The sequence below is a fragment of the Alligator mississippiensis genome, chromosome 10 (assembly GCF_030867095.1).
Source record: "Alligator mississippiensis isolate rAllMis1 chromosome 10, rAllMis1, whole genome shotgun sequence".
Classification (NCBI taxonomy): domain Eukaryota; kingdom Metazoa; phylum Chordata; order Crocodylia; family Alligatoridae; genus Alligator; species Alligator mississippiensis.
The window spans coordinates 61,940,114-62,514,211 of record NC_081833.1 but is presented as its reverse complement, the minus strand read 5'-3'; the positions used below and the strand labels follow the sequence as shown (position 1 = coordinate 62,514,211).

Below are 574,098 nucleotides of genomic sequence, written 5' to 3'. Positions count from 1 at the left end.
CTCAGATTTAGGGGTGCAGATGACAAGTGAATCAGGTGCTGCATCAGTGGAACCTGCTGTCACTGCCCAGTGCTTGCACACTTTCATTCTCATCTTTGCCCTCAAAACTAAAATCAGTCTTTTTTTATTGCAGTTAAGTGGATCAACAAAATAATCCCATCCTGCCATAAGGACTAAGATAGTCAGCCAACCACTTTGCCTCCTGTTTGGAACTGTTGGAGTAGATTAAATCATTCCCTATTACTCCGTGTTTGCAATGCAGACTAAATCCACGAATATATTTTCTAGGATGATTATTTTTTTTAATGAGGGCTGCTGGTATAGCATTTCCAATGTACCACCTTTTAAAACTTCATCTCTCCATTTGCATTGATTTTTTTAAATTCCTTCCTCCTTTCACATTTGACTGACAAATCCTGAATAATGAATTTCAGATGCTATTTATAGATGGCAGTGGGTGCGGCGAGTTTTTGTTGATTACATTGCAGAGTTCATTCAGTTCTGTGCCAGTGATTGTTCCACTCCTAACCAATCAATTGTGCAACCAAAAAACAGCTGCGCTGATAAGAAAAGCAACTGTGCAAATCCTGTCTTGCACTGGGAATCCAGCATCAGATGATTTGGGTGGTTGAGTTGTTTTCTTTCAACTCTTTCTTTTACTATACATGTTTCTGTTGGTTGCCCTACATTGTACTGAAGTTTTCCATCAGACAGACCCTGGAATAATAGATCTGAAGCCTGTACATTAAATTTATAAAGTTTGATTAATGCTGTGTTATCTCTGCTGTTGCTGTTAAGAAAGGTTTAAGTATAGCCTTGCTGCTGCAATACTATTGTGTTGCTTTTTAAGAAAAGGATTAAATGCATGGAAGGAAAAATATAATGCAGAGGCCAGGTCTGAGCTAAACTGACCCCTTGCAGTCCTCTTGTCTCCTCCTATGCATCTTTTCAGGGATATCTTCTTTTGATGCGATTTGTTGGAACATTATTAGTAGGGAGCTACCTAAATCATGCTGAGGGGAAAGAAAAAAAGTGGGTTGCTCATGGCGCACAGCACCATTTTAGTGGTCTTTTTGCAGCGTGCCCCACCCTCCCTGATGCCGATTGGCCGGGGGGCTCCAGCAGCATCACTCTTCACTGCTGTTTGGAAGAGTGAAACACAATGGGCAGCCCCACCCCTTGCTATAGAGAGGGGTGGGGCTGCATGACAGGTAATCCTTTCAGCCAATCAGTAGTGAGGGGGGGCGGCTACCACTTAAGTTGGTGACCGCCCCCCCCAAACCAAGGCCCTAAGGACCACAGGCTCCCACTGGGAAGTGGGCATTTCATTTTTAATAAGCGCCCCCCCCGGTGATTCTATGTCAAAATTGCAGGGCTCACAGAAACCACTTTGTTGTGTGTCATGGGATGGGGTCCCCAGGGATGGCCATGATACCCCTAGGGCTCCTAGACCATGCCAATCCTGCCCATTGGGCACCCTCTCTCGCCCGCCACATCTTGTTGTAACTATAATAAATAGGGAGGCTGCCCTCACGTTTGTATTTTGGGCACGGTCCTGATGGACCCCACTGACCCCTGTGGGTTCTCAGACCCCTTTTGGGTCCCACTTCAGAATGGGTGCCTCTCAGGACAACCTCAGCCTTATGGGCTAGATGCGTGGCTCCAAACCAACCCTTTACCACACCCCAAGCCTTGCAGATGGCATTCCCACATTGTCCCTCCAAAGCCTTAGTTTAACTTGGCCTCGGGTCATTGCTGGGCTCTCCGCAGCCCTCTCTCTCTGTTGATGCCCACACTGGCATTGGGGTCCCCGCACTGTAGTGGGCCCCCAATTAGGCCGCCTCCTTCCCCAATAGCTTCAGTCCGATCCTCTGGTCTACAAACAGAAATCAAAATAAGAGCCCCTGGGTTATAACGTAATGCAAGCAGCTCAGGGTGTGCTCTGTCCCTTTTAATAGAATCGCCCTCCCCCCCAGCACTACGTGCCTTGTAGGCCAGGGTATCTGGTGAGCTCCTGAAGTCCCTTAACCTCGCCAGCAGCAGGAGATGGGCAGTCAAGCCCCTTCACTCATCTTCCTCCAGGAGAGCTCCTTCCCCCTTGGCTGCTGGCAAAGAACTGACCCTCTGGTCCCAGCCCTGGGGTTATATATGCCCCAGGCCCTGCCTCTTCCGGTCAGCTGACCGCCAGCAGGTGCGGGCTAATTCCCTCATTCCTGCTGCCGTGGTAACTCGCAGCTGGGGGGTTCCTGACTGGCAGCTAGGGCTCTCCCCCCTAGGCAGTTTCAGCCCTTAAAGGAGCAGGCACCTTAGTGCCCTGCGACATTGTGGTTTCCACAAACAACGTGAAGTCGCAAATAAGGTAGATCCCCGATTATTAGCACTGACTGGCTGGGGAAACCTGGCAGCCACATTTTTAAAAGCTTCCTAATCTACTACCCATCTTTAGGGCATGAACAGTAGTTAATAGCTGCCGCAGCTCTGATTCAGGAGGAAAGAAGAAAATCAGTTTTTCCTTTTCCAGGGTTCTTTCCACCATCTTTTACGTGTCTTAGGAAGGAAGCTGGTCAAGCTAGTTGACTACCCACCTTTAAAGTCAGGTTTAACCTGTCAACTTCAGATATAGTTTCCCAAAGTTTGGGGGTCTTTGGATCTTGAGTTGGTATTTTTTTTCCAAGTGTGTATGTATATATGTGGCTCTGATGTGCAGTTTCTATACAGCCAACTGTTACATATGAAAATTGGGAGGTTTTGTGTTGGCGAATGCCAAGGTTGCATACTCCTTTGCAGTAATGGCATGCAAAAGTGACCAGTGAGATATTTTATTGGCCATTTGGCTGTACAGTTTCTATGACTGCGTAAGTCAACGCTGTATTTTCACATACGGATTTTACAGTCAGAAGCAGAGATGGAAAGCGGGGAGGGATGGGGTAGCTGTTCTATCTTTTAAGAACTTAAAATGCATCGAAATGTTGTCACCACTCTTACCAGCTGTTCACAAAAACATGAGAATGAAATGCTTCCACTCCTAGTTGTGGACCTGAGTTTTAAATCAAAGCTACAGTAAAGTTCTTTTAAAAATATGTGTGCTTTTAAATCAGAGCCTGATTGGAACATCAATCACCAAATAGTCTCCCCTATAGATTATGTGATTACTGTAACTACTTGAGTACTTAAAAAGACATCATTATGTCATCAACATCTGCAAAATGGACTCTGTCCTTACTAACTCTGCTCTTTAGGTGATGCCTTATGCCCGGTACACACGTAACTGCTTCTCCTCCCAAGTCATTTGCAGGACGCTTCATGGCAAATATTCTTCCTCTTAAATCCTTTTCCTCTGAGCTCCAAATGACAACATTCAATGATAGAGTATTTTTTGAGAGGGAAATAATGGCTGTTCTTTCTGTTCCGTTACCCTTTGTTGCGATGATGTGCTGTGCCTTAGGATTGCTCTACCGGGTTGATGTTCTTTTAATGTTTTTTATTTGTTTTATGGTAGTGCCAAGGAGCCCCAGTCATGGGCTAAAACCCTAATTGTGCAAGACACCATACAAAAACAGAACAAAAAGATGGTCCTGGCCTCAAAGAGCCTCCAAACTGAGCTTCCATATTTCTGCTGTGGTTTCATTCCTTTTCCTTGTAGTGTTGTTATTTTAAACACTTTCAAATTTTGCTGCTGTTGGAATTGATGAATGTGAGGGTTAGTGGTCTTTGTATTCAAGAGTCTCTTGAGTTCTCATCCCCTGGATGTTGACTCATTGCAGGCAAAGATACTGACTCACCAACTGCATCTCTCGGGGAAATGCATCATCTCAGAAAATGTGTCAGCTAACAGAGTTTAACTCGCACGATCACAAATGTGACTGAGCACTTTGAAGTGGACAGGGAGTTCTTCCCTAGGGTGAACCATCACCACTTAAAACATTGTTAACAAGGACAGTCATGTTGAACGATAATGACAAAAACGTGTTCACATTGGGTTAGTTCAAATGTTTTAGTGAACATGTTTCCCAACCTGCAACTGATTCCTAGTGTAAGCAAGGCCTTAGGGGCAGGTGACTTAATGTCTACATGTCAATTTTTCCATTTGAAAAACCTGTAAAATCATGTGAAACTTCTTTACCTGCCTTGGACGTAGTGGTAGGAGTCACTCCGTTTCTAATGCTTGTGCAGCCTACTGATCAGTATATGCCACATGTCTTTCTTTGTGCCTGGCTTACAGAGCGCACGGGCATGAGAAAGTGCTCAGCTTGAGATGCTGGCCATTGCATTTTAGAAATGCTTTGAGGATGAAAAGTACTTGGTAAGCTCTAAGGATGTTCCAGACTTGAATTGCAGACTTCTTATTGAGGTTGTGACTGCCTGGCACAGTGTTGTGTAGAGACATTTGGCTAGCTCAGGAACTTCCTTGGCTAATTTACCCTGCTTTTTGTGTAGAGCCGGGGTAGTAGCTCTATAAAGCAATGTTTTCTACTGTATAGGTAGACCCTTCGTTGCATATCTAGGCACACAGCTATGCAGAGACCGTGGGCAGAAAACCGGAATAAGAAAGTGAAGTCAAAACTATTGATCAATAGATGATCATAAATTATGGCCTTAAAATCTAATCTGACTTCCTGTGTAAGAAGACCGCAGACCCTAGGTTATTCCTGCAACAGCAGGGTCTGCCTATTTTTAACATGTTGACTGAGCTGTTCTAGCTTCATGCATAATCAATAGGCCACAACGTGGGAATGTTTTTCTGCTCTGAATTATTGACTTGATATATTCCATGACCATTAATTTCCCACGCAGGTCATATATGTGCAGGTAGAGTACTTATGCTGTTACTATTTTTACTCCTAATTGCATAGCACTTGTACAGTAAGAACTTGGAAATGGTTTGGTAATTGGTAAATATAAAGTATAACTGCAGAAACACAACTTTCCACCAGTTCCCTTGCTTTCTCCATGAGTTGTGCAGCTCCATAGGGCAAGCAGTGTCCAGGAAGAAGACTCACACAAGCTGGGAAAAGCTGTGTAGGAGGACCATTGCATCTCACACTGCCTGAGTCAGAGACTTATGCGCTAAGCAGAATTAGAGGGAAAAGGCAAGGCATACAAGCATCACTGCTAAGGCTGATACAGCCCATGGCAAGGGGATTAATTGCATTTCAGCAAAGACTGTGAAGGTGACTCAATGTGCAGGGGCACAGAGACCATTTAGGAAACACAGCGTGGATGTAATTCTGGTTTCATTCAAGTTAAGAACAAGCTCTCCTTGCCTGCTTTGGGAGCAGGCTTTTCCCTGTGTTGGCAAGGTTTCTCATTTCTCTTCCTCAGTGATTATAAGAGGCAGAGAGATGGGAAAAGCAACACAGGTGTGACACCATCAAAGGGGCCATGAACTCAAGAGACAAAAGAGTAAATGAGCCCCAATTCAAATGGATGAAGAAGGTTGTTTCAAAGAAATAAAAGATGATGTTGGGAGAGCTATGTCATTTTATGTGAGCATATGACCTAAACCCTGGCTCAGCAGGGTATGCTGTATCTCCAGCCTTTTTATGTTCCTGCTGGGAATATCCTTTTTTTTTTTTTCTTTTTTTTTTTTTAAATACTAGGTCATCTTTTTGCCAGGATGAGTCCTGTGTCACCACAAGCCCAAAACTTGGTTTTGGCACAGCAGCTTTCTTTCTCAGTATGGCCCATGCAGTAGTCCAAGAGCTTTCAAACTCTCTTAGGCACCAGCCTTTGGGGAGTTATATGTTGATATTAGTCGAAAGGTTGGAGTGCTGGTGTAGCTGTGAAAGACTAAAGATACCAGAAAGAAGCCTTGTCATCTTGATATTTTATGTCCTTGGCCATATTCTATGGAGACAACCTCTTGAAGTTGGCCTTGCATTTCAATGACTGTATAAATATGTATGATCTGTGACATTTCTAGAGGCAGAAGAAGCCACATAATGATCTTGAAAATGTGGACCAAGTAGAACAGCATCTGATCTATTCAGCAGAGGGCTTCCAAGAGGGTGAAATAATCTGCTACCTGGCTGAGCCCACCTAGAGTGCTGAAAGAGAATTCAGTAGGGAATTTTCTTGCCCTGCCTGAATAAATCTGCCACTGGTCATGGGGATCAAGCTAAATTACATTTAACATTAACATTGGTTGATTGTGCTTTTTTACTCTGTGCTGAAGATTGAATGGGTGTGTGTGTACACACACACACACATACACACACACACACACACATATAACCCTTCTGCTGGGCACTGAGCAGCAGCCCAAGGGCTGGGTTCACATTTAGGGGTACCTCATAAATTATACCTGTGGCTAGAGCCCCCACCCAGAAATCTGGGAGCACTAAATTAATTATTAGGGTGTCCTGCATAAATAAAAACCTCCTCCTTGCAAGCAATGTAATAAAAAATCAGATTTAATACAGAAAACAGGAAAAAAACACAAAATGCAATGTGAAACACTAACTACACAATATAGTCTATAAGTTGCGCTGTGCCAGGGGAAGCTGCTTGAGAGCGTGGGTCCTTCAGTGATGCAAGGGGCCCTTTGGTGCTCTCGGAGGGATAATGGTGTGGGCCATGAAGAGACTGTCTAGGTGTGTGGGGAGTGACTGCAGCTCCAGGCAGCGAGCATGCACCCCATATTTCTGGGCTGGATTATACGGTCTGCTGAAACAAAAACTGCAGGAAAATTCCAAAAGGACCAGATGGATGAATGGTTATAGCTGACCCAAAACTGGCAGGATTAGAAACACCCAGGGTCCAGCCTAAATCCTGGCCAGCAAACCCAATGAACCAATACTCTTTCCCCCAGTATTAATCCCTTAAAACCTCAAAAAAGAAAAAGGGGAAGGACAGGAGGAGAGAGGAGTTCCCAGACACTGGGGTAATTCTCCCTCTCTCTTCCCTCCACCTGAGCTTCCCTTTTCAGGATCTGCATCTCCTCCCTTGGAAAGAATTGTGGGGTTTTTTTAAATTAGAAAACAACCAAAGCCAGAAGTAGTAAAAACCACCTCAAAAGAGGCACCACCAACCAAATTACAACAATTAAACTTCATTTATTACAGAGATTACATGGTACAAACAAAAACCTGTACTGCTTCAACTTATACCATAGTCCCAAGTCGGTCAACGAGACACAATAGTTATACGTACAATTTCAGTGATATGGAATACGCAAACTTTCCTGATAGAGACTTCACTCTTCAGCAGCTTCTCCTCCCCGAAACCAGCCTAGCTCCCCTTATATCCCTTTGCATGACGTCACCCTGGCTTCGTCCAGTCAGGGAGCACCACGCTGCGTCTTTCTCCTAGCCAGTCTGCCCAAAGAATCCCCTGCATCCTCTGCCCAACGTGGCCAGAGGGTTTTACATATTTTGCCCAGGTACAGGCTCCAGCTTGCCATATGGACCATCTTGCCCACATAAAAATACAATATACAACAATCAAATGTGTGTAGGTGTTGCGTGTGTGCACACACACAAACACAAGCACACGCTATATTAAATTATATTTACTAAATATATACATATGTGTGTATATATATGTGTGTGTGTAACATATGTATATGTTACATGTGAAACCAGAAGAAATATTGCCCAGAACTAAACCTCTTTTGTTAGCATTATTAGCAGTGAGTATTTGGATGGCACCAGCAGCTTCAGTGCAGACTGGGGCATCATTGTGCCTCATGCTGAACAAACATGGGAAAGAAACAAGCCCTGACCTAAAAGGCTTACAGCAGTGATTCTCAATGGGGGTGCTGTATCCCTGGGATACCATAAGCTCCTTTCAAGGGTGCTGTAGGATGCTGTTCAATGTAAACACTTTTAGGTGCACAAACAGGATTCACAAGATAAACCCAGAGATTTCAAATAGGAATCCAGAGTGTTAAAAACATTCTGCCCTGTTGTGGACTTTCTGAGTTCTTTGCAACAGAAGAATTGCTCTTCTTTGTTTCTATAGTAAAAAAATCTAGTGAAGAGTATGAGCTGACATTTTCTGAGGGGTGCCTTGAGTCTATCAAGGGGTGAAAAGTTTTACAACCACTGGCTTAGTTTCAAGTTTTGACATTTTGATGACTCCATTCTTTGATGTAGTTTAGGTGCTTGATATCAAGGGAACTGGGTATGCATTTTATGTGTGCACAGCATGCTTTGCACATGCACATAGTGATGTGGTGGTGTAGTTGCATACATTTGCAAAACAGGGGGCTTCATTTACATATTTGATCATGTTTCTGTGCCTATATGCTGCAGGAGGGAATTCAGTTCACATATGTGCCAACACATTAAGTGTTGAAATCGGGCCCTACCTGGTACATGAGCAGTATATTGAGCAAGTTGCACACCCACACAGCACTGATGTGGTCAAATCAGTCATGCTCGTGTATATCAAAAGGATTAAGATCGAGCTTATAAACTTTTACATCTGTTTCAGGTCTAGAGAAAACATTTGCCATGTTTAAGGTGTTACAGCCACTCTAGGGATGGAAAAAAGTTTAAAAATACCCATCATGTTTACATTCCTTGTACATGAATGGCTCTATTTTCATTTTTGGTTCATTTGTGTAATCGCTCACTGCTGATTTTTAAGCTTCTTTTGGATTGGAAAAGGGTCTGGTTTGGGCCCCTCTTCTGTTGGTTGCTATATTTGGATCAGCATAACTATCACCCAACTTTTGCTGTAATTGCAAAAATTGTGTGTGGGTGGTGAGAGGGGAGAGTGATATACTGTCAAAATCATCAGTGTATCACTGAACATTTTACACTGTAAAGGTTTGACTTTAGACTTCAACCAAGTACAGTTTCAGCTCCTTTTAACTGCTTTGGTGCTGAATGCTAAGGTAGGTCTGGCTTCAAATTCTTACTGCTAAAAATAACAGGTATATCCTACTGACTTCAGTGAAAGGGTGATGCCGTAGTGGATTAGTTATTAACTTTAAATACCCAGTACTTAAAGAGTTAAAGCAATCTTGTTGCTTTTGGATCAGTGACATCTGACTGGCCCAAAAGAATGCATTCATAAAACAGATCAAAATGTTTTACGTATTTAAATGCAGAGCTGTGATACAGATTGTCGGTAAGGCACAAGAAATTTAGATCTGATTTATCCTTGATGAGGGACCACGTTCCAATCTGTTACTCTTTGTGCTGAAACAATCCTGTTTATGGCTTGAGGGGCTCTTGGCAAATTAATTTCTCGATGCAATGTCTAACTCTGGCATTTTAGTGCCTTTATATTTGACACTCCTGTCTTTTTCTCTCTCTTTCCCACCAGATCAGGGAACATTGCTTCACTCTTTTAATCAAGACTTTAGATTTTTTTAAATGAATGCAATACTGTTTGTCTGATAACTGACTGCACTTTATTTATTCCTTGCAATAATGGTTACAAGTCAGGTGTGTTGTCTGACCATCTTCTGAGAATGCCCTTGGAAACAGAGATGCAGCCTCTTGCAGGAAGACTCAGTATGAAACCAGCTTTGTCTGGATAAGTCTTGATAATAATAAGCACATACAGTGCTTCTCAAAAAACATTTCACTTGAAACAGGTCCCTATTCCATGAGATTGGGAAGATAATTATTTTACTTGCTTATATCATTTTTAAGGACATGAAAAGAACAATTACAAGTAGAGAAGAAAAGCAGTTGGTTTCCATGTAGGGAGTTTGAATGTTTACCATGGGAAGTTCCCCAGCTGCTGCAATGCTGCTGATGGAAGTGTATCAGCAGTAATCATGCTGGGCATCACATATTCTTAAAGGCAAATTTTATCAAGTGGCTAGGCAAACAGACTGACCAACTGCCCGACAGTTGCTTTCTCCATGTGCCCTGGCAATCCTTGTCCCATGTACAGATGCAGATGTTTTGTTCTTCCTCATGAAAAGTATTCCAAAACTTTGACATTCACTGCTGGATGCTTTTACTTCTCTCTCACTTATTGACATTTTTCTTTCTTTGTTCGCTGTCTTCATTTACTCCTCATGACACTGGTATTTCTGTTGCTCCCTTGTCCGTTGTACCATCAGAGAGAGTCTGCTGCTCACTTTTTCAGGAATCAGCTCATAATGGGGAAAAAAGGGGAAGCTATAGGCTTATCATTCAGAGGCTGTCATTTAGCATGAAATTACTGTGTCTTACTGTCCAGCTAGTCAGATACTAGTTATTCTCCAGTAGCACAAAGACTCTATGCTACACTTGACCTCTGCTGTAATAACAGGGATCTTTCTGCATCACCCTAATGCATGGCATGTGACTGGAAAATTAAAAAATACCTGTAGTTGGGGAGTGAGGATAAATTTGTGTATGTGCATGAGTGATGTATAAAGGAAGCTTCTTTAAACTTTAGAAATATCAGGAATGTCAACAAGCTGGAAGTTTCAAAGAGATGCATGGCAAACTTAGCTCTTAATTTAAGAGGGTGTATCTACACATGAAATTAATGGGACGTGATAAACTGTGGTGCATATCGTGCTTGAGTTTATTGCTCTTGGGCACTGTATTTACATGTGCACCTGAGACTGCAGCACATTGACCTGGGTTGGAGCAGCCCTGGGTGGCAGGGGACCCAGGGGTCAGCAGGCCAACCCAGGGCTGCTCTGACCCAGCTCAACATGCTACAGAGAGGCTAGCTGGGGCACAAGGGTGCTCTAGTGCAGGGCTAGAAAGCACACAGCCCCCACACTGAAGTGCCGTTGTGCCCCAGCCAGCCCCACCAAAGCGTACACATGTTACTGCACACTAAAGAGTGGTGCCATAGGATAATACTTATGTTTACAAAGATTAACCTACAGAGGAGTTAATAAGCTTACTGAGGCCTAAGAGGGCTGCACATACACACTGAGACTTTACTAATTAGGCAGCTCCACAGTAAATGTCTTGTGTAGATGTGCCCAGTGTGGATAAGATTTAGGTGCATAAAAATCTTTAATAAAGATGTTTTTTCCCAAATGTTTCTAATACATTTAAGTTAACTCAGTGTTGACCAAACCAAGTAATAATAATATTAGTAAAAATAACTCATCCTCTCAGGGTGTTAGGTCTTGCTCAGTTGTTCTGTTGAGAACAGAATCCTGCTAGTTTTCTGCCTCTTACAGTCAGTTTCAAAGGAAAAAAACAAAAAAGAATCGCAAGGATATATTAAAGAAATAAAAGCAGGAAAGATATTTATCACAAGCACAAAAGAGCTTAGAAGAAACCCACGCTTTTGTGTTGCTTTTATGAATCTTTATTGGTAATTCAAAGAACATCCTAACACAAACCTTCTCACCTGTGGGTCTTTCTAGGGATTTATCTGCAGAACATCTCCATGCAAGGCACTAGTTTTGCCTAGTCTGCCCCTGAAAGAGAGCTTCCCATCTAGTAGGAGCCACTTTGAATCCATTTTTAATTACATCTTACCATTAGCCCCACTACATCATTCTTCAGGGTTTTAACACCTACAGCAGATCCCTATGTTCCTGAGTATGGTGGTAAAATCTTCAAGCCTTTTGCTCTCTTAAGTTCAGTGATCTGGTTTTGCCAGGTGGGGACTTCATTCCGTTTCTAAAACAGGGTAAAATACAGTCAAGAGCTCATGCGAGCACATCCTCCTCAAGGCAGAAAACCAGCAGAACTTTTTTTGGTTGTGGGTCTGCCTTTTGTGCAGGGTAGGGTCTCCAGTCTAAACAGAACGTGCTGTACTGCACGCCCGTAGTACGCTGCCACTCTTACCCTGTCCTGTCAGCTGCAGTAGGTCAACTTGGTTTCCAGTGGAAAAAAAAAAAAAAGAAGAGCTACTAAAAATAGGTACCAACACACAGATGGTGGATTTAATTATTTTACAAGTTACAAGCTTTGAGATCAGCCTCAATCATAACAGAAGCTTCCCCTCTCTCTCTTTCAATAGAGCCTTGTTGCAAAATAACAAAAACACTCTTATAATCCACTTAGGGTGGTTATTTATTTTTTAATGAATTATAAACCAAATGTCTGCAGTGACAAAAGCTCACTAAGCTGACTGACTGCATTTTAGTTTCCAAAAGTGATGGTTCAAATGGCAATCTAGCAAGGGGTTGAAGTTTCATCCCATGACCATGACCTTCCACTGTAGGAAAATGACCTTAAATGTAACTGTGGGCAGCACTGTGATAAAGGTTACTTTCATCAGATGGTAAAATGAAACTTTCTGCTAATCAAATGTAACAAGGTTACACCTATAGAAAAGCAGTGATCAACTCCAACTAGTATTAGGCTAGGTAATAAGGAAGTGTTTACAGCTGTCAAAGAGATAATAGATGCCTGAAATTGTCTGGTCTGATCCAGTAGTCCTCACTTCTTTAGGTTCCTTCTTTTTCATCATGAAAATGTACTTGACAATGAAATTCTCAGTCTAAATACACCCTCATCTTAAGTATTTTGAATGTATATTTTGTGGACTAATCAAATTGCATACCTCTGTGTGATCACAAAATCAAGAAGCCCTTTGTGGTTGCAGCAGATGTGTTTTTCAGAGGGGACCAAAGAAGGGTTATTTGTGCTTGAAAAGCAGAAAATGGAGAGACCAGAACTAAAGTGATAATAAGTTGATTGAAAGGAGAATATAAACGAAGAGAAAAGGGATACTAGTGTACCAGAATGACCTGGCAGCAGCATTGCCCCTTCCTCTCAGGGTGTAGTAGCTGAGCTTTGCAGTGATCACTGTTGTCAGGAAGAACGTTACGGCTCTGGTTGTCCTTTGCGTTTGGTACATGTAACCTGGAGTAGCTGGAAGCAGCAGAGTGGCTTGGTGTGCTGGAGCAGGATTAGAGGGCTGTTGTAGGTAGGTCACATGATGAATTCTATCACAATTTTATGGCTAATTGCATCATGAGGGTACTTTTATGCACCTCCTTCCCAGGGATTTAGGCTGGGATTTTCAGAGGAAGTTAAACACCTGATGCATTTCAGTGAAACTGGGTGTCACACCGTGTCTTGATTGGTGAATAATCACATGAGTACCCTAGGCAGGGCCCTTCCCCAATTCTCCTGCCATGCCTTTATGATACTTTGAAAGGAATGGGTTCAGTGTTCTATGTGGTGGGCCCCCATAGGGGTACTCATGGTTTGGCTGCAGCTGACTCGGGGCTTCACCTCCCCTACACCCTGTCCACTTGCCAACCGTGGATGACAGCGCTTTATGGTTCACAGCCACTGCTCAAGCTCTCTCGCTCCATTCGCCTCATGCCAACAACTGTAGCTCTGATGTGTAACCCTACACTGGGCCACCTCAGGTTGTAGTGTGGGTGTGCCCGGCGTTGCTTTCCGCCACCTGCTCCCAGTCCTTATCCCTGAGTTAAAGACTGTGGGCCATCCCTCACCAGACCCCTTCTGACTTGGCCCAATGGGTCTCAACCAAAATCAAAAGCAACAAAGAACAAAAGCCCCCCAAAAAACAACAAAAGGATTTTCCCAAGAAAACTGAGGCTTTTAGCTAAAAGCTTCTCTCATTCCTTGGAGTCTCAGACTAGCAGAGACTCCAAGCAATGAGTCTTGGAGGCATACCCTTCCGTATACCTGAAGAAGGGTAACTGTACTCGAAAGCTTGCCAAGAACTTTTTTCAAACTACTCAGTTGATCTAATAAAAGATACCACATTTACTCAAAGAACCTTGCCTGCCTATGTCCTTTGACCAACACGGCTACAACCAAAAACCCAGTAGTGTGAAGGAGGGTGGGGAGGTGTGGGAACCCTCTGACACACTCTCCCTTCCACCCCCCGCCATGGTGCACAGCCTCTGTGGCCCGTGCAGGCACTGCCACCCACAGCATGCCTCTCCAGCCAGAGCTGTACTTGGTGGCAAGGAGTGTAGCCAGGCTAGCCTACTTCTGTCCTGTGGGGCTTCCTGTGGTGCACATGCAGCTCCCAGCACTCCTGCACCACCAAGGCTTACATGATGAAACAAGCTGCCTTCACCACTCCCTGCCGTGCAGGTCCCAGGTCTCCTGCACAGGCCACAAGCACCCTGAGTGCCTGCTGCTGCTGCTGGTAGAGCCTGTGCACCATGCGGGGGACTGTGTAAGGGGTCCCACACCCACCAACCCTCCCTCACATCCACACCCTGCTTGCCCAATCTCCACGCTTCTCCTAACCTCTGCACTCCAACCAGCCTCAGTCCCATGCTCCGTGCTCTTACCCAGCTGCAGCTCCTCCTCCCCCTACTCCTGCCACTTCTCTACCTGCGGCTCAGATTGAGTGCTGCAGCAGGGAGATGAGTAGGAGCCACTGGATGCTGGGAAAGCTGAGCAGTTTCCCCAGCAGCTGCAGCAGTAGTAGCAGCAGCAGCCCTTCCTGGAAGCTGTGTGCTGGATGTGGTGTACTTTGATTTTAGCTATGTTTTTGATACAGTCTCCCACAACATTTTTGCAGGCAAGCTGAGAAGGTATGGGCTGGATGAATGGACTGTAAGGTGGATAGAAAACTCCCAGTAGGTGGGAGCATCAGGCTCAGAGGATAGTAATCAATAGCTCGTTGTCTAGTTGGTAGCCGGTATCAAGTAGAGTGCCCCAGGGATTGGTCCTGAGGCCAGTTTTGTTCAATGTCTTCATCAAAACCTGGAAGATGGCTTAAAGTGCACCCTCAGCAAGTTTGCAGATGACACCAAGATTGGGGGAGTAGTAGATACGTTGGAGGGTAGGGCTAGGATTCAGAGTGACTGAGACAAATTGGAGGATTGGGCAAAAAGGAATCTTATGAAATTCAACAGGGACAAGTGCAAAGTCCTGCAGTTAGGATGGAACAACCCCATGCACCGGTACAGGCTGGGGGTGACCGGTTGGGCAGCAGTTCTGCAGAAAAGGACCTGGGGGTTACAGTGGACAAGAAGCTGAATATGTGTCAGCAGTGTATCAAGAAGGCTTGAGGCATCCTGGGCTGCATTGGTAAGTGTGTTGCCAACAGGTCAAGGGAAGTGATTATTTCCCTCTCCTCAGCACTGGTGAGGCCACAGCTGGAGTACTGTGTTCAGTTTTGGGCCCCCCACTACAGAATGGATGTAGACAAACTGGAGGGAGAGAGTCCAGAGGAGAGCAACAGAAAGAGTTAGGGGGCTGAGAGAACTGGGCTTATTTAGTCTAGAGAAGAGACGACTGCAGATGGTGGGGGGAGATATAATAGCAGCCTTAAACTACCTGAAGTGGGGTTTGAAAGAGAATGGAGCGAGACCAGTGGTGGCAGATGACAGAACAAGGAGCAATGGTCTCAAGTTGCAGTAAGGGAAGTTTAGGTTACTTATTAGGAAAAATACTCTCACTAGGAGGGTAATAAAACACTGGAACAGGTTACCCAGGATGGTGGTAGACTCTCCATCCTTGGAGGTTTTTAAGACCTGGTTGTACAAAGCTTTGGCTGGGATGATTTTGTTGGTGATGGTCCTGCTTTGAGCAGGCGGTTGGACTAGATGACCCCCTGAGGTCTCTTCCAATCCTCATTTTCCATGATTCTATAAGCCAACACAGTAATTGCCTCACAGGTTTAAGCATCAATATGAAACATCAGCCATGGAAGATAATGATCAGAATTCCTAAAAACAGTATTTTAACCAAGAGTCAGACAGCCCATGCAGTCATAGTCATTGTCAATGGGAGTGTCTCTAGTGCCAATGTTGCCTTAAAGAATTGAATGTGCATCAGATAACTATGATGAATGAGCTAGATCCTTGGCTCAGCCTAAGATAAATTTGGTGCAGTTGGACTGGCTGGGCAGCAAAGCTGTGTTTATGCTCATTCAGTCCTGGAGTCAGGCCAGAACTTGGGGGAGTTTAGAGTGACCTTGGGAACCATCCTGGCAGCCTAGGATCACTCCTTATCTCATGCCTGCTGTGGCAGCTCTTCCCACCAAAGGATTTCACTGACACAAGCAATTCCTGAGGGAGACGGTTAAGGCAGTTTCCCAGCAGCTGGATTGGACCTTGGATTTGGGCCTACTAAATATTAAGTCTCCATGTTCACTGGCAAATGTTTTCTTTTCTTATTGATATTTCACAACTGTGGGATGCAGTACAGACAGTAGTACAGATAGCCATCCTCTTGCACAAATTTTATTGACTAGCAGAGATCTAACCTGGGCATTTATGTCATTACTTTAATTTCTTGTCATATTTATTTTCTAACATGCTTTGAATACAATATAGAGTCAAGTAGAAACAATGCAGTGAGCAGAATCTAGTCTACAGATTATTTATTGTAACAGAGAGAACAAAAGGGTCATTTAATAATTATATTTAATAAACTCTCAGAGTCATGCAGTTTATAGAACTATAACGTTTACAAGCTGGAATCACTATTTAAGCCACTGAATCGCTTAATGCCTGTGAAATTTCACAGGAGGTAGAAAATGACTAACAGCTTCCCAGAAATCTACAATTCTTAACTACCTTTTAAGCAAAAGTAATCATTTTTTACTTGCAGTAAGCTATGTAGCAGAAGGAACACAAGGGTATTTTTCCATAGTGCTGAAAGAGGCCAGTAGATGGGAAGCTCTGAAAAGTACCTCCACTTTCTTTTTGGATTTCTGATGAGTCAGTTAATAACAAGAAGCTGCAGCTTCCACGGGGCCAAGGAGAAGACAATGTTATACATTAGAATAAACAGGGATGTAAAATAACTGCAACTTGTTTTTCAGCAATAATTATTGTTTAAAAGTTCAGTCATACAATGGCGAAAGGCAGTGACTTGAACATAGACAATGTGATCGGGACATTCTATTATACTGTCAGGCAAGGCAGCACTACTTATCTCACCAGGGGCACCGGGCTCTTTTCTCATAATGAGCACCCTACCTAAAGAAAGGGGAGAACACGTTCTCCCTCATTAGGAAGGCTGCCATGGAGACCAGACTAACCTGTACCTTTGCTGTTCTCTTTCTTCACTTACTCCACTTAAGGTGGTTCCTTCTCTTATACTAGTCAAGAGGAATTTTACTATTGACTTGAATAGGAGTGGTTGGAACCTTTAATTTGGGCCCAGTCCTGCTAGGCACTGAACACCTTTAATTCCCACTGATTTTAATGGCAGCTAAGTATATTCAGCACTCTTCAGAATCAGGCCATTAAAGAGAAGAATGAATCATATTTCTGCTACTGAAGATGAGACAGATCCGGAGGTCTTGGGACTGTGGTCTTGTCTCTTTGTCCCTAATTCACTTTGCCAGGCAAACTCAGAAACCTTCTTACAGTGACCAAAACAACAAGTATTACTAATGTTTGCTTTCTTAGCTAAAGGAGGTTTTCCAAGTCAGAGACATGACATTTAAGTTACTACAGGTGTTCAGCTTTCACAGTGCTTGTGTCCTAATCACAAAGACTGCACCATATTGAAGGTAATTTGACACAGGGTTTGGCTGACCTATCCATTCACAAGTGTTCTGTAAAATAAGCTGGCCCATCATTTTGCTGTGTCACGCTGTGGACTGTAAAGGCATCATGTCACACGCTTTGTTTGTCTTCTTTTTATTAGCTCCCAAGAGGGACAAATGAACAAAGATTATGAGCAAAAAGATACCTGGGGAGGGAAAATGGAAAACAACGTTATTGTAAAGCTACCAGTATATTGCAGATGTTCACAACGTTGGATCAGACGTCTTTATTTTTGCATATTTTTTTATATGGATAAGAGGAAAGCAAGGTGAATACTATGGGAGGTAAGAGTAATACTGACAACAAAGCAATGGTTGCTTACATAGAAATGCTACTTCGAGCTAGAAATGAGAAAACAATAGGTTTAGTAATAAAAAAGCAGATTCTGTTTTGTTTAATGTTTGTGGGCAATGACATACCGATAGCTCCAATGGTACCAACGATAATGCTCACTGCAGATAACACTGTGGGCCTTCCTTCCATTCTTCCAACTTCTTGCATGCACTGTCCTTCAGTTGTACATAAGCAAATAGTAACTGAGGCCAAGAAAAAGAAAGACAAAGAATGCAGCATGAATTCCTCTGATGGATGTTCTTGAACCATGGACAGGCACCATAAATAGGAAGAGCATTTTTGTCAGCACTTGGACTGGAGAGGAAAAAGGCCCCAGTTTTACCCAGAACAGTATAAAATCAAATCTCCATATCCAGCCAGAGCTCTCTACAGGTTCAGGTCCCAATAAGGGCATTCTTCAACTCCTTCCCACCCCTCTGTTTTCCAGTCAGCACTAACAAGTACTGGGGTCTGGTATTACCCATGGGCAGATGTAGGATTTTGAAAAAGGGGATACAGATGGAGTGGTGCATCATCCCATATAACACAGCACATATTTTTCTCCAGGTAAAAAGAAACTCAAAGCTTTACTAATGTGCTAGTATTCAGTTTACCATCAAAGGAAAAAACAAATAGAACTCGATTGGAATGATTTAAAAACAGTCTGCAGAGATGTAGGAGCTACATTACCAGGAACAGCTAGAATGGCTCACTTGATTAGTGGAATATCAAGACCATTAAAAAGGAGAAAGGGTCATTAACACCTGTGGAATAAAGAATTTAGAAGGTATCAGGTAGACTCCAATGAGTGGGCCATGAATTCAGTTGACTCAATCAGCACTGCTTGATTGGCAATGCTGCTACCACTCCCAGGCAAATGGTTTTAAACTTTGGGTAGAGCAGGAATCAAAGGGGGATATAAGTGCAACCCCCTTGGATCTGTCCCTGAGCATACCCCAATATACCACCTCTGTCATGTACTGATGGTAATGATAAAGTATAGTAAAAATGTAGGGAGGAGGTGATTGTGTTTTCACAGTTAGGAAAGGGAGAAGATTCTCATTTTGTCACTGAAATCCACTCTGCCTTAGTGCTAAGGAAATAAACTTCATTCCTTGAAAACCAAAGAATGGGAATCGGAGACCTTCTCAAACCATCCCCATTTCCAGTCGTATGTTTTGATGAACACGTGGCACATCAGATGTGAAAGCAACCCTGAACTCTTTTGTTGCTCCTTGCTTCTTTGGCAAAAAATAAAAACCATCTCCCGTTATATTTTTAGCCCTAACTAAATGTGCGTCAGGCAGAGAATTTGCGAAGAAATAATTAGTAAAATTATTTTTAAATAGTAAGGAACATTTTCATCAGTAACAATTTTCCAGCCCTGCTGAAAAACACTTAACTTTTTCCTTACCCACAGAATTATAAGTTTTGAGACATCAGGCTTTTAACCCTTTCATGGAAAACTCATGTGAATGAAGTGAAACAGGTAAACTGAACAATTTGCATCAAATTTAGTTAATGTGGTCTTTTTCCTTGTTTTGACATGTATATAAACTCACACAAACTGATCCTAAAAAGATTTTTTCAGTGCTTAACTTTCAATATATGTTCCTTTGGAATTTGGTGAGTTTAATCCCATGTATAAAGTTGAATATTTTCTTATTTAGAGCAATGCTAGACAGCCTCCAGTCAGCAGGAATCTTTCTACTGTCTTCACTAGGACTCAGATAATGGAATGTTCAATTGAATAAGAAAGTGGCAAATTCAAAACTGAGAAAAACCCATTGTACTCTCCATTGTACGTTTGCATCTCTGTATCTAGCTGGTGACTCTTATCCTATATAGGCAACCCCCGCTTAGCGCTCTTAATTGGTTCCATAAAAAACGAGCATTAAACAGACCCGTGCTGAGCGAAACCCATTTCCCTATAGAAATTAATGTAAATAAATATAATTGGTTCCACCTCCAGCCGCTCGGGCACCACCTGCACTCCTGCCACCTCGCCCTAGGCCCCACCGGCCCTGGATCCACGCTCCTGCCGCTCCACCGGCCCCAACCCCTGGTCTCATTGTTCTGCTGCCACGATGGTCCCCGCTGGCCGCCAGTGCACTTGTGCCTGACCCCAGCCACCCCGCCTGTGGGGCCTGAGCGGGGGGCCCCTGCCAGCCCAGGGACTTATGGTGAGAAGGCAGCGGGCTCCGGCCAATGCGAGGGAAGCAGCAGGGCTACCCACCCAGCAGTGCCTGCACCCCGCTCCACGCAGCAGGGGCTCCTTCCAGGACACCCGGCACTGGAACTAGCTGCCGCTGCCAGATTGCTGCAGGATCAGAATGGTGTCCGTGCCCCGTGGGTGAGTGCGTGACTAGAGCAGGACATGGGTTGCAGCCCAGGGGCAGGAGGTCTCCACAGGCTTGGCTCCGCTGTGGCCGGGGGCAGGAGACATCATGCACATGTCCTTGAGCACCGGCTCACACCGGCCCGGGCCCCACACTCCTGCCAGCCCTGGCCCCGGCCCCATGCTCATGCCACCCCACTGGCCCTGACCCTGGGTGCCAGCTCAGGCCCTGCACTCCTGCCACCCCATGGGCCCTGGCCCCGGGCAGCAGCCCAGGCTTGTGTCCCCTGCCTGCCCCTTTTCACCACTGCCACTGCTCCTGCCCACCAGCCACCCCTGCCGCCCTGCCTGGGGCCCTGCTGTCCCTAGCCCCAGGCACTGGCCTGGGCTCTGCGCTCACCACCCCCCCCCCCCCCGCTGCTCCTCCCCATCAGCTCCAGCATCACATGCCGGAGCAGACCCTGTGCTCTTGCCACCCTGCCTTGGGCCGCCGCCGACCTCTACTCACCACTACACTCCATGTCACTGCTACCGCTGCTTCTCCCCACCCCCACGCTCAGCGTTACAGCGAAACGCACTGAGTGCTAAGTGGAACCCAAGTAGGCATTTTGAATGAGCGCTATAGCGAAACTGCATTAAGTGGGGGTTGCCCGTACCTTGAACGTAAGCCCTTCAGGCCTGGGATGATCATTGTCTCAGCCTTACCTACTACAGTTGTGTCCTGGTCCTTGACTAAGGCACCGAGGCATTATGGCAATACAAATAATAAATAACCCGCTGAGTGTTAATTTACCATATGAAATAAAATAGGCTAACTGGAATATCCAGAGCTATACTAGTTAATGCCAAGAAAAACATGAAGGACTCTTAAGGGTTTGAATCAGTGCCTAGTAGAGATTAGAGCAGAATCTAATATGAGAAGGTGATTATCTCACAACTGCTTATTGAAGGGTTCCTAAACCAGGAGGTACTGGATACTCTGAGAATGGAGTAAATAGACATTGGGTCTGATCCAGTGTGGCATGGCCAATGGATATAGAGCTCAAGGAACTAAGAGTCTTGCAACTGTCTTGTGGTAGAGGATAGCTTCTCCCTAGGTTTCCCTGCATTGTATATATGTCAGACTTTGCCTTTGAATACACAGTTCTTATATTTGAAAGTAGGCACCCATGTTAATGAATGACATTTCTGCTACATTTTATAACATTTATTTAATTTCTTAATGTAGCCTTTAAATGGAGCTGTGGAACAGGGATCTGATTACACAACTAGGATGCAGCAGAAAAGGGATACATAAATATTAAATGTTTCCATTTATCTTTCCAAAGTGTTTGCACTTAGGATGTTCCACTTAATGACCCTTAAAATAGACACTCTAAATGGTTCTCTTTCAAATGAAAGCGAAATACATGCAGATGAATCACTGTAGCAGTGTTAAATACAAACATCAAAATGTTACTGAGAGCTCTGACCCCATGTGCATGCACAGCAATAGGCTCTTAAAAATTTAAGTGCCTGCTGACCTTATAAAATGTAATTGATGCTTTGAAATGTCTTAGGTATTCAGATGTAACAAACTACAGTGCATTAACTATTAAGAAATCTCAATGAACTGGGAGATCATGTATTAGCGCCTAATCTTGCAACTAGATATGTTCCCTGTATCTGGAGCATCATATTATTAAATTACAGCCCCGAAACAAAACTGAAACTAAAGACAAACCAGTATCCCCTGAGTCCCAGACTCTTTGCTGAACTGGAGCTATACTTGATTTACCTGTTGAATTTAAGTTACTATATAGGGTATTCTTGTGTTGAGTGTTTCTGTGCTTTGTAGTAGTTTCTAAACTGAAGAAAGTAAAATGAACAATCTTGTAATGCAGGCTTCCTGGTAAAACAAGAAATGTCATTAAAATACAGCTTTATGGCGCCAGTCCGGGGTGAGCTCCAATCAGATATCACCCATGCCTTTGCAGTGCCATATTGAAACGGATGGGAGTTATTAGCAGCCCAGATCAAGTGCTCTGCTTCTTGTAAATGTTTTGCAATCATGTTGGTTTCTTTATATTATTTTCTGTAATGAAAGCATTGGTGTCATTCTCCTGACTTTATAGAGCTGTAAGAAGTGGTTCATAGAAAAATTATTCATGGCTCACATAGTCCAGTCTAAAGTCTATTCTAAATCCTGAAGCTTATTTCTAGAGCTTGGACAGCAGTGTACTTATGAGACAGTGGGAGCCAGGAAACACACAGTACTGGCAGGGCTGTGCACAAACCAAGCATCCCACTTGGCTAAAAAAAGCTGGATTCTAGCACTGCCACTCCATGTTGGGTAGGTTTGTGAATCAGGCTGGTATGGCCAGAAATTTGCTTTATCATATTAAGGCTCATCAATACATGGTACAGCCATCCAGGCTTCATACTCCAGACCTATACAGTGAGAGCTGACATGCTTGTGACACATACGCCACTGGGGTGAACCTGGATCCCTCTAATCCTAGGGATTACCAACCAATGCAGAAGGCCTGGATTGCTCTCCTGCACACTGGGTTGGACTGGTGAAGCACCTGCTACATGTTAGCCACTTTCTAAACTTTCAAAGAACGTCATTGCCTAAGGACAGACAGCTTAGAGGCAGGAGAGCAGCAGCAAGCAGGGGTAAATGGTAGGGCTGTGTGAAATGGCACCATTCCATTTCACCTTGAGTGTCGAGGTTTCGACAGAACAGTATTTCGTATCGAATTTCATTTTGATTCGAAACAGCTGTTCCATTTTGCTTTGTCGAAACAGTGAGGCTGTTTCGACTCTGTTTCGACTTCCACTAGATCAGCCAGGGATGGGAAGTCAGCCCAGCTGGGCTGACTTCCATTCCCAGAGGTATGGTCGAAACATTTCGACTAGCCTAGTTTTGTTTCGAGGCTGTTTCGAAGCCTTTTGTTTCATTTCGATTTTGCTGTTTCAACCTCCAAATGAGTTGAAATAGTGTCAAAACGAAACGGCTGGTGAAATTTCACACAACCCTTGTAAATGAGGTGAAAGGAGTCTTTAATGTGGGTGGTATAGGGGCCATCTAGTTTGGAAGTATTTCACATTCACTGTGCACATGGTGCTAAGTTGTACACAGTTATGCTCGAACATGTTAGCTGAATTGATTGCACTGCATGGACTTTTTCTGTGCTTTTGCAGGTAGGAACTGTAGTAAGATTTCCAGTCCTTCACCTCCTTAATTAAGGATGGGTAGCTGGAAGGCATTAGTCTATGCCCATGTATCCTAGTCTGCTTAGCTTCTCTTGATTTGAACTCCATTGTGGTTTATTAGTTGAGTGCCATCAGCAAACATGAACACCAGTGGCCAGTAAATCACTTAGGAGGAGAAGAGAGCTGTGGTGACTGTATGTCAGTGGTATCATTCTGCAGACAAGGAAAAGGGCTGCATTACCTCAGTTTGTCAGGTGTACTGGGATGTGTTAGTAGAAATGAGCAGAATTGCCAGAATTAACTCTATATGGATAATATTCAAGACTTACTGTGAATACTGCTAGCAGGCATTGCACGTGGAGCAGCCTGGTATCCACTAACATCACAGCCCAACAAACCTCTCCCTCAGTATTGTCTAATTTCCATGACCCTTCACAAAACCCTACCCCATCAGGTGCAGGATTTAGCCCCAACTCAAGAGGAGCCAAAGTGAAAGCTTCATCTCTTGGTCAGGTGCCCAGTGTGAGAGCAAAGCAGACAGCTCTGTCTCCTGGGAAAAATCATCTTCCTCGGCTGTGCAGCAGCAGCAACAGTGCTTGACCTCCCTCTTCAGGTGAGCATAGGCCTGGGGAAATGGGAAGTTCTTGAGATCTATTTATGAATAGATCTGGTGGGTTAATGGCAACAGCAGAAAAACATCACAGCACTGGAAGTCTTTCTGGGCAACTTTAATCGCAATGAAACGATCAGCAGTGGTTCACCTAATAGCAAACACCAATCCTTATTTTGTAAAGACAATGAAGACTAGAGATAATACTCAGTATCATTGGACTTATACTAGCACAGGCCCAAAGATAACTTCTCTGATGTATCTTTTTTAGCCTCCTCTTACTTTTTAATGTCCCAATGTGCTTAGGGCCATATTTTCTACTCACTGTCCGTGCCAACATGCTGTGCTGCAATATGGCACGTACCTTCTCTTGAATGTGGAGTAGGTTATTCTGCCTTCTTCGTCCCTGTGTGTATTGTGCATTATTCCCTACATACATTCCATTCAATTTGTCAAACAAGATTTACTATTTATGCAGGCTCATTTTTAGCAGCTCGTATTTCTTCCCTGTTTTGTGATCTCACCTCTTATTTATGTGCCTACGATCTTGTCTGCCACTGAAGTCAGAATCACTTAGTCTTTCCTTCTATTTTCCTTCAGCCCCTCATTCTCCTTCCAGGCTCAGTGTTTCCCTCCCCTGTAAGTAGTTACCATTATTAGAAATCTTTATAGCTGGATCAGCAGCCTTCTCAGCTGTCTCGCCAAATGTACATGTGGTGCTTTTCCATCTAATTACCTTTATTTGGGTCTGTAGCAGGAAACGTTTTGAGGGTCATTGCTTGGATGAGGCATAGTTAAGTGAACAACCAGCATGTACAGTTTTCATAGTTAAAATTTTATTCTGCACTTTTAGTATAGGGCATCTGAATGACAAAATTGTTTTAGGCTGTAAAATGCACTGCTCTTAATCCTATTTAAAGAAGCAAGAGCTTGGTACTGAATCCTAAGGGAAAGTTCATTTTCTTTCCATTGCAGGGCTTTCAGCACAGATAAATTTTGTTTCATGCTCATGCTAACAAGGTTCAAATAAGACAGAAAATAAAACAATCTCCTGCATATGTTCAGTTGCAGTTACAAATGGTTTTACAAATGCAAACACAACTTCTTAGATGCAAAACAGTAACTTAGATTTTTAATTCTTGGCACAAGGCAGAATAGCATTCACATACACGCTGTCAGATAAACAAAACCGCTCTTCCCAAAAATGTATTTTGGCACTCAAAACAGTTTGAAGCAAGGCAGCAAAAATAGCATCAGTGGGAATTCATGGAGCAGCTTCAGCATAAGGACTTTAAGGAGCTCACTGCTATAATATGCAAGTCTCTGAAGAATGAAGTTTTATTCTTACTGACCACTTAAGCATATTCCTAACTCAGTCCTTTTGAGGCACAAGGATAAAATCCATTTAATTTGCTTTACAATTAGCACTGGTTGAGGGCTTAGAAAGGGCCTCCAGATCATGCCCTTTGTGAATAGCTTTCTGTGAGTCTCCCTCCTTTTATTTCAGAGACATATAGGTTTTAAGGCCAAAAGGGGCTGTTATGATACTATAATCTGATGCCACCCTAAATTCTTTATTTTGAATAGATTTTAAGGGCCAAATAATTGACTTGCTTCTCTCAAGGAAACATGGAGGGTGACTGCACAGCGCAATGGCTGAGTGGAGATGTTCTGTGGATTTTTGTCAGTGCAGGACAGACGGGTGCCATGAGCTCAGTGTGATGCAAACACCTACTCTAGAAGGAAGCAGAATGATTTTTTCCCATCTAAGCATCTGCTGCTGCCTATAGTGAGGCACAAGGGGTGGGAGGGCTCTGGCCATGGTTCTTGGTATATTAACGTCCCCCACATTGCCCAAATATTAGGTCTGCGTTGTCCAAGTCCTGCAGCAGTAAGCTGGGTGGAGAGGCTTCTTATACCTTCTATCCTTCCTGGGGTGCTGGTGAGAGGGCAACTGGAATTATTTAGCCCTCTTTCTAGACTTTACTCCAAGACTAGTCCAGAGAGTGACACTGGGTTTTCCGTGTCCTGTGTTTACCATCTTCTTTTTTTATTTTAAAAAGAAAGCCCTAACCTGGTGCTAGGAGTGCTTTACGGTGACATACCAGGTATTTAAAAAATTCATGCTTGGTTTAGTCACTAGGAAGACAGATGTATTGACAGAAGCACAGTCAGCTCCCTGCCCTCAGTCTGATTATTAGTATGGGGGAGGTGTGCCCGTTGTTTGATCAGTAGAAGAAAGTTTGGAAATGGTATTGGAAATCGTATTGGAACTGGTACTATCGGCCAATATGTCTCTGTAGTCCTGATGACTGAAGTATGTGTATGTTTTTTGAGACGCTCTATATAATGAGAATATCTCAGATGGAATCAAATGCCAGCTTATAAAAGCAAATGGAAACAGAAAAAAATAGCGAGTGCTTTTTAGGGCTATACTATTACATGGCTTATGTTACTGGGGCCACATGGGAGGAGGGTAGAGACCAGGAAGAGAGATCATGATTTAAAGCAAGAACAGTTGCACATTCATCTTCTACTTTTTGGTCTGTATAAGAGGGTAGCTGTAAGAACCTTCTCCACACTGTTACTGAAATGGTGGCAGTAGGAAACACCTACTTATTACCTGGTAGGTGAACATGTTGGGTTTGAGATGGAATTCCACTATCTTTCAGGATAATAGGAACAAGATGCAATTTGGGTTCCAACCAGCTAATTCCCATGATGAGATAAGCATGAGTATCTGTCAAAAAGAATATGAAAAATTAAAAGGAAGGACTAATGTCACAGCCGAGCATTTTGTGCATTTGTGTGCAAAAGAATCCCTTTTGGAGAAAGAATGCAAACAATCAAACAACTTCACTCATCCCCCTCTCATTTTCCATGGAAAATATTCAGTCATCATTCAAGTGGCTACCATGCAATACAAAAAATCTTTTGTGAAACTAATTCTAAGACAAAATAACTGGTCATGTTGCTGACTGAGGGTCTGTTACCTGCAGGGTGCTGTGTGTGAAGGCAGGAAACATTTGGCATCTTAGGCTGTAGAAGACAGAAACCCTAAAATCTTTCTTATGAAATCCAAGGAAGGTTGGCATGTGATAACAGTTACCTATTGCATTACCTGCAAAGCCTAAGCATGAAAAAGAAGGTGTAGTTAAGGAAACTAGCAATCTAATATGGCCCATTTAACAAACAAATATTATGGATAAGGTAAGGTACTGTTTGCTGGTTTCTGCATGCTTGCACAGTACTTTACCTTAGCCCCGTGGGAAGGAGCCAATGGTAGCTTTAAGTCACCACTGTACCCCTGCAGTCTGCACTGGGGGAGGCAGGGGAAGTCCCCCTGATGCGTTCCTGCAGTGTGGGCCACGGTACTGCCTAGAATCCCTCCAGCTCTGTGTACCCAGTGATGATCACTGTCTCACTTACCTCCTAGTCTGGAGCTTGCAGGAGGAACCCTGGGAGGCCACCTTCTACTGTCTCTTACTGTGTCTTCCTTGGGAGAATTTCCCCCAGCCAAAGCCAGGATATGTTTTTACTGCTCCTTCTATTTCACCTGGCACAAAGGTGAAATAGGAGCAGTAAAAACAGCAGAGTGGGAGTGAAGATGTTGACCATAGTACTTCATGGAAAGGTTTTGTTGTCAATTGTCAACTGTATTAATATTTCCCATTAATTATATCCTTTGAAAGAAAACAGTAATATACAGAAAGTAACAAATTTGATATTGCTGACCCACCTGTGTCCCTGCTTGTCAGTATCTAATGTCTGAGCCTCTTCTATGTAACATTAATTAGCAATAGCACAGTCCTTAGAGGACCCACTGGAAAAGGGTCATTTTATCAGATGTGAGAGCTTCTTTTAACTTGTTTGAAAATTAACCGGAGGTAGAATTAGTTTGGAGATTAAAGATAAAATGTTCTCTGTTGTCATGATTTCCTTTTCCACAAGCTTCATTGTCAAAGAAGCAGCATCTGATTTTCAAATAATGACAATTTCTTAAACACTGCTATTTCTATGCTTCAGCATTACCATTTCTGTGAACCTAGGTGAAAAGATTTATTCATGTTTCAGATGTTTTGTGTAATGTACTTCAATTGTGTAGTTAGATAAAGACAGACATGAGCCGTTTTCCAAGTACTGACTAAATTTATTCAGCATTGGCATAAACCATCTGAGTTATCATTAAGACTTAACCTACAATACTGGAAAGTATGAGTATTTTATCTTTTTGAAAATTACAGAGAGATCACATTCAGCTTGCTCATGGGATTGTGTTTGCAATATTAATTTTATCCCTAATGAAATACCTGTACACCAGGAATGCTGGTCTTCCAGCTGCAAAAAATACCTCTACCATTTGAACTAAAGAAAGAGTTTGTTAGCAGTCAGATATTAAAAAAAAAAATAAAAAAAATCCTTTTCTCCTGTTTAGTCTGAAATCAGTCAGTGGTAGGTAGTATTCTCACACACAGATGTAAAGGAGTCGTGCCGACTGCAGCTGAAGCCAATGGCAAAACTCCCAGTGCATTATTAAGGGCAGCAGCCAGGGCAATAACTTCCAATCAAAAGTTGGAGTGTCAAACCATCCATAACAAAGAATGTTTAATAACTTGGCTGAGTTATACTTTCCTTCAAGGGTGCTACATGAATTTTCAAGGATATCTCAGGTAATTCTAAAGTAGAACAAAAAAGGAGGGGCAAAATTCAAATTTAAAAAAAATATAACTTTTAGGGACATGAAATTCAAAAACAGTTTATTAGCTGTCATTTCTACTTTGCAGACATATTTTCCTTGTCCATGACAGTCATTTAGGGAATTCTTTGATCAAGTAGATTTCTAAGCTAATTTTAGGTGGAAACTAAAATGCTACTGTCTAATGGAAGCTGTTTTTTCCCCAGCTATGGAAAAGCTACCATTTTCCATAATGAAGCCTAGATTTACATACATACCATTAATTATGTTGATCCTCCAGTTTCTCTGATGCGTTGGGTCATTGGCAAGTGAAAAACTAAAAGGAATGCTATTTTCTGCCCCATCCTGGTCAAATGCACTGATAATGATGGACTGCTTTTCCCTCTGCGGTGTGCAGAGATATGAGGCAGAGTAGTCTCCTACTAGATATGGAGGGTTGTCGTTGACATCCAAGATGTGGATCACTATATCAGTGGAGACTGTCATTGACGGGCTGGCTGCAAGAAAACAACAATGTAGAACAAATAAACCTTGAGTGAAATCACTCCTTGGTTCTAATTTCTGCTGTTAATAATGTTTCTGCATTCTTTTGGAAACAGTTATGATGTGAAAAATTTAAATTATTGCTGAACAGCGGACATGTAGCCAGTAGTGTGAACTGCTTTGAAAACCTGACCCTGATGCTTAGAAAACTTTGGCCATAAAAGTCATGGCCAGGGATGGTCCTGCTTTGAGCATGGGATTTGACTAGATGACCTTCTGAGGTCCCTGCCAACCCTAATTTTCTATGATTCTATGAAACTTCTCTCTGAAATTGTGGAAAGACTTGTTTAAAACAGTAGACATAGCCATATAGATGTAAAGGAAATGAGGTTTCCTAGGATGCAGTTTCTAATCCTGTATTATAGGGCTGAGTCTCATATAAAATCTAAGGTAGATTAGATAAAACAGCCAGTTATCTGGGAGCTTCTTTACAGTTTCAGCCTGATTATATAACCACTATGTCTTGAGACAATAAAAGTAACTTGTAATGAGGCATAGGTAGGTACATTTGTTCACCTAGGCTAGGGACAGACATTAAAAAATCCTGAGTCTGAATTGATTCAATCTTTGCAGGTTAGTCTAACCTGGCTAGGCTGAACTGGTTTGTAACCGGACAGATGTTCTCTCTGGACTGAGGAAATTCAGGCACATGCCTGCAGTGGCTCAGGCTAGAAGCTGGGGGGTGCTAGAGCAGTTCTCCCTTCCCTTACACAACACTGAGCTGAGGGGGTGTGGCCAGGCCCTGGCAGGACCTCTGATTAGGGAGGTCTGCTTGCTCCATCCCAGGCTTTTTTCGCTTGCTGCTCAAGGGGTGGGAGTGTTGCCAGCCCCCAGCCCCCTGCTAAGCACTCTGAGGCAAGGGGTGAGGGGTGCAGTGCATGCATCTGTTGTTGATATGGAGCTTTACAATCTCCCTCCCTGCTTCTTTATACTGTCTTCAGCAAACTGACAGGTAGCTCCCAAGCCAGCAGGGAGCTGATAACAGTGTTTATCATCTGATCAGCAAAACAATAGTCTCTCTCCATTACGGCAAACTCTTCTTAAACACCTTACCACCTGACCTGTTGATTAGCTCCAAAAAGCCCTAAGTGGTCACTGTTCTGTCTGCCTGTCCCAGTGAAACTGGAGACGCATACACATCTTCATTAGCTAGCATACCACATACCTAGGGTCCGTGGGGCTGGGGTCTCTGCTGTGGGAGCTGGGAGGGAGGGAAGGGTCAGGGCAGGCTTTCCAGTACTAGATTTTCAGCCGTTCCCAAACTATTCATACCTGTATATTTGTGCATGCAATGGAAAATATTGAAATTCAGTCACAGAATCCAGGTTACATGAGCAAATGCTTATTTGCACAGACAAATGTATGGATGCAAATTTAGAAGCAACTGCTGAAAAGTTGGCCCTTGCTGTCATATATTACTGTTAAAATAAAATCCAACAATTATGTATAATTTTTTACTCAGCTTTCATTCAAGGGTGTGCTATCATATGAATGCGTGGTATATATCTCACTTATTGAATTAGTGAGGTAATAATACTTCTTTACAGTGCCTTGATAAAGCCAAACTTGAAGGAGATTTTTTAATTCTTCATAGGAGAGACTTCCCTAAACCAGAGAAGCTAAAGAAGGGGAGAGGGATGACTGGAGGATTAGAAGATCAGTCTCAGCCTCTGTGGAAATGACACGGTTAAGTGAACTAATCGATACTGATATTCTTTTATTGTTCCAGTAAACGACAGACTGACAAATCCTGCCCAAACAGCAAACCCACATAGTATAGTCATAAGATCTTTGTCAGAGTTAAGGGGCAGATCTGCACCAAAGATGACCTGACCAAACAATGAAAACCCAGAGTGACTCATCGCACTGCGTATTTGTGAGCCTTGAGCTGACTCACTAGCAGCTTTTGAAATATATATTAGATAGAGAATGTCTCTTATTAAGTGGTAGTATCCAATCTCTGTATCAGAGCTGTGTAGGTAATTCTGCTGTTCTCCTTTTGTACTTGGAATGCTGCACATACCGCGAATGAATCCTCTCCACAGCCAGTGAACACTAAGCTAAGAAATTGGGACCTAATTGTGGGAGTTGCTGAGCCCCTCTCTTAAGAGCCCTCTCTAATCTTACTAATATCAAGGCCTTGGAGAACTGGGCTGTTGGAGGGCTTAGGACTATTTATATTTTGGAATGAATCATCCTATTTGTTTCCTACTGCAATCATCTATAAAGAAATGTGATCACAGTCATCTCCTTGACCTTGCCCCTTAAATGCATTCAGTGATTTACCATTCAGCAGTGGTGTTGGCTTCAGGCAATTTGAATGCCAGACCTTTCATCCACTGCACACTGCCTCTAGATGACTACAGCTTCATAGGACAGAAGATTTTTTAAATTACAATACTGGCTTTCACATATAGCTATTTCATTTACAATGACAATGGTAAATTCTCTGGCTAGTGTCAGACATCCATATGAATCAGACAGAGGTTGAAAGAGAAATGTTCTTGTCTGATTTGGTTTTTTGTAGGTAAGTGTATTTGTGATGACAGTGTGAATCATTGTAAAGAAGCTATTTTTATAGAATAAAAAGCTGAAATGCATGTGCAATTATGCTTGGATTAACAGCTCTGGTGTTTAAAAGCAGCCTCTTTCATTTTATCCAATGACCGCTGACTTCAAACTACTATTTGAGGCAGAAATGTCCAAATCAAATGATGCAGAACGTGAACTGAATATTACTTAACCAGCTCATAGGTCAGATGCAACTAAAACCATCAAAATGTTTTTAAAGTCTTGATATTACACAATTTCACTCTAGTTTCTTAGTTATGTAGCAGCCATTTTATACTTAAAGTAAAATACTCTGGAACAAAAGTGGTGACAGATTACAACTCAGAATACAGACCCAAAGATATTACTGACCTTATACACTTCATTCTCACACACAACAATTTCACTTTTAATAATCAACACTTCCTCCAGATGATGGGAACAGCCATGGGCACTAAAATGGCCCCACAGTATGCCAACCTTTTTATGAGCCACCTGGAAGAAGACTTCCTCAAGAACTGCACCATCAAACCCTTGCTATACTTAAGATACATCGATGACATCTTCATCATTTGGACTGAAAACCTGCAATCTCTGATTGAGTTCCATTAGAAATTCAACAATCACCATTCCTCCATCCGACTATCTCTTGAATGCTCCAGCACCAACATCCCCTTTTTAGACACGATGATCAGTATCCAGAAGGGTAAAATACAGACCACAGTATACAAGAAACCCACAGACCAACACACATATCTGCACAAAACCAGCAATCACCCGAAACACACCAAAAAAGCTGTGATATACAGCCAAGCCCTCAGATACCACTGCATTTGTACTGAAGAGAACGCCCAGGATCACCACCTCACCTATCTTAAAAAGGCTTTCACCCAGCAAGGACACTCCTCCAGAGAGGTAGATGACACGTTTGAAAGAGCCACCCGGATACCACGTGAAGAACTGCTGCAGTACAGAAGAAAACCCCCCACAAATCGCACACCGCTGGTTATGACATATCACCCCTCCCTTGAACCTGTACGGAAAATCCTCAAAAAATTGCAACCCATACTAGACAGAGACCCGAGTCTTAAAAAGATCTTCCCAGAGCCACCCATCCTAGCCTTCAAACAAGCACCAAACCTCACCAACCTCATCACCAGAAGCAAACTTCCTCAAGCCCAGAACACACCAAAAGGGTCCAGACCGTGCCATGACAAGAAATGCAAAACCTGCCCCCACATCTCCACCACCCCCACTATTACTACACCCCACAACAGAGCCATCAGCATCCCTGCATCTTACAGCTGCACCTCCAGGAATGTGATATATCTCATCCAATGCACCAAATGCCCTGATGGAAGATACGTAGGAGAGACCAGACAACAACTGCGCACCAGAATGAATTCACACCGGAAATCCATCAAAGACAGAAACACCCAATTACCGGTGGGGGCACATGTCTCACAGGAGGGCCACTCTCTCTCCAATCTCTCAGTCCTGATCCTCAAGGGAAACTTACACAGCACTTCCCAGAGATGAGCCTATGAGCTCCATTTCATCAACCTGCTGGATACTAGAGATCATGGACTAAACACACATTGGATTTTTGATACATTACAATCTGCCTGGCAACTGACTCCCCTGCCCAGCCCAGCCCAGCCCAGCCCAGCCCCTGGCTTCTTTACTTTTCATTCCATCCAGGAAGAGCACACACCAACTGCTGAACCTTCCTTAGCCTGATGAAGGGTTTTTGAACCCGAAAGCTTGCTTAATAACTATTCTCCAACCATTTGGGTTGGTCTAATAAAAGATATCAAATTCACCCAAGGAACCTTGTCTGCCTATATCCTTAGACCAACACGGCTACAACCCAAACCCCTGTGACACTTGTTTCACATTAAAACCAGATTAGACTCAGTGCCATTGGTGCAATTCTGATGACTTGTTGGCATTACACCTAATTTTCACCAGTGCAACTCAGAACTGAATTTTCTGTAACAAATTGTTCTCTGAGGGGTCTTTTCTAATCCTTACAGTCTCCATCTTGAAGAGGGACAGATCTAGGAGTACACCTAACTTGCCTCTTTTTTTGGGGAAATGGACTGTGAAGGATGCATTGTGGTAACGATGTATTTTGCAGCATATTTCATTTACAGTCTGCCAGTTTTGACCACTGAGATAAAAACAAATATACCTCAGCTCAGCTCAAACATTACTACCTCTTCTGTAAGCAGGAACAGAACTCTTTGCTAAGAAGTTCTTCTTCTGCTGCCTACAAAACTTACGGACTCATGGAGGCCTTCACACATTCATAATACTCCTGTCTTGTAACCTGGATAGACATTGGGTAAAACCAAAAGGTAAGTGTAGAACAAATATAACTTTTTCTGGTTCCCTCTGTCAAACACACATGCAATATTGATGTAGACTCTTTCTAGACCACTGATCACAGAATCACAGAAAATGAGGGTTGGAAGGGAACTCAGGAGGCTATCTAGTCCAACCCCATGCTCAAAGCAGGACCATCCTCAACTAGATCATCCCAGCCAGGGCATCATCAAGCTGGGCCTTAAAAACCTCCAAGGATGGAGAGTTCACCACCACTCTAGGTAACCTGTTCTAGTGCTTTAATACCCTCCTGGTGAGACAGTTTTTCCTAATATCCAAATTAAATGTCCTTTGCTGCAACTTGAGACCATGGCTCCTTGTTCTGTCATCTGTCACCACCGAGAACAGTCCAGCTCCATCCTCTTTGGAGCCTCACTTCAGGTGGTTAAAGGCTGCTATCAAATGCCCTCTCAGTCTTCTCTTCTGCAGATGTGGACACACAACATGGTTACCTTGGATTTTAATAGGTAATCACTAAGTTACTCCATAGAAAGAAGTGGTGCATGACCTGCTGTCCCAGGCTGGTTGGCTGGCTGCAGTAGATGCAGTTACAGTACCTGGCCATGGTGGTGAAGGAGCAGGCTTACCTTGAGCAATGAGCTACTCTGGCAGGAAATGGACTAGTGCAGGGGTGGGCAAGTATTTGGGTTGGCAGGCCACTTTTAACGTTTTAATGACCTGATGAGGGCCACACCTCTCTCTCCCTCACCCTGTCCCTCCTTCCTGGGGCTGTGACCAGCGCAGAAGCCTGAACTTGCCTGCAGCTTTAGCATGTGTGTCTTCTCCCTTAGACCCATACTCATTTATCAATGTACCATGTAAATCCATAGGCATCACCTCTGAATTGGTAATGGCACTGGGATGGTGTGGTCAGTGATGCATATGATTGACAGGCCAGAGGTTGCAAATTTGAGGCTGCAGCAGAAGCAGTCATGGTGTGGCCATGTCAGATTCCAACAGACCTGTGAATTTTGCCAAATACCTTGTCACAAGGACATGAGAAGAGAAAGGGACCGCTGAATTTGGCCCACTCTTTTTTTTGACCCACTCTTTTTTTTTGTTTTCCTTCCACCTCCGAGGGGGGGAAAACTGTCATCCAAAGCCAATGAAGACATTCTTACCTTTGTCCTGAACTACAACCTGCATCAAGTAAATGTCCTTCACAGTCTCTCTGTCCAAAACCTTCATAACTTTAACCTCTCCAGAATACTCATCAATAGAAAACCAGTTCAATGTATCATTTCTTAGGGAGTAGCTGTGAAGGAAAACATAAGGATGATTTAAATGAACAATTGACTTTCATTTAATAGTTTACAAAACAAAACAATAAAGTTTGCTGCTCAGTCTGTGTTTTGTTTCGAGTCTGTCAAGTCACTGCAAGTCCATGAAGAGCAGCACCTGTTTGTTGCCCAGTATTAGTATGCACATTTATGGTGCAGCTATTAATGATCTGCTTCATGTCCTTTCACTTGAACTGCTAGAATCAGGCTTTGGAGTAACATTAAAAAACACCAACTTGAAGTTAAAGAAAGATTTTACTGTTGTGCAGTAAAATCTACTAAACTAAAAATTAAGAAGGCAGACTTATGAGTCCGAAATAAGTCTAGAGTTTCAGAAATGAGTACTTTACAATATAAATGACCCAGTTTTCCTTAGGAAATGCTGTCTTCGTGTAGACAAAATTTTCCTGGGGTCATAGCTTGCCATAGAAGAGTACAAATAATTACCACTGACGTCAATGCAAGTGCCTCTTATTTTCTTAATGGGGGGGGGGACCGCTATAGAATAATTTCACCTGAATTTGTCTGAGTTGAATCAGTGATAGGCCTGATTCACATAACTGATTATTTTATTGATTTGGGTGAAGAGTTATAAACCAGTTCAGGTTGACAAGTAGAGGAGAAGCAATAAAAAAGACTTCACAGCAGGGATATTAGCACTGTTTATTTTAAGGTTGCTGACACTTCTCATTATAAGACCCCATTTTGAGTTATTAACTGTCCAGGCTAAAATTTACCCTGCTGAGTATTTGCATCCATTAAATTTCAACTAAAATGATTCATTAATTTCGAAGAACACGTACAGGGGGAAAACATTGAGAAACCTGATGGAATTTCTGTGGGGTTTTTTTCTTTAAGCAAACTGAAACAAAGAAAACGAAATGCAAAAGCCATGCATGTTAAAAGAACGTCACTAAAGTTGCAAAATCAGAAGTTAAGAAACACTAGTACTAATGATGCCTCTACAGCTTTTAACTTAGCCCTTTGTGATAAGCATTAGGATACAGTGTTTGATCACAAGATCACATAGTTTTGGAAGTGCAGAAATTGGAAGGTACATGTTGAATGAATCCAAGGATTGCAGAAAGAAAAATAATGGTCTTGTGCCTCAGGCAAAGGAATGCTGCCCCGGAGACTTCTATCCCTGTCGCTGTCTCAGAGCCTGTGTCATCATAAGCAAATCACTTCAATCAAACTTTTCACAATCACTGCTTGCGTGTTCCTTATTTTCTGTGTCCAGACTTTGGGATCTGATATGCAGAACTGTAGAGAGCAGCAACCAAAGTAAAAGGGAACTGGGGTTTCAACATATCAAATGCTACAGGATGCCAAATACTCTGAAAAAGAAGCTTTTCTTGTTCTATATTGGGCACCCCAAATTGGGGTACAATTATATTCTTAACACTGTGCTACTCTGTGGGGATGATAATACCCCTCATCTCCTAAGGCTATTGTGAAGAGAAATGAATTCATGTGCGTGAAGCACTTGGGCACTATAGTAATGAATGACGTAAGAACATCCAGCCTGATCTGTCTCCTGTCCCTCTTCCTTTAGTGCTCGCAGCATTTTGAAGCACAGGGCATTCTAATTTGGGAGGACATTTTTCACTTTGTTTTCAATTCCCATTTTAATAATTCCTAACAGCATATTTGCCTCTTTGCCTGCTGCTGACCACTGGGCTGACGCTTTCAGAGAACTATGCACAATAATTCCAAGACCTCTTTCCTGAGCCGTATCAACTAGTGTAGAGCTCATTAGTGTGGATGTGCATCTTGGGTTATTTTTTCCCCATTTGCATCACTTTGTGCTTATCAGCACTGCACTTCATCTGACATTTTGTTTTCCAATTTTACAAGGTCCCTCTGCAGCAATTCAGTCAGCTTTGTCTTTTTTTCTGCCCTGAATAATTTGGTGTCATTTGCAAATTTGGCAACCTCTCTATTCTCTCCACCCCCTTTTGAAATAATTTATGAATATATTAAACAGCACTGGTCCCAGCACAGACCCTTTCTGAACCTCACTATTTACCTCCTCCGTTGTGAGAACTGACCACTTATAGCTACTCTGTTTCCTGTGGGTCAGGAAAAGCCCACAAGGGAATGAATAATTCTGTCTTCTGAGCAGAGTTTGAATAGCATGCAGTAAATAAAACACGAGGCTGCATATGGAACAATGAAGCTAAAATGAAATGTTAAATAGCTGCCTGTTAAATGACCATCCATTTCATGCAGGAGTCCTGCAAAAATATTGAATGCAATCATGTCATGATTCCTTTGCACAGCAGCAGGGGGATTGATTTACCTTAATATGTTTCCTAACTTTGAGTACTTGGCTTTGCAATTTTCAACATAAGACTTGTGTTTTTCAGTTTGATCTTTTGTTTGACTGCAGGGAAATTTTCAAGATTGCTGAAACACTTGGGACCAGATACCTGACTGTGTCAGATAGGCAGAACACCCTGCAAAATCCTTTACACTGGGGATTGTGATGATGGATTTAAAAGATGTGAGAGGGAAGACTTGCCCTACCAACTGTGGGCTATGTGGCAAATCCACCATGTTGGAGAAGTCGCCATTTGACCGTTAGTGACCATTGATATTCAGGGTGTTTGATATGGTGAAGAAAAATAAATCTGTGAATGGATCTGAGGGGGAAAGGATGGATATTAGAAGGGTGAGAGCTGCAGTGGCCAAAATGGGGGAGAATATGACAATGGTAGCACACTGCATGATGAGCTGGAAGCAGAACTGTGCAGTGCTTCCTAAAATGCCCTCTGACTTTCTCAGAAAAAAACCCGGTTTCTTGAGCACTAGTTCAAAATGGAGATGTAGATGAAGTCCCTGTGGGATCTGTTGAGTAGGATTCCCTTTGTATTCGCTTTTAATAAAGAGCACTATTAGCCCAGTGGTTAATCCTGTTTTAAAAGGATCAGATTAAAACTGTGTACTTATTTTCATGCTGTTTGGGTACACATTTACAGGGACAAACAAGAAGTAATTTGAACTGCAGACTGTGCTTTGAAAGAAATTATACACTAGCTCATTAATGCCTGCTTAGACTCTGGCAGGCTTCCAGATCATCTCTAATTTATTTACTGCCTCCATTTTAGTCAGGAATCAAGGCACAGGAAAATATTTCACTTTTTGTTGCCCTGGAAGTTCTTCATGCAATTGCAATTTCCATTTTAGGTTTTGAATGAAAAATGAACTGACAACTTACTGTTGTATCAAAAAAACCAAACAATTGAAAAATACCCCCCACATACTTCATGGGCCAGTACAGATGAGGTTAGTGTGTTGAAAAATTTCATCTATGTTATTGAAATTGTTATTCATTATTCTATGTACTGTCCCCAGTTTCAGGGTAATGTTCACATGCTGGTACATGCAGTTCTTGCTCATGTGTTAATCTGACAACCTCTCCAGCATCATTAGGGAAACAAACTCCACATGTCCCTGTGAACAACATTATCTCACAGTTATTATCCTTTGTAATTCTTGGCTATGACGTTTCTCCAGACAGTGAAGTATGCAAGTGTAATTATAATTATGAAAGAGTGGTTACTGCATGTGTGATGTCAGAGGATGAAACTGCCTCAACAGGGGCTAGACTGTAGTCTAAAGGGAAAAAGATAAAATGAGGGCCAGGAAAGTCTACTCCCAAGTTTCCTACAGATTGTCCCATCAAGGGGTGGATTTACTCCACTGTAACCAACAGAAGGGGTGTGGACACAGCCCTCAAAACCTGTGGGTAATGCTGCTTCCACAGGAAATTTGAGGAGATTAGGGGCAGCTATGAATGGCTGGGGCAGTTGTGCCATGTTACTATTCCCAGTTCCCCCTTGAGTTGCTGCACAGTGCAGAGTAGTTGCCAGAGTAAAGAACTACTAATATAGGCCCTAGGCTATGGCCTGTTCAAGTCTGGAAGAGTCTTGCCATTTGGATCAGCCTAGAGACGGAGATATTGCCCATGGGGATATCTCCGTGAAGCTGTGTGTGGGACAGCTGTTCCTCCCTGCCACTCACTGAACCCCAGTGTGAAAGCAAGAAATAAGAAGTTATCAGCCACCCGTACGTCTTACCATCATCCCACACTCCACTGCATAGCAACGTCCTCGTGTGCCTATGGCTTGTCAGACCCAACCTTCATCTCTTTGATGAAAATGATGCCCTCTTTTGGAGAAATTTCCTCAGTGCCATCTACTTCTCCCTTTTCATGGAGCTTTCTTGAAGGCAACGCCCAGCCTCAAGCCAATTGAATTGTAGCTGTGGTGGAGAGTGGGTTAAAATGTGAGGAATGGGATAGTTCCCTTTAAAACTGCAAACACTTATTATTGTTTTTGGCCAATCAATTGTCTGTGGGCATTGTTTCTTATAACCCTCTTCTAGCTCTTTCCTATGCTAAAGGGAGCTGAAGGTCTTGTCATGTTGATGGTTACAGATTCATTATCAAAAGGTGTTGTTTCTGTCCTACATCAGTCGGGACAGCGGTTACTGGCTGTAATTACGCCTGCTCTTGGACTACATGGATAGAAAGGCACCAAAAATGACCAAGTTGACTGAAGTCAAGATTTCTGGCTCCTCAAAGAGAGCATTCAGTGCTTTAGAAGTTAGCAGTCCCAAAGAATACAGCATCATCAAACTAATCAGGGAACCAGAGGGTCTTACCTTAATGATGGTGCATTAAATATGTCAGGATCAGCAGCCTTCACGGTCAGTAGTAGTGTTCCTGGCTCTACATTTTCTAGTATGCTGACCTCATATTTTTTCTTTGTAAGTACTGGTGCTTCATTTACATCTTTAACCAATATATGCACTGTAGCCGTAGAGCTGGCATCCAGCTCTTTCCCAACCAACTTCTCCTCGTTTCTTGCTGACACAATAAGAAGGTACTCCTGAACAGTCTCATAGTCCAGTTCCTGTAATCACATTAATTAAGCTGATCTGGTCAAAAATTTCCTATCAATTTTTTTTTTAAATACCAAAAATTGGATTTTGGCTAAAGAAAAAAATTCACTAAAATGATGTCTTCTGTGCAGATTTTCAGATTTTCGTTGAAAGCCAAATTTCAAAACCATTTGATTTGGGACTGATACTGTGGTGCCTTGTGTAAATTATGATTGGGTTGTCCTGTGTCTGTGTGCTTTGCTATGGGCCAGAGTGCCAAACTACACTAGAGGCACAGCCAGCCAGCTCCGGAGCATACTGGAGGGTGGGGCAGGTGGACTGGAGCTGCCTCCTTACATTTTTCATGGATCTTCAGGTCTTAGGTTTCCCAGTAGACTTAAGGTGCAGACAGAAGTGAAAACTTTTGCCTGATTTGGCTCCTGAAAGTGCTCTACAGCCATGACCAAACACTGGCTGCAGACCACTTTAAAAGGGCCCAATCCCATGACAATCTGAATCCTCATTACCTGAAGGTTTAGATGAAGGTACTCCAAAGCAGAGTGTTTTCAGTAACTTCTGTCTGTGCATGCTGGCAGTAGGGCTTGACTGATGCAGCCAGACCTGCACCTGGTGCTGTTTTCAGAATGGGAAGGGGGGGAGGGAGCTCATTCTGGGGCCTGCCCAACTGATGCTGGAGCGTGGGATGGGTGGATTGGAGCCCCTCAAAGTGGGGGGCTCCAATCCACTCCCCACCCCCTACTCCAGTCCAGCTGGGGAAATCCTAGAACAGGCCTCCCTCCCTAGTCTTCTTCCTTTCCCTTCCTGAGACAGCACCAGGGGCTGGGAGAGAGGGCACGGAGCTAGGGGAAAAGGCTGCAGACACGCAGCCTTTCTCCCTGGATTGGCTCCAAACTGGAGCTCAATGCCCTGCCCTCCCAACCTAACAACTAACGTCCATTGGGTTGGAAGGATCAGTCTAACTCAAGGCACTTTCTGTAAAGTGCTATGAGTTAGACTGGGGGGCTGCACTTCTGTCTGCACCTTTAGTAGGCTTTAGTGTGGCAAGAAAGGAGACTGGTGCATTGTGGGAGATGTAGTACAGCAAGAAGCCCAGCTCATAAAGAAGAATGGGATAGGAGCCTCCCGAAGTACAAATCCCATGAGGTAATATGACAACATTTCATAACAGAAACATTTGGATTTTGGCTAAAAATGTTCATTTTTCAGTTTTGCACCAAAAAGTTGACATTTTTCATGGGGCTTTTCTATTAAGAACTTATTGTATTTAGACATGGGCAGTTGCAATTATTATATGCTTAAATTGTTAAAAAGAAACATGTTGATGATATAAATTTGCTTCATCAGAGTTCCTACTAGAGATGCACCAAAACCGGCAAGTTATCAAATGCCTTCTGAATATAAGTCTTTATAGTCAAACCCACTCTTACATGTTTGTTTGGGGCTAGGTCATCATATAGCTGATGACAGACTGTTTTGTGAAAGGTTTCTGTGACAATATTGGAAACCATTGTTTAACGTGTGGACTGGAAGTCAGCAAGCACAGCAGGAACAACTCAGAGTGTGCATGTTATCTGGGGTGGGAGGTGGAAATCTCCTTTCTTCCTTATTTGTTGGGTTTTCTGCGCTGGTACATGTATGGAGATTCCTGTGCTGAGAAGCAAATTGGTTCCGTGAATGGAAAAACTAGACCAGTGGAGTTTCTGGCATCATAATAGCCTTTATCATAACAAAGGGCAAATTTACCAAACAAAATTACTAGACAGTGGCTGGATTGTAATATAGGATCTCTTAAAGGAGGCAACATACAAAGATACTCTGCTCCCTCTTTTATTCCAGAGACGAAGCATGTTCTGTTGGTGGTTAAGCATGGTACTGGCAACAAGGAAATACTGGTTCTAGTCTTAAACATGTGCTCAGTCATAAAGCCTTTCCTCAAGTCACTTAATATTTATGCTTCAGCTTTCCTGTCTGTATATTAGGGCTACTACTAATACACTGATTCTGCACCATTGAAATCAGTGGGAGCTTGGACATTGACACCAACAAGCAAAAGATCAAACCTGAGTAGAATAATCAATTAATGTTTTTAAAGTGAAATACTTGTGCTAAGTCAGTTTAAATTACTATAGCCTATAAAATGTTTCACTTCACTCTCCATATATTCCAGTGGCTGACATTTTTACATGCAACTACAGTATGCTACTGCTGTCAGAATTGATAGAATACATTTGCCTCCAAGAGTTTTTTACAGATATTAACAGAGCCTGATAACCACAGTTTGAGGTTAACAAGTACTGTTGTCCCCATCTTTCAGATGGGGAAAATCTGAAACAAAGCAACTTGAATAAACAAGGTACCCCAGGTCACAGAGAATCAGTGTTAGAACCCCATCTTCTGCACAAACCACCTCTGTTCATGGTGTTATTTAGTGGTAATTCAATTCTGCTGTTTATTTTTTCACTTGACACAAATATGCTTTTTTATTCCTTAAATGTTAAAAACCATCAGATTAACTCAAACCTCTTCGCTGTTTCTCCCCCACCAAAAACAGCCCTAGTGGTGGCAGAGACAGTTGGAATGTGGGAGAATGGAGAAGCCCCATTGAGCAAGCTATGACTTCTGATGAGAAATAAAGGCCCCAAATCAGAAGTAATAAGGAGGAGCATCCTAAGAACCATGATGATTTATTTGGTGGAAGCCTGGTTGTTCAGCTATTCAGGGTGGTTACTGATTTACTTCCTGAGGTGCCTGGCTTTCATCAAAGAGGACACACAAACCACAGTGTGCTGAGACCAAGTAGAATTATTAGTACCCCTTAGGACTAACCAAACACTAAAACAAAGTCAGTATTTATCTGAAAGACTTAAAATAAGATTACGCTAATGTAATCATCATCATTCTCTAAGGGCTACTTTATAAACACAGGCCAAATAAATACATTCCTAGACTGAAATGGCACCGTTGTGATTGGGCTGCTCTCACCATGTAGTGTAGGGTTCCTGCTTCATTCCTGGTGCTTACCTTTGTCATTATGGATACCTGTCTCTACTATTGTCTGTCTCCAACATTGTCTCCATTGTCTCCTGTTATTGTATGTCTCCAATTGCCTGATCTCAGGCAATCCAGTCTCTCCACTGAGAAGAGAGGTCCAGAGAACAGCAAATCCTGAGAACCTTGTTTCAACAGCAACTCGGGCAGCTTCCAATGAAAACAATCTGGTTTGTCTGCTGGAGTCTAAATCAGATTATCTTGCTCTTGAAAGTGAATCACTGGGTCAAGCAAGACATGCTGTCAGGATTTTCCCACAGCTAAGCACATGCCCCTCAGACTGCCACATTCGTCTTTTTTTGGTTCTGAATGGGCATGTCCACATGTCTCCCTACAGCGATGTAGTGATGCGCTATGTCACTGTATGGGATGCTACAGCAACGTAGCGATCACGTGGGTCTACAAATGACTGCCAGCTATGTCGCCATAGTGGCATACTCCCTGGTTATAGTGCACCACTATGGCGATATAGCAGCAAAATCTAACCATGTGCCACGCACACAGCATAGTAACCACCCATACTGTGCTGTGCTTTAGTACTTCCAAAAGGAAGTACTAAAGCCTTGCACCATAGCAACGTCGCCATACAGTGATCTGTAGATGTGCCTGATATATCCTAAGCTAGGACTCCCCACTGTGACATTATACCGGTGTACTGTGTGGTCTGGGCAAAACATCCACTAGGGAACTGGAGTCTGCAATTTGGGTATGGAACTACTTGAATTTCTCATATCACTTAGGCTAGGGACAAAAGTTACATGTTAACTGGTTTAAGTGAACAGAAACTGGTTTAAGCCTGTAACAGAACTGAAGTTCAGTGCACAAAAACCAGTTTCAAAATAGCCCAAACTGGTTTAAGATAAACCTGGTTGAATGTGTTATAAGACTTAACTGATTTATGTCAAACTGATTTATGAAACTTCTGTCCCAGACCCCTTCCTGGTTTAAGTTAAATCCGAGTCCCCCAGCATCCCAACATGCCTTGCAGCCCTGGGCTGGGCTATGCTGTCTGCTCCAGAGTGCAGGGCTGGCCCCACCCCTCTGCTCCCTAGCTGGAACAGTGAGGGCTGGATCACTGGCCTCATTGGCTGGCTCACTACCCCCCACCCCCAGCAAACCCTAGCTAGGGCCAGGGTGGGGAGATTAAACTCCCCTCCCCGCCAGTACGGACCTGCCTTGCCCTGCTAAATTTACTGATGGCTGTGACTCACAGCTGCGGACTACAAATATCAGAGACACCTGGAAGAAGGAAGAGGAAGTGATGAGCAACCTTTCAGAGTCCTGCTGTTGTGATTGTGGACTGCAAATCCCAGAGACCTTGGGGGTAGCAGGAAGAGGAGACTAACACACAGCTGAGCTGTGTTTATATTTCTTCACTTTATAATTCTTCAGAAAAAGAACTATTCTTGTTCAAACTTATATGAATTCAATGCCACTACCTTTCCCCCACCCACCCACCTCCTCAGTCCCCCTCCCCTTCCCAGGCAGAGTGTGGACTGGGGCCTGGCCACATCCTGTCCACTCCAGCAGGGAAGCACAGAAAAGTCTTGGAGGGCTAATCTCTTCCCTTCCCTTTGACAATGGCTGGCAGGCATGCTGTAGTGTCCCCCAGCTTCTGGCTTGAGCCACTGCAGGCATGTGGCTGCATTTCCAGAATCAAAAGTGAATGTCTGTTCATTTGCTTATTGGTTCAATCTCTGCAGCTTAGACTAACCTGCAAAGACTGAATCAATTCAGCCTCAGGCGTTTTGACTGTTTGTACTTAGCCTTAATGCCTGATTCTGAATAAATACTTCTCAACACTGTGCTATACAAAGCTATAAAAGATTGCACTAAAATTGAAGCCACATGACATTAACTAAGCTTCCACAGAGTGGTCAACATTGGTTATTGGATGAAAACTCATTGTCCCTAAGTTAAAAATTTTTCATTTTGCCTTATGTCACTAACTTTTGTCAAGAATATAACTCACCCTTTGAATGGCACATAGTGGGCATGTCTACATGTGCATTAATGCACAATGGTTTCTTTACCTGTAATGACAGGTACTAACTAAATGCCCAGTAACCAGCACTACTGTGCAGTAATGGTGGCACATGCATTTGAGGTAATGCTACTGCAAAGAAGACTAATTCTACTGCACATTAGCGCATTAACACAGGTTTTACCCACCACACTAATGCGCTCTAAGCATCTCATGTAGATGTGCCCACTGAGTATAAAGGTATAAAGGTACTGCTGTAGCTGACCTCACTGAAAGGATATTATTTAAATTTAAATGATCATCAGCTGAAGTGTATTAGCACTTCTACTGATGACAATGAAAAGCCCAGGTTTTACCCTTTACTGACGTCAACGAAAAGGTAAGACTGGTTTATACAGAAATAAATCAATAAGGATGTACTGTATTATATAATTACTACAAGATAATCTGCTTCCTTTATTGTTTTTACTTATTAGTGACTCATGGTCCCAGGTCAGAATCACATTGACTTTTAATGATTTTGTTCGTTCTTTGAATACTGAAGAAAAATAGATCACGATGATCTACTAAGACTTATAAAGTCCTTCCCAGCAATAGTCTCACTGAAGTTGATGGGAAGTTATTCTGAGTGAGGAGTGAAGATTCCTAATGGGAATCTCCTTCTTTAAGGGAGATGACAGCAGGATTAATTTTAGTCCCTGTTGCCTTTACAAATATAATGACATATTTATTTAAGGTAGTGTAGGAGTGTTGTTGTAGCTGTGATGGTCCAGAAATTATGCAAGACAAATATTTTTTAGGGTGATCTCTGTTATTGGAGTAATTATGTAGCTGGGATAAAGTTAGACAAGCTTTCAGACACAAGCCATTATTCACCAGGACCTGAAGTAAGCTGTGCCCCTTTTTCTAAATCCTTAGCTGAAGAAGGCAAAAAGTTGAAGAAAAAAGGTGTACTCTTTAGTCATTCCTTACTGAACACTGGTCATGAAAAATCAGGTACCATATGTTAGACCCTCCCCCACCTTTAAATACAGGACAGGTGGGCAACCCTACCTAGGCTCTTCTCTTCACTGTTTAAAAAGAATAAGTTGTTGCAGGATAATTAGCAGATGTGAGTTATCCAAAGAGGAAAAATAACATTGAGGCATTTTAGTATTTTTAGTATTATTGTGAGGTAAACTAGAGAGGCAGATGGACAATGTTGTCATCTCTTTACAGCTTATCCCAGGGTTATAGTTTACTCAAAGTAACCAGGCTATTACCAGTGTAAGACATGCTGGTGTAAAAGAATCGTGTGTCTAGGTCCCAGGCAAGGTCAACCTCAGGCAGGGATATAGCACTGAGCCTGCCTGCTGTACTTTACAGGAAAGCAAAAGTGGCATGTCTTTACTGGAGCTGTTTTTTTGTTTTTCTATAGGATAGCCCATAACTTGTTCCTCCTTCACGTCCTCCCTACCATGAAGATATGGCCCAGGTCTGCAATTAGGGATGCAGCCTACAAATTAGAACCTCCAAGGCCTCCAAATTCTGGAAACCATAAAGGAAGAGAAGCAGGGGACAGATTAGTTTAGATGGTCTCTTCATATACACTCCTCCCCTTTGCAGTGGAAGTGGATGCAAGATACCTGATAGTGGGTTGGGTGCAGCTGTAGTCTGATCCAATATGACACTTTAACTCTGCCACCTTTTACAAACTTTTTCTACATTAAAAATTCACAATAAAAGCCCTTTAGATTGACTGAGTATGACTCAAGCGGGACTGCTTTTAAATCACAGTGGGCATGTCTACATGTTCATTAATGTGCTTTTGCTAATGCGCATTACATGTAGTACTTTCACTGTGAGGTACTATACAAAAGTGCATCAGCCTATTTTAAGCTGCATTAGTGAAAGTGCATGTTTTTTTTGCTAACACTTTAATGCACATTAAAATAGGCTAATGTGCATTAAAGCGTGTGTCTGGATGCACCTAGTATAACTCCTATTAAAGCATAGACTACAGGCATGTAACACTATCATCCAATATAAATTAATTTACTTTGGATAAAATGTCATTTAATACTTGTCAGATTCCTTCATGTTCAGATCATTCAGTGCTAATACTATTTACATGGTGCCACAATAGCATAAAACAACTGTAATGATTAATGGCATAGTACTGACTAAATAAAAATGTATTACATCTTAAAAGTGCCCATCACTCTTCTATTGTGTCTGTTACTATGAGCAGTTCCATTGTCTTATCAAGACCTACTGACTTCATAATAATTCTTGGATGAGTTAGTCTGATGATACATGACAAGATAAAATAGTGCAGATTCTGTACTCTGGATTTACTCTGATGGAAGGAAGATCAGAATCTAGCCCAGGGTTTAATTCACAATTGAGTCTAAATTATTGTAATTTATACCTTTTTCCAGACCACTTAGTATATGAGTTACATCACTAGAACCTGGGATGAGTGTAGACAGTCCTAGCTATTACAGCATACCTTTCAATGTGTTACATATGACTTCAATTTCAGCCAATTAAACTTAAAGAAATTTCCAACAGTCTAATTTAATAAAACGTGCTGGAGGGGCTGAAGGAAAAGTGTATCGTAGTAAGCAGAGGTGGCAAGTAGGAGTAAATTAAATTGTGGGGCAGCCTACTAATTTAAGCCAATACTGTGTAAACCTTTAGGGATGAACTGTACATGTCTACCACAAGAACCTTATTCCAGACTAAAAACACATGGTACCTGTTCAAGCCAGATGCTGACTGTGCCATTTGGGGGTTCATTTACAATTCTGAAGGTCCTGTCTTCATTTCCTGATTCCACAGCAAAAACTATGGACTTGAATCTCTTCTCTTCATCCTCATCGGTTGCAGTTATAGTTGTTATTAGTGTACCTACTTCTGTGTCCTCAGGGAAAGGGAATGGTCCATACTGCATTAAAAAAGATGAGAGAACAGTTAGACATTTTTTGGAGTTTTTTTATATTTTTGTTTTAGATCTTCTCACATGTCACTTCTAAGTGCAGTAGAAAAACAACAAGTTGTTATGATTTGCAAGGGTACCTATATTGTTCATATGAATTATGTCCAATAATCTTACTGCTTCCTTTCATTAATTTAGGATTTGATTAACTGGCCATTAATGCTATTTTTATTATTTGCAGTACTATAGGGTCTAGAGACCTCAAATAGATCAGGCTATATTGTGCTATGAACTGCACAAAGATGCAGAAGAAATTATCTATGCTCCAACAAGCTTAGAATCAAATGTAGGACACACATACTAAGCAGCTGGGACAAGGGAAGGCAGGGACTGGGGCAAGAAGGAGGAGATTAACAGTAACAACATAAATATGTTTCATGGATGTGCTATATGCACTGTTCTAGGTAGCTAGTTTTTATATATGAGATAAATTAGTGTGGTATCTGAAGGCCATACTGAATCTCCACTATTCATTTTTTATATTCTGACAGGTCTGGGACCTGCCAGTACTATTTATCTGAAAGTATTTGTACACACATTTGTTATTTTAACCTTAGAAATAGCATATTAACATTCACGATAAAGTGCAAGGTCTCGCATATAAATATTAAAGGAATTTAAAAAACTCGGCACTTATCATTGGCCTAGTTCTGCCTCTACTAATGTCAGTGAAAATATTACCATTGTTTCCAGTGGGTACAAAGTTAAGCTAATATCTCCTAAAAAGTCTATCCTTGGCCTTTATTATATCTGTATACATATGGAAGTGTTTAAGCTCCAAGGTAACATTATACGTATTTAGTGCACCAGGGTGCTTCACTATAAGATGTCAGCACTCCTTCAACAGCTGGCTATCAGAGTCAAGTTTCCAAGCCTGCTGTGTTAATCTTTTAAATTCTGTCCCAACTGAGATCAAACATTGCACCTTCTATAATAAGACTGACAACATCTTAATGGGCCTGATAACAATCAAGAGAGCTTGGAATCACTTCTCTATTTTGTGCTGTGTTTATTTTGCCCTTATATCTGATGTGGTATTAAAAAGAAAGGAGGAAATATTGAAATTACAAGAAAAATCTGTTGTCATTCTTTTTGAAGTGGTACTCAGTTAATCAGGGCAGTTTGTCTATAGCAAATGAACCGTGGCTTTTAAAAATAATGTTGCTGTCAGTGTAAGGAACGTTGTCAAGGCTAGTACAGTTGGTCTAAACTCTCTGACCTGTCTTAAGAATGTCATAAATCACTTTGGAACATTTCATACATTCCTAACCAGCCTTTATGCAGTCAGTGATCATGCCTTCATTATGAATTCTTGGATATTTAATGTTTTATTTAAAGCCTTTTCTCCTGGAGACAGGTGATGATGTGACAATCTCTGCTTTTACTAAAAAATAAAAGAAAGTACATTTCTGGGTCTCCTCTACAGAAAGAGAATGTCATAGGTTTGACCCAAGTCTTTGATAAAGATTTAAAAATTAGAAGGCAGGTGAAAAGTACCCCAGATATATATATATTTTTAAAAGGTTACACTATTTAACACAATCTTACGATTTGGCGGGGGGCAGGGAAACATGCTTATCCATGATTTTTGAACTTGAGGGGTTGGTAATCCTGTAACTCCAGGTGAATGTAAGCACTTCCATTGGGACTAGGGACAGACTTTACACATAAACTAGTTTAAATGATCAGAAAGTAGTTTAAACCTGTAACAGAACAGACATTTAGTGCACATGAACCAGTTTCAGTATTGCCAAAACTGGTTTGTGATAAACCTGGTTGAATGTAGTATCAGACTTAACTGATTGAGCTCAAACCGGTTTATGCAATGTCTGTCATAAACCCCTTCCTACTAAATTAAGCCACAGTCCCCCAGCATCCCGGCATGCTTTCTGGGCTGGGCTCTCTGCTCCAGTCAAGCAGGGCTGGCCCTGCCCTTCTGCTCCCCAGCCTGAGCAGGGACGGGCAGGGGCAGATGCTTGTCCAGAAGGGAGCAGGGAAGAAGTTTACAGCCGCAGGGGCATGGCCAGCCCTAGGAGTAGCCTTGGCTGAACTGGTCAGAGAGGGATTTAATTCCCCCACCCCCTGTCCTGCTGGCATGGACCCAAGCTGCGTCTGCTGGGTGCTTTCCCCTTGCTGCTGCAACAGTGGTGCCGGGCTCAGCCAGAGGCAGGCTGGTGTGGCCACCGAAGCAGAGGGGGCAGAGTGGGGAGTTATTCCCCCCTCTACCCCCACTGCCCCTGACTGCCGTTACTGCTGCTTGCTCCCTGCTTGGGGCAAATGGCAAAATAAGCCCCCTACTGCCCCTCTGCCCTGCCAGCTGGCGTCTGGTCATGCCCCCGCCCTGCTGCAGCAGCGGCAAGGGGGCAGGGCCCTTGGTGCAGGCAGAAACCCCTGTCCTCGTGTCAGGGAGCACGAGCCCCTTTCCAGTATGGGCGCTGTGCTGCAGGGCGGGCAGAGCTGCAGCGGACTGTGCACGGCAAAACCGGGGCTTGGAGGGGGCCAGAGCTGGTTTTCCCACCTTGCAGCATGGTCCCCATGATGGAAAGGGGCTCGCACTCCAGGAAACGGTGACAGTGGCTGCTGCCCCTGTCACAGTCACTCCCCCCTCGCTGCTCCAGCGGCTGGGTGGGGGCGGGCCAGATGCCGGCTGGCAGGCCTTCTTAGGTGGGGGGCAGGGAGAGGGGTTATTGCCCCCCACCCTCCGCTATCTGGTGGAGGGGGCAGTAGGGGGCTTCCACTGCTTGCCCCAAGCAGGGAGTGAGTGACAGCAGTGGTGGTCAGGGCAGGCAGACCTGGCTGTGGTCCCCTGGGGGTAGTGGGGGGAATAGCCCTGCTCCCTGCCCCCTCTGCCTTAGGGGCCATGCTGGCCAGTGTCTGGCCATGCCCGGCCCCACTGCTGCTGCAGCAAGTGGGAAGCTCCTGGTAGACCTGGTTCAAGTCCCTGCCAGTGGGACATGGAGCGGGGAATTAAACCCCTCTCTGGCCAGTTCAGCCAAGACTACAGCTGGACTAGCCACGTCCCTCCCCCCCCCAGCACAGCTTCCCTGCAGCTGAGAGCATGCTCTAGCGCCCCCAGGCCTCTGGCCTGAGCCACTGCAGGCATGTGCCAGCATTTCCTCAGTCCAAAGGGAATGTCTGTACTGTTACAAATCAATTTAAACTAGGCAGGTTAGACTAAGCTGCAAAGATTGAATCAACCCAGGTTCCAGCTTTTTGAATGTCTGTCCCTAGCCATAGACACACTGTCACAGGGACCCAGAGACTCCTGTTACTTGAAGAGATGATGCAGCAGGCTGGGCTGGCAGGTAGGAAGCAGGCGAACTGCCAGAAAGCTAGCTTCCAGCAGTGAGCTGCACCGGGGACAGACATCCAGGCTGCCCAGGAGCAAAGGGCTGCAAGCAGCTCACTAAGACACCACAGAGAGGTAAGCTAGTCATCAGGCCTAAATGGAAACCCCTGTGCGTGGCTGGGGAGCCACCTGACAGGAAGGCGTGAGGGTTCAGAGGCACATAAAGACAGTTGCTGAGGGCAGCCTGACCCTGCAGGTAGGAAGCCCTACGAGCACCAGTGCGATTATGTTTTTGTTGAAGCTTTACACGGGTAGGCTGTGTGTGGCGGAGGAGCCCACAGAGGGGTGCGTGAGGGTGCACTGGGGTTTAGCCCACAGTGGGGTGTCTGAGGGGTGAACTACATACAATTGGTGCCTGGTGGACATGCACAGTTTTGGAGCCCTGCCAGGGGCCAGGGCTCAGGACCAGGCAGGCAGAAAATGGAGAAAGGCAAAGCCTGTGAGGCCAGAAGCCCACAGCCTGAGAGAAAGGCTAGACAGGGGCTAGAGCCCAGAAACCAGGTCCGGTGCAGTGGGCCGACATAGAGAGGGACCCATCCAGATAAAAAGGGCTGAAGCTGAGAAGGCAGAAGCCCCAACAAGGGTGTGGAGGCCTGAAGTGATAACTGGTAACATCTGTGAGCCCTGGATGAGGCTGTAGGGGTGGAAGGAGGCCACAAATAGCCCTTAAGGCAGTAGGTGCCCTGTGGGGGCATAGACAGACCAGGAGGGGCAGGACTGGGACCAGTGAGGTCTGGGAGGGACCTGCTAGCTGACAGAAAGATGAGGGCTCGCTCTGGGACCCTAGGGCAGCCTCCCTTTTTACAAATTAACTAATTCCATCAAGGTGTAGCTGGTGGGAGAAAAGAGAGGGTACTCACAGAGCTGGAGTAGGGAAAGAGCCATGTGGCCACCAGACAGTGTTATGGCTGCCCCTAGGGCCTGGACTTGCCACACACAGCTTCCTCCAGTTGGGATTTCTGAGTAGCCTCTTGTTTTGGGGTGAGAGAGGGAGGAAAACTATAGCTGTTTTTTTTCCATACAAATATCTTTTCAACCATCTATTCATCTATGTAGGAGCCACATATATCATATACGTGCATACGCCCCTGCACATCTATCCCACTCACGCCTTAGAACATAAGAAATGCCATTCACTGGGTCAGACATGGGCCCGTCTAGGCCATCATCCTGTTTCACAGAGTGGCTGTGGATACTAACAGGGAAGGTGAACAGGGCATGTCCAAAATTTTCCATGCTCTGCTCCTCTCCCACTGCAGCTTTCAGCACTTTGAGGTTTAGGAAGCTGTACTGTATTCCGTATCTACTGATGGACACCTCCTCCAAGAACTGGACCGATACCTTTTGAACTGGGTTATGCTACCAGCCTCCACAACATCTCATCCAACGAGTTCCACAAGTTAATTACATTCTGCGTGAAAAAAATCTCCTTTTGTTAGTTTTAAACTTACTACCTAATAGTTTCATTTGATGTCCCCTAGTTCTAGTACTATGAGAGATAGTAAATAAGTCCCTAATTACTTTTTCTGCACTGCTTAATATTTTGTAAACCTCTATCATATTCCCTACTCAAGAATGTCTGTCTTGTTTTGAAAGCTCCTAGCCTATTTGTTTTCTCCTTATATGGAGTCTGTCCATAAACCTGATCAACTTTCTGGCCCTTTTTTGTACCTTTTCTAGTTTTTCTATCATCATTTTGAAGTGTGGGAACCAAAACTACATACAGTATTCAAGATATGGATGCACCGTGGATTTATAAAGAGGTATAGTTTACCATTCAATTATTAATAATACCTAACTTTTTATTTGTCTTTTTGACTGCTGCTGAACACTGAGCTGATGTTTTTTAATGAACTATCCACAATGTCCCTGAGACATCTTTCCTCTGTGGTAACATTTAATGTAGAGCCCTTCATTGTTTATGCATATTTTGGGTCTTTTTCCTATGAACATGACTTTGAACTTACCAAGATTCAATTTTATTTGCCATTGTGTTGCTCATTAGCTAAATTTTATGAGATCTTTCTATAGGTCTTGGCAGTCTAGCTAGGTCTTATCCCCTGAATAATTTCATCATCTACAAACTTGGCTACCTCTTTATCCACTCTGTTCAGATCATTTATGAATACATTAAGCAGCACCAGTCCTTACACATATCCCTAGAGGACCCCACTGTTTACTTCTTTCCATTTTGAAAACTGATCATTTATACACGTTCTATTTTCTGACCCATGAGTAAGCCTTCCCTGTAATCCTGTGATAACCCAATGTCCCTGATCTTGGACTTTGACCAAGGCTTTTTGGAAGTCCAGATATACTGTATCAACTAGATCTTTAGGATCTACATTCTTTTTGGTACCCTTGAAGAACTCTGATAGGTTGGTGAGGCACAAGTCCTCTTCAAAAAACCATGCTGATTTCTCCCCCCACATGCTGCCAGCCGAAAAAAAGCCGTATTTGAATGCACCAATCCAAGAATGTATCCATCACCTATATAAAGATATCAGCACACAGGTACGAGCATCTATGTACTCCCCATTGATACGAAACAATTATAGGCATCCACACACTTGTACCTATGCAAAAATATGTATGCATACATGCAGCTATACGTGTCACAAGCATGCATGTACCTGCCCACTCCCACTAATTTTAGCTTGTTAACTCTAATACCCAGATAAATTACATCATTCATTCATAACCCTCTCACTGTGCATGTTTATCTCTTGGATGGACTGTTAAAGCTATTTTGTGTCCTCTTCATGAAGAGAATGGTCAAGAGAATAGGACATGTGCCTTTACACTACTGTAACAATAATCACTTTGTGGGCCACGTGCCTGTGAATGTCTTTCAGTTGGTGTTGCACCTTCCCAGTCATGGATCTACAATATGGTAAACCACCTGCTGTTATCCGGGGCAGGGATTTCATGATAATCATTTCCACGTAGAAAATTACCTTTGTCTGGGAGAACACAGGAGGATTGTCATTTACATCCAGAATGGTAATAAACACAGTGCAAGTGCTGTTGAGACCTGGAAACAGAAACAGGGGAGCCTTTTAGGATTTCTTGACCAAAAGTAAATCCCTGAAAAAGGAGCAGACACTCTTCAAAGGGTGGTATCTGGGATGCCTTCTGCTGTGTCTACAATACTGCGCTTTTGCCAAGAGATAAGCTCATGTTTGTATTTAAGCTTTGTTTGGGCTCTAAAGACAGCAGAAACCAGGAGAGTAACGTTTGAATGATTTGAATAGACACGATGAATTGGATTTAAAATATTAGTTCCGTAAGTCCAGAATGACCTGCATTTGCTTGTGTGTTTTCATGCACACACCAGACCCATCACATATAGAAAGTATTTTACTTATTATTTTTATTTATTAAAAATAAATGTTTCCCTGCCCTCTCTTCAGTACTCTAAGTCTTTCCCTGGCCTTTCTTGTACTATGTCTCTAAGATATGTGATAGCTCAGATAGGTGATTTCCTCTGTGGGCTGCAATGTGCTTAACAACATAGTCTACGTGTGGGAGGAATCATGGCATGCTAGTTACCAGATGAAATGGAGACCAGATGCTCAGTGGGTGCCTGTTGACCCAGTAACACTGACCTGATTAGAGTGATTTACACCAGCTGAGAATCTGGCCCTTGTGTTCTAGGACCTTGGACAAGTCACTGACCTGCTCTTAGCTGCATCTTACCCAATTGTACAAAAGGTTTGTAATACTCCTCTGCTCCACAGAATCACAAAATTAAATGGACTGAAACTTCACAGTCCAGCCTGAAAAAGTGCTGGATGACTTCCCCCTTTGCCATGCCAAGGATAAGGCAGGAACCAGCCTGTGGTTCTGACAGACCCAGGTTTCTGCCTTTCTCCTAGAGACAGTAAGCTGGTTCAGTTTCCTGTTCTGTCCCCACTAGGTCAGCTGTACAGGTCAGCCCATTGTGGGACAGACCTAATGCTCCGCTCACTCTTTGCCTTGCCTGTCTACCTTGCAGCCTACCAGTATCTACTTTTCCTCCCAGCCCTGCACAGAGTATGGCAATGCCAGTATCCTGTACAGAAGAATACAGGGACTCTGACACTCTTGCCCCCTGCACAGGTAGGCTCACAAGTAGCCTTCAATTCAATTAAAGCTTGTTACTAGCAACAGGTTGATGCCCTGGTGTTTTGTTGCTCCTAAATGGCTGTTGCTGTTATATGAAGTGCCATCTGAATACATAGTTGGGAAAATGTTTCCTAGAGAAATATTGTTGCTAGGTGCTGCAAATGGAGATTCACGGTATTTCTAAAGTGCCTTGATATCCTCACATGCAATGTTACAGAAATACCAAGTGTCACAACTTGTGCTGCATGCTGTGACTTGTAGCAGCTGGAACAGGAGCTGTAATAGGGCTGTGACACTGGTGATCACTAGATAATCATCCTGCTTCATCATAGTGGGCAGAATAATAAATATGTACTCCGAATCCAAATGGCCATGACAGCCATTGGTTATATAGGTGTGTGTGAAGGGCCTCTGGCTAAATAGGTATGAGTGAAGGGCCCACTATATTGAACAGTTACTCCCTAGAATAACAGCCATTTCTGAACCTATTGAATTTCAGCCCTGGAAGGGGTACATAATATTGTGACAATTTCATGCTGTGTGCAATTTGATCACTGTACTGAATTGAGGGAGTGGCAGCTTCAGATGAGTTTCTCTAACATTAGGAATTGTTGTTGCCTGATGATAAACCACTGACCAGAGGCTATGATCTGTAAGCAGACTTACCGCCCTCGTGCCCAACAAGGTCTGCCACTAGAACAAGGAGATGGTACTGCTTCACAGCACTGGCGTTCAGGGCAGAGTCCTGAAGTGTTACTATTCCAGTTTCATTGCCAATATGAAATGAAAAGCCAGTTGATGCTTGAGGCTTCTGGCTTAATATTTCATATACAATTTTTGCATTGTTAGTATTTGGGTCATCAATATCTTCTGCCTTGACTGTGATGATCTCACTCCCTGAACACACGACACAAAAAAAAAAATCACTGATTCCCAGTAAAGTAAGGCACCATTACCAAAGCAATTAAAAATTGCCTTTATAAAAGAAGTGCAAGTCTTGATTGTTAGTTTCCTATAAGAGATAGCTCAATCTGCAAAGATTAGAACCAGATCCAAACATTTCCCAAACTCAATGTGTTTGGATCTGCAGTTTGGGACAACATCTATTTAATACTCAGAATTTAATAAATATGAGAGTGAATTACATCCTCATGATGGTGCAACAGAAACAACAATCTAGAAAAAGGGGAACATGAGAAATTATTCTTGTTTTGAGGTGAAAAAAAAGTGAGAGCTTAGTTGGTCAAGACCTGCATCACGAAACTGCTCACAAAATGACTTACAGGAACAAGGTCTCCTCCTAGCCTTTCCTTGAGGGTGTGGGTTGTTTTGGCTTTTTGGGAGGGCGAGTTTTTTTTAAACTAGGTCAACTAGATGAGATGGCCCTTTTGGCTTTAAATCTATGAATATTTTAATTATACTTTCTGCCTCATGTGTAGGCCTGATTAATGGACTTGTCCCTGCAGCTCCTACTCAGGCAAGCCTCTCATTGAAGTCTCTCCTGGGTAAGAACTGCACAGCTGGACCCTAAGCATCATATTATCATCACTCCTGCCAGCCATATGTTGGCCACCATAACAGTTTAACAACCTGTGATGCTGCATAAGGGCAGCTCTTACCTTTGGCTGTGTTCTCTTCAATTGCTACCTGATAAACATCCTGGGTGAAGACTGGCATGTTGTCATTCTCATCCAGCACTGTTAGCAGCAGCAGTAGTGGATCACTGTACAGCATGCCATCCTGGTTCTCAGCAAAAACTTGAATCTCATACTAATAATATTCAAATTGATTCATAAGAAAATGCATAATTAATCAGCTTTACCAACTTTATTCATTTTAGCAGAACTAAATATTTATATTTTTTCTTAAGGAAAGTCTTGGTGAGTGAAATATAGATGTAATCTATACGATTCTGTAAAGTAAAAGGGAGTTATAAAGAACTGAAACTAAAAGCCAATAGTATTTAGTAGAAAATGCGGTAATTTCTTTAGAATTATAACAAGGACATGTCAACGTTAAATTATACCCACTATTTATCATTATTATGCTGTACAGCACTTTTTCAGTAAGGTTCTTTCTGGATTACGTAAAGCCTTCTCCTTTACTCCTTTTTCCAACAAAGGTCCTCTGTTTAAACTCTCTCCTTCCTCCTCCCTACAGATTGTCCCTCCAGCTGGGGGAAATGATCCATAAAAAATTAATTCTTATATTACTGTGTGCTGCCTATGGACCATGACAGTGGGTACTATAAACAGCAGTTTCATTTGGAAACTAAGGGTATGGACACATGAACACAGTTTTCCATGCATCAGTTACTCAGTAGTAACTGCTGGTGGGCCTGCTCTTATTCTACTTCACTGACAGCTAAACTACCTGAGCTCAGCTTCTTCTTACTATGGGTTAGGAGCATCCAGACAAACAGCTACTGCAGAGCAACTGCTGTCCGGTAAAACCCTTTTGTCTTGTGGTAAGTTTTTTGTATACCTGCCCTACTAAGCTTCACCAAAATGTGTTTCTCTCTGTAACATAAGACACAATCACCTCTGGAATAGTAAGTCACTGAGTGAGACCACAATAGCACCCTGTTTAAAAAGTGCACGGGCAACTATTTAGCACTGTTCAAATGATAGTATGTCAAAGGTTTATTTTTATAACTGTCTTCAAACCTCATGTCAAAGCTACAAACCAGTTGCATGTAGTGCTCCCAGCTTCTTTATGTTCCAGAGATGAAAATCTATAGCTTGAAGTTAAAACTCATATTGCTGATAGTAAAAAATAGATGCTAGTCACCCAGATGCTGATTTGAAGTCAGTCCAGATATATGGAAGTCCCAGGGGTCTTTCTATAAATACCTAAGGCCATGTGTTCTCATATCACTGGAAAATCATCAGCTTCTATTCTGCCTCATCTTGGAAAAGCTTGACACTTAGCATTGTGGTCAGGGCATTGCTTCCTATTAACCTAAAGACAAAGGGCCATATCCTTTAGTTAGGCTGAGCTCCACATCCAAATGGTTACTGGAGGGCAAATTCAGAAGAGACTCCAGAAGGTAACTGCATCCACTTATTGCTTATGCGTAGCCATATTCCAGCCCCTCACATCTCTTTGGCTCAGGAATGGTCCCAGGCAGCCATCTATACCCTCTACCTACATTGAGGATTCACTGCTATATAGAATGGCCCATAACTTGCCCCCCTTCTATTCAGTGAGCCAAAGCCTGAACCCTTTACTATTACTGATATTTACAGGACTCATTGGGATAATGACTGAAACTAGTATGGCTGAAGATCTCAAAATGAGCTCAGTGGGAACAACTGTATGAGCAAGTAGAGGACAAAATAAAATTGGCTCAGTAATTCAGATAATATTATTAGTGCCATTATATTATATCTGGATGAAACAAAATACCGGCGTACTTTTATTTGGGAGATTAGTATTTTCACCCTCAGGAGTCGAATCTCACTCTTACTTACACTAGCACAGTGCTCTCAGTAGAGATGCACTAGCAGAATCTATTCTTAATAGAAGAGGAAGATTAGTCCAGGGTGTAAAACAAAGAACTGGGTTTACCATAAATCCTGGTTCGGTCATTTTAGGCAGGTCACTTAACCTTACCTCATGCCTTGATTTTCCAGCTGTAAAATGTGTAATAGCATTACCCTACCTCCCCGAGTTGAAGACAATATCCACTGGTGCTTAGCTACTACAGTATTGAGTGCCTTTGTCTCATGGCCCGAAGTTTAAAGCTCTTTCTTCTTTTTACATACATGCAATTTTGTTGGTGAATAATTAGCAAGGGAATCTTCTCCTTTACCACATCTCTAAGTGCTTATTAAGGGAGCTGTGCTAAAGCTTCTGACTGGTTAATCCCTCCATTCATGCTTACCTCTGCTTGACTTTCTCTGTCTAGCTCTTGTGTCACATAGATGTTTCCTGCTGGGTCAATTGAAAAAAGACCCTGAGGGAAATTCTTTTTCAGAGAGTAATGGACTTCTCTGCTATTCCAGCGAACCTGGAATCAAGGGAACAAACATTCACACAAAGGAGAAGCACACCAAGTTCCAAGGAGCAATAATAGCAGCGATATTGAAATGCTGTCGTTCCATCCCCAAAAAGTGCACTGAGGATGTGAGTTGGTCCCAGTGAACACCTGACCATCACCTAAAGCCACCAGCACAATAATGAATACCTGGTACCTTTGTTAGCATCCCCAGAAGAGATAGGAGAGTGACTAGACATAGAAAATGAACAACCCTCCCACCTCTAAACTCATCCATTCAGTTCAGTGCAAAGTGGGGTAGTTTTGTACTATTGCCACCCCTGCTTTTATCTGTTTGGATGATGAACACAGAATGCTTTTCTATGGCTGTATCAGCCCAGCACCTTTCACAAATATCAAATTCATCTTTTCAAGAAGGTAGATAAAGGGGTGAGAATTGGAGAAACCAGCACTGTTCTGACCGTCTAGCCCAAGTATAGTAGCTACAACTGCCATTAAAGCAGATGTAGCTAAAAAGCAAACTAATGAAATTTGCCAGAAAAAAAACTTATTTATATTTATATTATCTGAAAATGCTAGAGATGTGGTTTGCTACTACAGCATGACTCCATGAATCAAAAATACTGGGCTGTAGTCTCATTTCTGTCAAACTCATGGTATGTCCATTAACAAGCCACTTATAGCTTGTTTTTTTTTTCCAAACTGAGCATCTCCTTTTGAATCTAATTGAGGCTGTAAGTGCTCATCACTTCTGAATGTCAGGCCATCATTAATGCCTGTGCTACAGTTCCTGTAAAATGGACAACATTCTTGCTTACCTTCTGCCTGCAAATTTTGAATGCTTGTTTATGAACGTGTTTTGAGACCCTTCAGTAAAATGCATTTTAAGATCAAATTGAGAATCTGGCTGCTGACAAGAGATTCCAAATACCCGCCGTATCCCAGCCAGAAACAGTTGCATAAACTCAAAATGGCTAATAATGTTTCAATTGCTAGCCAAAAATAACTTAAGCTGAAACTTTGGGACAGACTTCCTTTAAGTTACATAGAATAATCTGTATATTCTAACAAGCCAAAACAAAATCAAATAAGCAAAAGGTTTACCTGATATACTTTGCCAAAGCAAAAGTTAAATCATTTTCAGATTGATTTAAATCCAAAATTAAATTACTGAAGCTAAAAATACCTACAACATCGCACTGGTGAAAAGCAATAAACAATTTTAAGGGAGTTATTATAAGGGCAGGTGAACAAGCAAACTCAGAGAAAATTATAACTGCATTTTTTACTGTTGCCATGGAAATGTAGCTACAAACACTTGTGTTTAGACTGTGCAGCCTGGGTGAAATATAGCCTGTCAGTTGTTTTTACAAGACATAAACCCTTTCAGCTCCGTGGGTGCAAAACAGTTCCTAACAAGGAGAAAGTAGAAGGTAACTGTTATAAATGGGATGTGTGTAATACTTCATCAGGTCTCAAAATAACAGAAGCCATTACGGAGGCCTCATGCTAATTTAAACAGCTGCTTTGTTTATGTTAGCACTAATGTGTTTCTTGGGTGACTTTGTTTAGATTTGGTGCCTCTTAAGCCATATGACTGTATTCCCAAACTATGCAGATGCAGTCACGTGAGCGCAAAGCTCCCTTACTGCACTACTTGACTTGCCACAAGGGACAGAGTGCAATCCGTGAGCTATGTTTAAAATAAGAACGTTATTTTAAGCAGCCTTTTTTAATTTCCTCTTCATCCTCTCATTCCTGAGGGATTCCCTTTGGAGTTCCAGTAAACAGAACAACAACAGGTTTCTGTACATTAGACTACGCCGTCTTTCTGTTATTGCTGGAATAGGGAGAGCTTTACCGGCAAGTCAGGCAGGTTTGGACAAAAAAAGCAGGGACAATCCAGCAATATGAGAGCTTTCTCTTTGTAGGGGGATGAATGGAAAAGTCTGGTATTGAATTGTAAGACTCAGTGACATAAATAAATAGAAACTTTAGCCTGTGAAACAGGAGAGTAAGTGTTTTTAATACTGGATGAAACACATGTTTATCAGCCATCACTTAAGATCATGTGGCAATAATGCTTCTTGCGCTCCCAATTAAAATCAGCCTGCTTTTTAGAGCATCCAGACTACTTTAACCTGCCATTAATATGGAAGTTACAGACCATGCCTGCGCTTCTTCAGGTGCATACGTGAGCTGAGTACTGATGGAAGTGGTCATTCATGTGTCTAAAGTTAAGCCTAAGAGTTTGTAGGATCAAAGCCCAGCTTATGACTTCTCTGAAACAGTTGAAAGAGCTGTGCAAACGCTGCTGTCCTGAGTCTCCTGCTTTTGCAAACTGCCCTCTTCACTCACCTGTGAAATGATTTTTGGATAGGTCACATTCAGGTTTTCTTGAAGGAGGACAGGACTTGGGGCTATCCAAGTGTTCTCCACAATTGTAATTTCCACTGTTGCTAGGGCACGATACCCCAGAGACTGATTCCCCAGATCTTTGACTTGCACAATTAGTTGATAATTGCTGACCTCAGATGAGTTTAATAAAGAGCTACCTACAAAATAAGAGAACCTAATCAGCCATATTTTTACATACCGCTTTTGCAGACCTTGTAACACCTCCCAAGTAAGAGAGATGCGCCTCCCAAGGAAGAGAGATGCGCATTTACTGCATGTTCCCTGTGGAGATGTCTTCCAGGGGGACGCAAGTGAAGGAAAAACAGGGAGTAGTAATATGGGAACATATTCTAGTCAAACTATCCATTTTGTTCAAGTCATGGCTTTAACCTACATTTGCTATCACTTACCTGTGATATGTTGAACAAATTTCCCAGGACGAACTGACTTGTGCTGCATGCAATATAGCAGGTGACATCTTGTTGCTGGAAATATAGAAAAGAACCACCCTCTTCCCCTCTGATTGGGCCCATCTACATAATGTGCCAGCTTACCCTATGTGCACTATTCTGTTCTTCAGCCTGCTGACTACAGGCTCAGCTTTATGGATGCTGTGCCTTATAATGACACTGCTTATAGTGCAGTGAAGGTCCATTCTGTTAGAAATGTATTCTGGACACATTATGAACAAAACTAAAATTAACCTCTCCTTAAACCTATAGGCCTTGTTTCACCTGAACCCTTTTTGTTTTGGGGTCCTTGCTGGGTTTGACTTGCATATTTTAACTGATTACTTAAAACAGAGCACTTATATAAGTGAAGCAAATGATTCCCAGCTCTCTGCTGTCCCCCCAGTTGGTCCCGATGTTTCCTGAGGTTTCCAGTGACCTCTAGTCTTTATCTACAGTGGAAACAAGTGCTCTCTTAAGAGATGAGCCATGACTATTTTTTAAGGCAGCTCTTGAACCCCTCTCTCATGGAAACATTTAGTGTTACTATCTTAGCCTTGGGTTTGCCTTCAAGTGCACTTTAGATACTGTAGCAACTGATATCTAGTATTTGAAAATGTAATAAGAAATGCAATAAGTAACATCAAAGACCAATTTCTGACCACAGGACTTGCCTTTGCACACTTAAGTTATGTGCACTTACTTCATGCCTATAGCAGTACCATGCATAAGGGACTAATTAATCATTACACCTCCATTTGCAATGTAGACAAACATTTGTGTGCCTTTTTTTAACATCAGTGCATCTTTGCAGGGTACTGAAAGTCAGACTCCACCATTTTTTTCTGTTTCATCCTGTTGTTGTTTGCTAGATGCTATATTTAATACTTGTGTTTTGAGGAAATTTTGCTCTACAAATATCTATTGGTTAATTAAAAATTAATTTAAGTTAATTAAAATTGCAAAACACTGTCTTTGGTTGGACAGGTTTTTTGGCAACATGTGGCAATTATAACAAAAAGAAAAGTCTGTGACAGCAGATCCTTGTAAGATGACACTCATATCCTTTTGCTGTAATAGCATATATAGAAAAAAGCTCTGGAGCTGGATATGCTATTGTGGATGAGGAGGAGACATTTATCCCATTATAGGCTTCTCTTCCCAACATTTAGCATCATTCAATTTTCTTCTAGAATTTCTTATGAATGTTGCTTTTCCTTTGAGTCAATTGGGAAGGACCCCATTAAATAATAGGCACAGTTTGTGCCATAAATCAAATCATGGGTTTGGAAAAATCTGTAGATTGATTTAATCCCTTATCCATTTGTACTGCCTTTATTAAGTTGCACTTTCCCAAGTGATCTATGGCTGTTGCATTCATATGGACTCAGTCTTTAGAAAACCTCACATCCAGTGCACAGTGATGGCAGGTGCACAAAATGAATTTCAGAAAGACTTTTCATTACATAAGAAAACAATGACTACAACCTGTCATTATTGGTGATGCATGGCGTGGGTGTACACAAAGCTTCTGGCTGTATATTTCAAGGATAACAATGTGCAAGTGCCCAGCTCCATTTTACAGTCTGCAACTTCAGAAAAATCTACTACAAAGTAAAACTTGGTTGCACACAGAAAAGATTATAATTACAAGTCAGATAGAGAACTGTGAGACCAAAAGGCTTCTTGCAGAATGATGGCAATGTCATTTGGTGGCCCAAGTGAAAGGCAGTATGTTACCAGCTGAGGGTGGATACAGACATTATGCTTAATGTGCTTTAAGCATGCAGAAAGCACTTTATAGCCATAACAGAACAGACATTCATGGCATATAACGTGTTTTAAAATGGTAGATCCTGCTCTAAGGGCTCAGACAGAAGTGCAGCTCCCCTCTGTCACTGAGAAAACGTTGCAGGAAGTGTTCTGACTTACAGCAATTCCCCTTCACTGTAGTGTGGGTCCAGGGTAGAGGGGAATCTAACTTCTGGCTGCAACCTGCAGCCAATTTCGCCTAGCAATGGCCCTACCCCCTACCAACCTGTGCTGTTTTCAGAATGCGAGGGGGAAAGGGAGCAGAAGGATCTTGTTCTAGGGGTTCTCCAGCCAGCGCTAGAGGGTGGAGTGGGTGAATTGAAGCCTCCCTACTCTCCAGCAAGAGCTGAAAAAAACCCAGACCAAACTTCCTCTACTCCCTTTCCCCACTCTTATTTGGATAACAGCTCGAGCATAGAGGTCACATGGTGGGGCGGGGGGCACGGGAGGGCATGTGCCCCCCCTGAGAGCGCTGGTGCCCCCCTGACAGCAAGCACTCTAGCCCCCCTGAATTTGGCTCCACCAGCAGCAGATCAGCTCGAGGTTAGGAGGCAGTGCGGATACAAGTTACCGAAGATGCTCTGTTTTGAAATGTCTTCCTCTGACCCCTCATGCAATGAAGGTTCAGATTTTTTGCTAAATAGCCATTATTTTTAAGTGGTCTGCAGCCATTCACTTGTGTTTGGTCATGGCTATAGACTGCTTTCTGTGGCCAGATCAGGTGAATATTGTCACTTCTGTCTGAGCCCTAAATTAACCCTGGATGGATGTGTACTAACCTAAAACACTTTCTGTTAGAGCACTTTATCTATGACAGATCCTATTGAGGGTTAAGTTAAAATGCGATTGTTGCTATCCCAGGCGGCGTTGCGCAGGGCTTTGCTCTAGCCTTGGGCAGCATTCCTGTGCTGTGCTTGAGTGCAGGGCCAGTCCTGCCCACAACCCCTCAACTGTCACTGGCTGGCATGCTGCAACCCAGGGCAGGACAGAGGGCTGTGGGGGAAGGAAACTGGGATCTCCTAGCACCTATCCCCACCGGGCTGAAGTGCACCACTGCTTGGCCAGGGTGGGTCTACAGGGGAAGGGCTCAGAGGCCTCCCTCTTGCCCCCGCAGCAGCAGTGTGCTACTGCCTGGCTGGGGTTGCTGCAGGGACACAGACCCCAGAGCCCATCATCTGTAGCAGCCCTGGCTGGGCCACACCTACTGCAGCTGCTGGCTGCTGGCTGCAGATGTCAAGAGATTGTTGTGGGAGGGGGGAGAGCTCCCCCCAACAGGCCTGGCCTACCCCCAATCCCAGCCAGCCAGTAGTGGGGGGGGGCTCATAGCTCTGTTCACCCCCCTCTTTCCTCCAGCCACTGCTGGCAATTGCCAGTTGGCAGGGGGCTAGGCTGGTGAGAGGAGCTGCTCTGGCATCCTCCTGGGAGGTACATGGGAGCACTCCCAGCAGCCCATGTGGGCAGGCTGCAAGCCCCCCATCAAGCAGCGAACGTCTGTTCAGTTGGCTCCCACTCTAACTTACTGTGCTTTGTGTAAAGTGCAATAAAGTTAGAGTGCTTCCACCAGGGGCTTTTTAACATCTGTACTTAGTTATCCTGAAAGCCTGGGGATGATGTCTGCCTAGACTGGTAAAAGGTCTATGCAACTTTATCAAGATCATGGTGGAGTGCCACTAAATTGAGTCATACCATGGGATTAGATTGTCACTCCTTAGATGACTTAAAAATGGAAACAGAGTCTGCAGAAAACTTTTTCTTAAGATGTGGAAGGTAACAGTGACTTGTGTATATACAAAAACTGAAGAAGGAATTCTGTAATGGGTTGGTTACTTCAGACTATTACGTTTTTGGTAGGTAGGAATTTGACCCTCTAAAAGGTTTTTCAGTGGAATACCTTACCTGTACAATACAGTTTCATATGCAATGAGAGTTTTCAGACTCTCTGGGTGCATCTACATGTGCAGCGGACTGCACAGTTGTTACTAAATGATTGCGCAAGAATTAAATGACTGCCCAGTAACTGGCATTACTGCGCAGTCCCATTGCTGCATGGTTATTTTTAGCTGCTACTGTACAGTAGTGTTGGCATCACAGTCCTGGTCTCCTCACCTCAAAAAGGATATAGAAGAACTAGAGAAGGTACAGAGAAGGGCAACAAGAATAATTAGCAGTATGGAAGGTCTTCCATATGAGGAGGAGGAACTAAAGGGACTAAGCCTATTCAGTTTAGAAAAGAGACATTTGAGGGGAGACGTGATAAGCGTTTGCAAAATAGTGAAGAGAAAGTAAATAGGGATTTATTATTTATTGTCTCCCACAATACAAGAACTAGGGATTACAAAATGAAACTCGTAGGTAGTGGGTGTGTCTACACGTGCATTAGATCTGGGAACAGTTTACTTGCAAGTAAACACCCCCAGGCAGGTGTTCACACATGCAGGGAAGTGGGAGCAGATATACTGCTAATGGCAGGAAACTGCAGTGGGCCCCTGCTGCCACCAGGGGGAGTTCTAGGCTCCCCCAGGTGCTAGCCCAGGGCCTGGCAGAGAGCAGAGGGCCAGGAGACAGCTGTGTCCTGGCTGGAGCTGGGACATTGCACTCTGCCCCCGGAGGGCTGCCTGCTGCCTGGACAGGACTAATGTCCCCCTATCTCAGCAGTAGAGAGGTCCAGGTCCCAGCTCCCCGATCAGGGCAGGGGACTTGGAAAGAGCTGCAGGGGAGGGGTAGGTCCCAGCCTCCTACCCTGAACTCACCCTGCTAGCTGCCCCACCAGCAGATTGGGCCAGGGGGCTGGGACCTGCCCCACCCCTGCAGCTCTTTCCAAACCCTGTGCCTTGATTGTCCCATTGGCACACCGGGCTGAGACCTGCCCCTGACTGGGACAGTTCTTAGCCCCCACTCCTCAATGGCAGTGTGGTGGCTGGAAAGCCTGTTCCCCACTCAGCTCCATGATCACTTGGAACAGGCTTCCCAGCCCCTGCCCACAGGGAGCTCCCAGTACCAGCTTTGTGGTTGCGGGTCCAATGCTGGGAGATCCCTATCTCCCACAGCCAGCTTCATGACAGTGGGGCCAGCGCTGGGAGATAAGGATCCCCACCTCCTGGGCTCCTGATTGTGATGGCGAAGTGGGGGCTGGGAGATAAGGATGACTCCCGAATCGCCATCTCAGAGCAGGGGGCTTGGAGCTCCCTGCTGCCAGGGCAAGAGGATATAATCCCTGCCTGGACTCCAGTGGCAGAGCCTGCCCTGGCAGCAGGCAGCTCCTGGAGCAGGGAGCAATCTCCCACCCCCTGCTGGCCAACCAGGAGCAGCTTTGCTCCCAGTCAGGCATTTACACGAGCGCTACTGCGCAATAACTAATCACAGGTCAATGTGCTACTTGCATTTGCTCTGGTAAACTACACTACTGCCCAGTAAAGCATCACCTATAGATGCACTCAGTAAGTTTAAAATGAACAAAAGTAAGTATTTTTTCCACATACATGTAATTAAGGTGTGGAGCTCATTCCCCCCAGATATTGTGGAAGCCGGTAGTTTAGCTAGATTCAAAAAGGTATTGGATAAATTCTTAGAAGAAAGAGGCATCAGTAGCTATTGTGCCTGGGAGTTAGGGATACACCCTCTGAATTAGAACTTCATAGACCTTAAATGCGAGTGAGAGAGGAACAGTGGGAAAAAACCCTAGTCATACACAGTTCACTCTCCTTTCAGCATCTGCTCTCAGCCCCTGTGTGGACCTATGGTTTGACCCAGAAAATGGCAATTCTTAAGTTCTTATGTAACCAACTTCTGTCAGTTTAAGCTTTCAAAACCATAATTATTCAAATACTTCAGCACAAACAAGGCAAAACTTCAGAGCTGTACCTTACCTTCTGCGGATAAAAAAACAGCTCCTGTCCTCGAGTTTATTTCGAACATGTTCTCTGAGGGTTGGCGTGGAGTTTGAGTGAGTATTTTATACTGTAAATTGGCATTTGGCGTGGAAGGGTCATCCAAGTCAATGGCACTCACATGCACGAAAGATGTTCCTGGGTTTAGAAAGATTGCAGATTGGGTTTGGGTGGCACAACTATCTGTTTTAAAGTATCCTAATTCACCAAGAAAAATACTTTCCATGGCAGCATTTCAATTCTCTTTCTATAGCTTAACTCTTCACGTCTGGAATAAATAGAACTCTGTGGTACCTATAGAGATGTAATGTGTCACCTATTTTTTCAGTTGAAGGGGACAGATTAAGTGTAGTGTAGATAATTTCCCTCCTTGGTTTGTTTAACTAGGCTTTGGGTATTGATGCTAGTTTAATAGTTTCTCTTAGAAATATAAGTTTAGAATCTTACACCATTTGAGTTTTCAAATCCCACAGCTGCCTCAGATGCCTATTGCCTATGAGGCGTAATAAGAAATACTTTGCAGCTATGCAGCACCTTCTGAGGCATTCAGAGGTCTGTATAAATGGGGTGTTAAGCCTAACAACATCCCTCAGAGTCATCACCCTCATTTAATAGGCATGCTAGAGACGTTGACTCTCATGATATCTGGTGTTTTTTCTTGAAGCACCAACTGCTGAAGCTTTGTGATTAGGTGAGACTCTCACATTTCAGTGGAAAAAAAAGAACATTTCTCTGGCTCCCTGAGACCTCAGTACATCTTTAAAGCTTCAGCTGCAAGGTCATTTCTTCCCCAGTTCCTATTGGTTTAGTCAAGGAGGCTGCTTCTTGGTTCAGCTATTGGAGATGCTGCTTACAAACCGCATGGGTCTCGCTCTGGGAAAGTACAGGATGGAGAGAGCTCTTCATGGGTTAAGCTCACTTTAGCGCCTGGCCACAAGTTGGCAGGTCAGTGCTAGTTGGGTGCAGATGGTCAGTGTGCTGCATTGTGGCAGCATGTGACGGGCTGACTGAGGGAGGCTTTCGATGCGTATATATGCCCATCAGTACCACAGTTTACCATACAGATGCCAGGTCTGACAGAGGTGCAAAACTGAGACAAAATACAGGAGCATTTGGTAGAAATGTGAAGGACGAGGGACCTTTGTGTAGTCCTCTGCACCATTTATGCCCTGATTCAGTACATTTAAACTTGTTCTTTCCTGATGTAAATTAAAGCAAAAGTCACAAGGTAACAAAACTAGAGGTATTTGTGCTTTGCAGGAAAACACAGATGCCCCACTTCTGAATCCTGTCCTGCCATGACTGAAGTCAGTGGTTCTAGAGATCCCTATTCAGTGGCCTAACTGGAAGACCAATGACTTTGCCTCTTCCAAGAACCAATTTGGGCCTAGCTTTAATGGAGCTATCCTGACCATGGGCAGATCTGGGATTTTGAAAAAATCTGTGGGGTGCAGATGGTGTGCTATATCATCACATATAACACAACAAGCATTTTTCTCCAGGTAAAAAGAAATTCATAATAGGCTAGGGACCTTGGGCTGTATTACTCAGTTTAAGCTAAAAGCAAAAACAAATATAATTTTATTAGAACATGCATTTATTTACTATATCATATATTATGTAGAAAAAACCCCACAACAGACTAGTTAAAAATAACCAAAAAAGTTGTTTCTTGCATCCTGTTGTCATTAGAATTAAATCTACATTTCATAAAACAAAATCTAGCCTTGAGCATGCTGACAGTGCAATGTTTCACTGAAAGTTATTTCCATACCTGAGTTGATGTTCACCTGAATTAATGTTTCCATACTGAGTTAACTTTTTTAGCTAGAGTTAAAAACAACCTGCAGGGCTATGAAATAAAAGCAGCAAACAGACAGAAAAATTGAAGAAGAGAGGATAGCTGGATTAGTGGGACGGCAAGACTTAAAAAAGGAGAGAGGGTCATTAACATCTGTTGAATGAAGAGTTTAGAAAGAACAGGTTGATGATAATGACCCATGAAGTCAACTGAGTTCCTCACTGCTGTCAAAATTGAAATGCTGCAGGCATTGCTAGGAAGTTTGTTTTAAACTTTGGGTGGAGTAGGAATCAAAGTGGGGTATGAGTGTACCACTGCCCCCCTTCCTCCCAGATCTGCCCCTGATCCTGGTTTATGCCAGCTGAGGGGTTACCTGTTCAGTGAATTCTTGTTGCAGTGACCATATGTAATCTGTCCATTGAGTAAGTGAATAGCATGTTGCATAATCTATCTTTCAGGTGAAAAACATGTTTGGAACATCTTTGGAAAAAATAACCCCTGCCATATGTATTTGGGTATTCTCTCCTTCCTTTTCCATCCTGCATAGGTATGTGATGTTGTTAGAGTGTTTGTAGATGACACTTTGAAACGGGTTTAAAGCAGGTTAAATGCCTTTTGAACTGCTTTAATGGCATTGCTGTTTGCACATTCAGTGGTGTAGCGTGCGTTAATTCCAGCTTCTGTAGCATATTCGGTGGCGTAATGCACTTTAAATAAAAAAAAACCACTGCTTCAGTTTAGGGAGAATTAAACCTCTGTGTTGTACATATGCTCTTCAGCACTACAGCTTTGGTGTTCCACATTAGAGACTGCTGCCTTGAAGCAGTGTAAAGCAAAGTTAAACTATGTCCTGCCTTTGTTTTACACTAGTTTAACTGGCACGTTGCAAAAATAGCAGGGAGTAAGAATTAGTTTGCAGATCACACAATCAGGTACTATTCACAACATGCTAATTTAACAGTTTCATCACGCTCATTTTGCATGAAAGCACACATAGGGTTTGACCTATATAAAATGGCAAAGCACCTGCCCACTAAACCTTCTAATAGCTGGTTGGCTTCCTTCCCTGATGGATAAACTAAGATAATCTTCCAGTCACGTCTTTTCCAAGAGATGAGTGTAGTGTACACTCATCAACCCTGCTCCAGGAGATTCCAGGAGATGAGTGTAGTGAGTATGCTGTATTCCTGTTACTAGAGTGGGGAAATCTCTTCCCAAATAAGGGTTAAAATTTGGAATAATAATCGGAAAGTAGAATCAGAGAAACCTGTTAGGTTAAATGCCAGTACTATTATTCAGATTGCAGCAGTACATTTCTCTGCCTGTTTTTTTTTCCTTGGTCCTCGAGTTTTTTGACAAATTGCAGCAAATGACAAGTGCCCATTAAAACTCATTTAGCCTTCACACTATGAAACCTTTTGTTGCTGTGACATAAGGTTACTTTCACCTCTCACAGTCATATGGAAATGCACGGCAAACCTTTTATAACAGTCTACAATACAAAGAATGTTGCTGTCAAGAGCCTCCTCCTGGGATATGACGCAAAGCAGCATGACCAATGCAACCCAAGTAAATGCAGTTGCACTTAAGGCAACTACAGATCTGAGAAGGAAAGAACTGCTGGTCTTTAATTAAAGGCTTTATCCTTTACACCTGTTTTACACCTCTATATATCAGTGGCATTCAGTGGAGTTACTTAAAGAGTTTACATCCATGTCAGAGGAGAATGAGGCCTTAATGGACCTGGCTTTCAGTTCTCTCACCTTGTGTACTGACTGACACCTCTGTTGGCATAAAAACACTACAAATGTTGTGTGGGGGCTTTTTATGCGCCTTTTTTAACTCACTTACCCTGCAGGACAAATTAGTGAGAAATTAGCCTCTATGTTTAACTTTACCCCTCCTCTGGTAGATGCAGACAAGAATAAGAGGTTTTAAAAAATGTTTTAGCTAATGTGTTACAACTTTACTGCAGAAAGGATGAGGTGTATTTTAACATGCTCACAGGTAAAGGTGACCTGCAGACTGTTCCTTTAGGTGTTTTTAATATGTTAAAAAACAACTTGTTCTATCATCACTTTCTATCTTAGAACGAGCTAGTTAGAATGTGTTACCTACCATGCTCTGAAACACCACCTTTTAATCCTAGTTGAGACAAACCTTCCCATGTTGAGAGTCTTAAAGTAGGAGGGGCATCACTCCTGCTTTAGGTGCCCTTGGACATTTGTAGAGTGGTGCAGGTGGCATTAAGAGTTTAGTATACATCCTGTGCCCAGTAGAGATACTGGGCTAAATCAAGCTTTCACCAGTTTATGCACTGTTGCTATCCCATTGTATCCTGGCATATTGCTTGGAAGGTAACTCATTCCACTGCTGTTCCTGACTTTTAAGGGTAGATCTTCAAGGAAACTTTTTACCATGTTTGTGGTAGCAGCCATTTGTGATCCTGATTTAGGTTAATGTGAGGAGATGGCTTAACCAAGACAAACATTCTGATTCTCGATATGAAAAGTCCCGAAACTACATCTGGTACCATTACAAAAAAAATCTCTTTATGACTTTATACTCAGCTATGCAATACCATTTGATGTTTAAAAATACGTTGGGAAGTTTATCTATAAAACTAATGATAGAACAGTCCAGGTTCCAAGATAGGCTCCTTTTAGCCTGCTTATCTCCTCCCTGACATTTCACTACTGAGCATCAGTGAGCAGGAAGCTTTGTACTGACATCTGAAAGCAACTCTCCAGCAGCAGTGTGCAAAAGGCTATGGAACAAGCAGTCACATGGTTTCTATATTTTCTCTCTTGTTTACTGCATGCATATCGCCGAATGGCAAATAAAAAGAATGCACTAATCCCAAAGAGTAAGGCACTCAACTTCTCACATCCACACATATGGTTGTGGTTATCTCTGAAGAGGGAAGCCATGTTGTATTTGTTCATGTCTTCTCAAGCCCCCACCGTCTTAGGAGAGGAGATAATTTCCAAGTCATTTTTAATGAAAACACAATACAATTATACAAATGGATGATCTTAAAAATGGAATGCTTGATCCAGTTTACTAAGATTAGCACGAAAACCCTTGGCATGTTTTAAGTGGGAGGGAGGCAAGTGAAGATGAAATCTGTCTTTCCGTAAGGAGTCAGGGAAATCATTATTACCTTGCTTTGTCCCTTTGCTGAGAATCCCGGAAAATACCTCCTCTGTCAGGACTGGCATGTTGTCATTTTCATCTTTGACTGTGATCGTTATGGTTACGGGATCAGACACTGGCTGCTCGTCTTCATCTTTTGCAATTACCTGATTTTAAAACAGAATGCTTTTATACATGCATTTTTACTTTTCACTTTTAAAAGTTAGTGTGAAAATATGACTACTGTTTTTTTCAATCTATGACAATATCCCAGGAGGAGGCATAGGAACCTTCTAGAGAGCAGCACCATGAAACTAGAGTAGGGTAAGGGGTAGTGCTATTGTAAAGCATTTGCACTGTATTGTGTTTGTAAATTTGTAATGATCCTGGTTCAGTGTTGGAAGAAAGTGTGATTCTTCTCCACTGTCACATGATGGTAAACTTAACATGCTGTTTCGGCACCAGTCAGTTCCGCTTTCCTAGTGACAGATCTGCTATGCATTTCTTCAGCAAAAAGAAACAAAAGGGGATGCAGAGGGAAGGAAAATGACTCTGACTCTGGGCAGCTAATGTTTCTTCCTTTGTGGAAGAGCTGGAATCTTGTTGGAGTGTTGTCCAGGAAATATGCAAGAAGCAGGTCCTTTTCCTGATATCTTTTATTGGACCACCTGTAGATTTAGGAGAAAGGCTAAACAGGATGCTCCGTCAGCTTAGCCAGTGCAGAATAGGATGGCAGAGTGAAGATAATGTCCCATCCCCAGGCCTTTCAGGCTGTGTGGGGCCATTGTCAGTACAGTAGTATTGATCCTCCCAGGAGCATAAGGTCTGAGATTGTGGCTGTTCCTGGTTGGAGGGGTGGAATGAAAGGGTGTCTGTTGTCCTTCTGTGTACCCAGACACAGCTAGTCGTAATCTAGCCCTATGTGTTGTCCAGGAAAAGAGCTGTGTGAACAGATCTAAGCATCCAGATATTAATAGTATTCCTATTTCATGATACTACAGGTCACCCAACCAGGGGGAAGAGCTGGACCGGGAATTCTCAGGTCAGCTCGCGGAGGCAGTTAAGTCAAGGGACGTGGTCATCATGGGTGACCTAAACTATCCAGACATCTGCTGGGAAGAGCAGTCAGCCAGGTCTGACCGCTCACATAGGTTCCTAGCCGAGTTACAGGACTTCCATCTAACCCAGGTGCATAGTCCCACCAGGGGAAATGCCTTGTTGGACCTGGTCCTGGCCACAGGCAATGACCTGGTGAGGGGACTGTGGGTGCTCAACCACCTGGGCAACCGATCATCGCCTGCTGGTATTCACCATCCAGCACAAGGTGTCAAAGGTCTGCAGCAAGGCAACAGCCCTAGACTTCAGGAGGGCGGGTTTCAATGAGGTAAGGAGACTAGTCAGGGAGGCATTGAGGTCCTGGAGGGAAGGGAAGTTGGGAGTCCAAGAAGAGTGGTCGTTCCTTAAGGAGATGATCCTCCAAGCCCAAAGGGTAACAATCCCCACACAGATCAAAGGGGGCAGGAGTGCTCAAAAGCCCTCAGGGCTCACTAAAAGCATCCAGAAACGTCTCAAAGCTAAAAAGGAGATGTATACCCAATGGAAAGGAGGGGCCATCACCAAGGAGGATTATACCTCCATTGCCTGAGTCTATAGGGGGGCTGTTAGGAAGGCTAAGGCTGAGATGGAACTGGGACTAGTGACCCAGATCAAGGACAACAAGAAATCCTTTTTTAAATACATAAGGGGTAAAAAGAAGGTACCGGGTAATGTAGGGCCTCTGCAGGACACGCTAGGAAATCTGGTGGTCACACCAGATGACAAAGCTAACCTCTTTAACAATTTCTTTGCCTCCATCTTTTTGAGGAGGGACTGGGTCACCCCCCTCCCCTGTAGGTCCCAGGGGAGGCGCAGCCAGGCTCAGGGTCAGTGAGGACCTAGTCAGGGAACTTCTGGTGGGACTGGATGTGTTCAAATCAGCCGGTCCTAATGATCTCCACCCCAGAGTGCTGAGGGAATTAGCAGAGATTGTTGTGGGACCCCTGGCACGGCTTTACGAGCACTCATGGTGCTCTGGCAAGGTGCCGGAGGACTAGAAAAGGGCCAATGTGGTCCCCATTTTCAAAAAAGGGGGGAAGGAAGACCCAGGAAACTACAGGCCCGTTAGTCTTACCTCAGTCCTGGGGAAGCTCTTTGAGAAAATTATCCAGGAGCACATCTGTGAGGGACCAGCAGGGGAGATCATGCTTAGGGGCAACCAACATGAGTTCATCAGAGGCAGGTCCTGTCAGACCAACCTGGTGGCCTTCTATGACCAGGTCACAAAATCCTTGGACACAGGTGTCGCGGTGGATGTAGTCTTTGTGGACTTTAGGAAGGTCTTCAACACTTTCTCTTACCCCATTCTAATTAAGAAATTAGGTGACTGTGGTGTCGATGCCTACACAGTCAGATGGGTCACTAATTGGCTGAAGGGCCACACCCAGAGAGTGGTGGTGGACGGGTCTTTTTTGACCTGGAGGGATGTGGGCAGTGGGGTCCCCCAGGGCTCAGACCTCGGGCCCACTCTGTTCAACTTCTTCAACAGCGACTTGGACGAGGGGGTGAAAAGCACCTTGTTCAAATTTGTGGATGACACTAAATTGTGGGGAGAAATGGGCATGCTGGAGGAGAGGGACAAGCTGCAACTAGATCTAGACAGGTTACAGGGGTGGGTGGATGAGAACGGGATGGGTTTCAATACTGACAAGTGCAAGGTACTGCACCTGGGGAGGAAGAACCAGCAGCATACCTACAGGCTGGGGAACGCCCTTCTCATCAGTACAGAGGCAGAGAAGGATCTTGGTGTCATTATTATTGATTCCAAAATGAACATGGGCCGACAGTGTGGGGACGTGGTCAGGAAGGCTAACCGCACCTTGTCATGCATCCACAGATGCATCACGAGCAGATCCAAGGAGGTGATCCTCCCCCTCTATGCAACACTGGTCAGGCCGCAGTTGGAGTACTGCGTCCAGTTCTGGGCGCCGCACTTCAGGAGGGATGTGGACAGCATCGAGACGGTCCAGAGGAGGGCCACTCTCATGATCAGGGAGCAGCAGGGCAGGCCCTACGAGGGGAGGCTACGGGATCTGAACCTGTTCAGCCTCCACAAGAGAAGGCTGAGAGGGGATATGGTGGCCATTTACAAACTGGCCAAGGGGGACCAGCAGGCATTGGGAGAGTCCCTGTTCCCCCGAGCACTACCAGGGGTAACGCGGAATAATGGCTGTAAGTTGACAGAGAGTAGATTCAGGCTAGATATCAGGAGGCGCTACTTCACAGACAGGGCAGCTAGGATCTGGAACCAACTTCCAAGGGGAGTGGTATTTGCTCCTACCCTGGGGATCTTCAAAAGGGGGCTAGATTATCACCTAGCCGGGGTCGTTTGACCCCAGCATCCTTTCCTGCCCATGGCAGGGGGTCAGACTTGATGATCTGATCAGGTCCCTTCCGACCCTATGAATTATGAAACTATGAGCAAGAGCAACTAGGCTCATTGACTGCTTGGGAGTCTATGAAATGATCATCCTACCTTAGAGTGACTCCAGTGGCATTAACATTACCAAATCCCTGTACAGAAAAAGTAAATTCTCTGTCTATGGAAAGCAAACTCAGTTATCAGCCCCAGTGGGAGGAGGTCCCTATATTATGTTGAAGGGCATTAGAAAAACAGCATGGGAAGTTAGATACATGTCTAGTTTCTGTAGGTGAATAAATAGAAGCTGATTTCCTCAGAAAGGCAAGATAAGGTGCTGAGCAACTGTAGTTCCATTAGAAGTCAATGAGAGTAAGAGGTTCACTACTGGCATTCAGCAACCCTCAGAATTTGGGCCAAAGCAGCTGAAGAAAGTGTTACAAAATATAAGACGCTCATCATGCTGGTAACTCTTTATAAGGTTGCATATGTTAAGGTTTAGACTGTGAGTGGGGTTCTGTATAAAAACCTCCTTAGGTGCATCTACACATGTACTTACCTGCACAGTAGACTAATTTGTTGCAATGTAAAGCGTCATGGTCTACACGTGCAATGCTATTAGACTACACCAAACTAATGTTCACTGCCATAAGCTAGTACTGTTAGAGACAGTACTATCTTACAGCAGCAAAAAGAACTGTGCCCAAACGCATGTGTAAATTCTGACCTGACCATATATTGAACCAGTCAGCCCAGTCAGCAGGGCCCAAGCCCCTGTCTGTCACCTACCCACACGGCTCCACTTTTCGGGCACTCTTGTGCCCCAGCCAGACCCTCTACTGCCCGAAGCCATGACCCAGAGTCCAGGGCTGGCCCCTGCCAAACCTGCTGCCAACCCAGGGCTGCTCCAGCCCAGCTCAAACTGCTGCAGTCCTCGACATGTGTGTACCCTACACCTGGGAACAGCTGACTCTGGCACAAACGGTGCTGGATAATTAATTGCATTGTAGATGCACCCCCTGTGAATTAAACCAAACAAGACTAGATTGAGTGCATTTAGTCTGTATGTGAGTGCTTTTGATTCAAAGAAGAATGACATGCTTCCTTGTAGGCAGTGGCTAGGAGGTGGCATGAGGAAAGCTTTACACTTTCTAAAGTTATAGTCTGCCTGTCATAACAAACACCCGTAATTATCAGCTACCAATTTCAAACATGGACCTAAAGTTTAAGCAAGGTTTAAATGAGAGGCCTGAAAAGAGCGCTTTGCACCTGCAAGCTTGTCTGACATCTCTCCCTCTTATACAGGCTGAGTGTCCAGTGGAAGCTATCACCAAAAGGCCCTTGTTTCTTGCTTATTTCCTGGACTATCACAGTTCCAACACCCTGTGCCCAAAGTTAAACCTTTAACTCAGTCTCTTGGCCTTATTTTCAGAGGTGCTAAGTCTTCACAGTTGCCATAGCCTTGGTGCCTGTTCACCAGTGCATAGCATACAGGGTGTGGTTTGCATGTTCTTGCTGTTACAGTGGAACATATGACAATAACATAAGGCAGCTTGGAGATATGCAGTAGGGCAGCAAAAAAGGGATGGGACTGGTTTGGTTGGTATGTCTGATACCTGAAGAGTGTAGAAAGCTTGTTTCTCCCGGTCCAGGGGTCTGGTCACATACAGAATCCCAGACTCTGGCTCTATTCCAAATAGTCCTTCTTCATTTCCAACCAACTGAATGTTTGCCTGACCATCAACAGCAAGGTTAACCTGATGTTGAAAATAAAGCATGTGAGGGAGAGTCTTATTGCAGAGTGAAAGGGTAAAAAAGTATTTTGCTCCTAAGAAGTGCATCTTATTTGCCAAACAGGACTTCACAGATGCTCGCTCTCAAGTCGCAGTGCTTGAGATGGTTACAGATGAACACTAAGGACCATTCATTGCCCCCAATTTGTGCCAAAACTCTGGTGATACTAGCTGGAGTGCACTGCCAGGAGTGGCCCAAGGATTTGTGGGCCTTGTGAGAGGTAATGCATATGAGGGCCACAGGGTGATTTCCCCAGAAGAGTAGTCCATTCATAAAACATACAGAAGCTGGTGGGTCTCTTACCCCCAGAGGACAGAAGTGTTAAGTAGAAGAGGTTTGAGTGAATTTGGCAGGGGGGAGACAGCTGAATCTCCCTGTTCCATTTTCAATATGCAAGGCCATTATGAGGCAGCAGGGGAGAAATGCATGTGGGCGTACTGGGCACTTACAGAAGTTACATCTTTCACAGGATGAGGCTCCTAAAGGTACTCTACAGCCATAGCATAACAAATGTTCACAGCTGCAGAGTGCGTTTAAAATGGTTGATCGTGCAAAAATTTAACCCGCATCTGATGAAGTATCAGACAAGGCGCAGTAAGGCAGAGCACCTTTAGAGAGGCTGTGTACAGGTTCTGTGTGAAGGTTAATTTTGGGCGATTCTGCTTGTATCCCATGCAGCTTTGCAGGGCTGGGCTGGTGCTTACACGGGTGCCCTTGGCCCTCAGGGCTGTCCCAGAAAGGAGACAGTCTCCTCCCTGCACAGTGGGGGAAGGGAGCCCCCTCTGCCATGTGTGCCTCCCCCGGCTACCCCTGTTGATGTCTTGGGGGGAGCTGAGCTGGGCCCATGCAATGTGGGGGTCTCCCATCCCCCACCCCCTGGCCCCCATGCAAGCACCTTGATAGTGGCAGAGGCTGCCATGGCTGGAGCTGGGGGACGAGGGGGGAAGCAGGGAAACAGAACCCCCTGCCTTGCATGCCCGGTCCACCTAGCCCTGCTGGGGTCTTGGGGAGAACCAGGCTGGGCCCATGAGGCAGGGGGACTCTGTTCTTTCCCTCCCTGCCCAGCTCCAGCTCGGGGCATGGCAGTCTCTGCTGCTGTCAAGATGCTTGTGCAGTGGGTGGTAGGGTTGGGAGCCTGGCTCTCCCAAAGACCCCAGCAGGGGTAGTTGGGGGGGGTCACACATGGGAGGGGTGGCTCTGTCCCTCCTGCCTCCCCCCCAGTCAATGCTGACAGTTGCCAGCTGGAGGAGGGGGCGCAGACCTGGGGAGAGGGGTGGTCCAGCAGCCTCCTGGGAGGCTGCAAGGGCACCCCCACCTACTGCCCTGGACCAGTGCAGGAAGGTTCGAGCCCCCCATGCAACTAAATTTAACATCATTTCATACTGCTCTGTTATTGCTATTACTACAAATAATAATGTTTTAATAAGAACAGTAATGCTTAACTCTTACTTAGCCCTTTCCATCCATAGGTCTCCAAGTGCAGAGTTTAAAGCCTAAAGGCACAAACATGTTACAAAATACAAATGGCCCATTCCTGTAATACTTACTTAGGCAAAATGTCCTATTGATTTTAATGACAGGTTTGCCTGGGTAAGAGTTTTAGGTTTCAGCCCTGTTGCTGGAATGTTTCCAGGCATGCACAAAAGCTTGTAAGATAACTTACATCAGGAAGAGGCAGACTGATGTCCAGTGAAAAAGTGGGTTCACTCTTTCTTCAGATATTCCAACAAAAATCTTGGGGTGGATTTTCAAAGGCCCACCAATAATACATCCATAAATATTTGCAGACATATATGTTTCTGTGCATAAAACTTGAATTTGCATGTGTAGCTGAGCAATTGGGTATTCAAACAGGTATCAGCCTGTTGGTACCTTTTCTGCATGCAAATCTTGGGGGAGGTTGCTTGTTTATTTGCCTATTTATTTGGTTTTTGTTGCTTTTGTTTGGGGGTTTTGATGTCCTCTGAAAAATGTGGTCCTTTAATATTTTTATTTTAAGTACAGTACCTGGTACCACCACATTTATCTGTTCATTCAGAAGTGTCAGTTCTGAAAAGTGGTGCTGCTATTAGTAGCAGCAGCATGATTTCCCACAACAGTGGCTCAGGCTGGAAAATCCCAGTCTTTCAAATTATACTGGCTTTTATCAGTGTTGACTTTAAAGAGTCCTAACTGGTAGTGTAGAGAATGGAGCAATAAAATGGCATGTTCTGTTCAAAGTCAATTTAAGTGCAGACTAATGAGTCACAGAAAACACTTATTAAATGACAGATGGTGCTTGTGACCATGAAGGAAAATTACTTTATTTGTTATTCTAACAGAGAATAGTTATTGAAGTCAAATAGGTTGTTATGAATTAAAAAACAAAACCTAGGTGCATTGATTGTTACTGATCCTGTTTTGTTTCAGTAATCCAATCTCTGGAGTGGGGTGCGATTTTCTTATTTTGAAATTATTTAACTTTTCATACATACCTGTGCCATTTTTCCATTACTAGGAAATAACCATTCATCAAAAATATACACATTTTATATATTCATCTTAACTAAGTGGGGTTTACACTTACTTATAGCTTTGGATCATCATTTTTGCTTTTCTCATACATTATGCATAGTCCACACTTAGGCACTAAAGGAAAATATAAGGTAGACTGGGTCCATCCCTGTTTTTTGAAAATTAAAGGCATAACCAATAAAGACTGAAAGTCTGTCATAAACAGAAAAAATGTGGAAATGGTACTGTTGTGCCTCACGTGAGTCTTAGCCTGGGTCTCTCCAGTATTCCCTCTCCTACGGCCCAGCCACTCTACATTTTCACCATCCACTAAGAGTGAAGACTCCCGTAAAGTTCAATCATGGCTCAGCCAGAGGGAAGACTACAATGCATCCTGGGAGATGTCCAGCCAGGGAGCTCAACACATAGAGGAAAATGAGGTTGTGAAGCACATCACCTACATGGTCCCACAGCAGCATTTCCACATGGACAAGTAACCCTTCTATTTTTGGCTAAGAAAATCAGAAATTATTTATGAAATTTTTCAACAAGAACAATTCTTTTCATTTACATTTTTCATGGCAGAAAACACATTTTCCAGGTAGTTGTCTTATAAATTGCTCAACTCTAGCAAATGAAGATCAGTCTGATCTCTCTTTCTTATTGTTTACATTGAACTTCCATGTCCAGATTACTTCACTAACACGAGACAGGATTGTAATGGTTAATCAGTTATGGAGCCAATAGCTTGTTGTCAAAGACAAATATATTAAAATCAATATATTTTTATCTAGTGATGATGACTATTTTCCATATTTCCTGGGTACTAGCACTATAATGCTGGGAAGGAAGGAGCATAGATTGGGAAACAGAAAGTGAAGAGTGAAACTCAGTTTGATGTACAGCCAGGGCCGACCCTAGTGGGTGCGGGGCCCCTTAACACCACACAGGGCCCGTGGGACCCCTGCAGAGGCAGGGCACTGGCTGGGGTCTCCCCCATACCAGGGGGGTGGTTTCCACGCTTCTTCCACAGCATGAGGTGGAGCCACCAGCACCAGGCAGGCCCCGCAGGAGGCACTGTGGTCACTCCGTCCAGCTCTGCAGGGCCCCCCAAAATGCGGACCATGGGGTTATTGCCCCAATTCACCATACCTTAGGGATAGCCCTGTATACAGCAGAAAGACTTTAAAAACAAACCACCAGTATACAGCAGGTGATTTTCACTCTTGTATGCCAGTTTTCTGCTGGGATAAATCCAATGATTTTGATGAAGTTAGTCATGATTTACAGCAGAGCAAGTGAGAAGAAAATCAGACCAATTAAAGTCTTAGCTGAAGCAGTTTAGACCATCGACATCCACCATCTTGGCAGAAATATTATTTGTATTCCTACCTTCTTCAGATACAGAGGGAGTGAACCACCATAATTTTCAGGTACTTCAACATGTTCTTTCCTGCTCATAGGATATACTGTAGATGACAGAGGGAAAACCTGTAGAAAAGGATTAAGCTTCTTAGTTTTGCCAAAACCAAATGAAAATTTAAAACTGTTCCTGGCAATATATCTCTGGCATGTTTCTTACTTTGGGAGATTGGATAAAATTCTCATCTCATTTTGTGGGGTTATTCTGAATCTACACAATCATAAATTAGATTAGAATTCGGTCCAAACTCTTCCTACTTTTCCTGGTGAGAATAAATGTGTATGCAGTGTCTGTAAGGTGCCACTCAATCTCTATTCTACTAGGACGGTGGTTGTCACCCAGGGGATACGCATACCCCTAGGGGTACTTAAAAAAGTCCTGGGGGTATGCAGACCTAATGTGGCCAATAAATGCCGTGTGCATGTGCACAGCTACAGCGCAGCACTCAGGCAGCCAGGAGAGTAGCCAGGTCCAGGTGTATTGTAAGGAAAGGGACCAGGGGAGGGGTGCGAAGGCCCCAGCAGTGGGGGAGGAAATGGGGCTGGGGCAGGTGCTGCCCAGCCGGGGCAAGATGCTGGACTGAGCCATGTGGGGGACAGCTCCCTCCGCTCTACACACCCCAAGAGGTCATGGGGGCACGTGTCAATGAGGGCTGGAGCCAGGGCTGTGCCAGGCTTTTCCTGGTGAGGGCTGGGCCAGGCCACACTCGGGGTAAGGGCAGCAGCTGTGCTGGGAGAGGGCTATGGTGGGGCTGCAGCCACTACAGAATTCACTGACCCCCCCGCCCCCCATAGCCCCTTCCTAGCACCACTGCTGCCACCCACCCCAGGTGCAGCATGGCCCAGACCCTGCCAGGAATAGCCCAGTGCCAGCCCCAGCCCACAGCAGCAGCCCACCCTCCCCTGCACAGATCCTTGGGCACATGCCCCATGCCCTCCCAGGGGTGCGTGTAGCTGCAGGAGCCACCCTGCATAGCTCAGTCCTGCACCCTGCCCTGGCTGAGCAGTGTAGCAAGGCACTGTTGGTGCATGCCACTTTAAGGGCTGAGCCAAGCAGCCAGCAGGTGTTTAATTGCAGCAGCGATTTTAGATCCTAGGCTGCCTATATAAACAGAGCAGTTCACTGCTGGTAGTCCAGGCAGTAATATTGCCTGGCTGCTAGGCTGAATGCAACATCCTGGAGGTAAGGGCAGGAGCCGTAAGGGATGGTTTGGAGGCTCCTGGTCCTGGGCATGACCTAAAACTGTACCCTGCCAGGAGTGGGTGGCCTGGTGGGGCTCCCAGTAGTGCGGGAGCCTCCAGGAAATGCCAGGCCAGTTACCACCCCAGTGAAAGTTGGGTAGGGGTGCCTTAACCCCAGCCCTCACCTTCCGGTGGGTCATTTACCATAGGAGCAGGGAGGCCAGGTAAGCTTCAGGAAGCACCTGAGCCTGCTGGACGAGTGACCCCGCAGGGCCAGGCACGCTTCCAGAAGCACCTGAGCTGGGAATGGGGGACCCGAATCCCTAAGTGCAGGCAGGAGGCATAAACCCAACCAAGGGACTGGACTGGTCAATGCTGGGGCCAGGACTGGAAGGGTCAAAAGGACCAGGGGCCCACTGTGAGGGATGCCCGTGATAAGCAAAGAAGCTCAGGTCCTGACTGGCCTGAGACAGGGTCAGGGCTTATATGGAAACCGAAGGTCCCATGGTTGGGGCCACAGCTAATGGGCAAAGGGACAGTTGAGCCAACTGCCTGAGATGCCATCTGTGAGGCTTGGGCTGCAGTGTAAGGGAGGAACGGAGCAGATAGTGTCCCCTGGCATCAGGGCAAGAATGGGCAGCCTCCTGCCTTAACTAACAATTAATTAGCAGCAAAGCATGGCAGGAGAGACAAGTGGGTGGCATGCCCAAAGGCAAGTGGGGAAACTAGCACTGTGACTAGTTGGGGAGCCCCACTTTGCCACAGGCAGCCCCTGCCCCTCTCCCTCCCCCACCGCTAGGCCAGCTCTCCCTCGCCCTGTGCATAGATCTGGAGGCACACGCCCCCATGCCCTCCCAGGGTGTGTGCACTGGCGGGAGCCATCTCCCCGGATGAGCTGCTTGCAGCTCCGTCCTGCACTCTGCCTCAAGAGTGCAGCCCCAGCCCCACTCCCTCCCTCACCATGGGGGCCTTGATTTGCCCCCACTCCCCTTAAAAACAAGAAAAAAATATCAAGGAGTACCTGAGCTGGAACTTTGAGAGAGAAGGGGGACACTTGTTAAACAAAGGTTGAAAACCCATGTACTAGGAAATGTGCCAGCAATATGCAAATAGCAGTCATTTTGTCATGGGTTCACAAACTAAACAGAACATCCTGTTATGCCCAGCTTCCTTTGCCAATGGTCTGAAATCCTGTAAGTAAATAGCTGCCAGCCAATGTGCAGTCTGTTCCTAGCAGCAGATAACGTACTGATAGGTCTACTCATAGGACCTTATAAACTTCAGTTAAGGTATGTGAGATCAACACTTCCTCCTACTAAGGCTTTTGATTATGAGGATCTGAATCCCACTCTTTTTCAGGGTTGTTTTTAGTCCTTCTTTCTGTAATTTTAATTGGGTTACTTGTTCAACTGGCAGCAGAAATGATCTACAATGTTTGTCTGAGATTACCTGTGTTAGTCACATGTATCTCTGAACCAGTCTGTCTCCAATGTGCCACTCTGCCCTTCCTTCTGAATACTTAGGAGAGGAAACCAGGAAAGCTCACGTTATACTTTTCCTTTAATAAGCAACAGCTAGAGGAAGCCCAGAAAACAGTGCCAAATCCTAACCCCTTTAACCACTTGAGAGAGGGTTTTGCAGGGTTAAATCTATGGCTCAGGCCTAGCTATAGGTGTAATCCATCAATCATGAATCAGGTCTAAATAAAATCTCAGTCAGATAATCATCAACTAAATAGCCTTATTAGGCAGGATACTACTTAAGTTAAAGGCCACTGAATTATAGAGGACTCATTGGTAACTTATGCTTAGAGAAGACATTTGAAGGTTTCCTGTTTGTAACATTAGCAGCCATCACGGCAGTGAAAAAAATTGCTATATTGATAGATGTCATACCTTTCCTGAGGAGTATTTCATATACTCAATGGACTAGATGTTTTACAAAATGCAAACCAGGACAACTCTGAAAGTGGCTATAAGTGCAGCTTGCTCTGCCTATTTAATTCACATTATGTAGTCAGCACTACCTGATGTGTAAAAGCATTGTTTCTAAGCGCTGAAGAAGTGATGTCTTCCATGTAAATATTTCTGTGAGGTTGGGTGGAGATGTATGTTTTATATCGTTGGGGCGTTCACAGAGTTGCAATTACAAGCAACAGCCTTTTATTTACTTGATAGCTAGAGTTAACAATTATACCTAAAACAGGCACAAAGAAAGGAAGATCCTCTATTACTGCACATTACTCTAATGCAGAGAAATAATATCTTTAGCTGAATCTTAGACAAGAGAGAATCCAGACTGTAACACCATATATGATGTGAGCCTAACGGATAATGAGTCTGTTTTAGAATAGTACAGATGATTAAAAAAACTGCAACACTACAAAAAAAATGTACTGGGAATGATGAGAGAAGAAGCAAACACATGAATAAGCAGGAGCTGCTGTTCGACCCTTCACAAACAGGCCAATCAGTCCTTAATATCAAAAAGAATTAATGAAATTAGTATTCATCTATTGTAAATGTGGTTCTGGGTGCGTAAAAGAGAGAATGTATGTGGGTCAGAGTTTTGTCGGTGTTAAATGTCAGTGCGTGGGTGTATGTGTAAAGACAGATTTATTTGAACCTTATAAGGTCTTCATTATTAACCTCCTTTGCTGATACTGATTTGTTTTCATGTACGGCTCTACTTCTACTGGGTCATTGCTCTTGCTAGCTTCTTCTCTTTTATTCCTTATCATACAACAGATACATAAGTACGTGTAGTGGAGAAAATGCATTAGAAACTCATAGTGTTCATTTCTTTTGTGATTTATATCTAGTCCCTCGGCTCATGATATATACACCCAGGGCAGGCTCATGACATGGTTTTGGGACACCTTTAAAATTGTTATGCTCCAAGAACACCGTTCACACAATTCAGGACCAGGAATATAGGAAAATCTGTATCATAATATCATGATCCAGATAATTATCACCTCACAACATGGCACTGTGATATTATTATGTATGTTCATTCCAGTTCATTAAAGCTTGGATTTGTCCTGTTTTGGCAGGATTAGATTCCAATCCTGTCCAAATTGTTCAGCCATCAGCACTTACCAGCTTCATCAGTATGGACCAGTTAGCATCTGTGATGATGCTGAGGAGCTATCCTATCATCATTTCCTGGTGTGAATGGCAGATGGGTGGGGAGAAGTGTTTGGTATTCTGCACAATGAAGACTTTTTGGGGCCATTCTCTATATCCAGAGTGAAACTTTCAAACTTCAAGCTTCTTCAGTGAGTTCAAGCTTCTTCATAGTTGAACTTTCTGTAGCCATGTGCATGCTCCATATGAGCATACAGGAGAATACTGATTTGCCAGCACTTTGCATTCACTTTGCACAAGGTGCAAGGCAATGAAGACTCCGAACCTGTGCACTTCGTTCTGATTTCACTTACATCAGGGTAAATCCACGTGGAGGGGGTAACTCCTGATTTAGGCCTCGATTCATGTAGGTTCTTATGTCTAACTTATTTAAGCATATAAGTAATGGAACTCGCTATGCAGCATTGCTCATGTGCTTAAAATTAAGAACCCTGATAAACCAGGGGAGTGAAGCAAGATCAGAATCAGGCTTAAAGAGAGTTGCTGAGCTTGAAATGTCTCTAGACTCAATAATAAAAATCTAATTTCTGTTTCTTATTATCAGGGAAAGTCCAGATGGAGGGCATAAGAAATTTACCATATGTTTTGCAATTTCACATGATAAGAGTTTAGAAACAAAGAGAATTGCAAAATTGTTCTTAAGGCTAAATATTGCTTTTGTCTCTCCTATGTGAAGTAAATGGTTCGGCACCATTAGAATTAGATGCTGTTTTCTTTTTCATTCTCAGGGACTGTATTTAATACCTTAAGCTAAATATAGCTGTTCTGCTAAGGACTTTTCTTATCTGTCTTCAAAATTATAAACCATATGGTATCTTACAATATGTAACATATGGCCTCCTAAGATAGCATATCATAGTAAGGTTCCTAACATAAGCACTGCATGTGTGTTCATAAAAACCTGCTATACAATATATCTATTATATGTATAAAATATATCACTCACTTGAGCGATGAAAGAGCAGACAACCAGTAAGCAAACAGGAGATATTCCTTTCAACATCCTAAAACAAAATTAAAGAAATAACAGGTGTGAATTAGAGTTTATTTCAAAGTAACCTTTTGGCCTTCTGACTTTAATTCTCTGATTTCCTTCTGAATAAATAAAAATGACTTTCTACAAATAAAGATACAATACTATGGTAATATTATGGTAAATATGAACAATACAATCACTATGATAAATATGAAAATAAAATTGTATCTTAAGTTCCTTTGACATAGTTAATGACAGAAATATGGAGGATAGAAGTATATAGGCTGTATACTGGTAGTCAGAGATGCTTCTAATATCCAAAGAATGAAAGAGACCCAGGGTGCCTGTGGAAGCTATAGACAGTCAAAAAGCCTGAGGCTGAATCGATTCAGTCTTTCTAGGTTAATCTAAACTGTGTAGATTGAACTGAAAAGCAAGTAAACAGACATTCACTTTTGATTCTGGAAAAGGCAGCCACAGTGGCCTAGCAGGCTAATGGCAGGACAGGGACAGAACCTAGGCCTCCAGAGCCCCACTCTACTGTCATGTCTGCTAAATGCGCTAGTTATCTGGCTTATTGCTGACTACGCCGAGGTTCAGAATAAGATCTTTGTATTCTTAAATATTCAAAATAAGGTCAATGTTTACACTACTCTTTGCTCTAGTGAAGTTCAGCAAAAAGAATGAATTGTGAAAAACAGAGCATAATGGGTGGATGCTGCAGATCTAGCCATTGTTAAGGAATTATCTAGTTGGAAAAATGATTACACTTAATGCACTTAATTATTACACTTAGTGTAATTGCACTTATTACACTTAGTGCAATTAATGCTATATGGGTTTACTGTGCAGTAATTTACTGCAAGGTAAATCTGCCCTGGGCAATTGTCTACACATGCAGCCATTTGGGAGCAGATTTGCTTCTCATGGCACTAGCCTTTTCCAGGCCTCCTCTGACCCTGTTCTGCCCCTGGCCCCCCCCCCCCCGCGCGCAAGGCTGGTGGGTGGGAGGCTCACCAGGGGGTGAGGGCAGCCGCTGCTATGCCAGCATGGCCAACTCCCCCTCCTGCAGTCTGGTGCTAGGGCCAGCAGGACCCATGTGTGGTGCTGGCCTGGTATGGGCAGCTCCTTGTCAGGGGCCATACGGAGTCTGGGCAAGCAGCAAGTGGGGGGGGGGGGGGCAGGTGTGTGGGCTAGCTGGTGGGGGACCCAGGGCAGGTGCCAGGGCGGAGAGACCTGGCTGCTGAAGGTGCCACTACATCTCAGTTCAAGCCCAGGGCGGCTTGCGGCTGGGCAGCAGGCAGCTGCCAGGGGGCAGGTAGGGCTAGGACTAGGGGCAGGGCAGCAGGTGGGATGAAGGTGACTACCAGGTTCAGGATGGGGTCCAGTACCCAGTAGTCCTCCTCCATGGCCTCCACTGCCCTAGCCACCACTGCCACTCCTGTGCATCCTGAGATAACATGCACAATACCAGGGGGCTATGTGCTACCCAGCCTCAGACCAGGGGTCATGCACACACAGGTGCTCAGGGACAACGGTAATTTGACTGGGCAGGCCCTGGCACAGGCGGCCATCAGCTGAGCCCCTCATTCCCACTAACTCCACAGGGGCAGGTGTGCCACTCGGTGCTTGCTGCAGACAGTCTGCCTTCCCCACCCCCTTCCCAGGTTGGGACAGGCCTGGCGCCTGGCAGCACTTGCTGTGGGTGCTCCAGACCCACTACCCCCCATCTCCTCCTGCAGGCCAGGCCATCTCCTCCCTTGCTGCCAGGCCCGTGGTGCCCAGGCACAGGGGGCAAGGGGCTCCCAGATGACTGGGACATGGAACCGGTGGTGCCTCCGCCCTCCCTGTGGAGAAGTACCCTGGGGCAGGCCTCCCCCATGCATGCCCTGCTCCCTGAGCGTGCCCCTAGTAAGAGTGTCCCAGGCATTCTTCAACGAGCTGTTTGTGTGGAACAAGGGGTGCCCGACCCACTATGCCCTGCTGCTGCTCATCACCATGGTACCCCAGGCACACCTGATAATCTGGCCTGGGACCCTGAGCTTTGATGGTGCTGGGGCAAGCCCGTGCTTCCCCACAACGTTCACCACCACCTGGAGGGGTACCTGTGCCTACTATACATCCCTGGCCCCCACAGCCAAATATGACATCACTGCCAAATATGTCACAAGCATCAACATGTTTCTCTGTGTGTGAGAGGTCCATGCCTGCCTTCCTAGCTGAGGGGGCACAGGATACTCAATAACGTTTTGTACTGCCTCCCGCCTCCCTGCATGCTGTGGGAGGATCTCTGGGTCCAGGGGGAACTCAACCAGGCTGAGCAGAGAGACGGGGCAGGAGCAGGGATAGGGAGATGAGGGGAGAGCCCTCCTCCCAGTGCAGAGCTTACTGGGTGTGCATGGCAAGTGTGCCCAGCGGCCTGAGTCTGTCCCTGCTGGTGGTGATGACATGCGGCTCCCAGCGGCATCCTAGGGTGCAGGGGCATGGTGCCTGGCTGGATGGGCAGGGGCCCCTCCAGGGAGGAGCTGGAGCTCATCAGTACAGGTGGTGCCATCCCCAGGCTCTCCTCCTTGGCAGGGCTGCACACCCAGAGCTGATGGGGCAGATGCTGGCCTGGGTTGTTGGAACTGCTGGACAGTGCTGGGGGTGGGGACCATGGTAGGACATGCTTCTGGTGCTCCGAGGAGCCCTCCCTGCTAATATGGCAGAGGCTCCAGCAGGCCACTCATGTTGGAGAACACGGGGCAGATCCATCTGGGGTCCTGGGGCGCAACGATGTTACCCTGCTGCCAGATAAAAGGCACGGTCCTGTGGGCAGCCCTGACTAGTGGTTGTGGTCGGTGATGCAGACCCACTGTGCCTGCAGGGCCTTGACCTTTATGTGGTATGGGCAACCAGTTGTGCCCACGCTTGTAGCCTGCTAGGCCCTTATACATGTAGATGTTGGAGCACCCACTCCAGGCAAACTGGTTCAGGACCTCAGCCTCACCCCACAGTGTCACAAGGTCTGCAGTCTCATCCTGGGACCAGTTAGGACCCTGGAACACAGTGTGGTGTCAGGGACAATGTCAGCGTGGCTCTCTTGATGGCCCTCAGGGGCTGCAGGCAAGAGTCTGGGTCTGCCTATGCAGGTCCCAGCAGTGCAGCACAGGGACACGGCACAGGACAGGCAGGTGGGGTTGGGCCAGGGGCCAGTGTAAGGGTCCAGGCAGGCTGCTGTGGCTGGCCCAGGGCCACTGGTGGGGGACCCGGTAGCCAGAGGCAAGCAGCAGCTGGCACAGGCCACAGGGTCACTGCAGTTTTAAAGGCCAGGCTGGGGCAGGCAAAGAGCCACCCCAGCCTCAGGGCTTGAGAAGCTGTAAACCCTGTGGCCCTGGGGCTTGCCTGAGGTTGGGTCCCTGGCATGGGGGGCTAACCGGGAGGAAATTTTGTGCTATTAAAATCTTGAAAGGAGGATTTAAAGTATTTTTCTTTGTTGTTTACATGAGGCATAGATTTTGAATTCTCTGTGTTTGAATTATAATAAGCAATGTAAGTAGAAAAATATTTTTACTTTGGATGCCTATTTAGTTTTACTGAGAGCTGTTTAAATCAAACTCGTGCAAACACATGGGGAAAAAAGTTCTTTTTGCACAAGATTCAGCCCTTTGTTGGAGGGCTGAGAGAGTTCCTACTCAGTCCTCCAAGGAATAATGTACTAGGAAAATGAGAGATGAGACTTAACATTCTGCAACATTTTCTTTCTGCTTGAGTACAAATAACCTGACCGTGTAGTCAGTCTTTTGCTATTCTGGGTTCCTTCAGGAAAATACTGGCTTGTACAAGCTCAACCTGCCTCAAGTAGTAAGTACTTTCACAATAATTTACATGTAGACCCTTAAGCCAAAAATCAAACACAAGGAAAACAAAACAAAGCAAAACAAAAAACCCTTCTTTAAAGAGATTTGTAAACTCTCATATTTATAGTTTCAAAATTCTTGTTGTTTTTAAGCCTGAAAATTTCAATTAAAAGTAAAGGTGTGATGGTAATTTTTAAATATTATAAACCTTGTAATACCTTAAATAAAACCTTGTAACCTTAAATCATATTTAATATTAAATATTATAAACCTTATCAACAGAGGTACTTAAAAGAGGGCAAATATGCATGAGGGATCTCATGTAATGTGCTCACTGAATAGAAAAAGATGGGTATTGCTAATGTCCTTTGAATGTTATGATGAAATATTGTAACATTTTAGCCATAAACAAACTAAATCACTGGAAATGTAGGTACAAAATGGACAAACTATGATCACTTTTTATTACCCCCCACCGAAATATGAAGGACTTGTAGGGTGTAGCCAAGCTTTGCTTACCGTACCAATACTACAAACAGTTAATGTTAAAATAACAGCATATTGAAGTTATAAATCTTTGCATATTAGAATTATATTTGTAATAATTGGGCTACTAATAATCGGGCTACTTCTATTAAGTCCGAGAGGACATCTGGACTTAATAGAAATGTTTACGTTTAGAAGGAAAATAATGAGAGACTGAAATAAGGGAGAGATAATTTTTCAAAAGCCAATTATGATTGCTACCAGGCTGAGTGTGAGAAAAGTGGTGTATTTGTATCCCTGATGTAAAATAAATTAAAATAGCTGACTGTTCCCAGGATACCAGGCAATAAAACCAAGAGTAGATGAATCTTTCAGATTTCTTCTGTTTTTGTATATGTACTAAAAACAGTAATTTATTATCCTAGTTTTCCTGATGCCTTTAAAAGTATTATTTTATCAGGAAAAGAAAATTGGATTGACCATTGAGAAGAGTAATGCCAAAAAAGAAAAAGCCCAATAACATTTATTAATTATAATGGGACAAGTCCTGTGAGCACATCCTCATATTTTCTTTAGGAATGTGAGCTGTCCCCTTGATTTTCATAAAGTTAAGTCTGTATGTCAGTATTTGTAGTATCAGGGGCTAGATAATATTAGATTTTTTCTGTATATTAATTTAGATTTTTTTTTAATGTTTAACAAATAGCGGTGTATACACTCAGGCTTTGTATATGTTTCCTGTGTATGTTTCCTACAAACACTTAGACGTGTACTTTATTTTACTCACATGAATAGTTCTAATGAATCCAGCAGAACCATTCAGCTATGTAAAGTTAGGCATGCATTCGTCTTTGAAAAATCAAGGCTTTAGTTTCCTTTTTTATTCAAATAGAGCCAAGGACTTTACTGCACATTTATTGCCATTAATTGCCTTCCAGACATACACCATGGTTTTCACATTTAGTCATTCAAATATCCAAGACTTTGAAAACAAAAATAATCAGCAAGTCTTTACTGTGTTCGTTTTCTTGATTTCTCTGTCTAGATGCATCCTTTTGTCAAAATGTTCTTGCACAGAGCATATAACAAGAAGAAACAAGACTCACCCAAAGAACCTTGTCTGCCTAACAACAAGAAGAGATTTCAGTTCTTCATATTCATAATTTCATCATTTTCTTCCCATTCACAGGCTTCAGTTTAAAAAAAAAATATTGAACATGTTGTTCTTTCTTTCCCTTTGTAGATGCTGTACAGAGATTTCAAGGAATATATAAACTCCTGGCCCCACTGAAGTCCTAGGGCAACTGAAGTCACTAGCAAAACTCCCACTAAATTGAGTGGGGCCAAGATTTTATCCCTTTTATTTGGAAATGAAACTTGGTAGGAAGAAGGAACTCTATTCTCCCAGCCTGCAAAATTTTCTGTATTGAAACAAAAGACTGTTGGCATTTTTCCATAGATGATGGGAGAGAAGAGTATAAGTACAGCCCATCTCAGAAGAGCAATTAGCCTAGTGGCTAGGAGATTTGCTTAGGATGTGAGAACTCTAGGTTAAAGTCCATGCTTATGTAATCATAGAAAATGAGGGTTGGAAGGGATCTCAGGAGGTCATCCAGTCCAACCCCCTACTCAAAGCAGGACCATCCCCAACTAGATCATCCCAACCGAGGTTTTGTCTAGCCAGGTCTTAAAAACCTGCAAGGATGGAGAGTCCACAACCTCTCTGGATAACCTGTTCCAGTGTTTTACTACCCTCTTAGTGAGAAAGTTCTTGATATGTAATCTAAACTTCCCCTGCTGCAAGTTGAGACCACTGCTCCTTGCTCTATCATCTGCCACTACTGAGAACAGTGCAGCTCCATCCTCTTTGGAACCACCGTTCAAGTAGCGGAAGGCTACTACTAAATCCCCTTTCAGTCTTCTCTTCTCCAGACTAAATAAGCCCATTTCCCTCGACCTTTCCTCATAAGTCCCAGCCCCCAAACCATTTTGCTGCCCTCCACTGGACTCTCTCCAATTTGTCCACATCCTTTCTGTAGTGGGGGGCTCCAAACTGAACACAGTACTCCAGATGTGGCCTCACAAATGCCGAATGGAGGGGAAAAATAACTTCCCTCGATCTGCTGGCAGTGCTTCTACTAATGCAACCCAGGATGCCATTAGCATTCTTTGCAACAAGGGCACACTGTTAGCTTATGTTCAGCTTATTGTCCACTGTAACCCCTAGTCTCATACAAAGTGGATTAGGGTAGTTCCAGCAAGAGAAACTGAGACAGACCCATCCCAGAATAGACAATTGGCTGCTGGTCAGTTGTATCTGAATCAAGAAGAGTGACAATCTGAACCTGGGATTCCCACATCCTAGCTGAGAGCCCTTCCCACTGAATTATTGGGAGTTTGGGGGGGGGGTGGGGAGAGGGGTTGTCATTTCTCCTAATGAGGTGTAGTTGATGGGTACAGAATAAATACTGCATTTCTTTCACAAAGTATGGTACATGGTCACTAACTAGGCACAGGAAATAAGTGTTTGTGTATAATAAAAAACGTCAGCTAAATTCTGCTCTGAAGTCAGTAGTGTTACTCTTGATTAACTGTGGTGCAATTCAGGACAGAATCTGGCCCGCCATTGAATTTATTTGACCTCTCTTGATTGCAACTAGACAATTTCTTATTACAGAGATCAACATTTTTACCAATCCTAAATGCTCGGGAGTCATAAGTCAGTATCACTCTGCAATGAAATTATGATTTTTTTTAACTTGCCACTGGAACAACTGCATAGATGGAAGAAATGTTGATCCAATAAAAGATATCACTCAAAAAACCTTGTTTCTCATTTATTTCCCAGATCAGCACAGCTGCAACAATACTCCAACTCCACTACAGCTTCCAACAATTACTTTGTACCAACTGTCTTTCAAGATTTGGTTTTCAAAATATAGTGCCTGATCCTGAAAACATCCCAGGTATGTGCAAGCCACTTATTAAACATGGAGTTTCACAAAGGGCACAGACAGAAGTTATATTTGTTGTGCGATCGACCACCTGAAGGTGGTCTACAGTTGCGCCATAACAGAAGTGCACAGCTTCAGAACACTTTAAAAGTGGCTGATCATGCGACCAATTAACCCTCATCAAATGAGGGATCAGATGAAGGTGCTCCACTTTGGAGCACCTTAGGGAACTTCTGTTCTCTAGGGTCAATCCATTGCGTGATCAGGGCTGGCCTGATGCAGCCCAGCTCCACCCTGCAGGAAGAGAGTGGGGAGAAGAGAAGGGGAGCAAGCTGAGGGCTGAGGTTTGCCCCAGCCTGGAAGTGGGGTGGGTGGATTGGAGCCCCTCCACCTCGTGGCTGCTCCCCAGGCCCCTCCACCCTCCCACCCCCACCCCCCCACTGCAGCTCAGGCCAGACAAAGCCCTGCCTGCAGCCCACTCCCTCTCCCTTCTCCCCCATCCCTTCCTGCAGATAGCACCAGAACTGGGAGGCAGGGGCAGGGCTAGAGGAGAGAGGCTGCAGGCAGGTTTCTCAGCTCAATCAGCTCCAAAGTGGAGCTCGATTCCACGCACCCCCCCATCCCCCTGACCCAACAGGCAAATGTCTGTTGGGGCAGGGGCACCACTCTAACTCATGGCGTTTTTTGTAAAATGCCTTGAGTCAGAGTGGGGGCCTGTGCATCTGTCAGTGCAATTTAAACATTTGCTTAATTAGACATGTTGCAGCAGTCCCGTTGCATAAAAATAAGCATATGCTTAAATCTGTATAGAATCAGGTAAACATCATTGAATTACCCTGGTGTTTCTTGGAGCAGAATTTGTCCTATTATGTCAAGTGAAATTTTACTCACCTAAGCATTGCTCACAGAAGTAGAAAGCTGCAGGGTTTGGCTTATGATTTGAAATGTTTTCTCCTTCCCTGCCCACCCAAACATGTTAAAACTGTAAGTAACCTGAGGATTTTCAGAGGGGTTTTCTCTCTTCCTCCTGGTGGACAATTTTCAAGTTGCGAGAAGCAGGAATATATAGAAGAGCACTTAGTGGACTTTGTCCAGTCTGGCCCAGTAACCTTACACCCCACCTTTAATGTCATGCAAGATGTTTTAGAGATCACTATGGTTTTGACAGCTTTCACTAAAGTAAAAAAGAATTTTAAAAAATGTACAGTGATAAAATGTCATCACTTAAGTTAACATACAAAAAGGGATTTTCTTGTTGAAATGCAGGGGATTTTTGTGGCTTAGGTGAGCAGCAGTTTGAGTTTTCATTAAAATCTCTATTCTGCCCATTTAGAAAGTTAGGCTTGCAGTCAGTGAATTAAAAATAGTCTTTTCAATATTAGTGCCTCCTTTTGAAATATGAAATATAGGAAACCGTTCTCAGTGGATGAGACTATGAAGAACTAACTCTTATTTGGGCATCTAGAGCCATCTCTCCCCTACTCCCCTTCACTTCTGCTTAGGCAAAGCTCCAGTTGAAGTCAATGAGCTGAATCCTGGCGTCATTTCTTAGGGCTAAAACCTGACCATGATGCATCTAGCAATGAAGCAGAGATAAAGTCTTTATACCGGTAAAGAGCAGCTGCACTCTAACCTGACCAGCTCTTCTTTGAATGCACAAGGTGTGGGGAGGTGAGGGGACCTGCACCTCTTTGAGGAAGCTCAGTGGCAGGAAGTGAATGCAGTATAAGTGGTCTGTTTATTTCCTCAGCCCAGTTTGAACTTCTCTGTATCTAATGCTGGGTGAGTCCAAGTTGGGAGAGAAGTAGGAACTTACGTACCACCTTGGACCGAGGCTCTGTACTCTCAAGAGTTCAGAGGAACAGCAGGTGCCTGGACCTTCCCCATGGACTGCATGGAGTGTATGCTCTGTTGCCTTTAACTTGAATCATTCCCTGTCATCTGTCAGACAGAGGCAGGGGCAGGGACTAGGGCTGGGGCACATACTAATCCCTACCCTATGGAGGCATCAGGCTGCAGTAACCTCCACAGACCTTATCTGTTACCTCTCTGCAACCCTTTGCACGCCCTCCCCCATAAAGTACCCAAGAATGTAGTCAGGTTGTTTAAGAAGAGTACTGAGGTCTGGATTTGCCCATGCACTTGAACAGATTGTCAAATCTGGAGAGCTGCTAAACAGCAATGGCTCCCACTGACTGATAAAATTATCAGGAGCTCAGCTCTTTCCAAGATTTGCCTCTTCTGTTTTTCCTTTCTAAACACCAACATGCGCTCAGGTATCCTGTTTGTAGCCATATTGGTCTAGAGGAAAAAGCAATCAGGACTCGAGGTAGGGGTGATATCTTTTATTAGACCAACTAGATATGTGCAAAAAAAATGTCTTTAATTGCAAGCTTTCGGACACAAACACCCTTCATCAGGCATCGTAGGAAAGATTGTAAAAGGGTAGAAATGAAAGTTCATATTTCATAGGAGAGTAAAATGCACTCAACATTTATATAACTTCAGAATTTTTTGTTGTACCCATTTGCTCTTCTGCATGGTTATTCTGAGTATCAGGTTAAGATGTTTCACCTTTGCTTCAAATGCAGAGTTGTGATTCAAAGTCTTTAACGGAAAAAATCCAGTTAAAACGCGTTAGACTTTTAGCTAAGTATTCTTAGGCTTGATTTCTTGTCATTTTGCCACCAACACATATCACATCTAGCATAACACTAAACACTTAGAAACACCAGGATCATTTAGAAAATTATTAAATTCAAACCTACAAAATACTTGTTTGTTAATGTAGTTAACATTCAAAACCTTCACCTGTGCAAGAATGACATCAGGTTAACTCCCAAGATAAGAATTCACCTTATAATAGTCACAAAGTTTCTAGTGCTGCCAAAAATTGCAGTTTTTTCCATTTAGTTTAATGCTAGCTCTCCATCCTTTCACCCGTATTAATACTTTATTGGCAAGTATTTAGGCATGTCCATGAAACAAGAAATTTTAAGAACTGAAATCCAAGCAAAATGCCCACTGCTAGCAATAAGTTTGGCTTTCAGAGGGCTAGGCATTGACTGTGAAGGACACCTACATGGAATCGGTTCAGTAGGACCAGCGTGAGAAAGGGGTTCACAATCTAGCCCTTCATCTCAGAAGCAGGGTAGAAAAACTAACCAATTACAAAATTTTCTTGACAAAAGAAAAGTGCTACTTACCTCATCATGTTCGTGAAGGGCAGAATATAACTTTGAGAGTGAAATAAAAAGGCTTGTTGGTTAATTATTTACTTTATAATTAAAATGTACTAATCACTAACCATGCCAGAATCCCAAGAGGTTAACTAGGCATTTAATTTACAGCTCGTTTTCCAAAAGCTGGGTATAAAATTATTCATCGTAAAAGCTGTTAGCTTGTTGTGTATTCATGAAATTTTTAGAAAATAACATCTGTTTGTTCTTTTCTAAGCTTTCATAAATCAATAGGAGTTTTCTCATTGACTTCAGCAGGAGCAGGTCTTGGCCTTAGTCATGAATGCCAGGGCAATGGAAGGCATAGGGATCTTTATAAGTAATGATGAAACTGTATGTTTCCACCCTAAACCTTGTTTTCAGGGAATATATCCATTGCAGCCTTTGAAAAGGCATTTAATTATCTCTCCTTTTTAGTGAAGTAAGGTTGTGTTGTGCATATGATCCTGACTAATTTAGCTATTTGTTGAGCGTACATATTTTGCTAGATGCATATCAATCAAGAGTTGTCTCTACAGGAGTCATCATTAGCTTGACCATTGCTATTAAATCCTCTAGGCTAGGGACAGACATTACACATAAACCAGTTTAAGTGATCAGAAACTGGTTCAAACCTGTAATAGAACAGATGTTCAGTGCACATAAACCAGTTTAAAAATGGCAGAAACCTGTTTGAGATAAACCTGGTTGAATATAGCATCTGACTTCACTGATTTGGGTCAAACCAGACTCCCTCAGTATCTTGGCATGCTCTCAGGGCTGGGCAGGGCTCTCTGCTTCACGGCAGGGCTGGCCCCTCCCCTCTGCTCCCTGGCTTCAGCTCTGGCAGAGACTGCAGGCTGCTTCCGCCCTGCCCCGGTCCTCCCTGCCCCCCTCACCACTCCCTGTTAAGCAGGAATTCTCCCCTCCCCTCTGCCTGTATTAGTTAGCAGACCACATACTGGGTCCCTGAATCAACAAGTAGCTGGTAATGTCCCTCTGTCGTTTCTTAATGGGGTGATAAACATTGAGTTAGGGGCGATAAACACTGTTATCAATTCCCTGCTGGGCTGGTCAGAAGGCAGAGGGGGAGGGAACTGCTCCCTAATCAGAGGTCAGGCTGGGGCCTGGCCACACCCTGCTCAGCTCAGCATTGTACAAGAGAAGGGAGGGCTGCTCTAGTGCCCCCCGGCTTCTAGCCTGAGCCACTGCAGGCATGTGCCTGCATTTCTGGGATGCCTGGATGGTTACAAACTAATTTAGCCTAGCCAGGTTCGACTAACCTGCGAAGATTGAATCAGTTCAGGCTCAGACTTTTTGAATGTCTGTCCCTAGCCATAATGTCCCACTAATTATATGTGCACTTTGTTTGAAAAAATTAAAGCTATGCTTTAACTTCTTATATAACAGAAAAAGAAATCTTTTTATTAAGTGACTGGGGGAAATGAGGCAGGGTGGAGGGGAGAGGAAGCTATGTGTGAGAAAGTCTAATCTAGGGAGGGAATTCCAAAAGCTTTATTGCCAAACTAGTGTCAAATTGTCTTTCCAGCCATCTTAACTCATTAGCAGAGGACTCCTTGCTATATAAGCAAATTCTCCCATGATACAAATGTGGCATAGCAGCATCTATGCTGCTTCTCTCTTAGCTGCCAGTATAGTAACATTGTAACAGGATCTCCCTTTGCTTGGTGATTCCTTGTTACTTGTACCTCCCTCATGAATATAGGCTGGCAGCTAGATGTAAAGTTGAAAAACCTTGAGGTGGTTCTACATTACATCAAAGTAGATGCCAGCTGTCCTAAGACAGCCTATGGAAAAGAAGGACCACAGGCATGGCTTCAAGTTCTCTGTGGTCCCCACTGGTTTAGCACCAAGCTCAGTGCTGGATCGTTTTTATTCTTATCAAGCATAAGGCAGTGTGTTAACTCTCAGTAGTCAGATTACAAACTTTTTAGGATAAGGACTTGTTTTGTTCTGGGTCTGAACAGTGGCAAAAACACTGACATCCTGGTTTATGACAGGGGTTTCTAGCAGTTTCAATACACAAAAAAATTATAATAATTGTAAAATCTCACATATACATGTGTATTGTTCGTCTTCTATATAAATAGATAGATTCCATGTCTTTACCTAGTAAAAGTGAAACTGTATTTATGTTAATAAGATTGAAAGAACTAAAACAGCCTGATCTACTTGTCACCATTTCTGCTTTGTTTTTTATCTTTGCAATGTATAGACAATGGATGTAGATTGGGTACAGAGATGAAACAGAGATGAGCCAGAGACTATAGATTATTGATAAGCATGAGCCAGTTTCATAGGCTCATAGTTTCCATAGTCAGTTTTTCCTTTCAGATTCTCATGCGCTAGCACAGCGCTACAATATGAGGGTTGCAACACTGCAAGGCAACATTGATTTGTGGAATAAAATGTTTTCATTGGCAACATTTATATTGCTTTTAAGTGTGCCCTGATTGGCTTTCTTCAAGCTCTCATGGGTCAAGAGCCTAAGAATATTTTCCAACTGGGACTGGGTAGTCTGTGTAGGCAACCAAAGGCTTGTTGAATAGCAGAGGGCAAAAGACCATATGCAACAATACTGCATGTCTAAAAAATTCCTACAGATAAAAAGACTGTAGGGTAAAAGGAGGGCTGTCAGATTGCATAAGCTGTTAAAAACTCCATCCTTTTCCATCAACGAATTAGCTAAAGATCCTCTCTTGCCCAGCAAATGCAACAACACCCCTGACATTCAAGGAGAGAGTAATTTAATTTGCTATGCTGTCTTAATCATGAACTTATGTGCAGCAAAATCTGACATTTTTATCTAGACCACATTATGTAAAGCAATGAGCTGGGGGACCTGGTTGATAGCTAATATTTTTCCAATAAGTCTTGTAACAGCAGAGGAGTACCACTCTAGAGCTCCCAGTGTGCTATTTAGCCTCTTCTGTGAAAGTGGCAGCGGGCGCGTCTACACAAGACACTAGAAGCGCAGTAGACTAATTCTACTGCATATTAGCGCATCACGGCGAAAGTCTACTGTGCGTTAGTGTCACATAAAAGGCATGCACTTGGGCCACTGCACAGTAGCACTGATTACAGTGCATTAAGTTAGTACCCGTTATTACAAGCAGTAAACCTACTGCGCTGTAATTACATTAATGCATGTGTAAACTTGCCAAGTATGTAACAGTGGAGGGCAGAAGGATGAAGGAGAAGTTGCACAGTTGAGATACCTGCAGCTGAGATACCTGTAAGATTCTGCCTTTAGCACTCAACAGATACAAAAAGGGGGTTTCATTATTTTTTGTAGTGGCTGAAACGTACACGGGTTCCTCTGACAAGATTGTTTGGGAATTGAAAATGGAGTCTATGTGGGTTGGATTGGTTTTAATGTTTATTGTAGGATCTAGTTTGGCTACAGTGAATTTTTGTGTCTGGTTTTTTTTTTACCTTTGATATGCCTAAATAAAGCATGACCTGTCCTAGGGTATGTATCTTCCCTATGATTCCTCATAATATACCAAGACATGAGCTGAATGTAAATTCCATAAAAGTATTTGGGGTAAGGGAATGCTCAAAAACATAGAAACATGAGAAGTGAGACAGTCTCGGTGTCAGCCCCATCCAAGGTTATTTACAGTTTTCTAGATAACCATCTGCTCCTTGTATTGCCCTTAAAAGTATAAGAAGCCAAGGCAGACCACAGGAATAATATACTCATTTTGGCCTGACCATCTTTATTCATGTGATCATAGTCTCTACTACAGCAGTTCCCTATCTTGGGGTCATGACCCCATTTGGGGTCACAATGATAAAAAATGGGGTCATGAACTCCCAGGGAGGGAGGTATGGGGGTCACATGCCCCCCAGATTTGTGCATGGAGCAGGGGCAGATACAGGCTACCCGCTGTGGGCTCAGGGCTCTTAAATGGGGTCATGCTGAGGAAGAGTTTGGGAAGCACTGCTCCCCTGGCTGAAATCTCTGAATGTTGTTTATTAAATGCATTGCATTGCAATAGTCCAGCCTGGAGGTGGTACAGCTTAATCTGTTCTTCTGCCATGGTGAAGTCACATTTCCCTGTGGAGGGGCAAACTGGTGGACTGGGTACCTATTCCCCAAATTACTATATCCCTACCTGCATGCCAATTTGGGAGTAAATGTTGCTGTTATTTTAGAAAGAACTGGGGTTTAGGGGATTTTTGTTTGGGGGGTTGCTTTTTTAAAAATCTGAAATATATGTTCGTGGCCTGAATCTCACCTTGTGACATTTTATTTGAGAATTGTAGCTTTTTTAATACATATGATTTATTCTTCTTCCAAGCATGTTCCCACTAGCTGTGTGCTTTTGTAGCCTTCATTTTCCAAAAGCCTCTGTCCTTTGCTATCTTTTTTGAAACACCTCGGATCTGGTTTTCTAGCCTTGCGCCATGTCTTCTTAGGTCTTTCCTCTTCCCCCTGCTGCTCGCTCTCATGGACCTAACTTTCTTTCCCAAACATTCTCTCAGGCCTTCTAGCTGCTGGAAAATATTAGGACATGTTTGGAAAAGCCTAATTTGTTCCAGTTGCTTAATTTAAGCAGTACATTTTGAGAAGACAAAGACAACAAAGGGAAATTCTTAGAAACATGCCTTAAAAACCCATTTTGTCTGCTGTAATAATTCACTAAAGAGAGACAGAGGGTAAAGCATTGCTAGGCAAATTGTGGCAAAGTTATCAGGGTACATAATTAATAGGAGCAAGGTAACTGGGGACAGGGAGTTCAGTGAATTTGTTAAGTTCAACAGCTCTCCTACAGCTGAGTTCTGGAACTTTGGATAAGTTTCCAGACTGAATAAAGATATTTTCCTTTGGATTTTAAATACTATTGCAGACTAACTTAACTCAGGGATAAAGATCAGATGCCCCTGCTTTTTTTTTTTCTGTGACATCTTCTCACTCTTTCTTATCTAGGTACATAAAATATCAGTGGCAGAAGCAATTTAATCCATTTCAAATTCTTAAAACAAGTTTTAGTTAAAAAATACTGAATTTTTAAAAATATTTTTATTGGCAAAGTATAGATACTCTGTTATTCAAATAGCAAGTCCAATATCCCATCTATTATAACCCCTGGGGATCAGACAAAACAATTATGGAAAACTCAAGCAGCACTCTTGCCTGTGGGTAGAAGTTCAGTGGGCTTTTTGTTCCAGTACATGTGATTAAGCTTTAAATTGTTCTTGAACAAAATTAAAAGTACCTTGGCCTATAAATTCAGTATAATAAAATGATTACACTACCTTCCTCCAGGTAATGGTAAGCATGCTTTGTATTAGGCTCATTCTTTTCCAGTTAGGATTAATCATTATAGCTATGTTGTACAAGTTCACTATGGGGTTGTTCTAATAACTTTTGAGAAAATATTTCGAAGTTCGTAATGTTGTGACTTCCCCAGGAATAGACACCATATCTGTGGATAGATAAATCTAAATCTTTACTGTGTATGTTTCTTTCTTGTGGGGAGGGATCAAGAAGGAAGGGAAGGAAGAAATTACTCTCTTTGGTATTTTTTCTTATTTTAAACCATTCCATAAGGTGCTATTTTAATTATAATAAATTGAGAGAATGCTTTTTTTTTCCAAATCTGATGTATGAGTCACAAATAAAAGGCTCTATCCTTCCATTATAGAAGATGCTAATAATTAGAGCTGTCCCCAACATAAAATCCAGCACTGCAGTTAGCATCTCAAAATGAAGAGATTTAGATAATGGTTGGAGTTTTCAAAATTACTGTTCACAGTTAGCTGTCTAATTGTTACCAACTTTCTATAGGAGCTGGGCACCTAATGCTCATGGGTGTCTTTGAAACTACCCCAGAAAAATACTTCCATGTTAGATCACTAATTTGAGGCTGGTAGTGGGGGAAGGAGCATTACATCCTAGTACATTGACTCCAGAAGTATTGTCCCTAGAAAACAATGCTTATGGTGTAGTGTCATGGTGCTGGAAATAGACTGGGATTAGACCATAATAAACATATCATTATGATTGCAATGATTGCAATAGCAACCAAGAGCTCCAGTCAAGCCCCTGGACTTATTTGTGCTATATACTGTACAAACACATTGCAAAAAATATAGTAAAATAAGAGTTTGATTTTATTGTTCATATTTTGCAAAGGTAAAGTTTTACAGAGTAGCCCGGGAACCAACCCATGGTTTATTCGTTCATATGACAAACTTTCAATATACAAAATTAAATATGTTTATACTATCTAAAATAATCTCTAGTAAAGTATCATCATGACTAGCTCAAATTTAAAAGTAGTCCAAAACCCTAGTCTTTTAAATTCATGAGGAGAGAAAACAGTCTGATTTACAAGGCAGAGTATTCATGAGCACAGCTCTTGCCCGTGACCTTGAGATTTTGCAGCCGCATTTATGTTGCAGCATCAAAAGTGATACATCATCCTAACACATTGTTCTGAAAAAACAAACTTTAACCAGTGAGCTTACAGCACATTTCTTATTAAAAGTGGAATTCAGCACCTAGGTTGACTGAAACAGCTAGATCTGGTGTGTTTTACAGACAAGGAAGGAAAAGATACAGTCAACAGTACTTCCATCCTCCACAGGTCATTCTGAAAGCATAACAGAGCAAAAACTTCACAAGCCCACACAGAGGATATCATAGTTTTGCTAATGGCTTCATTGGGAACATGCTAAGACTCATGCACATGAATAAGGACCTTGTACCATTTTTTCAGTGATGGTGCAGCTGCAGCGATATTAATAGGTAAGCTCCAATGTTAATGGATGCAGGGATTGTTACAGGGTCAGATGCTAGAGTGAGACTTGTTTAGGGCAGGAACTGCATTCAGCTGGACTTTCAGGATGCCTGGATGGGGTTCAGAGAAATGGAATAGAAGCCCCAAGCTGGACTTGGGCCAGGACATCAATGTTAAACACTTAAAAAATAAATAAAATTTCCATGGGTCTTTTACTAATCACAAGTGCTCAAGGACTTGTTTATATCCGACTAAAAAGCCAATGTCTTTAGCCCGTAAGCACTATGCTGGGGCTTAAATTCACTACAGATTTAGGAGAAAAGAATGCCACCTATGGGCACACTGATTTCTTTTCCTGAAGTACCAGTTATTCCTTTGCTATCAGTGAACTACTGACCTAACTCAAGTAAGCCCAGGAGCAAGTATAAGGTGAGAATTCATCAAGGAGTAGTTTTTTTTCTTGTTACGCAGGAGTGCAGGAGGACAGAAAACAGGCACCCACCCTATAAATAACACAGAAGTGAAAATTTGTAGGTGCAATCTTCAAGGTTTCCTTTTGATAATTTTTACCCCAGCCAGGGGATGGAACTGGTGGGAAGAGAAGGAGGCATAGAAGAGGTGAATTAGTCCAGAGTCTAGTTACAAAAGCAATGCAAATGCAGGGAAAATTACAGCTAATGCAGGAACTGTGAATGCTCTTAGCCTCTAAGGAGTGACCTTCCTTGAGAAACTTTTCAAACAAGTCCTTTAACCTTATCAATGGGCAATAAGGAGGACTCAGAGAGATATATGATTATAATGAAACAAAGTTGTAGTTAGAAACAATATTATAGGCTAGCATCATAAACAAGCTTTACGTTGCTCATGGCTAAAACACTTCCAGACTGAGGCTTGTACAAGAGCTGCCCAGGTGTCAAATTGATCTGTTTTCCTGCACAAGGACAGTTTCCAACCACCAAAATCAGCCATGCGAAGTTGGTATTGCCCTCACAGAAACTACTAGCAAGCACATTTTCTCCTTGAAGCTAAGGTATCCTACTATGCACTTTAATAACAACTATGCACAAGACTTACTTATATCTGATTAAATCCCTTGGGCTGGGGGAGGGACTACTTCTGTTGAAGGCCAGAGCAGTTTTGATTCAGGTCAGTGAAGGACTAGGGGCTATGTGGAAGATTAATTAAGGAGCAAATCCTGCTTTCCTTATTTACATGAGTAGTCCCAGTGGACTAGGCAAGCAGGGTCAAGCTATCTACACCAGCTGGCAGTAAGAATCTATTTTATAGTCTCTACACTATTTTGAACATTTTTGTGCTATAAAAAAGCCAGTATACAAACCACTGCTGCCTGTCCTTTTGTGCTTGCTGTGCAGGAAACAGAAAACAAAAACCCAAACCCTATTATAACAGGAAATAATACTTTATTATTATAAAATCTGCATGTAAACAAGTAACAAAGTAATTGAACAGGTAATGGAAGTGCAAATTAACTTCATAAAATGATATTTATTCTGTATTTAACTATATATATATTTTGCTTTCTCCCATTCTAATGTGGTTCTACTGTCCCCCACATTTAATTTTAAAAAGATTTATCATTGCTTACTTTATACTAAAAAGAGTGTACGAGCCTGCGTACAAAAGGTTTTCAAGTTTTGCTCTGCAAAGGAGACAAGTTTATGGTGATATTTCATTTTCTATCATCATCCTTTCTAACCTTGCATCTCCGGTATCCGTAGGACAAGACGACATAACAAATATACACAGTGAAGAGGTGGGCATAGGAAGCCACTTTTGTAAAATCAGTTCATTTACTTGCACACATGAAGCTTAAACCATTTATCACTGAAGCAAACATTGTAATGTAACTTCCAGGTCTTGCTTATGAACCTTAAGGCATTAAGGAGACTCTCAAATAGTCTTTTTGTTTTAATCACCATGTAGACTGTCCATATAGTTTTCATAACAGTCAAATGCTTGTTCACAACCCATGAGCAGCATCTGGCCTTGCTGAAAGCTTCTAAAGCACAGATAAGTCATGGCAAGACTTTGACTTTGCTTTGAAAGCCATCTTCTTATTGTTCTTTGCCACAATCTTCCCAAGGAACCGCTTTGCCTTTTTGCCTATGCTTTCTCTTCTCTTAGTGTTGGCCATTCTCCTGGCGTTGTCCTCTTTACTGTCTTTGCGAAGTCTGATTTGTCGAACTATGCCTTCAAACAGGTCCTTCACATTATGATGAAGAGCTGCTGATGTCTCGATGAATTTGCAGTCAAATACCACAGCACAGGCCCGACCCTCTGGAAAGACAGAAAGGAGTGAGTGAATGACAGTAAAAAGTACTATTTTTTTCCTTCATTCACACTGGCATCAAAAACTATAGTGAAAACTTCACACACACCCCTCTCTGCCTATGTATAGATTGTGTAAGGGAAAATGGCCTTTATGCCACAAATGTTAAGAAGATGAGTATTTCATAGTTCCTTTTCTTGCCTTCAGGGTTATACCACTGCCATACTTAGCTCCACTAAATGTGATGGGATATAAAGCAACTGACAGTCTCTCAGGTAGCCTGGCCCATTATTAAAAGATTTAAATATTGTCTGTTTGTATAAAAGTGCATCCCATATAGGGTACAGAGAAAAATGTACCACTACTTCTTTCAAATTAAAGCTGTGGAGCTGCAGTGCAAGGAGACAAGACATTTTGCAATACCTGAAGCTAGCAACAGTTTCCTAAAATAGTTCTATATTAGAGCAAATTACAGTTAGAAAAAAGTCATTAGACCTGTCAGAGGTCAGAAGGCACAGGGCTATGGTTGTGATAAAAGGCTAAAAGTCACTAAATAAGTTTATAGGATTATAGGAAAGTAGGGCTGGAAGAGACCTCACAAGGTCATCTAGTCCAGTCCCTTGCTCAAAGCAGGATCATCCCTAACTAAATCAGGTCAGCCAAGTGTCTGTTCAACTTGCTCTTGAAAGTTTCCATGGCTGGAGATTCTACAGCTTCTTTAGATAGACTGTCCCCATGCTTGACTATCCACATTACATACATATTTCAGATTTTATTTACATATAAAAAGAAAAAAGTTGCCTCATGGCTGAAACATGTCTTTCCACTTTCAGTTGAGGATTAAAAAAAAATTATTGCAGAGTTGCAAGCTTTATAAATAAATTGGATCCTCATTCTGAGTCACGATTCCTTAGACACTACCATATTCCCCACAAATAACAGCTTCATGCTATCTAGGTTGAACTCCAACCAGCCCCTCATGCAGGCGTGTGTGCCATTTTAGGCAGGGAATAAGGACCAGACTGTAGAGCTGGAAACTTATTAGGGCATGAATGATGTCTCTCAACATTTTACCAAGTAAATACAAAACTTTTTTTTTTTTTAAAACAACCATTGTTTCAGTACTACTGGCATGTGTTCAACTGGTTACCATAATTAAACTCTTAGAAAACTCACTAGTTAAAGTTTATTTGCAGAACAGGGACAGCATGGATTCAGCCCATGCAAGCCTGGCAGCTATCACACCCCAAATGCAATAGAATTATTTAGAGGAGAAAAGAATTGTGCCATTTCTGTGACCTTGCCCTCAGCAGAGATGGCGTGCTGCAGTGATGGATTTCTGATGCGGACATCTGTCCATCAGGAGCAGGCTTGAGATTATCAAGTCGTTTAATAAATACCACTGTACAGCCAAGAATTGGCTAAAATCACTTTTAGTAATTATTGACAGAGTGTGACTCTGAATACTGCATGGAGTAGCATTTTGAGGCTGCTGCACTGAGCCATTTACATATTTACTGCCACCTCAGGACACTACTCAGTGGCTAGTCATGAAAATCACCACCGCTACTTCTTCAACAAACTGCTTCTTCATGTTCTGAAGTCTTGAATAGGGAGCCCTGGTTATCGGATTTCTGCACTGTATAGATTACACACACCTCAAACATACCCTGTTCTGTAACAGAACTGGACTAGTTCCACTAGGTTAATCTCAGTTACCAAATTAGACTTAGATTTACAATTAAATAAGTGTCTCTTACCGTCTACTGAGACTTCCCTGGATCGGACCAGGTCACTTTTATTCCCCACGAGAATGATAGGAATGTCTTCTGTTTGTCTTGCTCGTCTTAGCTGAATTCTCAATTCGGAGGCCTTCTCAAAACTAACTTTGTCTGTCACAGAATACACAATAATATAGGCATCCCCCATTTTCATACAGTGATTCTGAAGCCACTGGCTGTCATCCTGAAGAAAGAAGGAAATAAGGAAAGATACTATTTATTGCATTGAAAATATTAAACTAAACATTCCTGGACCCAAATAATGAATTAAATTATTGTAATAGCCCTAGACCTAGTCAGCTAGCTTATTACAGGCATTTTGGGAGGATTTTAAAATATATATATAACTAAGCTGTTGGGGGGGGGGAGGCGGAGGGATCCCAATTTTGAATATAACATCATAAAACAAAAGCTTGGCCACTTTTACAAGTTGTACCACAGGCAGGCATAGACCAGATTGTAAACCACTGACTCTGACAGTAGCTGGACAGCTATGCACAGAAGTAGCCTAGCTTGACAACAATTGCGTGGACACAGCAAGATGAGGTTTGTACCCTGGTGCTGTGCAAAGTCTAAAATAAGCTGTCCAAGTAGTAGAAATTGATCACAGGAGATGGAGTTTAATTACAGAACACAGAATTACAGTATTATTATTCTCCTAGGATATTGCCAAAACTTGGTGCAATCAAAAAGCTGCAGAAAGAATCTTACTCTAAATTTGACATGGATGTGAAAAATGACCCAGAAAAAATTATTTTAGTTATAAATACCTGCTCCCAGATGTCAAACACCACGAGAGACGCTTCTTCTCCATCGACTATAATGGATCTGTCATATGTATTTCCTAGAGGAAGATGTACAGAAACTTGTTATTCTATTTGCTTATTGTGAAAATGCTATGAGATCAGATAGCAATGCAGCGAACACTTGATGTCATCTACTAATAATAATTGAGTGGTGACTCCCTAATCTAAAATGATACATTAGTACAGCTGCACTTTTTTGAGTTATTGCTTCCCTCACCCACTGGCAATCTCCTATTTAACTGCTGGAAAAAAGAAAACTGCCTGTGCGTAAAAGGGCCAGTTTCTTTTTCTTTGGACTCATTCAGCACGGTGTTTCTCAATGTATTTAGGTAGCGGGTGACCCTAAGCTAACAACAGTCAGGGTCCCAGTCACAGCGATCCCCGTCTCCCTCTGCCAGGCTGTTACAGCATCTCTTTAGTCTGGTCTGTCTTTGAGCCCCTCTCACTCACTGAGCAAGGACAGCAGGGACCAGACTGGTTGTATTATTACTCCTGACACAAAGCAGGTGCTGCATGGGGATGAAGCGGGCACTGAACGGGGACGAAGATTTAGACTAGACATTAGGAAGAACTTCTTCACAGTTAGAGTGGCCAAGATCTGGAACAGGCTCCCAAGGGAGGTGGTGCTCTCCCCTACCCTGGGGGTCTTCAAGAGGAGGTTAGATAGGCATCTAGCTGGGGTCATCTAGACCCAGCACTCTTTCCTGCCTATGCAGGGGGTCGGACTCGATGATCTATTGAGGTCCCTTCAGACCCTAACATCTATGAATCTATGAATCTATGAAGATGGTACTGCATGGAGATGAAGTGGGCACTGCACGGGGACGAAGACAGTACTGCATGGGGACGAAGCGGGCACTGCATGGGGATGAAGACAGCACTGCATGGGGATGAAGCTAGTACCACATGGGGATGAAGATGGTACTACACAGGGATGAAGTGAAGTGGGCACTGCATGGGGATGAAGCTGGTACCGCATGGGGATGAAGATGGTACTGCACGGGGACGAAGCAGCCACTGCACGGGGACGAAGTGGCCACTGCACGGGGACGAAGATAGTACTGCATGGGAATGAAGCGGGCACCGCACGGGGACAAAGACGGTACTGCATGGGGATGAAGCGGGCACCGCACGGGGACGAAGCGGGCACTGCACAGGGATGAAGATGGTACTGCATGGGGTTAAAGTGGGCACCGCATGGGGATGAAGCAGGCACCGCACAGGGGTGAAGATGGTACTGCACGGGGACGAAGCGGGCACCCCCGGGGGCCGAGGCGGGCAGGGCAGGGCAGGGCAGGGGCCCAGCGGCGCGTGGCGGGAAGCCGGCTGGCCTGCCCGCCCGTCTCCCGGGCGAGGAGCCAGGGGCGGCCGGCGGCCCCTTGCCCGCAGCCTCCCGCTGCCCCGGCGGCGTCGCGGGCGCCCTCACCTGCCTCCTCGGCGTCGGGGCAGTCGTCCACGCCGCCGAAGATGCGGGCCAGGCTGGTCTTGCCCACGCCGTGCTCGCCCAGCAGCATCACCTTGTAGAGGTGAGCGTCGGAGTCGCTGCCGGACGAGATGACGGAGTCGGAGGAGTCGGAGGCCCAGCTGTCGCGCTGCCCGGCGCCGGGGCTGTAGGAAGGGCAGCGCACGAGGGCGGCGGGCGGCGGCAGCGCGGCGCGCAGGTCGCGCTCGTCCACGGGCATGCTGCGGCGGTGCAGGGGCGGCGGCGCCAGGGGCGTGCTGCCGCGCCGCTTGTCCAGGTAGCGCAGCTTGTCCCCGCGGTTCAGGGTCATGGCGGAGCCGGGCTAAGGGCGCTTGCCGGTGCGCTGCGCTGCGCTGCGCTGAGCTGCGCGGGGCTGGGCTGGGCTGCCGGGCTCGGCTCGGCTCGGCTCGGCTCTGCCGACAACCCGCGCCGCCGCGTTTATATCCCCGCCACCGCCGTGACGAAGCCCCGGCAGCCGCGTCGCCTCGTGCAGCGCCGCCCCGGGGCTCCCCCGCCCGCCCCCGCCCACGCCCCGCTCCGCTCCGCACCGCCCCGGGGACGCGGCCGGCGGGGGAGGGAGCCCGGGCAGACACGTCTTCGCTGTCCTCAGCGGGGGGAGCCGTCCTGTGTACAGGGCTGTGCAGAGAAGCCGGTGTCTGATACCAGACCCGGAGAAGTGGGGCTGGAAGGGCCCTTTGGGCACCCCTGCTCAGGCAGCAGCATCCCCTGCCCCGTCCCCATCCACATCCCCGCCCCATCCCCATACACATACCCTACTTTATTCCTATCCACATCCCCTGCCCTGTCCCCATCCGCATCCCCTGCCCCGTCCCCATCCACATCCCCTGCCCTGTCCCCATCCACATCCCCGCCCCATCCCCATACACATACCCTACTTTATTCCTATCCACATCCCCTGCCCTGTCCCCATCCAAATACCCTACCCTTTTCCTATCCAAATATCCCATCCTGTCCCTACTTTATTCTTATCCACATACTCTGTCCTGTCCCCATCTGCATACCCTGTCCTGTCCCTATCCAAATATCCTTCCCTTTTCCTATCCTGATTTCCTACCCTCACCCTATCCAAATATCCTGTCCTGTCCCTATCCAGATATCCTACCCTTTTCCTATCCAGATATCCTACCCTCTCCCTATCCAAATAACCTGTCCTGTCCCTATCCAAATATCCTGTCCCTATCCAAATATCCTATCCTGTCCTTATTCACATATCCTACCCTGTCCCTATCCCTCTCCAAATATCCTATCCTATCCCTCTCCAAACCGTCCCACACCATAAAGACCAAGCTCAAGCCTGACACAAGGAGTCACACCCTAACCTGCCATGAGGACAGCAGGAGAACCAGGCAGGCACAGTCCTGCTTCTGTCTAACGTTGTTCATTTGCCCTCACGAAATCCCAGGTAGATTACCTCAGGAAATCCCAGTTAGAAGGCCATGACCCAGTTACACAGGAAGGCAAAACCCCCAAACCAGTCTGAGCATGGGGGAAAATGAACCAGCCCCACAGTTAATTTTGAAACCTGGGCTTGAAACACAAATGGTGAGACCTGACTTTAAAAGAACAATGTGGCTGGAAGCATGTTTCACACTCGGGTGTGTTATATATGGTAAATCTTGACAGAATCTGAACACTGTTTTTTTTAAAGCAGTGGGAGATTAACTAAGTCCTGCACATAAAGCTCCTTCAGTTTTCTGTCCCCGTACAAGTCTAATTGTTCCCTTTATTGGGATCTGTCATGTTGGCAAATGTGCGTTGGTACTGCATTCTCTTTCATTCACAGCCTTTTGTCATAAATGCGTGGTGCGTTGTTCTTTTGAAACACATTTATCCTGCGGTTTCTTAGATTTCACTTTACTAGGTAGGATTGAAAATATGGCTTGTGTTTTACTATTCTCTTAGGAATTTAGAATATTTTTGTTATTATTTATTGATACTGTAGTACCTAGGAGCCATAGTCACTTGGACCAGGTATATAAACACTGTACAAATACAGAACAAATAGATGCCCCTGACCCAAAGCATATGTGCGTGTACTCGCACATGTGTATTAGAACTGGACCACTATATGGCAAAACATAAATGACTTAAAATTACTCTCAGTTTCACCTGAGCAAACCAGCATGACTGAGCCTGTCTTAACTCAAAGATGGGGAAACTGTGGCTCAGAGGCCACATGCAGCTCTCAAGTAGCTTAAATGTGGCTCTTAAAAGTCATTTAATAGCAAATTATTATTACACTGGGGCATCGTGCATAGATCATTGATGTCTTCAGAGGTGTGTTGGGCTTAACATATTGGTTAGCAAGCATCTAGAAGGGCTAGGGAATTTTGTCACCCATGTCGTAAATGCTGCAGTCACTATACCATAACCAGATATTAGCCACAACTAGCTAGACATCTGCATTTATATGCTGAATAGCTCACCCGAGTATCACTTAACAGTTATTATTTTTGTTAGCCCCCAATGTGCCAGGTTCTTTACAGACAGAGTAAGGCTGGTTTCTGCCCCTAGGAAATTGCAGTGTGATGCCATCATCCCGGAAGTTGATTAATGTGAACAACTATATTGGCTGTTATCATGAGGCACCATGACAGTGTAAGGACTTGCTCATGCAGATCAGTTTTCAGGACTGAGGCCAGTGCAGACAATATAGAGGCAGAGAGAGGGCTGGGACAAATGAAACAAGTGATGGACAAATGAGACTGAGAAGGAAGGAAGCAATTCACAGAGGAGGCTGTGGGATGGTTTGGCCAGTACAATATGCAATTTTTCTGGTTTAACCTATTAGACAGTGGAAACCACTTATGTTGCAAGACAGATAAGAATGACAATTCATTAAATGGAACAAACCTCAAGGAACTGATATTTTTCCTGTTGGACTGAATGAATATCCTGCCACTTTGCTGAGTTAATTACAATTGCTCAAACCATATTCTTGGGATGATTTTTGGCTCAGCCTGTTGATTACTACTGAAAGTGTTAATATGGCAGCTAAAGGTCACCAAGTGCTCACAGCAAATGCTCTCAGCCTGTTTCACAAAACAGCGACCAAGAAATGGCCTTGTCAGTTTAAATAATGGAGGTGATGGTGAAATGATGCAAATGTTTCAGTTATGTGAACTGAATTGCCAAAGTATAGTTATTATTCCACGTAAGTTTAAGTAAACTTTGTTTAAATGGGATATAACTTAACTGGGATAAGCTGGGATCTACCACAGCATCTTGATTAAGCTGCTTCTAGGCACAATTAAATGCGTCCCATACCCAGTAAAAGCTCATCTTCAGCTGATAAGAAGTTGAATGTTCCTTCTTAAGCTTGATACTACCAGAAAGTTGTCACTTAATAAGTGGTTTTGAGAGGGTTTATGAACCTCTTTGCCCAGTGCTTTTGAGTTACTTTCTTACTTTGATGGTCAAACCACAGAAGCTGGCATGTGAGATTTGTTTTCTCCTTTTCTGACAATTTCCTGGTGGAGGCGGCATCGCCCCATGAACACAATAAACCAGTTATTCTCAATCAGGGTGCCATGGCAGGTAACCCAGCTTTGAGATGCGTTCAAGAGTGTTAGCACTGTTAGGTGTTCAATCATCATTACGATATAAACTCAGAGATTTCAAACAGGAATCCATAATGCTAAAAACATTCTGACCTATTGTGGTCTCTCTGAGTTCATTGCAATACAAAAGCAGTGTCTGTTATTTTTCTGCAGCCAAAAAATGAGTGAAAAGGAAGAGCTTCCATTTTCTGAGGTATATTCCCGGAGCCTAATGAGGGGTGCCTTTAGCCTAAAAAGGTTGAGATCCCTACAACCAACACATACTACATGCATGCATTTCAGTGAAGAACTGGGTGCTGAGGTACAGGTGATGCTGCTAATACCACATGTGACTTAGCAAGCAATTGAAAACAACGTTTTAAATTAAAGAGCAACAGAAAGGAAATCAGATGTATTCCAACACGGATGAGAATCCTACATATTTTTATGGTGTGACTGCAAGGTGGAGTCATCTCTAGGAGAGACAACATGAATAGGCTTGTCACAGCAACAGGAGATAATATAAATATATAACAAAAACATCAGGGAAACAATGCTTCAGGGAAAGCAGCAAAATAGTCAACTAAACATAAAATAGAATAATACATGATTTTGTGCCGTATATATGAATGTGTGTGTGAACTAATACACAAACCCTACAACAAGGAGCCAACTTATTACTGCAATTTATGGTTTCAATCTACTTTTAAAAAACCTCAGAGAATGTAAAAATGTTATTGATGACTGCATCAGAAAGTCAAGTCCAGGCATGCATTGTTCAGTTCATGTGTTGGAAACAGTCACGTGGCTCTTTGGTAACTTTTGTGAGGGCTCTTGGAGACTTCTTTACATGGACCCTGGAGCATACAGTAATAAACCAGGCATTTCAAGACTGTGATATGTGCTAATTCCAGGCACTGAGGTACTTGGCACTGGGTTATGAGAGTTGCCTTCTTACAGAAAGTGAGATGGCCTTGGATTAAGTCAGTGGGAATTCACTTACCCTTAGCATGACTAAAAGTTTCACGGTGGCAAGACAAACATGCCAGTTTCTCATCCGCAGCTGGATTTGTGCTTGAATCTGAAAGGGACTGATTGAGGTCGTAAGGCTACTTTATCTCCTTTGATTTTTGTAGGTCCAACTGTTTAGTGAAGCTGGAAAGAATTAACTGATAAATTAGAACAATAACTGGACCATTTACAATACACTTCCTCTTGTAACATGTAATTTTACCATATTTAATCTTAGTTGTTATCATTATATTTATGTATGGATTACAGTAGCCTCTATGACCTCAGTAATATCAGGGCTCATGAGTGCAGGCAAATACTAACAGTAAGATTCAATCCTTGCTCCTCAGAGATTACAAACTAGTAGATGGTGTTCCCAGCAGGTGCATCTACATGTTCATTAATGTGCAGTAGTTACTGCGCATTTAGTTTAGTACTTCCTTAATGAAGCACTAAATGTGCAGTTACTACAGTTACTGCGCAGTAGCACCGGTGCATGTTTTTTTTTTTGTGATAGTTACTGTGCAGTAGCCTTATAACACTGCACAGTAGCTTACTAGCACTGTTTTTGACTGGCATGCTGCTACACAATGTTATTAAGCTACCGTACAGTAAGTGTCTGTCTCATGTAGACGTGCCCAGAGAGTGGGGGAAAGGAAGTTTTCTTGTCCCAGGCCATGTGGGAAATGAAACATGAGATTAAGTAACTTGCCTAAAGTTGTGCAGACGTCTGTGCCTGAGACAAGACTTGAATTTGGATCTGCCCAGTCCAGGGCTTTGACAAGACTATGCTACCACAGAACAGGGGCCACAACACTCAAAGTGCCCAGAAACCCAACACTTGCTTGGATATTTTAGAAAGCGTGTCATCTCCAAACTTACTGGTAGTGTTATTTTAATTTATGTCGTTCCCAGAAATACCAGCTGCGAAAGCACCTGTCCTCTAGGATGAGGCAATCCAGTTCTGATAGCTCCAGTTTGGGGTGAGGGTTTGATACTCAACTGCTAAGTCATGCTGGAGGGAGGGGAATTCTTAGATTGGCTATAACCGAGAATAACTGGATGAAATCAAACAAAGGAAACTTCCAGTTAAGAGGTAATAAAATAGGAATACTCTGTGCTTCTATATAGCCTTTTCAATTATCTTGAACTGCATTCTACTGAATGAATTCAGCCTCCTAACATCTCTGTCAGATAAAAAAAATTATGAACCTCCCATTTTCCGGATGGAAAAACTAAGGCACGGGGAGAAACAATAACTTGACCAAAGAAACATCAATGGAAGAGATAGGATATATTTTATTAAGATGTCATATTTAGGTACCTAATGAAAGTAATTTGTGTATGTGCAATTCTCACTGAAGTCAATGGGGGTTACACCTGCTCAGTACCAAGGAGAATCAGGTCCCTTTTATTTAGGTACCTAACAGTAGACTCTGGAATATGAAAATGTTGATGCTGGCTCTTTTGGGATTCCCCTTCTCTTTTTCCTGGTCCCTGCCTTCACTTCACTTCCCCCGACTTTTAACAGGCATTTCAGTTGTAATTTAGCTCCAAGTATAACAATATTTGATGGCTTTTTTACTTTTGCCCCCTACTTTCCAACTTCTGTGGACCAATAACTTTATTCATGTTCCATAGACTTGGTGTCTTTGATAAGCCTAACAGTATTTCATACACTTAAATGATAACAAAGTTACATGATTATTGATTTTTGCATAAAGCCAGAACTTGAGGATATTAGTGTCCCTGTGGCAGATGTGTGGAATACAGCAAGTTAAGACATTTAGCTGTGATTCACTTTGACCAAGAGACCAGCTAGTAGAAGATCATAAGTGGTTATTTCTTGTTCTTTCATTTCTTTCACTCTCTCTCACCTGAGTTTCAATCTGAAGGCTTTTTTCATACTTTATCTTTCTACCTAGCCTGATTTATTTCTCTTTATTTCTTCCACTCCTGTAAAGTGCTAGTATTTAGCTGTAGTGAACTCTGTATTGGCTGAGGGTTTCTCATCATACAGAAGTTGTAAAATACGCAGCCTGAGTTTTCTCCCTGTAAGGTGCTGCTTGGGCGGGGGGGGGGGAGGGGCCTTATGCCTTGTGTTGCTTTGTGCTGTCTTAGGCAAAGTTTACCAATTCCTGTTCTATAAAACATGTTCAAGATGAAGTTCTACATTGGTTCAGGGCCTTTTACCTGATCCCTCTTAATTTTCAGAGGCAGGCAATAGATTTGTATTTGATTCACTGTACATCAACTATCCTAACAGTACCGGTTCCAGGTCAGATGGCTAATAAGCAGGAGAAAAATGTAGTATGTGTATATTATGCCATGCTATTTACATCAAATGCATATTATTATTGAAAATGTGGTCTTTGCACCATTGTTACCATCGTTAGTGTTGTTTCACCTTTGGTTAGATTCAATAAATGATACTGTACAAAATCAACGTGGCCTTGCAGCAGCTGGGTAGGTGAGATTAGCTGTCCTTCAGCCCAGCTCCCCATTCGGAGGCATGGAATTCCCTTCAGTCCCCTCCTTTATTACTCTTCAATTCATCTGCACCGTCTGGAGCCTAATTAATCAGGCTTCCCATCAGTGAAGTTACTTCTACTCAGACTGCAGAAATATCCACCGATCCAAGATTTGATCTTGCCAAGATGTATGAAACATTGCTCCTGCTGGAGTGAGAGGCTGGCCATTTCCCAAATACCTAGACTAAAAAAAGATATAGAGCTTTTTTTTTTAATTGCTAAACTAGCAGACTCGGGCCAAGAAGAGAAGGGGAGGCAAAATGCAGCAGTGGGAAATGGAGCATTTTTGTTACATGAGCAAAAGACATATATTGCATTATCTCACAAATGATAGGGAGATAGATGTATAGTTAGATCGTATGCATCAAGCCAGAGTCAAGGCAGGGCTTTCAGCCTTTGCTCTGCATTTCCTTTGTTCTGAGTGGTTGATTTATCAGCATTAATTTTGCATCTATTTTAAATCTGTCCATGGAATATTACTAATGGAGGGCACTGCGTTGCTTTGGCGGAGCAGCTAATTGGGTGAACTCTGAATCCATATCTACTAATGCATTTAGTCATAGTCAGTCATCTTGGATTGAAGAGTTGTGCCTGTGAATTGAGACCTAAAGGATGAGGTATGGGTACTATAAACTATGAAGGAAAGAGAAAACCTTTGAAAATTCATATGTCATGCCAGAGAGAAAAATGTTTATAGTGACTTCATCCAAGGCAGTGCCTGCATCTGTGCAATTCAGGGTTAAAAGAACAAAAGCTGTGCTGTATTTTACACCCAACCTAGAAACTCAGATGTTTCAGTTCTGAAACACCTTCAAGAAATCTGGTTCTTTTCAGGTTTTCAGAGCAGTCTTTGAATATCCTCAGCTGTATTTCCCTCCATCCTGCCCCATGGATTGCCCCATAAAACAGTCTCATCACAGCCTTTCTGAAGTTCCTGCAAAAGGTTTCAGAAATAGCTTTGGGTAAAGATTACTTTAAATGTTGCCAATCTTTCTGTAGTCCTTTCCTTCCTATGGCTTTGAGTAATGTCCAAAGATTCCATCATTGGACCAACCCCATTACCCATTGCACTGAATCACTGCTCTGAGAAGAGACAGCGTGCCCAAATGGTATATCTAGTTTCACTGCTGCCCACACAGTTTCCCAGGGTTCTTCTTGTATAATATCTGAGATACAGTTGGGGCAGCAGACGGGCAGGGTAAGCTGGCCCTCTAAGACACAGTCAGAAGGAGTGTTATGTTGCAGTCTAATTCCATCCTTACGTTATTTTGAGCATTTTGTCTTCGATTCTATTTTGCACTAGTATGATGACCCTCATCATGTGCCCTGATGTGGTGCAGGAGTCACAATTTGGGCATCCCCATAGCTTCTTGGGTCACTCTTCGGTTGAATCATAACATGGCATGCACTGTATAAGATTATCTCTTTGCTACTATTGCATTACAGGTTTGGAATAAAATCAAAGGATGACCTAAGCTTTTTCCTTAGTTACTTTCTCAACACCCTTTTAGTGTCAGAGTTTGTCAAAGCAAATGCATGCAATATACATCTTTTATAGTTTGATTTAGCCTGGATTGATAAAAGCTTGCTAGAATTAGTTAGAGCAATATGTTTTTATATGCTATATGAGTGTGGAGTAAAGAAGACTATTGCAGACTTGACTGAGAGCCCTCTTGCAAGAAATATATATTAGTGTTGTCTTAAAAAGTTTCATCACTTCACCAGGGAAATACACAATACTTTTCTTCTATGAAGCAAACAAATAAGGATCTATGAAAATCTCATGTAAACACACTTTTTCCATATACTGCAGAAAATGCAGAAGCTAATACAAAAGTGGAAGCATAAAGCATGTGAAGACTGCTCTATGCAACAGTAATCTGTAGGAAGAATTTATGGGACATAGCTTACACCAGGAACACCTGCTAGTCATGTCTCAACTCACTGCAAGAGATAACAAAGAAAAGAAGCCTGAGGAATATGACTGCCAGTCTTGGTGGTATTTTTAAATAAGTCTCAGATAAGATCAGCATATAATGGATGGTTGTCTGATTATGATAGCAGGATAAAAATATATTCCTGGACAGCAAGGTGGTTCTTATTTTTATTCCAGGCCTATACTAGGAAACTTCCTGCAGGTGTAAAAGTGGTGGTGGTCTTACCCAAGGTCAAATACACAGCAGCTTTCAGACTGCTGTGCTGTTTTATTGATATGTTATGCTTTTCTTGACAGTCACACTCTTCACATTAGCTGCTTTTTGTGGTAAATAGGGATGTTGTATTGATTTTATGGCAGGCTACCATACGACTTACTATGACTGTGATCCAACATTTGACATGCTTTTTCCTCAAAGATGAGCATAATGGGAGCACATAGCAACAAAGCATTTTTTTTATTTCCACATATTTTTGTTTCTGAATTATAATCTTCCTAATGAGTAACAATCTTTATAGGAGAAGCCCTTATTTAAAAGCTTTACCTTCCCTTGAAGGAAGTACATATATTTTAATAGAAGCTGCCATCTTACTTTTGAAAATACTTTCAGTCTAAAACTGAAGTATGACTCATTTGCATTTAGGTTCTGATGAAGAAAAAACATGTAACCCTATGCTTAACTTCCAGCACTATTAATTTTATTGATTCAGAGGCCCAGGTGCTTAGACCTAAGCACGCTTACATTTTTCTAGATCAGAGCCTTGATAAGATAAATTCCTTACTAACCAAGAAATCTGGCAGGTTATTTCACCTGCTGTCATGCAATGAGTTGATTTTACTCAGTTCCACTGGATAACATATTAGAAATCATATACTGGACAGAAAAGATGCTTTTGGAAAATCTCCTTGCAGTGAAAATCAACAAATATATATTGGACAGAATCCAAGTGGAAGTCCTGGAGCAAATGATAGAGAAGGTATGGGAGTATGTATTGGATGATTCCTTCTCAGAGGAGGCAGAAGAAAAATAGTTTAAAATGGAAACATCTATGTAAGGTGAAATGTGAACTGTACTGCCCTCTTCTGCGTGCTCAATAGGATCAAGGGCAGGAAATATTTGCTCCTCCATCCCTCATGTCAGCAAGCTTAAGTCTCTCCTTCCAAATTTACATTTCTTGTTTAACAGGCTATAATGTAATGCACCTACTGTACGGCTTCTTGGCATTCTTTGCTGTAGATCCCTGGCTGATCACTGTAGAGAAACAATGTGCTTCTCACGTCACATGAAAAAAATATGGCACTTTTGCTTTTAAAAAAGCTCCAATTTCCTTTAATTTCAAGAAGGCCTAGAGCCAGTGTGAGAAATCCCTCCCAGTCACAGATATCACCTCTTTCAGACGAACTGGAAAGACCTTTCACTTGTTTCAGGCTAAGCTTTGGATGATGTTTTTCCCTTGCTAATGATGCTATCAGGCCTTTCAAGTATAACTGTATAGGCGTTAGGTTGTTTCTGATATTATCATCTTGTGTGGGAAAAGCATAGCATTTGCTCAGAGTATCTTTGCTGACTAGATTAAATTACACATCTATATAACAAGAGAGCAGTGATCAGGGGTTGGACTACATGACCCTTGAAAATCCTTCCAATCCTTTAATTCTATGATGAGCATTTAAATATATATATATAATTTCTTATATAATCCCTACTATCATGGAGGCAGTATTATGGCAAATATCTATAGGCTTCTGATTATATATTTAAGATCTTGTGCACACTGTATTTTCAACTGTCTGTAATTCTGCCTTGTGTTTAGTTTTCCTGTTTTTATCACTGACACATATAATGAAACTGCGATTCACTTTTAAATTTACAGTCAGATTTTTCTTTCCCATTCTCACAAAACTGAACCAAAAGGATCTGGAAAAAACAACTGGACATTTCTATACTGGCAATAAATTTCAATGATCAAGGTCCAAATGTGGGGTAAAAAGCACAAATGAGACGGAAACTATTAGAATGGTTTCAAATATGCATCAGACTTTGTGACGCATAGAGGATCATGTAATAATCAATTAGGATAATGCACATATATTTTAAGACATGGGAAATCTCCTCCGTAAAATATTTATAAATGGTCTCAGAGCCAAATTTCATGGCCAGCAGTTCTTACTAGAATGAGCTGAACTGCAACCTCAGCTCTGAACTCCCCTCAGTTTTTGGGGATCAAATTTTGTAACTGGCACAAGTCAAGAAATAAGCCACTTCTAAGCTAATTATTATGAAGCAGTTCTATTTTTAACCTTACTAGCTCCAGAAGCAGGCATCAGTTTCCAAGCCCAATGAACGGCAATGCAGTGGAATCCTTTCAATGACATTTTAGTACTCATGGTCATAATGGTATTTCAGAAACCTGTTGCTCACACACATGTGTATAGGGGGATTTCTCTATTAGAAATCCGTTTGAAATGCACACCACAGTTTTGAATCCTAGATGTAGCTTTTAGAACTGTTTTACTTAATTTAGCTAATTACCGAAGGGATTTGAATTTAAATATATGCTCACAGGTCAGCCCTTTCTCCTGATTCAGTAGCTCCATTGTCTTCAGCAGAATTGCTCCTGATTTGCAGTATTATTCATATGACCAAAATCAGACCCCAACAGCCTTTCGTTTCCTGGATACCTACCCATAATGATAATTAACATTAACTAGAGAAGCACTTCCTGGGCATCAGGCTCTAACGTCAAAAGCATCACACCAGTGACTTCACTGCCTGCTTATGCACCAATGACTGGCTTGTAAGGGGGGACTTGGTTTTATTCAATAGCTAATGTCAAAGGGAACATATTAAGTACAGTAAATTACTCCCTTTGTAAAAATGTTCTTTCTTTTCCCATTTGCCCCAGTTCCAGTCTTTCTTAATCATGTTCATCAAAAAAAATTGAGCTTTGATTATTACTCATCTGCTCATATTCAGACACAACATGAAAAAAAAATCATTCAGATGACTTTACAGCCTTCTAAGGTAACAGCTGCAAGTAACTAGGCAACAACAAAGAATATAGTATTTTGCAGGAAGGAGGGGTATTATTTTTTTTTTAATGATCTCACTCAGATGCCATGTTTTTCCCTTATAAGAAGAAAAATGTTCAATGAAAAAATAAAGCTATGAGTCTGCCATCTGTCACTTTCAAGTCATATGGATATATATATAAACCTATGCTTTTCTCCATTAAAGGGGAAAAGAAAATTACAGTACACCAGTATGTTGCACTTTTTTATACACTTACAATTTACATTCACAAAAGGGAAACCATACTAGGTGTAGGTTTCATTAAACATAAACCTAATTAAATTGAAATGCTTCGATAATCATCAGGTCAGTGTTGACAAGTTTCAGTATCAGAAAAAGATCATTTCATTTCAGACAAAAAAATAACAAAATATGGTTAGCTCTTCTGTGAACTAGTGCATCACTAGTGTCTTGGTGGAAGTAGGATACCACTAGATTCTATCACCTACTGATTTTAGAGGTTTTATTTGGGTACAAATAGAGAAAAGATCTAAGAGAAAACCTGGACTAACAGGTAACAGCACAGACACATGATTCTCCCATTTGGCAGCCAGAAATAATAAGCAGCAGCACATCTTCTGATTAGAAATCTGGAACCATGAAGGATTATGGAGAAGACAAGTCACTTTTAATTGCACATACCTGGCTAAAGCAAGGAGGTAAAAATAATCTCCCAGCTCCAAGCCAGGTTTATAGTCAGCTGAAGTGGGGAGTAAATGCTGAGCTGCACGAAGCTGTGATGCCCTCTGCTGGTACAAAACTAACACCACGGAGAGATCATCAGTGTCTGGATCCTCTGCTCTGAAGCATACACGTGAAGGAAGACAGGCTCCAGGCACAACCATCTCTATACTTAGGGGAATGCAGTTCAGAAGACTTGGGATCCAGATCTCAGTGTGACATGAGTTTCTAGAGCCTTTGAGCAGCAGGTATCGCAGCAGGCTCTGTGCCAGTCTCAGAGGTTGAACCAAGTGCATAGCCCCACTTCATTAGTTCCTTGGAGTGCCCAACTTCAGTACGTAGGTAGCTGAGACATCACCACCTGTGCCATGGCTCAGCCCCTGGTGCTAAGGACGCAGAAGCTGGAATATGCATTTTTTCGCTGTCAGGTATTTTCTTCAGCTTCTCGTTCCACATCTGTAGTCGTGTTTCCTGGGGTGTGGCGTCCAGAGGTTGGGCGCTGGTGAGGAAGCTCCTGCGTGACTTCAGACGTTTGTGTGCGGTGGGATGGTCGTACAGCGGGCGTCTCACTTCTTCAGTTTATCTCAACCGGTCCGTCTTGCTGGCCACTGCTCTTCTGATGGCAGGTGGAGCGATGCCTGACAGGATAAATATATAGCACATTGCCTGGCCGTCCTGTTTATCCAGGGGCATGCACTGAAAGTGAGACTGTCAAAATTCATTTGGCTAAAATGTAACTTAAGTTTATTTTGTTTCCAAACTCCTTTCTTTTTGACACAAATGACCTGCTATTTTTTTTTAAAAAAGGAAACAAAAGAAATGCCAATAGCTTGGAGCCCAAGAGCCACCGTCCAGCGTGGGAACCCAGCCCGGCCCTTCCCTACCAGGGCCTGCACACGATTCAGTTTCCACTAGAAATCTGCGAGGGCATCGGGCTCTTGTGGTCCTTCGGAGGTCTTTTCACTGCTATTAACTTTCCTGTAGTCAGGAAAGACAGGACACTTTCCCAGGAGTGCCTTAGAGGAGGCTTGGCCCCTAAGGGGAGACCTGCAGCATTTGCGGGGTCAGGCCCGGCACGTGCTAGGAAGGGAGAAGCCGCAGCTGCGCTCAGGGCTTCAGTCTCCCTTGCAAACAGTGGGGCTGGGGAGGTGTTTATTTTCCAGGATCCGCCCAAAACCACAGCAGGAGCGAGGGCAGCCGAGAAGCCTTCGCCCTGCCCCGCTCGCTGCCTCCAGCAGCTCCGGCCTCAAGCAAGGGCAGCGCGCGGGGCGCCGCGGCAGCGGGAGCGGGGCTGGAGCGCGGGGAGCGCCCGCCGGAGCCGGAGCCGGAGCCGGAGCCGGTCCAGCCCCGCGCTGCAGGTACCCGGGGCCCGGCGGAGCAGGGGGTGCGCGGGTCCCAGCCCCGCTGCCCCCTGGCCAGGGGCAGGGACTCGCCCTCCCCTGCTTTAGGGCTGCAAGAAGCCCCCAGGGTTGGGGCAAGGGGGTGTTGCTCGCAAGCCCACCTTGGGGCAGGCTGCTGAGCCCGGCTCCCTCCATGCAGGCGCTGTCCACCATGACCAGCCTGGAAGAGGGTGCCTGGGCCCCCATTCACCACGCCGCGGTGCGCAACCACGCGGCCACCATGGCCCGGCTTCTGGACACCGCGGGGCCCGAGGAGCTGGAAGCGCCGACTAGGGATGGGCTGAGAAACACCCCGCTCCTGCTGGCTGCCGCTAGCGCCAGCTACCAAGTGGCGGAGCTGCTGGTGGGACGAGGGGCGGACGTGGCGGCCCTGAATGCCCAGCAGCACGGCGTGGCAGAGCTGTGCGCCTTGCACGGGCACTGGGCTCTGCTCAGGTATTTCCTGGCGCTCGGGGACCCCCGGGTCAATGTGTGCGCCAGGCTGATCTCTCTGCTCCAGTCGGACGTGGACAGGGAAGCGCTGAGTGCAGGCCTGGCCCTGGCACACCTCATGGACGAGGCATCTGGGGCAGCGCCATGTCCAGCTCCCCGCTTGCTGGAGCAGGGGCTGGTTCCTGCGGTGCTTGGCATGCTTGGGAAAGACGCCAGCCACACTGTGAAGGAACAGGCCTTGCACCTGCTAAACAGCCTCCTGAGAGCTCGAGGTGGGAAGGAAGAGGTGGCCAAGCACGGAGGCATCCAGGTTCTCGTCTCCCTACTCAGCGAGGGGGCGGAAGGGCTTCTGGGTGGGGTGGTGGGTGCCATTTGTGAAATAGCTTGTGAAAAGAGCTTTGCTGAGGAACTTCACTCAGCCGGCGCCATCCCAGCATTTCAGAGGGTGCTCAGTGCAGCTCGGAGAGGCAGCAGTAGCTGCCTGGGCACGGGGAGTGGAGAGCCCCTTGCTGCAGGTAGTCTGAGGAGCCTGGACTTGATGGCTGAAGCCTGCAAAAGCTGTAAAGATGATATGGGAAAGCAGCACGGCTTCCTGTCAGGACTGGTGCAACTGGCTGAGGAATGCCGCTCCCCAAGCCTGATGATTGTATGGAGCGAAGTTGTGGAAAGTGTGACGGCAAACCATCCAAACAACCAGGCTGCTTTCCTCGCAGTAGATGGAGCCGTTCCTTTGATACACATGATGAAGTCAAAGGCCAGAGATGTCCAGCTGCAGGCAATAAAAGCTCTTCACAGGTAACATGTATGGCAGGTAACACGTATGGCTGCTTTTGGCATCAAGATGCTGGGCCAGACTGACCTCAACTCAATCCACTGCAACTTCCATGTTAATTTTTTTCCCTATTCCTATTTATCAATCAAATCTCTCTCCCTTTGCAGATGTCAGCCAGAACTCTCCCTGGAAATGATTTGTGCCAACTGGAAATGGTTCTACACAAAATTGTACTACACAAGTTTGTTTTGCTCTATTTGGGTTTCTAGGTGTTTCAAAATGCAAATCTGTGTTGAACAAAAACAAAAATTACTTAAATAGCAATTAGGGATTGTTTTTTCTTATAATAGGTGTTTAGGGAAAATGTAGTACTGTATGTCCATTAACATGCAGACAGGCATTGTAAACTATATGGGGAAGGCAGTTCATAGATCAGCGGTTCCCAAACTGTGAGTTGCGACCCCAAATGGTTAAAAGTGTAACTCAGATCTCAACACAGCTCCAGGAATGCTGTTTTTCTCCGTATGCGGTGATGAATGTATTGATCTCTCCAGCTAGGTTCCAAGGGTTTATAACACTAACTAAGCAAATGCTGCATGATTTGAAGGGAACTTGGCTCAATTAGGGGGACTACTGGAACATGGGCAGTTGTGGCTTGATTCCACAGGGTCACAACCAGGGGGCCAGGAGCAGACAAGGGCAAGGAAGCAGGGGTACCAATTAGAGTCAGGAGTCAAGGGATCAGGAGCAGATGGATGAGGAGGTCAATGTCTGTAAGGGACTGAGATGTAGGCAGTCATTTGGGGTCAAACTACAGGCCAAGGAGCAGAGATCCAGACCAAAACCGGGGGTCCAGAGAAGCACCTATAACTGTACAGGATTGGCATGTGGGCAGTTGCCAAAGTAAAGCCAGGAGTCAGATGTTGTAAGATATGGGACTAGGCTGCCATTAGGAACAGGGGTAGGGGTGGATTCAGGAACTGGCAAGGCTGGGACAAAGGGGTCAGCAGACTGCATGATGTATATCCTGTCTAGCCTGGCATTTATGTTTGATTTCCCTCCACCCTAACAAATGTAAATGTAGTGGTGTTGTCAGGGTGTTGGACATGCCAGACATCCAGGTCTTTGAACCCATGGACAGAAATCACGGACTAGGAACCCACAAACAGGAACAAGAACAAAGCCAGGAAGCAGGGTCTTTGGAACAGGAAAGTAGGAACCAACAGGTAGGGCATGGGGCTACACTTTATTTGCTACACTTAAATGGTGAGCCCAGGCCCGCCAAGGAACTACAAACCCCTCTCAGTTGTTAGAAGGAGACCACTGACTGTAACAACTGCATACTGAGGAAAATGGATGAAAAAATGGGAAGAAAGTTCAATAACCAGGGTTCCAGAGGGGAACACCAAGCAGAGCACACCAGCTAGTGCCCACTGCCTCTCAGATGTATCTAAGTTGCCCAGTGAAACTCCCTGGGTATGTGCACAGAGGAGCGGGAGGAAAACAGCCCTAGTCACCTGGGTTCTCCCTGGCCTGGTTCTGCGTATTGATCTGGGCTTTGCCAGGGCCAGGAAGAAGTTGACCAGAAGGTACCAGGCCTTAATGGACCCAGGAAACTAGGGGTCAAGTCCGAGGCTAGGCAAAGAGGCATCTGTCCTGATGAAAAGCTTGCTGGGCACTAAAGGGCTGGTGTTTATAAAGCATCCAGCTGGCACCCTTGCGGGCAACTGGAGCTAGTTGGATGTAGGTAGGCTGCTGGCAGTCAGTTAACCAAGGTCAGTCAAAGGCACTTTAGGCCTGCCTGCTGCCCTGACTCCTGACACTATTTCTGTGGTGTGGCAAAGAGAGCGATCAGTATTTCAGCACTACTGGCTCTTCCCAGTGTTCTTTTGGTCATAAATCACCTCTACCCGTTTTCTTTGCCCCGGTAATATAGAACCACTGACTTAAAGTAAAGCAGTTATTTTTCCATCCCCCTAACAGGCTAGTTGAAGGAAACCCTGATGCCCAAAAGAAGGTTTTGGAATTAGGTGGCACGTTACCTCTTATTCAACTACTGCAAAAAAGTCAGAGTCCGCATGTACAAGAAGTTGTGGCCGATGCTTTATGGGCCTTAGCTGGAGCTGAAACAGAATGTCAGAGGACAGTGGCTGAAGGCATGGGTTTGTATAAGCAGCAAAAGAAACTTGCTCTCTGTCAGATTTGCATGTTAAATGCTGTAGATTAGAATTAGAGAATCATTCTTTGCAAATGTCAAGATGTCTCAGGATCTTTTGCTCTTTCTAAGTATTGTGATGAATTGGGTGAGGCCCTTAGTCTATTCTTGTGCTTATTTCTGCTTGTGCTCTCCAGAGTTGTAACAAAGCAAAATTGACTGGAATTTTATTTTCAGTACTGGCCACAAGGTTTCTGGTAGCATTAGTGAATTCTGACAGCATTATAATAAGATTTCCCTCTGCTTTAGTTTGAAAAAGCCCTGAGTATCCCTGGCAGTCTTGGAGCTGCCTGTTTACAAACTTCAAACCTGAACTGAGTGTATCTTCTCACCCCAAAAGGGCTAGATATTATAATTAACATTATACTGGTAGTACTTCCACAATTAATTACCATTAATTATTATACTGGTAGTACTTACACAGGAAAGTATCATATATTGTATATCAGAGTGGATTATTCTTGTCACCTACAAGGGTACTTTCTTGTCACCCTAGCTCAGAATCAGTGTTGTTTGTTTCCAGTGGCCCCTGCAATGTATTAGGCAAATTCCAAACATGAAAGAAGGCACAGTCCTTGCTCTGGTTTGAAAGTGGAATAGGAAAAGGGTTTCCACACACTAACACCTCTTGTTATTGTATTTTAGGAGTAAACATGCTGGTTGGTTTTTTGCGCTCTGTATCACAGAAGCTCCACCAAATTGGAATAGAAGGACTCGGAGTACTTTTGCAAGGTCCTAGAGACATGAGAAATGCCGTTTTCTCAGCAAATGGAGTGGACCATCTCGTAAGGATGCTGTGTTCCGAGAGAGAAAATATTGTGCTCAGCACAATCCGTGTTCTTCGCCACGTGTGTCTTGGTATTGGTATGTATGTCATGTAACCTTTAACATTTGGAGCTGTTAGGGCACTAGCAGTACGCAGAACAAACTTATTCCTAAGGAGTTTGCTGTAATGTAGTTGTATCAGTTCTCATTGGATTAACTCACTTGAATAAATAGGATTTGCCCCCAGGGGTGGCATTTCCCTTTCTGAGGAAAAATTAGGAAGATGTTTCTTCTTCTTAAAATAGGAAAAAGTCTTCCTTTTACATAAGAAAACAAACCCAAAAGTTCATTTGATTATGTGCCATATTTATTTCAAACAACGTGTTTGGCTAGGAAGGGGAAAAGTAGCATCGCTGTCTGTTTGACAGACTAGAAAGGATGGCTTTTAACTACTGTTAAAACCATTGCTAAAATGTAGTTTATAAAACGAGTCTCCAGAGGGAGATATTTATCAGACTGTTACAGATGTAAGCTCATCATTCCCGTAGCCAGGCAGAAGACCAAAATAACAAGACATTCTTTTTACAAACTCTTGCAAGCGTGTGGTATGCCTTACACCACATCAGGGTAAGGGAAGTGACTGGGATAAGTGTCATCCTTCGAAGTGTAAAATTCATCTTCCCACATTTTCCATGAGTAGTGTTTAGCTGTGTCTCTGGGTACAAAGCTATCTCAAGACTTTTCTTACCTACTCAAGGTGAAATTTAATTTTGGTACAGAGGGTCTTAAGATGCCCCACAACGAAACTGTGGGGCTTCTTAATAATGGGGGCATGGTGATTTGAAAATGACTGTGCAGGCCCAGAATATACCAGGGTATAAGGATTAGGAATATTGAAAAGTTGCCAACATTAGAGATACTTGACACACAACTGTGCACTGCAGATGTAGTGGCTCAAACCCTGCTGTAGGACATGTGTTGTCTGCAAGTGCTATTGTAACGTGTGGATTAGAAGAGTGCTGTGGAAGGATTTGTACTGCAGCCCTGCTCTCTGCTGGAGGACTGAATTCAATGCCCTGTGGAAGGACCTTCCCAGAAATGCTATGGTGTGATTCACCTTCCCACCTTGCTGCTTATACTGCTTGCACTCTGCATGAATTTGAGATAGTGTATTTTGCTAGGAAGAGAAGTGACGTTGTCCTTGTCCCTACTGGGACAGGCTTTTAACAACTATAAAAACTATTGCAAAAAACATTGCAAAAATAGCCTCTTGAAAAGTTGGCTTAGCTTGCTTGTATCCCACATATCTGGTCCAAAGGGGCATGTGTTTGAGGGGGCAGATTCCATTATGAAGAACTGTAGAAAATTTAAATGACAATGTTTGTTAAAAAAATGTTTTAAAAGGTTTAACTTTTACTTTTTCTTCTCCAACTTTGTTCTTAGGCTACATTCCACACTACAAGAACCAAATAGCCATTGCTAATTCCAGGGGTCTCAAGTTTTTGCTAGCATTGATGATACATTCTCCGTATGAAGCAATCCAGGCAGAGGCAGCCTACACCCTGAGTGCTGTGGTCCTAGGTAAAGCACAGTGAATAATACTCTAGCCTGAGTTCAGCTGCTAACAAAAATGATTAGACAGTAAAGTAGAGTGTGATACATGCTTGGGAGGAAGTGGTGTTGGGATCACGCTGAGCACTGTGGGGAAACAACCAGCCTGGTTAGAACAAAGGATCCAGAGAAAGGTCCTGGGTCCTTTCCTTTCTTGTGACCTTGGAGAAGTCCCCTAAACTTTCCATGCCTCAGTTTATTCTAGTGAAAAATGAATTTAACATTGTCTGCCTCCTGTAGGTTAGTGAGGGTTAATATTTGTAGAGAGGTTTGCAATACTTGCATAAAAGAAGTTTTGCAAGATCAAAGTACTGTTAGCAGCAAAAAATCATTTGGCTACTCCAAATATGCACATGTATAGTTGCCTCATTCCAAAGTTAATATGGCAGTGATATTTAAACAATTCCCTCCTCAATTCCCAAATATTGTATTAGCTAACTTCAGGCAAAGGAGCAGAGTCCTAGCATATGTTGGTCTTTACTCATTTTGAAAATCAGCTGCACTTCTTTAGGGGGTATTAAAAAGAAATGACTTCAAACCAGTAAAGTCTTCTGTCCCCACGCAACATGCACCTTTGTTTAAAAAAAAACAACAAGGGGTGGACTAAGCAATGTTCACATTTGAACCAAATCACCAAAGAAAAATATTAGTCATTGAAACCACTGATTTGCCTCCTGAAGCACTAAGATAACTTGGACCAGTTGTCCAAATGCAGGACAGTGATCCAGGGCAAACTTCAAATTGAGCAACAGCTATTGAAAATACAAAGAACCAAAAACCTACTTGTCCTAACTCCCAGCCTCAGTACCCTCTGCCTCAATCTTTTTAGCAATTGTCTGAGACAGGGATGCTCAGCCTCCAGCCTGCAAGCCAAATGCAGCCTGCAGAACCATCACTTTTGGCCTGCGAGGCTCCCCATGGGTCAGAAAATTTGGCAGTGGGGCATCTGTGACAGTATGGCCACCCTCCCCCTTGATAGATTTCCAAACCCCAAACCCTACACACTGAGTTGGAGCTGGGCAATGCCCCTTGTTCCCCCTTTGCGCCCCCCCACCCCCCGTGGCTGGGTTGGGGCCGGACCATGCCGCTTTCTCTCTTCCCTGTCGCTGGATCAGGGCCATGCTGCACCCCCTCCTCCTTGCGGCTGGATCAGGGCCATGCCACCTCCCCCCCCACAGAGCTAGATCAAGCTCCCTTCCCCCGTGGGCTGGGTTGGGACCAGGCTGCTCCTTTGCCCTCTTTTACACAACTGGATGGGGCCTGCCCAACTGCCCCAGACACTGATCAAGATTACTTACTGGGCACTAACCATTCCACCTGCCAGGCAAAAAAGGTTGAGCACCACTAGTGTGAGATGTCACATGCTGGTCACACAATATCTTCAGCTGTGTAAGTATCTGTACTGTACCAGGAAAACCTGGTGAATGAATAGTCCATATACATGCACAAATTGCATTGTGTCAGTCCTGTATGGCAATCATACTTTACCCTTGGGGAGCCTTAAAGCAATTTACACACATTAATGAACGTAGCTGTGCAACTACTCTGTAAGGAAGACTAGTTCTAATTATCCACATTATACAGTTAGAAAAAAGTATGCTGTCTAATGTGATGCAGGGGATAGCTGCCCTGTCCATTTTGCCAGTCCTCTATCTTCTTTACAGGGCACCCTTACTGCATGTTATTGCAAAAGGTGTAAGAAAGCATGCTTGTGTTTCCATTTCCAGAAGCAGATGCTTACATAAGGCTACTTAAGGAGTGATACAAGGGTAAAAAAGGTTTTCATTTAGCCGTGTCCATTTTACAGTTTGCATAGAAACTTGTAATCCCACGGTTGTGGGGCAATTCAGTTTTGGCAGACCAACAGTTTGTCTCTAGACTCTTTATGTATTTCATTTTGTTAACAGCATATCAGTTACTTCATTTATCTGACCAATGAATGGTTAATTTGCTTCTAGGAAAAACGCCCAAAACATTAGTTTGAATAATCTAAACTGTCTCTAACGAGATGACTGACTGCCTTAAAACTCATGTCTAGCAGTTAGTACTGTCCTCAGCCCTTTTGGGTGCATGCTGATTTGGTTCGTTTGACAATGGCTGACCTTCTGCTGGTTGCTCTCAACTTATGGACTTTCGTTTAGCTTAAAGGATAGAGGCTTCTGTGAAAATACTCTCTGCCTAAGTGCTGCAGACCATCATTTGATCCTCATAGACAATAATGGCATCTGTTTGCCATATCCAGCTGTTCAAGTCAGTGCAGGGATCTCAAAGGGAGCTGGAATCCACCTTGCATTCTGCAGCTACAACTCATTACACTTGCATCTGACACAGTCCAGCAAAGGCATGTCATCAGAAGGGACCAGAGCACTCCTCAGCTGTTCAGAGCCTATTTATACAGCAGGTGTTATTGAACTCCGTAAACGTTTCTCTCTCCTTCCACATTATATGTCCCCTTCCCCTTTAACTTACCGCTAGCTCCTCTTTTATCCCTCAAGCAGATCGTCAACACTCATATTTTGTAATACGCAACTACGCTTTTACCAGAATCCCAGAATTCTGGCTGTGTTTAAACAAACTACTCCTTTTATTTCCATTTCTCTTCACTTTATAAACAATAAAGATATTAAAGGAAAGCAGTGGGTGTTACCATGAGTTCAGCTGTTGTTAATGGCAAACTTCCTGCTGACTTCACTGGGACCAGAACTTTACCTAGTTTGTTTAAAATTTTGGAAGGGCCTTTTCACATAATATAAACACCGCCAATGACAACTGATTTCAAAGCTACACTCTGAGTGCTTTTATTATGTTTTCAGTAGATATTATGTCACACATAAGAGCCAGCTCATAATTCATGAGTTTCTTGGGAAATTTGGGGTTGGAAAAGATAAATGACTTGTTTTTTTCCTGCTCTTCATTCAGGCAACAGTGAAAACTTGGAGATACTTTCCCATAGTTCAGCCTTCCAGTACAGGTATATCCTTCCCCTGCTATATTCATCTGAGGAAGAGATTCGCCTTCTGACAGCTGGGGCCTTAGCAACATTTGCTTTCAATAACGTCAGTGAGCAGCGAGCAATCATTCAAGCAGGGGGAGTTAGATGGCATCACTTTCAACCATTCCTGCAGTCCAGCAAAGAGATTCACAGAATACAGGCTGCTTTCCAGGTAAGCTATTCCAGCGCAGACATTTTTCTTACTTATAGGTGGCCATCAGATCACCCCTGAGCCTGCGCTTTTCCAGGCTAAAGAGCCCCAGGGCTCTCAGCCTGTCATCGTAATCTCTGTTTTCCTGACCTCTGATCATGCACGTGGCTCTTCCCTGGACTCTCTCAAGCTTCTCCACATCCTTTTTGAATTGTGGAGCCCAAAACTGGACGCAGTACTCCAGCTGCGGCCTCACCAAGGCCGAGGTACAAGGGGAGAATGACGTCCTGGGATTTGCTTGAGAAGCATCTATGGATGCAAGCCAGCGTTTTGGTCACTTTACTAGCCGCAGCATCGCATTGAAGGCTCATGTTCATCTTGTGGTCAATCATGACCCTCAAGTCTCTTTCTTCCGTAGTGCTAGCCAGCGTAGCACTGCCGAGCCTATCAGGATGCTGCAGGTTTTTCCTCCCAAGGTGGAGATCATTGCATTTATCGGCGTTGAACACCATCAGGTTCTCATCTGCCCATTTGCTGAGCCTGTCCAGGTCAGCCTGGATCGCCTTCCTGTCTTCAAGTGTGGATGCTTTGCCCCAAAATTTGGTGTCATTGGCGAACGTGGCCAGTCCGCTTCTGACTCCAATGTCCACATCATTAATGAAGATGTTGAACAGTATGAGTCCAAGGACAGAGCCTTGGGGGACTCCACTGGTCACAGGGCACCATGATGATTGCCTTCCATCAACCACCACCCTCTGGGTCCGACCACAGAGCCAATTTCCCAGCCAGCGGATCGTGGTGGACCCAAAGCCACAATTGGCCTGTTTCGCCAAGAGGTGATCATGGGATACCAGATCGAAGGCTTTTTTGAAGTCAAGATATATGGCATCAATCTTTTCTCCCTTGTCCAGGTGATAGGTCACCTGGTTGTAAAAGGAAATGAGATTGGTCAAGCAAAACCTACCCACAACAAACCCATGCTGCCTATCCCTCAGGGTGTTGGTGTTGGCTAGTCCATTAAGGATGGCCTCTTTAATAAACGTTTCTAAGACCTTCCCCGGGATAGAGGTCAGGCTGATGGGCCTGTAGTTTGGCAGATCCACTTTCCTCCCTTTCTTGAAGATAGGCACCACATTGGCCTTCTTCAGGTCTTCGGGCTCTACACCAGAGCGCCAGGAGTTCTCAAAGATCTGTGCCAGAGGCTGGGCTATGATGCCCGCCAGCTCCTTGAGTACCCTGGGGTGCAGATTGTCAGGGCCAGCTGACTTGAAGGTATCCAGTATGGGCTAGGAGAGCCTATTGTTTCTAATTGAACTATGTATTATATTGTATGCATGCATCTAGTTTATGTGAGTCTAGTGACTAGAGGCTCCAGCTGGGTTTGAGATCACTGGACTACTCTGCAGAGGGATTATGACCCCCCCCATAATGTTGACTCTGTGTTAAAGTCCATGTTTTTTCCTTCCCCCTGCCTTTTTTTTGCAGTAAGACATGTACAAATCTACTTAAACTCTTTCGGTTTGCCCTTATAAAGAAGCACAAGCAAGGCAGAAGTCTTTCTCTTTTCCCCAAGGCACTGGGAGAGGTGGGGGAGACGGTTTACCTTAACAAGTTGCAGCATGTGCTACCTTGGGTACCAGCTAGCGTCATCATGTTCAAATAAACCAGTGTCTCTGATTTATGACACTGAGCGTGCCTGTCTTAATCCCTCCCTTCAGCTATGAAACTCTTTAGATCAGTCAGTAACAATAAGTTGGCCTAACAACCAATATCAGTCTCAGGTGACTGATGCATTAGGGTGACTGGAGGTAGAGCTCTACTGAATGTTATTTTTTCTGTGTAATGTTTTCTTGCAGTCCATTGTTCTGTCTCGAATCATTCCAGATAATGAGCCAGCTAATATCACTGCCATAGGGATCAGAACCATTGTGGATACACTGGAACGTTCCCAAGCACACCACACACTGGCTTTGGCTGCTGATTGTGTGGCCCGTTTAGCACACACCCGCGCAGGTAAAGAGCAGCGCATCTGCTACCGCTGTACTCATTTCCAAGTAGAAAAATAGGTATCTGAGACGTGTGCCTTGGGAGGATGGAGATGACATCAAATATATGCTGTATACACCTGTGTCTGCATTCTTCCAGGAATCGCTGCTGCTCTGGTTTCCATAGATGCAGTTGGCGTATTATTCCAACTCCTCTCCAGCTCAGTAGACCTGGTCCAGAGTTGTGCTGCTGTTGCACTTGGGTATTTGAGCTTCAATCACGTAGCAGAGAGACAGCTACTGAAAAGGTACCGTACTCCTGCTCCCATCGGAGGACATAGTTAGCGTGTTTCAAGCCAAAGCCACCGAGTAGGTTTTCAAACCACCATTTTGTCACATCGGCCTGCAATTATCCATGTGGCAACAGAGCACACAATGCAGCTCAGGGGAAGGGGGTGCAAAAGCTACCTCACTCTGCTTTGAGTCCTCCCGAGTTCCTTCAACCTGCCCGGAACATGTTGCTTGCCTGTGTTTTCATGTCCCAGCCCACGGGTTTTCAACCTTTTATAATATGTCCCCCTTCTGACTCCTGTGCCCCTTATATTTTTTTCTTGTTTTTAAGTGGGGTGGGACAGATTGAGGCCCCTGCAGCAGTGGTGCTGGGAGGAGGGTTGGGGGGCTTATGGCAAATTGTGGAGTAGCTGCAGCCCCCTTCCCTCCGTAGGCCCCTGTGGTGAGGGAGGGAATGGGGCAGGGGCAAGTGTTGCATGGCCGGGTGGAACCTGGGACTGAGTTACGTACCCCTGGATCTGCACGCTGGATGGGCTGGGGCAGCCCTGGGCTTTTCCTGGTGGGCTTGGCTGCTCTGGGAGGGTGGCAGCCCTGGCAGGGGGGCTATAGGAAGGGATGCAGCCACTCCAGAATTTGCCATAGACCCAACCACCCTTCCCAGTGCTGCCTGCCCCAAGTGCAGCATGGCCCAGTTCAGCCCCTCCCCACCAGGAACAGCCCAGCACAGCCCTGGCCCCAGCCTGCTCCACCCTGCTTGCAGATCCAGGGGTGCATGCCCCCCATGTCCCCAGGGGTGCATGTAGCAGCAGCAGTGGGGTTGGGGCACACACTGGGGGAGAGCTTGTATGCAACAGCCGCTACTGGATGAGGGCAGCGGCCACGCAGGAGAGCAAGCTGGGGTTGGGGGTGGGGAGGCACCACAATATGCCATGTGGGGCTGGCGGTATCCAGCACACCCCTCCGCTGGGTAAGAGGCGAACACGCTGGGGGAGACGCAACCTCCGCGCCCATTCCGTCCTCTCACCCACACACCCCCACAAAGACCTAAGTAGGCCTCGGGGTACGTATACCCCCGGTTGACAACCCCTGTCTTAGCCCTTAAATAGACAGCAATAAAAATCCTGTCCTTGCCCAGGTGCAGGAAGAAACCTCATCTTGTTGGGAACCTGCTTCTCTATACCAGAAAACACAAGATATCCCCAACGTTTTTGGCAAGATGGAAGCACTCCCAAGAACTGAGGCTGCCCCCTATTCGGTGAGTTTGTTTACAGCAGCGGTGGCCAACCCACAGCAGGGGTGCCACAAGTGACACATGGCAGATCACGGAGAGGACAGGCAACACAGTGGCAGGATGCAGGAAGCAAAGCAGCAAATTAGGGTGCACAGGATAGGAGGCAGAGCAGCTTACTAGGCAGATGAAGGGGATTAGAGTGGCACTGGAGGCCATGGCAGCACACTTGCCAAAAAGATTGCACTCCCATGCCCCTGGGTTATAGCATTCTGCTCCTGGGATAAAGCGAGTGGAACATCTCTTCCTAGCACTCTGGCTAAAGATGCAACATTCTCTATTAAAGTTTTAATATCTATTTGTATCAGAGCTATGTAGCCCCTTAGCTCAAGATGACTCCAAACAGCTGTGTACTACAACAGTAGTCCCAACCCATGACTTGGAGGAAGCATGGTCAAAACTCTCTGACAATGCTCCTGGCCACAAGAAATAAAGTCAAGACAGAGATTGACAGGGAAGTATGATGCTGCCTACAGCACATTATCTGCTCAGTATAACTGTCCATGAGCCAGCAAAGGTTAAGAACCATTATGCTGCAAGTATATTCATTAATGGTCAGTCACAGTCATTACCATTACTTAGTGGTATAGTGAGCAGATGTCACAAGGTTATCATCACACTCTACCTGTGACTACACACACACACACCCACACACCCTGCATTATCTGCAAGGTAAAATACCTCAGCAAAGAGCAAAATTTTACTTTCATACACATACACGCATCTCCGAATAGAAGCTACACATGTGCATTTAAAGAGATACACCAGTAAAGAAAGACCTGAATACATTCCTTATTCTTTAGGATGCCAAGGATGAAATTTAGCTAGGTTGCAGAGATGACTACCACTAATCCCTGAAGGATGTTCCCGTGGATATTTTAGCAAGTGCAAGCAACCAGATCCCAGTTCTGTGAGAGTGTAAATTCAGCAGCACAGCCTCCCTCCCTCACCAGCTAGGAGTGTGAATTCAGAAGAGAGCCATTTACTGAGTTACCAGCACTTAGATTGTTCTTGAAACCAAAGCACAGGTTTATACATACACATACATACATGTCTTCGCACAGAACATGAACAGACATTTCCTAAAGACTGTCTCAATGCTTTGTCATCACAGGAACAAACCTGCCCTTGTATCATCCATGCATATGAAGTTTTCAGTAGTCCACCCCCTTCCTGGTAAGTGTCAATGGTTAAGTGTCATGTTCTTATCTTCTATTCCTCAGGATGTCATCACTTTTTGAGATAGTGAGCAGTCATTCCAACAGTGCTAGAAAGAACTGTTTAAGAGGACATGCATGATAATGATGTTGTGACTTATTCCGCAAAACACAGAAGTTGCACTGGATGCTCCAGCTATCTTTTCTGCAGTCTCTGGTTACTGAATAAATCCCTGGTCTGTTAATGAGCAGAAATAAGAAGTGCTGCTAAAAAATCCAAAGCAAATTGACAGTAATTTTTTCTTTTAGTTAATTGACCTCTGAACAATTTTTTGCAACTACATCATATGTTTTGACTTCCCTTCCCACAAAAACTAGTTAACTAGGTTCCACATGAATTGACTTGGAGGCAGAAGTATTTTCTACAGTATATGTTGTATAACCTAGGATGCAAAGATGAAACAAACATTTGCCATTGTTATACAGTATCAAGGTGGATTTATTTAAATTCTGTTTAAAGGTTTCCAGTTTCCCATTTTGAATTCTGAAGACTTCTTAACCAGAAGTTGTAAATCAAGGTCTCACAGAGAGCCTGAAGATAGCAGCAAGAGGACAAAAACCACCCTAGAATTCACCCCAATGCACCAGTCTTTGAAAACACATGCCAAGCATGGCAGACTCTAAATACAAAACAGTATAAGGTGATACTCAGCTATATTTATTAATTAAATGGAATTTAATTAGAGATTGTTACTCTATTTGTATATCTTCAAATTATGCAGTCTCTATACATTGACCTTTACTTCAAAGAATGAGTTCTTTACTGTAAAATGACACTAATAAATAAAATAAAAAAATCTCTGGGTGCTGCTGCTTGTGTGCCTCTGCCTGAGAACTGCTACCAAACAGCAAAGCAAAGTAAATAGATTCTCAATGTTAGTTCTGTCAATATTGGCAAATATTAGGCTGTCTTTTTCTAAGCAGTTTGTGATAAAACTTAAAACTCCTTTCTAGGTTTCATGCTGTCAGACTTTGCAGGGGTAGAGAGTAAGATGTTGCAGCAAAGTCGAACCAGAACTGGCTTGAAGGCACATTTGTCCCTTCCTTGAGTTGTAATGAATGCAGAGCCTCTTCAGATCACTTGCTATTTCGTTTCTGATAGCACATCAGCATCAGGCTTCAAAACAGGAAGCATTTTGTAAGTTTGTCACTCAGGCTTTTTTGTCAACAAAATCCAAGTAATTCAGATTAACATTTTATGACAAATTAGATGTACCAACTACAGGAGAGCTCCATAAAACCATGCATATAAAATTACTTTAAGAAAATAGGCTAGTTTTTTTAAAGTGCATGTTTATTGCTGTATGAGCATCCCAAAACCCTGCAAATTTGTCTGCAAATGTGAACTGTAAAAAAACTCCACTTCTGAAGTTTAATATGAGCAAAACAACAAGTGAAAATGCCTGTCTTCATGTGCCAAGAACACAGAGACCAAAACCATTACTCAGTGTGCACAATACATTCCCAAATCCAGAATATAAATAATTCTTGGTTTAAGACAGTGAGGGCCGTGGCCAAGGTATGTGGAAATTTGTCTTTATTTTATGATTTGTTTTGTACTGTGAGGGGAAACATTTGTGTTGCTGTTCCTGAATTAAATATTATAAATATTAAAATCCTCTTCTGACAAAATAAAACTGTAATATTACATTAACAGTATTTTGGACACGCTATCTATCACTCTTAAGTTAATTTCCATAGGTTAACTCTTGGAAGAGTACTAGAACACTTATATAAAAATCAAAATTAGAATAGCTTTATTTTGCTTATAGATACATATCCAACTAAATACTAGCAGCACTGTTTATTTACAAAGTTAGCCCACCATATCAGAAAAGCAGAGCTTCTTATCAGGCAGTTAAGATCGAGCAGATAAACACTGGTTCACCACTTCCAACAAATGAGAATTCTCCAAAGCGGCAGCTACTCGCTCTTTGTCAGCAAGCTGTTTGTTTACTGTAAGGAAAGAGTCCCACAACACTTGGTCAGGGTACCTCAGCACGGCAACCTATTGTTAGTGTTTTACATACAAGCTGACTCTTCCTCAGGCTGTTGCTACGGTAGGCAGGGCCCCATGTTTTTCACAATTTGGTAGTGCTGAATGCGTGCAGAATTGTGCTTAGCAGTTAAGCATCACTTTTTTCCAAGATGATTGGACCTCAGTGCCACACACAACCCTAGTTCATCCACTATAGCTTTGTGTAGGTTTAACTGCCTGAAACACATTGTGGGACCAGAATCTAAATGTCAACCCCTTTGTTTCTTGCTGAATCTCCTCAGCTACCATCCCAATCCATTTTGCTGAATTTAATGGATTCTGGGCTGAGGGTTGTGGAATCCTGTAACACTCTTCCCTGACTTCTAGTTTGCTCTCTTGCACTCAGTGACCTTCAGATCTAATCTCTCTAATTTCCAAGGTTTATAAACAATGAAATACCTTTGCAGAACACTTTTTATATATCTTAGCACTGGGGAAAAGCTCACCTGCATGCTCAGAGATGTGCGTTCCCGGCGTTATGTGAACATCAACCTAGGTAAAATGAAATGTAATCCAGTTATTTATAAGACTGTTAACTTGCACTAGGTTGGTGCTCAGATGTGAAGTGAGGTCAAAGTAAAAACGCTTTAGTTCAGCAGTTCAGAAAGCAGCATCTAGTATTATAGTCCCACTCAAAAAAACCCATCAGGGTTGTTTGTCAGCTTCACACTCATGCCTACACACTCGCTGGTATCACATGCAACTACATGTATTAAAGCAATTTAAGAGTTTACTTTTCAAATCTGACAATACTTAGGCTTTGGTAAGTTCCATGGTCCCTCTCCCTCTCCCGGTCAGTTTCTTCTTTGTTTCAAATATTATAATAAGTTGGGAAGACAATGGGAAGAAAGTCTTTAAAAATGTTTAAAAATAAATTCTAGCTGTGCTACTTAAAGTAGTTTTGTCAAACTATTTTCCCCTGTATTAGTCCAGAGACATCTCATTAATACTCCACCAAAACAATTTCATAATGAAACAAGAAAACATAGTCCTTGGCAAGTTACCATCTCCTGCCAGACCCTCCTCCACAATATTCAAAGCAGCATAAGCTTTCATTAGGATAGGGATATGGTGCAGCCATCTGATCCTAAAACCATTAATTGGAAACTCCTATATTTTAATCCTACTTTGGTTGTAAACTCCCCTTTTGGACTGGTCATGGTAGAAAACTTTCTTCCTTACCCTCAGACTACCCTTTTACAAAAAGAGGATAATCTCCCTTCCACCAAGGATCACTAACACTAAATGTTATATACTATTTCTCACCACAGATCCCATTCAGTCTAATTTATTCTAAGAATCAGACTGATAACTGTGCCTGCTTGTAATTTAATCAGTTTCCTGGAGTATTTTCCTTGTTTCATAGCAAAAGGGAATGAGAAGCCTTAAAGAGTTTCTTTTCTTTAATGTTCTTCCTTCTCCTGTCAAGGCTGCTGTTATTACTCACCTTAAACCTTTCAGGTAGCGATCTGATCAACTTTACTTTTATTGACAAGCCAATTAATGTTGCCATACTACAGTGAGGAATTGTGGGAGTAAACTCCACTGCAACTGTGCTTTCAGCATCATTCACCTGTTGAAAAACAAATTATTTGCTATGTACAAAATGTACTGACTTTTCCACTAGTTGAGACTAGCAATTTAGATTTATAGACGTAGGGTCATAGGGACCTGAGCAGATCATCAAGTCCGACCCCCTGCCCTGGGCAGGAATGAATACTGGGCTCATATGACCCCAGCTAGGTTGTTATCAAGCCTCCTTTTAAAGACCCCCAGGGTAGGAGCCAGCACCACTTCCCTTGGAAGCTGGTTCCAGATCCTGGCCGCTCTGACAGTGAAGCAGCGCCTCCTGATGTTTAGTCTGAACCTACTCTCCAACAACTTGTGGCCGTTATTCCTTGTTACTCCGGGAGGTGCTTGGAGGAACAGGGTCTCACCCATTCCCCTCTAGTCCTCCCCCCAGTAAGTTTATAGACAGCAACTAGATCCCCTCTCAGCCTTCTCTTGCAGAGGCTGAACAGGTTCAGGTCCCGTAGCCTCTCCTCGTAGGGCCTGCCCTGCTGCCCCCCCATCACGATTATCCTAGTGCTTCAACCTAGTGCACCTAGCCGGGTGCGTGTGGCACTGCGCAGCTCTCGGGGCAGCGGGCCTCAAAGCACAGCGCATAGCGGCAGCCGCCCCGCGCACGATTCGGGGGGGCACGTGCCCCCAGGCCCGGACTTGCGCGCCCGGCCAGGACATACAAGCCCCCAAAATCCCGGCGGCAGGAAGCACGTGCGGGCCGCGCTCACCTTCACCCGCACCTGCTCCACCACGTTGAGCTCCTCCAGCGTGAGCGGGTGCTCGGGGTCGTTGATGGAGCGGATGAGATGTAGCAGGTCAAGGAAAACGCGGTGTAGCGGCGCCCCGCCCCGCCCCCAGCCCCCGCCCCCGCCCCCCGTCCGGCCCGGCAGGATATCGAAGATCTCGCGGTCATCGATGGCGTCGGGCAGGTCATCGTCCTCCTCCCGCGCCGTCACGGGCCGCTCGCCCGAGCGCCGGAACACGAGCGGGTTGGCGTTCTCCAGCGCCGGCCCCGGCCCATGCCCCACCATGGTCGCCGCCGCCCGCCCGCCACTTCCGGGGGCCGGGCAGAAGGGGAGGGGCCGCGCATAACCGCTTCCGGCCCGCTCGGGGCCCGCGTCGCCTTGGCAGCCGCGGCGGGGGCGGGGCTAGAGCGGGGGCGGGGCCTGCGAGGCGCAGAGCGAGGCCCGGGGCGAGGCCGGGGCAGAAGCGGGATGTGGCTGCTCGGGGCTCTGCTCTGCGCTGCCGGCCTCGCTGCGGCCTCGGGTAACGGCTGCGGGGGGGAGTGAGAGAGTGTGTGCGCGCGCGCGCATGCGCATATGTATATGCATATGTATGTATGCACATGGAGGTGTGCATGTCTGCGCACGTGTGTGGATGCACATGGGGGTATGCATATGGGGGGGTGCATGTGTGGGGGGATGTACATGTCTGTGCACATGTGCGTGTACGTGTATGTGTCTGTGTGCACATGGGGGTGTGCACGCACGTGTGGGTGTGCGCTGGGGGTTGTAGCACCTGGCAGATGTGCGTTGTTTCACACGAGGGTCTTCCCCACGTGGCCGGGCTTTGAGGTGCCCGGAGCCGGGGTCCTGGTCCTGCAACACAGCGGGTGTTGTGGGACGGAGGGGAGTCTTGTTTGGTGCGGGGGAGCCCGCCTGCCCGCGCTGCCGGCCCCCTCGTATGAGAGCGCGCGGGGATGGGGCAGTAATGGGGGCACCAGCATCTTCTCAGTCTTGGGGATGATCGTGTGAGGTCCCCGGAGCTTTCTCAGAAACGTGGGTGGGAGAAACGGGGGGTAACGGTTTGTGTCTGAAAGCGGGGGCACGAGGCACTGGTGGTGTGGACGGCTCTTTGTCGCCCCAACTCGATTTAACCATTCAGTTGTGTTTTCATTCAGCTGCAAAGGATCTCCGAACCAGCCTCTGCCCCTTCAGTTCCTTTCTTCTTGAACCCAGTTCATGAGCGTGGCTTGTTGTATAATTTGTTTCTCTCTTCTCTCTGCAAACTTTGCCCGGTCTTTTGTAACCTGTGTGTCATAAACCTCCGTAATTATAACTCCTTTTCATGCTCGGCGCTTGGTGTGTAACGGGCAGTCTTTGACTTGCTGCATGGCAGACTTTTTATCTTGCACTTTTTAAAAAAAAAAAATCTTATCCAGTGAGTTGATGTCCCTTTTGGTTCCTAGCGAGTATTAAACTGAATGGAGCGTCCTCAGAACATTTCATGGTTGTGGGGTAAAACTGTGTACGTTGCAGATCTGTTGCCTGAGACTAAAGCCAGATCCTGCGATGTGTGTACGCACTTGTTGTTTTAGTGATATTGAGGCCAGTCAGTAACCTAGAAAGTACAGTGCAACATAGTAATAGTATAAAAAATGGATAGATGTCCTTTTTAAGCATAATTATGACATGGCTGTAGTAGAAATAATATTTTAGACTTTCTTCCAACTAATTTTATTTCTTAGGCTTTTTAATCTGCCTCCTAATTTGGATTTCTTAGGATCTCTTCTGAGATACTGAATCTCTCTCTTTATGTGGGCAAACAGCATGTTGTGTGACTAGGCACTAAAGCTTTAGTTGGAAAGTTGGATACGTAAAGAAACGTTTCTTTGCGTTATATGAGAAGCAAGGGGGGTTTTTAGTAACACCTTTTATTATACCAACTGAACAGTTTACTAAGTACCCTTCTTTACTACTAGGAAAGACACCCCAATAGCCTGTGCTAGACAGGAGATAAAACATTAACTTCAGCATGTCTGTGAAAACAGCCGCTTAAAGAAGTGGTGAGAGGTCATAAGCTGGGGGTGGAAGTGGAAGAGGTTTGCAAAAGCCAGAGTAAAGAAGGTATCAGAAATATCTAGAAAACCAGTGACGCACAATTGAACTACATAACCTAATTTTGGAAAAGAAAATCGTTCAAAAGGAAAGAAACAGAGAGCAGGTAAATTGTAATAAGCCTTATTTATTTATTTATTTATTTATTTATTGCTTAGTCCATAATTTTTAGGGGTCAGAACAGCTTAGAATTTTTGTTCCCAGACCTGTTTTCTAAAGGTATTTTGTAGATTCCCTCTAGTACAAGGACTGAGGAAACCACAATAGAGGGATAGTTCTTTGGGAACTGTTCTCTCCTGTTGACTAGGTGTTTCTATCCTTTACCACGTTTCTGTAGGAGTTCATTCTAAAGTATAGTGGTGGCAATTGCCCCTACAGTATTACCAACAGAAACCCCTTGTTTCTTGCATATTTCCTGGACCATGAACACTTGTGGCAAATGCAATCACCTGGTGGTCTTGACTGGATTCTGTCTACTTGCAATGACACCATAAGCCTCTTTGTAAAAAAAAAAAAAAGAAAAAAAAAAGAGAGACAATGGATTTGAACTAGAGGATCTAATGGAAGTGTGGGAAAATGTACATATCCATACTCAATGTGTTTTTAAAAAGTTAAGCACATTTCAAAAAACTATGCCTTGCTGCAAAAGAATTCTGAAGTGTATTTTTATGAACATTTTCTTTCTGTATACTCCACTTCTTACACATGCTGAGTAAATGTATAAATTACTTAAATACATAGCACAACACTAACACTGATCTGTTTTTTTTTTCCTTTTGCTTACAAACACCATTTCTCTGTATATCAGCTGAGTGAATCAGATGCCTACGTAAATAGGAATGCTTTGATTCCACTGTCTACTTGGTAAAGTACTTGTCCCCCTCTAACCTTAATTCTTGAGACTGACTAATGCTGTCAGTGGCCAGGCTTCTAACGCAGCTCGAAACTGCCTCGCTTCTCCTGGCTTCAGAGAGGTTGAGGCTGCTGACATACATTCCCTTAAAAGGACAATAGGATCTGATCCCCAATCCCAACAGTTACGCCTCCTTCAGAGGGATGAATTTGGGATTGGGGATCATATCCCAATCACACCCTACTTGCCAGTGCAGGGGGAGTCCAGGATCCTGAGCCCAGGCTCCCCCTGCATTGCAAGGGTGCCTGGCTGGCTTTGGGGCCCAATTTGAGCCTTGCTACAATCCCTGGAGCAGTTGACAATCAGATAATTCTCAGATGGATTAAAGCCATACCAGGCTTGAACCTTAGTGTGATCCCTGCCAGACAACTATTGGCTGATGGTTGGCAGTATCAGGGCTGCACCAAGCGGCCCCAGTCCTGATCCTGCCACTGAGCAGCTGATTGTCAGCAGCATTAGGGCTGTACTGGGGTTTGAACCCTGGTGCCATCCTAGAACCAGCAGACAATCAGCTGGCCCAGAGGGACCATATGGAGCTAGTTGGAGACCCTGGTGCAGTCCACTCAGCCACATGTTCATTTTAAGACATCATGAAAACCAGCCACAAAGTTGTTATTCTTTTACTGTGTACTAATTTTGTGGCTGGTTTTTTTTTGTGCCATTACCCTTCTGAACATGTAGCCAGTTTACACTTTTAATAATTAACTGGTTGAATGCATCTTAAGTGTAACATTTGCCAAGGGCCAAAGATAGGCATATGGTGCTCTGAGAAACAGGAGTCTTAAAGGGCCATGAGAAATTTAGAGCAGGCAGTTTCTGTACCGAGTTAGCATTGTTCACCTTGATTCCCAGAGGTGCAAAGTCCCAGTAAGTCCATGCCCTTTTTCAAGACTGAGGCTAAATATATAAACAAAGTAATAGTTTTAAGCTTTTGTAATAATTTCACAATATTTAGAGAAATCCATTCATGGACGCTTACCCCTTTCTTTTGTTGTATGACACTTAAATACACAAGGTGCTTTCTGAATGTGCATTGTCACTGTTGGTAGGTATCTATGTGCTCAGTGCAGTTTTCCGTGAGCATGTCATGTGATCTGCCCTTCCCCACTTCATGTTGTTGGTGGGGGGTGGGTGTTGGTGGTTTCATGTCATAACTGCCACACTTTTCCACACTGTGCTTTTTGGAACTTGTAGGAAGTCTTGTGATCTATCCCCGGTTCCCTTGCAGTGTGCTTAGTGAAGTCCTCCTAGGGCTGTGAAAGCATTTCTTTCTTCTGCTGCTGGTGCCAAAGAAGTTATTGTAGCTGCCATCACGCACAGCTTTACTGACCTAGCACACCCCTCAGTTCCGTGTGTGGCAGTGGAAGAGCTCTGCATGGCTGCAATCCAAGTATTCATGTAGGATAGCTGTGTGGAGACTGTATCACAGTTTCTGGGATTCACCAAGGCTGGAGGATGCATGTAATCAAGCAAAACAAATATGATAGGATGTGTGCTGTCATTGCTGAGCTTAGCCCAAGTCTGCAGCATGTCTAAAGCAGGAGAAACTATGTCATGACATCCCTTAATTTTGCAGACAAGTTACCAAGAGCGGCTGTAGAACTCCTGCCTGACAAAGCAGACCTTCTAGGACCTGCATGAGAAGTTTTCCCCAGCTCTTCTGTAGCAGAGTACAATTGAGAGACCTCTCAGTAGGGATAACCATCCACTTTTCCACCATCTGGAAATTAGCTATCCCAGATTGCCACAAGTTCATGGCACACCAGTTTGGTCTGCCAATTCTTGATGTGGCAGAAGAGGTTTGCAGTGATATTCTGCAAGTTGCTTACCTGCAGATCATTTAGATCAGTGATTCTCAACCAGGGTCCCGTAGGGCTACACAATGCTTACACTGCTGGGTATGCAAACATTTCACAAGATAAACCCAGAGATTTTAAGTTGTTTTCAATACTGTGGATTCCTGTCTGACCTGTTGTGGTCTTCCTGAATTGTTTGCAACAGAAGAATTACTCAAGCATTTTTCTCTAGTCAAAAATGAGTATGAGTGAACAGTAAGAGCCGGCACTTTCCCAGGGGTGTCTCTTGCCTATCAAGGGGTGCCTTGAGTCTAAGTAGACTGAATACCACTTCTTTAGATACTGGTTATGGTCTACAAAGCGAGAAGAGTGTTTTTGCCGTGAGTGGAGCCTGGACACGGATAGAATCCACAGCCAAATCCCAGAGCTAAAAAGCATTCAGATAACATATCCCCAATCAAAGAGAGCTTGGGAAATTTGGACTGCCATGTGATCACATCCACGTGCCCTGAAGTGGTTCTGGTGCAGAATGCCCGCTGCCTCCTGTGTCATGTTGTACACTACCAACTTGTGACAGGGCTGTAATCATTTTCTGAACTATTGGAGTGAAGAAGCTGCTAATATGCATGCATAGCACATTCTGTCTTGGATGAACGTTACCATCACTGTGGGTAAAGCCATGTGCCCTATTTACAAAGATTTACAGAAGTTTAGGGCTAGAAGGGACCTCACATTGTGGTTCTGTTAGCCAACTATTTTAAAGTATTGGCATGTTGATTCAGGGGACTGTAAACATTGCTTAGACTTCTTTTATACTTCAGTGATATTTTCCTGCCAAGCCAGCCCTACCTACCTTTTTCATTAGAATTGGGTGGGGACAGTAATAATTACAACAAAGTGTTTTTATTAACCTCAAATGCCTGAACAGTTAGTGACCCCACTGATCACCAGCTAAATTAGTACTTTTAAAAAATATGTACAACACGAAGCCAAAGCAAAGAGCACGTTATGGGGGAGAGGAAAACAAAGTTCCAGAAGACCATGTCACTAGCATCCATGATAGTGATATCTGCCACTCTGTTATCTTTTTCCTTCTAACTGCCTTTTGTAGAGACTTGTTTCAGCACTGGTATGATAAATGATAGACCTGTGTGAAGGCCTGGCTGTGCCCCATGGGTGGTGTACTCTGCATGTGTGCTCATCTTGTTTGATGTGATCCTCGCAGACTGGAGTACACAGACTGCAGGCCTGGTTTGGTGGGGAAAGCTCAGCAGGTTAGTACTGTGCCTTACGGGCCGTTAACATTCTGTTCTGACAGTGTTCCTGTTTTTGTATACCTGTGACAAGGGGGTAAGCATAAAACCACCCCCGCAAGCTATTACAATATTCCAAGTTTCCTAGTTCTTTTATACCAGTGTGGGCAATTATTTCAGCTGACGGGCCACTGTAACAAATTTTGGCGAGCTATCAAGGGCATGCACAAAATCTTTTGAAAGATATCATTTTAACAAATTATAGGAAAAAAATTCTATACTAAAAATCAAACATCAACTGTAACATTTTAATTTAAAAAAACCTTTTGTCCTGATCTATGTTTTTTGAGTAGTGTATATAGAAGCAACTGCATAATAGCTCAAAATGAAGTCTTACTCTTATATATTGTGTGGAGGGGGGGCGAGGAAGGAGGACTTATCAGGGCTTTGGAGCTGGCTAGGGGTGGGGGGCAAGGAGGAGGGCAGGGGGTGCATGCAGCAGGGCTTGCCTGGGTGGTGTGGTGCAGGTGTGGTCTGCCATCCAGCCTGCACCCTACCTACTCCCTCCCAGGGAAGCCTGCACTGTGCTTCTGCTCACCACCACTGACAGACTGACAGTCCTGACCCCAGCCAGCGCTCACTGCATCCTGGTGGGGCTGCTCCCATTGCAGCTGCAGCAGCCCAGGTACTGCTCAGCTCCCCTGCCTCCAGTGGCTGCTCCTCCTAATGCACCACTCCGGGCACCAGGTGGCATAGGGAAATGAGGTGTCCATGGGGACGTGCACTGGGCATCACATGCTCAGCCACGCAGAGGGGAAGCTGCAGGCATGGACCTTCAGCTCCAGGCTGCCTTCCACCTACTATATCTGCCCACAGGCTCATCACATCAGATGGCCGAGTGGGGTGGAAGGTGGCTGCGAGCAGGAGCCCTGTGCGCTGGGGCAGAAACCACCCAGCTGCAGCTCTCTTCTCACCTGGCTGAGTGTGTGGTGCCTAGCACCCATCCCGACAGCTGCCATCACTTCCCCACGCTACCTGGGAGTGGTGCAGGAGGAGGAGCTGCTGCAAGTAGGAGGAGCTGAGCAGTACCCAGGCTGCTGCAGCCACAGCAGGAGCAGCCCCACCAGGAAGCTGTGCACACTGGCTGGGGCAGGGGCCATTGGCGAGTGAGGGTAGGAATGTGGCATGGGATGCCCTAGGTGGGAGTAGGCAGGGTTCAGCCCCATGCAGAGCACTGCAGGTGCAGCCGTGGACTGAATACGATCAGTTGGTGGGCACCCACGTGCGGGCCGTATCCAATCAGTTGGCAGGCTGGATCCAGCCTGCTGGCTGTATTTTGCCCACCTCTTTTATACATTGCTAAGTGTATTACATCTGTACCTGTTGTACATCCTGCTTTGTATTATCATTCTATCCTTTTTACTCTTTCTTGGCAGTGTGGTGCATCTTGCACCATTTATCATTTACAGGCCCTCTCAGAGGTCAAGAGAGGCCTGGGCCACTTCCATTTTTTGAGACTCAAAATACAATGCAATAATTTGTAATAAATGTTCCTTTTTTTATTAACAAGTGCTTTTCTAGCTTTTTTCTTCTTCTTTCAATCCTGTCAATGTATCTCTGTGTCTGTATGTATAACCTCATTTGGAGATAACGTTAAAAGTCTAAATTTGAGGCCTGGGCCAGATGGCCCTCCTGGCCCCCCTGTGATAGGCCCTGATCATTTATATTGTGTTGAGCCATCCTGTACCTACCCTTAAGTACAACCTAACGTGAATGCATATTCCAGCTTAAGCTTTTAAAAAGTTTGTGCATCAGTCACAGCTGTCATGAGGTCCATGGTGGTCAACGTCTCAGCAAAGCCTGAGAGTATACATACTAATCATAATCAATGGTACTAGCCAGTGCTAAAGTGAGGCCTATGGTGGCTGTTGCCAGGCTCTGTGCCAAAGTCTAGAGACTCTTGCACATGCAGATGTTTGCCTCTGCCCTGCTTCTCCGTGGATAGATCCTTGTTGCAGCTTGTGCATCTCCCAGAACCTCTACGTTGCTGCTGCTTGTGCATAAGCTGCACTTTTGCTTCCTCCTCCTGTGCCTGCTCCTCCCTCTTCCAGCAGGTCATAGAATCTGGAACTTCAATGCACTTCAGCCATGATATCTTCCCTGATGCATTTCTTTCTCGCCCTCAGGCTTGAGACGGGGTAGAGGGGATGTCAACTCATAATACTGCTAGGAGAGACACCGACCATTTGGCTTAACATTAAAAATAGAAGTCTCTCATTACTTCTGCACTCCAAGGCTGCAGTTTACAACTGTCCTAGTTCTTGAGATGTTACCCCCCAAATTTTTTTGAGATGAGCAGACCAGAAGCAGCAATAGAAAATCAAGGCAATAGAAAATCATGTTGTCGTAAGGCTGTTGTTTCTGCAATGGTCTTAAGTTTCTAAAGGCCAGCAATTTGTCTATGGTGCCTGGGGAGAAGAGGCATATGAAGAGGATGTTTTTTCCAGTTGGAGTTCCTCATCCTTATCTGTGATGAGGAAACTCATCAAGGGCACAAACGTTTGGAAGTAATATTCCCAGCAAAAGAAACCAAATATTGCACAGTCTAATTCATAATCTCATTAATATGGAACTCATTACATTTGAACCTGTAGACACTTTGCCTATTGGGGATTGTAAAAAAATGACAGGAAAAAATAAAAATCTCTTCAAACAAGTCCCGAGAGTTGTGCATTGGTGTTGCTTAGCACTTCTAACTGACTTGAGACCTTTACCCCCCTGCATCGTGGCTCTGAGTTCATGCCAGACGATGGGAGGTGGCGGGAGACGGGTAGAGACCTGCTGTGTTAATCCCTCCCATTGCTTTTACCTTAAACAGAAGCAAATTACATTTCAAGCGAGACTCCTACCTGTGTTATGCATCCTGGCCACCCACCAGGAAATCCTTGCTTCTTTACACCAAAACTTCAAACCCTAGTGCAGGTGGCAGGCAGCATTTGTGAGCCTGAGATTCTGGCTCTAGCATTCTGTTCTGTGGGGATATGTGGATTTGCTGTCAGAGGACCTTAAGAGTTTTAGGGCAACTGCAAGAATGGCAGCCTAAGCAAGGTTGTTCTGGCATCTTCATGGTTCTGGGAACTGAAATGCTGTTTGCATCCCATAGTAACTCAGTGATCATCTCCTGTATGAAAGATCTCACTCCTGAGCACAATAATCCTAGAAGACAATAGGCCTGCTACTCGGAAAAATGACAAGTGTCTCACAGCAGTGAGAAGTATCTAGTGCTACCCCACCCCTGGCTTTTGTACATGGCAGCTTTGTAGAGCTATCATGCACTTTATGCACTTGAGGCACCATTGGAAAGTCATGGTTATAATACTGCGGCAGCGATTACTCCTGGCTGTGCTAAGTACCCTGTGGGAGGCCACAAGGAAAAAAGGGTCGAGTGCACAATGAAGAGGTACTCAAGGAAGAGGAGGAGTATCGAGATATCACAGGATACAGACACGGGGCCCTGCATCCCAATGACATTCACTTGCTTTCCTTGTACCAGGGTGGACGTCAGTCAGCAAAATTGGGGTCAAAATTCTTCTCTACTATCTTGCCTGCCAGGACTTTGATGGTTTGACTAAATTTGGGAGGATGGTGGTTTCCTTGACCCAAAGCTGACTGCCACCTATTCAGCTGGAAGGTGCAACCAGATTAAAAAAAAAAAAAAAGGAAAAGAAAAATAAAGAAAACTCCAAAATCCTGACAGCATCTTCTCTCTCTCCTTCTCTCTTCCTCTCTGCCCACAGTTTGGGATCTCTGGAGCTTCTCTCCTTCCCCATTTTTCTTCTGGGGCTCTCAATCGTGACTCCAACAATCAAGCAATTTTTCTTTTGCTCCCCACTAATTGCTATCCCGCAGGCTTAATTGAGCACCTGCCATAATCAATTAACGTGGAGCCAGGGTTTCCTCTCTCTCTCTCTCTCTCTCTCTCTCTCTCTCTTTTTGGTTTTATTTCTCTGAGCTCTGAAGACCCAGTAGGTCTGTTGACCTGTTCCCAAGGACTTCAGCCCTGGCCAGCAGGTGGAGTTTCCCCTCACTGCCGACCCCTCTTCCTCTCTGTCACGGCGGGGTCCTCGCGGGGGGCCGTGATCTCCTTAAGGTCCTTCGCTCCGTGTCAGGCCGGCCCAAGGCACCCTCTAGTTCTCGCCCGCCACGTCTTGCTGGAATATGATTGGGAGGCTGCCTATGACTCCCTGGGCACGGCTACTCGGGACCTCTGTCCCCGCGGTTCTTCCGGACCCCCTGGGGGTCTCCCGATATGGTGGGTGTTCCCCAGACACCCTAGCCTTATGGGCTATGCGTGGCTCCTACCAGCCCCTAATACCACGCCCCAAGCCTCACAGATGTAATAGACGTTGTTAGGTTTGTACGCCCACTTCCCGGGCCTCCTCTAAAGTGTAGCCCACGCTGGGCTCTCTCTCGCACCCAGCCTCTCACTGGGACTCTCGTCCACTCTGGGACTTCCCTGCTGGTGCGGTTCCGCTCAGGGACTCTCTAGCGGGCCTCCAGTCCTACGGGCCAACCACACGGGGGTCCTCTCTGACCCTGGCTCACCGCGCTGCTACTCCCTGTCTTCTCGGGGCAACCGCAGCGCCCTGCCTTGGTCTGAGGGGTGTTACCGCACTAGCCTGCGGCCGGGCTCGCTATGCCCATCTCGGGCTTCTCAATCCTGTACTATGGCGCTCCCCCCTCTTCGGGGCTCACCGTGCCCACACGGGGCTTCTCGATCATGTACTATGGCGCTCCCCCTCTTTGGGGCTCGCCGTGCCCCCACGGGGCTTCTCAGTAATACGATGTGGCGCTCCCCCTCTTTGGGGCTCGCCGTGCCCCCACGGGGCTTCTCAGTAATACGATGTGGCGCTCCCCCTCTTTGGGGCTCGCCGTGCCCCCACGGGGCTTCTCAGTAATATGATGTGGCGCTCCCCTTCTTTGGGGCTCGCCGTGCCCCCACGGGGCTTCTCAGTAATACGATGTGGCGCTCCCCCTCTTTGGGGCTCGCCGTGCCCCCACGGGGCTTCTCAGTAATATGATGTGGCACTCCCCTTCTTTGGGGCTCGCCGTGCCCCCACGGGGCTTCTCAATGATACAAAGTGGCGCTCCCCCTCTTTGGGGCTCGCCGTGCCCACCCTGGACTTCTCAATGAAATCACCCCTCGCTCTGGGGCTGGGGTCTATGTACCCCGCACTCAATCCGGGGTCTCGGTCCCCCGTCTGCAACCTACCGGTTGCGCCCGCGACCCACTGGCCGTGCTCCTCTCCGCCAGTTGCTCATGCACTGGCGTGCGAGCTGCGCCTTCACTGGCGCTGTGCAAATAATGCGCCCTCTTGGCGCTAGACCGCGCCCTCACTGGCGCTGGGGCACCCCACACTCTCTGGGGTCCCTATGAGGACACTACGCCCTCTTATGAGGCCTCCTCCAACCCCTACAGCCTCACCCAAGCCTCCGGGTGTAATAACACAAACACAACGCAAAACCACAAGCCCCTAGGCTGTAACATAACCACAAGCCGCATGGCCATAACTCCGTATCATAGCTCGAGCCTCCTGGGCTATCATGAGCTGTACTTGCAACTCAGGCTCCTTCCCATAGCTTGGCTGAGTGAGCTCCTGCTTCTCCGGCTGCTGGCAGAGAACTGCCAGCCTTGCCTCAGCCCTGAGCTTTATAAGGGCCAGGCCCTGCCTCCTACAGGCAGCTGGTTCCCCTTGGTTGCTCCGGCAACCCGCAGCTGCGCTCATTACCTGAGCAACCCTCAGCTGGGCTCGTTATGTCAGGCCAGGGCGCGCTCACTCGCTCCCTGGCAGTTTCTCCTTTCTAGGAGCAGGGGCACCGAGGTGCCCTGAGACACTCTCCTTTACTTCTTTTCTTCTCGCCGGCACCTGGGGTGGGAAATGGCTCCCAGCAGCGTAATTAAACCAATTCAGTTCACCCGGCAGGCTGATAAGACTCTGCTGGAGTGGATCAGGAGATCCCTCCTTTCCACAAGGAGGAAGTAGACATCTGCAGGCATAGTCGTGAGATTGCTTTCAAGGAACCATCTGAAAGCATCTTCTCTGCTCCAGGTCAGATGTACGCAGATGAAAGTAGAAACTGACCTTTACATACTCAGAAGCTTAGGTGCAGCATCACCATGATCTACAGCGGCAGCACACAGGAGGCCTTTTGACAGCTGAGGATGTTCAGCTGCTTGCTGGACTTGACTTGAAGTCAGCACTTGGATGAAATACTATGGAAGAAGCAACTCGATTTCTTAAAATGTTGTCTACTCAAGGACTTTTAACCTCCCTAAAGGTACTCTCATTTAGGAGTAAAGTAGTTTTAGTTCACTATAGCAAGGATTAAGATACAGTTGTTCAAGGCCACGTAATTCCTGAAAGCGAGCATCCATGCAGGGGTTGAATTAGCTTATGTGCTTGAAATTCACACCTTTAGTTGATTCACCTTAATTTTCCCGAGCATCCCTGCTTGGGCATGGTTTCAGGCACAGCACTAGGAGAGGTATTGATCCAAAGGAAAGGAATTACCCTTTCTTAATGGTTATTGATTCCAGCAATGCCTCGCAACATGTGAGAAGCTGTACAAACACACATGGAGGCTTGATTTCTGCCCTAAGAGCTCACATGCTGGGAAAGAAACTAACCAGTGTAAGGAGAGACACTACAGATCCATGCTGGAAGTAGCCATGTTATATCAATTCAGTGTTCAGTAACCACTTTGAGCAAACCCATTTGTGTTTGTTTGGCGAGGCAACATGAGGCTACCGTAGTTGGAATGTATTTCTGCCCTCTGATTGGGACTATACTGAAAAAAATTCCAGTAAGTTACTGTAAAGAAAGTTATTTCTTTCAGTAGATGTTATTGTATCTTTCTGCTGTTTGTCCAGTATAAAATACGGAAAAAAGATCATAAGGACAGAAGTGACTGGATTGATCACAGGTAGTCTGATGCTTACATAGCCTTGGCTGAAGAATTTCATCTAGTAGCTCCCCTGACATCCACTCCAATGCTTTAAAAACATAAAGTAATGAAGAGCCTACCGCATCCATTTGCTAATTTAACATCCCTGTTAAAATTGCAACTTATTTCTGGCCTGGGTTTCCATAATCTTAGAATGAAATATATAATTCAGAATAAATAATATGTCAGTGTCTTATCTCTGTTACGCAGGGCAAAAAAGTGGACAACCGGAAGTGGTCACCAAATATGGGCGACTCCTAGGAAAACAGATCAGCGTAGCTGGAGCCGACAGACTTGTGAATGTTTTCCTTGGAATTCCTTTTGCAAAACCACCTGTTGGACCTCTTAGGTTTTCCCCACCACAACCACCTGAACCATGGAGCAAGCTGAGAAATTCGACTTCCTTCCCACCAATGTAAGATCCAGTTGCCTTCAATTTTGTATAGCTGCTCTATTGGCTAAATTAGGCTAAACTTAGCCATATACACCTTACTGAAAACAGTGGGGTAGTTATGTTTTGTCCTATTAAGAACGTGAACTTCTAAAATTTCTCCTGCCATTTCTCTTGTGAACTGAATGGTCTCATTCCTTACTAAAAATACCCTAACAGCTATATTTTCAGTAGTTAATATAAAGCTAGAGATCCAAGTCAGTGTTGGGTGTTAAATTAAAGGTACCACATTTTAGAAAAAGAAAATGACAATGGGACTTTATACTTATAATTTTGGATGTTCTCTCTGTTACCCACTGAGAGAGGATCCTGGAAAATAAAACCTGATGAGCCAGTTTACTTGGGATCTAGCTGCCCAAATAGGATCTTACACGCAAATAATTTTAACTGTAATTCCCAAGGTGCTTTGTGTACACTGTAATAACTTTTCCCTGCACCCTTTTGGTGGTGATATCAGTATTACCTTGTGTAACAGGATGGCATGTTTCTGTGAAGAAATAGTCCTGTTGAGAAAGTCTACGTATGGGGAATTTGGCTAAGCAGAAAGCATCCTGCTAGGAGCTACAAGCTCCTAGAGCAAGCAAGGGTAAAGAAAACGAGCTGTGAGCAGAACAGTTTGTTACAAGGAGGGGCCAGGCTCTTGTGTTGGGGCCAGAGGAGAAAGGCTCCCCCCTTAGTACCTGAGATAAGGAAGAAGGGGTTGGCTTTGTCTGATTGTTTGTTGCTTTGTTGCCATGTTTCATTTGGGAGGATTAGCTGAGGAACTTCTCGGGGAGCAAAACCCACCTGTGGAAGCCAGCAGGCTAGGCAACTTGCTTACACCTTAGCACCCTGGCCTGGGACATTGTCTTGCACAACAACGTACAAACAAACAAACAAACAAAAAAAGATGATCCTTGGTCCAGAGGCTTCAACCTATGTCTGAGACCAAAGGCAGTCAGGGGTTGGAGACAGATGTGAAGGTAGGAACAGACCATAAGAAAGCACTGGCCAGAATAGCAGTTCACTGTCCTGGCACGCCAGTACCTCACCATTGTCAAGATTTTTGTGGGCACTTGTGGCAAAGGAGAACTTGAAGGTGGGATGTGACACAGCTTCATAGATGTCAGTGAGAAACCCCTCTTGAGCAGGAGGGGCCAAAAGCGTGAAAGTGCTATTCACACGTTTTCCAGGAGGGTGCTAGAGGCTGGCATTACCGGCCGATCAGAGATAGGAGTCGACTTCTCTGTACACAATGAGAAATGACAGGTAGAGGGGGGATGGACCCAGATCGGTCTTGAAAGCAAAGTTCTGTGGTTTCTGTTTGATGTGTTGGATCAGAGGAAGATGGTGGAAGAAATGTAAAGAGAGGGGTGCCATGTTTACCCCTGATGTCCATGCTCAGTTCTGGTCAGGAAGACCCTTGTTGGTAGGGTAGTTATAAACTATTTTGCTTCAGTCTATATCACTGTCTAACAGTTGTAACTTTTAGGGGCACCATTTGTCATGCAGTCCTATGTTATGCATTAGATGTCCACTTCCAATCTTTTGTACAGTTTCTAAAAATAAAAGGAAAATAACCCCTACAGGTCCAAAAACGTGTTGGACTGACTGGTAAGGCAGTCTCAACTCCGTGTTTCTTTAACTATGCCCTGGTTTTCTTTTGGGCTGCAGCTAAAGTGTTGTGTCCCTCAATTTTTTTTGCCAGTAGGGCGTGGGGGGTAAATGTTTTTTCTATTTTTATCTGGACCAGTATTTCAGTTCTTGCTTCTTCAGCTCATCAAAGCTGATTTTCTGCATTTCAAAATAATTTTGTAGTATGAAAAAACAATAGCAAGTTAAAATAGACTTATTTTAGATTATTCCATGAGTGTGTGAATCTTCAGAAACATTATCATCAGAAATCCATCTTTGTCAGGTAAAGCTTTGTCAGATGCTTTTCATTATTTGATGTTGGTATTGTTTGTATGTATGCAGGTGTCTACAAGACCTGGCGTGGATAGAAACATTGAAAATACTTCAAAAATTTGAAAATCCTACCACTGAAATTTCTGAAGATTGTTTATACCTGGATGTCTACACTCCTGCCTCTTCAAACAAGGAAGCCAAGTTACCTGTAAGCAAAGCTTGACCTCTGTGCTGTACTGTATTCTGTCACTGGATTGGAATAAGTTGGTCATAATGTCCTCTAAGTCTTTCCTCCCTAATCTTAAAATAGGGCACTGGGGTTCTTTGGCTTCAGGTTACATAAGATGGTACTTGGCAACAACATGCATTGGTTGACATTGTGTTCCAGGTATCTAGGGTGTCCAGAAGGCAGCTGTCTGCTGGCTCCAAGCTCTGGTGAGCTCATCATTGTTCTCTTTAGAGCCTTTCATGAATAGGGACCTACTGAAATCGTAGTTGCACAATTTTTGCAGAAACTGCTGTTTTTGGCAGGCTTCATGAAAAAGCTTGGGCTCTGCGCTTTTGGCAGGCTTGCTGCAAAAAAAAACAAAAGCAAATTTACCAGCAAGCAGAGAAGCCCTGCAGTCTTGGAGCACATGGAGAAGCTGGAAGGGGAAAGATGGAGGGAGGGCAGGGGGGTGCTGCTCACGGCGGCGAGTGGGGTGATCAGCCCTGCAAGAGCTTGCCATCCCTTGTGGAGGGAGGAAAGGGGAAGAAGGCAGCAAGTCAGTCGTGACCTGTGAACTGCCAGCACTTAATAACTTTACCCGTCGCTCTGGGTTCACCATAGCACATGTTCTGTATGTGGTGTGTGGCCCCAGGGAGGGGCTGCTTGCTTCACTCACTGCTATAAGCATCCTCCCTGTGCTCCAAGACTGCAGGGCTTCTCTGCTTGCCAGTAAGATTGCTTTTTTTGCAGTGAGCCACTGCTTGAGGATGGCCCAAAACCATGGTTTAATTACCCTGATTAAGCCCAGGAAAGCCATTAATCCAGGCTTAATAACACATGGATTAATGACTTCCCCAGGCTTAATATCAGGGTAATTAAACCAGAGTTTCAGGCTGTCTGGCCATCTGCAAGGAGGGGTGGGACTGACAGTCAGAGGTGTGGGGAGCCCCTGCTGTGTTCAGCCCTGGGATCTGCCTCATGTTCGGTAGACCCCTATTCATGAATGCTTTTCCTCTGCTTGGCAAGCGAAGCAAAGCCAAGCCGTGTCTGGATGTGGATTCTGCCGATAGCAGCCTTAGCTTGTGTAGTCACTCGAGGTATGTCTCTAGCAAGTCCTGGGTGCTCTGGGTCATATTTGTTCCTGAGTGTGCCCATTCACTCACTCTCACTCATCCAGGTCAGACCTAGTAGTGCCATGGGCAAGCCAGTGCCCCAGGCTGCTGCTCGCAAGCACTCTGGGGGCAGACCTTAAAAGCAACTGTGTAGGACCTCCCCCCCTCCCTGAGGGGCATTGCTGCTGTGTTTCTGAGTTTGGCATGGGTGGGTGGGTGGGTGCTCAGGACCTGCTTGGCAGCTCCCTTCCTGAGAGCGCCACATGCATGTACCTGATTTCACACCCCCACCCTTGTCAGAGTACTAGCTACAGTTTCCTGTAATGGCCCTATCTTAACTATAGCACCAGCAGACCATAACAGAAATTGGTGGGCTTATCTTAACTCCTAGTCTCTGAGAAGGGTTGGCAGTGATCCAGGACATGGGAGATAGCATAGCTACACAGATGTGGAGATGTCTCATGAGCATGCAATGGGAGGTAGTTGTAGGTGGCCCTATACAATGTAGGGCTGTCCCTATAGTGCTAATTTAAGTCCCCTCTAGTCCTAGGCCCCACTTCAGCAATTTTGCATAGGAGAATAAATGGGCTGTAAGCACAAATACCCCTGCAGTCTCTTGTACGTTCTTCCTGGTAACACCTGGGAATAGTTCATGTACTCCCAGGCCTGGACTCTTCCCCCTTCCTTATCCCTCTAACCCAAGCCATTTCCAAACCTTGCTGGCTGTCCTGTATGTGGTGCCAATGCAATTTACCACGGTCATCCCATTCATCCAATCTGTCTTCATTTATATCCTGATTATTGCAGCTCCCTTGTCCCCAGACATCCCTGTCACCCCGTCCAGACCAAACACGACTGTGAGGATCCCTTTCTTTGTGTCCTTCTTCATGCTGCCACTCCTCCTTGTGCTCTCTGGCCCTGGTTTTTGCTTTGCTTTATCAAGTTCAAACATCCAGTCTTCACCAGGAAGACCCAGTTGAATTCTGCCCCTGCTTTCTTAACCAGCAATTCTGCTTTCTACGCCCCCAGTATTTTTCTTTGCAAACAGTGCCAGTCTTGATATTTTTATTTGTCTGCATCTCCTACAACCTTCTTCACAATTCCCCTGTCTCTGTCATTTTGTGCATTGAGTATCTTTTCTGAGCTGAGCTTACCAAGGTATAAGGCAATTCCCTTCTCCTCCTGACCTAGTCCTTTACTACACCATGATGTGTACTTTTACTTGGGTAACCCTGTACTTCATTCCCTCAGCCTCCCCCTGCTGCTCCCCTACCTCACTTTATTGTGCCAGACTCGAAATCAGCTGTTTGGGACAGGGAGCTGTTTGGACTCTACACCGAAGTGTTCACCACTTTCCTGCGTGCTGTACAGTAACATAAAACAGCCGTAGCATTCTTGCTGAGTCATGGAGGGGAATGCGTTTGTTTAGAAATGCAAAGTCCAAGGCTAGGTATAAATAATTGAATAACAGAAAAACTGGAAAACACTTGATAAGAAGCATGGTTAGTGTTGAATGGTCTCTGACCCACTATAAATTCCAGTTGTATCACACTGGAGAGATAAATGAAAGCTGAAGGATGGTTAGAGGTGTCTTATCAAGTTCATGGTGATAAAAGAAACTAGAAATGGACAGCATGAATGACTCCTAACAATACCAGCCACATGAACTTATTTTCACCTGCCATTTAAAAAGAGAATTTTAAAATAGAAAATGCAATATGCAGTTCTTTGTGTGCTTACATTTTATTACAAAATGACCAAATTTAGGATGGCAGGCAGTTTGACTGCCCTTCTTTTATTTCAGGTTATGGTGTGGATTCATGGAGGAGGTTTCACGCTAGGTGGAGCTTCAGCATATGATGGGTCAGCATTGACTGCCTATGAAAATGTGGTCGTGGTAATCATCCAGTATAGGCTGGGTATCCTTGGATTCTTGAGGTAAGACACTGTCACAAGCCCTGGTCAAGCTGCTATGTTTGGATCCTACATGCAGGATGTGTGCCTTTAAGCTTCCTTGAATTGAAGCACGCTTGCAGGGAGTAGAATCTGTTTCTAGTGCTCCTTTCTGCAATTTGAGACCTCCATAGTCTAGCTGCTTGGACTCTGACACTAGGGTCAGCTCTCTCAGACTCCCGCGCCCCCCCTGGAGTCTGTCTTATCGTGCACTCTGCTATCTTGCAGTTTGCCTCTTGAGGGCCACATGATTATGGAAACAGATTCAGGAATTGCACAGGGCTTCTAAAAACAATAGGCCTGCACCGTAAACAGCTCATAAAAGTTAGATTCATGCACAACAATAAACACACATTTCATTTTCTGCTTCAGATTCCTCATCTCTCTTAATCATTCTTTAGGATCAGCATCTTCTAGGGAGTCCAGGAAACTTCCTTCCCTGCATGTGACTTCTCCTGCCAGTGATGGAGTCTTTTTCTCTGAACTATGCATTCAATTTCTTTTAGGTTTGGTTTGTCCCACGCTGAACAGGGTTCCTTTTCCTCCTAAAGCATCTTTATTGCCCACCTTCCCATTCCTGTGTCTGTCTGCATTTTTAAACTGTTGTATGAACACTTCAACTCTTTATTACCCTTCTAGGGAAATTCCATATTTTGTCACTTGGATTCTTCTATTGCAGGTGCCCTACCCGCCATACTCACTGCCCTGTCAAAAAAGAATCATTACAATATTAACAATTTATTTTGCTTCAGGCATGCAAGTGTGTGACCATGTCCTTACTAGCTTGCAGTAGCATCATTAGGGTGAGGCGAGAGAGGCACTGGTCATGGGTGCTGAAATCTAAACCATTATCCTGGTTTGACCCATCCTGGTGTCTCTGCATGCTATGGAGAGCCCTGCGCTACCCAGCCATAGGGAGTGTATCTGCTATGAGGGAGGGGGCCAAATGATGCCCCTTCACCTGGGGGGGCTTTGCCATGGGAGGGTCAGCCCTGCCCCTCGGGGGGAGGGGGGGGGTGCAAACAGGGAGCTATGAGGGGTCCCCCGCACTATTGGTTGTTTCCCAGTACTAGCAGCTCAGCTAAAGCATCAGCAGTATCAGTTTCCACTCAAATGAGAACCCAGGCAGGTAAGACCCTTCTCCCCTAGCACTCCCTGCATGCCAAAAAACAGCGCAGAACAGAGCGGTCCATTGAACTGCTCAAGACAGACCTGCTCCTGGCAGGCAGAAACAATCGACCACCTCTTCTGGGACTACCCATATGCCAGAGAGGTGTTGAAGGAAGTCTGTGCTCTCCTCCTGGTGGTGACAGGTTGCAGAGACCTGGCCAGGGAAACAGTTCTCTGTGGGCACCTGACCCCAACAGCTCACTTTGACCAGTTCATATCCTGGTTCAGGTATGCACATTGGAAAGCCAGGAAGCTGCTCATAAACAAACACTCAGACCCCACAGTCGAGGACCGTATTAAAATGGGACTAAGTCAGGGGTGGGCAATTATTTCCGGCAGAGGGCCGCTTACCCAGTTTTGGCAAGCTGTCGAGGGCTGCATGGGTAGCCCTGCCCCTTGATAGGTGCCCCACCCCCTGGTCACCATCTTGGGACCAGTGTCCCAATGTCTTAGGACCAATGTCCCAGGGTCAGTGACAGCGGGTTGCAGGCTGGCAGGGGTCTGTGGAGCCGGGCTGGGCTACACCAGCAGGGAGAGGGGGGAGCTGGCCTGGCTCCATAGAGCCCCTACTGGCTGGGACCTGCTGCCCTGCTCTGGGCCCTGCTGGTGCTGGCCCTGGGACACTGGTGTGGGCCCTGTGCTCCCACTGACTCCTGCACCCGCTCACTCCCAGTGCCCCCCAGCCCTGCAGCGCAGGGAAGGAGCTGGTGTGGAGCATAGGGAAAAGCGGCCCCTCCCCTGCCCCGTGGCCGGCACTCCCTGCTACAGCCGCTCACAGCCTGCGCAGGGCTGTCCTGAGCAGGCACAGGCATCCCCACGCAGGCTGCAAGCAACTGCAGCGCAGGGTGCCAGGCACAGGGCAGGGAAGGGGCTGCTTTTCCCCCACACTCAGCACCAGCTTGTAACCTGCCCCCGCTGCCAGTCTGGGCACCACACCGGCTCCAGGCTCGCCTGTTGGGGCTGCATCGCAGCGGCAGCAGCTGCAGTCCCCCCCGCTTGCCGCACTGGGCAGCATTTGCTGCTGCCCGCCCGGAGCTCACACCACAGTAGGCTGCAGTGAGGCTGCCACCACTGTCCCTGTACTGCCCAGCGCGCGAGCTCCAGGTGGGCAGCAGCAGCAGCAGCAATCACTGCCGGGTGCAGCAAGTGGGGAGGCCGCAGCTGCTGTCACCGCGGTGCAGCCCCAATGGGCAAGCTTGGAGCTGGCGCAGGGCCCAGGCTGGCAACGGGGGTGGGTTACAAGCTGGTGCTGAGCGCGGGGAAAAGCAGCCCCTCCCCTGCGCCATGGCTGGCGCCCCACACTGCAGTCACTCATAACCTGCATGGGGATGCCTGTGCCTGCTTAGGACAGCCCTATGTGGGCTGCGAGCCGCTGCAGCAGGGAGCACCAGCCACAGGGCGGGGGCGGAGCCAAATTTCCCTGCCCTCCGCACCAGCTCCTTCCCTGCCTGGGGTCCTCCCCTCTCCCCCCTTACCTGAGGTTCCTGCCAGGGCAGCTACATGGTCCCAGGCCAGAAGCCCCTGCTGGGGCTTCTGGCTGTGGGGGCGGGCCCTGGTGTTGCAGGAGCCCACCGAGGATTCCCCTGGGTCCTACTTGCCCCTGGTTCCTGTCATTTTTTACAGGAACCAAGGACAGATGCATTTTAATTTTCAGGGGGGGTTTTAGGGTCCTTGTGGGCCAGATAGAATGGCCTTGCGGGCCGGATGCAGCCCGTGGGCCATATTTTGCCCACCCCTGGACTAAGTGAAATATACTGGTACTATAGGAAGATGGAAGAGGACAACAAGAGAGAAATGGGAGATCTCACCTGGTAGAGAGGGGTCTGGCATGGACTTTTTCAGGAGCAGGCCCTCTGAGGAGGGCAGTGGGTGGGAGTGCAGGTATGGAGATGGACTCACGGATACGCGGTGCAAACTGTGTAACAGGTTTTTAGTGTGCTTTGAGCTGCCAAGTGAACCACAGGGGCCACTTGGCAGTGTTGCAAGTGGAGCTTCGTGTTTGTTTGCATGTTAATAAATACTTTTGCAAAAAAAAAATCCTGTGGTCAGTATATGTTCACTCCCCCACTCCACCTACAGTTATACTATTGGGCACAGGGCTGCACCCCTCATGGTGAAGACTCCCAGGTGTGTGTGAGCTCTTTCTCCACGCCCCCCCACCATATGTTGTTGGGTGCAAGGCTGCATCTGCCTGACTTCTATGGCCAGACAGTGCAGGGCTGTACTTGCCATGGCATAGATTCCTGAGGACAGTCATTCTTGCTCCCTGTCATAGTTGGCACCCAGGGCTGGTGCCCAGCTCACTCACCCATCCAGTTATGCTACTGCATCTCTTGAAAGGCAGTGTGCTCATGGCTGAGCAGCAACTTGGTTAGGCCCAGACCTGATGATTTTGGAGACATAAATATGGAACTTTTTCCTCTCCTTGCTAAATTGCATCTTCCCAAACAATTAATTGTATTATTATTATTGATTTTTATGATAAGGAGGCACCTGTTTGGACCAGCTTTGCATGCACTGATCAACGTTTAAAATGTTGTTGTCCTGCAGAAAATTATAAAATACAAACAAAATTGGTCTGGCTGGAGTTTATATGCGTGGTGGAAAACTCTTCTTCTGCAGGCTGAAGTGATCCACAGCAGGCTTTGCTGCCCAATGACATATCTGAGGGGTTAGACGCATGCTTGTCATGACACTTGAAATACCTGGTGATGTTTGTTCTGTGTTCCCAGCAGCAGAGAAGAAAACTGGTGGTTTTGTTTAGAATTCTCTCTTTTGATTTCAGTACTGGTGATGAATACATTCGTGGAAACTGGGGGTTGCTGGATCAAGTGGCAGCTCTGCAGTGGGTTAAGGAAAACATTGATACTTTTGGTGGAGATCCAGAATCTGTCACCCTATTTGGAGAATCTGCAGGAGGAATCAGCGTTGGTGCTAATGTAGGTTTGCCATGACTGCTTTTATATTAAAATTACTGAACAACTCTAAAGTTGAGCCTTGCTTTTCAGTCTGTCTAGAGAAGCAAAGTTATTCATGCATTGTAGCAAACAAGCATCATGGATATATAATTTGTACTTTGTTTTTTGTAGATTCTGTCTCCCATGTCCAAAGGCTTGTTCCACAAAGCCATATCACAGAGCGGGGTTGTGAACTTACCTGGTAGTACCATTTCTAAACCTCAAGCTCTTACTCGCGTAAGTTCTTGGAGGTGTTTGTTTTTCATTTCTTTCTTTCTTAAATGCTGAGTTTCTGTTCCTGGACACTTCTCAAAGTTGAATTTCAAATTACAAATCAAGTGTTTGTGCTCAACCCTTTTCACAACCTAGAAAAATAATCTTTTACGTCTCATTTCTCTTTCCTTCCTAGGTGTGTGTAGAGTTTTCTTTTAATCTTAAATTCTGATTTCTTATTTTTCCCAGCAATGCCTGTGCTGCCCTGAACTATGAAGCAAGAAGGGATGGTGGATTTAAGTTTACATAGATTAGTAGCAGTAATCTGCCAAGGAATCTCAAATTTTCTTCTTAATGTTTCTTTGATTAAAAATATATATATTTGTGGAGAATAACAAAGGGAGCACACAGAAAATCAGATCTCGCACAATTTCAAATGGGTTGTGCCACTGCAGCCAAATTTACTAGCAATTATACTGCATTACAATAGAGAACGCCAAAGTAAATAGGGTTAAAGATTAAGGTAGCTTTTAAAAATGAGTTGCAACTGTTTGACTGAAAAAATAGAAGGTACTGCAAATGGGTTGGCGTCTACCTAAATCATGGGAGGACTTAGCAATTTTTGTGTTGATTGTGACCTAAAGCTCTAATTCCACAGTCATTTCATGGCCCTACTTCTTGGCACCGATTAGTGGAGAGGCTTGGGGAGGGGGCGGGGGGGATGTGTGGGCAACTGCCTTCCTGACTGCTGGCTGCCCTTCCTCTTGGTGCTGATTTGCAGAGGCCCTGGCCAGAGGAAGAGAGACAAGGGGGCAGACGCAACCTTATCTGCTGCCCTTTGTGCCACCCCGCCAGCTGGCATCTTTCCCTCATGATAATGAGGACCTCTGACTCCCACTTGGAAGTTGGCATTTTATTCTTATTAAATTTTTGTTGTTGTTAATTTTTTGTGGACAATCCTGCGTTTCATGGTTTCTGTAAAATCCATGAAACCGCAAATAAAGTAGGTCCCTACAAATAGAATGATCTTCAGCAAGATTTGAGTATCTTTCAGAACAGGACCTGCAGTCTGCTGATCCTGTTCATGTCCCCATGTACTGTAGTGCGCACACAGACACCTACACTGTAATTTGGTTATGGTGGGCAGATTTAAAATCCATCATACATCAGCAGGTATGAAATTATTTGGCTGTCACATGATTGTCATCTCTTCCTTTTTTATTGTTTTTCAACGATTACAGGTAATTGCTAATCTAGCTGGCTGTGAGATGACCAGTTCTGCAATAGTTAATTGTTTGAGGAAAAAAACAGAGAAAGAAATAGTGTCTGTAACTACAGAGGCCCTTAAGGTAAGGGAGAACTGCTAATTTAGGATCTGTTAAACATTTGAATCAATATAGGAACATTGGTTGACTCTTCTAGTATGGAGTCAGTCCTTTCCATGTGCTTAAATCCTATTTCTTGTTTTGTGACAGGATGGGTCTGAGCTTCAGTGTGAATTTAGGTTTCACAAAATTTTGATCTGAGAGTTTGGTTCAAGGCTATGTCAAATTCCATCACATTTTATTACTTGCAATTAACTCTGCTAATCCACTGCCTCTAAACCCATACAGTATTTGGAGTAGGGTTGATTTAGATTTGTTGTTTTGTTACATCTGCCCATTTTAAGTTTCTGTGTCAAATGCTAGAGTAAGGAGTAAGTGAGGAGGCTATTAGGTGATGGACTGCATTTAGGAATATCTTCATTTCTGTAAAGGAAGTCTTGGAAAGAGATCTTTAGGGAGGAAGAGGACCAGCAGTAGCTGCAGCAAATGAATGATTGGTCTATGAAGCTTGTGAGTAGAGTTGCAAACTAAAAAGATTTGGGATTCTTTACTTTTCCATTAGAAGGAAGGTCTACTGGCTCACAATTCTAGTCTGTAGTCAGAACTTCATCTGTAAAGGGGATGGGGGAGCAGCAACCAGTCCTACACCCCAGCTCCCAGCTTCCCTCCCTCCCCTCCCCACCGAGGCAGGCAGGCAGGCAGGCAGACCACGCTGTTGGAGCAGCAGCCGGGGAGATACATTTTTAAGTCCCTGAATAAGGTAAGAATCCCCGCCTCCTCTCCCCTCAAAACCCCCTTCCTTCACCTGAGTGATCAGTAGCACCTCGCCTCCCCCATCTACCACTGCCCCCGGCTGATACAGGGCCGGGGGAACTGCAGAGCCTCTCCTGCCCTGCTGCAGCTGGAGCTGCGGGGAGTGGATGCACAGGGAGTTGGGCTCAGCTGGTGATGGCAGCAGTGATGGTGGCAACAGGTGGGTTCCCCCTCTTTAAGCCTGGCTCTGGGGCTCACAATTCTAGTTTGTAGTCAGAAGTTCACCTGTAAAGGGGGTTGGAGGAGCAGCAACCAGCCCTACACCCTAGATCCCAGCTTCCCTCCCTCCCCTCCCACCAAGGCAGGCAGATCATGCTGTGGGAGCAGCAGCTGTAGAGTCCTGGCTCTGGGGCTCCCCCCCCTGCCCCAGGTCAGCTGGGGACAACAGCAGGAGGGGAGGAATGTGTTGCTGAGCACAGAGGGGAAGAGGCATGGGGTTAATTCTTACTTGCTTTAGGGACTTAAAAGTAGTCCCTGGCTGCTGCTCCTGTGGCCTGGTCTGAATGGGGGCTGTGACCATGCCAGTTCATCTGCTCTGGATCTGTTTGGGCCCACCTCCATCCCATTCTTTCCCAGAGATTGTCAGAGGATCCTATACCCACTTTTGGCAACTACAGGAGAACCAACAAATGGCAATACATAGTTGGCTAGGTTAGTATCAAGTATTTCTGAAGGTCAAGCTGTTTTTGTCTTCACTGCCCCAGCCCAGCGGCAGCAAGTAGTATTTCCCTTGCTGCTGAACTCAGCTTGGTGACAGAGACTAGAAGACTCTTCCTGCAGACCCAGGCCTCTGTTGCACATGCCCATAAAAATACAGTTCACACAAAAAGCAGTTCTTATGTCTGCAGAATCTTAATTCTGGAAAATTAACTTGATATTTTCAAATTTTAGGTACTGGGGGAGGCCACTTTGAAAAGTTGATCCTGAACATTTTAAATTCCACTGTCATTTCCAGATGAAATTGCAAGAAGGAATGTATGTCTGATTATTTTATTAGAAGACGGCACACCCTTATTTTTATGCCCCACTAGTTTTTGCATGTGAATGCTACTGCTCGTCCACTATGAACATTAATTAATTAATTCCCTTTGTCAAACTGGGGGATGTTGTCAAAGCTAGCCCATGACAGTATATCCAGTTACACGTAAAATTTTTAGAAGATTAATTAAAGTAGATTAAGGTAGGTGCCAGTAGAAGAAGCAACACTAACAATTTACCATCCTGTCTTTCCTGGTCTTATACGGCTCTTTGCAATCTTACTGTACCGTAGCATTTTACTAAAGTACAAACTGTTTTTCAGAATAACAATACATATTCATCTTGTGTGGTAGTCCTGATTATCGAGATTCAGGTCTTCAGAAGTACACAGCGCTGCCTTCATTCTATCATCATCCTAAGTGAAGGGAATTTTAACATTGATTTCCCTGCGAACAGTTAGGTGACTAGCAGGTGCTGTGTCTGGACACTTTGTTAATGGCTCGGTCATCACATTTGTTCTGTGTTGGATTCTAAGAGATTGGCACTTGTATTGGTCTTGGCTTCACTCAGCAGTAGGAATTTTGCAATATCACGGAGAGGGATAAATAACTTTGGTTTTTTTTTTTCCTTTTAGCAAATTGCGTATTTCCCTGCAGTTGTAGATGGTGTGTTTTTTCCAAAGGAAGTAGATGAGCTGCTGGCTGATAAAGAGTTCAGCACTGTCCCGTATATGGTGGGAGTAAATAATCATGAATACGGCTGGATTATTCCAAATGTAAGATTTCCAATGTAAGATATGTTTTCCCTACCTACGTTAAAGGAATGTGAGATTGTTACACTGGAACAGAAAGAAAGGATCACACCCTGTTCCGTGTTCTTTATACGCTGGCCTTATCTCCCTAAATCAGATGGAGCCAAAGCTCCTTCAGACCAGTGAGATTCTCTCCATTGCTTTCAGCGGGCTTTGGATGAGGCTCAAACTGAATTGGTCCGACTCCTCTTTTAACAGCTAGCTGGAATTTATACCCATCAATTAATGCTTTTGATTTCTTATCCTGGGTCTCAGAGAATACCTTGATATTTTACGTATCCTCTGAGAGCTGTAATTAATTCCACAATTTGTATTTACATGGAAAATAACACCGATTTTATTTATTTATTTTTAATGTAAAACCTACAAGCATTGCACACTTTGTTAAAGGTAATAGTTTTAACCTGCACATTCCAGTTATATTTCAACATGGTACTTAATATAATCTTTGGGATTATTGTGTCCAAATGAGAACGCTCAAGGCTTTTAGTTATAAGTCATTATCACAACTTGCAGTGCAAATCCATTCACCCATCAAACACTTTTGCTGATTGCTTTGTATAATGTAATATCTAAAGAAGAGTACAAAGTACATGGCCGAGCACCTAAGGCTTCATAACAAAAATTTTGCTGTAGGCAAATTAGAAACAGAAGAAGAAAAAGACCTGGATGCATTGGTTAGTTACAAGATGACTATTAGCCATAAGTAGTCTGGCTATGGAAAAGGTAAATGCAATCCTAGGATACAAGGCAAACAGTAAGGACAGAAGTAATGTGGTTTTAGAAAGCACTGGTCAGACTCCTGTGTTATGTACAGTTCTGTTTCTCCATGCTCAAAATAAAAGAATTAAATAAGAGCAGGTGCAGAGAAGGGATGATGCTACTAGGACAAGGTGGGGAATGGAGAACCTACCAGATAAAAGGAGATTAAGAGAGCTTGTCTTGTTTAACCTAAGAAGATAAAGGCTGAGAGAGCTTGCAATAAATTTCTAGATGAGTATCATGCAAGGAAAATAACTGTTTAAGCTAAGCAATATTCGCACAAGAGCAAGTGGTCTTAATATGCTGCAATAATCAACTATCCTGGAGATTAGAAGAAGGTTTCTAACAACATGAGCATTGAGGTTTTGGAACAGGCTTCCAAGAGGAGTAGTGGGGGCAAAATTCTGAGCTAACATTAATGCTGGGCTTGATCACTTTACAAAAGGAGTTATATGATGTGGTTGCTGGCAATAGCAAAGGAGAGCGCCACTTCCCACCCACCTCCTCGTAGGTTCCTATGAAAAAGGGTGAATTTAATAAGTGCTGAGCCATCCTTGCTAGCTAAAATGAAATGGAGCAGTCAGCAGACATGCTGATATTAAATGTTTTTTACAATATAAAAATATTGTTTTATTCTTATGTTATTATGCAGTTATTTAAATTCCGGTTCTTACAAGAAAGGATGCACAGAGAAGACATTATTTCAGAATTACACAAAATAGCATCACAGTTGGTGAGTCATTTTATTGTTCATTGTTTGTTGTCCTATATGGTATCTTATTGTTTGTTTTAAGCCGGTCTCACATCTGAGGTTGTAGATGCCATCACGTCACCACTGTTTGCCATATGTGTGTATTCAAAGGCTTGCTGGTGGAATTCATCACTGACCTAAGCTTTTTCTTGGTGTCAAGCTACAGCTCCAGGGGAACAAATTCAAGTTGTGCTCCAGACTTGTGCCAAAGGCTGCCCACAGTCAACCCAGCTGTAAATGGGCACCTGGTCATTCAGGCTGGGTACTTGAAGGCAGATGAATTCAGTGCTGGCCACATTGTTCCCTTGTGTGCCATTGACTACAGAAATCAAGGTGCTGCGACTACCTGAGCCCTGCAAGCTGCCAGACTCAGAAGGACCCCTGACCTTGACTTCTGGGACTGTTTAGGGAATGTGTGTACATTGAACCTTTTCTTATCTGTGGCATTATTCCAAAAAAAGCAAATAGTGTGTGGTTCCTCCAGCAGGGATCCTAGCCCTTTGGGTAATATTGAATAACTAGTACCTGAGCCGCAGTTCTGGAGACTAAACCCACAGTCCATTTTTGCCTCTCTTTATGTGCCTTCATCCTTTGTTATAGATGCTTCCCGTTGAGTTTCTCTCTTTGGTAACAGATGAATATTTAGGAGACACAAATGACCCTGATGAGCTGCGAGCCCAGTTTCAAGAAATGATGGGAGACTTCCTCTTTGTTTTTCCAGCTATTCAAGTATCTAGATACCACAGAGGTAAATTTTCCAGCTAATATCCCAGAGTGACACATGCCCTGGCTCAGTTAAGAGCAAGTAATTAGAGGGCTAAATCAGGGAATAGCATTGAGGCAAAGTACTTGTGGATTTTTGGACTTTGGCATGGACTTGGACCTAGTAGCGCTCCTGAGGATTTTCTGGCACTGCACTGCCCCCTTCCCTGCTGTTTTCTATTTTGTACTTAACCTAAAACCCTTTGAAGCCTATAGAACACTTTCTATTAATCTGAACAGACTTTAGATCATGACTAACTTCCTTTTTTGGAGATAATTTTCCCCCACTTAGATTGTTGGGGGGGGTTTCTGAAGACTAAATTTGTTGTGTCATTCCTTTTAGTCTTCTTGGTTTAGTATAGCTGCCGTTACCCCTCCTGCCCTTTCCAGCTGAGGTGACTAGTGCTAGAGATCAGACAGCTGTGTTTCATGAGGCAGAAGTGATATCTGTGACACCATGCAGGCAGCTTTTTACAGACTTTTTACTGAAACGTGATTTTTATCTAAAGGTAAATGGGCATTTCTCTAATTACACCCTACAGATCATTGTTGGGTCAACATGCCACAACACAATATCTGATGCCCTTGTGGCAGTTTTGTTGCTGAGGGTGGATATGTGGTCTTGTTGATTTGGTTGGGAACGTGGGCTGTTAATTTAGCAAAACATTTGTCAAAGATAATTCAGACAGAGAGATATATGACTCTCTCCATCCTCTCTCTTGCCTCCTACACACAATATACAAGAGTAGGACTGTATTTTGAGCTATTATGCGATTGCCTCTAGATACACTATGCAAACACACAAATCAGGACAAAAATATTTTAAAATAAGTTATAGTAGATGTTTTATTTTTTAGTATCTGATGTGAGGGGTTTTTGGTTTCAAGATAGCAGCACCCTACTCCCAAGAGGAGTACTTCTGGGGCAAGGGGAGGGACTTCTGATGGAAAAAGTCAGGGGTTAGAGGTGGGATATGATGAGCGGGGGGCAGGGCACCCATCAAGGGGCAGGGCTTCCCTTGCAGCCCTCAACAGCTCACCAAAACTTGTTAAGCGGCCCTCCACGTTAAGTAATTGGCTGTCCCTGGATTAAACTGATCTCTTGAGGTCCTTTCTAGCTTATCCCCTGGCCTCTTGTATTTTCTGAAAATGAATTGTGAAATACATTAATTGAAACCCTGAGCTAGAATTTTAGTTACTGTGTAGACCACACACGTACCACACACACGTTTCCCCTCCAAAAATCAGCCCACCCCAAATGATGTGTGTGTCTTATTTTGCGGGGGAGGCGTACAGTGTGAGAAAGCAGTGTGTGCTTTTATTGCAAAGCTTAATTTGCATCTGGTCACAACATGAAAAAGTATTTAAGAATGTGCAGGAAGCTCTTGATTAACAGTTGCTCGTGGAAAATGCAGCGAGAGAAATCGTGCGTTCTATCCCGGTTGTTCCTTTCCACTAGATTCTGGCGCTTCAGTCTACTTCTATGAATTCCAGCATCGACCCAGTATATTTAAGGATACTAAACCACACTTTGTAAAGGCAGACCATGGAGACGAAATTGGCTTTGTCTTTGGAAATCTGTTCATTTCAGGCAACTCAGTCTTAGTTGGTAAGAACTTATTCATCAAACTTCTTTTTTTTATCATAAAGCTCATCTGTTTCATATTGTGCATTCATACTGCTTGTTACAAGTCTTATCTTCCAGCAGGGAGGGGAGTTCTCAGAGCACATATGGCCTAACACCTTGCATTGAGACTGCTCAATATACCAATATATTGCCCAGGCTAATAGGTTATAGCATGCAGTAAGTTTGTGAAGCACTTTAGCCCCTGCTGGGAGGTCTGGCACCAATGTACTGGCCAAGTCCGTTTTGTTTGGGTCCCTCAGCTTTACCTGGACACTGGCCTTATGTAGCCACTCATGCATCTACACACCCTGTCATATTCCTCATGATATTTTTCTGCCCAGGAGCATTTTTACAGTACAGAACTAATTTTCCCAGTTATTGTAAGCAGCACCTGCACACACCGTCCCTGCCTGCTGGTCATTTTTCATTAGCTGCCTTTCTGAGGGCAACTTATCCTGGTGTGACAAGGAAACCTACTGGCAAGGTTCCCTCTAAGCTGCATGCATGCATGGCTGCACACAATAAAAAACCTTGCTGCACAGTAACTTTTTTAATGCTGCACACCCGCCCGGAGAAAAGCTGGGCTGTGGCTTCCTGTAAACTTTGTGCACAGAGCATAGCAAAGGCACTGGAGCTGGTGTGGGACACTGACTGGCAGTAAGTTACTGCTCGGCTGCGTGGGGGCCCTCTGCTCCTCCTCATTGCACCGGCATTCCCACGGGGAGGGAGCAGTGCGGGGCAGGCAGCAGTTCCTCCCTGAGGCGGTGGTGGGGATGAGGGCTGGGGCAGAGCCAGGCGCCGCGCGGGCTCTGCTGGCTCCAGGGAACTGCTCCACTCCCCAACCCCTTCAAGCAAGCTTCGCCCCGATGCCATATGCCTCCCTGGCCCAGGGTGGTCGGAGAAATGGAGAACCTACCTTATGAGAGGAGATTGGTGGGTCATAGCCCCAGGCTTCAGGGCTTCTGCTGGTCACCTGAAGGAGCAAGGAAGAGCTTGCCCATCTTGCCTTTCAGCCCTGGACATTGGCCACAGCCAGAATTGGGAGATGGGCTGGGAGAGAGGGTGCTGTTGCCCCCGGAGGTATTGAAAAACCTCCCAGGTGCAAGGACTGTGGGATTTTGCCTGGTTCTAGCATGGGGCATGGTCAGCTGTCCAGGTCTGTTTGAACACATCTTGCCCAAGAAACACCCTGCCACTGCCATGGCAAAGGTCTCAGTGCTCCTGTTGTGTGTCCCACTCCCATCCTGTGGCCTACAGTGGGGTTTTGGGCCAGGGGCTGCCCCGGATCTACAGTGTGCAGAAGGGGCTGGAGTGGATGCTGTGGACCCCTTTGCACAGTTGTCTGCCAGCATGTGCAGGGGCCCTGCCTGGGACTTCCCAGCAGGTCCCTTCTAGTCTTATGCTCCTGAATGCAGGCATTCCCCTGGTGCGTGCCGAAAGGAGGAGGCAGGACCAATTTGGGAACAGACCGAAGCAGCATGCTTACAGATCACTGCACCTTAGACAGAACATTACCTAGCGGCTGCAGCCTATTCGGAGCCCTGTACCACCTTCTTGCTTGCTGTCTAGCTAGCCAGAGGGCCAAGCTGATCTTAGCATTTCCTCAGCAGCTTTCCCCTTATTCCTCACTAACCTCAATCTCTAATACCAGCCCTTGAACTTTACAAGACAAGCACTTCATATAAACAGTAACAATTATTAACACAGTTTATAGTACATATTATTATAGGATGTAAAACTAAGTTTAGTGTTACTGTGGCCATTGGTTACCAATGCAAAACACTTCCCACTAAGAGTATTGAGTATCTGGCAAAGGTCACTTGCTATCTGGATGATTTGTTCCTCTTCATATTTTGTCTGGTCTGTCCTGAACCTTCAGATGATAGACTGAGTATATCCTTATGGGATTTTGGATTTGTTTTAAGCTTCTAAATTAATCCTTGCATTCAAGGATGTTGCAGTTGAAGTAGGCATTGCTATGTAAGTAACTCGCTGTGCCTGAAGACATGATGATAGTACCATGCCTTCATTATTTGAAATGTCCTGTACACAAGACACAGATTTAGACTGGGCAGAGCCAGTTTTCTTATCAGTGTTTATATTGGTACAGGGATAAGGTTGTAGCTATGTTGGTCTAAAAGTAAAAGCAGTCAGCATGGTAGATATAACTTTTATTAGACCAACTAGACAGTTGCAAAAAAAAGTTCTTTATTTCCAAACTTTTGTGCTCACGTTCTCTTTCTCAAGCAAAGGAGAATGCAAATCTTGTTAAATTTCTTTCAGGTAGAAATAAGTTCATATTGCACAGGAGAGGTGGAGGGTGGTATAAGTTCTCCTGGCTAGAAAAGTCCATTGCGTGCAAATTAGGCTCGGATAAAAGTTGGAGCAGTCTATTTACCTCAAAGGTATCTGATGACAAAGAGGATGTTGAATAATTCAACACCCTCCAGCTCTCCTGTGCAATATGAATTTTCATTTCTACCTGGGAAAAATTTAACAATCTTTGCATTCTCCTTTGCCTGAGGAAGGCCATGTGAGCCTGAAAGCTTGCAAATAAAGGACATCTTTTTGCAAACGTTTAGTTGATCTAATAAAAGATGATCACCTCTACCACACTGACCACATTGGAGTATCAAATTCATCTAGCCCTGCAGACCAGATGAGGGACACTGATCCAGTCTGTGTACTAGAACGGGACCACACACCAGAGCCATTGTGCAGGGCTTGTCTGGTGGAGCACCCTATGCCAGCCTCTGTGTTGTATGCAGCATGTGCACACCCAGTCCAGCCCCATGTTCCAGATCCACTCTGGGGCTTGCGTGTGCAGTGCTTGGGTTGGATCCAGTGCTGAGAGCACTCATGCAGCACAGAGGATCTGGAGCACAGGCTGCATGTGGCAGCCCACTGGACCAGCCTTATGCAGTGGATCCGGGGCCAGTCCAAATAGGGCCATGCCAGTGCACAGGGCCAGTCTAGATCAGGCAGAGCATAGAGCTGGACTGGCCATGAGCACTGCATGTGCCTCCCAGACCAACCCCCTGTGCTTCATGCAGTGCCCGCAGCACTGGGTCCAGCCTATGACCCAGACAACCTTTGCATATGGTACACAGGGTTGATCCAAGACCCATGGGGCTGATCCAGTCTGTGGAGCCATATGTTCAATACTCCTGCATTAGCATAGTTACAGCAAAAGCAAAATAATTCCTGTTCATATACACCAAGAAATGAAAGCTTCCTGTTTTAACAGAAAGTTCAGAAAAATGGTTTGATAATTGAATATTTCTAAACACAGCTGTTTATTAAGAATCTTTTGGTAGTCCTCCCATGGATAAGTCTGGTAAGTCATCAGTGTAACTTCCTCTGCTTTCACATTCCTGCTTTCCTGAGGAATGTGAATGCATTAGGAATAGCAGTAGTCCATGACTTTTTCAGATGCAAAAATATTTTTATATACAGCAACTCTGTTAAATAGGGTTTGAATGAGGGCTTGATCAAGTTGGCTAAACCCTGAGAGTCTTATACAGTGTTAAGTCTTATACAGTCTTGTTAAGAATTTGTCCCTGTCTGCCATTCTGCTCCTATTACACCAGCACCCCATGTACATGAGCTTGGAGATTTCTGGGTAGCAGTGCCTACTGGAACCTGAGTGTCCTCAAGCTTCCATGCCAGGGCCCCATCACTTCTGTAGTTCCCACTTATTTCAGATATTTTACAAAACAACCATTTCTGAGTGATCCATGATTTTACACAACATGGTCCCACTGTAGAAGCATCAAGGCTGCATGTTCTGTTTTGGGGCAGGGTTTGGCAGAGCTCTATTACAATCCCCTTTTAGCTAAACTGAAAGCATCTTTCCACTTAAATCACATCTCTGCTTGTGACACACCAATGATGGGATATGTTTAATAACAAGAAATAAAAAAAAAAAAAAGGTTACCCTCTATGCAGTAGGTAGAGTTCTTTGGGGTGCAGTGTCTTGTGTATTCCAGGGACCATCATCCTCTTCCCCCAGTGTCTTGTGACATTTTGAATTCTGCAGTGGAAAAGAGATTGAGTAGCATTTGGACCTTTTCTTCAGTTGTGACTGATGCAAGATGAGTATGAAGCGATGGATACTACTGTTCTCATCGCCAGAGCATGGGAGTACCCAGGGTGAAGTACACAGATAGAAACCATCATATGACAAAATGGTCCTCGTCCTGTAGAGGGAGTAACTTATATGTCTTAAGTACTTGTCATGAATATATATTTCACTCTCAGTGACTCGCAAGCAAGGATGTGAGAACTGAGTTCTGTTGCAGTCTGTTTCTTCATAAGTTTTATTTGCCCATGCTATCGGAGTCTGCATTTCATTCGTAATAGTTTGATTACTGGCTACGCTAAAGTTTTGTAACCTCTTTCAGGTGATGGTACGGAGGAAGAGAAACAGCTCAGCCGAAAAATGATGAAATATTGGGCTAACTTTGCACGGAATGGGTAAGATGCATGATGCAGTAAAATTATGTAGTAGTGTTTGCATTTGTCAGCTCTCAACAGTTTAAATGGGAATTGTATTTTTCATTATGCTTTTCTCCAGAAATCCTAATGGCAACGATTTGGTGGAATGGCCAGTCTTTGACCTGAAGGAGCAATACCTGGAATTGAATCTAAAGCAAGGGAAAGGACAGAAACTAAAAGAGAAGAGAATAGAATTCTGGACAAAAAGCTTAGCTGAGAAACTAAAAACAATCAAGGACAAGGAAAAACGCACAGAGCTATAACTGGTAACATTTTACAATAGTTCCTTCAGTTTGTCTAAGCAATATGCTGATCTGATAATCATGGTTCAAATTTTTAAGCCTTGAATAGGATCTTAAAGGATGCCTTAAAGTTGATCTTAATGATAAGATGGGAAGTGGTGCCAAACCTAAATGTCCACCCATTTGTTTCAAATGTTTGCTCCTTTGAAGATAAAAACTGTCTTTCCTTGTGGATTAGTAGTAGAGTTAGTGGTGCTGTAGCTATGATGAACAAAGTAATATGTGAGAAGCAGGGGGTTTTGATGATACCTTTCATTGGACTAACTTCAGAAGCCACTGACCAATAAACACCAAACAGAACTTAACCATACCCAAGTAACAAGTGCAAAGTGCAAAACTTATCAACACCTCTCCATCACCAGTACAATCAACACCACCCTGCAGCAAAACCATCAGAATCCACAAATCCTCCACACGCCTATCACAGAAAATGGTGCATCTCATCCAGTGCATCTGATGCCTCCATGGAAGCTATGTGGGTGAAACTAAACTACTACAGCGCTCCCAAATTAATTCAAAAGGGCAAAAATAGCCAGTCAGCAAAGGAAAACACTTTTCACGATCTCTGTACTGAATGAAATCTGCAGCAGACCCCCAGAACATGGACCTGGAAACAAAAATTCCTAAATTTACTGGACACTAAAAACCATAGGCAATGGCTCACGATAATTTGCCTGCTCTTTAATTTCTCTACACTCTGCAGATAGAAGTGCCCCTCTTTCTTTTTGAATGTTCTTATTCTTTCACATAATTAGGTTATCTAGTTCAGCTGCCCTTTTACTTGTTTGTAGCAGTTTCTGATAACTTCTTTGCTCACCATTTTTACAGCCCTCTTTCGCTTGTTTAAACTGCTTCCATTTACCTACTGGAGTTAAACAGAAGCCAGCATTTTATCTGAAATTTAGCTTCGGCACTCTGCTTCTTTTCCAGACCTGAAGAAGAGCACTTTGTGCCTGAGAACTCATTTAGTAAGCTACTCCCAAGTAGTCAGTTTGTCCTCTAAAATATATCACCAAAAAACACACCCTCGCGTCTCAAATTAACACTGCTTCTTGGGATTGTTAATGTTCTGACTAAACTCCTTGCACCTACACTGCACTCGGGTCTCTCTTTTATGCAAGGGTCACGCTTCAAAAAAGCCTTGTATAAGCAAATCCATTCTTACATGTAATTAATAAGGATGTGTACCAGCCACCTTTTTTTGGTTCATGGCTGGCTCAGGAGGAGGGTTAGGAGATGCACTAGAAGGTCACTTAGATGACATTTCACTAAATTCAATAATAAAGGCAAATAGATGCTTCACAATACAAGTGCAAGGAGCGTAGCACCACATGGAGCAATGGACTATGTGAGACTGAGGCAAGTGCGTGATGGCATCACATACCTGCCTCGCTCGCCCTCCCACAATGCATCACTCACGTCACTGCATAGCCGTGTTGCATGCTTCTTCGCATAAAATCAATTTTTTTTCTCGCACAAGGCAAGTTTCTGGTATAGATAAGGTCGTCGCATATAAGCGAATCAGCACAAAATGAATAGCGACCCGAGTGTATTTTTAATGCAACTTTTATGATTAATTTTATGAGTTTTTTGTAGTTAGTCTACAACGATGCATAACTAAGGAGCTACAAAAATCGTGATTGTGCATTTTTCACAGAAACTGCGATTTTGGACAGGCTCTGCGAAAAAGCATGGGCTCCCGAGGGGAAAAAAATCGCCAAAAATACAATGCTAGCTCTATCTGGGGAGCCTCGTGGCAGCCCACCTGGAAGGAGCAAGGACAAGATGTCTGCTGCCTCCACCCCTTGTCACTGATTGGCTGTGAGGGTTGTCTGTTATGCAGCCCTGCCCCCCTCCACCAATCAGTGGCAAGAGGCAGGGCCACATGATGGACAGCCTTCACAGTCAATGAGCAGTGAGGGGTGGGCAGCCAGTCAGCAGCGAAAGGGCAGGGGCACATGATGGACAGCCCTCACAGCCAATCAGTGGCATGGGGTGGGGTCACCAAAAGCATGCGGGGGGGGGGGGGGGGCGGCACTGCACTTGGTTTATGAAAATGGCTGCCGGCCCTGAGATCTGCCGGCAAAGTTGGCCAGCTGCCGCCTTGAGTTCAGTAGGCCCCTGTGTATGTCAGGAGAGAAAAGTAAAAAGGCAACCACACAGAATCAACCCCCATGGTCATGTCGGTGGCGGCAGGCGGTGTAGAGCATCCAAGAACTGGCGCACATCTCTGCCGACTCCCATCTCTCTAGGTTTCCTGGCTTTGTAATTTGTATCGCTTCACACCTGGGTGTAACTGCTTTGGATAGTTTAAATTAACTTTGTATCCAAATAAACCAATGTGTCCCTGACTTACAGAGCTGAGTGTGTCTGTCTTAATTCTTCATGTAAACTCTGCGACTCCTAACCATAAATTGACTTCATGTCTGTCTTGTGTGATGCACTGAAAGAGTGAAGGAAGAGATATCTGTTTTGAGGACTTAAGATGAGGGATTGACTTAAACTATTAACTTCAGTAGTATGGTTGTGTCCTTCAAAAGAAAAAAAGAAAAGACAAGTTAAGCCAGTTGTATGCAATATTACAATAAGAAATTTGTCAATATGTGGTGGAGAAGCTGTTGTTGAAATGAAAGCCAAAGCTGTTGGGATCCAGTATTTCGCTGAAACCAAGCAAGCTTCAACATACTGTAGAAACATAAACCAGCTTTCTACAAGACGTTAGTTAGCAGGGTATTGCATCCAATCAGCCACTTGTACAGTTCTTTTTTTAATGAAAAAAATGAAAAATATTGTGTACTTGTAATGCATGTTTTTAAAGGGGTGAATATCAGGGTTAAAGCAATAACCTGCTTAGTATTATAAAAGAATGGTAAATGATCAAAGTGTTCATTCGGGTGATTTTGGTAGGAGTACTAGATTGCATTCTGCCACAAATTTTATCTGGTAAAAAATTCATAAGCTCTTCCTCGGATACCATTGCAAGATGAGTAGCAAAGTTTGGAAAGACCCAGACTTGTTTTGCTGTACTCAACATAGGATACTTACAGGAGCAGATGGGATGCCTTCCAAACTGAGTTGCCGGCATGTGGGTCACTTTAAAGTCATGCGACTGCATGGTGCAGCTGAGGCAATGGGAAGCTGATAAAATCAAAGCTACACATGCAGACGAAGGAAGTCGATGTGTGGCAGCAGTGGCATAGTACTTTGAGCACGGGCCAAGGAATCGCTGTTTTGATTGCTCAGTGTTTTTTGTACCTGAAAAGCCTGCAGTGATTAGTGACAAGATATTGCATCTTGTGCGAGCTGCTTGTAATAGAGGCAAAAATGTATCTGGGGATTTGTTCCATTACTATTTGAGCAGCGTCAAAAGTTGGACATCCTCTTCTTCCAGTTAACCTAAGTCTGTTGCAGGGGTTGGCTTCCTTAGGGAAAAACTCGATAAGAACAGCCTCTGTGCCCGTGGCTTGTTTAGAAAATAGAAATTGGGATGCATTACTTTCTGACTAACCCTCAATAACAGGATATGATCCCTTGTTCAGCAGTGGAAAATGGCCACAGAGAGACTATATTAAAAAATAGCTGTGTATGTAGTGGTGATTTGCACAGTGTGTGTACGTTTTTAATATTTTTCAATCCTATTTGGCTGAGGATAAAAAGTAGGAGGTATTACTTTCTGAATTACCTTTGTAATATTGCTAAGGGGTAACTCAGGTTCTCATGTACCAAACCTATAGAAGGACAAATAACATACAGAGAAACAAAACATTAACACGTTTCTCAGAGGTTAAAGCAATTTTTTAACTAGATTTTTTTTACCATCTTGTAAAACTGCACCACGTTACATTTTGCACAAATAATTTCTTGTTGTCACTGTCATTTACTCTTCCTCAGAAAACTAGATAAATAAGAGCACTGAGATTTTATTTGCTTGCTGATGCCTCAGTGTGTAGGTCCTTGTAAGCTGTGACTACTGCACATTATTAGGTAACAATAATGTCAACATTTTTAATTTAATGTCTGCAGTAAAGATGTGGTTCTAATACTAAAATCAATTCCCACTATCACCATAACTTGGCGCGAGTGAATGGAGCACCAGGCACTAACTTAGTAGGGGTGCCAACAGAATTGTCCCCACCCCTATGGAGTCCATGCACCAGCAAGAGAAGCAGCCTAGTGCCCCTACTTAGTTGGCGTCCAGGGCCTGGTGCTCCACTCGGTCACACCAAATTCTGGTACTGATAATTGACTTTAGTTTGAAAAACCCATCTTTATTGCAGACATTTAAATTAAAAATGAAGAAATTGTTACCTAATTTTAATCACAGCTGCTTTTGTGGCAAGAACCTGGTGCACAGACGCTACACCTGAAAGCTGGGGTGGACAGACTGGACTGCAACCGTGGCAGCAACAAGCAGCGGCTGGGGAAAGTTTCTTTGAATCCACAGCATAGGTAAGACTCCTGTGCCTCTCTCTGGGAGCTCCTACACCTCTGGCACTCAGCAGCACCTCCCTGACCCCATCCCCTCACTCTCCTGAGGGGTTTGCCCTGCTCATTATGCCTCTGCTAATTACCTGTTTTTAAGTGATTATTTCATTTAAAGAGCATGTTTAAAGTGGTTCCCTATGTCTCTGTCTGTTAAGTACTGACATGAATCTACTTACCGTGATGAGTGCTGAGCGCGTGCATGTTTCAGCTCGAAATAGTTCTTTTGAAAGACACCTTCAGCAGCTCCAGCCATGGCATTTACGTTATTCTGAATATCTTTTAATGTATTTTAAGCCTAGAAGACTATTAGTTTCCTGCTGGAGATTGATTAAAGCCAAGGCAAGGGGATTTAATACCTGTAATACCTGGGGTCGGACTTAATGATCTACTGAGGTCCCTTCTGACCCAAACATATATATGAATCTTTGAAACTCTGCCCCAGGTAGAGTAGCAAGGCAGAGAAGCCAGGAACAGCACAAAGTGGAGTTGATGGTTGTGGACCACCTGGGCCTTTGTTTGGGAGGAAGCTAAGAGATTCCTCAAGGGAGTGGGAAGAGGAAGATGAGCCCATCTGGAGAAGAACAGAGGGCACATCTGTCCTGCAGGGGTGGACTGAATAAAACCCACCTCGGAGGGAACTGAGCCTAGGTGGATCTGGCCCTCTGGGGGCCAGGTTGTGACTCTTAAGCTTAGCCCTAAGGATGTGGTGGTGCTAGTTAACCCCCATGGGAGAGCGTGTGCTTCTCTACAGAGCTCCCCAGAGTGCAGGGGAAAGTGGTCTGCCACACCAGACAACTAGAGGCTGGACTCTGACCCCCCCACCTACTGGGTACCTATTTCTGCTCACCAGCTGAGGAGTGACCAGGGCTTTAGCCTTCCCTGCTCCTGTTGGGGTAGCTTGCCCCCTCCCCAGGTACTGGAAGAAAGCAACTTGTTCTTTTTGAGGATGCTATGGCAGCTCCTCCACAAACCCTCTCCAGCTTGGTGTACAGAAACAGAATATGGCTATAATCTGCCCCTTGCCTTTAGTGTCATCCCTGCAAACCCCTCCCTGCCCAGCATTTTTTACCTTGGACAAACAGCCAAAACTTTGAAAATGCTGCTGTTTAGCTTTGTTATCTCAGGGGAGGGGACGAATTGTGGGGATGGGATCCCTGGAGAGCCCAACAAACTCCCCTGGGTGCAATGTTGCTTTTCAGTGGGACTGAATAACATATGTTTGTCTGGTTTTGGTTAGTTGTTAAGGAAGCAGCCAGCTGCTGTGATTTCAGCCAGTAGGTGGTAGAAGTCGAGGGGAGTTTGGGTAATACCCAGTCTGTGGGATTAAAAGCAGTTAGAAACTATGATTGTGTACTTTTGTTCCCAGCTGATTTTGTCTGACCTGTGCCCAGGTTCAGGTTAATCATTATTTTCCTTTGCAAGATGCCAGAGCAGTCTGCGTTCAGTCATGGTCTTGACAGTTAATCCAAAATATGTTTGAGACCTGAATTGCAGCCCCTCAGGCAAGGCTGATTCACGGTGGAACCTTTATACCTGATCTTCCAGCACATAAAACAAGCTAACCTGTAATCCCCAGCATAAGGATGGTGCCTGCTTGTGAGATTTCATTGCTTTTTGCACTGATTTGTGCTACAGGGCTCACCATTTCTGTGGCTGCAGGTAAGAAGGGAGATTGCTTATTATTGTGTTGGTTGCATTGTAAATCTAGGGTCAGTTTTTCCAAAGTTTGTCCCAGTGTCCCTGAATGTGTGAGCACAGCATAGAACTGCCTGCATAGAAGCATTTGCCTGAGCACACAGGAGAGCATGGCCATGACTATAAATGCACCTTTTGTGCTGATCTTTGAGAGGACAGTCCTGGCACCCTCAGGGGCAGCCTAGCAGCTCTCAGCAGAACTGCTTGGACAACGGATATTTTTCCCTGGAAACGGCTGATTTGTTGAAACCAAAATTGTGGGAAAGGGTCAGGCTAAGTGACTTCTCATTCAGAATTATAGTCCGGGGGGGGAGGGGGTTGTTTTTAAGGATAAAGTCAAATTTCCTAAAAGATCAAACCAAAGCATGTGAAAATTATTGAAATGAGGTATTGGGATCAACCTCTTCTACACATCTGCATGCTTGACTAAAGCATTTTCAAGATTTTGATTTTTGGTTCCAAACAAAAGGAAAGAAACTTTGAGAAATCTGATTCCTGCCCAAACTGTCATCACCACGTGTGTGTTCATTATATTTCCTTGCATGTTACACAGGACAGGAAGGTGCCCGGCCAGAAGTGGTTGTGTCCCAGGGGCGACTACAGGGGACACAAACTCGCGTGAAGGGAACGGACAGACTCGTGAATGTTTTCCTTGGCATCCCTTTTGCAAAGCCACCTGTTGGATCCCTGAGGTTTGCCCCTCCAGAGCCACCTGAACCATGGACCGGCGTCAGAGATGCAACTTCCTACCCACCCTTGTGAGAGCCGTACCGTTCTCATTGCTCTGTTTGTCACTGTTTGCGAGCGAGCTTTGGCCCAGGGAGTGACCCTGAGGAGCAGCTAGGATTGCCTGGCACTGTGCTGACAATACTAATGTGTTTCATAAGCCTTTCATAAGTCTGTTTAGATAATGTAAGAGAAGCTGCTTAAAATTCTTTCCTTTGTGCACCAGAGTATCTTGTTGCCTATTGAAATTCCTTGGCATGTATGACCATCATTATAAACAGGGTGGCCACCATCCTGATTTAACTGGAACAGTCCTGGATTTCCGAGGCAGGTCCCAGCAGGCCAGGGAAGAGCATCCCAGGGGCAGGGAGGCAGAGCAGCACAGCTGTGAAATTGCCCTAAAATAAGTTAGCTTGATTAGTGGAATGACGGTTAAAACGAGGAGATGATTGTTAATACTTACGAGGTAAAGAACAATGGGTCATTAATGGGCTATTGACTCCCTTAGCTGCCTGACTAGTAATATCAGAGCTGCACCACACCATCCTGTCCCTACCTCTGCCTGCAGCAGCACTGACTTGGAGGGGGTGGGGGTGGGGAAGTGTCTTGGATTTCACATTGTCCCATATGGTCACCCTAATTATCAAGCAGCACTTCTACCCTCCAGCTTCTTAGTCCTATATACAGACATAAGCAGGAGGACACAGAGCTGGGACATTTTCCAAGCTTAGCTATGATCTCTCCTTGCAAGCAAGGAGGTACAGGTGCAGCTGTCATCCACGCTGCCTTCTCTTTGGCCTCTGTGTTCTTTATGCATTTATTTAAAGTTTCAATATGGGCCAAATATATGCAACTGTTTAGCATTGGACCAGGAAAGAACGACTGGGAGAATCTGTCAGTGAAATCAGTAGCAGTTTTGTGACTGCAGCCAGTGCAAATGCCCTTCCTTTTGGATGAGGTGCACTGGAGCCTGCTCAGCCTCTAAGTAAGATTAGCCTAATTTGAAATACGTATCACAAGATACTGCTGGTCACTCTGTCTTGCTCCCATTCTTTACCCCTGATCTGCTGCTGCTGTTCCATAAATTCAAATTCACTAAAACCATCTGTGCTCACAGTTTGTTCCCAGAGTGTGATATTTGCTGCCTACCATTGGTCTAATAACAGCTTTAGCTTCTGTGGTACATAGAGCACAGCAAGGGACTGTAGGGGCAGGGCTTCAGTCCTTCATACTGCCACCTGCACCAGCCTTTCTGGTCAGCACTGTTAGCCTAAAACTGTGGTGCTCAACCCCTGGCCCGCAGGCCAAATCTGGCCCATGGAGCCCTGCCATCTGGCTCACAGGGGTTCCCATGGGTCCAAAAATTGGGCTGTGGGAAAGTGGTGGTAGCAATTGCCACCTCCCTGATGCCAAATATTTGGACCCACAAGCCAGTAAGCACACTAGATTGGCAGGCACAGGGGCTGGCTGGACTTGGGGCAGGGCCTGATCCTGCAGCGCAGGGCTAAGCGGAGGGAGCATGGGGCAGAGGAGGTGCATGTGGCCCCAATGCAGCAGTGTGAGGCTGAGGGGAGCAGCATGGGCCTGATCCTGGGACACAGACCCCATCAGCCTGCAGAATGGCCCCATGCTGCTCAACCATGGCACCAAGAGTTTGAGCACCGCTGTCCTAAAACCATCTTGTCCCTGAGAGAGTAGCAATCATTTGAGGCAGTTACAGAGTAGGGGTTAAGATCTTTGTTCTTGCTGTGCAAAATGTTCTGGGCTTTCAGGTTGTGCGCCCTGAGGGTGGGGGTCTGTTCACACTCCATTCCTGCTGCTGCTCCAGCTGTGCTCTGTTGGGCTCACCCTTTCTGCTCTCTTGTGAAGCTGTCCCCAGGACCTGACCTTTCTGAGAAGAATTCAGAAAACGTGGAAAGAAAAGCACGGTCCTCTCAGAACGTCGGAAGACTGTTTGTTGCTAAATATTTATACTCCTGCCGATTCAGACAAGAAGACCAAGTTACCTGTAAGCCAATCAACTGCACAAACTTTATAAATTCATTGCAACTGCAATACTTGATGACACTCTTGACAGTCTAAACTTAGTCCTGGACATTTAGGTCACTTAATTGCTTTTGAAATTTTTACTGGCATCACTAAAATTAACATCCCATCTCTTACAACAAGTTTTGATTGCCATTATTTTTCACTGAGGCTGGGGCCAGATCTGCCAAGGTATTGAGTCAACAGCAGGTCCAGATAGATGGATTTGGCAACTCGCTTCCCAGGCTTGATGCTTAGCCTGTTTTGTGCACATCTGAGAATCAATTTGCACACCTATGTTAAGTTGCCTGACCGTCCCTATGAATGTAATTCTGAGGTTCCTGTCTGCCCAAATCAGTTTTGAAGTTGGGGCCTAGAATGCCAGCATTATCTAGGCATTTTTTACCTTTACCTGTGGAGAATTTCCAATTTGGCTTTTTTTAGCTAGATGAGTGACTATTTTAAATTTACTTTTTCCTGAAAAATCACAATAAACAGAATATTAACCTGGACTAAAAATGTTATTTTGATCATTAAGAAACGTGAAAGAGGATTTTTGGAGGAGCGCAAAGAAGTTAAGGCCTCCCTTCCTGTTGGGTAACATTAGAATTCGGGTGCTGCTCCTAGGTTCTTTCAAACATTTCTACAGGTCTTCCCTTTTCAATAATTGGCAAGAGCATGAGTTTTGGACAGTGCTTTTTAGACTAAAGACAGCCTGTGACTACAGTTTTGATAGTCCTTAGTACTTTTCAGATGAACAAAACAGAAATATAATAATGCTTGTTCATCACCAAAGATGATGCTACCTGCAGAGTATTTTCTTTCCCAAATGAAATTGTTCATGTGGTACACAGAGGCTTTTTTCATCTTGTTCTCTCCAAGGTGATGGTGTGGATCCATGGAGGCAATTTTATCTTTGGTGGGGCATCCAGGTTTGACGGGTCAGCACTATCAGCCTACGAGGACGTGGTGATGGTGATCATTCAGTACAGATTAGGTCTGCTTGGATTCTTTAGGTAAGACACTCTATTTTAGCCTTTCAAGAATATTTCCTATCACACTGGAAACAGTGAGAAGATTAGACTACCAAACTTCCAGGGCCAGCTCCTCTGGTTAATATAAATCACCCTAAATGCATCTAACTCAAAGATTTATTGTTTTATTGGGCTATGCTGGTTTACTCCAGTTGAGGGTTGGGTCTTAAATTCTAGTCTTTCCAGGCCCAGTTGATGGCAACCCCCTAATTAGGATGGAGGGTGAGGCTATGTAGAGCATTCCCTTTATAGCTATTCCAGTCATTTCCCCCCCCCCCCCACAAAAGCAGGGTTCAGGTAATATAAAAGGCCAAGGATCTCTGTAGGATGGTGAACAGCATCTTCACAGCAGAGGGCAGGAAGACAGTACTGCTTCGGTCCTGATGGCACGGGCAGCACTATGGAAAACTTCAGCACGACTTTTGGGTTTTATTCTCAAGTCTGCCACTACCCGGGTATAGCATTTTGTCCACCTCACTTACAAGGATACTGCCATGTAACTGGTACATTTTAAACTGATGCTGGAGCCAGGGGTTCCTTTTGTGCAATCTTGGGGGGGGTTGTTTGTTTTTTAGATCAAATGTCTTTTTCCCTAAACAGAACAAAGTCAAGCATCAGAGAACAACTCATGTGTCTGCAGTTCCCAGCCTCTTTCACCTGCACTCAGTTCAAAAGCTCTGTCTTTTATCTTTTTTAGCAGGACCCTACGAGCAGTTGTGCTGGGATGTCAGCTGGGTCCCTGCAGCCTTCTCTCATTGCTTCTTTGGTCTTTCTGCATCTTTCACAGCCACGCTAGCCTTTTTAAAACAACATTCAGAGATTCCCCTCCACTCTTGTGTCTTGCCTGGGATCACTGTTTTTTGGGTGACATCAATTTTTGGGGTGGTTTGTGTTGTTCCAGTTTTATGAGGGGTCTTAGTATGTCTTATAGCACTATAAAAGCAAGGTGATAGTTGCATCTTGATGACATCCATATTCCCTTTCTAGTTATGGTGAGAAAAGGCTAATGTACTAACTGAGAATTTCCTATCTGCTGATTTTCTTTCAGTACCGGTGATGAACATGCTCGTGGAAACTGGGCATATTTGGATCAAATAGCAGCTCTCCAGTGGATTCAGAAAAATATTGAGCATTTTGGAGGCAATCCAGGATCTGTTACTATATTTGGCGTGTCTGCAGGCTCAGTCTCTGTTTCTGCACTAGTAGGCTTACAATGAATACGCAAACTTAATATTTAAAAGCAAACCCCAACCATTCAGTGTGGGAATTCTGAAACCTCATTTACAAAGTAGACGGGATTGGTACATTGCACAACGTCTGCAAATGTAAACCCTAATCCTGAAAAAAATTAAGCGCGTGTTTACCTTTCTTGTGGAATACAGTGTACCTATCTGTGTACAGAGTGACAGGACTATGGCTTTAACATACCCCTAGCATTCTCTTTGCTTCCTTTTCTGGTAGGTTTTGTCTCCCTTGGCCAAAGGCTTATTCCATAAGGCCATATCAGAGAGTGGGACTGCACACCTTGTTTCTGGAACCTTATCTTCTGTTGAAGTTGTTGCTCAGGTCAGTTCTTTTGTGTGTGTCTTAGATTGTTCAGAATGCAAAACAAAAAAAAATGCTATGCTTAATGTTTGGGTTAAAATAAAAAGAAAGAAAACATTTAAATTGCATTTCATCCAATGAGGTTAATCTACACTAACCCCAAACCAAAGCAAACGTGCGCTGAGCTTTTGAAAGTAATGGTAATTGTTTTCATGCATTTCCAGTTTGCAATGAAACCAGGTTTAACTCTAACTGGAGATCCTAACAGTTTCAGGAGGTTTTGAGTTTCTCTGAGCGCTGGGGTACTAGCTTATCATGCATCTGCTCCTCCACATGCTCCCACAGTAATTAATTTAACAAAACATCTTGAAACTGAATATGGGATCAGAATCCTCACGTCGTATATGTTTTCAATATGAGCAAAGAGGCCAAGAGATGTTCCAATAACAATGTCTTAACACCAATACTGTCAAGTGAAGTTCATCATGGAATTAAAATCTCTCTCCATGTACACCTTTCATTCTCCTTCTTTGAGTTTTCTCATTGTGTTTGATTGGTATTGTTATCATGATGTTCTTTCTATAGCATGGGCTAGCAACACACTGCTAAGGGTAGTATGCGTGTGTGCTGTGAAGGGGTTATATGTAAACTCACTATGACCGCCTTTCAAACAGCACCAATCCTTGTCTTTGTAAATCACGTACAGAAAACGGCCAAGTTATATGCCTGCGAGACAACCAGTTCAGTTGCCATTGTTCACTGCTTAAGGCAGAAGACAGAGGAGGAGATGGTCTTCAACAGTAGTCTGGGACAGGTAGGTGAAACTCTCCCTGGTAACAAAATGCAATATGGCAGTAGAAGCTGCTCTGTCTCTGTGTAGAATATGCACTTGGGCTTGTTTGAACCTGTCTGAAATTTTTCTAAAGCTTTTTTTTTAATGATGGTTTAACTTTAACCTAAAAGTCCAATTCCAGAGAAATAACATGCACAGAGTCACTCAAACAGATCCTTGCAATATTTTTTATTTTTGCATCAGCCAACCAGGGCCAACATAGCTTCAGGTGAAGCCCAGGTGTGGACATGCACCAGTACCAACTCGAGCCAGCACTAATTGTCTCAGAGATTAATTTAAAAGCTGTAAAACTTGAAGCCTGTTTTCACAATAGACAAATAATTATGACTCAAGCCAACAATCAGAAGCTGTTGTACAAAAAAACATGTTCCAACCTGGTGCACAGATTTCAGAGATCTCTAACGTCTTGAACCCTGTTGGGCAGTTAGAGTAGGCATAGGGACTAGATATTTTGCTGTATTAAAGAAGAAAGTAAAATATAACCAACAAATGATGTTTTTTTTCCCTTCAGGAAGTCCCAATGGTACCTTTAGTTGTGGATGGAGTATTGCTTCACAAGTCACCTAAGGAGATTCTGGCTAGAAAAGAGTTCAGTGCTGTCCCATATATGATTGGAGTAACTAACAATGAATTTGGCTGGAATATACGTGCTGTAAGATCATCATAAAAGCTGATTTTTCTGCATTAATAAGTGAGGATGGGGGTGAGAGTTTTGCTGATGGGACTTTCTTAGATGCAACAGTCTAGTTTGAATAGCCAGCTGGGAAAGCGTCTGGAGTTACTGAAGGACAAACCTCACTCCGAGTCCTTCAGAATTGTTAATCTTTGATCTGTGAGTGCTCTTCAAGGAGCCTTCCTAGTGTCAGGTGGACCTTGGTTAAGACCAGCAGTATGCACTAGAAACACTTCCAAGTCTTGTCTGGACATCTCTAGCCCTTGCACTTACATGGAGACAGATTGTCTTAGAAGGTCTGCCTGTGTACAGCTCATTGCGTTACTGGGCCTCAGGTGTTTTGCCTTCTAATAAACAGGTGACTGTCACATACTCCTGTTCGGGTTTGTTCCACCAAGACACAGTTTAGCTAGCTGAGGGAGTCATTAACTTTGTAATAAGGATCAGAGTTCATTTTCTCATGCCCGGCACTCACAGAGGATGTTGATTTCATGGTAAATAACCCTTCACCAATACTGGGTATGAGTGATGGAAAGTTGTTTTACCATGTGCAAACCATAGCTACCAGAACAGACTGGAACTGTGCATATAAGCTCTTCAGGATGCAACTGTGTTTTCCTGTATGTTTGCACAGAGCCTCTCTCTGAAAAACAAACAGTAGCAAACAAAATAGCTGGAATATAATAAGATCCAGTATTGAATCTGCTCAGACATCCAGTAGGTAGAATAACCCGTGTCTGTCTCTTTGTGCAGTCATCCAAAATTCCTGGCCTGAAAGAAGTGGGCGATAGAGCATCAATCATCTCAACAATCGAGTTTTTCCAGCCATTGTTGGTAAGAGGCCGTGAGATTAATCTAAGCTCCAAAATCAGTTTATCTTTTCGCCTGTAGCACATTTCTTCTTCAGTCTTGCATTTTCCTGCTCTGGCTTATAGTCCTGCCACCTCGGCACATGATTTTTGTGAAGTCTTGGGCCATGGGCCCAAGCTTATGCTCCAGAAGCAATAGCAGTGAAGTCCCTGGGACTGGGTACTGGGTAGGCAAAGGCACACAACCTAAGAGGGCATAGCCCAGCAATAATATCTGCTGAAGCTTGTCAGGACAGGAATTATTTTCTGTTTTAGATTTGCAATAAATCAGTATCTTAAACAGTAACTTGTATATAAACCATAATGGAAATTCTGGGCTTTTAGGTGTTTTTAGGCAACAAACAGCCAAAGCATGAGACACATTTTGGGAGAGGGACAGATTCTTGTATCCCATTGGTCTTTTCCTGCACTCTCCCATCCCTCACTTCTTTGGTGGTTTAATGAAGCTACCTAAGGAAAGAGGCTTGGCATGGCCTAGACTGCATTGATTCCAGCAGAGTTTAAACCCACTTACATCAGCAGTCAATTTGCTTTAACTGTTTCTCTGCTGCACTGCCGGGCTGGAAGGGATGGAGCCACCGGGACTCCTGTACCCACCTTGCCTCGCCCTGCATCATCCCCAGGAAGAGCCCAGCAGCTCCTCCAGAGGTGCGGCACCAGGCAGCCAAGCATGGGGAGGGCATGTGGCCCCCCCCCAATCTTTGCATGGGCGAGGGTAAGCCTCAGCTAGGAGCTGAGCTCAGCCTCTGCTTCATGTCTCCGCACCTCGCTGCCACCGCTTCAAAAGCAGCGGGCACCACCATATGCGTCCCGCCGTTGGGTGGGCTGGGCAGCGAGGCATATGGCAGCGCCCACCACTTTCGAAGTGGTAGCAGCGAGGTGTGGAGACACAAAGCAGAGGCTGAGCCCGGCTCACAGTTATGACCCACCCTCACCCATGCAAAGATTGGGGGCCATGTGCCTTCCCTCCTTCAGCTGCCTGGCACCGTGCCTCTGGAGGAGCCACTGGGCTCAGATTGTCCCATGACCCAGCTGAGCTGGGGCCCCAGTCACGGTGACTGGGGCCAGGCCGTGTTGTGGGACAATCCCCACAGTGCAGGAGGGAGCAGGCCAGGGGGAGGGGTGAATGATTCACCCTTCCCCTACCCTGCTCTCTCCTGCACTGTGGGGGTCTCTATCTGCTCTCCCCACAAGCCCATGGAAATAAAAAAAAACAGATTTAAAAGAAACTTGCCTGCCTGCAGCTGAGCCAGCTGCGATCCTGGCTGCGAGTGCACATGGTAGCTTAGCATACCTGCCCCTTCACCTCTGCTGTAGGACCCTACGGCCAGGCTGCCCTACAGCAATGCCTCCTGCTGACCTGTGTTTGGGGGGCTGAGCCCCATTAGCCCCCGACTTCCACTGCCCATCTGCAGTGGGGCTCTTAGCTGCAGGGCCCCTGCAGCCAGCAGGTTTCGCAGTATAGGACGGGCCGGCCCTGAATGTGGGAGCTTTCCTCCCGGCTTGCTCCCATCACAGTTTCTTGCCTAAGCAGCTGGGGCTTTTTTCTTGTTCTGACAGCTTGTAAATACAAGAATTCCCATCAGCCCCTTTGCCTGCATGAAGCAAACCTTTATATGAATGGGCTGCACTCTTAGTTGGCTGAAACCAACCTTTTTTTCCCCTCTTTTTCCTTCCTTCTCAGTCCAATCTCACTCATGAGTAGCTCTGCAGTGAAAAATGTCCTTTTCAGCAGCTTTTCAAACAGTGATCTATTTGCCATTCATTTCTCACTGCTCTTCTTTCTCACAGGGTGTCCCACCTGAAGTTCTGCCTGTGATAATCAATGAATATCTAGGAGACACAGATGACTCTGCTGAGCTGCGAGATGGGTTTCTGGACTTGCTGGGAGATGCGGCAGTTGTCATGCCATCTCTGGAAACACTAAATTATCACAAGGGTGAGCTTCTGATTGACTAGATAGGCAACAATCACATGTTGAAACCTATCTTGGATGATGCTGGATCGTATTGTCCAGAAACTTGACCTGTGTGAGGATTTACTGAGGACAGTTAGATAGTGCTTTCAGTGTGTATGAGTACTGGCCTCCTCCTTGTATGCTGAGCCACGCTCAGGCCTGAGGACAGCACTGTATAAACTGTGTGTACCAAAATACCAAAGAGAAGGCTACCACTAACCTTTTTTCTCTTTTTGATCTTGGCTTCTTGGAAGATCTTTCAGCGTGTGCTAATGTGCTGTGATTTGCTTTTATGAATTTTTATTTTTCTTATGCTAGAACACCCACTGAATGAGGTACTGTATATTAAAGCTCATTCTCCCACAAAGCAAGACAGACTAATATAGTCTGGTCTCATGTAAAGGAATACACTCATAAAGGGAGGGCATCTTGAACATCTGAACTCTGTTGCCGTTACTGCACTACTCATCTTCACTGACTTCTCTTAATACTATTTTCTGTTAGAGTCTGGTGCTGCAACCTATTTGTTTGAGTATCAGCATCGCCCAAGTTTATATAGAGATACTAAACCCGCATATGTGAAAGCTGACCATGCAGATGAAGTTGCTTTTGTCTTTGGAGGACCATACCTGGCAGGTGACATACGTCTGCGTGGTAAGTAGTGGCTAGTGAAGTGCTTTTGAATTACTTGCTCCTCATGGATCAGTTTTAGCATGCTTATTTTTATTCAAATAAAGGCAACTAAGCCAATCCCAAGGTCAAAGGGTAACAGTGTAATCTGTCCTGGTCATTGATTAATATTAATATGCCGTCCTTTCCATCTCCATCAGGGTAGTTCAAGTAAAGAGTTTAAGTTTTGGAAGCTTAGGAAGTTGGAACTGCATAATGCCATGTGCATGCCACGTGCTGACCGTGCCATGTCCCCTGCCCACTTGACGGTGGCAAGCACACAGCATCGCACCACTCCCAAGGCAGTGGTAACAGGGTACAGAACCCAGCCCGCAGCAGCAGCTGCCTCCACCCTGTGCGCAGATCTGGGAGGTATATGCCCCCCATGCCTCTACCAGGGGAGCCCCTCCCTGCCCCCCCTCACACAGACATGTGCCCCTGGATGAGCCACCTAGGCTCTGAGTGTCCTGTGATCTGCCCTGACCCAGGAGCCCCATTCACCCCAGCCCCACCCTGACTCTGCCCCACTCCCTCCCTCACCTGCAGAGGCCTTAATCTGCCCCCATACACCCCTTCGCCATGACAGATTTACCTGCTGGAGGGGGTGCATGTGTGCAAATGCACATATGCTCAGCCCCTCCCCAAATAATATTTTCTCCTTCCACCTATGCCTAACCACTATCAGCCACTCAGCAATCACTATTGCTGACATTGTTTCTGTATAAAATAATAGTCACTACTGCAGGGACCAGAACCCAGATCCCTCCTAGCATGTGAATGCCCTCCCCACCAGCTACAGAGTTACTCTTGCTCTTCCCCTCTGGCTCAATGGATATTTAAGCATGTTATTCAAGTGGAATGGCTCCAGCTGGAGGGACAGTGGAGACCCACCTTAATTCCTCATGTGGGTGGGACACTCCTTTGGGACAGCTGGGTTCTACTCCTTCATGCAATGAATATTTAATTTATTTTTTACTTTCTGCTACACAGTACAGTTATTCTTTCCTTTATTTCCTTCAGATGAAGTTACAGAGGAAGAAAAGCACCTCAGCAGAAGTCTAATGAAATACTGGGCTAACTTTGCTCGAAATGGGTGAGATTCATGAAACATTGGTCGGAAGTGTGTGTGCAGCTGTGGGTAAGTGCCTCTGCAGATTAAATAGGGGATTTACTCTATTTCCAGAAACCCAAATGGGGAAGGTTTGGCAGAATGGCCATCTTATAACCTGGATGAAGGATACCTAGAGATAAATCTAGAGCAGAAGGAAGCAAAGCACCTGAAAAAAAAGCGAGTGGAATTCTGGACAAAGATAGTGCCTGAAAAAATCAAGGAGAAAAGTGCTGAAGACAAGAAAGAACATGGAGAGTTATAGCTTAGCCAGCACGAACATGGACTCATTATCATTTAGGTGTTTGCCCGGCTACTGTCATGACAGAACAAACACCTCTCCTAGAAAATAAATGATCTGTTGTATTGCGAGATGCTTCTTTCTTTTTTAACTCTTGCCTTTACCATCTGCAGATAGAAGATACCATGCCAAGCAATTTTACATTAAATAATTCCCTTCTGTCATTCATTTTGATGCTTTCCTGAACTTGTCAGAGACATTTAACAATCCCAGTTGCCTGCTCTCCCTTGTGTTCAGTCCCTCACAATCACAGACAGAATGCCACATGAGCACCAATTTAACAAAGCCGCGTCAATAAAGATTTCATAGATTTCATAGACATTAGGTCTGGAAGGGACCTCGGAAGATCGTCGAGTCCAGCCCCCTGCCCAAAGGGCAGGAAGTCAGCTGGGGTCATAGGATCCCAGCAAGATAAGCATCCAATTTGCTCTTGAAGGTGTTCAATGTAGGCGCTTGAACCACCTCCGGTGGCAGGCTGTTCCAGACCTTGGGGGCTCGGACAGTAAAGAAATTCTTCCTTTATGTCCAGCCTGAAACGGTCTTGTAGTAGTTTATGACCATTCGACCTCATCATCCCTTAGGGCGCTCTGGTGAACAAATGTTCCCACAGATACTGGTGGTCACCCCTGATAAACTTATAGGTGGCCACCAGATCACCCCTGATCCTGCGCTTTTCCAGGCTAAAGAGCCCCAGGGCTCTCAGCCTGTCATCGTAGGGTCTGCTTCCCTGACCTCTGATCATGCGCGTGGCTCTTCTCTGCACTCTCTCAAGCTTCTCCACATCCTTTTTGAATTGTGGAGCCCAAAACTGGACGCAGTACTCCAGCTGCGGCCTCACTCAGGCTGAGTACAAGGGGAGAATGATGTCCCGGGATTTGCTTGAGAAGCATCTATGGATGCAAGCCAGCGTTTTGGTCGCTTTACTAGCCGCAGCATTGCACTGCAGGCTCATGTTCATGTTGTGGTCAATGATGACCCCCAAGTCTCTTTCTTGCATAGTGCTAGCCAACATAGCACTGCCGAGCCTATAAGGATGCTGCGGGTTTTTCTTCCCAAGGTGGAGAACCTTGCATTTATCGGCGTTGAACACCATCAGATTCTCGTCCACCCACTTGCTGAGCCTGTCCAGGTCAGCCTGGATCACCTGCCTGTCTTCTGGTGTGGATGCTTTGCCCCAAAGTTTGGTGTCATCGGCGAACTTGGCCAGTCCGCTTCTGACTCCAGTGTCCACATCATTAATGAAGATGTTGAACAGTATGGGTCCAAGGACAGAGCCTTGGGGGACCCCACTGGTCACAGGACACCACGATGAGTGACTTACATCAATTACTACCCTCTGGGTCCGACCCCGGAGCCAATTTTCCAGCCAGTGGATCGTGGGGGACCCAAGGCGACAATTGGCCAGTTTCTCCAAGAGACGATCATGGGACACCAGATCGAAGGCTTTTTTGAAGTCAAGATATATGACATCAATCTCATCTCCCTTGTCCAGGTGATAGGTCACCTGGTTGTAGAAGGAAATGAGACTGGTCAAGCAAAACCTACCCACAACAAACCCATGCTGCCTATCCCTCAGGGTGTTGGTGTTGGCTAGTCCATTAAGGATGGCCTCTTTAATAAACTTTTCTAAGATCTTCCCGGGATAGAAGTCAGGCTAATGGGCCTATAGTTATCCAGATCCACTTTCCTCCCTTTCTTGAAGATAGGCACCACATTGGCCTTCTTCCAGTCTTCAGGCACTACACCAGAGCGCCAAGAGTTTTCAAAGATCCGCGCTAGAGGCTGGGCTATGATGCTCGCCAGCTCCTTGAGTAACCTGGGGTGAAGATTGTCAGGGCCGGACGACTTGAAGGTATCCAGCTTCTCAAGATGTTCCTTCACGAAGTCAACATCAATGGAGGGCAGGGGATCACCCTCACCCGGACTTCCCTGTTCCGTAGCGGGCATGGGCGTCCCATGGGACTGATGAAAGACCGACGCAAAGTACCTATTTAATAGGTTGGCTTTTTCCTGGGTGTCAGTTGTCAGTTGCCCCATCTGGTTCAGCAGGGGTCCAACGTTGCCCCTGCTTTTCCTCCGGCTCCCCACATATCTGAAAAAGGACTTTTTATTGTCCTTGATGCTCAAAGCTAGTTGGAGTTCAGTTGCAGCCTTGGCTTCCCTGGTCTGCTCCCTACAGGACCGGACTAGTGCAGATGATGTGATCTTGAAACAAAGCTTTATCTGACTGTGATGCAACAGCCTGTCCATGAGACCGGACACTTCATACAGACATGGGCACTCTAAAGAGAGTTTTAAAAAAAATGTATTCTCTCTGTAGCCTCTTGCTTCTATAGTTTGACCTAGCAAGCAGTGGTGAAAGGCTCGTGTTTTTAAGTAGTCTTCTATATACCCTACATAATGAGAGTGCTAGAATTCAGTCTCCCTTCAATCGTTAGACAGTGAGATAATGCTGTTTCATTTCCTTTTGTTCTGTTTAAAACCTACTGCCAACTTTCTTATAAGGAAGGGCTGGAGTTGCCCCAGGACTGCATGTCCTAGCTTTTCAGCACTTATTTCTAATGTGTTGCTGGTACTGAGCTCCAGACTCTCCCTTTGGATTAAAGTGGAAACCTTTCTGCTATCTTGAGGAGAGAAGAATGGCTCCAATGCCACCATCAGTACAAAGACTCAGTGTATCAGTATCTGTCACCTTTGTCACCAATACACCAATGCCAATTCCAAACCGGCCCAGCCCCAGTCTCTGCTGCACATGTGACATCTGTCACCACCTTGGTCTCTGTTCTGGCCCAGACTTCTCTGCTGAGTCTCGTCTGACCCTACATTTGGCCCCTATCTCAGCTCCTTAGCACTGCTGCTTCCAGCTCCCACCCTCACAGCTGTGGCTCTGTATGGTCCTGTCACATGCACCAGCCCACTAGGTCCCTCAGTCGCTGGCCAGGAGTCTGCAGGGCCACATGCCGAAACTGATCCCAGCCTTCTGTGGCCCTGCAGCAGCTGCTGTCCTCATTGTGTCTTGGTCTTCTGGATCAAAGGCCTTGCTGTAGGAAGTGTGCTGGGATATCCTACCATCTCTGCTCAGTTTTCATGGGCTTGTCCCTGAAAATCAGAGCCTTGGAGGCAGAGCCAGCTTTCCACCATGGCTGGTATCAAGCCCCCACTGGACACACACTTGTACAAGATGCCCAAAAGTTACTATGATGGTACACCTGCCACCTAGCTGTGCCCTAGCTAGTGTTTTGTGAAGGAATGTAACCTCGACATCCTGCCAGACTAGCACTGAGTACAGCATTCCCACGCTGCATCGGGGCGGAGAGCAGCAGGCAGTGATGGGACACTGGCTTCTTACAGGTATGCGGTGTTAAAAAGAAACCAACGGGTGGGCTGTAAAACAATTGTATTCAGCCCCACTGTGCTGCGAGTACTGTAGTATGCCATTCTTCTCTAGACCCGAGGTGGCCTGGTATCCTCCTTCTCCCCAACACACAGACAGTAACTTCAGGCAGACCACACGCTGGACTTCACAGACTGTCGGCCTCGGAAAGGTCCCCTTAATGCTTGTAGATGCATAAGCAAACATATTTTTAACAGTTATAACCACAACTTCTGGCACAACTTCAATCAGCCCTTGCTTTTGATTGGCCCATGTTGTGTTGGGAAATTTTCCTTGAAGTATTGAGTCACTTGGTAAAGATGCTGTCATTTCCTACCGTAATCGCCTACCAAGCTTGAACTGCTATTTCTGTTTAACTTTCCTGTGAGCCGGCTCCATTTAAATCAGTGGGATTTCAGGAGAAGGCACTGTATCCAGTAGCATATCCAAAGCCAGGCGAGGTAAATTGATTTTTTTTTTTTTTTTAAGCATATAACCTGAGTGATAATGCCACATGCTCTCTTAAGTTTTTGTTGTGACTGTTTTTCTTCTGTTTCTTGAAATTTATCCCCAGGGCAGCAGCCCAGTTGATCAGATTTTTCTTGTTTCCTCACTGCAGAGAATTTGTGCTGTTACCACATTTCCTGCGGCCACACACCCTGCTCCCATTGCTGGCAGGAGAAACCTGAGACTGGGTGTGACACTCCATGTGGGGCAAAAGGGGAGGGAGGGAGGGGAAGGTGGTCAAAGTTCAACTTGGCCAACCCTTGGCATCAAATTACTATCTTGTTTGCAGTAAGAATGTGAGTCCAAACTCGGTTTTAAACACAGACTTCAAGGCGTTTCTACCCAAGGGTGTGTTTGAAAGAGAATGTTAGCTGGGCCTCCCTGAACTGACAACCTTTATGTCTGTCTGGGTTGGGTTTTTTTCAGCAGTTAATGCAAGGAAACCAGCAAAGCATTCAAGCAGAGAGAAGAAAATGTCATCTCATGGCAAGGTTCCCCTGCTTTGGGTTCTGGTCTGGGCAGCATGGTTGATCACAACTCAAGCTAAAGGTAAGTCTTGCTCTAGGGGCAAACAGAGTGGGGGAGTCCATCTGTCACTCACTTAACCGTTTGTCAGGACCACATTTCTTTTTTTACCCCCAAACCCCATCTTATTTTATTTCTTCCCCAGATGACTGGTGACAGAGTTTGCAGATCCTCCCTTACACAGGGTGGTGTTCTCAAAAATTGATCCCTCCCACCATTAGAGAGAGATAGTTAGCCATGTTGGTCCAAAGTCAGGCAGAAGGCAGAGTAGAATTGCTCCTTATAGACTAAATCAGAGATGCACGAGCTTTTGTAAGCAACGGTTTACTTCATTAGCACCTGATGATGTAATCTGTTGCTTATGAAGACTTACTAAATCTGATTCTGTTAATTTATAAGTCTACCTTGCCTTCCCTGTTACAGAAGCAGGGTTTCATGCAGTTTGTGACCTTTTGTATCACCTGGTTTTCTGAAATGCAGCATTACTTTTAACAACTATAAAAAAAAAAAAATTAAAATATTTTTGGGGAAAAAAATCTCCCTAATATAAAATTGGAAATATCTTGGTCACTGTCGAAATCTCCTGGAGCCTTTATGTTTATGTATAAAAATGACTCCAAATGCAACTAGCTCTGAGGGTAAATAGACAAATATATTTCAGCTTTTACCTAGCTGTTATTCCCACATAGATATCTCGGACCAAATCTATACTCGCTGTCCTTCCAATGACTCCGGGTAGAAATGAATCTACTAATCCAGTGGAATTTCACTTGCGTACAAAAGCTTTTCACGCCTCTTTCTTACATTCTTTCACTTGCACACTTTAAAAAAAAAAAACAATTTTAACCTAGTCAGCCATTTGTCCAAGCCTGACAGTAGGTTTTGCTGTGTTTCTACAGCACCGCAAACCTGAAGGAGGTGCCAAAAATGCTGTCATTCCTGTATTTCAGAGCAGACTCTTACCACAAGGGGGAAAAAGGAAAGCTGCTTCTCTGCTGACAACCTGGGGAGTGTGTGGGTAGAGCTGTGAAATGCTGTTGCTTCACATGCATTCTGCAGAGTACAGCTGTCATGGCCAGAGGGGAGCTTATCAGGCTGCCTTGGACATTGGTATTTATGGTGTGTGCCAGCATGCCTTGAGGTGGGGCTGACTATAACCCTCGCTAGGATCATAATGGCACTCCAGGCTTTTCTCACATCCAGCCTGTAGCCATAAGTATAAACCAAAAATTCTTGTTGGATCCAGATTTCAAATGTTCCAGATCCAGGGAGATGTTTGAACGTGGGGTTTCAGCTTCGGCCTGTCTCTGGATTGGACCACAGGATCCAAGTCTGTGTTGCTCTTATAGTCCCTATAGCTTGGAAAATCTAATTGCTAGGAAAAGAGAAACAGTCGGGAGGAAAGTACAGTGCAGTGGAAGAAATCCATGTCTCTGATGTCTACACTTACTTTGAGTCATCAAAGCAATGGAAATCCTTAAGGAAAAATAAAAATGGCAGATGTAGCTTGGCATCAACCAAGGGGGTCCCATTGCTTTAACTGGATCAGGCCATTAATTTGTCTAGTTATTTAGAATTTGCTCATCTATAACTTATATTACGCAGGGCAAGAAGTTGAAAGGCCGGAAGTAGTTACCAAATATGGGAGACTCCGAGGAAAAGAGGTTGCTGTCAAAGGAATTGACAGACGTACGCAGGTATTTCTGGGGATACCTTTTGCAAAACCGCCTGTAGGTTCTCTGAGATTTTCCCCACCCCAGCAAGTGGAACCATGGCACGGTGTGCGAGATGCGACTTCTTTTCCACCAATGTAAGAACCCTGTATTCTAGCTGTGTGATGTCTTTGCACTTTAAAAAAAAATAACTGAATTTAATCAACTGGATTGTCTTACTCCCCCACCCCACCCTGTTCTGGAAAAAGGAGCTTGTCTAGAGCTTTCAGTTCCTTTGAATGTTTCCACCATAAAGGGAGGTTTGGAAATGGTCCTGAAGGTAGAAATACTGCAATTGTTTGATTAACAAGGGTGCAGCAATCATGGATTCTTCCAGCTCTTATACTAAACTCCGTGACCTGCTTGTCTTAAAAGGTTTGATAATCCTAGGGAAACTAACTGAGGAACATACAGGAGGTGGAAACACAATGCCTTTACATGATACCCAGAGCAGGGAGACTACTAGTTCATCTGAGATAGCTAATCAATGTGGGGGTTGAGAGTGTTGGGATGAGTAAGGATGTCAGTGAAACCCTGAACCTCTCTTTATTTCAATAGACACGATCTTTTAACCCCGATCTTGCAAACTTGTACACATATAAGCAGAAAGAGAGAATTATTTAGCTGTGTTAGTCTGAAGTCAGGCAGAAGCCAGAGTAGACTGGCACCTTATAGACCAGCAACCCCAACCTTGGAGTCACAACCCCATTTGGGGTCACAGTGATAAAAAGGAGGTTGCAAAGTCACTCGACAGTGTTGACCAATCACACAGGGATCTGGATTGTCCGTTCATTGCAGAATAATGCAGAAAAACATGGATTTTCTCCTTTAAAGGAGAAAAAAGCAGAGTTCCTGCCTGCAAGGGGCTGTTTGCAGTTGGTGGGAGTGGAAGGGGGGCGATCAGGCAGGGGGTGTTATGTGCATGTGCACGTGCATACATGCATGTGGCATCCAGGCAGCATAAAAAGCAACTCCCACCGTTCCCTCCAGGTAGAACTGTGAGGGGAGGGCAGATTGAAGCCTCCATGATAAAGGAGGGAGTGGGACATGGCTGGGGCTGGGAGTGCTGACTGGCTGAGCTGGTGCATGGGGGCCGGGGTGAGAATGCAGGCTGGGGGAGCAGAGTGGAGCCACAGGTGACTTGTCTGGGCGGGGGGCTGCCTCTTCACTGCTGCATGCAAGCCTGGGGAGGGAGAAATGGGGGAGTACGTGCCCCCCAGATTGGTGTTCAGGCAAGGGGAGGATGCTGGCTGCCCACTTCAGGCTTGGTGCTCCCCACCTTGTTGCCCTTCCCTGAGGTCTCCACAACAGAACAGGGCAGGGAAGCTCAGTGCCACTGCTTCCAGGACCCCCATGCCAGCCACGCCGCCATGGCAAGGCACCCCCTGCTCACCTAGTAGCAATGGGGGATACAACGCCACACCACCACTGCTACTGCTGCTGAGTGGGCAGGGGGCACTTTGCTATGGTGGTGCAGCTGGTGTGGGGCTCCTGGTGGCAGCGGCAGCACTGAGCCTTCCCAGCCTTCTGCGCCAGGTCCTGCCTGTTGTGCCACGGAGGTCCCCAGCGGAAGAAAGCAGGGCAGGGAGTCCCAAGCCTGCAGTGGGCAGCCCACGTCTTCCCCCTCCCAAGCAACTCTGGTCTGGCTGTGCCGCCTGCAGGGGGGAGGGATGGCGGGTGGGAGCCAGGCTCCACGCTCTGCTCCAGTTGCAGCAGCCTCCTGTGGGCAGCACCCAGGACTCAGCAGTGCTGGGCAGGGAAGGGAACAGGGGGCTGAGGGCCCAGGCCCTGGGGCACCTGGGGAGGGTTTGGGGGCTGCAGGTTTGGGGTGAGGGGTACTGGCAAGGCCATGGGGCTGTGGGTCTGGAGTGAGGTGTCATGCTGAGGAAAAGAACTGTTATAGACTAACTCAGAGAGAGACAAGTTTTCATAAGCAGTCGCTTGCTTTGTCAGATGCTATGAAACTGCATATGCTATGCAATAAGCTGTGCTATGAAACTTCATTATGGCTTCTCAAGTAAGTTGTTGCCTTTCTGATTTAGTTAGTTTTTGGAAATGATAGAGGGGTGCCTTGAGTCAACGGTTGCCTTGAATCTAAAAGAGTTAAGAACCGCTGTAATGAACTATTTCACTGCCTGCCTCCCTGCAGAGGAGTGGGGCAGGGCAGGGCAGCGCCAGGCAGGGAGGAGCCTGAGCCTACACTTGTCCCCTCCCAGCACCCCCAGGATGTCCTGGCACTGTGGTTGAGGATCACTAGTCTAAGGTGCCATTCTGCCCTTCTTTCTGCATGTTTGGCTCCCTGTTACAACCCAAATTTCCTCTGCTGCAGTTTGAGGCCATTGCTCCTCTTGTACTGGCACAAAGAAAAGTCCATTTCTATCCTCTATAGTCACCCTTCAGGTATTTGAAGCCTGTTGTCAAATCCCCTCTGTCTTCTCATCTCCAGACTAAATATTCCTACTTCTTTTAGTCTTTCCTTCTAAGTCATGCTTCCAAGGCATCTAGCACTTTTGTTACTTCCTGCTGGACTCTTCCCAACCTGTCTATACCTTTTTTGATGTGTGGGGTCCAAAACTAGGCTCAGTACTCCAGGTGAGGCCTCACCAGTGCACAGTAGGATGGAGAATCAAGATGATTCAAGGTAGTGAAGTTAAGCATACACGCCTTTGCTGCATTAGGTCTTAGTGTGAAATTCCTTAATAGAAAAAAAATCACTGTGTAGACCTGAGCTTCTGTTAGCACTTAGGAAGCTAATAAATGTGAACTAGCACAAAACATCCGTTTCCCCAAGACTGTACACTGTGATGAAAGAAAAGTCCCTGTGAGGGCAGTAGATTGTTCTGTTTTCCCAGGAAAAATAATTTAGATAATGAAATTAATGCTGAAGTGACAGTCTGTGTTTTCCCATGAATCAAGACTACTCTCTGGAAGTTCCTCTTTACTCAGAGGTTAGTTTTGGTCTTGTAAAGCAGAACCAAGTTCAAATCTCTCTGGAGTCTCAAATTTAGAGCAAGGGGTTAAACTGAAGGTTCTCTTGAGGTATCTTTCAGCCCTATAGTTCTAACTAAACCTGTAAATAAATAAAAAAAAATCCAGGTATTTTGTGGGGTTTTTTTCAAATATCTTAAAATAATATGTGAATTTATCTGTTCTGTTATGAAATGTATGAAATTCTCCATTGGAAAAACCTCTAAATCTTGTTCTGACCTTTCAGATGCTTGCAAGACCAGTTGTGGCTGGAAGAATTTGAAGAATTTTTTAAAATGGAACATTTTAACTTTACAATTTCTGAAGACTGCTTGTATCTGAATATTTACAGCCCTGCCCCTTCCAATAACAAGGCCAAGTTACCGGTAAGCAGAACTGCTGCAGGTTTGTTTCCATGCTCTTGAAGAATCCTTACAACTTGTCTGGAGATTTAATTGGATAGTACTATGCAGCAACCAAGTCAAGATATATAGCACCTCAATCTGTAGGGCTAGAAGCACTCATTGAAACCAACATTAAAGCCACTGAAAAGTAGAATAGCATAAAGGTCCTCAAGGTCATTTCGTGTAATGGGGTAGCAAAGTGGTCTGAAAGTATAGGTCTGTAGAGGTAAAGAAAGATGCCTACATCTACTCCAACAGTTTTACATGTCCTTACTTTTATTTTTCCTTGAACTAGAAATTAGGATCAGGGAAAATATGTTTTGCTTTTGGAAATGCATAATTGCAAGCAGTACCTAAGTTAATACAGGTTCATGGGTAATGCCCTTAAAAAGTCTTCCCATATCCACTCAGGTAATAACCCTTTGCACTTCTACAGCTCATTGAAATAAAGATATGAGGATCAGTTACCTATTCATTTTTAGCTCTACTTCAATGATCATGATCAAGCAGAAGAATGGGTTGCTCAAGACACATAAAGAGGATTTGTATGAGGGCCAGGACAAGAAGTCACAAGTCCCTCCTTCCATTGTATTATGCCTCTATTCATGTCATTAATCTCTCTGTATTTTGTTGGTTTAAATCATACAAATTAGCTCAAGGTAGCCCACATTTATGAAAGTATTCATATACCTGAAGAAGGGGTGCTTTTTGCCAAGGAGATTTGCCCTGTCTCTGCTCTTGTTTTGCCTGCTGGATGGATTTTATTCTCCAGCACTGGCTAACAAACAGCTTTCAAATGCACCTTTTCATGGAAAACCTTTTATGGTTTTGTTTTTTCAGGTTATGATGTGGATTCATGGAGGATCTTTATTGATCGGTGGAGCTTGGTTGTATGATGGGTCAGCATTATCTGCCTATGAGGATGTGGTGGTAGTAGCCATTCAGTATAGGCTAGGTATTACTGGATTCTTCAGGTAAGTTTCCTTACCAAGTCAAATCATCATATCCACTTTTAGTATATACGTGCATTAAAATAATTGCTGAAATATTTTAGTGATTTGCATAAAGAAATCAATAATATGAGCAGTGATCTGCCATTTTCTCTAAATATTTAACAAAAACAAATTCTGTTGTACTTGCTTGCTTCTTCAGTGACCCTACTTTCAGTCCAAACCCTCATAACTGGTGTGACGCACAAGATCATGTTTTCCTTGTATGTTCATTCTCTCAAGTATCTCTACCTGTACTCATAGTTGTTCATGGGATATTTATGCTCAGCAGTGTGCTTTACCCAGCTGGGTTATTTGACAAATTTTGGGAGCTATTTGAATTACTCTAAAGACTTTAAATCTATAGCAAATTTAGCAATTCCTCTCTGCTGAAACAGCTTATATCTTTGGAGATGCTTCGGACAGCTTCCTGATTGCCTTTAATTTGCTGATCTTCAACATCCATACTGTCCACTGAATATGTGGCCTTGCTGCCTCCTGTCTCTTCAGAGAATCCCTTTAATAAGAGTGCTAAGACCTTCTAAACTCAGTATTTCTGGGCATTACCATCTCTGTGTTCATCACCATGACTGCATGGAAGCCCACAGCCAACAGCCAGACTACAAATGGGGCAAGCTTTTTGAAACATTCCTGTGTGATGCATGACAAGCCCTGAAAGCTAAATGTTTTGATTCAGAATTTGGCAGTCTCAATTACAGGGAAGTAAACAGGAATGTAAGAAATAAAATAAGAAAGGTGAAAGAAGACTGGATTCTAAACAGGTGTGAAGAAATTTAAAACGGTTTTGAGAACAACAGCAGCGAGAAAGCATTTCAGACCCTGAAGAAGATAACTAAAATGCACCAGGCAAGAACAAAGAAGATGAGAATGGAAAATTGCTTACTGAAAACAATTCAATACACAAGAGATGGGCAAAGTACACAGAGGAACTCTACAACTACAACATCCAAATGGGGCCCGATCTTCTTGACCAACTAGAAGAAGGAGGACCTGGAAAGCACTGAAGAGGAAGACCCAGACAGCTCAAGAGAAGTAGAAAAAGCCTGAAAAATGGGAAAGCACCTGGAGTAGATAACATACCTGCAAAACTCTTGAAAACAGGTGACAACATAACAAGCACGCTTCACAAAATTTGTAATGTGATATGGAGGGAAAAAACTTGGCCAACCCAGTGGACAGTCAGTCATCATTCCCTTTCCTAAAAAGGGGAATCTCCACCGATGCACAAACTACTGCACTGTCGGTTTGATCAGCCATCCAAGCAAAGTACTTCTAAGAATAATATTGAGCAGACTCAAGCTTCAAGTAGAGACCATGCTGATGGAAGAGCAAGATGGGTTCTCAGAAGGGAAACGTACCACAGAGTAAATCTTCAACATCCAAGTACTGTATGAAAAGTAGCGTGATCATCACAAAACACGTCACCATAACTTCAGAGACTTCAAGAAAGCTTTTGACAGGGTGTGGCACAAAGCACTTTGGCTCATGATGAAGAAGCATAACATCAAAAGGTTCTTGCTAACACTAATAGAAGAACTTTACAGCAGTGCAAATAGTGGAGTACTGATCGACAACAACATCGTCAAATAGCTTGCGACGTCAGTAGGAGTGCGCCAAGGTTGCCTGATTTCACTATGCCTTTTCAACCTCTTCCTTGAACAAATCATATTAGATGCCTTAGAGAATTTCACAGGAACTGTATCAGTTGGATGGCAGAAGATCAACAAACTGCTGTGCTGTGCTGTGCTGTGCTGTGCTGTGCTGATGACGTAGATCTGATAGCAGGGACATCTGAAGAGCTTCAGTGGCCTTGGGACTGACTTGACTTGTGTTTGTTGTTAATGTGGGTCAGTGGATTTACCCAGGATTGATTTTGCCCATTCCACAGAGGTATGAATTAGAAACAAATGTATTTTTAACAATGTACATGATTATTTTGTTGTTGTTGTGCACTGTTAGAACCCTGTATATACCAATAGCAGAATTGATGTAATGAGTTCTTCTTGCTTTCAGTACGGGTGATGAACATGCACGTGGCAACTGGGGTTTTTTGGATCAAGTAGCAGCTCTACACTGGATTCAAGAGAACATTGAACATTTTGGAGGAGATCCAGGGTCTGTCACTATATTTGGAGAGTCTGCAGGAGGAATCAGCGTTTCTGCTCTTGTAGGTTTTGAGTTTCTGTGCTATTTCCCAGCCAGACTGCTCGGGAGACTTTACCTAGGCTATGCTCACACTGTCTTATTAAAGTACAGGAGTATTATTTTCAGTTTACATTTGGGGCAGCTGAGGATGTGTCTATGCAGCTTGAATAGCATGCCAGGTAGAACCAAGCTGGGACAACCAAATGAAAACAATGTGCCCACGCAACTTAGCTCCTCTGATTTAACAGTCAATTAAACTGCCTACAGCATTGCATTAAGGTGACAGCATGTTTCTGCAAGGTGCTGCTGGCACAGTAAGTGAGCAGTAGAGACATGTCTCTAATCCGAATGAGCTTGAGTGGCCTGCTCACGGTCTTACACAGGCTAGAGAGATGAGCCAGGTGTAGACCTCCTGACACAGCTTTAGTCACAAGGCCTTCCTTCCCTTCAAGGGCAGTCATGGGCACTACCATAGGTTGGAAAACTCCCCCTAATACCAAATTCCTATTTTTAGTTTAAAATGGAGTTTTAAAATGAGTAACAGCCCTGCATTGCATTCAGTCGGGCATCTAGAAAACAGACTGAATCGACCTGCCAAAGCAGAACAACTACTCTAAATTTTAGGAAAGGCTGCACCCAGTCACTCCCATCTTTACTGTAAACTCATCATGCAGTGTTTGAGCCTTTTTCCTTGTCCCCCTCCCACCCTCATCTGTTTCAGGTTCTGTCTCAATTGGCAAAAGGCCTGTTCCACAAAGCCATCTCAGAGAGTGGAGTTGCACTCTTTCCTACCATGTTTAGTTTGCATCCTGAAGCAATCGCTAAGGTATGTTATGCCCATTCTTACTCGTTATGTTACTAAAGCAGGGATCCTGGTTTTCTCTGGTTAAAAATCACAAATTCTCTGATGAAAAAACCCCCAAAATCTGTCACTCCCCACCCACAGCCCCCCATACCCTCAGCCATGCTGGAGGGGGCCCTCAGCTGCCAAGGCTACAGGACAGGGGACCCAGGGCCACAGCCCCTTGCCCCCCACAGCAGCACCCGAGCCCTGGCTGTCACCCACGAGAGGCAGCAGCTGCTGCAGCAGAGCAGAGCAAGGTGCCCAGCTCTCCCTTCCTGCGGCCAGAGCAGAGCCCGTGGTGGGAGCGGATGTGGGCTGCCCAATACGGGCTCAGGCTCCTGGCCCTGCTGCCATCCCCCTGGGGCCTCTGTGGCACAGAGGGCAGGACCCAACCCAGCCCAGCAGAGCGGGGCCAAGTGGGGAAGCTTGGTGCCATCTCTGCAACCCCAGTACTTTTATGGCGAAGTGCCTCCTGCCCACCCAGTAGCAGCGGGAGGCACAAGTCCATGCCACCACCCCAGCTGCTGCCGGGTGGGCAGGAGGCACTTCACCATGGCAGCATGGGGCTCACACTGGTGGCACCGAGCTTCCCTGCCTGGCCCTACTCTGTCCTGCCACGCTAACTCCCACCCACTGGGCTGCGGAGACCCCGGGGGGCGGGCCGCAGAGTGGGGAGCTCAAGCCACAGTGGGCAGCCTGCACTCACCCCCACTCCAAATCTGGGGGGCATGTGCTCCCCATGCTCCCACCAGGAGTGCATGCAGCAGCAGGGAGCCAGCCCCCCACCCACCCACTCTCTCCAGACAAGCCACCCATGGCTCTGTCCTTCTCCTTGCCCAACCCCTGTGGCTGCACATGGACCCAAGCCCCATGCACTGCTTTGGCTGGGCAGCAGCCCCAGCCCCAGCGCTGCCAACTCCCTCCCTCACTATGGGGCCCTCAATCCCCCACCCAACTTACCTGTGGGAGCTGCTGTCCAGGCTGCCTGGCAGCCATGTGCATATATACACGCACATACGTGCATCGTGTCCTCTGCCTGACCATCCTCCTCCTGCTCCCCCCAGCCCCTTGCAGGCTAAAACTCTGACAGCCTGTGAGGGAAAATGCACCTTTTCCCGCATTTTTTTCCTTTAAAGGAGAAGATCCAGGTTTTACTGCATTTTTCCATGGCAAACAGAAAACCTGGATCTCTGGTAATCATGCTGGCATTGCAGGGCACAGTCTGCCCTGTCAGTTCTGTTTCATTTTAGCTGAGTCAATATTTTGTTTTTAAATGAGATTTTTCAAAGGTTTTTTTATAGGATGTATGCTGCAATCTATTCCACCCAAATCAGATTCTAGTCTTCACAACTTGCATATTGTTTTCTAAGATAAAAACTGAATTCTTCCTCCTCTGAGACATTCCTCCATTCCACCCCATTCTGTTTGGCTATAGAACATAGTACCGTATGCATTATCCTTTTTTTTCTTTTACCCTCTTTCTGTCCACATTGAATTCTTGAGCATCAGGAGATAATTTTGTTCCAGTGAAACAGGAGGATGCTATATTTTAATTGTTCACTAATCCTGTTGTATTGGCCCAGTCTCAGTATTTTTTAGAACAGCATGTCAAGTAATTCTTTGTTTCTTACACAAAGAAGAAAGAGCAGCCAGGAAATTCAGAGGGATGCGTAATGCCATTGATCACACAAGATACTCAGTTGTACGAGTGCAGAATGCTAGGCTTGGCTCTGAATTTCTTGGATTTATTTTTTTTTCTTTGTAGTTTCTTTGCTTATTTAAATAAGCTAGTATTTTTCAAGGACATTTAGTCTCTGGTTTAAATTACAGATCTGAGCTGCTTTGTAAAACACAGGCAGCTAATGTATTAAACCATGAGAGGCATTTTTAAAAGCACTGTGTAAGACTAATCCCATTTAAAACAGGCCATCTCCTAAACACTTCTACAAATCCCATCCTAGACTTTCCTGTGCGTGTTGTTATAAAGAAACTGATATACATCAGACATTGGTTACTCAAATTCCAGAGCCTGTCCCCAAATAACACGTTCATTTGCATCAGAATCTAATAGTTGTTTGCTGATCTAACGTTGTTTGAATAATTGCAGATGGTCGCTAACATATCTGGCTGTGAGACCATGAGTTCAGCTGCAATGGTTCACTGCCTGAGGAAGAAGCCTGAGGAAGAAATTATTTTAAAATATCAGCTGCAAAAGGTAGGGGGTGATATAGGGGATAAGTCCATTTCAGGTAGCTACAGGTGGCTGTTAACAGAGGGGCAGGGGCAGCTTCTGAGTGAGTTAGTGGAGCATAGCCTCGTGTAGGTACTGTGATTACCAGCGGAGAAAAGTGAATTTAAGGATAGCTCTGGGATTGGACATGCATAAGTTAAGTCTTTTTTCAATTTTGCTGGTTAAATCCAGTTTCACATTTGGCTTTTTATGTCTTAGACTTCAAAGGAAATGCTTTGAAATCCTCGCTCTAGGTGCTCTGATTCCTTGATTGTGCTGTGCAAGTCAAATTCAGCCACTGTGAAAACAGTTGTAATGGCATGACATCTACCATTGTGCTTAATCAGGCCCAGCATCTTCTTTTCTTTTGTCACAATGAATCATATTAGCTTGATTTCTTGGTAGAAGCTTCCACATGGAAAGCAGTAACGGCATGACAAAGAAATGCTTTTGCTTTTCTCTCTTCCAGGAAATCCCATTTATCCCTGCTGTTGTAGATGGTGTTTTTATTCAGAAGAACCCTGAAGACCTAATGGCTGCAAAAGAGTTCAGTGCTGTTCCATATATAATAGGAATAACTAACCATGAATACGGCTGGTTCATTCCTTACGTAAGAGATTTCTAATAGCTTTGCACAGCTGTCTGCATGAACTGTTGCATTAAACCAGGGTACCACTTTCTTTCCCTATGAAAGACAGACAATTTGAGCTTCAATTCTTGTGTACCTAAAGCCCACAGGACATATTTCAAGGCTTGCCCCCATTTGTCCATGCTTTTGTGGCTACCTAGCATACATCTGACAGGATTTTCTACCCTTCCCAAGAAAAAACTTTACGTTTATAAAGGGTCTGCCATTCAGAAGGATACTAGAGCCATGCATAGATTGCTGCTGGGAGGAGAACAGGGTAGAGAAAAGCCGTGTCTAAAAATTAGAAGAGGTTGGTAATCAAATTAACAATCTACATTGCTTTCTCTCCTGGCATTTGGTAAGTAGGAGAATGCAGGACTGGTCATATCATCACTTAAGAAGTTCTTCAAATATTATCTAAGGTTTTCTAAAGAGGGGTTCAGTGGCCTACATTTTCTTAAACAACTAGACCTTCGATGCCCAGCTCCTTTTTTGGAGAGTTTGGGGTCCCCTGCTGCTCAGACCCTTTCAGAGGTCTCAGTGGGAGACCCTGTATCACTGGCCTTTCTTTGAATATTTCAAAAAGTAAAACAAATAAAGTACTGGTTTTTAGCTAATAAAACCATTAGGGCATCTCTACCCCAGACAGTAGCAGTGACGCATAGAAATCAATGTTTTTGTTTGCGATCCAACTTCAGAAGCAGGTTTACACTCCAGTTCTCTTCCCGTCACGAACTCTAAGTTTCTTAAAGCTGAGAAACCTATAAATGACAAGAATTCCCATAGACATGGTTTAATTTACCCTATATCAGAACTTAAGGAATTTATATCTAGACATTTGCCTCTCATCGTGACCTTTATGAAGATCATGAGTAAAGGATGACCTGGTACAGGGGACTATTTAGAAACCCCATAAGTTCGTGGTTAAAGGGTCTTGCTCTTCTGCTCAGGGTCATACTGATAGTCAAATCTGGGGCCACAAAGGAAATTCTCCTGTCAATGATGTGGTCATGAACTGAAGGAAGCGGGGGGTTACCCTCCACTGTAATATGAGTCACTGGCCTTTTCTTAGGATGTTGTGAGTATATATTAACCACTACTTCCCTCTTGTTGCAGTAGTGGAGCACTGGCAGTGCCCTCATGTCTGCTGCCTTTACCGTCCTATGGCACGTTACTGGGTGTTTCAGGGATTATGCCTCAATTGAACGTGTGGGCCTGAAGTGGTGATTCTGGTGATTGCAGATGTGAGGGCCCAAGACACCCTTTCCGTGCATGTGTTATGTATGCTGTATTTTGTACTAACCTTTCTAGTTTAGCAACTAGACCTTGACAAAACTCAAAAAGCTTTGGACCCTCGTATGGAAAACAAGACCATCCAAAGCTGTAATACCTGATGCTCACAACAATTCTGGAAGGGGTATTAAACCTCAGTGCTTAAGCCAAAATCTTATCAGGATGAAACCTAATGCAGAGGTAGATTATTTCACATTAGCTTCCTGCAGGGGTTTGCACCGTCCTCTGAAAAATCTGCTTCTGGCCAGTGTTAGGTAGAAGGTAGCGCAGGGTAGCACTTCAGAGACCTTCAGAGAAACATGAACTTTCATAGGCAACAGTCTACTTTGTCAGCAACTTTGCTCATGAAGGAGGTTGCTTCCCACAAAAGCTCATGTCTCTCGCAGCCAGTTAGTCTCTGAGATGCCACCCTTCCCCACTTTCTGCCTGGTTTCAGACTAACATGGCCGACCCCTTCTGGCCGTTCTTAGAAACCTGCGCTGGACTACAGACCTGATCCTGGATGCCAGCTCCTGTGGCCCTTTGCTACGTAGTACATTAGTTTGTAAACCTAAGTGGTGTGATATGTCTTACCTGCTGAAGCTTTGGGGCCTGCATGTGTTGTTATAAATGGAACTGATTATTTTAAATATTTTCCTGTAGTTAATGGGCTTGTCTGGCCTGAAGGAGGGGCTGGAGAGAGAAACCATAACTTCAGTATTGGAGAATATGCTACCACTTTTGGTGAGGAACTAGCAGACTGATTAATCTCCCTTTAACTTGCTCAGTGCTTAGGGATTGGACTTCTGTTTTGTCTTGGTTTCATTATGATAAATTAAAACAGAGGCTGGAATTCTAAGTGCATTTTTCACCCCTAGGTATCTACTTACTCCCATGTACGTAACACAAAGCCGATAACCCCTAGACCCTCTGCAATGGTGTTACTAAGAGCTATATCACTTCTGGACTGCCAGGTCCTTATAAGAAGCAAAAAGTCCCTTGTTGTCCATGCTAGCCAATGTTTGACATGATGTCCTGCTGATTGCTGCAGCCCTTGATCAACCCTGTGGTTAGTTTTCTCTTCCTCCTGCCTTCCAGTCTGTGCCACCTGAAGGTGTGCCTTTGATAGTGCACGAGTACTTGGGAGACGCCAATGACACGACTGTTCTACGGGACCAATTTCTGGACTTGATGGGAGATGCCGTATTCTTAGTTCCATCTATTAAATCCTCCAGGTATCACAAAGGTGAGCTTCTGTTTAATATGTTCTAGAGGAAAGGTAGATAATATAGATAAACCCTCAAAGTAAAATTGACTGTCAGTATAGATCAGAGCCCTAGCGCACTAGGCCAGGTTGCTGCACATTCATGTTGGCATAAGCAATAGGCCCACCCATCTTCCTTCCCCTGGATTGCTAATTACTGTATCTTTCTCTGGTACTTCCTTCGCCTCCTTCAGAACCAGCCACTGGAGTTATCTGGGGCTTTCATTACTGTTTCGTTAGCTCCTTCAATAATTTCTTTACCTTAATTGGCCTCTTAGCTGAGGCAGAACCAGTTAATACTCAACTTCCTCCCCCTCTATTTATCCCTCTTAGGCAGGGGCGGGCAATTATCTCGGGCAGAGGGCCGCTTACTGAGTTTTGGCAAGCCAACGAGGGCTGCATGACAGGTGGCCAGGGGCAGATAAATATTAATTTTCTAAAATTTTAGGGGCCCCACAGGCCAGATAGAATGGCCTGGCAGGCCACATCCAGCCCGTGGGCCACGTTTTGCCCAACCCTGCTTTTAGGGCTTGTTTCCATGTCATTTGCTGTAGTGTAAGAGTGTTACTGTGGCTGAGATGGTCCAGGGAATATGTGAGAGCCAAGGGTTTTTTCAGTAATATCTTTCATTGGCCCAACTGAGCAGACCTGAGGAAGGGCACTTTGTGCCCAAAACCTTGTCTAACATCTCTTCCAACTATACAATTGGTCCAATGAAGGACTTTTGCTGTCAGGGAGCCACCATCACAAAGAAATGCCCGATCATGTCCCCATGCCTATGGCTTCTAGTGCTTCTGTGCAGCTCCAGTATACAAGATACCCCATCTAGGATGCACCCTCTATGAAATAGTCTGTGTCTGCCGGCAGAAATCATGGGCTTGCCTACATACATTTGGTGGCATCTTTCCTGTGGCAGCAAAAAGCCTTCTGTAGCTCATCGAGTCGGCATTACTCTGCTGGGAGAAACGAGGAATTCTGATGCCACAAGGGAAATACATTCTGCTAGCTAAACTCTGTAGCATAAAATAGCTCTTCTCTCGTTGTAATGAGCTGGTAAGCCTGCTAACACTATAGCTACTTGTAAGGACTGCTACCATCTTACAGGAGTGTAGTTTGTAGCCATGTTGGTCTAAGGACAGACAAGGGTCTTTGGGTGAATCTGATATATTTTATTAGACCAACTTAAATAGTTGGAAAAAATTGTCTTAGAAAGGAAGAGCACACACCAACTGCAGATGCTTCCTCAGCCTGACAAAGGATTTTTAAACCCAAAAGCTTGCTAAGAAAAATTTTTCCAACTGTTTAAGTTGGTCTAATAGAAGATATCAGATTCACCCAGAGAACCTTGTCTGCTACCATCTTTGCACCCAACCTCCTATGGCAGTGGTTCTCAACCTTTTCAGTCTCAAGGCACCTCTCAGACACAAGGCCCTCCTTCGTACCTCACGTAAATTAAGGGGCAACCCATTTCAAACACTAATTGATTTATTACAGTGCTTACCTCCTTGCAGAGGGGTCAGGCCATGAGGATGAAGGAGCAGCCAGGCAGGTAGAGCCTGAGCCTGCCCTTACCTGCTGACCTCCTCATAGCTGAAGACTGAGCCTGCCCTTATTTGCTCATCTCCTCATACCTCATTTATCATCTCACACTTCCTACAGCACCCTTTAGAGGACCTTGTGGCTCTCCAAGGTGTCCCAGCACCCTGGTTGAGAATTATTGCTCTATAGCTTTGTGAGAATTCAGTCAAGCAGGGTATAAGCTGATCTTCCTCAACAACATATACTCAACATTTATTTTTCTTAATATACCAATCTAGACCCATACCACATGTTGCGTATGCCATTTTAATTAGCCAAAGTACACAGAACTCTACAGCATCTTTCATAGTAGTATTACCATGAGCCTGTCATGAGTCAAGAGCCCATCTGCTACATGCTGAGAAAACACTGAATGTAAGGACTGCCTGTGTCCTAAAGATCTGCACTCTGATTTTTGCACAATAGGCAGTATTTGAACCCAGACAGATGGGGGTGGTACAGGGAAAAAGTGAGAAGTAACAGTCATCCTGATTAGTACTAGTCTTTACTTCTTGAAAGCAGAAGGGTTAGAACTCTGTTAAGGAGACGTGGTTTGTTTTGATGAGTGGTTTTATTTTTCATTTTCTTTCTTCTGGGGATAGGCAAATAGATTGCCTTACTACGAAGAATAAATTTATTTCTCAACTCCCAGAGATGATCAGACTTAGATCTTAACTGAGAATTAATTTTATAGACTGAAGGTTTGTCAGGTGCTTTGGGATGTGATTATGCCAAAGGAGTGAACATCCCTTGACTTTCAGAAATAAAAATTTAGTCTTGAATGTATCTGAGTCTCGACACATTACCTATATCCGTCTCGCTGTTTTGGAGACCATGTCTCAGGTGACACTCCAAACAAACTATTAATTCCAGTGCCCAACTATGTGGCTAGAATAGTTTTAGTTTCTACTTGAAAATGGAGAACTTGTTTTAGCTTAAATAAATATCATTTCTTTTAATTGTGGGCTTTTTCAGATTCTGGCTCTCCTGTCTATTTTTATGAATTCCAACATCCTCTAAGTTCAATTGCAGACCTCAAACCAGACTTTGTAAAAGCAGATCATGGAGATGAAATTAGTTTTGTCTTTGGAACCATGTTTATTGCTGATGAGATTTCATCTGGTAAGGAATCCTTAGTAGTATATATCACATTTATTGTTCTTATGCAGCTGGCAGTTTAAGTTATGCCTTTGTTATCCTAGGATGATAGGTAGATGCTATATTAGTGGGTTTGAACAAGTAGATGTAGCAGACTATTCTGTTTGATTCAGTGAAATAAGAATGGTCATATTTGGCAGAGGTGGATACTGGAAATCCACCATTCCTCTTGTTCCAGTCCCAACCCAACACCATATATTTATTTTCCTTATCCTTCCTTTGAATTCAGCAATTGAGGGCAGTTGAATCTCCTGCCGATTGCAGACAAGTATATTTTATGTAACTATGCATTTGATGGATGGCCTATAAAACAGCAGCATTCAGAAGTTAGCTGTAGTTGGTGCATGCACCTATATTCTGTTCCCATCATGCAGAATTGTGTACTTTGATATTTCTAGTTTTCAGAGTCGCTACAGAGGAGGAGAAACATCTCAGCAGAACAGTAATGAAATATTGGGCTAATTTTGCACGAAATGGGTAAGATTCAATACTCTTTTTTTCCAAGTAGTGTATTTGCTTATTTGAATCTGTAGCCACTTGGGTAGCTCAGTTGTGCAGACCACTCCATGTTTGAAAAGCTGTTGGATTGATAACTCCGACTCATTTTCTCTGCTTAATCACATAACAGGTGCAGCATGGCAAGCACAGTTTGCTTTGTCAGTAATAAAAAGCCTCACTAATGCATCCCAGTGAATCAAGACCACATTGAAGGCTTTGGTAGTCAGGAACAGGTTTTAAGAAGGAGGGTCATTACCACTTAGCTATTTGTGGGGAATCTGGGCATAGAGAGGTGAAGTGACTTGCTCAAGGTCATGTGGCAGGTCCGGGGCAGAACTGGGAAGGCAATTTGAGTTTCTTGCTGCCCGAGTTGGTGCCCCAACCATCAGATGACATTGCCTTCTCCCAGTATACCTACTCTCCTGATGGCTGTTGTGCCATGGAAGTCTTTGTGCTCTGCCCAAGCTAAAATTTGTGGTAATGAACAGCTGTCTGAAGAAATGGCTTTACCAGTCTGGTCTACACTGAAACTGGGGGGGCTAAAGAGATCCTGCTCTCTATCCCATCACCAGTCTTTCCTGGCATGTCTTCATTATGTTGTGCATAGGAATCCTAACAGTGAAGGTCTGGTGGAATGGCCAGTGTACAATCTGGATGAAGAGTACCTGGAACTGAACTTGAAGCAGAAGAGAGCAAAGAAGCTGAAAGAGAACAGAGTGGAGTTTTGGACCAGAGTCTTGCCTGAAAAAATCAAGGAAAAACTTAAGGACACGAAACAGCACTCCGAGTTGTAACTCGTTGAATGAGGTCTGTGTGTATTTTTCGAAACAAATGCAAATACAATCTCTGTAAGCATGATGGAATTAACAACAGACTGGGTGCATCTACACATGCTCCAGACTGTACAGTTGTTACTACACAGTCATTTAGTGTGCAATTACTAAATTATTTAGTATATTTAGTAAATTATTAATTACTAAATTATTTAGTATATTTTGCATTTAGTGTGCAATTTAGTCATGCAATTACTAAATGACTGTGCAGTAATTAGCATTACCGCACAGTCCCGATGCCACACAGATTTTTTCCCATGCTACTGCACTAAATCATCCAGTATTAAAACACCTGAATGGAACTCAGTAGATGCGTCTGCATGAGATGCTACACTGCCGTACATAGATTCATAGATGTTAGGGTCGGAAGGGACCTCAATAGATCATCAAGTCCGACCCCCTGCATAAGCAGGAAAGAGTGCTGGGTCTAGATGACCCCAGCTAGATACTCGTCTAACCTCCTCTTGAAGACCCCCAGGGTAGGGGAGAGCACCACCTCCCTTGGGAGCCCGTTCCAGACCTTGGCCACTCGAACTGTGAAGAAGTTCTTCCTAATGTCCAGTCTAAATCTGCTGTCTGCTAGCTTGTGGCCATTGTTTCTTGTAACCCCCGGGGGCGCCTTGGTGAATAAATCCTCACCAATTCCCTTCTGTGCCCCCGTGATGAACTTATAGGCAGCCACAAGGTCGCCTCTCAACCTTCTCTTGCGGAGGCTGAAAAGGTCCAGTTTCTCTAGTCTCTCCTCGTAGGGCTTGGTCTGCAGGCCCTTGACCATACGAGTTGCTCTTCGCTGTACCTTCTCCAGGTTATCCGCATCCTTCTTGAAGTGTGGCGCCCAGAATTGCACGCAGTACTCCAACTGCGGTCTGACCAACGCCCTATAGAGGGGAAGTATCACCTCCCTGGACCTATTTGTCATGCATCTGCTGATGCACGATAAAGTGCCATTGGCTTTTCTGATGGCTTCGTCACACTGCCGGCTCATGTTCAACTTGGAGTCCACTAGGACTCCAAGATCCCTTTCCACCTCTGTGCCACCCAGCAGGTCATTCCCTAGGCTGTAGGTGTGCTGGACATTTTTCCTCCCTAGGTGCAGCACTTTGCATTTCTCCTTGTTGAACTGCATCCTGTTGATTTCTGCCCACTTGTCCAGCCTATCCAGGTCTGCCTGCAGCTGTTCCCTGCCCTCCGGCGTGTCCACTTCTCCCCATAGCTTTGTGTCATCTGCAAACTTAGACAGAGTACATTTCACTCCCACGTCCAAGTCGCTGATGAAGACATTAAAGAGTATCGGTCCAAGGACCGAACCCTGCAGGACCCCACTGCCCACACCCTTCCAGGTCGAGACCGACCCATCTACCACGACTCTTTGGGTGTGACCCTCTAGCCAATTCGCCACCCACTGGACTGTGCAGTCATCCACATCACAGCCTCTTAGCTTGTTCACCAGTATGGGGTGGGATACCGTATCGAAGGCCTTCCTGAAGTCCAAGTATACGACATCCACCCCTCCTCCTGTGTCCAGGCGTTTTGTAACATGGTCATAGAAAGAGACTAGGTTGGTCAGGCACGATCTGCCCGCCACAAACCCATGCTGGTTTCCCCTCAGCATAATCTGTCCTGCCGGGCTCTCACAAATGTGAGCCTTGATAATTTTTTCAAATACTTTACCAAGGATGGAGGTGAGACTGACCGGCCTATAGTTGCCCGGGTCCTCCTTCCTCCCCTTTTTGAAAATGGGGACCACGTTAGCCCTTTTCCAGTCCTCCGGGACTTGGCCTGTGCGCCACGAGCATTCGAATATTCCCGCCAGTGGCTCTGCAATGACGTCGGCCAGTGCCTTCAGCACCCTCGGATGGAGCCCGTCCGGGCCTGCCGACTTAAAGGCATCCAGTTCTTCCAAGTGACTCTGCACCACCTCAGGATCTACACATGGAAGTCTGGCGCCTTGCTGCTGCCTCTCTACAACCCCAGTGAGAGACTTGTCGTGCCCCTCGCTTAGGAACACTGAGGCAAAGAACTCGTTGAGGAGTTCAGCCTTGTCCCCCCTATCTGTCACCAATTGCTTCTGCCCATTTAGCAGCGGTCCTATTCCTCCCTGGGCCTTCCTTTTACTCCCTATATATCTAAAAAACAATTTCTTGTTGTCCTTTACTTGGGTTGCCATCCTCAGCTCCATGGTAGCTTTGGCCCGCCTAACTGCCTCCCTACAAGCACGAGCAGAGGAGGTATATTCATCTTTAGTGATCTCACCCTGTTTCCACTTTTTATGTGCTCCCCTTTTGGCCCTTAGGCTGCCCTGGATTTCTCTGGTCAGCCATGGAAGCCTCCTGGCCCCTTTCCCTCTTTTGCCTCGCTCGGGGATCGTCTTGCTTTGTGCCCAAAGGATCGTTTCCTTTAGGCACAGCCACCCTTCTTGGGCACCCGTCCCATCAAAACTCCTACTCTGTACAATGAGCTACGTCACTGTAACTCGTTGCTGTGGTGACATAGCGTCAACTGGCATAAACTGTGATGCCAGCACTTCTGCACAGTAGCAGTGAGCTACAGTGACATCTCGTCGTACAGCGATATAGCATCTCATGTAGATGCACCCACTGGGTTCCATTCAGGTGTTTTGATACTGTTCTGTATACTTGGTACTGAGGAGGATCAGCTACTTTTATCCACCAACACCCACAGGATTAGCTGAGATCATGCAGACTCCAGGTGAATTAAACTAGGCAATAGCAAGGACTTTTAACAGCAAAGCCATTCTGAGGGGAAATTACTTGCGAAGAGGATCACTGAGGATGTTTGGGAGGGACCTACGTGTGACAAGGTGCGTGGGGCACGTCCCTTTAGTTTGATCCCTTCCAGTCCCCTTGTACAAATGCTCAGATGATGGACTATATGCTGAATGCTTGGGAGATGGCTGGAGCCCGTATCTGGGGGCAATTTATTTCACTTTCCTTTATGCTTTTGTTGATGTTTCCAGGTTAAATGTTTGCTGAGGCTGTGCTGTTTCTTCTCAGTGATTTCACCAGTGCACACTGGAGATCATACCAAGATGCTCAAAGCTGAATGGAGCAGCAGTCTTCCTGGAGGCTTCAAGGGCCTGTACATTCTGTTCCACTGGCTAAGATGGAAATGGTTGGTACCCTCAAGGTGTCCATCCTCCTATGCAGTACAGACCAGAATAGGAGGAATCAAGAGTAAGATTTCATTCTGATTTGTACTCAAATGATGTCTAATTTAACATCACATAAATTAAAATCTCTCCCTGCACAAAGCGTGTCTATCTGCTGTGTGTCATCACTGCTGTCCTGGCATCTTGATTCATCACAACTTGAGGCCAGTCAGTCTGTTTACCAGTACATCCAGCCACTCAGAAATGGAACAGAATGACGCAGATCCAATTCTTCTGTTTTCTTAACATGTGACATCATTACTTTTGCTATTATGAAAGGTAGTTTGAGTTACAAACTTTTATAGAGAGCTCTATAAGCAGCTGTTTGTACCTGGCAGCCCCATTAACACCCCTTCTCAAAAACAACAAAAAAAAGCAGCGGCTTCATCTCTCACCATAAGCCAAGTCAACACTGTTGCATTAGAGCCTGTGTTCAGATGTACCCGTAACCTAGTATGTGCCCAGCTTTTCACCATAGAGACCAGTGCTTCCTGTGCTGGTATTGGGGATCATGTTCACTCATCCTGTTACCCACAAAAGCTGCTCCCCACTCAGAGTGCACTTATGACATTTTGGTTTAGGAACTGTTAGCAGTCCAGGTAACATCTACAGAGTGGTAGCATCATGTTTTACACAGACCACAAGAACCTGGAACATCTTCAGACCACCAGGAGTCTGACCCTCAGCAAAGATGGTGTTCTCTCTCTCTCTTTTATTTTTGTTGAACCGAGTTCAATTTTGTGTTGTTCCATTGTGCTTCAGTAGTGAAGCAAATATCCTCTCTTGTATGTATTTGTGTTCAGAATTTTACCCTGTAACTGATTCTCCAGCCCACTGCTTTCCTCAGTGGTGGCACAGAAAAGCACATGGTGACATGGTAGATCTGATCTGGCTTTACTGCCAAACAAGACCCGCAGACTTGGAAGAGGGCAGGCTGGCCTCATCCCCACCCTTGCTTCCAATTGCAAGATGGAGTCCTTCAACTGAAGAATCACCTCTCTGTGCTTGAGGGGAAGCCTGGATATCCTTAGATAGCATAACAGCTCAACCCTGGCAGGGCATTTTGGTTCATCCAAGGCTCCTCCCTAGTAGAGCAAAACTTCTGGAGGCTCCAAATGCAAAAGGAGATAAAGTGTAATAATAGGTACTTGTAGCATCTGTGTGCAAGCCAAAGTATCCCATGGGCAATCGTGTGGTCTTCTGTCTGCAGCCATTACCCCTTGCTCAGTTTTGCTGCACGGTCTCCTTATACTTCATTGAACTACTCTGGGCACAGACATACTCACCTATGTGAGTTGTAGTCAATTTGTTACTGCAGTGGCCCTGTTGTCAGATTCCAGTGGCCCAAGATATGGATTAGGCTCTTCCACAAAACACTTTCCATGGCCTGCCCCTTTGCATTCAGGGAAGACAGTTTTCAAATTCTCAGATGTACAGCACTGCACTTCCTCTGCCTATTACCCCCTCAGTGGATGGGCAAGACTGGGCACAGTACCTACACCAGCTGGCTGAATACATGTACAGCCTCAGATGCTCTTCTACACAAATATAGCTTCCCTTTCCCTGTCCAAGGACTCACAGATTCCTCCCATGAAATTAGAAAATAATTGCAATGTTGCTAACGTACTAGAAAGAGGAGGGTGCACTGGGGCTGATTCAGTCTGTGATTACAGGACTAACTGAGAGCACAAATATGTTTTGTTATTAAAATCATGGGTAGGACTGCCTTTCCTGCATGTGGACCTGTTGAGTAAGGAGATACCACTTGTAACCTGTCACCCGTCTAAGTAGAACCCTGCCTTAGTCTGCCACTGGTTGTTTTTTTAAGATTTGCAAATTCCCTTTATTCCAAACAACACACAGTGGTTTCTGTGCCCAGGGTAAATGGACTGTGAAACCTAATTACCATTTTAGACTCTCCCCAAGACTTCAAATACTGCTGAAGCCCTCTTTGCTATTCACCTTTTCTGCTATGTTCTGTATAGAACAAGACCTGTCAGATGATTATTACAGCTCATGATTGTTTTGTTATATAGAAAAAGGTTCATGTAGGTACAGATTCCATTATGCTTGCAAGTAGCATCCAATTCCATGAATGTTAAAAAACAAAGCACACTTTAAGCTTTATAATTATGTTATTTGTATATAGTGATTCGCCACAAAATAAACCACTTGCAGAACTTGCTAGGGAATATTCTGCCCCTGTTCGGTGTGTGCTGCACCTGGAAATGGAGCTATTGTTATTGCCTTAGGGTAGGTGTGTCAATAAACCCATTCAAAGCAACACATTTATTGGTGCTATGTTACATCCATTTTAGGGGGTAGCTGCATAGTAGACCTGTTGTGCTTCATCATGATTCTCCCTTGTATGCTCCAGAGGTGTTATAAATGCGCTCTGAGTGATACCAGGTACAGATTTCAGTACCCTTTAAAGAGCAAATAATGTATGCTTGTTGCTATATTTACTGTCAGATGTTAGTCTTCTGCAGCATTTTCAATTTACTGAATTTTTAAAGCAGCTAGAGTGATAACTATCTGACCAGCTGAGGCATCATCCTGATTGCAGAAGGACGCTGTCTAGCACAGACTGAAGCCTTGTTATGGGTAGGATAGAGAAAACTGTGCAACAAGAGTGCTCCCTAGAGGGGTTGTGCTTGTACTGTGCCAGGACAAGGAGTAGATATGTTGGAGATGAACTTGGCCCTCGCCTGCACAGCTGGCAACAAGAGTGTTTGTAGAAGGATTTGTTCTTATCATATGACAGCATTGATATTTGCATTCTTCTTCTCTTTAGATTCAGATTGGATTAAATGAGATAAACCAGGCTAACTCACCAACATTTTCCTTGCTGCCATTTTTAAACACATTAATAAATCCTTTCCTTGACTACTTTTTACCCTTTAATGAAAATAGTTGGTCAGTATCTCGCTACCTAAGTCTGACGCATGTTGGAGCCACAGTGTGGTTGGTACTTAATTTACAGTTTTTATATTACAAGTCAGCCTCTAAAATCTTTTCTGTTAGACTGCTTATAAAGCAATCTGGGTCTGCAGTTTGCCTCCCTTTTATCTTTTTCCCATCTTCAAGAAAACAAGACTTTGTAAATAAATAGAACTGCATTATAGAAATACCTGACTCCATCATCAATTTAATCTCTTACCTGGAGCAACCTACAGAGCTTGAATTTTGGCAAACTACTTTGGTCAAAAGGAGTAACATTTGCCATGCATTCAGTATGTCTGTATCAATAAATGACACACACGAATTTTTTATAAGCATGATCAGAATTAAGCTTGAGAAGATGTGGAGCTATTTAGTTGCATGTGAATATTGATTGAAGTATCCTGCATGAAAATGAAATGTTGAAATCAAGAGAAATGTACACGTGAAACCACCTGAAGTTCTTAGAAACTTGCCAGATCCTTTTGAACACACTACAGCCAGATATCACTAAGGTGGGTTTCTTATGAGAAAAGAAGGTTAATATGTTTCGCAAGATAACCTGCAAGACAACCACAAGTGGTTCCAAGGTATGAGAGTCAGTGGGAGATTCCTTATTTGCTGACCCATCCATTCAGACAACCAGAAATCATATAAGTGAGTGTCTTATGAGAAAAGAAGGTTAAATTCCATCCCAACAATGTTTTGTTCGAAGTTCTTAGGCTATCAGTCTCCTATCAAGTTCCTTCTGTCCATCTTGGAGTCTCTCTAATGTTTTTCATCCAAAATGTCCCGTAAGATTTTCTGAAGCTTCCTTGAGACAAACACCTAGCCTTCGCTCTCCTTCATAAATAGTGAGAGTCATAGAATCCTAGAAAATTAGGCTTGGAGGGGGTCCTCAGGAGGTCATCTAGTCCAACCCCCAAGCAGGACCACCCCCAACTAGACCATCCCATCCAATGGCTTAAAAACCTCCCTGAGTGGAGATCCCACAACCTCTCTGGGCATTGGCGATGCATAGGGAGTGCATGCGGGTGCATGTACCCCCCTCCGCCTACGAGATTGGTCACCGCTGACACTGCCGGCGGTGTCTGCAGGTGGCTGCCGATCGGTACTAGCCCCCCCCCCCCAACATCACCAGAGCTGCCTGCAGGTGGTCCCCACTCACTGCCACCAGGCCCCCACCGCTGCCACTGACACCACTGCCTGTGGGCGGTTGCTGTGCCCCCCCAGCCTCAGGAGGCACGAGGCATTCGTGTCTCTTGGTAACCTGTTCCAGCGCTTTACTAGCCTCCTTGTGAGAGAGTTTTTCCTAATATCCACCCTAAACTTCCCTTGCTGCAACCTGAGACCATTTCCCCTTTTTCTGTCATCTGCCACCACTGTGAACATGTTGCCACGAAAACCAGGAGAGGCTTGGAAAAGAACTGATTCCTTATACGCAGGCTTGAAATTTGTATAATTGCACATCATTTTCCTGTTATAGAGAGGCAGTCTTGTGTAGTTCAGTGCCAAATGAACTGGTGAAAACTCCCTCCGTTGGTACCAGCTCTATGCATGCTCGGGTCTTGCTGTGCTGTGACACAGACTCTTTTATGTTAATATTAGAGATTGTAGAACTCAAATTCTGATTTATGATGAACAACAAAATTGCATATCCAGCAATTCAGCAATCCTTTGAACAGCAGCTTCACAAAGGCTCTCTTGACTGAAGTGTATTATTTCAGGTGGAATCTGTTTTTAACATTCTTCTTCTTTGTCATCTTAATTTAATTTTCAACTTGATCCCGGCAATCCAGTCTACTTTGGATTTTTCCATCAACCAAATTCAGATGCGGGTATTAAATCCACTTTTTGTAAAAGCAGATACAGAGATGATACTGATTTTGTCTTAAGAAAGCCTTTCTTTGGGGTTGATGTGTAATAAGAATCCTTAATCTGCTTTTACTCAGCTGTGTCACAGTGCCTAAAATGTTGGGCCCCTGGGCCCTGGAAGATGATCCCAATCCAGTGCTGTTATCATTTAGGACATTCTGATTCCCAAAAGCATCTCCCCCTTGGGTGATTTCTGACATGACGGAAGCATCCTTCGTGCAAGTCCAAGTCAGGTGTCTGAGTAAGAGTTTAAACACACGTAGGGCAGAGTGTTCCTCTTAGCTACCATTAGGCATCTCTCTGCTGAGGATGGATTAGGTTCGTTTTTGTGGGGCAGCTAAGTCTCCCATTCACTGTCCAGAAAGCCTCAGTACCTAAACCAGACAATTATCATTACCTTGTTGAATCAAAGTGCCTACATTTTAGGTGTTGCAATCAAATAAAAGTCACTGTACATATTAAGAAACCCATGTCTGTAATTATATATGTCACCAGATGTTTGTCTTACCTAATATCTCCCTATTATGAAGTATTTAAAGCAAAGAACTTGAGTTGGGAGTGCTTTATGGAGCCTGCAAAATGTCAACTGGGGAGAAGGCTCTGCTGCTCTCCTTCATTCTCAGCCTGGTTCCTGGCTTCTGCAGCTAATGGTAAGACTTTAAATTCTTTTATGCTGTTGTCTCTCCTGAGAAAATAGAACAAATCCACAAACAGTTATTTTGAACAGGAACGGGATTTTTCAGGTTCCCTGCATTTCAAATTAACGAGGTTTTTTTGATCCAAGGAAACAGAAAACAGCTTTAAATTTCAAAACAGACATTTTTCAAACTATGCATATGATAAAACTTCCAAAACTTATCCTTTCAGGGAGGTAGGGGTTGTAAGAATAGCTTTGAGGTATCCAGTACTGAATTAAGGAGGTTTTACCATATGACCTGTAGTACAGACTCTCCTGTTAGCTAGGTTGGAAGTAAGCTATAAGCTATGTGGCGACAGCATGCCTTAGTATGGACAGGGATTGTATTTTCTAGGCTGAATTTAAGTCCATCCAAAATGATAAGAAGCCAAAATGGCAGTGATTTTTGTGAGAGCAATTGATCTTATTATTTTTAAAACATTTGGGGCTGATTGTCATGAGAACAACCTCTCTGATTCCAGTAATAATGAACTGCAAACCAAATTCTGTTTTAGTCATTCACCCAAAGCCCAATCGAACTTTACTCAAAATCTAAATATCTTACCAAAGTGTATTCATATACACGTGTTCTTTATAGCTTTGTGCTGTGTGGAAAGGAACTTTCTCTTGTTCCTTGATTACAGGGAAACATCAACAATTTCATCAACAACTCCATCAATGATTTATTCCCCTAATCTGGAACAATTTAGTTCAAATGCAAAGGGTAAAAGGGGATAACATCCCATATGTAATGAACAGTCTGTTTGGATGATCAATAAATATCATGTAGAGGCTTATAAACATGACCAGAGCTAAGGTGGATAGAGTGCAGTGACATCTTATGAAATGTGCATATTAACTGAAGGGTAACATTAAAATTAAATGTTTAAATATATTAAAGGTATAAATGGAAAAATCTACATCTTACAAACATGTAGATCTTTTTGAACATAAATCCATATAACCTGATTTTGCATATGTTTCACTGAGCAACATGTAATAACACCAGGAGTGGAAACCAAGTATGGGAAACTTTGCGGGAAGCAAATCCAAGTAGAAGCAGCTGAAGCGGGGAAGCACATCAATATTTTCCTGGGAATTCCTTTTGCAAGGCCGCCATTGGCCCCTTGAGGTTTAGCCCACCTCAGCCACCTGAGTCATGGCAAGATGTCCAAGAGGCAAGTTCCTACCCTCCCATGTAAGGCACTGACATGGTATCTGGATGGCTGAGTTTAATTAATGTTTAATTCATAAGAAGCCCATCAGGGCTGACATCTAGGACAAGGTAGATCTTGGAACATGAGCCCTGCCCAGGCATTTTGCTGGCATATTTTATTGACTATGGAGTGCTGTGAGTGGGATGAATTCAAAAGCAACTCCCAGGTGGCTGATTTGCTATGAGAAATTAATCTGTCTCACTTATCACTGATGTTCTTCCCTAGGGGATCATCAGTCTTTAATTTACAGTGTTTATACAGTGTTTAGATCAGGAGTAGACCTGATAAAGGGCTAACAGTCGCGTGCATAGTGCTACGTGTATGAAGTAAAGGGTAAGTCTGCTGTAGTCTATACAGGTTCTTAGTCCACCATGATCCTTGTAGTATCTGCCTGCCTTTCACTAGTGCCTACTATCTGTAATAGGCTGCATGATGAGGTATATAAGAGAGAAATTAATTCATTTGTATTTTCTTGGAATGAAATCGGCTACAAAGGCTCTTCTTAATCTTTGCCCACTTCTAGGTTGATAGTGGTGGTGTTTAGAAATGTCAAATGTGTGTTAAGCCTTAAAGTTAGGGAATTCTCCTGGAGAGGGCAGTCACAGTTTGTATAGATCTTTAATGCTTGTTTCATCAGCAGTTACATGGAAGAAAGTGTTTGTATAATAAAAATGATGGTCTGTTCTTTGTTACCAACAGTCTGGATACCGGAGAAGGATTTGTTGTCTTGTAGATTGTGATGGACAATAATAGCATCAGTTTTACTTACTGTGATTCCTTTGACTCTTATCGATATACATTTACTCTTAAGGGCTGGGGACACACATTCAAAATGCCTGAGCCTCATGGGTGACCGTTGCCTCCTCAGTCTGAGGGGGGCACAACACATCACTACCCCCCCACCCCTCCCTGGGCCACCCCTCCCTGGGCCACTCCCCCACATCCCCCTACAAGATCCCCAGGCCTACCTTTCTCCCAGCAGCAGGAACAGCACCTCTGCTGGGGGATCAGAGCACACTCTTTACAAGTAGGGAAGGGCCACGTGGGGGAGGGAGGCAGGGTAGCACTCTGGTTGGCCGGAGCACTCTCTGATGCTCTGGTCTCCAGAGCGCTGCCAGGCAGGGTAGGGCTGGGTAGAGAGCAGAGCGTGGCCCCCAGTCATACAATCAGGCTGGAGGAGATCCGCTCCACAATTGGCCCCATCCTGAGCAGTGTCGAGTTGGGGTGCATCAACGGTCCCCCCAGCTCTTTCAGGGGCCAATCTCAGGGGGGGGCATGTGCTCCCCCCCACCCCATGCCTCCCTACTCGTTGCCTGTGCTGAGCCTGAATTGATTCAATGTCTATAGGTTAGTCTAACCTGGCTAGGCTAAATCAGTTTGTAACCCAGACAGACATCCCAGAAATGCAGGAATGCCTGCAGTGGCTCAGGCTAAAAGCCGGGGGGCACTAGAGCAGCCCTCCCTTCCCTTCCACAGAGCAGAGCTAGGGGAGGTATGGGCAGGCCCGGGCAGGACACTCGGATTATTCCGCCCCCCCTGAGCTGCCCAGCAGGGAATTTATCACCCCTAACTCAATGTTTATCAACTCATTAAGAAAATAAAGCCTCTCTCCATTAACTAAGGACCCTCTTCTTAAACGGCTCTTTCAAGGAAGGACATTAAGCTACCTGTTGATTAGCTCCAAAAAGCCTGTCTGCCTCTGTTCTCTCCCACAGCACAGTGTTCTCTCCCATAGCCGGTACCTCTGTTCTCTCCCATAGCCAGTGTGTGGTCTGCTAGGCAATGCTGAGAGGTCTGAGTAAGGCAGAGGGGAGTGGGGATTAATCCCTGCTTAGAAGGGAGAAGCAAAGCAGATGCTCTGTATCTGCAAGTCTGTGCCGAGCTCCGGCAGGGAGCAGAGGGGAGGGGCTAGCCCTGCAGTGGAGCCGAGAGCCTCACCCAGCCCACAGAGCGTGCCGGGATGCTGGGGGTGTCGAGTTTAGCTTAAACCAGCAAGGGGTCTGGGACAGACACTGCCTAAACCAGTTTGAGCCAAATCAGTTAAGTCTGATATTACATTTAACCAGGTTTATCTCAAACCGGTTTCAGCCATTTTCAAACTGGTGTATGTGCACTGAACATCTGTTCTGTTACAGGTTTAAACCAGTTGCTGACCACTTAAAGCAGTTTTTGTGTAATGTCTGTCTCTAGCCAAGGTGCTTGCAGGAGAGAGAGGCAAGACAGTTTCTATCAAATATTTTAACTAACAGAAAAGAGAGAGTCTCTGAAGACTATTTGTACCTCAACTGTACGCACCTGCCAAATAAGGCCAAAAGGATAAGCTACCAGTAAGTAAACCTATGGAAAAGACCTTGTACTTCAATTAATTTCTAATGTGACCTCATGAAACAAACAAAGCCTTGGCATCAGAGTCTGTCTCTCCATTAAGTCTTCTGGCTATTTACTCCTGGGCTCAATTTATTGTATGAGAAACTGTAGAGCATGACTCATTTGTGCAATCTTGTACATCGAGTTTTACAGACTGCTTTTGCAAACTAGATCAACTATCTGTTGCATGTTCACATTATTCACAGCTCTTTAATACTTATATACCTATTTGATTTTAAATCAGATGGCCTCACATAACAGTGAATATGCATGGCTTCCCTTTAAGACTGAGATTCCAATTCTCAAAAGAGTCCTGAACTATAACTATGAACTATATGTATCTATAATTATGTGTATATAATATTTATGAACAATAAAACTATGATCCAAGGCAGATATAGAAGGCAGGACTTTATTATGTGCAAGTAGCACAAAAATAGTACTTTATCCTAGAAAGAATAACAGTCGCTGATCTGAATTTCACAACCAAAATGAAATCAGGACGTCAGTAGCAGGTAGTACTAACCCTTCCTGATTTTTGCAGATGGTGGTATGGATTCCTGGAGGTGGATTAGTTCTGGAAGCAGCTTCAATGTATGATGCATCAGCAATAGTAGCCTTTGAAAATTATGTCTTTATGACAATTCAGTACAGACTAGGTGCCTTCAAGGTAGGACATGAAGCCTTCAAGTAACTCATATGTGGAAGGAGCAACTCGTGGGCACAGAGAATTTTTTGAAACAGGCCATCTAGGATTTCCTTTACACAGAAAAGCTTATTACAGGCTTATGATTATCATAAATGTTATGGTAGTCTAAGAGGCATATTGTATCTATGATGGTCCAGAAACTGTGAGAGGCAAGGATTTCTTAGAGTGATCTCTTTTATTGGACCAGCTATGTAGTTGGGATACAGTTAGACAAGCTTTCAAAGGAGGGGTATGTGAAAGGTGACTGGGGTGCTGCTTCCCCACAACCAGAGGCTGGGCGAGTGGCAGCAGCTGGCAGCCCGGCGGCAGCAGGCAGAGCCTGTTGCAGGTCCCCCTGTGGGCAGAGACCATTGGAGTGCCACCAGCAGCGTGCTGCCGGGGAGCAGTGCCTCATTCTGTCCCTGCCACTGCCACAGGTGGGATCCAGTGTCACTGTGAGAGAAGGAGAGAGAGATCCGAAGGGGATCCATGCCTCCACCCCCATTGTTTTAACTAACAGCAAGGGGTTGACAATCACTGGTTTATTTCAAAACTTTTAAACCCATCGGTGTCTTTGACCCTTCACCTGAATGCCGACTCGAGGACAGAACCCCAGGGGCATGGCGGTCTGAGTGGGTACCCCGTCCCAGGAACCCAGTGGCCAAGGGCAAACCCTATATGGTGTCGCAAGTGACCTGGCTCTCAGTAGAGTCACCAGCAGCCTGATTAAGGGGGTTACAGCTTTCATTCAAAAGAAAAACAGAAATAATGGAGCATTTCAAACCTCCACCAGCACTGTCCTTCACTGGAAATCTTGGGGAGAACTGGAGGAGATGGGAACAGAAGCTACGATTATATCTTGCAGTCACAAAGGCCGAGCAAGAGGCAGAAGATTATAAAATTGCAGTCGTGCTTCACTGCCCTGGGAATAAAGCCCTACAATTTACAACAACACGCAAGGGGTGTTTGCAGACCCTGGTAACAAAACCCTGACCGAGGTGCTTGCAGCATTCAAGAGCTACTGTGAACCCAGAAAACCCCCTGTTTTTAAAAGGTATCAATTCTAGCAACATAGATAGGGTGAGGCTGTAGGCATAGACGATTTTGTTACAGAGCTCAGAAGTAGACCACGGCATTGTGAACTTGGATCTGCTGAGGATGTTATGTTGAGGGACAAAATTGTTTTCAGCATACGTGACTGTAAACTCAAGGAAAGGCTCCTGGAAAACCCCTCCCTCAGCCTAGCACAGGCTGTGGATATCTGCAGAGCAAAGGCTCTCACAAGTGCTCAGACTCGTGTTATGTCTGCAGAAGCAGGCTTGCATATAGTTGAGCAAAAGCAAAGCTGTCATAACACTTTGCAAAAGCAAAGCAAACCAATGAAGTGTGCTCCACCAATGAAGTGTGCTTCAGGAGTTTTGTTACATTTCAGAGGATCCACCAGTACCCACAGAGACACCTGATGGCACCATGCAAATTAAGAGCGGAAGGGTGGTGAAGTTGCCTGTGAAATACAAGGACTATGTAATGGGATAGCTATAAAGGCTAGACCCCATCGGTGAGCCAAGTGCTAGCAACCTAGTCCATGATCCCAAACTGTTCTGAGTTAAAGTAGCTACTGATAAATGTTCAACTACTTAAGAGGGAGCTCCCAGAGTGAAGAAGGAGGACGTGGTATATGAACGGTACCTTCAAGGGACCTGCAGTGGAATGGCCCAATCCAGGGGCAAGCAATTATTTTGGGCTGCTTGCTGACTTTCAGTAAGCCATCGAGGGCTACACAACAGGCAGCCCGGGGCAGATTAATATTAATTTTCTAAATTGTGTAGGGGCCCCACAGGCTGGATAGAATGGCCCCAGGCCACACGTTGCCCGCCCCTGGTCCAATCTATCCCCCGATGCCTGGTAGATGCGGTTTGTTGGTGGTGAGTTATTGTTCTCCCCGCAAGCTGTGAGTGTGTGTGTGTTGCTGAATCCTGTTCCTAATAAAAATAAAGCTGTTTATCACCCCACCGGTCTGCTGAATGCTGACTCGAGGACAAACCCAGGGGCATGGACGTCTGAGTAAGTACCCCATCCCAGGAACCCAGTGGCCGAGGGTAAACCTATAACCCTAGCTGGCACTACCCCAAGTGAGGGGTGCTATTGGACCCTCACCCTGCTCCTGCCACAATCCTCCATATCTCTATAGTGGCTCGAGTTCCAGGGCACTGTCTGGAGAGATCTGCTGGACCCCAGGCCCTTCAGTCTCAGCCCAGGGCTCCTTCACTAGCAGGATCCAGGCTAACTGCCCAGAATCCCCAGGACTCCATTCTCCACAATAAAAAGAAAGCATGGGCAGGATGCATGCCTCTCCCCATGTCCCGGTGTGTGTCTCTCCATGTCCACCCTGGAACTCCCTCTACTGACTTCCGCTTCTCTGTTATTGCAGTTTTCCCAGGGACTCGGACAATCCACAGAGACTTCCTCCAACCCCGTGGCATCCCAGTTTCCTACAGGTGAGCTCAGTATGGTTAGGTCAGGTGTGTTCTCCCCAGCGCCAGGAGCTGGGAGTCCTTGCGTTCTCCCCTGCGGGTCGCAGCATGCTGTTCCTCCTCTGATCGGGTCCATATGGCGGCAGTGACAGAATCAGCATCAAAGCGCAGAACTTCTCTGTGGTGCTGGAAGCTGCTGAGAGTGACACTCAGTGCCAGCCTGGGGAGGAGAAGGGCGCAAGCAGGTTTACTCCCCTTCCTCCCTCTCTCACCCTGCTAGTGTTCATTAGGCCTTCGAATTTTGTTATGTTTTTTATGTATTTTTCTGAAAAGCAGGTTGAGGACAGTCTATGTTTAAATGAGTTAATTTAATAATGCAAGCCACCCCGCCTTGCATGGATCCTGGGGCACATGCCCTCCCCAAGGTGCAAGGTGCCACCTCCCCCCCTCCTGAGCCACAGCTCTGGCCTGCCAGCCCTCCACACTGCCTGGGCAGCTCCTGCCCCTGCCCTCTCCCTCGCCATGGGGAACATTGATCTCCCCCCAACACACTTCTTCCCTCCCCCCTCCCCTTCCACCACACCAGGCTTACCAGCTGGAGGCAGCTCTCCGCGCTGCTGGCTCTGCTCTTCACTGCCTGAGTGCTGTGCTGCGGCTGCACGCAGCATGGGAATTTGTCAGCCAAATTATTGGCCCCATCAGGTCGATATCCGATACAGCCAGTTTTCTTTATATTGGTACCAAACTGATATTGGGCCGATGTATTGGTGTACCTCTAGTGACAAAGATACACAGATTCCAATTCAAGCCCTCATACAGGACACCTATACACATTCTAGACATCTGCTCCGACACTTGCTAATTAGCACGCATCAGAGCAGACTTGATTAATCAGTTATCATGCTCCGGCAGTCTCCAATGTCATGTGTATTCAGTGTCTGCGCAATTGTTCAACGAGCTTTAGTTAAAGCACCCCCACCACCATTTTGAAGCATAGGAGGCTGAATACACGCGATGCTGTGGGCGCTTTAATTAGAATGGCTCTTGGAGCTGCTCTAATTCAAGTGCCTGCCCCCCTCCTCCACCCTGGAGCATATGTAAAGATGCCCACAGAGGTTAGTGCAGCTTTCAATAAAAGAGACCCTTGCTTTGGACCGGATGTAGCTTTAGAAAATATTGAATAAGGTCCATGTTAGCCAGTAATTGATTTTCCAACCAGTGCCTGTTGGAATAAAACCAGAAAATTCAGGCAGGTATAATCAGTATAAATGGCTTGAATGCAGTTTCTTTGATGACAAAGCTGTCTGTTTTTATTGTCAAACATTTGGCAATGGACCAAACAGGAAAGCAGTGTTTTGAATTTTTGGCTTTAAAACATGGAAGAAAGTAAATGAAAGATTTCATTAGCATTCAAAGTGTGAATTCCATCTAGAAGTTGTTGCTAAATGGAAGGATAGCTGCAGTCCTGTAAAACAAGGGATGTTACATCCCAACTTGACAGTCAAAATAATTATTTTGAAACTGTGCTTTATTTTGTGCTTGTCAGGGTATACCTTTCAGGGGAAATGATGAGAGAATAGATTATACAAATCAAGGCAATTTGCAGGAATTGATGAAACTGTGTAGTACAGATAATGAACTGATTCAACGATTTACAGTTAACCGAGAGAAGTACTTCAGCTACCTACGCAGCTCACGTCAGAATTAAATAATGGAAATTATGGCTTCACAAGTGCTAGATTCAATTGCACCTGAAGTCAAAGAAGCTGGAGTGTTTTCCATCATTGCAAATGAAACAATGGATCTGTCAAAGCATGAACAAGTTGTTCTTATAGTGCATTATGTAAACCAGCCTTTCGACATACAAGAGAAGTTTACTAGCTTCTACAAGACACTGCAGACAGATGGTGCTTCACTTGCCACACTGATCAAGAGTACATTATAGCCTTGGGACTTGATGTTTCAACTCTAAGAGGTCAACACTATGATGGAACCACTAGCATGAGAAACCCTATAAAGGTGTGGGCACGGTGATACTTAGCAAAAATCTTCTGGCTTTCTATGTTTACTGCTATGTTCATATATCAAATCTGTGCATAGTGGACAGTTTCCTGCAATCCAGTTGTCTGAAATGCTTTCAGAATTCTCCAGGCTCTACAGCCTTTCATTGGCATAAACTCAGAGAGACATGCTGTTTTCAAAAAAATTATTTTTTCGGGGGGTCCAGCTACTCTTAAATCACTCAGTGACACTCAGTGGAATTGTCAAGTTGAAGCTATCAAAGTTGTTTTGGAAAATTGTGATTAAATGATTCAAGCTCTGGACAAAATTGCACATGAGGGTTCAAAAGCTGGAACTGAAGCTTATGCACTTCTCAGAAATACGGAAGACTTCAACTTTCTGTGTTGCATGGTTTTTATGCAGAGTGCGCTAATGCAAACAAATAATCTTTCCAAACTTCTTCAATCAAAAGACTATGTATCATACAGCAATGGTGATGGCTAAATCCACAGTGTTTATACTAAAGGAAATGAGAGGTGATGATTTTGCATCTGAAACCTTTCATCACATTAATGAACTGTGAGAGAAAAATAGCTATCCTGACCCTTTTGTGCCTCACTAACAGGTTATTCCAACAAAACTGGGAAGAGGGGGAAAGTCCTTTTTTGAGAAGCTGAGGACTACTATAGGAATTAAATATTGTACTGCACTCTGGATACTCCTATTAAGGAGGTAGAAGACTACTTTTCCAAGAATGACCGGTTTATTGCAAAGTCCCTTGCAAAGTTCTCTCTTCCAAGAGCTCATCCGATGAAAGTGTAGGTGTTACTTCCCTGTAAGTCGGTCCGGGACTGCAGAGGCATCGGACTGTCGATGAAACTGAAGGTTTACAAAGCCATCATCCTTCCGACCCTCCTTTTATGACTTCAGAACCTGGACCATCTACCAGTGTCATGCCAAGAAACTAAACCACTTCCACCTGTGCTTGCCTGCAAAAGATACTAAAGGTCAAGTGTCAGGACAAAACTCTGGACACTGAGGTGCTCAGAAGATCAACTCTCCCCAGTATCTACACTGGCACAGCTAAGATGGGCTGGCTACCTTTCAAGAATGCCCAACACTTGCCTACTGAAGAAAAGCTTCTACGGTGAACTGTCAAATGGAGTATGCTTTCGTGGCACATCAAAGAAGCAGTACAAGGACACGCTAAAGATGTCCCTAAAGAGTTTCAGCATCAACCCAGAGTCATGGGAGCAAATCACTCATGACCGTCCATCCTGGAGGTCATCGATCCAGAGCGGAGCACTGGCCTTCGAGCAGTGGAGCATGGCAGAGGCAGCAAGGGCCCCAGGCCCTTCAGTCTCAGCCCAAGGGTCCTTCACTAGCAGGGAGGAAGCGCGTGGCCAGGAAAACAAAGACCTCTCATGTCCAGTCCTCGTTGCTCTCCTGCCCCTGCTGCAGCAGATTGTTCAGGGCAAAGATTGGGCTTATAAATCACCTGCGTACCCACGCGACCTAGCCTCCACCCCCCTCCTCTCTCTTCTTTCTCCTTTTTCCTCGCTTTCTCTTTTCTCCCTCCCTTTTTCTTTCCCGCTTCCTTTCTCTCTTCTCCCTCCACCACCCTGCTGGATGCGGTCATCTTCCCTTGTGAAGGACGAACAACATTTCCACCCCTTACAGTCTCTATTGACCAAGACAATCTGAACTCTGAAATCAAAATTTTTTCCTGGATGTTCAAAGATGGCAATGCTGACAAAAGCAATGGGGAAGAGGAGCCCGCCCATCTTGAAAGGACTGTGATTCTTTTGTGAAATGACACTGCATGATACCCTTCCAAATCTGTCAAAACTCGATGTGCTTTACTTAACTATCCCAGTGCCTACAGCGTCGACTGAGAGAAGTTTTTCTTCCTTGAGGCACCTGAAAACTTACCTGAGGACAACAATGAAAGATGCTCGTGTTTCTAACCTGGCAATACTACAGATTGTATGAGAACAGGCTGTTAACATATTGGATGTTATTCCATGGTTCGCAATCAGAAAGGACTGACACCTTCAATTCTTTTGGTAAGGTAAGGTCATGATTTTTTACAGCATTTACATTTGTTGTTGCCTAACAGTTAGTCGTCACAAAAGTATGGTTGTGCACAGATAGAAAATCAGGAGAATGGTCCTGCTGTGAACGTAACCATTAACGTTCCTGTTGAAAATGTTAACGCATGCATGCATCATATGAGCACAACTTTCTTCATGTGTAGCTCTCTTTTAGAAGAGTCTCCATCTGCCGTTATACAGTAGCATAAAACATGACATCAAATAAGCTCTGAAATCAAAACTCCTTTGTCTCTTGAGTACCAGCTCTGAACCCTGCAGCACACCACCAAAACATTTAAATTGTCCCCTTCCCCCACCACTAACAACAGTTATAAGTTATCTACATCCCCTACAATGGCTGCAGAGGTGACAACTTCCCTCCCTGCTTGGAGAGCTTTCCCTGATCCCCAGGCTTTCTCCGCTTCAACCTAGGTATCTGTGTCTCCCCATGTTTTCCCTATGTGCCTTCACATCAACAGTGAGAAATGCTTGGATCTTGTTCCCATTCCCCTTCCTGTACATATAGCAGCAGCCTCTGCTTCTGAGCTCCCACCCATCAAACTCTGTGTCTGTCTGGTCTACCCGTAACAAGCAAAAATAAGTGTAGACTAATAAAGGAGTTATAGGTTACAGCCCTATTTCAGGAAGGCTTCTGTGTGATGTAAAATGCATAAAAAAATCTCAGAAGCAAAATTCAGAGCTGAAGTTTTACATTTCCTGGTATAGGCCCTGAAGCCTTGATAACAGGCTCCTTTCTTTGCCCCAGTGACTTGTGCATATTTAGCTGCACATAGCATAATTTCAGCAGGAGAGGTAGAGGGTACCTGAATGGCCCAGTGCCCTTAGGAAGTGAGAGATGAAGGTCTGAACCTCCTCTAGCTAAGGAGGACATTAATGAAGTAGGAGTTGTGATTGCCATGTGTAGGGAGCACAAACCTGTTGAGGTTTCGTAGGTGTCCTCTGAGTCTGTCCACTGGCTCTTGCCCCTCAGGGAATACTGGCAGAGAAATGCCAGTTTCTAAATCCTCACCATGTTTCACATGAATTATGCTCCAACCTGCTCAGACTGCAGTTCTTCCAAAACTCTAGTGCCTAGAGACTGCTAAAGCTAAGCAAGAAAGCACCTTCAAAGTGACATGATTGCTGAGTGTGTGCGTTACAATTGCAGTTTAGGATTTGGGTGCCTTAATTCTACATAAGTCTGGCCTTAGGTGCTTTATCAGGACTAGTTTGTCAAGTTAATCTGCCTCCTATTAAGAATCTGACCAGAAAAGAAGCTTGGTTCCAATGTCAAATACAATGAAAACAAACACGCCCCACTCAGTTTCAGAAACATTTGCACACATGCCCACACGCTGGGAGTTTCGGTTCCACGCGTATCAGGTAACCCCATGTCAACGCAGAGATTGTACAGGTCTTTCATGCCTACACCTCTGAATTATTTGGTGTTATTAACCCTTTGTCTCTGTGCTCTATTTACAGTCAAAGTGATTTCCATCTTTTCTCCCCTATTTATTCCAAAGTAAATGAGATCACGAAAATGACAGAAGCAGGTTATGCAGTCTTCATGTTCACTTGGAATAGAGCGGTGCTCAGTTAGGGGTATTCAGAATCATTTATCTGTTTCAGAGATTATATTCATTTTCCTGCAACAGAGCCTTAACTATCAGGGTCTGCAATGTACCAGGGTAGCAAGGGCACTGCAAGGGTAGTGACAGGGGCTGGGGAGGCTGCAGCAGTAGTGGGGCCTGGGCTGACACTAACAGGGGTGCTGTTTTTGAGCTCCCTCCAAGCGGGCACCCAGGACAGGTGCTCCTGTTGCCCACCTCTCATTATGCTACTGTTCCACAGGAACCGCCAGCCTAGCTCTAAACATGTCTTGAAATATTTTGAGATTGTTAAAATTATTTTCCCTAGAAATGAGGAGAATGATACCTGCCTGAAAAAATATTTACTCAAATGATCTCATTGGAATGTTCTTCTGCCTGAAAATTTCTGACCAACTGTAGTGTTTAGGTCAACCTCCCCAAAATCTGCTTTTATGCAGCTTTTACAGGCTTAAATGGTCCAGGCAGCCTATGGAACGTCAGGTGACATGATGCACTCTTTCTAAGCCCTCTGTACTATATAGTTGAATTAATTATCGGGCAAGTTCCAACTTGACTCTCAAAGGATTTGGTGCCACTACTTCAGAAGTGCTTTTTAAATGATAATGGATCCTGATTTCAATGCACTTCAATCAGCAAATAAATTATGTCCTGAATTATATGTGCTCCCGGATGTTTGTCTTACATATCAGCTACATGTTACTGAGTATTTAAAGCAAGGAACTTGAGCAGCGACTATCTGACACACCTGTAAAATGTCAGGTGGGAAGAATGCTTTGCTGCTGTCCCTTGTTCTCACAGCCTGCTTCACGGCTCTTACAGCTAATGGTAAGATTTGAAGCTTTTTTGTACCGTGACCTTTCCTGAGACAAAAAGAACAAATGTACAGACAATTAATTTGGAGCTTCTTTCACTTATGTGCCTTATAATGCTAGACCTTAACACTTGTAAACTACTTAGAAGAAAAATGCTGAAGTCTGGATATCAAACGGTTCGTGATTTCTTTTCTTTGACTTGTTTTCAGGTGTATGCCTTTTTGTGGCAACGTTAATTCTTATGATCTCTACATGTTTCCACATCAAGGGAACTTTACACATTGGGACAGGTACCTGTTTGCTGCAGGTGTACTCTCAAGATTATAATCAATAAAGTCACTTGTTCAGTGACATAAATTCACAGAACATCTTGCAAGCAGTAAAACATTCCCTTGCGCAAAGAGCTTGTGCTATAAGGTCCTAAGCCACCACCCCCACTGTGGGTAAAGGCAGAGGTCTAACTGGTAGAGTCTGCACCCTGAAGAGCAGAAGCCTATGTGATAGGGTTTGCACAACAAGCTGCTAGAGTGCAGGCAGGGGAGCTTGAGGCTCTGCCACGCAGAATGGAGTGGAGCCGGGACAGAGGACTGCCTTGAGGGTAGGTGTCATTGTCAGCTGCCATGTTAATTCTCCTTGGGCCCCACAACCAGTGCAGTTTTATCTGGTGAGTGACCAAGCAAAGCCCTTAATTTGGAGGTGGCTGCGAGGTTAAAAGTAACCCGGCTGTCAGCAGCACCACCTCCTGTCAGAGCAGTGGGGTCTCCATGTTTTCCGTTTTGGTGCAACCTCAAGCCCCCACTTCTAATCCAGCACTTCCTTTTACTGGGTGCCTGGGGCCATGCCCCTTTAGTTACTCTACTGGCTAAAGACAACACTCCCCACTCGGTGGGTCTGGATCATTCGTCAGGGCTCCGTGGAGAGCACAGATAATTCTTGCCTTTTCCCAAAGGCAGTCAGAATGCAAGAGCCTAATGCTAGAGGAGTGTACAGTGTATGTTCCAGTAAGCCTCATCTTGCTGAGCTGTCAGCCTAATTAACACAATTGGGATTAAATTGTGCTGAGACAGTTCCCTGGCATAATTGTCATAGGGGCCATGGCATAGTCAGTGTCATAGTGGGGGGATGTTAGGCATATTTTGACCCCATAAACAATAGCTAAAAGTAGAATTATTTGCTATCCGTGCATTATAGTGCTTTGTGCCTGAAAGCTTGCCCAGTGTCCCTCCCAGCTACACAGTTGATCTACTTAAGGATAGTATAGACTTAAGTAACAATGGGCAGAGCCTCAGTCATTCTCTCTTTACTTGTGGAGGTTGGAGAGAGAAATCAAATCCTTGAAAGTATGTTCATGCTTCACGTATGGTTCAAGGTAGGATCTAAGTCTGGAAAGGTCTTATTTTATGGATCTACTCAGAGTCCAAGCAAAATGTAGTAATCTTATAAGACTAATTGATCGTGTCGGTGTTCAAATCAACTTAGGCTGGCATCTCAGGAGAACCCTATGGTGTTTATGTGTTATCAGACTCAAAACCAAGTTCAATTTTAGCCTCTCATCCAAAGGCCAACCTAAATTAAGTCTAGATCCTAACATTCCCAGCTTAGTCAAAAAGTATGTAAATACTCATACTATCTAAATAAACAAAAAAATCCTGCCTTAAAATAGATTCTGAAGACCGAGTTTGAATAGGTGTAAGAAAGGATGTTGATTGACATATGGCAGCATTGGACCTGGGGCACACCCAAGATTGCTAAAGGTTAACTTTTATGATTAGTCTTCATATATGAAGTCCTGATCATACTGAACTCAAGAGCCAAACTCCAAGTGACTTTGGGGGGAAGGAGGGAAGGCAGGATATCACTCATGATAATAGTAATTATAGAGACATTCTCATTTTATAAATAGGATTCATAGTTCATAATGCAGAGTATTTGTCACATGATGATTGATCTGGCTGCAAGGTTTTCCTTAGAAATTCTTCACTTTGTTAAAGTGTTGCAAAGATCAAACTCTTACCATTTTTAACATGAGGAAATGCATCAAATTGAGGTAATGTAGGTAGTCCCAATTAGGAGGCAAAATAGTTGATAGAGTCAGAAATTTCCCTGTTGAAATCTTGTTTACTTGCATAGAATGTGCAATGTATCATATCTCTGAGAACAGGATGAATAAAAAAGTTGCTTGCTCTGAAACCTGGGCCAAAAATCCTCTCCTAATGCTGTGCCCTGTGTTCGTCCAAGCTGTCTGTGATGCGTCCCTGGTATCAGTCGCATACATTCCTCCTCCCTCTCAGAGCAACACCAAGCAAAGCCTCTCTAGCAACAGAGGTCCAGTTCCTGAGTGGACTTGCATCACATATATCTTTATTATATACGGTGACATTTTCTGTGTTTTTGCTTCGGTGGCCATTAGAACTTCCTGAAGGAGTTTAACTTTTCCTTTTACATGTATTTTCAATGAAAGGTAAGTACCTCTGCCTAATATACAAAAATGCTTTGAAAGCCATACGTTTTGTTACTGTCTTCAGCCACTTATTAGCTAAATGCTACATTGTGTGCCTTAATCAAGCAACTTCATGATCTTTTGTTTAGATAGTTAGTAAACTTCAGATAGAGACTTCTAATAAATATGACCAGAGGTAGGGTTGAAAGTAGGGCGGTGTGAAACAGCACCATTTTGTTTCAACTTCCATTTCACCATTTCGAAGGGGCAGTGTTTCATGTCATCATTTAATTTCAAAGCACTGTTATGTTTCTGCCCCAGGAGAGGAAAACAAACACACAGGGAGAGTAAAATAAGGAAAAACTACTTACCTTCAACAGGAGCCGCGACGCAACAGGAACCAAAGGAAAAGCCCATGCGGCTCATTAGCCGCACCTTTATTCAGCTGAGGCTGGCCAGTGTTATCACGAGGGAGCTCTGTACAGTGGGGATAAAAGAAATGGGTGGGTGAGGGAATGGGGGAGAGAGGAAGGACCGGGGGAGTGCAGGGACGCCAGGCCCCTTCTGGGGTTATCTCCAGGAAGAAAGAGCAGTGAACAAGGAGCCAAATGAGGCTCCTGATGCATGCTCCTTCAAAGGTCGGGAACAAGCTACTAGTGCCGGAGGTGAGAGGGAAGCGGCGCTGCCTGCCGGCAGAAGTTCCAGCGGTGGGGGAACAACAGACGTGCCATGCAGGAGTTAGCACCACACGTGGGAATAGCGTGGGTCGGACGGAAGAGGAGGAGCCTTGCCTGGAGAGTGAGCCACAGCGGAGGCAGCCAGAGAGATGGCACAGTACTCAAGGGTCCATCCTGAGTGAGAGGGAGATCCGGCCACCTACGGGGAGCGGAGCAATCTCCAAATAGGAATGCTACAGAGAGCAGAGGAACAAGGTAGCCCAGGGCTGCAGAGTCAAGGGAAGGAGGAGAAAAGAGGAAAGAAAACCCAAGTAGGGGTTCACTCCTAGCCAAGTTGTAGGGAGCTTGGCACCCAGCGTCTCTGAGGTAAGAGGCCTGGGAAGGGAGTTGTTTTTGTTCTTTCTTTTGAACGGTTCTTTGAGTTTCCCCAAGTGAAGGGGTTGAGGAGGAGAAAAGGGGTCGAGGAGGGGGAGAGGCGGTACAAAATTCATTAGACAGCCCGTCGAGCTGAGGTCAGGGCAAAGCTTCTCCCAGGAAAGCACAGGCCCTGTGAGTAAGGCTGACAAACACAACATAAGATGGAATAAGCCCATCGGCCTCAGAAGTCAGCATCCGAAGAGGGGCGTTAAATCGTGAGGCTCTACGGTAGCATAGGAAGAGATACACGGTCGCGAGCTCGGAACAACTCATCGAGGTGGCGTGCGGACAGGATGTAGGGGTGGCAGAGCCCCGCTACTGACCACCGGGACCCCACGCCATGGAAGACCCCAGGATAGCCACTAGGAAACATTCACTAGGAAACATTCAAGTCATGGCAGGAGAGATAGGGGAAAGCTTCCCGCGGAGGGAACACCAGCACGGCGTTTGTCAGGGAGGCTGCAGGGAGAACACCCCTCCATGCACGAGCCAAGGTAGCACATGACCTGTTACTCAAGACCTGGAGGTCACAGTTTCATTTTGTCGAAACTGTTTCTCTGTTTCAACGTGTTTCAACGTTTCGCCCATAGGCTATAATGGGCAATCATGAAAATGCCTATAACTTTGTCATTTCTTGCCTGATTCAGATGAAGATTGCAGGGATGGTAGCCCCTTCTGAGGGCATGAAGCCTGCTAAGTTTCAAGGAGATAGGTGCAGGGGGTTCTGGAAAACTGCACCTCAAACTGCTGACAAGCAAAACTCGTATCACTTGCTGGCAGCAGCAGCCTGCTGTCATTCCACGCACAGATCCGGGGCCCTGCACCCCCGGGAGGGCTACAGGGCTGTGCCAGACTCCTCCCAAGGGTGCAGGCCCCTAGATCTGTACATGGGATGACAGAGGGCTGCTGCTGCCAGCTGGGACCACTGCTGAATGCTGGGAAGCCGAGCTCCAGGAAGCCTGGTGCTGCTGCTGGCCCCAGCCAGCAGCATGCTGTCATCCCACATGTGGATCTGGGGGCCTGCACAGATCCAGGGGCCCGCACTGCAGCAAACCCAGCTTCGAAATGCAAAATGTTTTGAAACTTTTGAATTGTTTTGAATGCCCTCGTTTCATTTCAAAGTTGCTTTGAAGCCTTTTGTTTCATTTCAGTTTTGCTGTTTTGAGCTCGAAACTCATCGAAACAGCCTCAAAACAAAACACCCATTGAAATTTCGCATAGCCCTAGTTGAAAGGGGTGGGATAAATTAATTAGGTGTCAATATTTACAGAATTCTTTTGTAGGAGAGGAGAAATGTTTAAAATGCATGAAAAGTCTTAGAGACTTCTTGTACCCTTTTGAACATAGCACTGTATAACCTGATTTTGTGCATGTGCTTCACAGGACAACGTGTAACACAACCAGAAGTGGATACCAAATATGGGAAACTCCGAGGGAAGCAAATCCAAGTAGGAGTAGAAGCTGGAGCTCGGAAATGTGTCAGTGTCTTCCTGGGAATTCCTTTTGCAAAGCCGCCCATTGGCCCCTTGAGGTTTAGTCCACCGCAGCGACCTGAGCCATGGCAGGGTGTCCGAGACGCAACTTCCTACCCTCCTATGTAAGACACTGACATGGCATTTGACTGAGTTAAATTAATATTAAAATCTACGTGAAACCCACGGGACTAACACTTGGGGCAATTGAAATCTTGGTAAATTAGCTCTTGTGAAGCCATTTACCTAGCATGGGTTACTGCCAGTAGAGTGTTTAGAATTGGGTGAATTTTGCAGGTGATTACTGGGAAGCTTAAGTGGCTTGAGCAATGACACTTAGAATATGTGAGAAGCATCTAGCTCAGGAGCAGATCTGACCAGGAGCTAAGAAAATGCTTGGAGGAACAAAATGCCATGAAAGTCACTCAACCGGTGCTATAGTTGTGGCCAATTCCATTCTATACAAACAGTATTTGTAGTATCTGACTGCAGGATCATTGTAATATCTGTCTTCTATGAGAACCTAACACCATCATGGACAGCTGATCTTTCATTTTCCCTGAATGAAACTAGGTGGAAGGAGACTTGTTTGTCTTAGCTGGGTGCATCTACACAAAACATTTACTGCACAGTTGACTAATTATCTGCTCAGTAAATGTCCCGGTAGCTACACATGTGCCCTCCTTAGGGCACAGGTAGATGCAGCCCCAGCTGGCTGGGGCACAGGGTTTCTCAGCTCAGGGCTAGCCAGCAAGCAGCCCGTGTGCTGAGGCACGCTGCACCCCAGGCAGCCTCATGGCAACATATGAGATACAGAGAGCAGCTGCTTCCCCTGTCTCCATGTGCTATGGCAGGGCTGGCTAGGGCACAGGGTTTCTCAGTGCAGGGCTAGCCCCACGCTGAGAAACCCTGTGCTCCAGCCAGCAGAGCAGCATCTACATATGCACTGCTGAGCACAAAGAAGCTCTGGAGCAATAAGCTCCAGAGTTTATCCATGCTCATTAATCACATGTGTAGACATACCTGCTTTGTCTTAGTTTGCAAGCAAATTGCTGTGATGTTTAGAGAGATGAAAACATTAATTTCCTTGTGTTCTGCTGGAGACTGGCCATTGTCTGTGTGGCTCCTCTTCAATGGATGCTTGATCAGCAGATATGTGGGGAAAAATGTTTTTATGTTAATGAAGGAAAATAATTGTAAGTTCTCTGTTACTAACAAATCTGGGAACCTATCAGAGGAGGGGAGGATTTGTGAACAAAACGTCTGAGGATTGTTGTTACTGTGTTTGTACTGATCATTTGAAATATATATATTTTTTAAATTATTAAGGTGTCTGCAAGACAAGGAGGCTGGACAGCTTCTATCAGACACGTTTACTAACAGAAAAGAAAAAGTCTCTTTACAAATGTCTGAAGACTGCTTGTACTTGAACATGTATGTACCTGCTGATTCAAGGAAACAGGAGAAGCTACCAGTAAGTAAACCCACTGCAAAAACCATGGCTCATCTTATCTCCATTGTGACCTGATACAGCTAGTTAAGCCATAGCTTCCAAGAGTGTCTCTCTCATTGAGTTTGATGCTTGCTTACTCTAGGGCTCTATTTGGTCAAATAAAAGAAAAGTTTTAGAGGCTACTTTTCTGTTTCCCTGGTTGCATAGTCAGTCTTACATCTGTGTGACCCACAGAATAAATTAAGCCTTGATATAATGCATGCAGAAGTGCTCCATGCATGTTTTACCGTGCTGTAATTTAGAGCACTTTTTATAGCATTATAAAGTTACAATGCTCTTAAACATAACAGAAGTCCTTGGGGGGTGGAGGCAGCCTCTGAGCCTCCTGCACTTTCCCTACTAGGAGGCAGGGGATGCTCCACAGCCTCTTGGAACATCTCCACTAGTGAGAAATTGCTGTAAAATACAGCGCTTCAGATGTAATACCTTATTTAACAAGGGTTAACTTCAAGTGCTATACCCATTTTTAAAGTGCTGTAAAACTGTGCAGTTCTGTTAGGTCATGGCAATAAAGTGCTTTAAGTGGCAAAAAAGCAACTTCTGTACACACCCATAATTGTATCACCCCTTAAGTTCAATGCCAGTTTATTCCAGAGCTTAACTTGATTGAGCAAGAGAAACTTCACAGCACTTGATTACTGTACACAAACTTGCAAATGCAGCTAAACAGGCTCTACCTGGTCACTTGTTTAGATTATTAAACTTTGCTGAGATGTGCCAGACATGCAACCCTCTGATATAATTAGTATATTCCAGTAACAGATAGCTCAACTCCTTTTTTTTTTCCCTTCTTCAGGTTTTAGTTTGGCTTCCAGGAGGAGGGTTTGTGTTGGGTGCGGCTTCAACGTATGATGGTTCAGCAATAGCAGCCTTTGAAAATGTGATGTTTGTAACACTTCAGTACCGACTAGGCGTCCTTGGATTTTTTACGTAAGACACTGTATCCTAATTTTTTCCAAAGCGCTTCCAGAAGTGTATATTCCTATGCCTAAGGAAATGGATTCACAAAGGATTTCCATGTAAAATTTGAGTAGCTAAACATCTATTTGATTTATGCATACCAAGTTTTTAAATAATTTTAGAAAGTTAAGTCAATTTCAAACTATGCCCTTGTTTGATTGGTTCTTACATTTATCTTAAGATGTTCTTGAAATGGACTCATCCCTTTCTCCCTCATTTAAAATGGCTTTTTGGACATTGGGCACATCTACACAAGATGTTTACTGTGGACCTGCCTAACTAGCTCCACAGTAAAGTCTCTGCATCTGTTTGCAGCTCTATTAGGCTGCATGAAACTAATAAACTCCACCACAGGATAGTAAATGCAAGTATTATCCTACTGCAGAGTTATTTACTGCACAGCAATACACATGTAGATGCTGATGGGGCTGGCTGGGGCACAAGGGTGCTTCAGTGCAGAGGCTGCCTGCCAGTTAGCCCCACACTGAAGCACCGTCATGCCTCAGCCAACCCCTCCACAGCATGTTGAGCTGAGTTGGAGCAGTCACAGACTGGCAGACAGACCCAAGCTGGCACCCATCTCAGCATGCTCCAGCCCCACGCACACATGTAAATGCGGCACCTGGGAGCAATAAACTCAGGTGCAATATGTACTGGAGTTTATTGCTTTGAACTAATTGCATGTGTACATACACCTGCTGCAACTTATCACCAGATATTTATTTACCTTTACATTTCATCCTTATGCCAAGAACTTGTACACATGCATTCATTCAGTTTTTTTCATGTACTGTTTTAACCACAGGATAATAAAAATTTAAGCCATAGTCACTCATACAGACTCATCTTCCTTCCACCCCCACAAATAGGCAGTTATCAATATTTTATAGTTGTTGCAGAAGGGAGAGTATGGTGGGTCTGAATTCAGAGAGCAAAATAAAATAACATCCTCAAAGAGGGTGAGAAGACTGTTTAGCTGCTTGCTACTTAGCTGGTGCCAACAACATAGGCAAGTAGTGCTCGAACATAAAAACATTGACCCTGTTCCTCTTGAGCTCTCAAGAGTTGAGAGGTTGGCTTCCTATTCTGACACAGCCAAGAGTTCCATTTTCAGCCTCTTGCTTCCACCCCAGCTTAGATATGGTCCTTGGGTGTTTCATGTAACCAAATATCCGAAACTCCAAATGTTCCATATATGTCCTCTTGTTTCAGTACTGGTGATGAACACGCCCGTGGTAACTGGGGTTACTTGGATCAAGTGGCAGCTCTGATTTGGATTCAGGAAAACATCGCATTTTTTGGAGGAGATCCAGGATCCGTCACCATATTTGGAGAGTCTGCAGGAGGAGCGAGTGCTTCAGCCCTTGTAGGTTTACAGTGATCATTAACTTTAATGAACTTTAAAAAATCCTAATCAGATGGGAACAAGTGTATATTACCTTTAGCTAGAGACAGTTTGATACCAAAAAAGAGATCCTGATTGTTGAAAATCTTGTTTAATTTAATACCTTGGTGACTGAGTCATCTTCCAGTGAGTATGGAGTTCTTTCAAACAGTTGAGACAAGAATAATATTGCAGCCCCCAAGAAAAATTCACACTTGTGTGGATGTTGCCTAGGTTAGGTCCTGTGCCTCATTTCAGCTCTCTGGTAAATGTCGCTCGCATATGCCGTCAGCATAGCAGCCGTGGGAACAACACACAGTGATAATTAACCAGGCCTAGATTTGGGAATCCACCACATAAACCAACTTTCTGAAAAGCATGTCCTTTTTTCTGAACCAAGAAGGTATGCTTCACCAAATATTTTCAGAGGTCTGAAACAGCATGTATTTATGGAGAACTTGACATGGTCTTACAATACTTACTTTCAAAATTGAAACAAATTCAACTCAAAGGTCGTTCCTTCCAAGCCCAACAGCCTATTGCACTAAGGCAGTGGTTCTCAGCCAGGGTGTTGTAAGGAATTGCCAGGGGTGCCATGCCACTACCACCACCTCAGGGTGAACCTGCCCTGTGCAGCCAGGTTTCAGGAGGTACGTCAGAGCCGAACCAGTGGGAGTTGCAGCAGGAGCAGCACACCTGCCTGTGTGTTGTAATACTGGCGGGCCTGACTTTCTGCTGCCGCCATTTCCTAATCTGGCTCTGCAGGAAGAGCGCAGTGCAGTTCTGCCTGGTTGTAGTGGCAGTGATTGTGCCTCAGCACACCCTTGGCCTGCCCCCTTCCTGCTCCTGTGTCCTCTTTTCCACCCCTTGCCCTTCCCACCCCCTCTTTACTCCCCATGTACTGCATGTGTAGCCCTGCACCTCATCCCTACTGACTTGGGTTCCCTGGGCTCTGCCTGTTATGGCCCCAGGGCTGGAGTGCAGGGGATAACAGAGGGCACTTGGTTCAGTGGTTCCTGATAACCCACAAGTGACCATGAGTGACCTGGAACCATGTGTGAGGAGTCCACTGTGGCACTGGGAGCAAGTGTACATTGGGTCAGACAGAGCTAGGGGAGCACTCCCTGCCAGTGGCCTGAATGGGTGAAGTATATAATGGGTGAAGTACATGTAAGTACATAATCTATTAGTAACATATTAATTATATTAACAAGCATATAATTATAATGTGTGTATAGGGACCCAGGAGCCTGGCACTGCCAGAGAAAGGGCAGAAACAACTGAGAGAGAGGAAGAGCTTGGGCCCAGAGGGCCTGGAGAGCAAGATAAGGGGCTGGAGCCCAAGGAGACAGACTCAGTGTGGTATGTCTGAGCCAGAGGGGTCCAGCCGGAGTAGTGAGGCCTCGTCCTTAGAGCACCTGAACTTCCTTGCCTGCATACCCACTAAAAGTGAAACACCACTGTTAAAATGCAATTCATGACATTGCACTGTTGTTCAATTCCTTCTTTTCCTTTTTTTCAGGTCCTATCTCCACTGGCAAAGGGGTTGTTTCATAAGGCCATCTCGGAAAGCGGAGTTGCATACAGTCCTTTGTTTACTGACCGTCCAAGGGAACAAACTAATGTAGATTCTTTGTGATATTTTTAATAAGCATTCTTACAAGCTTTCTACATTTACACTGCTTTTTTCAAAGACTAGAACCTGGTTTGTCCCTGAAACAACATAACTGTAGATATAAATGCCTGAATTTCTGTGCACAGAAAAAGAGTATATACTTGACTCTTTGGGCACTTTTACACATGCTCCGACGCGCTCTGATTAGAATATGTCAGGGCAGACTAATCGATTAATCGAGTCTGCTGGAGCGTTCTAATCAGAACGCTCCAGCGTGTTGCAGCATCTCATGTATGCAGTATCCCCACATTTCAAAATCACAGCGGAGGCACTTTAATTAAATCTTGTAAAACAAGATTTGGTTAAAATGCCCCCACTGCCATTTTGAAACATGGATAGCTGAATACTGTGGGTGTTTTAATTAGAGCAGCTCTCACTGCCATTTTGAAACATGGGATGCTGAGACACTGGGTGTTTTAATTAGAGCAGCTCTCAAGAGCCACTCTAATTAAAACACACGCGCCCCCCGCCCTCACCTCCACTACAGAGCTCATGTACAGACACTCTTTGCCATAAGCAGTGGAAGAAAATATTACTTGGGAGAGCTGGGTGGTATGGGGCATGCCTGCCTGACCCCCGCCTCTGCCTCCTGCAGGGCTGTTTCAGGGGCCAGCATGTGCTGGTGCTGTACACGCAGCAGCAAAGGAGCATGTGGCAGGGGCGCTGGATACGGCGCTGGAGCAGTAGAGCTGCTGTTGCAGGCCCAATTTGACGGGGCTAAGCCCCATTAGTCCCAGCCTTCCACCGCCTATGCCCTTTGCTATCAAGGTGTTCATTTATACATGCATTAATACTGTTGACATATTCAAACTGTTTTGGCTTAGCCTTGATCCCACTCTTAGAAATATTTGTCTTCTGAAAATTGGTTGGGATGTCATCGGGGCAGGACAACAATTAACAATTAATTAAATTGCAACAGAAGATATATTGGTTGCATATTAGGAAGAACTTTCTAATTATGAGGGTGGAAAAGCACTAGTACAGATTACTGAATGAGGTTGAGGAATCTCCATCCCTGGAAGTTTTAAAGTGTTGGTTAGACAAACATTTGGCTGGGATAGTTTAGACCGCAATAATCTTGCCTTGAAGAGGTGGTTGGACTATATCAGGGGCGGGCAATTATTTCAGGTGGAGGGCCGCTTACTGAGTTTTGGCAAGCCATTGAGGGCTGCATGACAGGCAGCCAGGGGCAGATAAATATTAATTTTCTAAATTTTTTAGGGGCCCTGCGGGCCGGATAGAATGGCCTGGCAGACCACATCCAGCCCACGGGCTGCATTTTGCCCTCCTGAGTTCCCTTCAGTTGTATCACTTTAAAAGTTTTTGAAATGCAGAAACATCAGCACTCTTTGCAGAAATATTCCTCTCTCTTTCTCATCAAATTATTAATGTGGCTCAAGAGATTTTGGGCCTTTAAAATAATGAAATCAGTTTAAACTAGAGATCCCCTAAAATCATCATTACCCTGTCCCAAAAGCCCCAGAATAGTTCTGTCTTACAGTAAAGTGCTATTTAACAGTTACTTTTTCTTACTATTGTCTACATGGTGATATTCTAAATCTGAATCCTTCTTGCAATATCTGAGATCTTGTTAGGCCATGCACAAGACCTGACCATCAGTTTCTATCACGGTTTTTTCCCTAGACCAGCTGCATTGGTGTGTTTCTGTATCTTAACTATATAAGCATAACTTGTTGCCTCCTATCACTGTTGGAGCATATAGACTTTCCACCCATATTAAAGTATAGAGAGGTATAGAGAGCCATGAAGAGATGAGTGACTGGTTTGTTTCAACTGATTGCAGAGAATTGCTCGTGTATCTGGCTGTGAATCACCCAGTTCTGCTAAAATAGTGCAGTGCCTAAGGGAAAAATCAGTGAAGGAAATAATAAAGATTACTCTTGACTTGGTAAGTGATGCTGTATTCACTGCGTATGAAGTGACTCTTACACTTTTACTGCTATAAAATAAAATTTAAAAAACCTGTGGACTGTAAAATTAGAGTAAAGTAAAACCATCACATAACTCCTCTTGCTTTTTTCAGAACTTCACAACACTATACTTGAGCAATGCATCATCTCCAGAATCTAAAGAGGTGACATTTTCTTACTTTCCTCGATGGGCTTTGAAATATTTGTGTCCTATTGCAGAAGCATTTTCACTTCAGTCATATGGGACAATATTCACAGTTTCTAAGGAAGAAATAAATGTGAACAATGCCAATGCAAGACTGCAAGCCAAAGTTTAGAAACATTTTGTGAAAATGCACAAAATGAAAACCAACCATTTGTACAGCTTGTAGGAGCATGCTAACCACCAGCATGGGCCAAGAGGGGCAGACTTTAACATGGCACAGGAGAGAGGAAGTCCTGCACGATATGGCAGGAGAGAGGTCCTGTGCATTGGGGGAACATATTTGGGATTGGTCAGAACTCTGTAGAAAGTACAGACTTTTTGAAAAGTTCCTTTTCTGCACTGTGACAATTTAGTTAGTGCCATAATTACATGATCATGTCTAGTTTTTCCCATCAGTTAGTTAGCTTCCCAGTTCTTCTCTAGTGCACACATCTAACTTAATTTTACTCCCCATTCTGCTGATGCAAAATTAATATAAGAAAGGATGGAGGTTAGCCATTATCGCTGTCCATCAGGAGCACTGAGCCAAGTACACAGTCATAAGCAGTGCAGAATTTCTGCAGGAGAAATTCAGAGCAGAGCTTGTAACAAATTGCCATCTCTGATGTCTTATATTTAGAGTGGGAATCTGAAGATAATTTCCAAAGACAAAAATAATTTGTAAGTAACAAAGATTTTTGTTTTTTATCCAGCATCCTGTATTCATATACACAGTTGTGGATGGTGTTTTTTTCCCTAAAAGCCCTAAGAAGATACTGGCTAACAAAATAATGAACAAAGTCCCACATATAATAGGATTAAATAATGATGAACTTGGATTCATGCTTCCTGCTGTAAGATACTTATAATGATCTTTCATTCTAAATCAGTTTGTTAGGAATAACAAGGGAATATAGGAGATGACAGTAAACATGTTCTTTTCCCTGTGTAGCTCCTGAAATTTCCTCCTTATGTAGATGGGTTGGACAAAGAAACTGCAATTCGAGTTATAAAGGGCTTACAGTCAATCACGGTAAGTGATTATTTCACATTAATTCATTAATGATGGGAACACTCTGACTTGCTCTCTATCCCTTCACACCAAACCCTTAATATTTAAATTGATCGTGCAGGAAAGTATTACAGGCCACTGCTCCATTAATGGAGGGAGCTATGTTCCTTTTGTGAAAGGTATATCTGGGTCTTGGCAAAAAATTCTTAATGGAGGCCACAGCATATTGCCAGATAGGACCCCAAACAAAGAGAAGACACAAAAAGCTCCTCATGCCAGTAGAATTGGAAACCCCACAACATCTGCTAGAATCTCTGCTGTTTTTCCATCCGTGGCTAAGGCCAATTCATTAATAAGAGGATTCCATGAGCAGCCAAAGACACGTATATCCCTGACAGCCCAGCTCCTACATGTCTATTCTGCCCAGAGATTTTAGGGAGAAGGAAGTACCAAGCAGAAGTATAGAGATAAAGACCTTGCAGAGGGTGAGTATTTTCTGTGGAACCCTAAGATTGTACCACCCGGAGGTGGTAACAATTTTGGCCTTTCCCCAAAGGGTACGTGGGTATATCAGGGGCTCCCAACCAGGGCAGGAGAATTTGATGGAAATGCACAGAATTTCTGCGCTCTCATACGGCTCATTTCCTCATGAGGGAGAGACCAAGCCACTGTTTGCTTGTCATCTCAACTGATTCATAACTTAGTAGGTGTCAAAATAATGCCACGGTTATACTCCAGCAAACCTCTCTAACTCCAAATTTGAAGTATTACCTCTAGTCTACCAAGATGATGGATTTTCTTTCTGAGGAGCTAAGGCAGTAATTGGCAAAGCACAAATGAATCTCTTGGGTGCTGCTGTGATGTCCAGTAAGTATCATCAGCAGGGATCCTGGGTTTCTCTGATTAAAAAAAAAAAAATCCCAGTTTTCGGATTAAAAAGAGTAACCCAAAATCCACATTTTTCCATGATTTAAAATGAAATGCCACTAATATTAATAAATGAAACACCACCAATTTTAGTGGCGTTTCATTTTAATCACGGAAAAATGTGGATTTTTGGGTTACTCTTTTTAATCTGAAAATTGGGGATTTTTTTTTCTTATCAGAGAAACCCAGGATCCCTGATCATCATTATTACAAATATCTTCATTCCTCATTCCAGAAACTGCCTCACAAACTAGTTAATCGGGTGTTTAATGAATATGTGCAGAATCCAAAAGACCAAATTCAGGTACGAGATGGGATGCTAGACTTGTTAGAAGATGTAACTTTTCTTGTTCCATCCATTGTAACAGCCAGGTATCACCGAGGTGAGTCCCCTGTTGTGTACTTATTGGGGGGGAAGGGTTACATTGCATCCTAAATTCTGTTCTGTTCAAAGCTTGACCAGGTATTAAGCTCCTGTCTGTTTCCTTCTGTCTTCCATCGATTATCTTTAATATTCTTCAGCCCATATTTCCTATACAGTTTTCTAAAACATCTCATAGAGAAATAAATAGCCCTGGTGCTCTCTTGCTAACCTTGAGAGTCATGTTGCCATGAAAACCTACACGTAGACTCACAATCTACATAATTAATACTGATTTTACTAGTAATATTTTCAATTACACTGTACTGCAACAGACATATGCTTTATATTTTTGTCTGCATGTGGGGTATCATCTGGGGAATCTACTGTTCCTTGTAAGCTGCTCAGAGCTTTTCTAGATAGAGCAGAATATAAATCTAAATATTAAAAAAGAAAAGTGAGTTGAGCCCTTTTCTTTTTCTACAGAACCAGGAAAATGTATAAGAGTTATGGGGCAAGAAAACCTGAGGAGAAAAAAAACTTGGGGATTCCTTTTATTTACAACGAGTTTTTTCCTGTGTTATAATCCAGTTTTGAGTTCATAAATTCTCTATTAACACCATCTCTGGAAGTGCCTGAAGTGTCATAAGACATTTCTGTAGTAGTCTTTGAAATTAAATATTTATATGAAGTCTAATTTATGATTAATAGTTTACTGGCAAATAATATGGAAATCATGTGATTAAGAGTTTATCAAAGTTGGTCTTGATTTAAATCTATTGTTCTGGGTAAAATGTATTTTTTTGTATTGGAACCCTTGATCTTAATTTGTTTTCAACTAGATGCTGGCAATCCAGTCTACTTTTATCAATTTTGCCATAGACCAAGTGAAGACGCACTTATTAAACCACCCTTTGTAAAAGCAGATCATGGAAGTGAACTTGGCTATGTCCTAGGAAAGCCCTTCTTAGCTGGTAATGTATCTGCGCTTGCTAGAGAATTCTTATTAAGGCCCCATCAAAGCCATTATTATTAGACACTTAAAATATATCTTAGAAATATAAAGAATGATTTTTGGTTTTGTCTTATACTAGTGGACTAAAATTTTTCACCAGGTTCCCCATATACAGGTCCAGTCTTGGAGTCCCTACTCAAGAAAAGCTCCAAGAAGTTTGTAATGGCTAGCACACTTCTTCATTTTTACTGGAATCAATTCTAAGGGAACCTACTTTTTTGTTTTGTGCTGACATGACAATTTTATATCTCACTTGCAGGTGGGGCTACAGAAGATGAGATTAAACTTAGTAGAACAATGATGAAATACTGGGCTAACTTTGCTCACTATGGGTGAGACTCCTACTTACTTGAGGATCATGTTACCTTTAGTGCCTCAGTCTGTTAGAACTAGACCTAGTTAGTTTCTGGAGTTTACAGTACTGTTTTAAACACAAATCCTGTCTAATGTGATCAAGAGTAGACCTCCAGGTAAACAGAATGAGTTGGCTGAAAAGCCCCTGCATCCATACCTTTGAAAATGGAGTAGTAGATCTGCTGTCAAATAATAAATATAGAAATATTAGCTGTTTCACTATGGATCAGTTTGGCAAAGGCACCTGTCCTGAGGATGCCTCAGGATGCTTCTTAGGGTGATCTCTTTTATTGGACCAGTTATGTAGTTGGGATAAAGTTAGACAAGCTTTCCAATGTAAGACATTCTTCCTCAGCTCACTCCTGTCACCCAGCATCAGAGAACAGCTGCTGAAAGGTAACAAACAGGGTACGGCCGGGTTCATAAGAACATAAGTACTGCCATTGATTGGGTCAGACCATAGGTCCATCTTGCCTAGTCTTCTGTGTCACATGGGCAGAAAGCAGATGCCGAAAGGGAGAGTGAACAGGCCATGACCAGGGTGTTTTCCACTGCTCCTCTCACTTGTAGCCTCCAGCATTGAAGCTGTAGGATAGTGGTGCTCAACCTTTTTTCCCAGCAGGCTGGATGGGCAGTGCCAGCTAGTACAGGCTAGGTCTGGCTGGTGGTCCTAATCTCAGGGAGACCTGAAGAAGAAGGTCTTACATTTAGAAGCTTGTCTAATGGCCATGGGAAGACCAGGGGTGTAGTTTGTAGTCGTGTTGGTCTAAGGACATAGGCAGACAAGGTTCTTTGGTTGAATCTGATATCTTGAGTTGGTCTAATAAAAGATATCAGATTTACCCAAAGAGACTTGTCTGCCATGGGAGGACCAGGCACTGCCCATCAGGCCTGCTGGGGAAAAAGGTTGAGCCCTACCATGCTGAAGGCTGCAAATGAGAGGGGAATTGTGGAACACACCCCGGTCATATGCAGCTCACTCTCCCTTTCAGCATCTGCTCTCTACCCCTGTGTGACACAGGAGCCTGGGCAGGGTGGACCTATAGTCTGACCAGTCAGTGCCAACTCTTATGTTCTTATAAACCCAGTCGTACCCTGTTCACTTCCCTTTCAGCAACTGCGCTCTGCCCCTGGGTGACGCAGGAAAGACCTGAGGAAGAATGTCCTATATTGGAAAGCTTGTCTAACTGTATCCCAACACAGAGGTCCAATACAAGGGACTGCCCTAAGCAATCCTTGCCTCTGGTGTAATTTCTGGACTATCACGGCTACACCATCACTTAGGTTACCAAGATCATTAGACCCTTGGTAAGTTCTAGTGCCAGTGACAGACGCTGTGCCAACACAATGCTTCATGCTATTGCTTACAGGACTCCTAATGGACATGGCTTGGTGAAGTGGCCAGCCTACGGTAAGAACGAGCAGTACCTGGTGATAGATCTACAGCAGAAGGTGGCAAAGAAACTGAAGGAGGATAAAGTGGCGTTCTGGACAAAGCTGCTGCCTGTCATGATGCCTCACAGCCAGGGCGAGCACCCAGGGGTGGGAGGCTAAGCGCCTCGTCCCAGGAGAAATAAAGCAAGCTGAAAGCCTCTGCCTGGGTGGGCTGTGACGTGTGACACTGAGCCCCAGGACCCCTGCCTGGCATCGAGCATGGGAGAGCGGGTAAGGTGGATGAGGCTGAAGCTGATTCTTTATTCCCGGTCCCTTTCTTAAAGCTAATCTTTAAACAATTAAAGGTGGTTGGTCAAGCATTAGCCCTGCTAAAGAGTTGAGCATACATTTTGATGAAATTCTACTACAAAGAATGTAAAATAACATCACACGCTGAGTACACAGCCCCTGGGGTGATGGGGTAAAGTCCTTTTTCGGGTTGCCCCAACCACACATCTCCCAGCGTCCGGGGAAACTTCTGAAGAAGCCCTTGCCCGACCCAAAGCTTTGCGTTCACATGCCAACCTGCGCACCGCCACGAGGAAGGGGCTGCGCTTGGGCTGGGATCGTGGGCCGATCTTTTCCGGGCCCCCCAAGCCCCACATCTCTGCCAGGGGCACTCTCCTGAAGAAGTCGGGGCAGGCCCCTGCTGTCTGTCAGTCTGGGTCTTCAGGTGCCCTACTCCAGACATGCTACATGCACAGCCCCAGAGAGCTGCACTTGAGCTAGGCTTGCCGTGCAAAACCTTGCTCCTCCCTGGGCTGAGGCCAGACATCCCCGTTGCTTCGCCCACGGAGTGGTTGTTGCGACCCCCTTATACGCCGCTGGGGTGCGCTGCTACCCCCAGCCGGGCTCGAACCAGCAGCTACACTGCACCGCGGCATTCCAAAGTCGGCGCATGCGCTTCACCGGAGCCAGCCCACGTGCCATCCCCCGGGCCTGAGCAGAGGCAGCCGGAGGAGAGACGTTCTCTGCCCGTCTTCTCTTGTCCTCTTTCGCGCCCCGTAGCTGAGGGGGCGGGGCCAGGCCCTACGTGCGCTGCCATGGCGGCTCGCGGCGCGGGGCCAGTGGTGCTGCTGGGGCTGCGGGACGTCGCCATGCCGGCATCGGGCACGGGCAGCGCGCAGGCCCCGGCCTGGGCCACTAACAAGCTGGGCGGCGCCCCGGTGAGCGGCGGCGCGGGCGAGCGGGCGGCTCCGGGCCCCCTTGCCCGCCGCCCCGCTCACGGCCGCCGCCGCGCGTGTCTTGCAGGACCTGCCCCCGGCGCTCGGCGCGGCCCCGGCCTCGGCCCCGCCCTGCGGCGGCTGCGGCGCGGCGTTGCTGCACGTGCTGCAGGTGAGCTGTCCGCTGGAGGGCTCCGCGCTGCACCGCGCGCTGCACGTCTTCGCCTGCGCCGCCCCCGCCTGCTGCGGCCGCGCCGCCGGCTGGAGGGCCCTGCGCTCCCAGTGCGAGTGCGCGCCCCGCGCCCGCCCGGCCCCGCAGGTGGGTGTCCGCTGCGCGGGGCAGGGGGGGCACGTGCCGCGCGCGCTGCGGGACTGGGGCTGGGGGTCAGCTCTTGCCAAGGGCCGAGCTGCTGAGACTGTGGCAGAAGGGTCGTCCTCACCCCGGCCGCCGTATAAGTCGTTGTCATCGTTGTCCCCCGGCATAAAAACAACACTTGGGTGAACAGTGCTTTTTTGCACGTGTTCATAAAGGTGTGCGTAGTGTCTCTCGAAACCTGTTTCTTCTTTATTCTTAGGAACAACAAGAGAGGCTGGCTGCGCGGGACTGGTGTGACGAAGCAGATGACTGGGGAGCGTGCGATGAATTTGAACCCCCTGAACTGAACCACTCTGGCTTGCTGGGTGTAAATGAAGCGAGCAATTCCTGCTTGCCCAAAGAAGCAGAGTGCGCATCCCAGTTACAGAGGCTTAGCCTGGCAGAAGCTGATCCCTTCTGTATTCATCTTCCAGCTGGAGAAGAGAGAGTAATGTCTAGCTCTGCTCCCACATTCAAGCCCTACTACATCGCTGTTGTGGATGAGGAAGACTACACTGGTTACGTTGATACAGATCATGCACACAAGCTTCTAAAGGAATATCAACAGAGAGAGGGTATTAATTTGGAAGAGTTGATGTCAGAAAGGTGGGAATGGGTTTCTAGTACTTGCTGTAACATGAAGGAATTAAATGGACTGCTATTAGTTGGCATTTATTAGTTAGCTAAATGACAATTGAATTGAATTTGAGACGGACTGAGCATCCTTTATTTTATCTTTGAAATTAGTGCAAATTGAAGGTACAAGTACCTTTCAGAAATAGCATCATGTGGATGCAGCCCAAAAGTAGAATCTTGAGGTATACAGATGAGGGCACAGCTCACTGTTAAGCATCTGTAGACTCAACATCTGCAGTTCCAGCCAAAGACCCTTTGAAATTGCACCTAAGTAGTTTAAAACTTAATAGAAACATTTCAAAGGTAATTCATTATTCAGTGGATAGAGGTAAGTCTGGAGCGTGACTCTTGACATAATGTGTTCTTTCTCTTTTTAAAACTATAGTTCTTATCTGTGATCAATCTTGGGTACTAGATTTCTTGTCATTTTCAGATATGTTTATACTTAAAATTAATGTTTGCAACCTTTGACATCTCTGGTAAAAAAAATAAATAAAATAGTGGACTGGCACACTAGGAAATAATTCCTAGATTATCTAGTCCAGTATCCATTAAATCCATTGCAACTCTGGCACACCCTTGTGCCTCCCACAAAGTTGCATGCTTCAAAAGGAGCTCATTAGGATACAGTATCAGTGGCTTTTTGAAGCTAGGAAAACATATGCCTAAAATGTTGTTAATTTCATGTAATAGTTGTATTGTGCGTGTGGCGTACCTGTAGTTCCTGGGATTATAGGTCTAACATACATGTAGTTTCCTAGGTTATAGAGAGAGATTTATTTTCTGTTCCTCTGTTTTGATTGTGATGGACCCATCCAGATTTTGGCAAGGAAGTAGTGTGAAAAACAGCTTTTGGACTTAAGGTCTGCTGCGGGCTGGTTAACACTAGTGCAGTTGCATGACACGTACATTGAGCATTTACACGTAATCCACTTCTTCGTTCTAAGAGATGTGAATATATGTACGGCTGGTTTTCCCAGTAGTAAGTAGTAGCAGAATACCATTCACTTGCAGGAGTTGCATATAGAGCACTGGTTTTTGAAGTACCTTTCATGTTCTGTTCTGTTTCTGAAAGTGTTTTTTTGGGGCAGCTTAAGATTTCTTTTTTTTCCTGGGTATAAATAAAGACAGCACCAAAATACAAGAAAGGCTCTGAGGGATCTAGGTTTAAGCAAATGCATAGTGCACTTCTTGTATTATAATACAGAAAAATTGGATATAGATATTTGAGTAAAGATCACTAAGGGTGAGGATAAGGAGTGAACTAATAAGCTATGCTGCCTAGTAAGGCTAGTTTTTAGATACAAGCGTCATTTTAATTCATGTTAATATTAGAAAAACCCCCAAAAACTCCCGGAGGTGGTGGTTCGATAACTGTTTTTATTTTTGAATATGCATGCTGCTGTAGATTTAATAGGAAAACTTCCCCCTCCCCTTATTTTTCTAGTTTTGCAGGTGAAGGTGATCGTGAGAAATATGAAAAGAGCAAACTCCGAAGTAGGGACCAGGTGTTCCACAAATTTATGAAAAGAATTTCTGCCTGTCCTGAACAAATTCTGAGGTATGTTGACTGATGTGTTGGTGATAGGAAGTGATGGTCAGTTGTCAGAGAATACATCGATTTTTTTTTTTTTTTTTTTTTTTTTAACTTGACGTTCCTGGAATGAGGATGTTGTTTTTAGATTATTTTAATTTTTAAAATGTTCTAACATTTCTTAAGCTAAGCATGGTATGTGTTTAAGTGTAGGTGGAGATGCACATAACAAGTGTGTACTCAGTGAGACTATCCTGTGATCTGCCTATTTTACATTAGGTAAAATTAGCTGGAGGAGTAAAGAGACTCTCTAAGGGCCTTGGATTTGGTCAAGGGAGGGTTTGTTCAGGATGAGGTATGAGGAAGACAGCAAACTGTCTTTTCAAAGGTCCCTTAAAGATGGAAACCCTAGCAATAGCCAGTTTACCAGGGGACACCAATGAGAGTGGAAAAATAGAGCACAATGGTGTGCAGGTCTTAGTCAGCCCTGCTACTGATGGACTGTTATCACAGCTCTGGGGTAACCTTGCCATTAACCCCTCTGGCTTCCTCAGCAGCATCTCCTTAGGTTTTGGGCCTGTTGGTGTTTCCTTTTTCAACAGGAGAATCTGTTTTAGGGATGTAGACCACTTGAAATTCACTGTGATAGTCCCTGCAGATCTGCAGCTTGTCTGCATTACAGGTCTTCTATTTTAGCTTTGCCAGCAAAGCTTGTAGTGGAGATGCATAGAAAAGTTTTTTTTTTTTTCTCATAGCATCTACCCAAACTATAGGAGTTCTACTGGTAAAAGCCCTTCTCTGTCAGTACAGGGATGTCCAAAGTTAGGTTATCTAGGAGTGATCATTTCACACCCGTAACTGATGATAGCTGTGCCACTAAAACCTTGTAGTATAAACCATACTTGAGTTGATTAATTCAGCACCTCAGAGCTGTTTTCTTTCAGGACAGTGATCGGCAAACTTACAGTAAAGCACAGCATTTCATCCTTAAGACAAAAACATTACAGAGATGGCATATCCTTAATAGCTTATATATTAGATTGCCAGATATTACTCATCCATATTGGATTCTGGCAAGTACCATCCACATGTGTGTGTTTGTTCCACGGTGAATCTTGCAAATCAGCTGATTCTTTAGTTAAAATGTCTGCTTGCTAGGTCTCCTGACCCAAGGAGAAACAGTCTATGCTATTTCCAAGAGAAGGCAAAGCTTTAAAGACATAGTATCTACATAAACAGTGTTGAGTATCCTGGAGCAATTGCATAGAAAATCCATCCATTGAGTTTGGAATACAAAGATACTTTTTTTTTTTTTTTTTTTTTTTTTTTTTTTTTTTTTGCCTAAATAATATCTGTCACTTCTCAATGTAAAACAGACTTTGATATTTTCATGCTTTCAAAACATCTCTGCGAGCACAGCTGTAATGCTGAGGTAGCCACCCCATTCCAGTCGCTAGAGAGCTCAAAAAGGGGAGGCTACGCCTTTGTCTCCATGACTTCTGGGCTGTGAGTTCTGTACTTTCCTTCCAGGCACAGCACAGAACCCCACCTTTTGTTGACTAGAAGCTGCCTTGAACTTTGGTTTTGGTTTCTCTGGAGGTGCGCTACCTTGTTCCAAAAGCTTGCAGTGCTGTGATAGAAAGCACCATGCTGCTGCTCCAAGACTGCTGAACTTAGACTTGCAAGTGTGTCTTCCCCCCTACCCACCCTTTCCCTTACGTTTATATTAAAGTGTAGCAGGGATATGGAGTTGAGGGTACTACATACCGTGCAGTAATCCGTCTAAGGTTTTTGTCTCCATTTGAATGTTGGGAGGCTGCATGAGTAATAGCTTCCAGGTCTCGTGGTAACCTTCTGAGTCTTTTTCCTACTTTAACCTTAATGAGTAAAACTTTGGCAAGTAAGCCAACTCCTGATAGATGTATCTTATTTTATTTTTATTGTTATTTTTTTACTTGAAGCAAGCTCTTGACTTTTGGTGAATTCCAAGTACTGATGCATTACTGTGGGTCTTCCACTGAGCAATAACAAGAAATGTGTGACATCTTTCTCCATACCCCTAGATACTCCTGGGGCGGTGAGCCTTTATTTATAACATGCCCTCCATCTGACATCAGCAGAGGGGTTCCAGCCTGCAGTAACTGTGGAAGTAACAGAGTCTTTGAGTTCCAGCTTATGCCAGCATTGGTCAGCATGCTCGAGAGCGATGCAGGTGCTAATTTTTATTACTTGTTTTTATATGAAGCACTGTGCTATAACTGCATTGAACGAGACATTGGAACATGGGTTACTTCAGGGATGGCCAATCTGCAGCATGAGTGGCACAGGCAGCCTCTGTGAATAGCGCACAGCAGATCAGGCAGGGAACAGAAAGCAGAGCAGCAGCTCAGGCAGAAGAAAGGGATTGGAATGGCACTCCAGGAAGGTTCAGGACTAATATATGGTATGACTGCCAAAAAGGATGGCCCCCAGTGGGTTACTTCATGTAAAATATAAGAGCAGTGATATTCTAATCACTTTTTTTTAAATATCATGAAACCTGCTGTAAGTGGCCAGTCAACTATAATTGAAATTGACTTTCTAATAACTTGTTCTTTCTCCCCACCATCCAGTGTTTGGGATATAGTAAGAAAAGAGCCACCCTAATTCAGCCATTCATCCTTTAAACTATTTCAGTCACTTAACATATTGACTTTCTTTCAATGTGATTAGTGAAACTGATTTACTAGGTGTCTCTGATCAAAGCTTTATATGTTCTTTAGATCTTTTATAACAATGAGAGGAATCAAGGACTCTCTCTATCCTTGAACAATTAATTTGTAACCTTCCTCCTAAAGTGAGGACTTGAGAATTAACAAATACAGTGGATTCCACTTTATAGCATCACTCGTTAATAGAATCAGCTGCTTATTTGAATCAATGTGGGAAAACCAAAACCATTTGTATATTATTACATGTACAAATAGCTCATATTAGAATCACAGTTTTTGGTAGAAGTGCCAATTAAAAAAAAAAAAAAAATTGATTATATTGGAAATCAGCCTGATGTGGCCAATTTTTAATTTGGCTGATAAACACAGTGTGGCCCAGCACTGCCCTGGCTCCAGCCCACAGCTGCAGCCCGCCCTGCCCCACACAGATCCAGAGGGTACAGCTAGCCACTCTGTAGGCTGGCAGATTTCCAGCATCCAGGGGGCTGGGGCCCCAGCAGAGAGTGGGACGGGGCTGCAGTCAGCTCATCTGGGAGGTGGGGCTCCCTGGTGATGCACCCCCTGCGTGCACAGTAGCTTTGAGGGGCACAACTCTGTGCTGCTGTCCTTGCTACCTGCCCCCACACCCATCCTGCACACAGATCTGGGGGGCTCTGGTCCCTCCCTGCCCCTCCAGGAGTGCGTGCCATGCTGGGGAGTTGCCCCTACCCCCTGATCCCGCAGCAGGCAGCAGTAAGTGGGGAACCAGGCTCCACTCCGCTGCAGCAACTGTCTCTTCCTGCTGGAGGAAGGGGGCTGCGGGCCTGGGTTCCTGGCCCTATAGCCCTGGCAGCTGGGGACCCCCTTTGACAGGGCTGAGGTGTACCAGCAGGGCTGGGGGACTATGGGCGGGGGTGGGGAGTGAGAGGCATGAGCAGGGCCAGGAGGCTGCACAGGAGAAGTATTTGCTTTCTTAAAAAAACAGGTCTCCTTTTAATGGAATCAGCCAGTTAATAGAATCAAATCATCATTTCCCAAAGTGATTCCAATAAGGGGAATCCACTGCATCAGCAAAGAAGCAGCTGTATACAAGTTTTCATTTTGTTTGTTGCTTTAAAAAAATCTTGAATTGACTAAGTGGTAAATTATATATATCTAGAAGGCAAGTTTGGAGAAGGAAGACTTCAGTTTTTTTGAGGGGTGTTTATATCAAAATATAGTTCAGGACTGATTGTGATCAAGATGTTTCTTCATCCTCACACTCACGTGTACTCATACATGCACCCTGTGAGTCCAGGTAAATAGGGTTGTGATTTACCAACTACAAACAAAATTATATTTTTTGTTATATTCTATTCTTATCATTGATTTCAAAAGCATAAGTAGAACTTGATCCACAACTTAAAGCTGTAAATTTTAATAAGGTGACCTGGGTAATACTTTAAGTGTTTTTCTAAATTTTATCCAAAAAGATGGCATCCATATGAAATTACACTGTTTAGTTAGAAAATACGGACACTTCACATTTCTGGAACTAGAAGAAATGAAAGACTTTAATATTCTTTTAAAGTTACTGCATACCCTTTATATATAAGAGTATGCAGTATATTATCACACCAGGATACAAATGTGAGGATTAATAGATTGCCTGTACCATTTCATAGAGCCGGGAACTATTTTTACAGGCAGATTAAAAAGCAGGTATAACTGAAATGATATAACTTTGCCAAACAAAAATCAATTTTTGACTGAACCTTTCTGGGCATCGGACTTTCCTTTATGATGGGGCTAACTGAGAAGTATTTGGAGTCTTGATTGAATGAAATGGAATCTGTAGTTCTACATTATTTGATTTCTTTAATAAGTAATGCCAAGGAATTTATCAGTTTTAATTTAGCCTGTAGGAACAAACTAAGCACTGAAGTAAGCCCCCATCCAGCAAGCACTTGAAGCATGCAATTAATCCATACTAAGACAGTTATCCTCGTACTGTCTTCTACATTAAAGAAATAACTAAATAAGACGGATTGTTTGCATTACTAATTTAGTTTGTGCACAAGTGTTTTCAGGATTGGAGCATTAGTTAACATCCTAGAGATGTTCAGGGTTGTGCTTTCTGCGTGGCTACCACACTATTAATGGATGACAGAGTAAAGTTCTGGCTAACTTGAGACAATCAGTAGGACAAATCAAAAGGACAGATTAAGTCATTATATAGTTTTCTGCACGTATTGGTGATTCATTTCTGAAAATATTGTTTATAGGCACCCCTCTCCAAATGTAGTAATGTCTAAAATGTGACATGTCATGTAATCCTAAACGCCACTTGTTTTTCATTCCCCCCCAGATCTGTCAATCGAATTTGGGACAGTCTTGGTTTACACATGTGAAAGAAGCTGTTGGTCAGTAAATCAGAAGAATCCCCTAGAGGAATTTATTTTTATACAAGAAGACCCAGATCAGCAACTATTTAAATAAACTTACTTCTTCCTTGTAAAGCCATTTTAGGTGTTTTTTTTCTTTTGTAAAACAGAACTGTTTTAATCGTGCAGCAGAACTATGAGCAAATGAAAATAGAGTGAAATTGCCAATTCACTCAGTAATGTCACTTTTGTTTTGTGATTCTTGTCAATAAGTCAGACTGCTTTAGTGGGAAGAAGATACTGGTGTGCTTCTATAATGTTTGGTTTATATAAAATTTGCTTGTTTTGTTCATATACCAAGCTTTATACCCAGATTTAGTGTTATGTGTTCTAGTTTATCCTTGGAAACTTCCAAGAGAAAAGGAGGATGGGTTTTAATGCACTTTGCCTAGCTCTGCTTGTCAGCCAGCCAGCATTCTATAATACTAAAACTGAGTCATTTGGGAAGATTATCCAGTCTACGGTGTACAAACTAGTACAGGTACTCCTCACAACATCGTCCCGGTTAACGTTGTTTCGTTATTATGTCGCTGTTCTTTTAGAGAACATACTCATTTAAAGTCGCACAATGTTCGGTTATAATGTCTGGCTGCTGCCTGCTAGTAGGTAACTACTGTAACGTAATTGTATCCGCTTAACATAGTTTTGCTTAAAGTTGCATTTTTCAAGAATGTAACTATGACGTTAAGTGAGGAGTAGCTATAGTTAGAGTGAATTTGGTATTTCAGTTGAATATTGCACTTTCAGTTGCTATATATTGAACTACAGTTTGTAACCCAGGAAGGCGCATCCTTTTATCATCATGGTATCCTATGGTAACTATCATGAGCAGGGATCTGGATTTTTCTTTTGCCATGACAAAATATAAAAAAAAAACAAAACCCCCACTGATTTTTTTTTAATCATTTTATGGAGAATAACGCAGGAAACAGCAGGTTTCCCCTTGCAGGCTGGTAGAGTTCTAGCCTGCAATGGGCTGGGGGGAGCGGATGGAGGGTGATCAGGCAGGGGGGTGCCATGTACGTGTGTGTGCAGACATGCACATGATAGGCCACATGAGAGCAGCTCCCACAGGTAAGTCTGGGGGGGGATTGAGTCCCTCATAGGGAGGGAGGGAGTTGGGCAGAGGGAGGGAATCGGGCAGGGTGGGGTTAGGGGTGCTGCCCGGCCAAGGTAGTGTCTGGGGCCAGGAATGTGTGGCTGCAGTACCCACGCAGGGAAGCAAGATGGAACCACAGGTAGCTATTCTGGGGGTGGGGGCTGGCTCCCTGCCACTGCACACTCAGGGAGGTATGAGTGGCATATGCCCCCCAGATTTGTGTATGGGGCAGGGGCAGATGCAGGCTGTCAGCTGTGGGCTTGGGGCTTCCTACTCTGCTGCCCTCCCCCCAGGGGCCTCCGCAGCCTGGCAGATGGCACCTGGTGCAGCAGGGTGGAACAGAGAAGCTCAGTGCTGCTACAGGGAGCCCCACACAGCCGTGGCAAGGTGCCACCTGGCCACCCGGCAGCAACAGGAGTAGCAGCACTAAGCTGTGCCCCCCTACCCCCTTCTGCTGGGCAGGCAGAGGGCTCCTTGCCATGGCTGTACGGGACTCCCAGGGGTGGCACTGAGCTTTCCTGCCCCGCTGCACCAGGTGCCATCCGCCAGGCTGTCAAGGCCCCCAAAGGGAGGGCAGTAGGGTGGGGAGCCTGAGCCCGCATTGCCCCCCTGCCCTCACCCTACCCAATGGGCTCCACTCTAGCTGTGCGGCTGCAGGGGAGGGGGAGCCCAGCTCCCACAGGCAGCTGCTGGGAAGGAGTGGGCTGGACCTGGGTCCCTGGCCCCATTGCCCTGACAGCTTGGGGCCCCCTCTGGCAGCTCTGTAGGCGAGGGACACCAGCAAGGCCTGGGGGGATGTGGGTGGAGAGTAGGGCAATAGCATGGGCAGAGCACTGGCATCAGAGCTGCTCAGTGCCACAAAGCAGTGGGCGGGGGGGAGCCGCAACCAAACCTGTGTCCTGGTGAGCGAAGGGAGCAGGGGGAGCTCTGATTTCTTTTTTCCATCATAACCCAAAATTAATACCAAAATGTATAGGTATTTAGAATGTGTTTTATTATAGTGATTGAGGCACTGATAGGCTTCGAAATTGTAAATATATCAATAAAACATTGTGTTCAACTGATACCTATAGATACAGATATATAGATATATATAGTGGTGTTTCATTTTAATTGCAGGGAAAAAAGATTTTGGGTTTTTAATCAGAATTTGTGGGGAAGGAGGGGGTGGGTAATAATCAGAGAATTTGCAGTTTTTAAGCAGAGAAAACCAGGATCCCTGGGAGGTATCCCAGGGGATTGTTCCTCTGATATTAGCATTGAGATCAAATTACAGGGGCTGTCTGAGTTCTCTCGGTGATCTGTTAGCAGACAACACCAACAAACAGCAGTGTGGTGGCTGGAGACTGGGATGCTGCCGAGGACAGGGAAGTGAGACTTTCAAGACCCATCCCAGGCATTTAGGTTGTAGCTGTATTGGTCTAGTGGCAAGCATTTCTTATGTGGCAAGGTGTCTCTAAGCTCTGTGGTGAGGCTCTGTGATGATGCAAATGACCTCAAACAAAGGCAGGAGCTCAAGTTTCAGGCGGTCAGACTTGCTTTTTTCCTCGTAAAATTATGAAGATTTTATTTCTACCCAGGAGAACTTTTACAATCTTTTCTCCAATGCCTGATAAAGGGTGTTTGTGCCCAAAAGTTTTAATTAAAGAATATTTTTTTTGCAAAAATCTAGTTGGTCTAATAAAAGATATCACTTCTACCACAAGTCCTGATTGCTTTTGCCACTAGACCAATATGGCTAAACCCTGGATACCTGACGCATGGAAGATATCAAATTTTAGCCAATTTTTTTAAATGAAATCTTCATAATTTTACAAGGAAGAAGCAAGTTTGATCGCTTGAAACTTGAGCTCCCACTCCTACTTTTGTTCAAGGTCATTTGCATCATCACAGAGCTCAGAGATACCTTGCCACTTATAAGAAATGCCTGCCCAGAAGAGCACTATTTGCTCCTCTGTGAAATACAAAACACTATAACCAGAAGGAAATACATCCTGTTTACCACCAAACAGCTTTGAGATAAACAGGCTATTCTAATTTTTCTCTGAGCCTAATCTGCATATAAAATTAACAGTTCCAAACAGGAGATTTCACCACACCTTCAACTCTTCTATGAAATACAAACTTTCATTTCTACCCAGGAGAACTTTTACAATCTTTTCTCCTATGCCTGATGAAAGGTGCTTGTGCCTGAAAAATTCCTTAATTGCAAGCTTTTTTTTTTTGCAAATATCTAGTTGCTCTAATAAAAGATATTACTTTTACCATGAGTCCTGATTACCAGTACCCATCCCAGATACACTTCCATGTACAATGTAAAAGAAGTTTCTACAAGAGGGGCTTTAAAAAGTATCTGCCCCTATTTCATTCTTTTTGAAAATAGTGCTTGCAATAATTCTGCAAAACCTCTATTTCTTGGGGTTTGAGAGAAGAGACTTTCCTTTTCTTTAATTGTAGCTGGGAGAATTTAGTCTCCAAGTCCATGCAACGTGCACCTCTGGCATTTTAGGTCTATTCTGTCTAAATTACTCTATCCCAGATCAGATCTCCTGGGAAAACTTTCAGCACCTCGGGTCTCTTCGTGGGTCTTTGTTTCTGCTCAGCAGGCCAGGCAGTGAATAGGAGGCATGGAATCGTAGAAAACTAGGGCTGGAAGGGACCTCAGGAAGTCGCATCTAGTCCAACCCCCTGCTCAAAGCAGGACCATCCCCAACTAGTTCATCTCAGCCAAGGCTTTGTCTAGCTGGGTCCTCCCCCTAGAAAGTTTTTCCTAATACCCAACCTAAATTTCCCTTGCTGCTACTTGAGACTGATGCTCCTTGTTCTGTCATCTGCCACCACTGAAAAATAGTTTAGCTCCATCTTCTTTTGTACTGGACTCCTGGACTCTCCAATTTGTGCACATCCTTTTCACAGTAGGTGGCCCAAAACTGGACACAGTACTCCACATGTGGCCTCACCAGCACCAAATAGGAGGGGATCATCACTTCCCTCGATTTTCTGGCATTACTAATACTAGTGCAGCCCAGTATGTTGTTAGCCTTCGTTGCAAAAAGAGCACATTTGGCTCATCCAGCTTATGTGGGCACACTGTAACCCCCAGGTCCTTTTCTGCAGAGCTGCTGCTTAGCCAGTGGGTCCCCAGCCTGTACTGGGCATGGGATTGTTTCATCCTAACTGTAGGAGTTTGTACTTATTCCTGGGTACTGTCACACAGCCTTTTACCGTGCTGCTCTTGTGCTGTCTTTTCCTAGGTCCTTGGCTCCTTTTTCAGGAAAAGATATCCTCTCGCGCATCTGATTCCTAACTCTTACCTGTCCAAGCTGCTCTGTCTAAATACGCGTGTACTATACCTTTGGAGTGCTCCCTTTTTAAAGAGTAGTTTATTTCAGTTTAGCTAATTGTTTTAATTGATTTAAAACTCTTCCACAGCATGTCTAGTTTAAAATGAAATGAGTATTTGTACAGCCTTTTTATTTTATTTTTTTAAGTTCCACATATAAATTTTAACTACTACAAACTGCATATACAAACTTGCATATAACCAAACCCTATGGTACAACGATGTGATTTTAAATGTTAGTTAATACCCTAGCCCAGGGGTTGTATGGGGGTACTTGGGAAGGCTCTACGGGGTATGTGCAGAGATGGGGCATTGCCATCCACCACTCTCCCAGGAGCAGGGCTGGGGTTGGGGCTGTGGCACCCCTCTGCAGGCCACACAGGTGCCACCCAGGTCGAATGCAGACATGGGGGGGAGGGGGAAGCTTGCATGCAGCGGCTGCCGTCCACCACCCCACACTACCACCCCTCTGTGTCCAGCTGTGCGTCACCCTCTCCTCCCCACCCAATCTGGCTGCTGGCGGTACACTTATTAAAAAAGGCTGAAAACCCCTGCCCTAGCCAAACTTACATGTTTTGTTAACAGCAGGGCAAGGTGAGCCCTGCAGAAGCAGAGCCTAGGCTCTCCCTCGCTGGGCACATCTACAGGAGACGTTTACTCCGAGTAGGCTAGTTAGAACAGCGTGTCTACACGTGCGGCCCTGTTAGGCCACAGGAAACTAACTAAGGCTACCTGTGAACACAAGTGCTGTCCTGCCGCAGCACTGCCCGTGTAGACGCTGACCCGGCTGTGGGGGCTGCCCACCAGCTTGCCCCGCCCTGGAGCACCCTTGTGCCGCAGCCGGTCCCTGCACAGCACTGTGCAGTGCACCCCGGGCTGAGCCCCGCTCCAGGACCTCCTGCCAGCCGGGATGCTCAGACCTAGCTCTACCCGCTGTGGTCCCGGGTGCAGAGCCTGGGAGCAATCAACACGTGCCGGAGTTGATTGCGCACGTAGAGGCGCCCTCCGCGGCGCACGTTACCAGCTCAGAGATGCGCGAGCCCTTGCTAGCCAAGGTGCGATGTATCCCGCCCGGGAGGGGTCTCCCCAGCCGGTGTCAGAGGGCGGCGGCGGCCTCCCCGCGGCAGGGGGCGCTCGAGGGCGGCGGCGGCGCTCCGCCCGCTCGGCCGCTCGTTGTCCCCCGGCGCTGAGCAGCCGCGCGCCCGCCCGCCATGTCCGCTCCCGTGTCGGGGCCGCTGCGCGCGGAGCTGGCGGAGGCCGTGGTCGCGGCGCGGCTGCTGGTGGTGGGCGCCGGCGGCATCGGCTGCGAGCTGCTCAAGGACCTGGTGCTCACCGGCTTCCGCTGCATCGACGTGGTGCGGCCCCGGGCGCGCGGGGGCCTGAGGGCGGGAGGGCGGGGGCCGCGGTGGCTTTTGTCTCCTCGCGCGGGGTGGGGGTGGGCATCCCCTCCCCTCCCCTCCCCTCCCCCACTCCCACCCGCCACTCGACTCCAAGACGGGTTGTTTTTATTCCCCTTCTAACCGAAAGGAGGCCCCGGGCTTGGACGCGGTTGTGGAGGGCTGGGCTGGGGCTGGAGTTGCAGCTGCTGCTGCTCCCTGCGCCCCTCGGGCACTGCCTGCCTCTGCCCCCGCGTCCTCGGCCCGGCCGCGTGCCCCAGAGCCAGAGTCGTGAGGGGGTGAGCGAAGGGGGGCCAGGTGCCTGCCTCCTTACTACCCCCCCTTCCCACCGGTCACTCATGGTCCCCTTAGCACTCGTCCCCTCGCTGCCCACCAGGCCAGACACGTTTAAGTTGGTCTTCCGGATGATTAGATCCCATACGTTAAAAATTAGAAGAGATTTATATGGGATCTAATTATTGGGGGGGCGGGGATCTTAAATTCAGCATCATCTTGGATTTGGGTGAATGCAGGCGATTTGCTGGTAGGACCGCCCTGCACCCAGAGACGACCCGAGCAGGGTGCGGGGCCTCAGGGCAGATGGGCCTGTGCGGGGCCCCGCGCCCAGAAGCAACCGAGCCGGCGGCGGATTCGGGGTGGGTGGGGGGTGGAGTGCCAAGTGGCCAGACCCGCCGGACTCAGTGGCGGGGGGGCGGAGCCGAGTACGGAATTGCTGCGGCCGCTCCGCCCAGCTCCGCCGGGGCCCCCAAAGCGTGGGGCCCCCGGGTGTTTGCCCCGATTTGCCACCCTGGGGTCAGCCCTGACCACCACGCTACCAGCCCTGTTAGTTTCAGTCTCTTGCCGATATCAAGCGCAAGGTTAATATGGCATCTGTGAAGCAAATGTTGAGAAGAAGATGAAAACCAGCTTTTTTTCTTTTTAGCTGTGATATTTCTTTTGTTTCCCCCTAAACCTGTTACTTGTGGACTCTCGTAGCTCCTCAACAGTAGCAAAAAGTTCTGTTCCAAGGATGTTTTTTTTTTAGAAAATGAAGAATTATGGGCAAGGTTGATGTTCTGGTTGAGTTTATTGCTTCGCGTTAGTTGCGTATGTAGATATTCTGGTTGAGAGCCTATTGTAGGACCCAATCAAACTCCATTAACTTCAGTAGGAGTTGGATCAGGCCCTAGATTTGATATTCTTTAACTTTTTAGTTTTTGACTACTCAGTTTGATAGACCAATATTTAGCTATGGGGAGGGGGAATGCCATGAGAGCCAAATGAGAATTACTGTGCAAAGTAGGATCTTGTGATCCACCATATGAAGAAATCACTTGGTGTTTGTGATATAGTTGTTACTGTATGTTGCTACTTGAAGCAGATCATCCAACATTAATTATCTGAGTTGTAAAAAAAATGTACTCCATCCTAAAGTGTACAAAAGCAGTGGAAGAGAAGATAGCAAAGTATAGATGGAGGATGGGAATTGTAGGGATGATCTTGAAGCTGATCAGGAAAATGTTAAACTGAGCTAAGTATACTTGACAAAAAGGTAGTGTGTGTGCCATGATGAGACAAGAAGAGGGCAATCTAATAATCAAACCTAGACCAGGGGTGGCCAAGCTGCCACAAGTGGCATAGGCAGCCTCTGTGTAGCATGCGGCAGATTGGGGAGGGGCAGGCAGATTGGACAGGGTGCAGAAGGCTGAGCAGCAGATCAAGTAAGGGCAAGGGATCACAGTGGTACTTGGGGAGAGTGTGAGGCTAATTTGTGGCATGCCTGCCAAAAAGATTGGTCCCTACTTGCCTAGAAAACATTTAATACATTTGTTCTGAGGTCCCTTTTCCTTTTAACTTGCTAAACAAAAATCTACTTCAGATCCACTAAAATAGATTGCTACTACTATAAAATAGCAACAACTATAAGGATAACTAGTAATATTTTGGTACAGTAGGCCTCAGAGTAGAAAGGGGCAGATTATCAGTTTGAACTGTGTTTCCTCTTTTTAAGTTTGACATTAACAGCTGCCAATATCTGGTGTTTTAAATAGTCTGCTTATGAAAGATTCTGTCTGCTGGAAAATAGCTTTGAAATTGGATCTCTTTTTTGCTGTTTTTTATAAAAAAAATTACAGATGGAAATATTAAAATTGGTTACTATGGTAATGCATAATGTTAACTAGAGGATGCACTTATAACTAAATCTCTTTTGTCTGAGAATTTCAAAGTATTTTACAAAGGAGGAATGAACAAGTATTTTATGTAGGTAGTTTATAAGAATTCGGAGCTGATAAAGGGAGAAAATTTAGTTTTCATGAAGATGTCTATATTATAGTACTACCAGCAACTTCCTCCAATAAAAGTTGAATGGATTTCAGTGCAACATACAATTCTAAAACAGATTTCCATTTTCCAGCCCTGATCTCTGGGAATTATGGCTTGATTTGGAATTTTAGCATAATTTCTTCAGCTATTACAATTTGAGTACAATAAAAAGATTATTCTTAATTTAAAAAAAAATATTTCTCTACTTTTTCTTTGACAATCCAGTTTGTTTGAAGCTTAAGACTTGGCATGAAAGAGGTGGTGGTTTGCTGAGTTTTTTAGACTGATCAGTAATGTTAGAAGGACTTACCCTGCTTGGTAAACTTCTAAGGTATATTGCCTAATAAAGATGTGCTCCCTTTTAACGTAGTACAACTTTCCCTTGATTTATGCTGCACATGCATTCCCGGAGAATGGCGCATAAATCGAATTTGCATAAAGTGAACCCACTTTACAATGTAACAGATAGAGATGGGTTCCCATGACGGTGAGTGAGGCTGGGACTAGGGAAGGGTCGGAGGAAGGGGTGCCACTCCCGGGCCTGCACAGGGCAGCAAAGCAGAGGGAACAGAGCGGCACACCCCAGCTACAGCAGCCCTGGGAGCGGCGGGCACCAGCTGCCTGCAGCTGCTGTGCTGCACCGTGCTCTGCCTGTCCCCACTCACCTCTGCTCCTGGGCTGTGCCATGCCCTGGTGCAGGCAGCTGGTGTTGGCTGTTCCTGGGGCTGCTGCAGCCAGGGCTGGTGTGAGTGCTGCACCCCGTGTTGCCCTGGGCTCTGTTTGTCCACACTCACCCCAGCCTGTGCTGGAGCGGCCCTGGGAGCAGCCAACACCAGCTGCCTGCACCACGGCACGGTGCAGCCCAGGAGCTGGGGTGAGCCCAGGTGTGGGGGGGCAGGTAGAGCACGGTGCAGCCCAGCGGCTGCAGGCAGCTGGCACCGGCTGCTCCCGGGGCCACTGCCGCTGGGGCTGGGGTGGATGGGGCCACGGCCCTTTCCCCTCCCCACACAGACTTTTCTGGTTGGGCGGGGGACAGCTATGCGTCACATAAGAGTGAATTTACCTCACATATAACGAATTTGGGTGTAAATATGCTCATTGCATGAGAGCAAATTCACATATCAAGAACCCGCAGAAATTGAGGGAAAACTACTGCATGTTATTTTGAGGTTCTCACTGATGCGCAAATGCTGCAGCTTTGAATGCATAGACTGGTGAGAGAGGTGGGAAATGTATATGAGTGGGGCTTCCAATAAAATCTGCCATCTAGAACAGGAGATAATTAGGGGTAGAAGGATATTTTTAACGCTTAAAGAAAACTAAAGTAAAAGTTTTATAGGAAATGAAAATAGAAGGGCTGTTGGGGTAGTGTTAACACATGAAGATGCCATCTTGACTGAGTTGTACAGCTTGGCTGTTTTGTGGCATTTTTAGTGAACAGCTTGATCATATGAATATTCATTGATATCCTTAGTCTTGCGCATAGCAGAGTTTGAACGATTGTGAATTTGAACGATCAAGTTGGGTGACGCCATGGACAATCTGTGTCCTGCATTCCACTGGTTGCCTAGTTGTTGCCAGAATTGTCATCTAATCCAGTACCTCAAAACTTTGTTAAAATGTGTAGAAATTTTGATATGCAGACAAACTTGGCTGCACTAGTAGTTCATCTGATCTGTGTATTAGACTTCAAAAGTCTCAGCTACAGTTTCATTCCTTAAATAATGAAGCTACACATGCAAGCAAAAAAAGGAACAGAAAGTACTACATACTTAGAATGCAGCTGAGTTAACACTGGTTTAAAATTCATTGTTTTGTTTTAATTACAGCTTGAAAAATAACTCCAGTTTTATTTGTTCTATTAAAAAGAAAATATGGCAAAGGAGCTACAGAATATATACCATTCATAAGGAGAATTCTTACTAAATAATCTTAATTGCATGTGACATCACTAATTTTACACCCAGTTCTAAAAATGTTACCCTAAAGTAAATAGGAGAATCAATTTGAATTCCATGCAAACTAATATGCATATGTGTTTTGAACTGGCATGTGCATGTTTTTCATTTTCCCCAGATCGGCTTGCCCGGGGGGGAGGGGTTATGTAGTTTTTTCCCCCCCCCACCAACTCTCACATTGTCCTTATTATTAATCAGTTGCAGTGATGTGCATGAAGATGAGCAACTGATCACTTGTATACAAGCCTACTCTGTTTAAGTGAATAGCTGCAGGACTTAAAAAGGCTATGTGCTTATCCAGACTTCCTGTAGACACTAACAGCACCATATACTTCACTGTCATTGATTACAGGAGACAAGGCTAACCTGTGGCATAGGTGCTGTAAGCAGCCTGTGTGTGTGGCATATGGCAGATTGGGGAGGGGACAGGTAGCACAGCAGCAAATGGGGCAGGAAGCAGAAAGTAAAGCAGTAAATTGGGCGTGGGAAAAGGATCCAAATGGTGCTTCAGAGTGAGGGACTAATTTGTGGCACACATGCCAAAAAGGTTGGCTGCCACTGGGTTCCAGTACTGTCAGTGCCATGGTATTTGCAGCCCTGAAGCTGACTAGCTGTCTTTGGGTGCTGACAGATGTGGAAAAACAAACAGCACTTTACTTTCAGCTTGGTGTGCCCCACACCAAGCACAGCACATACCCAGAAGAGGAATCGCGTCTTTTTGACCTGGCTCGCCCAGCATCTGTAAAGCTCATGCGCTTCAGTGGGGCTTTCAGTGTTTTTATCATAATACCTGACTAAATCAGCTGTTAAATAAAAGCGTCAAAAAGCCCCACTGAAGCACGTGAGCTATACAAACGCTGGGGAGCCAGTCAGACTGACACGATTCCTTTTCCGGTAAGGTGCTGGTTTCTTCATCCTCTTGCCCAACATCTGTCAGTGCCCCTGATTTTCAAGGTGTGCATTAGAAGTTGACTTTGGCACTTCTGGTAGAGGAGTTTTTGGCACTGCTGCCGTAGAAAATGAGGGGAGACAGACTAATTCCTATAATTTTTAAAGTTGTTAATGGCTACCCTTTGACAGCTTCCCATTTACTGTTTATGGTGAAGTTAACTGGAATACAGTTAGTTACAAAGTAGACAGTAGCGAAACAGTGAGGCTGTTCTGACTCAAAATTATATTTGATACAAAACACTGTTCTGTTCAGACCTCGAAACTGAAGGCAGAATGAAACAGTGCCGTTTTGCACAGCCCTAGTAAACAGTAGGGCTGGAAAATGCTATGTACTCCATCAATTTATGCAGTAGGCAACAAATTGATACTATGGTTAGGGTATGAAGCTAAGTGAATTATTGCAGTTATCCTATATATATATATATATATATATATATATATATATATATAGCGTGTGCACAAAACAGGCCGTATTCAATTCGGATTTCACCCAAATTGGGGACAGTGATTTGATTTGGATCACTGTCCCCGATTCAAATCAGCTGAATCTGAAGATTCAATGCTGATTCAGAGAATCAGCAATTCAGTCATAGACACAGCTTTAAATGTTTTTTTCTACATACCTTGAGGTACCAGGCACGGCTCATGAATGTTGCAATGCTGGGGCGGATGGAGCATCACACAGGAGTGCAGGGGGGGCCCCCCATGTGTGTTCGGCAGCGAACCTGGAAGTGGACTGGAAGTATTTCCAGTCCACTTCTGGGTTTGCCGGGGAGCGCGCAGGCCCCCCGGCTCAGCGATTGGCTGCAGGGGGACCCCTGGTACCCCCTTCCCCCCCCCCCCGAACCAGGAGGCACCAGTTACCAAGTGGGGGGGGGGGGGCGTTCCTCGCACACTCCCAGTGGACCTGGAAGTGCTTCTGGTTCTGCTGCTGAGCTTGCTGGGGAGACCTCCGTGCTCCTGTGGGACACCCCATCCGCCCCAGCATCGCAGCATTCATGAGCTCCCTTGTACCTTGAGGTAGGGGTGGGGGTGTGTGTATGGAGTACACTATACAGGTACTACAATTGTATGGATACAAGTATAATAAATGAACACACAACTGAGAATTTGGAGAGTTCAGGTTTTTAAGTTATTTTTTATTTCCCTCGTTGCCTGGAAGTCTAGTACTTTTTCCATTTTAAATGTAAAAGTACATAGTTTTTATGGATTGCATTCATAATTCAGAAGCCTTTATTGTGTTTACTTCAGTAAGTTTGGAAGGCTGGGAGGTAAAATGCATTTGTTTTTTAAGTTTACAGTAAAAAACGTTGATTCTGCCAACTAGATGAGTTGTGGATTTAACATTTTTATTTGTAAATGTAAATAACTTGGTATGACGCAATGGATTTGAAAACGGGGCAATTAGAGCAATATCCCATGCTGTTGACAATCTTTAATGTTAAGAGTGCTATTTATTTTCATGACAAATTGCCAGAAGTACTTTTTTGTCCTGTTAAATATGTACTTGTGTATTTGTAGATTGATTTGGATACCATTGATGTCAGCAACCTCAACAGGCAGTTTTTGTTTCAAAAGAAACATGTTGGAAAGTCAAAAGCGCAGGTAAGAGAGAGTTTCAAGTTGAATTTTTTCTAACCAATATTATCAAGTTCTTTTTTTCATGTTATGAATGCCATGATACAGCAGCTGTATTACATGATAGTAAATGTCATGTAATTCCTTAAATCTGTTATATCTTCTCAGTGGTGGGATAAGTGTTGGTTGACTGATTATACGCAATATTTTAAACCCATGAGACCTTAGTAATGGATTTTTAAGTCTGCAGTATTGTTTGTTCTTGAATGAATGGTACATATATAAGGCTATCAATTGTCTGTTCTTTTCCAGGTTGCCAAGGAAAGCGTGTTACAGTTTTACCCAGAAGCTAATATTATAGCTTATCATGACAGCATCATGAAGTATGTTTGTCTTAATTTTAAAAAATATTATATGCAACATCTTGATTATTTTAAAATAAGTGCTCGTGTTTTACTTTTTATTACCTTTCTTCTGGAATTTGCAGAATTTCTTGTGATCTTTATTTCATTAGTCTCTTTGCTAGCATACTTTCCACAGTTTTCCCATGGAATTTATATGCATATCCTGCTTTTTGATTACAAGGTATTTGTAGTTATTGGAAGCACTGTACTGTACCTTCCCCTGCCTTGTGGTAGACAGACCTCTCTGCATCATAATTGTCTGTAGAAATGTACGTAGCTCTAGAAAAACTGTTGGTGTGTAAACTACTGATCCAAACTTAAAAGGGGAATTTTCACCCTGTTTTGGAATATTAGGGTGACACTGCAAAGGACACATACCATTAGATAGTAACTTAACAGACTTAGCCAATTGTATCTGCACCATTGTAGTAATCAATATAAGGTAACATATAATGCTGATCAGTAGAAATAACTTAATTGCTAAGGATAGAAAATGTTGAGTTTTTTGTGTGCATAGATAATTGGGGGGGTGTGCACACTGTGCAGACTAAGAGTATCTGGAGAATACTGAAGCATTTGCATCTCTCTTCTTGTGAAGACAGAAAACATCATTTACCACGTTTGCATATTTCCAGGTTCAGACAGAGAGAAATTATTAAAACTGTGTTGTTAACTTCCTAGATAATTCCTAGTAGTATTTTTAAACATAAAACATGCAGACTTTAAAGTCCAGTGTCTTTAGGCTCCTTTAAAACAGTGTAAAGTGATATTCTTACTTCTGAAGGATTATGAGATATGAGATTTTAAAACTACTGAGGTTAAGGCAAGTTGTAAATTCTGTTTATGCATTTCATCATGTAGAATGTAAATTCTGTTTTAAGTGGGCAGTATGTTTAATTTCTACTGTGCTATAGCTGTCTGAACACTACTTCTTCTCTTCAGCCCTGACTATAACGTAGAATTCTTCCGTCAATTTACATTGGTTATGAATGCTTTGGATAACAGAGGTGAGATTTCCACTTTTTTATGGCTTTATTTCTGAGTTAAGAAATTAGTTGTCTGCATATAGAAGTTGAAACAAGAAATAAAGAGATGCTAATATCAATTCTGACAGTTAATCCTTTCTATAACCTCAGGCAGGTCAGTTTGTGCCATGTCTCAGTTTCCTGTGTGCAGTATGATAGATAGCTAGATAGACATAGATATATAAAAAAATATACTTTAGATCAGCGGTGGGCAATTATTTTGGCTGGAGGGTCGCTTAATGAGTTTTGGTGAGCTGTCGAGGGCCTCAAGGGTAGCCCTGCCCCTTGACAGGTGCCCTGCCCCCTGGTTGCCATCTTGGGGCTGGAAGTCCTGCCCCTAACCCCTGACCTTTGCACTGGAAGTTTCTTGCCTTGTCCCTGAAGTACTCATTTTGGGAGGGGAGTTGACATCTTGAAACTGTGGGAGATTGTCAGTGTGTATATGGATATGGGGGGGTGGGAGGTGCGTGTGGGAGCTGTGAGAGGGTGTGTGGGTGTGTGTTGGGGGGGGTATGGTGACGGGGGAGCCAGCCCCACCTGTCCTGTCTTGAAGCTGGGAACTGCACCACAGCCAAGGCAGAGGACCCATATGCTGTGACACGGAGCCAGCCCATTCCGTCCCAGCAGCACGTGGTTCCAGCTGTGTGGCCAGGACCCTCATGGAGCCAGCCCAGTCCCTCCTGGCTGTGGTGCATGGTTCCCAGGGCAAGCCCAGCCTGGCCTGGGAAAATGCGGTTCTAGCTGCATGTCCTGGACCCACATGAAGCTGGCCTGGCCCAGGCTGGCTGTGGCGTGTGGTTCCTGGCTGCAAGGCTGGATCCCACACAGAGCAAGCTCAGCCCAGCCTGGGAGAACGCAGTTCTGGCTTCAAGACAGGGACCCACACGGCACTGTGCAGAGCCAGCCCAGCCCAGCCCAAAGTGCCAGGAGCCACGGGAAGTCCTGCGCCATCCAGCTGGAGGCACGGAGCTGCCCCATGTGGTGCTCCTGGCACTCTAGCTGGGAGTGGCACATGGAGGCACAGAGCCAGAGTCCCACAAGCCCCACAGAGTGGGGCCATCGCCAGCAGTCCACCTCCCTCCCCCCGGGCCGTTATTACCTGAATTTCCACTCGGATGGAGGGAGGGCTGGAAAACAGTCACAGAGTCCCCAGGGCAGAAGCCTCTGCTAAGCAGAAGCCTCTGGTCTCTAGAAGCTTCTGGGTTGTGGGGACGTAGTGAGTCAGGTTGGGGTTGGTCACATCGCAACCAGAGCCTGAGCTGCTTGATGCTACCTCTGATAGCTTGCCAGATAATAATTGTCTACAGTTGAGAGGTGCCTCATGGTCCAGATAGAATGGCCTGGGGGGCTGGATGCGGCCCGTGGGCTGTATTTTGCTTGCCTGTTTTAGATGGAGGTTGCGGTGTCGAACACAGCTGTTGAAAGGAGAGAATTCTACCTTGAGTGTAATATATCAAGTCAGGCTTTCTTTTTATTTAGTATTCAAATTGCCCCTTAAATACTTTTCATCTTGCAGCTGCACGTAACCACGTAAACAGGATGTGTCTGGCTGCTGATATTCCTCTTATAGAGAGTGGAACTGCAGGCTACCTTGGACAAGTAACCGTTATCAAAAAGGTTAGATGATGTAACATTTTTCTGTGTTAATATGATTTATTTGGTCTTTTGGACAGCTTGGGATGGGTAATGTTTCTTGTGGTTGTTGAGACAGTTTACAGTTTCACCCTTTAGCTATGAGCACCTTATATAGCATGTAAATATTTACCTTTTCCTTGCTCTGTAGGGAGTTACAGAGTGTTATGAATGTCATCCTAAACCCACTCAGAAGACTTTTCCAGGCTGCACAATTCGCAACACTCCATCAGAACCTATCCACTGCATTGTATGGGCTAAGTATTTGTTCAAGTAAGTAAACCTTTTAAGAAAAATATTCACCGCATCACAATAATTTCTGTGTGAATTGATATGAAAAATGAGAATGAATAAGAATTAGAATTAGAATGAACAAATAAAAAAACAAACAAACACTTAAGAGCATCATTTTCCCACCCCCCCAAAAGCTTCTACAACTTGAATATGGAGAAACCTGCTAATAGTTTTGCTAAATCTGTTTCATGAAACAGAATTTCAAGAGTTGACAGATAAGATAACATTGTAGAGAAGCTGCCAAGTAAGTTTCTTAAGCATATTGATGTGGATCAATAAGAGAGACTTGTATGCCTGTTACTTTAAAACGAATAATATACTTTATTACAAAGCAAGGCATATTTGCCAGTATAATGACCTTAGTAAAAAGAAATTCGTCCTCTTTTAGAAGAACCAGTTTGATCATTCACAATAAATAATGGGATGGACAAAATACAGTTACATAAATAAAAAGGTACTATTAAGTGAAATCTGATTTCATATCTTTTTAATTTCCATTTAGGAAAGAAGTGAGCCATTGTGTTCTATGTTGTTTTGTTGAAAAGAACATGATTTAAATTTGGATATCATTTGCTATATCATCATTTTTCATTGGATTTAAAATTCTAAACTGTAGGTACTTTTCATAAAAATACTTTTGTTGAGCTGGCAGACTAATAGTAAAGATTTGTAGCTTAAGAAAAATGTTTTAAAGTCAGTACAATTTAAACAGAAGTTTTGAAAAAAAAACAAGCACTACTAAATCCTTATACATCTTATGTTCAGTTTCCAAATTTAAACTCATTTGCTATGTAATGCTCAAGCTGTCCTTCTGTTCAACCTGCATAGGGAAGATGAAAGTGGGTTTTCATCATTCCTGCCTCCTTCCCCCCTTGCCTGTCCCCATATAAGCACCAAGTCATAGTGCCTTCAGGAAGCTAAGGTCATGAATCCTTAAAAGTTCAGTGAAGTGAACTTTTTATTCTAAGATTTATCTTTCCCATAAACTAAAAAACAGCTCAAAGACCTACTGTAGGATAGGTCTACTTGACATTTTAACATGTTTCTGTTTTGAATGCCATGTTCTATTTTATTCTAGCTCTGCAGAAATGCAGATTGAAAGAAGTTCTTATTTTCCTTCTCTAGATATAAGTGACTTGGTATGATTTACTGTTCTTTTATCAAAGTATGCTTTTTAAAAATATTTTTATATTGTGCTTGAAGACCAATTAAAGCAAATATATGCCTTGGTTTTCTATGCTATAGAAGCTGTGAGAATTAATCTGTTGTGAGCTTTTAGAAGGCTTTTTTTTTTTTTTTTTTAAGGCAGTGCTAAATAGAGTTCTGTTGGCAACTTCTAGGAAACTTAAGTTTAACAAAGCTGGGTTAATAAAACAATAGACTAGTATAGGAGATGTATCTTGCTTATTTTTTATGGAAGGCTTTAAAAATGGGTATAAGAAACTAAGGAAATATATCAGTCTGTAGCTAAGCATTTTATGATGCAGATCTAGTGTTTTTTTTTTAATTAATAAATAGTCAGCTGTTTGGAGAAGAAGATGCTGATCAAGAAGTATCACCTGACAGAGCTGATCCTGAAGCTGCCTGTGAGTGTTTACTTAAATTGAAAGTATATATATTACTGCTTGTTTAAATCAAAATATCTCTTTTTTTTTAATGTTATAGTTAGATTCCTAATATTCAGTTTAGTAATGTTAGATTCAATGAAAGAGAGAGAGAGCCTTTAGAATATGTATCTCTTTTGAGTTTCTGTACATCTGGATCCCATTCATGGTGCATCTACATCCTTTCCTTTGGGGTTTGGAGAGCTGTTTTCTTTTTTAAACTGGTGGCATTCACTATAGGTCACACACACAGTCTGTAAGCCCTTGTCTTCTCCCATGAAAAAAGGAAGAGCAAAGCAACCCTAACAACCATCTAGTTCCTTTCTACTGCACCTTAGCAGAACAACAGCTTAACTTCTTTGTTCTCAGCTTCATCAGCTGGATAAATAATTTGTTGTAGTTAGTGGTTGTCAGGTCTTTATTAAGTATGTTGGCTGCTTACAGGCATGTGGGGGAAGGGGAAACTGCTTTACTTTCAGCTTGGCATGCCCCCATGCCAACTGATGTTTTACCCGAAGAGGCATCACATCATTTTGACACAGCTTGCCCAGTGTCTGTATAGCTCACATGATTCAGCAGGACTTTTTAGCACTTTTATCTAGTAGGTGGTTGAATTAGCCATTAGATAAAAAGCCTTGCTGAAACGTGTAAGCTATACAGATGCTGGGGAGCCAGGTCAAACTGGTCAAACTATGCCTCTTCTAGTAAAGCACTGTTTTGGGATTTTTTTTCCACATCTGTCAGCACCTGTTGTGTTAGTCCAAGGGGACTAAGGAGGGAAAAGCTTGCATAATAGCTAGTTAGGAAATAAAGGTAGATTAGAGATACCAATAGCAGGAATTTGACTACTGTTGAGCTCAGATCACTGGGTTTTAAATCTTGTCCATCATGCAGAGAGGTAATTCCTTTAAATAATGTATAAGCTTAATGCCAGTATTGAAAATAAGAGCTTATTGCTTCAAAGTGTGTTATTTATCATTTAAAAAAACATATGCAGAAGGCATATGTGGTATATATGGTAGGAAATTATGATAAAACTTTACCTTATTTGAAAATTGGTGAGGAGAACATTAGACTCAGATGATACAGAGGAAGAAGGCAGGTGAATTTGCCTGGAAACCATGTGATTCTATTGCTCTGTCTATTAGACACATCCGTCCAAGAATTAGAGAACTGAAGAAAACTTGCTCCCAATCCAAGGACTCTCTGCCATGAAAAGGAGGAAGTGAACTTCAAACTTCCTTCTAGGCTCTGGTGTCCCCTTTTCCATTACTAAGGCTTGAAGAAGGTTTAAAACAAAGAACCAAAGAGAGGGACAGATCTGCAAGAACAACCACATATAAACTGTTCAAAGACAGTATCCAGGGTTCAAGCATAATACTAATAAGGTTCAACACTGAATGCAAGAACTCCTTTCATACCTCCTTGTTTGTTAATGTTCTGTCTGATAGCAAGTCATCTATCTCAAACTCTCATGGTACCAATTCTGATACCCCCTCAATGGATTCCTCAGTACCCAGATCTCTACTACAAGTATGGCCAACAAAAATTGTACTTATGACCAAAGCAGAATAAATAGTTTACTCAAACTTGATCCCTTCTAGATGTGTCACCTCCTTTTCCATCAGTCAGGTTGAAGGCCTCTCCAGGAGTGAAACACAGGATACCAGTCATAAGAATATTCCTTAGCTGTTACATCAGGACACTAGTGAGCCCTTCTCAAGTCTCAGCTTCCCAGGGTACATTGCCTCCCCAGAAGCTTTCCCATTCTCATCAGCTGAATCAACAGGAATTCACTCTCACACAGGTACACATTTTCCAAGACTGATGCAGCTTTCTTCTGAACATTGAGAGTAGAGGATCAGCTCACAGGGGTCAGACAGCAGCTGAAACTCCAGGTGATTTGGATACCACCTCCAATATATGTTTTGTTACAGGCTTAGCCATACAGGCCTTAATGGACTCAACAGTGTCAGCTCTTGAAGTTGTCTTGTATTAATTATTCTGAAAGGTCTGGAGATAAATCTCTTCTGCAGGAACCTCAAACACCCTTTTGCTTACCTTAGTAGAATCTATTACGATCAACAGGGGTTGAATGAAGGAGAAAATATGTCATCGGAAGGATTCTCTGTAGTGAAATTCTGAACCATTTTAGACTCTAAGACCTCCTTGGAAAATGGCAACTCTTAGCTCTCAGTTTTTTGGGGGGCTTCAAGGGAAGAAACAGTAGAGCAATTATTCTCTGCTGTTAAGAGAATAGTTAACTCAAAAAGACCACAACAGGTCAGAGTGCTTTTGACGCTATCAATTTATATTTGAAATCTCTAGGTTTATGTTGTGAACCATGTGTAGGTGTTTGCACACCTAACAGTGCTAATATTACACATCACCCCGTGGCACCCTTAAAAGGATCTCATGGTACCTTAATTGAGCATCACTGCTCGATAGCTTTTCATTTCTCTTCATTCTCTGTGTGAATTCATGTATCCTGGTCATTGAGGGCTGTGTAACAGGAATATCTGAAAACCTGAATGTTCCCCTGAAGGGTATGTAGGAAGAGTCTCATGCGCTTTTTGCTATTTTGCATCCACCATTAAAGAGCAGGGTGGCCATCACAAAAAGGAAGGTTATCCTTGAGAAACTGGCAAAAACTTGTGAGCCACTGAAGCTTCCATTACATCTACCTTGAAACCTGAGAATGGTAGGTATCAGGTTTCACCCATTTTGCACCCTCATATTTACTTGCAACTGCAACTGCAATCACTGAAATCTCTAAGCAGTATGATAAATTAATCCTGAAGGACAAAAAGTTGAGCAGGCTAGGTTTTTGTGGGGGGTAAAAGGACACTTTCTGCTAACCTGAAATTTAGAATAGAAAATTTATTCATAGATGGTAAGGCTGGAAGATCATCGGGTCCAGCCCCCTGCACCAAGTAGGAAAAATAACTGGGGGTCAGGTGACCCCAGCAAGGTGACTGTCTAGTCTCTTGAAGATTTCCAGGGTAGGCGATTGCACCACCTCTGGAGGGAGCTTCTTCCACAACCTGGACACCCTGACTGTGAAGAAGTTTTTCCTAATGTTGAGCTTGAATCGATCTTCCAGGAGTTTGTGGCCATTACTCCTAGTTTTCCACTCGGGTGCCCCGGTGAACAGGTGCTCACCGAGCCCTTGATGTACTCCCTTAGTGTAGCAGTAAGCTGCTACCAGGTCCCCTCTTGGCCTTCTCCTCAGGTTGAAGAGTCCCAGATCCCTTAGCCTTTCCTCATATGGCTTGCTTTTTAAGACTGTGTTCATACGGGTGGCTCTTCTTTGGACTCTCTCAAGCTTGTGCATGTCCTTGTTAGTGTGGTGCCCAGAACTGGACGCAGTACTCCTGCTGCGGTCTCACCAGCGCTGAGTACAGCAGAAGAATCACTTTCTTGGTTTTGCTGGAGATGCATCGAATGATGCGCGCCAGAGTATTATTTGCCCAACTGGCTATAGCATCGCGCTGCTGGCTCATATTCATACTGTAGTCTATTATTACCCCCAGGTCCCTTTCATTCGTGGTGCCGGTCAGTTTGGTGCTGCCAAACCTGTCGGTGTGTTGGGGGTTGCTCATCCTGAGGTGGAGCACTTTACATTTCTCAGTGTTGAACTTCATCAGGTTTCAATCCTCCCAACTTGCTAGCCTGTCTAGGTCCACCTGTAACTGTAGTCTATCTTCAAGCGTGACCACACTGCCCCATAACTTGGTGTCATCCACAAACTTGGCCAGTGAGCTCTTCACCCCACATCCAAATGGTTAATAAAGATGTTGAAAAGTACTGGACCAAGAAGCACCAACCCCTGTGGGACACCATTGCCCACTTCTCTCCAGGATGACACAGATCTGTTCACTACGACACTGGGCCCCATCCTGCAGCCAGTTTCTCACCCACCTGACTGTCTCGGAGTTAAGCCCACAATCGTTCAATTTTCTCGTGAGAACATTGAGGGATACTAGCTCAGAGGCATTTGGAAAGTCTAGGTATACAATGTCAACCTGCTCTCTCGTGTCCAGGTGGTGAATTACCTGGGCATAGAAGGAGATGAGGTTGGTAAGGCAAGACCTGCCCACAATGAAGCCATGCTGGCTGTCATTCAGAATCTTACCTTCTGCAAGCTTATTGCACATAGACTCCTTGATGAACTTTTCTAGGATTTTCCCTAGGATGGAAGTTAGGCTGATTGGCCTATAGTTACCCAGGTCCTCCCTCTTGCCCTTCTTGTGAATGAGCACAACATTGGCCCTCTTCCAGTCCTCAGGGACTTCTCCAGAGCGCCACAAGTTGTGGAAGCGTTTTGCCAGGGGTTCTGCAGTGACTTTGGCCAGCTTCTTCAGCGCCCTCGGATGAAAATCATCCGGTCCTGCTGACTTGTATACATCTAATTTTATTAATTGGTCATACACCAATTTTACAGCAATAGTAGGAAGGCGATTATTCCTACTGTGCTTATCCTCTACCTGGCATGGTTTTCCCCTTGGTCTGGTGAAAGACCGAGGCAAAATAGTCATTCAGGAGTTCAGCTTTCTCCTGGGTGCCGGTAACCAGCTCTCCTGAGTGGTTGAGCAGCGGCCCCACACTCCCATTTGTTTTCCTCCTGTTCCCTGTGTACCTAAAGAAGGACTTCTTGTTATCCTTGATTCCCTTGCTAATCTAAGTTCAGTTGCCGCTTTAGGCTTTCTTATCTGTTCCCTGAAAATGCAGGCCATCATGGAATAGTCCTCCTTGGGGCCTGCCCCGAATTTCCATTGTTTATAAGCCTCTTCTTTCTTAGGAGAACCATGATTTCCCTGTTTAGACAAGAGGGCTTCCCATCCTTTCTGTTACCTTTTTTTTCCTCATGGGAATGGACTTCCTTTGTGCTTCAAGGATCGCGTCCTTAAGGAACAACCACTCTGTGCACACCTTTTGCCTTCGGTCCCTGGTCCCACAGCACTTGCCTGACTAGTGACCTAAGCTTGTTGAATTTTCCTTTTTGAAGTCCAAGACTTCAGTCCTGCTATCCAATTTGTCTGCCTTGTGTCGGACAATGAACATGATGGTTTCATGGTCACTGTCACCCAGATTCCCCTCTATAATTAAGTCAGTCATCAGGTCATCTCCTTGGCCAGGACCAAGTCTAGCAGAGCATCACCTCTGGTTAGTCCATGTACATCCTGAGTCAGGAAGAGCTCCTCGACACAGGTCAGGAAAGATCGCAACAGTTTTAACTTGACTGAGTGTTCCTCCCAGGAGATGTCTAGATCGCCCATGATGACCATGTCTTATGCACGTGTGCAGCCTCAGTCCATTCTCAGGCGAACTCCAGATCGAGTTCCTCCCCCTGGTTTGGTGGTCTGTAGTATACACGTTAAGTCTCTCTGGCCGCACCCCCTCCAGAGGGTTTCAAGCTGTCCATTTTTGGAGCCAATGTCAGCCTCCAATGAGGAGTACTGCTTTTTCACATAGAGAGCAACGCCTCCACCTTTTTTCCCCCACCCGGTTCCTTCTATGCAGGGTGTAGCTCTCTATAGCTACACTCAGGTCATGTGAGGAGTCTCACCAGGTCTCCGTAATCCCTACTAGATCATAAAGCATATTACAGAGTAGGAGGGGCTAGCTCCTCCTGCTTGTTCCCCATGCTCCTAGCATTAGTATTTAGGCACCTGAGTCCTCCTCCTGAGGCCCTTGTCTTCCTGTCGTGCTGATGGAAAACTATTCCTTCAGCTCTTGCATGACAAATAGATCCAAGGCAGTGATGCTTCCCCTCTATGGGGCATTGGTCAGACCGCAGTTGGAGTACTGTGTCCAGTTTTGGGCGCCATACTTCAAGAAGGATGTTGATAGACTTGAGAGGGTCCAGAGGAGGGCCACTCATATAGTTAGGGGCTTACAGGACAAGCCCTGTGAGGAGAGACTGAGGGACCTCTTCAAAGTAATGGACTAAGAGTAGGGACCTCTTCAGAAATATTCCTGACCTCTTCAGCCTCCGCAAGAGAAGGCTCAGAGGTGATTTTTGCGTCCGCCTACAAATTCATTAGGGAGACACAGCAAGGGATCGGAGATGCTCTGTTCACCAGGGCACCTCTTGGGGTAACAAGGAACAATGGTCACAAATTGACAGAGAGCAGATTTAGGCTAGATATCAGGAAAAACTTCTTCACGATAAGGGTAGCCAAAATCTGGAATGGGCTTCCAAGGGAGGTGTTGCTCTCCCCTACCTTGGGGTTCTTTAAGAGAAGGCTGGACAGGCATCTGACTGGGGTCATCTGACCCCAACACTCTTTCCTGCCTAGGCAGGGGGTTGATAATCTGTTGAGGTCCCTTCTGACCCTAGCATCGATGAATCCTATGAAGTGGCTCTCCCAGTGTTTCTATTTACTGGACTTGTATGTTTGGTCCCTGGACATACTTGAATTTGTGCATCCCCGTCCCCCAGCAATCTTAGTTTAAAGCCCTGTCCAAAAGATTGGCCATCCTGGCCGCGAACAGGGATGCCGTGAGGTGGATGCCATCCCTTCCCAGGAGTCCTCTCTCCCTAAAGTGCACGCTGTGGTCAAGGAATCCAAAGCCTTCTCAGTGGCACCAGCGTTGGAGTAGTTGGTTCACTTCCTTGATGTATCCTTTCCTTCTGGGACCGTGGCCTGCAACAGGGAGCACAGAAGAAAAGACTACCTGGGCTCCCATCCCCTTTAGCCCAGCCCCCAGAGCCCTATAGATTACTCCTGGCAGTGTCATTAGTCATCATAATGACTCCCTCCTCTGGCTCCCACATGGATGAGGAGCCATGGGGTAGTAGTCGGAGGGCCAGACAAGCCTGGGGATCCTCTCTACTACACCTCAGATGCGAGCCCCTGGGAGGCAGCAGACCTCACAGGCTAGGAGGTCCAGATGACAGATGGGTCCCTCTGCTCTGCTGGAGGGAGTCCTCTACCACCACCTTGTGACTCCTCTTGAGGGTGGCAGCAAGCTGCTTACCATATTAGGCTAGGGATGTCAACACTTGAAGGCTCTGCAGTGGGAGTCCGCACACCTGTGGGCAAGCTGTGGGAGCCCTGGCCACGGGTCGTATGGACACCTCTTCCATCTCCCGCCCTCCCACTGCACTGTGTGTCTATACAGGCCTTCCACCATCTTAACTGCTGTACTGTATGTCTATAGGTGGTCCACCACTACATCACACAGCACTAGGCTCACCCTCAACTTCCAGGGCCAGGCCACAGTATGCTGCCTCACCACCTGGGTCAGGGTTAGGGGCAGGCAGTGAAAGCCAGAGGAGGGAGAAAGCTCTTTTATTACAGCTTAATCAGTGTGTGGGGAGCTGTCTGGACAGGAACCTGGAGACACAACTGTAGGCCACAGACTGCCAGTTGGACAGCCCTATACTAGGCTGTTCTAGCATACTATTACTACTTGGTTTGGCTATGAAATGCTAAGGAGAAATATGAAATCCATGGGGATCTTAAAGAAGGAGTGTGTCTATTTAGAAAGGTAACTGGAATCAAATACTCTGCATGTGCCACTGGATATAGTAGATACAGGAGTAAGATTGATGTCAAGAACAGTTGCTATGAGGAAGGCGTCATGGTTGTCTGTTTCAAGTTGCCTAAAGAAGTACATACATAAAGGATTTACAAATTGACTGCAAATAATTCTTCAGTGCAAAGACTGAGGTTGTGCACCCACTGAAATATTCCAGATCCAGTACTGGATTTCAGATTGTAGTTGTCATTTGGGAGGGTGCCCTGCAGAACAGTTCAGGAAAAGGTAGATGAGGAAATCTCTGTCTCTGCTTCTGCTACCTATCAACCAGATCTGTCTCGGGACTGATCTTTACCCCTCTATCCACCATTTAGCTCCTGTGTCTCTACCTTAGAGGAAGTCTGGGTTGGTTTTACCTTTTAGTAGTAACTTGTTTGAGAGTTTCTGTGCAATTGAATTCCATGATCTACCCAGTAACACCTACAGTTTGTAGCCTTGTCCTGGAGTCTGAGTAAAGAAGGAACCTAGGTGGTGGCTGTAGCTACTCTGTTTTTTATGCTGTTGGGACGGGAGCATAAAGGGCCAACACCGCTCATAGTGCAACGTCTTATGGACATTAAAAGTGAAAACACTTCAAGCTCCAATGCAGAGGGCTTATGTACACCATGAGTGAGAGCCACACATACGGAATGTATTGAAGAACTGTGGCTACTGTAAAGGCAAGTAACCATTTTTTCCCTTTTTACTTTGGTTTCTCTGATATGCACATAGGCTTGAGAAGGGGAAAAAGCTATACTTCAAAGGCCAGTGAACATTTAGTTATATTCCCAGAATAATTTTAGTTTAGTATCACAATTCTGATGGTTTTTTTCTTTATAGTTTGAATAAATCATCATCTTTTTATTAAATAGGGGAACCAGCAGAAGCAGAAGCCAGAGCACGAGCATCTAATGAAGATGGTGATATTAAACGTGTGTCAACTAAGGAGTGGGCTAAATCAACTGGATATGACCCAGTTAAACTTTTTACTAAGGTACCATTTTTGCACCCAAAAATATCTTTGAGCTATTTGAACTACTGTTAACTTAAGCCATAGCTTTCAATTTTGACCACTTAAAGTAAGAACCAAATAAGATTATGATATGACTGTATAGTATCATGGTCCTACCGTGCTTTTGTCCCTGGGTTCTCCTGTGCTTCCCTGTTATAGTCTTTTCCCTGTGCCTGAACAGAAGGCACTTACCCAGCTGCCAGTGTGATATCAGAGAAGTGACATATGGTACAAATTGTAAAGATTAAATCATATTTGCTTTAAAATTATTTTTGCATGAGAACAAATTTAAAATCTAATTTTGGACTCCGTAGGGAGCTCTTTTCATATAAACAGAAGCTTGTATGAGGGTGAAAAGACTGTCTGATATCATCTGTACACAGTTAATCTCAAAACAGAGAAGTGGGTTCTGTTTCAGGATCCTTCTGGTTGTTAGAGGGAGGGAACAGATGTGGGTGGGCTGTGATGTTAAGCAGCACTGCTAGTCTTAAGGATCTTGGTATAAGGTGGCCATTTTTAAATAGACTTGTAGGTAAAAATGCATGTAACTTCAGCAAGAACATAATCTCTCTGGGTTGTTATCCCTTGACACTTCTTTTAAAGTGAAATAATTTAACCTGTTAAGTACAGCTGCTTCTGCTTTACATGAAAAAGTAAGCCTTAGAAGGCACATGTTAAGACTAGTTTTACAGAATCTGTTTCCTTTAGGTCATTTAATGAGTTAACTAAAATTACACGACAATTCTGTTTGTTGGAAGTGCCCTTGTGGGGGAGAAACACAAAATGGTACAAATCCAATAAAGTAAAACAAAGTTTACATACCTTTATATTTCTTCTTATTGCTTAATATATGTTAGCTTTTCAAAGATGACATCAGATACTTGCTGACAATGGATAAGCTTTGGAGGAAAAGAAAACCTCCAGTGCCACTAGACTGGACTGAAGTACAGAATCAAGGTAATATTTCTCTCTCTCATTTTTGTCTGGTACCAAGTTATACCTTCTGTTTCAGGATTCAGCCACATGAAATTATTTTCATCAGTCATTGAAACTGTTTGCAAGTATTGTAACTACAGTACTTACATTTTAAAACCCTACAGATCACTATGTAAGGTTTAACATCCTAGAATATACCTCTCTCATTTATGATAACAGGGGTGTATTTATAAGTCTCACAAGTGTCTGCAGACTCCTTTATGTTTTGTTTGTATTAGTTGTAGCATTTACAGCAGTTTTAGCTGATATGAATATGCAGTGACTTAATTCTTAAAGGCACAATTTTAAGTGCAGGTTTCTTATAAAATGCAGTATAATTTTATTCCATTTGTACTACATTCTATTTTTGCAGATGTCTCAAATTCCTAGATCTTGTAGGTTTTCAATGGTTTTTTTCTTTCCTTTTGAAGAAAAAAATACACCTGATCAACAAAATGAATCCTCCACGGTCCTGAAAGATCAACAGGTTCTGGATGTCAAGAGCTATGCACGCTTGTTTTCAAAGAGTGTGGAAACTTTGAGACATCACCTAGCTGAAAAAGGTGATGGAGCTGAGCTTATATGGGATAAGGTTAGTTCAGCAAATGTATAGGGAGTGGTCATACACTAAGTGCATGTGTGTGTTAAATGAGCACTAAAGACTAAGTTTGCAGTAGGGTAGCACTTCTGGAAATGAAAACAGGCTTGGCTTGGGGAACTTCTTTTTTTGTTGTTTTTAATCTTGTTTAAACAGAGAGGTATGTGGGAGTAATTAAGGCAATTTACTGTTGATCAATATTCAGCAGAACCATCCACTTCTTAGGAAGCGAAATCGTTACCTTGAGAGAGAGGTGTAATTTTAGCCACTTCCAGTTCTAGTTTTGAAAGTATCAGTATCTTTCACAAAAAAGATTTCTTTTGTTATTTTAAGTTTATACTTTATGTTGTTGTGGAGAGAGAGAACTTATTACCATTTAAATCTAGTGCCAGATTCTTTACAGTATGCCTGTGGTATATTATGCAGTTTTGCTGAAGGAAAATGAGAAGCCGAAAGTGTTGATCTCGCTATTGATCAAGTCACTAAAAGAATGTGGCTGTGACTATTTTGAAGTGAAGCAAAAGCAAAGTTTTTTCACTAATTGTCTTTCTATAGTAGACTAGTATAATAAAAGATTTGGATTGTTATACTTTCATTTCCAAAGCATTTTTGGGTCGAACAAAAGAAAAAATATTTGAAGATAGAGGTAAATAGGAACAATGTTATAGGGCAGTCCGTTTCAAACCAGATTTGCAATCAGTCTGGTTAACCTGTTACGTAAGCTACCAAACTTGAAAAAATTTTAAGATCTCAAATAAATCAAAGATTGATATAAAGTCTTGGAAATATTTTTAGACCACCATTAAAAGCTGTAATCCTACATACTGCTATGCATGAGCAAATATTTGTGCCCACATTAAGTAGTTTACAGGATCCAAACCTAAATCGATTCTGTCTTTAACTGCCCAGCTATAAATTCAAGATTATATTTTGCCTGTCACATTTCATGTTGTGTGTTTTTAACTATAAGAAAAAAACTTTATGCTCTGTTTTTATGGACCATAAAATATTGATAATGGTTTGATACAGTAGAATTATGAATTCTTGGAGACTGAGAGGAAGAATATTTTTCATGGGATGCCAGTGTGGTGAATTTGGTGGATTTGGGAGTTCAGAGTTATAAATTCTAAACCCAGCTGCGTTGCTCACTTAATGGGTAGCCTTCAGCAGTATGTCTCACCTGCCTTTCTCAATGTCCCCATCTGTTAATGTGGATAAAACTTTTTTTTATCTTCCAGGGATGTCATATGACTTCTGTCTCTTCATTGCTTTGAACATAAACAGTATTAGGCAAATACTATTTTTTTGTTTGGCGATTGCATTTGTCTACAGTACTGCAGTGTCTAAAATTTTATAAATACAATCTGAAAAAGAAGTGTGTTAGCTTGAGTAGCTCAGTGTTGTATCGATTGCTCCAAAGCTTTGATGGAAATAGTTTTTTACAATAAAAATCTGGACAAAAATGTTTTGTTTTGCTTTTTTAAAATGGTACTGCCAGGATGATCCATCTGCAATGGATTTTGTCACTTCTGCTGCAAACCTCAGGATGCATGTTTTCAGTATGAATATGAAGAGCAGATTTGATATCAAATGTAAGTATAAAATGCATTATTATTTCACTATGTCAAATATTTGTGCTACATGGCTTGAAAAATTCCATCTACTGTGAATAAAATGTTTGTTTATTTTGCAGCAATGGCAGGAAATATTATCCCGGCTATTGCCACAACTAACGCAGTAATAGCTGGTCTAATCGTGTTGGAAGGTTTGAAGATATTATCAGGAAAACTAGATCAGTGTAGAACAGTAAGTGAAAATAATGTTTTCCCTTTTTTCATATATATAATGAAATATATATTCATTATATATTTAATTCTAACCTTCCCCTCCCCTCTTCCTCCTCCAAGATTTTTCTGAACAAACAGCCAAATCCAAGAAAGAAGCTTCTTGTTCCTTGTGCTTTGGATCCTCCAAATCCCAGTTGTTATGTGTGCGCAAGTAAGCCAGAAGTGACGGTGAAACTTAATGTACACAAAGTTACAGTGTTAACATTACAAGACAAGGTAAAGACTGACATTTCAAACATATAAGTACAGTTTTTCAATTTTCCATTGCACTTTTTTCAATTTAAATATATCAGAATTCAAGAACATTTAAAGTGCTACAAAAGGTAGTTGATGGATCTAACACTTTATTAGGATATACAGGATACATAGGATGTAACACTTAGGGCATGTCTACATGTGCATTGCAGTCCAACTAAATGTGCATTAAGCAATTTTTGTCATGTGTCTACACGTGCCAGGACTTGGGGCTAAAGTTAGTCCGAAGTCCCTACAGGCCTGCCATGTGCCCCTGTGGCCACCAGGGGGAGCTCCAGCCTCCAGCCACATGGCTGCAAGCACCCCGGAGACATCTGCAAAACTCTGATCCCTGGCCAGCCCCCTCACTGCCCAGGAGCTGTGTGCCCAGTGCAGGGGCAGCAGACAGCTCCCTCCTTGCCCATCCTGCCTCTCTGCACCAGAGCTGTTCCAGCCCCTGCCAGCAATGCCTAGCACCCTGTGCTCCTGCTGGCCATGGTGCTGACCCCAGAAGGCCCTCCTGGGGACCAGGACACTGGCTGCCAGAGACCATGCCCACCCTTTCCTTCTGCACTCCCTGTTCCAGCCCACCTGCCCCAGCACCCACACACCCCCTACTCCCTGTCCACCCCCAGCACCACTCTCAGAACTGCACATGGTTGAAACAAAAAACATTATTACCCTCACAACACCCACCCCATCCCTTCCCCCCTCAACAAACAGAATCCCCTCAATCACCAGAGCCCCTCTACCACCTTCCCCACCCACCAACAATAAAAAATTGGGAAACTGTATACAAGGGGAAAACTTTATACAAACTGAAAATTTGTTATAATATTTTGGGTCTTCAAGGGTGGGGGGGGGGGGGGGGTGGCTAGAGGGTAGGGTCCCGGGGCAGGTGCCTAGCACCCCAACCCCTGGATGTTCCCTGGGGTTGGGCTCAGGCCGGCCCCCTCGTGGCAGGGCAGACTCAGCACTGAAGTTAGTGCCAGGCTGCATTAGTCTTTGTCTGCTTTTTACCTTATGTTGGCTGTTATCTTTTGCCCTTTACTTTGTGGTTTGCTGAGTTAAGATAAAAAAAAAAGGAGTCCATCTGGTCATTTCTGGTAGTTGTACATTCTATAAAGGAATGTTTGCATTTTGTAACTTTTCAGTTATTTTCGTTCTAAATATGAATACAGTATTTTTTGTTTTATATTGGGTAGTACTAACAGTCTACGTTTTGAGGGTTTTTTAAGTAACATTCATACTATATTTTAGAAGTTGCCATTCTACAGATTTACAAAATAAATCTATTGACTACTAAGAGAACTTTCAGCATGTTTTATTTCTTAAGTAATAAAATGTATGATGACAATCATTTTAATATCTTGACACTAGTTTAACTTTAATTAGATTTAAAAATGTATTGAAAAAATTGAGGAGAGCATACAAATTTTGTGCTATAGATGGTTTGCATTGACTAGAACTTGTACCTTTTGGGATTGGGGGCAGTTACTTTGCACTGTATCTGTAAAGAGGTATTTTTGTAGGCTTAAATTGGAAATTGAATCATTCTGTAAGGAATTTTCTCACATTATTCATCTTACAATAGAACGTTTTAAACTTATTTTTATCTTTTCAGATAGTGAAAGAAAAATTTGCTATGGTAGCACCGGATGTGCAGATAGAAGACGGAAAAGGAACTATTCTTATCTCCTCAGAGGAGGGAGAAACAGAAGGTATGTGAACAGTAACTTTTGGAAGAGAAATTAAAACAGCATTATAGCCAAAGAACATTTTGGCCCGAATTCAGCAAATGATCATTCTGAAGTCAACCGAGTGGGGGGGGTGTATATTAGGACTGTCTGCATGTTGCAGATCTGTTCTGTGCAAGTCTTCCCTGGTCAAGCTGTTCAGTCCCATGCCCCAGAATTCCTGTTACAAGAGTAGGTTGTACCAGCTGGAATAACAGACAAGTTATCTTCCTCCATCTGTATCCATCTGGCTTTCGTGCTGTACTTATTTTTTGTCATGCCATGACTGGTCCTTCTAGGTACTTCCACAGTACAAGTAATAAACAGCCCTAGTAGTAGTTCATAAAGAACTGCTTTAAAACTGTTATAAATGGAAAAAAAACAGTGATTTGTTTGAAACTGCATTGAATCCAAGTGGCATAGTGCAGTCTCTTTTTTTTTTTTTTAATTAATACTGCTGTGTAGCAAATAAATTGCATTCTAGAAATAAATGTATTTATTAAAATAATATTAAGAGTTAGACTTGGATAGAGGGTCCATGTACTAAATTAAAATATTTATTTCTAATGTTCCTCCAAGCTATTTCATAGGTCACAAGGATTATAAAATTTAGTACAAATGACATGAAAGTGAAAGGCCTTGACTCTGAAATATTTGGCTTTCCTGGTTTAAACTGAACCTAGAAAGTTTTAATATTCAATAAGTATGTTTTAGTGTATTAGCGTAGTTTCTATCATTAACATTTTAAGTAAGCTAAGTATACTTCAATACCCTTTCCTTAAAATGAATTTCTAGATGAAAAATTAAACTTCTCATGTATTCAGATATAAAGCATAGTTATGAATTCTAGTACTTAACATAATCTTTATAAAAATAAGTAAAACAATTCAATATTTTCCTAGCAAATAACCACAGGAAGTTATCAGATTTTGGAATTCGAAATGGCACTAGGCTACAAGCAGATGACTTCCTCCAGGACTATACGCTGTTAATCAACGTACTTCATTGGTAAGGATTATGGAGTGTTTGTTTTCTTGTGTGTATGTATTTAGAATAATTTTAAGGGGGATTTAAAATGCAGAATTTTAAACTTACAAGTTAGTTTTAACTATTAAGGAACAGAAAGCTTGGAAGGAAACCATTAAGCCTATAGTTGGGTGAAATAATTGAGATGCCTACTGTGAGATTAAGTAGTTAATTTTTAACGTAAAAAATGAGAGCGCAGTGTATACCCAAAAGATATGTACCCAGGATTCTCAACAAATAAAAAAATTACTTGGCTATTATGAGAAATTGGTGATTGATTGCTCTACTATTTGTGATCAAAATAAAGCTAAACAAATTGATATTCACTTTGAAGAAGTTGGGTCAAATTTTCATTTGGGATAAAAGCAGAAGATAGGAGTAAAATGAAGCTGGGAGAAAAACGTTCAATTAAGTATCTTCCTAAGGCAGACTATATAAAAAAAAAACCTAAGTTGGGTAGGAGGAGCTTGAACAGTTCTTTCCTGTTCATTATGAGCATTTTTTTAAATATTTGCATATTGGTCTAGTAGTAGTTAAATCAAATATGTTGTGTTTGTGCAAAGACCGGTATTCAAACTTACATGGTTGTTTAAAAGCATGTGGATTTTTCTGCAGTGAAGATCTAGAAAATGATGTAGAATTTGAGGTTGTTGGAGATGCTCCTGAAAAAGTTGGCCCCAAACCATCAGAACCAGCTTCTAAGAACATCACCAATGGTAGTGATGATGGAGCACAGCCATCAACATCAACAGGTAACAAACAATAAATGAGTTAAAATAAACTGGTTTATTTTTATGGGAACAGATTTGTTAGTAAATACTCACCTTTGAGGCTGTCATCAAAAATGTAATATAGAACCAAAATGTTTGTCAGTTTCTCTTTTTCTAAAAAAGGCTCTGATTTTGTTTAATGGACAGAAGGAGTTTTCAGGTAGAAGCGGTGTAAAATAGATCCCTCGCATCATACAGTAAGTTGCTGTAAAAATAAAACTCCTTTTTGTGGACTCTTTCAAGTTACACATTTCCTGTGTTGCAGATTTGGAACTTAAGCATCCTGCTAATTTAACTAAAAAGCAATGACATTAATGTGCAATGAAATAATTAATATCCTTCCTTTCTTCCCCTCATTTCCTCCAAGGAAAGCTAGATGAAATGCATTGTGCTGACCAGAAAAACACTTTACTGTTTTAAAGGGTCTTTAAAGGTATTCTGAATACTGTATTCCTTTGAACATGAGGCACCCTTATAAAAATGTCCTGTTGTATGCATTATGAAGGTGGTAGCCTTTTAAATGTCTTTATATATGTTTTTTTCTATTTTTCTTAAACTGAGACTCAGAAAACTTGGATTCATCTTAAATCCAATGGTTTTATTCAAAGGGATGACAGTAGACTAAGAATAATTCGGTTGGATGTAGAACTCTTTAAACTTTGCTAAGTTTAAAATATTTGAAGTGTCCTGTTGCATGGAAATAAGTAAATGTGAAAGTTTGTTGTGTGATCGAAATTCTGTGTGTGTTTTGGGTTTTTTAGATTTTTGGGGACGTTCCTTTGACTCTGTGTTTTACTCAAAATATGTGCAGAATTGTGTGGTGATCATTTTCACATTACCTTAATGTCTTGCTATGCCTTCTAAAATAAGATTAGGTCAGAATCATTTCAAATTAATCAATTGTTACATTTTTAGGGCACTTTTACATGGGGAGGGCAGAGGGGGAACGGTGCTTTAATTAGATCGGAGCTGCTCTAATTGCCGCAGGGTCTTGTGTATCAGCATTCTCACGCGTAGAAATGGCGGTTGGGAGCACTTAAACTAAAGCTTGTTCAATGAGCTTTAGTTCAAGTGCCCCCACCACCATTTTTAAGTACAGGAATGTTGATGCACAAGATGCAGGAGGCTGTTGAAGCTGCTCCAGCAGACTCCATTAATTGATTAATCCAGTCTGCTCGATTTCCTGGAACCCCTGTGACACGGGCAAGACAGAAGATGTACTCCCCTGCCTGCGAAAAGGCTCCTTCTCTCTCTGCTTGAATAAGACACAGGGCTTCAGGTAGAACGGTAAGGAGGTCACAAGAAACATCAGGGAAAGATGTTTAGTCAAGTCTGCTTTGTATCCTTTAATTGTGTTCTTCCCTTATTTATGTTTTCTGTTATCTTTTAGCTCTCTTAAGCTATCCTTCTTTTCTTATCCTTGGGTTTTTTTCTTTCTCCTATGGAATGTAGAAGTTCTAGTGAATTTACTAAGTAAAAATGAAGATGGACTGACTCAAGTGTGTGTGATTATTCCTGTCTCTTAAGACACGTTCACATAATGTGCATTTCCTGCTAACTTTGCATTGTACAAAGATACTCCTAAATAACCTTTTTCTAACAAAAATGTGTTTTTGGAGGGAATACTGAAATATTTTTAATTCCTTTTGATTAGAAGAAAAGTGATATGTGAAAAGTCTATTTTAATAGAGATTTCATTATATTTTTTATCAACAGTACCCCAAAACATTAATTTTGGCATTGGAGGCATTTTCTGTATCTGTGGTGATAAGCAAGACTGGGTTTTAAATAGTCATTTTTTAGAATATATCAATTGGATTGTTTTCCAGCTCAAGATCAAGATGATGTATTGATTGTTGATTCTGATGATGAAGGCCCTTCAAGCAATACTGATGATGATAATATAGAAGGCAAAAATCGCAAGAGAAAACTAGATGACAAAGAGCATGTCAATACAAAGAGAGTGCGTACAGAGCCAACGGAAGAACAAGATGACATCATAGCACTAGACTGAGCGCACATACCCAGTGACATAAAGATCCATATAACACAGTACAACAAGGATATTACTTTGGGGTGTGTTAAATGTTCAGAACTAGACTAATTTTATGGCCTTTTGTTTCAAGGGAAAAGTCACACCGCAGACTTAATGAACATGTGTCCATCCCTCTTGATGGTAAAACACTCATTTCAATAGAAAGGTAGAAGTTTTCCAATATGTTATATTAAATGTAGTAGAAACTTAGTTTATGGATACTTAAACACAAGTATTTGCTTAAACAGTCATGAAAAACAAGCATGTTATTTTTTTTTTTTATGTAAATACCTTTAGGTATGAATCTAGGGAAAAAAGTTACTCTGGTTTAGTAAAGGGTCATCATTTGATACCCAGCTTTATAAATATTAGATTTTTATTTTTTGGCTAGCAGGAAAATATCTTTAGCCTAGATCTAATCATTTTTCACACCCTCAGCTAAAGTGAGAGAGCAGATTCTTTAAAACAAAAGTGCTATGTTTAAACTTTGTTCTTAAACACCAACTGGCACTATGTACATTACTGTAAAACAATGTTAATTTACTCAAGTTTTTCAGCTCGTACTGCCTGGTATGTCAGTGTAAGAAGCAGATTTTGTGTATTGTTACAGTTTCAGGTTATTTATATTTGATGTTTTGTAAAACTCAAATACTACTACTATACTGTACATCTGATGGACCAAATAAATGACATCTGAAATACTTGCTATATCTGCTTGCACAGTCCAGTTTTATGCTGATTTACAACATTTTACAATGTATAGTCTTCAAAAATTACTGTACTATTTTCATTTTTTAAACATGATCTCATAGTACGGAACGAAAAAAAATAATTTGTTTTTAAGTGGAAGGGGAATTTTTTTTAATAAAACTTTTGTTAATGTTTCTTCCTGGACAATCAGTTATTGCCCTGTTCAATAACAGCATTTAAATCACCTTTTGAGATTATAATTTGTAGTAATTGTACCTCCTTATTGTTTTGCAAAGTGTTGTACTTGATGTTTTTCACATTTAATGGGATTATACTAAAAATTACTGTGCTTGTGGTGAAAGCATGGGTTTAGGGAACAATATTCTGAAAGCATTATTTGTTCACTACAGTAGGTCCCAAAGTTTGCAGTAAGTCTGACATTTTAATTTCAGCTTTGCATGAGAATGTAACATCTAACTCAGGATTACTAAAACATCATTGAAGTTGCTTCCAAATTCTATCCCAGGGATACAGAACCAAAAGTACTTGTTTTTAATATGGTCAGTGTTGGCCCAAAAGAGCAGATAAAATTCACAAATAAATTCTGTCTGTTATGGTGTGTAGTCTGTAAGAATTGTAAACAAAGCTCTAACCAGAAATAATCCAGAAATCACGCTATTTGGTTTTTCCAATTCTAGTTTGAGTGTATGGTCTGACAGCTCTAGAGGTCACCTCCATCAGCCATAAATAAACCCAGTGTGCAAAGAAGACAAAAAGACATTTTCCACAATTCCATTTTAGTCTTCTTTCATATTATGAGTGAGAAGATGGAAAATTGTGTTTCCAAATATGAAATTTTAAAATCTAGATGATTTTGATGTTGTTAGTACCAGTGGGAGTTGATCTAAAGGGCTCTTAATGCTTCCTGAAATGTAACATCAATTTTAAGAGAAGAAATTTTGACAGAGAACATGTGTAAATATTCTTGTTTGTTTCTGTAGCTTTTGATATGTGTAGGGAATTACAGAACAGGAGTTTTGATAACGTGCATATAGTACTTAAATACTATATTTTACATTACCGCAGTTTCTTGAAGTATGTGGGTCACTCCCTCTAGTATCTTTATCTGCTATCCCTTGATACAAGTATGATGTCTGCCAGGCGGTATTACTGGTGAGTTTTAAGGTGGCTGAGGAGTCCAATCCACATGACAAGTGAGGCCTTGACAACTGTTGGCCAGGATGTTGTGTGCTTTCCTTCCTCCTTAGCTGTTTCTCGGCTTCCTAAGCAAGACGGTTCCCTTCAAAGTGGGCTGTAGCTTGATGTATGGTGCAGCACGATTGGGACCTGTTACCAGCTAGCACTTCCCCTTTTGTGGGGTTGATGCCACCGTTCTTAAGGTATGCTTTCAGGGTATCCTTGTAGCACTTCTAAGTTGAGAGAAGATGACTTGCTTTGGGATATGAATGTCAGCCATCCACACAGTGGCCAGCCCAGCGGAGTTGATGTTTCATGATCTTTGCCTCAGTGCTGGTTGTTAGCTGCAGAGAGGATGCTGGCATTGGTGCAATGGTCTTCCCATCTAATGCAAAGGATCTTCATGAGGCAACACTGATGGGACCATTCCAGGTCCTTAAGCTGACTTTGATATGTCACTCATGTCTTACACCTGTAGAGGAGTGTGGGGATAACCACTGCATTGTAGGCCAGGATCTTAGTTTCCATCTGCTGATCTCAAGCCAGCAAAGACACTGAAGCAGCTTTCCAAAGGATATGCTGGCACAGTGAATCCTGTGTTTTGATTTCTACATCAAGACTGACTGGGAGAGGTGACTGCCAAGATAAAGGAAATGCTCTGTGTTTTCCAAGGGTTCTCTACCAAGTGTAATTTGTGGGGGGGGGGGGGGGGTAGGAGCAGCTTGTGCTGGGGCAGGCTGATGGAGCGCCTTGGTGGAGCATGTAAAACAAGCTGATAAAGTAGCTTAAGAACTTGACTAAAAACAGTTCCAGAAATCTGTAGTATTTATCTAGATGTTTGGTTCTAAGCTTGATTCTTAAAGTGTTGCTGCTTAAGTGTTGCAACATCTAATAAGTTTTACATATTTGTAGCTGTCATTGATTACATTTGTTTTTCATAGAGAATCAGAGAAGTAGGACTTCTCTGGAGGACATTAAGTCATCAAGTCTGACCCCCTGCCTAAGGCAGGATCTACCCCATTCAAGTCAACCTATTCAAATCCATAGTCTAACCTGTTAGCAAAACCACACTATCAACCCTGACACAACACAAGACAGAACACGATAATATAGCAACACGTGTAGCTAGGGGACCATAGCTGCCACTTCATCTTTTCCATATTTTTTAAGCAAATAAGTTATAATAAATGTTTCTATTAAGGAAGCTGCTTGTGTTGAAAATGACTGCAAGATGTATTGTTCCTTTTGATGTCAGATATTCCTATGGGTTTCTTGTTAAGTTCAGCAATACTCAAATTAATCACTCAGTAGGCAATTTTTCTCTGAGCAATGAAATCTAGATTTCAGAATGACAGAAGTGTGCATGTCCTTAATTTGCCCTTCATCATCAGTCTGGTGTTTGTGTAGAGTGGTGGCATTTGACCTTCTGGCCTGCAAGCTGGATAAATGGTACAGGGTCAGTTCACAGGCCAGATCCTGTGCTGAGTCAGTGCATAGGATTTGTCTGGGTGCAATCCAAAATGCCAGCTTGACCCTGAGCAGCCAAATCTAGCCATGTGCTTGCACACAGGGTCACACTATCCAGCCTGTAGAGTTCCCCAGAGGTCTGGAAATATGGTGGCATTGGAGCATTAATTAACAGTGTCATTGCTCCCCTGCCACCAAATTTCTGTACCCTTCAGGAGCCCTATGGACCAGATAACTGAGCTCTGTGGACTGGATCTGGCCATTGGCGGGGGTTGAGCACCGCTGGTATAAGATTTCTTTCTAAACATTTCCTTGCTGCTTACACCAGCTTTAGATTTTTTTGCTAAGCTAACTGGAAGTTGAATGAAGGCATCCAAAATTTCCTGATCTTTATAATAATTTCAGTGGTTTAAACCTGTATTTAAAATAAACTTAAATGTGTAAGAAAATAAAATATACTTGAAGGAAGCAAATTTATAGCTGAAGTAGATATGGGAGTTTGGAAGTCTGGGTTATTTCTGAGTTTTTCATTTAAGTAATTGTGGGATGGCGTTGTCTCTATTGCATGTTTTTGCACTAGAGTTATTACATCACTGTGGTTGTACCAGTCCAAACTGCTAATTACACTGATGTAAAGTTACACAAATGCAGCTTGCTCCAGTCATTTATGTTGGTGCATATCTCGAACATATATGAGTTTTTAGGAAAACAAGGTTAGTTTTCTGTTTACTACTTCTTAGGTGTGTCCCATTTCTTGCTTCATTGTCTATAAAACGTAGTGGAGCGCCTTGCATTAAAAGTAGTAGCAAAATATTTTCCTACACAATATGCGCGCGCACGTGCTTCCAGATCAAATATTCCTGGCTAAACTAAGTAATCAAAACTACCATTAACCACTAAATGAAAACAAATGCGAGAGAGACTCTGCTGAGGAGAACTTTGTGATGGACTGATTTTTGTGGACTCTCATCCTCCTACATTGCAATTCTGGTTATCAAAATGTTTGAGAAGGCTACCCGACCACTCTACTGTTCAAAAACCTACATTTTATTATCAGGAGAGAGCCCAACTTGGGCCACAGACAAAATTATGCTGGCCTAATTCCTAAAGCCTGCTCTAAACTGCAGTTACTGTTTACTGCTTATAGTAGTTCCATATGACATTCTATGGTTCAAAATGTTAAAATTAGAGGCCTGAACGATTTCCCAGCCAATACCTATTGCCTTGCACAGCTGACAAGTAACTTTTAACTAGCAATTTCAAGTTGTGATCCTTAAAGGCCTGTTGCCAACTGTTTGCTGGATCTTACATACTATATATACTTTTGGGCTTGGGCAACAATTCATGGCAGAATTGCCTACTCCCAAATATCAAATGGCAGCCAAACCACCCAAAAATCATAAGAATGGCTTAAAATTAACAACAACAAAGGTTGTTGTTACCATAGGTTTACTTAGGTTATGTTTTAAAGGTTTTCTTTCCATGGTTTTTTATGGCATTTGAGGTTATCAGGAAGTCCTTTGATTCCAGGAGTGACTGCAAAAACAAAAATACTGTAAAAGTTGACAGTACCATATTTCTGTATTATTTGTGTAGCACCAATATTGAGGCCAACTCTTTATTCATGGCTATAATGACATGGGCACTATCCAGAGAGCCTACAAACTAAGCAAAATGGCATGCATTCAAAAGATAAATAGAGTAGAAAAATTAGCAATTTAGTGCCAACGGGGTGTTGTGTTAATATTTCTTTGAGGGAGGATAGGGAACATGTTCAATTACTTAGAAGAAAGGAAATTTTAGAATTGATGAAAAATTGAAGCTATGGTCAGATTCATGGCAATAAAGACCTTGAAGAAGTGGGTAAGTCATGCTGTGAACAGTACAATGCAGAAACAACAATGATGTACGATATGACACACTTTTGGTCAGCAATTCAGAGCTCTGCATGTGGTGGTAACATCCACAGATGATGGGGAGGGAGGAAAGCAAGTTAGTTGTAAACCCCTACTTAACTCCTGGTGATTTGAGGATCCCAAGTTCTTGACCAGTTGTGGTCCTGAAAGTTTTCATTCTACCTTTGAAAGGAGTTTGATTCCAGTGTCCTAATCAAATTCCAGTTTATGGTAATTATTTTTTCCTCCCGTCTTTCTACTTTCAAAGTTTTAATGTGTTACTATGTTTCTCACCAGACATCTACACTTCAGTCCTGCAAGAAGTGATCCCTGGGTGTAGGTTGATATTGGTTTATCTGAACTAAGGAACAGACAATCAGTGGAAGTTATATTACATCACTGTAAGTTACATTATTTTGCATTGCGTAATCATTTCATGCATGTATTAGACACTCAGATTTTACTTCAAGCAAATGCAGGTAGTGCTTTTGGGTAATGTGAGGATTAATTCTGTAATGCTATATCATTGTTCAGATGAAAATACCATCCCAGTTAAAAGCTGTGGGTAATCTCAACAGGGACTGAAGTACCCTTCAGCTGCCGGAAATAATCCCTCAATCATGGTTGAAGCGCACTGCTGGCAATCTCAGGAAACTATCACTATTGGTCTGCCTTACTTGTTGAGTGGCTATAAAGAGACCTTCTATCAATCTGGTATCTTTCACCAGCAGGAAAGTGTCCTAATATAAAAACAGGCAGGAGGGAAAAATACAGTAGTGTGATCCCTACCTAATGACTCTATATTTGCTCAGATAATGACCAGGATTTCCTCATGGATGAGGCCTTATATCATTGCTTTCCAGGCTTTATTTTTACCATTCCAAGCTAAATTGTAGCTGTGTACCTTTTAATGTTCTGCTTTCTTCCACTCTCTGAAATGAAAGGGACACACAAAGCAAGGTCTCTGATTTCTTACTTAATGAACCAATCCGCTAAACAATTAAAACTGATTTGTATGAGTAAATACAGAGTTTGCATGTGTGTAAATGCAGGGGCTGTTCTGAAGCCAGCAGATTGGATTTAAAAATATGTCCTATATTTGTGAATAATCCTGATTAAGATGGACCCTGTAGGTAGCCAGGCAAAATCTCAGCCAATCCATTGCTTTGGTAGGCAATTAGGGATTACCTAATTAGGTAATTAGGGGTTGTAGAATACAAAACTAGGTGAGACCTAAGATACACTTTTTAATATTTGTTTTATACATATATTGATGTGACAGGCAAAATATCCGTAAGAGTTTGATGCTGTCTAAAATAAAGATATTTATGAAGTGACAATTGCACTTGGTTTTTACTAGGTGCTGTTCAGGTTATATTTGTTTAGCTTGGTCCTTAGCCATCAAGAGATTGAAAAGAAAGAGAAAATGTAAGAAAGCTAACTCTCATTGGCTGCAAGTTTATAATGAGCAACGATCTTCAGGCTTGCAGAGAAATATTAGTCAGAAATAGTTTAAATAGTTTTGTCTAGCAGTTAAATGTGGGACTACCAATGCAATGTATGCTGTCTGCCAGAAGATGGAGCCCAAAAACATGTTCATGAATAATCAAAACTTAAAGGAGCCATGATAACTTCAGCTCCAGTATTCTTGTAAATACTTTGGAATGAGGTTCTCAGAACTCTGTCAGTCCCAAAAGGAAAGAAATGTAGCCTGTGTGATGATTATGCTCTCATCTACAGCCCAAAGCAGTATATAAAAATAGATATATGTAAAACTGTTTAAAGTCAAGTGGCTAGTTTGTGAAAACTGAGGATATTACAGCTGCTCTGTTTTAAATTATCCTGAAGAAATAGAATTACTTTAAATAACCTTTTGATAAGCAACTGAATTATGTATTGTTACATAGGAATGTCCAACTTTCAGACTATGAAGGCACACGCATACTTCATTTTTAACTATTTCAGTATTGCCAACTCTCATATATAAATGAAAGAGCTAAGTTTTTCACATTCCCAAAGCGTAGACTTTAAAAACAATGCCAAAAATCATGAGAGTTGGCAATATTTCTAACTGTCACAGAAAATATTAGAATATTAAGCAGCACACAAGGCATGACCAAAGCAAACCAAAAGAAATCAAAACACAAATCTAAAACCTTATTCTTAAGGGGGAAAAAACCGTTAAAGACCCAAATTTCTTACAAGTGGTGATAACTATTTTTTTTTAACTTTAGACCCAAGACAGGGAAAGAGGGTGAAATAAGTATTAAATTCCCTCTTCCTCATGTCATCCAGAAAACTGTTTCTCCTCCCTGCTTTCTAAGAGAAGCTCATAGTTGTAACCATAAGTAGCATTAAACCTTCACTAGTACACCCTATTTTAAAAAATCATTTATTTCCTCCTTTTCCAGAGCGGGGTGGGAATATGTACCCAAAAAAAAAAAAATTGAGCTTTGGGTAACATCCAATCTGATAAGCAAATCTCTGGAAGAGTTTTACCATTTCCAAATTTGTGAATTGGCAAGGTTGAAAGAAAAACAAACCTTGCTTTCTCATCTTCATAAAAAACGTATGGCATGAAATCCTTGTCCACTGAAGTCAATCGGAGCTTTGCCACTGACTTTGCTAAGGCCAGAGTTTCACTCATGAATTCTTATCTTTACAGAGGCTGCGGGGGTGAGCTATTTGCAGCCTGGAGGGACAAAACTACCATGCAGCCAGAGTAATTTCTTTCTATGAGCTTGCTTGGCCAGGGTTTCCTAGAAGGTGTTGGCAATTAAGAGAAATAGGAGTCCAGCAACAGTGAGGCCCAGCCGGCTGATATTCACAGATCAATAACTCCACCTGGCTTTTTTTCTCTTTAAGTCTCAGACAAAGGAGCTTATTTAATAGAAGCAGCTGGCTTTCCTTAATATCTGTTTTACTGGTATCACTTCAAAATCAGACTTAGGATTCCCATACTAAATTAAGAAACTAAATTCAGCCCTCTATTGATCTAACCCTTATTCCTGCTAGGTAGCTCTATGAAAGCTATTGAGGAAGGATTTTCTTTGTGTAAGAGCAGGGCTTCTACTTTACTTCCAATTCTATTAGTTGTTTAAATTAGGCAAATATACCTAAATACAATCAAGAGAAAAATGCCAAGACCACCACATAATTGTCTGTTGCTTGACTTCTCTCTTAAATATAACAGGGAGTAGAATGGCTAGAGTGCTTACAATAGCTACAGCACTTTTTGCTCAGCCCGTGTTTGTACACCATAGCACATATGGCTGCCTATGAGAAAATATCATGACATTTGAGCATGTTATGTCCTGCTGCAAACATATTTGTCACCCATGGGGACCACAGCTGTGTGGCTACAGCATGTACAAATGTTATGTTTATTACGTGTAGTACAGAAATACCATTTATTGTGAAAAGTAGCTTCTTATGCTCCCTGAATCCTTTGCACAAGCAAGCAGGAGGAGTTCCTGCATCAAGGTAAACCTTGTCACACTAACCCATCTCCTTTGTTGCATCAATAGAAGCAGTAATACCTGTGGAAACCTCATTTAAAAATGAGAACATATAAAGCAAGTCATCTTTCAACTGTTCATATGGACCTTATCACTTACAGTCCCAGTACCCCCAAGAAAAAAGCCTGTTTGTAGATGCAAATATAGACCATTAAGTAAAGATCTATAAAAATACAAGATACTCTCAGAGGGGGCCAAGAGGATTATACAGAGGTATCAATAATGGAATGTATTGTCTGTCACCAGTAGAGTCATACAGCCCAAGGCCCCAGCCCCAGAGCTGGACTCCAGTGAAGTGTTGCAAAGGAGGAGTCTACCTGTGTCAATGTGACTGCAGGATCAAGGCATGAGTTAGTAAAAATGTAGACCTGTCATTTTCTAAAGGCTGTTCTACAATCTTCATAACTCGTCTCAGTCCTGTTCTTGATACGTGTCCATGGTACAAACTTAATGCAACAGTTAGGTTTCTATTGGCAAGTCCAAAATTTGAGACTGTCATGGGACTGAGTTACTCTTTCATTCTTTGAGACATTCCTTCCAGGTAATGGTTGTAGCACATTTGCAAGGAAGCTTACACTACTGGTACCCCATGCCTGTGCCACACTGGTTGTTTGGAATGACAATAGTGAGCAACCAGGGGTGTACCCGAACACGCCAGGAAGTACTTAGAAGGAGCAAACATCCACAGACGAGGACAAAACACAACTTAATAGAGGGGAAAAAAGCAATCAGCAACACATGCATATGATCGTAGCATTCTGAGGAGACTGGAAAAACTGATAAAAAAAAAATGAGGTGCAGAAAAATGTACCAGAAAAGCATGGTTGACTGATAGGACTCTCAGCGTTTCTACATGCATGTCTTTGGAGCTATGCATCACAGTGCCAGCAGCCTCCATCTCTCCTGTGGTCTGATGGGACTGCTGTCAGACCTTGTTCTGTATATTCGAATCCTTGGCTTTATTTTTGTCCCTCTGCCTGCTTCGTCAATAAATTACCAACCCCACACCTTCTGTGACTGGGATTTTTTTTTTAAGTACAGGATTGCTTTTAATGTTCAGTTAGGTATGATAACAGGATAAAACTTTCTTGGCGCTGGAAACTGCCCAAAGCTCAGACTTGCAACACTCCAGTGACGGCAGCTAAACATCCATCAGTGCAGTGACACTGCGGCTGCAGCTATTGTTAGGGCTACGTCAGCACTTCCACGATAAATACACATTATTTTCAGAGGTGTGCAACTCAAGTTGCCAAAGTGTACTCTGGGCTGCAGCTTCGTACCCAAAGCTTGGGTCAAGGTCTCATGTGGTGGCTGGGTCACTTTTTTTTTTACTTATTTCGCCACCATTTTTAAGTCTTTCAAATGTACACAGCAAGTTGTACTGTCCTTTTGATTAGAGCCCTGGATAAAACACATGGGGTGAAAAGGAGCACAGGACAGGGGCAAACAACCAAAATACAGGTAATCCTCAACTCAAGACGTTTCGAGTTGCAACTAACGGCACTTAAGACATTTATAAATCGACACTTTGTTTCGACTGTCTGATGTCAGTGTCGACTTTACAACGCTTGATCCGATGCCATGCCAGCGAACGAGTTCGCTGCATCGCCAACCTCCCTGGAGAACATCTGTCCAAACTTCCTTGGATGCCTTCTTTAAGAAAGCAGATGAGACTCCAGAAAAATCTGCAGCCAAGCCTCCTGAGAAGACTCCAGCCGAGAGCCCTTCAAAAAGTCCAGCAAAGTCACATCAAAGAAGTCCTTCCAAATCACTACAATTGCTATTTACAGTATAAATACATTAATGTAGCTAGATGACTCATCTATAATTGATCAAGTACAAAATTCTGGGTTATTTTTGGTGGGTATTGGCCTTGGTTCAGGAACCAACCCCCCATTTTATAACATAGTTCCTATGGGAAAATCAGCTCCAAGTTATGATGTTTGGACTTAAGACGCGGCTGTGCATGAGCAATTGGTGCCTCCTGAGTTGTGGGGGGAGGGGGGGGCACTTGCCTCCTCCCAGTGGCCAGTCAGCACCCAGGGGGGTCTCCCTGTGGCTGATTGCACTGACTGGGGGGAGTTCCCCCACAGCTGATCACGCCAACCTGGAAGTGCCAGTGGTGCACTGCTGCCACTTCCAGGTGGGTGCAATTGGCCATGGGGGAACACCTCCCCCCTGATGGTGTGATCAGCTGCAGGGGGACCACTTCTCCTGGAGCCCCGACTTCCTGGCCGGCACTCTCAGGGGGGCCACCAGCGCTCTTGCCTGCCCATCACCTAAGTGGGGAACACTGGCTGTCAGGGGGTGCACCAGCGCTTTCAGGCAGTGCACATGCAACCCCCTACGTGTCACCACTGGCTGTCAGGAACCAGTTGTGCCGCAAGTCTAAGGACTGCCTGTAAACAGAGTTTGGGGGGGGGGGGGGGGGGGGCCGGGAATCGTGTTGATTCAGAAATGGTTTTGGGCCCAAGGTGTCAGGTCTCCAGGTTGTAGCCATACTGGTCTAGAGGAAAAGGCAATCAGGACTCAGTAGAGAGGATACCTTTGATGAGACCAACAAGATTTTTGCAAAAAAATTAAGATATTGGATAACTGCATATGAGACATCTATGTTGGTGTAACTTGCTCCAGTGTAGTTTTACTGTTGATTTTTTTAGGGTCACTCTATATCAGATTATGGGGGGGGGAATTCAGATGTAGAAGTTTATATGTTGTGTGTTGACTTCATGTTCATATAGATCTAAAGGTGTAACTGTGTCATGTCTCAGCAACAGTTCCTGTGTTTCTGCTATGGTTACCTTTTATGAGTCCAACAAGATTTTTGCAAAAAACAAAAAGTCTTGGTGAGGATACCTTTGATGAGACCAACAAGATCTTTGCAAAGAAAATTCTTAAGAGAGGATACCTTTGATGAGACTAAGGCATTTCTTTGCAAAAATCGTGTTGGTCTCATCAAAGGTATCCTCTGCAAGACTCTTTTTTTTTTGGCAAAAATCATGTTGCAGAGGCTACCTTTGATGAGACCAACAAGCTCTTTGCAAAAAAAAAAAAGTCTTTAAAAACTTTTTTTTTTTTGGCAAAACTTGTCGCTGTCATGAAAGCGCGTCTCCTCTACGCGTCCCGCCTGCCTGCCTGCAGCCCGAGGTGCTGTTCCCCTCCCCTCCCCTCCCCTGGCGGGGCGGAGAGGCGCTTCCCCAGCGGGGGCGGGCGGGCGCAAGGTGCGAGCCGCGCGGGCGGGCGGTGCCGGGCGGGCGCACGAGCGCATTCCGCAGGGCCGCAGCGCCGCGTGTCCTTCCTCGCATTCCTGCCCCGCGCGAAGGAGTCCGGCGGCGGACTCCTTTGGAGGGGAGCGCGGGGCGGCGCCATGGAGTGATTTAAGGGCGGGCATGGCGCGGCGGCGGCGCTGAGGGGAGCATGGAGCGGGCCGAGGAGGAGGAGGAGCTGGCGCTGCGCGCCCGGCGCCGCATGCAGGATCTGTCCCTGCACGAGGCGGGCGGCGAGGAGCCGCGGCGGGGCCGGCGGGGCGAGGAGCCCGGCGCCCGCTCCGAGGTGGCGCTGCCCTGCTACGGCGGCAAGCGCTACGAGCCCGCCAAGTACCGCAGCCCGCGGGCCAGCCTGGCCGACAAGCGCGGCAGCCCCCGCGCCAGCCTGGCGGCGCCGGGGCCCGAGCGCTACCCGAGCCCGCGGGCCAGCCTGGGCCCGCTCGACCTCAGCCCGCGCTCCAGCTACGCCAGCACGGCGGGCGACGCCAGCAAGCACTCCAGCCCGCGCGCCAGCCTGGCCGGCTCCGACGGCAGCAAGCCCAGCAGCAACCGCACGAGCGGCATCAGCCTGGGCTACGACCAGCGCCGCGCCAGCACGGCCAGCCAGCACTCGGGCTGCTCCGACTGCCGGCCCGGCGCCGCCGACCTGCCCGCCGCCGCGCTGGGCAGCCCGCGCTCCAGCATCTCCAGCCACAGCTCGCGCGGCTCCCTGGGCGCCTACCCCGAGCTGCAGCTGCCCTCGCCGCGCGCCTCGCTGCTCGGCCCCGACGAGGCGGGCGAGCCGCCGCCGGGGCTGCTGCTGCCGTCCTACGCCTGCAGCCCCGGCAAGGGCTCCTCCGCTGCCGCCGCCGCCGCGCCCCGCTTCAAGCTGCCCTTCCAGGTCACGCCGTCCCGGGAGAGCGGCCCCAGCCAGGCCGAGCGGCGGCTGGAGGCGCTGACGCTGGAGCTGGAGAAGGAGCTGGAGATGCACATGAAGAAGGAGTACTTCGGTGAGTGGAGCCCGGCCCGGCCCGGCCCGGGGGGCTGCGGGGGTCGGTCGCGTGTGGCTGGGCGAGCTCCTACCTGAAGCTGGTCTTGCCTCTCGCTGACTTCCTGCCCTTTGACATGCTGACTTGATGGTCTTCCCTTCCAGCCCGAATGTCTGTGAAATCTATCAGACGTACACACAAACAAACAAAAACTAGAATTCGTGGTTCCAAAAATGATATCTTTTATGAGACCGGCTGGGAAATGAAATTTAGGAAACTTTCAGGGGCACCGGTGGCCCATGCCTGAGAGCTCCCTCCCCCTTCTGCCAGGGCTCCTTGCTGCCACCTCGCTGGCTTCTCGTGGCACTTCCCCCCCCTGCTTAATGATGCTAGGTCTGAAAAATGTCACCTCTTTCCCCCCCTATTGTTCTGCCGCGATCCCCGTCCGGGTTTTACTTGGTTTTGTTGGGGGGGTTTCCCTCTCCTCTGTTCGCCCCTTCTTCAGCAGTTTGTCATTTAGCCTTGGGTTTTGGCTGGCTGCTGCACTGGGCATTGCAGAGGCACCTGTTTGTGCTTCTGTGGCTGTTTAATTGCCTTTCTTAGGTCTGTCAGAGTTTCCATTGTGAACCTCACGTTTTGGGGCATCCAGATGTATCGGTGTGCTTTGCTTTGGAGCTTCCCGTACAAGTTATCAGGCCAGCTGTAGGGATTTTATTCCCTGTAGATAGGGGCCAAACCGGTAAAGCTGTTTTTAGGTGCTGGGTTCAATACCATCTTTGTCCTGCTTCAACAGGAGAGGCTTCTCACACAAGCATGGGGCATGTATTGTTTCTGGCCTGCAAGGCCTGGCTTGCCTTTGCACAGCAGGCAAGTCTGACAGTTTTGATTTGTCCCTGGAAAGTGAGAAGTGATGATTGTGGGTGATGTGATGAGAGGAGCCAGTCCTGCCACTGCAGAAGCCAAAGTGAGCTTGCTTTGCATATCTTCTCTTTTCCTTGCTTTCTTTGTTTCTGTTTTATAGAACAATTAGGGCTCCTTGAAACAAATGAATGAATCTTCCAGTTACTCTGCAGCATAGATTAAGCCCATTTGGTATTTTTTTAAATGAATGGAAATTGCCAAGACATTTGCATTTGAAAGGCAGCCACAGTGTGTGCAAATACTGCCCCATTCTCCACAGGTGCTGGGGCTCTGGCGCAGCCAGGCTGGTGCTGGGAGGAGAAGGGGGAGTTTGGGAGCCCTTGTTGGCAACATGCATCGCCTGCATCTACTCCTGATCTAAGTTCTGCTGTGAGGGCTCCCTGCTCACTTGGAAAGGAGGTAGGACAGGCAAGCGAATGCACTAATCTGCCTACTGGCCATTGTTCTTGGGGAACAGAGGTGCTTTGGAGGAGAGAGTTTCCCCTCTCCGTGCCCAGGCTGGATGCTGCGGAGAGGGAGGCTTTTTATCTTTTAGACACATTCTTTTAGCTGTTCTACATGTCCTGGAGAATGGGGATCCATAATCTGTATTGCCTTAAAGGATTTAAAAAGACAAGACCCTGCATGCTTTGGGTAGTGTATTGACACACACTAAAGCAGGGGAGTTGTTAGGAGTTGTTCATTCCTGCCCACAGAGGTGCCATTGCCCTGTGCAGTGGCACAGAGAGACGGGCTGCAGGAGGTGGGAGAGCATCCCAGAGCAGGAACGAGGACCTAGGAAAGAAGCAGCAAGGACCTGGCTTGTGGAGCTGTTTTACCTGCTTGTAAATTGAATGCTTTTTTTAACTGAAATGGGGAGTTGCACGTGGGAGAAACAAGTCAGCGAGCAGCCTGAGCACTAAGAGGAGCCAGAGCACTAAGAGGAGCACGTGGAAGGCAGAGCTGAGTGAAAGAGCAGAGCACTGTCCCCTGCATCCCCTACACTGTCCCCATAGTACATGGCCAGAGGTGGTGAGGGGCTACCACAGTCTAAACAAATAATAATTCTTAATCCTTGAAAATCTCTAGAAGCTGAATGATGCTATTAGTGAATGGGCTAGGTTGGGTAACATTTGTCTTGAAAATCTGAATTGATTTCAGTGAAGTCTGAATGTTAAGATGCAGTTGGAACAGAGGAACACAAAGGTGCCTTTAAAAGAGGAGCCTTGTGAGCAGTGGCCTGGGGGTGTTTCAGAGAAGATGGGTGCTCCAAAGGGAGACCATAGCGGGGGTGGGGGAAGAAGAGTGTGTGCTGTTGAATGTATAGAAATGTGCTTATTGCAAGGGTCCCTAGGAGCTGGTAGATCCAATGGCAACATGTTGAAACATGCCCTAACCATTAGAAGACCAGGCTTTGTCAAAGCAGTGGGAGAGTGTGCTGCTTCCGTTGCTTAGGCAGGCAGGCGTAGAGCAAGTTCACAACAGCACCGCAGCAGTCCTTTGCTATTTCAATGCCACCTAGATGCCTCTGGTAACAAGGTCAAACACCCTAGGGCTGAATCTGTTGCTGACAGTACCAGTGTTCTGCTGCCTGCTGCTTTTTTGATTTTCAGTAAGTTGCACTACTTTTAAGAGGGATTTCTGTGCTTGAGCCTGATGTTCGGAGTTGAACTCTACACGAGGTGAATAGTGAATTTTCCTGAGAAGGACTTATGGCTTGGGACCAGTGTGAGTGAAAAACAATACAAGTAGGAGCTGCACATAGTTCAGAATGATGGGGTCAGAGCTGTCTATTGCTAGATACAGAAACCACTTATGTAGATACTTTTTAGATTTGTCTTTGGAAGCCTTGGACAGCAGTCCCTGAAGCAATAAAAAGGCACTTCTGAAGCTGTGTAATAGCAAGGCCTGGCATATTCCCCTGTAACAAACTTGTCCTGGCTGTCCACTCCTTTCTTACCTTAACCCTGTAAGGAGCCCTCTTAGCGGGTATCACGTGAATTGAGAGGCCCTCAAACACCTGTAATACTAGGCATGTGCTAACTTTTACAAGTAGAAAATGAAAGTAGACTAATCCTCATAGTCTTACCAAGTGCAGTGAACAGGGTAACTAGTTTAATGCTCCTTATCTGGATGGCCTAAGTATCAAGTACTTAATGTGTACCTTGGGATAAATGCAACAGTTCTCACAACTGCAGTTCAAATTCAGTGCTTCTATACAGGGTGACATTTAATCAGAATAGCTGCATTTAGTTTACCTTACAGGACCTTGCATCTACACACACCACCCCCCTCCCTTTTTTACTGCATTACTTGGTATCTTAAGCCATGTGAATCATCCTCCTTGGAACTGTGTGAATGCATCTCTGTTATGCTGGCAGTCTTTCCTCTGAGACTCTACAGTATATGGCATCTCACCTGGATCTATCCCTGTCTGTATACTTGTGTGCTCTCCACTGCTCTGGACACTGCTTCTGGAAGGAGGTATCAGATTAGTCCAGAGGCCTTTAAATGCCTACTGCACTTAAATGTATTCTAATTGCACAAGTACAGAATGAAAGCTGTCATCCTGATGGTACAGTAATAACCTTGACAGTAGAAACTCTTTAGATGCCAAGTTCATACCAGATGTTCTTCTTTGCAATCAGTGGGTGCATACCCGTGAGCATGCACATGCGTTTCCCCAGGGATGGCTAGCAGCAGCACACAGTTGTGTCACTGCTAGCTGTCCCTAGGGAATGCACAGGCACTCTGGATGGGTAGGAGAGGCTGGGCCAGCACCTGGGCTAGCCCCAGCAGCCTTTCCCAGGGACCTTCTGGGGCTGCAGCAGTGGTGAACCAGGCATGTGGAGCCTGACCAGGCTCTGGTTTAAAGTGGTGCATAGGTATCTAATTTTGCCTCTGAACAACTATGCTGTGCAGAGAGCCTGTTCACATGCACCGTATGCATTTTGTGGCACCTCAAAAGCCTTTGTGATGTTGCAAAGTGCATGTTCCTACTCATGGGGATGTAGCCAGTCCATTTTCCCTTGCCATTCCTCACCTGCTCAACAGTCTCCATGGATGTCACCTCCACTCCATACTTCCACCCATCAAAAAATATTCCATCTCCAGTAATTTTGGAGGGGACCCAGGTGAAGGAAATGATGGAAAATTATTTTACCATCTTGAAGAGAAGATGCTAGTTCCATGCTAAATTGGTAGTGGGGCAGGGAATATGGGAAAGCAACACTGTCATTGTTTGCTTGAAGAGTGGGACAGGTAGAACTTGTACTTTTGCTGATTTCCCTTGGCACCTGTAACACCAAGGTCCATGCATAAAAGGGCCTTATTGTCTACTGGCAACCTCAAAAGATAAAACAAACAAAAAATAAAAGAAGCAACAAAATGATCAAAGAATTAGTGACTGAATAGCAACAACAATCTCACAGGGGGAGGAGTATGGAGGAATGGTTTTCTGGAGTAGTCTCAAAGTCTTGAAATGGAGAGCTAGGCCTCAGAAAGAAAACACACGTCCTTGAAAGTGGTGCAAGGCAGACGCTACTATGGTAAACAACTGATGGAGCCCTTTGTGCTACCAGTATCAATCACAGGATACTTCCGCACCCTTCCACTCAAACTTTAGGGTCTCTCCCTTCCAGTCTAGCATTTGACTGTGGCCTATCAATTAACTGAATTTCGGTCCATTCCCCAGCAACATACCCATGCTGGAGAACAGCAACTTCCAGTGTTTTGCTTCTAGTACTTTGTGGATACTTGGTTCCCCAAGCCTGTCACAGTCCTGCACAATTTGCAGGATATCCTGGTTTGGTTGTTTGTTTGTTTAATTCAGCAGTGCTGTTTGTTAATTATGTTATCAATAAAGTCAACAGCTCTTTTGGTACAACTCCCTGAAAAGCAGTATTAAGGGACCACTAACAAAACGGTTACTAAGAGAATAAGCGTGCACTTTTCAGTCCTCTTCTGTCATCCCCACCCTCAGTCATCACCCTGCGCCAACCTAACCTTGTGTCCTTGACCCTTTTTAGGACATTCTTTCAAGGCACCATTTTGGCTGTCTGTAATGCGTGAACACAGAAAATATGTGTCATCTTTCATCTTCTCTTCCCCTCCCTCCTCACTTGCACATAAACTGTAGGGTCTCTCCCTTGCTTTAAGCAAGATGTCCAGATACAGCGAACAGTTATTGCACCAAGGTGCCTCATGTGGAAATATGTCCAGTGTTTCCTTGAGGCCCCCTCACCTCCACTTCAGTCTTCCACCATGCATGCTCCACTGTCATTCTGAAGCTACTTAGTTAACTCCCTCTTTTCTCTTGTTAAGATGTACAGTGAAGGGTTTCATATGCAGAAGATAAGTTGGGTCTCTCAATGACTTAAGAAGTCCTGATTCCATTAGGAGTTGAATTTAATGTCCGTTGTGGCCCAAGGAACAAAATTCCACTGCTTATTCTTGCAATCGGGCATGAATACCCTGGCATCGGGAACCTTTCTGCACTACCCCTAATAATTCAGGAGAACCTTCCATTTTGATCACCAGGGTGAAATACCCCTTTCTGTTGATAAAGCTTTTGGCTTAAGATCTAGGGATTCAGTTCTACTGGTAAGGTGACCATACATCCCAGATTAGCTGGGACAGTACTGGATTTCAGAAGCCTGTCCCAGCTGGCCAGTGAGAAAATGAGTGTCCTGGAAATGTGGGCACATAATCAAGAGGGGAGGTGGAGCAGCTTGATATGCCAGGCAGGCACTGCTGCCCGCTTACCCAGTGTACCATGCCACTCTGCCCTTGCCTCTGCTTGGAGCAGTGCTGCTGACTTAGGGGAGTGAGGGGGGAGGCAGTGTATTGGATTTCCTTGTGGTTGGCATATCTATTCGTCCCTGTGCATTTTGGGACCCTGTCTCTACAAAGCCATCAACCTCTTAAGCATTGTCAAACTTACTGATGCAGGATTTTAGTGTCGTCATAATAGGATCACAAACCTCCATAACAACAGCCCCAAGCGTTGATCTGCCAATACCAAAGTGGCTGGTGCTTATTGACTAGCCCTCATTAAGTATGGTGAGCTTCTTGTGGGTAGCAGTCACACTTCTCCATGCTAAAGTGAACTCCTGCATAGGTAGCGTTCTCCTGCAGCTTTGGACTTGGGCTCAGCACAGATCTCCAAGAAGCTGCCTTCTGCATGGTGAAGCTCTACAGTCCCTGTGAGTGTTCCTAGTTCTACATCACCCTCCTGCTTATTAACCAAGATCAGAAATGATGTTCCACAGGGTAAAGCTACTCCACATCATGCTCCTTGTCCTCCCTCACCTGTAACCATAATGCTGACAAATTAGCTCTCTCCAGCAGCATGACTGTCAATGCTTATGCATCTTCTGGTTTGTACTAATGTTTACCTTCACCATTGTGCACAGGGGAATGTCCTTGATGCAGCCTGACAGTAGGTCAAAATGGCACTGCCAGAATGTGGATAAGTTGTCAGATGCCAAATGAGGAATCATGGGAGTTTGTTAGTTTGATTCCAGCTCCCAGAACTCTTGCAGGTTTTGGCAGGCATCCCACAATACCCCATAAGAAAAATCCTTGAACATAGAGCTGAGCAGTGGAACCTCATACCATGGGCTCTCTGCCCAGAATACCGAGCAAGTCATTCAAACAAGCAGAGAGCTGTGGGGATGCAGTGATAAACAAGGAAAGTACCTTAAGCCGGCATAACAAAGCAGCGTGTGCGCGCTTCAGTTTGATGTAGTTAATTCACAGCGTTTACAGCGAGCATACTGATCTGATGTAATGTCCCTGTCTAGACAAGCCCTAACACTTTTGTGTGTTTTTATTGTCCATGTAGCAGAAACCTGTACACCAATGCCATCTAGTGCATTGTGATGTCTTATTATAACAGGTACATGTTACAGCAATAAGTCCATTCTCTTTAACAAGTATCTATCTTCCTCTACCAATGGACTAGATGGAGCCTGTCAGCTAGTCTACAATATCATTAAGGGGTTTGTGATACTGTAGAAAGAGCCAGGGGAAATCTATGAAATTGTCAAATGCACCAGATTTCATAGACCTTAGGGCTGGAAGGGACCTCAAAGATCATCGAGTCCAGCCCCCTGCCCCAGGGGCAGGAAGTCAGCTAGGGTCAAATGACCCCAGCAAGATAAGCATCCAAGTGTTTCTTGAATGAGTTCAGAGTAGGTGCCTGCACCACATCTGGAGGGAGTCTGTTCCAGGTCCTGGGGTCTCAGACAGTAAAGACATTTTTTTTCTTATGTCCAGCCTAAAATGGTCTTGTAGGAGTTTATGACGTTGGTCCTTGTTTTTCCTTGGAGCGCTCTGGTGAACAGATGTTCTCCCAGATCCTGATGAACAGCCCTTGTGTACTTGTAGGCAACCACCAAGTCCCCCCTGAGCCTGTGCTTTTCCAGACTGAAGAGTCCCATGGCTCTCAGCCTGTCTTTATAAGGCCTTTCTCTTGCCCTCTGATCATACACATGGCTCTTCTCTGGACTCTCTCAAACTTCTTGACACCCTTCTTGAATTGTGGAGACCAGAACTGGATGCAGTACTCCAGCTGCAGCCTCACCAAGGCCGAGTACAGTGGGAGGATGACATCCTGCAACTTACTTGAGAAGCATCCGTAGATGCAAGCCAGGGTTTTGTTTGTCTTACCAGCTGCAACATCACATTGGTGGCTCATGTTCATCATGTGGTCAGTCATGACCCCCAAGTCTCTTTCAGCAGTGGCGCTAGCAAGCGTAGCACTGGCGAGCCTATAAGTATGCTGTGGGGGGGTTTTTCCCCAAGGTGGAGTACGTTGCATTTATCAGTATTGAATGTCATTATCTTTGTGTCCGCCCACTTACTAAGCTCATCCGAGTCAGCCTGGATCACTAGCCTGTCCTCAGGCGTGGACGCTATGCCCCAAAGTTTAGTGTCATTAGCAAACTTAGCCAGTGCGCTTCTGACACCAATGTCCACATCATTGATAAAGATGTTGCAGAGAACTGGTCCAAGGACAGAGCCTTGAGGGATGCCACTGGTCACGGAGTGTCATAATAACTTGCTGCCATTGATCACTAGTCTCTGGGTCTGACCTCAAAGCCAATTTTCCAGCCATCAGACTGGTGTAGCCAAGGCCACAGTTGTCCAACTTTTTCATGAGGAGGTCATGGGACACCAGATCAAAGGCTTTTTTAAAATCCAGGTATATGACTTCAATCTCTTCTCCTTTGTCCAGGTGATACGTCACCTGGCCATAGAAGGAGATGAGATTGGTCAGGCAAGACCTACCCACAACAAACCCATGCTGGCTATTCCTCAGGATGTTGCCCTCAGCCAGCTTATCCAGAAGGGTCTCCTTGATAATTTTCTCGAGAATCTTACCAGGGATTGAGGTCAAGCTGATTGGCCTGTAATTCCCGGGATCTACTTTCCGCACTTTCTTGAAGATGGGTACCACACTGGCCGTCTTCCAGTCTTCAGGTACTTCATGTGAGCGCCACAAATTTTCGAATATTTTACCAGTGGTTGGGCTATGACACCTGCCAGCTCCTAGGGTGTAATCTGTCAGGACCAGCTGACTTGAAGGTGTCCAGCCTCTCAAGGTGATCCTTTACTAGATCAACACCGATGCTGGGTATAAATACGCAGGGCGGTCCCATTGGACTGATGAAAGACTCTATGATATTTACTTTGTAGGTTCTGATAGATTTTAAATTGGATATACTTGATAGATTTTAGTATTGGAATGTATTTGAAATTTAAATGATACCAAGGGATGGATTGATTTTTATTTTTTAAATTTTTTTAAGGGCCCTGGGCAGTACTTGTGTGTGCAGAGTTTTGTGCATCCACTCTTATTTTTCATACATGCTTGCAGTCAGAAAGAAACTGTATGGACCCAAGATGGGGTCAGGTTGAGACTGATAGTGATAATCAGGGTCCGGATGTTACCTGTTTCTTTTGGATGCTCTTTCAGTAAAACTTAGGAAATAAAAGTCTGCCACTGGGTGAAGTGGGGACAATGCTCTTGGTGCCTAGGGCAGTTTTTCTTGTGCTAGAATGTTGCTCTGCAGGTTTTGATTTCCTGAAGCTTTATCCATAAAATAATATACCTCTCCTGTTCCCATCAACAAAGAAGGATAGCACTTGCTACATTTTAATTGCCTTTTAGAGATGAGCCGCACTGTATATTCTGGGATTATTCCTTAATTAATCTGTCCAGGGCATGAAAAATTCATTCATCCTCGATGAGTAGGTTTCCGGGTGAGTTCTGTTAGCTTCTACAGCATCTAAGCATTGCTTTCAAAAAGGGCTTACAGCCCTCACACTTAATAAAGAATCTTTTAAGCAGATATACCTGTTGAGAGTTGCAGTGCCAGTGGGTTCCTCATGGATTTGCAACAGGCTCGGTGCTTCTGTTGGTATGCCTGTGCTGTCACTGAAAGGGACTAGAATCTGGCCCATTGTACAAATCTATGGGTTAGGAAAGCTTCCAGCAGCACCCTCCAGGACCCTGAAGCTGTTTCTGGAAGGCCCCAAAGAGAGCATGGTAGAAGGAGAGAGCCTGGGATAGGAGTGACTGAAGGGCTACCTTAGAAGAGAAAAGGGGTAAGTGTAGGGAGCGAAAAGTAGGACAGAAGTAAACCAGCGAAAAGAGGCAGAGCATTGTAATGCAGGGAAAGAGAGAGGAAGGGCTAGAAGGGTTAAGGGAGAGAAGCTGAAGAGAGAATGGATGTTGAAAACAACACAGGAGAGAGAGGAGGTAAAACCGAGTCAGCTGTGGGATGTTGCTGCAGAAGAGCAGACCTTATTCTGGGCCAGCTGGAGGACTGTTTCCAGTTTTGACATCCTGCTCTATTAAAGATGTAGGCAAAGTGGAAAGAAAGATGCCACAGAAGGGCAAGAAAGTAAGAGGCTAAGGAAATATAACCTAGATCAAAGGCATTGGGTTTATGTAAAAAAGAGGAATGAGGGAGATTATGATACCTGTCTTCCAGTACATAAAAGATGGTTCTTGCATCAAAAGTTGATCAATTGTTTTCCGTGTTGTAGTGGGGAAGGACAAGAAGAACTCAGGTTAATGTATGGCAGGCTGTCCAACAGTGGGGGGAGGGAGGGCACATCTCATGCCACAGACCTCTAGGTTGCAGACTCCATGAGTGCCCCCTCCCAGAGTCCTTCCCCACATCCCCACTCTCCATCCAGCCCCCTCCTGCTGCCTGGCACCAGGAGCAAGGATAGGAAGCAGAAGTGAGAGGAGGGGGGAGGGAGAGCCTGGAGATCCCAGCCACCTTCCCTGGTGGTACAGAGTGCAGCCAGGTAGGAGCATTTAACCCTTTGTGGACTGAAGGTGGCCTGTGGGCATAGAAATTTTGGTTGGGCACTAGGGAAACCTTTCTAGGTCTTGGGAAGGAATTACTAAACCAACCTCCTTATGGAAGTGGTGGATTCTCCTTTGTTGGAGGTTTTTAAGAACTTGTTGGACAAACATTGGCAGGGACACTGTTTCTGAGCATGGGAAGCAGTGGCTCTCAGCCTTGCTAGACTCCAGGCATCCCTTATTAGACTAAAGGCATCATTTCGATAATGCCAGTTCTTAGCTTTCACTCCTTTTTTGATTAAAGAAACTTAATAGAGCAGTTTTTCTATTACAGTGAAGTCAGAAAGATCGCAACAGGGCAGAATGTTTTTAACACTGGACTCCTATTTGAAGTCTCTGGGTTTGTCTTATAAATCACGTTCACGCACCTAACAGTGATGGCATTGTATTGCAACCTGCCGTGGCACCCTGGTTGAGAAACACTGGAATTTTAAAAGAGAGTATTATCATCAATAAAGGATGTTCTTTTAATTGCAAGGAGCTTAGCACTGTCAGGGAATAGAAGGCCATATGACAAGTACTTTTTGCCCAGCAAAGTGGATGTTGGGTGAATCTTTCAGCCCCTGGTGTATTTCTATGAACTTACTTGGTAGTGAATAAATCCCAGCAAGGTGTTACTGAGAGGTGATGGTCCTGTGGCAAGCGCTGAAGCAAGATGCTGGAGATGTGTGCCATCTCTTGAGCCCTGCTACTGCCTTTCTGTGTGATCTTGGGAATATCATTTCTGTTGCCATAGTTTCCGATCTGTAAAGTAGGGATAAGTCTCTACTTTCCAAGACCATGGGGGCACTCGCTATGCTGGTGTTTATGAAACACTCTGAGACTGCAGGGATAAACACCCTAGAAAAGCTATACAAAAAGTGTTTTATTTTCTTTAAGCCATGTGCATACTGGCATGAAAACGTAACTGGTTTGGGAATGGACTCAGTGCCTGCACACCCTGCTCCATGACAGCAGCCAGATTCAATCTATTGGTCAGTAAGTCATTAAAATCATGCTAGAGTCAGAACTCTGTTCAAGCTCAGTGCTTTTGTGTCCCCCCCCCCCCCCACACAGGTCTCACCAGGATCCTTTTACTAACTTCCAGTATATTTCTCTATACTTGGAGTACGTGTTGTGCAGATACTGAGAGTGCCAATCACTTCTATACCAGTTGTGCATTTTACCAGTGCTCATGTGGACATGGTTCTGATCCTGTGATTGGCTCAGTATTATGGACTGGGACTAGCATTTTATGAACATGCAAGCTACCATCCTGCAGTCAGTCTTGGTTTAGTTCTTAGGACTTACAGCCGCCCTCCATTATGACCTGACAGTTACTATGGTTTGGAAAATTTACCAGCATACATGCCTCTCTGAACACCAAAGCTGATTTTTTTTTTTAAGCCATAGGCTGATGCAGGCCATATGACAAGGGAGTGAGGAGATGAGCTATATCATTCTATATATTTGAAATAGAGACTGTCCTCTGCTTGTTGGGCTGCCCAGGCTTATAAATGTTGAATAACAGTCCATGCTTCAGAGTGCTGTGGTCTGAAGCATATTAAGCTTTCTGTCATTGGTAATCCTCGAGCCACAAGGTCTTTTCTGTCAAACACCGAGCAGTTTGAGGCTGGTTTATTCCTAGGATGCAATCTCAAGTTTGAAACTAGGGTTATATTATATTCCTATAGACAAAGCCAGTGAAATTCCCAGCAGTCATTTCAGACTCCTTAAAAATCATCAGAAATCCCCCTCTCAAAGGCTCAAGAAAACATCCCCCAGTGAGACTTGGAGGGAAGAATTATGTTCCATGTGACTTGAGCTCTTATTAGATAGCTTGGAGCCTGGCCCTCATAGATTCATAGGGGTACATTGCCCACTGTAGTGTTAAATCACCCATCAGAGATCATGCTGAAGTAAGCAATTTTTGGACCATTTTGACAGGACTAGGTAGGATTAGCCCTCAGCCAGAGGGTCACCATCATATATGGGCTCCATTTCATGAGACCAAATCTGATCCAGTGTAATACAAAATCTTTAAATAGTATGTTTCAGAAACAAAAGCTAATGCTTATAAATGATCCACCTTAAAAATACAGTGTGCCCCCTCATTGGTTCCATGAGAGCAGGTAACATACAAGCTCTATATCCAATTTGTGCTTCTGTCATTAATGCCAGGAAAATAAATCCTAGGGAACAAACAGCCATATTGATTTCAAATGCTATTTAAAAAAATCAAGGTTGCCAAATAATCCAACTGACAGGTTTGGCTGGGAAAGATGTTTTCATGTTCAAGTTTCTAGCAGGGTTGTGCAAAACAATGGAAAGAAAATAAAATTGTGATAGCAATGAGCCAAAGTATAGGGTTATTTTATGAGTAAAGAGTGTGCTCTATGCTTGGCATAGTCCATTGTACATCCCAAAAGGTACGAAAGGGCAGAACTTGACAAGGTTTTTTTTTTAACTGCATCGAAGGTACTGCCTTATTTTTCTTCCCCCTTCCTCACCTTCCCTGGAAGAACGCGACCAGGGTGAGTCCTTCACGAAGCACTGCAGCGTGGTGTGTAAGTTGTGTTCATTTCCTAGGAAATGTATACTGTTGTTTCTGTGCTGGGGCAAGGTTCTGGCTGTTTTAGAGGGTCACCCTTGCCTATGAATTCATGCTGTTTCACAAAATAGTGGGCTGCTTTACCATGCACTTTGTACTCCCAGGCTGCCTGCTCTTTTCTTCCAGAGAAAGTTGTTAGCATTCCTTTAGCTCATGTTCTCGCATTCCACATCTGAGGAGAATGCAGGATGGCTCTACCAGAGTAGATTTTTTTTTCAATAAACTGTAGTTATATTCTTTCAGAGCACATATGTTTTGTTTTATAGCGTTTAATGATGCAACAATTCTGCCTTCTGAATTAGATGGGTCCAATACAGTTTCTTCATTCGTGGCCTAAGAAAAAGAATGCTCTTTAAGCTGATATGGTGCTGTATTTGACTCATGCTGGACGTGGAGAAAACACATATGTACCTTTATGATGAGAATGGGTAATAAATTATACAGAGCAAAACTGAAACAACATAAACGAAAAATCCACCAAAATGTTTGGCGACTCTAAGGTTTATGAGCCACTTAAAAAGACACTTGCTGTTCATTTAAGAGCAATGCACTTAACTGCCTGAAACATTCAAGTTCTGACAGGAAATTGATACCTAAGACCTGTGTGATGTGGCATCTCTTGAAAGTATTCCAAGGGCGTGATCAGCTCCTGTTCAAGTAGGTAGCAAAAATCCTGTTAACTTCACTGGGAGTAGGATCTTGAATGTGGCAAACAGACCTCTGTGAGGACTAGGCTTTTAAAGGGATTTGCATAGTGCCCATCTCATCAAATGTGTGAGCTACCCAAACGTTATGCAAAACAAATTTCATATTTTGGCCAGAAGAGGTTGTACAGTCACCCAGTCTGGGAGATGGAAACAATACCGTGTCATTTGCCTTACTATTGCAAATAAACAGCACAGTTCAGAATCAGAATTTTCAGGATCATTTAAGAGCAGGAAAGTATGGAAAGATGTTTCATGGTATTCTAATAATGAATATATCTGAGAAGACTGCAATCCATTTGTAGGCTATTCATTAAAAGAGTAAGAGCTTAAAATTAAATATAATACTAGCTGTGAATTATACATTCACCTATATTAGTAATGCATATTTTCTCCAAAATCCCCTGGACAAATTTTCTTATGGCTGTCTTTATCCTTCATTTCTAGCCATGGCTATTTTATTGTATTCTTTGCCTATTTGTCTTCTAAATCTTTTTTTTTTTCTCTCATAAGAAAAAATCTGTCTTTGTTTGATTTTTGCAGTGGAATCATGCAGCCATATTTTCATTTTGAGCTATAGAATAAAAGTATATTTTTATGTTCATAACTTTGCACCCAGGATGAATATTGGATGTAAAAAAACATTAGGCATTGTTTGGAAATAGTAATTGCAGCATGGCTGGAGAAGAGTTCTAGGGTGAACACCCACCCTCTTTTAATATTAAATTCTCTTGGTGTCTGTTTCTACCCTTCAGCTGATGTTCTTACTGCAGCACACATTGTCCTTTTCTGTTAACCTGAGCTTAGTTTGTTTTTAAGTTTTGATCGACACAACTTGGCAGTGTCTTGCTGATCAGAGGAACTGTGGGACACCCGCATAATAGAGCATTCATTGCCATAATGATTTGCAGAGGAGCAAGTACTGCATCTCTTCCTACTGGAAAATTTCACTTCTGCTGAAACCCAATCCCATACTTCTTTGGAATGATTCTGTCAAATTGCTAATGTCACAAGTTATGTGCTCCAGCAACTTTTAGAAAAGACCTCTATGACTCATCAGAAAAAAAAAAAGCCATCAGTGTGGTTTCAGTTAGCGTTCAACGAGAACTACTGTATTTATTTTTATTCTTAAAGAGCCTCAACTTGATAAATATCTCTTGGCTATTTGAAACATTTTCTATAATGAATTATGGATGCAGGTAGAACCAAGTTATCTCATTAGTTTTTGTCAGCCCTGAGCACCAAATCAGTGGCTACAAACACATGAACAGGTACCATTTGATTGCTGTGATCAGTGATATTTTTATCTGGGCCATAGAGTTGGAACAAAATTATCAAACGGTGTCTAGGTCTGAGGAGGACTTAGGATCATAACATCGTAGGAAAGGGCTAGAAGGGACCTCGTGATGTCGTCATCGTCGTCATCATCATCATCAGTGAGACCCGCTGATCAAGGCAAGATCATCCCTGACTAGACCATCCGAGCCAAGTCTGTCCAACCTGCTCTTGAAAATTTCCAAGGATGAAGATTCCATAATTTATTTAGGAAGCCTGTTTCAGTACTTGATCACCCTTCATCAGAAAGTTCCTCCTCATCTTCAACCTATATTTCTCCTAGTTACACCACTGTCTACATTTGATTGGTGAATTTTTCATATTGAACACCACAAAAATTCTCCTTTTTAATATGCTTAGTAGGAAAAAGACAGCAAAATAAAGAAAGCAAAAATATTCATGTGGATTTGGACGGTTTTACAGTGATTTGATTGATTCATTAGGATCATGTTTCTTGTAGTCTGTGAAGACCCAGTGATCTCTCCAAACCTGAGGATTACCCAGCCTTTCAATCTAGAGCTGTTGTTTGAACCTTCTCCTTTGTGGCAAATCTACTGCTTCTCAGAGACAAAGCACAGCACTCTGACACCATTAGTAGAACAAGGCTCGTGGACCTAAGGGTTTGACTGCGAAGGTACTGCAGCATTCTCTTCCCCGTCATTATTGCATGACCTGTGAGACAATGTACTTGGGCTTTGGAATTGGGGAAACATTTTGACGTTTATCTTGCTGGGATCCTTTGACCCTAGCTGACTTCCTGCCCTTTGGGCAGGTGGCTAGACCCGATGATCTTATGAGGTCCCTTCCAGCCCTGATGTTTATGAAATCATGATACCTTTTGTGGATTTTGGTCTCCAGTACCAAAAGGAGCAGCAGTAAGTAGCACGAGGAGACCTGAACTCTGAGTAGCCATAACACTGTGCCAGAAAATTTTGGGGTTGGATTTTAGTACAAGAACAATTACATCTGTGAATGCTCAGTAATTCGAGACCTGCTGGCATATAAAGAAAATCTGTGCATGCACGTACGCTGCATTTCTACTTGCAAAGCCAGTCCTCCCATATGCAGAACCTCAGTTTCAGGCATGTACCTAGGGTTTCCACATGCAGATGGAAGGGAAAGTAGATGAAGTGTTTGTGTATAGTGCTGTCTTATCTGCAAATTTGGGTCAAAATGTTTACTCGTAAAGGCTTCCAGGACATGCAGTGACATTGGTTTTTGCCAACTGAAGTGTGTTTTGCAGCCTTGTCGGTGTTTTTGAAATGGGGACCTTTGAGGAGAAAAATAGGGCCTGTGGGTAAAGTTCTACACTTACTTTATACTGGTGAAGTCAGTGTGGTTGCATTTGTGTAGCTAAGACCAAAATTAATCCCAGCACCTTTTAAATCAGGTTTAGATTGAGATCTCTGTCAAGAAGGTATTTGGGGAAAACACTAAGTTAAAAAAAAAAAAAAAGCCTGGATTGTCCTTGCTGAACTGGGGCAGTAGGGATTTATGCTGGTATCTTGGGCCTCCACACAGGAAAGTCAGTGGAAACCTTGCCCTTGACTTCAGTGGTACATATTTTTTCTCCTGTTGTGGAATTCCTACTACAATCCCTTTGCATAGTAGTAAATATCCTCCCTGTGTATGTAATTAGAAAAGAGCAAACAAGATGAACTGATTTAGAGAAGCTGAGCAATATGTCGTAGACTTTCTTATTGTCTTTGGATCCTGCCCAAAGAAACGCTGCTTACTTCTCTTGACCATTTGCTCATTAGTAACCAGCTTTGCCATTGACTTTGACAGGACCAGGGTTAGACGCCCCAGTTTATATGGAACCTGTCTGATCCGATCCGATTGTTGTTTTCCCCCCCCTCCCAAAGTGAATACCAGTTTTTACCAAATGGATTCAAATGTAAAGAAGCAAAAGCATGTTATGAGTCTAGGCAAATCTACTGAGCTGCATAAAACTGCTGCTTTATTCCACCAGGCAGTCAGGAAGAGCCACACTTGACTGAATATTGATAAATCTGCTTCTTTTAGAAAATGTTTATCCTTGAGCTGTTGCAGTTGACGTGTTGTTAATCTTTTGTGGGTTGCGCAATCCTCAGGTGTAGAGTAGGGAAGTAGCTAATTGCTGGGATGCTAAGGAAGAGTTTTAATGAATGTCAAACACTCCTATAACTTTTTTGCCAGGCAGTTATATGAAAATTCACTGTAATTGGTGTGCTGCCTGGTCGTTAATCAGAGCCATGCTTTCCAGATTTAAACACTTGATAGAAAACAGTGCTATACAACAGTCAAGTGTATTTATGTTCCAAATTTGGAGCTGGTCTGAGAAATGAGCATTTTTTTCCCTACAACATGCAAGTACACGTTTGTTGATATTCTTAGAAGGTGAAGCATGTTTGTTGCATCTAGTCTTAACAGATAATGACAAAGTTCTCAGTTTCAGCACTGTAAATCAGGAAAAACCTTCAGTTAAATCAGTGGACTTACTAGTGTAACTCCAGTAAAACTAGTATAAGATGAGGATCAGGTATAATATATTTAGCTTTAGTGGCCTATCTGGGGAAAAAACTCCTGAAAGTTTTCATTTTCTTCAATGACTTTGAATTGTGGTACAGCAGACTTTGTGCTGCGTTTTACTGGGTCTAGAACAGAGGTCGCACGGCACGTGAGGCCATTTTGCTCAGCGTGCCCCGGCTCTGGGAAGCGACAGAGCCTGGCTGCAGCCAGGAGGCTGCAAACAGCTGTGCTGGGCTCTGGAGCCCTAGCATCAGCTCTGTACTGGTGCGTGCACCTGCGCATTGGAGCGGCCAGCGAGGAAGGGGCCTGAGGCAGTGCAGCCCCGATCTTTCCCCAGCTCCCAGCACAGAGCTGGTGACCAGGCTCCAGAGCCCAGTGCAGCTGTTTGTAGCCAGCCTGGGCTCTGGGCAGCTTCGGCAAGCAGCGGGCAGGCTGCAAACAGCAGTGCCAGGCTCCACAGCTCTGGCAGCAGCTCCATGCTGACGGTGACTGCACGTGCACCTTGGGACAGGCTGCGCTGCCCCACTGTCTGCCCCAAGGTGCACGTGCAGTCGCTGCCAGCATGGAGCTGATGCTGGAGCTGTGGAGCCCGGTGCAGCTGTTTGCAGCCTGCCTGCTGCTTGCTGCAGCTGCTCAGAGCCCAGGCTGGCTACAAACAGCTGTACCGGGCTCATCACCTCCGTGGCAGGGGAGAGACGGGGGCTGTGCTGTCTCGGGCCCCTCCCCCCTGGCCACTGCAGCACGTGGGTGCACACACTGGTACAGAGCTGATACCAGGGCTTCAGAGCCTGGCAGCTGTTTGCAGCCTCCCAGCTGCAGCCGGCCCCAGCTCTGGGTAGCTGCTGCCAGTTGGGAGCCTGGGCTGCTGCCAGCAGGCAGCTGGGATGCTGCAAGCCCTGCTGGGAGCGGCCCGGGCTCCAGCAGCTACCCAGAGCTGGGGTAGCTAGCTGCTGACAGCAACAGAGCCCGGGCTGGGGGGCAATGGGCAGCAGGGCTGGGGGGCAGGGAATTTGGGTGGGGGGCTAGAGGCACAAGCAGGGCATCCTGCCATGTGCCCCCTGCCCTCATTTTGTTTTTCTGGCATGCCAGCACTCCGGCACCTTCCAAGGTAGGCATTGCGGTGTTTTTCAGCCCTCTGGCCAAAAAACGTTGCCTACCCCTGCTCTAGAACACACTCGATATTATAGAGGACTGTTCATAACTCTTAATGGAAAAAAAATGTCACAAAAGAGATCAGAAATAGTATAATTATTTTAAGTAGATAATCAGTTGTCTTCTATGATTTTACCCAAAGCAGGTAAGGATTGCTGTCACAATGAACAGGCCCAGAACTCAAACTAATCTAAAAGAGTATTGAAATAATCCTGATGGAGGTGCAATCAGTCAAAAATGCCAGGTACTTCCTTGGATCTGTGATGAGCAAGCTGGTTTCTTTGCAGTCAGTCAGTATACCCATCTATACCAAAAGTAGTTTCACGCAGCCAGCTCACTTCATGATGAGCAGACAGTTTTACTGGGATGTGTTAGGAACCTGCAAGTAGTTAATGTATTTTAAAAATGTGTTTGTTAATATGCTTAAATTTTTTAAGAGAAAGAGAGGAGAGTGCCAGTTTCACAGCCCAGAAGCATGGCAGCCTCAGTTTTGTTCTTGTTTTAATGGGCAAATAATATTTCTTTATATTGGCATGTCCATGTGCTCTTCAGGACCATTCAGAAATAACGGGAAACCTGTGATAGAGTAGACATCTTTCATGCTTTGTATGCTTCTCCATTCCTTCTCTGCAGGAACCATCTGTGTGTGGGAGAGAATCCATCCTTGTTTATAGTCGTTGGCCTCTCGGCTGCGATGGCCAACATGGGCATTGTCGTGATGTGAACGTCAGAGTTTGCAAATTAATGTTACACAATTCAGCCACCAACCAGTAACAGCTTGGAGGAATGAGCCTGCATTCTTCTCGTACCCCCAAATCCCAGTGATAATACTTCAAAAGAGGTGCTGGGTGAGCAAGAACTGCAGAATCAGGACTAGGCATTTCAACCAAGGGTTTAGTAAGGAAAAGTTACCCAGAATCATCCTATCTTCCATCATACGGAAGTTTAGTTACGTTACTCTGCTGTGAAGAGTAACATTTTCCTCTCAGCCAGGGCAGCCTCCCTTTAACGGGCGGAGCATCAAGCACAGTATATTTTTATCTGGGCACATTTTTATTATGCCCAGTCATTCTCAGAAACACTTTTCTTTAATCCGAACACCGCCTCTGTATTTTACTAGATGATATATGATGTGTTTGGAGTTTTTGCAGCAGCACTTCAGGGAATTGTAGTTTTACTGTGGACATTTTGAAGTGCTGGATACAAATTTCATGTAAGTGGTGCTAAAAATAAGGTCCCAGATCAGAGATTAAGATTTTGAAAAAGGAGAGAAATCAACAATTAAGCAATTATGATATGTTTAATGGAAACACAGATGTTCATATTAGTCATACTTAGGAAGGTTCCCACTTTGCTCTATGGTCTGTTTAACAGGGTAGATTCTGTTCTGTTAGAAAACAAAATCTATATATAATGCCAGCTAAAAAAAAACCCTTGGTTTGGAGATTTCTGGATTAATCTGGGATAATTTTTTCTTACTTTTTATTAAACAGCAAGAGATTAGGGATTTAAGTAAAGCATCCTTCAGATTATTTCATCTTCTTTTCTGCCTTACCTGTATACTGTCTTGGTGTTTGGTACACACTTTCCTACATGTATCCACTATGGATCAGTGGTATAAAGGTTCAGGTACCAAGCTCCAGGTATAAAGTCTGAAATGGTTCAGGTATATAAAGTCTCTGTGCTTCACATAAAAGCTTTGCAAAGATCTGTCTAAGAAATTGGTATCTTGGCAGATAAATATTAATTTCCTAAATGTTACTGCATAAATAACAAAGAACAGATTGATATCATATAAACAAGAATTCTAATGCATTAATAAATTCTCCTGACTTCTCTACTGATGTGGAGCTGGCTTTCAGTGTTCAGTTTCCCACCCATTCCTCTCTTTCACCAGAGATCAGTCTATAGACGGGGCATTTGAATCCTAAGACGACTCTCCATTCAGAAATCCAGTATCCCACTGATTCACGGGTGCTCCCTTTAGTGCATTTTCATGTGGTGCAGACGGAGTCTTTTGCCAGTGTAAATTAGCATGCTACAGCTCCATGGTGATTTAAGTTACAGAAGAGACATGCAAACACCTGCTTTTCCCTCATGTCCTCCCTGGGGCCTTTTTGGTCGCTAACTTTTCACTAAAGATGTGGGGGTGGGGGCAGGGGTCACATACTTTCTAGCTTGTCAGCTGAGCTTATTGCACCCATCAGGAACTGCACATTCCCCGCTGGATCAGGGATTCCCGGCAGTCCCAGCCCTTGCTAAATAAATCCGAGGGCTTTACCATGCCAAATGCATAGGGGCTCGCTTTGCTTGGCCAGCAGACAGAATTGCTGAAGGCAGTGTTTGTTTCTGAAATGTTGAGAGAGAATGATGAATATGAACAGTCAGGGAATGCTGCAGTGTGAGGAATATATTGCCCAGACTGAAAAAACTCAACAGGGTGGTTTGGCACCAGCCAGTGCAACCCCTAAAAATGTCATTGCCTGATTCAGAAAGAAAAAATCCAGAACTTGACATATCTAGTGGTGTTTGGGGCTCTTGGATTTGCTGGCATCACTGGGCAGGGCAGGGTAAGCCCGGGTCATTCCTTGCTGCTCCTTTTTTGTTAACCATCCACTCAAGCTTTTCTGGAAGAGGTGCAGGCCTGGAGTGGGGGTGGCCTTAGTGGTCAAGGGAGTTAGTGCAGCTCTGAGGTTTCAGAGGCCGCAGAGTGTCTCCCTTCCCGCTTCCACCGTGTGTGGGGGGAGCGTTCTGTCCTGCCAGACCACAACTGCACCAGACAATTTGGTCGGTTAGGAGTGGGGTGGGAGCAGGGGGTTACCATGCTCTCCTTTAAAAGGGCCTTTCAGAATATGCCAACCATGTTATATTTTGAGGAAAATCCTAAAGCCAAGCCCTAAGACTTTTCCTGACCTCACCTGCATTCCTTAAGGGACCTCAGTTGGTGAGGAACTGGGATAGAAAGAGGTGATCTCCAGATGCTAATTTACATTTGTTCACAAAGAAAATAGTTCGAAGATGCCCTGAATCACAGGTTAGCAAAGGAGTCCCCCTGCCAGCCATGCGTGTGCACAGCTTCCCTTCCCCGCAGTCTCTCCTTAACATGCTGCAGAGTCTTCACTTTGCTTCCTCAATGGGGCTGTGATAGGAATGAAGTAAGCAGGGGGAGGCAGGGAGGTAATGGCATTACAACAATCTGTCTGTACCAATGGCTTCCAATTCAGCCCCGCTCAACTTGTGCTATGGTCACCCCAGCCTGGGCTGTTTCCATGTAGTTTATTGCTATGGCTTATGGGGAAAAAAAATGGATCCTACATGTGAATCCCTTAAGGCCAAAACCTGAAGTCCTTACTTGGGCAAAATTTCTATTGAACTGACTAGGAATTTTGCCTGATTAAAGACTGATTTGACCCATGTACCGATACATCAGGGAAGGGGGTTGGACCTGATGATCTGTTTAGGTCCCTTCTGACCCTAAGCACTATGATACTATGATCCATCATCAGAGAAAGGGGGGATTTTTAGCATTAAACAGGAAAGAGAGTTTGTTCTGTCCTGACAGAGTGCTGCACTAATTAAAAGTACTTCACCTAGAGCCTTTTCATCTCCCAGTGTGGTAGATGAGCACAACAGACCCATGGGATAAGTGAGTGAATGTCCCAATTTTGCAGATGTAGGGGAACTGAAAACCTCCAGTCAGCCCCAGAACAGAAGGGGAGTTAAAAGACTCTCCTGCTCAGCCCTATGGGTTTCACTTTTCTCTCACTAATTTCTTCTTGTGCCCCTGTATCAGTGACCCTGGCAAAAACTGAGCCAAATCCTGTCCTGAGGCACCTGAATCAATGGGAGCAGCACTGCTGTAACTGACGACAGCATCTCGCGCAAAGCTGGGAATGAGCAGCGTGCATTAAAACTAGATTGGACCTGGATCCACAAATGTCAGGGGAGGGTGGCCAAAACCATTGAGGCGCACTCTGCAGATTCTTGACTGCCTCCCACTGTCCACATCACATGGGTTCTTCACTTTGCACAAACAGAGATGTTCTGTGCTCCATCCCATGAATTCTTGCCTTCCTAGCCTCTCTCTTTTTTCTTCTCCAGCTCCCTCAGGCAGGTCAGGATACTCAGCTGGTATAAATTGGCATATTTCCATCCAAGTCAATGGAATGAGTTTGCTTTCCACCAGCTGAAGATGTGGACAGTAATTCTTTAAGGATTCTCTCCTACGCTGGATGAGGATCTAATCCCCATTATCCTGTCCTAATTGCTTTTTTGAATACTTTCAGGTAGGTATTCTGCTTTATCATCACTTCTTCCACTTTTGTCTTGTGCTTTTCACTCAGGCAGCTGTAGTGCAGGTTTCCGTATTCACTGATCTACAGAAACGCTCCTAGGACATATGTCCCCTCTTATGCAAATTAGGTAGGTGCACTGTTCCCCAAGGTTGCACCTAATTTTCTTGCAACTCATTTAATGCTAGGCAAGACAAAGCCCTCAACAGTACAGTAAGCAATTCTTCAGAAACCTTTGCGCAGGCACATTTCCAAGAATATCTAAGTTATGTGTCCACCTCTGACTGGGCGGGCTCTCAAGAGCATGTTTGACACATGTGGTTAGGGCATTTTTAACTTAAAAAGTCTTCTAAATCAATGTGCGAAATTAAAAGTGTGATCAGAATCGGACTCAAGCTGAGCAAAGAGATCTGAGCAGGGTCCAAAGGATCTAAGGGGAGGAAGTAGCCTTCACAGTAGCATTGAAATGTTGTCTTGGCATCACTTGTTTGTGTAGATCTTATGTCAGGAGATCTATAGCTGATGCAAGGCCCACTGAAAACACATGTGGACAGAATGAAGCATCAGCTTATCTGAAATTGACTGAGCCAGACCTACAGTATTATTTGGTGGGTGAATACTCCAAAGTGCTCCTCATCCCTGTTACTCACCCTCACTGGTTTGTATTTGGGGCAATTTTCCTTCACCATCTCCAGTCCACTAACACAGGAGTGTCAAGCTCACCTGGGACCTTTGGCTGAGTCCAGACTGCAGAGCACCTTCCAGGCCACATCCAACTTGAGGGGCATGAGTGCTGCTGCACTGACCACCACAACAGCAGTGTGGGGTTCAGAGGCAGTGGATGCTCAGGATCCAGCTGGATCAGGGGATGTGCAGGGTCCCATGGCAATGGGAGCATGGGCAGTGCAGGATTCAGCAGGGACAGGGCAGTGCATGGTCCTGTGGTGGTGGGTGCACAGGTGATATGGGGTCCAGTGGAGGCGGTATGAGGTGCAGTGGCAGGAGCGCAGGGTCTACTGTGAATGCTGTGGACACAGGGTCTAACAGGGGTGAGGATGTACAGGGTCTAGTGGGGGCGGAGGTGGCAGGATTGTGGGGTCCAGCCATACTCAATGGGGCTAAAGCGACCAACTTCTGGTGCCCTCTGGTAGCTTGCTGGCTCAGAGAGAGAGGCTGCATAGGCTGAATTTAGCCCACTGAACCATGTGTCCCCACTGCACTAAGAACTTCATAGCTGAGGCTTTTGTTCTGGTTTTCCTATAACAATCTGCTTTTGCTTTTGGGGAACATCATGGTACAAATGCTACATCCAGCCCCTTTCAAAAACTTTTTTTTCAGAGAAAACTGCATGCTACCTTGTTCTCAGAAGTTTGTCAACAGTACCCAGTTAAAGGTACAGCTTAAACAGTTGCTGTCATGTAGTTTAGGCTCCACACTATCTTTTACCAGTGTATATTTAAAAAAGGGGTTGTGCAGTCTAATCCAAATTCCAGTGAAGCCAAGAATAGTCTTTCCTCCAGCCTGAGCAGGCTTTGGATCAGGTCCAGGTCTTGACGATTACAGCACCAAGAGTCTGAGAACCAGGAATCCTGGCTCTTATTTCTTTTCTGTGCCATTATTCTGTGTGACTGAGGTTGGTCACTTGCAGTTCCCCATCAATGAAGTGAAGATTATGATAAAAACTAGAAACATGGGTGCTCTGACAGCAAGTGGTATAGAAACACCTCTAATACAAACTGTATCTACCCAAGTTAAGAGGCTTGACCACTTAGTCCTTGATATATTAGAGGTTCCCCCCACCCCCCTGAAGGAAGGTTCTAGTGAGTGGAAAGTCCTGGTTTAATTAGTATTAACAGCTCCATAGTGGAATAACCTCAGCTCATCTTGGGTACAGAATGAATTCTCTGACCTATCGCTTCGTTCAGTAACATTGCTCCTTAGAAACAAACAAAAATAAAATAATGGCCATCTCCCAACAGTGTTTAATGGACCCACAAACAGATTGTTTATTGAATTTTTCAGGACATGCAGTTTGAGACTCCACTAAGGATTTGGGTTGGGAGAACAGTAGAAGCATTGTCTCCAGATCTGAATCGGAATATATCATCTCCAAGGTCAGAAGTAACAGCTTTCGTCATAAACGACCTCATGTACGCTTTCATGCCATGGCTCAGGGCTGGGACATTCATGCTCAGATTACAAAACAAAAAAAATTAGGTTTAGATTCTGCTTCAGAGCTGAATGGGCAGTGTAGGTATATGCTGGGTTCTGCACTGTGCAGGTGATCCTAAATAGGAATTAAGCTACTTTGTATTTAGGGCGTATCTTTTTCCCCAGGAGATCCCAAAATGTATTCTGTGCTTGTCAGCACAGACCTTCTGGATGTCTTTACGTGCACTGTGGAGGTGGGGTGGGGGAAGGTGCTTTAATTAAAGCTGCTCTTGGGAACCACTCTAATTAAAGCGCCTGCAATGTCTCGTATATTCAGTATCCTGCATTTCAAAACGGTAGCAGGGGTGCTGTAACTAAAGCTTATTTGATTAGCTGCAGTTAAAGTGCCCCTACTACCATTTTTAAGTGTGGGGACTCTGAGTACACAAGACATCCAGGCTGCTGGAACATGCTGCTTAGTAATTGCAGCAGGCATCCCAAATGTCTACAAGCATCCAAGGACAATGGATAGAGCTTAACGTGGACCGTGTGGGAGGAGAATCTTCAACAAAGGACCCCAGCTCTTATGAAGCATGTCCTGGGATTTGAAATGTACTCCAGGAATCTCTATTCAGGGCCTAAGCTGAAGGGCTTTTCTCACTCTTAGCGCATGGATCTCAGTCAATCTGATGTAGCAGGTATAGGACCAAATTGTCTGTGCCAGGATTTGAACCCGCTGTAGAAGAGGAACCCAACTATTTCATAGGTGTGACTCAAACTACCTAGCTACACTTGATAGAGATAGGTAATGCACCTTTTTATTTGAGTTTGCACCTGGAGAAGTTGGGGAATGGGATGCATTCAGCAGGAAGTAGTCAACAGTATGGTGTTGACTAGTCATCAGCCAGACCAGCAACAACTACATCTTGACTCTATTGCTTGGATGATGAAAGTGTGGTGTTCTACTAGACACCAGCAAACTTGGATCTACCCTTTCTACTGATCAATTGTTTTTCTTATCCTGCCTGAAGAGATCTCTGTGTCTCTGTCTAGGATTCTAGACAATCAGAGATGACTGTGTGCTTGGTACTAGATTGAAACAGCCTCTAGTTAATGGGGAGCAAACAATTATCTGCTGTATGAAATGGACAAACAGCTTCTTCCCAGAAAAGGCAGTATCTTCAATATCACACACCCTAAAGGAGAAAAGAAGGGAGGACATGTAGGCACAAATTCAGTAAACACTCTCTGTATGTTACTTTTAACTGGTACAGAAACAAGACAGCACTGTTTTCTTTATCGATTCACTAAAAGCTTCCTTTATTTCCATTGATATCATTATGGAAGAGACAAGTCACATAGAGGCAACTGCTCTCATAATTACCATAACAAAATTGCCAAGTCTTCCAGAAGGCTTAAGCAGAGCATTCTCTGTTAGAAAGGAAAGAAGGGGCTTTTGCACATGTATGTCAGAGCAAAGCAAATGAGCATAAAGATTCAAAAATGATATTATTTGAAATTGATGGAAATATCACATGTAGTTTGGGCTATAGTGAGTTACATGATTAGGACCAAAATCCTAACTGATGTGATGCTATATGTGATGATTGTGATTATTTAGATTAACTTTTTACTTTGGGGTGAATTTCATTCTAGTTTAAGGTTTCAGGTCTTCCTTTTACCATGAAATAAGTGCAGTTTAGGCTAACATCCCACCCTCTGTCCACTTGGAGTCCATGTCTAGGGAGTGAGAGGATCCAGTGTCCATCTCCATTTCCAGTCAGTCCTTGGCCTGTCTCTGCTGACTGTGCTCACAGGGGTTCCAGAAGTTGTTGGTTGTGGTCATCTGGTTATTTCACTACTAAGAAATGAGCTGACAGCACTGATCTGACCTCCCAGAGGAGTTTGTGAGGAATGGAGGTTGACAACACCACCAAACAAGCTCTTCATCACAGATCCTACAGTCTGCCCACCTACCACACCATCAGTGGGCCTTGCTGAATAGGTTCCGGACAGGGCAAGGTCCATACACAGCCAGCCTCCACCGTTGGGGTCTTTGCACCAACCCAGACTGTAACCATGGCAAAACGCACAGCATGGCACATATCATTGATGACTTCCTGCTAACTAAGTTCAGTGGTTACAGGAACTGAACCTGGCCACTGAGGTTGCTATCACATAGCTCAGTGATTATTACATGCGGATGTGACTGCTGCCCTGAGATGGATATGAATCAGTGACTTAATGATAATTATTGTATTGTCCACTTAAACTTCACCTTTCATATGCAACTTCCAACTGACTCTATACAGGTGGCTGAATACTGTAACTTCCCTTTTATATGTATAGACACTGAGGTGGAAAAGGTTCTCTCTCCTTATCAGTCCTCTGCCATTCCTCTATTTTAATTTTAAAATAAAGCAGATAAACATTTCTCAAACTGTTCCCTCTTTTTCAGGGATTTGCCTGCTGTTGAGAATTGCACTGAGATGCAAAGTTCAAGGGGTGATGTAAAATGGAATGAATTCTCCTTTTAGCTGCTATGAACAGTGACCCCTCATATCAATGAAGTGTTGACTCTATAACGGTAGTAGGATTATGCATTTGTGTTCTTTTTTTCCCCAAGCCCTCCAAGTCATAAGTTAACTAACATTTCACTACTCTGTGTAACTTTTCAAAACAGCAAAGGGTAATTTTAGCAAAAAATGAATACAATCACATCTGTTTGGAGGAGCTATTCACTAGAACCAGCCAAAAGGAAGGTTATCTTTACAGTTACTCTTTTCTGGTCCTCTCACTCTTTCCCTAGTTTTGCAATTTTGAGTTTGCTTTTTGTTGCTTCCAGAAATGGCTTAAATAAATAACAGTTTCCTCCACTCTGTATAAACAGTATTTTTGAAAAAGCCCTGCTACAGTTTTAGCTCCTCTGCTTTCCACCCAGTGGGTGGGTCCAAGGAATTAGTCACCAAAGTGGACCACCTCCGGGCTGGTTGCTTGATGTTTCATCTCTAGGTTACCAGTGTGGAGTCTAAGTTGCAGAATTCAACTGGACAGTAGGCTTCTTTATCCCTTGTCAGTAAGAGCAGAGCGACCAAGAACAGAGAGGGTCAGTGGAGACTCAGCCCACTGACTTCTAGATTTGATCCTTGAAGATCACCAGGGAGGTGCACTGGCAACAGTGCTACAAGATGGCTGATGTACTGTCTGTATGTTTGGTCTCTGCTTTGTGGAGAAAGGACATCAGTCCTTTTGAGGCTTGCTTGTCCAGCATAAGCACTACGTTCAGTTAAAAGACTGTATTTCTAAAGAGAAATCCTTTCTCCCCTACAGCAAATAGGCATCAGTGTTAGCTGTGAAATCCACAGCTAACACTGTTTTTCTTTCACTGTTTCTCTCCCTGTGCCAAACTGTTAGTTCATGACACATGTTCTTTAATAGGAACAGCTTAGCACTTGTGATAAATGCATGAAGGTTGCAGAAGTTACTGGCCAAGGTTTTGGCTGCAGACGCAACAGGTCACTTTCAAAGCTGGACCCAGACCCATTACATGCAGTGTCTCCTCATTCACAAGTCTCCCGCATATAATCCAGTTTACCATGTGTGTTGGCTCCCCATCCAAGCCTGATCCAGGAAGGGTACATGTCTTTTTACAGCTTGATCTAGTGTGCCTATACAGTTGTCTCTCCATGCTAATTTGAGATTTTGGTGGCACAGTAGGCAGTGGTGCATTCTTTGCACACAACTTTGTGTCTGGGGATTTGCCAGTATTTTACACACACTTTGCTCTCATTGTGCACTGGTGTAAGTTGCAACACCATGGGGAAGGCAAGAGAAAATCAAGGTACCAAACCCTTGATCATGGAGTTTTTGTTGAAAGCAAGAAGACTCAGCCTTCCCTTGGAGGCTGAGCAGTGCTTCCAGCCAGAGCTGACTCAGCAAGCAAGGAAGAGCTAAAGCAGAATCTGTCTCCCTCCACAGCAACGCAGAACATCAGGCTGTCCCCCTAGTGAAACTTTTATCATGAGCACAAGGCTGATATAAAGAAACAACAAATACAGCTTATCTTTCTTGGGTCTCAGTTCAACAACCGCAGCAGCAACAATGAAACACGTGGGAATCAGCCTGAGTTTATGGAAGCCATTTCCATTCTTTGGAAACTCGTTGCATGTGTTTTTTGTAGAGCTGGACCCGTAGGAAGGAAATGATCCAGTGCATATAGCAATTTATGTTATTGTTTCTCAGGAGAAAAAAGAAAAATTAGTATATCCTGTTTACTTATTGCTAGTGCTATATTTGACTAGTATCCCATGGGCTTTCCTCTTGCTAGATCAGGGTAGGGTTTTTTATGGTCTGATCCAAAAAATGTCTTCAATTCTGCTTAAACCAATGAGATAGAAGGAGACTCAGCACCCAAGTAGTGCTGGGCATGTCACAGGATTGGGCTATAAAACTCCAGAAAAATGGTTTCATTTACAGTAAGGAGCCCTGAAGTTCAGGGGGGAAATGGGGTTTGCATCAAGGCATTTCTTTTAGCAGGAAAACCTTTTGGGAGTTATACTTGGTGGAACTCGGTATCGACAAAATGACTCCCTGAATTTGTCCTGCAAGACAGAATTCAATATTTCTTGTGTTCATCCTCACAGTCTTTACACATCAGCCGGAGCCCATTAGGTTCTTTGAAGTTTCTTGGTACTTCATGCATTTCTTTTTCTTGTCTATCGTACATATGTACAAACTTTTATATAAACTTACCCTATTTATATTTCTGTAAATTTTTAAAAAGCCCACACGTAAAACTGCAGAGTATTGGCAAGCCACTGAGTCTAGCACCTTTGCAGTGTAGGTGTCAGAATTACATGCCAGCTGTAGATATGTAACTCTTGAGTAGTAGTTAGGGAATGAGCTGTTTAATTTATAACCAAAAATGGTTACGTAAGACATGCCTTTTTCAGAATGTCATGCTCATTCTGGAAATAGACCATTATCTAAGAAAATAGAAAAGTGCACCTGGAAACTTTTAGGCTAGACTCCTGGTTTAATCATGAACCCATTTAAAAATATGTCAAGTAAGGCAGCTGTAATAGATGACCTTTTCTGCCACACATTAAAATGATGACTCATACACAAAATGACAGAGGAGCATAATGAAACGTCTCCTCAGCTTGAAGACTCTGAGGTTGATATTCTTGGATCTCTGACTTGCCTTGTAGTTCAAGACCCCTGATGCTGTATCACTAGATTGTTAGTACTTGTGTATCTTTTTCCTATCTGTTGTTTCACAGATTTTCTACACGGTGAAAAGTGAATGCATCTTTCTTTACCTTTTACCCCTGAAAGGTTTAGCTGACTGTTCTTTGGAGAGTCTGTGCTCCATTTTCCAACAACCCCTTTTGAGAGGAAAATAGAGCACTTTGTGCTTGAAAGCTTGTCTAAAATCTCTCATAACCATGCAGTTGTCCCATAAAAGATCACCACCCAAAAATATCCTAGCCTTTTGCAGTTAATATTTAGTCATTAGTAATTGAGCTCAGCAGCTACAAAGCACTTGACAAACAGAAGTTGCTTAGTACTCACCACAGCACCAGGGGAGCAGGGATCAGGATTCCAGTTTTCTGAAGTTGTGGCACAAAGAAGTTAAGTTTGCTTGCAATTACCAGGGGAATCGGTGTCAGGAAGAAGACTGGAATGTGGTACCTAGCTCAGCCCTGTGGCGCGACTGCTGCACCGCTCATATGGACTCAATCTGTGCTGCCTTCCTTGCATATACTCTTACAAGGGAGTAGTTACAGTAAGAAAAATGGGCCACGTTTTCAGCAAACTTCCTTAAATATGCTTATATAGTAAAGGTTTTCTGCCTGCAAAATAGATGGGCTTACAAAATTGGCAGGAATATTGTAAAACTCTGCACTCCTAAAAGGGTCTAAAACACATGTTGAGTCAGGAAATTCAAAATGAATACTTTTAATTTCAACTGTATTTTTCACTGTTCTCCTTGATTAGTGCAGCAGAAGCAGAAAGCAGGATCAGAAACTGCCTCAGCCAGAGACAGCCATGTAAATTAGATGTAGAAAGGACAAATTCTGCCCTCAGTCTTGCCTTTATACCTCTGTATGTCTGCAGGATCGTAAGCGAGGAGTAGTAACTCTCAGCTCCTGTTACTGCAAATAGCCACAGGTTGTGTAAATTGAAAGCCCTGAAAGGCATTATGGTGTCTGTATTAATTAAAACATTCTTAGGCAAGCTTGGTTTTATTCTTTTGTTCATCTGTTGGTGCCTTTAGAGTCTGAAACTTTTGGAAAAGTCCTCTCCATGGAGATCAGCACGTTCTCATTTTTTTTGCTGCATTGTTTTTTTTAATTTGGAGAATGGGCAAAAAGAAGCTGCCATCCCCAAAATGCCACGTGTGCTCACAGCTGGGCCATCTGCCTCTCCTCCCCTCACACAACTACTTTGCACATCTGCTCAGGACAGAACTATGCAGTGAAGTCAGGCAGGCATATATTGTCATTATCACCTGTGCTATTGTGGCATGACATGGCACTGATGTAAGGGTAACTCCAAGTCCTTCTGTGGTAAGGCTTGTAGCACAAAGATGCTTAAGGAATAGTAGAGAGGAGAGAGGATTCTCTCTGAAGCATGACTCTCCTTCCTTCAAACCAGCATGAGTCTTCATGCTTTTATTATTCTCACCTGAAGGCCCTTTTCATTCACAGCATCACAAGAGTCACTGCTGCAACAGTCCAAATGCCTGCTGACTGTGGGAGTGAGCTCTAACCCTAAACTCTGATCTATGCAAGTCAACTCAAAGGACTACAGGTCAAGGACTGGACCCCCAGAGAAATTACTTTCTCCAGGTGCTTTGCCACTTCATGAGTCATATCAGAGCTGCCTTACCAGGACCAAGAAGTGAAAAACTGAATTAATGTTTATCAGTATTAAACTGTGGGGCCATATCAGAACAGGGTTAGAAGTTCTGAGGTCACTGTCTAAGTTGGATAATTTTTTCAGATTCTCAGACATCATCTTTACTGGATCTAGATTTGAAATCACATGTCCTGAAGAAGCACTGAGTGGTATAAAACAAGTTGGTCAGGCTTCAAGTGCAGGTGAAATAGGTGTCCATCAACTCTAGCAACAAGTTAGGGGAGAGCAAAAAAACCCCTAAATTTCATAGATTGTAAGGCTGGAAGGGACCTTGGAAGATCATCTGGTCCAGCCCCCTGCACCAAGCAGGAAGCATATCTGGGTGTCAGGTGACCCCAGCAAGGTGACTGTCTAGTCTCCTCTTGAAGGTTTCCAGGGTAGGCGATTGTACCACCTCTGGAGGGAGCTTCTTCCACAGTCTGGACACCCTGACTGTGAAGAAGTTTTTCCTAATGTTGAGCCTGAATCGGTCTTCCAGGAGTTTGTGGCCATTACTCCTAGTTTTTACCTCGGATGCCCTAGTGAACAGTTGCTCACCAAGCCTTTTGTAGTGGTAAGCTGCTATCGGGTCCCCCCCCTCAGCCTTCTTTTCTTCAGGCTGAAGAATCCCAGATCCCTCAGCCTTTCCTCATATGGCAAGCCATGTAAGACTCTGGTCATATGGGTGGCTCTTCTTTGGACTCTCTCAAACTTGTCCCTGTCCTTGTTGAAGTGTAGTACCCAGAACTGGACACAGTATTCCAGCTGTGGTCTCACCAGTGCGAAGTAGAGCTGAAGAATCACCCCTTCGGTTTTGCTGGAGATGCATCAATTGATACGTGCCAGAGTATTATTTGCCCTACTGTCTACAGCATCGCACTTCTGGTTCATATTCATACTGTGGTCTATTATTACCCCCAGGTCCCTTTCATTCATGGTGCCAGTCAATTTGCAAATGACATATTTACAATTTGCCATCGATAAAGTATTTGCTGTTCAACTTAGTGGTGCTGATGCTGTCAGCCAGTGGCAGACGATACTCTTTTTGAATGAGCCACTTCAAAGTTTGTTGTTTAGAAGTTCCTAAATTAGCTTGAATTCACGTACATGTGTAATTAACTAGTGGTATAATAGTGTAAATCATTATGGCTGGAACTGAAAGTGATAAGAGACCTCCTTTCAGCAAAGTCTCTTTAGGGAACTGAATATCATACAAGAAAAGCTGAAAAAGAAACCAGTGATGCAAAACAGTCAGTAACTTAAGATTTCTGAAATTAACTGGTTCACTTCCAGCTAGTGCATCAGAATCTGCTAGTTTTGAATGTTCACCTCAACTAAGTGTCAATAGTCCTACTTTTGAAAATAATCTTGGCAATATAAATTTACTTTTATCTCATAGTTCTGATGGGTCTTACAGAAGAGACCATCTGTAGTTGTGACTATGCCTTCAGGCAGTAATTTGATGCAAACGTGTCAAGTTATTCATGGACACTTGAGGAGGAAACTGACCATGGCTCGATACAAGCACATTTGTAAGGCTTTTTCTTTGGATTACAGTGGAAGAAATTTTTAGCTTTCCATTTTTCACACCAGCCTTCAGACAAAAATGTGTAAAGCAAGATTTGTTTTTTTTACTCCTGTTCAGTGGTTGAAAAAATTATACTAAGTACCCTAGCGAGAAATAAGAAATTGGCAGATCATCTGAGTACCTATCATATGTGGAGAAATTAGACTGAAGCAAGATTGTACAATTGATAAAGAAAACTAGCACTAAATTAATTATCTGATAGAACATTGGCAAGCTCTTTGAGAAGGTCCTTTTGATCTAATCAGACTCTGGAATAGAAAGCATTCCTCTACAGGGATCAGCAGACAAGCTCTATTCATCCTGCAATGGGAAATGTTTTAAATTCATGGTGTTTCTTGGGAAATCTGACTGTGTGATGAAAGAACATCTCTGACGTATTACCACAATGGAAATTCATGACTGCTTGCTACCTGGGCAAAAATATTCAGAAATGAAAATGATTCAAGATCTTGGGCATGTGGTCAAGAATGGAATTATCTTTGCTATGAATGTTGCCAAGTATTACTCGGTTATCCTGAACTTCACCAAAGACCATTAGTAGGCAAGCAGAGATGACAATGATTTGTTAGATTTGTTTCTTCAGAAAAAGCGAGAGAAGACAACATTAAAATTAAAGAACATTTTGTTGGATTTTGGAATGTGACAGATTCCAGTGATGCTGGAATGACTGCAGAGCTCCTTGAACCGCTACAAGAAATTAATCTCACTCGGTGATTTGAACAATGGGTCAAATATAAAAGCAAAAAAGGCAGAATTAAGAAAATAATTTGGAAATTTAGCCAGAAACTGTTTTTTGTCCCCTGTATTACATATTTTTTTTAATTTCATGCTCATTGTTTTTGTGCATTGAAGCTGTGATTTTAAACATGATTCAGTGCATTTATACCAGTGGTGTCCAACCTTTTGGCCCCATGGACCAGATGACTGGTGCTGGGTCAGTCCATGGGCTGGATCCAGTCTGGGCCCAATCCGGTATACTAAGATGGCCCAATGTGTAGCCCCAGAACTATGCACCAGATCAGGCCCTGGCCTCCCACCCCAATTTGGGCCCCAGCCCTGTGCACCAGATGGTACCCTGCCCCAGATCACCCCCAAACCCTGGCTTTACCTGCAGATCCATGTCATCTGGTCTGCAGGACTTGGAAATGTGGTGAGGGAGTGGTAGTAGTGATAGGGAAGAGCCCCTTGGGTTGGATGACATGGGCCAGATTTGGTTGACACAGGTTGAGCACCACTGGTTGATACCCTTTTGCAGCTTTGCCAGAGTGCTGAGAAGCAATACAGCAACATATATATGGACAACTGTTTCCAAAACCCCTTACTGAAACAGGAGAGGAGAGCTGCATTGATGTGATCTGTTTGCTTCTAGCAAGGTTACAGTCGGAGGCATTTATTTCAGCTGCTAGTGAGTCAAACTTAAAGGGACCAAAAGGAACCCAAAGTTAAAGTGTTGCTGAGCTGCTGTCTACCAAAGTCTGCTGTTGTAAAATCTTGTGTGAGACGTTAGTTTGATTATACTTTATGCAGTCAGCATTGCAAGCAAATTGCTTCCAGAAGCTGAAGTGGGTATCAAACAGTATGCATCCTTTGTATAAGGTAAAAAGCTTTGAGGGATTTCTTTGTAAACTACTGCTCTGATAAAGGATCCAGTATCCTGACTGATGATGCTAAGGAACTGTCTGATCTGCTGCAAATCAAAGCTAGTTTCCCATAAGAAAAATAGCTTGGAATACAAACCAAAAAGAATATCTGATTACAAGAACAGAGATGAACTAGGCACTAACCCTGAAAAGAAGTCACTTTTTAAGTTATGGCTTAGATACTGCTTTATAGACAGGTAAACATTTTTACAGAGCAGCACAATAAATCGCTTGAGATTTTCGTATAGTAAAGTAAACTGTCAAGATATTACAACAGCAGTGCATTGCTAATAGCAAAGCATTAGATGATGGACAGCTTGATAAAGACACGTCTCTAGTACCAGAGGACGAGGTGTTTTGTAATTGTGGTTGGAGCAGGATTGCAGGCAGGCAGCATCTGGGAGCACAGCAGAAGTGGAATTCAAGACTCAGGGTAGAGGCAAAGCTCAGGCTCAGTGCTTGCTGGAATGATTCTGAGAGGGCTGCAGACCCATGAAGGCAGAGTTTCCTTGGAAAGTGGCCTAACCTAGTTATCTCATGCTGAAAGTACACTTACGCAGATATACTGGTTCCTTGACGCTAGTTGCTCTCTGGCATCAAAGCCCCATATCTATACAATACACATAAGATCTTGGCGGGCAGCCAAAACCTGGAATATGCCCAAAAGCTGCACTGGAGCATATGTGCAAAACTAAGCTTTTGTCCTTGTTACAAAGCATATCTATTGTACTCAGGATCTCTTAACCCAGGGGTTTTCAATAGGGGGTACTTTGGAAGACCCCAGGGGGTACACAGCAGCAGCGCGGAGAAGCCACCGGCACTTCCGGTTTTGCTGATGGCATTTCCAGTTCCGCTGCCGAGGGACACCCCGCCCCTCCCCATCAACTGGTTGCCGGGGCACCCCCACCAAAAAAGTTTGAAAACCCCTGTCTTCACCGCTCCTGTACCCACTGCAGCTGCAGAGCAAGTGAAATCCACTAAATGTGCCACTTAAGACTTGATAGGGGTAGGTGGGTATTTGATTTTGAAGTTCTTCGCTGTGTCCAGATTGCCTTGTCATCAGTAAATGAGAGTGCTGGACTTAGTTCTTTCTGGGTGATACTGCGGTATTAGGAGGTTAACAGGGAAGGCAACAAAGAGTATGCTTGCCTACCCTAGAAAACAGGCTAAAGCTGATGAAGCTACAAAGTAATAATGAACCTTGCGCTCTGCCTCTTTACCCTGATTCTGCATGGAGTAAAAAGCTTCAAGTTCTCTGTCCTGATTCATAAAACTATCCATGGAAATGGCCCTATTTCATTCCCTTCTTAGCCATGGTCTCCCACGAGAGATCCACACTACTGGACCAGCAAAATTGTGTTAAAAAGTAGGCAAAGGTTCATGACTGAGGGAAACTTGGGGAGAGTTAGTTCTGGACCATAGGTCTTGCTCCAGAAGAAGGAAGAAAATGACCAGGAGGTCTTGCTGCATTCGGAATCTAACGGATAACTCATCTCTTACTGTGACTGACTTTACCTTACAGATGCACAGGCATGCACGCACACACAGACACTCCAAAACCTATAAACTAATCACTCAGTTTTTTCATACAAAGGGTGATGGTGACGGTAAGTAAACCGAAGGTGAATTAGATAAATATCTTGAGGCTCTGACCGTTTTGTTGGCAATATCTTTATCCTGTTTCAACAAGGAAGAAAACAAGCTTAGTGACAACAGAGATAAAGGCTTAATAAACGCTCCTCAGTTCCTTGTGTGGCCTGATTTCAATTTTGACTTTATTTAAGCAGTAGTTTTTAATCTGTATTGATGTGGCTTATTCAGCATTTCATGTCTCATTGTACTTGGCTATAGTATCCTAGGTGGTATGTGAGCTGTTGTTCCCTTAACCTCTGCAGTTACTGTACTAACAGTAAGTTATTGCTTCATAAATTATCATGCAAAGCCAGTTTCTGTTCTTTAAATGGAATCGGGCCATTATCAGGCTAAGTGGAGTCAAGATTCCTGGCATGAGCTGTCTGTGATTTTAAATGGGGATTTAAAATGTTTACCTGAAAGCATTCTCTATTCTTCCCAGCCTCTGTCACTAACAGGAATGGTTACATTGTCAAGTATAATTCACAGCTGTGTTCATCAATGACCTTCCCTCTATTAGGGAGGGACATGCCATATAATCTTAGAAGGTTCCTACATCATCTTCCCTATGATGAAAGGACATGTACTGTGCCTTTATGCAGGCATGTTTCTGTCATGATATATCCAGTTGGCTACGTTTCTGCCAAATGTGTCCAGGTTTGGATTTTTACCATTAAAAATCCAAAAGATTTCAAGATAGACTGTGTATTCAGGGCTCGGAAAAATTTAGCATTAGCAATGGAAGGATTATGCCCTTCTAGTAAGGTTTTAATAGCTTGGAAAGGGAAAGTGGAAAAGGGTCCTTAATTGTGGGAGTTCCAGAAGCCCAGCCCAGCCCCCTCTCACTGCCATGCCCAGCTGACAAAGAGCATTTGTGCTCTGGATTCCCAGAGGGGCTTGTCCTTCTACCTGCTTCTGTTTGGCAGGTATGTTGCATGTTTGTTAAAAGGAAGAAGGTGTTTTCTCCCTTCTAGGTCCTGTGGTCTGCGGGTACATCTACATATGGACGTGTCTGCATGCACAGGAACCACAGCTAGCTTTAGACTACCTTGCACTGGTCCTGCTAGCCATTTCTGTAGTGGGTGAAGCACCTGAGTTTTCCATGCTTTTCAAGTGAGTTTTACAGCCACCCTGAGATTTGCTGCCAGTTGCAGCAGCACTCAAGCTAGCTAGTTTAAAGCTAGCTCAGAGGCATCTGCAGAAGCTGTATAGCTCTGTTGTAGACATACCCCTGGCTCGGTTCCCCACCAGCTGGAAATTGTAGCCGTGGAGCAAAGGGCAGGGATTGCGTGTGCAGCCACCAGCTGCCCAGCTCCAGCTCAGCTCCTCGCTGCTCACCACGGGCACGGGCAGAGCCAAAGCTTTCTGGCTCCATGGGCCAAATCCAGCCTGTGGGCATATGTTGTTGCCCACTGCTACAGTAAGCATTCACTTCACACCTTCCCTAGTCCTCTCTGTACTGCTTGGCCAATGAGCACAGATTCTCTTTTCTCTGCCATTTCCCCTGAGACACATTCAGGTAGATTTCTGTACACTGAATTAAGTTATGTGATTGCTCCTTTTTTTGTTACCTGTTTCTCACAGAAACCACAGCCCTCTGTATAAAAAAAAAAAAGTCCCTGATTCATTGCTGAACCGCTGTTCAGAGGGAAGAGGAAGGTTATCACAATAAGTCCAGGTTATGTGCCCCCAACCTTTCTTCTCCCATTGCTTTGTGAATGGAGCTGTGCAGCCAGAGATTTATTTGTGCCATGTGTTACTCATTAATTCTAACTTTGCCATAATTCATGATGACAGGCCATGGTTATTTCCTACTGTAGACAGTATGTAGCATTTATCTCAGCAAGATATGGTGTGGCGGAAGAATAAACCTGCAGCTCAACTCTGATACATGGCCCACTGTCAAATTTAAGAGCGTGAGCATCAGATTCTACCCTCTAAATTCACGAAGGCACCTCCCACTGAAGTCAACAGGCCAAATTTCACTCCAGTTCTGGTGTTTATGCTATTCCACTGACTTTGATAGGGGTGCATATGAGGACAGAATATGACCCATGTAGAGTTACAGACCTGTGTGTGAGGATTAAGCTTGGCCTAAAGGTGTTCATACATTTACACATCCTTGAACTGGAAGCAGTACATCAATTCTGCAATGACTTCGCATAATCTTGGCTCATTGTTTTCTCTAACTTTATGGAGCTTGGGAAAATTGGTATTATGTATAGATCTGTGATCCAGATAGCAGAGTGGGTCACATCAGAAGCAGAACTGAGCTAAAGATCTCATGTTGAGAACCAGAACTGAATCTTCCCCAAATCCAGGGATGGCTTGATTTTATGCTCCATTTTGGAACTCTGGGCATAGGGCAGAATTACCCAGTCTACATGGGCTCTGTCAAGCTGGGGTTGGTACTTTTTCACATTACATGCATCTTTTACCTTTTCACTTCGGACTAAAGAATCATTGAAGCTAACTAAAAACATTGTTTGGGATAGTGCTAATTTGAGCTCATTTTAATGATTCTTCATTCAGCAACTTTCTCTTTCCAAATTACACTGATACATGCCCCTGTTCTGAGTGCTTAAAAAGCAACTACTGACCATGTCCTACAGTTACTTGCCTGAGTCGCATTCAGATCATTGCTTTTTCAACAAGACAACTTTGAGAAAGCATGTGCAATTAAACATGATGAACTGAATTAGATTCCTAGTATCTGGAGAGCTGTGAGAAGTTTGCTTTGCTAATTTCAGTCAAAAGTTTCAGTTTCCTATCTTTCAGCATTAATTGTTTCAGTGCGGTTTCTTGTTTTGTTTTGGTTTTTGCTGGGGTCCATTGTGTGTATAGGTTTGTCTATTCCCTGCCTTTATTTTATGCTAATCTTCAGGCAAATATCTTAGTCTGAGTTCAAGAATATGTAACCGCCCATAAGGCACACAACTCTGCCATCCCATGTCAGCAAAACCTTTATGCTAATACAGTAACACTTCTACATACAGCACCAGGCAAGATTCTTCCTAGATAAAGATATATACCAAATTACTAGGGCTTCTGAGATCCTCCTACAGTTCGTCTGTATTTCTCATGTGTGCAACTGGAATAGTTTTCATGTTAATGAACTGCTATCTTTCCTTACTGTTGGATTCTCAGATTACAGAAGAAGGAGCTGGTTACTGACAGCTTCAGTTTAGGAACTAATGGCCTTGTAGCAGCTTGCTAGCTCAAAACAACTCTTAATCCAGATCTGGATAATGGAAGATGCCCTCTGCATGAGCAGTGAAGAGTCCGTTTAATGTCTCCTATGCCTCCCCTTGTTTTTTGGCCAACCTGGAAGGTTGTGCCGGGGACAGGGGGGGAGGCGGGGGGGATGGGAATTTGGGGTGGGCTGAGAGAAGAAGTATAGCTGCAACAGCATGATAGCTGGCATAAATTAGAGCAACCCTAAAGCTGCTCGAATGTATCCTAGGGTGGACCTTGTATGAGGACAGAGCATAAAGGCACTTTGTCCTCTCACTTCATTCCACCATGAGCTACACTAAAAATTCCGTGGCTACAAATGAAGATTATATCTAATATGCTGACTAATAGCATTGCTGGGAAGGATATACAGGAAAAGCATATGAATTATATGAAGGCTTGAAAAAACGGATTCAAACAATAACATAAAAGAAAATTATAGGAAAGAGATATGCTTGTTCTGTAATACTACACTTTTTTTTTAAAAAAGGCATAGGAAATAAATTATAAACCTAAGTGATGTTGCTGTTACCTATGGCCTCTTACCAAGCCAACAGCATATAGCCTGGATTCCAATTAATGGAAAAACTGATCATAAATGGCCATGAAATTAGTGATTTTTCCAGAACATTATGAGATCACACCACAGCTGCATGTATGTTTGCTGCATACATATTTTTAAAAATATATTATTGGAATTATACAGGCAGTCTGTTTAGAATTCCAGTCATCTCTGTGGTCATTCAGTCCTGCAATTAACAACCAGTCTTTTAGAGAAAACAAACTAACAAACAGACAGCTGCTCATAATGAATCATTTGGTGGGGAGGGCAGAATAAGCAATGCATTCATAACTCTATAATTCACGTGCTTCTCCTGGTCCAGACAAATGAGGCGATAGTTTTTATAGGCCCAAATGGTTCCTGGCTGTAGTAGGTCTGGCATTGACTAAAATTTGCGTGTGAGATTTCTGACATGCATTTCAGGAAAAGGCAGAATGTGAATTTTTGCAATTTCTAGAGTAAAAATAATTGGAGAAAGAGAAGAAAGACGTCCTAATACATGGATAGTCTGCCTCCATATGAAATGTCAGTGGTAATCATTCAAAGGTCCACAAATGTCATGAAAGGGTGGACAAAATGGGTGCAGATTGCGGGTAGTAGTGTCAGACTCTGAAAGGGTTGTTCTTGCCTGGGTCTTTTACCAAAAAAAGCAATTGAAAGACCTTAGGCTATAATAACAGCCTGTCCATTTCGAAAATGCTCTGTGTTGTATGTGTAACCCCTGCAGCCCCAGGATGCCTTGATGGAATTGCAAGGACACAAAGGACCATGTTTGTTCTAGAGTTCATAGTATCTGTTTGGGCAGATGGAGGTTTCACTGGTTAACTTGATGCCCTGACAGTGCCTCTGTCGTATAGTTGTTACTATGTAAGGTAAAATGCTGCACTTTTGGATCAAAATGTTCAACAGTGATCAATAACTAACTTTCATCAGCCAATGAATCATTAACTGATAGTAAATAAGAGTGTTCCTACTCTTCAGAACCTTGGGTTAGGGAGTTTTGACAAGATAGCAAATATGTTAAAAGTTCTCATTCACTGTATTAAATCAAACTTCATAATTAAAATATTTTCTTACATATTTTATGTACAGCTTGGTAGACCTGTATGCAGGCAGTTTAAAGATGGTCTACCTGGATTTTGGACAGCACGTGTAACTTATGGCATTGACCTGTGGTGACACTGACATTTAAAGAACCTCGTCTAGTACAATATTGAGCTCCAAAACTTAGGCTACCTATACATTTGCTCGTTTACGTTCTAACTAGAATGTGTCGGAGCAGACTCGATTAATCAAGTCTGCTCTGTGTTCTAAATAGAATGCTCCAGCATCACCTCACTGTCATGTGTATTAAGCCCGGCACGCATTTTTAAATGGCCATGGGGGCATTTTATCTAAACCCCATCAAATGAAGTGTCTTGTGGCCATTTTAAAACACATTGGGGCTTAATACATGTGACAGTGAACTATTTTAATTAGAGCAGCTATTCGGGAACCACTCTAATTAAAACGCCCTCTCCCCACCCCCAAGCACGTGTATAGGCAGCCCTGGGTTCTGTAAAAGGTTTTACAGAATGTTTTCAATAGGGAAACTCTTTTGTATTATTTCATTGAAACTAAATTGTTGTTACTGTTTAAATATTCCCCTGCAATGTTTATAATCCGAAACTCAAAGCCTAGGGCTACTGCAACAACATCAGATGACAAAGATGAATGCGACCCGTTTGTTTTCATGATCTTAGATGGGTGGGAGTCAGTTATAGTACGTGTAAAGGCTGAAAAACAAATGCAGTTTATAAAACACTTTCCATTTTAGTGTGCCGATCTATAACCCTGGCAAGAGAACTTGGTGGGGAGGGGTGGCTCCCAAAATATCTGTTTTGTTCATTTTGTTTTACCTTTCACTGTCCCTTTAAATTTAATCAAACTGTCTGTCTAGAGCAGGTTTGTCCAACATACCGCCCGCGGGCCGCTATGCAACCCTCCAAGCTGGTTTCTGAGGCCCGAGGTGCTGGGATGGGAAACAGAAGTGTAAACACTGTACTTTCATTTCAGGGGGGTGATGTGATACCGCTTCCTGTGAGGTCTTTGAATATGGCTTGCCAGCCCACTGAGTAATAAAAAATTCATGATCCGGCCCCACATTCAAAAAGGTTGGACACCCCTGGTCTAGAAGAACAACTGAGGATGCCTCAGGATATCTACAGTCACTCCATTCCTATTAGAAAGACCTTGCCTTTTTGTTCTCCTAAAAGCCATGTGGCGAATAATGGCTACATATGGCTAATAATGAAAAAAAAGAAATGTTATTAAACAGTATTATATCTTTAAATCATTTTAATGGACCACCATTCATATGTTAGTTACTTACTGGAGAGAAAAAAATCCCAACATGTTTTTCTTGCTCTTGTGCTAAATCAAATCTACCCTATTCTGTGGCTTCCTTCCACTGTTCATCTTGTGTTAATCTAGCAGTAACTTTCTTTGATGTGATTTGACCAACTAGATAATTTTATTAGTAATACTGAATGTAACGTTTTGGGTTAAGGTCACTTGCAATGTACAGAATATCTCACCAACTTGTTTATTTGCACATATCAGTTCTTTCCTGAGGACATTTGGATATCTTGTTCCCTTTTACTTTCACCTACTGTTTTGGGATTTTTTTTGCTTTGTTTAGCCAGCACGATTCTCTGAGCTATGTTTCACCACCACCTGCACTGAGAATTTTTTGCTTTCTTCGTGTGTTACTTTTCATGTGCTCATTTCACTCAAGGTACCTGCCTTAGACTTTGGTGCCTGGGTTCTGTTCAAGACGACTGGGTCACTGTTTTGGGGCCCAGTGAAAACACAAGGAGTGTTTCTAAATTAGACAGAAGGAAGGATAGATTTGCACTAACTAAATCAGATTTTGTAGGCAGTGGCTTCACTTCATGAGATGTGAAGGGACTGCAGGGGATACAGTGATTAGAATACAAAAGGCAGGGAATAGGGAGTCAGCCGCCTTTATAAATCAGTCAGCTTTTGTGAACTTCTGAGGATCCTAATGCTTGTTGTCTTTTTTTCTCTGTAGGTATTTGTATAAAATGTGGAAAGGGTGTGTACGGAGCAAGCCAGGCATGCCAAGCAATGGGTAACCTCTATCATACCAACTGCTTCACGTGCTGCTCTTGTGGTAAGTCAAATGTATATTATTCTTTAGCTTCCTCCACTGTTTATCTTTTGTTAATATTGAGCCATCAACCTGGGTGGTTTTTTTGCATTCCTTACTGTGGCAGAATTCCCATTCTTGCCAAAGGCTGCTGATTAAGGAAACTGCTGAACTATAAGCATCCAATTGTGCTTTCTTGGACAGGAGGACTTGGAACTAGAATTCCATTGACTGTATGAGTTACAGTTTCAAAGGGGCTTCAACCAGGCCTCCTTAATACTTCCCATGTTTAAATTGCTAGTGTATTTGGAGCTGCATATGTGCTACCAGATCTGCATATAAATGTTAGAATGTATACATGAAAAATCCATTTTTTAATTTAATTTGTGCATGTGCCCATTTTGTCATGTACATGTACAAATGATAATGTCCCAAAATTGCATATCACATTTGAATGTGCAGGATCAAATGAATACTGTGTGTATAAAATCTAGCTCTAAAATTAGTACAGTATTTGCTTTTTAAAGTTTCTGGGGAAACAGTGCAGTTAGCTCTTTGCCTTGCAAGAAAAACTCTGGACATCTCACAGTATATTTTATAATTCCTTTTTGAATCTACGTGCATATAAAAGGGATAGATTTTTCTTTGTGATTTTTAGTTAAAGACCTAGCATTGCTAGGGAGAAAATGGTGTATTTTCAATTTCCTCTCACTCGTATTGATGTCTTTCAACAAGGAGCATGTTATAATTTTATCTGAGAAATTCGTAAGTTTAGAGCACTAAGGCCAGAGCTTTCAGAAGTGGATGCCTAAAGTTAAACAAGGAGATCCTTATTTAGCACTAGCTTTGAGAAGTGCTAAGCATTTGCAAAGTGTTGATGATTCCAAGAGGAGCTGTCCATGCTCGGCACCTCTGCAAGTCGAGTCATTTTTATCGAGGTACCTAAATATGGATTTAGGTTCCTATTATATGATGGTATTGGCCTAAATGCAGAAGATCTTCTTGTGATGCATATACACAGACAAAAGACTTTGCCTCAGCAGAATATGCTGAGTGTAAATTGTTTATAAAAAGGATTAATTAAGGATTAGAAAAAGAGTAAAAGATTATTGGCACAAAGCCAAATAACTTTCTAATGAAAGGACCATTGTAAAGTTCACTTATGAAAGAATTTGCAGCTTTCCCTCTCCTGCTTTGTATAGATAGATAAATATTTGTTAAAAAAAACTGAATATAGACTGTAATTAACCCCATATATCCCTTTGGACCATTATACATTTATAGAATAAATTTGTTATAAAACTTAAAGTTCATTGGCTTTCCTGAAACAGTCCCAGCATAACACTGGATGAGAAGCTATTTTGTTGGTTCCCAAAACATTTGAAGTACTTGGGCATCCTGGATAAATGGAGGATTACAAAATATGATATCAGATAATATCTGTGCATCCTTGCCAAAATTAACTTACCCTAATTACATGGGACAAATTACAGCTCTCTGGAAGAAGGAATCAGTGAAAAAGCAGTCTAGACATTCACTCACTTCCACAAAGATTTGTATGCAAGTCATACTATTCTCAAACAAACAGAAGAAAAGATTTTTGGAGGTAAAGGAAACCATTTTATTATCAAAATATCATTCAAAGTTAGGTGCTCAAGTATTGCAGTAACGGTTCAAATTGGCCTCCCAGTGTTTGTACAACTGGTGACCGTGGAACAGGATGCATCTTAGGACATGTTCCCGCAGAACTTAAACTGTGGCAAGCTCCCCAGGAGTGCTAGTGGAGCTCCATGATTCACACGATTGACATGAGACACTGCACCACACAATGCACCACGTAGGAAACAATGCACGGTGTAGTCTCTTGAGCTTATCGTTACATTCATTCTAATGCAGTGGAGCCAAGCCCTGGAAAGAACATTCTGTGTGCAAGCTCGATTTCTGCTGGATTCACCTTAAAACAAAATTTACGAGTGACCCAGTACTTGTTTATTTTTTGGCAGTGTGTGCTGGAATGGTAGCTGTACTATTGATATTGCAGCACAGGTCCCAGCACAGGTGAAACGCATTTAATCCAAACATACATTCAGCTACTTACAGTGATCCCAAACCCCATAACCCTGGGCTTTGCAAGGGACCTGAAAAGGTTTTTACACAAACAAAACCATTTCTCAACTTCACACTTGATTTGGGAGAATAGGATTCCTGGAATGGCTTAAAAGAAATCTTCAAACAAGGCAGACCAGTACTGTAGGCAAGATTAGTGGATCGTAAGAACAAGGAACAGTGCCTCTACCTCCAGTATGAGTAACTGAAAAGCGTAACATGAATCAGTGCCTGGAAGCTGAAGCTAATTGAATTCAAATTGGAATTTAGGCACAGACTTTAATAAAAAAAAAGGGGTTATTATTAACCACTGGAACAAACTAAGAAAGGAAGAAGTGGATTTTCCATCTCTTGGTGTCTTCCAGAAAACCACTGAGTCTTCATTTGAAGATGCACAGTATGCAAACATAAGTTCTGGGTTCAGTTAAAGGGTAACTGAGTGAAATTGAATGGCCTATGATATAGAGGAGGTCAGACTAGATTAATTCTTCATGAGATCATAGGAAAGTAGAGCTTGGAAGAGACCATGAATTAATTTAGTCCAGCCCCCTGCTCAAGGCAAGATCATCCCTGACCAAACCATCCCAGAACAGCATTCCCCAACCAGTGCGCTACGGCACACTGGTGTGCCATCAGCCATGTCCAGGTGTGCCACAGAATCTTGGGGGGCGTGGCTACAGCCACCATTGCCATTGCGCCCCAGCTGGCTCCACACCGATACCCTCCCCCCACTTGGCATTTGGCTGCTCACCACCCCTCTTTCTTCTCCCCCTGACCCTGTGTCCAGCCAGTGTGCTGAGAGACAGAAAAGGCCAAGTAAGTGTGCCGTGGGACAGAAAAGGTTGGGAAACGCTGTTCCAGGAGGCAGGTCAGATTTGCCACTTTATACAACTCCTGCGTTTCGTTAGTTTATATCTATATACAAGTTTTTATATATAGGAACTCGCTTCATCAGATGCTATGAAAGGATATGCACAGAGCAGTATATAGAACGGAAAGTGATCCCAGTAAAGTGTCTGTCGGACTTGCTATTGAAAATTTCCAGGGATGGAGATTCCACAAATTCACTAGGCAGCCTGTTCCAATGCTCGACCACCCTCATAGTCAGAAAGTTCTTCCTAATCTCCAATCTAAGTTTCCTCTGCTGCAGTTTGAAGCCATTTCTCCTAGCCTTTTCTCTGTGGTTATAGGGGACAGGACTATCTCCATCCTCTTTGTAACTGCCCTTCAGATGTTTGAAGACTCCCTCAATCTTCTCATCTTCAGACTATATAATCCTAGTTCATTTAGCCTTTCCTCTTAAGTCATGTTTCCCAAGCGTCTCATAATTTTGTTGCTCTCTGCTGGACTCTTTCCAATCTGGTCTCTTCTTGCCTTAAACTCCATGAATCTTTGAGATACTGCTGGGCATGATTACAGTTACAGCATTAGTAACTCAGTGTGATAATGATCTAAAACAGTTCCCACACAACAGTTGCACATAACCTTATAACAAACCTGGGGTATCATAAGTTTAAGTGTCAGTCTTCATTGTCCTTCTTGGCAGTTTTTAAAGCATGATCCAAACTTCTCTCCAGGAGTTTACAGTCTTATTAACAACAAAATAGGTATATAGAATATACAGCAGTTACTTAAAGGCGAGAAAACTATTAGATACAGAGACACTGCAGACCTCATTTGGTTTAAATAAGGGCCCAATACTTAGCTATCTACAGTTCGAAAGCTGTATTTCAAACCCTCAGGAAATAGTTCGGAAGAAATTTGTAGAGATTGCTCAGCATCAGCCTTTGTTCAATGGAGCATCCAATGGCCTCATTCCAGAGGTGGACAGCGAATGTTTTAACCTTGACAAGGAAGACCAATGTAATTTCATGAATAAATGGGGGAAAAATGCAGATAAGATCTAATGCTTCCTTATTTGGCATAGGGCAGTCTCTATTTCCCCAAGTATAACTCTTGTTTTACTGGCAACAGACACACTGTTGCCTCAGGAAAAATCTGTAAAAATGCATCTAAAGATTGTTGGAGAGCCTGCTTCCTGAAAGACACCTTTATTTGTAAATGGTAGGAAATCTCCAAAGTATAAGAATACTAATGAAGGATTTCACATGGACTAGGATCTAGGGCAGGGGAGGGCAATTATTTGAGCCCACAGGCCATGTAGGCAGTTTTGGGGAGCTGTCGCAAGCCAGTCAGCACCCCCTCACTCCCCCACAACAGCCTGGAGCCCACATACCCTGTAGCTCTTCACTGTTACCAGTACCCAGCAGCAAAGTTCACAGCCCTCTGAAGGGCCTCGGCTCCATGGTGATTGGTGAGGACCCCCATGCACAACCCCAACCCACCTTCACCTGCTCCGGACTTGCCCCAGCCAACACGGACCAGCTCCAGACCAGCTGGGACCCACATGCACAGCCCTGACCGCAGCCTGCCCTGTGCCTGCTCCGAACCAGCCCACCTATGATGAGCAGCAGTGGCAGCTGGGCAGAAGCTGCTGCTAGGCACAGGAGAAAAGCAGCTCCCTCCTGCTTGCCGCTGCTGGGCCCTTTTTGCTGCAGCTGCCTGGAGCCCATGCCCAGGCTGCCTTGTAGCTCCTCTCCACTACCACTGCTGCCCTGCTGGGCAGTCTGGAGGAGGCACTGGTGGTGGTGGTGATGACAGTAGAGAGGAGCTTCAGGGCAGCCCAGGCACGGGCTCCAAGCAACCATAGCAGGGAGGGTCCTCGTGGTGGCGAAGGCAGGGCTGCCGCTTTTCCCCCACGCCCAGCAGCAGCTTCTGCTTGGCTGTCACTGCCACTCATGTTGGGCAAGCTGGTCCAGGGCAGGCCAGGATCTGGGCTGTGCACATGGGTCCCAGCTAGTTCAGAGCTGGGCTGCTCTGCTCTGGGTGGGTCCAGAATGGTGTGTGGCAGACTGAGCCAGGGCCAGGGCTGTGCATGCAGGTCCCCACCAGTCCCCATGAGGCTGAGGCTGGAGTCCAGCTGCAAACCTGCCCCAGCCCTGCTGTGCACCTGTGGGTAGTGGGACATGCCACAGGTCAGATGGCACCTGGGCCAGGTGGGACCAACAGACCTACTCAAGGCTTGACAAAGTCCCTCCATCGGCCAGATTCAGTCCACAAGCTGGATTTTGCCCATCCCTGATCTAAGGCCAAATTTGAAAAGAGTTAATTGCTTAGCAGGCTGACTTTTTTTAAAAATATGGCCTCGTAAGACCAGGGTCTGCTAGAAATGTCTTTAGAGGCAGAGATCAGTTAACAAAAATGAAGTGACATTTTACTCGAAGTAAATAATAAATATAAATACATTACATTCTACGATATAATGGATATAACACCTACAATATCTTTAAATATATTAATATAATTATATAAAATTCCCAATTTTTGCTTCTTTACTTGGAATCAGTTGCCTTAGTGAATATTAAATGCTTGTTCCTGAAATCAGTGGCAGTTGAGCACATTGATAATCTCTCAGGGTCCAGGCCCTTGCTCCTTTGGGCAGCTTATATTTCCTGTGTATGCTTCTCTCTGTTAATGAAGCAAACCCTTCTCTCCTGTAACAGGACACGTTGAGTTATGGTCAGCTTTATATAGATCAAATAACTCAACTTCTTGCAATGTGGAAGCCAAAGCTCTGGTTTCCATGGTGTGTGAGGGTACAACATAGTTCTTCATATGCAGTCTCTCAGAGAAAACAACTGAAGCTTGGAAAGATATATTTAAAAAAATGCTGGGTTAAAGTCTTCTCTCAGGTATGACACTTGGTAAAACCTTTTTCAGGCCTTGATTCAACCAACCATTAAGAATATGGCCTTGTCTGGCCCAGGGGTTTGAGTGCTGAGCTCCTGGTGGGAAGGCTGAGAGTTCAACTTTGGGTGTGGACCCAGAGTCTCAGCCAGAAAGTGGGTCCCCGGTAGGCATAAGGAAACTTATTTTGACAGAACAAGGAGCAACTGTCTCAAGTTGCAGGAAAGGAAGGTTAGGTTAGGTATTAGGAATAATTTTTTCACTAGGAGGGTAGTAACCACTGGAACAGGTACGCAGAGAGGTGGTGAAATCTCCATCCTTAGAGGTTTTCAAGACCCAGCTAATCAAAGCTTTTGGCTGGGATGATCTAGTTGGGGATGGTTCTGCTTTAAGGAGCGGGGTGGACTAGATGACCTCCAGAGGTCCCTTCCAACCCTAATTTTCTATGATTCTGTGATTCTATTATGCTTAGAATTACTCTTATGCTTAGGTGCTTTTCTGAGTGAGGGTCTTAAACAGCAGAGAGAACAGTTGTGTCAAGGCCATACACTGTCCTTCCCGCTAACTGTAAAACATAACTATTGCTGGGAATCTTATAAGCTTTACTTAAAAAAAAACAAACCAAGAAGAGACGTATTTCTCCCATGTGCTAGCATTTCAGCATGAGGCAGCCTCTTGGAAAGTATAATTACCACTATGGAATTGCAGTGGTGTACTCTAAGCACATGTGATTGGATGCAGATATTTACTCTATCTATATTTGGTAGTGCTACACATTACAGAAAATAATAGTACCTTCTGTTACTGTTAAGGGTCATCAATCAATCCAATCCAAGTTTCAGCAAACAAGTCACTGTTCAACCCTGGCATCCTGTTTTCAGGCTGAAATGTTAAGTTGTGTTAATGATGTATTAATCTAGGCGTAATTAAAACAATTTTATTGTCAGCCATAGGAAAAATGTTTATAATGAGGGATATCAACATTACGCTTACGTTAATTCCAGGATGATTGTAGATTTAGAGAAACTGAGCTATGAGGAACTAACACAGCTTTAACCCCTTACGTCTGTTCTAAATACTTAGCTGCATTTCACTGTGAACACCAGTGACACATTCTTCTTGTTTATTTAAAGGCAAATGTTTGAACATTCCATTTGCCTTTAATCTCCGCTTCAGCCAGTGGTTTTAAGGAACAGGAAATCATAGTGACATCAATCAGGGAGCCTACAGCAAACTGTATAATCCGAAAGGTATGCAGTGCATTCCTTACCTAGCTATTATTGATCATGCTGCAGCATTCACTTGGGCTTTTGTATAGCAATTTAATATAAGTGACAGCTTGCAAGATATCACAATCTCAGCTGATGACCTCATGATGGTACTGATGTTGCTTCAGCAAGAGCTGTTTCCAGATTTCAGCAAGCTCACTGCTGGAATTGCATATAAGCACACAGGGTACCTTGTGGGAGGGCAGAAGCACACTATCTTGGCAGCAGTTCAAGAGAATTGTTGTGGGCCCACCCACAGCAGTGGTCACTGTTACCCCTCAGGGCACCACATGCATTCCTGAACCAGCCTGTGTACTTGAGTAGTAAAAAGAGAGAGTGGGGTCATGACTTTAGACTAGAGATTGTTTAGGGAGGATACCTTTGTTTTGGTACCCGGCCTAGCGCAAGAAAGCCCCAATCCAGACTGAAACCTTTGGGTGCTGCTGTGGTATAAACATCTATTAATAACAATCATGGCTGTACCTATGCAAGAGACCCTTTTGCAGACTGGCATCACTGAAAAAGCACCTTTGAACGTTAGGTGACTGGGATTGAATCGTTTATTTTTGGTAGTAGCAGTACAACCATAACATCTTCAAGGACCTGTCCCTTCATAGGATATATGTCAGAGTGTGTTTGCATGTTGGCAGCATGCTTAATTTTCAGTTGCTCTCTCCTCATGGCTTGGATCATACTGCCGACAGACTGTGTCTTTTCCAACAATACATTGTCAAACCAGAGCTGACCAGAACTCCAAGCTATTCGGTCGGATATCCTGAGGCATTGGTTAATATCTGATGCTGAGGGGAACATGCGCTGGCTGATGATTCAGTTTTTTGTATGTGGGAACATTCCTTCCTTGACCTCCATGGTTTGAAGCATGAGCTCTGGATGCCTGTAATTGTATAGCCACACATTTGGTTCATCTAATATTCCCATGTTCAGATTTCACCCGTGGCCACCTAGGTGCATACATATTCCAATATATTTGGACTGCCAATATATTTTGCCACATCCTAGAAAGGTGGCATGAGAGGCAGCTTCTTGAGGCAGGACTTAGTGGAAAGCTAAGTACTTCGGTAGGGAGTGCAGGGTTAGCTAAGAAGGACTGAAATGATGCCTGTACTACAGTTATTACAGTTGGCTGGTGGTTTTTCTTTTGTCTTCTTGTTGTCCTGTAATTAATTGGGCTCAGCAAGTGGGCGGACGAGAATCTGATGGTGTTCAACGCCAATAAATGCAAGGTTCTCCACCTTGGGAAGAAAAACCCGCAGCATCTTTATAGGCTTGGCAGTGCTATGTTGGCTAGCACTATGCAAGAAAGAGACATCATTGACCACAAGATGAACATGAGCCTGCAGTGCAATGCTGCAGCTAGTAAAGCGACCAAAACGCTGGCTTGCATCCATAGATGCTTCTCAAGCAAATCCTGGGACATCATTCTCCCCTTGTACTCGGCCTGAGTGAGGCCGCAGCTGGAGTACTGCGTCCAGTTTTGGGCTCCACAATTCAAAAAGGATGTGGAGAAGCTTGAGAGAGTGCAGAGAAGAGCCACGCGCATGATCAGAGGTCAGGGAAGCAGACCCAGATGACGGGCTGAGAGCCCTGGGGCTCTTTAGCCTGGAAAAGCGCAGGCTCAGGGGTGATCTGATGGCCACCTATAAGTTTATCAAGAGTGACCACCAGTATTTGGGGGAACGCTTGTTCACCAGAGTGCCCCAAGGGATGACAACTAGGTCGAATGGTCATAAACTACTACAAGACCGTTTCAGGCTGGACATAAGGAAGAATTTCTTTACTGTCCGAGCCCCCAAGGTCTGGAACAGCCTGCCACCGGAGGTGGTTCAAGCGCCTACATTGAACACCTTCAAGAGCAAACTGGATGCTCATCTTGCTGGGATCCTATGACCCCAGCTGACTTCCTGCCCTTTGGGCGGGGGGCTGGACTCGATGATCTTCCAAGGTCCCTTCCAGCCCTAATGTCTATGAAATCTATGAAATTGTTTTCTGCTAGAAATTGGTATAGCATTAGATGTCTGGCTTTTGATGATTATTTTAATAGATGGAGATTGCCCAGCAGCTAATGATAGAAACTTCTCTCAGCACATTGACTAACCCATATACGCATCTCTCTCACGGTATTTTGGTACACATAATGTGGTGCCAACTGCCTCAAGGCCCTATGAAACTTTAAGGGTGTGGAAAACACATAAAGGAAAAACTGACGTGCAATGATTAACAGGAATTTTATCTCTTTTTTATTTTCAAGGATTATGGTAAATGCCATGGAGAATTTAATAATTTCCTTAAATAATTTGTTTTTTTGAATTGTTATCTCTTGTAAATAGTCCAACAAGCTCTGTGAAAACTTTGTTGCCTTTTCAACATCTTCTAACCTCAGCCCTTTTCTCCTACCTCTCTTATGGCTTTTCCTTTTTGTCCAACTTTATTTTAAATATTTTTCTTGGAACTCAAGAGTTTTCTTTAAGAGAGAACATTTCAGCACGAAGAGCCTATATCTCAGATATCAATGGGTTAATTGCCATGTTTATCCCTAGTGACCTATTCAACCTATCTTCACCTCTCTCAGCAGTATCCCTGTCCCCTAACCATTTTATTCAATTGCCCTTCTATTTAGAACCCCTGCTTTCTGCCCATCCATTCATAGCATCTATTGGACAATGTCACCTCTGAAAGCTTATGCCTCTCTAAATGAGTTAGTCTCTGGTGTGCTGCCTTACCCTGTCTTCTCCCTGATTTCTGACTAACACACCTAACTACGTTTCTCTGTATCTCAAAGAGAAAGAGATGTGGGTAATTCATAGCAGAATTCATGCAGCACAGTTTACATTGTCAGTAGAAATTTGTATTCTTTTTTTCATGTACTGTAAGTTTAACTAGTGATGCATATAGCTAAGACATACAAAAAAACTAGAACTCTTGGTTCCAAAATGATACCTTTTATTAGACCAACTGGAAAATGGCAAGAAAATTGTCCTTTTCTGCAAGCTTTCGGGAATCAAAGTCCCTTAGCATATAGCTAAGGTTATCTAATACTTTCCATTATAAGCCCCAGCTTTCAGTGATTTATAACTTACCCAGAGTTATCTTAACTTAGGAGACATCTTTAATTACATACTAATTCATATGCACAGAAAAGTGAATACAAATTACATAGGCACCCTTATTTCTGGCAGATCCTTACTTTTGAGTGTTTGATCTTGGAATCTTAACATTTTTTAGCAAAAGTTATTTTGGATGAAATGCAGAAGAAATTAAAACAGGATCCTAAGAATAGCTATTAAAAGGTATAAAACAAAAGGAAAGACAGACTGAGTCAAGCAGAGACACTGCTAAATTATAAGAAGGGATCAGCCTCAGGAGGCTGCTTTTGCTTCATGTGATTTTTATTGATCTAAATTTATGCTATTTGTTGGCCCTACATGTTCTGAAAAAAATGCCTTGAACAAGGCTTTACAAATGTCCTTGACCTCTTACTCATCTGAGGACAAAGTGTGTTGCCTGGGAATAAAGAACCTGTGTGGCCTTAACTTTGCCAAGTCATGGTTCTCTGAAGCTGCCCCTACTTACCTTACATCAATCACTCCCTCACCAGTAAATCAATTCAGTGCTGTCACCTATCAGTGAAATAAAGTTTGTTCCTTCAAACAAAATTAAATCAATTCTTCCTCCTCACGCCAATTAATCATTTCTCTTTCATGTCCATCCTGATGATAAATTCACTTCTTACACACACGTGCACACTCCTTAGTACAATTTGAACTGTTCTTTGTATGTATGAATGTTGGGTATGCTGCTTCTCTCCCACCAGCTCCATCTTGGGCTTTCCTTTTTTGGACATATAGGCTTCATGTCATCATTTCTGCTCTGCAGTGCCACAGACTTTTGTCCTTGGACCCCTTTTCTTCCATTGCTACTGCTTTGGAGTGCTAAACATCAGTTTCCGCCTTAAACATGACTTCCATAAAGAGAATACCAGTTTAACACATCTTTGGATTTTCCTCTCTGGTTTGATTTCCTTCTCTATCTGTATATTGTAACTTGGATAGCTTCCTGTTCCACTGCTGAATAATTCAAAGAATTAGGTCCTGTTTCTAGGTAGAAATCCCTTTGTTCCTTGTTTCAAATGTATATAGAACTTCACTTAATTTAGCTGCCTTGTCCTTAAACCTACTTACTGGTTTCTCTGGAAAATTGCCAGGATTTGTTCTCCTCTTGACCTTGGCGTTATTTCCATCCTTGGTGTGCCCTAATCGTTCCCACTATGACTATTGTTATTGCATGTTCTGTGGTTTTCTTGAACCCTTGGGTTCCCAGGGTTAAGAGTTCCAGAAAGCTGGAGCCTGACTTATCGCCTGGAAACAAGACCATAGCACCACCCAACTCTGGTACTGTCAGCATGCTCTTACCCATTAGCCAAACTTACCTCCTTGCTTTCCAGATTTTCCATGGATTTGTTCAACCATTTTCTGCACTTTTCCCACAAACTGTCTCCTGGCCTCTGTACACTGTAGTCTGAACTTCCTCTCTGTTCCTTCTCACAACCTTACATAATGGAGCTGCTCTTTCACTAGTTGTGTCTTCTTCATAGTACCTGCTTCTCTTGACTTATCTTACCCCATGAACCCGACCTCGCCTCCACTCTCTAAGGCCAACCAACCTCATGACAAACTCTCTCTGTAAAATTTGTTAGGCAGCAGTGCTCAAGTATAAAAATTATATAAAATATAAAAACTATATAAAATTTAACCTGATCATTCTATTCTCTTCTTCCTGATAGTCTATGACATAAGAATTTTGTATTGTTCTGTCCATCTTCATCAATGAGTCCTGCTCAGGCTAGCTCAAATTACTTGTGTTACTAGATGTCCAGCCTGCTCCAACACTGCCAAATACTGATACATACTATTTCTTCTTTACAAGGAGTGGGGCAGAAAGAGCCTTTTGGAGCTGAAAGCTTGCTAATGCCCTCCTCTTGAAAGTACATATAGTTTTACTGCATAGGTTTATAACTGTAAAAATTTTTACAAGCAAAAAGTCACTCATTTTCCATTGCTCCTTTATATGGTAACATTTTCCTTAAAGGTATTTTTAGTTCTCACTTGTGTTAGTAGTATTTTTTCATAGAGAATGATGCCTCGTAAAAGATGGTAGCAGCTGAGTGATCTTTGGTTTGTTATTTGTAAAATTAATAAATAATTCTAGGACTTCATTTTTCTCTGAATGAAAATGAAAAAGAAGTCTGTTCAGCATTTTGTTGTACTATGCTACTTTCTAGTAGGGTTGGAAAGTATTTGCAAATTCTCAGGATTTCTTAGCTGAATAAAATAATGGCTTTGTGGTTAGGAAGGGTTAAAATACAGCACGGTGAGTCAGAAGATCAGTGTTTTCTTTCAAGCTCTGCTATAGACTTCCTGTGTAGTCTTGGACAAATCACTTAAACACTAAGCCTCATCTTGCTCATACGGTAATAATCATTCTTTTTTACCGCACATGGTTGATGTTAGGTTGATCTTCTTGTTATTTGTAAAGTGCTTAGAGATTATGGGATGGAAGCACTAAAGTAGTACACATTTATGTAATTATTAGTAATATTATTAAATTATAGATAGACATATTGTAGCATTATCTTGAGGGCACATTCATAGTCTCTGTCAGCCAAACCCTGCAGACACAACAGTATGCTACTGAAAAGAATTCCTTGCTCAAATAATGCATATTTACAGTTTATAAAGGACCATCTTGAGAATTCTGTGTCATTAACAGAGAAGAATAAAGTTTTCGAGAGACCATTTTCCCAGCGCCACTCCCCAGAGGTCCTAGTGCCTGAGCCACATGAATAACTTTCTCAGTCTTGTGTCCAAGCTGAAGGTTGTGTTTTTAATTTATTTTAAGTATCCAAGGAATGCTGTCTCCAGTATTCATAGAGCTCTAAATCGGATGTGAGACACGAATGCACCAGAGCAGCTTATCAGAGAAACAGGCTTGGCGTGAGGCCTACGTAAACAAGCATAAATTCTTTCTCATTTAAATGAAAGGACTCTGGAGGATTGGCCAATTATAGTTGCAGTGGGCTGTCCTTGGGCACCAATGAAAGTGCTTTAGTTGACCCCTGGTATTTGACATGAGTTGAATGTTTGGTTTACTTTTAAACATACTGTTATAAAACAACCCAGGCGCAACTTGATTTTGGGAAAGTCAACCTCTGTAGGTTACTGTCCAGAGTTACTTACCAGCAGGCAAAACTGTTGTGCATGTTTCCATTCTTAGAGTTTTAGCCAGGTTGTTGCCTAGGTAAGAAAGAATTCATCTCTGTCCACTACAACACACACACACTCCTGGAAATCACAGCACAAGAAGGCGGCCAGTAAATTTGATTTTTAGCCAGAATGCATTTTTTTTCTTCAAGTCAACATCTCATTTCCTGAAAGCCCTGCCCCTAACCAGAGTTTCTACTGAGACTTTTAAAAGTTTTTGTCACTCGGGGCCAACTCTTCTTTCAGTTGCAGTCAATGGCAAAAACACCTATTGACTTACAGATTCATAGATATCATCGACTTCATAGGGGATAAGGTTGAGTACCAAGTTCCTCATTTGCCCAGCTGGGGCCCAACCTTACTGCCATTGACATATGTGGGACAGCATCAGACCATGAGAGAACGTGGCCAGAACTGAAGTTTTATGGCAGATTTCTTTCTAGACAGACCTCTTCCATTTACTAATGGAGGAGAGGAGTTGTTTTGAGGTAAATCTACACTTGCAATAGTGTGAAATTATTTTATGGTATAACTGAGGAGGTAACTCCTGGGGTTTTCCTTGTATGAATCCTGCCAATGGATGCAGCATTAGAGCTCTGAACTTACCAACACAATTCCATTATGATCAGGTAAGTACACAAAGTACATGGTCAAAACAAACCTGCAGCAAAGCTCCCAATTTTATCTTAGCCTCTGAGAGACTCCTCCATGACTGAGCTGAGTCCTTACCACTCGGCCTGTATGTTTATTGAATGCATTTGGCAGGCAACAGAACCTGATATCTGATTTAACTCAGCCGAAGTGTTTTGGCAGCCAAAGGAGATAATGTGATACATGCCTAGATGCTGCAGTGTGTATAAAAATTAGCATTTTTATGTGCAATTAAAGCATTCTGACAGGCTGGAGCTTATACCTTGTACATGGATGTTACGTGCCACATCCTCAAACCACCATCTGGCCGTTGTGATCTCATACTTGGTGCCATTAGCCTGGGCAGCATTTTTCTTGTTTAAGGTTTAGGTAAATTAAAGTGAATTATTATTTTTATGTATATAATAAGGAAAAGGTGATGCACAGTCCGGAACATAATGCTGAATTCCTTTCATATCCCAAACTTCCATGTGTTTCAAGAAGAGCTTTGAGGTCACAAGGAGTGCAGGAGGGACTTCCTCAGTCTGCAGCATTAGTCCAGTCAGAATTTCAGCCAAATTCATCCAGCAGCTGGTTGACACACAAATCTGTTTTCTTTCTTTATACATAAATATTTAGTATATTTTAGGCTCAAAGAACTGGTCCCTGTCCAGACCAGCAGTCCTCACTCAGATCAGACCCCCAACAGCTTACCCAGGAGCCATGCATGCCTTAAGGTGTCAGCCATGGAGCCAGTGGCACGTTGATGAGATGATTATAGTACTAGCCAGAATGACAAAGGGTATGTGAATGTGCTGCCACTGCACCTTGCAGGCCCCCATTACCTGGGGAAGAACAGAATGGAACTGTGTTGTCTATTGTGCATTAGAGCTCAAGTCTGCAAAGGGCTAAGCACCTTGTGAGAGATGGGAAGAGCACTCAGCTCAGGGGCTCAGTGACAGAATCAGCCAGCATTTGAATTCTCAGTCAATAATTCCTGCTGCTTCTCCACCTTGAAGTCTCCCAATAATTTAAAAACCTTGAATTTATGATACAGGTCTTGATACAGAACCCTCTGCCGGCAATGGGAGCCTTTCCATGGATTTCTCTGGGGTTTTGATCAGCCTGGGGAACTTGGATAGCAGGATGATTTTAATAGGACCTTTAAAAGCTTCTTTTCCTCAAAAGAAAAACTGTGCTGTGATTTAAAGTGACATCTCACAGGATGTTGTAAATGTATGAACTCTGGGAAAAGCAGAAGTGTCAAGAATACAAGGCAGCAGGAGTCTTTAAAGATGTACACAGAGAAAATAAAGGAGTTGTGGCAGTTTATAGCAGCTGAAGATCTGGTTCACTGTGCCCACTCGTGTCATTAGGTTTTAATTTTTAATGCAAAATATGCCATGGTCTGGACTGAGAAGATCTGCAAACATCTGTATGGTGCAGAAAGTGGCTCTTGGTGGTGTGCTGTGTTTCCCTGAGTGACTTTACTAACCCTCTTATTGCCAAACAGAATTCAAAATCAGTGATTTTTGTAGCTGGAAACAAAATATGGGCCTAAACCAGAAGAAAGCTGAGCAAGAACTGAAGACCAGCCACAAATTCCATTTTTTGTGGTTGCTGAAGTTTTGCTGAATCATCTATTTAGGGCCCTGTGGAAGAATCCTCTAGGATTCTGCTCTAGCTTAAAGGCTCTACAGTGAGGGAAGTATTATATTGTCATGACCAGATCTAAAGTTTCACTGACATATATTGCACTGGAAACAGTGAAAAAAATTCTGTTTATGGACAGCTGGGCTTACATGGTATGTGTTTCCTTGACTTACCTTCTCCGTTTTGTGTTATTCGTGGCAAATGCATGGAAACAGGCTCTTAGTTTCACAAGTCTTCTGTTGAATATGCTCATTTATCACCTGAAGTCATAGTGATCTTGTGGCTCCAGAGGTGGTGGTGATTACTTTGAACGTTATTTCCTCTCCCCTCATTCAAACCATGCCACTCCCACTCTTCCAACCCTTCATAAGACCCCTCTGTCTTTGCCCATCAGATTCCCAAACTTTGTTTTCAACTCCAGTGCTGTGCACAACCTTGAACTCCCCTGGTAGATCCTTCACCGTAGATCCTTCATCTTGCTATTTTCATACACTCTTTACTTTGTGCCTTCAGTCCAGCTGCCTTCCAGAGCTGGGAATAGTTCCCCACTTACTGGTTTCTAAGCCTCCTTCCTTATTTCTTCAAACTCATTTCTGCTTGGGACTGTTTCCTCTCCTTGTTTTTCTCCACAGTTTTCCTCACTTTGCCTTCCTGGAACTATAGTGCCACGTCTTGTCTTGTATTTTGTTTACATATCTTAGATTGTAGACTCTTAAGGACAACTTACCCTGTCAAGCGTTATGGAAACTTAAGGTAAAATATTCTTGTAATAACAATATCACATGCTTCTGATATCGGTAGTAAGATTATGAATTCAAGTGGGGAAAAAACAGTGAGAACAGATGAAAGGGAACAAAGAACTGGTTTGCAAATATCTCCTGTAAGCAAAAATAAATACCTTCTGAGAACATAGCCAACTGATCAAACTAAAATTAAAACCTTTTTAAAAATAGAAATGGATTTTCAATACCTCATCATAGTTGTTGATAACTACCTCCTAAATGACAATTGATGAACTTAGAAACAGTAGTGGGCCTTTTTTTAGCATCAAATTGGAGATGGTATTCAGATTTCAATCACTTAATGTAACTTATGGCCTCAGTATTCTATACTGCAGGTCTGCAGAACTTCTAGTGAGTTCCCTGAGAAATTTCTGCTTGGATATAACCCAAATAATTTCTTTGACAAAGTCAGTGGGTTACTGACCTTAAGAACTGCAGTAATATAAAATAAAACCTATGGAAACAATTTGCTGGATCAGTATTAACAGCCCAGCAGTCTTCCGAAAAGAAAAAAAGGAAAGTAGCTTAAAGAATACACAGCCAACTGGGACTTGGTTTGCAGTTGGAGTGGGTTATTTAATGAAGGAGAATTAGCACACTTTGGGGGAGGGAGTCAGCTAGTTAAACTCCCAAGAAGGTGGGTAGGTGAGAGCCAGAGATCGTGTTTAATTACTCCTGGATAAATAACTACTTGCAAATCGTCCTTGGCTCCATGAATATTCTTGTTTCAGGCAGTGTTGCCCAGAAAAGGCAGGGTGCGGTGGGGCGATGTGTAAGCAATCAGATTTGATATGGGCTGTTTTTTGTTTCATGGGGTTTTTTTAATTCTTAAAAGACAGTGGTGGTATATTCTAAACAATGTTTCCCCACTGCTGTGTAAAGAATTAAAATAGAGTAGTATCATCTTAACCTTATGTGCTGTGCTAATTACCTATGTACAGAGGTGAAAAAGATACTCAGTACAAATGGAATTTCTGGAGTTGATTCTCTAAATGTTGAAAAGATTAACCCCATGGTTTAAAACAAACAGTCAATTTAGTGTTTGTGGGCTGTTGTAATTCTGTTAAATCGCTATGTTTTGCTGCTTTTACATTCAGACCATGGTTTGGACTAGTGCATAGGGTATGAGAAAATGGAAAACTGGGAAGATCAAAAGGAGGAATGACCAGCCTAGAAATAAAGGGCTGAAAGACAACCAGAGGGCTCTCAGTGTTGTAGTCACCAGTGACTGGTTATAGCTAGCAGTGGTTTGATGGCTCATGCTGGGTAGAGAAGAGAGGAAGGAAGTGGATTTAGCGGAAAATTGATTGCATCTACTTGGGTTCTTTCCAGCTGAATCCTGAGTTAAGTACATTCATCCTGAACTAATCGTTAGGGAGAATTGGCTGAAATCTTACATACTTCTTAAAGAAAAGAAAAGCATTAAAGAGACAATATGCTTATTGTACCTGAAAGCCAAGAGAAGTAAGTGTGCTATCAGGAGTCCTGCCTGTGCAGCTCTTTATTCTTTGCCTTGAAAGTATTTTGATTCTAACATAATCTCATCCAGCAAGGTGGAGGGAGGCTCCTTGGTCATTTTTTCCACTCAAAATCTCTGCTTAAAAAAATTGGGTGCCTCAGAAAACTCGACTCCCTTTTGGTTTCTCTTAAAGTACAGTTCATTAAGAATAGTTTTCACTCTCATTCCAACTACAGAAAAGCACTTCAAAATACCAGTGAAAGGAGATCAAACGTCATAGGCCAGGTTTAGCTCTCCTTTACTTAGGATAAACCTTGAGTAAAACCATTGGCTTTGGCAATGTAACTTTGAATTTGCATTGTTGTGAATGAGGGAATAATTTGACTATCGTCTCCAACCAGGCAAATTCAAATTTAGTAGTAAATAACTGAATTGTTAGTAAATAATCTAAAGGAAGGAAATGTATACTTTTGAAAGCTTGCAACATTTTTTTGTTTTACCATCTATCTTATTCACAAGGGGCAAAAGGGAAAACGTGGGTTGGATATTAAGAACTTTCTAACCGTGAGGCTAGTTACGACCTGGAACACCTGGAAATCGGTGAAGTTTTTAGGTGCCAGCTGGACAGACATTTGGTTGGGATGGTTTAGACAGAGATGTTCCTGCCTTGAGCAGAACTAGGTGGACCTCCTGGAGATTATTTCCATCCCTACTTTCCTCTAGTTCTGTGATCATGGTAATGTTTTAAAAGCTTACCAATTTGTTTAAGATCTCCTAAGCTTATGCCGTTTTAGATGAGAATGAATGCACTATTTTGATGTTTACTGGTGACTCCAAGATCCTCACAGGTCTTTCATACACTACTGCTATGATAGCCTGGCTAACTCCAGTTAAGTCTCCCATGTCACTGGGATGTATAGCTGGTATCATGCAGGAGAAGAGAGAGGGAAAGTGACTGGGATGCTGATGGGGCAAGTTATGGTGTGCAACTGGCTGACGGCAGCATTAGGGTTTGGTTGTTAAATTAACAAAGAGTGATTGTAAAAGAGGCAAGGAAAGTTTGCTTCATCTTTACCGTGGCAGTCAAGGGAACTGTCCAGAGCTGTAAAGTACCCAGTGACCCTAGAATGCGTCTGCTGAAAATAAGAGATGAGTTTTTCATATAAGCAAGAACATTCAGTCTGTTTAGTGGAGGAAAATGCTATTTGGTTTTGGATTACCATTCCTAATAGTGACAGCTTTCCCCACAAGAGTGGAGAAATGCAATCTTTAGGCTTAATTTTTAAAATCCCCTTGCGGCAACAACCAGGAGTTAGACCTATGTCCTAACTGGCTGGCAGTATCCAGCAGGGGTTCATAGTTTCGTAGCGCTTAGGGTCAGAAGGGACCTAAACAGATGGTCAGGTCCAACCCCCTGCCCTGGGCAGGAACGAGTGCGGGGTCATAACACCCCAGCCAAATATTGGTTCAGCCTCCTCTTGAAGACCCCAAGGTAGGAGAGAGCACCACCTCCCTTGGGAGCCCTTTCCAGACCCTGGCAGCCCTAACTGTAAAGTAGTGTCTCCTGATGTCCAGCCTGAACCTTCCCTATAACAATTTGTGGCCGTTATTCCTAGTAACCCCCGGTGGTGCCCAGGGGAACAGAGCCTCACCCAATTCTCACTGGTCCCCCTAGGTGAGTTTATAAACGGCCACCAGATCCCCTCTCAACCTTCTCTTATGGAGGCTGAATAGATTCAGGCCCTTTAGCCTCTCTTTGTAGGGCCTGACCTGCTGCCCCTTGACCATGCGAGTGGCCCTCCTCTGGATGCTCTCAATGCTAGCCATATCCCTCTTGAAGTGCGGCATCCAGAACTGGATGCAATATTCCAACTGTGGCCTGACCAATGCCGCATAGTGGGGAAGGATCACCTCCCTGGACCTGCTTGTGATGCGTCTGTAGATGTATGACAAGGTGCGGTTAGCCTTACTGACCACTTCCTCGCGTTGATGGCTCATGTTGATCCTGGAGTCAACAATGACTCCAAGATCCCTTTCTGCCACCTTGCTGACAAGAAGGGTGTTCCCCAGCCCATAGGTGTGTTGCTGGTTCCTTCTCCCAAGACGCAGAACTTTGCATTTGTCTGTGTTGATTTCCATCCTATTCTCATTTGCCCACCTCTGTAACCTGTCTAGATCTAGCTGGAGTCTGTCCCTCCCCTCTAGCATGCCCACCTCACCCCACAACTTGGTGTCATCAGCGAATTTGGACAGTGTGCTTTCCGCCTCCACATACAGGTCGCTAATAAAGATGTTGACCATTACAGGCCCCAGGACTAAGGCCTGGGGGACTCCACTGCCCACATCCCTCCAAGTCAAAAACGACCCATCCACCACCACTTTCTGGGTGCAACCATCTAGCCAATTTGCCACCCATCTGACTGTGTGGGCATCAGTGCTGCAGTCACCTAGTTTTTTTGAGAGAATATGGTGAGAAACGGTGTCAAAGTCCTTCTTAAAGTCCAGGAAGATGACATCCAGCTCCGAAGCCTCCAGTTGACCTCACCAATGCATGCTTTGTGGCGCCATCCATGTCTGCTCACTGGAAGAATAGAAGAGAAAACCACCTGTATCCCCGTCTCCTTGAGCTTGGCCCCCAGAGCCTTGTAGTCTTTCATGGTGCGGTCCAGGCTGCCCCTGGCCGCATCATTCGTTCCCACGTGGATGAGGACCATGGCGTATTGATCAGAGGGTTGAATGAGGTTCATTAGGCCTGTTGACTGTGGAGACTGTAGACCTCTGCTGGTGGGGTGCCATGATTGTTTGGGGAAAAAAAATGTTTAGGCTACTGCTCTAAAAACTATTTCTGGATGCTGTGAAGCCCAGCTGTCAGTGTTGATTGCTAGTGTCTGTTTTATAGGGAGTGGCAGCTAAATTTTGAGATGGCGGATAATTCTAGCAAAACTTAGACTGTGCAGCTGTCGTCAATCTCTTCCAGTTCAGTTTTACATACGTGGGATGAAGACTCTACCGATGGTGCTGGCTGGTAATGTCTTTTTGGCTATGACTCAAATCAGGCACCCCTGCTGTGCTGTTTAAGTTTGTCAGCAGCAGCCTTTGATGCCATTCCCTGTGAGGTGTTGACACATGCAAGGCCATTGGCAGGAAGAAAGTGAGCTGTTCAGGCACAGATCTGTTCTTCCCTTTCTGAGAAGATTCAGAGGATGGTTTTACATCATTGCTCATCTGCCTCAAGGTTTGCCTCTTCCATGCTGCAACAAGATTTGGTCTTGACCATCCCCACTCATTCAGCATTATGTATAAAGTACTAGTGGAGAGAGTAAGGTGGAGTTGGCTGCGGTTCACAGATGCCCTTCAGCTCCTTGTCCTTATTTTATTTGATCCAGCTGTTGCTAGTGATCATCTTCCTTATTATCTAGTCAAGACTCCAGCTGGGCTAAGAAACTAGTTAGTTAAGACCCAGCCTGAGGAAAAAGAGAGAATGTGGGTACTCGGTGTTGAGTCTATAAAAGCAAAAGAAACAGCAGCTGCCATAGTGGGAACTACCTAGCGGGCAGGCATGTCCTTTCTCCTACCAGCTTTTTGATACTGGAAAGGTCTCTTGTGGTTGTTACCATGTGTTCCATGTTGCTTTGTCCTTGTTGTTAAAAAAATCTTTGTGTGAATAAAGCTAGTCCACAGAAAAGGGAACTGAACTTGTATTTCAGGGGTTAATTTACCTTTTCTAGTTGACAAATCTTCCCAATGAATTACAGAGGACTATATAGTTTAATACCATTAGTCAGTATTAAAATCAACTCAGGCTGTTGCTTCTCTGTTTTAAAAATACATGTTTGACTTAAACATTACAAACTTCTTTTCAATAAGTTTTTCCCTTGGAGATCCATAGAAATATTTTTGCTGTTCATTGAAACTGATGCACAAAAGAGAACAAGTAAATACATGAGCAAAAGAGAGAAACCTGCCAGCTTTTCAGTTTACTTATTTTTATGAAAGATGGAAAACATCTATTGGGTTTATAATATTGGATATTCAGCATTGTCCCAGCTGCAGCTAGGGACCAAAATACTCTTTTTATCCTGGCAGGAGTAAGTTGGTTTGGCTTAATAACCTGATGGAAGAGTAAAAAGGAGAGAGAGAAAGGAGGAATGCATTCTCTCCCCATTAAAGTCAACAATGATTGAGGCTGCACTGTACTGCCAATTTATTTTATGTTTAAAGAGGAAGGCAGCTAACACACATTAGATATCTTGCTGCATAATCCTGGTGGAGATAAGGAGCTTCTAATCACAATGTACCTAGGCCAGGTCAAGGTTATATTTCCCACATGTCCCCCCAGCCTGGCCTACCTACATCATAGGAAAATTTGCAGAGCCCTACTATAGCTACCTTGCTGTGAATTGTACCTTTTTTGGCAGTGAGGACATAGCCTATAGTTATGTCCACACTAGAAGGAAGCTAATGTGGTAAGAAAAGCCTGGTAATCATCAGGAAGCAAAATCTTAGTGACACCAAGGCAGTCTGTCATGTTAACATGATAACAGGCTGGGGTAACTAGAGAGGAACCAAGAGTTTACCTTGAACTGCTGATGTGCTAAAACAATGAACTACCTTGTCTGCACTAGGATTTTACCATACCTTAGTTACCACACAGTAAGAACACACCTAATGAAGGGATGCTCCATCTCCAGGTCTGACCCCTTGCTTACAACACTGTTTATGCCAGTGCAAAGGCGGCGTGGGATACCACTTTTTAGATTTGACAGCAATGTGCACTAGCTTTACCAGAGTGGAAGGAAGGACGGTGCCCGATGCATCCAGCCAGCCTTGCATGCAGTGAATTTTGCTCTGAAGAATGTTATCATTTTGTTAGCACTCAGGAGCATAACCATGGGCAGACTCTTAGCAGTCAGGCAGAAAGCATTTGACCCTCTGAGGCAGAACAACTTGAGAGATAAAACAGAGAGATAAAATAAATCCTGATTTTTTTTTTTAAATACTTCTAAAAATCACACTGAATTTGCCATTTAGAATTCTGTGGTTTAAGGATGGATGTTTAAAATAATAATGTTATTTGTAGATGGCAACCTCAAAATATGGATTCATTAAATTCAGAATGGGGGAGGGGCACGAAAAACCCAAAGGCTTTTGTTCTGATTCCCCCGCATGAAAATTTCTCCAATCATCCTGCTCCAAAAACCGCTTTGTTAATATCCCACTTTCTATCTACCTGATAACAATATTTGATTAGAATTTGTCCACAGACTCTGAATGATCTTTCCTGAAAGAATCCATGTAAAGAGAGAAAACAATACACATCCTGTACTCCACCTTCATAGGCCTCCAGCATACGATGCCACCTTTTGTTTGCAAGAGTTTAAATTTCAAATAAAATCCCAGCATTCTTTTGAAAAAAAGGAACGGGCCTCTCCCCTGCTTAGACTGTCAAATCCCAGACTAGGCCGAAATTGAATAGGGCAAGTCAGTGACCTCAGGCAGAAAGAATGTTGCTTATTTACGTAGGGCTTCTGCTATTTTAGCAGCAAACCTTTTATTCTGAAAGGACAATGTATACTGTTTTGTGTTTATGGCCAAGTAAAAAGCTTGTACATTTGAGATTTGCATTGTAATAGCCTAGTAACTTAATATACAGCATCCTCAAAAATAGCATTGCAAGACTTTGTTTTATCTTAGTCTGTTCTACCCGATTTTTTTTTTTTTAAAGGCTTTTACCAAAGGCTCTTGTCAAACTGTCCTTGGGATATAGTGGCTCTTATGTTCAGTTTTGCTTTTTTAAGTAGCAAAGTTGCATTTAGTTCTTTCTTAGACATCAGCACCAGACTCTGGAATATTTTGATGCTTCTTGATGCTCGAAACAGTGGGATTCCTTCAGCTTGCAAACAGAAAAAACATGGGAATGTGTGTGCATATAATTCACACACCAGGCGTTTTTCCTGAAATAATGAAAGATCTTTACAACCATTCTGGCCTGGCGGATGAGCCTGCAATTCCAAATGGTTTTTAAAGTGTGCCTTACTCAATAGATCGTAACCATGAGGGGCTATTGTGTAAGTAAAGCACACATTTAGGATCCGATCCTGCATTCCTTGAAGTCAATGCGAGTCTGGGCGTGAAAGGAATATAGGATTGGGTCCTAAAACAGGAGTAAAATTCTGTGCCAAATGTCTTTGAAAAGAAGAATACAGCACATCCACAGTAGCCACTTTTCAGTGTTTCAGATTTCAAACGGCCAAAGTCTGTGAAAACTGGCTTCTGCCAACAAGCAGTATCTTCTTTTCAAAGGAATTTGGCACTGATTATTTTTTTTTCTGTCTAAAGAAAAAGAAATCAAAGGACCTAAAAATTCCCCCCTCCCTGCACAAACCCTAAGCAGTTGAGCTTTGTGAGTGGGGGGGGGAGCGAGCAAGGGGCTGGAGGTATGGAATTTGTATCAGAACTAGCCGCAGGGTCACTACGATTCCAGTGCGCTTCCTCTACAGCTAATTTTCTAGCCAAAGAGCTGACATGGTACTTGTTTCTGCCTTTCTGCACCCCAGCACAGTTTTTTGTTGTTTTTTTTGTCCCATTGGGTTCATGGAATTTCCCCATATTCCTGAGGAGAGGGTTAATGCAATGCTCTCACATCGTTAGCAAGCCATAAGCCACTGAAGTGGTCCCCCCATTGTTAGTGCCTATAATGCAAGTGCACCAGGGCCAAAGACAGCCTTTGGGGGAAACAGCAGTGACCTCATACTGAGAAAATCTCCATGGAAGATTTCCAATGCTAAACCCAGAGGAAGGAATGGAAGAGTGGGGAGGTGGGGGGGAGCACCCAGGGCATCTCATGTATCAGCGTCCCCGTGCTTAAAAATAGCACCAGAGACGCTTTAACTAAAGCTCATCAAATGAGTTTTAGTTAAAGTGCCCCCACCAACATTTTTTAAAGTACAGGGTTGCTGATGCACAAGACACTGGAGCACAGTAATTACCACAAGTCTGCTCCAACATGCTGTAATTACAGCACGTCAGAGAAGCTTCTCTGCTCATGTGTAGGCACCCTTTTTATTTTCTTTTGGCCTTTCTGCAGTTTAAGAGCAGGAAAAAAATTTTGGTCCTGATTTTAATGCAGTAAAAGAGAATCTATCTCTGGCAGGTCTGTCTACTGAATTTTATATTGAGATATTTTTATAGAGATGGATATGTCGGTGGATCTGGCCCATTCTTGGTGTTTTCTTAGGGCCCAAGCTCCAGGAGTCATGTAGGATTTGAGAATATTAGTTTCTATTTGTTTTTCCCCTACTAAACAATTGCATGTTCCTCACTTTGAGGACCACAAAAGAAATATTGAAAATGTGCCCTGAAAAGCTAAAAGCCCAAAGGCAAATACAAATACCCAGCATTTCTTACTTCTTAAATCACATCATTTTTAAGCCAGCGATTTGCCAGGCTAACTCACAATTTGGTTGGGTTTTTTTGTTTGTTTGTTTGTTTTAATGCTAAGGGCTGGCAGGACACTATTTTTACGTGGCAGCATAGGACTGCATGGTGCCTTACACCTCAAATACAAATAAACCCTCTGTACCAAAGCGTTTACAATCCATGCCCCCAGTTCTGTCCCTAATCTAATCCCACATGCTGTTCTGTCATCATGTATGGACCCTAGAGGAAGCTCAGTGGGAAAGAATTCCTCCTGTACAGGAGCAGCATATTGCCCTGCGAGGGAAGGATGCGTGTTTGTAGTGCTCAGTGCTTCAGAGCAACAAGGCGGCCTATAGGGAGGGCAAGGTTACCAGATCAGCTCCCAACTAATGCCCAGGGCTGTTTTGGAGTACATCTGGGAAAAAGATGATCCTGGAGGGCTTAGTCTCTTGGGATAGGCCACAAGTTTATAATGGAAATACTAATTGAAATTTAAATTGGCCCGAGCAAGCCTAGCACTATTAAGTGCCATCGTATATCATTGTACTTTGCTCCAGAGCAATACTCCAGAGCTTTGCTTCCCTCTGTAGGCCTTGTTTCATAAGTGGCATTATCTGTTGCAGCAAATTCACTCGCTGTGTAGAGCAAATGCTTTCAGATGTGATCACTTCAGAAAGCAGCACGAGGCCACGGTTGATGCTGTCATAGCACTGTTTGAGCAATTGTGCCCATTATTGAGCAGTGCTCAATAAACAAAAAAAAAGTATGCACAATTCATTAATCAGTCACTGGGAATTGCTGTATGTGTAGAAAGCTTTGAGAATCACGATTTCAAAATTCCACAAAGAGCAGAAATTGCCCATCCACTGTCTCATAAGAAGTGAAAATTATAAATAAAATGAATAGGGCAAGGAAGCCTACTGAAAAGGGTATCACTGTACCCCTTGCTTTTTAGAGGCAGCAGTTAAAAACAGGATACCTTGGTTATATTTTATGTTTCCAGCATAAGGCTACCAGGGAACTCATTCATAGGTACTGTTTTGCAAAGTGCTGTGTTGGCATAACCCTGTTCCCTCTGACTTTAGCAGGCCAGTGCTGAATGTTTCTGTAAATCCAGCTTTATTTCTGAAGTCATTAGCTGCAGCAGGTGGAGGTGCTGCTGGCTGCTTTGAAAGGGAAGCTACAGCTGTCCCCAGTGCTTCTGTCTGCTACTTCACTTCTTATTGCTGATAATAAGAAGGAGCTTTTCTGGTGATGCGGGGAATGCATGAAGCCCCCTTCTGGAGAACTGATGTTAGCACTTCAGTTCGGGGAGTTTTCTGTTAGCTGTGTGTGCAGACCCAAGCCTGGGAGTCTCCTGGTGTGTCGTCAGAGAACAGAAAACACAGTACCCAAAAATTATTTTTCAGACTGATAACCTGAACAAACTAGATTTGCTTTAATTAGGGATCTAGCTGCATTTCAAGAAATGATGCACTCATATGTGACCTCTCTGACTGCATTTCACACTGGGAGGTATTAATAAACTTTTCTGAGCAAAATAAAAGCACACCACAAACCTGAGAAATAAATTACATGATTAATCATTTTCCACAATACCTCCTCTGAATAACGTTGGCACTTTCCTGCATGGCACTTTAGCATCAAGTCATGGGAGGAAAGGCACATATGTCTAAAATGTCCTGGAAGTGTTTGCTGTTGCTTGTGGAGTGTGTCTGTGCACTGAATTCGCCTGAATGTGCAGCTAGTCTTGGCGGTGGTGCATGTTGTCAAGGGAGCTAAAGTTTCAATGCGTGACATCCCCACTCTTTGGAAAGGGTACTCTGTTTTTCCTTAACTGCCATCAGTCAGGCTATGTTGGAGTGATTTTGTAGCCATGCTGGTCCAGGAATTATGCGAGAGGCTAGGATTTTTGTGGGTGATATCTTTTATTGGACCAACCGCACAGTTGGGATCGACTTCGACAAGGTTTCGAACATGAAGCATTCTTCAGCAAGTCTGAAACAAGAAACAGGCACGGTGATGATTAGAAACAGTATCAGTCAGGCAAGCAATTCAGACCTCTCTCATGATCCTGCTCATCGTACAGTTCTAGTAAATAATATTCCCCAACACTTGCATGTTTTTAATCATCAAAGCACTTTGCAAACATTATAATATAACGCTTTGTGCTTTTTAACTTCAAAGCAGTCTGCAAACAGTAATTAGGCCTAATTACAGCTTTGTGACAGCGTGAGACATTACTACCCTGTTATACAGGAGACAATGAGATGCTGGGATGGATTCTGCTTCCAGTTACTCCTTATCCAGAATTTACCGTATGGTGAGGTTCTGACTGGATAAAGGCAACTTGCTTGCCCTGTCTGCATTGGACAGATACCCCATTGCTATGGGGGTAGTCAGCAACGGGTTTTTCCTTCCTCCAAAGCATTAATACTGCTTGAGCTGCTACTGGAGAGGACAGTTTTCAGCCCAATGGATGGAGTGCTTCAGTAAGACTGGACCCTGAAGCACATCTGTGGCCTGAATCCCATATTGTTCTGCTACATCTAGTTCATTTTTCTGTACCAGCATTGAAAACAGTTTTGTCCCATTTTTACATAAATGTTTGGCTGTTTTCAGCAATGGGGAAGTGTAGAAGAAATGGGAGGGAGTGACTGCTGACAGCCAGTATTGACGATGGATATTTTTCCTAGTGCAAGCAGACTTACTGAAGTAGTGTCCGAATTCTGGTGCTTAGTGCCTCACCCTTTGCACATGTCGCACTGCTCTCTATTAGGCAGAATTGGTGCCATTTCCTTGGACCTTACCACCATGGACTGCGTGTGAGGCGAGCACCTAATTCTGCCTCCCCATCTTGCATTTGTAGTGTAAATGGAGCCCTGGTTCTTTGGCTCTTTGAGAAACAAGAATCAGCTTATGTATGGGCCTTTCATAACTGCAGTTTGCTTAAAAAATATTTACTTTAAGTTTGTCTTAGATGTACAGTTCAGACATAAAGTTTGGAAGAAGTAGAAGAAGCTGTGCTCTAGCTTCTTTCAGTCGAACACAGCTGCTGATTCACAGCCTGGCATTTTCAGGCGGACTTGTTTTTATTCTGGTCCTGGGCAGGTGTGAAACAGAGTCATTTCCTCTGTGCTGCTGAAAACTAGTCAGACAAGGTGGACGTGCCAGGGTCTGTATGAAGCTAAAACTAGAGAAGGACAGAAACACTGTGTTTATAAAATATGCCTGTCATGATGGTACGGAAAGCCCTATAAGCAGCTAAGATCTCTAGGCCAGAACATTTGTTAGAGCTGATTTAATGACCTGTCTGTAGATTGCTTCTGGTTTTGTTAGAGCGTCTGACTCCAAGAATGCTGCTACAATTCATTGTGAAAGAGGAGAGCTGCCTGTGGTGAGAGACACCCAGACAGTCATTAAGAGGAAAACTGAGTAGCAATTTTTTTGGACCATGTGATGGTGTTGTACACGTTCTGGCTGGTTAAGCAGTTACTATTGCATTTTATCTTACTGCCTTAAACACAGTAATGTGGTATGTCTACATTGCACGAAGCAGTACTGTGGAAAGATACCTGAGCTTGCTTCTATGCTAGCTCAGAAGCGGTGTTAGTCCTCCTTCCAGCGCACAAGCAGCTTTGCACACAGCTGGCTTGGGTCATGGCACTGCATTGGGCAATGTAGACAAACTCATGGATGTTGGGAGCTTCACTGGATTCAGTTCAGTAATTCAGCCAACAGCTCGGAGTAGTACCTGGAATGCATGCCACAGCTCACATTTCTAAAACATGATGCTATAGCAGTTTGTGGTATTTGTGTGATAACTTGTTGTTTCTTGTTCATAAGTATATTATACCTGACTAACCTCCCTCCAAGGTAATAGGCTTGCTAGGCTTACTAATTATTATTAATAATGGTAATTACCACATGAGTAAGTACTCTCCAGCTATGCTGCTGACCTGCTCTGTGACCTTAGGTGAGTCACTTCACTGTTCTGTGGCACCATTCCCTCACCTGTGAAATGGGGATAATAGCATTGGAGGATTCTGTGACTGGTCTGGATGCAGAGCACTCTCTAGAAGTCTAACCAGGTTAAAGTCATATGGAATAATGGACTTTTTCTTGTCAGCTGCTCAAACAAGGAAGTCTACTTTGCCACCTTTGCTTTGGGTATGTGGAACGATCTTTTTGAAGGGTAGTGTCTGATCAGTGTGCAGAGATCTGCAGGCTGTGCAATGCAAGCTGGCAACGATAACATTTTCCTGTGCTCTGAGGGGATAAGGCTGTTTTGTTTCATAGGGTGATCAGCTGCCAAAGTAGAGATCAGTAACTCAGTTGCATTTGAGGTTACTCCACAACAATTCTTACTCTATCTGCCTTGAGCTACAGAAAGAGCTTTAGGGCTGTGTGAAGTTTCAGTAGCCGATTCGATTTGGAGATTTGGCAGCCGAATCTCCTAATCCAAACTGAATCAGCAGACTCATTAAAAGCTCCAGATTGAATCGGGCGGGAGAGCACAGGACTTGGGGATCAGGGCTCCCACCACTGCGCGCTGCCGCATGCTGCCGATCCAGGAGAGCATAGGAGTGGGCATGTGACCCCAGATCTGTGCGGGGTAGGCTGGGCTGTGCTCTGGGAGGCTAGCCCTATCCTCTCGCTGCCCAGCTGCTCTCTACGGGGTGGGTGGAGCCAGGGCTGCAATCCGGGCAGCTAGCCGCAGCCCAGAGCACAGCCCTGGCTCCATCCACTCCGCAGAGCACAGTGGAGAGGGTGTTGTGGGGTGGCTGCAGACACCCTAAAATTCCCCATAGCTCCTGCTGCCCGCCCCGATCCATGTGCACGCACCCGCCCCCATGCCCTGCCGCTGTTCACCCAGCCAAGACGCAGTGGGGAGAAGCCACAGTATCATAGTACTTAGTGTCGAACAGGACCTTCAGATCAGCAGGTCCTGATGATCACCACCCCAGAGTGATGAGGGAATTGGCAGATGTCATTGCAGGACCCCTGGCATGGCTTTACGAGCACTCGTGGTGCTCTGGCGAGGTGCCGGAGGACTGGAAGAGGGCCAATATGGTCCCCATTTTCAAAAAAGGGGGGAAGGAGGACCCAGGAAACTACAGGCCCGTTAGTCTTACTTCGGCCCTGGGGAAGGTCTTTGAGAAAATTATCAAGGAACACATCTGTGAGGGGCCAGGAGGGGAAATCATACTTAGGGGCAGCCAACATGGGTTCATTCGAGGCAGGTCCTGTCAGACCAACCTGGTGGCCTTCTACGACCAGGTCACAAAATCCTTGGACACAGGTGTCGCGGTGGACGTAGTCTTTCTGGACTTTAGGAGGGCATTCGACACTGTCTTTCACCCCATTCTCATTAAAAAATTAGGCGACTGGTGTTGATACCTAAACAGTCAGATAGGTTGCAAACTGGCTGGAGGGCCGCACCCAGAGAGTGGTGGTGGACAGGTCTTTTTTGACCTGGAGGGATGTGGGCAGTGGGGTCCCCCAGGGCTCAGTCCTCGAGCCCGCACTGTTCAACATCTTTATCAGCGACTTGGACGAGGGGGTGAAAAGCACCTTGTTCAAAGTCACAGATGACACTAAGATGTGGAGAGAAGTGGGCACACTGGAGGAGAGGGACAAGCTGCAACTAGATCTAGACAGGTTACAGGGGTGGGTAGATGAGAACAGGATGGGTTTCAATACTGACAAGTGCAAGGCACTGCACCTGGGGAGGAAGAACCAGCAGCATATCTACAGGCTGGGGAACGCCCTTCTAGTCAGCACAGAGGCAGAAAAGGATCTTGGTGTCATTATTATCGATTCCAAAATGAACATGGGCCGTCAGTGTGGGGATGCGATCAGGAAGGCTAACCGCACCTTGTCATGCATCCATAGATGCATCACGAGCAGGTCCAAGGATGTGATCCTCCCTCTCTATGCGACATTGGTCAGGCCACAGTTGGAGTACTGCATCCAGTTCTGGGCGCCGCACTTCAGGAGGAATGTGGACAGCATGGAGAGGGTGCAAAGGAGGGCCACTCGCATGATCAGGGAGCAGCAGGGCAGGCCCTATGAGGGGAGGCTATGGGACCTGAACCTCTTCAGCCTCCACAAGAGAAGGCTGAGAGGGTATCTGGTGGCCATCTACAAACTGACCAAGGGGGACCAGCAGGCAGTGGGAGAGTCCCTGTTCCCCCGAGCACTACCAGGAGTAACGTTGAATAACGGCCATAAGTTGACCGATAGTAGATTCAGGCTAGATATCAGGAGGCACTACTTCACAGACAGGGCGGATAGGATCTGGACCAACTTCCAAGGGGAGAGGTCCTTGCTCCTACTCTGGGGGTCTTCAAAAGGCAGCTAGATAATCACCTAGCTGGGGTCATTTGACTGCAGCATCCTTTCCTGCCCATGGCAGGGGGTCAGACTTGATGATCTGCTCAGCTCCCTTCTGACCCTACCAACTATGAAACTATAAACAGATCATCAGGTCTGACCCCCTGCCCCAGGCAGAAACAAGTGTGGGGTCATAATAACCCAGCCAAATATCTGTCCAGCCTCCTCTTGAAGATCCCCAAGGTAGGAGAGAGCACCACCTCCCTTGGGAGCCCTTTCCAGACCCTGGCAGCTCTAACTGTTAAGTAGTGTCTCCTGATGTCCAGCCTGAACCTTCCCTGTAACAATTTGTGGCCGTTATTCCTAGTAACCCCCGGTGGTGCCCAGGGGAACAGAGCCTCACCCAATCACCTGAGGGGACCAGTGGGAAGTTTATAAACAGCCACCCGATCCCCTCTCAGCCTTCTCTTCTGGAGGCTGAATAGGTTCAGGCCCTTTAGCCTCTCTTCATAGGGCCTGACCCGCTGCCCCCTGACCATGCAAGTGGCCCTCCTCTGGATGCTCTCAATGCTAGCCACATCCCTCTTGAAGTGCGGCGCCCAGAACTGGATGCAATACTCCAACAGCAGCCTGACCAATGCCGCATAGTGGGGAAGGATCACCTCCCTGGACCTGCTTGTGATGCGTCTGTAGATGTATGACAAGGTGCGGTTAGCCTTACTGACCACTTCCTCGCGTTGGTGGCTCATGTTGATCCTGGAGTCAACAATGACTCCAAGATCCCTTTCTGCCACCATGTTGACAAGAAGGGTGTTCCCCAGCCCATAGGTGTGTTGCTGGTTCCTTCTCCCAAGACGCAGAACTTCGCATTTGTCTGTGTTGATTTCCATCCTATTCTCATTCGCCCACCTCTGTAACCTGTCTGGATCTAGCTGGAGTCTGTCCCTCCCCTCCAGTGTGCCCACCTCACCCCACAACTTGGTGTTGTCAGCAAATTTACAGTGTGCTTTCCACCCCCCACATCCAGATTGCTGATAAAGATGTTGACCAGTACAGGCCCCAGGACTGAGGCCTGGGGGACTCCACTGCTCACATTCCTCCAAGTCAAAAACAACCCATCCACCACCACTTTCTGGGTGCAACCATCTAGCCAATTTGCCACCCATCTGACTGTGTGGGCATCAGTGCCGCAGTCACCTAGTGTTTTTTTTAAGAGAATGTGGTGAGAAACAGTGCCAAAGGCCTTCTTAAAGTCCAGGAAGATGACAGTCACCTCAACGCCCTTGTCCAGGGACTTTGTGACCTGATCATAAAAGGAAACCAGGTTAGTCAGGCAGGACCTGCCCTCAATGACCTCACGTTGGTTGACCTGAGCATTACCTCCCCTGCTGGGCCCTTGCAGACGTGCTCTTTGATCATTCTCAAAGGTCTTCTCAAGGACCAAGGTAAGACTGACTGGCCTATAATTGCTGGGGTCCTCTTTTCTCCCCTTTTTGTAAATGGGGACCATACTGGCCCTTTTCCAATCCTCTGGTACCTATCCAGTGGCCCATGAGTGCTCATAAAGCTGTGCCAGGGGCCCCGCTATGACCCTTGCCAATTCCCTCAGCACCCTTGGGTGAAGAGCACCTGGACCTACTGATTTAAACATGTCCAGTCCCTCCAACAATTCCCTAACTAGGTCGTCCCTAACCCTAGGCATGGCGGTGCCTCCCCTGGGTCCATCCATAATCCTAGTGGGGAAACTGTCCCAGTCCCTGTTCAGGAATATGGAGGCAAAGAATTTGTTAAAGAGGTCAACTTTTCTGTTAGCTGCAATCACCAGATTGCCAAGCCTGTCCTGTAGGGGCCCCATGTTACCCGGTGCCTTCTTACTCCCTATGTATTTGGAAAAGGACTTTTTGTTATCCCTAATTCTGGTCGCTAGCCCTAGCTCCAACTCTGCCTTGGCCTTCCTAACAGCATCCCTACAGTCCTGAGCAACAGAGGTGTAATCCTTCTTGGTGATAGCCCCTTGTTTCCACTGTTTGTAAACCTCCTTTTCTGCCCTCAGGCATCTCTGGATGCCTTTGCTGAGCCATGGGGGCTTTTTAGCACTCCTGCCCTGCTTGGTGCACATTGGGACTGATTCCCTTTGAGCTTGGGGGATCGTTCCCTTTGTGGAACTACCACCTGTCTTGGACTCCCATCTCATTGAAGCTCCAAGACCCCAATGCCTCTCCTACTGACCTTCTTAGCTTACAGAAGTCGGCCCTCCTGAAGTTGAGGACCTCTGCCTTGCTGCTTGCTTTCACCACCCTGCACTGGATAGTAAATTCCAGCAGGTGATGATCACTGTTGCCCAGGTGGTCCAGTACCTGCAGACCCTTCACTAGGTTGTCGCCTGTGGCAAGGACCAAGTCCAGCAAGGCTATTCCCCTGGTGGGACTATGCACCTCCTGGGTTAGGTGGCGCTCCTGTATCCCAGCTAGGAACCTACGTGAGCAATCGGACCTGGCTGATTGCTTCTCGCAGCAGATGTCTGGGTAGTTTAGGTCACCCGTGACCACCACATCCCTTGAGTTTACAGCCTCCGTGAGCTGACCTGAGAATTCCAGGTCCAGCTCGTCCCCTTGGTGAGGCAGTCTGTAGTAGACGCCCACTATCAAGTCCCTTCCCCACGACCCCCTTGCGTTCTTACCCGGCGTGCCTCATTTTGCCCCTCCTCTGACCCCATCCTGATCATTGAGGACGTGTATTGCTCTTTGACGTATAGCACTACACCCCCCACCCTTTTCCCTGCTCCGTCTCACCTGTATAGCATGTAGCCCTCCATGTCCACTGCCCAGTCGTGGGTAGAATCCCACCAGGTTTCCGTGAGCCCTACTATGTCTGGGTTTTTGCTAGCTAGCAGGGGGGTGAGTTCCTCCTGCTTATTCCCCATGCTTCGAGCGTTTGCCTACAGGCATTGGAGGCCTCCTGTAGGTGCCCGTGCCACCCCCTTGTTCCCAAGCCATGACTTGTCCGGGAGGCATGGGGAGGCTGGAGCGGACCCCCGCTCCCAGTGCTGCCATGCCCACATCCCACAACCCCCCCCCACCCCAGCTGGACAAGCAGCGGTAGAGCAGAGCCCTGACTCCCAGCGCCTTCCGCCCAAAGCGAGCTGCGCCTGGATCGCATACCCCACTACACACACACACCCCGGCTGGACAAGAGGCAGCAGGGTATAGCTCGTGCTCCCAGCACTGCCACACCTGCATCCTGCGTACCCCCGCCCTGGCTGGGCAGGCGTTGGCAGGGCAGAGCCCCCATTCCCAGCACCTTCTGCCACCCATCCAGAGCACAGCTTGGCCCAGCCCACCCTGTGCAGGTCTGGGGACACACGCCCGCTCGCATGCCCTCCCAGACAAGTGGCGGGAGCCCCCCTCCCCAAGTCCTGTGGGCCCCCCGCCCCCATCCCTCCCTCGCTGTGGGGGCATTCATCTGCCCCAAACACACACCTCTTCCCTCCCCCCTCCGCCCACCACAACAGACTTATCAGCTGGAGGCAGCTGTGTCCAGTGTGGTCAAAGACTGCTGCCTGTTTAGTCTATGGTCGAATTTCCGAATTAGCGCCAAATCTTTGGATCCGAATCGGCCAAATCCAGTCGGGACAGTGATTCGAATCACCAAATCGAATCACTGTCCCTCTGAATTGGCCAAAACCAGATCGAATACTTGATGTTTCACATCCTTCTTAGCCCTGGAGATCTCTGACCAGTGGAATTGTATTGCTTGCAGATTGCTTCAGGAAGAGTAGGGGTGGCATTCAGGTTGTCTCCATGGAGCCTGCCGGATCCACAGGCTGTTCCTCTCATGGTTCCTGTTGTGCACCAGGGAGCTGCAGAGGTTGTCCTGGTTTAGGAGGAGCAACCTTACCCCTACAGCCAGTGGCAGTGATGGGACAGCGCAAAACTGAGCGACAGAGAATTATCCTTTGTCACAAATATTGTGAGTCTTCTGCATTGACCTGCAGGTTGGTGATGCTTGGGAGTGTAGCAGCATTAGCAAGGGGCATGCACAAGCTCCTGAGCCTGGGGTGACTAGTCTGTCTCTACTATCTGAAAGCAAAGGAATGGCTGTTACCTCTCCCAGACAGCTCTGAATCACAGACATCCTGAAGGAGTCACCCACTGCCCATTTTTTCTCCCATTGGATCTGAACAGAGAAAACTAGTCTGGGAGAGGGTAACTTTTTGTTTTATTTTGGTTTTGGTTTTTTTCCTTCTTTCCACAGAGCTTTCATATCCAGGCCAGCCTTTATACCCCCTCTGCCCAGTAACTGTAGATTGGCACATGCTTCCTGCCTCAAGCTACTGAGCCTGCATAGGGTATGACTTCTTAAAATGCTGGCACAAGCCACAAGTATTTTAGGGACAGGGGAGAGGATTGAAGGGCAGGGGTGGGACCCTTTCGGACTGAGCTAGAGTGACTCTTTAGGAGACCCATGGAAACAAGGCTTTGATGTTGCCCAGATCTCCCTGTGGCTTGTATGATTAAGGACAAATACTGACAGCAGAGTATAGTAGATGAGACAACAAAGGGCTTTTAGTAGGTGATTAAATATGGAAGCGAAGCTGAGGCTTTCATGTTACCACAGAAATCATCATTTTTGGCATGCTTGGTGTGGTTTCAAAAGCATGCCGGGGGAAGGAGGGAGGGCTGCCTTATTCACTGACGATGCACTGAGGTCAGGGCTCAGGTGAGCAATTGCTGCAGCAGGCGGTGGGCTTCAACTCTTTAGTTGCTGGGAAGGGAGCAAAGCAGCTACTTGCATCATTTTGTGCAGGGTCAGCGTGCATTTATGCATGGCTTACGAGGGGATAATGATGCGCCAGTACTCAGATGCACCTGGGCCTGCAGGCATTTATCATCCAGGCTATCAATATAGGGGAGCCTGCATGTACGGTGAATCTACTTGGATGGTTTCACCTTTTCATCCCTCACATTTCAGGGTGGCTAAGGCAATGGCCAACGTGGATACTCTCCTGAGGGGAAAGGGAGGCCAGTGGCAGGTGGAGGGAGGACAGATAGAGGGTGTGGATAGGGCAGAAAAATGCTGGATCCTAGAAGAGAGAGAGCCATGACATGGAGGCTGTGGAAGGGAAAATGGAGATAAGCAGGGAGGCACAAGGATGCAGCTTGCAAAAAATGGCTGTGTCAGGAAGGATGTTCAGGAATGGGGCAACTGAGAGGCAGCTCTGCAGGCAGGGAGGAGAGGCAGGCTGGAGTAATGACTGCTGTATCTGAAATGTTGAAGAGAAGGTGGTTAGGAGACCTTAAGAGCCTTGCAGGGAACTGAGTGTGACCTAGACAGAGGTACGCTCGTGCCAGTGGGCCATATTTGCTGCTGGCCTGATATGCAGGCACTAAGGCTAAGTACCAACAGTCAAAAAGCCCAAGGCTGAATTGATTCAGTCTTTGCAGGTTAGTCTAAACTGCAGAGATTAAATTGAAACAGAAGTCCACAAACATTAACCTTTGATTCAGGAAATGCAGCCATGTCTGCAAGTGTCTCAGGTCAGAAGCTGGGGGTGCTAGAGCATGGCTCTCTAGCATGTAGCCAGCATGGGCTATGTGATCACTTTCTCTTCCTGCTGCCCCTGAGATCTCTGAGATTTGCAGCCCATAATCATATCAGCAGGACTCTGCAGGGTGGCTTATCACTTCCTCTTCCTGCTTCCAGGTGCCTCTGGGATTTGTAGTCCACAGTCGCAGCCACAGTAAGTTTTGAGCAGGGGAAGGCATCGGAACCCACCCAGGGTTTGCATGCGGGGGGTGCAGTCCCACCACTCCCTGCAGACTGGGCTGCATCCCCAGCAAGGCTTCCCATCCCTCCCCCACCCACTTGTCAGCCAGCCCTCACTGCTCCAACGAGGGAGCAGAGGGGCAGGGCCAGCCCTGCTCTCTGGAGCACACAGCACAGCCCTGCCCAGGGCTGCAAAACATTCTGGGATGCTGGAGGACTGTGATTTAACTTGAACCAGGAAGGGGTCTGGGACAAGAGTCTCATAAACTGGCTTGACCCAAATCAGTTGAGTCTGATACTACATTCAGCCAGGTTTCAGCCATTTTGAAACTGGTTTATGTGCACTGACCTTCTGTTCTGTTACAGGTTTAAGCCAGTTTCTGATTGCTTAAACTGGTTTATGTGCAGCTTTTGTCCCTAGCCCGAAGGGTTAAATGTCAGATGAGAACATAAAGACTATTCTGCAGAGTTCATTCCTTAAATTGAGAATAAAGGGCTGTGTCTTCATCCCAGTAGTCTCCCAAAGCACTGCCAACCTTCACAGAGCACCATGTTGTGCCTCCTGCCAGTTGCCCCAAGTACATTTTCATAGGAGCCAGTTATGTTCTGGACCAGATCTTCAGAGGTCACTGGAAGGCATGTGTGAGCGCAGAACAGGCAGCTGCACTTGGTTTGTGCCTCTGTTCAAAGCCTGGAGGTTTATGAAACAGTTCAGGGGACTGACTTGCTCACCAAATCCACTGGGGAAGGAGAAGAGGAAATCAGCTTAATGTGCAGCAAAGAAGATTTAGGTTTAGTATCAAGAAAAAGTTTTTACTAGGAGAGGGGGGGTATTTAAGCACTGGAGCAGGCACCGCTGAAATATTGTGAAATTTCTTTCCTTGGAAGCTTTTAAGGGCTGGTTGGATAAATATCCGATGGGCGGCCCAGGTATACCTGATCTGGACTCCGTGATGGTGCCCGGGACAGGTGACACTCAAGCTTAGTTCCAGCCCGGCATTTTCTGTCATCATTCCAGACTCCCATGACTCTGTTTGCCTGCATGGACCCATTTTACAGAAGGGGCTTCAAACAAGTGTCAGGAGTCTTACCTAGGAAGGTCCTGATGCAAAGCCAGGGTGCAATACAACAAATACATATAAAAAAGCATAATTGAGTGTATCTTCCAGTAGCCCTGAGACAAAGCAGCCTGAGAAATCTACAGCTCAGCAATCTACATTTCAAGGAAACATTTCCCTCTGCTAACCAGTCAACCACCAGACAACCACATACAGCATGGGATTTCCCAAAAGGTCATCCCAGAGCCCAATTTATGTGTGCCACACACAGTTTCCCAGGATAACAGCACAAGTGGTAATGTGTAAAGGAAACTTTTAACCATTTTAAATAAATCCTATTCTTTTATTGTTGCTTATGGAGACTTTGGAGAACCCCGCTCACTGCATTTTGTTCAGCAGCTCACAGTCAGTAGCCCTGAGATTTAAACTGCCAGTAGCTGCAGGCTCAGTAGATTCAGCAATTTCTCATCCCCAAAGTTTGTTCCATCCCTGAGCCTGTGACAGTCTGTTATTATACACATGCATATGTAGTATGCCTTAGATATGGCCTTTACAGAGAGAATTTGTACATCTGTAGCGCGATATAGTACCATATTACTATAGGGTTTATTCCAGGACAGACCATCTATAGCTGGGTGGGCATAGGGTGTGTTGTATTGTTCATAGGTCTGTGATTTCAATGAAGTTGTTATTTGGTAGTGAGCATTTAGCCACTGAATCTGCATGAGCTATGACTTGTGCACTGCAATTGGCTTTGTGTATGCAGGTCTTAATGGGTGAGGTGCCATCTGTTTACCCAGACTGCCACCTGTTAATAGCTTTATTGGTAAATTGGCCCAAACAAATCCCTAGGGATGAATGAAATTCACTGGAGAGGAGTGAGTTGTGTCACAATGAGTTTGGCTGTCAAGATCTATTTTTCTCACTTATGCTGGTTTTACATTGGTATAATTCATGGGCTTCAGAAGTTACTCTTGATTTACATCAGACTAAGTCAGAAGAGACCTAGACCAGTTACATTTAAACAACTGGCTGGAGTAGTTTTTTTTCTGAATTCCTTTGATTTATTGTATATGTTGAGACCGATAGATTATATGGAATCTGGTTTATGTGTGGATGTATATTAAATCTAGAACTAGAAATGCACCCTTAGCTTATATGGTGAGCACATATGTTATAGATATAGTTAAATACTACTAACATAGTAAACTCTCTGAATTTGAAACTGAAGTCTGTCCTTTCAACTCTTCCTCCCCCCACCATCACACATGCATTCATCTATTTTATGGCTGTAGGTTGCTGGTGCATGTTGGTATGTCATTCTTTTTTTTTTTTTTTTAAATACAGATATACTTTGAAAAATGACTATTATGTTTATTTTCCTTCTGGACCAAATACATTCTTGGTGTAACTTCTAACCACACTGGAGTTGGATCAGGTGTGACTTTGCTTTGCAGTGGCTTCCAAATCAAATGTACTTAATTTACAAGTAAAAAATTGGAAGAAGAAAAACATAAAGTGTGTGCTTCTCATTTCTAATGCTATAACTTTGTACTGGAATAATCTCAGCCTCCAGAACCACTGGCCACAAGTAGATATCTGCACTAGCATTGCAGAGAGAACAGGAGCAAGCAGGAACCTGGGATGTTAGCAAAGGCAGAGGTGTGAGGAGTTGTGTAAAAATATGCTATAAATAACCATTCAAGTAACATGGTTTTTCCACGTGCACAGTGCCTAGCCCAGCAGGACTCCAACCCTGATTGAAGGCTTTGGGTATTATCATCAGATAAACACTGACTGCTAATAACGATTAGAAAAGAAAGCTGGGGTAGAGATGAGGTCCCCATGTTAGACTGTCATTCTCAAAAACTCATTATGTCTTCTCAAACTCTCTGATGCACCCAGCCATAAAATGCCAATATTTCTGTACTTGTACTTTGCCTATTGGATGGCTCTCAGTTTGGAAATGGAGTGTGAGGTACTAATGGGAAACTTTTTTTAACAGGGAGAAGACTTCGAGGAAAAGCCTTCTACAACGTCAATGGTAAAGTGTACTGTGAAGAAGACTTCCTAGTAAGTAAGATTTCAAGCACTGTTGCTGTTTGTTTATGAACTGAACGTGTTTCTCTTATGCTGGCTGATAAACAGGGTGAGGTTGATTCACCTTGGGGCCAGTTTTTGCTCCTACTGAAATCAGTGGGAGTCCTGCCATTGGTTTCAGTGGGACATGATTGGCCCCTTACTCTGAAGTGGTAGCCGTAAAGGCAAGCATCTAACTGCTCGCAAACAGTCTCAAGTGTTCTTTCTGAGAATAAACACTGGAGCTGTTCAGATTTTGAGTTCGAATTGCAGCTGCAAACTTGCCAAGCCTGAATACGAACTCAAACATCTGGAGAATACCAATCATAACTAGAAGGAAGACTTGTTTGACTGTAGCATGTCATTGCTGTGTAGAATGTTGCGTCGTTTTAATCATAACTGCTACAAACAGTGTGGAGCTGCATTGCAATTAGCTGAAAGTCAAGGAGCTAATTTTCTCTCACTTTTACAAGCATTGTACAGCATTAGTGGCTGAGCCACAAAAAATGGAGCACATTGCTGAGCTGGTTTTCCAAAATGAAAATGTTCTTGCTGTTAAAAGAGATAATTCTAGTAGTAATTCACACAGAAAGGGAATGAACTGATGGTAACAAGCTGCATGTAATCACAATTATAAGAGGACAGCATGTTTTGGAACTAAAATTGGAGAGGACTGCAAAATGTTAGCCTGTGGGATGACAAATTAAGGAATTAGTATGTTGGATTGACAATATCTGGTTCCTGATTTATTGAAATAGCATCCTTTTGCAGGCTCAAGGGCTGAAGATACATTCAGTCTACTCATTACACATGTATTAATATCTTCAACAAAAACCTGCACTAAAAGCTTTTTAACTAGTAGTTTAGGCTGGTCAGATTTATTTCTCATCACTGTAATGCATTGAAGTCTAAAAAATCTCTAGGATAGTTGTATCAGGCCTCTCCATGTATTAGTGAACTCCCACATTTCCATCCTACATCACCACAAGTAAAGCCAGTCGGCAAAAAACAGGTATAATTTAAAAAAAAAAAAAAAGAAATGTGTTCATTTGAAATTCATTACATTTTGGTTTTGTTTGGGTTTTTTTTATTTTGGTGGGGAAAAATTCTATTCCTCCTTCCTGTCATTTCCACCATTTTCCAAGAGAGGAATTTTACCCAACACAAGGACACAAAACATTTCAGTACCTTTTACAAAAATTTTAAAGAAATACCAAATATGTTTTTGTTTTGAATAAGAAAGTTTTTGAGGAATTGAGTTACTTTTTGCACATTGAAATTCAATCAAAATGCTACTTTTCATTCAGTTTTCTGTTTTGGGCTGAGAATGTTAGCCAGCTACAGTCCCAGCCCATTTCCACCCAGATTCTCTTCTCCTATAGTCCAAACATTTAGTTATCCAGACTCAGACACATACTTTATTCTGACTTCGCAATTTTCTTTTTTAAGATAGCACATTTTTTATCATTACCGATCAGGCCAAACCTGAAATCTTTTAGTATAAGAAACAAAGGAAAAAGCCCTTTTCATTTGAAAAACTTGAAGTTTCCAGCAGGAAGCAGTCACTTCTAGCCTTTTTTTCAGCAAATTGCAATTTTCCAGTAAAAAATAAAAAAGTTGGCTTAGCCGTACTGAGCTCTGCTCGTTCCATCAACCATTCGCCCCTCACCATGTTCCAAGAATCAGTTCAAAGAGGGGGAAGCTTGGTAAGAGATGGGTTGGGGATCAACTTCCTGCAACAATCAAGCTCTAGCCTACTCAAGGCTACCAAGTTGTCAGCTCTGCTGACCCTTAATGGATCTGTAGGAGTCTCAGGAGAGAAAGGAGAGGCAGATTAAGAGCCTTGCCAAAGAGCTTGGGAGGCAGCAGAAGGAATGGCACTCTGAACCTGTCACTGCCTGTGCTGTAAACCTGTTGCTTCACAGTGTGTGCGTCCTCCCTCGGCTTCCCTTGGCACAAATCACAACAGGAACGCAAGGAATTGCCCTACTTTCTCTGTGAAAAGGCCTAACCTCATTGTGTGGTTTAGTCTAGAGTTGCCTAGGTTTGAAGCTATGTGTTACAGCGCAGACATTAGCCAGAGGCAGGCAAAGGAAAGGGGAGCCTTCAAGTCTGTTTGCAAAAAGGGTCATTTTAACTGCTGCAGACTCCTAAACCATTGAACAGTTTTACTCCTAACTGCTTTGAAAACTCAGTCTTTTCTCTAAGAATATGAGCCTTGAGTCTGGCACTGATACACAGTGCTTTTATACTTAACTCAGAGATGTAATCTCCACAGTAAATGTCAGTCTCATAGCAGCCTTAACTATGGGTTCCTTCCTCCTACCTCCACAAGAGTGATTTTAGAGCACTTAGGGAGAGGGCAAACTCTGCGCGATGAGGTGATCTGCTCCATTTCCCTCCCAGCGTGTGATTCTTTGGCCCAGTCTGGGTGTTGATGGGCCTGGGGAGGGGCCTTCCATCATCCTGCTGAAATCAGCGGTCAAATTTGGAATAACCAAATAATTGGGAGCCATTTTGAGGTTTACTGCTAAAGTATTTTAGATTCCAGGGGTACACTTTGCCCTGTTCAGCATGGGAAACCCAGCCTAGGAGGCAGGTGGTGTAGCCCCAGAGGTTGTGTTGACTAATAGCTGCCCTGCAGCAACTGCGTAAGGCTGCTTCACCCCAGCATCCTGGCCCTGCCTTAAGCTTTGTTCCTGCACGGGGGTTTTCTCCCTTAAATGCTGTGAGACCCAGAGCTGCAGATCTAGCCAAAGTCTGTCCCCACTCCTGTGTTATAAACAGATGTTTAAAAGGAGATTATTTTAAGTTGCTTGAGAAGGGGAGAGCAAACAAAGAGCCTATATTACAATTCTAACCAAGGCAGCCAAATGTTGTCTGCCACGAGCATCCACTCTCAACCCCACTTTTGTTTGCAGCCTGAACAGCACCACAGGATGATGCAGTACGAGACAATCCTCTTGCAGTTTCCTCCAGCTGCAACCACGTCGTCCTGATACGCTACAAACTGAACGTCTGGTAGGGCACAGGTACCGCAGCTGCAGCAATCAAGGCAGGGGCGGTGTCTGAAAAGTGCCCACTGCTCTGGGGCCTGGTAAAATTCACATAGTAATAGCTGAACCTGGCACCGTGCAGCCTGCACATGGACAGCAACGTAGTATTGCCATTGTCTCCCAGAGACAGATGCGGCATGTCAATATTTCATTGCCCGCAGTCCCTCAGAAGTAGCAGTGGTATACATGACCCTTTCCTTTGGCCTCTCAGCAAGACACACAATGATGGGAAGCAGCTGACTTACAAATATAATGCAAATTAGGGTCAAGGGTTGAAGTGATTTAAGCCTCATTGCCACCTGGAGAAGAACCCATCACAGTTCTATCCTGAGCATGGGGGGAGGGCAGGGGTAGCAGAGTGGGTTGTAATTCCTGTGCAGCTTTGCCTGTCTCTTGTCATCTTCTCCACACACTCCTTTCAGCAGCTGCAGATGCTGCCTCCTCTTCTTTTTGTCCCATACTGTGGAGATTTTTTGAGGCAATAAACCCTGAGTAAGAGGTTATTAAGAAACAATGCCCTTCTTGGTAGCCACAGCAAATAGCAAATGAAAAATGAGATTTCAAGGTGTTGTTACAGTTCTTATGGCAATCCTCCCAACTCAGACACCCTCTGGGAGAGGTTGGTTGTAGACTGCTATTTTGTAATAATCTTTAGAAAAATTAAAGTAACTGGAACAGCGTGGATGCTGCCATGGTGCTGTTCATGCTCACCTCATGTACTTAGCTGTGTGTTTTTTAAGTTGAGCAGCATCTCTAGAGCAGAGAGTTCTCAGAATCTGTGGCTTGCACAAAACGGCCACTTGAACATATTCAGTTCCCTATCCCTCCTTCAGCAGAGACAGCTGAGCCTTTTGGTTCTCCAAAGCTGATAAATAGAGTTAATTGCAACTTTGTGGATTATGAAGATGAGACCATAAAAACTGACGTTCTCTCTGATCCATGTGAGCACTGGGAACTTCTCATCAGGGCTGGACAAGCAGCTCCTGCATTCTCAGTCTGGCATTTCCAGTGCTGTTGTGCACTATGACATGTGCCAACACTCTGGGTATCTGCCTTGAAATCCCAGAAGCAGCTTCACTTCAGGGCTGCAATGATCCTTGAGCCTGTTCTCAGAGGAGTTTGGCAGCTATGGAATCAGCAAATAAGTGTCCAGGTTTTCAGAAGAGTTCGGCATGGTGGGTGCTAAGCTTCTCTGAACATCTGTCCAAGAAGCATTGCAGTGGGAGTGGCTCATAGTTGAACATTTGAAAATCTGTCCCTGAGCTGTTCTGAAAAGCCAGCTGATAGCATGCAAAGCATGTTGTAGAAATGTAAACATTAATTATTAGAACCATTTTGAGCAGACTCTGCTGCACAGCCAAACGGAAGCCAGGGCCTAGGTATACCCAGCTTAAAAATTTAGCAAAGCACATTCTTCTAATAAATAGTTTCTCCCCATGTTTGGTCAGAGCAAAGTCCTGGATTATCTTTCTCTGAATTGAAAAGTGCTATTTTGCTCATTCCTTCCATTGAAGTGCTAGAAGCCAACAGCGGGTGGACTTGCTGATTGGGCAGAGAGGAGGCGAGGGGTTAAATAGAACATGGATGAATGACATGGGGAATAATAATGTTAGAGCAGGTAACGTGTCCTGTGCCAAGCCTAGGACTGGCAAACCCTACCAAATGCTTCATTCTGCGTCTGAGCGCAGCATCCTGATTGCAGCCCTTCACTGCAAACCTGCATCGCGTTGCCTCGGTGAAAGCTTAAGCCTGTATCACCTTGGTTAAATTCAGTAAAAGAATTGGATGAAAAATGTATATGCTTCTACTTCCTCAGAAGGTGTTCTAGAGATGAACTAATCTCCAGTTTCCCATGGAAGCACTATAATATAAATGCAAAGTGATTTTTACTGTAAATTCACAATTTTTTTAACTTTCTTTTATATTGATTTTCCTTTGCTTCCAGGGAAGATGCAGTTGCTATTTTCTTCTTCCTTTGAGGTAGCAAGCTGAGCCATTTCCAATCTTGCCTCTCTCCTCTTAGGACACTTACTCCATGAAAGGAAACAAAACAAATGACCATTTAATCCCCTCCTGAAAGCTGTTGGGGCACAGGTGGCTAACAAGCCAAATCAGGGACACTGTTCTGGGTGAAGTGAGTGAAAAATCAATGCTTCCCTCCATAATAAATAACTCGAGTCAGATGGCCTTGGTCTATTTTGTTGATAAATTGCTATATAATTAGAGATGAAGGAAAATAGTTCAATAATTTAATCATGACCATTTTTTCTTTCCCTTTCAATGTTTAAATAGCACACAGAGAAATTTTAGATGAATGATTGTTGTTCTTGGCAAAAAGAGTTGAAAAATGTCACCAATGCATTCAGAATCTGAAATGGATTATGTCCTCTTGCCTTCCTTCAGATAGTGCTCCCCTCTCTCTCCTGAGGTAGCCCCACTTATTTTATTGCACAGAGATCTTGTGACAGCTAAGAAATGAGAAAATTTCCCTTCTGGGAGATGAGATGGAAAATGAGCCGTGTGTGACAGATATTAGTTATGTGACTTAACGTACTCCAGGAGGGTACAGATACTATGGCAATGAAGGCAATAGAAAAGCCAGTTGGAAGCAGCACAAATAACACTGCCCAAGCTAAGGATGCCTGACATGTCCCATCAGAAGACCATTTTTTTCAGTTGCTCATGTTGTAGCCAAGCTTAAAGCATTTAAGATGGGTACCTTCATGGCAGGTTTCTGCCTCAAGATGAATTTCTTGGAAAGTTTCAGTTAAAGCAGTTCAGTTATTTCTACAGACAAAATTAGGGCGAAAATATAAATTCTTACCAACACTTCATGGAGAAGCGTTGGGTGGAGTAAATGCACAAGAGGACCAATTTCAGTTTGCAAAGGCAGCTACAATTTTGGCATGTCCTGACCTTGGATTGTTTGACTTTGCAATTTCAGTGATGTTCTTTTACTATACAGTAGAGTGTTTCGTGTAATAAAGAACAGAGGACTCTGTCATATGTAGGGTTAGTTAAGACCAAGCATGCTATACATATATTCATAAACAGATAGATGCATGAGGCAGTAACTGTACAGTTTGATGCAAGATGAAGGCTTGTTTCCACAGCAGTCGGTGCAAAAACTCCCACTGGCTTCAAAGGGAGCCGCTTTGGCTGAGCAAGGCCAACATGGGATGGGGAGAAGGAGAATGGAAACTTGCACCCAGGCACAGCCAGACAGCTGTACGTGCTTCAGGGCGGTGACTGTGACGCCGTTTGTTTGTACAGCGTCTATCACAATGGGGCTCCAACCCTAATTTAGGCCTCTGGGCACTACTGCAATATCAGTATATAATAAGACACTGTTCTTTGCAGCTTTTGCATATGTTCTTTTCCAAGCCTGGTAGTGTGAGAAAAGGCCCATCCTGCTTGCTGGGGCCCTAGGAAGATAGTTTTTATTTAGTGTAATGGAAGCTAATGTCAGCTGGAGTCAGAGGTTTGATTTTCCATCGCAGTGAGGCTAAATGTTGTTAGCTGTCCCTTGAGAGGTGAGCTTTTGGATTTGTGCATTAGTCAGAAAGCCCCATCTCTGTTAACTGAGACTCTCCCACAGAAAACAGACTCCTTTTGAAAAGGTAAATGGTAAAAGCTGAAGCCTGTTAACTTCCCATCTAATGGGAGCAGTGGAATAAACATAGCTCTCGATAAGTTTAAGACTGTCTTATTTGCTTTTAAGTGCTGCCTTTCAAAAGGAAATGTGCTGTTACAATGAACATTCCAATTATAAAGCAGACAGGCACGGGTGTTTATTGATATCTTCAACAGAATAATGGAAAGAAGGCTTGGAGAGGAGATTTGCTGCAGTGTTCCTGGCATGTAATAGTGGAATCAATGTAATAGTGGAATCTGTAAGCATCCTAAAGCCCTGTGGCAATTCCACAGAGAAAATGCTTACAGGATCCTGAGCGTTATTTGTATTCTACACAAACAATTCCACGTTCAAGGAACTACAGAGAAAAGACAGCAGTTAGGTTAAGTAACATTATAGCAATGAAACAAGGAAAACTGGTGTATGATACCTTAGTGTTATCTCTGTAGTAGGGAATGTGGTAAAAGAACTTATACTTCCCCCCTCCAAACTGATAACTGTCCAAGTATTTTGTTAACAGCTTGCAAGGTGCCAGCAGTTCTCGTTTTATTTTGTGAACTGATTTGAGTGCAGTGACATGAATTATCAGGGTATTTTGAACTTGAAAGCTGTGTCATACCTAGAGATTTGGTCCAAACTGAAGAAGTCTTCAGTGTCTTGGGGTATTTGAATTGATTATTCTGATTCAGTCTAGGAGCTGTGGATTTGTTTCTTCATCCAAAATTCAAGACTCTGCAGAGCTGACTTTTGTTTGGGGTCATCATTACTAATGATCATGTGATATGGTTGCACTGTGGTATGAAGATGCCATATTAAGATTCATAGATTCATAGATGTTAGGGTCGGAAGGGACCTCAATAGATCATCAAGTCCGACCCCGTGCATAGGCAGGAAAGAGTGCTGGGTCTAGATGACCCCAGCTAGATGCTTATCCAACCTCCTCTTGAAGACCCACAGGGTAGGGGAGAGCACCACCTCCCTTGGGAGCCCATTCCAGACCTTGGCCACTCTAACTGTGAAGAAGTTCTTCCTAATGTCCAGTCTAAATCTGCTCTCTGCTAGCTTGTGCCCATTATTTCTTGTAACCCTCGGGGGCGTCTTGGTGAATAAAACCTCACCAATTCCCTTCTGTGCCGCCATGATGAACTTATAGGCAGCCACAAGGTCGCCTCTCAACCTTCTCTTGCAGAGGCTGAAAAGGTCCAGGTTCTCTAGTCTGTCCTTGTAGGGCTTGGCCTGCAAGCCCTTAACCATACGAGTGGCCCTTCTCTGGACCCTCTCCAGGTTATCCGCATCCCTCTTGAAGTGCGGTGCCCAGAATTGCACGCAGTACTCCAACTGCGGTCTGACCAGCGCCCGATAGAGGGGAAGTATCACATCTTTGAATCTATTCGTCATGCATCTGCTGATGCACGATAAAGTGCCATTAACTTTTCTGGTGGTTTTGTCACACTGCCGACTCATGTTCATCTTGGAGTCCACTAGGACTCCAAGATCTCTTTCCGCTTCCGTGCCACCCAGCAGGTCATTTCCTAGGCAGTAGGTATGCTGGACATTTTTCCTCCCTAGGTGCAGCACTTTGCATTTCTCCTTGTTGAACTGCATTCTGTTGGTTTCTGCCCACTTGTCCAACCTGTCCAGGTCTGCTTGCAGCTGTTCCCTGCCCTCTGGCTTGTCCACTTCTCCCCACAGTTTTGTGTCATCCGCAAACTTGGACAGAGTACGCTTCACTCCCTCGTCCAAGTCGCTGATGAAGACATTAAAGAGTATCAGTCCAAGGACCAAGCCCTGTGGGACCCCACTACCCACACCCTTCCAGGTCGATACTGACTCATCACTACGACTCTCTGGGTGCGACCCTCTAGCCAATTTGTCACCCACCGGACTGTGTAGTCATCCAAGTCACAGTCCCTTAACTTGTTCAGCAGTATGGGGTGGGATACTGTATCGAAGGCCTTCCTGAAGTCTAAGTATACGACATCCACCTCTTCTCCTGTGTCCTGGCGTTTCGTAACCTGGTCATAAAAAGAGACTAGATTAGTCAGGCCTGATCTGCCTGCTAGGAACCCGTGCTGGTTTCCCCTCAGCATAATTTGTCCTGCTGGGCTCTCACATATGTGAGGCTTGATAATTTTTTCAAAGACTTTGCCAAGGATGGAGGTGAGACTGACTGGCCTATAGTTGCCCAGGTCCTCCTTCCTCCCCTTCTTGAAAATGGGGACCACGTTGGCCCTTTTCCAGTCCTCCGGGACTTGGCCCGTGCGCCACGAGCGTTCGAATATTCCCGCCAGTGGCTGTGCAATGACGTCGGCCAGTGCCTTCAGCACCCTCGGATGGAGCCCGTCCGGGCCTGCCGACTTAAAGGCATCCAGTTCCTCCAAGTGACTCTGCACCATCTCAGGGTCTACGCATGGAAGTCTGGTGCCTTGCTGCTGCCTCTCTGCAATCCCAGTGAGAGACTTGTCTTGCCCCTCTCTTGAAGATGTTACGATTCCACTGAAGTCTGTGGCAAAAAGTCCATCAACTTTAAAGAGACCAAGCTCTCATCAAAGAAATAGATACTAGAGGACAGGGGCGGTGGTTGTTTTAAGGGTGCCATATGTAAAAAAAAAAAAAACAAAATAAAACAAGGGTCCGCATCAGAGCGTTGGCCTTACAACTTGGAGAGGCAGTGGTGGACACTGACATCATTTCACCAGTAGCAAACTGCATGTCTGCTAACTGAAATCTGAGCCTTGAACTTTGAGACCAACTACAGTCCAGCAAAAATCTAAATCTGTAAAAGAGCAGTAACCACAGAGTGCACTGATCTGAATAATATGGTAAATGAGTAGGGATAAATGTCGATAAGGGCTAGAGCTCACCAAGATGAGTTCAGCATTTCCTGAATTAAGATAGTTGTTAAACTGGCCTCAAATTTGATTGCCATCCATCATACCCCATAGTGAGCTTGCCTCATGGTCATTAAAGTTGTGAATATTTAAAGGGGGATCCCAGGAATGGTCCTCTGGGAAAAGGCAGAAAAGACATGAGGCCATCATTATGAAATGGTTCTTATAGCTGTCCTGCACTTGAATACATTTCTGAGACACTTTGCTGGACAGTGTAAAGTCAAGCTGGTCATATGTCTTGTGTCCTTTCACTACCCTTCCCTTGATTTATTCCTAGTCTTAATATCATACCAAACTTTATATTTCATAAGCTGAATTGCACTTAAAAGTGCACTTTTAATTGTGTTTAGCTCATGCCAGACACTTGTAAGTATATCATACTCATTTTATTTTTCTGTCAAAAAGGGAGTCAAAAGAAAGGCTAACGAGAAAGTAATGGATTGAGCTTCTGAAATAAATGCTAATGTTGGCTGCAGTAGGTTTTGAATTGAAATCTCCTGACCCCTGTTTTGAATAAGATGCAGCTTGTTTTTAATTGCCCAAATAACATGTGACTAGCAGCTGGGTAGTGGAAGAAAATGAGTCTACATCTGAAGCCAGAGGTTATTCACTCTTTATAAACACAGGACAATCTGGCTGTCAGAAAATAACTCCTGGGTCAAAAGCTTTGGCCCTAATTTTATTTCTACACAGTCGTTATTCAGGCAAAACTGTTATTGGTACCAGTGGGATTTTACCTAAGAAGAAAGAAGTCTGTTGGTGCACAGAGCTCTTCAGGCCTCCGCTTCAGAAGAGGCCTCACTGCTAAGGCAAAATTCAACCATCCAGGAAATTCCTGATTTTCTGCAAAAGTCCACACACAATTTGAACCAATACTCTTCTGAGCTGTGCTTAGATTCCCTTCTAGCCTAGCCCTCCCCTGCCCTGCCAATGTCCTTCTGGCAGAAGCCAAAAAAGGAAAGGGGCTAACGTGAGTGTGGGAACATGAGCCCCTAACATGAGCCATGGGGATAAGGCACCAGGCACATTAAAGGATCTCGCAGAAGATGCAGGACACCATTCCAGACGGTTCAGCCTGTATTTAATCTCTGCCACCTGCCATGAGCATCTTAAAGCCTGAGAGGTCCTCAGTGCATTCAACCCAGTTTAATAGCTTTGTTTAGTTGTGTAGAAATAAAGGCCATCTGCATAAAGCAAAATTTTACATTCTTTCCCTCTCCTGACGTGATTCCGTGAATTTCTTGCCTTGTTGTGTCCCATGTACTAAGGGTCCCATGCAGAGTGCAAACAATAAAGGGGAGAGAAGACAGATGCTCTGCTAATGGGAAACCAAGGAGAAGAGAGTCTGTGAGGGATTACAGGCAGCCTGGGGTTGGAATACATTATTAGCATAGCGCCCAATTCAGAAATGAGTTTTCAGAATTAAATGCCTGAAGCATCTTGGCAAAATCTCCTGGTTCCTCCTCTCAAAGGCCTTTCCTCCTCTTTCATGCTTAAATCTCAAGTCTAGGCCGAGTGATTCAATGTAAGCAACTTTTGCAGTACTGAATCAGAAAACATCAGTGATAAAAAGCTCCTGATATTAACTACAAGGCACCCAGAGTATCTGCCAAAAGCTAACCCGTTGGACCTGTTAGCACAGGTCTTTACCAAATTTTTAAGATCTCCATTCAAAAAGGAAATGGGACTGCAAGGGCTTTGTTTTCGGGAGGAAAGCAGTTTTGGGTTTTTTTGTCTCAAGTACACAACAGCGGGGAAGCAGTAGCATCCACTCTACAGGCATGGCTAGGCATGTTAAGAAGTAGCAGCAAGTCCTTACCAAGACCTGACAGAGAGGCTAAGGTAGAAAACTGGGTCCTGAAGCTTTTTCCAGATATACACAGTCTCTTTTGAAGCTTGTGCTTAAAGTATCTAAGCTTAAAGGATCCAAATTAGCTGAGTTGCAGCAAGGAGACATGTTTTCACAGTACTTGGTGGAATTATCCTTCATGTATAATTGTCCATTATATGCTCAAAATACATTGCTAATTTATTTAGGACATATTTATTGCACAGTAAGCAAAAGAGTCCTTTAAACTGGAGATCAGAATTTGAGGGCGCTAGCGGACCTGATTTTTTTTTTCCCATCTAAAGAAAGGCAACTGAACAAAAATCATTAGAGATTTCTGCCTGTTTGGGAATCGTAGTCTAGTGACGAGCGAACAGCAGAGTTCAGCTAGCTAAGCCTTTTAAATCTTGAGCTCTACATCTCCAAGTCTCCCTTTAAAATATCTACATATTTAGGCTCCTAAAATAATCTCTTGACTGTTACAAAGACTGTTAACATCCTGAAAGCTGACAGTCAGTAAGGAGATAAATGTGGGAGAAAAAGCTTGAGACAATCGAGACTGCAGAACAATCACCTGTTAGATGGCCAAGAGCCATTTGATTTCTTAGTACTTTGGTACCTGGTGTCTTATTTTAAAGTCACAAGTGTGGGAGTAAAGGCTCAAGCTCAGTCTGAGCTTTATATTGCAAAGCTTCTCTTTGTTAGTTGAAAATTATTCAGTATTGCTGGTATTTAAAAAAAAATGAAAAGCAAACACACTTCACTGTTTTAAAACCTCTCTCTAGTATAGCTGGGCACATACTGTTTGTAGGCTCCTGTAAGTACATTTCTAGCACCAAATGATTATGTATATTATTTATTTGTCTAGGAACAGTAATTAAAAACCTCACTGGCAAGCACAGAAAACCCAAACAAAATAGTTCAGTGGTTTTAAGATGGTAAAAAAGACACTCTTATCATTCACAGGTAAAGAAAATAGAAAAGAAAAACTGCCTCTTTAAGGACAGCCCAGAGATCAGTTGCATCTCAGACAGGCCTAGGCAGTAGGAGGAGCCAGGGACTGGGGTTTGGATCCCTCTCGCACTATCACTTAGTAGGGCCCTTAGCACCATCATCCCAGAGTGATTCACCAAACTGAGCCATTGAACCTTCCAGCCTTCATGTGAGGACGGGAACTGTCCCCATTTCACAGCTAGGAAAGCAAATGCAGAATAAGATTAAAAAAAAAACCACACTCAGATATGGCCTAATTGCTCCCTTGGGAACTATTGACTTCAGTGGGAGCCAAGATAAGCCAGTCCTGAAATATACCTTTGGCAGAAGCCACACTGTCTGCATGAAAATGTGAGGCCTGGTTAAGCTCCTGGTGTTCTGAGACCATTGCCTACTATTGCCTATCACGCTGTCTCCTGGTACTCCCGTCTCAGTTCCTTGGGTTAGGGACCATGTTTTTGCTCTATTTCTGCACAGCACCCGGCACAGTGGGGCCCTGGTCCTAGGAGATGCAGTATAGGACAAACAGTAAGCCCATTTTTGCTGTTTTCTACCTCTGTTTTCTCACCTGCACTATATGACTTCACAGGATGGTTGTGATGCTTAGTCTATAGCAGTCCAGCCTTGTGGATCCAGTGCATCCAGCCCATAGAGCTCCCCAAGGGTCAGGTAATTTGGCAGTTGGGGGAACAGTGGCAATTAATACTACCACCCCTCCCCTGCTGCCAAATTCTCAAGCCCTGTGCAACTGGGTCGAGGAGCCAGGCCACAACCCTTTTCCCCCCACGTGGTCGGTTCAGGGCTGGACTGTCTCCTACCTGCCTCCACGCAGCTGGGTCTGGCCCATGGAGAGACCACACTGCTGCCCATCCAGTCCCCAGGGCAAAAAGATTGAGTACCCCTTGTCTATATAAAGCACTCCGAAGAGAGCAGATGCTTAGTGCCAGCTCTTACTCATCTGTCAGAGGATTGCTTATTTTGTACTTTATGCTTCTTAAATTCAAAACTTCATACAACCAAGGCTGGAGTTCTCCAAGTTTAGGAACAAAAGTAACTACACTGTAGTAGGATAGAGTTGAATGGTTGATGCACAAAGGCCTGGAGATACCTGTTTATTGTTCAACGGTATTACAGCCTCCGTTGGGCTGGTATAATGTAGAAAAAGTGCTGTTGGGATCAAAGGACTATCCTTCTGATCCATCCCATCGAGATTCAAAACACCAGGAGAGACTTATCCAAAACCCAACTCTCATTGAACCAAAAGCTCTCAGGCTTTTTTGGATCAATGCTGCAATCATAGATGCACAGTATAGCAGCAAAGAAGGGTCACTTTGCCGAGCCAATAATATGTTGCATCACTTGGCAGCGTTTTCTTAAATCGAGTAATCCAGCTCATTGTGTGTTTTTTCAACACACAACTTCTCCTGTTTAAAAATGAACAATGGTTTTAATTTAATGGGTTTAGTCATATAAAGAGTGATTTTTGTATCAACAAAACTCCTCCCTCTGGCGCACAGTGTAATTTATGGCAATCCAGCCTGCAATAAATGACATTAGCCAGACCGCTAAGCTATTTGGCTCTTTGGGAATACTGTTCCTTGTTAATCAATAACTGGGTAAATGCTCCTTTGCATTCCTTATCAAATGACAGCCAGATGGTCCTGGTAGATTCATGCTGACAAGACTGGAGAATTAGCTGGGTTTATGCTATTGTTAATCCTCAGCTGTCTGCTCTGCCAGGACCTCCCCACCTGTTTCCAGAAGCCCTAAGGTCACAACCTTAGGAAACAGTCTGGCCAGATGGTCACTTAGATACAGTGGAAGTAGGGAGCATCCCTGGGTAGCAGGGTCTTGAATGAGAAAAACAAATATTTTGATATTAAAGGAGTAAACATTAAGGGGAGGGGGAATCCTAACCAGTGTGCTCAGTACTCTAGGCAATTGCATACAACTGCCATTACTCAAGGCAGCAAAACATCCTGCAGAAACCTCAGAGTAACTTTTGTGCATGTGCTTCTCCATGCATGTTCCCGAGTGCCTCGGGGGGGGGTTGTTTGCTATGTTTAAAACTTTTAAGTTCTAAAATGTGTGTGTGTGTATACGTACACATGCGCGCGCACAGTCAAGATAACTTGCTGTTATCCAGTATATATCCAATATGCCTGTTTTAATGTGTCTTGTGAGGATTGAAATAGCATGCTATTAAATAACATGTTGCATGTCCATTGTAGTATGGGACAGATATCAGTTTCTAATCATTTCTGATAGGCAGTAGCAATGACCTTCTTACCAGTGTGCCACCTACCTGGAAAAATTGGGGAATAAATGATTAAAAGGGGAAAATGTTTGCTAGATTAGTTTGATCCTGTGACCACTAAATCAGTGGAACTTCCCCACTGATTCCAGCAGGGCCTGTCAGACAAATGACTGGATGCAAGGAGGCATCAGGCTGGCCAAACTAGCAGACCTGGGCTCTGGCAGAGAAGCTGTGGTTTGGCCTTTTGGTTCAAGCAGCACCTACAGGACACCCACATTTTTCATTCAGTCTTTTTCATTACCCCAGTAGTTCAAATAATTAAATATCCAGCTTGCTGTGCAACACCATGTAAACAACTGGACACCCAGTCCTGGTGAGCAGGAAACATGCACACACAGCGGCCCATTGACATGTGGCTTTAAAGGGCCAGGGTAAAGAGCCAGGCTACTGCAAATAATAGTTAAAAAATTACTAAGCTTCAGTCCTCCTGGCACCCTCTGCCCCACTGCCTATAGAACAAATGTTTAACGGGTCAGTTGTCAGGCTCAAGAACTTTGGCAATGTACTTTATAAATCTGCTTCCCTGTTCCTGTCTGTTTTTGTTGGCCAAACAACATAGGATGAAATCCTGGTCCCATTTAAGTCAAGGGGAGTTTGGCTATTGATGTCCATGGGGTTAGGCTATTGGAGGTGTACAGCTTTACCTGACATCTATCTTTTTGTAAGTAGATTCCATCATGCCAAAGAGAACGCTAAAAAACAAAGTCAGATTTAAAGCATGCACCTGTGCCCAAATCCTCATTATTTTCTGTATTAACTACATGCTCTGATCAGAAGGCAAAACTAGCTCCAGCTGTTTGAGAACAGAATCTGAGCATGTTCAAAGTTCAGTGTGAAAACTTTTGAATCAGTCTTCCAAGAGCATTTCACACCAGGCCATAAAAAAGCATTGGAGCCAGCTCAGTGTGGCAAGGTTTGTTTCATCCTAGGTTAGACAGAAAAACAACCTAGCATTTGCGTGACAAGTATAACTTTAGAAAGCAAGAAAGGGCAATTAGCAGTTACTAACAATCCCTTCCTTTCTGTCATTTGAACAGTATTCAGGTTTTCAACAAACAGCAGACAAGTGCTTTGTATGTGGACACCTCATAATGGAAATGGTAAGAAAGCTAACTCAATAATTGTGGGATATGTTTCTTTTGATGTATTTTGAGTGTTGCAATGTCGCAACCTGTTTGCTTTTTTTTCCCTTAATCAAGCTATACCCCTCTCCCCATCTTGCCAAGGGCATTTTTATCAAGGAAGCATCACAGTTCAAATAACAACGAATTCACAACAGCAATCCCATTAACCTGAGTGCAGAGAGCAGCTGTTCTGACTGAGAGTTCCACCAAGTCTGGGGGAAATGGGGGAAATGTTGATAGTGAAGCAGCGGGAAACTTTTGTAGGCTTTAATATACTTTTAGAGCCTGTAAAATATAGAACCTTTTCACAGAAAAAGCAGTCAAAGAAAAATTAAGGCTTGCTTTGCCAGCCAGCAAGGCAGCAGGAGCGCTGCCTCATCAAAGGAAGCATAATCTATTGGCCATTGCAGGAAGTTCAGGGAACAAGAGCTCTGAGCTCTATTCCCAGCTCTGCTGCTTGCATTGTGCCTCAGTTTCCCTTCCTGTAAAATGGGATACTACTACTACCCTCACAGCAGCATGATGAGACTATGTTTAATTACTGTCTGAAAGCACTGGAAAACAACCAGTAGTGATGTAGGTTATTACTTTTGTCAGTTAGAGAGAGAAACTCCAAGGAGGAAAAACACAAGAGCCCTAATGCTTCTTCAGGCACAGCCCTGTCAGTGGCCAAAGAAGATGGATTGTTTTCTGAGGGATGGGAACTGCAATAAGAGTCTCTCCTGCAGACCCCTGAAAGGCTCCTGCTTCCCTGTTGCCTCTGATAAAATAAATTAGTTCCTTATGTAAGCATCTATTCTGTATACTCACAGACAGGAATGGCACAGTCCATGAAGTCACCTATTGATATGATGTCTTTGTTAATGAGCTTGGCTTAGCAGCTGTGGCTTGTGGGAGGAGACTGGCTAGAATCTGTTTAAGAAAAGAAGTACAAGCCAAACACCCTTGATGCAACTCAGTGTATGAATTTGGCCAATTCTCTTTCAGAAAAAAAAGCCCAAAAACAAAAAAGAAAGGGACAAATTGCATGCTAAAGACTTCTGTCAAATAGTATTAATAAGGTTCTGGTGAGTCGGTATTTTCCTCTAGCTTTAAAATATATCTGAACGTTAGCAGTCCTGAGTAAACAAAAAGCTTTTGCAAGCTCAGTTGTTCAGTAGGAGTTGGAATGGAAAGTTAGCTACTGAGGCTTCTGGCTTGCATCCTGGTACCACTAGTTGGACAAGGATATTGTTCAGTTTAGCCCAGGAGCAAATTCCTAGAACTGTCTCATGCTGGGAGGGAGGGGGTTGGTCTGATTTGCATGCTTAATTGCAGCATCCTAGGCAGGAGTCCATAATATCTAGTTGGTAGAGTTCATGAGCTGGGAGTTTGGCAGATGATCATCAGCCCTTTTCCATGAACAGAAGGAAATATTGCTGCAAGATCTAGGATTTAAGTGGTCTTCATCTGCTGATTTCCTTTGTGTTCCTCCCCGCTAATGAACAGGCAGACAAACATGTCTGTGCAGTAGTAAGAATCCTGACTGTCAGGCCACAGGTGAAAGAACAGTCAGGACTGTGAGCCCACCCTAATTCAGGACCAGTACTGAAGCTGCTCAGTAGATGAAGTGCAGCTGACTCAGTCATAGTCCTGTATATAAAATATCTGCAGAATAGGTCTAATATGTGCGTAATCTAGAGTTGTGATAGAAACTCAGATTAACAGAGAGAATGAGTCGTTTCTAACCACATAGGCCAGACTGAATGTGACACCCAGTCCTGGACAGACACAGTTTTTCCCGTGTAGTTCATAATTTTTCCTGTGCCCTGCTGTTTGTTTCCTGTGGATCTGAACAATTCACCCACAGACCTGGAGGGATCTTCATCTTATTAGCAGCTCCAGAATGAGCTAAAATGAATATGCTGGCAGACACCATCTGAAGTCGCCTTCAGAAGGTGACAGTCACACAAGGAATTTTACCCTGCGTTATGTAACCATGAGAGCACCCAGGGCTGTTCCATAGAATTGAGTGTTCCTGCTCAACACACTAGAGCTAGAGTTGAAACTGCCATATTTTCCCACATATGATATGCCCCAAAATACACCATACACAAGACCCCCGAAAGGAAAAAATGCTTATCCTTGCATATAATACACACCTCAATTTTCTCCGGCTGGTTTGGGGTGGAAAGGTGCAAGTTATCTGTAGGAAAATATGGTATTTATTTGCCAGGACATGGGTTACTAAAAACTTTAAAGCCTGACTGACTGTCAGTCTCACAAGCCTGTAAGAGTCTTTGGTCAACAAAAATTAACACTTAACTTGAACAGCCTGTAAAGAAAAGCAGATAGTGTAATTGTTAACAGTTAATAAGGAGTCAAGTTTACTGAAATTATGTGTTTATGAGTCATTCTTTTTCATAGATTCCTAAGGTTGAAGGTCAGAAGAGACTATTAGATGTAGTCTGACCTCCTGTATATTATAGGGCCCATAATTTCAGTTTCCCTGCTCTTGAGCCTAACAGCTTGTGTTTGGCTGAAATTTATCTTCCAGAAAGGCTCTCAATCTCCATTTGAATTTGTTACATTGTTTTACTTTATGGGCACATCCATTCACAGTTTTTTCCATCCTCAGACTCATCCACCTGTAATAGGTAGAGGCTGCTTTCCTGTTATAAACCCAATTCTCACAATCCCCTGCCCTCAACAAGAACCCCGATACAAAACCCACTGAAAACAAAGAAAATCTTTCCATTAGCTTCAAGAGGCTTTGCAGCAGCCCCTTTGCTAGTGGTTCTGCAGAATGAATGTGTCCTCCTGACATGCGTGTTTCACTGCCTTGGTTGAAAGTCAGGTGATTGCTAGGTATGGGGAATGTCATGCTGAACATGCACCAGCTCATTTTGCTGTCTGCCTCTCCTTAAGATTTTACAGGCTCTTGGAAAGTCATACCATCCTGGCTGCTTCCGCTGCGTGGTATGTAACGAATGTTTGGATGGAGTCCCGTTTACTGTAGACGTGGAGAACAACATTTACTGTGTCAAAGACTATCACACGTAAGCATAGATCCAGTCCCTGCATTTGGAAAACTCCTATGTTGAAACCTTTTTTCAGTCAATACAGAAGGTCTGTGGAGGGTCAGTGCAGTTGTGTCCCCAATCCTCTCACCTCCCAGCTCTGATACTTTGTGCAGGTTATGGACTGCATGTATGTGCACCTGCTGATGCTTGCACCTAGCCTAGCAGTAGCCTTTGCACTGCTGACAGAAGCTGTTTCTATAGTGGAAACTGCCTCTGGCCATTGCTGATGACATTGGAGCTTATCTATGCATTCTTTGGGAGGAAATTGTGTATTAGATCAAAATGTGGTGCATGGTGAGGATGGTTGCTCAAGAGCCCCTTGTTAGAATTAAACAGAAGCATAGAAAAACAATACTGCTGCCCTTCTCCCTGCCCTTGCCTCCATCCCCAGCAGTGTGACTGAATCCTAGCTGGACAGTGTTTTCCTCATTACAGGGTGGTTTTTTTTCCCCTGCAAGTGCCATGTTAGTTGTCTGATTTAGCAGCTTTACAAACAAACAAACAGATCCAGAGCCTGAGTTTCAGGTAACCTAAAATAAATCAGAATTAAAATATATCTCAGAACATGTGAACAGGAAAACTGCTGCAGTCCAGTCTTATATTTCACACTGTGAAACTGCTGTGCTCCACACTTTGAACAGGTCTCACATCTCATAATTCGGGTGTATTTCCTGATTAAATATACTTTTATTTTCCTTCCAAATTTCTAACCTGTGGACTATCTATACCAAACAAGCAATGCGTCTCATGCTGAGCATGCATTTAGGGATAATGTTTTTCAGACATTTGAAAATTATAAATCGGAAACAATCGCCAACTATAAAAATGTCTCTTTTTATCTAGCTTGGCTGATCGGGGAGGAAGTAATGACACAGCTAGGGTTAGAATTACGTTATCAGCATCCTTATGTCAACTCTGAATTCCTCTGAGGGGACTCCCCTCTGCTCCAGGTCAAAGAGAAGGTGAATGCTCTTAGTTGATGTTAAGTTGATAACACAAACCACGGGCCAAATCTTGCATGGGCTCAGCTAGAATAGACCCTAGCACCCCTGAATAAATTACATGTTCTCCCTAGGTCAGCTTCATTGATCAGGAAAAGAGTGAATATTAGCATAAGTGCTATAACAGTTGTGAGCAAGAAGAGTTGACCTTTATTGTGAGCAGATGATTTTTGGGGGTGGGAGTATGGTTTGTAACTGTTAGAGCCATAGTTGCTAGGGAAAGTTGTTCCAAGTCCTAAGGTGAAGGAAGGCCAGAATACGCTTAGCCCCGCAGACAGTGCCTTACTGATTCCCACTTGTTCTGTACTAGGAGTCCCATGAAATTCCCTTCTCTGTTTGTTAGACCCTACCCTCCTTCCATTTTAGCAACATGGGAAGGACAAGTCTCGTGCTGGTCTGACACCTGGTGGGTAAGAACCTCCAGGTTGAGTCACTTCTCTAACGCAGGCTCATGAAGTCCATGTGTACAAACTTCAGGCAGAAGTGGTCACTGGGGGAAGGGAAAAGATGCCTGTTGAACAATACCTTAGTGTAAGGGACCTGAGACAGAAAGGCCACAAGTGTGTTTGAATCAGTCTCCTCTTCAAACTTCCCAAAATGGATCCCTGGATTTTGCAGCCTGAAGCCTATCTCTATAGATGGGCTGTAGTTAAAGTGCTCTTGTGTTGCCAGATTTTTAAATATGATTTGAATGCTTTCTTCTCTTCAATCGTAGGGTTTTTGCACCAAAATGTGCTTCCTGTAATCAGCCGATTCTACCAGCACAGGTATGGACTGCGCATGCGCTCTCTGCACAAACAGCTCGTCGGCTAACATGGGGGTTTCCATAGGAGCATCTTGTAAAGATTTGCTCAGACAGGAGGATTTAGACACCTCAGCTACAGCAGCGGGCTCCATCCCACCTCCAAAATCAGTAATGCCTCAAAAACAAAACTTGCAATAAAATAACTTAATTCCCAGATATTCCCAGAGGTGGAAATAAGCACAGGGCTCATGCAGCATAACATTGTGTGTCTGTCTGCTGCTTCACAGGTATTAGCTATTGCTGCTAAAGATCTGATTTAATTCAAAGCCCTGGATGGAGGCCCAAGAACAGGTATTAGTTCTCTTCAGTTCCCATTGATCGAAGACCTTCTGTTATTTGTTGTATCTGTATTTTTGGCATCAGCTGTTGGGGAACCCACGCTGCAGAAGGGCTTGGGTACTAGATAGAGCAGAGCCAGTCAGATGGTGCCTTGCAGCCCAATCCTGCCAGCCCCTGGATTCTGCAGGGCATCCCCCACGCCCATAGAAAAGAGAGGAAACTGGGTGCACTGAGCACTTCCCAAAAATCTGAACTTGCTAAGAGTTGGTGTTTCAGTCCCGTCCTTTGTAACTATATAGGGTTGTGTTTTCCCACTGTAGCCTTACTGCGTAGTGAGTGCCTTGCTATGAGCATGGCCCCATTGATTTCCAGGGAAAGTACCCCAATCTGTGAATGAGGCCAAATGAGGCCAACAGTGAGCAGCCAATAACAAGACGGAACAGAGCAAAGCCAGAGTTGAGACTTTAAATTCTCTCTGACTAAACAGTGGAATATTTTGGAATCCGATATGTTATATGTGTATCTTGGCTAGAAGTTATGCTCAGGCACAATAAGACATCTGTACATTAAGAAGATCTATCGCACACACACCTCCTTGTTCTTGTCTGCACGTGACATGAACTCAGACCCTCCTTCTAGTGACGTGGAAATGGCAGGATAGCACATCCTGAGTACGTGTCCTCTCCTTTTTCCCTGTGTTTTGCTTATTACTCAGCTGCCCTTCCTTTAAAAGCCTTGGCTGCTCTACCTCTGACTCAGCTGACAGTTAGCAAGAGTTGCAGCAACCTTTCTCTAGGCAGATTACCGGCGCTTTCCCATGGAAGGCATCTGTGTTAGTTCAAGTCTGGCCACGCAGGTGATGGCTTGCCCTGTAGATCCTTTCAGTACAGCCTGCGTCACATCTAATATTCAAACCACGCCTAGAATTACACAAAGCAGGCTTCATTTAGGGGTGCACATATGCCCACGCAAAGTAGCTGCACAGTTCCTGGCTTAGTGCAAGTGGAAAATTAAGCCAAAGCATCTGTGAAGAACAAGTAGATTAACAGATAGCTAAGTGTCTTATTGGCAGTTATTTTACATGTTGGATTCCCTTGGAAAAAATGAACCTTCAAAGCCTGCATGTTATGGGCCAAATTCTGATGGCTAGACATGTAGCTGTCTGCCAAGGGCTACAGAAGAAGCTGCACATGTGCACTGGAGCCTCTTCTAAATCCGCAAAATAGGGATCTCCCTGGTACAGTGCATGAAACAGGTCTGGTATTGTACCCGTAGGGAACATTTAAAGCTTTTAAGTGATCAGAGGCCCTGGCTGTCTTCAAGAAAGAACAAAGCCAAGGAATACAGTCTCACACCAATGAAAATAGGGCTTTCTAGGACTGTAGTAAATGTTCTGAATAGAAAATGCACGAAATGCATTAAAGTCCAGTCTCATTTTCCCAATCAGGGCTCCGAGGAAACCATTCGAGTGGTATCGATGGACAAAGATTACCATGTGGAATGTTATCACTGTGAGGTAAGCCTGCAGCACCTCTGCACTGCCCCCATGCTACAGCTCCATTGGTAATTAGTTACCTATAGTTAAGATTACTCACCTGGACCCAGGCCAAGTTCTCTTGCTCCTGTTTAGCGCTGAGGACCACTCGCTAAGATGGAGTGCCATGAATGTCTGGGGTTTGGATTAGCCAACCACGGAGAGGTGGTGACGGTGGGCCTTCCACCTGACAGCACAGAGCAAGGATCTAAACCAAGATCTCTCACCACCAGCCTACTGAGTCATTCACTCTCTGGCTTAATTCATATTTAAGTCTGCTGCACAAAGTAGAGTAGTTCTACAAGGACTGATGGAGGGAGTCCCTTAGAAGGGCTCCTATATCCTGCTAGTTAACATAGTCACCCATCTACTGCTTTGTGCAGACTTTGCCCACATGGCAGCTCCCTCCCCCTGCCTCTCTGCCTATTGGACTGTATCTGAGAATGTCCTAACGAGGGTTTATTTTCAGTTCTCATGACTGAGCTCCACATTCCTTCCAATTTGAGGCAAGTCTCCCTCTGCTTCTCCTCAGAACAGCAAACTGCAGAGAGAGAGTCAATAGACATCTACCTGATGTATGCACATGCAGATACTGAGCAGGAAAAGCTGGGAGCTCAGTTTTAAAGGCTGGATTGATAGCCTGTTAAAAAGGGGACACTAAAATCAAGTCCTTGTAGCCACTAGGCTTTCCACAGGTCACTAATAAGTTTGGATTCCTCTGGTTTTGGCTGCCCGAGTTCAGACCTTAACAAGGTACCCAGTCTCCGGAAAGTGCTGGACAGGCACTTTTAAAACCTTTCAAAGGTGTTTCAAGTTGGGAACCCAAGCTCACTAGCTGATTTGAAAAGCCTTGGGCCTCCAGCTCAGTGGACAAACATAATGACATGTAAAAGGACTATAAGTGCCTGTACTGCAAACCCAACAGCAGTTGGTAACTCAATGGGGGCCTTTTAAAAAATTGGAATGAAATATGAGGACAGGCTCTGTTACTGCACAGCAAACTGAGGGTGGAATGGGTGAGAGGCAAGGCAAGCTGTTAGCATTTGGCATATCTTTAGTTAATCCCAAATTGTTAAAAGTCCTAAGAAGGGCCTGACTGAACAGGGCTGTTGGCAGGCAGCATGCCTGCTGGCACAACTGAAATGTGATACTGTGTTGGGTTAGCAATTAAGAGGCCTGAGCCCAAACTCTCAAATCTGACTGCTGGTTAATCTTATTCTCAACTCCCTCCATTTTCATGTGCCTACTGTCTAGTCTGTCGTCATGATTCCAGTGACCAGAAGCTCTGAGCCTGATGGCTTACGGTGTAGCGCTTACATCCTGTGGGGAATATTCTTAATGTATGGGAGTTCACAAGGTGAAGAAGAGCTGCCATGTTCCAGCTACTGAGATTTTCTTACAAGGAAGGAAGCAGATTTCAGAAAGGGCTCTGTGGTTGAACTGGCTGGAATTTCCTACCTAATTAAATGGGAAAGAATTTGTGAGATTAATTTGTGAACTGTGACAAAAGCTAGTAACGCATCATAAAATCTCAAGTCCCTTGCTGTATAATCACTGATGAATAATTGAGGAAATGCAGAGGTAACCAGTGTCTGAAAAAAAAACCCCAACATTCCCAACAATGATCCCCCTTGGCCAAATTGTTCTTTTATATTTCTACAATCTCTTAAATGATTGAGCACAAAGTTGAGTAAGGCATTTTAGACAAGTCAGCTATATTCTGAGTAGAAGGTCCATAAAGCAATTTATGAAGTATTTCTGCTCTGCCTGAAAACACATTTAATTCATCTTTCTCTCCTATTGGAAGTTGAGAATTTCAGTTTAAAACTGTGGAAGTTAAGAAATGGATCACACCTCAAATCTGATCAAATTTTGTTTTTTCTTTGATGTTAAAGACACCTGCCTGGCTTAGAAGCACTCAACACTGCCTGTTTGCCCAAACTGTTCAACTTGTATTCCATACTAAGCACATGAACCTCAGTGTCTCCAGCTTCTCTGTCAGGATTTGCTACTGGAAAGAACTTTTAATTATACCCCACTCTTTCAAAATTCAGGAATCCAAACGTAAAATCCTAGCCTCAAATGGCTTGGAGAGTGCAGAGAGTGTTGTGAACTGTGGTGCGGCACACAATATCATCACCAAATGGGATACTTGTTTTGCTTGGGTTGCTTTCTTCCCCCTCCCCTACTCTGCTGTTGTCCACTGCTCAGATCTACCATTGCTTGCTGTAATTGTGCGCCATTCCACCAAGGTATTTTAGCTTCCTAGTTGGGTATATAAATAAGTCACAGGTTCCTTCCTTTCCTTCCTTACTGCATCCATTCCATGCCAAGACCCTTATAATTTCATCAGGGAAACTTGCCCCCTTTAAAAATTCAGAAAACTTATTGATCCAATGCAAGATTAACCTAATATGTGCTGCACATATTAAGCAGTACTCTACTTGGCGGTAGGCCTGAACTGGAACACTGGACTTGTAGCCCTTTGAATTTTGTGACTTGCACCATCTGATTTAGATGCATCCTACAGAGAGTGCCATATTTGAACCCCCAGTCTTAGAGGAAGTTCAGTTCTGCCCTAAAGTTCAAACCTTCTGGCTCATCTCTCACCTGAACAATGTTTTCTCTCTACTTAGTTGTTCCCTGATTCTCCATCCATCTTTGCACTTCTGCTAGCTTGCTCTGCCTCTCTCCATGTCCAGCTTGTTTTATTTGATCTCACTAACTCCACATTTAGAGATGTCAGCCTGTGTTGTATAGCGCTATGATTAGGGGTGTCCATCCTTGCATCATCCTGGTCATAGCTGGATCAGTGCAGGAGGTGGGATAGCACAGACCAGAGAAAACAAGTACTAGAAACAACCACACGTACTATGATCCCGTGTCTAAATTCCATGTTCCTGTAGATTTTGGTGACCTCATTCTTTGCTTAATAGATTATAGTCAACATGAATCTACAAACTACTCACAAGATGATTCTAGTCAGCATATCAGAGTGTGTGTATGTGTGCGTGTGCATGCGCGCACCAGGGCAACCTCAGAGGCTGGCAAGAAGGAATAGTAAAGCAATTACTAACTAATCTGTGAACATGTGTTTCTTTTAGGACTGCGGTCTCCAGCTCAATGATGAAGAAGGCCATCGTTGCTATCCTTTAGAGGGCCATCTGCTCTGTCATGGCTGTCATATTAGGCGCCTCAATATTAAAGTACCACCGCATCCTCCTCCAAGTTACCCGATGCATGTTACAGAACTCTGAAAGACATTTTCTTCAGCAGTACAGTAAATCATTAGAGGAGAAGATGGAAAAGCTAAAAATGACTTTCCCATTCCTTTAAAGATGAAATTCCTCTAATAACCAGTTAAACCAGCTAAGTTATTTATTTTTTTAAATTAGAGGTGAGGGGGCCTCTCTGATAATGTACATATGTTTTCACTTACCAAGACATTTTCACTGAGACACTGGCTACTTGAAAGAAATAATGCACCACTAACTGTAAACAACAGCATTTCTCAATATGGTGGTACGAAGGGCTCTGTTCTGCACTCCCTATTAGCTTCACTTCAATGGCAGTTTCGCTTGGGTAAGGAGTGTAGAATGAATCCCCCAAAGTTAGCACCTTATCATATCGTGGCAAGCATGATAAGATAAAATGCTAGCAGTCTAGCTAGTCCCGCTACATCCTGGTCTGAGAGAGTAAACATTCTCACATTTTTGGAATACTTAGATTCCCAGAAGTAGCTAATAGGAAGCAAAGTCCATTTATTTTTAGTGACAGAAATTTCAAACGTGGGTTAATTGATGGCATTCTGCTAAGAGGCAGAAGCCAGGCTTTCCACACTATTCAATTTTCATAGTGATCCAATAGCATGTCTGGCTTCCTGCAGGAACATGGCAGGTGTCTTCTACAGGAAGCTCATTAGAGAAGAACATATCTACTTGAAGACTTAAGATTGGTACATGCAGGGTTATGACATGAAGAAAATTTTGGTTCCCCAGGGTTGCTAGCCACTTAGCTATTTGGTTTTTCTAGAGTTCACAGTGACATGAGAGTAGCCATGGTTTCAAAGGCAGTTCTCATATTCTTCTGGTGATTTGGCACTTACAAAGCAATTCATCTTTTAAACCTGTTTTTTGTTAACAGGTTTAGCACCCCTTTTGGGGCTATGCAAAGGGATACTTCTGTGTCTCTGTAATATTTCTTTCATACAAGACATAGAATCATAGAAAAGTAGGGTTGGAAGGGACCTCAGGAGGTCATCATTTGCTACCCAACAGCTTTGCATTTTTATATTATCATGGGATTAAAAGGGGCAGCAGTTTTGTATTATCTTTTTCAGTTAGGTTAAAAAATAAACTGAGAAAAGAACACGTATTACAGTGGTCACCTACATATGAAAACCAAACACAGTCTAGCAGAAATAAGTTAGAGATTCAGGCATCTGAAACATGGATATTTTATAACAAGTATTAGATGTACATAGAATGTACACACTTTCATATTTTACATAAGCTTTTACAATAACCTCAGAACTCTGGGGCAATATATATCTTCCATATAGGAAGTTAGATACTTTTTTTTATATATTTTTTCTACTGCGTGTTGATGATTTACATGCAAATCATATCTCCGTAAATTTAAACAACAGTTCCTTGCATTCTCATGAGAATTGATCTGCCCTTCCCAAAACAATTATGGTTTGAAATGTGTCCATCATTCCTTTCTCTGAAAGTATTTTGTATTTTAAATTAAATTAAATTAAAATTCCTTTGCTGTAAATTGGGTGGCAATGTCAAGCCTGGTTCTTGGGAAGTGTAAATGGACTGAGCTCCATGGACTGCAAAAACACAAGGTCAGCGTACACCAGCTGACAATCTGACCCATTGCTTTTAAGATCATCATGTGTTGAGTTCAGCAAAATAATGCAATGACTGTTATTTGGCAATACCATTAAAGCATAAAGTGCAGTTTCTAAGGTGCCATTGATTCACTAAAGCTATTCTTGGTGTTGCTGCAAAGCAGAAGAGACCGCCTGTAGACCAATTCCTCAACAGAATACCTAGTTCATGAGATTCTCATTCCTTTAATAGAACTTTTTGATCACCAAAAGTATCGTTATGGTTTTAAAGCACTACATCTTCTCCAGCTGGGGGGAGACAAATGCAGCAATTCACAAACTTCTTCTGAACTTCAATCCACCTTTTTTTTTTTACAATGAATACCTGGCCTAGTTAAGGGGATGGCTGTATTTTGGAGGACTGCTGATGCTGTATGTGTCCTGTTCCTACAGTGGTTAGACACCAAGGGCCTGATTTTCAGGAAGATGAGCACAGAGGCCCATGCACGCTCCATGTGCATTTATTTGCACTCTTCCTTTGTGAACACCAGAGCTGTCCAACTTCTAAGAACCCCCAGGCCGTGTGTCTTGTGGGCCACACTAGAAGAGACCACACCAGTGGGGGAAGATGAAGCCAGAGGAAGAGGGAGCCTGGAGACCCTGGCTGCAGGGAACAAGGAGGGTAGTGGTGGCTGGGTGAAATGCAGTTTAACCCCTCGCAAGCAACACATGGCCCATGGACTGTCAGTTGAACAGCCCTGGTGTATACAATTACCACAATTATGTGCACCAAGGAACCTTGCAAATGTATGCTTGGGTCCTGAGGAGCAAGCTCTGTGACAGCAAAAAAATTATCTTTGTATTTATTTATTTCTTGCATTAATTCGAGGGGCTGGCCTGATACCAGTGAAGATACCAGCTGGAGACTGTCGGCACATCAGGATACACTTGTAGCATCAGCCATAGCACAATGCTTCTTCAAGTCACAAAACAGCTTGGGCCATATTTGGCTTCAGAGCATGTCATGGTGTTTAACATAGGTATAAGAAACACCCAAAGTAAAGAAAACAGTTACTAAACCATACAGAAGATTTGGGTCTGTTCACATGAGCGAGTCAACTCAGAACGGTGCTTTCTACTGAAAAGTGCACAGGTCCAGCAGACTGGGAGCTCGGACTTCCCAGAAACTGAAGACAAGAGACTAAAGGTCAGTTGGGCCTTCCTTCAGCCGGCATCCTACACCTAGCGCTTTCCCAATTTCAGTGGCAAGCCCCCGCTTCTGCTGCCGCAGTACTTTTCAGTGGACAGCACAGTATCAAACATGTACATACACTACTTCTTTGAAAACTATCATACTGTAGAACAGAATAATATTTAATTCCACATTTTAATGTTTCAGTCTTTCTAGTAGTTCTACTCAGTTCCAATACGCGTTAAGTATCGTCATGATAAAATGTTGAACGTTTGTTTCAATGTAGAGAGAGCAGTTCGTTTAAAACCAGAAAGCAGCAGTTGTTGTTCCAGTATTTTCTACAGACAGGGTCGGTCTGTTACATTACCATGAGGTACAGCTTGCTTTTACACCATTTAATACAGAACTGGGGCTTGAGTATGATTTACTGGCCGCTGTTAAGGAAAAATACAAGGAAAGTGAAAAGCGAATTTCAAATAACATGCTGTGCAACTTAGTATTAGTGAAACTTCCTGTGCATTTTTACCTCCTGTCTGGGGAACTGCCTAAGTGAAATCTCCTTGAAATTGTTTCCTTAGGGAGTATTCTTACATTGTTCAGTTCAACATAGATGTAAACTTGCCAACATTCATTTTGATCTGTGATTATCTGTTGGAAGCCTCTGCTCTGTTCTGTACTTTCAGAACTTTGAAATTGCAGCAGTTTAACAATTTGTCCTCATTTGCATTGCGAGAACTCAGGAATTCACCTTCTACATTTCATTCTGGAGTGGAGTTCTGTAGTGTCCTGACAGGACGTGGCTGGTTTAGGAGATTCACTGGGTCCCTAGTGCACTGGAAGACAAGTTCCAAAGAAGAGACCAAAACAATTGTGATTTGGAAAGAGAAAAATCTCAGCTAATTGAGCTTTCAAAAGGGTTTTCTTGGGGTTTGTTTTTCTCCTTTTCTTTCTTTGGTGTATATTTTGTAAGGTGGAGCTTCAAAATTAAAGTATGGATAGAGGAGCTCTTTAAGAAATTCCAGAATAGTTAAGTAAACCAAAGCTCTAAAGGAGGCACACAAAAGCTGCTTTCTTGTGTTTCAAGAAAAGTTTAAAAGTTTGTGATTCATCCTGTAACTAATGCCGTAACTAGAGTATATAATTTGACTTAAATTAAGTTTTCCTTTGAGAAATATTTTCATTTTCTTTAAAAGAATATAGTTTTCTTCCAAGAACTTGGACCAACGTTGATTTTTATTTTGTAGGAAATATATAAATGCCCAGTTTGTATATCATGTAACTAGTTTACATGCTGCAAATATACATTAGTTTAACTATTTTTGTATATATCCTTGTAAAACCTCTAAATGTGCTTCTCTGTCTTTTAGTCCTTAGAATGACTTGTGGTTTTTGTGTTTCAGTGTTTGATTCCCTTGATTGTTGAAGAAAAAAAGATTGGGAAATGTAGATTTATTTATCTAAAGAAGAAGCTACTTGCTATCATCTTAAGTTATTTAATATTAAAAGTCAGAAGTATCATTTAACCTTAGATGTTATAATCTGCTTTTTCAATAAAGAATTTTGTAGTTATCTTTGATTTCGTAGTGTGTTGCTTGTAAGTAAATAGTTTCTTTTATTTAGATTGCCAGTAGACGCATTAAGAGCCCCTTACATTGCCAATAGAAATGCCAGCTAATATTAATTGACTGCAGCTGTATTCATGAAAGTTTGGGTTCTCTAGTGCAAGTGTTACTAATTAAGATCTAAAATATGCCCACAGCTAACATTTTGCAGCTGCATTTAGAAAAGAATTTAGCCACTCTGGCAATTTTTAATTAGCCCATCTGGCCAGTCCATATATTATATAAAGAATTTAGTTGAGATAAATATTTCCTTCTTAAGAGTTCTGTTGTTTCACAGTTTCCACATTGTAGGATCATGGCCCAGGCTACCAATTTTCTTATGAAAAGGTTTTTGCAGGTTCAAGGCCTTGGCTGGGACCTGTTCCTGTATTTTACACTGTAGACAGCAACGTCAACCAATTGCTTCACTTCCAGAATTTTAATATGTCCTGGCTATTTATGATGATGGGAAGGCCAGTTCTCACCATATATATTGTAGACTGCAGGACCATTTATTCACAGGGTGAGAGGCCATTGTGTTCACTCTTCTTCAATCACGGGCAACCATATAACAGAGGTTAAGTCCAGAAGGATCCACAGAGCATCTATGCTGTTCCCCCTACATACAACAAACCACAAAATACACAACATCGGTAACAAACTTGAGACTATTAGGGCACATCTAAACATACTAAAGCATAGCCCAGTAACTGTCTGTACTGCGCTGTGTGCATGGCGCACAGTTAGTTTTAGCTGCTACTTCGACGTAGTGGAACGGGGGAGCATGCTGCCACGGTGAAGCAGCTGCCGGTCACGTGTAGATTCACATGATCGCTATATCACCATAGCATGTCATATGGTGACGTAGCACATTGCTACAGCAATGTAGGGTGACATGTAGACGCATCCTTAAAAAACACAGTCCAAACATCTCAAGAACTACAAGGGGCTACAGAAAAAAAGTAGTGTCCATCCTTGAAACCAACTTTCTTGTCCTGACGGAAGCATCTCCTGCTGTTTTTGTAAAGCTATATGTAAATACATTAATTATCATTTGAAAAGAATTTGCTCATCCTCAGAAGTGTTCCAACAGAAAAGCACCACATGGGTGACATCTCACACACCCAATCAAGAAAACCAGGATCGAGACAGCAAACATTTGTGCCTATTCATAACTAGCCTTGTTGAGAACAGTACTTCAAACAACCACCTACCCATGTGGACTTCTTACGGAAACCACATGCTAGAAAATGAATATAAATACATACATTATGGAAAAAGAACGAGTCAGAGGCTAACTCAAAGCATAGGCATGTCATGGTTTTACTTTTAAGAACATTTTACAGTAATGTTTTACCCCTCTGCTGTATGGTCTGATGGGCAGGGCCAGATTATAATTGTGGAATCCTCAAGGCATCAAGGTCAAAGCGCGTCCGCTAATGCACGTCTAGCTTCCTCATTGTTCAAGAGGGGATCTTTCCCTTCAGCTATTACTCATCCAGTGCCAACTTTTAGGCCTGAGTCATTAACACAGTGCTGACTACAAATGAGACCTTATGTGAATGGTACTCCTCAAATCCCAGCTAGAAGTAACTGGTTGTGGCTGGAAGGTATACAGAATATTTTCAATAAATGTGAACTAAATGCCAGGCAGCACTGACTGTACTATGAAAAAAGGACTAGTTGATTTTCATTTTTCATGGCTTTGCTGGGCCATCTTGGAGACTGGCACAGCTACCTGCACTCTCTTTCCTATGGGTATTTGGGAGCCAATCCAGCACAGGAGGGCAGCAGTGCGTCAGCCAATACTGCACAAAGGCAACTTGGACCTCAGTGGTGTTTGGGAGTTGCAGCTGTCCCTGTACCCTATCACTGATTGCATTATAGCTATTAGCTATTTTCCAGTGCACAAATTAGCCCATTCACTTTAGAGAAAAAAGCAACGAGTGGAGAGTGCAAGGTAGTTAGGTAAGCAACAAGGAACAAGAAAAGGGAGGAAAAAAGGCGGTGCTGAAAGCTCAGGAGGTCTGTTTGCTCATCACCCCATGTTTGCTGCTCAGCTGTTTCACCATTGTAACCACCTGTTCAGTGCCAACAGCAACCAGTGGCAAGATCTGTTAGGGAACGTGATGGTGGCTGCTGGCACCTGCCTGAAACCTAAACAGCACTGATTCACCAGGGCTTTGCTACCCAAACATGCTCACTTGTGCTTCAGTCCCAGGAATCAGCAGTATATTGTCACATGGGTGTCTGGATACATCTCAGGAATGAAGCAAATCCTTACTTAACGCAGCCACCATTGCTGCCTCCACCACTTTGAGACTACAGGGATTTTGAGTGGCATGGAGCTTGGGAATATGGCTTTATTACTCTTGCCACACGACCCATAATATGTCCTTTACTGGTTGCTTTAGTAATTGAGCTTTTGGCATACAGCACATAAACCCAGAAATCAAGCGCATAATTATAACGGTGTTGTATACCAAAAAAAAAATGACTATTACATAAATACCATGGCCATGTTCCTTTCACTCAGTCAGTTCTCTCCTCTTGGTGTAGGCTTTGCAGGAAACAGACTTTCCCAGTTATTTAATGTATTCATACCATTTTCCCATCCATCCCATCCCCTAGCATTCTCTTAAAGTCTCCTTTTTGTGACATGGCCAGTTCTCTGTGTCCTCGCTGGCCTTTTTTTTTTTTTTTTAATTATGCTTGTGGATTCAGAAGTTTGGGCTGCATCTTCCCCAAATTTTGTTTGGGGATCATCACTGAATGTCACCATAGGACTTTTGGGAGGAGGAAAGTACAGTCTTTTTAAAGAGCTGGGGGTGGAGAGAGTGGGGAGCACTACAAACACACCCCCTCCCCAGCCAAAATCTTCAAGCAAGCTAGTCATTCAGAGTTGAGCTATAGTTTACATAGTGTAGGTTCAAATATATCCCACAGGGGAGTTATAAAGTGGGAGGCCAGGAAAGAGAGAACTGGTTTACCACGGAGCTGACACCCGGTCAACAAGCATAACACGCTACTTCTCTGGAAGTTGGAGTGGAGACTCAAACGAGGCCTGGGAGAAAATATTGTTGACCTGGCACGTCAAGACAAGGGCAGCACAGAGGCCCTGAACATTTTTTAAAGGCCACAGGGTTCATGTAGTTTTTCGACACCTAAAAAAATGGACCAGTGTTTGAAGCCAGCACAAGACAGGCTATGCAGAAGCCCATTCTCATTTTTTAAATATTGCTTCTTTTACCCTATTTGTCACCTTTTGTCTTCTGATAGTATTGCTTCAATTGAAAAACGGCTCAGCCTATCTATCAAGTGCTTTCAATAACACATGCCATGCACTGTTGCACTGGTATGTCTTATGCTTTCTCTTACACGGTGACAGTCACATCAGGAGTAACTACAGAACACAAGGCTTCACTTTTCCTTCTGCAGTGTAAAACCACGTGCAGCAGCATATGCAAACTTTGCAGCATGCACTCAAGAAGGTGGGTGGCAACACTGGCAGTAGTAATACAATAAAATGCAGCTAGCAACACATTTAAGAAAAACATCTCAAAAGCCTGCCTACTGGCTGAAAGCTCTGCAGAAAACCTAACTTGTGTCTGCACCTGTAAGCACCTTGCAGTGCAATTCCCACGTTGGCTAAGGCAGCTCAAGCTACAGCACCAAAGCTACACATAGAGTCTCTTTTCAACACTGCCACACCCAAAATAATGGATTGGTTTTCTTTAACTGAAAACATGCAAATGATCCAGCCACGGGGGCTACAGTGAAATGAAGTGAATTAAGATGCTCCTCTCTAACCATGTGGGGGTCCACAGCAATCATATGTGGACAGAGCTGCACTAAAGTCAGGCGACCTGCAGCAGTGTAGTGAGGAGGTAAGTCAGTGTCTCAGGATGCAGTCGCACAGTGGGACTGCTGTGGTGTAAGTCAGCACAGATTTTACTCCATAAAAAAGGAGTAGAGCAGTGGTTCCCAGTCTGTGCTACAGATACCACCAGTGGTACTCAGACACCCTGTCAGTGGTACACATTAACAGATTTATTATAATGACTTTATACAACAAACATTTGCTGGTGGTACTTAAGGTTGTATCATTTTAAATTGGTGGCGCACAACCTGTCAGAGTTTGGGAACCGCTGGAGTAGACACAACCAGTTCTCCAAACCAAGCCGTTCGCCATTGTGCTAGAAGTACAGCACTGGGCCAGCAGCTGGCAGGGGAGCCAGTTTGCATTAAGCAAAAGGCTATCCTGGGACGAAAATGAGCAAGCGCCCCACCCCACGTATCCTATGGAGTAATGTTGCCACATGATAATTTTACTAAGCCTTTTTTCCAGGTGTACATTCGCCCTGGATTTGAGTACACCCCTGCAGAGCAGGGCTCTGTTGTGTGCCAACTCCCTTTTTACCACAAAGTCTGTTTACGACGTAGTCCACGTGTTGTGTGTCGGCACCGTCAGGTAACCAAGCCACAACAGCTCAGTACTTTCTGCCAGCAGGTATAGGGGGGGCATCAAGTTTGTACAATTTAGACTCACTGCAAAGAAGGATGAACCAAGGACAAATACACCAGGTATCAAGAGGGGAAACAGCGTTGAAGGGCTGCAGTAAACTCTAACATGCAGAGGTCAGTTGTTAGATGGTTCCAGTCCCACCTAAGCACCTTTGCTAGAGGTTGCCAAAGGCACCAGAACACCTGAAAGAGCTGGCGGCAGGGCATGGCTAGGAAAGAAAAAGGAAAGATGCTGCTCAGCGAGGGGGATTAGAAACACGCTTAAGTCACCCTCACAGCCAAGACCAGGTTGCCTAGAAAGGTGTGGAGAATCTCCATCCCGGGAGGTTTTTAAGGCCTGGCTGGGATGACATACTTGGGGCTGGTCCTGCTTTGAGCAGGGGGGTTGGACTAGGTGACGTCCCTTCCCACCCTCATTTTCTATGATTCTATAATCTCAGCTCCAGCTCCACACACACAAACATCTTGACACTTATTTTCACTAAGTTGGTCGATCAGCTGTTGGAGAAATGGCACCTAGACGGATCTTGGGACTTCCCGCAGGGTTCCCTCCTGGAAGCCAGAGAATTACACAGTCTTGTTCCATTTCCACGTGCCCTCACGTGGGGCTGCTACACCTCAGGAGGTCTCCGTTTGCTCGTTCTCTTGGGCCCTTTTCTATAGTATACTGAAGAGGGGCTTTTTGCCAGGTTCCTTCCCAGAGCATTTCCTGGCAGGAACAACCCAGACACGAAACAGCCACTCGGGGTACCAGGTTACAGAGTGGAGGGTAGAGGAGTACAAACCCATTATTGGTCAGTTGTTTCTCAGACCTTTCATCCCCTCTGTCACTGTGACAAATCTAGCGTTCTCATACCCATGGGCTTATATTTCACAGTAATCCAAGGCACACGCTATTATTAATAGCAACAGCTTTTTTGAAGTTTGTTCCTTTTCTCCTGAGTTTCAAAGCTCTATGTTAGGTCATTCAGAAAACAGGATTTTAAGAATAACACCCAAAGAGCAAGAGCACCAATAAGAAATGCATTTGGGCTAGGGATAGAAAAAAAACCCCTGTGCTTATTACCATTTAAGTATCATTTGGAAATTACTGTTAAAGTCATTCTCTTTTCAGCCAGCCCTTTCCATTATTCTCTTTCTTATGTGAACAGTGCTTCTCAAACCTCCACAACAAAAGAGCAATGGTAGGACAATATGCTTTAGAAAGACAGATTTCTATATGTAGCTAGCATGTTGGCTGGTGGTTGGGACTGTACAGCAATGGCTGAAAGATAATATCTAAGATCAAAATGTCTAGGATAAAATACTCCACATAATCCCAAAGTAGGTCTGAGTTTTGATGAAGCATGCTGCGTCCAGAAAAAATGCCTTGGGAACTAGGGAGCTGCATTGACTTACGATAAAGAGGCAGACGAGCAATTCAACTCACCTAAGGTTTCCAAAGAGTTTCATTTAAGTCTCTTTGCATTTCACTCCATAATCTAAACCAGGGGATCCTGCTAAATCAATGGTCCTGGCAACTGCCAAACGATATTTTGATACAAGATCACATGATCTCATTTAATCTCAGATTTACTATTTCTTTGCATTAATCATCATATCTTCAAAGCTGGAGGCTTTTTTCACAGGCTGATGAGACAGATGATAGTCTGAAACCCAGCTTCCAGTGTACCACAGCAAATAATTTCCATCAGGTCCTTCCCAAACTATTTAAGGCCACACTCACATCCAAGATGTAAGCTTCTTCAGAAGAATTAGCTCTCTGGCATATTAGCAGGTATAACCCAGGAATTTTAAGCAAGAGAGTCAATTTGCCTTTCTCTATTTCCCTTTCCCCCAGCTCTGGAGGAAGTGTAGATCCCAGCAGTGCTTGTAGGGAGCAGCAAAAGCAGGACAACATAGATCTACTGGCTGACACCTGCTTGCAGACGAAAGGCAAAGGAGAGAGCTCTGCAGCTCTAATTTCAACTGCATCCTTCCTGACATCTCATCCATACAGATGGCCTGCGCTGTGCCATTACATTCCCTGCCTTCGGGAAGTACGGTTCTTTTCATCCACGCCTAGTTTTCAGGAATCCAAGCTCTCGTCTCTCCCAGGCAACTTGGGCTACAAAAACCAGCCCGTGCCTCGTGGTGCTTTTATGTGACAAGAAGGTCCCAGCATCTTGGACTCTCTCTCACCTGCTCTTCCTCCTTCATAGCGCTCCTGCATTGACGCTTCTAAGCGGAGCCAACGCTGGCAGCAGACTTTGCACTCGGAAAGTCTGACTTGTGACATCAGACCACTAAGATGCAGCACGAGGAACAGCACATGTGGCCTGTCTAGGACCCAGGGCAAAGCAGCTCCACATAGCCAATGCTCCAGCACCCATCTCTGGTGTAGGTGGTTATATCAGGACAAGCACTTTGTGGTCTAATCCTGGACCAGCAAAATGGCTCGAAGCCAGAGGATCCAGACCAGGGATGGGCAAAACGTGGCCCATGGGCCAGATGCGGCCCCCCAGGCCATTCTATCCATCCAGCCCATGGGGCCCCTAAAAAATTTAGAAAATTAATATTTATCTGTCCCTGGCTGCCTGTCATGCAGCCCTCAATAGCTTGCCAAAACTCAGTAAGCGGCCCTCCGCCTGAAATAATTGCCCGCCCCGATCCAGACCTTCACATTCACATGAAAAGGGTGTGTGGATCACAGGTGTAACGTGCACAACTACAGAACGAGCAAAGCAGCTGATGGGTAGATCAGTGCAAGGGAGCTCCCAAAGCAGGTGGACCAGCCAGCTACGTGTGTGATTCTCTGGCAGGGGGCTGCACAGCATATTGACCTATCCCTACACTGAATTTGGCAAAAAATAAAGAAGAAATTAAAAAACAATTTATGAATGCTTTTGGGGAGAAAGCTCCCCAAGAAGGTTCATTTACACTCTCTTTTACCAATGGGTCATTGCTTTGCCTATGCCTTAGCAGCCCAGAGCGGTCTCACTAACCACTGCAGGGCATCATCTCCTACATCGTGGATTGCTAATCAGCAGCCTCTGGTGCTTCCCATCCCTTCTGCCTCCCCATACCTGCAGTGAAAGACATTTTCTAAGAGTACAGTTGTGTGGCCTTTTGTTACAGGCCCAAGGCCAAACAGGAAGTATGAATTTAATAGGAACAGAAATTATTGCTAATGTGAGGTTAGACTCAAAGATCTCAAGGATTAGCTCTGCCTCCCTCCAGCAATCCTAGACGCAGAGGCAACCTTGGGCGTGTTCCCTGTGGGCCGGGGAACGCCTCTATGCAGTGTGTAAGTTCCTGTACAAAGCACACACAAGGACGGTTAGAAAGACATAGCAGAATAGTGTCAAATGGAAATAGCATGGCCATTTCCCAACAGGTGTTCCTAGGCTAGATTCTGCCTCCTTCACTGCTACTGAGTGCCCTACTCTGTGAATGGTCCCATTAATTTGACTGGCCTACTTGGGAGGTAAGGTATAAAGATGAGGGAGGGTAGCACAACCTGGCCAACATTAATAGGCCCGCTGTTTTCCCCACCTTCTGTTTCTCAAAATGACTCTGAAGCCAGAGGCTGGCAGGTCTGAAACCCTACATGCTGTGGAAGACCCACGTTCATGCCATAAAAGGCCTGATGCCACCTGTGCCATATTTCTTTTTGAAAGAGAGCAGTAAATATTGATCTTAAAGACAGGATAGGAATTCTCCCCCTGCTTACACGGCTGTAAGTCCACCTCAACTCCACACAGATTTGAGCTGCGTAACTGGCTCAGTATTTCTATAGTAGAAACTGCTGGAAGTGGCTAAAAATAAACTTGTTTGGGTTTTTAACCTAAGCCAAATACATTTGCGTTGCCTTTGGAGCTGGCGCTTCCCGTTGGCCCCCACACAGCAAACAGATTTTTCAGTCATTAAGAATGTTCTGCACGCACAGAAATATCTCGGATTATTTTTCCCATAATCAAAAGAAAACAAATCCCAGAGCAGGCCTGCCAGGGTGCTTCCGGCCAGCCCCGCTCTGCCCCCGGAGACCCATTCCAGCCCGCCGCTGATTCCAGAGGGCAAACGAGAAAATTTGCTTTCGATACCAAATTAGAAATGCAAAACAAACCGAGTTATTTTGCAAAAGATCAAACTCAAAACAAACAACTTTCCCCCGAAGTTCCTGCCTGTAATAGGCTTCGGAAATACAATCCTATAATTGCCTGGCTGAGCGAGCCGTACGTGGAGGGCTGCTGCTGCCGTGGCATCCGAGTGCCCGGAAGATGCAGAGCATGATTCCAACACCCAAGTGGCTCGGGGAAGGGCTATTACCCCTAGTCAGAGGGATGTGTGTGACTTGCCCAAGGTCACACACGAAGCCTGCTATGAAGGAGGGAAAGGAAGGCTGTTCTCCCAAGGCCCAGGTTAATGCGCTAGCTTCACATTATCAGAACTGAGTGGTCCATTTACAGAGATGAAACGGCAAGCAGTGGCCACATCAAATCTAACTGTGCCCATCCTTATTGCTCACTTGTGAAATCAGTGCTTCAGGCTGCTCCTCATGGCAGAGCTCCCTGCAAACCTTCATAAATCCTCTGTAACACTCTCCTTTGCCTGCAGAAAGGTGAACTTTCTACAGTCCCTATGCGGTCACTGCTGCTGACCCAATCTGCCTAACTTGGCTACAGCTACACAGTGCTCTGGAGAGGTGTCCAGCCATGCTAACAGGTGTCCAGGCAGGTTAACAGACACCATCACACAGCACTATTAATTAAGCTATGCACACTGCCCCACACTGCTAGGAACCAGCTCCCTCAGACCAGCACAGCAGGCTTGTGGACACCGCTCTGGGGCATGGCACCTTGGCTGTGTCACTATGGTCCTGGCTCTTTTGTTCTCCTCAGGGCATCTGCTGCCATCACACATGGCTGACATGGGCTGTGAAGCCTTCCCTGGTGCTCAGCAAGCAGGTTGGTGACTAGGACACTTAAGGTATATCTGCAGTGCAGCAGCAGCCTGTCCCAGCCTGACCATTTACTCAGTCCTATTCACATTCTCCAAACACAGAAATATGTTGAGGCCACTCCAGATATGTCCCCAGAGGTTGCTCACAAGCACACCGGAGACAAAAAGCACTCGAGTAGTTGAGAGAGACACCAGGCGGCAGCCATGCCAGCATACTTTAGGGGCTGGAGTGGGGGCAGATTGGCAGGGCATGCTCAGAGCACCCCACGAGGATTGACTGTCACTGCGGTGTAGCCACCCCCTCAGCACTATTCTGCTATAACAATACTGCTACCACCACATTCAACAGTCTCAGGCCTGCAATCCTGGCTCCATTCAACTCGAGGGGTTTTGTCATGGGCTTTCCCAGGACTGTGATTTCAAAACACCCCAAGTCATTCACATAAACCCCCCTTAAGCTCTTCTAACATCCTAAGTCTTAGCAATCACATACCTGCAGTGGTTCTATATTTTTGGAAGTGCTCAGTCAATGCTATCTAAGTGGAGCTCTACAATAATTAACCTGATTAATTTACATTCCTTTTTCTTCCCCTAGTCCTTAAACTCACAGTTTTCTCATCTCTCTTAATCCAGAAGTATCAATCAACTCTGCTGATAAATTTTGTATCTCTGTGATTAAACTCTAGAAGCTCTCTGCAAGTACCGACAACTCAATGCTCTAGGGCTGGGCTATTTTTCAATGGTAAATGGGCAGATACGGAGTGCCAGAGGGCACTGACAGATGTGTAGGTCACCGCTCTAACTCATGGCACCTCGTAGGAAGCACCATAAGTTACAGTGACCTCCCCTATCAAACCAATAGACATTCACTGTTGGGTTGGGGGAAGAGGGTAGGGGGGAAATCCATTTTGGAGCCAATCCAGTAGAGGAACCTGCCTGCATCCTCTCTCCCCTAGCTCCGCTCTACCCTGCCTCAGCTCTGGTGCTGCCTGCAGGAAGGGAGGGGGGAGAAGGGAAGGGGAGGGAGCTGTGAGCTGGGGTTTGACCAGTTTGAGCTGGAGTGGGGAGCTGGGGGGCTCCAATCCACCCACCCCCTGTTCAACTCAGGCCAGGCAAACCCCAGCCTGCAGCTCCTTCCCCCTGATCCCTTCCTGCAGACAGCAACAGGGATGGGATGCATCAGCCCCACACCAATTATGTGACTGAACACCCCTAGGAAACAGAAGCTCCCTGAGGCACTCTACTTCAAAGCGCCTTCATCTGATCCCTCATTAGATGAGGGTTAATTTGTCATGTGATCAGCAACTTTTAAAGCACTCTGCAGCCATGCACTTCTGTCACAGCACAGCTGTAGAGCACCATCAGAGGGCCAATCGCACAAAAAATGTCACTTCTGTCAGCTCCCAGTGTATCTGCTTCCTGACCAGGTAAGCAGGCCAGCACCTCTGGTACAAACAGCCATGCATCTGACTTCTAAATTCACTTTCTGAGGATTTTTGTGCATAGAAAGCAAGCACAAAGGGAACTATCAAAGTCACAGCACTTACACATTCCAGCAAAGCAGCCATGGACAATGTTTCAGGGCAAGAACCCACTTTTAGCTCCATCCCATTGTGCTAGGCACTGTACAAATGCTGGGCCACAACTGGGGCACTTACATACTACCACTACCTAAATATCTAGCTCTGTTCATGTATCAGTAACCCACCTTCAGCAGTAACAGAGACTCCCATCACCATGTGATCTCTTAACTTCAACCAGTTCTGCTCCCATCAGCACAGACATCATCTCAAGTTGATGATGCCATCAAGTCCCAGAAGAGATATGTTTTATTCCGTCAATGAAGAATTGTAAGAGCTGAGCTTCAGAGAGCTCCTGAAAAATGGAAAGTTCCAGGAACTTAGTTTACTATGAAATAGTCAGGAGAGGATACTCTAATGCAGAAAAGGATCTAGCTTAGGAGAGGCGCTTTCACTGCAGTTAATGAGCAATAACTGCAAGGCACCACGAATACCGCTGAAGCACCATCTCATCAGACGTTATGCATATGTAAGTCTTATAACCTATGTACAGAAGGATTTTATATTCTCTTTTATGCTGAAACCCAGTTCTCTTATTTTTGGTTGCTAATGAGAGCACCCCAGGGCACTGAACCATACAAAGGCTAGATCAAGGATAACAAAAGGGCAAAAAGCGAAGATGTTAGAGCAACGGGGGAAAAGAAAGCTGAGTTTTCTTTTTTTTTTTTTTTTTTATGAGAGAGTAACTACTAGCAAGAGCTGGACTTCATTAAAAAGGGACTGTGTGGAGGCACACAGAAATCATGCAAGTTTTTATCACTGATTCATTAGAATACCTGGCCCAAGTTGGGATGTTTTTGTGAAACTAGAGAAGTTACTTCATTCCCACATCTCAAGATTTTCTTGTTTAAATTACATAGTGGTGTTTGGTCAGTTATCTGCCCAGGTCTTAGTACGTCCTGATCACCCACTGGACAAGGGAAGTCTCCTGAGGCTTCACTGAAGGGGATACCAGCTTGCTCTCATTGAAGCTCTAATCCAGAAGGGACTTATCCAACTCCCTGCCGTGCAGCCTCCAACAGGTCCTGCATGGGCACAGTGGGGCTGCCAGGAAACAGCACAAGCAATAGAAGATCTGAAAATCCAAACTACCGCCAGAAATACCATATAAAAATTCTGGAAGTTCCCACAGGAGGGCAGATCCCTAGCCGCAGCACCACTGTGATTGATGTTGCTCTGGAGGATGCATATGCACACCACTAGGTTTAAGCTGAGTCTATATTCTCTAGTCCTGGTCCATCCTAGCATCCAGCAGATCTCCCAGTACAATTTAGAACAGCTGCAGAGCCTCCTGGGTCATAGCCAGCAAGGACTGTACCCTGGCAACACAGCAAGGAGGTCACGTGGCGACTCTACAGCACTGGTTCTCAACCTTTTTTGTACCAGGACCCATTTGTAAACATTGATGGCCAGTCCCGAACCAGTACCATTCAGTCCCGACCCACTGCCTCCCACCCCCAGGCTGAGATGCAGCTTCTCTCCCTGGATCAGCTCCAAATTGGAGCTAGATTCCCCCACCCTCCCAAGCCAACAGTTCACGTCTGTTGTGTCAGGAGAATCGGTCTAACTCATGGAGCTTTCTGTAAGGTGCCATGAGTTAGACCTGGGAGCTGCACTTCTGTCTGCGCCTCATCTGTCTTTCACCAGTGAAATGCCGCAGGACATCACATAGCTACTCGGAGCTTGAAAACTGGAAAGCGAAACAGTCAGTCTGAAAATGAAGCTGCCAATGAACTCTGCACACAGGCAAAGCTCTGAAAAATACAAGTCTAGGGGTGCAGAGAACAAAAAGGCATTGTCAGTCACACAGCTACCAATGACTGATAGTCACACACAGCTCCTCCGTGCCTGCAGGACCAGGCAGTGACTGGATGCGCCAGCACTTTAGGAGTTTTCCAACAGCCTCCTGCCCCACCCAGCTCATTATCCCTTTCTACTATCCTCCCTTCCTCCTTCAATGGACTCTCCCTCTCTGAAATCCTCAATACTTCTCCCTCCTTCCCCCTCCCTAGTGGAATTCCCTCTGGATTTATCTCCAATTTTTTGCAACTTCCAGGCCCCTCAAACGGTCGGACTCCAATTCCAGGATGTCACCCTCGGTTCCTACTGATGGCTGATCACAAACGGGCAATACCTTTTTTAATTTGCCCTGTTCTAACTAGACCAGGTGCAAAGTCACAGTTAACAATCATATTAGGAAACTGTTGGCCAGTGCTTTCGCAGGTGACCTGTGTTCTGTAGTTTGTGTGGGTGCCTGGCACGCTGCAGGGCTAACGACATTCAGATACCTGTACTCTTCAGCCTAGCTGATTACATTATTTTATTCTCTTAGCATTTGAAAATGGCTTACCAATAGATTTCAGCTAACCAGGTTTGAGTTTATAAGGGCAGGAGGACGATTTTCTTTCTTCCTCTGTTGCTTACAAGGGAAACTTGAAACAAATTAAAATTATTTTGGCCTTTTGCTAAAGGTCAGAGTTGTGGGGAAAGATGACTTGTTTGGAATTCAGTCAGGAAGTTTAACACAAATAAGCCAGCTCATAGTTCTGTGAGAACAAGTTCCAGCCAAAAAATGTGCTGATAAAACTGATTTAAGTACCAAGTCTCTCCTATCCATGCATTTTTTCTACCGATAAACCCAGAGGCTTTTAAAGCTGCCATGTGAACTATTATTTAGCTGAGGTGTGAAAGAGATGCTATTCATACCTTCCCAGATAGAGGCAGGCCTTTATCAGGAGACTTAAGCAAGAATGAACAAGAAAAAAAGAAGGTATTGTTGTAAGTTGCCATGAAGACAGAATACATCACGGGGGACGTTCTCTGTTACTCATTGTTCTAAACAATTATCTTTAGTCAACATTTTTCAGCCAAACGTTCACACTATAAAACAGGAGACCAATGGATACAGTCCAGCAATTTATTAGGGGGAAAAAAAATAATGAATGCATGTTCTTTTTTTTTTAAAAACCCACAGATGTGCCAGTTAAATGAAGTATTTATAAAGTAGTGTGTTAATTTGTTAGACTTCATAGATAATAGTGGGTGGAGATATTGCCGGGTTAGGGAAAAAATCTTGAAGGAACTGAAGCAATCGGTAAGATCGAGTCATGAAGAAAAAGAAAGACATTCCATCGTCATCCTGTTTCCAATCTTAGCAAAACCCTTGCAATTTTCAGATAGAAATAGGTAAAGACATCTGATTTTTGAGATATAAAATTTAAAAAATGTAGCAAGTCAATGGCTCGTGGGATTGGTACTAGGACATTATACCCTTGAACTCTACATTCAGATCCTGCAAACATATACCCGTGTACTAAATCCTTCATCCACAGGCAATGAATTCCACTGAAGCCAATGGCACTAATTGCAAGTGTAAAGTGTAAAAGCCAATGGCAATTTCAAGTTGAGTTCATGCACAAATATTCAGAAAATCAGGACATAAGGATCTTCAGCTTTAATAAAACCCAGGATGGTACTAGGATTAACTGCCATCAGGTAGTTGTTAGTGGTCTGTATTAAAAGAGCGGTTTATGTAGCCCCAGGTACAAGAAGACAGGTGCTCAGTTCTAACAGGTAAAATCAGGTAATTAAAATGATCCCAGAATCTGAGGCTCCGACACACACTATTATGCAGCATGCACAATGTCATAGGGTCTCTCCAAATGACACAAAATAAAGGCCTCTCAGCAAGTCCCAGGCTCTGCCGAAGTCAATGGGAAAAATTCTACAGACTGAAGTGAAGACGATTTAACTGTGTCCAGAAATGCAGAGTTTGTTCATTAATGCTAACTCCCTTAGTCTTAAGTGACTTGGGATTCAAGGTTTGTAGTTGAGACTAATTAAAAAGTATCCACGCAAGCGGGTGGTCAAAACATCTTATGCTGCACTCCTTTCAAAATTATTTAAAAGTTTATCAAGAGAAAAATATTTTACAAAGAACCTACTTTTACCACCGTAGCAATTATAAAATCAATGCCATTCATAGTTTTATATGAAAATGTAACACAGCCTGATATCCAGTGCAGTCAAGAAGGTTGCTGCTTCATGCTACAAAAAGACATGAATTTAATCCTTCCAAAGAGTCTGCAGTGTATTATGGTCCTCCTGACAGTCCCAGGAGCAATCAGCTATACCTATTTTTCTCAGGCCATGACTCACTACTGCCCTCTTTATGTCAGCATCAGCACCAAGAACTTTTTCCCCACCAACTCTGAATCACCAAACTCGCTAATCTCCAGTGGAGAAGTTGGTTTTCCCACCCAAGGTGTCTAATTACTATGAACCACGGGGCTGTTTAATGAGGCATCAGCAAACTGGATAATGCATCTATAATCTTGCTCTCCCTTTCCTTCTCTGTGTTTCTGGGAAGCAGGTGCAGTTCTGAATAAAGTTCACAAAATGGATTCATATGTGACCAATTTGCAAATTCCCAAGCAGCTATCTGGGGAGGGCTCGCCACTGCCAAAAATCTGTACTTGGGAACATTGCTAAATGTTTTCGATGTTTACAGTAAAAGCTTCACTTCCCTCCGTTCCTCAAGATAAAGGATCGGAAGCATTTCAGAGTAATGCTAAATGTTATAGGGCTTGAATGAAAATCCCAGTACCAAAGTTCTCATTCAAAAAGGGTTGGGGGGGAAGAGATACCCACAAGTGTTTTCCCATAGGAATTACAACTTTTTCCTCATTTATTTTCTATAGTTATTTCAGAAAAAGGCCGGTTTCCTAGATACGGTAACATAAGTTCAGCTCCAAACAATCTGGACGTCCCTCTTTTAGAAAGCAGATAGAACAGTTTTTAAAGCCAACTTTGGGAAGGTTATTCTCCGAACTATGCCTGTGAAATATCTTTACGTTCTCAGATGAGAGACTGTCTGCTATCGCTATTTTTATGTTGGAAGACCAGCACTGCTGTCGTTCTCGCAGGAAGTCTGTCCTCCGCCTTAAGTCTTCCCCAAAAGGTCTTACGCAGACGGAATAAATGACAGACACCTCAGTCCTCCAGTTGTCACCAGGCAGCCCGCTTCGCCTGCTTCTGGTGGGCATCCCCTTCTTTACAGTCCAGAAGCAACAGGATGACGTTCCAGCCCCGGGCCCTGAGACTGAAGCCCAAGCACGCTGTTCATTTCATCACTTTTTAGGTCATTGCTTCCAAGATCAACTGTCCATCAGAAGAGAGGTAAACTGGGTACAACAGATACCTCTCCGACCAAGAGAACACGGATCCCCAGCGCTATTACTCCTCACCAGAAAGACGATGTAGGAATAGCCAGTTCCCCTCAGTAGTAACTACCGCAAGCCAATGCTGACTCATATGATCTAAGTAATACTTTTTTGTTGCTATACGAGGAACAAATCATCATATGCCTTGTGGCCTAACAGGAAGTTTTCATCATGACCCTAAAGCTCAAAACAAAATAAATTGGAGGTGCAAATGTGAAGACAGAGCATGCATTGTATTATTTCTGGACCACAGTGTCAGGAAAAACCTTATTTCCAGTATCCTTAACAGTGTTATGATTATGCTTATGGCAAGAGAATATGTTTATCAGCACCAGTGATTCCTCTTGAGGACAGAGACATCATAAGAAGAGGATGAGATTGTCCAATTCAGCATAAAATACCGTCAGCATTCACAGGCGGATTGTAACTTGTGCTTAGAGGTCGATTTCCCTTATGCTTATGTAAATGCGGAGTTCTCCTATGGCTGGATTTACACCCGTGCAGCGGAGATCAGATCCTGTATTCTGGTGACAATCACTTGGCTGGGATTCTTTTTCTCCGAGTTCAGTATTTTTGCCAGTAAGAGCAGAAAGATGAACTTTGTGACGTATCACAAACAAGGCTACCAGCCAAACAGAATTTTAGAAGAGTAGCGTCACAATAATAATCATAGATATTCTAGGTGATTTACAGACAATGTCCTCACTAAAGCAGTGTTGTTGACCTGATGAATTCACAGCCTAAGGGCGGTCCTGTGGTCCTTATATAAGCAGTCCTGACACAATCAGTAGGACAACTTTGCAGAAAGCAGGGCTGCTCCAACTTGACTCTTCCGTTCAACTTCCCTGAGAAACATGGACACCTGCCTTGCCCCAAAAATCTATAGTTACACACAATAGGCTGGCAGCCCCAAAATGGCTTTCTGTAGACAGCACTAAGTCAGAATTAAAATGGATTGTCATGGTCTTTTTCCGATGCATTGTGAAAACACTGCTGTTCTGTGATTTTCCATATTAAAATATCGAGTTCAGGCCCACTACTGTGCTTTTAGTCAGAGGTTTAACAGGACAGTCAGGCATCCAGGGCCGTGGAGACTTCCAAGTGCTGCCACGTCACGGGTGGGCTTGCGTGGCTGCAGTGGCAGCTGTTTCTTTCTGCCCCAAAAAGACCCGGGGTCTCCCCACCATTGCTCCACTACTGCTTTCAGTTAAATGACTTTAGACTAAGATGAGTAACGCTGATGGCACAGGCCTCGCAAGCACCTCACTGCAGGAAGCCAGCCACACACCCCAAGGATGCACTTGACTTGCTGCAGGATTTCACAGCTATGTCTCAGTCCCTGTAGGGACCTTCATTCACCTCTGGTGTAGCAGTGCTGACAGCCCTACGCTGATATGCTATTTGCAGAGTATTTTGTGGTAAATTTTTCAACGCCGTGAGGGCTCAGACCACTGCCAAGGGCTCAGCAGTGAGGGATGTGGGTCCTTGACAAGCCAGGGTGTTGAGGAGAGATCAAGCCCTAAGTTTTTCTTGCTGCGTTCATGGATTCCTGACTGCTGAAAGGGAAAAGGAAATGATTGAAAGTTATACCTCAAGGACCACTTTTTCCATTTGCACAGGCAAAGAAAATGTGTCTGGTCTGTGCAACAGGGGCAAATGTACATTTTGCAGCAGCGCTTTGACAGGATGTTTGGATATGTTGTCTGTTAAGGAGGTTTCCAGAGCTCCACAAACCTGTGGACAGATGGCCACTTCCTAAGTTTTACTCCTATGTATTTCTTATCTGTTACCACTTCACCATGTGTGCTTGAGCCAAGATGAATAACCTTATACTATCTGCAAACATGCGCAAGTAAGGAAGAGGTGGAACAAGATACACATATGCCTGATGTAGAAAGAAAGCCTGTTTGTGCTTGGCCTGGACATACTTTTCAAGAAGTGTTAATCACTGGAGCTGTGCCCAGGTGAGCAACATGCCAAGTAAGTGTCAGCCAGACAAGTCAGACCAGCAGGAGCTGCAGTAACTTGCACACCTGATTTTTCCAGAAGGTTCATAACTGATGAATTGGAATAATTTGCTTATTTGAATATATTCTTGCCTTAGCTCATTGTAAATTTGCATATAATTCCCTCTGCAGATTGCTCCACTGCACACTGTCTCACCAGCTAAGCTGTAACAAACCCTGTTTCCATCACAAGCGGGGGAATTTCTCTCTCCTAAAGCAAGTTATATGCAAATCCTTTCATTACGACGATGGAAACCTTTCCCAACGTGGGCCCAGAATAATAGATTTGCAATTTCTCTCATTTTCCCCTTGCTTCCAGTGACTGTTCATATTTCATAACCAATTGAGTTTTCCCCTTTCTAATCCTTCCTGCAATGAATAAACTTGGAATCCAATTACCAGCTCCCAACATTACTCTGCATTCATGCTACGCAGTCATTTTGGTTTTCCAGTTTTCGAACACTGAAATGAAGTCTAAAAGCTGTACCATTTTCTGAGGCAAGAGTGGGAGAGAAAGACATGAGGTGCCTCACTCCAGCTATTGTCGAGAAAAGCTGCAGAACATAATTACAAATAAAAGCACAAACTTTGCAGTGTTCTTGAAACCCTCTGAAATCCTAGTCAATACTTCTCCTAGGTAAAAAAAAAACACAACATACACATTTCCTATTCACCTTACATAAAAATAGAGTTATCCTGGCACTGGGATATTTAATGCTATAGAGCACTTGAAGCCATGAGGGCTTATGACAGCTGAGACGTGCTGGACTCTGAAAGATACTGTCAAGAACCAGCCACTAAAAAAAAAAAAAAAAAAAAAAAAAAAAAAAAAAGATATCCATTATCCAGGGCATTCAGGCTGCATGACCACAGCCTACCTTGAAGATGTTTAAGGAGAGTATCCTAGTCCCCCCTGTTTGCTGGGAGCTAAATCACTGGGTCAAGAGCTCTATGAAGGAGCTATCTTGATCATATAGACAGGATATGAGCAGTTCCAAAAGTCTTTTCCCCAACCAGGAGCATAACTAGGGTGAAGTGACACAGGCAGCCACCCTGAGGCTAACTTGGGGGGTGGGAAGGGGCAGAAAAAAAACCACTGCCACCACAGCCACATGGCTATACCAGCAGCACAGGAGCAGCCAGCAGTCGCCGCCGCCCCAAATGCCTGGCTATGTTGTTATGCCTCTGCCCAATACGCATCGTCTCAGTCTCGTTCCTGGGTGTGCGTCAGGGATACGTACTGCACTCTCAGAACAGCTCGTTCCTGTAAGAAGACTACCCGCCCCGCGGGCCCTCACTCAGCGAGGCAAACGATGTGTCGGATCAGAATAGAAGCAAATACGATTTGTTTCTAACTTACCGGGCTATTTGATCTCAGTGCAGTAACAACAGAAACCAGCGGAGCATCTGTCCAGATACTTTTTAAACAAATAATATCAAGCTGAGCTTTTGTTTAGGAATCACCGCAAAATGGCCTCTCTCTCGTCAGTCTGAATTCATTGACATTTTCGGTCATGGTGACAATCAAAATGGAAGCCAGGATTATGATTGGGATAGCAATCGCAGGTACATCGCAAAGGGGTCTCAGCATGATGAGTATGTTAGCCAACGATGCACAGAAAAGACTGGTCTACTATCATACACACAAAACCTTTGTCTAGATGTGCAAATTGGTGTTTCCCACTTTCCAAGTATCACTAGAATCAGAACCATACACCCCAAACCTGAACACCTCCAAATGATGATGAACTGGATTTTGAATATAAGCCCATCTCCAATTCTACTCAAAGCAGCTGGAATTTCTCATGGGAACAGACTTTTAACTATTAGTAAAGGCTGAAAGTACAAGAGGCTTTTTAGTTGTACGTTTCTTGCTAGAGACTTTTACTTTTGCAGTGTGAATCGCAGTTTGACAGACAGCTGGAGTCTAACACCCCTCAAGTCGACCTCACTGGGCGCCTCTGTGCATGGGCTGTTACCGCACCATCATTTAGTACTTCCTTCTGGAAGTACCTTTTGGCAGTACTGAATGCTGGCGCAGTGCCGTAGGGACACATGTAGACACACGCAATTACCTTGAGCTCATCCCTTATTCTTCTGAGTGCCTCAATTCTCCTCTGTGGAGAAAACACCAACCATCCAGAGAAAACTCAAATATTAATTTGTTGCTGTTTGCAAAGCATGTGGAGACCCTGGTGATAGATCTTTCTGTGAAGTTCATATAAATAAGTATGTGAATTGTTACATAAATCACCATTACATAACCCAGTTCAGTATAGCAGAGAGTCTTTCACAAAGCAGTAAACCCAGCTCAGAACTAGCTGTATGGATTTTCTATGGAGTTTCCTTGTGGAAAGTGAGAGAGGAATATACTTTCCAAGAAAAAGTTCACAGCAGCAGTTCTGGGAAAACAGAGCTGGGAGATTCTTTGCAATGAGTGCTACTTCCTTGCTAGCAGTATAGATGAGATTAACACATGCGAGCAGAGACTCCCTCCCCATGTCAGAAATCACAGTCCACTTCGGTATCTAGAAGTAGCTAAACTTAAGTCAAGTAGCATCCTCCATAGATGAAAGAAAGGACATATGTCCATGCCAGAGTGGGAATACTGGGAGAAACTGGTGAGGTCAGGGAATAGATACCAATCCTTTTGTGAGGTCTAAAGGAAGGGGTGGGGATGGGGAGAGTGACAGTACAGGAGTTTAAGCAGAATAGGGAGGCAGTGGCAGACAGCAGTGGGAAATGGTCTAAGACTGTAAGGTCATTGGGCCATGTTGGTATGATATTTGGTAAAGGCAATGCTGCAATGGAAATGATGCCTAACAAGCAGTCACACAAAGGCCATGTCAGAGCCAGGAAAAGAATGCAGCTTTCCCAGTGCACGATCCCGCATGCCAGTTAAAAGGATTTTTTTTAAAGCTAAAATAGTGATGGAAGAATTTGAAACGTATTTTTCCTTTCCTGGCTGCCAGAGAGAAGGCTGAATTGTTAGAGGAAGGGAGCAGCTCCAGGGCTGATGGAGCAGACATTAGAGCAGCACAGGGAAATGGTAAAAGCACTAGAGCTAAGAGAATACAGGCACACCAACAGCACTCAGGGAAGCTACAAACGTGGTCTCCACATCAGGGACAGGTGGTGACACTCAGCCTCTGTCCCACTGGCCTTCCCTTGCTTGGCTTGGGAAGGCTGTGGTTCATAGATGTCGATTGACAACCACCACCCATTGGCAGCTGGCTCTCGTACACAAGTACAAAGCATTGCTTCCCCATTGAAAAGCATAATCAAGGCTTGAAAGCTGGCCAAGTAACAAAGTACTGAGACACGTTTACTGTAATTTCCAAGGCAGTTATAATTTAATGAAGCACTACAAGGGAACCTTCTTGCTGAACTGAACAATAAGCAAATACTAAATGAATGCCTGGGGCAACAGCTTCTGACTTCTTTACCTAGGAATCTCTTCTGTAGCCTATAATTAGCAATACAATAGGCTTGGGTATGTCCTGTTCATCACCCCCATCTCTCCTCCTTCACTTGCGTATGGCAAGGGAACTCAAAAGTGCAAGTTCCTCCTCAAGACCAACTGCTGCCCTGATGCTCTGCTTAGATTCTTCATTGCCTTCCCTCAGCTAGGTGCTATTTCTTCACTAGCCTTACTTTGTTCACCTTTCTCTTTAAAAACCTGACAAATCCTCCAACAGGTCTGTTCCCCCCACCTCTCTTTCCACCATTATAACATGACAAAAAGAAGAGGTTCTTCCGTGACATCAGAAGAAAGTAGAATTAATCTGAGAAAGGGAGAAAGACAATGCACCTATTCGTTAAATCTGGAACAGAAACAAATGACTGATCAAACCCAGGGTCATTCTCCAAGAACTTCTCACTTGGGGCTGGAGGCCTCTGTGATCAAGTGCTGAGGATCCAGCGGTAGACTCCATGATGCATTCAGTTCAGTTATGACTGCAGCTAGCCTGAGGACAAGGAGCTCTTTCGCAGTAACTTTTGAGGTTTCAAAATGTGTTTGTGCTCTACATTAGATTGCAATGGAGCTCTTTAAGAAGTTTTCTTGGCATTACATTGAAATATCTTTTTTCAGTTGAAATCCTGAGGCTCTCAATTTAGGAAGAGCTGTCAAAAATAGTTGCACTGTGGTGTGTGGTGGAAGTACTCTCCTGGCACACAAGACTCCAGTTCAAGCCTCTGGTTCAGATTGATTCAATGGTGATTCAGAACGATCTGGGACAGAAAAACTCCTCCGAATCTGGCAAAGCTGAGACTTGAATCTTGGTCTCCTATATTCCAGGATATAAAAATGCCAGGTTTTTTTTAAGCCCTGTTCATTCCTCCTGAACCCTCAAAAACGAACTGATGGAAACAGCGCATTAGGTGAGATGTCATTATTGGAGGAAAAATGTGTTCTGATTAATTCTAACCTTAACATTTTTCTTCTCTCCACACTCCCTGGGGCCATAATACTTTGAATACATTTACTTGAAAGAAAACCAGTTCTTGTGCATGGGTGAACCCAGTGGCATATTTACCACGCCATGTGCCTTTGACTACAATTACTAGATAAAATACACACACATGGTAATAGGAAGGGAGGACTAGAATCATCATTCTTTAGCATCAAAGCCACCTTTCTAACCATTTGAAAATAAGGCAAATTCAGCAAACCTCAGCAATGTGAAAGTAAGAATTTCAAATAGTTTATTTTAAAAAGTTACTGGCGGCTGACATTGGCTCCAAAGATAAGCAGCTTGAAACTCTCTGGGTCAAGCTACAGGGGGGTGAGGTGAGAAAGACTCAACTATGGGCATTTACTACAGGCCACCGAACCAAGGAGAGGAGCTGGATCTGGAGTGCTCTCGAGAACTGACAGAAGCCACACGCACAAGGGACTTGGTTGTCATGGGTGACTTCAATTACCCAGACAGATTGGGAGGAATACTTGGTTAGGTCAGATCATTCACGCTGTTTCCTGACTGTGATCGAGGAGCTCTTTCTGACCCAGGAAGTGCAAGGGCCAACCAGAGGTAACGCTCTCCTAGACCTGGTCTTGGCCAAGGGAGATGGTCTGGTGTGTGGCTTGAACATTAAGGGTAACCTGGGCAACAGCAACCATGAAATTATCAGGTTCGCCGTCCGCTGCAAGGTCGACAAATCAACCAGCAGGACTGAAGTCCTGGATTTCAAGAATGCTGACTTCAACAGGCTCAGAGCATCAGTCGGGGAGATGATGAGGGACCAGGAAGGGAAGGCAAATGGGGTGCATGAAGAGTGGTTGTAACTTAAGGATATGATCCTCAAAGCACAAAAGAACGTTGTTCCTGCAGAGGAAAGGTAGGAGGAGGGCTGGCAAGCCCTCCTGGCTTAATAGGGACATTGCGGTCCTCTTAAAAAAGGAAAAAGAGGTATATGCACAGTAGAAGCTAGGGATGGTTCTCAAGGAGGACTATACTTTAGTAGCCAGTACTTGTAGGGAAATGATCAGGAAAGCCAAGGCAGCAACCGAGTTTAGGTTAGTCACAGGAGTCAAGGACAATAAAAAGTCCTTCTTTAGGTATGTAGGCAGTAGAAGTAAAACAAATATAAGTGTGGGACCCTGCTTAACACCTTGGGACAGCTGGTAACCGACATTCAGGAAAACACTAAACTCCTGAATGCACACTTTGCTTTGGTATTTCACCAGGCCATGGGGAAAGTCAAGCGAGATAAAGTCATTGGGGACATGCTGGGACTGACAGCCTCCCCACTGTGGATGCTGAGTGGGTGCAATACCAGCTAGAAAAGCTAGACATTTATAAGCCAGCAGGACTGGATGGACTCCATCGGAGAGTGCTGAAGGAGCTGGCTGAGGTCATTGAGGAACCCCTGGCAAAGCTCTTTCAGAAATCGTGGTGTACAGGGGAAATCCCTGAGGATTGGAAGAGAGCCGGTATTGTGCCCATCTTCAAGAAGGGGAAGAGGGAGGACCCAGACAACTATAGGCCAATCAGCCTAATCTCCATCCCAGGGAAAATCCTGGAAAAGCTCATTAAAGAATTTACATGCGGTATGCTCGCAGAAGGGAAGATACTGAATGACAGCCAGCACGGCTTTGTCGTGGGTAGGTCTTGTCTTACCAATCTCATCTCCTTCTACGACTAGGTCTCTCGTCACCTGGACATGGGAGATGAGGTAGACGTTATATACCTAGATTTCCAAAAGCCTTTTGATCTAGTATCCCACGATATCCCTGTGGGAAAACTGGAAGATTATGGGCTCAGCTGCTCAAAGGTTCAGTGGGCGAGAAACTGGCTACAGGATAGGACCCAGAGAGTTCCCATGAACGGATGTGTCATCCTGGCGCCAAGTGGCCAGTAGTGTCCTCCAGGGGTCCATGTTTGGACCAGTGCTTTTCAACATCTTTATCAATGATTTGGATGGGGGAGTGAAAAGCTTGCTGGCCAAGTTTGCAGATGACACCAAGTTATGGGGCAGTGTGGCCACACCAGAAGATATGTTGCTGATACAGGTGGACCTGGACAGGCTAGAGAGTTGGGTAGACCAGAACCAGATGAAGTTTAACACTTCCAAGTGTAAGATGCTCCATCTGGGGGCAAACAACCCTCAACATCATACAGGCTTGGAGGTAACAGCCTGACCTGCACCATGGCTCAAAGAGACCTAGCGGTAATGATTGACCACTGCATGAATATAAGCCATCAGTGCGAGGCAGTGGCCAGCAGGGCAAACAATATTCTGGCATGCATCAACCGATGCATCTCATGTAAAACTAAGGAAGTGATACTTCCACTGTACTCAACACTAGTGAGATCGCAGTTGGAGTACTGCATCCAGTTCTGGGTGCCGCACTTCAGTGAGGACATGGATAAACTTGAGAGGATCCAGAAAAGAGCCACCTGTATGATCAGGGACTTACAAGGCAAGCCAAATGAGGAAAGGCTGAGGGATCTGGGCCTCTTTAGCCTAAAGAAGAGAAGGATGAGACGGGACTTGGTAGTGGCGTACCACTATCTCAAAGGAGTGCATCAGGAGCTCGGTGAACAACTGTTCACTAGGGCAGCCCTGGGAAAGACCAGGAACAATGGATATAAACTCCTGGAAGGACGCTTCAGGCTTAATACCAGGAAAAACTCCTTCACAGTCAGGGTGTCTAGACTGTGGAATAAACTCCCTCCAGAGGTCGTGCAGTCACCTACCCTGGAGGTTTGCGAGAGGAGACTGGACAGTCACCTCGCCCAGGTCACTTGACCCCAGTTGTCTTCCTGCCTAGAGTGTGGGGGGGGCTGGACCCGATGATCTTGCGAGGTCCCTTCCAGCCCCTAACAATCTGTGAATCTATGAACTTTGCTCACAGAAAAGTCCTATTTTTACTCAAAAACTAGACTGAACTGCACTGGACTTGTTTTGGTTAAACACAACTTGCAGAACATAGAAAACATTTCAGCCAACTGGAATGTATTCTAATTTAGAATAAAATGTGAAAAAAAAAAATCCTGAAAGCTCTTTCACTGCAAAGTCTCTTGGGCACTTGCATATATCCCAACAGGCACTTTAAACCCTGATTCTAACATACACACAGCAGTTTTTGGAAGAGAAAGGTCCCCATCCCAGGTTTTGAGATTAACTTTGTGAAAATTTAATACCAAAATATTTCACATTAAAAACATATCCATTGCTCAGGCTAATTTCTTAACAAGAACAGAAAGCCTGTCTCACAGAGTTACTCCTCTTAAAATTACATTAATTAAAAGGCTTGTGTAAAGAGGCAGAAGATATATTTTTGCTTTAAATGGGGACAGTAAAGAAAGCCCACCATCCATGCTAAAGTGTCCAGTGGGGAGAAGAGTAATATTCAATGCCCACATTATGTTTTATGGACCAAAAGCTGAAGAATTTATTATCCTTGAACACAGGAAGCAGCACAGTATTTTATTCTTTGGAGACTCATTGATGCCTCATAGAAAAACTTTAAAGAAGGATTTCGATGCTTGACTTGAAAGTCATATATCTTCATATGTCAGCTTTTCTTTTGCCCTACATTTTAATATTTGGGATAACCATGTTCAACCCTTGCTCCTTCCTAGTTCACTAACTCAGAATCGTGACACAGACATTTATCTGCACACTGATATAACTGATCCTGTTGTATAGTTACTCCTGACTTTCCAAGGTGTAGCTGCCCATAGTGGAGTGACACGCAGTGCAGGGCTCTGTTGTCGGTCTACTCCAGGTTTACACTGTTGTAACAGCAGAGTAAATGCGTCATCTGTCTGTGCCCCTGGTGTCATAAGCCCTTCTGTGAAGCCACATTTCTCTCTGCAATGTCAGTCAATACTTAGGACAGAGGCTGAGTCTGCAGGTGAGAAATAAGCAGCAGGCACCAGGGGCAAATAATCTTCCCAGCAAAGGGCTATGTTACCTTTTGCCATGCAGGACAGGAAGCTTACCTGGAAAGCTCTACATGGGCCAGGGCTGGGCTGGGAGGTATGGGGCTGTGGTCCTTTAGCTATGAGGAAAACACATATGGAGCCATTCTACTCGTTTACAATGTGTACGGCTCCTGACCACCCAGCACCTTATCTCCTTCACCCTGGAGCAGGGACTAGCCACAAGAGCTCCTGGCAGATATCTTCTAGCAGATCCACTGGTGCATTAGGACACACCACCACATAGGGCAGGTATTCCTAGAGTTCTCTCTTCACAAAATTGCTGGGGCTTCCTCGCATGCAAGACATGCAGGAAAGGCCACATGAGCCCTTCAATCTTGTTTTCACTGAACCACTCCTGGCAGTGACCATCTGCATGATCGTACATGCACGGTGATGGTGATGATGAAAATATTCTTCCCTTCTAGCTCTGGATCTCATTTCTTAATTCAATCATCACCATCCGAGGGAGGTAAATATTCTTCCATTTTCTCAAATGAGGAAATCAGTGCGTAGATAAGAGACATGCCCAGAGAAATACAGGACAGAGCCGAGAACAGAACCCAGAACTCCCGATTCCCACGGATGTGCCTTAACCACAGAGGCAGAGAGGTTTCTGAATAAAATAGGTCCCAAAGCTCTCCATAAAACATCAGCAACTCTCTGGATACTTCAAATATTTTCTATATCTAATTAAATGTGAATAATAAATTCAATCATTTTTTAGTTGAAAAACACCCATAAAACCTTGGTTTGGATCACAAACTTATTTTCTTTCCAGTTTAGTAATACAGGGCTCTGTTAGAGCCAATAGCTGGTTCTACCAGTTATGCGCTATTCTATACTTAGAATAAGGGGATATGAGAAAACTAAGCTGATCCAGAAAAAACAAAGGTAAAAAAGGTTGAATTTAATGTGTTTTCCCAGTGATAATTTAACCTTTCTCATAGCAAGAGCCCTTATTTCTGTACTGTGGGACTGTCAGGATGTGTGTGTAGCAGTTTCATAGATTTCATAGACATTAGGGGCTGGAAGGGACCTTGTGAGATCGCGTCTAGCCTGCCCACCATAAGCAGGAAGTCAGCTGGGATCAAGTGATCCCAGCAAGTAAAACATCCACATTTTTTGAAAGAGTCCAGAGTAGGGGCTTGCACCACCTCTGGGGGGAGTTTGTTCCAGACCCTGGACACTCGCACTGTAAAGAACTTTTTTCTTATTGTAGCCTGTAGTTCCAATTGAGGGAATTCTTGGAGGGCAGTGTGCTGCGGAGGGACACAACAGCCCAGCAGCCGCCTCCGTCCCCTATAGAGTCAGGCCCAGTCAATCAATTACTTAACTATATACAGATTTATTATTACAACATAACCATTAAAGGGTAAGGAAATAGATTATATATGTACAAATTTACAAAACAATAAACCCTATGAAATATACATATATATACACACACACACAATACACACACACACACACACACACACACACACAGAGTTGTTATTTAAAAATACAGATGAACAATAGAACAAACCAGACTAAAGAATATTGATTGGGCAGCCTTATAACCCTATTCATATACAAACTATTACTTCAAATTATTCACATAAACTGTAAGGCACAGTCCACAAATATAACCAGCAGTCCTTAGACTACCTGGGTGCCCTCCAGGGCAGGGTCCCCACTCTCAAGGTACCACTACAGGAAAGGAGGTGGGGGGAAAGAAAAGGAGAGGAAGACCCCAAAGACTCCTAAGCTCCCCCGCTATCACCCAGGAATGGCCCACATGGTACCCCTTTGCAACCCTCGGGGGGTCCCTCCCCTGCAGGGACTCTCTCTCTCCAGGGTAACTTACTACTCCACAGTCCCAGAGGGTTGCCTTCCATTCTCCAAGTCGAGCTCTGTTCCATGCCGGGTTTTCCTGCCGCCTGACCCTGCTACCGTCCTGGCTTAGGGCCACATGCATTGCTGTGTGTAGTGGGAGCTTCGCCTTGTGCTAGGGGTTGGAGGCCTGGACAGCCTTGTGCAGCACCGGGGCTCGGTCTGCTCCCAGACCCTCTGTGCAGCATCGTCAGCCCTGTGCCAGCAGCTGTAGACCCGAGCCACCTCAAGTGGCTCCCAGGGTCTCTCACCCTCCGTGCAGTGCCTCCTGCACCGAGCTCCCAGCCTCGTCCCGGGGGTTGAGGACCTGAGCCACCCCAAGGGCGCCAAAGATCCTGCTCCATGCACCGGCCTGTGCACCGTGTCTCTGGCCGCACACCAGAGGTTGCAGACCCAAGTCGCCTCACACAGCTCCCAGGGTCTGGATGCTGTGCTGCGCACCGAGAGCCTAACTGCTGGAGCTGTCCACCGCTCCCTGCTGATGGAAGTCTCCAGGGGCTCTTCCAGGGCCCTGCTTTGCCCTGCTGAGCAGCTCTCCTCAGCCCTACTCTTCTCTCTTCCCTGTCCCAGACGCATCTGCCCCTCATGCTGGGCACGCAGCTCCTTTAATACGCTCCAGGGCTCCGCCCCTGAAGTCTTCCGGACCTGACAGTTTGCAGTCTTCAATCAGGTCCGGGGGAGCTCATCTCTCCCTCCCCTCAGGAAAGGGGCATGATGTTATTTCTCTTGCTGCTTCCTGATTGGTGGATGGGCTCCACCAATCAAAACAGCAGGATCTCAAGCCTGGGACTCAACCCAAGCTCTGAAAGGTAAGCCTGCTACACTATGTCTAGTCTAAATCAGCCTTCCTGGAGTTCATGGCCATTAGACCTTGTTATCCCTTGGGAAGCTCTGGTGAACAGGTGTTCTCCCAGGTCCTGATGCACCCCTCGTATATAACCAAGCCCCCCCGAGCCTTCTCTTCTCCAGACTGGAGAGTCCCAAGTCCCTCAGCCTCTCCTTGTACGGCCTGCCAGTTGGGTATTCACTCTGGAAAACGCAATGCTGTGTTGCGATGGAACCACTGGAGGAGGCTGACCTGATGCACACATTCTCCACTGCAGAAAAAACAAGGATTCACAATGAAAGGATTTGCTTAGTCTCTCTGCTCAAACAGGGTTAGCATGAATCGGGGCAGCACCACTGCATGCAGAAAAACATTCGTATTTCTTAAAGCTTTTCAAATGCCAGTTTGATCTGAGAAAAAAAGATTCACACACATGGTTACGTGTATTAAGTGCTCCAGGCACCCACCAGGATTCTGAACTCCGCGGGTGAGAAACCCAGGAGAAGGGCAGAAGCACACGTAGCCATTGTGTAGGACGGTGCTAGGACATTCCCTGACAGGGTTCCCTTGTCCAGAAGTCAGCAAGATGAGCAAGACAAAACTGGGGATTGACTCCATCTGATATCATTGCACATCCCAAAGCATAATATTAAAGCAGACCCAGTTCAACCTAACAGAGACCTTACAGCAGGGGCAGGCAATTATTTGGAGGGCCGCTTACTGAGTTTTGGCAAGCCATCGAGGGCCGCATGACAGGCAGCCAGGGGCAGATAAATATTAATTTTCTAAGTGTTTTAGGGGCTCTGTGGGCTGGATAGAATGCCTGGTGGGCTGCATTTTGCCCACCCCTGCCTTACAGGCCATTTAAATACTGCCTAAAAACTATAACTTCTTCATTCATGAATTATGAGAAAGGGATAGATGATTCAGTTCCCTTCTGAAGATCCTCTGTAGTCCACTCTGGAAGAAGGAAAGATCATCACAGCCCAAAGCCTCAGGTCTCCCAAGAAGCATTTGGGTTTGTTCAAGGCTTTTATAAGCTTTTTCCTAATTGTCATTAGGGAGTCACATGCTGCCAAGTGAAAATAAAGGACTCACATTCTTGAGCTCCATGACTCTATAGGAAGAGAATGAAAACCCACACAGCACTGGGGAGACAGAAGGGTTAGAGTCAGCCACTTATAGGAAACAGGAACTGCTGGTCAGTTCTCATCAGACATATCTTGAATTCTGAAAACTCCTAGTTATCTAGCCAATAATCTCTAATGCAAATAAATGTGAAGAAAGAAACAGGGACAAGAGAGCTACAAGGCAAGGAGAGAGTAAATCCACCAAACAATTTCAATTAATATGGCAAAAGCAGAAATATAAATGATACGGTATCTGCAAACAGTAGGGCTTAAGTGTGTTTACTTTTGCAACTGCAAGTTACATGTTTAAATTAGCATTTCATCTAGTGTGCACAAAGAGCTGTAACAAGCAGGTTTTGCAGGAGCAGCGGTCACCAATCTCATACATCCACAAACTGTCCAGGTCTGGTGCCCTGGCTTGTACAGCCCTTGTTATAGTACTGTACAAATATCTACATTTTTCCTGTGAAAAGGAAAGACACTGTTACTGTGACCCTAATCCCATTCAAGCCAGTGGTACAATTCCTTTTGACTAAAATAGAAGCAAGATTGTATTCCTCATTTTAAATTGGAAATTTCTGAAGACACGTTAAACTGCAATCGCATGTCCTCATACTTATGTTTTGGGATGCCCGTGAACTTTGAGATCACAGCCTGAATTTACACCAACTACCTGAGCATGTTTCTGGGGACCAACCCCACAACCTTGACTCAGCAGAACAATGGTGGTGTTAGGGTTGTTGGGGTCCTGGGCAAGAGAGTCATTTGGGGCCCCTTAGAGGCTTAATTTGATGACCTATGTATCGTGGATCTTTATAATATTCTTTGGGGGAATTAGATAAATAGTCGAGTGTTAAAATGCAAATAGAGCCACTTCCTTGCAAAAACTTCACCCCCCCAAAAAAAATTTGTTGCAAAATTTTGGGTCTCCATAAAGTGTGCGGCAGTCACCCAGTTCGTCCGCCCCTACGGCAGCTACTGAGCAGAACTACTCATGCAAATCAGATCAGGACACCTCACAGCTTGCACTCCCAAATCCAAAAACCTTCAAAAAAGTGCATCTATAACTTCAGATACTGAACTGAGATTTCTTTGAAAATGAGGACCCTGAATACATTCCAGAAGAAACAGACCAATGTAATTTAGTTATATAGGCTAGGGATAGGCATTCAAAAAGTCTGAGCCTGAATTGAGTCAACCTTTGCAAGTTAGTCTAACTTAGCTAGGCTAAACCAGTTTGTAACCAAAAATACATTCTCTCTGGACTGAGGAAATTCAGGCACATGCCTGTAGTGGTTCAGGCTAGAAGTCAGGTGTTGCTAGAGGAGCCTTCCCTTCCCTTTTACAGTGCTGAGCTGGGGGGGGGGGGGGCATGGCCAAGCCTGGGCAGGACCTCTGATTAGGGAGGTCTGCCTGTACCATCCCCGGCTTTTCCTCACTAGCTGCTCAAGGGTTGAAAGTGTTGCCAGACCCCAGCCTCAGGCAAGCACTCTGAGGCAAGGTGGGGGAGGGGTGCAGTGCATGCATCTGTTGATGATACAAAGCTTTTCAATCTCTGTCCCTACTTTATTATACTGTCTGCAGCAAACTGACAGGCAAAAAAGCCAGCAGAGGGCTGATAACAGTGTTTATCACCCTATTAGCAAAACAGTAGCCTCTCTCCAAGCTCTTCTTAAACAGCTTTTTTCCCCAAGGAAGAACATTACCAGCTGACCTGTTGATTAGCTCCAAAAAAGCCCTAAGTGGATACTATTTTGTCTGCCTGTCCCAGTAAAATTGGAAACACACACAGACAACTCTCAGCATTAGCTAGCACACCTCATGCCTAGGGTCCATGGGGCTGGGGTCTGTGCTGTGGGAGATAGGAAGGGGGGGTGGTCCTTGCTTGAGCAGTGAGCAGCAAGGGGGGTTGGGGCAGGGGGAAGCCCAGCAGACCCTGCTGTACTTGCAGTCTCTGCTGGAGCTCCAGCCAGGGAACAGGCAGGCAGAGCAGAGAGCCCAGCCCAGAGAGCATGCCGGGATGCTGGCGGAGTCTGGTTTATCTTAAACCAGGAAGGGGTCTGGGACAGACATTGCATAAACCAGTTTGACCCAAATCAGCTAGGTCTGATACTACATTCAACCAGTTTCAGCCATTTTCAAACTGGTTTATGTGCACTGAACTTGTGCTCTGTTACAGGTTTAAACCAGTTTCTGATCACTTAAACCAGTTTATGTGTAATGTTAGTCCCTAGCCATACTGATCAGAGATAATGCTCCTTTAAAGAGTTTGACAACTTTATAATGTCAGTCATACAACAGACTAAGAAAGGTGTATTTGCTAATCACAGCTACTCTAGTCATAGTCTCTGCACACCCCACAGCTGACAGGCAGGTCGTTTCATGTTTCCTTCCTTCAGCTACATTGGGGGGGGGGGAGGGGAGGTGTTTTGTTGGCTCATTTTTTGCTTTGTTTTTGTATCATTTAGTTTTTATACGCCAAAATGGTTTTGCTGGTGATTAAAATGGCTCCAGGAATAGACGTGTATTCACAAAGAAAAACAAAAAACTAAACTAAATGTAAAACCCCTCAGTATATTTCCCATGACTACTCAAGTAATTTGAAGGTTAGTTTGAATCTATAGGTAGTAGAGTCATACCGCCATTATCAGTTTCCCTAGGGAACAATAAATCTGGGTGGTCTTTAGCTCTACGACTCGTGCCCTCCTAGATAGTAGGATGACATTGTCAAGAAGTCAGTCTAGAAGTATAACTAAGCCAAGGCTTTTTCACCTGATAGATGAATAGGTTTTGTTGAGCGGTTCTATTATTTTTTTTCAGATTTGCTTGGACTTGGCATTTGGTTTGTTCTCTTTTTGGAGGTGGGGAAAAAGGGCTGAAGACAGCCAACAAATGTTTATCCAGCTGCAGTAGCTTGATTCTCAAAGCATAACTGTGAATATTTCTTCTCCCTTATGCTAATCCAAATTTGTAAACAATCCTAATAACTCCTCATGGTTGTTCACTTTCACTATTACATTCCTGATTAAAGAGCTACAGCATTTTAAGTGAGGTGAGCAATGCAACAAAATCCAAGGCTGGCTTTAGTTAGAAAAAAAAATTACACTAAAATTCTCAGCCTCCCAGAACTATTATTCACTGCTAATATGAAAGCTTAAAAAAAAACCCAATTGACATCAGAAGGAGGATAATGGTTCCTAGTTTTTAAATAATCTAGCACAGGTTTTTATGTCTGATACACTTCATTCCCCCTTGCACAGATATTCATGAGACTACTTACATGTGCTCTTCATCGCATAAACAGAACTGCAAGAAATAGATTTAGTTGTCTTTGTCTTTCCTACCATTCACAATTCATGAAATAAAAAACATTTTCTTCTAAATGTGTCCACATTTTTTTTTCTTTCAGCTGTCTAGTCTCTCAGCAAATGGGCCGTAAGGCTTTCTAGGAATGGGGCCCTTGCATCAGGAGTAAGCACAGACTAAAGTGGGCATCTTCCTTGCCTTTACTTTACTTTTACTTGAGGATGCCGTCATGAACGCTGCGGACTGGGGGGGCTTGGTGAGGCGAGCTGCCGCAGGCGGCAGCAGCACTGTCGGTGGCAAGCAGGGAGCTCCTACAGGCGGCCACGGCACTGTCGGCGGCGGGACGGGTGGGGTGGCGTGGCAAGCATCTACTGGTGGTCCATGACCACCCGCTGATGCTGCCAGCAGTGTCAGCAGTGGCCAGCGGTGATTGTGGACTGCCCGCAGATGCCGCCAGCAGTATCGGCAGTGAGGAGGGGAGGTGGCAAACAGTGACAGCCCTCAGGCACCACCAGCGGTGTCGGCAGCACCTTTTCACAGGGGGTGCACCACCATGCTCAGGGAGTGCACATGCACCCGCGTGCACCCCCCACACGTCGCCAATGGATGACGTGCATCATTCCTAGTGCTCTGCATCTCAGCTGGGGCTAAAATACAGATTCTGAATTACAACAGCTTGAATTCACCTAAGGGCCTGTTACAAGGGACACATCGCATGTATTTTATTTAGGTGGTAGTCAGCATTACCACACTGTATTCAAAGTTAGAACATGTTCTGAGCAGTCGCGTGGTAACGCTGGCTATGATCTCAGCCTGCTCGGACAGGGTTGGAGTCAGCTGAGCCCCTTCCCCCCCCAGACACTGACCCAGCCACCAGGCTCTGCCTGTGAGGATATGCAACCCCCGTGCCCTCCCCACCTTGTGCCCAGCCTAGGAATACTTGAACTCGGATTACCTCTGCAGAGCTGTCCGACGATAGCAGAACACACGTTATTTAATATGATCAGGAGATGCTCCTCCAATGAAAAGTCCTAATTTTGCTATGATATGATTGCACTTAGCATGAGTTTTACTGCTTGAACGTGCGGTCACTCATGCTTTAAATGCTGTTAACACATCCTAAACGCAACGTGTGGCATGACCCTAAATTCCACACAGGCCCTGCTCTTGCAAACATCTACAAGTTTAATCTTAGTACCAAATGCAGCCCCACTGAGATTAGTCCCATTATCGTAGCCTCGTGTTTCACAAAAAGAAAAAAACCCTTCACATAGGAAAAGGAAAATTGGAATTCCTATAATTTGTTTCTTCACAGTTTAAACCAGCAACTCCAGTTTGGTAGCAACAGTAAGCCTATGTATAGTGCTTATAGGCTCAAGGCCAAAGGACTTTGTGATGTCTCTGTGCTCCAAATTATTTTTAAAAGTTTTCTTCAAACTTGCTTTGTGGATCTCAGTTGCACAGAAAAATATGCATTTGAACATGGTGAATTAGTGAATATAGTTAAACAAGAAAGTCTAGCTTGCATATGGAAGGAGCAAAAACTAATTTTAGTGAGGGAACACATTTTAATATATCAGCAAAGGGAGTGAATCTAGCCTTCAGCCCCCAAATCACTGAGTGGTGCTATTTCTCTAAATTATAAAGCACGAGCTTTATAGATTTTCCCAATCTCATATGGCTTGGCAGCCTTTTAAATAAATGTAGCATATAAGCATCACAATTTTTGCTGTCATTCTACACTTAATATACATCTGGAGCAAAGGAATCTAATATAAATGTCAGCTTATAATTAGTTCCTCTGAAATATATGGGTTGGTATTTTTTGTGCATTAGAGCCAGTTTCTCTCCTTTTCCTCTCTGTTTCTTTTCTGCATCACCCCAGCCCTACTACCTTTGCCTGTGTCCTTGCATGGTACAATTTTTTAGCAAACCTGACTACAGTATTCAATAAGGCGGCAGAGCGTGGAAGGGTGGGGCAAACATACTATGTTAGCACAGTTACCAAGCCTCTGCCTGCGCAGCCTGAAGGAAGCATCATTGTTTGACCTAATCTCATTTTCCCCTTCTCTGAATTTTGCATCACTTTTGTTTAAAATCTTCCCACCATTATAGGCCAAATTCTTCTATATTTTCCACAGGAAAAAATACTGCTCAGAGGAAAAAGAAAACACAGACTTCCTACTTGAGGTTCTTCACTTTTGTCCACCATCAAAATGCAGCAGGAAATCAAACTTTTGTCCCGTGGACTTGGCTGTGGGTTCACATCCCCAAATCTCCCAATATCCCAATATCCTGACGGCCTTTCAACAGATAGAGAACAGCTGCTTAGGGGTCTTCCCAGGGGTAGGAGCGATGCATGACCACATCTTTGAGAAGGAATAAGGAGGTCCATCCATTTGCTCAGCACAGGGGACAGTGCAGCCCCTGACATTATTTCATTCCCTTTTTCTCCTTTCCCTGGCTTATCTCAAGCTCTTTTTCCTGTGCATGTGGATGCTAGGTGCTACTTACTGCAGTAGTCAAATGGCTTCAATTTTCTCCCAACATTTACCAGGCAAACTTGCTTTTAGCACATCATCTTAGTCATGTCTATAAACCGTAATGAATGCAGAAACAGGGGCTGCATCTCAGTGACTACTGTCTTCTGTTGTGCTTTGTATTGCCCAGTTTATAAAGCCACCCATGCTTGCAATCTAAAATGGTATAAAGGGAATGCAAGGCCCGTGAGAGCAACTCACATGCATCTTCATTTGTCTGATATACATATAGCAAGCGTCAGACACTTGCTGTACCGCTCCCTCCCCCACATACCTACTGCTGGACTAATATCTTCAAAGAATTCCATCAAGTTAGTGAGCCATGACCTTCATTTCCTGGCACTGCGTTGGTTGCCCGTAATCAAGCTGAGCTTTTCTAAGTAGTGTCCCATTTGATCTCTGAAAAAGTGGTTTCTAGGACTTCCCCTCCGCCTGATGTCAATCTAGGTGGCCTGGAGCATGCTGATGTGTCCCTGCACAGCGCTGGAACAAAGGATGACGTCAGCCACTTTGAAAGAAACAAGCTCGTAAAAACATCGCTGTCCATTTCTGTCCTCACTCTCTGCCCCACGCTCACGTGTTTGTTCTCTCTCAATATGACATCAGCTTCTTATTTTTTTAAAGAACATCTATATCAGGTATTCACCTGTATGTACAACACCTATCCCCAATTCTCTGTTTCTACAAACCTGATGCCCTACTATAGGTCAACATTTGCCTTAAAGACAAATCTACAATAATGATAGGGTGTCTCTAGTTCCACATCTTCAGTGCCTCTTCCCTGTTTCCCAAAACAATTTTTAGCAGCCAGGTGTTTTTAACACTTGTTTACTGCATTTCCCAGGGGAGCTTGTTCAAACTTGGGATTTCCACCTTGCAGGAAATTTGGGCGTTTTGAAAGTCCCTTGTTCTAACGACAAATATTTTCACTATTTCCTATGAACTGGAAATTCTGAAAAAATGTTTTCATCTGATGTTTTTTGTGTATTTTCATGTTTTTCTAATTCTTTATTTTTAACGCTGTCACGTTCAGTAGTCCTTTCTGACAAGCCATTCACAACAGAATGGTAAAAAATGATATTTTTTCAAAACATGAAGGGCTGCAGCTCCATAGTACAAATGGAAACATATTATTTTCTAGATCAAAGTAATTCCTAGGGGGGGAGTTGTTATGAAACAGGTACCAGGGTAGAGTTAAACTCTATCATTACAAACACAAATTGAAAGTATAAACACATATCATATTTTGGTTTGTCGTAAGTAGTAGTTCCCATTCATGGTTGGGGGTTTTTTTTTTTTTAAATGAGGAAGAATCAAAATACATGTTATTTTAAGTCACTCTTTCTTTCACTACTCTTTATTGGGTGTCCCTTGTCCAGCTTTGTCAAAGTCCTCTATCAGGTGATCCCAGTCACTGTTAGAAAGGAGTCCATATTTAAGAGACCGGCTTGCTTGGACAGTAGCCAACTCATTGCTCCAGTGGACCTTCATTCGAGTAGAGAACCATCAAGGTTTAAACAAGTTTATTTTTTAGTCCTTTGTTACCACTGCTTGGAATTTAATCCAAGGGAAAGGCACAACCGAGAAGGCAAATAAACCCCACAAAAAAGCAAAAAATGTGTGAAACCTAACATACGCACAGACAGTTTCCAGTATCAAGCAGAGAGAGAAAATACTCAAACAGTCACAATAACCTCTGTGTTTTTAATGACATTTAAAAATAATCAATCAGGAAAGCCCCGACTTGATTTCCTTTCCTGTATTCACCAGGAGATGATCTTTGAGTCACGTAGCATATCCACGCTGCGCAACATCCACTCTATACCATGAAGGAAGCAACAGTACAGAAGAGATGAGAGGCAAAGAGCCTTTGAGCTGTCTGAATATATGCCAAATCACAGCTCCCAGGGTTGATTTACAGAACCCATTACCAATCCAAAGGTGCACGCAAATTGGGTGTTTATTTATTGCAGAAAGCCATAAACAATTTGATTTATTTCTTTTTAAGTGCACAGTTAAGTTAGCTTCAAGTCTGAATTACTTCAATGTACAGGAAGTGTTCTCTGGATTAAATGAAAAGTTTCAAATGAGTAATAAAAGGCAGAAGCTGTATATTACTGGATCATCTATTTCCCCTCCCCGCCCACTCTGTAGAAACAAAAAGGCAACAAAAGCCCAAAGAAAAATTAAGGTCAACCAAAGCCCAAAATATAATCATTATAATAAGATTTTTACGAAGTCAAGAATCAATATTAAGATTCCCATAAAATTCATTATGCATTTGCCACAGTGACACAGAAAAGCTATGTGGCAAGGTGTCCTCAGCTTAATAAACTTGCTGCTGTACATAACAGAGGCCTGCTATTCTACCTTCCCTTGCCATTATTTTCTATTACCCTTTGTCTCCCTGCAATATTCTGTCCTCCAACTTTCTACACGCTTCCTGCTTTACATGCAACCCATGCCCCACAAGCATGTGAGAAGGCCAAAAACCAGGCTTCTTGGAACAAGCTAGTGCTTTACACCTATTCAGAGAGAGAAAACATTTCCCTTTCCTTCAAAAAAAGAGCCCCACCAAGTAATCATAGCCCAGAGATGAAGTAATGTTTATACTCGCTCCTTCTGAAGCATGTCTGTTCCTTTAATGATTACCTGCCAAGGCTGAAGATCAAGATCAAGAACTTCTTCCACTTCACTTAATCTATTAATAATTTTTTATGATGTATATATTAATAGCAGCTCCTTGAGGTCCCAACTGAGACTGAGACCACCTTGAACTGGGAACTGTACATTGCGCATTATGAAAGACAATCCTGGCTCCAAAGAGCTTACACAGGAGACAGAGCAGACATACTGAATGGCTGGGAGGAGAAACAGAGCGAGAGAGGGGTACAGTGACTTACCCCAGATCACAGAGTAGATTAGCAGTAGAGCTCTTTGTAGAAGCCAGCTTTCTCGAGTCTGAGTCCAGTACCTTGTTCCCTCCACCATGCTAGTTAACAGCATTTAGATACATCCAACCCCCAGGGCAGGACATTAGCACTTCATACCTCGTCAAGTAAAAATGTGGTATGTGCATTCCCTTCGGTTTTCTATTTATGCTTGTTCTTGAAGATCCATATCCTACAACACAGAAGAAAATTAACCAATGGGGGACAACACATTTTCATCAGAGCAGAGAATAAAACCACTGCGTCATATTTAGATTTGAAACCGTTCCTTACAAAGGATTCACAAGTGTTTCTTCTTTTGCCAACTACAGGAAAAGCCTGCTATGCAAAAGGCAACAAACCAAGGTCATATGAAGAAATAAACTTTGACTTTAAATCATACTTTGAAATACCTTGGCAATCTAAAATAAATTGAACTACTGATTAAGAATGGGAATTTTAAGAGATCATTAAAAGGAACAGTTGGTTGTATTCTGAAGGGGCACTAAGAAGTACATTATTTCTTTCAGTATGTTGTTAATCAAGGCTCCTGTTCTGAACTCACTCACACTGAACCCTCATTACTATCAAAATATTTTACTGTACTCTTTAAAACTAAAAACTGTATACAGAGGAATGCTGTCAAGACACTGATTGAAATATATACAATTAAATGAATACAGGACTGTACAAGAGACAACTCTGATGTCACTTTAAGTTTACACCCTGGGGTACTGGGAGTATTAGTTAATTGGCTTGTATAGCCTTCTGAGGATGAAGAGCCCAAAATATTATTAAAGAGCATTTATAAAGGATAAGATCTCCTAGGAAAAGAAAAATTATGGTAAAAGTATTGACCAGTTTCTATATGCCCTCCCTTAAAAAAATATTATTATGCACGCAGCGGGTGCATCTACGCAAGATGTTTACTATGCGGTAACCTAATAACACTGCACAGTGCTAATAACTGCAGTGTTATTAGGCTCCTGCACAATAAGCATCACAAAAAGCCCATGCACGGGCACTACTGTGCAGTAAATGTAGTTACTGCGCTTTCAATTAGTATTTTATTAAGGAAGTACTAAAGGCGCAGTAACCACAGCTATTAATGAACATGTAGATGACCCCAGCTTCCCCTAGAGCATGGAGTAGACCAGGTCCTTGGCATGAGGAATTTACAAGTTAGTAAATTAGTAATAGATTGCAATTAGTAGTAGGTGACTCAGCTTGTTTTCACTGTCTAACATCACTTGAAATACAAACTTGCTCTTGGTTTCCCACAACAAAGCACCAGCCATAGAGACAGGCTGTCAACATATTTATTTCCTTCCACATCCATGGTCATTGAGGAATTGACCTCATCTTCACTTGTTCAAGTCTTTCCACAGTGAATCCTTTCACCCACTACAGTTGTTAAAATCGGGGACTTGCCTAAGAGATTTGTTTGCCTTCTCCTTGCTGAAGTCTTTCAAAAGCAGGGCAGCATATGACTTATACATAACTCCTGTATGCTTTATATCATACAGTTACTGACTGCCAAAGTAGAAACGTTTGTTAAACAAGGCTGGCAAGGATTTTTTGTGATATCTTGCATTGTACTGACTGTTGCAAGAGCTGCTGGACAAGCTTTCAGGCATCAAGTGCCCTTCCTCTGGAAAGATATTAATAATGATTAAATACAGGATTACATTTTGCTCTTTCTTCACTTACATTGCGATTTATATAAAAGTGGAACCACCAGGGCAATCAATATAAAAATTCATCTGTTTGGTAAATGAAATGAAGGATCATTTCCATGTCCTAAACACCAGGCATGTATGTAAGTACTTTGCTGACTCAGGTCCATAATTACTATTGGGTGCATCTACACAAGACGCTTTACTACAGAACTGACTAGTTAGCTTCACAGTAAAGCATCACCATCTACATGTGCAGTGCTATTAGGCCAGAGTAAATTAATTGCCATAGGATAGCACTACCCGACACAAATACTATCCTATGGGGAGTTATTTACTTCACTGCAATGCACATGGAGATGGTGACCGGGGCTGGCTGGGGCATGAGGTTGCTATAGCACAGGGCTGCTGCCTGCCGGCTAGCCTTGCACTGTAGCACCCTCGTGCCCCAACCAGCCCCTCCGCAGTGCATTGAGCTGGGGCAGAGCAGCTCCAGGCTGGGGCCCCCTGCCAGCCGGGGCTGCACCATCCCAGTTCAACGCGCTATGGTCCCAGGCACATGTATAAACACCGCATCCGGGAGCAATAAACTCCAATGCAAATTGCACTGGAGTTTGTGTCACACTAATTTCAGATGTAGACGCGTCCATTATGTTCAAATTTTGGTTAATGGAGATTTGCCTGAATGAGGATTAGATTAGGCATGTAAGCATTAATGAAAATTGTATGCAGCCAGGAACAAAGAAACAAGGTAACCTGCTAAAAGCAGATTTAAGCTTACTGCATCTGGTATGGAATATTTTTGATAAATCTGACTGATTTTCCAAGTCTGTAAATTCTGCATCAAAAATGCATCTTCAAAGTCTGCATCAAAAACATGCTTCATCGTTGCCATGTAGTGGCAAGTACAGAATGCCCAATCTCCACCTCACAATACGTACTTGAGCAAGATAGCATCCAGTGATGCACTTGACTTGACTGTTTGCAAATCAGGACATAATATCAAGAATATTCCTAACAGCTGCTAGAGAAGTAGGATAGGCCAGATCTTTTCCTGTGCCAGACATAGTTTGCACAGCCAGGGGAGAGGGGAAGGTCTTCTGGCAGCTCGTTATAGCCGCCCCACCTCCAGAATACGTTACAATATCCCCTAGAGCTTGCTCTGAACGTCAGCAGTGACTTGGCACAGCAGAGAGCTCAGGTGATGCAAAAGGGCCACAACAAGGGTAGAGAATCTGACTTTGTCTTATCAATCGCCTGTTACATCAAATCGAATCTTGATCATGTGGCCTTTCGACGTTCAGCCTGTTCTGGCTGCCAGTACTGGAGGGGGGTTGTGTATATGGGCTTTGTTCAATCCAGTGTTTCTGAAAGGTGGTGTAGGTTGTTGTGCTTACAAAACACATTTTAAAAGGTTACTCAAAAAAAAAAAAAAAAAAGAGTCAGACTATGCCAACTAATAAATCCAGACTATGGATTTATTATTATTTGTTTTTTAAATATTTATTGTCTGTAAGCCTGGCAATAGGGTTGTATCTATGGAAACTGAATAAATAATGAAGTAAATATAAATGATACAAATGGTAAGTAGCTATGTAACAAATATCTCTTTAGCACATGCAGGCAGATGCTCATGAGACACTTGTCATATCACTAACATCCTTACAAACTTTGTATTTTTAAACTGAAAGCTGAATCATCTACAATAAAGCAGTGAATTTAAAACATATAGTACAATGCTGGAGGTCAAAATTGGGATTGCTTACTTTTAATGAACAGTCAAAGCCCTCTCTACAATGACACTGAACCCATCCTCAAGAAAAACAGCCTCTTCTTTGTTACCATCACTCTGATTTGCAATTAGATTATTTTGGGACACACTGGACAGGGGAAAAGTGTATGAAAGCACTTGTATGCTTTTATCCTATTGAAACTGCCATTTAGATTCATATTTTCTTAGCCAGTCATAGTAAGCTTACTTGGCTCAGGTCTATTCTCCCCAAATAGCTCAAGCTAACTATAACTGCTTAGGTGTGGTGATTGTGGTGCAGAGTGAATGTCTGTATAGCAAAAGAATCCATATAGGTATGTTGTGTAAAGTTGAACCAAGAACCTGCCATGCTTTTAAATATAAAATAGAAATCCATAAGGGCCAAATTCTGCCCTTGGACAATGTATGTCATGCTCACTGACTTCAAGCAGAAACTGTACAAGGTTCTCTCTGGGTCAGGTCTCAAACATGCGATTCTTAGGCTAATTGTGGGCACATACAGTATAGCCACTGTTTTTAGTGTCTGTAGTACTGGGCTCAGTGGGATTTTGGAATTTCCTGCTGGTAACATACAGTGCATCTCCCCATCTTAAGTAAAGAAAGGGGATGTATTTTACGATTGCCAAGTAACTCTAAAAATGAGTCCAGGTACAAAAAGTTGGCTGGTATAGTCATGTAGGAAAAACCTTCCTGGAGTAAGCATAACCAGTTTTGTCAATAAAGATTATACTACTCCCAAGCAAATAAAGCTATGCCAGCAAAAACATTGTATGCAACTACAACTATGGGATAGAAAATCCACAAAACCTTTGATTGCCTCCCAACCAACTATTGCTATATTGGAAAATGTTTTGGAAATAGATGCAACGTAATCTTTTACATTAATTTCTTTTCTCTGCTCATGCGACTCAATACACAAGGCAGACCACATTTTCGAAATGTCTACACAATTTGCGTGATCATTATGAAAGCTGAGTGGTACATAATTAAGAGACTTTTTTATGGGATTTATCATCACCCCCAGTGGCAAGTGTTTGGACAACGTTACCAAAGTTTACTGGTTCAAGTACTGGCAGAATAACAGAAGTTGTATGACAGTACCACTCCAGCTCAGAGGTGACACATTACTAAGCTATTACTACAAAACGCAATGTGCCTTGTAATAAAAGGTGCTCGCCATGTTGTTCTTCGGAAAAATGTCACGACTAAAAAATAGTACATAACCTGCGGAGGTTACACAGTGGTACACAGGAATGCTTTTTGTTAAGCGAAGCAGTCACCAGCAAAACGCAGGCTTCTCATGCTAGCACAGTTTGTGCTGCGAAGAATAATGAAAACATTATTTATAAGAAAAAGTAGCACTTAATTGGATATGGCAGAGATGGTCTCCCAAAAACTAAAGATGTATGAAGCAAGTTAAAAAGTACCCTGCTTATCTAGCATGGTTACTGGGCTGGAGGTCTGGAGGGATGAATATGGGCCTCCTGGCATTTCTAATCCATACCCCATAACAAATTCTTAAAGTCAGATTCTTTGTGGTCTTGCACATAAAGGGAAAGACACTGGTGTAAAGAAAACTCTGAAGTAGCATTGTTAGACTAACACAAAGTAAACAACATTTCATCCTTAAATGTGAACAAGAGCAACTGTGAGCTTAAAAACAGATTAGCTAATATGACACTTTCCCACCAAAGTCTTGATCATAATTATCTCTGTTAGCAAACCGCCAAATTCTTCAAAGCAGCGTACATAGGCACATGCTTTAAAAAAGCCATCTGACAGGTGCATTAGAGCCATCTACTAATGATGGATGTTGCAGGGAAGGCCTAACACTGGTCTGAAGTACCCACAGGACTTCCATCCCATGGTATCTCACACCCCACTACCTCTAATGGACTTTACCTAGTAAAACCAAAGCAAAGCAGGGCAGTGCTATTATCCTGCTTACAAATGAGAAGCTGAAGTGCTCATTTCACCAACGCTGTGCTGGAAGTCTGTGGAGATTCAGACCGCAAGGTCCCAAATGTTATTCTAGCATCTTAACCTCTTGACCAGCCTTCCTTTCACCATAGCACAGGACATGCAGTGACCTAGCAGAAAGACTGATGTTGTTGTACATGGCATTTTATAATCATCTTTGAGCCAGATTCAACCATACAAGTTAAATCAATATGAATTAACCTTCCCCTTAAAACACCAGGTTCAATATAAACTCAAATGGAAGTTGTCACCTACACAGGTAGTGATTTTAAGCTTTTTTAATGAAAAAAACATCTACAGTAGCTGGACCTGTGAGGCATTACCACCAGTAGCAAGACCCTGCCATTCTCACAGGAGAAATACTGGGTTTTCCAAAAATTACTACAATAAAGGAGGCCAAAGTTATTGAATTGCTGCTACAAGAATCAATCAATGAAATGCTTGAGACAGGGAGTTTCAGGCTGGCTTGACCTTCCTCTGAAATGTATTTCCATTAGGTGGTGTGTGTGGTGAGATTTTTAAAGCTCTCACTTGCTGTGAAAAAAAAAAAAGAGAGACTTACATTATCAGAGCAATACAAAAGTCAGTTATTTTTTTAATGTAGCAGAGGAAAATAATGAGTTAGAGGAAAAGAAAATTCAAAATGTAGTAGCTAAAGTTACACCAAAAATACAGAAGAATAAGATGGTATTTTTTACAGATAAATATGTGGTTGTTTTGAACTTTAGAAAGCTGGGAGGTTAGAGACTTGTATTTCATCAGCTGCTCTGAGCATCATCTTTTGCACTTTCAACAACCTTTCATCACCATTTTTCAATGACAGTATCTAAGCACAATAAACTGAATTCACCTGTGCTAACCCACTGACTTCAGTACAGTCTTAGCAGAGATAAATGTGACTCAATGTTCCAGCTAGACCTAGACAGGCACTTCAGGCTCACATTTTGATTGAAATATCATTTGAATAAAGCTCCCTGCATGTGATCAGTGAGTATATTGAACTGAATTGAGTAAATGAAACCACAACACTAGCAAAGACCAAAAAAACTAAGTGACAGCAGTAATTAAAGTGACTTTCTCTAAACATCACAAATAAACATAATGTGCAAGGCAAAATTCTGTAACGGTAGGTCAGTAGAAGGTTATGTATCTGCCAACTCAAATGTGAAAGCAGATTGAGTACAAAAAAACACCCAATGGGATTTTTTAAAGATTTACTGCATAATTAACACTGTTTTTAACCTTGAAAGAAAAAACAAAAAGTTAGTCACTAGGCGCGTCTACACAAGATACTTTGCCGTGCAGTTGACTATGACATAAACCATCACTGTCTACACATGCAGGCATTTACTGTGCAGTCAATTAGTCTACTGCACAGTTAATTTGCTACCTGCAAATGCAGGTAGCAAATTAACCACATTATAGATACTACACGGTAGTGCACACATAGACAACAACCGGAAGCAAATTTGCTTCTTGTCAGCCTCGCTGCCAGGGGGTCACCCTTGGCCCAGCCCCAAGGCCACAGGGCTGGGAGCCTCACCAGCCCCAGAGGTGGGGCAGCTCTTTGCAGTGACTCTGCAGTAACCCCAGAGGTCTGCCTCTGGCGACGAGCAGTGGTCCTGGGCCAGCTGCAGCACCTGCCTGGACCCTGGCACTGACCCCCACCCCTGCACCCCAGGACAGTGCTAGGAGCTCCATATTATCACTGCCAGCAGGGGCAGACTCAGGCCACCGGGCACACCTGCCATGCCTAGCTAGGCAGGCATGGACCTCGCACATGCAGAGAAATGCATTGATGCCAGTGGCAATGTTGTCCTAAGCTGTGGGGGGCAGGGACATGTAGTGTAGGCACACGTACCCCTCCACGTGGTGGCAAACATGGCAGGGAAACACAGGCTTGTCCGCTGTACCATCAAAGCTAAGGGTCCTGCTCCAGGTTCTCAGGTATGCCTGGAGCACCACGGCAATCAGCAGCAGCAGGGCATAGGGGGTCGGGCACCCTTCAGTTAATGCAAACAGCTCACTGGGCACCCCTCAGTCTGCCCAGAACACTCTCACAAGGGGTACACTTGGGGTGCAAGGCACACACAATGGGGGGCCAGCCCCAGGGTGCCTCTCTGGAGGGGACGGGCCCCCTGGTGGGAGGGCGGGGGTGCCACCAGCTCTACCTTCCAGTTGGGAGCCCCAAGCCTGGGAACCATGAGCCTAGCAGCAACAGAGGGGATGGCCTAGCCTGGAAGAGGAAAAGTGGGGAGTGGGTCTGAAGCAGCCACAGCAGGTGCTGCCAGGAGCCAGGTTTGTCCCAGCCTGGGAAGGGGGTGGGGAAAGCAGGCTGGCTGTGGCAAGCACCCAGCAACCTACCTGCCCCTGCAGAGCAAATGGGGATGGTGGGGTTCAGCTGGCAGATGCATGTGGCAGGGCCTGCTTGGCTGGCTTACCATGGTCCCTGGGCATCTGTGCATGCATGACTGCTGATCTGAGGCAGGGCAGCACACAACACCCTGATATAGTGCATGCTAGCTCAGAAATGTTGCAAAGTCTCACAAAGCCTCTTTCCCCTCGGTCTGCAGGTCCGCTAGCCTCACTGTGGCATGCATGCCTGTGGTGGTGCAGCCAGGGGCTGAGGTGCTAGGCATCTGTCCCCGGGCTTTGTCCTGTAGGCATCCCCACCCCACTGCCCCCCACCCCAGGAGGCCACACAAAGCATTGTGTACATAGTCTACTTGGGGAAGAGGGTGCTTGATTGGTGGTGGATGGAGTGGTTGGTGAAAGTGCTCTGTTGTTCAGGAGGGAAGGAAGGAGGCAGTCTTCTGTTGAAGAGGGAGTGGGAGAAGGGTTTGTGTTTGTGGAGGGAAATAAAGTCCTTTCCAGAAAACTGTCAGCAGTGAGCATGGTGCTGGGGGTGTGCCAAGTGGTTGGGGCTGGTCATCCAGGTGGCCTACAGCAGCATGCAGCAGCAGGTGGTCCACCAGCACCTCTTGCACCCAGTGCCCTGGCTCCCGCTGCTGGGTGTGTGGCTCACCCAGGGCCTCGATAGGGGGTGCCAGGGTGCCACTGGTGTCACTTCAACTAGTACTCCTGGCACCAGGCATCCTCCATCTGCTGTGCCTCCTCTGGCCAGGCCTCAGAGAAGAGCTCCTCCCAGGCCTTGCAGATGTTGTTATGCAGCACACAAGCTACGACAATGACCTGGGGGATGTTGGCCTCTGTGACCTCGAGGCAGGTGGTGAGGGTGCACCAGCATCCCTTCAGGTGGCTGAAGACATACTCCACCAGCACGCAGGTCTGGCCTACCCACCTATTGAAATGTGCTTGGTGGGGGTCCAGCTGGCCATTGTAGAGCCACATGAGCCAGGGAAGAAGTGAGCAGGCAGGGTTCCCTATGAGGAGGGGTGGGACCATCACCTTGCACAGCTGGAGGTCCAACACTGCTGGTACAAAGCACCTGGCCTCCACCAGGGCAGAGTTGGAGAAGACATGGGTATCATAGGCACTACCAACCCAGCTGGCGCTTATGTTGGTGAAGGCACTACAGTGGCTGATAATGACCTGCAGCACAATGGAGTGAAAGCCCCGCTGGCTGTAGTAGGGACAGTTACCATGGGACGGGCAGGTGATGAGGATGCGAGTCCCGCCCAGGGTCCCGATGCACCAGGGGAAACCCAGGACACAGAACCCCATCACCAACTCCAGGGGTCGTGGACCCAAAGCATGGTGTGCCCCAGCCCATCCTGCAGGACAATGCAGACCCCCAGGATGGCCTCCTCCACAGTCATCTTGTCCACGCAGAAGAGGTGGGCAATACAGTGCAGGCTAGTGGGCATGACCAGCTGGAGCAGGGCGATGGCAAGCTGGGTCTCCGTGGGGAGGGGCAGCCGCATGGTGGCAGCCTGCAGCTACAGGTGTGAACGGAGCTGATTGAAGAGCTCTAGGAAGGTGGCCCAAAAGGACTCATCATCCCAGGTGCTCTGAACAATGTGTAGCCACCAGTCCTGGCTGGCTGGGCAGGCCCACAGGCTGTGGGGCTGGAGCCCCAGGAGCCTGTGGATGACACCAGTGGTGGCATCCACATCGGCATCATTGGGATCCCTGCATGGGGCCTCGGACACTGCAGTGAGCCTGGCCATGCGACCACACAGCACAGGGGGACAGTCAGGGCTGAGACTGACCTGGGCCAGGCAGCAGCTGTCATGGCAGCAAAGCATGGTGAGCAGGGTGGCAAGCAGGAGCTTGGGGCACGGGTTGTTGCTCCCAGGGCCTAGGGGTGGAGCAGCCATCACACAGTGGGCACAGGCTCTAGCAACACAGTTGGAGAGAGATGTGCCAGCGCACCATGGACTGCTCTGGGCCAGAAATACAGGTAGCCAGAGAGCGCCATGCGGGGCTGGGCTTTTAAAAAAGGGCTCCTGGCTGCAGACGGCTGGAGCCTCCAACTGCCCCAGGCTGCGGCACGGGGGCAGCACAGGGCTGGAGGGAACCAGGAAGAGGCTAGTGCCATGAGGAGCAAGTCTGCTCCCACAAACCTGCACATATAGATGCTTGCCCAGTGTGGGTCTACCCATATAGCGCTAATTGCACACGTAGATGCACCCACTCACTATAAGCAGTAGAGGGAGACCAAACTATTTTGCTTTTATTAGGCCTGGACTTCAAACTTTCATACAGTGGGAAAACCCAGTTCAATTCAACATGCCTCCATTCCTTCCTCAACCTCACCGAGTAAGATAGGACCACAAAACAGAAAGGTCTTTCTACCCCTATCCACCAGCACTAAAACTAAGTTTGATATATTATTTAGATTCATGTATCCTATGGCCTGAAGGGCAGTCATCATAGAGGACTTCAGATTTTCTGCTAGTCTGTCCTCTATTGATACGAAACCCGATGCCTTAATGTCCTCTATTTTTCTCTTTAAGAGAGGGCTGTGCCAGCACACCAGACTGCTCTGGGCCAGAAACACAAGTGGCCAGAGAGTGCCTCATGGGGGTGGCTTGTAAAAAGGGCTCCTGGCCGCAGCGAAGAATAGAGGACATAAAGGCATCCGGTTTTGTATCAATAGGACAGAGGACAACCAGACTGTCCTTTATGATGGCCACCCTACAGAGCCCATAGGACTCCCTGAATGAATTCTCATCTGAACTAGTGGGGGTTTTTTTCCTAAAATAGAAAATCAGACCTGGCTTTTGTTTCATATATTCTAACTTTCTGCTCTGAAAAGACCTAGAGCAGGTAAAACTGTTATACTCTGTGGCTAACAAGGATGCAGACTTATATCAAAAGTAAAATATATTTCAGCACATGTTCAAAATATATCCACCAGTTCAAACAGAGGCCAACATAGGTTCTACACATTCATCCTGCAAAATGTTGCCAAAAAGCCTTCTCAGGCACCTTGCAAAACTTCTCCAAATTCTCACAAATGTCCCTATAAAATATTTCAATTGCCTCCCTAAAATGCAACTCCCTCTCTTGCAGCTATTCCAGTTATCAGATGATGTTGGTTTCACTGTTTTCTCAGCACAACTTCTTAACCAGCTTTAACCATCTGACAGAAGTTATAACTTAGTTAGTGTTAGTACAATGTGTTAAATACCATAGCCTTCATAAAGAATATCATTTAAAAGCAAGGAACTCCAGACTGAGTAAAGCTAATGTGTTTGAAAATTCATCTTTAAAAGGGAAACCTTTCTACAACCCAGCTATGGCACAGTTATGCATCCTCCCTCACTCTTAATACTTCAACTGCTTTTCCTCTAGGTTGCCTTCTATGGCAAGCAACACCTACAATCTGATACGCCTGAAACCTACTAATAAGCCTCAAAAATGCATGTTATACAGATGAGGCAAGTCATTGGTACAATGTGAATGATGATCCTAAATTAGGGATAGAAGTAAAAAATGTTAGTACTTCACTGCACTTGAATGCAGTTGTCTTAATCAAGAAAAGATTTTATTTCCAGAAAGTATTTAAAAATATAGATAAACCATGCAGCATTTTCATTCCCTTCTGAACATCCCTGGTTTGTTCTGAACATTAAGGCTTTTTCCTACAAGGAAGAGTCCCCGAAGGCTAATATCACACTGGTCATTTCAGAATCTGCAGTTCTAAATAGATGCACTTGACTCATGTTCAATTTTTCTCCTTTCTGGATCTGCTACAAAGGACTCTTTTACCAAAACTGATATGCTTGGGCCCTTTTCCTGAACTCCAAGAGCTCTGTACTAAAACATGCCCACTCCTGTCTAAGCAAGAAAACTGTTATCGCCGTTTTCACTCGCATCAGGCTGAGGGGTGGATGCACTTTCTTCTTTTCTTATTCTTAAAAAACAAACAAACAGAAACTGATATAAATTACTCTAATCTCAAAGTCCCTCCTGTCCCAACAGTAGAATATGGTCTAAAATGTAGTCAAAGAGGAACATTTTGCCATCTGCCTCCTCCCTGTACACTGCTGAGATTCTGGCAAGGCCCAAAGCACAGGCAGAAAAGACCCGTAGTAGACATGAACATGAAAGCAAAATGAATGTGTGCAACCCCCATGATCAGCCTCTTTCCGCTAAATGCAACCTCCCTTGAGAGCCATCAGAGAGATATCATCTGGATTTACAGAAGAAAAATAGGGAATGAATTGATTGCGAGTACTAACTGATTGTACTGCGATTCATTTTAGTAAACCGAAAGAAATGATCACTGATCATACTTCAGGGTGAAGAAACAATAAGCAGGAATATAAAGGAACTAGAAGAAGCCCAAGCACAACCTCCCCCCCAACTCCCACAAAACATGGCTGAGGAAAAACTAACTGAACACATTCAGAGAGAAATCACCTACAGTTTTTGGCTGGAGATAGTAAAGAACTGAATGCTTGAGTTCACCACTGTATGTAGTAATAGCGCAGCGCGTCCTAGCTCCACTATTTTAGGTGCAGTTTAGGCCCACATCCATCACTGCGCTTTATCATTTCACTGCAGAGGCAGTGCCATCTGGATACCTCCTCCTGGTACATATGCAGCTGTTGAGGGGCAGGGACAACACATCTTATGAGTCAAGCTGAGCAAATATTTCCTCCAAGATGCTACTTTCAGTATAATTTGAGGCAGATCTTGCAATCCCTTGAAACATTTGCAACTACATATCTCTATAGCACACTGGTGTTGGGATCTAGACCCAGGTTTTAGGGACTTCTTTTTATAATAACTTGAGCCATGGATCCAAATGTCCTGAATGTCCATGTCCCCAAATGTCTGGATTCAGATATGAGCTTTATAGCTCTGTTACTATGAGAGCCCAGTTTCACTCCCAGCCAGGAAAGGAGAAAATTCAGGTTGCAGGGATGCTAACATGCCAGGAGCAGAATCTTATCTAGGCAAGCAACTCTCAATTACCCTCCATAATGGAGACCTGGAGTCCTTTTGGCTAGCCTCAGGCTGGGACAAAGCTGGCCTGGGAACAGGGAGGTTAACTGGGCAGAAAATTCAACGCATCCATGAAACCCTGCTTGAAATATAAAACTCCCTTCCCTGTTGCTTGACGTCCAAGGAAAGGTCATGACATCTGAACAGAGGTCAGACCTGAATGAAACTCCAGTCCAGCGCCACTGCCCTGTACACCCAGGAGACCGCACACCGTACCAGTCCCTGCGCACACGAGGAGGAATCTGACCCTCTCCGTAACAGAATTAGCATCACGGGTGCCCCCAGTGGAGGGTGGAACAGCTTTGGAAATGGTTAGTGGCAGCTGAGCTGGTTACAAATAATTAGGTTAGAATACAGCACTAAAGGAAAAAAAAAAGTCTGGCTTTTTAACATTAATCCAAACATGTATGAAAGCGTTATTAAGTGCTTAAGGGTCACATTCTCCAGCCCTAGCCAAGTCCATGAAGTTAGTTTGAGAGTCAAAGGTATCACAAGGGTGTAAAACAAACCTTTAGCTATCAATACCTGCCATTACTCTGGAATTTTGACCAAGCTGCATCACCATGGGTGGTAGTTTTTTATGCACCTCTGTAAATTTAGGTGAAAGATATAGGGCATGAGTTCAGAGCAAACAGGATTTTTTTCTTGTTCTTTTCCCTTAGAAGAGCTACAATATCTCCCAGCTGGAGGATATTTGAGCCTTGGAGTAAACCCCCCCAGCACAAATCTTTGTAATAATAGACAGCAATCTCCAGGTCTGCAGGTGATAAGCTATATTTTTCAGGAATATCTTGTGTACCTCCTGCTGGTCTTTTCTGGCATTTGAGTCTCAGATCCATATTTGGTATAATATCCTACACTGTGCATGAGGTGCTATTGTTCTTTGTGTTTGAAAATAGAGTAACTGCTCAGATGTTTGTAAAGGTAGCCAGGACGGCATCAAAAGGAATGTGAAGCAGAAGGAAACCAAAATGTACTAAAGCAGCAAAGATTTTTCAACACTAATTAGTCTAAAAGGATTTTTCAAATCCATGAAACAATAGAACAGCATTCAAGCAACATGATCACTCACCACCAAATGGCCACAATTAAAGCAGTTTTTTTAGTACTTTAAAGTCATGAAATTGCTCCTTTAAATTAAAACTCTCAAATAAAATGTTAAAATTAAGGCTATAAATAAGTACCTTCATAACTTAAAATGCCACTACTTTATTTCAAAGGAAAATAAACCATTATGGGGAAAGGTTAAATATTTCTCTTATTACAATCAATGGGACTTGAGGGATTCTTTCAGTTTAAAGTGAAGGCTCAGACTGAGTTTTGTATTTGTGTGCATGTAGGTATGAGGGTAAGGATACAGATACGTCTGATGTTAGAACAGGTTTCTGAAGAACCAGGTCCGTAAACCAATTGCTTAGCTCCAGTCGACTTATTTGTGTTGTTCCTGATTTCTACTTGCAAAACTTAGTTTTATCTTGAAATCATCCTTGCTCCTTTTTTGACCTGAAAGATTGATTAGCTAATATTTGGCACCTTACCAAGTTGTTTTAATCAGGTATTTAGTTTGTACACTTCTGTCTATTTGCAAAGAAGGGACACACAAATCCTGTTTCCCAGAACACAACAGGGACAAACAAAGAGCAAGCAACTTCCTGGCCAACAATTTCCAAGCCTACCTTTCAGAAGCAGTACTGCACCCTAAGAAGCTCCATCTCTCTGCTTCGTCTCATTACCCTGCTTATGGCTGCTTCTGCGCTTCCTGCCTTTCACATACAGCTGCAAACAATCTCTCTTTTTCAGTCCTTGCCAGGGAAATTCCTCAGCCCACACAGCTTAGCTTCTGACTGGGCTGGCTACAAAGTCCATTGCCTTGGGCCTCCTATTGTTTTCAGCTATCACTATATAAAAGAAGCATTTGTTTGCTCCTTGCATGGAAGGAAGGTGCTTACCGCTCACTCTGGCTTCAATAAGGTCTGTGACTGATCTGTAGATCAAAGACCTGCTCCTTAGATATAAAGATAAGGCAGTTCATAAAGCCCAGCTACAATTAATACAGTGTCTATAGACAGATCCCCTAAGTCATCACACCCTTCCTAATTTCCAACAAGCCGCCTTATCTGGTAGAACCCGGCACAGGGTTGTAAGCGGCAGCTCTAAAAACCTAGCAGAGTCAGACTGATGAAGTAAAGCAAGAATGAACATTAAGCATGGAGTCTCTTTGAGCCAAGTAACTCCCCTTTGCGTGTTCATAGCAAAAAGGATGCCACAGGAAATGAAAAGCACCAATGTCTTTTTTGCCACAATACCATCTAGAAGCTTAATGTAGTGTCCTCACAGCTTCACTGGACTGTTTGGTTTCCCTTCTGCAAAGACTGGGTAGCAGGACTGGACCCAGGGGTTTTGCTGCACTCTATTCACAACCCTTGCACTTTAAGCAGCCTGTGCAGGCCCGCCATTTCTTCCATTTCCTTCCTCACCGCTTGCAATGACAGCAGTCTGGCTCGTGTAGACTGGAGCAGCTCGCTGTCCCTATTGCACCTCTAGCCTGAATATTGTTCCAAGCAGGGCAGAGGTCCCTCCCTCCTTCCTGATCCTTCCCAGCCTCAGTGTCTCCTGACAGCCAGACAGATTGCATCAGCCTGAGGGGGAGGTGGAATTCCAGGGGTATCTCACTCCTGTAATGTTGCAAATTCATGAATTGAAGCAAGAAGAAAGGAAACAGAAGGAAAGAGAGAGACACAAAAGAGCTACATTCTTTTGCCTGCCTTCCCACCTGCACGGCTGGTGCATTTTCCCTTCTCCCCGCTTTGCACGTTAATTCAGCCTTTCTGTACTGCTGTCCAGCCCTTTCTCAGTGCATCAGAAGGTGAAACACAGGGTTAACCCAAAGCTCCTGTGCTACCACAGCAGATGCCTTACATTTTGTTCCCTTGCAATTGGCAGAGGCACCCAATGTTTTCACTGGTGTAAAGTCAAAAGCCACATTGCTCACGAAAAACAAGCCAAGGGGCTCTGCCTATCCCCGGCTGCTTGCTGCTTCCTCAGACCGGGCTGTACCTCTCTAGGCTCTTTGTAGTCCAAAGTGACGCTGAAAAATCTCTGTTTCTTTACCACTGTGTAGTAACCACAGCAACAAGATTATCACCATGCCAGTCAGCAGCCCACACCAGGCCTCAGCCTCATGGCTTCACATGGCATTGGTAACCATTTCAGATTTAGATACATCTGGACTGTGGCCCTGGCTCTGGTTGTGTAGTAGCTGAGTTGATTTGATGAGCTGTGCTAAGAAATTGCCATTTATCTATGGTAACAGGGTTCACATCCAGGAAGTGTAAGGTAAGAGGCCAGTTTCTCACATCTTGCAAAGCCCCGCTGACTTCCTATCTAGGCCTGTTCCACATAGACATCACTGGTGTCAAAGGACGTATCCACAACCTCAGACCTTGACAACACAAGAGTCTTGGAGGAGTGCTTAGAAAGCTGGGGATTTCTGGCCCCTGCATGGCAGATATCTGTGCAGCTCAGTCTTTCATGTATTCTCATAGCATGCCTGTGGCTTAGGGATGGGACATTATCCCTTTTGTACAGGAGGAGATATCAAGCACTGAAAGACTAAGTGATTTGCTCAAGACCACACAGGAGAAGTCTGTGGCAGAGCAGGCCTGAATATCAGGGTCACACCCAAACCACAGGGACTATGCCAACACAGTTCCTATAGGTTCTTCCTGACTGTAATCCTTACCTGGATCACAATTTAACTGCTGACCCCTATCTCCATCATAGGCCAAACCAAAACTGAAGTTTGATGCTCCCAGCTTTTAGAATCTGCGTTGGAGTCTGCTGAGTGGGCCTATCTTGAAACAAAAGCAGTCCCTGGAGTTTTATTTTCTTTTATTAGCATCTAAAGACTAATACTGAGAAACTGCACCCCGCCCCACAAGGGCCTCACTTCTTCCACTAGCTGTCAGAGCATCCATGTTCCAGGCTATACATGAATTGTACTTAAAAAGAGAGGTACTGTAGTTATCCCTGCTAGTCTGAAGTCAGACAGAAGGCAAGGCAGACTGGCACCTTTTATAAACTAATTCAACTAATAAGCTTTCATAAGCAGGAGCCTACTTTGTCAGAGACCATAAATGGACCTGCAGGGAGCAGGAGCTTCTAAATAGAAAGCAGTAAATTCAATAGAAACTATAAGGAAGTGGGGAGGAAATGGGAGGGGGTCCTGTTGAGAGAGGCAAAGGTGGCAAACAAAGCATTAAACCCATAGGGTTTTTAATGTAGCCTACTTAATAGGAATCCATAGTCTCTGTTTAGAACATATTTAGGAAGGACAGACTGATTGACTTAGATCAGGGGAAAAACACTTTCCATGCAGAGACACAATGCTGTTATCACTATTCAGCAATCAGCAATGAAAAAGCCAACAGCCGATTAGGTCTATCCTCATCAGTAAACAGAAGTGACTCTGTCCTACCAGGCCAGGTCAGGCATATTGCTCAAGCTACGTGGACTGCACTGGCCTTGCCACGTTTGAGAGGCCATTAGAGAAATTAACCTGATTTGCAGAGACTCGATCCCAGCCTTCCTGACACTGGGATCTCAGTTGTGATTCAAACCTATTTTAGCAAAAAGCAGTAGAATACACGATGTATTCTGTATCACTTTACTGTAAAAGGCAATCAGCAAGAAGGAATCTAGAGGAAAGAGCAGCAGATAGACACACTGACTTGTCAAACCTGCTGTAGAAACTTGTGGACTCCTATTCCAGAAACAAGGCAGCTGCAGCAGTGATAGACAGCAAAAGCTCAAGCACCAGCATAAACAGGGCTCAGGTGTTTTTAACCATCTGGCTGACAGGCCTCAAAATGCCATTGCTAATAGGCAGCATCATGGAACAGGTGTGTATTGGGTGGGATCCCATTTCTTGGTCCTGCTGTATTTAAGATTTTGATCTGCACCTTGGAAGAAAACATAAAATCATTACAGATACAACAAATAGCGGATTTGTGAGGTGAGGTAGTACATTTTATTGACCACCTTGTATTGTGGGTAAAGATAGGAGATAAGCTCTCAGGCTCAAAGTACCCTTCATCAGGTCTGGGAAAGAAGTAGTTACAGTTCAAGCTAAGTAAGGAGTTGGAACAACCAATGAATTGGCAGTTAGCACAAAGGTTAGGGGAAAAGGTAACTAAGGAAAAGGATGGATCACCATGCAGTGCAACTTGGATCACTTGGTAAGCTGTATTTGAGCAGAGAAAGTGCATTTCAGTATAGTCAGATGTACACTAATGCATCTAGGAAGAAAGACTGTTGTGATGGGCAATCAGCTAGACATGAGCAGCCAGCGCTTCTGGGGTTTGTCTGGTGGCAGTAACTTGTCCCAGGCAGCAGGAGGCTGTTCCCAAGCAGCCCACTTGAGTCCAGTGACAAACTCTGGAGCCAGAAGTTTGCCAGCAAAGCTGATCTGGGCTCATACCTGGCACCTAGGTCCAGACCCTTGGTCTCCCGTGGGTGCTGCACACAAGGTGAGAGCAGCCTTACTGGTAAACTTCTGGTTCTGGTGGTCATCCATGAACTTGGGTCACCTCCACATCCCAGAACATGCTGCTGCCCTGGCATAGGCAAGACAACCAGAACCAAAAGGGCTAAGGCAATCCGTGGTTATGTGTACACAGAAGAATATTACTCTGTAGTAGCATAGAGATGATGATATCTTTGTTTTTGACACTGATGCTACAGGATCTGGGTCCATAGGATCTAGTGTTCACAGTTCAAGAAGGCTGATGAAAAATTGGAGAAGTTTTAATCAAATAAATGGCTGAGTAATGATTAAACATGTTTTGTAACAAGAGATTTGAGTGAGAGACTTGAAGAACTGTCTCTTCAGTTCATCAAAGAGAGGGCTAAGACTTGATCACAGTTTACACTAAGAACAGAATCTGGTACTAGAAAGTTGTGCTTATTGCTGTGATTTAATGGCTGAAAATTTAAACTAGGTAATCTAGATTAGAAATTGAGACAAATTCTTAACTATGAAGGTATTTAACCATGAGAACAACATAAGCAAGGGTTGTGGTTGATTCCCCATCTTGGGAGACATTCAAAATAAATTGGATGTTTTTCAAAAACATGCTTCAGTTGAAACAAAGATCAGTTCAGTGAAAGCTATGGCTTGTGTGGTGTAGCTCAGACTAGACAAGAACAATAGCTCCTTCTTGGCTTGCAATCTGCTGAGAGCACATTTTCATTACACCGTGGTGAGCATTTGAGACCTGCACTGGTATATTATGTCAGTGCAAATGCACCATTTCCAGAATGGCAGCATTTGTTTTTTTGAGTATAGACACACACTTAGACGAGGCAGCTGTGATAATCACAGGAGCTCAGCTGCCACAGTCTGGGGACACAATCGCACCATGTCTCCAAAGGAACAGAAGAACCAAGTATCACAACTGAGATGGCAAGACCTATGTATCCTCATTAGATAATGGATGCTGGGAGGAATGCAACTTGACAAGTGAAAGAGCTCACGTTTTCCTCAGCTGCAAGAAAGGTACCCAGAATAATGTTAAGAATGCTCATATCGGCTCCAGCTTTTGTAAATAAACCAGCAGCTTTAACGAGTCTCGATCACATAAAAAGGAATCAGGATAAGCACCTTCCTCAGGCCAGACATCACTCTTTGAGTTATTCAGTACCATGAAAGAGAGTTTCTTACTTCTAGCATAATCTGTCCTTTCTTGGACATCTCTCTTGCTGGTGTTTTTTCACCTGGGCTGGTTATCTGCTGCAATATCAAGTTGTTTAGAGTTTTAAAATATTTTTCTGTGTGCCTCAGCTAATTTGTTCTCACCTTGTAGCTTTAGCTTTAGGCTGTTACTCTTTGCTTTTTAGGACATTCTTATGCAAAGTGATGAGGTACCTTACTTAACATTTTTTTCAGGGAAGTTATATTTGTTATTTACTTGGTGCCGTCTTGGCTATGACCTTCAATGCAGTCCACACTGTCTACTTCTTTCCCCCGGGCTGCACAAACTGGGCTCCTCCATTTGCTTTTCTTGGGTCAAATAAAAAGAGATGTTGTCTATTGTCCAGAGAACAGCATAGGGATTCAGGGCCTCGTGCGTTCTAATCTTGGCTGATGTCAAGTCCCTTGTTGGCTTTAGGTGAGTTGTTTGACCTCTGCCTCAAGTTTCCCTATGTTGTCAGTTCAAAATTATCTGTAACTACCTACCTCCAAGTGCAGACTGGGATCACCTAATGCTAGTAAAGCTAGCTAATACATGTGGGGTAAGGAGGACTCAAATTAAGCACTTGATTCTCATAAAAGTTGTTCTTTGCCATGCAACAAAGAGATCTTGTTGTGACTAGTTAATTGAGCAAACATTCCATCCCATTCCGAAATATGCTAGCTATGCTTTTCCAGGCTTTTTTCAAGAGTACGCGTCGTCCCTTCAGCACATTCGTTTCTCTACCAACCTGAAAAACAAATGCCTGCTCCCAATTCCTGGGCCTCACCTGATGCTCCCCAATTCCTGTCAGATTGGATTTCTCTAAGGAGATAATCTCACAACACATCATTTCATTAAACATAGAAGGGGAAGAATTACTAGACTGCCTGCCAGTGTTGTTGCTCTGTCTGTTCCTCCACCAAACGTTTTACCTCTGGAGTATTTTTTGTCATGTCTCTACTGAAACCTCTTATCTCCAGTTTCCTCCTCATCTCCCATCTCTCCAGAAAGGCTGCTTCAAGGCTACTTTTCATCCCCTGCCCGTATCTGACTTCAGTGAACTAGCCTCCTAAATTGCAAATAGTGTCCAAGCGTGTCCTCATCACCATCAGAACTCTCCATCCCTCCATTTCTTGCTTTCATATTGCACTTATTTTCCTCTAGTTCCTCTTCCTTTCTCTATACTGCAGCTACTTCCAGGATTTTTCTCATACTTCCTTTCATGCCACCCCTTACAAACAGGCCCCCAATTAATGTATTTCCAAGTACCCTCCTTCTTTTGCAGTATACTCCTGGAAGCAGTCCAGCTTTGATGATTATACACCCCAGTGTCTGTATAGCTGGTGTCTCTCTCTAATATATTCCTGTACCTTTACAATCTTAGGCAAAACCCAGTGAAGTCAACAAAAGAGTCCTACTGATTTGAATGGGTCTCAGTTGAAGACTTCAGGGTGTCTGCACTGCAGTCTTCTGTGACTGCGGTGTAAGGTACAGAAATAGCCAAATTAACTTTACTATAGTTCCTGAGCTGCCTTATTTAATCTAGCAGTGGCGGCATGGGACTCCATAAGGGGTAATTGATTCTGGCAAGAATGTAATCCGTCATGTCTGGAAAACCGGTCTTGTCTTTGACCCTTTCCAAATATAACGCAAGACCACACATTTGCATGGTGCTTTCCAAAAAGCAGCAGACAATCATGGAAATCAAACTGATAAGTTTCAGGAAAACCTGTGGTAACACTATTATGCAGGGCAGCCATCTAGTATGCTGATCGCTTTCTGGTTGTTTGAGTTGCCCACCCACTAAACAAAGCACGTCCAGCAAATACTTTTTCGTCCTTCCAACATGTCTTGAGAGGATGTTTTGAGAATAAAGTGAAGTAATGGGGAAAGAGAGAGAGAGAGAATCTGTCTCAACATGATTTATGTATCGACACACTATGTCAAAGGGAAATAACCAATTTCTTATGACTAAATCCCTGGCTCCTCATTTCTCACAATGTAAATAACACTGAGCAATAGTAGTATATCCTTTTGACATGGCACACAGAAACAGATACATAAGATCTAGGCCTCCCAGCCCAGGTGAACAGATTTTTGCCTTGAAGTCAGAGATAACCAGGAGTCTTTAGAAACAGGAAGTCATGGTAATTAAGTTACATATGAAAAGGAAAGGATATTGAGATAAGTATTTCTTATATTTCTCGATGTACATCAGATTCCAGCTATGTAGAAGCTGCTGTGCAAGTTGGAAGTTCCTTCTTTTATTTAACAAATGTGAAGGTAATTTGACATTTACTCACTGTGGTCTTTGCAATATCGTTGTAGAAGAGTTTCAAACTATTTTATTGAGATCACACACAAACCATCAACATGGTGCATGCCTATGCAAAAAGTGGCCTGAGTTTCAGAAGGAATGTGTGCTCCAGCAACCCCTGTTGAGGCAGAGAGGTGTTGCATTTGAATGCCTTACTTTTTAGCTTGCTATTTTTAAAAGACTTGTCCTCACGGTAGAGCATCAAGACTCAGTATGCAACATACAGCACACTTCCAGTACGAGTATCTTAGTTCAGATGCAGGAAAACAAGACAAGGATTGAGGGCTGTGCTAGAGCAGGGCGTGCATGTCTTCCTCATCTGATGCTGTTGCAGAAAGCTACTGCAGAAGTCAGGCTTCTTAGGAAAGCTAAGCTGTATATACCAGGGTGCCCAGCTGGCTGGGCGAGGGAGCTCCTTGGGAACACCTGTTGAGTTGCACCCCTGTTTGAGTTTACTTTCTAAAAGCCCTTTTGCTGCTTTCCTTTCAGTGGAACGTAAAGGGACGGCTGTAAATAGGGGATCTCTGCAATTCCCTCCTTTCTTGAAGGAGAAGAAAGTGTAGCCTCCAGCCAGACTGAAAACAAGTTCCTTCCCATCCTCAAAACAAATAAAGTGAAGCTTATAAGCAAGCTGCTAGTTGAAACTTAGTACTTGGGAGATCCCCCTTCCCTGTGCAGTCTGGTGAAAAGCTGCTAGAAGAAACTTTACACAAAGAGCCTGGTCTGCTGCAAAAAACAGATTTTCTGGAGTACTTCCTTCTCTTTAGGTGAAAGCCTTCTTCGTCCAGCTGGAAGCAAGACAAAGAAGAAGTGGAACAAACCTGCAGTGTTTAAGGAGCTCTTACTCTGTGAAAAACAGACCTTTCCCCAATCCAGGGATCCCTCAGTTCCCACCTCCAAATGATTTTCCTTCTATTGCAAGTGCTCCCAGCCTTACCTCCATATAACTCTTCAATTTACTGGGGCTACTAGATGTGCGTACATGTGCATCTGTGGCAGAGTCTCTTGAATAGTTTATGTGGGATTAGTGCAAGGACGTTTCCTTCTATAGGAAGTACAGAAACAATTTTTGCACAACTGTTCCTGCAGGGAACCCCCTCCCCCCCATCAGCAAGACTGGCCAAGGGGGGGACCCCCGCCACCCCCTGCCCAGTCGCTGGGGGGGCTCGTGTCCCGCCTGACCAAGGCAGCACCAGTCACCCATGTGTTCAGCCATGATAACCCTTCTCTTCGGGTCCTCTGCTATAAGGGGCTTATAGTCCTTTGCACCACTTTAGATTTCATCCCATGTAAATAATGAGGGACTTGACACATTTATGGGATATGCTGTGCCTATTCCAGGGTTACTAACTGCGCTGAGACAAGTATTTTCTATTCTACGTTGCAGTTGGCATGTTTTAACTTCTCTGAGCAATCCAAAAAAAGTGTCATATTCACAGCCTTGGAGTAGTGCAGGTACATATTTTCCCAATGTTGAGTTTTAAGCTGAAATATCAACTTAAAAATATTTTAAAAGAGATTTTTTTCTTCATAATTTTTCTACAGCAAACTGGAAGTATTTAGTGTTTGTAACTAGCTCTACCCTGGAAGTAAAAATCCAATCTTTTTTCACATAATAGCTGTAAGTCTTTGCAGGACTGGGGTCATATGGTTTAAATATCAAACTCCGCAAATGGGGAAATAGATATTAAAACCCTGGAACCATACCATAAAACTTCTAAAATAGAGCATTTCCAACTATTTTCTAAAAGCCTGACTCTTAAATACTTTAATAAGCTAATGATTTACCTCCATACTTAATACAGCAACCTAACCTAATTATTTTAAGTTAATGTTTTACATTTTTTGCAAAAAAAATAAATAAATCTGAGAATGCCATAATAAATTAATGATTTACCTACAGCATTATTTTTGCAGGCACACAGACAGAGCAGTTTAAAAGAGCAATCGTTTAAGAATTATATTAAAGACCATTCAAAGGAAAGATAAAAGTGGATAAAAGGTGTGTATCAATTAACATCTTGCTTTTTGTTAAAGTGTGTATTTATGGGGGGGAAAAGAGAGTTGGTGGAAGGTTGGATGGTACCTTGTATGTAGCTGGGTGAAAATGCAGTCCTACTGGTTAGCAGACAAAGCAAAAAATACAAGGATATCTATATATAAGTATACTGGTATATATTTCCCCCTAATTAAGGGATATCTGTACCCAGCCAATAAATAAAGGCACAACTGTACAACTGATCTGCCCAGATGAACATCTGCACCTGCACAGAGCTATATTGAAGTCAGTGGCCTTCATAGAGATTTCACAGTCTAACCAGGACTCCAATCACAGTATCGGGCCAGTAAGCATTAGGTTTTGGCATTACTGATGTGTTCTTGCTGGCCTGGCAGATTTAGTAAAGGAAAGTTATGTTATACACCAAAGCTTGACATGAGAGCTAAATTAAGAAAAACAAAAGTGATATGCACTTTGCATTATTTGAGTATGTCAAAAATACATATTGCCAAACAACAGACACGCACCATCTGCTCTTCACTATCTGTTTACAATATTACAACATAAACATAGCTTGGGTCCATAATCCGTATGGACAGTATTTCAGACATGCTTAGAAACTACAGTCAGGACTAAGACCCAACTAACCTTCCTGTCCCCAGAGACCTCACTATCTACACTGATATTTAAGGTTAGATAAAAGAGCCAATCCAAACTGACAAGACTATGAGAGTTGCCAGTGCTCAGCATGTTTGATCTGGTTCAAAAACAAAAGCCACAGAAAAGTGCTACGTTATCCTACAATACTACTGTACTCTTGGGTATTTCTTCTCAAGTGCAATTTTGTACCTTCTATAGATTTGCCAAAACCTTAGTCACATAGTTTAACTGCCCTGGGGCCACTGATTACCCTGTCAAACAAGGAGAAACTGCCCTCCTGCTTTTTAAAACTATTGTACAGGTGACACCTACTGGAAGAATGTGATGACAGCAACATGTGTTTCTTCTATGGAGAACATAAGTGCCATATGGAGGCAGGCCAGTGGTCCATTTAGTCTAATATCCTGTCTCCAACAGTGGCAGGTGTGGATGCTTTAGAGGGACAGCATTGAACTGGGTATATATAAAGTGATTTATTCCCTATTCATTATCATCCCACGGGATTAGATTTACCACTAATGCTCAAGAAATACTAGTGACAGCACAAGCAAGCAAGCTTGCTCTACACCTGCTGTCCTCATTCAGTTTCTTTCTAGCACAAAACCAGATTAAGCTCCCCAATATACCTCTCACGCTGCTTAACATAGAAATAATGTATAGCAATGGTTTGGGGGGCAGTTCAACAAACCAAAACAAGACAATTGCAGTTTCAGGAATATAAAAATGTTCTAAGTTGATTGAAAATGTTGAAACAAAATATTTTGGACCCAGTAATTCCAAACTGATATTTTCCAGAATTTCTATTTTCCAGCAGTGCTGGAAGTGGTATCTTTCTGAAGAGATGTAGAACTGGGGACGAGTTTCTGTGGTCAGGGACAATTCAACAGCACTTCTCTTACTCCAACTGCTCCGAATTCAAGCTCAGATAATCATATTCTTTCCTCCCAAACTACCTTGCAATTTCAAGTAGCTTTGGCATTCTTCCTTCCTTCCTGTCCTGAACTGTTGCAAAGCCCTGCTGTGCACTTAGACATATAAGCCATGTCCAGATGAGCCTGGCCATGTGGTGATGCAGACCTGTCTGCAGTGCCACACTGCACATTCAAGTGTTCCCTGCACTGCTACCTTGCAGGTGCGGGAGGAGGGAGTTACCCCAGGAGATTCCAGGGTCAGAAAACCCATGCCAAAAAAAAAAGCAGGGCAGCCCAAACCCAGAACCTGGCTGGCTGCAGCCATGCTCCAGCTACCAGCTACAGGAGCGCTGCAGCTTCCTCGGCCCCCAGGACCCCGAGTAAGGCTGCTGGAGCCAGCACAGTTGCTGGTCCCATCCTCCTCTACCCAACTTGGGGTAACCTGCCACATACCAGAACATGCATGGCATAGGCATTCCCCAGGGACAAGTAGCAATGGTACAAGATGTGGAGCTGCTACTTGTCCCTGGGAAACCAAACATCCACGCTCATCTGGACATGGCCATAATGTTTCTACCCTAGACCTTGCTGCATTTCAGTAGTATGTGAAGACATTTCTATATCTAACCTAACTGTCATCTTTATGTGCCTGTATATGAAATTGCTTTGCAATTTCTGAAAGTGAGGGAGGGTCTGTTAAGAGTATCTCAGAATTTAAGCACCCAAAACTACCAGTGACTTTTCAGCATCTTGATACAGAGAATAATAGAAATTAAGGGCTGGAAACAACTTCAAAAGATCATCAAGTCCAACTGCCCTGCTCTGGGCAGGAATACTGCTGAAATCAAATGATCCCAGCAAGGTGTGTGTCCAGTAGGCCTATGCAAAGCGGTTAGTATTTGCTTCGGATTCGGATTCAGCCAATTCAAGGGACAGCGATTCAATTCGGCGATTCGAAACACTGTCCCAAATGGAGTCGGCTGAATCTCCGAATCAGCCAGGCCAGGCCCATCCTCTGCCTGCTCTCCCAGCCCGGCAATGGCTGCCCTGCCCGCTCCAGCTCCCGGCACTTGGGGAAAAAAAAGCTCAACTCACCGGATGCTGCTGGGTGGGGAGCGATCCCCACTACCCCCGCTGCATGGGGGGCTCTGCACAAGCCCCCCTGACATCCCCTCGCTCTCCCAGCCCCCCCATTGGGTGCCCTACCCAGCCCAGCTCTGGCCCTTTAAGGAAAAAAAACAAAAAACCTTGAAGTCACTTCTCCTGCTGGGGGGGGGGGAACACCCCCACTGCCCCATGCCACATGGGGGGCTCTGCATGAGCCCCTGAAACCTTGAGACTGCTGCAGGAGCGGCGAGTCCTGGGGCTTTTCTCCATGTCTTTTTTAAGGGATGGAGCTGGCCCAGGCGGGGCAGCCATGAGGGGGGGCTGGGGGAGCAGAGGTAGGGCAGGGGACTTGTGGCAGAGCCCTAATGTCCAGGCTCCTCTGAAGACTTCCAAGGGTGGGGACTGCACCACCTCCTTGGGAAGTCTATTCCAGGTTCTGGTCACCCTTATTGTAAAGAAGTTCTTCCTTACAGCCAACCTGAAACCATCTTCTAACAGCTTATGGCCACAGCTCCTTGTCCTCCCCTGAGGTGCCCTGGAACAGTTTTTCTCCCAGCTCCCAATATTCACCCCTTACATACTTATAGACAGCCACCAAGACCCCCCCCAGTCTTCTCTTTCCCAGGCTGAAGAGTCCTAGATCCCTTAGTCTTTCCTCATAAGGTTTGTCCTCCAGGCCCTTAATCAGTCTTGTGGCCCTGCTCTGGACCCTTTCAAGATTCTCCACATCTTTTTTGGCTGCGGTGCCCAGCACTGGACACAGTCCTCCAGCAGGGATCTCACCAGCACCGAGTAGAGAGAAATACAGAATCACTTTGCATACAGTAGCTAAAGAAGTCTCTGATACAGGGCACTACCACTATGTGTATATCAAATAAGATATCATTAATACTCATCCATCCACAATCCTTGTGATCCAAACCTTTGAAAGAAAAATGTAATTTTGTAGTTTTCATTAATGTCCTTATTTATTGTTAACGTTTTCCGCCTATATGAAAACAAATAAAGACGTCGAAATATAGGACTCTGAGCTGAGGAAATGTGATGCTGATGAAGTAGGATTTAACAATCAGCATTACCCCCTAGTGGACAGAAAATGTTTCGCATTTACTTTGTAACTGCCATATTTCAATTGTCCGGTATCCATATTACTCCTCCTGTGTGCTCGTTTGATTAACTTTTTGGATACATGGCCCTGCCCTAATTATTTGCACTGTAACCTTAGCACTGAAGCCTTGATCCAGCAAAGGCAGTAAATATATGCTTCACTTTATGGGTAGTGCCATTAATTTATATAATTAATTCACCATTAATATATTGATATACCCAATACATGCTTAAATATTTGACTCTGTGAGGGGCTGAGAAAAATATTCAGAGCTCTGCTTGACTATGCCTGTAACTGATGGGTTTTTTTCAGTAGTTAATTAAAAAAAAAAAAGTTAGGGACAGATTATTTTTAAAGATTTGAGTGCTATACCATTGGTTTGGACACCTAAATACATTTAAAAATGTGGTCTTTGAAACCTAAAAAGTTCTTGACAACTCCCTCTAGAAGTGCCGTGCTGTGATCACTGAGCTTTTTCATGACTAATAACATTTTGCTAACATTGTCACTCCTGGCACTTGGTTAGCTAATATTTGTCCCAATGACTTTTTGTTAAGGAGATGCCCTTAGTTCCATTTCCGTCTCGTTGTTTGCTGAGACCCTCAAATCTTTGCTATGTTCCAGTCCTGTCCATCTCTTGCAGCACCTTCCTTGTAGATTCATGGCCTCATATAAAAGTAGAAGAACACATGATTTTAGCTAAATCTATTTAATTAAAACCACCAATTTCTCTGGTATAGACAAGGCCATGTATCTTTGGGGTTCAGGTACCTCCTGCCAGTCAGAATTGTTGGCATTCTTGTAAGCAGTATGGCTGTTGAGCACCCCAACAAGCATCTCAGCCTTGGCAAGGCAGAGAAACTCAGCATCTAACTGACACATGCATAAGTCCCAACAGGATTCATAAGCCACCATTGCTCTGCCCATCTCTCCTGGTGGACTCAGTCTAGTGGGCATTTTCAGAGCATACCTGCTAGACTGGGCTCTTCACAAACCATGGCAATCACTGCCTTTTTTTGAAACAGATCTGATACCATTGCCTTCTCCTCTGTCTATCTCAGTGGTTAAAACATGCACCCAGGATGTGGGAGGTTCAGATTCAATTCCCTTGTCTGCCTGGGGGGGAGATTCGAGAGTGTATTCCTACCACACAAAGGAACGTCTAGCCAGGATGTCTTTGTCTGGGGACACTTCATTTCTTGCTCTTGAGGCTGTCCCACTTCACATAAAAATCATTAAAGATTTGTTGTGGGAAAGAGATCAGAAATGAGCATGACTCCAGCCTGGTAGCTATAACACTCACCTGGGAGAGAGAGTCCTGGGTACTAGTCTCCAATAGTTGTACATTATTTCACATTAAACACAGATCAGGGACTGTGGACTTAATTCGGAGGCACCTACCACTTACCTTGTATTATGATGGGTACCTAACTCGGGGCACCAAATTTTGCTGCAGTGCCAAGTGCTGAATACAGTACTCTACTGTGTGGCACCCAACTCTCAGATCTCAACCTCCCTGAAAATTGACTGATCCTTGAAATCTCAGTGCAGGGTTGCTTACTTGTTCCGAGATGAGGATTATCAGGCTCTCTCTTGCACAGCCTATGTGGGGTCATTTCCCCCACCACAAAGTGCCATAATCTTTTACCCAACATCTAGCTGTCCAAATCACAGCACACTTTGTAGACCAATACTCTCCTCTCTGGACAGGCCCAGGGTGAGAAATACTTTGAAGTGCACTGGCAGAGTTAAGATTTCAGGAGTGGGATGCCTAGATGCCCTTGAGAACTTGTGCCATGGCCTTGAGAGAGAAAACTTAGACTTCACCATGCTGATCTCACCAGACCTATCCCCACCATATGACACAAATATTAGGAACTACCTGTTAAGCCCTTGGACATGGTTTTAATCCAAGACAAATAAATTAACGTGAAGAGGGTGTCTGCACTCCTGTGCTGCTGCAGGCATAAGCACGTGCCCTGCCCTCCACAATAAGAAATGGAAAAATAGAGCAGCGTGATGAGCTTCTCCTACTAGCTGCAGCAGTCAGCCTGGAAATGACAACTTCTTTAGGGCAGCAGCTCACTCAGATCTGACAAAGCCAAAAAGCCAGCAATGGAAAGGCCTGCTGAGGATAAAAAAGACCGGTAGGGTCCATCACTCAAGCGCTGCCCTACCCAGAAACATGAGAACATAATTTCAATTTACCACCATGCCAGGTCCATGCAGCATTCTTCGCATTGCTTATCCAGGAGATTGCTGTCCCCACACCTAAACTGCCCATAAGCACGTATATGTAGGAGGCTCCCAAACAGCAGAATTTTTGGGCAGTCTTTCAGGCATTATACCACACTGAATCAGACACCTTGAAAATACCCTTAGATACCAGGCATATGTATAACCCTGGGGAGTCACTGGATACAACCTGATGTTTCAACCAGGAATTGCAAATGCCTGAGGATAGGAGCTAGCTATTTATCACCAGAATAGACTGCGTCAGTGTTTTTTTCCCCCACATCTGTGTGCCTTACCAAATGCTGGACTATTTCTGAAGTATACACAAAGCATACAGACTTTTCCCTCAGCCTCTTCCTGACTGATTTCCCTTTACCTATTACAAGTATTCACCTTTGTTTTAGTAAACTTAATCATTTTGATTTTTGTATAGAAGTTACGGATTTATTTTACTAAGTAGTATGATCAATAAGAAAAAAAACCTTTCAATTATTATACTAGATAAGGATTGCTATCTGTATTTCAGTAATGTCTGGTATGGCCTGTTGTATTTGGTGTCATATACACAAAATTATGACTTATTATATTAATATAAAATACAGCTTAAACTGTGTGTGTACTGTATATCCTAACATACCTTGTCAATAATTTAATTCTGAATTATATCAGCAGGAATTCCACATGGAGGAGGAAGATTCACAGGTGTTTCTACAGCACCTAAAATAATTGGGTGCTGGTCTACTACATGCCACTGCAATACAAATTATAATGAATATTATTATTAACGTCATTATGTTGGGCCCAAACTTATTCTCTTTTTAGGCAATGGAAAATTCCTGCTGATAACAACAGGACTGGCCCCCTCGAGGTGGTTTTGGTTTTTTTTCAGTTGGGAAGACAAGCTGGATGAGCCTGCTCTGTGCTCTATGAAATCCTGTGTCATATACATCTAGAAAATTGCATAATTATTCTTTGCAGTGAAACACAGCCATTTCCTTGTGCCTGTCCACAGAAAGCAATTAAAAATAAGCATTAAGCCAGATGAACTGTTTTGCATTTAGAAATTGCATCAATATATTTCTGCAAGGAAAAACATCGTGCAGGGAACCTTTCTGTTGATCTTTACAGTTTCATGTGCTTACATGCTAAAGATCACAATAAGGCTCTTAGGCCTGAGCTACAGGCAGTTTTTGTGCTCGTGAAACTGTTTTCATTAGGGGTGCGATTTTATTCCCGTGTGAAGTTAAAATGTACCCGATAAGCACCTTCATACCAGCAAAATTGCATCCACTTCAAATGGTCTCTACCACTTCCATTGAAGTGGTATAGTTAGAGCAGTTCTACCTGTGTAGAAAAAGTCTTCTCATGAGTAAATGTGTCTGTGCTAACGCACACATACATGCGTGCGACAACGAGGCCAGACCCATCCTGAGTATATTTCCATTGAAGTCACACTGGGAATAACTGTAGCCCAGTATTTTTAACAACTGAACACCCTTACTCAAAATACCTCACAAGCTGGTGAATTGTGTCAAAAACCTGTTTTTTTGTGTTTTTTGTTGTTTTTTTTTTTTAAGTAAGCTGAATAACTTGAAAAGTCATGTGGCTGAGCCAAATTGTGGCTTTAATTTTTAAGATTTAAGCAAACCACAAAGACACACCCAGTTAGCAAAGTCTGGAGACAATAAGATGTAAAGCAATCCTCCTCCTGACCTCACATTAACACAGAAATCACCCTACAGCATGCAAGTGTCAGCCAACAATGGCACCTAGTTATTTCCTGTCAGCTGGTCCCTTTGATCTAACCTGATCCTTCTTCACTTTATTAAAAACGTTCTAATCTTTTGTCTTTGATCTTCCTGTAGGACTCTTCAAAGAGCTTCAAATTAGCAAACATGCAAAAAAAAAAAAAAAAAAAAAAAAAAAAAATGTATATAGTGCCCTGAATCTGTAAGAAACAATGAGGTTGAGTAGCCATTTCCTTCCTCAACACACAGGTTTAATTGTGGGTAGATTTTTAAAGCTGAAAGATGCCATAGTTATCAATTGTTTATTGGAATTAGGGTGGACAACACAGTCCCAGCTTTTTACTATGGGGTGGTTTGCTCTGAAGGTGTAACAAGGCAGCCCAGCAGGGCTAGCAAAAAAGCCATGTGCATACTTCATTCACCATGCCAGATGAAAGGATTATGTCACATTCAAGAGCAACAAAGAGCTCTGTTTAAGTTTGTACCAGCCTGGAACAGTGGGGCAGCCATTAAAGACCACCAAGGTTTTAAATAAAACCGGACACTTTTAAGTTTCTTATAGCTTTCCTTGCGGATAAATCCATCCAACATGAAGGGAATGTCAATATCAGCTGGGAATAGGATTCTTGTGGGTTTAGAAAAGGGAAAAAAAGTTTCCTTTAACAGTGCATTTTTTTTCTTGAATAAAGTCCCCTCCATCAAAGTTAATTTTATTTCCATATAAATGTTGCTTTATCCTAGATTCATATGTACTTTGCTTTATCCTGTTAAATAAGATAAATACTCCTGGTGAAATGTAGAATTAAGTGTCAGTAAAATCTAATATCTAGAATCATAGTTCTCTGGTGGTTTTCATTTTACCCCCAAATTTAGTGTCACCTTGTTTTGTGGAACATCACTTGCATCTGAAATAAATATATAACTAGGTTAGAAAAAGAGTAATGTACACAAGGAAATCTTGCTGCATTTTAAGTTTCCTGCCTGAATAACATGTGTGTCTGCCTCATTTTGGGTCTTTGTTATACATCATATTCCATGTTGTGACCTTGGCAGAAGGAAAGGTACATCTACAGCCAGGCATTATGCATTAGCTCAGTTTTTCCAGGATGGTTCAAAATACGTTCTCAGTAGATGCTGAGTTTCCAGGCCACAGGAATTCTCCTGTGATTGCCGTTAATAACCAAGGACCCTATCCAATGCCTATTGAAGTCAATGGAACTCTTTCCATTGATGTCAGTGGGAGCTGGATCAGGTCCCAGATGAACAGAGTTAAGAATCACTAAGCAATTCACAGAAATAAGAGGTTCTGCATCCAGTGCTGGCCTCAAGGAATGCTTTGGCCTCTGATGCCTTGCCCTGCTCATGCTGGTAAGCCTCCCAGCTTTCTCCCTCAGCTCAGGAATGTTGTGACTATTACGATGGTGGGGTCTGACTACTAATGGCTGCAGAGCTACATTTGTGACGTATGCCCAGCCTGTGGCAGAAAGCATAAATGTTGCTGTTGATCAGGGGAGATGCTTCCCAATTGATCCCCTACCGTTGACCAGGGGAGATGAATACCAGCACAAGTTATTCTGTGATGAGTTGAGTCCTACCATGTGCCTATACATGGGAGTAAGAGGAGCTAAGAAGTCCCCATCATGCTCTGACATGGACTTCATGCACTGCTGGACACTGCAGATGGGAGACAGAACAGCCGTGCTGGGGTAGGTGGGGAGTGAACAGGCAGAAGCAGAGAGTTAGTACTGTCTTAACTCCATTCCTCCCCCCACAATTAGCCTGCAGAGAAAGAAAATAAAGAGGGGGTAAGTAACCTCAGATAGCAAAACAGCTGATGCATATAAACTTCCTCAGAGCAAAGGGGACCTACTAGTCTCTCATATTAACAGCTTTACTCTGGGGTAGTACAGCTCTGCACTGCTTCTTGCTCTGGGTGGGTTATGAGGATAATGAATCCACAATGCAGCGTTGTGACAATTTGGTGTTTGAGGACCAGACTGCAATTATTCACTCTGAATAGGATTTTCCAGCATACATAGTTCCTTTGGAGCAAATAAATTTCTTGTGACAGAAAGCAGCACTCACTGAGAGGGAGGGTCACTATCTGTCCTGCAGCGAGGGCCGGATTCTACCCCATCCAAAGTCAATAGTGTAAGTCCCACTGACTTCTATAATGCAAAATAAAAACTAAAATCAGGCAAAGAAATATAGGTGCCATATGTTGATTGAGAGAATTAAATACAGAAATATACATTTAGGTGAATAGATCTAGATTGTTCACTAGCATCCTTTCATCTAAAAGGTGCCATTTACATTAAAAACCTATTAAAGACAGTAGCTGAGTAATTATATTTGTAAAGAACTACACACAAGCTCCAGTTAGCTTACGTCTGCCTCCCATCCAAACCCTCTACCAAGTCAATGCCACAATCTTTTATTGGTTTATTTTTATGCATATAAGAGTTTACTTGAAAAAACTAAAAGATAAGAAATGTATAATGAAATAAATGCAAAGACCTGTAAAATGACACACAGGTTAGCTTCTACAGCTTGAGGATTTTCATGGGTGTAAGTGTAGTTCTTGCATGGACTTCTGATACAGTCTTAAAGTGCAAAGTGCTGCTGGCACACAAGGTCCTTTGTGATATCTTTTATTAGACCAACTAAATAGTTGAAAAATTTCTCTTTGCAAGCTTTTGGGCAAAGAACATTTTTTTCCAACTATTTAGTTGGTCTAATAAAAGATATCACATTTGCCAAAAGAACCTTGTCTGCCTATGTCCTTAGACAACACAGTTACAACCAACAACCCCAAAGTGCTGCTGGCACACTGAGGGACACCGATTGCTCCAGGAGTCCATGCCAAGACCTAAGACCAACTGAGACTCTGCTGCTTTTCAGAAACATTGTTTGGAATCTTTACTAAAGCATCATGCTCAAGACTTGTACTGACCCAAGCCAGGAGTTTTCACTTGCATTGTCCAGATGTATTGTGAACCTGCTCTCAGCTGACTCATGCCAAAGTAGTGCTGCTCTATAGTTCAGAGACACACAGAAACACTGAGAAAAGAATTAGATTGTTGCCATAGACTATTTAAAGTACGGCAGAACTCAGTAAGTCTTAGAAAACATGCCTGCATAACAGGGTAGACCTGACTTTCAGATATTGGCTCTTAACGCTGTGTATTGGGTTTATACTAGGAACAGCAGAAGTGAAATAGTGCTGGAGAGAGCTCCTATTTCACACACTCTCTGAAACCCACAGACCTTAGGTAGATTCCTGCACACTGAGGAACACTGTCAGTTCTTACAGACTTCTTGATTTTCGTTGCCTCGTCTTAACCTCCTGAATCTACATTGCAGCCTACCTCCAAATCCAAATGAACAACTCACTCCTGACCCCTTGAACTTCCTCCATAGTATCAGGGGTTGAGTGGACATTGACTAATATCCACAGAGGGTCACTTCTTTTCCAGCTAAGACTAGTTTCTACAGATCTACTTTATTATCCCTTGGGAAAACCACAGAGAGGTACAGTCCTGGTAGGCATTCAGAAATGTGCATGCCATGTAAAGCTTTCAGAAGCCACCTATGCACCTTGGATTTCACAAAGTGACTGGGGATGATTTGAGAACAGAGTAAAAATCTCTCCAGTACTTCAGCTTTTGGCAAAGTGTGAAACATTACAAAGAAAGCGTCCTCTCAAAATACTCCGTTTCTCTTCAGCCAGTACCCCCAAAATATAGAGGTACCCCAGAAGGAAAAACAACGGGTCAATGGAGAGCACAATTATCTCGGTATTTTCATTCTTCAAGAGAGGATTGGCTCAGAGTCTGTATAGATTATTGGGTCAACTTCTAATTTTATGTAACTTAATTTTACCAACTCTACTCATGAAACTAATAATATTTTTAGGGAAGGAAGGATTTACAGAGTACGCTAACTTGCCAGCTTACCTGCTGAACAAAACACCCATGCTGAGTTTTAGTTTTGACAACCATTACATTAAACTAATCCTATCAATTCTGTGTAAACAACATTGCATCTTATTTCTGATAGCCTATGTTTTCCAAAATAAATTATGAATCACATGTTCTTCTCTCTGATATGGCATTATCCAGCCCAACTCAGGACAAGAGATGCATTGTCCAGTATCTTAATGTAACTTCACAAAACTAGGACTGTCAGACATTAATGCCTTAGGTTTCATTAGTCTACTGTAGCAATCCATCTAGCAGAAGTCTCCCCCAAATTCGATTTCCTTCCTCTAGGAATAACCGCTGGAACTGTGTGAGCTGAATGCTTTTTAGGATATCTACATTTTAAACAGTAGGATTTCTTCATTCTTCCAGGCAAAATGAATGAATGAGGCTAAACAATACACCATTTATTTAAATGATTTATATAAATTCATGGCTCAGCTGTCTCTAACTCCTCAGACTGCAGGTTCATAATTACTTTTTGGTCTTCCAAAAAACAGTGGCAGATTCAGCTCAAGCTGTCTGTCTAGCCTGGGGAATTTTGCTCAGATAAGCTCCCTCCAAGCAGTCTGAGCTCAGGCCATTAAGATCATTGAAGTCTGCTATGACTAGAATGTAATTCTGTCAGAATTCTGTATTTATTGCTTCAAAGTTTGAAGAATATAATAACCCTAGTTATTTCAGATCACTGGAAGCTGTGCCAAAGGGGATCAGTTATTGATAATTCCAGCCAAATTTTCAGTAAACATAAGAACATATCTTCACTCTAATCACAGCTTTTAATGTCAGTCTTTTTTAGACCCATTATGATACAAACATATTTCCCCTTTAATCTCACACCTTCAGCTTGTACACTAAGTCTGGTAGGAATGCAGGATGAACCTTGCTTTATTTCCCTTAGGGATATTAAACTATTCCCTTTTAATGAAATAACGTATATTGCCATGAACTTTTACATTTCTTCATATTAGAATTCTGATTTGGAAAAAGGTGCCAAGGTTTTACAGCAAAATTACCATCCTGTATCACTTAGAGAGAGCCTCACTTTTATAACACCACAATCCATTCAATGCTTGTGGTCCTTCTATACTTAACTTTCAGCTCTGCCATTCAGCCTTAATGTGTGTCAAAGTTAAACATATGACTAACTGGCTGAAGACCTATGTAATCAGAACCAACATTTAGCACAATGCAAACCATCAAGATAAACTGACTTAATCTACTAACTCTACATCAGATCTTCTCAGTACTGAAAACCCAACATTTTCAATATGCACAGCACTAAGACAGAGGTCTAATCTCCCGAGACCCCCGATTTCTCAAAACAATACTAACATCAATCATCAAGGCTTCAGTAATTCTTTGGATATCAGGCATTTTAGATAGTGCAAAGATCTAAAACATTCACCCTGTTTGTTACCTCATCTGGAGAACGGCATTACAGCAATGCTAACCTCAAGGAGACGGAATATGGATCCGCCATGGATTCGTAGTGAAATATGGACCCACAGCAGATTTGGATCTGATATAACTCTAGGAGATCTTTAGAGTCGACTGAATTGAGGCCAGGTGCCTCCAAATGCTCCCAGGCCATTGTATGCTTTGATATATCCCCAACCACAAAATTAATGATGTAAAATTGTTTCTGGGACCCTACAAAAAGGGTGTGGAACCACCCCTGACACAAACCATTCTAAGCATATATATCTTTTTCTTAGCATCTCTCATTAGTGAGCAATGTTAGGGGGAAAGGACCAAAAATTAGAGAGAAATGAACGCAGGAATCTGGGCCTCACTTTCTCGTATAGCTTCCAGCACAATTCTTAGCATACAGAGGACCGGGCTGTTGAAATACAGAGGGATTGCTTTCATCCATACATGCAGCTGGCCCTTGGATAGGCAAAGTAGTGTATGTGCAGGCAAGAGAGGCTCTAGCAGCTGGCAAGGGCAGTCTGAAGGGCTGGTCCCTACTAACAGTGGGGGCAGTGTCACAGCGGGATCCTGCAGGAGGGCCGTGATCTCCTTAAGGTCCCTCTCACTGTGTCAAGGCCGGCCCAAGGGCACCCTCTTCTTCTCGCCCGCCACATCTTTGATGTTCAGTATATGTTGGGAAGCTGCCTTATACCGCCTTGGGCACGGCGTGTCGGGACCTCTGTCCCCGCAGTCTTCCTGGACTCTTGTGGTCTCCCCATACAATGGGTGCTACTCAAGCACCCTAGCCTTATGGGCTACGCGTGGCTCCTACCACCCCTAATACCACACAGATGTACTGGACGCTGGACTGTCAAAATACCTGCCCGCTCTCCTGGGCCTTCTCTACGTAGAGTGCTCCCGTCTTTGGGTCTCGCCGTGCCCACCTTGGGCTTCCCAAAATGCTGCCTCCCCTTCCTGGGGTTTGTCACGCCCACACTGGGCCTTCTCAATCGTGCCCCTCTCTGGGGTCTCGGTGCCCTTTCTGGGCCTCCTCTAAAAGTGTTGTCCCACTCAGGTACCCTTGCCCGCTTTGGGACTCTATATCCAGCCTCTGGTCTTTCAGGCCCACCGCGCCGCTTCCCCTTTTCCCGGACGCTGTACCGCTATCCCCTTTCCTGGGGTCCACTGCAGCACCCTGCCCCTCTCTCGGGCTCTTTCTGGGCCTAGGGTCTCCGCACCCCACACCGCTGCGCCCTGACCGGCACCTAGATCCCCACACTACTGTGGGTCTCCTACGAGGCCTCCTCCAACCCCTATAGCCTCACCCAAACCACCGGTCTTTCAACACGACAACAACAACGCAAAACAAGCCCCTAGGCTATAACTTAACATAAGCCGCCTGGCTATAACTCAACATCATCACAGTCTCCAGCTCACTTCCCTTCAGTCTGCTTGAGCAGTACTCACATCCTAGCTCCTGCTCCTACCCCTCTGACTGCTGACAGGAAACTGCTAGCCTGGCTTCAGCCCTGGGCTTTATAAGGGCCAGGCCCTGCCTCCTACAGGCAGCTGATTCTCATTAGTTGCCCCAGCAACCCACACCTGTACTCCCTAATCACCGCTAGGGCTCCTTATGCACTGCCAGAGCTTCTCCTCTGGCAGTTTTCCCCTCTCTAGGAGCGGGGCAGCGAGGTGAGCCGCGACAGGCAGATAAGAGATATCAGAGCTCTTGGTGCTTTTTGAGAAGGTACCTGTAAAATAGGACACTTCCCCTCCACAACAGAGTGAAATAGCCAAACATTATTATCCGCATTGCCACTGGGGAACACAAGACAGAGAATTAAATTATTTTTCCAAGGTCACACTGGAGTTGGTTAAGCCAGGCTTGGTTCTCAGTTTCAAACCTGCATTGCTAAAGCGTGTTTTTCTCCATCTGCCTGACCCTCGGTATCTGATATAGCAACAAAATAATCTCTCTTTTAAAAAACTGTATCATCCTGTACATGTAAAAGTCCTTATTTGCTTTTTGTTTGCATAAGCATCAATGCACTAGGTGCATGCAGAGATGCCATAATACTGTTGAGCTTTCTGGAGCTTGCTGTATGCATTTCAGTAGTGCGAGCCTCTCATTTTGCAGTCAAAATCAGTGCTTTTTTGGGTTAATAAATCAGTTGGCAGCCCTCATTTTCCACCTTCTGACTGGGTTGATGCCCATTGGCAGAGAGAAGTAGTTAGCTGTGTTAGTCTTAAGTCAAGCGAGAGGCAGGATAGCATTTGCACTTTATCAACTAACTAGAGTTATATACATAGCACAAGCTTTTGTGCATTGCATCTCACTCCATCAGATGCTGCACTTTCGCAGCATCTGATGATGAAGTAAGCTCCAGCTCATGAAAGCCTGTGCTTTATAGATAGGTCTGTAATTTAGCTAGTCTATTAGGAGCAAATCTATCCTACCTCCTCCTCGATGTCCACTGCCAAATTCCAAACTTTCTCTATCAGCACCCTCTGCACTACAAACCACCAGTCGGCTTTCATCTCATAGAAGCCATGGTAGAAACCTGTGGCCCATTTATGTAAAAGGCAATAGATGCCATTACTCAGCTTATGCAGAGACAGAGGGGTTTTCTCTTTTTCTGAAGTCACACGTGTCCAAAACCATCAATCACTTCAAATCAATAAGCTAAGTATTTTGCCTGCCTATGCCCCCCAACCTCAAGCAACCCAAGTAAAGTTAGTGGGTTGTATGAATACATGACAACAAAGACCCTGCTTCACAAATTTGCAAACCTGTATATTCAATTACCCTTCTCTACACCTATTTCCCAGATAATTAAACTCCAGATGTGCCCTTCCAACTTCTTCTGCAGTCAGTTAACAGGCAATAAAACCAGCAGTGACAGGGGCTATTGCTTAATTAAAACACATATTTGTAGAGTGTTAATATTGCTTCATTCCAGTTTTCCAATAAAAAAAATTAACAAAATCATCTGCTTCCTCGCCAAGTAACATTAAAGCTACAGGCCCATGGAAGAGCTGAATAATAAACCAGAAGGATTATGGCTTTTTTTGCATCTGTTCTCTTTTAGTTCCATTCTTCATACCAGCAGGAAACTGGTCCTTTTGGCAGTGAATAGCCTGTGGTATGGTTATCAGGTGTCCCCTTGTAGCAAGCTTTTTTTAAATGTATTTATAAAAATGCCTAATACCACAAAAGCCATTAACGGATAGCCATTCTCTAGAAAAGGAAATGCATAGAAGCCTGTTACAAAGTTTGGTAGAAATGGTGTGAATCAGGGAGTAGAGAAGAACAAGCTCATTACTCAAACCAAGAACCAACTGACATTATTTAAACCAAGAAGGCCTCCATTTTCCAGACAGATAAATTCCCAATGGTGAAAGCTGATGATAATTCCAATTGCCTGCAATCCAATTCTTCTACTTGCAATATAGAAAGCTGATCTGCATAGCTATAAAAAAGTTAAGCTCAAGTCTGTGGAAGAACAAAAAGACAATTTATCCTGCAGGTCCAATTTCCTTCTTGTGGAGCAGAAATCTACACCAGATGCTGTATGTAACTGCACACATCAGGGAGTAGTCATCCTCACACCCTGGTGGGTCTGATTATGAAAGAATAATTTTAGAGTCCAGATTCATTTACTAGAAAATAGAAAAGGCATCAAATGAAAACTCCCTAAATGTCTCCATCAGTTGATAACAGAGTTTACCAATGGTCACCAGGCACAGTCCTGCTGACTTTTACTGGTACAAGTATTTGTTGCCACCAGGCACAGTCCTGCCGACTTTTACTGATACAAGTATTTGTTGAAACCAGTGAACAGAGGTTTGCAAAAATCAAGCCCCAAGAGATTTTTAATTAAGACTGAGGACTCTTTATCTGGATACTTGTGACAAGTTATTTTCTTATTAAAACCTAAGTACAAGCACACTCCTCATAGTTGGAGCTGGACTTGGCACCTTTGTCTAAAAGCACAATTATCTCAGGCTCAAGCTCCCTCTGTGACAGGTCCAACCCAGTGGCCATTGCATGTTTTAAGGAACACATCCTCCCAAGTGCATGCAAGAGCATATGACAGAGACATCTTATCACCAGTATGCTATCAGGTGATGGAGAAATGTACTACACATACACATGGAGTTGCTATAATCTGTACAGGAGTGAGAAGGGGTTGTTCAGACACATTTGCAATGTTGACAGTAATGTAAATAATGGTAGTGTCATGAGACCAAAGTTCTCTGCCATTGCCACAACATAGCAGAGCATGAATAAATCACACCCCCAACGCTGCCATAACTATGCTAGCACAGCCCTATCTTAGAATGACTGCATCTATACAAAAAATGCTGCCTATTTTAACTTGTTCAGGAAGATGTGTGAAACAGCTATTTTTCAATTCGGTTTTGTCTCTTTTGGAGGGACAGTGATTCGTTTCGGTGTTTTGGATCACTATTCCGTTTCAATTTGGCTTAATTTGTTTCAGAGTTTCAACGCTGTTTCGGTGATTTGGCCATAGGCTATAATGGGGAATCACTAAAATGCCTATAACTTTGTAAATTTTTTGCCTGATTTGCATGAAAATTGCAGGGATGGTAGCCCCTTTTGAGGGCATGAAGCCTGCCAAGGTTCAAGGAGATAGGTGCAGGGGTTTCTGTGACACTAAAACTGTTCAAAGAATAGAAGCTCTGTTATCAACTGATGGAGACATTTAGGGAGTTTTCATTTGATGCCTTTTCCATTTCCTAGTAAATGAATCTGGATTCTTAAATTATTTCTGTGGACCTCAAACTGTTCAAAGCGAAACTCATATCACTTGCCAGCAGCAGCAGTCTGCTATCATCCTGCATACAGATCTGGGGCTTGCGCCCTGCCAGGAGGGCTGCAGGGCTGTGCCAGACTTCTCCCAAGGGGCGTGGACCCCCAGATCTGTGCACGGGATGACAGCATGCTGGTGCTGCCGGCTGGAACCAGCGCTCAGCACAGTGCGTGCCGAGCGCCGGGAAGACTGGTGCTGCCGCTGACCCCAGACAGAAGTAGCAGCATGCTGTCATCCTGCACATGGATTCGGGGGTCTGCACCCCCCCCCCCAGGAGGGCTGCAGGGCTGTGCCAGACTCCTCCCAGGGGCCATGGGTCCCCGGATCTGTGTGTGGGATGACAGCAGGCTGCCGTCCCTCCCCGAGAGCACTGGCATTGGAAGGGACCTCAGGGACAGATTGCAGACACTGGCCAGCTACAGATGTCAATATTAGAGCAGTCCTCCCCCCACCTCATATCCCCCTCCCTCTTCTTAGTTTCTGGTTCCCTGCAAGCCCGGCTCTGAAACACTGAAATTTTCCGAGATGTTTTGGATGGTTTCATTTCGTTTTGGAGCCTTACGTTTCATCTCAGATTTGGTGTTTCAGGCACTGAAACAGGCCAAAACACCTCTGAAACACAACAGCTGCTGAAGTTTCGCACAGCCCTAGTAGTCATATTATGTGGGCAGAGCAACTCCTCCTGTCAGCATACACTAGGGGGCTCTGGTGACCTAGCTGTCAGCTTGGTTGCAATGGCACAAACCCATTCTAATTTTCAGACAAGCCCAAAGTTAGTTAAAATACTAAGGGAAGAGAAGTAAGATTGCTCATTGTCAGAAAGCGCTGGTAACCAGAGCAGCTTCTCTCAATAAGGTGTCCAGAGCCCAACCAGCAGCAGCTTAGGACAGATCTCATTTGATCTTTTGCTAGCATGTGTTGATCACTGGCAGTGATCTAAATACTTAATATGGTAGACTACATACAAAGCATAGCTTGGGTAAATTATTCTGTATCCTGCGGTTAAATGACTGTTGTCTGCCTTGCAAGCAAGTCTGGATCAGGCGGCTTAATAATTTAATTCAAGCTCTCCTGATTGCTAGCTGCTTTCTCTGTATGTGCTTGGGGGGATATTTGTAAAAATTAAATTAAGTAACCACAGTAGTTAATATCCAAGAGAGACAACCGCCACTGACAGCCTGTTTTGTTAGTCCTCTTCCCAAGGCACTTCTGAAATGCTTCCAGAATGAACGTTGCGGGTGGGATTTTCAAAGCACCCACTGCTGGCCTCCCTCTGCTCTCACTGATATCAATTTTAAAACACATTGACTCCAATAGGAGCAAAACATGCCACATCAGAAAACCCCACCTCATGCAAATATCCCCTGCTGAAGGATCACTTCTTTTTTTCTTTGTCTCTTTCAAGGCAGTTAAGCAAGACATAGCTCAGATTCTTGCAGTCCTGCCTCGTGCTTTCAAATTGGTTCTGTAGCAGCCATTCCTGTATTAATACACTCAATAAAATACCTCCCAAGGCCACATTAGTAAAGATGCTGAAAAGAGAGAACTAAATGATTGGGGAACAAAGTCTAAAGTATTTGAATCGCACATTTTTTAAATTTTCCCTTGGCAAGCTTGCAGGATTTGTAAGTTGTCAGGTGGAAAGCGCACCGGCAGAGAACAAAACACCAAGGAATTCTGAAGAGGAAAGACCTGGTCGTTACCAAAGCACATCCGCTAGTAGCTTAGCTCATCTAAGGGCAGAGCCCCCCACCTAAAGGAAGAAATGCTATTTCACACCTCTTGTTTAAAAAAAGTTAACTGAAGGAATTCATTATCTAGCATCCCAGTTCCATTGTTTGCTCAAGCAATTGAAAGAATTCATATTACAAATTTAAACCCAAGAAATGTATTATAGATAGGAACTTACCTAAATCATGGTTTCGCAGATTTTGCAAAAAACACAACAAAGTGTTGCCTGCGATCACCAGAAAATCCAGCACTGGCTGTGATTTTCTGCGAAATCTACCAAAAACCCCCCAAAACCACAAAAAAGTAACATGGTAGATTGAGTGAAGGCACCCTCTGCCAATCAGTGGCAAGGGGCGAGGCAAAGAAAGTGCTAGTGATTAGGGCTGTGTGAAGCTTTGGTCCCCTATTTGATTTGGCGGAGATTCGACCCAATTCGGTGGCCGAATCTCTGAATCCAAATCAAATCAGAGGACCTTTTAGTCTCTCCAAATTGAATTGGGACCCTCCGAATTGCTTTAGAGAGATTCGGAAAGATTCGGCAATTCAGACAGGTACAGCTTGAAACGTTTTTTTTACATACCTCGAGGTATCAGGTGGCTCGAGACTGCTGCGACGCTGGGGCACATGGAGCGTCCCGCAGCAGCACAGGGGGCTCCCCAGCATGCTCAGCAGCAGACCTGGAAGTGGAACAGAATCACTTGGTGACTGGTGCCTCCTGGGTCTGGGGGGGCACCCGGGGTCCCCCTGCGGTCTATTACCAAGCCAGGGAGCCACCCAATGTGCTCCCCAGCAGACCCAGAAGTGGACTGGAAGTACTTCCAGGCTCACCACCGAGCACATGGATGCCCCTTCCCTTCCTGTGGGATGCTCCATGAGCCCCAGCATCAGCGTTCCCAAGCCAAACCAGTACCTCAAGGTACGTAGAAAAAACATTTAAAGCTGTGTCTATGTCCGAATCACTGATTCTCCAAATCGGCACTGAATCTTCTGATTTGGATTTGGCTAAATCGAATCAGGGACAGTGATCCGAATAAATGAATCGAATCACTGTCCCCAATTCAGGCCAAATCTAAATCCAAATCGAGTAGGGCCAGTCTGCTTTGCACACCCTGGTGGTGATGTACACTGAGTGAAGGCACCCTCCACCAATCAGCAGTAAGGGGTGGGGCCACCACAAAACACCCCTTGAACTGGCTCTGCATCCCAAAAAGGGGCTGCAAAAAAACCCCTATTGTCTCACCGAGACTTAGATAGGTTCCCAGTTACAGAACCTTCCTTCAGCAGTTTTTTGGTTTTGTGGCCAAGATATAGGGAGTGGGGAGCAGTGCTTGACATCAGAGATTAATTGCTGGAGCCTTCCAGCAAGGTGAGGCTGACCTCATCTTTGCCTGTAGATATTTTATAATCAGATGGGTGTGTTTTTACCATAGATACACAATGCATCCACAGGTGCCAGACAAATTTCTTGCAGTGTTTTGGGATTTGCATTTATTACTTTTCTGATGAGAAAGAATATTACATTGCAGCTGCTATCCTGGAACACCAATTCTTTAGGCCAGGACAGTAGCTATACTGTCCTGGTCTAAATTTATAACCTAAATTTACAATGCAATTTATAATTCTGTAAGTGTTACATGCCACAATTGTCACAATCGTATTAGGTCTCCAAGATCCAGTTTCACATGCCTCATTCAGATAGCATGGGCTGAAGGCATTCATGGAGGCATACTAGGAGTTACAAGCTTGTACTTTCTATTTCTAGCTGTTTCTTCAACATATTTAAGCATATAGTCTGCTTCTAAGTTAATGAATCTTAATATCTAGCAAGTTCCCCCCACATTGCCATTTTTGAGAATCAACTCGTACATTCATAGGCTGCAAAAATATGGGGGCTGTAAAAGAAACGTCGAGTTTGTGGCTAACAGAAGACTCACTCTTTAAAAGTAATTTAAAATTTCTGTAACAGATTTAAGATGTTTGACAAGACTATTTTCTAGTCAAGGTGCAGCTTGGACTATTTAATTTTCTTAATGCTCTCTTATTGTAAAGAGAAAATATTTATGTTTGTGAAGATCCTGCTGAGAACAGATACTGAAAATTGTTAAGCTCCAGCCGCTTGGTAAGAGACAGATGCTTGGTACACTTGTGTTTAAACGTGTTTGGAGATTTAGAAACGTCAATGCCACATTAGGAAAAGTTTCGTCCAGTTTAGAGTAGCTGTTCACCTAGTGTTTGTGAGAAAATACATATATAAAAGAGAGGCTTCACCACATTTATCAATCTTCCCTTCCCCTTTAACACACTTGCAGTACTCACAAAACCCCATAGACTGAAATGTCCATGAATCACATACTACAGATCTGAGCAATTCTGCCATGTTGGATTGTATGATTTCCATAAGTTTTCCTTCATACCAAATCCCAGGCATATAGTAACACCAGTTCAAAAGAAAACAAACACACCAACCAGAAGTTAGTTTACTCAGTACCGGTCTTGTACATAATCATGAGGCTAGCACTATTAGGCCAGCACTATTCAAATACAGAGTAAAGAGGCTTTACTGTCCACTGTGTCTTTTATTTTCTAATTTCAACATGTGATCATCTTTAAAGGGAGCTGGGAGAGAAGTGAGGGATATACCAGCTGCACTTTACAGTTTAACGATCACAAAAATAGCAACTATACAATCTCTGAGTTTCACAAAACTAGCTTTCCTTTATAATGCACTTGACAGAACAGGATTAACTGCAAAAAGTGAAGAAGCTACAGCTGTGAAGTGCTATTTTGGTTAAAAATAGCTAAAAACAAAAAAGCAATGACTACAACATTGATCTGGGTTTTCGGTGGATAGATTGTCGGTGTCTTCTGCATCTCTCAGTTCAGGCTTTATGCTTCTTGATGAAGTTAATGAGCCCATTTGTTGAGCAATCATGAGATGTCACAGGGGCATCAGAATCCAGTTCTGGTTCAATTTTCTTTGCCAACTGCTTTCCAAGCTCAACTCTGCATTTACAGAGAAGAGAGAGAGAGAAATAAAGAAGTAATTTAAAATAAAACAACGACTTAGTAAATGTTGCTATTAGTCAATACTGAAACTTGTGTAGCACTGATCTGTGCCATGGCCTACACTCTGGCCCAACCCTGCATGGCAAATCCAGCTGCAAACCAAATGCTGTCACCGCTCCTCTGCCACCAAATTTTCAGACCTATAGGGATCCCTAAAGGCTGAATGACATGGCTCTGCAGGCCAGACCTGGCCCATGGGCTGTAGGTTGTGCACCATTGCTACAGAGTAATGTTTTATGTTCTCATCTCAAAACACCAGGCTGTGGCATCCTCAGCTAGGGGGGGGAAACCCACAAAACCCCATAGTTTTGGAAAAGGCACTTTGTCCAGCTTTTCAAGGAAGCTAGTAGAGACTGTGGTGGCAGTGAGAAGTTAAGAATGAAAGAACAAAAGCAAAACAAGATTTTCTGAAACCTACAGGAGGTGAATCCCAGCTGCGTATCATGTCACCTCAGAGCTCCTGCTACCAGACACATAGGATGGAAGGGACCCTTTCTGGTTTTAAAATGTTTAAGTATGTGTGGTCATGCTCCTTTTCAGACCTCGGTTGTTGTAGCAGGAGCTGTGGTGTTCTGAACAGCTTTCAACCTTCCAGAAACCCCTGGTTCAATTGCTATAAAAGCTTCTAGAGAAGACTACAGTGGTAGCCCAGCTCTCTAGGAACCAGGCCAAAGAGGCACTAGTACGCTGAATGCAAATAGGTTCCTGGATATGCTGAGATGACCAGAACTCCTGCGGATACCCAGGTTCTGCAGGGTCCCCATCATCTTCCACTGACCACTTAAAAAGGAAGAGACAGCTTTCACCAGAACAGTCATGCATTCCCCAGACTCTTTGCTGCCTCCTGTGAGGTTTTATGCAGGAAAGCAACAGTGCTCCTAGCACGTGAGAACAGGATTAAAAGGAACAGCACTTGACTGTTTCCTGAGGAAGTCTTAACTTGGTTTGGTGGAAAGAGACTAAGTGAGAAATTTCTCACAGGGCAGACATCCTATAGGAGGTCCACAGTGCCAGGTGTGTGGCAGAGTAAAGGTTTAATTAATCACTAAGTAAACTGGAGGGCTTGGCTAGTTTTTGGAATAAGTCAAAGATCAGGTTTTTCTAGAGCCTAGTGATTTTAAGCCCTCAATGTGACATAATTAGACCATCTGGATTCATATACCCAGACAGTCCCACACCTCAAAATTAATAATTACTAGTTGCTTTTAAAAAACTTGGGCTGAGTGTATCAAAAACCTCCATAGTATTACACAGACGCATCATTTGAAAGGCAGCCTACATCAGAGTTACAGTTTCTGGATTAGAGACTATCCCTGTGGATAGCTGCTTGAAACAGGAAAGGAAATCAAAAAGCAGTTGGCTTTTCACTTCAGCCTCGCTTCAAAGCTGCTTCATTGTTACCGTTCCTGTAGGTGTAAGGTTACTTAGGCTGACCACTTACTTTTAGGGGACTACTTCTATAATGGAAGTATCTTTCTCCTCCTCTACTATTGCCAAAAGCTTCAATTACTCTCTCTCCTCCCTATATATTGCAATTTGTTTAAAGAGACTAAGGTCCTTTAATCCGCCCTAGAGAGTGATGCCTTGCACAGGTTTATGCAGGGAGATAAGATGCTTTATCCAAAAAAAGCACGTGCATGTGCATGCATGCAGTGCATAAACTTTCTTCATCATCCTAATCTTTTTTTCCAAAGGAGCAGTGAATTATAGTGCTCTATAGTTCATAAGGAAACAGGTCAGACTTACCCCCACTGGTCATAGCTGTTAATATCCCACACAACTCCTTGAACAAAGATCTTGTGTTCATACATAGCTAAGTGTATGGTGGGGGGGGAAAAAAAAGACCGAGTTATCAGTAAGCTTCATCAAAAAACTTCACTATAACATTAACAGTAAAGAAACATATTTACTTACCAATTAGGGCTCCCAAAATGAATGGGTTAAGTTTTGTAAACAGAATGGAATTGGTTGGGCGATTTCCCTCAAAGACCTTGTAAAACAAACCAAAGTAATATTACACAGTGTGTCTTGAATCAGAAGGCTCCTCAAACCCACATTTTATTTCCATTAAAGACAATACACAGAGGGATCTGAAGTGTCCTATGGGAAACCAACAGTAATTTCAATTTGTTGGTCATCTCAAAAACGATATTAAGACGTTTACTGTAAACCTAATAGCAAAATGTCACGTCCACATGCCAGCCGCATGCACAGGTTCAGCTCTACACTGATGGCAGCAAATAAGTCTAGAGAGCAGAAAGCTAATCTTTTCTGATAAGCAAGGCAAGGTTTCCTGATCAGTGTTTTGTTAGTAAAACAGTAACCTAGTTTGTTTTTTAAAGAAAGGAGTTTGCCCCATGGAGAAACGCAGCCAAGTTAGTCACTGAATCTTTAGGTTCAATATTTATTGCTTGCTGCTGTTCCTTTTAACAGCCACCAGAGGGCACACTATTTCCCTCTATTTCTAATAAATCATCTAGCTACAACTACATTGAACCCCTGAGAATTTGGAAGGCACATACAGAGGGGGGTAAAATGGAGGTGCAACTTGAAGGGAATTAAGACAGTTCTCAAAACTCTGGTACCTTATGGGGAAGAAGCTTCTCCAGAGTATCGCCACTCAGGCCAGCAGCCTGCAGTTCCTTACGAGCCTCATCAGTAGTCTTTCCTTTCATCAGGGCCTCAGTCTGGGCAAGGAAGTTGGCCAGAAGGATCTAAGGGGAAGTTGTTAGATAGTAACAAGCAGCAAAAGTTACTGTTCTTCTAGCTAAAGGATGGGAACATTGTCTAGAGGTTACAGCTCAGGACCGATTGGGATTTCTGCTTAAAATGAGGCACCTAATAGTTATCTGTAGAATGGAACTTCATGGTATGTCATGAGTCTTAACGAGCGTTTACAGTATTTTCAGGTTCTTAGATATATGCAAAGCAGTGTTTAAAGCTTTGGCATAAATTCCTACCTCTGCTGAAGTCAGACCTATTCCAAACTGGCTAATCCAGGCATCCATTTACTTTAAATAAGAGAGAAAGTCATAAGGATGTGCCAAGTTCCAGAGCCTGCTAACTCACCCTGCACGCTTACTGAAATTAACCACCACCTCTCTCCCCCTGACTTGAAGGTTACTTTGAAAGTTTTGTAGGCAGAGACCATGTCCTACTTTGGTTAGGCCCACAGTTACTATAATACTATATTATTTCTAACAATGGTTCAGTAAAACTGCTTCCCACCTGTCCTCCATTTTGCAAGTCATCTTTTTAATTCCTGCCTGTAATCAGTGTCAGATTTCTCTGGCAAGGTGATAACAGAGTACAGTATGAACAGCACTAACATCTGAAGTTGGTACTAGAGGAAATATTAGCTGTGGGCATCAAGTTTCTCTCACGCTTGACAAATGTTTGCACTGTGAAGAATCTACAGCTCACACTTGCAGTGTGTAGTTAGTGTCAACTCATTTCATTTTTGGTTGTTAAGAATGGGTCAAAATAAAGTGGATAGATTAAATCTTTACTGAGTAAGGAATCCAGACTCAAAATCTACCACCTTGGGCATAGACAGTCTCTTATTAACTTCATGAATTTGGGCTGAAGGAAGTTCAAGCTTTATGCTCAGCAGTACTTTGTCAGGAGAGTTTTATCTGCTTTGGAAACTCAACTCTTCACACTCAGGATCAGTATGCACTCTGGATTGCAGGAGCCATCTCCAATACCTGCCTCTCCCACCTCTCTCCAATCAAGAAGCCACAATGTCAGTCTCCCTCTAAAACTGTAGCTGCAAAGACAAGACCTCCACCATGGTACAAGGTCAGAGGCTATATTATATGTGGCTGAAAAACCTAAATTTGTTTGCTTAGACTAAAGGCACATCCCCATATGTTTGTGCCTCTGCTAGTTGTCCCCATGTATGCCCCTGCAAGCGTGCTTTGGCACATGGCAAATTGCCCTGAGTGGGGTAGGGGAAGCTGGGACCAGCACCTGGGCTGGCCCCAGCAGCCTTACCTGGGGTCTTGGGGCTGCAGCTGCAGAGTGCGGCTCTAGCTGACCAGGCTCCACTTTCGGGCAACGCATGCTGCAGCTACATGTGTTGCCCCGCTTTTTTTGGATACTTCATCTAGTTTTGGCTCTGCACTGAAAATATGCAGCACAGAAAACCTTTTGACATGGACCACATGCGTTTTGAAGTACCTCAAAACCCTATGAGGTGCCACAAACTACACATTCCCACTCAATGGGACACACCCTAAGGATGCATCCAGATGAGTATGGACATACATGTGGTGTTCATGCCGGCATTCCCCATACTACTAAGTTTGCAGTTCAGGGGAAGATCCTGGTGTAAAAAAAACCTGTGCTTTTAAAAAAGTGGGGCAGTACATGTGTTGGCAGCATGTGCCACCAAAAACTGGAGCTTAGCCAGCTGGAGCCATACTATGGCTGCCAGCCAGGCTCTCTGCTGCTGACTTACCATAGCAGCAGCCCCTGGAAGCCCTGAGAATTCCCGGTGAGGCTGCTGGAGCCAGCCCAGATGCTGGTCCTGTTCTCCCCTACTCCATATGGGGCAATGTGCCACATGCCAGAGCACATGCGCATGGGTGTTTCCTGACGACAAACACATGTTCCTACTCATGAGGTCACACCCTAAAAGCGCAATCACAGTGGTACATTTAAAATACACGGTCTATTTACCAATACGTTCAGGCATATTACAGTGTGGAATGAACTCTAGTGCCTTCAGCAATAGTAAGAGGAAGTAGACTGCCATTGATTAAAAGCATCTTGCATTACCTTATGATGCAAGCCATTCCTGATTGGGTTCTGGGTCTGGACTGGGATTAGGAAGTCACAGGGAATCATGCGAGTTCCTACCAGAAAAACACTGTTAGTCACCTAGATATACTTTACAAAAGAGCAGGTAAAGAGAGGCAGGAAACTTTTGCTACCTTCCCCTGCAGTATTATGACAAAAAAGTTCCAGACACTCTAAACTGGCTAGAGAAAGCAAGAAAAGTTTCATGAAGTTTGTGGCTAACCTTACTTAGGAGTCTTTTTTAGGAAAAAAAAATCTAATCCTACAGCGACTGCATCAGTCAGCAGCCTTGTTAACCAGTGGCTTTAGAACACTCCAGCAGTTCAATGACCATAAAAGGTCAGATTGACCAGAAAAGGTCAGATTAGCCAATATCCTTCCCCTGGTTTAACTGCACAAGTGCTGTGGTCTATAGTGGTTTTGATATTGGATACTGAGAACTTGCCCCAAATCCATACTGCTAACATACCCAAAGCAGTCTGGTTATACCTTGATGAATCAGCTGATAAAAGGCATGCTGCCCATTGGTTCCAGGTTCTCCCCACACAATAGGGCCAGTGTTGTAATCCACACGACTGCCTTTCTTGGTAATGTATTTACCATTGGATTCCATGTCACCCTAGAAGCATAAAGGATGAAAGTTTATCAACTCGGACTATTCTACAAGTTTTCCCTTATGGTTCTTGCAGGGCCAATCTAAATAGTGATTGCCTTATGCTTTAAACCAGGGGTGGGCAAAATGCGGCTCACAGGCCAGATGCGGCCCGCCAAGCCATTCTATCCGGCCCACGGAGCCCCTAAAAAATTTAGAAAATTAATATTAATCTGCCCAGGGCTGTCTGTCATGTGGCCCTCAATGGCTTGCCAAAACTCAGGAAGCAGCCCTCCGCTCAAAATAACTGCCCACCCCTGCTTTAAACACTGTATTTTTTGTTTGTATTTGGTTTATGGAAAACCAGAGGGTTGGAATGAGGATAAAAATCTGTTGTTTCTTTGGCAAGGGAGGGTTTTTACATCAATTGTTGTAACTACAGTAAACAAGAGCTGTCTGTAGTAAGATATTAACACTCCTAAAAGCCCTTCAAAACATCAGTCATTTATTTTTAAATGGCTAACATCGAATCAGTAAGTAACAACCTGACTGCATAACTATGGACCATCTTTTATGGATTTATCAACATCTTCCATTCAGGCGAGATCTTACTTGTTGGAAGTAGGCAGCAAAACGATGCATGTATTGGTCATAGGGCAGAAGGGCGTGGGTTTCAGTTCCATAACAGTTGATATACCAGACGCCCAACATGGCCAGCAGGACGGGCACGTTCTTTTCCAGGGGGGCAGTGCGGAAGTGGTTGTCCTTTTATGTTGCAAGGAGAAGAGACAGAAAGAAAAACTACAGTGAGGTAAAACAGTGGACTTCCATGAGTGAGACTCTTAGATTCAGAATTTGGATTGTCTGTATGTTTTAAGGCAACTGTCCCCACAAAATTAATCACAAGGGAGGCTTTCTAGGTGGAGACATTTTACAAGCAATGAAAGGGATGAGGAACAGGAGGAAGAGAAGTACTTTTCCACAACTGAACTTTAAAAGCCAATCTTCTGTGCCAGTCTTTTAATAGCAACATGGGACCAAGTTAACTGGAACGTAAACTGTGACATTCTCAGACTCACCATCCAGTGGGCTCCTGCAAGCAGATTCTCAAAGTTGTCAAAACCTAAGAATAAACCAAAATATAGTTTAACTCTCCCAGCTGACATTTGACTTCCTTGGAAGAGTGGGCTGCAACACAACCAAGACTGGTACCCAGTCAGACTTCCTTCCATTAGTAAAATTCTGAGTCAAAAGTCATGCTATGGTTTGCCTGAAAACCTAATTTTGACAGAGTAAGTATGTGAAACTACACAAAGAGGTAGTGTCAGTCATTAGGGCCTGAATATGTTGAGGGCTTTCAGATAGCTGATGGGGGGAGGGCGACGGGGGGTGGTGAAAGAGTGAGCCATCAGGAAAAACAAAAGTAATTTCTAGGAAACATGAGGAATTACCAAGCTGTCTTTGCATCCAGTCCCATCATTACAATCTATAATCAACATCACTGATTAGGACACTGACAGTCGGCACCCTAACAATCTACCTAGAATACTGCAGCCTGCCCTTCTACAGTATTTTACATGGAGGAGGAAGAGATGCTGGTTATTAAAGTAAAAGCTCTGTGTCAAGAGCCAGCTGAGACAGAGCAGCTTTTGGGAACTGTGGCTCTAACAGCAAACAGTGCAGCTAGTTTGGCTTGTCAGCAACCCTATCGGTTTGAAGGCACAGTAGAGCTGTGCGGGGCAAATAAAACACCACTGCTGATCTGACCTTTGAAATTAAATTGTTCCATTTTAGTTTGTTTTACACATTCATATTCCACTTGCTGCAATTCCCAATACTTGTGTTATTCCAAAAGCATTACTCGCAGTCTGCATGTCCAGGGATTTATAGCTTTTGTTTAGAAAAATATAAATTATGCTTAGGAAGAAGCCAAGAGTAGAAAAGAAGAGAGAGAGCCATCAATCTGCTTTGAGAAACAACAGCTCTTAGCACTGTGAGCTGTCCCCATTACTACTAGTTACTTAATGCGATCCCACTCTGCACTTGAAAAATCAGCAGAGGTGCTCAAGCCAAACAGGCCTTCAAATGAATAAATAAATAGCAGGCAGCTGGCAGGAGGGCCTTCCCAGAATGCGGATTTTGACTCTAAAACTTACTTCAGGTAGAGCCAGTGTTTTTTTTTTAGATCCTCAAGCCTTGTAGCCTGGGAAAACTAGTACTAGAGAGGAAGTGTAAAGTCAGAAAGGGAGGATACAGGGTAGCATTCTTGTTTTAGTCCTGAATATAGTGTCTTGACTTAGAATTAGCGTGTTGAAGTATTTCAGTATTTAATATGCTCGTCTACAGAAACAGCTAAATGCATTTTTTAAAAAACATTAAAAAAATAAATGCAATTGAAATGTATTTGTTACAACTGCTTTTGGAAAGGTTGTGACTACAAGTAAATCAGGGATATTTTGACCATGCAAGTAGTCATTCATCATCAAGTACAAATCTGTGGGAGCAATTTCAAGTTTCAACACTATCTTCTTCACCGGTTGGCCTTTTAGCACAAAACATCCAGCTAGTGGAAGAAGAGTTTGTGTAACTTAACATCTCGACCCCACCCTCCCACACCAATAAGAAAGTCTAACCTTCCCTCCCCACCAACCAGGAATCTGGTTAGTACTGCTGAAGCAAATCACGCAGACTGTAATGACTGTGTTTCTATAACATAGATACATACCAATATGCAGGGCAATGGAGAGGCCAATGGCTGACCACAATGAATAGCGGCCACCAACCCACTGCAAATAAAAGATTGTTTTAGACAGCAGTAACATATCTCCAGCAATACATTCTGATACTTCTTCTTACACTGCTCTTTCTTAATTTTTTTGCCGACCATTAATTGATTTTTTTCTAACCCATTCCATCTTTTCAAGAGCACAAGACGTTACAGGTGGGAGATTTGTTAGCGTGCTTCCATGTTCTACACATACATACCAAACAAGTGAGCCTCTTTGGGAACAGGCTAATTTAACATCAAACAAACCCAGAAGACACTTGCACTATTTTGTTATGGAATCCAAAATAAGCTAGCTGGAGTATTCAACCCAAAATATAATCCAAGTCATTTTTACAGAAACTTTTGGGAAACATGGAACTCTTATGCTCGTTGTCTATTCATGACTCTCACATTTAACAAGCTTGAAAAAAAGACATTAAAAAGGTTGAATTTATGGAAAGAACAAGGCATGACACAAAACAGTTCTGAAGGCTGGCAGTTATTCCGGCTAGTGAAGACTCATGTTGTACATGTAGTACCATATGTTCGGAGCCCCATTCAGCTATAAGTTTATAAAGCTCTCACATGCAACACTCATTACAAAGTGTAAGGCACGAAGTGGTGATCCCACTGGCCAAGGCTCCCTTAGGCATTAAGTATGTAACCTCTCTTGATGTTTTAAAGCAAAGGTTCTCAAGCATTTGCTACTATCCAGAGAACTGGCAGGTCACTTAGTACTGGCTCCTCTTCATTTCCAGCTGGTAAAGTTCAATTCAAGACAGCTAAATATGCATTAAGGGCTTTCCTAATACAGTATACCCCTTTCCACATAGCTATTCTTTACATAAATCAGAGTTTTCACATCGTACGGGTAGAGTAAGTGTTCCACAAATCATTAGGGCATTGGCCAAGCTATGAAACCGTTTAAAGGATAAACCCATTTAAATGCTAAACTGACAGGTTTTGTGGCTTCCGTAACAGCAGCTTTCTAACCTCTAATCTGTCAGGCATATTATTAGGAGCCACGAGTTGACGTATCTAACATTTTCAGGTACAGTCTGAAGAAGTAATTTATTTGAAAAGTCAGAGAATAAGGGCCACTGAATTTACAATTTGTGTCCATTTAAATATCAGATTAGACTCCTGTTCTTTTGATATTGACCTTTACTGACCTAGATTATATACAGTAGGCCTCCAACTGTCAAATGTCACAGCTTATAATAACTACTTACAAGATATACACTGGGAGCAAGGCACTGTCTCCTGTTACCCAACAGCTGTCTAGACAGCATTGCATAGACAGGAGGACTTTAAACTGAATGGCCATGAGGTAAGGTTTTTACGTGTTTCACTAGGCCAGTGTTCATTTGATTTGCCATTAGTGATGCAGTTTATCCATTGCATAACAAACACATTTGTATATTTATTGCAGTATCTCTCAATCATTCACATGATACTGGCTGGTTCTGGGGCTCTCCAAAGCTAATAAAATTGTTCTAACAGTATCTATTGCATAGTGCTAACTATTTACTTACATCCCAAAATTCAAACATGTTCTCAGTGTCAATTCCGAAGTCTTTAACTTTAGGCTAGAATGAAAAATAAAATTAGTAACGATATTCAGATTACAGGATATATTCATCATAAACAGCTACTCCAGGATGCCTGAGAAACTAGAGCTATATTCAGTGATGTAAACAATGAGTGCAAATGGCAACGTAGTGTAGCAAATTAAATTAATATTCAGTCATGTGCCACATGAAAGGTTAGGCCAAACAAGAGGACTGGGGATGGCAGAGGGGACTTTAAATGACCTAACGAAGTTTTAAAGGTAAAAGGAGGCCTCTCCTATATTATAAGCCCTCTTCCTAATCGCTGTAGCTCTTCCTACCCTATTTTCATTACACGTGCAAATTTTCACCCTGTACAAATCAAAATGCCAAATCAGTGTATATTACATTACTCACAAACAATGGGTTGCTTATACTGCTATTTTCATCAGTACAAAAAACTTATCCCCAAGGTTTCAACAGGTATAAAAATCTACCCCACTCCAGGATATGACTATTTAAGCAGTAAGAAACACTGTTTGTGAGAATGGGAAAGCTACTTTAAGTGTAAATTCAACTAAGGGGAAAATTCAGGTCTATACAGGAGCTCTGAACAGATTTTCTCATACTAGATATGTTCCCCACCCCTCAAGCCCAGCTCTTCTTCTAATCCACCAGTCACAATCTTTTACTTTTCATCTACAAGAAAATTTCCTTCTTGGAAGGCGAACAACCTGGAAACCAAGAGGGATTTTGTCTTAAACAGACATGAGGTTTTGTTTTTTACATAAGATAACTCTATGGTCTTTAATACAGATTTAAAGAAAGTAATATACTTACTCCATTGGTAGACAAAGCAACAAAATGCTTGGCCACTGCAGAAGGCTTTAATAAAATAAAAATTAAAGCAATTAGACATACACAATGTGTGAAATATTTTGCATTACAGGTAGTGAAACTGGTATAGCTCCAATAGAAATATTAATAATATCTTTTAGATTTGCTGTCATTTGTACTTGAACACATTACTACCATTGCCACGTGTGCTGTATTTGCATTCTTAATGAACCTGAATTCAACCTGTGACCATGTGGCTACTTTAAGAGATTTGGTAGCACACTGGAACCAATTCAAAGTAACGTGCAAATATAAAAGGTAGTCCCTCTATACAGCAGGTACTAAATATCTTGGAGCAACCATACTCCACATTCAAGAACGATGCTGACTATCTGTATATAGCTAGTCCTGGTGACCAGATTTTGGAGCAGCCAGGATTTCTTTCAGATGGAATCTGGATGGAAGACTGGAATCAAAAGGTCAGGAGATGCAAGACGATCCTTTCCTTGTTACTTCAGTGGCACTACTCCAAGTTACAGGTCTGAACTGCAACCTCTCACTTTGCCATTTAAGCCTTTTGGAATTTGTAGAGACAGGGAAGTGCCATTGTATGGATAGTAAAGTGAGGAATAACCACAAAGTCTGAGATTGACAGTAACTACAGCCATGCTCATGGGAACAGGTTAGAAACAGGTTTGCATTTAAAAGAGTAAGTCATAGGAGCGTAGGGAAAGAGCGAGATAAAAGACTTCTAATCATAGGTCAGGCATCTGCTGCAGAGATGTCAGTGTACACATCAGCTATAACTTCTTTTATAGCTTTGAAAGCTTTGCCAAGTATTGGAAGGCCAATCCCTGGAGGCAGCATCGCCTCAAGTTGCCTCTGCACAGAAGTCTGACAGCTATGCCATCTCATCAGGTAGTTGAGAGGCACAAACATCTACTCACCATTTTAAAAGCCAAATAGTTTTCTACAAGGGATTTTAGGTGCAACTCAAATGACCATCTAAAGTTAAAAACTAAAATGGTTTTATCACTAACTCAAAGGAGACAGACAACCTGTAACTTTAATGATAATGCACCAGCATTTAACGTGCTTTGGACGTGTAATGCACCAGCATTTAATGTGCTTGGGACGTGTTGAACTCTAGGGCTGGTGTTTGAGCACCTATTGGCTCTGTTCCAAGGCTTCCTCAGAATGACTAAGGGCAGTTTTTACTTAGCAGATACTATATTCTATTGTGTAACTTAAGCATATTACACTTACATCATTAGCAGCATGGAGGAACCACTCTTTGGCTGTTTCTGCATTGGTGATAGTTTCCTGGGTGGTGAAAGTCTGCACAGCAGGAAAAGAAAAAGAAGTGTCAATACAGTCATGAGTATGAAGTACAAACTGTGTTTGAGGAATGCAAGACTAGTTCAGGCTGTGAAACTGTGTCCAATCAAGTTATTCCAGCTTAGAGCAGAGTAATCTACATTTTCATATAAGAAAGAGACAACAGCAAACAGGTTTCAAGGAAGAGCACACCATCAGGCCTGCAGAAACTTGTATTTCTAGGTACATGTTTAGCTTCCTGGTTTCACACTACAATAGGTTTGGAGACATAATGGGTATTTATGATGTTTGTTTGCAGACATACCAGTTTCAATGTATATAACTGAAGCTACTGGGGCCTAGACTAGCTACTCCAAGACTTTCAGTTAGAGATCAGCACTAAAGAAAAAAGTTTAAAGTGTCCAACCAGGACAACTATCCAGTTAGGTTGTTGCCCCTCGTCCTATTGGTTCTAATTTCCATTTTTCACATTTGGGACACTTCGTTCTCCTTATTTCTGCTAAGACTCTTCCTATAACTTCATTCTGCTGATTAGAGAGACCATTTTCCTGCTTTTTGAAGTGTGCAGAGAAGGTCAGTCATGCAGTCCTGCTAAGATCATCCACAGCCATTCTGATTTACTCAACCATCAAAATTTAGTTTTGAGAGTGAACATAATGTTCATTCTACTCCCATCCATCTCCAGAATTATTTCATTATGAAACTTAAGTTTGTTAAAGAGGGGAAAAAATGCCATTCATTCACTTCCAAATATATCCAATTATCTAGAGTCTGACAAATAGAAACCAAAGTGTTACTCTTTTAATGTGGCAATATTTTAAGGCTCTGAACCGTGATGCTTGAACTCAATTATACACAAAACAATGTAACTGGTCATTTTGAAGTTTTCTTCTTACTCCATACACAGTTGCTGTTCTATATTACTGCCAATATGAGATAATAAGCAAATCAAGGTCAGCTTTACACATGTGGGAATTTGTGCCTTTGTAAAATACAACAGAACCTCTTTGGTCTCAAAGTGAAGGGAGGCCAATCATATAACTACAGCATTTCTGTCTTTGTTACTTCTTCAAACAAGACAGCAGGCAGAATAGTCTACTTTGTATTTCCCAGAGAGGAAGACAAAAAACACTCAGTAAGTATATTAATAAATGAAGGTAGAGCCAACTCCAGTAAGTTTGAGAAAAGCAGAATGCTCTTCCCCTATTGCAATTAAGAAGACTTACTGTAGCTTAGTTAATAGTTTAATATTTTAAACTCTTTGAAGAGAGGGTTGTCATTTTGTTATGTGCTTGCATAGCGCACTGAAAAGGTCTCAGACAGCACCACAGTACAAACAACAAATTTAGGACATAGGTTACCAAATCCTAATTTCAAGATAGTTTGGGTGTACTATATATTGTATTACAGTTATTGCATTAAAAAGCTGAGTGTAAAATGAAAGTTACAATGTAAACGTGAAAAATCCCCATACTTTTATTTTGGGTACAAGTTAAACCTCATTTTGAATTTTAAGGATGCCACAAAATATTAGGTGCACAAACACACACACAAGATTCAGAAGAAAACCCCAGAGATTTCAACCGAGTTCACAGTTATGGTCTTTCTGAGTTTACTGCAACAATAGAATTGATCTAGTTTTTCTCCTAGTCAAGAAACAAGTGAAAATTAAGAGCTGGCATTTTCTTAGCGGTGCCCCAACTCTAATGATGTTGAGGACCCCTGTGCCAGAAGGATCATAAATTATGTTTTCAGAATCTGAAGAGATGAGGCTTTTTGGATACAGCTCAACTTTTCTGGACAAAAACTGAGCATAATTTAAACAATGGGAGATTCTTTTTTGCATCCTCTGTGATTTATGGGCATTTATTTTGGCTAAGCCTTTCACAAGTCAAGAAAAATTAGAGACAAGCAAGTGTATTTGCTATACCTTAGATGCAATGATGAAGAGTGTAGTCTCAGGATTAAGCTCAGCCAGGGTTTTTGCCATATGAGTACCATCGATGTTAGACACAAACCAGACACGGGGACCTCCCTTGGAATATGGTTTCAGTGCTTCAGTCACCATCAGGGGGCCCTGAAAAATAGCAAAACAGTTAGCATCTTACACATACACACATTCATGGATATGTGGAAATCAATACCACAGAGCTTACCAAGTCTGAGCCACCAATGCCAACATTGACCACATCAGTCATGGACTTTCCAGTGTAGCCTTTCCAGTCTCCACTACGAACTTTCTACAATAAACATACAAAAACATATTTGTTGCACAATTATGATTAAATTATAAGAAATTTACCAATATACTTATTTTTATCAACTCCTGCCAGGAGGCTCAAAGTAGGCTCTCCTATTAATCAAAAGAAAACAAAGTAAACAAATGCACAGCTAAGAAAGTAAAGTCTGTAAAGAAACATAAGAAACAGGGCTTGATAATTTGGAAACAAACTGCCCTGTAAAAAGGGCCAAATTAAAAAAATAAATAAAAATCAGATTTTACATAGGCACATATTTCTACTCAAAACTAGTAAGAACTGTACCTGATGTTCACAAGGTAGAAAGTGCCCCTTACTGTAAGGCAGTAATGAATATTAAAGCTTCATGTTGTTCACTATGCAAGGGACTGCCCCACACCACTCCAGCCAAAGCTTTGCATACTAATGCCAATACCAACATTTAAATTTAAGAGAGATATCTGAAGAAATTCCCCAATTCTAATGTCATAACATTCCTACAGTGTGCTTAAGTCATTTCAGATCAGATTATCCCAATAGCACTTTCTCTTTAGCTATGCCTTTTTAAGTTAAAATGACTCCACTAAAGAAAAGCTTTAGATATACGGTTGTGGTAGTTATGGCAACCTCAGTTACAGGCCACGCTTTTAAATCTTACCTGCCGAGTTTTACCCTCAGCTAAAATCAAGTGACCCCAGGTTTTATGACCACACTGGGTTAGGACAGAACAACAGTTAGTTAAATACAATTATTTTGGTAACACAAATGGGCACTTTTCATGGAGACAAAGTTTCCAGGTGCTAGCTCTGAAGACAGAAGTCCTACCTATCTAACAGGTCTAACAAAGACAGTAGCAGTGGCAGCTTCCCCACACTGCACCATCCATACTTCTTATCCTAACCATGAGGAAGAGCTTCCAGGGTATAAAAAGGCTACACAATTTTTATGGCTCATTCAGTCAAGACTGCCAACATGGGTACCAATTAGTGTCAAATATTTTGGTTTGGGCATTTATCCACTGGGAACTGGATCTAGTCCAAACTTGCTTTGTATAGACTACCACATGCTTGTCAGGCAGTGGCCACTACCACCTGGGCAGGATTCACACTCTCAGACTACCAAGTGCAGACAAGAGCTCATTAGCATCCAAGTTTGGCACCCAGGCAAATAAAACTCACCAAGTCACAAGCTAGTTCCCAGTTTGGTATCCATCTTTTTTCCTGTATCACTTGTCCCTAGAGTGCTAATTCTTTGTGCCTATGGCAAGTACCAGGACTATTGCCCCTCATTCTTTCTAAAGTTAGGCAGTGCAGTGCTCCATATTAGAGGCAACAGAGCAGAGTTATACAAGTAGAAGTGTCGAAACAAATTAACTCTGGTGCTTGATACCTGGCAAAAGTGCTTCATCTTGTCCAACACCTTGTTCACTTCTGGAGTGACATCCTTGCCATCAACTAATATTGGAACATTGGAGCGATTCCTCAGGGCAATATGAAGCACAGCCCGGTTCTGAAATAAAAGTATTGACAATATACAAAATGTTAACAGAGGCAATTCTGCAGTGCAGATGTACAAACCACCACATCCAGAAAGCAGCAGTGTAGGCAAGCATTACTGCCCTGAACACTATTTAAGGATCTCTTAGGTTCTTAAACTGAAATACTTCTGTTAACAGTAGACTGCATCTCTCCATATTCCCAACATAGCGAGCATTATGCCATCCAACCACTTGACCTGATTTGTAAGAATCAGTGAAACATGGTCTAAAAAAGCATTCTATGGAAGTGTGCAACCTGTCCAGTAGGCCAATAATGGATTGTAGTGAAATATAATGAAATAAGATGTGTAACTGAAGTTCAAGATCTTGTGAAATGTAAGATGCATTACAACTGCCTTTCAAAATTCGAGGAGGTACATACAGCCACTTTGAGCTCAGTAAGTGAAAGATATGCGACAAAAGAACAATTAGGTCTGATTCTATAATCAACTCAAGATGGTATACTTAAGGGAGTTAACGTTCTTCAGCAGTTTATCAATGACTACTCTGGAATAGGTAGATAAGCATATATTAATAGCAGCCACGTCACAGGAAAGGATGTGATAAGCGTACTATTCTATACCACTGCTCTCAATAAAAATGCTCTGTGAATGCTCACATAGTTAATACCCAGGTGCAGCGTTAACATATTAGGCCAGCATTTCTCAACCCACGAGTCATGACCCAGAAGTGGGTTGCAAGACTATATGAAAGGATCACAAACTTTAAAAATGGATCAACAAACTTTAAAGATAGATACTCCTTTAAAAAAGTAAAACATGGGAAACCGTGACTTTTCACTTGCAGGCTGGCAAAGTTCCAGTCTGCAAGGGACTGCTTGGGGCTCTCCATGCCCCACACACTGGGGGGCTGGAGCCTGGGGGCAGGGAGGAGCGAGTCAGGAGTGAGGGGTCCTGAGCCAGGACTGGCCACTGATGTTTACAAGTGGGTCCTGGTACAAAAAAATTTGAGAACCACTGTGTTAGGCTATGGCATGGTGGATTTGATTTAAATCATATCAATTTAAATCATGATTTAGATCACTGGTCAGGAAGCCTTGATTTAATCATTGCTTTCTACAAAAAGTGCATTCTTGTTGTCTGATAGCCTTTATTTTAACTTCCTGAAACTCTGCACTTCTAGAAAATGCTAAGGGCTTGACTGTGTGTACACAAACTTGCAGTACAATAATAGGGCCGACAGGTAGGTAATCAGGTCTTATCTCTCATCTCCATATGCTGTCTTTAACAAGGATGTTATCTCTGGAGACAACAAATTCTCCCTATGCCTAAAGAAGGTTGTTTATGTCCAAAAGCTTGCAAAGAACATTTTTTTCTAGCTATTAGTTAGTCTAATAAAATATATCACATCTACCCAAAGAACCTTGTCTGCCTATGATCTCTGGAGACACCAATCCGCAGTTTGAGAACTGAAGCTAAGCATCACAGAGATGCTTAATGGGATCTTTTAGACTGACCACTGAGTCCCATTGAGTAGAGTGGTTTTCTTTAATCTTCACTAATCTATAGAGGGGCCTCTAGGAATCTCATAAAATGGGGCCCCTAATATAGTCCATGGCCTGTTGTGACCTATGTCTAAAACTTCTAAAAAAAAGTTACATGAATGTATTGTCTCAAATAGTATATAATTAGAAGTTATAATCCCTATTCCATGATGATATCTTTGATCTTAAACATATCTTAAATTCAAACCATCTTTATATGTTTATTTTTTTAAAGCATCTTAACCAAAAGAACCCAAAACAAAACAAAAAAATCAGATTAAAATTTAAAAATCTGTTTTAATTGCTGATTTTTATCCGCCCTGAGCTACAGACAAGTTCTGTTCTCAGAGGCACACCAACTCCCTAACTTCGACTAATATGTGAAATTCAGGTGCCAAAACATGGCCCTTGCCACATACAGTGGGAGTCCATGGGTTGTTAGAGGCTGGTGCTGCTCTAATCCAGGGTTAAAAAGCTACAGCTAGCAGTAATTAACAAACAGAACAAGTCTGGTATGCCTCACTACTCCCCACTACAATGAACAGCATTGTAGGATAAAGACAAGGAAGATATGAACAGCCAAATGTTATGAGTTAGCTACCAAGCGTGCAATACAAACCAACTGTGCTGCAGCTTATGGCTCAGGAGACCAGAACTTCCTGAACTAAATTATGGAGACATTCTCTGTTTCTAAATTGAGGGTGAAGGAGAGGATCATTCCCTAGTTGGGCATGCCACCAGAATGGCATGCCACACAGACAGAGGTACACATGGAAGGATCAAGCAGACACTACCCACCATCTAGTTTATCAGAATGTTTGCTCCCTTGGGTAGAAGATTTCAAAACTATCAAGACCTTCGGGGGGGGAATCAAAACCAGTATGAGCTGATAGCCTATCAATGTTTGACAATATCTGTGTTAGTTCATGGTGCTATTTCCATTTTATAATAAATTCTTTATTTGATGTGATATTCTGTATGGCCTGATGGCATGCAAATTTAATACAGGTTTCGTTCTAAGGAAGCCTTCTGCCATAGTTCTGCTAAATATATACAAGAGCCCAAAGCAGAAAGCAACTTTTTAAATGCTACTTCTTTTGCATTAGCAGCACTGAAATAGGGAGTGAACTATGGAGACTGAGCACGTCGCAGCTTATTACTTTTAAATGCCTCAATGTCATTTTCTGATTAAACAATTACCTTGACTGATGTTTGTTCCCAGACAGGGAAGTGAGGGCAACCCCAAGGGAGTGTTCTGCAATAGATCACACACTCTTCATGCTTATATTGGAAAAAACAGAATCTGAAACCCAACCCTGACTCAGCTTTCCAGGCAGTTGATAAAGCAGGAGCTCAGTAGTACTGTGGGACAGAATACTGTCCTGCCAAGTCAACTCACTCCTGAGAAACAGGACATTCACACCTGGGTGACCCTGGGGAGGGCTGAAGAGTGACTCTGCAAGAAACCTGTAGTTCCAAAGGAGAAGAAAGCAATTCCTGCCTGAACTGGGACCAGGGATCTTTTCCCAGAATTGCTTTTGGGCCAGAATTCCTTCCTGTTTTTCAGGCTTCAACTGGCTGAATGGGACACTGCTCTGTCCCAATGAGCTTTTGCTCCAAACTGCTTCGTCTGGAAAGCTGAATCCAGAATGGGAGGTCAGAATTAGAAGATTTCAATTGCCTTAAGGTATACTTTTCAATGTTTTGAAAATCAATGTCTGTACAGAGGCAATTACACAGGTGTAGCTGAGCTGCAGGCACATTTTTGGGGTGAAATAGCTAGACGTAAATTAAAAAAAAAAAAAAAAAATCAGGAGTTTTCAGATATTCTGGGTCACTTTTGAGGCTTTAATTGCTTGTTCTCAAAAAGCAGAGGACAGTTTTGTTTCCAGTTAAGGATTTATTTTACTTTTACCCTGCTCTTCTCTTCCCTGACCTATACACTGGCTAAGGCTGGGTCACTTGCATCTATGAAGTGAAAACAAGTAATACAAAAGGAAAAGGAACTGCCTTTCTAACCCTGCATGTTGGGCAATCTCTGCAAATACTCCTGCAACTTCTGAGCTACTCAGAGCAAACAGTGCCAGTGTAAAGGCTCAGTTCGTGTGAACAAAAAAGCTAAGGGAAACGATTAGTTCTAGCAAAAAAGTGCAAAAGCATGAAAGGACTACTATTTCATAGTCCTTCCATGCTTTTGAACTCTTTCTGGTAGAACTAATTGTTTCCCTTCCCTTTTGTTAAAAAAAAGCGAACAAAATGAGCAGCTACATGCATTTTTTTACACCACCTAGCCTAAATCTTACACAAAGCTGTGTTAGTCTGAAGTCAGGCAGAAGGTGGGGCAAGGTGGCACTTTAGAGACTAACTGGTTCAGAAAGGCATAAGTTTTCATAGACAACTTCATACTTCGGATGCTATGATGAAACAGGCTATTGCCTACAAAGTTTATGCCTCTCAACAAGTTAGTCTCCAAGGTGGCAGCCTGCCCTGCCTTCTGCCGTCTTCAAGACCCATGCCAAATTTGAACAGCATGCATTCTAAAAAGGTAATGCTAGTTTTTAGACTAGAAAAAGGGGAAGATGCTCATGTTCTTATCTAAATAGTAACTTGTTTCTGCATTTAGAACCTCCACTGATAAATACTGCCTGATGATAAGAGCTACAGGCATCAGCTCCTATAGAATATCTTGCATGCAGTCTGCTAGGCATCTGGTTTGCTTCTGCTTAAGACTAGTCCTGCAATCAATCCCATATGAGATTTGCAAATGGGCAATTCAGTCTCCTTCCCACCACAGGAATGAAAAAGGGAAACACTTGCTCCCACAGTCCCTTCAAGAACTGATGCAGTGTGGGGAAACAACTCCTAGTCCAGCTCCCCATGCTTGTGCCAGGTTGGGACCCAATATGTTGCAAAGGTGGCCCTTCAACCCCTATTAATCATCATAGCTTGTTTGTGCCTCCTCCCTAGATTATGTATGTACAGTAAACACTGAAACAAATAGTAGCCCCATGTTCATTAGTTCAGGGCACTACAACTATATGTTAGACCCCTCCCCCACCCAGCACAAATATGCATAACTGTGAGGACAGAGTCACGACAGAAACAGCCTTACCTCAGTGAAGTTGATCTTCTCCCCTGTGAACATTCGCTCCCTAGCATTTTCAATGCCCCGGGACTTGGCCTGAGAAGTATAAAAATAGATTGTTCACTTAAAGATAGTAAGAAGCCATCATGTCCCAAAGGAACAACCTCTGTGCTGCAGCTGGGCCCATTAGCTGCATAAAATACTAAACAGGCTACATCAAAAACATGACTGGCTGACATGATCCATTATTTTGCTGCTTCAGAGTCACTCTCCCATTTGATTGCAGCTGCTTCTGTAGAACAAGGGTTCCCAAAGCATGGCCCATAAATCAAATGCAGCCCATTAGTACTTTTTAAACAGTTAACAGGGGTTCCCAAAGTGTAGCTAGTGTGCCAAATGCATTGTGAGCCTCTGATACAGGCCAGCACCCAAGACTGTCCCTTTGAAATAGCCCACCAGGGACAAGACGTGATCCCCCATGTCAAGTGTTTCTTCACTTGTAGGGGGGAGGGGGTTGTATGTTAGCAATAGTGAATACACAGAGGCTCACAATTTATTTTTCATTAATTTTTTTGTCAGCATCACCAATGCACTAGGCTACCCCCCATTTTTAAGACAGTAGGGTGGGAAAACAAAACTTTACTGTTGGCCTAAATTTCTCCAAATACAGATCTGATGCACTGCAGATGCAAGACTCCCCTCATCTGACACAGGTAGCCAGCAAGGACAGCAAACCTGGGTGCTACACTGAAGTTATTCAGGCAAACCTTTTCCTTTAAAGAGTATGCTCCACCAGAAGTGACAGTCTCAGACTTTCAGATTCTTTAAGCAACAAAGCATAAAGCATTGCTTAAATCAGGGCTGTCCAACTAGTGGCTGCACCTGGTCCACGAGGAGTTAATATGCAGCCCATGGGCTCCCATCTGGCCACCATTTCCTTATCACATCCACTGCTGTCACAGCAGTCAGGATCTCTGGGGCAAGAAACAGAGCCAGAGGGGACCTGGGAAGCTCTCTGCCTCCATGACCACATCAGCAGGGGGCAAGGGGAGACGCACAGTGGTGGCAGAGGCAGGGTTGGGTGGGGTGTGGGCTCATACTGCTTGTGGGGCTTGCCTTTGCACCAGCAGTAGTAGTGCGGGGAGGGGAGGAGAGGGATGGACTTTTGCTACCTGTGCAGCCATAGCAGGATAGGGTAAAGAACAGGGCTGGGGACTTGTGTAGTAGGGGCAGGCTCATGCTGCTCGCACAGCAAGGGGGCGGCATGGGATGGGGAACTGGAAGACTGAAGGATTTACAGCCCCTGGAGCATGCAGCCTGTGAGGTGTGTAGCCCAAGACCTGACTGGTATGATGTGCTGCCTCCAGTTGCTTTGAAGTTGGACAGCCCTGACTCAAGTGAGAGGAGAAATAGCATTAAGGGTATATCACCTGTAATAATTGAGTTCGGCTCTCGTTTTTGAGAATATAAAGGTTTGAATCCATAAAGAAAAAAAGAGAAAGCACTTATGTTGATCTTTAAAAGTACCTGATGGTTCTATTTATGGATAGTTAAATCACAATGGCCCACATAAGAATGGGTAATGCAAGCATGTGGGAACAGAATATCTAGATGTACAGAAGCAACTTTAGGGAAGCGTTCCTGCCGAATTTAACAAAAACACACTCTGCTGGATGCTCTACCTAGAGAAACAGAACAGACAACAGCCATCTTTTACAATGCCTTGCCTCCCTCAGCTTTGTGAGCATTATTGCACATCTCATCAGTATTAACTTATACTTGTTACTCTGTTGCACATCAAATCTTTGCAACAGTGGAAAAGAACCAGGTCCTCTGAGCAGTCTCTCCTATGGAGCATTACACTCTACATTTTTATGGGGTTTATTTTGTTTTTATTAATACTGTGGGTGCTTAAGAAGTTACCAGGTCAATCAGCATCTTCATGACTTCTTCTGTAACAAGGTTCTTTGAATAATCCACCAAGATATCCCCATGATCAGTATTCAGAGTCAAGCTGCCAAAAGAAATGTGGTTTGTTTAATTGTACCTTCCTAAAGAGAGATTACCAGCAGGAAGATTACCCAAATAATTTGGGCCATAGTTCTATAACAGTTATAAGAGTGATTTAAGGGACAGTTTTGCCCACAGGTTTCTCAAGAGGATTTACTAGGCTTTCTACTGGGTAGTTTTAATTTAAGACTATAATTTTCAACAGGGTGAATTACAGCATCCATTTTCTACTTGTAACTGTTTCACACTAGGCAGAAACCTATCAAACATTAATGAAAATAAAAAGGCATATTCAAAGTGAAGCTAGGCTTTTTAACAATTACAACAATATAAAAAAGCAGATCAAATACCCACATTCATCCTCACTCAAAAAAGGTGACCAATACCCTACAACTCCAAGCACAAAAACAATTGGGATGCACACACCACTCAGTATTAATCCCACTTGCAAACTGTGTAATTTAATCCTCACCATCCAGTGGAGCTATCCAAATTGTTTAACTAATCTTTGTTTGGAGGCTATAGTCTGAAGTCTCACAAAATGCACATTTCTAGCATTAGATCTGCCTAAAATACAATATGCAAAATGTGTTTGTTCACATACAGAGTGACCAAAATAACAGCAAATAGCATATTAGTTCTGCGATTTTAGCAGGACAATAGTTAAAGTGGAGTCAGATTACCTAGGACAAAGAGGGAAGGAATAAAGAGTATGGAAAGGAAGGGGGTAAGGAGGACAGGGCTGGGCTTGCTGAATGGCTACATCCACACTACAGATATACTGTGCACTGACTGAAGATCCATCTGTACTATACAACATGGCCCTAGACCTCTTTTGAAGGGTGCCTGAGGTGTGAGGAGATAAGTGCAGGCTCAAGATCCTCCCTGCCTGGCCACTTCCTCTACACCACTGCTTGGTTTCTCTGCAAGGAGCCAGGCACCATAATAGTTTTTGAAATGGGGGGCTGATCATAGTATTATAGTAGCTAGGGCCAGGAGGGAACCTCAACAGATCATCTAGCCTGACTTCCTGCCACAGGCAGGAATGAATGCTGAGTTCACAAGACCCCAGACAGGTGATCGTCCAACCTCCTCTTGAATTTGCCCAAGGTAGAGGCAAGGACCGCTTCCCTGGGAAGTTGGTTCCAGTTTTTGGCCACCCTAACTGTAAAATATTGCCTTCTGATCTCTAAAGTGCCTTCTGATCAGTTCACAAAAGTTATGGAGGAATGCCTCGAATCTAACAAGGAGTGCCTCAAGTCTAAAATGGTTGAGAACTACTGCCTTAGAGTATTTGCTCTACTGCATCTTGCTCCTTGCAGCTATGCTATTACTCGTACCCAACTCAGTTAGCTTCGAGCTAGCTCAGATGACTGCTGGAACTGCTTGCACACATTGACTGAAGTATAGAAATATTCTTACTTAAAAGCTGTACAAAAGCAATGCATGGACAACCCCTTTTAAAGCTTTAAGCAGATGGCAGGGGGATTGGCCTTGATGATCTGTTCAGCTACCTTCCAACCCTACCACCTATGAAACAGATATTTTAATGTAGCAAACAAGTCTTAATCTCTTCATGCAACGGAAGTTTGATCCCACTGTACTGATGAACTATCCACCCTCCCTTACTATATTTTTTTTTTCAGATTAAAAAAAAAAAAAGAAATACGTAGATTGCAACGCAGTAGAAGGTAATCAGTCACAGAGATCATGTTCTACTCCTTTATAGTTCATAGATTCATAGATGTTAGGGTCAGAAGGGACCTCAGTAGATCGAGTCTGACCCCCTGCCCTTGGCAGGAAAGAGCGCTGGGGTCAGACGACCCCAGGTAGGTGCTTGTCCAGTCTCCTCTTGAAGACTCCCAGGGTAGGGGAGAGCTCCATCTCCCTTGGAAGCCCATTCCAGATTCTGGCACCCCTTACTGTGAAGGGCAACACTTATTGTGTGGTGTATTCTTTTAACTTTATTTCCACTGCACAAACTTGGACTCCATGTTTCCACATGCATATTTTATTTATTCATATGAAGGACAAACCAAAGTCATTTGAGATTAATTTTTTATTACTAAAAATTAGTAGCAATTAATGTCAAAGAGTATTCTGTCACCTGAAGGCTGACATCCCAGGCCTACCTTCCACACAAGAGAGCTACATTGGCTACAGTAACACATCCAACTACCACTGTCTCAGGTGATATAGGAAGGGGTACAACGTAAGTCTTACTGCAGACTCCTATGTCCTTTCCTTTAAAAGAAACCCAAAAAAACCCCACAAATCAATGATGTTATACTATACTATTCATCCTGCAATGCGGCATCTAATGGCTCGTGATACCCAGATGGAAACAAGGGCTTGTCACGTAAGGCACATCCACACTTAAGTGATGTAACCCTTTCCAGTGAAGCCATTTACATGGACCTAGGCAGAATATGCCTTTCTACATCATTAAATATAAAAAGCTGTGTCCAACCTTGAATTCACCATTGCTCAGGGATTCCCTGGTGACATGTAATGCTTTTCTTACATTTGCAGCTAGTCTGGAGGCACTTCTGGATTCTCTCTGATGCAGGCCTCACTGCTGTCATTCACATCTTTGCAACTGCAAGTCCAGGTTACTGCAATGCACTCTACTCTGGGTTAGAATAGAAAGCCACTTCAGCCGGTGCAGATTTTAGTGGCCTAGCTGGAGAAGGGCAAGCTGTTTGGAACACATAAAACCCACAGCAGTCCATATGCTACATTAGTGATTTCTACCCTACCCCCCAGAAGCCAGTAGTCTAGAATTCAGGTATCTCCTGGGTTTGGTGTGATAGCCATTCACTTTGGTGCAAGATCCCCCAGAGCAGGCAACAGGTTGTTTTTATTGAACACTCCCATGCTTCTAGAACTAGCTCTGTCACAGCATCAGAGTTAGCTTTTCAGTGTCAGGGTCTCATTAAGTGTCCCTTAATGAAAGGCTTGATCAGATCTCTGAAGTGGGTGAGAACTAGGATATGCAAGTTTTCATATGAAAGTCTTTTTTAGGCCTAACTTTTGTAAGACGCTCTATTAAGGGTGAGGCACTCAGTTGGGTAACCTAGTCTTTGAGGCATTTACTAAATAATACCCAAGACAATTATATTCCGTTTAGAAAAATTCCACCCATTACATTCTGGAGTTTGCCCATTTACCATGCACATGTTAGCAGGCATGTTTACACAGTCACAAATTCATTCTGTGCTCCTCCATTTGAAATCAAAAGCCTCCTTCTGTAACTCTGCAATCATGCAGGCAAATAATTCAGCTGAAATCCCAAACAGTACTAGCTCCAAAGAAGGAAGGTGGGACCTACTTTCAGGCCAGAGTCCATGCACTCTATGCATGTGACACCCTGAAATGGATGTAATGCATCTACTTGAGTGCAGTGCTGGTCATGTGAATGAATCTGACCATGACAGAGTCTATGGCTCACACTCAGTCACACCATGGCAACACTGTTACCATCATCCTGGTGTGTAAAAGTAGAATAGGCTTGTGGTGCTTCACTGTGATGTTCACTAGTGCAGTCCTCTGACAGTGCAGACACCCCCTTACTAGCACAGAGACATTTCTATTAGAATGGAAGAAATGAGCAAAACTCAGCTCTGTGACTATGTTCAAATGGGGCAAAGCAATATTTGCCATTCATTTTATGTTCACACATACTGGTTTATCAGAAAATACTGATAAAGGAACCTAGGGGAGAGCCCTGGGAAGAGAAGGAATTAATGTAGCAAAACGCAGTCATTGGTTATTCATCATTTCAAAGTTAACAAAATTACCTTCAAATCATAACATTGCCAGACACTCATCAACCCCCTTTCCCTTGCACAACCCACTCATGAGGAGCCTTTTATCTTTTGCAGACCTCTCAATCTCTTCGTTACTTCTGTCCCTGTCCCCTCTTGGCCCAACTAGAAGCTATTCCATTCAGTCCCTTAGGACCCTAGCTTCAGTGGCTACCCAATTTTCTTTTTTCTGCTGCAAAACAATCAGAATATTATCTACATCTATCTGATGAAGTGCAGGGCTCCCGCAAGAGAAGGCTGAGAGGTGATCTCGTGGCTGTCTACAAACTAATCAGGGGTTCAGCAGGGAATAGGGGATACTCTGGTTTACCAGGGCACCCCTTGGGGTTACTAGAAACAACGCCCATAAACTGAAGGACAGTAGATTTAGATTGGACACCAGGAAGAAATTCTTTATGGTAAAGTTTGCCAAAATATGAAATGGGTTTCCAAGGAAGGTGGTGCTTTCCCCTACCTTGGAGATGTTCAAAAAGATTAGGCAAGCAGCTGCCTAGGGTTACTTGACTTCAGCACTTTTTCCTGCCCAGGGCAGGGGGTCAGACTCAATGATCTAATAGGTCCCTTCTGACCCTAGAAAAGTCTATGAAATCTTATATAGATATTTTTAAGAGAGACTTCAGTAAAGTGCAGAGTGTTAACTCTGAATGAGAGAGGCAGAGTTAAGTGAGGATCTGAAGGCCTATATTTCCATCAGCGCACAGGGCATCTGCCTGGGAAAAAAAAGCAGCTCCTGTGCCCCATGTGGAAATGCATTGGGGGGGGGGGGCGCAACACTATCTTAAAAAAAAACAAAACCACAAAACCCTCATGCAGCTCGCCAGGGGGAAAGCCACTTGGAGGCAAGGCAGGGCGAGCTGTAATCTGAAAACTGCTCCGGGTCGGATCCGCTGGTCTGAAAGCCTAAAAGCAGAAGCTGCAGAAGCAGAGCCACCCGGAATGGCCCACGCGGCCGCGGCCGCGCACGGAACGTTCGTGCCCTTCCTTCCTTCCGCTCGGAACGCCGTGTCGCAAGGCGGGGCCGGGCCGGGCGGGGCGGGGCGCGTGCGGGCAGGGTGGCGGTGCCGGGCTGCCCGGGCCGGGGTCCGCCTGAGCACGGCGCTCACCATGACGAGGCGCAGGGCCGAGGAGCGCCCGGGCCGTGCTTCCCCGCACGTAGCCTCTCGCAAGGAGGAGTCAAGGGCAAGCGGGCGGAGGAGGCCAGGCCCGGGCGCACGTGCCGCGCTCAGCATCCCCCCACCTCCCCACGGCGCCGCCGGGGCCCGGCGGGGCAGGCAGGTGGCGGGGCCGCCCGCGGGCCTGACCTGAGCTTGTGGAAGCGGTCCTTGTCGGCCTCGAACAGGTGGCGCAGGACGAGCTTGGAGGCGTTTGCCCTGTGCCATTCCAGCAGCTTCTTGAAGCTGGGATCGCCTGACAGAGCCATGGTGCGGCTGTGTGTGCGGGTTCAGAGCTGCGGTGCGGCGAGCGGCGGGCCGAGCTGCCTGGGCGCCGGTACTTTATAGCAGCGAGCGGAGCCGCCCCGCCCCGCCCCGCCCCGCGCGGAGCTCGGCCCCGGGGCGGGCCCAGGCGCAGCGCCGCAGCATTGCCGGTAACGATCCTGCCGGCACGATCACTTCGACCCGTGTAGGATGTGCAGTCAGTGATAGTAAAACTCGTGTTCAAAATGCACGATTATTTTCGAGGCAACTCATTGATGCAGTACATGCAAAACCCAAGTCACGCAGGGAGTCTGAGCTGCTGACTTCGGGGCTCCGTGTCAGGGCTTTCTGACACCTGCTTGCTTGAAAATAAAGAAATGCTTCAACTTTAATGAGCCAGTACTCCCTCCCTCCCTGGGAAGTTACAGTGAGCAATATAAAGTAAAGAGGACAATGACTTATTTCCATGAGTATTCACATATTTTTTCAGTGCACAACAGTTTTTCAGCAAATATGATAATTTTGAGCTTCCAATACAATAATTTCATATTTAAGACCTGACAATGCTGCAGCTCCGCAGGTCACAGCCAAACCCTGCAGGGCCTGCTGCCAGGTTCACACATACCAGACCTCAGGGGCCTTGCCTGGTCCCTGCACCCTTCTCTTGTGTGCTGACGGGGGGGAGCACGCACCTGCTGGTCAGACCTGTCTGGCAGATCACACAGTCAGACCTGCAGCCCCTCAGCACATGCCAGGACTGAGCTCTTGGAGGCTCCACAGTTGCTCGCAGGGGCAGCCATGCCCTTGGCTTGGCTTCCAGCCCTGAGGAGATTTCTTCAGTCTCCCTCAATCCAGCTGCCCACGGGGTAGGATGGGGCAGGGGATTCAGAACAAGGAAGGGCATGTGCGAAAGGGCCCAGGCTTTGTCCCACTCCTGTGTTTCAAGTAGCCTTCCCCTTCCTGCTGAGGAGGGCAAGGACTTCACAGACAGATGAGGTAAAGAGAAACCCAGACTTGGTGACTCACAAGCCCTGAAGGGACCATCTGCATCCAGATGCCTCAGCCATACCTAAAATTCACAGAAGAGATAGAAATACCTGAGAAAGTGGTGGGTCAGGAAGGACAGGCAGGCACCGACTGACCACTGCTTAGCACTTGCAATAGCTGGCTGGAAAAGAGATGATAAGATATTTCAAGGAGTAACAGACAAGTTTAGCTTATGCAGATAAACATTCCTGTCTTGTAGTGCTCCTCTTTTTCCTCATCCATGGCCTTCAGCACCAACATAACCAAGCATCCCACAATTATAGATGTACTTATCCTTATAACACTCCTGTGAGAGAGAGGTGTGAAGACTAATGAATCCACAAAGGCATCTTGTGGAGGTATTATACAAAAGCAGGGGTGTTCTACAAGGCACAGAGGCGTTGTACAAAAGCAGGGATGGCACAACCATCCTGGCATTTTTAAATAAGAGTGAGCCTTGATCTCCTCCGGAAAGGGACAGCTTAGGAGCCTAACTTCAAAACAAAGTGCAGGGTTGAAAATCCCAGGCTGCTAGAGCTGCCTTCTGCAGTGCTGAGTAAAGTATTTAAATCCCTAGGATGAGGTTTAAGATGCCCCCTCTCTCGCTCAGGGCTGTGGTTGGGTCCCTTGGGGCACCTAAGCAGAGGCATGCTGAGTTTGAGGATTCCAGATGGGCAGGAGCATAAGAGGGACTCAGGGCCAGTTTGGCACCCTAGGCTAACTGTGTACCTCAGTGCCCCCACAACTTCCAATATAGAGAAAAATAAGAAGTCTAGCATGAACTTTTACATGTATGTCGCAGGGCACCTCGGTGCCCCTGCTCCTAGAGTGGAGAAACTGCCAGGGAGCGAGGGAGTGTGCCCTGGCCTGACATAACAAGCCCAGCTGAGGCTGCTCAGGTAATGAGTGCAGCTGCGGGTTGCCGGAGCAACCAAGTGGAGCCAGCTGCCTGTAGGAGGCAGGGCCTGGCCCTTATAAAGCTCAGGGCTGAGGCCAGGCTGGCAGTTCTCTGCCAGCAACCGGAGAGGCAGGAGCTCCTTTGGCTGAGATATGGGAAGGAGCCTAAGTTGCAAGTACAGCTCATGATAGCCCTGGAGGCTTGAGCTATGATGATGAGTTATGGCCATGCGGCTTGCATTTGTGTTATAGCCAGGAGGCTCTAGTTTACGTTTGGCTCTGTATATTACACCCGGAGGCTTGGGTGAGGCTGTAGGGGTTGGAGGAGGCCTCAATCACAGGGACCCCAGAGAGTGTGGGGTGCCCTAGCGCCAGGAGGGCGCATTATTGTTCATAGCGCCAGGGAAGGCGCAGCTTGCACGCCAGTGTATGAGCAGCTGGTGGCGAGGAGCGCGGCCAGTGGGTCACGGGCGCAGCCCGTAGGTTGCGGACGGGGACCGAGACCCCAGATTGCATGTGGGGGAACATAGCCCCCCGGCCCCAGGAAAGGGGCGGTACAGTATTGAGTAGCCCAGTGTGGGCGTGGCGAGCCCCAGAGAGGGGGAACGCCATTGTGTATTACTGAGTAGCCCAGTGTGGGCGCAGCGAGCCCCAGAGAGGGGGAATGCCATCATGCTTTGTTGAGTAGCCCAGTGTGGGCGCACGGGCATAGCGAGCCCGGCTTCAGGCTAGTACGGCAATACCCCTCAGACCAAGGCAGGGCGCTGCGGTTGCCCCTGAGAAGACAGGGAGTAGCAGCGCGGGGAGCCAGAGTCAGGAACGGTATCCGTGCGGTTGGCCCATAGGACCGGAGGCCCGCTAGAGAGTCCCCGAGCGGAACCACACCGGCAGGGGAGGCCCAGAGTGGGCCAGGCGAGAGTCTCAGCAAGAGGCTGGGCACGAGAGAGGGAGCCCAGAGTGGGCCACACTAGAGAGGAGGCCCGGGAAGCGGGCGTATAGACTGGACAACGTCCATTACATCTGCGAGGCTTGGGGCGTGGTATCAGGGGAGGTAGGAGCCACGCATAGCCCATAAGGCTGGGGTGCTTGGGTAGCGTCCATTGTACGTGGAGACCCACGAGGGGTCCAGGAGCTGACAGGCCTGAGGAACACAAGGCAGCCTCCCTATTACATATTACATCAAGACGTGGCGGGCGAGAATGGAGGGTGCCCTCGGGCCGGAGTAGCGCGGTGAGAGGGCCTCAAGGAGATCACAGCCCTCCGCGAGGACCCCGCCATGACAATGTATTTATTTAATATTTGAAATGAACAATAAAACAATAAAAACAAAAAAAAAATTGATTGTTTCACACTTTTCATCATATAAATTAAATGAGATCCACAAAATCAAACTAAGACATTCCTACCTTGAAGCCTGTTTCCTGAATTACAGGCACAATACATATCTGTACCCAGAATCAGCTTATTTTGGTCATTTTACTCTTGACAAAATCTGAAATGCAACTGACAAAATTTAGGGTGCTTTAGATTTAAAAGAGGGTGGTTGGAAGGGAGAAGGAAGGTGTAAGAAATCAGTGTCACGAGCTGTCAGATGATACAGGAGTAGGGGTTCATCTTTTAGGATGACATTGTCAGCAGTATGCTCTTGTCATAAGTCCGCTTGAGAGTCGAAATGGTCAGTCGCGATTCTAGTGACCTTTCCTCTGAGATCTTTTCAGAGGTCTTTCTCCCCTTACCGAACCAAAGGTCTTAGACCAAGGTGAAGCCTTAGCTGGCCAGGGCTGTTATTAGAATGATGCTCCTGTTATTTTGTTCTGCATATAATTTTTGGCACCCCTCAAATTCTGGTGCCAGAGGCAACCGCCTAGTTTGCCTAATGGTTGGACTGGCCCTGGAGGGACTCTGAGTTTCTCAGCCCCGTCCAAAGATAGTATTTCTGGGCATGCACAGAATCAGAAGCTTAGGTCCTCAGGGAACTTTACTCGTGAGCACTGAAACATCTAATGGGTTAGGTGGGGTTTTGCAATTTGGACTCTACATGTTATTCACCGAAGCCCCACTTACACACTTAAGACCTTCTGTGGGCTTGGGATCATTTCTTGGCCTTTTGTGGGCTCAGATCAAGCATAGTCCTGTGCTTGCCTGGAAAGGGAAACACCATGGCCACTGAGATGGTCTTCCTAGTCGCACCTGGGGAAGACCGTTCTCCTGGCACAGGGATAGTACCTGCCAAGGTAATGTACGGTAAACCTCCCACTTAGCCGCTGGAGTGGGAAGGTCTTGGCTTTATGCCCACTTTATGGAAAGGGGAGACTCCTCCCTAGCTTGCCCCTGTGGCCTTATGGCTGAGGGCAAGCAAAACTCAGGGACATCTGAACCCCAAGCCTCTGGGCTTGGGCCTGCAAGTAGGATGACCACCAAAGGTTTTGGACACATCTGAAGCCCCAGATAGGGGTGGAGGATGTTTGCTGGCAGTAGGGCCATTTATGGTTCTGAACTGACTCACAGATTTAGAATTTATTTTAACTAATTTAGCTTGGAGTATGGAAAATTTAAATTTAAAAAAATTCTGTGGGCTTGGGATGGAGTAAATCATCCAAAAATCACACACTGAGTCTGTGGCATAGCGGGAGTCACAGTCCACATCTTCATCTAGACCATCCTTCCTCCTCACCAAAAAGCTGATGCCAAATTGTGCTTCACTGAACCTTAACCATACTAGCAAGCGTATAATCTCCTTTCCTATCCTGAAAATAAGATCCTAAGCCTCCTTCATCTCACATCGTATTTCACATTCTTGTCACTGGTTTCCACAAACCTGCAATGACCATTCAACAACTCAAATGCTTTCCTTCAACATAGTACCTTGTAATAAGTCTTCAGCTTATTAAGATCTTTGGAGGCAGAATTCATACCTAACAATCATTGGCTTAGGCAGTTCCTTCAAGGCAAAAATTGATAGTACGCAGCTGCCTGAGCCTGTCTAATCACCTGCTGTTGACTGCAGCCTCAACCATAGGCCGCCTCCATCCCCTTAGGCAAGGACACAGAAAGAAAACAAAGATAAAGACTGAGTGGACTATTAAGATGGCTTTTGTGAAGAGGGAAATATACCGCCACTCTCCCCACACACACATGTCCAGCAAGACATGAAGAAGCCACTGACCACAAATAATCAAACATGCTACCACTTAGTTTAAAATTTTCTTTCCTAGACATGGTCACTGAGAAATTAATAGAGTGACAGAATCCAAGGGCTATACATCTTTATCATTGTCACCATCTGTTTATAGTCAAGTTTCAGTCCAGGATACAGAATGGTCACAACTCTAGTATATGATCTCTTCTTAGGCATGGTGAGAGGACAAATAACCATTTTAACATTGTTTGATGTGTTGGTAGCATTTGATACAGTTAATCATTGAGGGTGCTGATAGACATGGAAAAAAACAAAACAGTGCTTTACTAGAAGAGGCAGCGTGCTAGTTTGACCCAGCTCCACAGCATCTGTATAGTCAGGTGCTTCAGCGGGGCTTTTTGGCACTTTTATCTAAAGCTGATTCAATCTATACAGGCATTTGGCAAGCCAGGTCCAACTAACGTGATGCCTTTTCTGGGTGTGCACTGCACTTGATATGCCAAGCTTGAAGTGCCATTTTGGGGGCTTTTTCACATCTGTAAGCAGCCTAAGTGCTCCTGACTCATCTAGGTGATCTAGTAGGTATTATTTCATGGTGCAGATGAAGCACATATTTACTATGTAACAACTGACTTTACTCTGTAGTAAAATGGCGTGGACACAACAGACAGTCCTAAATCACTCAAATCTAGATTAAAGTTACCTCTTGACAAATGTATAATAGCTTCACTATATGGGAAAATTACTATGAATAATGCTTTGTTAGTCCATTCAGTGTAGCCCTTTGCTCAATGAAAACTGGTTTCCCTGCCATCTAGTGGCCAGGCCCTTTATTAGCACCAACAATGGGCAGCAAGCTTGAGAAAGCTGGTCAAGTGTCCACTCCTTTCTATGCAGCAAATTTGCTACACAGGAAAATCTGATGTAAATTATGCTGCAATACTTACATCAGGGGTGTCAAACTTATCCAGCTCACAAAGATGCAAGACTAGTTTTCAGGCCAGATCAGACCCCATGCTGGATCCAGCCCACAGGGTTGGTCCAGTGCAGACACCGCATGCAGTACACTCTCTGATTTGGCTATGTGGGCTGCGTGCAGTGCACGTGCCAGTTCCAGCCCCACGCCACATGCAGAACATGATGGCCTTGGCTCTGTGTGCAGCACATAGGTCTTGGGTGCATATTACAGATAGTGAGTAGGGCCAGTCTGGGTCACATGCTGCATGTGGCACCAGCACCAGACTGGCCCTGCACACTGCATCTGGCATGCGGGGCTGGTCTGTGAGCCTGATGCAGACCAGCCCCGGATCCAATGTGCAGGGCCACCCTGGTGCTGGTGGCACATGCAGCCCCACATCAGCCCCACATACAGCATGGCACAGCACGCAATGCACAGTACTGGTCTGGGGTGTGCACTGTATGTGGATCTCATGCCACACCAGCCCTGCTTGCTGGATTTGGCATATGGATCCAGTCTATTGGCCTGATCCAAACCAGCCCCAGATCCAGCACACAGGGCTAGAGTCACATGAGTGCATGCAAGTCCCTTGCTGCATGTAGTGTGTGCTGGCTCCAGCCTGGCGCAGCCTAGGATGCACAGGCCTGGGCTGGGGTGAATGCTGCATGTGACACCCAGGCCAGACAGGTCATGTGTACTGAAGCCAACATGTACAACTTATCAGCAGGCCTGATCCAGATTGGCCCAGGACCCAGCAAGCAGGTAGCGTGCAATAGCTAGTACTGCTGGCTGGATGATATGACTCCATAGGCTGGATCTAGCCTGCAGGCTGCATTTTTGACACCCCTGACTTACATAATTTATCCAAACTCTCACTCATTCTCTCCCCTTGTGAAATTGCACCAGGGTTATTTTAACTTGCTCTTCTCTGGCCTCTCTGGTTCCAACCACTCCTTTGCAAACTACCCAATATACAGCAGGTAAATCAACATTAATGTCTCACTGCTCTGACCACTTAATACAAGCTCCTTGAATCTCTTACTGGTTCTCTTTACATTCCCACATCATATTTGAACTTCTTACCTTTACAGGGCTCCATCAGTGTGCTCCTGCTTGCATCTCAGTTCTTGTTTCCACCTAAAGTCTGTCATCCCTCCTTAGTGTGATGATCTTTTTGTCTCTTCCTTCCTGGTCCTTTTTCATGTTGCTTTCATAGCTGGATGACTTTTCTCCCTGCCAAAGCCAAAACTGCATCTTTATTCCACTGAGGAAGAAAATGGGAACTTGCCAAGTAAAGTTCAGAGCCTAATTCTGCACCAGTGCTAGGCACAGTATTAAGCTTGTGTGCAGGTGCTTGAATGATCAGGAGTCGAATAAGAACTTTATTATATTGGTCTTTGGTACATACAGAAACTTCATTTTTTGCTTTCACATCCCTCTTTCTAACCTTATTTTGTTAGCTTTTCATAGCTCTCCTACTCTACAGTTTATATATACTCTACTGCCTAGAGTAATACCCTACATTATTCTAAGTTTTTTAAATAAAATTCTCCCCAATATCATACACACTGATTTTTTAAATCTTCTTAATGGTCCTTTAATGTCTCCTCCTCTGCCTTCTCAATTGTCACCATTTCCTTTTCCCTCCTTATTTAGATTGTTTAAAGTCCTTTATGGGTTCCAGAATTAAAAATAGTTTTGTAACATATGAAACAAACTTTTATGGCATAGGAGTGATATGCAGTGGTCAAGATCCTACTGCTAAACTTTACATTCTTCAGTGGAATAAGGCTCGTAGCTCTTTCAGAGACTCCATAACCCACCACAACAGCTGTACTCTACAGAAACAGTAAGGCCTTGTCCACATTACAGAGGTCAATTGATTTTATCACCAAAGGCAAAAAAAGGATTAGGACTAGGGAGGTTCATCAGTTGAGACAGTTGTCTTTGACAGCTGACACCTGTCACACCAACTACTCACTCTCAGATCAGCTTATGGCATCCTGAATCTGGATGCAGGGTAAAACCTTATGCTAAGAATGGCAAGTGTAGACTCAGTGGTACTTTAACTGATACCAAGTAAGTGACCAAAGCCCAATCAACTGACTGCACAGACATCAGGACCTATTTTTAACAGACCCTAGGATCTGTGCCAGGGCTTAGAGAAGGCATTTTTAGTGGGAAAAAAATTCCTCTTATAGAAAGTCCTGTGAAAAAGAGATTAATTTTGCTCACTGTAAGATACAATGAATGATATGAAAGACATCACTTTACAAAGACCTGCCCAAAAAGTAGCAGTTTCAGAATGTCCTGTTTGTGTGTCTCATGAAAAGGATGAATGAAATTGCCACATTAGAAGGAAACTGCATACTAAAGGAAAAATTGTAATACAGTCCTGTTGGATGAGAATTGTTCTTTCTAAATGAGGGTTATTGGGCCTACAGAGGCTGTCAAGAGCACTTTATATATACCAAAAATGCTAGATGGCAAGTTTGAAAGGTAAATGTTATGATTAATTTATATGAGTGAACAAGTCTGTGATGAAAACAGTTGATTTCCCTTTATTCAAGCTTCCTGGCATTCTCTCCTTATTGTCATCTTTTGCAATTCTGAACTAGTCTTTTAGCAAGGTTTTAAAACCCATTTTAGTCACTTCTTATTAGAAAACAAATTGTATAATAATTTTGCATGGGGTCTTGTGTTAGTTATGTGATCAAGACGTTTTCCTTTAAGAAAATAAAGTATTTTTGCATTAGCAAAGAAATGCAGTGGTTGATTCAGGGGTTTCCAAAGAGCTCAGCTCTAAGTGAGGCACATCTGAATAAAGCCACATTTTCAGGAGCCTCCCTGTTTACAGTTGGAGACCTGGTCTACCACTCATTACTCAGACAAACCTCCTGGGGACTCACAGAATAAGGACCACTCCAGTTCTCATTAAAGTTAACCAGCAGGCTCATTTTCATCACTGCAAGTTGGACTATATTGTAGTGGCAAAGCACAGAACTAATTCAGAACTCCTGTATTCAGATACAGATACTGACTTTCATAGTGAACTTGCAACCATCAGCCATGCCTAAATTTTCCAGTGTACCCATGTAACTTGAGTGCCTCAGATACACTCCACTGTGCAAATGCTCAGCACTTTTGAAAACTGGACTACAGCTACTTCCAGCTAGACACTTTGGAAAATGTTGGCCTACATGACTTGCAGGGGCTGGGGCAGGGGGAAGGCACAAGTGAACTGGAACTCCCAGTGATAACTTTCAGTCCTGAACTATATCCATTCCACCTTAGTTCACTGCACTGATGACTTCCATGGGAAAGAGATTGGACTTCTAAGTTGTGAGATTCCTATTAGCTAGAATGTAGACTTACATTTTGAATCTTATTTACATATCTCTTTCTACTTGACTCAGAAAGCTCTGTAAAATTATTCATGTTGATCTGGATCATCCAATCCTAAAGACAAACCCATAAGCAGCAGCTCTGGCGTAGGGACTACCTTTGATGACCATTTGCAGATTTCCTGTCCAGATAATCCTGTAAGAGGTGGGGTTTGCCTCACAATGAAAAGAGAGTAGAAATCATCTCCAGACATAGCAGATCCTGAGGAAAGCCACAGGAGCATCAAAGCCATTTGGATAGTAGCCCAGGGTCTTCAGTCAGCTTTGCTTTCTTGCATCTATTGCCTGTTTTGTGGCAATGCAGGTCTACAAAAGATATTCTCTGACTTAACACAGTATACTGCACTACTAAAATACAACCTTCTTGTAAGGGAGAAAGTAGTAGCTACTTTAATAGTGTACAGACATTCTATGTGACAGTTCAAAGATAAATGAAATACCATATCCAAGATTGTCAAGTATTTCTTCTGCAGCATTGCTAATCACAACTGCCAACAGATGGCAGTACTGCATTGATTATTTGGCATTTGTACATAATACAGGCAGTCCTCAACTTACAACGTTTTGAGTTACAACATTTCGCACTTACAACGTTTATAAATTGACACCCTGTTTCAACTTTATGACATCATTTTTGACTTTACAACGCTTGATCTGATGCGACATCACACCAGAAAACAAGTTAACTGAGCTGCTCATCTCCCTGGAGAATGTCTAGCCAAACTTCCTTGGACACTTTCTTTAAGAAAGCAGACAAGACGCCAGAAAAACCTGCAACCAAGACTCCTGAGAAGACTCCAGCCAAGAACCCTTCAAAAAGTCCAACCAAGAGTCTTTCAAAAAGTCCAGCAAAGTCACCTCCAAGAAGTCCTTCCAAATCAATATGATTGCTATTTACAATATAAGTACATTAATGTAGTTATATTACTCATCTATAATTGATCGAGTACAAAATTCTGGGGTATTTTTTGTGAAAATAGGGTATTGGGCCTTGGTTCAGGAATGAATTCCCCATTTATAACGTTGTTTCTTATGAGAAAATTGGTTCTGATTTACAACGTTTCGACTTAAGACATGGCTTTCAGGAACCAATTGTGTCATAAGTCTGAAGACTGCCTGTATAGCATTCTCACATTTATTCCATGCCTCACAATTAATTATATAGTAGAATAAATATAGTGCTCTTTTTAATGCTTTCCCAATCTCATCCACTAGACAAAAATTAGTATATGAGCAAACAAAGGAAATAATAAAACCACAAAGGGTAGGACCTTCAATTTCTCTCAATGCTGGACTAACTCTGTAGCTATTGAAGTTAAAGGTAAAACTTCCAACAACTTAAGTGGGAAAAGTGTTCTGTGTACAATCAGCACTTTTGAAATAGCCACCCTAAAAATACTAGAGGTGAATTCCAAATCACCAAGTTCAGATTTGTCTTGGATCTTAGTCTGAACTTTTCCAAAGTTTTGGAAATCCTCAGCTGCTAAAGTATCATGTTTCCTGCATTAAGCAATTATTGACTTGGAAAATTGCAACTGCATATATACCAGAAATCAAATCTTTGTCCCAAAATTCCACTCTGATCTCAAGAAAGCACAACTCCCACTGTATCAGTGGCATAGTCCATACAAGGGACATTCTCCAAATATTTCCTCCTGCTAACAGCAGTTTAACTGCAAAAAACAAACAAACAACAGCAACAACAAACACCAGCAAAGATTGGAGGATTAGTGCACACGGGGATTCAGGTAATCACCAGTGTTTTAGCATCCAATATTTTGACCTATTCAAAGCAGGGTGAGATGGCAAGGAGTTTGAAGTGCCAGAAACAAGCATCAGTTTATCTGCACCAGAGCTCCAGCACTATTAACCCTGGTGGTTAATGTGAATAATGTTAACACTGTTAATGATAAAAATAAAAATGAAATTTTGAAAAAAAACAGCCTAGTGAAAGCTTGGCTAATGGAAGTTGTATTTTCTTCCACCACAGCTGGTTTAACCCATTGTCTGTATCACAATGGGTTTCTCATATTTCCTGTATTTCTTTGTTGCATGTTGGAAAGTTGTATTCCAAGTGATAATCATGTTTTAAAGCACTAAGTAACCAAGGCCAATTTATAAACATCTACAAAGCATCTACAAAGAAATTACGTATGGTCTATCTGGGCTGCTAGGGGAAAAAAATCACATTCTCATTAAATATAGCCAGCATTCCAAAAGACTGAAAGGTAGCCAATTTCTTTCATTAAAAAAAAGGCACTGAAGGTCATGTGAAGAATTACAAATTAATTAATCTGTGCCTGGAAAAAATCAGTTGAGAAACAATGTTTAAGACAGAATAACAAAATACTTAGAAGATAACAGTGAGATGGAGCTTAAATAGACACGGAAGATCTCGTTTTACTAATCTCCTGGAAAGCATACAAAAATTAGGGAATAAAGGAAAACAATTTGACATCATTTATTTAGATTCTCAAAATGTCTTTGACAAGATCGCATGCAGGAAACTATAAAAGAACTAAGTAGTCATGAGATAATAGGTAAAGTATTGTTAAGGTTAAAAAACTGGCTAGGAAAGAGACAGAAAGCAAAGAGTAGGATTAAATGGCCGATTTTCACTGTGTCAAAAGATTAACAGCAGGTGGTCTCAAGATTCTGTACTAGGTCCTGTGTTGTTTAATACCTCGGAAAAAGGGTGAGTAGTGAATTAACAAAATCTATAGATTGCCACAATTATCCACGTTCGTTAGGACCAGTGAAGAATATGAGGAACTTCAGAAAGCCTAACCAAACAAAAGCATGTTGGCAAATAAATGCAGAGTACTGCAAGTTGAAGGGGATTAATTGAACTATGAATACCATTTACAGGATTCTGAAATAACTGTGCTGAGTCAAGAAAAAACCTGGTCAAAGTAGACAGTGTGATTCAAATTTTAGCTATCACCAGAAAGCAGTGTTCAGATACATAAGGAATGGGATGATTGATATAGTAAAAGCTCTGTTATCTGGCACGAGTGGGGAATGGGGGGTGCCAGTAATCTAAAAATGTTGGTTACATGAGGCAGGGGTTTTCAGCTGGACACAGAGTTGGAGGGAGTGGGGGGCTGCAATCGGAGTGCAGGGTGTGGGAGTGGCGGTGGCTGCACATGGAGTGGAGACAGCACAGGGTGGTGGGTGGTGATGGTGACCGCATGCAAGCTTTCCGCACCCCCACCTGCACCTGGCCAACCAGCTGGAAATTCCAGTTAGTAGAGTGTGCTGCTTACTAAAATGCCAGTTAATACAGCTTTTACTGTAATATGGAGAACACAGTGTCTTTATACACATGCAAGATACAGATTTATCTGAAATACTGCAAAGTGTTTGTCAGCCCATCTCAAAAAAGATAATGCAGAACTACAAGGAGTTCAGAGAAGGATGGGGAATATGGCCAAAGTAATAGAAGAATTCTCATATGAAGAAAGATGGAGAAAACCAAGGTTGTTTCCCTTCTAAGAGAAGCAAACAAAAGGGCACATGAAAAAAGTACATACAATTATAGATTGCATAGAGGAGGAAGACTGCAAACTTTACATTGTTTTAGTCTCCCTGCCTCACAATACAAAAACAAAGGGACATTTAATAATGTTAAAAAGTGGTAAATTTAAGTCTAAGAAAAATAAATACTTTATTAATGCAGCATGTGGAAAACTGCAGAACTCATGGTCACAGGAAACCATTGAGACTTAAGAATTCCACAAGATTCTAAAAAGTATTGTATGCTTATATGGAGATCAAGAATATCTAGGATTGTTTTAAGTAATCATAGAAATCATAGAAATTAAGGGCTGGAAGGAACCTCAAAAGATCAGAGTCCAACCCCCCCTCTTCTGGACAGGAATACTGCTGAGATCAAATGATCCCAGCAAAGTATCTGTCCAGTCTCCTCTTGAAGACTTCCAAGGTTGGGGACTGCACCACCTCCTTGGGAAGTCTATTCCAGATTCTGGTTAGCTTTACCATAAAGTTCTTCCTTACATTCAACCTGAAACCATCTTCCAACAGTTTATGGCCAGTGCTCCTTGTCCTCCCCTGGGATGCCCTAGTGAATAGTTTTTCTCCCAGCTCCTGATATTCACCCCTTACATATATAGACAGCCACCAAGTCCCCCCATCAGTCTTCTCTTTCCCAGGCTGAACAGTCCTAGATCCCTTAGTCTTTCCTCATAAGGTTTGTCCTCCAGGCCCTTAATCAGTCTTGTGGTCCTTCTCTGAACCCTTTCAAGATTCTCTATATCTTTTTTAAAGTGTGTCACCCAGAACTGGACACAGTACTCCAGCTGCGTTCTCACCAGCACCGAGTAGAGAGAAGTATCACTTCCTTAGCCCTGCTCGCGATGCATTAGCTAACGCATCCCAGTATACTATTAGTTCTGTTGACTACAGCGACGCACTGGTGGCTCATGTTTATACTGTGATCAACCATAACTCTTAGGTCCCTTTCAGTCATCGTGCTGGCCAGCTTTTACTGTAATATGGAGAACACAATGTCTTTATAAACATGCAGGATACAGACTTATCTGAAATACTGTGAAGTCTTTGTCAGCCTCCTAACCTACATTCATGTCGCTGGTTACTTCTCCCCAGATGAAGCACTGCATTTAACCTTGTTGAACTGCATCCAGTTCCACTCTGCCCACCTTTCCAGCTTGTCCAGGTCTGCTTGGATCTGCAACCTATCCCCTAGTCTGACCACTTTTCCCCATAACTAAGTATCACCTGCAAACTTGGCCAGCATGCTTTCCACATCCTCATCTAAATCATTGATATTGAACAGCACAGGGCCAAGAACTGAACCCTGAGGAACACCACTGGCCACCTCCCGCCAAGATGATACAGTCCCGTCCACTAACACTCTCTGGGTTTGACCTTAGCCAGTTCCAAACCCACCTGACCATGGACTCTGCCAGCCCACAGTCTCCCAGTTTTTTAAGAGCATCATGGGAGGCCATATCAAAGGTCTTTTTAAAATCCAAGTATATGACATTAAACATATTTCCCATATCTAAGCGGTTCATTACTTGATCATAGAAGACAATGAGGTTGGTCAGGCACAACCTGCCTGCAATGAAACCATGTTGGCTATCCTTCAGCATCTTGCCTTCTGCCAGTCTCTCACAAATGGACTTCTTGATCATTTTTTCCAAAATTTTATCTGGTACCAAGGTCAAACTGAGCAGCCTATAATTTCCTGGATCCTCCCTTCTCCCCTTCTTAAAGACTGGCACCACATTGGCCCTTTTCCAGTCTTCTGGGACCTCTCCCAAGCACCACGAATCTTCAAATACCTTCACCAATGGTCCCACAATGACTTCAGTCAATTCCCTCAGCACTCTCAGGTGCAGTCCATCTGGTCCTGCCAACATAAAGACATTCAGGCGCTCTTAGTGCTCTCTCACCAGTTCAAAACTGCCTGTTGGTTGGCAATGCCCTCCCGCATCCATCCAGTATCCGACCAGGTGGGCAACCACCATTTGTACACAGGAACACTGACAGAAAGTATTCATTAAATAATTCAGCTTTCTCCACATGTCTGTTGTCAGCTGTCCCATCCCATTCTGCAATCACCCCACATTTCTCTTGGTCTTCCCTCTCCCTATATACCTTGCTCCCCATATACCTAAAGAAGGACTTCTTATTGTCCTTAATTTTGGTTGCCAACCTGATCTCGGTCACCGCCCTTGCCTTCCTTATCTTCTCCCTACAAATACAGGCTATATTTGTGTATTCCTCCTTGGTGACTACCCCTTGTTTCCACTCTCCATAAGCACTCCCTGACTTGTCTGGTAAATCAAGAGGACTTCCTGGCCCCTTTACCACCTTTCTTGGATACAGAAATGAACCGTTTCTGCACTCTGAAAATCACTCCTTTGAAGAACGACCACCCTTCCTGAACTCCCTTCCCCTCCAGTCCCTCTTCCCCTAGGGTCTCTCCCACTATTTTCGTAAACTCATTGAAATCAGCCTTCCTGAAGTCAAGCACCTCTGCCCTATGGGCTGACTTCTCCACCCTATGATGGATAATGAATTCTATCATCTCATGATCACTATCTCCCAGATTACCCTCAATCCTCAGATTGGGCCTAGAACCAGATCCCACAAAGTTTTCCCCCGGTCAGCCTGTTCACTTCCTGTACTAAATATAGTCCTTTCATGCAGGTCAAAACCCTATGTGACTGGTCAGATCTGGCCGAGTGCTCCTCCCAGCAGATGTCAGGGTAACTGAGGTCATGTGCAGCCTCCATCAGCTCTCTGGAAAATTCCAGATCCAGCTCCTCCTCCTGATATAGCAGTCTGTAGTAGATGCCTACCATCAAGTCCCCTTCTTCTCATCCCTCCCATATCTTGACCCACAGGGTCTCAAGTCACTTTTCTCTCAAACTAGTTTGGGTCTCTGAGGAGGCATACTGGTTCTTTACAGAGAGAGCTACACCTCCACCCTTCTTCCCTACCCAATCCCTTCTGTGCATCCTGTAACCCTCTATGCATTCAGTCCAGCCATGCATGGCATCCCACCAGGTCTCCATTATTCCAATGAGATTGTATTTCCCATTTGGTAGCAGGAGTGCCAGTTCCTCCTGCTTATTCCCCGTACTCCTAGCATTTGTGTATAGAGACTTAAGTCCCCCATTGGTAAGCCCCAGTTTTTCGCCACCCCATCATTCCAGCCTCTCGACACCTCCCTGACCACCCTCTCTACATCCTTCCTGTTTGGCTGTGCCTTGGCTTGCATTCTTATCTGCACACCCATCCCCCAATGCACCTAGTTGAAAGCCCTCTCCAGCAAGTCAGCCATCCTGGAAGAAAACAATTTCTTCCCCCTTGGTGTGAGGTGGCTGCCATCTCTTCCCAATAAGCCTCTATCCTGGAACAGCGTTTCATGATCATAAAATCCCAAACTGTCACTGTGGCACCAAGTCACTGTTGTTAATATTAACAAAAAATATGGAATGCATATGAACCTCCTACCTCAAAACTTAATTCGATTAGTCTCTGTTAGAGATCAACATAAGGTTTAACTTTGGAGGAGAGACTACTTAACATCTGTCTGTTTTGTGGTCCTTACGTCTGAATCATTGTGTAGTGGTCTCTGTTAGAGACATAATACTGAACTAGACTGACCCCAGACTGATCCTATATGACCATTTCTTTGGTCCCCAGTAAGGACTACTGTGGAAGGTAGGCCTACTGAGCATGACCCGCAAACACTTGTAAGTGACTCTAGAGGCACAAGTTATATGTTTAACAAATTTGTACAAAGATATATATCATAATCCAATAGTGGTTTTCTGATTATTCATCATATATTGTAATTACAACTGGACACTTTATTTATGGAAAAACACACTTAGTGTCACATCTGTATAAAACAACGATGCAATTTTGCTTTCAGACAGTCACTCTTCCATGACACAAATTTGGCATAATGGTGATAAGAATGTGTAAGAGTTGTATTTGTGCAGTATTTTGTTGTGGTTGTGGAAGCAAGTCTCTAAAGTCCTGTTCTGACATTGATTCACTGCATGGTCTTGGCAAGCCATCTTGGCCTGGATCCTCCATTTCTCTCTAAGGGAAGTCCCGACTTTCTAGCATCATGACATTTCTGAAAGACTTGCTTGCCTATGGAATGAGCCACAGTCCCTCCACAAACTGACCAACCCAAAGATCTACATTTAGCCAGCAATCAAGTTGTGGCCACTGGTTCCTATATAGATCCAAGTGTTTCCAATCGCCTTGGCCTCCCTTTGACTGTGGCATTAGCACTACTGTCTTTGAGATCTTGGCTTTCCAAAGCAAAGGCAGCTCTGGAAAAGTTAAAAGAGCCTTGAGCTGCATTAACAGTCAATTTGGCTTTGTGTTGTACATTGGAAATCTCTATACATCTCTGTTTTCATGGGGGTCTTGGGCAAGGGGATCAGTATGAGCAAGACAATAACATCTCAATATGTATCTAGTTAGAGATCCATGTAGAAGAGAATAACTCCAAATAACAGAATGGGTTTGCCTGTTCAAGGCCTTTAAAAGGAGAACTTGACCTTTGAGTGCCTTGATTATTCATCTATAAGATGAAGATAATACTGTCCCTTCAAAGTTGTAGAAGAATGCTTAATGAATATTGTTAAGGTCTTGAAATCCTCAGATGAATGGTGCACTGCAGTATAATGGCAAAATACTATTTCACTGAACATTTGTCATTTAAAAAGCTTTATGCCTAAAGCTGTAATCAAACATTACAAGATGACAGTAGTTTCATTTTTGTCACTATTGCATCTCTTCTTCCCTCAAGGTGCATATGTAGCTGAATTGTATATTTGTGTTGAGGGACTATTTATATGGTTTTGGAATATCATAATGATAACAGAATTTAAGTTTCTTGGGTGGGGGGGGAGTGTACATTTTGTTGTTGTTCATTTTTTTTAAAAAGGGATGTTTTCCTGCATGTGCGGATCATGGTACCCTATCAAACACATTTTTTTCCATCTTTTAACCACAGTCCTATTAGTGGTGCTAGGTCACAGTGTCTGCAGGATGGCTTATTTCAGACAAAGACCATTATTTTTAGTTATTCACTAGAAGCTATCTGCTACTAGATTCACATCCTCTTCTCTAGTGTCACTGGGACAAATTAACCTCTGGTGCAACTCCCCTACAGTCACGAGTTTCATGACGGAAGAATTTAGCCTGCTGTTTTCCATTATCTTAAATCACATACAGCAAAAAGCATGGGTTTTCTTTTGGAAGAACAAACAGAAAACCTTGAATATTCAATAGCATCTGCTACAATGGAAATAACAGGTTCAAATGCTGGTCAAGAGCACTTACTCAGATGGTACAAAATTGCTTCCGATTTAGATGTCTGCCTCCAGGCCAGAATCTCCTGGTCCTGGCAATCTTGCTGTAAACATTATTGTTTGAACACAACCAAACATTTTAAACACCCATTGACTTTAATGGGATAGAATAGGCCTTTATGTAATATTCCTTTTTAAGCAGCAGATGACACTGCAGAGCAACATAGTGCTGCATTTTCTCTCTCTCATTTTGTACCTGTGCTAAGATGTGTCCCTTTTCCAGAAGACAATACAAGTCTCTGGTTCTCAGCCATACAGATTCCCCAGTGACAAAAGAAAACTAACTGCGCGCATATCTTCTTATGGTTTGCCATGAGATGTTAGCTCTATTGTAGGAGATTCTGCCTGATGCTTTTGTTGCATCATCAATATTCAGGGATGCTGTTTATCTGAAACCTGTTCAGACATGACATAAAAACAGTAACCATTCCATTCCCCCAGTATTATTTTTTGTTTTAATGAAAAGGAAACTGAGGCACAGGTACAAAGAAAGGTTCTATCCTAAAAAATCATTCTGATTAGATGGCTTAGTGAATATCCATTTGGACCTTCTCTGGTGTTCAGATCACATTTTGTCAGCTTCTAAATTCTCCAAGAGAACATTTCTTACTAATAGTCATCCCTGGATATTGAACATCAAACTGACATGCATGTAGAAAGTAAATAGAGATCTATAAATTACAACTAAGTTAATGATTCTGTTGATGATACATCTGTCAGAAGCAACCAGTTTCTTCCAGCTGTATTACCTCTGTCATGCAAACAAAGCTAAATAAAATAAAAAATAATGTATCTAAAAGGCAAGCAGAGGACTCTACAAGCACATACAGAGCAGATCCTTCAAGGACGGTTTCATTTTCTTATATGTTTATAACCATACACATGCTTTATGTGACTTGCCAAGGCCACAGAGGAAACAATTGACAAAGCCTGACTCACAGTCCTGTGATTAGAAATTCTCTGTATTTCTCAATTAAACAGTATTAGCCAATCACATTAAATCCTTGGCTCCACTGAAATCAATGCAAAAGTCCCACTGTTGTCAATGTAACCAGGATTTCACCCTTAGTGTAAGCTTGGGTGCCTGCTACATATGGAGGAATAACTACTTTCCTATGCCTATTCTATTTACACTATAAAGAATAACGATTTTTAAAATACTTCATTAAAAAAAAATGTAATACTTTCCTGAAAAAGCATACTTTTTACAAATGAAAAGTTAATATAAAAGTTTATTTAAGAGCTGTTTTGTTTACTAGCAATAAAGCAGTACTCTAAAGTAATATTCTAATCTTACTCCAAATAAAATTAACAATTAGAATAATGTTCACCTCAAAAGGGACAGGACCAAGCCATGAGTATTTATTTTTAAAAAACATGCTTGCTACTGTAAGTGCTGAGCATTATACATATTGAGAGGATTAAGGTTTTCTTTAGATCAAATGAGAGATGACTTCCATGGATGGCATTTTAGTTGTGTACACATTATTCCAAACAGTAGCAAATTCCCTAGTTCTGATTTTTAGCATGTCAGGAGGCTACCCTATTTGGGAGCAATGACAACCTGGCAGCACCATCCAGGTGTGGTAAATCTTGGTATCTGATCCACTGAAGTTAAAAATGATAAGGCTTATGCTTGGCAATGCTGTTGTTCCCACTGCCAGGCTTCTTCCTCTTCTCTCAGTGCGGGTCCCGCTGGGAATGTAACTGATATCACTGGTGTAAACAATGATGGGCCAGTTTGGGTCTGCTACAAAAGGGATCTAAAAATAAAAACCAATTGGACTATGCCATTTGCTGTACAACAGCACATATCCTTGCAATGTAAACCAGACTGTCAGCAAAGATAAATGATTGTTCAGCAACATGCCAAACTAATCTCTGGGTTTTACAAAACAGAAACAATCCCTTTGATATTCATTTATAAAATCTGATATATGGTCATCATTCACCATCATTGCATTTTAATGCATTTGGGTCCATGAAGTACAAGACCGTGAGTTCTATCACAATTAAAAAAAAAAAAATTATAAATAGTGCAGAAAACCCTCTTGGGAATTGCATACAGCAGCTGACCCTGCATCTAGTTTCAGTTTCAAGGAGGTTCCCCTGTAACTCATACTTCTATTTTAGAAGAAGAAATAGGAAGACCGTATTAACTTGACTTTTTTTTACGTGCATGTCAAAAAAAGCCTCTTGCTCTTCTCCCAGGAGTATTCCTCTGAGTGCCTTTTCAAACTGTATTTCTTCTATGGTTCAGGGATGTATTTGGTAGCCGTGCTGAATTTTAGCTGATTTTGGATTTAAACTTCATTGCTGAACAAAAAGAAAGAGTTCTACACCTCCCTGCCTTTCTGCCATATGACACCACCAGGGAAGGAATGCTTTCTTATCTGTACATCAAAGAGCAACTCACAAAGACACTCTCATGGACCCAGAGGAACAGACTTCCACCTTCAGCTTCCTCTGTGCAAAAATGAAGTTTATTTTCTACCTATGGGGACGTTTTACCATCTTTATTTTTCCCTGAGCCTGAGGAAAGGCATGTGTGTCTGAAAGATTGCAGAAAAAGATTTTTTTTTTCAATTTCTCAGTTGGTCTAATAAAAGGTATCTCTGAAACAAGAGTTCTAGAGTTTTGCATTTTTTCCATGGGGCAGTGTAAAACTGATCTCAGCCTGTTGCTCCTTTTCCAGATTCTGTTTGAACTCTGCCCATATTATTTGACTATCTATTTTTCATAATTCTTAGAGTCATACCTACAGTAATTTTAGGTGCTATTCAAACTGTTATACTGCAAATAATTTCAGATCCTTTAATTGCAAGTATAATTACAATAATTTGCATCCAATCCCTCTAAATTCTGGTAGTTATGCAGTCCAGATCACCTACAACTCCAGAGGATTTCACGTTTTGGAACTTTCAATCAGAGGACAGGTTGAACCTAACTGCAAATGTGATCTTTAGTTCACAAACTCTGGAGGCAGTCACAATGCCACTGAAATTAATCCTGGAACTGCACTAATTATTCAGCAATTAAGTTTCTTTTATATAATTTTAGGCCCCAACCCTCAATGAGATCTGTTCAGGGATCTAATCCCAGAATCTCATTGCAGAATCAGCATCACATCTTTTAAAATGATTGATAAAAAAAGACAGAATAGGGTGATAGCAAATTTCAGGTGTATTCCATGTTCCCTATCAGTCATCATCCCATATAAGAGAAAACAATCACCCCTCAAACCCAAATATGCATGACAAAAAGGCATACTGAATCCCAAATCTGCAGAGGAGTCGCTCTACTAAAGTAGCCCTGAGTATTTTGCTAGTGGACACCAGGGTCAGTTTTGCATGTTTGTAGGTAGTTGTTTCCGGTAGTGGCAAATCATACTTCTCAGACCACAGTAGAGAGTTTCTGCGGTCTAGGGGCAGGAATCTGGAAAGTGGTGAACAAAGTGGGCATTGCTGGCTTGAATACCGAGGCACACAAATGGCATTCCTAGGAGTCTTCATTTGGTTCCACCCCCCTGGCAAGATGGAACTGTCCCTAAGGCTGTCTTCTAGGAAAAGTTTGGATACGTATTCTGTCTCCCCAGGTCAGCATGTTGCTGCTGGTCACCAGGCCTGCAACTATAGCTATTTATCTACCACTACGGAAAACAAAGACTGATATATCAACTGCATCATTCAAGTCCTGATTATAAACTATACTTCAAGCGTCTGTTAAGAGTTTGTGTGGAACAATACTGCACTTACCCAAATCTAAGATGACTCTGATCACCCCCACAATTAGATTCTATATATGGAAAATGTATAAATTTGTTATAATTTTCTAGGTATAGACTTTAATTATTGGAGGGCTGTCATAAATGTATTCTTTCTCCCTATTGCTACAGCAAGGAAAGCAATGGCAGAGGGCAAGGGCTGTGGGGAGGCAGGGGTAGGATCCGGTGAATGGGGGTGTCAGGTGGCCCCTGTGCCCTATGCCCTGCCAGCCAACTGCACCCTCCCTACCCCCTTTCCCTCTACTCCTCACAAGCTTTACCTTTTTCTCTCTGCTCCTCCCCTTAATATCAGATGTGGCTTGGGCTGTATTCCTTCCCAGGTTATAGAGCACAGCACGTGGACATGTGGCCCCTGCAGGCCACACACAAGTATTGTGACTGCTGATTGGCTGGGCAGGGACAGAGTTTCCATGTGCTTCATGCCCAGGAGGGAATCCGGCCCAGCTGGAGACGAGCTGAGCTTGACAGCAAGGGTGGGGCAGACGACAAAGGTCAAGCAGAAGGCAGGGCATGCAGCTGCTGTCAGTCTGTCCTGGGCCACAGGTCAGAGCCAGAGTCAGAGCTAAAGCAGCTGCCTGCCCCTCCCCTCCTCCCGCGTTGTGTGTGAATCTAAGAGGAGGAGCTTTTTTCCCTATGCTGACTGGGGAGGTGGAACTGTTGTCTTAGATTTGAGTAAATACAGTAGAACTAGCAAAATACATATTACAATGGTTTTATCAACAATATTTTCCTGTACATATCAAAGAACCTTACAAGGAATCATAGGAAAGTAGGGCTGGAAGGGACCTCTTGAGGTCATCTAGTCTAGTCCTTCGCTTAAGGCTTTGGTCCCTAACCAAACCATCCTGGAAAGCAAGGTAGGTTTGCCATCTTATGGACTACTTTTACAATATTACATTCTCCAATACACAACTACCCCGTAATTGGCAGCTTTCTGTAAAAAATAATAAATAAATAAAATAGGGTGATAATGCTGCCTATAAGTCTATTTCAATAAAATTGCCTTTGCTACAGAGCCCTCCAAAGGTAATGCACTATAAAACATTGTCTTCACTGCTGCAGCAACCACAACACAGACACTTTTTCTGGAAGAACCCTTTTTGTTAGCTTTAACAAACTATTTCCTAAAAATATGGGCTCTTATTTCTTAAAAAGACATTCCCTCAAGATTTACAGCTAATGTTGGAATATGTATCAATAATAGATTATTAAAATCTCTCATATAATTTCCAATACTTGATGCAAATTAATTAGAGCTAAATCCTGTTCATCATATTCATGTGAGTAGTCTTACTAGGATTAGTCATGAGGAAACAAGAGTATGATTTGGCACTAAGTGTCTTCAATATATTTTGGAAACAAATCCAAAGTCTAGTTTATGCTAATACTTGCTTAAACCTCTCTCCAAATGTTGCAGCAGGATGTATTCTAAGTTCTTTCCACTTTTCCTTAAATGGTGTTTTTGAACCTTGCAATTTGAGACCTGCATATATGTCAAAATAACAGACGGGTCACAGTTATGGAGAGTTAACTCTGCTCTGACAAAGAAAATTACAGTGGAAGGTACTGAATCACTGCAGGCAGACAAGGTTCTTTGGGTAAATCTGATATCTTTTATTAGACCAATTTACATGGCTACAATCTACACCCCTGAATCATTACATGCACATTTCTAAACACACAGACTATTTTATATCTAATCCGGTCACACATGCAGGACATACCTGTTTGACTGGGAGGCTTCTACATGTCCCAAATGTTTTCACATTTCCTTTCTACTAGGTATAGTGCTAAGCCTATTGACAGTGCTTAACAATTAAACAGGCAATCAGGACTCGTAGTAGAGATGATATCTTTTATTAGACCAACAAGAATTTTGCAAAAAATATTCTTTAATTGCAATTCTTTAATGAAGATATCATCTCTGCTACGAGTCCTGATCGCCTTTTCCTCTAGTCTAGACCAATATGGCTACAACCTGAATACCTAACAAATTAAAAAGTGCATAATTATGTATTAGGTATTAGGCACCAGGGTAAATTATTAAAATATATTTGAACTAGTTTATTAAATAGGTCTAATGTATTAATGCTTTACTAAAATATATATACTTCTCCAACATTTTGGAAGACATGCAAACTACTTTACCAAAGTCCTGGCTGCAAACTGCATTTTTGTGGCTTTGTAGGCTAATTCCTTTTGTGAAAGTTTTCATGAATATAAGCAGAATAAGATCCCAGACATCTGAATCATCAGACATTCAAAATAATGATGCTGTGCATAAAAAGCTGATTTTCTTCACTAAAAATATAAAACTCAGATGACTATCTGGTGTGTGCGACTGGGGTCATTTCATGCCTGCCCCTCCTCTGGCTTGTGGAGGCAGAGGGGAGGATTAATTTACTCAGGAATCCAGGCCTGCAATTCTGCCCACTGTTTTGGAGACAAGTTTTCTTAGCAAAACTTTTATAAAGCTCAGTAATGATGTCTACCACTTAAAAACTACTTCTGCTATATCTCTGGACTAAGGATGTTGACCTTAAAAATAACTGAAATTCTTTCACTGCCTGTAAACAAAAATGGATTGCAGGGAGTCTGTTCATATGCAACTCTTCCAAAACATTCCTACTTGCTGGCTGCTCTGTAGAAAGCTTGTTCATTGCCAGTCAAGTGGCATTTTTTGCTTTTCATAGTGTAGGTGACATCAGAGCCATCTATGAGAAGAGCAATATGGGGAGTCTGAGACTTCTAGCTGGCAGGACATGCAGCAGACCCAACTTTCACTGAAGTCAATAGAAAGGCTCCCCAGTGTATCAATGAGAATTGGATTGACCTCATAAGATTAAGAGAGATTTTTATTTTTATTTTTACTGGCATCAGTATCTTTGGCTGGCAGCGTAGATTTTTCTAAGGTGACCTGGATCTCAAATGTGTTTGGCTAACCAGAAAATACAGTGGTCATCCCATCCTCCATCTCCCCTCCACATGCACCTTATTTGTGTAATTATATAGTCAGTCATATTCAGTCTTCCCAAAGTGAGACTGGCTGAGTGGAGGCAGGGGAAAAATGTGCAAAGTAGCAGGCTGGGGAAATAATTCATTTCTTCTGCCATTTGGGAATGTTTATAAAGCAACTGGGCAGAAGGCCAGTTCCCATTTTAAGCCGAAGGTTGGACACAATAGTCGGTCAGTGCACTGAGTGGCTTTAAGTGTACGTCAGCAGCTTTCCTGTCAGGCAGCAAATAACTAAATTTCACTTGTCTGAAATGGGATTTTGGTTGTCCAGGGCTGCAGGACAAAAGGACTGTTACTGCCCTGACAGCTGGAATGGATGATTCGTGAATGGTATTTTTAGAAGCCTTACTGGTCTGCATGTACGGCAGCTTTGTTAAAAATCCACAGACAGCAAGAGCAGGTTAAGCTACAATCCACTAGAGGGATGTGGCCCCACAGAATTGTAATATGCTGTACAAAATGCTTAGCCTATATAATTTCAAACTGTATCTTTAGTAGTTCTTATTTTCAAACCACAAATACATAGCCCAAGTATCAGTGCTACAATGCTGCTGGTGTTCCTGTGTTCCAACATACTGTAACAACAGGATTTACGTAGTTCTAGATTATAATAACTGGTACTCTCATAGTGGAAATCACTGTTGCTACAATAGAATATTACTGACAAACACTGCTTTCCAAAATTACCCTAAATTTCTCATGCTTCCTTTTCTGAAATATAACATCCTTGTCATGTAAAAAAAAGATCACCCCTTGTAAATATTTTTTTCCTTTAATGCACAAAAGACAAATCGGTCTTTGGTGGTTTTATTAGCAACCTTCCTCCTGCTAATCTTATCTCGCACCTTGTTGATAGGAATATCCTAATTAACTTTAACACAGTAGGTATGTGCCAAATCCCTGTCTTTTCTTTGAGCTAATGGTTTCTTCCTCTTACCACCCATGAGATCAGCAGATCAGTAGTGCTCATAGTACATTTAATGTTATTAAAAGCTGGCTTCCTTTCTCTGAACAGCATTGTTGCATTCTTTGTTCCACTAGCATACAGATTTCCTTCCCTTCTTATTCAACAGAGTTTTTGGAAACTGTTTCTCAGATATACCTAACATCCATAGGAAAAGATTACGCATCATTGAACACATTCATTGTATGTAAATTGAATCACTTGAAAAAAATTGCTGATTTTATTGCTCCTTCTCAAAAGTTAGGGAAATAAGTATGTTGTTACATTGTTGGGGGAATTACAAAAGTGAAAAAAAAAATCAGGCTACATTAGGAGTATATTTATCTATCTACATAAATATCGGGACTATGTAGATAAAGAAAAGTGCCGTAAATTAGAATTGTTACAACAGGTATCTACGTAGGGGACCAACACATTTTAAGCATTTTGTCTCACTCCTTATTCGATAATACTGTGTTTTATTATGCCGTGGTCAATACAAACTTTAGTTGTAGCTAGCTAGACTTAGCTAGACAAAGCCTTGGCTAGGATGCATCTAGTTGGGGATGGTCCTACCTGGAGCAGGTGGTTAGACTAGACGACCTCCTGAGGTCCCCTCCGACCCTCATTTTCTATGATTCTATATATATCCACACGTGAAATAATTGCTGGCAAAAGGAAAGGCAGATTTGCACCTTATAGACCAATTCAATCATAGAGGTATTACTAGCAGCTTTGTAAGAGCTGTAGGATGACATGAACACAGGAAATCGAAGTCAAAATCATCATTCCGGGCTTGATTCTTCCACATTCACTGTTATTAACTAGCACCTTACTTTTTTAGGTCCATTGAATTCAATGGGGTTATTTTTGCAGCAATATATTCCTCAGTATGTGTGCATTGCAGAGTAATATGTCTGATTACAGCTGTGATTCTAAAAACACCTAAGCATGGGCTTAACACACAAGTAATCTCATTAGACTTAAGTGTTTGCAGGATCAAGGCCTAAAGTAGTGGAGCAAATAAAGAGCTAAGAAGCAGGAAAAACAGAAACAATGTGGTATATGTGCCTATAAAACATTATCAAACTCCCTAACAATATCCTAAAAAGTGAACGTTACATTTTTTTATTTTTCAAATAGCAATGCTTGTCCTTGTCCCCAAAATAACCCTTCTTGTTATCCCTTCCTTTCTCCCTATTGTGAAATATTTTTATTAATTACAGCAGAGCTTGAAAGTTTTACCTGACACCTACTCAAAGGATAAAGCCAACTAGTTCTGCCCCCACCACATCTTGCAGCTTGTATACTGTACCGATCTGTAAGCATACCTGTCTACAGAGCAGACACCTGCCAGCGCACCCGCCAGTCAAGGGTATGAAAAAAGTGCAGTTCCTGACTGCCACAGTTGTCATGGTGAAACCACGTAACTGTGATCTTACCCATGTAGATTGTTTAGTACCAAAAAATCCTACAAGCTAAGTACAGAGTTCTAAGCAAAGCCAGCCTCTATGTTTTACCCCTGGCCACTGTGTTCCCTGACTCCTCACTCTGATAAAGGGGCTAATGGTATTAGGATTTTCTGTCCTCTGGCCCATTTAGCATACATCAGGATTTGAAAAATTTCCCAGATTCCTATTAGTTAAAACTCTAAACCCATTAGCAAGAGGCTGGCATAGAAGACATGAGGCCACCAACATAATCTGGGACGACAAGCTGATGACCTTTAGTCACCATGAGTTGCCAAAAAGAAAGGGAGACTGGGGCGTTCTACCACTGAGTCATCCTTGGATCCTGCTTGAGGACTCTCTCTGCCTCGGAAGCCATTGGCTAGAACCTGTCTGATAAATTGAGTTTCACTACTTCTGATTAGCTGCATTGAAACAGATACACATTTAATTCCACTCCACTTAACAGTGTTTTTGGTATTTTGGGGGTATGATGTGTCAATTCATCAGGCTTTCAGGCCCATGGTGCAAAGTGTTTGCCTATGCCTATTATAATGTTTTGTAACTATTCCACTCCAATTACCCAAATGTTACTTTTTGTTCCAACCCCCAATCAACACTTCCCGAGATGCATTACACTCCTATTTACATTGAGGATGCGTCAGCAAGCCCTATAGAGTGGGCTTCATTAGCTACCTTCTCTAACAGAGAACTATAACTGGATTTGAAAATATATTATCTTCTGCAATCAAATTTCCTGTCATACAACAAATCTCATCATCATCTGAACTGTGTATAAATGGAGTCACCATATTTCAAACAATTTCCAGAGGACTACATACAATTACTAGTAAATACACAATGACAAACTAGTTGGAGAAGCCAATTTTTAGATGCGCTGCACTGAAATTTCTCTAATGCCCAACTAAGACCATTTAACAATGGTGTTGAACTCTGTCAAGCAATTTAGTCAGCAGATTAAAAAAAAACAAGATAAACAAAACGGGTGACAGGAATAGTCAGTAACCTCCATCATAAAAAATAATAATGCCCACACTAAGGAAGAAAAAACATTGACCCAAGTATTAAACAGCAGAATGACCAATTTCATTAATACTTCGAAGCATGTATCAACTGTTTTCTCACCTCCCAGGCTCTGTATTTGTGACTTCATGAAATCATAGGAAATGGGAGCTGGGACTCAGGAGGACATCCACCTGCTCAAGCAGGATCAGGGCCACTGGGTCCTACACAAGTACTTGCCTTACCCACATTTACAGCCACACCAACAACCCCTTGCACCAGCTCCCTGGTATAACAACGTGGGACACTGAGAGCACCCTTACGTGCCACAGCTGAAATGGGGACAAGGGCCCTGTCCATATCTGGCTGATGCTTTTGTTTTTTTTTTAAAGAAATGTTGTGTGTTCCCAGTCAAACCAAGTCCAAGCCCATGAGTCAGTCTAGAACCATAAGCGCCCCCACAACCAGCAAACATCCTCCATCCCATGGGTGTCCAAACTTTTTGAAAGTGGGGCCGAATCATGAACTTTTTATCACCCAGTGGGCCGGCGAGCCATATTCAAAGACATCACAGGAATTGGTATCATATCAGGAAATGATGTCACTTGACCTTTGCCACCAATGAAGTTGCAGGGGTTGACATGACATGCATGCCCGGGTTGACATGGTACTGCAGGAGATGCTTGGCTACAACTGGGTTGACCTGGTGCTGCAGAAGCCGCAGAGCCAGGCCGGGGTTAACCTGGG

At 44.0% G+C, this 574,098-nt stretch overlaps 12 protein-coding genes and 1 long non-coding RNA gene across 20 annotated transcripts; 8 read left to right on the top strand and 5 right to left on the bottom strand.

Moving 5' to 3' along the window:
* Nucleotides 1-16,038: 16,038 nt before the first annotated feature.
* Nucleotides 16,039-98,142, bottom strand: CDH16 (cadherin 16). Its single transcript, XM_014595609.3, has 18 exons — nucleotides 98,120-98,142; nucleotides 87,605-87,662; nucleotides 82,298-82,396; nucleotides 78,235-78,375; nucleotides 73,193-73,331; nucleotides 68,208-68,366; nucleotides 62,042-62,238; nucleotides 59,570-59,695; nucleotides 57,303-57,453; nucleotides 56,350-56,580; nucleotides 54,534-54,610; nucleotides 47,988-48,176; nucleotides 39,976-40,226; nucleotides 35,149-35,282; nucleotides 28,804-29,043; nucleotides 26,474-26,590; nucleotides 17,791-17,907; nucleotides 16,039-17,516 (listed from the first exon to the last, which is right to left on the bottom strand). Exons 1-18 carry the CDS (start codon nucleotides 98,125-98,127, stop codon nucleotides 17,413-17,415), a joined length of 2,538 nt encoding a protein of 845 aa, XP_014451095.2. The 5' UTR covers nucleotides 98,128-98,142; the 3' UTR covers nucleotides 16,039-17,412.
* Nucleotides 98,143-104,254: 6,112 nt separating this feature from the next.
* On the bottom strand, nucleotides 104,255-111,651 carry RRAD (RRAD, Ras related glycolysis inhibitor and calcium channel regulator). Its single transcript, XM_006274317.3, has 4 exons — nucleotides 111,208-111,651; nucleotides 109,746-109,819; nucleotides 108,955-109,159; nucleotides 104,255-107,202 (listed from the first exon to the last, which is right to left on the bottom strand). Exons 1-4 carry the CDS (start codon nucleotides 111,551-111,553, stop codon nucleotides 106,925-106,927), a joined length of 903 nt encoding a protein of 300 aa, XP_006274379.1. The 5' UTR covers nucleotides 111,554-111,651; the 3' UTR covers nucleotides 104,255-106,924.
* A 12,654-nt stretch (nucleotides 111,652-124,305) lies between these two features.
* Nucleotides 124,306-139,178, top strand: ANKAR (ankyrin and armadillo repeat containing). Of its 2 annotated transcripts, XM_059713876.1 has the most exons (10): nucleotides 124,306-125,393; nucleotides 125,575-126,662; nucleotides 128,623-128,801; nucleotides 129,500-129,718; nucleotides 131,063-131,200; nucleotides 134,150-134,394; nucleotides 136,230-136,386; nucleotides 136,519-136,666; nucleotides 137,785-137,904; nucleotides 139,052-139,178. In XM_059713876.1, exons 2-10 carry the CDS (start codon nucleotides 125,587-125,589, stop codon nucleotides 139,176-139,178), a joined length of 2,409 nt encoding a protein of 802 aa, XP_059569859.1. In that variant the 5' UTR covers nucleotides 124,306-125,393; nucleotides 125,575-125,586. The 2 variants fall into 2 exon arrangements, with proteins under 2 accessions (XP_059569859.1, XP_059569858.1); XM_059713875.1 differs by lacking the exon at nucleotides 124,306-125,393 and having other exon boundaries at nucleotides 125,498-126,662.
* Nucleotides 138,919-143,841, bottom strand: CIAO2B (cytosolic iron-sulfur assembly component 2B). Of its 3 annotated transcripts, none has more exons than XM_014595608.3 (6): nucleotides 143,651-143,840; nucleotides 143,484-143,563; nucleotides 142,640-142,765; nucleotides 141,639-141,684; nucleotides 140,980-141,110; nucleotides 138,919-139,214 (listed from the first exon to the last, which is right to left on the bottom strand). In XM_014595608.3, exons 1-5 carry the CDS (start codon nucleotides 143,784-143,786, stop codon nucleotides 141,013-141,015), a joined length of 486 nt encoding a protein of 161 aa, XP_014451094.1. In that variant the 5' UTR covers nucleotides 143,787-143,840; the 3' UTR covers nucleotides 138,919-139,214; nucleotides 140,980-141,012. The 3 variants fall into 3 exon arrangements, with proteins under 3 accessions (XP_014451094.1, XP_019348459.1, XP_059569860.1); XM_019492914.2 differs by lacking the exon at nucleotides 138,919-139,214 and adding an exon at nucleotides 139,245-139,332 and having other exon boundaries at nucleotides 143,651-143,841; XM_059713877.1 differs by lacking the exon at nucleotides 138,919-139,214 and adding an exon at nucleotides 139,376-139,537 and having other exon boundaries at nucleotides 143,651-143,841.
* A 78-nt stretch (nucleotides 143,842-143,919) lies between these two features.
* On the top strand, nucleotides 143,920-181,494 carry CES2 (carboxylesterase 2). Its single transcript, XM_014595607.3, has 13 exons — nucleotides 143,920-144,021; nucleotides 156,770-156,974; nucleotides 158,967-159,105; nucleotides 162,022-162,155; nucleotides 166,126-166,279; nucleotides 166,430-166,534; nucleotides 167,752-167,859; nucleotides 170,261-170,401; nucleotides 171,852-171,932; nucleotides 172,551-172,698; nucleotides 174,171-174,320; nucleotides 178,742-178,814; nucleotides 178,915-181,494. The coding sequence occupies exons 1-13, from the start codon at nucleotides 143,970-143,972 to the stop codon at nucleotides 179,096-179,098; spliced, it is 1,674 nt and encodes a 557-aa protein (XP_014451093.2). The 5' UTR covers nucleotides 143,920-143,969; the 3' UTR covers nucleotides 179,099-181,494.
* A 2,748-nt stretch (nucleotides 181,495-184,242) lies between these two features.
* LOC102564228 (fatty acyl-CoA hydrolase precursor, medium chain) lies at nucleotides 184,243-197,148 on the top strand. The gene is made up of 13 exons (XM_014595606.3): nucleotides 184,243-185,281; nucleotides 185,871-186,075; nucleotides 187,913-188,051; nucleotides 188,951-189,084; nucleotides 190,151-190,304; nucleotides 190,564-190,668; nucleotides 191,354-191,461; nucleotides 192,012-192,152; nucleotides 192,927-193,007; nucleotides 194,834-194,981; nucleotides 195,504-195,653; nucleotides 196,689-196,761; nucleotides 196,852-197,148. Exons 1-13 carry the CDS (start codon nucleotides 185,206-185,208, stop codon nucleotides 197,039-197,041), a joined length of 1,704 nt encoding a protein of 567 aa, XP_014451092.2. The 5' UTR covers nucleotides 184,243-185,205; the 3' UTR covers nucleotides 197,042-197,148.
* A 3,004-nt stretch (nucleotides 197,149-200,152) lies between these two features.
* On the top strand, nucleotides 200,153-223,296 carry LOC102564001 (fatty acyl-CoA hydrolase precursor, medium chain). Of its 3 annotated transcripts, XM_019492949.2 has the most exons (15): nucleotides 200,153-200,911; nucleotides 201,384-201,506; nucleotides 203,088-203,292; nucleotides 206,409-206,547; nucleotides 207,406-207,539; nucleotides 209,589-209,742; nucleotides 210,442-210,546; nucleotides 212,672-212,779; nucleotides 213,264-213,404; nucleotides 215,358-215,438; nucleotides 215,793-215,940; nucleotides 218,512-218,658; nucleotides 219,093-219,171; nucleotides 219,800-219,999; nucleotides 223,003-223,296. In XM_019492949.2, exons 2-14 carry the CDS (start codon nucleotides 201,431-201,433, stop codon nucleotides 219,984-219,986), a joined length of 1,704 nt encoding a protein of 567 aa, XP_019348494.2. In that variant the 5' UTR covers nucleotides 200,153-200,911; nucleotides 201,384-201,430; the 3' UTR covers nucleotides 219,987-219,999; nucleotides 223,003-223,296. The 3 variants fall into 3 exon arrangements, with proteins under 3 accessions (XP_019348494.2, XP_059569857.1, XP_014451088.2); XM_059713874.1 differs by lacking the exon at nucleotides 200,153-200,911 and having other exon boundaries at nucleotides 201,234-201,506; nucleotides 223,040-223,296; XM_014595602.3 differs by lacking the exon at nucleotides 200,153-200,911 and having other exon boundaries at nucleotides 201,234-201,506.
* Nucleotides 223,297-241,857: 18,561 nt separating this feature from the next.
* LOC102563772 (fatty acyl-CoA hydrolase precursor, medium chain) lies at nucleotides 241,858-260,026 on the top strand. Of its 2 annotated transcripts, XM_014595569.3 has the most exons (14): nucleotides 241,858-241,960; nucleotides 246,865-247,078; nucleotides 248,283-248,427; nucleotides 249,263-249,396; nucleotides 250,639-250,792; nucleotides 252,333-252,434; nucleotides 254,290-254,394; nucleotides 254,530-254,580; nucleotides 255,314-255,454; nucleotides 255,553-255,633; nucleotides 256,775-256,922; nucleotides 257,743-257,874; nucleotides 258,175-258,247; nucleotides 259,640-260,026. In XM_014595569.3, the coding sequence occupies exons 1-14, from the start codon at nucleotides 241,888-241,890 to the stop codon at nucleotides 259,821-259,823; spliced, it is 1,737 nt and encodes a 578-aa protein (XP_014451055.2). In that variant the 5' UTR covers nucleotides 241,858-241,887; the 3' UTR covers nucleotides 259,824-260,026. The 2 variants fall into 2 exon arrangements, with proteins under 2 accessions (XP_014451055.2, XP_059569855.1); XM_059713872.1 differs by lacking the exon at nucleotides 258,175-258,247 and having other exon boundaries at nucleotides 259,640-259,753.
* A 630-nt stretch (nucleotides 260,027-260,656) lies between these two features.
* On the top strand, nucleotides 260,657-268,583 carry PDCD2L (programmed cell death 2 like). Its single transcript, XM_059713873.1, has 6 exons — nucleotides 260,657-260,869; nucleotides 260,955-261,038; nucleotides 261,442-261,827; nucleotides 263,305-263,418; nucleotides 265,455-265,603; nucleotides 268,429-268,583. The coding sequence occupies exons 1-6, from the start codon at nucleotides 260,747-260,749 to the stop codon at nucleotides 268,557-268,559; spliced, it is 987 nt and encodes a 328-aa protein (XP_059569856.1). The 5' UTR covers nucleotides 260,657-260,746; the 3' UTR covers nucleotides 268,560-268,583.
* A 5,552-nt stretch (nucleotides 268,584-274,135) lies between these two features.
* On the top strand, nucleotides 274,136-304,738 carry UBA2 (ubiquitin like modifier activating enzyme 2). The gene is made up of 17 exons (XM_006274315.3): nucleotides 274,136-274,301; nucleotides 281,078-281,161; nucleotides 281,447-281,517; nucleotides 282,481-282,545; nucleotides 284,080-284,180; nucleotides 284,347-284,468; nucleotides 286,008-286,075; nucleotides 294,493-294,614; nucleotides 295,490-295,589; nucleotides 296,039-296,199; nucleotides 297,704-297,797; nucleotides 297,899-298,011; nucleotides 298,113-298,268; nucleotides 299,911-300,007; nucleotides 300,925-301,030; nucleotides 301,664-301,800; nucleotides 303,648-304,738. Exons 1-17 carry the CDS (start codon nucleotides 274,158-274,160, stop codon nucleotides 303,830-303,832), a joined length of 1,926 nt encoding a protein of 641 aa, XP_006274377.1. The 5' UTR covers nucleotides 274,136-274,157; the 3' UTR covers nucleotides 303,833-304,738.
* An 11,141-nt stretch (nucleotides 304,739-315,879) lies between these two features.
* Nucleotides 315,880-431,287, top strand: WTIP (WT1 interacting protein). Of its 2 annotated transcripts, none has more exons than XR_002091947.2 (8): nucleotides 315,880-316,875; nucleotides 360,507-360,608; nucleotides 401,092-401,159; nucleotides 416,922-416,984; nucleotides 419,916-420,046; nucleotides 420,914-421,032; nucleotides 421,787-421,838; nucleotides 423,603-423,639. XR_002091947.2 is itself a non-coding variant. In XM_006274338.4 (8 exons), exons 1-8 carry the CDS (start codon nucleotides 316,038-316,040, stop codon nucleotides 426,944-426,946), a joined length of 1,476 nt encoding a protein of 491 aa, XP_006274400.1. In that variant the 5' UTR covers nucleotides 315,891-316,037; the 3' UTR covers nucleotides 426,947-431,287. The 2 variants fall into 2 exon arrangements, 1 of the variants encoding a protein (XP_006274400.1); XM_006274338.4 differs by lacking the exon at nucleotides 420,914-421,032 and adding an exon at nucleotides 426,794-431,287 and having other exon boundaries at nucleotides 315,891-316,875; nucleotides 423,603-423,671.
* On the bottom strand, nucleotides 386,954-509,193 carry LOC132243607 (uncharacterized). Its single transcript, XR_009455295.1, has 3 exons — nucleotides 509,157-509,193; nucleotides 470,605-470,824; nucleotides 386,954-387,924 (listed from the first exon to the last, which is right to left on the bottom strand). It is a non-coding gene; the product is annotated as an uncharacterized LOC132243607 (long non-coding RNA).
* Nucleotides 509,194-516,716: 7,523 nt separating this feature from the next.
* On the bottom strand, nucleotides 516,717-544,889 carry GPI (glucose-6-phosphate isomerase). The gene is made up of 18 exons (XM_006274314.4): nucleotides 544,710-544,889; nucleotides 539,495-539,585; nucleotides 537,599-537,667; nucleotides 532,835-532,954; nucleotides 531,365-531,448; nucleotides 531,139-531,285; nucleotides 529,137-529,208; nucleotides 527,874-527,918; nucleotides 527,019-527,072; nucleotides 525,442-525,502; nucleotides 523,796-523,839; nucleotides 523,329-523,481; nucleotides 522,614-522,743; nucleotides 522,104-522,180; nucleotides 519,907-520,035; nucleotides 519,236-519,311; nucleotides 519,068-519,134; nucleotides 516,717-517,258 (listed from the first exon to the last, which is right to left on the bottom strand). Exons 1-18 carry the CDS (start codon nucleotides 544,826-544,828, stop codon nucleotides 517,135-517,137), a joined length of 1,662 nt encoding a protein of 553 aa, XP_006274376.1. The 5' UTR covers nucleotides 544,829-544,889; the 3' UTR covers nucleotides 516,717-517,134.
* Between the last annotated feature and the right edge of the window lie 29,209 nt (nucleotides 544,890-574,098).

Excerpts from the sequence above, each read along its gene's own strand:
- CDH16 (XM_014595609.3), bottom strand. Across the intron at positions 73,332-78,234 it reads AAGCTTTCTACACTCTTCAG|GTAATTGCAAAAGATGAAGA; the intron begins GTATCAGACATA and ends TTTTAAAATCAG. Across the intron at positions 40,227-47,987 it reads TCAGCATCTGGCTTGAACAG|GAACTGGACTATGAGACTGT; the intron begins GTACCATGTGTT and ends ATGTGATTACAG.
- RRAD (XM_006274317.3), bottom strand. The coding sequence starts at position 111,553 with ATGACCCTGAACCGCGGGGACAAGCTGCGCTACCTGGACAAGCGGCGC. Across the intron at positions 109,820-111,207 it reads CCCCGACGCCGAGGAGGCAG|GAAATACATATGACAGATCC; the intron begins GTGAGGGCGCCC and ends ATCTTCCTCTAG. Across the intron at positions 109,160-109,745 it reads TGTTTGACATCTGGGAGCAG|GATGACAGCCAGTGGCTTCA; the intron begins GTATTTATAACT and ends TTCTTTCTTCAG.
- ANKAR (XM_059713875.1), top strand. The coding sequence starts at position 125,569 with ATGCAGGCGCTGTCCACCATGACCAGCCTGGAAGAGGGTGCCTGGGCC. Across the intron at positions 128,802-129,499 it reads GACAGTGGCTGAAGGCATGG|GAGTAAACATGCTGGTTGGT; the intron begins GTTTGTATAAGC and ends ATTGTATTTTAG. Across the intron at positions 137,905-139,051 it reads CTGAGGCTGCCCCCTATTCG|GAACAAACCTGCCCTTGTAT; the intron begins GTGAGTTTGTTT and ends TTGTCATCACAG.
- CIAO2B (XM_019492914.2), bottom strand. The coding sequence starts at position 143,786 with ATGGTGGGGCATGGGCCGGGGCCGGCGCTGGAGAACGCCAACCCGCTC. Across the intron at positions 143,564-143,650 it reads CGATGACCGCGAGATCTTCG|ATCTCATCCGCTCCATCAAC; the intron begins ATATCCTGCCGG and ends TTGACCTGCTAC. Across the intron at positions 142,766-143,483 it reads TGGAGCAGGTGCGGGTGAAG|GTGAATGATGCTGAAAGCAC; the intron begins GTGAGCGCGGCC and ends GTTTTTCAACAG.
- CES2 (XM_014595607.3), top strand. The coding sequence starts at position 143,970 with ATGTGGCTGCTCGGGGCTCTGCTCTGCGCTGCCGGCCTCGCTGCGGCC. Across the intron at positions 162,156-166,125 it reads GGTATCCTTGGATTCTTGAG|TACTGGTGATGAATACATTC; the intron begins GTAAGACACTGT and ends TTTTGATTTCAG. Across the intron at positions 171,933-172,550 it reads ACAAAATAGCATCACAGTTG|ATGCTTCCCGTTGAGTTTCT; the intron begins GTGAGTCATTTT and ends CCTTTGTTATAG.
- LOC102564228 (XM_014595606.3), top strand. The coding sequence starts at position 185,206 with ATGGTGCCTGCTTGTGAGATTTCATTGCTTTTTGCACTGATTTGTGCT. Across the intron at positions 189,085-190,150 it reads GGTCTGCTTGGATTCTTTAG|TACCGGTGATGAACATGCTC; the intron begins GTAAGACACTCT and ends ATTTTCTTTCAG. Across the intron at positions 192,153-192,926 it reads TTGGCTGGAATATACGTGCT|TCATCCAAAATTCCTGGCCT; the intron begins GTAAGATCATCA and ends CTCTTTGTGCAG.
- LOC102564001 (XM_059713874.1), top strand. The coding sequence starts at position 201,356 with ATGTCTGTCTGGGTTGGGTTTTTTTCAGCAGTTAATGCAAGGAAACCA. Across the intron at positions 213,405-215,357 it reads ACGGCTGGTTCATTCCTTAC|TTAATGGGCTTGTCTGGCCT; the intron begins GTAAGAGATTTC and ends ATTTTCCTGTAG. Across the intron at positions 215,941-218,511 it reads ATCCTCCAGGTATCACAAAG|ATTCTGGCTCTCCTGTCTAT; the intron begins GTGAGCTTCTGT and ends GGGCTTTTTCAG.
- LOC102563772 (XM_014595569.3), top strand. The coding sequence starts at position 241,888 with ATGTCAGGTGGGAAGAATGCTTTGCTGCTGTCCCTTGTTCTCACAGCC. Across the intron at positions 254,581-255,313 it reads CATCTCCAGAATCTAAAGAG|CATCCTGTATTCATATACAC; the intron begins GTGACATTTTCT and ends TTTTTTATCCAG. Across the intron at positions 258,248-259,639 it reads GCTAACTTTGCTCACTATGG|GACTCCTAATGGACATGGCT; the intron begins GTGAGACTCCTA and ends TATTGCTTACAG.
- PDCD2L (XM_059713873.1), top strand. The coding sequence starts at position 260,747 with ATGGCGGCTCGCGGCGCGGGGCCAGTGGTGCTGCTGGGGCTGCGGGAC. Across the intron at positions 260,870-260,954 it reads ACAAGCTGGGCGGCGCCCCG|GACCTGCCCCCGGCGCTCGG; the intron begins GTGAGCGGCGGC and ends CGTGTCTTGCAG. Across the intron at positions 261,039-261,441 it reads CGTTGCTGCACGTGCTGCAG|GAACAACAAGAGAGGCTGGC; the intron begins GTGAGCTGTCCG and ends CTTTATTCTTAG.
- UBA2 (XM_006274315.3), top strand. The coding sequence starts at position 274,158 with ATGTCCGCTCCCGTGTCGGGGCCGCTGCGCGCGGAGCTGGCGGAGGCC. Across the intron at positions 296,200-297,703 it reads CTGAGCTTATATGGGATAAG|GATGATCCATCTGCAATGGA; the intron begins GTTAGTTCAGCA and ends TGGTACTGCCAG. Across the intron at positions 298,269-299,910 it reads TGTTAACATTACAAGACAAG|ATAGTGAAAGAAAAATTTGC; the intron begins GTAAAGACTGAC and ends TTATCTTTTCAG.
- WTIP (XM_006274338.4), top strand. The coding sequence starts at position 316,038 with ATGGAGCGGGCCGAGGAGGAGGAGGAGCTGGCGCTGCGCGCCCGGCGC. Across the intron at positions 360,609-401,091 it reads CTTCACGTGCTGCTCTTGTG|GGAGAAGACTTCGAGGAAAA; the intron begins GTAAGTCAAATG and ends TTTTTTTAACAG. Across the intron at positions 416,985-419,915 it reads GACACCTCATAATGGAAATG|ATTTTACAGGCTCTTGGAAA; the intron begins GTAAGAAAGCTA and ends CCTCTCCTTAAG.
- GPI (XM_006274314.4), bottom strand. The coding sequence starts at position 544,828 with ATGGCTCTGTCAGGCGATCCCAGCTTCAAGAAGCTGCTGGAATGGCAC. Across the intron at positions 531,449-532,834 it reads AGATGAAGCACTTTTGCCAG|AAAGTTCGTAGTGGAGACTG; the intron begins GTATCAAGCACC and ends TGTTTATTGTAG. Across the intron at positions 522,181-522,613 it reads TTATCAGCTGATTCATCAAG|GAACTCGCATGATTCCCTGT; the intron begins GTATAACCAGAC and ends TTTTTCTGGTAG.